The sequence below is a fragment of the Lycorma delicatula genome, chromosome 7 (assembly GCF_047948215.1).
Source record: "Lycorma delicatula isolate Av1 chromosome 7, ASM4794821v1, whole genome shotgun sequence".
NCBI classification, from domain to species: domain Eukaryota; kingdom Metazoa; phylum Arthropoda; class Insecta; order Hemiptera; family Fulgoridae; genus Lycorma; species Lycorma delicatula.
In genome coordinates this window covers 13181939-13742132 of record NC_134461.1, presented here as the reverse complement: position 1 = coordinate 13742132, position 560194 = coordinate 13181939, and the positions used below count along the sequence as shown (strand labels likewise).

Below are 560194 nucleotides of genomic sequence, written 5' to 3'. Positions count from 1 at the left end.
ACTTACCCTAACACTCGCTTTGCACACTAAACTCGTTTATTAAATATACAAATTATATACGATTTGGTATAATCTATATTAGTTTACTATCTTTCTTTTTTCCTGTTTAGCCTCCGGTAACTACCGTTTAGATAATTCTTCAGAGGATGAATGAGGATGATATATATGAGTGTAAATGAAGTGTAGTCTTGTACATTCTCAGTTCGACCGTTCCTGAGATGTGTGGTTAATTGAAACCCAACCGCCAAAGAACAACGGTATCCACGATCTAGTATTCAAATCCGTGTAAAAATAGCTTGGCTTTACTAGAACTTGAACGCTGTAACTCTCGACTTTCCAAATCAGCTGATTTGGGAAGACGCGTTAACCACTAGACCAACCCGATGGGTTTAGTTTACTATCTAAAATAAATAAAGTGCAACAATAACCAAGAAGGTGATACCGATGCTGCTTCACACCTCATGAAGACGGTAGACCGCACTCTAAAGTAGCACCAATAATTAATAACATATAATTATTAAAAGAATGAAATTAGATTTTTTTAAATTGCAATAATGTTAATTTATAAATTAGTACTTGAGTAGACTATTCTTTTTCGGAGGTTGCGGTATTGTATAATAAATTCTGGGTCGTTTGGGATTACGGTGACGGTAAAAGACTTAATTCGTATTTAGTTTTCTGGTAATTGAAAGAAGAAAAATAAAGAAAGTAGAATAAAAAAACAAAGAGGATGTCCATAAATGAAGTGAGATAAATCGCACTATTTTTTTAGTAATCGTTCAAAACCAATTCTATTTTATATTAATATCAATATCTTGGAAAAGATAAGTTTAATGTTCAACAATTTAATTCAGGGAATCTTAACTACTGTTTTTTATCGTTATTAAATAATTCCTATCTTTAACTACAGTACTATTGTTACTTTGCAAAATTATTTATCATTTCATTTAGATAAGATTTTAAACTTTAACAACCTGAGATTATTGTTATTATTATTATTATTGCTGTTGATTTTGAAGTAAAAGGGAAAAATGTGTATGAAAGAAGTTTCAGAGATCAAAAATAAAATAAATAAAGAAATAAAATATTTTTATTTTTATTTTATAACCGATAAATTTACAAAAAAATAAAAATAAATAAAATAAATTCTATAAGTAATATTATGGGTTTTTTTTAAATTGAAGTTATTGTTATTAAATTTGAAAGAATTTTGAAGTGTGAAGTTAAAGAAACAATTAGAGAACAAATTACACGGCAAACATTTAGTTGTACTTACCACAAGTATAAATGAAAATAAGATCAAATCGATCGGTAGAAATTAAATTAAAATCAAGTAGTAGATGGAGAAAATAAAAAATTAAAAGACCGGTCGCAGAAACTAGAAATAATGAAGCAGAAAATTCCGAAGAAGTAATCTTTAAAATTTCCTACGAAATAACACACGGTATTGAAGAACCTCTAAACGAAGGAATTACAGATTTAAATGAAAATTACATTAACGACACCGATAAATAAATAAGTTATTAAAACAGGATAAAAATACTGTATTCAGGCCAGGTAAAACAAATAGGCAAACACACCAACCGATTTTATTATTGCTAGCGCCTGGTCGTGAGAAACATGAAATCTTAAATAGCCAGTAATATTCAAAAATATTTCAAGTATTTTATAGAGCAGGGTAAAGGGAAGATATAAAATTAAAACGGAAAACGAATAGAATACAACGGAGAAAGTTTACAGAGTAAAATGTCCTGAAGCGTTTGATTCGAAGTGCCACGCGGTCCCCCCAACCCCTTCTCAGACACACGTGTGTCTGAAGGTTAATAATTACGTGGAGTGAATAATTACTGTTTGCTTCTTTCCACAAAATCGCCGCCCCAAAACCGCGATCGCGAATAGGTATCACCATTTGTAAGTTCCCTATTACCTTCCTTTCCTTTCAAGAAACAAGAAAGAGGGAACGAGCCCAGCAGCCATCAGCCCAGCAGTCACAAGCCCAGCAGCCACCTGCTCAGCAGCCAAGAGAGGAGAAACGTGGATGTGGAACGACTCGTCGTGCCGTCTTGGGAAACGGCCTTTCCCTCCTCTCATCCTGCCAGTCCAAAGAAAAGTAAAAATTAAAACTTTCTTTTTTTTTTTTTTCGTGTGTGTGTGTTCTGCTTCTTTTGTTGCAGATACCAACAGCCACCACCAAAACAAATGTTTCTTCACTGCGGCCACGCGGTCCCCCCAACCCCTTCTCAGACACACGTGTGTCTGAAGGTTAATAATTACGTGGAGTAAATAATTTCTATTTACTTCTTCTAAGAAAATCGCCGCCCCAAAACCGCGATCGCGAATTGATATCACCATTCTGTAAGTTCCCTATTACCTTCCTTTCCTTTCAAGAAAGAAGAAAGAGGGAACGAGCCCAGCAGCCATCAGCCCAGCTGTCACAAGCCCAGCAGCCACTGACAGCACAGAAGAACGAAGAAACCTGCACTTTCCCCCGTTCAGCCCTTCGGGGCCTCGGAAATTTCAAGGTTAATGGTATGTAACTTCGGTTACTACCAATTCTTGGAAAGTGCAGGCCAAAGAAGAACGAAGAGGTCTTCGGAAGAAGAAGAGGGAGAAGAAGAAGGAAGATCCTCTACTCGTCCCAACATCATGGACTGGAGTCCGGAACAGAGCCCAGCAGAGATGCGTCCTGAAGGGCAGCCATACCAGAAGCGGATGAAGAGCTTCTACACAACCTCTCCTTTTTAAAAAACTTACAGTAAGACAAAATAACCCGGCAATTGCGACTCCTCCGGAAAAGGGGACGCATTGCTCCCTCCTTATAGCTAGTGCCCCGTTGTGGCGTATTCCTGCTAGCCTATTAAAGAGTTAGCACCGAAAGGACTTCAGTGGACGGTCTGAAGGGGAATTACGTCGGGAGGACAGGCTTTATAAGCCTAGCCTTCCGCGGTCGGCCCATGAAATGGGTTCGATAACGCTGGTTTAACAACGGATTGGAATGCAATTAAATCCGTCTTAAATCCACTAAAATAATAATAGACAAAACTTGAAAAATTAGATCCGAGATTAAAAATAACCTTTTAAAAAACAAGCCCGATTAGAATGATCCAGCAGCAAGGGACTCTGTCCAGGTTCTGCGATAAAGTAGGGAGTAATAGACTCCTGCCAACTTTGCATTCCATTCCATGATTCGAAGTGTATCAGGAATGTCTCACACGCTCTACAAAATAATCAGATGATGTCGTTAATAACCAAATGAAGAAAAAGAAATGCTGTAGGTTGAAGAAAGGAACTTAGGGGTATTTGTTTTTACAAACAAAGAAAAGCACAGCCACTCGAGGAAAATAACCAAAAGAAAATGTACAAATTGACTAAATGAATCCATTGTTTCCGATGTTGTCAACATGATTCGGTAGGTGTTGAAATTCTGCAATACGGTGAAGAAATTTTTAATTTTTTTTTCTTTTATTAATCAAACCGAGGCGGTATTGCAATATGAAGCTGTTTCTCTACAGGAGATTTTTATTGAAACTTGTAACCGATGTTTAGATTTATTCCCGACATATTTACAGGATTATGTGATTTTTTTTTTCTCTAGCTACTAGAGAAAAATAAAATTAAAAAACGCAAACATGTTTGGCGATTTCGGTAAGCAAAAATTAATAGTATAACACACCGACTGGAAGTTTCCAATTTATAGTTATTAGTTAAAATTAATGTACACGATGTCTTTTAATAATAGACAACGTTTATTGGAAACCGGAAAAAATGGATTATTTAATAATATCAGAAGCTGAAAGAAGATATCGATGCTCTTGCTCTATCAATTGTAGGAGATTTCAATACCAGAATTTCAAAGCTTAATCAGCTAGATGATTTGTTTTTTTTAGGCTAAATTCCATCAGGATAAAACAATGCAATTAATTTAAGAGGAACAAAAAGTAACAGATTAATAGTACAGAATTAGAGAACCGAGAGATTTTCCCGTGAAGTTTACCGGTTCTCACTTCCACTGGATAAGTGTAGTACACAATCTAAACAACAGTGATGTTCACATGCAAGACACGAAAACCGACCAGAGAGCTGGAAATCTCAGGGGAGAAAATCCCTTTTGAGAAAACGGTTAAGTACCTGGGGGTGGTGTTGGACAGGCGGCTTACCTTCGGCGAACATGTAAATTATGCGACCCGGAGGGCTAAGGCCGCCAGAGCCTCACTATACCCAGTGCTGAACAGTGCCAGCCCGTACCCACTGGCAACTAAGCTTCTCATTTTTCGGCTGTACGTACTGCCGATTCTAACATATGCTTACCCGGCATGGGGGGCAGTGTTGAGCTCCTCGCTTCAAAAGAAGATCGAGGCCGTCCAAAACATCGCGTTGCGGACGATCTTTGGAGCTCCGTGGTTCGTCAGGAACGCCACTCTCCGATCTGATGCGAGATTTCAATCCGTGTCCGAAGTGGGGGTGGCGCAGGCGCGCAGACTGTTCGGGAGAGCGGCTGTGTCCGAACACAGTCATCTTCGGGACATCTGCCGAGAGGACCGAACTCCGACAGTTGTAAGGAAGCGGCCTCACGCCGTACTGGACGCACCACCGTGATGGTGCGGTGCGGTAGCCGAAAATCGACAAACCAGGCTTAGGGGCCTCCATATCGCATGAGCCATAAACGGACTAGTGCGTCAGACGCGTTTCCGGGGTCGCAAGTGATTAGTTTTCGCGAGTTATATAGTTCGAAGACGTCAAATACGGTAAGTCGCGCATAAAACAAAAACGCGGTCAAAAAATTTTTTTTTTTTTCCCGCGTGTGTTTTGTTCTGTTTCTCTTGTTTCAGAAACGGGAGAAACGTGGATGTGGAACGACTCGTCGTGCCGCCTTGGCAAACGGCCTTTCCCTCCTCTCATCCTGCCAGTCCAAAGAAAATTAAATATTAAAACTTTTTTTTTTTTTTTTTCGTGTGTGTGTGTTCTGCTTCTTTTGTTGCAGATACCAACAGCCACCACCAAAACAAATGGTTTCTTCACTGCGGCCACGCGGTCCCCCCAACCCCTTCTCAGACACACGTGTGTCTGAAGGTTAATAATTACGTGGAGTAAATAATTTCTGTTTACTTCTTCTAAGAAAATCGCCGCCCCAAAACCGCGATCGCGAATTGATATCACCATTCTGTAAGTTCCCTATTACCTTCCTTTCCTTTCAAGAAAGAAGAAAGAGGGAACGAGCCCAGCAGCCATCAGCCCAGCTGTCACTACTCGTTCCAACATCATGGACTGGAGTCCGGAACAGAGCCCAGCAGAGATGCGTCCTGAAGGGCAGCCATACCAGAAGCGGATGAAGAGCTTCTACACAACCTCTCCTTTTTAAAAAACTTACAGTAAGACAAAATAACCCAGCAATTGCGACTCCTCCGGAAAAGAGGACGCATTGCTCCCTCCTTATAGCTAGTGCCCCGTTGTGGCGTATTCCTGCTAGCCTATTAAGAGTTAGCACCGAAAGGACTTCAGTGGACGGTCTGAAGGGGAATTACGTCGGGAGGACAGGCTTTATAGGCCTAGCCTTCCGCGGTCGGCCCGTGAAATGGGTTCGATAACGCTGGTTTAACAACCGATTGGAATGCAATTAAATCCGTCTTAAATTCACTAAATTAATAATAGACAAAACTTGAAAAACTAGATCCGAGATTAAAAATAACCCTTTTAAAACCAAGCCCGATTAGACTGATCCAGCAGCAAGGGACTCTGTCCAGGTTCTGCGATAAAGTAGGGAGTAATAAACTCCTGCCAACTTTGCATTCCATTCCATCTAAACAACAGAGCCATTAGTAGAACGGGTCGTAGACGTAAAAGTGTTATCGCCGATGGAAATATCTAATCATCTTCACGCAGTTTTCATTTGTCATTACACTGTGAAGTGAACTCTTCGCAAGTATGCCTAGAAAGGAGACAGAAAAGGATTTCTTAGATCGGACAATTGAATTATGAAAGAAACATACGTACGTACCTTACTCACATAAAAAGATTAGCCGTAGATGGTTGTAATTTTTTATTCAGGATTGTTGTAACATCTAGTTATGTACGTCTCCTTTTGATTGCAATCGACTGTACCAAAAATGTGGATTTTGGACTTTTTCTTAACTGCAGAAATAAGCGTATATATATATATATATATATATATATATACGTGTGTGTGTGTGCTTTAACGATATATCATAAATGGTATTTATTTTCTTTGGTTCCAAAGTTATAGCCAAATAAAATTTTAATTAATGAAATATTTGGATCTTAAAAGGGTAAAGCATTTCGGTTCAAATCCAACAACATCTCCTTTTTTTTAATTAAAATATATTGATTTATTAATAAATTACACTGATAAACATAATTTTTGTTTCCTAACTTGCGATACATGATTTTAATCTGTTTTTCGATGCTGAAGATGAATATGGACTCAGAATCTTTAAATCACCCACCATTTTTGAAAAATTTTTTAATTGTAATTAAAGGATTTGTTTCTTTATTCAACGTATAATTAGCTTTTAAGCTCCAATATTGTATTTTGTTAGCTCATTTTTTATTGTTTCACTTTGTTAACATAATTTGTAAGCTATAAATAAACAATACTAGACAAAGAATTAAATCATATCATAGTCACATATTATGACATCATATCAAATAATGAAGAGTGAGCCTTCATGGACAAGATTAACCATGTCTGTGCAGGTGAAAACATGTAACTGAAAACACAGCTGTGTTGTCTGTATTAAGCACTGGATTTAGGAATGAATTAATTTTGTTCAGTCTTATTGCTACCTTAAGTTTGTTAACAGTGCAGTGTCATAATGCATCGAAATTGTGTAAATGATGTCTGGGTTTTTTGCATATGTCATCATTTCATTACCTCAAAAAATCTGATGTGGGTACCACATGACTTCCTTGTACACCTATTGAATTACATATTCACATTTTTTTAAATGAAAAGTACATAAAATTTTATTTCATTAATAACTTCAGATATTTTTTTTTAATATTATTGAATTATAAATTGTACATTTTGATTTACAATTGGAGGTAATTTACTTATGATATATCATTGAAAAGCTCTCAATGAGAACTTACTGCAGTTAAGAAAAAGTCCAAAATCAATATTTTTTTTAGGATTTGGGCTTTTTTCGGACACTTTTGGTTCAGTCCATTGCAGTCAAAAAGGAAGGTGCACAACTAGATGTTACAGCAGTCCTAAATCCAAAATTTCAACATCCTACAGCTAATCGTTTTTGAGTTATGCGAATACATACATATGTACGTACAATGTCACACCAAAACTAGTCAAAATGGATTCAGAGATGGTCAAAATGGATATTTCCGTTGAAATCTGAAAACCAAAATTTTTCACGATTACAATACTTCCTTTACTTTGTGCAAGGAAGTAAAAATACCATAGAAATTTCTGGAATTTGTATATATGCACATGTGTTGGTCTGCATTTTGATTAATATCTCTGAATTGGTTCAACATAAATTCTTTGAAAGTAGCTTAAAATAATTTCTCTATATGGGACATTGATGGTATAACATTTTAGACAGTTAAAAAAAAGAAAGGGATAATTTTCATAGATTTTTCCTCGTATCTCGAAAACCTGTTAACTGAAAAATTTGAAATTTGGCACAAATTTTTATATATATATATATACATACATTTAATTTTTCAAACATGGCACCATAGATATATAAAATCAGTTATAATATAAAAATAAAAATCAACCTTACCAACAATTTATATTATAATATCCCTAGAACTTTTGATAATTTGACCATCTTCAGGAGAAAAAATTTTTCTTCTGAGTTGTTTTTTCTCCAATATCTTAGTTGTTGACAGTGAACTGATGTAATTATTTTTATATAATGACAACCAGTTGTTATGCTTTTAAATATTTTACAATATCTTTAATTTTTGTTTTTAAATTACAAAAAATATTTTCTCCTGAGGATGGTCGAATGATTAAAAGTGCTAGGGATATAATAATATAAATTGTTGGTAAGATTGATTTTTATTTTTTATTAAAAACAGTGTCACATTTGAAAAATTTAATATATAAATATGGATGTATATATTATATATATATATATATATATATAAATGTATTACATATTTATATATATTTTAAACTCTATTAATATAAACCACCTTGTACAGAATACTGAGATAAGAAATATCTTACCTTAATTTTACCATGCATGTAAGTAATTTTGCAGGATTCCGCATCCTCAGTCATGATTGAAATAATTTAGTTACTGTGTAATAAAAAAAAATACTAAAATAATGAAAAATTGCATATTAATTTATTATGTAGTGCTGCTGTCTGTTACAGTTTTTATAAGACTGTCTCCCTTAAATACCTTCTGATGGTTTATTGTATTTATGGTTAAAATTTTTTTTTTGTAAATATAGTATTTTTTCTAATAGATTTAATTTTATGCCGTCTTTATTAATTTCTAATATTTCTGAATTTGTGTTAATATCAAAAATAGAATGTCTATTGTTAAAACCAGAAAGTTATGCAACCCTTTGGCAGCTTTTTTTTAAACTGGTTGACTGCTGTATACATTTATCTGTGTCTGGAGGATTTATTCATATATATATAAGGAGATAATGTTTTTGTGAGATTCATTTTCTCTTTCATCTTACTGTAAAATTAATTTATATTTTAGTTGTAATACTCAGCTTTTTTATAATTTTTATTTCATTTAAAAGTTATTTCAATATATAAACATAAAAGTTAACTATTTCTTATTTATTTATCAATCCATATTTAATTTAGTAACACTTTACTTTTTGTTTAGATTATCTTGTTTCTTTTTATGTTGACTTCAGAACTATTTGATTGTGTCATATGGTACTGATTATACAATTGTTTATAACCAATTTTTCTATTTATAAGACTTGAATTGCAGTTTGAATTGATTTTCATTATCAGTTTGAAACTCGTTTTTATGAGTTCTACATGTTGTAATGTTTTTCTTTTAATTTTTTAATGCCATGAATTGTAAAATAAAAAATGTCTAATAGAATGAGATCAGTATTCTTATTTCATCATTGTCGACCCAATAACTTGATATTAAAATAAAAGTCGACCTGTTGCTATAAAAAAAAGAAGTGAATCTTATTTTTTAATAAAATGTAAAACTTCTTGTATTTATTATAATGAAGTAATTTTGCTTTTTAATGAGCTTTTTTTTTCATTTAACTCTGAATAGATTTTATGTTTTCTGTACCCATATTACTTCATTAGGTTGTAATAAATTTTAAATTTGCATGCTGTTAAATTCAATGCTATTTAATAATCTTTGGAAACTACTTTTATCCTTAATTTTACAGATGGTTTTATTTTTAAATCACAGCTTTCAATTTAAAAAAAAAATTTTAACTTTGTTAAAAAAAGGTTTCCACACATAAGAAATTTATTAAAAATTTTATTGCGATTATTTTTATATCGATTCATTTTCTAAATTTGAAGAAAAATTTTAAACGTATATACTACTAAAAAATAAATCAGGAAATGTTTACTTTGCTGGCGAATTATGCTGATTTCACTGAAAATTTCTGAGAGATTCTAATAGATGACAAATTCTCATGGAATGATCAAAGTGAAGAGGTATGACGTCAGAAAAGCTATTTTACAGGCAGTTGAAATTTCATATTTTTATAAAAATATGCAAGTAAAATTGAGGTCCTTGTTTTGAAATGTAGAACATGGCGTGCTGCTGGAAGAAGTACTTTTGATCTCATTCATTTCTTATTGTTTATTAATGAGCGCCTCAAAATCTTGAACCGTTCATTGTTACCTTCTTTGTAAGCAACACAACTGTATCTGATCTGAAAATAACTGTTTAAAAGGACTTGAAAATTCTATATTAGCAGTTTAAAAAATTATTCCACTGAATGGATTATAATCCTCTTATCTTAAAATATGGATAAATTCTTGCGTTGTGTTTCTCAGAATTGTAATTGCTGATCAGGTGGATAAATTTCCATTAACTATAGCACTTGTACTTCTCTTATCTACAAAATACATCAAAATTTTTTGGTGTTTTATTAGGTGACAAGTTCTCTTGGAACAATCAATTGATCTTGTTTATAATAAAATAAGCCATACTGTTTAGTCTAAAGCACCTTAATAAAATACTAAACTTGTCATCATTATTAAATATTTATTATGCTTACATGTATTCCCACTTGAAATATAACTTCTGAGGCTTCCTCAAAAAAATTGGAACAAGTTTTAAAGATACAAAAATGGGCTTTCAGATTATTATTTGCCATCCATAATCATGAATCAAGTCGACTGATATTTAGAAAATTAAAAATTTTAACTTACCCTTGTACTTATATCACACAACTAAAATGTTTTCATACAACTCAACGCAATACTTTGATGAATGAGAAAAGGCCTTATTATTCTTCTGTTACCAGTTTTAATAAATTACTGAACCGTTTAAAAATTCTTCTCGCTAGTTTATTTAATATATATTTAAAATACTTATTTTTACATAAACAATGTTAATCAAATTTTTAAAAACTATTAATTTTTAAAAAAATATCCATTTGAATTGCCTCCATCATTTAATGTATAAAAACATGTGCTCAAACAGTTTTTATTAAATTATTCTGAATTGTGAATGATTTTGTAGTTATTTTTTTATATTTAGTGTACTCTACCTTAACATTATTTCTTTTTTATTATTATAATAATTAATACGGACTTGAATGCAATCAAACCTTTATTTCGTCCTTCTGAATATGGATTTGATGTCAGAAGCTGTTGAGGACATTAGTGCCATTTAATTTCGTTTAAAATCGGTTGCTGGCACGGTCACTATGGGTCCTGTATCTCAAAATTTTATTTTGAATGGAATATTTTTTTTTTACATAATTCTTTACTTGCATATTTACATACTTTAAGATTCCACTTCATTTTACTCTTAATTATATGTTGAGGGCAAAGCCAGAGTTGCATAATAATGGCTTAACGAAGAAAGTTATGCAATTCTTTACTGGTTTTTTTACTTACATTCATTTTCATGTCTGTTGTTCACAATGTACACTGTTTAGAGTGTTTATTAAATAAATCCTATTTCAAGGACCTACTGTAAAACTGTTTGTTGTTTAGAATTGTTAATAGAGGTTAACTGCCTGTTATTAGAGGTTTCAATATACAGCACAAGATTATTTTTTTATTATTGAAGGCATGTGAAATGTATTATGCTATTAATAATGACTATAATGAAAATATAATCAATGACTTCATTAAAAAAGCCGCATTTAAACATAAAAATACAATTGAAAAGATCATTAGATAAAAACAATTAAAAAATGATTCACTACGTACTTATAACTTATAATTAAACAACATAATTAAAAAATCTGATTTTTACACTACATGACTTCCTTGTACTCCTATTAAATTACATATACACAATTTTTTTAATTGAAAAGAACATAAAATTTTATTTCGTTAATAACTTCTGATATTTTTTTCATATTTTTTATTGTTATTGAATTATTATTTATTGTAAAAATTTTTTTACAATCAGAGGTTAAAAATATTGATAGAAAAAATGTTTCTCTAAGTGTGAAACCATTTCTTGAATTGCTTTATTGCGTATATTACAGATCTGTAAATACAATTTTTCTATCGACCTTAGTTTTAAATAAATTACGCTTCCAAAAAAATTAAAGGAAAATATAGTTAAAATTTCTAATTTTGCATGGCCATACCTGTGTTAGAATGATTTTGCTGATGCTTTTCTTTTATAAATAGCTTCAGGCACATCCCAAATTAATGTCCAACAGTAATCGGCTAGCATGTTAGTACTCCATTTTCCTTTATACCGGCTTTCCATCACTGAAATGTCTTGGTGGAAACATTCACCATGTTCATCACTTATGTCTCCGAGGTTGTCCGGGAAAAAATCCAGATGTGTGTGGAGGAAATGTATTTTCAAAGACGTATTACATCCCATAGCTCTGCATGAAGTAGCAAGTTGATTAACAATATCATGGTAATTTTCGGTTTTGTTTGCTGAGAAAATTTTTACAAATGTCTTTAAATGAAGCCCAGCTGCACTTTCTATATTATTTAACATTGAGTTAAATATATCATCTTTGACCAACTCTCTCTTTTGAGGACCAAAAAATATTCTTTCTTTAATTTTTCTTTCACTTACACTCAGAAATTTCTGCTTGATGTAAAAAAATTGTTCATTGCTTTTACAAAATTTTTCATTAGTAGTAGTAAATTTTTAGTAAATTAGTAAATTTTTTTTAGTATATGGAGAGGGGTAAAAATATTTTTTTGGGTTCAACTAAGGGCTCATGAATAATATTTTTCCGATTTGGAGTTAAGTTGTCTCATTCCTTCCACTTTTTAGTAACATAATTTTTATCCTTAGCTCGGCTGTCCCATTCGCAAAGAAAACATATGTACTTAGTATAGCCTAACTGCATGCCTAACAAAATAGCTATAACTTTCAAATCACCACATATGTTCCAACTATGTTTTTTATAATTTATTTTTTCAAGAACATCTTTCATCACATTATATGTCTCTTTCATATTAATACCATAAGTGATTGGTATCAAAAGATATTTATTGCTGTTGTATAGTAGAACCGCTTAATTATACTTGACGAATCTATGAAAAGGCGCCAGTCCTCAGGTTTATGAACTTGTCCAAAGTGCAATTTAAGCTCATCAATATTTGTGCAATAAACGAAATTATTTTCATCAATAAAGTACTGAGAAATCTGTTTTTGTCGCCTTCGAAAGCCCAAAATGTTTGTATTTTTTAAAGTAAATTCCAACCTCACAGTCTTGATCCCAACAGTTCAGCTTGATTTTTTGATATATTTAAATCCCTATCCAAGTAGTTTAATTCACCTTGTGATATAAGATGTCGCTTATTGAAAGATAATTCAAAATCAAAATCATTGCTGTCTTTTTCAGTACTACCTGATTCTTCATTGCTGCTTTCGAAACATACATTCACAGGTAGCTCAGGAACTGGAATAATTTCACTGTGAGCTACAGGCCTGATTGCAGATTGCAATGAAGGATATTTTACAATGTTTTGATTTTTTAGAAATTCAAGACACACTTGTTAAACAAACATAACAACAATTGGTTACATGTTCCTTTGTTTCACGCCAAACCACAGGTACACCAAAAGGCAAAGCCTTCCATGTCCCTTTCAGCCATCCTCTTAAATATACAGAACAATTAGTGCATACTATACGAGGAGCCCACATCATATCCTGATCACCAATTTTACACTGAAAGTACAAATGATATGGGGATGCTTTTTTAATTAAAGGTGTAATGTTTATTCTATTTGATTTTATGGTAAACACACCACATACATAGCAAAAGGCATCCACATCATTTATATAATTTCAAGGCATTATGACACTGCATTGTTAACAAACTTAAGGTAGCGACAAGACTGAACCAAATTAATTCATTCCTAAATCCAGTGCTTAATACACACAACACAGCTGTGTTTTCAGTTACATGATATGACCTGCACAGACATGATTAATCTTGTCCATGAAGGCTCACTCTTCAGTATTAGATATGATGTCAAAATATGTGACTATGACATGATTTAATTCTTTGTCTAGTATTATTTATTTATAGTTTACAAATTATGTTATCAAAGTTAAACAATAAAAAACGAGCTAACAAAATACAATATAGGAGCTTAAAAGCTAACTATATGTTGAATAATGAAAAAATCCTTTAATTATAATTAAAAAATTTTTTAAAAATGGTGGGCGATAGAAAGATTCTGAGTTTATATTCACCTTCAACGTCAATAATCAGATTACAATCATATACTACAAGTTAGGAAACAAAAATTACATTTATCAGTGTTATTTTCATCAACCACATTTTAAATGTTACTAATACAAAAATAAAAAATGATTTCTTTTAGCAAATTTAAAAAAAAGGTAAGAAACAAAGACGAGTTGTTAAAAATGATTAATAATTTTATTCATTAAAAAATACATTTTTCTGTAGTTTCATAAAACTTTTATCTAAATATAAATGTTTTGGACTGTTCAGAATATTTTATAAGACCATAATATTTGATGACCATCAAAAACCATTTTAAAAATGTTGCATTTATTATACAAATTAGTAAGTCAGAGACCTACTAACTTGATTGTCAGTCCTGTTCCTAGGATAGTCAAAATAACTACGTAATAATTTCAAGACTTCCTATAAATCACATTATCATTAAATATTTTATATGTTATAAAAGAGGTTCATTAATATAGTGTCCCGTGAAGAACTCGTTTTGCTACAAACTCTTGAAAATAAATAACTAACAATGAATCTAGAGAAAAATATGATTAATTATACTAAATAAAATCAATTTATTTTTTTTTTTTACTTTTTAAGTAATTCAATATTGAAATTTAAAAAAATTAACATCAATCTCAAAACATATTTCCATACACAAAATGTTCATTTTAAATGTGTCACCATTGGGATCACACAAACAAGAAAAGCTACAAAGATTTTAAAAAGAGAACTTTCCATTTTGTAACATATGAAAAATGCCATGCCTGACCAGGATTTGGATCTCCAGATGAAACACCGAGATGATACCTCTCTGCCACTGAGATTGACGGTTTTAACTGGTTTGCCTAAAATCTGTCATTTTTCCAATATTGTTTTTCCAATTACACTTTTTAAAATGGAAATCCCAAATTTTTGACATTTAAAAAAAAACAATTTTTTTTTTAATTTATTTATACCGTGCTAATATTTTTTCCGTATTGTCTAAAGTTGTAACATTTGTTTTCATAAACTGTAATGAAAAATAATTTGTAAATTTCATTAAATTAATAATTTACTTTTATTAATTGAAATAAATAACTATAATATTGTATTTTTTCTTTTAGATTAATTAACTAAAATAATTAGTGCAGAATTTGGACTGATTTAACATTTTGTATCTGTTAAAACAAAAAAAGATACTTGTAAAAGTTCAAGTATCTTTTACAAGATACTTGTAAAAGATACTTGAAATAATTAATTATTTCATTATTAATGAAATAATGTCATCCTATGAAAATACACTTCCATTGAAACAACAGAGTTAAATTACTTGTACAACACTGTGGATGCATATTATCAATACTACAACTGGTAATGGAGTATAGCTTCTTAGCAGGTGTGTTTCTGGGAAAATGTTTAAGAAATATGTGTTATATCCAAAAATTGGAGGTTTCCATTTAAAAAATGAAGTCTACCACCTTATTGGAAAAATGGCATAGATTTCAAAAATGCCATTAGATTATTTTTAATACATTAAAAATCTGATGAAAAACTCTCCCATTTAAAGTTCCTTTAAGCTTTTCTTGTTAACAAGATCCCGCTGGTAGCATACTTGAAATCAACACTCTGTATGCACATGTGATAGAAATTTAAATGTTATTTGTGTACCTTCTTTTCAAGAACAGATTACAAAAAGAAATAAATTCGGCAAAAACACTTAGCTGAAGTACTATGGTCTGACATAAAAAGAATTAAAAATTATAATAGTAAAATAATTAGATTTAAAATGTTAATGGTTAAATGCACTAGGGCTGACACTAGCTAGGATTAAAACAAGATATCACAGCACCAGTATTTGTTAAAGACTCTAATGATACTATATGAGTAATTTATTACATACATTTACAACAGAAAAGCTAACCAAAATTACAGTAACCTTTGAGTGGATTGTAATAAAAATTTTTAGTTAAGTTTAACGGTTTATTTAGATAATTGGAAATCTCAAATCGACGCCACACCTTAATCTCCATGTAATGGAGGCACATCCACACTTTACAAACTTGATTTCAGGATCATTCCTGCACCGAATTAATGTATTCAATATTTTTCAGAATTTCGTGAAAATCACTTTCAGTTGCTATAAATAATTGTATTATACATATCAATAAACATAATATTTTAAGTCGTGAAACAGAATTTTTTTAAGTTATTTAAATAAGATATAAGCTGTTTCTAACAAACAATATTTGTGTTTCACTAGGTTTATTTTATAACAGATAATAAAAAATCCTTGAATCTTTGGATGGGAATTGAATGTAGGACCAGTTGAATAAGAAATTTGTATTCTGACCATTTCATCATCACTTGGCCAATTTGTTGATAGTTGTTAATGACTAGAATAAAAATTGATCCACAACAAAATAAAAGTCAATGAATCTATTGCATAACATAAATTAAAAAAAAACAATAAAATACAATATGTAAAAATAATTTTAAAAAATTAACAGTATTACCTTTTAAAATTTGAAAACCTATGAGAATAATATCCTACACTTTGTCCAAAATGACTAGTATGTAATTTTATGTAAATTATATATTATAAGGGTTTTTACGATTACAAGGCTTTTTTAAGCTATAAAACTTGACTTTAGTAAAAAAAAATTTAACAGAATTATTTACAAATTCACCTTAATACCAATTACATAAAAAAAAAAAATTAAATGTAAAATTTCATTAAATTATGGCATATAGAAAAATAAATTTTATATCATATACTATAAACAACAAAAGTTAAATTAAAAGACTAGAAATAAATAAGGAATGTATAAATTAAAAACCGTAAATAATTGCATATAACTAAAAATCACAGACAATAATTAATGAGAAGTAGTCTCAGAGTTGCTAATTTCAGAATTATTATCAACCTCTGCTAACCTCATTTCTGTTAATATAGTCTGTATTTTAATTTGTGTATTTAAAGCACAATGTAATGACATCTTTTTTAATTGCAATGCAACACTTCGTCCAAATGCATCAAATTCATCTTCTATATGTACATTATAATTACTATTATTATTATTGTTATTTGATAACACATCATCTTCAACTGTACCATTGCAAATTCTTCTTAATTTAGGTAATTTTGGCATTTTTTCGTCATCATCTTCATCAATAGATGGTCTCCTTTCTGATCGAATATTTTCAATTTGCCAAGTCGGTTCTTCCATTCCTTGATCGCTTGTATTGACCATGGGATCAACTTCAACGATTTCATCGTGTGTCTGAACGGTTACAAACAACGGCTCAGGTAAACAAACAGTTTGTGCTTGCTGAATGTGTTGTGCTGTAGTCGTTTTTGTTGTTGTATTCATAGTCATTGTATTGTTCCATAAATGATATGTACTCATTTCATTTGCATTAACATCATCAGGCACCTGAAACACAAAAATGAAAATATTATAATAAAAAAAATAAAATAAATTTAACAGATTATTAATAAAATAAATTTCAATTAAACTTCCCTAAAAAGTAAAAGTAATACTAAAATTTAATATTAGTATTTCAAGCTTTAAATTTCAACTTTAAGTTTATGTCAAATTAAGAAAAACTATCAACTTCAGAAACACTTAATTTTGTACCAAGACTAATTGTGCAGAGGTGACTTTATGTCGCACTACTATTTTGTCACTTTCACCCTCTTGTTATCAGGAACTACAGTTTACACTAGCAAGCTAAAAAATTATTTTCACCATTATTTATTGTTATGGGTTTTGAGGGGGTGGCCATATTATAAGAATTTGTAGGAATCAGAAAATATAAAAAAAAGTGGTAATGAATCCATCAATTGTAGAATTAAAGGTTCTATAAAGAAAAATTTTTCATAAACTGCAACCCTGTCTCAAGAAATTCTTTATATTTCTTATTCAAGGGATTATCCGTAAAAGGTAAGAAATGTATAAAATCAATTTTACAAGCATTTTGAAAAACAAATCTCAAAAATATAAACATTACAAGATATTGCAACAATCATATGAATGGAAATAAGTTGCAAAAATTCAAATTATCTTATATTTCAGTATTAGTGGGATCTTAATATTAGTCAAGGACAAAGTTCCTATAAATGTAGGTAAAAAACATTTTTTTTTTAACATCCCAAGGTAACCAGTCCCTGCCATTAGGCACAACACAGTCACCTCAGGGTGTCGTAGCAGCAATCTGTGCCCTCCCTAACTTACCATTTCATGGGACTTTCCCAACGGGGTCCCTCCAGCCTCAGAGGAACACACCAGCTTCCTCTTCTGGACAGCCGACATGCCCGCTGGAGAGCTACCCTCCCCGGCCCTACTCTACAAGCTCCAGACATGTGTTGCACACGTCCTTTGCAGTCCGCAACCCTCTCACACCTCAAGAGTCCTCTATACGATCATCGGGTAGCTCCAACCCCCCCGCACCCTCTTTTGTGTAGGCGGGCCAAAATCACCGTAGACATAGAGGCTACCTCCCTGGCCCTATATGTCACTATGCTTCAACCCTAGACTTCCTGAATTTTTTTAAGTCTTCCCCATCTGTTATTTTTTTTATTATAAACAAACAAATACATTAGAACACAACAACCCCAGCACTATATAACATATAGTGCTGGCACTATATAACAGCACTATATAACATATAGTGCTGGGGTTGCTGCATATAGTAAATATATATATCACTATAGTATACAATACACAAAGCACATTACCGATACAAGGCAAAAAACCTATCTATGTTTTTCTGTCCATCATTTTGTATTTTTAAATTGGGATTTATATCTCCCAAAAATATTGAGTAATTGTAATGAAATTTTGCATATCTTTTTATATACATACTCACTAAACAATAAATAAATTTAGAAGTTTTATGTTGGTAAAGTTCAAGATGGTGGACCATCTTAATCATCTTTAAAGGGTTCAATCACCTTATAGTAAATCATTCAATTTAATATGTTAATCCAGAAATAATTACTAAAAATAATCAATATAATATCAATAAATAAATTAAAAATTATAATATAATTATGGATATATATATATATAATTTATAAATAATATAAATTAAAGATTTATGAAAAATGAGAAATAAGAAACAATGCTGAACATTTAATTACTGCATTCACACAATATTATATTGTGAATATATGTCAATAAAGAAAAAAAGTCAATCTATTTGAAGCTAAATGATAAATCAAAACTTTTTAAAATGATATCAGAACTTTTTGGTCTCTAGAATAGTGCAAGTATAATCCTATCTACAATATAAACTTTTAGTTAAATTGCAAAATAAGCAAATTATAATAAAAACAAAGTAAGGCTGGCTAGAAGATAACAGGAAATTAACCAGACTTAATTTATGTAACTTGTTATTTAAGTGCTTATTCAGAGTAAATAGGCTAATTGATTTCTATTAAAATACTACTTTCATTTAACAACTACAGTCTAACCACCCGATTACAGTTACTAATGAAAGATGATATTCCTAGCATATGAAAAATACCAAACTTGATTCATATTTGAACCCAGAACCATCCAGATGAAAAGTAGAGATGCTACCACTCTATCACAGAGGTCAGCCAGTATTATAGAGACAATGAAAGGAAAAACAATCTCATAATTTACTTAGACTTCTAGCAAACAACTAACATGCATATCATTATTTTTTTCTATTAAAGAAAATTTATGTAATTACGTAAAACTAGAATTACTTCTGCAGAACCTTCCCCAAATAATCCGCAAAAGGTTCTATCAATCAGTTCAACAAATGATTCTAATGCCATGAGTTGACAAAAAAATAAATATAGATATGTACATTGAATATTAATATTTTTTACATAAAAGGAATTTCCTAGCCGTAGGTTGTATACATATCTTGGAAATGAAATTTATTTCCACTTACTTTTTAACAAAAATTAAACTTTTGTTGCAACTGCTTACTATGGGTTTAATTCTTAAAAATCTTTTAATTAATTTTTTTTCATTGATTTTTAAACGGGGAAAATCCAAATAATGAATTATATCAAAAAAAAGAGTGGTTTAAATTTATGCGGATATAAATAATCACATAATTGCAAAAAAAAGCCACACATTTGTTAAAAAAAAAATTAAACAATCACGGTAAGTTTTCTCTTAATGCTATTCAGTACTATTCACAAAAAGGAATTTTCGCATAACTTTGGAATCAAAGCCAATTTAATCATCTGTTTGTATCCAAGGAACAAAATACAAAAATGTAAATAATATTCAAATGAAACTAAATTCTAAAGGGGCAAGCAAAATGCTATCTTCAGACAATAATATTTTTTTTTAATGCAGGAAAACATTTTTTCATTAAAAAAATAATTTAACGTAAAAGATGTTACATAACCACATCAATAAATAAAACTGAAAAGTGACTTTTGTGTAACAATACAAATACAATAAAACAGTAGTATTAACGTAATGAGACACTTCAAAAAAAAATGTTGTTTGCATCGCACAATTTACTTACTACAATAATCAGTGTTTGCAAACAAAGTTGGTTTGTTTAACCTTGGCTCACCTATTTCTTACCATTAATTTGTTTAAATTTTAACACTTATTTAAAACAATATTTTCAACTAGCTTTTTTCGGTACACTTAATATAATAAACTTTTTTAAAGAATAAAATTAACTTACAAAAAGAACCGCCCTAAAAATAAAAATATTTAACTTTTAATTTTTCTTTAAAAAAAAACAATTTTTAGATTGGTGCAAAATCAAAAACCAAGATGTAATTTGGAACCTACTTCAAAAGGTCAAAATTTAAAAAACTGAAAAAGTATTCACATTTCAGGTCACATTTTTAAGTTAATTTTATTATACTTATGTTTCTTTGTTTAAATTTTAATAAATGATTGGGCCTATGAAAAACAGCCCATATGAAAACAAGCTGCTCATAAAACTTCTAAGGAAAAATCCTTGATAAAAATAACAAATCTTCTATGTAAAAAATAAAGGTTGAATGGAGGGAGACTCTCTTCTTTTTTCAAATTTGTTAAACAGGGTGATGACTAGAATAAATGGAATTAACTGCTGTTGACCTTCAAATCAATTATAAAAACATTCATCTCATCTAAGAGTAATCATTGTTCCAAGAAACAATCGTAAATATTTAATTATGTTAAAACTTTTTTTGGATTTTTCTTCCTCTTCTTTCATAACAAATAATTATTTATTACTTTTAAAAATACATCGTCATAATAAAGAAACTAATAATTGTTGCTATACAGTGTTACAGCAAGTAGAATGTCAATAACCAAAAAATTTGTCTAAATATTTAAGTATATTTAACACTTGCTAAAGATATAATATTAAAAAAAAATTTTTTGTTAATTAAACAACTACAATAAAAAATAACAAAAAACATATATAAATGAAGGGGGCAGAACCATTTTTATTTCATAATGTAGTATAATCTTAAGTTTGAAACACAGCCAAAATCAAAATAAACATGAAAGTTTCAATAAAAGAAAAATTATACGTTGTTACGATAATGCTGTTATAAACTAATAAACATTAGAAGGAAGATTTGTTCTCTCTAGAAGGTGTATATATTTTTTGTAACTTGGCAGAATTTAGTTTGTAATTACCAACAGGGAGCCTTATTTTAAGTAAGAAAACCAATCGAAGAAAAGGAACCTGATCAAGGACACTTTACATCATGAATGGCAATTATTCATAGTTATTTGGATAAAATTAACTATTTAGAATTTTTAAATGAATAATTAAATCAATGACCGATTAAAAAAAAAGCTGGCGAGTTACACAACTCTGGGTACAGAGGGACCATACCTTTGACAGACTATAAACTTAGGAGGAAGATTGAGCGGAATATTAAAATATGTAAATATACAAGTAAAGAATTATGAAAAAATTATTTACCCTATTCTTTAGAGTAAAATTCTGAGATATGAGATAACGATGATCATACTTTCACATTTCCTTGACCAATTATAACAAAATTGCATGACAACAGTGATCGACATTTAAAAGTTAATCCAGTCTGAAGATATAAAGTAAAATTACAAAAGTGACATACTAATGTAATGGAACTACCTAATTAGTACAAAAATGTGTCCGAGTCCAGAAACTACAAAAAGAAAAAAATGTTTAATACCTACCTCCTATATGGAGTTTGAATGAGACTGAACACCATCAGAAAGTACATTAGTTCCTAAGGAATATTAAATTATGTGAAAAAGTTTACTAACCTTTTAGTAACATTTTGAGATGGGACTCAAGAGGTCGGTATCTCCCTGTTCCCTTGACCGATTGTGAGAAAAATTTCATTGACAAAATACGACAGAAATCATTGTGCCAAATTTCATCCAAACTGGTAAATCCAGTTTGGAGATACCAATTAAAAAACAGGTAAGCTAAAAAAACAGCTAAGAAAGGTAACAAATCCTAGTAAAGACAGTTACTTTTATACGGATCTGAATACTAAATTATGGATACTGGTGTTCTTTGGTGGTTGGGTTTCAATTAATCACAATTCTCAGGAATGATTGACCTGAGACTGTACAAGACTACACTTCATTTACATTCATGCATGTCATCCTCTGAAGTAATAGCTTACGATGGTTCCAGAGGCTAAACAGAAAAAGAGACATAAGGTAACAGCTAAAAATGTATTTTTTGGAGGTCACCATGAGGATGATCATGAAATATCAAGATCTTAAAAAACCCCCAGCATGTAAAATCAGCACAATTTCCCTTATATAGCCAGGAAAGTAAAAATTACGTCGCTTAATCAAAGAAACTGTACAGTTACTTTTGTTATTTTATGTCTAATTGATATTAATACTAACTTAACTGATTAAGATTCCAACATAAAGTAGTAATGTTCCAATACATAGATGAATTTTAATAGTAGTAGCAGGCCAATAGTATGTATTTTCAATTTTAAAAATAATAATTTTCAATGGGATGTTGATAAGTAAGAATTTACTAAATAGTATTATTACTGAAGTACACATCATAAGAAACAAAAAAACAGTATTAATACATAGAATACAGCCATACATTCTTTATGGAGGAACAGTTTGGCTTTAAATAGATAGACACCACAGAGGATTTAAAACCGGAAACATTTGAGATTAATAATAAGACGTTATCACTATCACTTAATCATTAAAATCAATCAATATGGAGGCAAATGTTGCAAGCTCAAACTTCTGTAATACTTAGAAAGATTTTTTTCTAAATTAAATAATAGATAATACTGGAAATGGGGAAAACTCTGATCAAAAATATGGAGAGCAGATAACTAGTGTGGTTTAGACATTGAAATGAATAATGAATAAGTTTCTATGAAAAAGCTTTGAGTGATAACCTCAACAAAAAAAAAAAATATATATATATATATATTTAGTGAGGAAGAGATTGGATCAGCTGCTGTTTTGGTTTCACTTGTAGCTTTATACTTTCAGCTCCAGCAGCAAGTAGGACAGTTGCTACTCATTAGGGCATAATAAAGTGGTGAGGTTTAATATGATACTGATCCTTTGTCCAAGTGGAACTATTTTTTTTAAATAAAAATCTAGACTTAGTTTATCATTCTATAAACATGGCTAATCATGTCGTGATAAGAATTTTGGTCCTACACTCAAATAATCTTATTCAATGAATATTACAAACTTGTTTTATTTCTTGATTCTTTTTTGGTATAGTTGCGAAAGCCTTCAAAAAAGGCTAGGCTATAAAAATATGTTTATTTAATTACTAATTGAAGGTGTTTCAATTAAAACTTTGCATGGTAGCATACCCACAGACTTTAAGGTATATGTATACTAAACTTTTATCGCCATCAATCCAATGTTTTAAATAAAGAAAATGTCATCAAAAAGTTAGAATGCACTTATAATAACATAAGAAATTTCTGCAGTATAATACTTTTGACATTAGATTTACTAATCTTAAACAAGTATAAAATGATAACGCAAAGAATTTAAAAAGACAATGCAATAAATAGATACATATTCTAGAGAAAAAAATTTAATTTATTAACCTGCATGATAAGGTTTTTTAAAAATTTTATTCTAAAAAATAAAGTTATCAATGGGTAATGCCACTAGTAACTACTTATGATAAAACACAATTTCCACTGATTTTGAAAGCATGCCATTATATTTTTAAGTAAAAAAAATTTAATCAAGTGAAAATAAAGTTTATCAAATGTTGCAATATGAGTTAAGGGATAGTTTTCATCAATTACAAAAGAGTAAAATCCAATTAAGAGAAGTACTTCAAGTAATGAAACCTATAACCTTATAATATATTATACAAATCATAGATTATTTATCTTTGTTAATAATTTTTTATGTTTAACAAAGATGATTTATTTTATGAATAAAAAACCATTGTAATTAAACTAACTTGAGATGAAATTTATAATTTATGACACTTTACAAAATAAAATTATATTTTTAGTCATGATTAGATTTATTAAATGAACACCAAAAGAAGAAAGGCTGATAAGTGTTTTATTTTTTGTTTAGTGCAATTCAACATTTCCGAAGAAACTGTAAGATCATTCAGACCACAATGATGATAGTCATCATTTTGAGTTGGATAGTCATCCATCTCATAATCAAAAAAGGTTATCTGGTCAACCATTACAGCAGTGGTAGCATTTCAGCCTTTCATCTGGCAAGTTCTGGGTATGAATTCCAGTCAAATTTAGTAATATTCCCTGCCTAAAAATATACATCTCTTATAAAACAGAAATGAAAACAGGCAGGCTTAAAATTATATTTATTGAGGTAACAAATAAATACATATATTTAAATCAACGTTTCAAAACAATATTAGTCTAAAATTTTAACTAATTTTGAAATTACTCTTTTGCTGACGACACCCAAGCAAGTAAAATATATAGAAAATTTCTTGATAATGAATCTTGTTAATTTCTTTTTAAATATTAAAAAATATTTAATGATTCAAAGTGATATTTTCACTTTCAAGTATTATAATTCTGTAATATTAAAAGTATTTAACAGATAACAGCATGAAAATTAATTTTTGTTATCAATGATGTAGCACACCCTATTCAGAATGAATTTATGTATAATTATGAGCTATCTGGAAATGATTATTTACGTGTTCGTATTAAAAGAGCCAGTACTTTTTACGGTTTTTTTAATTTCTCGATAATCAATTACGTTTTAAAGAAACATTAAATTTAGATAAAATTAAGTTATGGAAATCATACATTTTCTTAGAACTACAGTTTCAATGACACAATTATCAAAAAGATTAAATGTGTTTAATACTAAAAATACACACATTTTCGTCGTATTCGCTCTTTTGGTTAGATATATCCTACCAATCTAAAGTTAGGAATAATCACTGTTGTTTTTTCTATCAAACAACCCGAGATAAGTAGCAATCAATTGACTGTCATGACCCGAACACCGGTGGGTTATCCGTTTCACCACGTGTAACATTAAAAATATTGAATGTCAGTAAATTTACGCTATTATGTAATGAATATCAATCGACTAAACAAACAACGTAAACATATTTATTTCTGGTTAGAATAAAATCAAAAGGTAAATATGTTACAATATTATCTTACGTGACTAAAAGCGTGTAAGTTACTGGCACTGTATTTATGTAGGTTATGCTATCACGTACTTACCGAGTTACTATCTTGGTTACTTGTACGTACACCAATCAAAGGCCTTAGAAAAGAGTTGATTTCGTCAAACCACACTAGACTAGTAACATATGATCCTTTAGACTGTTCCATCTTTTTAAGTTCCTGCGTGTATGTAGATCTTAAATTTTTAATTTTATTCTTAGCTCTATGAATTGTAAATTCTGGTAACTGCATTTCATCAACTAACTCCTGATAGGCGGCATTTCTCATCTGTTGGTTTCTATATTGTGGAAAATGTACATTCCACAAACAAGGTTTTTTTCTATACTTTTTTAAAAACCTCATTGTTATTTCTTCATTCCATTTTTCAGTCATTGTCTTAAAAGCTTTTAGACAGCTATCACTAAACAACGATGCACTGTACTGGAATCGGCCACACTGGTTTCACCACAGTATTAAACGGCACTGCGCTGTATAGGGGTTGAAATGATCGGGGGTGAGAACTTGAACTGGGCTGAGACAACATTCCCAGCAAAAATTACCCTATACTCTGTAGAATATGTAGTTGTTTAAACATATCTAAACGAAAGGGCTAATCGGACTATCTGCAGTCAAAACTACATGCAAGTAAGTAAAGAACTTAGCTTTCTTTTTTGGATACATTCATCCGTGTATTTATATATTTTAATTAAAATTATTTTAAATAATCTGTTAAAATCTTTAAATTTTAACCTATATTTATATAAACTTCATTACCATTTCAGTAACAATAATCTTCTAATAGGTTGTAGGTTGTATCAACAAAAGCCCATACTTTAATTATTTTAAATATAAGTATCTTGTTAAAAAATTAAGTTTTTAATGAGCCACAACTACTAATCATATGTCCAAAAATTTGTATATTTCAAAATTTATATTTAGGCAAGTAAATATATATATCTTACAAATAGGATACTTTAATCAGCTGTTACATTCAGCCCAAGCAGCAATGGAATTGTGTTATTACTGTAACAGTTGCCTGGAACACAGCCTGCTCCTTTCCTTTAGAAGCATAAGCAACTTCACTGGATAGTAATCAATTGTACTAGTCTATCAATGATATTAACAAACTAAAATTGGCTGTTTTAAGTGAAGAGCAGAAGTAAGGTGATAGATAATGAATATCATTTTTATTATAAATTAACTTCTAAAAAAAGTTATACTTCTTGAAATTTTTTTTTTACAATATATCACTTCAGACAAAAGGTATAATAAAAAACGTTTTCTGTTATTCAAGACATATTAAAATAAAATAAACATTAACATATTTTCTTTTGTAATTCAAAATATAATTTAAATAAAATATCAATACAAACTTTGTAAAACTTAAAAAGGATTTTTACAGTGGTATTGTTGGAAAATTACTGTGAGCAACGCAATGTTACACACTATAACGTGTAAGGATCAGAATATATAGAATAAAACCAACCAAAACTAAATATATGTCTTATGTCTTTTTATAAACTGAAACAGTTGTGTAAACTAGTGATAACAATGATAAACTGGAACGTGCAGTGAAACGTAAAACTAGGCATAGTTATATGTTTTATTTCTTTTTCAGGCGTTATTACCAGTTTTGATTTTCATTACAATTAATTGTTACGTCACCAAATTCGAATGTTTAGCTCGGTAAGTTAAGTGTAATTATTTAATTGTACCACTGGTAACACTGGTAGAGGTTGCGCGAAGCTGGTGAGTTAACTGGAATCGGTATTGATCCACAATAGCGGACTCCACTATCACGACGTACGAGTACGATTGTGTGGGGAGGGAATTTTCTATAACGTGCGTGTTAAACTACACTGCTCATTCTTAATATTCCATTCTATTGTACTTACCACTAATACTTCACTAGTCATAATGTTTATTACTTACGGTTTAAACATTTTCAGTCTTAATTTCACTAATCAGTCTATTGATGCATTTTGAACAAATAACTAAATCTTATTCATTTGTGGTACAAATTCTTTTTCCCCTAATTCAGAATCTCGAGGTTACTACGATGGAGCGCAGTAGGAAGTTAGACCTTCGAATCACTCGTATACAAGATGAGGCCGATACTTTTTTTTTAAAGGGAAATACTCTTTCTGAATCTTATAACTTAGCACTCGAAAGATAATTAAACATTACACATTATCCCTTTTGAAAAAAATGCAAAGCATAACGAAATAAATAATTAAAAAACAACTTTCCGATTAAACTTGCTCTCGTTAGTAAAGAAAATAAAAACCTATTTACTGCGGAAGTAGATAGTACACACACAAAGTAATCCAGCAACTAGCGGAGCCAGTTAAATTCCCAAAAGGTAACACGTAATTTATTTGTTGGTATATTACGTTATCGATTCTACTTTAAATTTTTTCGTTAATTTCGTTGTACAGGTAGTTTATTCCTTCATTCTACGCTTTGTTAGATTTAATTAAACTTTTTTTCATTCTTTCTTGCAATAAACGATATTCGATAAAAACAATATTTTTATTCTAAATGGTAACCGTTTTCATTTAATTTCTTGAAGATCATTATTTATTTTTGGTACTTTTTATTACATTAGTAATTCTGAAAGTTTTAATAAATTGTGTACCAGCAGATCGCGTAATGTATCGATGCTTGTAGCATCTTTCATCTTGTAGCAGATGCAAAATGAAAGATAACACTGTTCTTGTTTCATTAGTATCTTCAAATTAATAGCTAATTCAGTTAATCAAATTCAATTATATTTTTATTTTTTATAGAGGGAAAATTTTTTCTAAAAAAATTATTACTATTATTACTTATTATAGTAATTAAATATTCATTATTTTTACCCCGACAAGATCAATTTTGTCGGGCATTTATTTTGTTAAAATTAATAACATATTATCTCCACAATAAAAAAAGCACGCTGCGTTGATTTAACTGTTGTATGTGCTCACATTCAGCCGATGCGTTGGTTTGTTGTATGTGCTGACATTTTTATTATGAATGAAGCGCTACCATCTAGCGGAAAAAATTGAACTAACTGTATATGAAATATTTTTAATTTATTATTACATTTAAATTAAAGATTAACAATTCTTATTAATATTTAAATTAATTATTTACATAATTATTATTCAAACTTATAGCAAAAAAAAATAAAGAATTCTTTATTTAACGAATTATTAAAAAGTAGGCTGCATTTCAATGGAATGCGGTTAAGAAAGACAGTTCACACGATACGGTTTCGGTTCGATGTTTTGCCTGATCGTTTATTTTGCCGAATCGAATGCTGTGTTCACACGATACGGTTTGGATTAGGTTTTTTGCCTGATCGTTTATCAGCCGATTGAATTCTGTGTTTTCCACACACGCGTTCTTTATCCAGTCGTGATTGTGATATTGTAGAACATGGATGTAAACAATATAAACATGTCTTTTCTTTTGTATTGCTATCGCCGCCGTCAACAAAAGTTAAGAAACCGAAATAAAAAATATTGGATGCATCCTATTATGAAAGAAAGGTGTAGTTTTGGTGCCTTCCAAACAATAATGTGTAGATTCAGAAATGATGAGTTGGAATTTTTCAAACATTTCCGAATGTCGCAGGCATAATTTGATTACCTATTAAGTAGAGTAGGGAAGGATCTAACGAGGTAGGATACGACTATGAGAAGGAGCAGAAGAAAGATTGTCGATATGTTTAAGGTTTTTTTTGTTTTTTTTTGTCTTCAGTCATTTGACTGGTTTGATGCAGCTCTCCAAGATTCCCTATCTAGTGCTAGTCGTTTCATTTCAGTATACCCTCTACATCCTACATCCCCAACAATTTGTTTTACATACTCCAAACGTGGCCTGCCTACACAATTTTTCCCTTCTACCTGTCCTTCCAATATTAAAGCGACTATTCCAGGATGCCTTAGTATGTGGCCTATAAGTCTGTCTCTTCTTTTAACTATATTTTTCCAAATGCTACTTTCTTCATCTATTTGCCGCAATACCTCTTCATTTGTCACTTTATCCACCCATCTGATTTTTAACATTCTCCTATAGCACCGCATTTCAAAAGCTTCTAATCTTTTCTTCTCAGATACTCCGATTGTCCAAGTTTCACTTCCATATAAAGCGACACTCCAAACACACACTTTCATAAATCTTTTCCTGACATTTAAATTAATTTTTGATGTAAACAAATTATATTTCTTACTGAAGGCTCGTTTAGCTTGTGCTATTCGGCATTTTATATCGCTCCTGCTTCGTCCATCTTTAGTAATTTTACTTCCCAAATAACAAAATTCTTCTACCTCCATAATCTTTCCTCCTCCTATTTTCACATTCAGCGGTCCATCTTTGTTATTTCTACTACATTTCATTACTTTTCTTTTGTTCTTGTTTATTTTCATGCGATAGTTTTTGCGCAGGACTTCATCTATGCCGTTCATTGTTTCTTCTAAATCCTTTTTACTCTCGGCTAGAATCACTATATCATCAGCAAATCGTAGCATCTTTATCTTTTCACCTTGTACTGTTACTCCGAATCTAAATTGTTCTTTAACATCATTAACTGCTAGTTCCATGTAAAGATTAAAAAGTAACGGCGATAGGGAACATCCTTGTCGGACTCCCTTTCTTATTAGGGCTTCTTTCTTATGTTCTTCAATTGTTATTGTTGCTGTTTGGTTCCTGTACATGTTAGCAATTGTTCTTCTATCTCTGTATTTGAACCCTAATTTTTTTAAAATGCTGAACATTTTATTCCAGTCTACGTTATCGAAAGCCTTTTCTAGGTCTATAAACGCCAAGTATGTTGGTTTGTTTTTCTTTAATCTTCCTTCTACTATTAATCTGAGGCCTAAAATTGCTTCCCTTGTCCCTATACTTTTCCTGAAACCAAATTGGTCTTCTCCTAACACTTCTTCCACTCTCCTCTCAATTCTTCTGTATAAAATTCTAGTTAAGATTTTTGATGCATGACTAGTTAAACTAATTGTTCTGTATTCTTCACATTTATCTGCCCCTGCTTTCTTAGGTATCATAACTATAACACTTTTTTTGAAGTCTGATGGAAATTCCCCATTTTCATAAATATTACACACCAGTTTGTATAATCTATCAATCGCTTCCTCACCTGCACTGCGCAGTAATTCTACAGGTATTCCGTCTATTCCAGGAGCCTTTCTGCCATTTAAATTTAAGGTAAGATTAAAGTTTAAGGTAACATTTTTTAATTATTCTCTTCATCAACACAAATTTTATTTCTTAAATTTCTTAAGAAAACCCCAAATTAAATTAAATAATAAAAATCAAGAAAAATATAATCGTTTACAATAATTAGTAAATAAAATAATCGGATAACTGCATGAAAAAAATTACAACGAAGATAAATCAATATCCGAATAATTAGTGTCTTGAGTCGTGCTAGACATTGGTGATGACACTAACGGCGAGTTACGACTATTACACTCACTGCAGTATTTGACTGAGGTTACACGGCTCAGTAAAATAACCTACATTTTGTCACCCGCAATAGTTCATATTTTGTTGGGCTTGTAAATAAGTTTGAAGTTGTAAAGAAGTTTGCGGTTGAGAAATATTCGATTGTGCCATTGTGCTTCTTTTGATTCTTTGTAACAAACTTATAACACCTGACTGAAATTCCAAAATCTAGTCATCAGTAAGTGACGACAAGGAAGACAAAAGGCTAGTAAAAAATGATAAATGGCGGTCACTTTGTGTATTAATTGTACCTTTAGTTGAAAGATTCATTTGATGTTCCATGAATTTTATCATTTTAGAATCCAATTCATAGTTCAGCATCGTCCTCCTTTTCTTTGTTACACCAGAGGAAACCGGTTTGGTTGTTGGTTGGTGGTCAGTTTTGCAGTTTTCTTCGTTTTCGGGATATTCGCGCACCTCATTGCTTTCTTCGTTTTTGTTGTCTGTACTTTCGTAGGTGGCTGTTGTATCCGTAATAATTTTTTTCAAAAAATTCATTTGTTCATGGTATATATAAAAACGTGATGGTTTTGAAGCAGAACCGGTAGTTATTTGTTGGTTTTGTTTTTTCATGGATTTCATCCAAGAATCTCTTGTTTGTGTCCACGTTTTGATAATTAGTTTGTCTGTAAAAAAATAGATCGACTGTAAAACAATATTACATTACTGTTTTGGGTTACTGTAATTTGGTATTAAAAGCGATTCAATTTTTTTATTTGTTGCAGATATTTGGCGTCTGGTTGTTCGTTTAAAGATCTTCATTATTACTATAGAGTCGGTGTTTCAACTATCAGCAATATTGTGAAGGAAGTAACGAAAGTAATACGGAATAATCTGCACAGCGAATTTGTGCGATTATTATTATTATTTCCATCTGACTCATGGAAGGAAATATCACACGGATTTCAGACGAAAGAAAATTTTCCACATCGCCTTGGTGCCGTTGACGGGAAACATCAGGATTAAAAAAACCTCCATTCAGTGGCTCAATGTATTTTAATTACAAGAACTATTTCTCAATTGTATTGTTAGCGGTTGTAGATTCAGATTATCGTTTTATATATACAAATGTTGGAGCGTATGGTACAGACTGCGATTCTTCCATCTTAAACTTTTTGGCAAACTGTTAACCGAAAATAATTTGCATACTCAGACACCAAGGCCTTTGAACGAACACTCAAATACCGATGTTCCGTATGTGCTAGTTGGAGATGAGGGTTTTGCATTACACAAATACTTAATGAAACCTTATGGTGGAACACATTTAGACGTGAAGAAAAGAATATTCAATTACCGCCTAACAAGAGCTAGAAGATATGTAGAATGTGCCTTTGGAATCTTAGCCAATAAACGGAGAATATTTCATAGGCCTTTAGATGTGGATGTTGAGACAGCTATTTGGATTGTTAAAGCTTGCACAGTATTACATAACTTTGTCCGTGAAAAAGATGGTTTAAATTTGAACGCCTCCTATCCAGAACAAGAGAAAAATAATCTGCGTAATTTGACAAATACAGAAATTAGACGGGGAGACAAAGATGCTGATTTAGTAAGGGCAATATTAGCTGACTATTTTGTTTCTGAATCTGGTTCACTTCCTTGGCAATATGAAGTTGTCAAGTCATAATAGTAATGATGACGTTATTATGAAATTGTCATAATAATGATAATATTCGTAGTAATCACGCTATTTTTTTGTGCAACTATGATTATTTGTCGAAAAAGTAAGTTTTTAATATTATAAAGGCTTATGTAAAATTGTTATAATTTAGTAAAAAGAATAAAAAACGTTAACTTACAATATTGTTGTCTTTGCTTTTGTTCATAGCCTGGAACCCTTCATTCAACGCCATACATATTTCCCGCCAAGCGGATTATTTAATATGTTTGTCTTTATAGGATTCTAAAAACTTATCCCGTATTGCAGGTCGTTCTCGTACCAGATCAATCAACATTTCGGTATTTATATTATTAATATCTTCCATACTATTACACAAAACTAATGAACCAGGAGTGATCAAACTGCATCAACACAATGCAAAACACCGACTGGTCTGTCCTTGCCGTACGGTTCAGAAACTGTGGTGTGAACAGCGCTACTGAGATGCAAGTGCTACTATCAAACGATTCGGTTATTTCACCGAATCGGTGAATACGGTGTCTGTTGGCAAAACCGAATGTTAATTCCACTATATACGATGATTTTACCGTATACAGTTAACAACCGAATCGTGTGAACGTGCTCATGCTTTAATGCATGCGCCACTACTATAGACCGTGAAAAAACCTATACGGGAAAACTACCGAAACCGTATCGTATGAACTAACGCTAAGAGAGCGCGAGAGACTCGGCTACGTGCAGCCGCCAGGTGCACCACGTAGTCCGTTCTGCGCTAATAAAAGCAGGGTAAGGAGCAGCAACAAACACAACTCACACGAATACACACAACATTAAACGAAGAAGACGGTGTCCCCAAGCCAACTCCCTGTTATCAATATGGCTAGCGTTAAATATTATATTATATTATTATTTAAATATTATATTATTTAGCGTTAAATTGATATTTTAAAAACTATTAGATTCTATATCTACTCACTGCTTAAGTCTTTTAAATATAAAAACACCAAAATGCTCAGAAAAACATTATATACACACTAATATTTCTTTTCTTTAATGAATATTTTTAAAATACTTAATATACTCACAAACATGAGGATACAAACGCGTCGAGGGTCCAGGAGACAAAGCTTCCTGACTAGACGATCGTGCGAACAAACCCCTGGCAGGGTAATAATTATAATAATATGTGTATGAATGATAATAAATTAAGTGTTAGGCAAATGAAAGATGAAGAAATTCAGTTTAAATTTCAAAACGTATAACGTGCCTTATTGCTTCATAGGATGAGATGAAATGGCAATTTTATAGCGTGTGAAAATGCCATGCCTGACCTGGATTCGAACCCAAGACCTCTTAGATGGAAGAGCAAAACGCACTCCAACTCTATACTCGGGAGAAAATTAAGTCAAATAAATAATTTGATTTCTGTTTTGAAAGTTCGCTTAAATCAATTTACTCCTTCATAAAAATAATAAAAAACTTTAAAAGGAAAAATTAATAAATCAGTAAAATAAATTTTTGTGATCCATACAACTATTTGTGTCTGCATCATCTATTTAAACAAATGAAGGTGATGTAAATTGCAAAATTATTTCTAAATAACTTTCTAGCTACACCAGAAAAATAAAAAACAATATTATTTTTCATATTTTTATGTTATGTTAAAAAAAATTTTTTTATAATTTTATGATACGTAGTTAAATAAACAAATAAAAATACTGATTATTTGTATACTTATGGAGATCTCAATAAAGTTGAATGGCAGGACTGTTGTTCTCTTCTTGTTCCTTTTGCTGTAATTTACCTACAGATTTTCCCATATTTGTCATTTCTTCAAAATTATTTATTTTCACTTTATCCATGAGTTACAAAACATTAACTAAAAATATTCAATTAGCAATATTCAGTTATTTCTTCATCGACTTATTAACAAAAAACAAACATGAACCGTAATAAATTTTTATGTAATTGATTTAATTTTATTTTTATTAAATATAAAATTACTTGATTGATTATATATAAATTTTTTCATTTCAATTTTAAGCCAAAAAGCTCAACAAAATAAAGTATTAACCAAAATGTTTAATATTAGTATCTTATTATTATTATCATAATTTGTACATTGCAATCGGTTCAACTAGTGTACGATAAGCAACCCCGGCCCCACCTGATGAGATGAGGATGATATGTAAATGAGATACAGACTCAGACCGACCGTTTCTAAGATGTGTGGTTAATTTAACCCCGACCACCATAGTACACCAGTATCTGTAGTCTAGTATTAAAAAATGTATAAAAGCAAATAATTTTTACTAGGATTTGAATCTTAAAATCTTCGACTTTGAAAATCCATCTTTAAACAAATTAATTTGTGACAAGTTTACCACTAGACCGGCCCGCTGGGCTGTATTAGTATATTAACATTACAATTTCAAAAAATATGTTTTCGACTTTTTGGAAATTTGGGGGCCTTTTTTAATGAATATTCACTAAAATTGATTTTAAACAAATAAGGGATTAAGTTATTTTAGTGACTTTATTGTTTAACAAGATTTGTTTTGCGTTAAAAATTTGAAATTCCAAAAATCTTTTTTTCAGTTTGGGGATTCAAATACTCGTGTGGAAGCATTCAGCTAAAATTAATTTTTAAGAAAATAATCCTTTGGTAGTCATAATTTTTAAAGACATTTTTTAAATTGTTTGAAAAATACAAGATATAACTCTAAATAAACAAGATGGTAATTTTCTAGGAAGGGGTGATAATTTTTTTCAAGAAATAATGTAAAGGCTATCAAAAAATTAAGATTTTTACATTTTAAATCCAACGGGTAACTTGTGAGATGGATTTAGATTAAAAAAACTAAGAAAAAATGTTTTTTGTTACTACAGACTATTGGAGTGGGATGGGCAAAAACATTTATAGCGGTGTAAAAGCCTATTGATCAAGAAGTTCACTCAACTTCACTTGTAAGTGTCCGCAGAAGAAGTGGGTGGTACGGCGAATTCGACAAACTATATTTACAGTTCTAAATATGACCTAACCTAAAAGTCAAATGAAAATGGGGAAAAAAATTAAAATATAAGCATGAAAGCATTATATTTTAGTTCGATTAGATTTGTAATAAAGAATACTTTCAAAAAATACCTCGAATTATGTTAGACAATGTTTTTCTCTTCCGTTTGATGAATATTTAATATTCACTTGCATTTAAGTGAATATGTCACTTTTCCTTAGAAGGTGGCTTTACAAATCGTGCTGCTAGGTAGCAGTACTTGATAGTACTACGTAGCATACAAAAAAATGTTATTCTACAATTAGAACTATCTGAATTAACTGATGGGGAAATAAAAAAAATTAATTTAATAATAATATTAAAAGTGTGGCTACGGATACGATAAAAATCTAGGGTTACACTTACAAAGAAATAAGTGCAATATTACATCACGGATCTTCGACCGGTGAAGATCATTATACAAGTTTTATTAAAAATGAAAAAAATATGGAATGAAGTGAATAATGACAATCAACAAAAAAAAAGTGGCCGAGAAATGAAAAAAAATATATATTTGTTTGTTCTAGAAAGGCAATAAATTTTAATACTAAATCCATAGGATAAAAAAAAAATTAAAAGAATAATTTAACAAAACGCAGCGATATAAAAAAAAACCTGATATCAAAAAAGGTAAGACTACACATTTTAGAAAAATACATGTTAAATATATAGAAAATAATAGAAAATATTTAAGCGTTCCATATAATAAGCAAAAAACAGAAAGGTTTGTTACAAAACTCTTAACGAGCTGATTTCATTTATTAAACAACAAATAATCATAAGAATTGTATTATTTCTGTAAATGTTTCATATTTTTTTATCATAACACATTCAGAATGTCAATGAAACTACGCTAGATTGTATTTTTATATTAAAAAAGTACAGCAATAACAAAGTAAGACTAGGTAAAAAAATAATCAATACAACTGTTGCTAAAGAAAAAGATCAGAACGTGAAAGAAAGTAATGCAAAACAAATTTGCTTGATTTATTTTTTTTATTTATATCCTTAAGTAAAAATATTGTGTTAAAACACACATTCAATGAAAAAACTGAATTCTCATCACATTGAAAAGTTAAAAACTTGAAATACTGTTGAATATTTAAAATAAAGACAATATGAGTCATACTGAAATTTAAGGTGAAAATTACTTTCAAAACAAATATGTAATTGAAGAAAAGATGCTGAATCACCAATAAGTCAACATACATTATAAAGTGCTAATATAAGATAAAATTGCAACACCAAATTTATAATTGTCAAATTTAACCAGAATTGTGTTAATGACTTTATATTAATCTACCCCTAATAATTATACGAGTTTGTTTAATAAATGAAATCAGGCTGTAAGTGTTTTGAAAAATTTTTTATATATTTTACTTATTATATGCATTGCTTAAACATTTTTTATAATCTATTATTGTATATCGACTGTTTATATATTTAAAATGTCCTTTTTTTAAACAAAATTCTAAATTAATTACAGATTTTGATAACAGAAATGTAATATCTCACTTTTTTTGATATCAGTATCATTTTGTTATCTGCGAGATTCTTACCGTACAGTGTACAATTTCATTGTAATTTTTTTGTATAGAATATATAGAAGCAAAAAACTCCCATTAACTCCTTTTCTGAAGCAAATTTGGCTAAAAAAAATAAAAATATAATACCATTATTTGGAAAGGGGTGAATAATAAATAAAAATTCTTGATAATTTGTGATCTTGATAAAAAATAACTTTTACAAGAAAACCTTTCGGCATTTTGGCAAAGTGCCCTAGCAAAGATTTGAAATTTTACTTTGGCCAAAACTCTTCCATCCCTTATTCTAGTTTTTATAAAAAATTAATACATTCTTACCCCTGAAGGTAATACCTGTCTACTAAGTGTGAAGAAAATCGGTTAACGATTCCAGAGTTATACGACCAAATACAGGCCAGTATATACGTGTACATAAGCACAAACGACCATCTCACATAAGACTTTTTTTTGGACTTTGGGAGCATCAGAATAATTTTTTTTTATTATCTAGTTTTTTATTAAATTTTTTTAACATCTCAATGCAAAAAATTAAAAAACACCATTTTTTTATTTATTTTTCTCATTAAAGCAATAGCTGCTATAGGAGCATATATTTCTATAGGTTGGAAAGATATATATAATTAGAAAATAATAACTGCTATAAAAATTTTGATTTTTTTTATATGATTAAAAATTATAATAATTCCTTTTTGAATTGAAATCTACTCATAAAAGTCTATTGCTCTCGTAATACATATCAGTAAATGTAGACATATAATAACATTCATCTACCTCATTCTAAAAAAATACCAGTACTCTAGCATTTTTCTCACAAATATAATCATCCAGCCTAACAAAGTATCTTGCTCTGTTTGTCTAACTTGGAAATTTTCTTCAACATTACAAATAATAAAATAAAAACAGATAAACAAAGAATAAATAAACTATGTTTTGGAATTGTAAATGTACACTTTTCATAAATTTTAAGTTTATTTTCTAAGATGCATTCTGTTACTATTGAATTGAATGTACAATTATCTTATGAACTATGAATTATCTAACGGCTCCAAAAACTTTTCCCTTATTTTTTTTCAGCACAATGGTATAAACTACTTATAATAATAACAAATGTTCACTTCATTGATTTTACATTTTTACAACAGGTTTTGTCATACAAAAAGTGATTTATTAACCTTTATAGCTTAACTATTTGGAGAGGTTAATAACATTAAACTATAATTTATTATTACAAGTGAATTAAAAATAATAATAATAATTAGTGCATAAATAAATCAACCAAATTTACTGTTATGTAAATTACACATTTTTCTTATAAAAAATGTACCAAATTAATACATAAAATAAGATAAAATTTTTATATAAATAAATCGGTTTGAAGAGATAGATTACTGATCTTTTTATTAATAATGTAATTTACAAATCTAGATTTATTTTTAAAATCTGTTTCCAGTAGGTATAAGAAACTGCACCAGAATCTGCTTGGATGGACAAAGGAAACACTGATAAAACCTTGATCAGAGAGCACAATCACAAAATAGATGCGATTAAAGTTCACATTAATAATAATAATTAAAAATATTATCAATATGAAATAATATTAAGATAAATTCATGACACTAAATATTAAAAAAAGTACAAACCGGTCATAATTCAAAAGGCATTAATGAAAATCATTTGAGCAAGTTAAACAGCAAAAGCACAAATACTTTACACAGAACTGAGGGAATTCAAGCATTTTTATTTTCAAATTTACTACTGTTTAAAAAAAATCACAATGAAACTAATATTGTTTCTGTAAAAGGAAATCTATTAATTGTATTTTAAATAAATTTGAGGGAAGATTTTTTAAAATGGTTTGGTAATTTATTAATGAAGTTAATGAAAGCATAAGTCCTAACCTGTAAACTGAAGTACTGTTTTGGGTTACACAAAGGCAGTTCTGTTGTCTGGTTTGATAGTAGTGGATTGTTATTTGTTTAATAAGCGACTATTCTTTTTAATGAAAATTGCAATTCATTAATGCAAGGATTTGTAAACACTTTTAATTTCCTAATTATCGATCTACCCAATTCAAATTAAATCAAGATAATTTTCAACTGCATTCTCTAAATATGTCTTATTAAAAAAACCTGTCAGTAGTAACATTAACAATATGAATGTGAAAGTAGCAGCATCATTCACTGAAAATGGCTGAAAAGACAACAAAAAAAATTCCTAAGTAAATTTTATAATAAAATCTAGTTCAGTTTATCTACATCAAAGTTTACAAGTAATATCTCTGTTAATCATGAAAAAAAAGTTTAAACTTCATTTTTGCCAGCTTGATCTATGAATTTAAGTATAATTTTCTTTTAAACTTCCACGTACACTTTATTAGCAGAAAAATTTTCAATAATCTATATTACTTGATGAGGAGTCCTTTACATGTAAGAGATTACTTGTTTGCTGCCCACAACCATTCAGACAGTGATATACCCATGATGAAAGTAACAAGGTGTAGCATTGCGCACAGGTATACGCATCGCGCCGAATACGGCGCGCATGCGTATACGCTCGTCCCAAAATCTCATTTTCTACCGGGTTATTTGGTTACAATTTGGTAACCATTTATTTGGTCATTTTATACCGGGTTATAAGTAAGGGATTTTGGGACAAAAGTTTTTAGTTGTACAAAAATTTTACAAAATTTTAAATACATGATAATGATTAAACGAGCTAACAATAGAATATTTATTAAATATAATACAAATTTTTTTTTAAAAATCCTTAATAAAAATAAATATTTTATACAAGTCTATTGATTCTTAAGAGTATTGAAATTGATTGTTAATTAAGATAAAATTCAAAATAATGAATGAAACCCTAAACAAACAAACAGAGGACACATCTTATGAAGTGCAACTTCAAAATTTTTTAACTAAAGATCTGATATTATTTATTTTGGTCAATCTTCGGAATTGATGATTTTTTAGTTTAATTAAAAATATTATCACAAAACAATTTTTGAAAGAAATTGCTTTTAATTTAGACGGGAAAATGAGATATTACTTATTTTTTTACGGATACCAAAATGAATATTACTTTATAATACTGAAATAAAAATAAAATAAAACGTTGTTGTTTAGTGAAAAATAATTTTATATTCAATAAACATATTTTTCTAACGAGTCAAATGAAATGAAAGGGATTTTGTAGGTAAACCATTTTAAACCGCGTGCAATAAAGAGAACAATTGTTCTGCGTTCAGGTTTGATATCTTAATCCGTTTTGTTTTACAACTCTGACTCGTTTTTTTACCTGGACAAAGCAGAAAAGAATTTTCTCTCTGAAGACACAATTCTGTTTTAGCTTTTACACGTATAGTGTGTCTCTGAATTTTCTCGATTTTATAACTACTCGCTTTTAAACAGTGTTTTTTTGTTTTTTTTTATACAAATTTATTCTGATACAAATGTAAATATGCCGTCGCGTTATTTCCCCAATTGTTTGAACAGAACTGATTCACCAGCGAAAAAGAACGTGAAATATTTTCCGTTCCCGGAGAATGAAGCATTACAAAGTGTGTGGCTACAAAAATGCGGAAAATCACGTGATAATATGAAAATTGAACACGGTAAGTTCAAAAGTGTGTTTTTTATCTGAATTTAAATTTTGATGAAATAAATATGATTACATTTCGAATTCAAATGCCTGTATGGGAAAAATGAAAAGAATATATTACTGGCTAATCGATCAATGGAATGAAATTTTCTCTGAACTTATTGACTGCATCTTCAATTATTATTAAACTTCTAGAAATTATTAAAGTTCTAAAATTAATTAATCTAAAAAATTATATGATTTATACAAATTAAATGTTTGCATAGATGAATTGTCCCCTCCCCCCTTGATAATTCTGCCTTTAATCACATTGATGTCTTGGTTCTGTTTGTGCGCCAACCGCATAAACGAATTTAAACATCATGGCGGGAAAAGGATTTTAGAACGACCCACTGCGCAACGCTGGGTGTGCGACACCTTGTTACTTTCATCATGGATATACCAACAGATGGGGAACAGATTAGGAATCCTTACTGTAATATTATAAATGTGAATGTGAGTTTGTTTGTTTACGCTTTCACGCAGAAACTACTCAACCGATCATCATGAAACTTCGTACACATAATTCTCAAGGGTATTGCGAAGGACATAGGACACTTTTTGGTAAAAAAAAAAAACAATATTTTTTTCAGGAGGGTAAAAAAATTTATATCGGTAGGTATGATCGTCCGACAAAAAATTTGACCAAATTCAACGCCATCTTACGTTCCAATAAGTAAATGAAATTAAGTGCCAATCCAACACTGTAATACCGACGGTCAAGTCACTATTTAATCGAGAATAGTGCTTCTGCTGTTTCGAATCCTTATATATTTATTGTGATTCTTCTGTCACTTCTAAACAATACTAAAGCTTTTCCAGTTTTTGAGGTTAGGTGCCTCTTTATTATTTTACTTCTAACGCTATTTTCAGTTTTTACTCTGTTTTTTTTTTTTCTAAAATGCCTCGGAAGCGCAAATCTAACCTGTCCAGGGATTCATCACGGGCCCGGGCGGCAAAAGTTGCTCGAACTCAAGAATCTACCGCTCAAGCAGAACTAAGACAACAACAAGCGAGGCGACAATGTGCTTTGAGGACTGGTGAAACAACTTCTCAGAGACCAGAAAGGTTAAATGAGCAAGCTGAACGCCAAGCTACCATAAAAGAAGCTGAAACGCCAATTTAAACACATTCGTTTAGAAAGACAAGCTGAACAGCAGGCAGCTATAAGAGCGAAAGAAACTCCAGAACAATCGTATGCGAGAAGAATCGCTCATGCAGAAATGCAAATCGCGCGCCGTCGAAATTTCATGCGTAATAATCGGTCTGTATTTAATAATTCTGGATTTCAATATGATCCTTCACTTGAATACCATAAGCATTCTTTAATCGGTACTGGCTCAACGAATAGAAAATGTCAGCATTGCCATGCTTTGAAATGGAAAGATGAAACTGCTGGAATGTGCTGTTCCAGCGGTAAAGTTTCGCTTCCTTTACTTGGTGAACCAGAGGAGCCTTTGAAAACTCTATATTTAAGTGTTACAGATGAGTCAAAGCAATTTTTAAGTAAAATCAGAAAGTATAACTCTTGCTTCTAAATGACATCCTTTGGAGTAGATAAAGTGATAAGAATGTCACGATTTTCACCAACTTTTACTGTACAAGAACAGATATATCATCAACTTGGATCATTTTTTCCAGCAGATAATGAACAGCATAAATTTTTGCAGGTGTATTTTATGGGTGATGAAGAAAATGAAGTAAACCGTCGTTGTCAGTATATTGAAGGAGTCGAAAGAGATACAGTACTGAAAATTCAACGAATGTTACACAGCCACAGTTTGTTGGTAAATACCTTTAAAAGTGCAATAGAAAACTGGCCTCCAGATAATTACATAGTGGTCATTCATGCTGATCGGACTCCACGTGGCGAACATGAGAGGCGTTATAATGCGCCAATGATCAATGAAGTTGCTGTTTTGGTTACTGGTGACTCATGCTCTCCACGAGACATAGTGTTACGGGCACATGATAATACGCTGAAACGCGTAGCCGATACTCATAAATTTTAGGATGCTTTGCAGTACCCGTTAATTTTCAGTAAAGGTGAGCCAGGATATCATTTCAATATTCCAGTCATTAATCCAACAACAAGACAGTCAGTTCCCGATAAAAAAGTTTCCTGCATGGATTTTTATGCGTATCACACACATGATGTTTCGACAGCACGACTTCAATCTCCTTTCGCGGTCAAGGCAACTCTTTCATCAATTCTTGGTAGATATGTATATTAAAGTAAAGAGCGAACGCCTTCGTTACATTTCTATAAACCAGACGAAATTACGAGCTGAAAATTACATTCATCTACAATATGCGATTAGCGCAGACGGTAATATTAGACCTAACGACATAGGCAAGATGGTTATTCTGCCTTCTACTTTTGTGAACAGTCCCCGTTATCTGCATGAATACACTCAAGACGCTTTCGCTTATGTACGAACTTACGGCAGGCCTGACCTCTTTGTAACTTTTACCTGTAATCCTTCGTGGCAGGATGTAACTAAAGAGCTAATGCCCGGGCAAAAAGCCACTGATCGACGACATAGTTGCTCGCGTATTTCGTTTAAAGGTTCACCGCGAGAGAAGCCGCGGGTAAAAGCTAGTTGGTAATAAGAAAAATTAAAAGCTGTCACACAGAACCTTATTTTTCTAATAGAACAATTGCATAATTAGCTCACTATATATTTCTTTACCTCTACCACATTCATAAAAACAGACAGGTGTGTAACAACAATCAAGACATTCTCTTGTCTTCATTAACATAATCTTACATAGACATATACAAAAATCGCATCTCATTTTATATCACACATGCCGTGGAACATAATCATTAATTAAAAAAAGATACTCAGCAACTATATTTTTGAAAATGCTGCAAAGTAAAATGCCAAAATGTAAAGGTTCTGTTACATTTGGTTAATTTTGAATATTCTGATTAAAAAATGAAAAAAACTATAATGGCAATGAACTGCGATTATACAACATTTTTACAACAAAATTCTTTTAAATTTGATTTTATAAAAAATTTTTTTTAGTTTATTAAAAAAAATTATAGCATGTTTTATGATGAAATGTTCTACATAATAACATTCTTTTCCCCTTTCAACATAAATAGTTTGATAATTTTGTTATATTTTCAAATGTGCAGTTTTGTTTGAAACAGAAAAAAAGGATAAGTTCATCAAACAGATACACTTAACTATTCTTTTTTATTAAGTGGCCATTTCTTAGCTTCAACATTATCGGTTACCTATACCGTATGTTCTAATCTATGAGTTTAGTATTAATCATTATACTCTCTAATTCATTAAACCTTGGATGGGTTAATATGTCCCTCCAACCTTGTCCTTTTTATAAGTTTCTACCACAAACTTCTCTTTAGCAGTTCATCTTAAAATTTTACATTTCATATTTTATTCGCACCATACAGTTCACCTAACCTTAAACATCCCCATTTCAAAAATCTTTATCTTTGATTTCCAGCTTTCCTGTTTTCCATGCTTCTCTCAAATAGCATTACTCTTCATATAGATATTCTTAAGGACTTTTTTTATATTTCCTAAACCTATGATGGCTATTCGGAACGTCACTTTCGATTTGTAATCAAAAAAACACAAATAGATAAAAAACAATTTATTATATACATCTTTTACCTACTTTTCTACAGAATTACCATCGAAATTACAGTCATCATTAACTCTGCCACCTGTGAATTAAGCCTTAGTAACACTGTTTTTCAACTTCTCATCATTTTCAAAACACTAACAATTTTTTTCATTTTCAGGAAAAGGTGATAATCACTGGGAGCCAAATCAAGGCCGTATGGAAGATGTTTAAACAACTCCCAATTGAAATTGTCAATTTGGCATCAAGTGCATACTGCAGTATGCACTCAATGCATGTAGACCAATGTTGTCATTAAGAAAAACGATGCCTGAACTCAGCATGCCACTTTGTTTGTTTTGTGTTGCCCTTCTCAGTTTCTTCAATGTCTTGTAGTAAGTTTCAATGTTAATTATCGTTTCATGAAATTAACCTCAATATAGGCGTTAACCCCAATATTAATATTGAGGTTAATTAACTTCACAAAATAGGCGTTTATGCATATGATAACCTCCTCGTCGTCCGATGAAAATTTCTTTCCTCCAAGTAAAACTTTAAGGTTGGTGTTATGTTTTTAGAGCTAGTATGGTGTATTCGGATGAAATGAACTGAAACCATATTCTTCTAGTACAGTTGAATTTAATTTTTGTCACATTAGACACATTTAAAACATTATACAACACAAGCCAAATTAGACTAATGAATAAATGACCGCACCAGACGGAATTATACACTAGAATGTTATTAATGAACAACATAAGTCCCATTAGACTGTAGAATATTAAATTGCACTAGTCACATTAGACTACGAATTGTATGACCGCTCCAGGTGGTATTCTCGACTAGAATGAATGTATGAGCTTGACTCACAGGTTAGTGCTAGTAGACACCAGAGTGCAGCATAAGTCGGCTCAACTAGGAATGGAACGGTTGGTAAACAAGAAAAAGTTACTTGGGGCCAGGCTGGTGAATGCGGTGAGTAGTCAACCAATTCAAAGTGCAATTCATGAATTTTAGCCATGGCATCTGTTAAAGCGTGAGCAAGTCAGGTGTCCTGATGGAAAAGATTACAAATTTATTAAGAATACCATATACTGTACTGTACTGTTGAGAACAGTACTGTATGTGTAGCTGGTCACATGGAATATTTTTAATTTGACTACATATTTTTATATTATGTTTACAATTTTATTTTTGAGTTTGATGTGTAATTTAAAAAAAAAATTATTAACTGATGATGAGGAAAACCCTTGAAAGAGCTATTAAATGATAAAAACAATAAGCATAAAGTAAGAGGCATTACTGAATTCTGTACTGTAGGTGGAAAACTGCATTATACTTTTGTCTTGGACATAATTAGTACAGAGATAAATATGAACAGATACAATAACAAAAAGAATTGATTTTCTTTTTAAAAAAAATCAATTCTTTTTATATATGTATTTTTTTAAAACCTAGTAACTTCTCTAGTACACATTCAATATAAAATATGATTCATAAGCTAAAAAAAAAGACAAAAGCAAACTTAAAAATTGATTACATTGAATATAAGTTTGATCTTCAGATTACATAAATAAATACTTTTTTGATTTTATATTTCATTGTTGGAAAATAATACTAGGGTTCTGAGGAAGCTGCATCAAACTGTTGTAGCATGCAAAGTAGGAATCAATGCCAATCGATAAAGCTATGTTTATGAAATTAATTTCCACTGACCAAAGTTAAATAATGCTGAGTTCTGTTTTTTTGGATATTGTTGGTATTTATAACTAGCTAATAAATACATTAATATTTCCATTTTCTATATAAGATTAAACATTTGAATCTTTCTTAAGTGCAAGCAAAACCCTTAGAATCATTTAAGTGACAGAGCTACTTGGACATAGAGCAGCAGTAAAAATTCTAGCATCACCAGTGAAAATTAAAATAAACATGCTCTTTCAGAGGGAAATATACTGGGTTATTCAAAAGGACTTTATAACTTTAAAAGCATATAAAAATCTATTGAGATAACTTACAGATTTGGTTGAGGTCACATTTCATAGAAAAACACATCAAGTTTGTCAAACAACATTCACTCTGGTTCAATGTGACTTCCATTTGTAATGGAAAATACAACCCACCTGAAGTCGATTTCATTACAGACTGTAGCCAACATGTCGAGCGTTACCTTAGCAGCTGTGGCATTAATTCAAAATCTTAGCTCAACATCAGCAGACAAAAGTGGTCATAAAACTGACCTTTAATGTAACCACACATTAAAAAAATCTGGCAGGATCAAATTTAAGAAGGGAAGTGACAATGCAATTAGACCTTCATGACCGATCCACTGACTGACCTGGAAATAAAGTATGAAGAAAATCTTGGACTTATAAGTGGCGCCCAGTCTTACTGATTATAATGGCATTTATCTTGGTCACTGTAGTCTAAATGAGGAATTACAAAATTTCAAAGCATGACCAGATAAACAATACCATTTATCATTGCCTATTGGAAGAAGAATGGGCTGTAGTCTTTGTTTGCAAAGGCACAAAAAATAATAATTACCTTAGGGTTATCACAAATGTGCTATAATTTCAAGAGGAATTTCACTACCCAATATTTGACAGTAATGGGTGTTCACCTTGCCACTGATATGAAACTTTGACTCGCTACTAAAAATTACATCTAAAAATGTATCGTCTGCACTTCCACCCATCATTTCTACATGCAGCTGAGCAACTCTGTCATCATCTGTAATTTGTTGAACCATGGTTAATTTGTATGGCTTCAAATGCAATGTTTTGCATAATACGGACCTAACAGCAGTTTGTGGAATGCCAGTCTCTTACATGATGCACATAAAGTTGATTTCTTTGGCATTACGTACAAAGCTTTTTCCGAGTTGTTCCACAGGAAGAGTAAGAGATGTGTGAACATCCTGGTGATTTTGTATGTTTAACAGAACAACCTGTCTCAATGAAGGTTTGGTGCCAAGAGTAAATTATATGGCTACTGGGAGGCTGACTACTGTACTCTGAACAAATATTATGTTGAACTGCAGTTAATCATGAAACCAAAACACACAGTGAGCACAATCCACGTCTAAATATATCCATTTTTAACAACACTGGTGGCTGAATTCAGTTCTAATGAACTACGCGAGTCAAGACTGATGTTTTGCTATCAAAAGATACCTAAACTGAATCTGTAAGTTATCTAAATAAATTTGTATATGCTTTTAAAGTTGTAAAGTCCTTTTTGAATCATCCGGTAAATTTTTTTGAACTTGGAGAGAAGAAGTAGGCATTAGTAATAAAAAAACTAGCACCATAATAAAATCTTACCCTAAATAAATAAAATTAATTTTACTTTTTCTTTCTTGGGTTATTCTAGTAGTATGATGCTGTTCTCTATTTCTTTTGTTCTCTGCTAATATTTTTTCCTGAAAATATTGGCGCATCCTCTAAACTGGCAATCAGTTTCACATATTTCAGTCGTTTTTTTCTTGTAAAATTTTACTCACAACCATTCTTTAAAACCAAATTTAAAAAAATCTGAACGTTATCTCTTACTTACTGAACGTTATTCATTTACAAATCTTTTAATTTTTAGAATTCTTTTATCATTTAAAAAAAAATTTCCTTTATTTGAACTATTTCTCATGTGTTTTCTCATAAAACATTATATTCAATCATAATAACTTTTCGGCATTTATAATTCTTGGATGTTTATTGAATACTTCTACAGCTAAGAAAGATTTCCTTATTTATACAGGTATGTTCTTGATATCAATTGTTAAAGAGATTCTATAAAACTATTCTAACAACTAGTTATTAGCATCTGCTTTGATGTCTACCTGCTCAGAAACTGCATGTATAAAAGTGAAAAATATGGGACTGAAGTTAATGTTTGCAGAAAGCCATGATTTCACTACTTTGTTATAGTGAGGAAGTGTGGGAATTCCATTCCGCTCATTGTCAATTAGTAATAAAATTTTATTTTGAATTCTTTAAAAAGTTTCATATCTGGAGAGGTATTTTAATATTCAAGCAACTATATAACCCAAAATAATATTACTAAACAAAATAATATGCAAGATAGCGTAAGGGAAAACCAAGTGAATATCCCGGAATTTATCTTTATAAGATATTAACTGTCAGATGACTAACTGAAATACTGAAAATTTAATCCTTGATGATAAATAAACCTATAAAAAAAGCCTTCTAGGCTTTGCTGTAATCAAGCATAAAAAAACAGCCACAAATTTAAAATACAAAAGAGATTAATAAAGATAAAACAAAAAATTCATATTACTAATAATAGAATTATTTTTAATTTTAATAAATCCATATATTTACATACACTATATAAGTTTTAATCATACACTGCATGTAAAGTAATTTAAATTAGATAATATTACAATCACAATATAATTAATTATTTTATCTGGCAATATATATTACTATAAAACAACTATGTGCATAACAATGACAAAAGTTTTCTTCTCTGAATATCAGTGACAGGTCAGTCAGATAATGGCCAGGTATACAATAAAAGAAATAACACGGATGAAAAAAATAAAAGTACATATATAATATATATATTTTAATGATGAGTTTATAAAATAGTAGACACGTAACAAATTAAGGTAATTGGATAGATTAATTATCTGAAGAGCCTAGAACGCCATTGCATGCTGCCCTCTTTGTCTAGGAGGCCTTGCTGAATATCATGAATAGTAGGTAACCTTTGTATCGAACCTCTTGCAGCGACAGCTGGTTGAGAACGTAACAATCTTTGTGTTATTCTTTCAATATCATTAACAGTGACATTTTCTGAAAAAAATAACAAGCTAGTTATTAAAAATATCAATTCTGTTACAGAAATTACAAATTATAACAATAAAATGTTATGCCAGGAGAGGGATGCAAAAATGTTACTTATCCCATAAGGAATAACCTCAGTACAAACCTTTAGATTATTACAAACTCATAATCTAAAAAGGATTGGAACCCAATCCTAACTTTGTTCATCTTAAAAACAATATAAAACTCCCAGTAGCAATATAAAGACCCAGAAGCAAGGGTTGGATGTCCAGGCTCAGCAACAAACAAGGAAATAAATCATTCCCTGACAACTTGTATTCCGTTCCGTTCAAACCATAAAATGTAAAAATTAATATTTTCATTTACATTAAAGAGATTGAACTAGCCAGAATGCGATATAACAACATTGACTGCTATGCTCATTATTATGTGGGGGATATGGATCCTTTCTGCTAGTAATGTTTACAACCAAGTCTCAGATATTTCTCATTCCTTCAACTATTGATATTTGTGGCATATTACAATGTTTTTTGTTTTGAGAAAGGTTCAAATTTATTTTTGTTTTTTTAAAATTATTTTATCATGAGTGACAATTTATTTTGGTTAAAATAACAGAAAAAAAGAACTCCATTATACTTTGCATTAAAAATGGAATAATGTGGTGTCAAGTGATGAAGATGAGGAGAAGGCTTTTGGTGATTTTAGTGAAGGTGTTATGTCAATACTAAGGATTTATCATTGGTACAAATGATTTCAAGAAAGAAGGTTGTGAAGACTACAAAAGGATTGGGCACTCTTAACACAACTGATGAAAAGATCGATAACATAAAGGATAACATTGTGATTAATAAACATGGGAATCTCTATTAGAGACATAATGAAGAGATAGGAATCTCTTATTGCTTGAATGAAGCAATTTTGATTGACATTTTGGGTATGAACTGAGTAGTAGAAAAATTTGTTCCAAAACTGTTGAATTTCCAACAAAAGTGATATCGCAGAACAATTGTTAGTTGATATCGCTTAAGCTTCAGATTTACTCAAATGTGTCACAACAGGTTATGAAATGTGAGTGTTTGGTTATGATACTGAACCCAATGGAAGCTTCCTGAAAAACCAAAACTGAAAAAAGCACGCTATTATCAATTAAAGCCTCCTTAATGCTTTTTTTTTTATTACAATGATGTCACCCATTATGAATCCTTACCAAAAGGTTGTATGCTCAAACAAATAGTGTTACTTAGCAGTTTCATACAGTTTATGTTAACTAAAAATGCGAGCAAACAATTTTTTAATTTTGTACCATGTTAACACTCCAGTTCACTCTTCATTATTAAATTGTGATTCTTCACACATGGCACTCTTGGTTTTTTCTTTTTCTTGCTGATTAAGAGAACATTAAAAGGATAACAATTTGTGACTAGACAAAATAAAGAAAAAATTAAATTTTAAAGGATATATTAAATAGTGGCATAAGCATGTCACATATCTGGGGAATTACTTTGAAGGCCAAATATCAATACAGAAGATTAAGTTAATTTCTTTGAAATAAAAACAAAAACAGGCATAATGTTTAGAATCAACATTTTTAACTTTTCTTCAAAATAACTTTAAAAAAAGGCAGAATGAGCCTCCACAAGATGAGCCTGGATATATCTGGAACAAATAGGAGAAATCTATCCAGTGAACTCAATCTAAACAAACGTCACAACTTTATCTACTATCAAGTCTTACCCCACTATCACCTCACTAGATCACATCAAGAGTTGTAACTCGGGGCCGAGTCCCACCACAGGTGACCCTTTGACAAGTCAGCCGTGAAAGGTCTTTTAAGGAATACTCCACCAGCTAAACCAAGCAACACTAAAGTTCAGAGAAGGCAGCACTTGGATGCGGTGGCTGCCTGTTAAAAGATAACTGGAATACCCTAACATTGCACACACAAACAATAATAATATAAAATTGAAAATCAAACCGAAACAAATCACCTTCATTTCCACACACAACGTAAATTCACTCATGCAGACTGGTAAACTAAAAATAATAACCAACCTAACGGACCAACACAAAATTCTCATCATGGGACTGCAGGAAATAAGAAACACCGACCAGATCGCCATGGAATCTCAAGGATATAGGCTCTACAAATTTACACCTGGAAAGAGAGTGATGAAAAGTGTTTCACAGTTTGGAACAGGCTTTTTGGTCAGCCTCAAAATAATAAACTCCATATAAGAATAAAGTCAAAATCCCCAAGAATCTCAACACCCACCGTAAAAGCATCTAATGAAATCTAAACCATAATAAACAACCATGCTCCTATTAATAATAAAACTATTAATAATAATCAATCTCCAAAAGTTCGTAAAGAAACAGATAAGTTCTGGGACCTACTCAACCAGACCAAAAATACATCCCCAAAAATCATGTTAAACAATTAATCGGGAGATTAATATATTAGATTGTACAAATCCCAAAAATCAGAAACATCCTTTTAAAATCTAGTAAAACAAAGAAAGAAACCTCCTGAACCCTAAAGAAAATAAAAATACTATAAACAAAACAGTATAAAACACTATAAAAAAAAAAAATCACTGAAATCAATAGAAGATTTCAACAAAACACAATCGAGAAATTACCACATAACCTTCAAAAAACAATTCCAAAAATGCAAACCCCAACCCTACTAAAGAAGGACAAAAACCATAATCTGGCCAATAACAATAAAGATAACATGAAAATCCTAACTAAATATTCCAACAAATTCCTAAATTGTGAAGAACTGACAGAACTTCTAAACTTCAACACCAGCACCCCAATAATACCACCAGAAAACCATCAACCCTCTCACAATAAAAGAACTCTACCGAGCAAAGAGTGATATGAAGAATTACAAAGCAGCAGGAGAAGATAAACCTTTGTAAAGATCTGGAAACATGCAGGAGGACCAACAGAAAATACCCTTCAACACCTTGTCAACATCTGGATCAAAGAACAACCAAAACATTAGACAGCCTTCATCCATCCGCTACACAAAAAAGCCCCTAACATTAGGGGAATCTTTCCTAAGACACAATATACAAAATTCTTTCAAGAATCGTCCTCAACAGGTTCAGTTTACAACTCAAGAAAGAACTAGGAGAAGAGGTTAAGGGAGGTTTCAGACCCTGGAGGAGCAGCCCAGACGAGATCATGAGTCTCAAACCAGTAACAGATTACAAAAGAAAAAGAAGCAGAAACATGGTGGTAAATGTTTGTAGACTTCAAGAAAGCATATGATTGCATCCATTATTGAATCCCTTTAAAAATTCTAAGACATCTTGGACTACATCCCAAATTAATAAACATGATAAAACTGACCTTCACAAGTATTAAGGCAAAAGTGAAATTCAGGAAGAAATCTTGGAACCAAATGAAATCAAAAGAGGACTGTGCTAAGGTGATGGACTCTCACCACTACTATTCAACTGCGCTCTGAAAATGGTAAAGATAAATGGCTCAAAAAATCTCACAAAAATAAAATTAAGCCAAAAAATCAAAACAACTGCCTTTGTTTTACCAACTTGGTACCGTTAGCAAAAAACATCGACAAAGCTAAAACAGATAATAGAACTTCAAAACATTGCAAATAAAATTGGTTTCAAAATATTATACAAAAATTATGCTCCAAAAACCAACGCATTAAAAGTAACAATAAATGTAGTAAGTCAAAACAGTAATCAAATTTAAATACGTTGGAGAAATAAACAAACAACCTAACTGAACAAGTGATAAAATTAACTTTTAAAAACCCATGAGGCTGTTATCTACTAAAGTGTCCCCTTGCTTATAGCCGTAAAACTAATCTAAGAACCTGCTCTGAAGTGATACTTATGTAATGCAAAAAACCGGATCAAAATTGGCCTAACCGTTTTAGAGAAATATTTACTGCAGCGCCCCCTGGTGGCCTATAACCATAAAACATGTCTAAGAACCTGCTCTTAAGTGACACCTATGTAATCCAAAAAACCGTCATCGAAACTGCTCCAGTAGTTTTTGAGGAAAATGGTAACACACATACACAACCTGTTACCCCAAATGCATATATCGTCTCTGTTCAGCACCTACTGGTGGCCTGTTACCGTATAAAACAAGTCTAATAACACTACAGACAAGATCAAATTAAATGAAAAAATCAAGGACAAAAACATTCCCCTTTACACTCCCAAGAAACTTACAACATGAACTTTTTCAACATCAGAAAGTGCATGGAGATCAGAACATATGAAAAAGTACAGGGAGGATTAGAAGGCTTATACAATCCCTTCGAAGAAGCTAGGATAGCGGACTGACTATAAAATGATCCTATGCAATCATAAAAGATGGAAAAAAAATTGTTATTTTTGTTAACACCTTTTATATATATCTATCATTCTTATTATTTATTCAGTTATTAAAGATTTACAAATCACTACGTTCAATTTAAATTGGCAAAATGACTTAACACAATAGATTCAAACATTTACAATGGCAATCAAGAGTGAACTCAAGTAATAAAAGAATCTAAAAATAGATAAACCAGAAATAAAAACACAACAAACCCCTTCCATCATCACAGAGAGGAATATTATTATCGCTAATAAAAATCTAATTAGGCAATCATGTTTCAATTGAAAACCATGCACATTATTGTTGAAACACAGTATTTAAAGACTATTTATTTATTTTTTTAATATTAATTATTAAAAATCTGGGTTTTATATAGCATCTTCATAAAAAATAATAATACTGAAAATGAATGTTTAAAAACAAAAATGATTTTGTAATACCTATAGCTTCAATGAAAATTTCTTTCTTTTTTCTGTGTCCAGTAGCCAAAACCTGTCTTGCAATATCTTCAAAAACTACTGGTCTGGCTTCCAAATTCATCAATAACATTGACTGCAATTGAGTTTTAGCTCTCTAAAAAACAAATAAATAAAATAAGTACTTTGAAAATAGAAAATATATACAATAAAACAAAACCAATCAAATTAGAAAATAGGAATTACTACCTTAAACGGGCAAATAGCCTGTGTTTAGGAAAGGATTCAAAAGAGATATATATTCAATGATGCATCTGTTATGATAACATCAGATTTAAAGAACATGAAATAGAGAAAAAAATAAAAAAATCTGCAATCAAAAGATAAACTCTACGCACAAAATAAAATTATAGTATACAAATTTCAATGCAAAACAATAAATAAATTTAAAATAATACAATTAAATCTTGAGATTAAAACAAATTATACAAAAAATGGATAGATATAATATAAATTACCTATCATATTTAATCTTATTTATAATAAAAAATTTCTTCAGGTCATACATGGGGGATATGAGATAATTATTTAAACTAGTTTTAAAAGTTCCCTAATGGATATATAAGATTGGTAATATATTAGAGTAAATTTGGAAGCTAAAAAGAAATATTGTCTCTGGCCAATAGTCTCACACTTTTTTATTCTATCACTAAATTATTGACCTGTTTTTTAGTATTTATTTTATGATTTAAATATTGTATATCATTAATTACCCTTCATAAACCGCAACACTACAGATTTTATAGATAACTGTCTGAGAGTTAAGTACTGTATATGAATTGTATAAAGTCTACTTAGACTTTATACAAAGTCTACTTTGTATGTTTTACTTCCTTTAAAACACTTGAATGTTTTACTTCCATTAAAACATTTAATGGAAGTGTTTTAAAACATTATTGTAGGCACTCCCTATGCCAAGATACAAATTGTATAAAAGCAAAATACACCTTTCTTAAAAAACAAGAAAAAACTGTTCTTAAATTTTAAAAAAATAAGTAAATAAATTTACGTAAATGAAAGATGATGTAATTTAATTGTGCATCTATTATCAGAACACTAAAAAATCTAAAATCAACTATTTAACCCCCAAATATAAACTAAAGTAAATCAAATGTAACAGACAAACATGATTAGTCAATTTTGTCAATTCTAAGAGCAAATTAATCACTTTGAAAAAGGGAACACAATTAAATATTTTAATGAACAATGGCAATTAATTTAAATATTTCAAACATAATCTTTATTTAAACAAATCTGTATGAATAACTGCTTATAAGAGGTCTGTTCAGAAAATAAACATTTTTAATTATGCACAGAGATATTTAGTGATGAGCAGTTGCGACCACTGTGTTTCACATAACCTCCTCTATAACCACCACAAGTTCTTGGATTGTTGATAATTCATTTAGTTTTGTGTTATTGTTATTTGAGTATAACGTTTTAAGTGTTAGTAGTGATTTTTGTAATGTGCGATTTTCAGGAGCAACAGATACAATGTAAAATTTTGCGTGAAATTGAGGAAAACTTTCACAGAAACATTTCAGCTTTTGAAACAAGTTTCCAGAGATAATGCTCTGGATCATACGCAGTACGCAATGTTACGAAAGGTTTTCATGATTTAAAAGTGGTCATCAGTCAATCAAAGATGATTCTCAACCATGAAGGCCTACAAATGCAATTGATGACACCCATACTCAAAAAATCAACAATCTGGAGTGTGAAAATAGCCGACTAACTGTTAGAGAACTTACAGAAGAGGTTAGCATCTTGATCAGATCATGTCTTGATACATTGACTGAAAAATCGAACGTGCATAGAGTTGCAGAAAAGTTTGTTCCTCGTTTGATGACCAAACAACAGAAAGAACATCAAGTGGATGTTTGTCGACAACTTTTTCAACAAGCTGATGACAATTAAACAGTCTTACAAAGGATCATAACTGAAGGCAAAAGCCAGGTTTACGGCTTCAACATCAGACAACAAAAGTTCAATCACCACAATAGATCGGTGGCAAAGGATCTCCACACCCCAAGAAAGCACATCAGTCTTGATCTGATGTCAAAGTGATGATCTTTGTTTTTTGATTTTAATGGAATTGTGCATTTTGAATTCATGCCTCAATGTGAAACAGTGAACTATATATACTATCAAAGCGTTTTACAATGGTTACATGAAAAAATGTGTGAAAAGAGACCAGAGTTGTGGCGAGACAACTCATGGTTCCTTCGCCACAACAATATGCCCGTACACAGACCTGACTCCTTGCGATTTTTTTCTTATTCCTGAAATTAAAATTGATGACAGGACTGTTTAAATGAATTTCATAATGTATCCACATCACTAATATACTAGTTTAACAGATTTATTTGATTTGTTTTCCACAATGTCAAAATTGATAAATGCGTAGTTTTATTGTATGAGATTTATTAAAAAATCAAAAAATAATCAAAATAAAATTAATTGTAAGCATGTTTTATTTATTGAAGAGAAGGAATTTATTTCAATGAGAAGTATTATTAAGACCCAAAATATTAATTTTCAAACTGAAAATAAAGAATTGCATGCCAATTCAACTGTATCTAGAATAAGTAAACTATATTAATTGCATTCATTTATAGGCAAAAATGGATGTCTAAGAATAGGAGAAAGATTGCAATTACCTGATTTGATTTTGACAACAAACATCCTATCTAATTTAACTAGGTTAATAATTGAAAATTAACATCTTACACTTTTGCATGCAGATTCCATTTTCAATTTCATGAGAAATATTACATAATCAATGGTAACATCATCATCAGATCAATTTTACACTAATGTCTGACATGTTTTTGATTCAAGGCAAGACAGTCACAGAAATGGATGGGACAACTGCCAAAACATTGTACTGAAACTACTTACAAGGTATTCACCAACTGCAGAATAAACTACGCAGGATCTTTATTAATACATCAAGGTGCTCAAAAATTAAGATAAAATAACATTATGCTGCATTATTTGTCTGCCTATCTACCAAAGCTGTACATTTAGAATTAGTCAGTAACTTGTCAACCGATGCATTTTTAGCTGCATTAAGAAGATTTGTCTCAAGAAGAAGTTTGTGATCTAACCTACACAGCGATAATGGCACTAATTTCATCAGAGCCAATAAATCATTTCATTCGATGTATAAATTTTTAAATAGTGAGAACATAAGAAAAAAAAATTGCAAACTTTTTGTCCAAAAAGAGGGATTCAGTGGCATTTTATCCCACCAAATTCATCACATTTTGGAGGCTTATGGGAAGCCTATATTAAAGTCAATGAAATAATCTAAGACATATGGTAGAAAATTTAAACTTGACATTTGAGATGCTTATTACTATACTAACACACAAATAGAAGCTTCCCTTAATGCTTGCCCTCTCTGTACATTATCTTCCAATTTACCTCTGACTCCAGAGTACTTCCTAATTGGTGGTCCCTCTTACTTCTTTACCTAATCCTAATGTAACAGACATACTTTTAAACAGGCTTAACAGATGGCAGTTAGTTTTGCAATGCATTAAAACCATCTGGCATCGATGATCTTCCGATTACCTATCTCAACTTCAACAACATTCCAAATGGAAAGCTGAGCATTCATCACTTCAACCTGGAATTGTAGTTTTATTAAAAGAAGGTAACATACCACCACTACAGTGGAAATTAGGCGTTATTGAAGACATACATCCTGGACCAAATAACTTCATTCAAGTGGCTAAAGTTCGAACGCAAACAGGAATTTATAAAAGATCCGTGACTAAGCTATGTCAATTACCCACCAGTGACCAATTCATTTTTTATTTTATTATTGTTTAATCTATTAATTATTATTCTTTTAATTTAATTACTATTTTTTGTATTCTTTATATTCAACTTTAGGTTTTGAACTTTAAGAAATCATATCGATTTCTGGTGGGCGGTATGTTGAGGCAGCGCTGCTGTTCTCTAGTGTGATATTAGACATTAATAGTTTTACAGTTAGAGTGCAACATGCATCCATACAATACAGCTGTGTCGCCAATCTTGTATTCAATCTTACTTTTATAGTATAATTACGTGTATTAATAAATGTTAATTCAAACCAGCCAACAATTTATTTACAGTCCACTTAATTCAATCAAAAAAACAAAAAAAGTTAACAAAATAGTTTACCAAATTGCAGTTTCTGGGTATATATTCATAAACCTCTTCATACACATATACATACTTATATATAACAAAATAAATAATTTTTATTATACCCTCAATTCAGAAGGAGTTACAGAGCTGGCCATATTGACAACTTCCTTAACTATCACCTCAACAATGTCACGCACATGTGTCGGTGGAGCACTGGCATGTATACAAAACAATCCACTATCAGCATAAGAATGATTATATGCAACAGCACTGAACATCCAATGGTATCTGGTAATGAGTAAAACAAAAATATCAATTACAATTCCGGTAAAAAAAAAGAAGGTATATATGGTCATCATGATTCTGATGACTAATTTTATCTGTTGATCCTACACTCAGCCCTATATGAAGTTTAAAAATTTTGGAGAAATATCCTTTGTCAAGAGTTTGGAATTGAAATAGTCAGTTCCTTTCTCCATCAAAAAAATACATCATAATAAGATATATATTACAAGTAAAAGTGACTGACCTTATAAAACTACAGTGCAAGAAGGCATGTGTTAAATCAATCTACATTTTAATAAAATTATAAATATATATATTTATTTATTTACAAATTTATGAATATGCAGTTCTGAATACTCATGTAAAAGTAAATGAGTATTCAGAACTACATACTGTCTACATAAAATATTTTTGTAGATAATAGTTCTGGTAACAACTGAAATTTTCTAACTGCATCAGTAATAATGAAAATACTTGTCTTTTCTTTCTTTTTTCATTTTATTTTTCACAGCATTAAGTAAAAAACCAGAGGGAACATAATTCTGTTGATCAAGACAAGAATGAAAATTAACTGTAATACAGAAATATGAAAGAAGAGTGTTGAATTTTGTCATGCATGCTAATTATTATAATTGTACTATAATGAATCTATGAAACTGCACAGAGGAAATAGAAAGTAAAACCAAATGAGTAAAAGAGCTTTAGAATAAGTGAAAGCATTGCTGAAAACAAGATAGAGACTGATTGAATTGATGAATAGGTTTGAGCAATTTTTTTTAAGTTTGCATCATACACATAAGAAGGTAGAAAAAATCTGATGTGGACACACCACATATGACTTCCTTGTATGCCTACTAAATTACATATACACATTTTTTAAAATGCATAAAATTTTATTTCACTAATAACTTTAGATTTTTTTTATATATATTTTTTTTACTGTATTATTGAAATATCATTTATTGCAAACTTTTTTTTACAATCAGAGGATAATAATAATTAATAAATCAATAAATTTAAATTAGAAAAAATGTTAAAAAATAAATAAAATGATGTCTGATTCAAACCGATGTGCCTTCCCCTTGTAACATCCAAATATTTCATTAACTGTAATTTTATTTGGCTAGAACTCTGTAGCTGATGAAAATAAGTAGCACTTTTGACATTACTTACAAGGAAGTAAAAAGTTAATATAGTTTTGGTTAGGATTGTTTTCAGAAATTATAGATAAAAAACCAAAAAGGAAAAGTGGATGGACAAACTGAGAAAGTGCCAGGAGCAGCACTTGATGAAAATTAAAAAAGCAAAACATTTTGCTTACATCATATCCTTTACAGAAGCGAAATTTCTTTTTCAGGGAAGCATCATAAAGTAAAAATGAAAAGGAGAGGAAAAGGAAGAAATATTGAAATGCTTACAGACATAAGGAAGTGAAAAAACTATAAGGAAATGAAATGAAGAAAGAAGCTCATGACAAAAAATTATTGAAGAAAAGAAGATATAAAAATTTTCACAACGAACAAACCAAATTTTCCTAAAACTGTAAATGTAATTTTTTTTTATCAAAATGTTAAACTAAAAAAGTACATTTTCATAACATATTACATATATGAAACAACTAAAAGTTTCTAAGCATCAAAAGTTAAGGTATTATTTTCAACTCTGTTAAGTAAGGATATGAAAAATCTTTGGATAAAACATCAGTGTAATAGAAAAAAAAAAGATTATTAATTTGATATAAAGCTGTCGCAAATAAAGATTTTCCATTCTGAGTTGGATTTGTGCTATCAACTAAATTCAGAATCATAATTTTTTACAAATGCTGAACCTTATTCACTTTATTTAAAATTTTATCTCTATAACAAAATACAAAGCTTTACAACAAAATATATCTTTCTATCAAAATACAAGACATGATTTTAAAGTAAGGTCTAGGTCCATTTAGAAATAAAAACAGTACTGAGAAATATGAACAAACATTATTATTTACACATAAAAACTACAATTAAAAGGATCACACAAACTTAAACGGAAATTTTGAGGAATAGTAATGAATCTGGTGGGGCGTTACAGGAAATTAGTTGGATATGCATGGAGGGGCAACCAACCAACCAAGCCCGTGTTTCCACGTCATTAGCAGAATATCTGAGCAGGAGGTACCATTGTCTGTTGAGCAACGAATTTTAATCTGATTTCTCATCAATGAAGATGTCAAATCCTCTGAAATTTTTACTAGACTCCAGGCACAGTTCGGATATGCTAACCTCACAAAAACTCAAGAGTTTGATTGAGCCAAAAAAATTTGAAGTGGCTGGCTGTGATGCAGTGGAGAACGAAAGACATTAACATTGCCCATAGACCAGCATCAATGATGACAACATTCAGTCTGTTCGTGACCTAGTGGAAGATGACTGCCAATGAAATTGCATCAGAGATGAACATAAGTGTTGGGAGTGTACATACAATGTTTGTCACACACTCTTCAATATAGCATAGTGTCAGCAAGGTGGATCCCATGTCTTCTCACTGAGGCACAGAGAAATATACGGAAAGATATCCGTCAGTAGCTTCTGAATCGCTTAGAAAAAGGAGAGACATTATTGGACAATATTGTGAGCAGCGATGAAACATGGGTCCACTCCACGAAATCCACAGAAAGCATGTCAACAAAAGAGGGATGGAAAAGTAGGGAGGGGGCACCAATCAAGGCCACAAAATATTTGTCAGTTGGAAAAGTTCTGGTAAGTTTGTTTTGGGACTCAAAAAGTGTAATGCTGATTGGTTTCCTGCATGAAAGGATGGTAAATGTGACATAGTACTGCCAGTTGTTGAAAGACATCAGGGCTGCTATTGCAACAAACAACCTGGCAACCGATTTGCAATCTCCTCCTCCACAATGCATGTCCGCATACAGCAGCTGAGACTCGTTAAAAATTCATTGGACACCAAACAGTCCAGAATTATCACTATGTGATTTCTACATATTCGGTTTGCTGAAAGAAGCTTTAGAAAAGGAGATTTAGAGACGATGCTAAATAAGGAATCCAGGTTTCATTTATGGTAACAATTGGATCAAACAATTCATCACCTTAATTTTCATAATGCTACAAAGTTGACCATTATACGTGCAATGGTTGTTGGAGCAGCCGTCTTGTTTTTCTGATGAGGGGAACAGGAAGGTATCTATCTACTTTAGAAAATATATTTCTATTGAAGGTAAATATGTAGAAAAGTAAGGTAATATATTTCTATAATTTTAATTTATTTAAATTCAATTTTTTTTGTAGTCCATATTTCCTCTATCTTAAATTCTAGATAATTACAAAATAAAAAATTATTCAGCCACTCCACAAGTACAGAAATAAAAAACACTCTTACCTTACTTTTCTCTTTACATCAGAGTGCTTTCAGGCCTAAGCCCATCTTCAGTAGTTTTTTTTAAAAATAAATAATTTATTTTTTAATTTTAAAACATTAATACTTAAAACTTCCTTAACATTTTATCTAATGTTAATATAGTACGCACTCAACATTTTAAAATTTAAAAAAAAATGTTGACAAATATTTGTTCTAAAAATTTTAACTTATCAAAAATATTTTACTGAATGTGGGCTTAGGCTCGAACGCGCTTTGATGGAAAGAGGAAAGTAAGATAAGAGTGTTCTTTATATCTCTACTTGTGGAGTGGCTGAATAAGTTTATATTTTGTAATTATCTATAATTTTATCTAATCAATAAAGCTTTTAAAGAAATTCCAGTTTATATTTGAATGACCCTTGTATTATTTACTACTCTAGATATTCTGCCTTCAACTTGAACAACATTTTTTACTGCATTTCACTAGTTTCTTCATTCCCTCTTCAAGAAATTCTGCTGTCGGTGACTCACCATTTTTCAATTCGTTATCATTTATCATTCATTGTCGAACCTTTGTGATGTAAGCCACTGTTTAAAATAAAGAAAAAGAAAATAATCGCTGGAAGCTAAAGTCAAGGCTATAAAGTAGATAACTGAAGAGTTTTCAACAAAATTTCTCTAATTGCATAATTGTCTGATCCATGTGTGAGTGGGCATTGTCATGCAAAACAAAATCTCACAGGATACCATTCATCATTATTTCATTTTTATAGCTCTTCTAAGATTTTTAATGTTTCACAATGAAAATTGGCATTTACAGTAGTTCTGCAAAAGTAAATTCAACAAGCAAGACACCCTTTCTGCCCAAAAGAAAATCAATAGCCATAAGCTTCTTCAGCAGAAGTTCTCAATTAAATTTCTTCAGTTTAGGGATAATGATGAATGCCACCATTGCATTGATTGCTGTTTAGTCTTGATGTTCAAATAAGAAACCCAGGTTTCATTTATGGTAATGATGTGATCAAACAACTGATCACATTCATTTTCATAATGCTGCAAATATTCATGCGTTGTACCAAGACAATTTTCCTTATGTATGTTTGTTATCATTTTCAGCACCCATCCAGTACAATTTATTTTAGCACAATTTTTTGGTCTAAACTTACAAATCAAGGATTGTGAAACAACAGGAAACAACAAAGACAATTGTGGTCAATTTTTTCAATCAAATCATTCATTATTACTGACAATTGAATGCTGCTTTCTTCATGATGAATGTTTGTTCGCTATTCACAGGATGAACACACCATCATCTTTAACATCATTCATGATATTCAGCCCGTAAATGTCACTTGAAATAGTATAAAGAAATACAAGGGGTACCTCTTAAAGTAATGACCGCTGGAAATTTCTCTCCTTAAGGTTGGCGAACCTGTATTGTTCATGGCCACGCTAGTAATGTACTCGTTGAATTGTTGTCTGTAAGCTGTCACACGTTGTAGTACCTTTCATTATGTGTGAGTTATTACATTATAAAATGAATATGAAAATCGATGTTGCCGCCGCCTGTGAAATACATGGAATCACAAGTTTTTTAAACCATCAAAATGTTAAGCCTGCTGAAATTCATAGGCAGTTGGTTGCTGTGTATGGTGATAAGGTAAAGAACGAAATAAATGTCTGAAAATGGTGTGAAAGGTTTAGAAATAACAGAATTAACGTGCATGATGAAAAATGTTCAGGAAGGCCCTCAATAATCACAGAGGATTTGTTGAAATGTGTCAATGATGAAATCAGAAAATATTGTCGCCCAAAAACCTGGCCCTTCTTTTTCGGATGTTTCAACTGTTATTGGTCACACTGTTCATGACCGTTTAGACTTGAGAAAGGTTTGTGCAGACTGGGTGCCGCACTTCTTAACAGAAGGTCACAAAAAAATTTGAATGGGATCTGCTTTGGAATTTTTGATGCACTACAGAGAAAAAAGTAATGAGTTCCTTAATTTAATTGTTACCAGTGATGAAACATGGATTTCATATTACACACCAGAGTGGAAACAGCAGTCAAGTGAATGGCATCATCCTCAAGCACCTAACAGACCAACAAAGGTCGATCCACAGCCATTTGGATGAAAAATAATGGCCACAGTCTTTTGGGATCGGTTTGGCATACTACTAACTCTACATAAGTTACAGTGTACCATTTAAAATTGGCGACGTGGGCAGCTGATTGATGGCGTCATCCTGCTGCACAATAATGCACGTCCACATGTTGCGTGTCAGACACATGATTTACTGAGAACATTTGGATGGGATATTTACGATCACCCGCCATATAGTCTGGACTTAGCGCCTTCTGATTATCATTTGTTTGGGAAATTTAAAGAATTTTTGAGTAGTAAGCAATTCACAGGTGACGATGGACTTAAAAATGCTGTTATCAGTGACTAAATGGACTGGTGGCAGAAGAATATGACAAGGGTATATTGAAGCTGATGTATAGCTAGAATAAATGTATTGATTCATATTGTGATTATATAGAGAAGTAGTATAAGATATGTAATTTAAGAGAAATAAAAAATATTTATTAAGTTTTCAGAATAAATTTTTTTACAATGAAACGGTCTTTACTTTTTGAGATAACCTCTTGTAGAACAAAAAAATGACTAAACTCTTGTATCTAACAGCTGACTATTGATCAAAATAACAGCTTTGGAAACACCATTCATTTACATCAAGTAAAGGTGGCAAATTCATAATAGACCTTACTTTAAAAACACACCTTGTATTTTAATTTTTTTGTTAATTTTAATTTAATATTTTTTAATTTTTAACTTGGTTTAAATAATAAGAATCTTTGAACAAAATGATAACCTTTGAACCAAAAGGTCCATTGTTGGCTGAGCCTGAGAATTAAATATATAAGAAAAGAAAATAATCAACAATTGATTGAAAAAAAAAGAAAATCTTTCTCTCTTATAAAAACAAGGTAAATAGTAGTTACTGCTCAATTCTGTATAGACTTATTTATTTTTTTCATTTATTATAATGAAACAGAACAAATAAGAGAAATGATTGACTACAGTAAAGAGTAATGTGAAAGAATCTCACAGAAATAGCTAAAACTTTGTTTACCAAACTGTAACAATGAATTATCACTAAAACTAAAATAATTCCATTATATTAAATTTTAGTTTCTATTACCTGTTTAATACATTTGTGTACAATCGAGTGTACATACCCTTGCCAGGGCCACCAGCACTAAACGAACCACCTCCACCCATCAGCATGTTTAATACACAAGTAGGTACAAAGTCCGGATCCTGATGAGAACAACTTTCAAGACCAATAACAACATGTGCCAACTCAGGTAAACCTGATGGTCCGGCGTATAATGGAATCTCACATTCCTCCTGGAAAGAAAAACAAAAGATATATATATATTTAAGCAATTAGAATATCATAACTACCAGACAGTCAGAATAAAAAGGTAACTTACTTAACTACAGGCGCTTTCAGAGTGTCACTCCATCTTCAGCAATCAAAAATATAAAGTACAGATTAATTATAATAAAGATATGTACATACTGGAGTCAATAAATTAAAAACACAAAGTTCATAACTTTGTTACAGATTTTGTAATAACTTTACAGGTTTATCCGTAACATAAAAAACGTTACACCCATTTTTATAAAATATATTAAAGATATTTATAGTATTACTGTTTTAATATTTAAAAGTAATATATTTATTGGGTAAAATAAGATTATATGTAAGATTATTGTTATTTATTACAAGTGTTTTTACATTACAACTTGTTACTGATTTTGATTACAACTTGTTATTGATTATTAAAACAATTAATCATCATTGAATTTATTGTAATAACCATTTATATTTTTGCAATATTCTTTACATATTCAATTTCTTTATTCATTTTACTATCATTATTATTTGTGTAATATATTATACATATATATATATATATATATATATATATATATATATATATATATATATATATTGCACGCATTTAATTTACCAGTGTGCTAAAATAAATGAAACTTAAACCATCAAAACACTATAAACAGATGTTAACTTACCAAATTAATGCCAAAAAATTAATTTTTGTTGGATCCCGAATCTTCAGTTGGAATTTAATTCTACTATTACATTAAAATCTTTTTTTCTTTTAAATTTAGAATATAGAAATTTCTGAAATACTGTTTTATAATCTTGAATTTTGTTATGAATGAAAACATGCAGCAAATTCAATCTACTGTCCGGTACTGGACTGATGTAATATTTAAAACACCATATTTTCCTTTGTTCATAATATCATTTTTGTCAACCGTTATACTTTATTAGTTTTTCATATTTTTGTTTATATTTATAATGTAACATTTTTCAAGTATATTTTTTTTTTATCGTTATAACTTCATTTTTGTAGTTTTACATGTGCGCGCACATGTGTGTTTGTGTGTCCTACGAGAATTCTGCTAAACTTAATAGGCATATTTCTCTTATTAAAATAATGAAAGAAAAATTCATATAAACGTGGGTTTGAAAATGTATCATTAGCATTGTTACTAGTGAAAAATTTCACCTGCTGAAATGAAGCCCTACTGAAATTCTGGGAAGATAAATTAAGTGGCAAATTTTATAGTGTAGGGTTTTTGACATGCAAAATTTAAAAAAACGGGTCCCATTTTGTTATGAAGGTTTTTAACAATAAGTGTCCTTAAGAAATAATAAATGAAACATTTTTTTTTACCTCAATAAAATAAAAGCGTCAATTTTTAAATCATTCGTTCAAAATTAACAAATGAATGATTTAAGCTTTATTTTTTTATTAACAATTATTCATTTATGAATTAGCTTTTATTTAATTATTTAATCATTAAGTTTATGTGGTAACAAACTTTTCAACATTTTACCAGCAAAGAAGTAGGTACCTAATTATTGGTTTTTCGTTTGTTTAACTGATGTTATAATGCTGTGTTTACTGGTACATTTTTTCAATGCTGGAGAAACCTAAAACACACATTTATAATAAGAATGGACGATTCAAACCTAATAATGCTTTGCGTCAGTAACCCTGTAACCCAAGATAACCTAATAAAAAAAAACACATTTTTAATCATAATATCAATACCAGTGAACCAATTTTTATTTTGTTTGTACCAAATTACGTGTCATTCAAAGAACCTTCCAATGAGGTGTCTCAAGCTACATCATCTCATTTAAAAAAAAAAAGTTTTCAACCCTTGAAAATTTAGAAAACATTTAAGGGCAAAATTTTCTGTTTGCAATTTAAAAAATAATTTTCAGTTTAATGCACAGCTTACGATTATTTCAAATGTTTTAATAAGTAGTATCACATAATTTTAGTTATTTTTGTTGGACTGAAATTTAAAAAAAGTGCTACCCCAAATGGTTTTTTGTACCTAACATGTGAAGGGGTAGGTGGATTTTGATTTTTTTTTACCAAAATTCATTATTCTTTTCACATTGTCAATGTGATTAAATATTACCATTGCCATTTTGAGTTGTGGTAAGTGTAGGGAAGAGGGTGAGTTCCACTCCTTTGAAAATAATTTCTTCCCAGAATGGTGTACATGCCTGCAAACAAAAATACGATGGGACTGATTGTTGTTTAATAATACATGTGATAACTTTTCAATTGATCACCCGGTATAAGCAATATGAGTGTATTTAATTTTATCTGACTTACGGTCAAGAATATATAGTAATATATATTATCAAGACTGTTTTTATTTTTATTATGGTCAACTTAACTTCATTCTTGTAACTTGAAATTCATGATAACCTGGCTAGCCTTTGGTCCAAAATAGGTCGAGTTTGTGGAAATCTACTGTACTCATTTCTTTCCAAATGTACCAATCTTAATTAAAGAGAGTGCATTTACTATATTCTTTATAAGCGGAAGGGTTTATTTTTAAACCGTTGTCATAGTTTGAAACTGTGCCTAATATATCATTTCATATTAAAATTTTGGACACAAATTTGATAATCCGAAAGCATAAATTATTATTTAAATCCAAGAAATATCTCTGAAAAGGTTTAGAATAGTTAAATGATAATTCTTGCCTTCTATCGTTAACACATTCATGGAAATAAATCATATTTTTGTACTATTTTTAGATAATGAATTCGATCTTAAAAGTTTTAGAAAGAAGAGTGGTGCTTTTTTTTTACTTTTTTGTATTTCATCAGCTTTTATAAATGTACTTTAATGAGAAAAATGAAATAAAATTTTAATGACAGTTGAAAAATATTTTTGTAAATAATAGTGTGTTCAAAAAATAACTAAACAAACATGATTATATTTTGAAGGACTGTATTCCATAAGCTGTGAGTAATGTTTTCTGCACAGGTTGGTAAACCTGCATTGTGTACAGTTTCCACAAGCCATTCAGATTGGTAACCTTTAGACAAGAAGGTGTATATTTATCGTCATTCATTATGAGTTCATAACCTTTGTAAGATTAAAACTGTCTTTTCATGTGCGCTCAGAATGATAACTTTAGAACAGCAAATATTTTTCACTGTAAACATCTTCCATGAGCATGATTTGTGTAGACAGACAGTGAAAGACCAGTTTTCTGTTAGAATCCAAGTACATTGGTTCCTGATTAATATAATGTAAAAGCACTAATTGAGAAATTAAGAGACAATATCGGTATAAAGGACTATGAGTGAAGCAGTAGACTATCAGTACTTTATAAAGAAAAACTTGCAAGTCATCCAGCTGCTATACAGCATAGTCCCTACAAGTCCATGTGAAAACTGGACAGAAAGAAAATCATCAGTGTTGCAACCACATACAAGCAGTACATATGAAGCTTGGTCTCATCCCATATAAGGTGAAAACAGTTCAAAAGTTATAAGCCACAGATTCTATAAAGGGTATTAAAAAAAATTTGATTTGAATTGTGAATGATTTCAACAATTTCTAGCGGATAGTTCCAATGATATTTTGGAATATGTTTTGTATACCGTTGAGGCACGATTCTACTTTTTAGGATATGTGCACGCACATACAGAATTCATGTTCACAATCTGCCAGCAACCCACACGCCTTAAATGAAACTCCTCTACAAAACTAGAAAATTGAGGAGTGGATTGGAATATCTAGGAGATGATTAGTTATTGTAAAATCATTTACCAGTTCATGGGAAAGAGCTAACCGAGGATGAAATTAATAATGCTTGGATTCAACAAGATGGTGCAACTACACAACAACCTGGCAGTTGATAAGATTAATGAAAGAGGTTTTTGGAGATTGAATTATTTCTAGGGCTTGTAGCTTCTTCATTCTTCAGATTTAAGCCTACTGATATTTAACTCTGGGATTACGCAAAAAGTAATGTGTGTATCAAAGAAACTCCACAGTCTCTAAAAAATTCCAACTGCTACTTTACCAAAAACATTTACATGAACAACTTGTGATAGTACTGAAGAATAAGAAGAAACAAGTGCCTATTTGTCTGGATGTTTGTAGGGACCTTTTCCAACAACTACTGTTTACGCCATTCTGGCATAAAGTTTTTCCGTTTTTTCTACGAATTCCCAGCTAGGGTAGGTCCCGTTGCTTTGTTACAAGGAATGTTTGAATTCCACTTGGTTTCGTATTGCTGGGTCCGTAAAGTCCACCTGTCTCTATTATTGTTCTTCTGTTCGACCCTCCCCCCGTCATCCTTAGCGACCGCGCCCATTATTCTATCGAGTCATTTCTGACTAACCTTTTCAAACACCCGTTATTTTTTCGTCCCCTTACTAATACATACACAAACACTCTCCTGTACACTACCTGGATCTGGTTACCCCCGCCTTTTTTCGCCATCTTTTCGGCAGAGTACCTCCAACATCTAACCAGTGCAGTCGCCTATGGCAATACTCTCCTGCAAAACTCTGTGTTAACATTCACGCTCAAGCAGAATTTCAAACTCATCACAACACATTTGAGATTCCACGCCTCACACTACCACTAAACCACATCACGCCGCTGTATTCCTGATTCACCGTGCGGACTACGCCCAGGACTACATAGGTATTCTTCCGTACTTGCTGTTACGAGATCATCTCTGGCAAATATTCGTGTGCTACAGGCAAGTTCAGTTTTTCTTTACTCATTACGTTAAACCTTTATGTTATCATTCAAATTTGTGGAACATTCAGTTCATCCTACCTATGCCGTTCAAGTTTCAATTTCACTTTAGTACAGTCACGACAGGTCACTTACAGAAGGCTGTCAATTCAGCTGCAACCCATTTCATGTGCTCAATTAAGTTCAGTGTGATTATATTGTAATTAATTCTTTTGTACTGTAATATTATTGTGTATTTTTCTACGTCAAACTAAAATTACATTTTTACATTATTTAACGTTAAGTTTGTGGTTCATAAATCAGGAAAGGACAATGCCAATCAAGATTTACTTTAATTTATTTTTCTAAGGTTATGACATTTGTTCATTACTAATTTTTCAGTATTACAGCATTTGTCAGTAATGCAATAGTTTTCCAGTTATATTATGTTTATTGATGTTTTGTTTTTCTAAGTATATAATTGTAAATCTCATTTTAATAATATTATTACTGATATGCTGATTTCAGTTGATATTTCTTATGTGAAATTAAGTTATGTTTAGTTCATAATTTCATTCAATTTAAGGTTATGCTTTAACATAAGTTCAGTTGTTTTACATAATTAAAGTCCAATTTCTTTTGGCAAATACTAGCTGTGTGTTTTTTTTATTTTTTAACTTTACCCAACATAGCTAGTTGTTTTTGGTCCTCCGGGTGCCGGATATCATTCCGGATTTACAGTTCATACTACATTTCTTAAAGTAAATTTTTGTCATAAAATCTCTTTCAAACATTTTTGATCTAAACTTTTTCTATTATATAAATACTTTAAATTGTTCTTTCAAATTTAGAATATCTTATATTGTATTGTTTTTAAGCATGTTACTGAAAGTAATGATGTCATGAAAGTTGTAAACAACTACTAATTACAGTAATTATATAATTAATTATTGCTTGTGATAATTTAATATAACGATTATCGTATCTATTAATTCTCTGATAAAAAATTCTTTCTGATTTTATATTATTATTGTTGTATAATTAAGTTGTTATTTTTAAGAGTGGTATTTCATATTGTATCTAATCTTACTATTTAAATATTTATTGTAAACTTAATGCACAACATGACTCGTGCTCAGGCCACCATCATTTCAGCTAACGCTGCGCTGTTAGCCAAAGCGCAGCTTCGTGTTAACAAACTCAGGAGAATCGTCAACTTTCACGGAATTTCCGTATCTAGTAAACAATTTGATGATATCAAAGCCCTCGATCAACAGTTTTATGGCATCCTCGATGAAATTCTTGTTAATAACTCAGAAATAAAAAACCAGTCAGAAATTTGTGATATAATTGTAATCAGCACCGAATGGGATTCATTATTTTGTCCCATTAAACGTGTAGAATCAGAAACTCCCGATTTAAAACAGAATATCAAACCAGTCTTTCATTCCTTGTTAGAGACTCCGAAATTCAAAATTCCCATTTTTTCTGGAAATTTCCACGACTGGATAAATTTTCACAATCTGTTCAAAGGTTCCGTCCATGAAAATTCACAGTTATCTTCTGAACAAAAACTGCAAATTCTAAGGACACATTTATCTGGTAATGCGCTCCTATTAATTGAATCTCTGCCAATTTCTGCGGAAAATTATCAAGTCGCTTATGACATTTTGATTTCTAGATATGACAACAACCACTTAATTCGCGTTGGTGGACGTCAACAGTCGTCACTGGCCTATGATTCAAAACATCAGCTGTTACTGCCCAAAACTTCCAATTTATCCAAACTTCTCATCAGAAAACATCATGTCGATGGCATGCACTGTGCTCCTCGACACACCCAAGCACTCGTCGCGCAACGTTTTTGGGTCATATCTGCACACACTGTAATTCGTCAAGCCATTAAAAACTGTTTGACTTTTCAACGCTTCAGACCCTTCTCAACCCAACCAATCATGGCTGATCTTCCTGCTGATCGTGTCATTCCTCAACGGGCCTTCTCTGCTGTAGGCACTGACTTTGCCGGACCCTTCCCTTATAAATCTTCTAATTTACGAAACGGCAAAATCCAAAAGGGATATTTGTGTATCTTTATATGTTTGTCCACCAAAGCTGTGCATTTGGAATTTGTTTCTGATCTATCCACTCAAGCCTTCCTCGCATCCTTCCAACGCTTTAGGCCGACCTCATACAGTGTACTCGGACAATGGTACAAATTTCGTCGGCGCTTCGAAGCATTTAAGGGAAGTTTCGAATCTCCTTGCCAATTCCCAAGATCAAATCTCAACCAATCTGTCGTCCCAAGGCGTCACTTGGCATTTTAATCCACCTTATGCTCCCAACTTCGGTGGTCTGTGGGAAGCCGCTGTCAAGTCAGCCAAAACGTTACTACATCGAACCTTCGGTGACGCCCCCTTCACCTTTGAAGAATTTTGCACAATTTTCGCCCGTATTGAGGCAATTATGAATAGCCGACCTCTAACTTCTCTTTCATCGGACCCTGCTGAAGAATCCTGCACGCTTTCCCCTGGACACTTCCTTATCGGATCTCCAATCCTTGGACTTCCCGAAAAACCCATTGGTGTCATCTCGGAAACATTTCCTGGTAAGGATGGTATCTTCCGTGTCATCCGTATCAAACTCTCTTCTGGTTTCATCACTCCTCCTGGAAACAAGATCCCTCCTCTGGTCTTCTCTTCATGATTCTGCTCGCTCGCCCCCCAGTATGTTTACGCCATTCTGGCATAAAGTTTTTCCGTTTTTTCTACGAATTCCCAGCTAGGGTAGGTCCCGTTGCTTTGTTACAAGGAATGTTTGAATTCCACTTGGTTTCGTATTGCTGGGTCCGTAAAGTCCACCTGTCTCTATTATTGTTCTTCTGTTCGACCCTCCCCCCGTCATCCTTAGCGACCGCGCCCATTATTCTATCGAGTCATTTCTGACTAACCTTTTCAAACACCCGTTATTTTTTCGTCCCCTTACTAATACATACACAAACACTCTCCTGTACACTACCTGGATCTGGTTACCCCTGCCTTTTTTCGCCATCTTTTCGGCAGAGTACCTCCAACATCTAACCAGTGCAGTCGCCTATGGCAATACTCTCCTGCAAAACTCTGTGTTAACATTCACGCTCAAGCAGAATTTCAAACTCATCACAACACATTTGAGATTCCACGCCTCACACTACCACTAAACCACATCACGCCGCTGTATTCCTGATTCACCGTGCGGACTACGCCCAGGACTACATAGGTATTCTTCCGTACTTGCTGTTACGAGATCATCTCTGGCAAATATTCGTGTGCTACAGGCAAGTTCAGTTTTTCTTTACTCATTACGTTAAACCTTTATGTTATCATTCAAATTTGTGGAACATTCAGTTCATCCTACCTATGCCGTTCAAGTTTCAATTTCACTTTAGTACAGTCACGACAGGTCACTTACAGAAGGCTGTCAATTCAGCTGCAACCCATTTCATGTGCTCAATTAAGTTCAGTGTGATTATATTGTAATTAATTCTTTTGTACTGTAATATTATTGTGTATTTTTCTACGTCAAACTAAAATTACATTTTTACATTATTTAACGTTAAGTTTGTGGTTCATAAATCAGGAAAGGACAATGCCAATCAAGATTTACTTTAATTTATTTTTCTAAGGTTATGACATTTGTTCATTACTAATTTTTCAGTATTACAGCATTTGTCAGTAATGCAATAGTTTTCCAGTTATATTATGTTTATTGATGTTTTGTTTTTCTAAGTATATAATTGTAAATCTCATTTTAATAATATTATTACTGATATGCTGATTTCAGTTGATATTTCTTATGTGAAATTAAGTTATGTTTAGTTCATAATTTCATTCAATTTAAGGTTATGCTTTAACATAAGTTCAGTTGTTTTACATAATTAAAGTCCAATTTCTTTTGGCAAATACTAGCTGTGTGTTTTTTTTATTTTTTAACTTTACCCAACAACTACCATAAGGTAAGTCCACGTTACATTTTGTTGTACTATTGAAGGTGTATAGTTACAGTTCAAATGCACTCTATAATAAATACATTACTATTACCTGAACAATTCCACCAGTATATTGTGCAACAGAATTATCTGCTTTTAGCTGTTGAGATGGTAATACAAGACCGCTGTCAATCTCCCAAATTGGTTTTTCTTCAACGAAATACCTATGAAAATATAATAAATAATCACTTCAAATAATAAAATCTTAATGGGAAGGAAGATCCACTTTTTTTTGCCAAATAAAAATGTAAAGCCATAAGAGTAGATAAGTTACACTAGCCATCACTACACAATCCTAAGTGCAGTAATGATCCTAATCACATCTAACTGTCAAAATTTAGACTTCCTAATCCAGGTAGGAGTGGTTTTATCATCAGTATATTTTTTGTTTATGATAAGTTAGTCAGAATTTGATTAAAAACCTTTCTACAAAAAAATAAATCTATAAGAATTTGCTCAAATATAAGTTGAAATATATATATATATATATATATATATATATGAGTGAAATTTCTGAAGTGTTCATACAATATGACAGTTTAAAGGAGAGAGGGCATCACTGCTTATTAAAGAACACACAGAAAGACACAAACAGCAAGCAATACTTAAATTAAATATTTAAATGATCAATATTAAACTAAAGAATAGAGAGACAATATCTAATAAAGAATTCTGTTTATGGACGGTTTGTGAAATATTATACAAAAAAGTATAATACACTTTGGGTACTGAAGTGTTAACTAAACAATAAATGTGTCCTTAACCTTGGAGTGAGCAGCACCTTTCATAGAGTCACATTAAGAAGGTGTGTGTGGGGCGCTGTATACCGCTCTGCAATACCATGTGATTGCAATATCACAATTGAAACATTTTTCCGAATATCAAGGAACATGAATTGTAAAGGTTATTAAAAACAATAATGAACGTATTAATCACCAAGAACTTTTAATACAGACAATTTTATCACATTATATAACAAACAAATGAACTGAAATTTATAAAAAACTAAACATAATAAAAAGTAAATCAAAATTAATTAAAATACAATATATACGTCTTTTGTTTACATATAACTACTAATCACTGTCTTCACTGATACAGTTACCATCCATATTTTCACAGCAGTTGCACGTTACTTGATGTATGCTGTAGCGTTTACAAACAAAGCAGCAGCAATTTCAACATTGTACTATTGTTTTTATGCACACCGTATCTGTGGCAAGGACCAGCTCTTCGATCTTCATCAGTATCTTTGTCTTCTGCAGGCTGGGACTTCTGGGGCTTGGAATTTCCTTCTTATTTTTTTTCATTGTACCAGTTAGGGTAATTCCATTGTCTAACAAATACATTGCTAAAGGGTAGCTCATGAAATAACTATACATTGTAAATTTTAGAATGAATAAGCCTTTTGACTATGTCAACTGTCTTATTAGATGTAAGATTCAGGCCATCCCTTTGTTTTCCACAGTATAGTTCAAAATTGTTATATGTTAAAGGTCTTGCTATCAAACAATGCACATATTTTGCGGGCTTTTTTGGCATAAACTGAAAAAATCCACATCAACTACAGAATGGGTATAACATTTCAACAATAATGACGAATTCAGAGAGGCTATAAATCTTTTTGCAATTACTTACAAAAAGGCGGCAATTTTGTCAGTCTTTTCACAAAGTTTTTTCGTTTTTTGTCATCAAATCTTAGGGAACAAAGACGATACATAAATCGTTTATAACTAAAAGTAGATTGTATTACCATTATTCTGGAACCATCTGCCTTCCAGATTTCTTTCACATTTGCTTTGCTACTTTTTTTTACGGCTAGCATGTATCCTGAATACTACCATGATTTCACCTCACATGATAAATTTACAGTCCCTCTTCTGCTGTATTGAACCCAATTTTTTTTTTCCACGTATAGATTAGTGTACCAAACTGTCATCAATTGTCTCTGGGGTTATAAAACAAAAAATATATCTAATTCTTTTTTCATTCCTCTCGTCTCTCTTGTAGGTCCAATTTTGATTTAATTTAAGAGGCAAAGCCAAGGGGTTGCTAATTCACAAAGTTTTACCATCTCTATTGATAAAAAAAATATAATCTTCATTACATAGAATAACATCATCTTCGACTTCTTCAGCATCCTCTTCGGCTGATTGTTCTGAACTGCTATTATGATTGTCTTCTTGAATGGCCTCAATTTCTTCACTATCATCAGAAAAATCTGCCATTTCTTCATCTGGTTTATTTTCCAGTTGCTGAAGAACAACATCAAACTCGTGAGGCAAAAAAATTTGCCAGACCTGCAAAAATGAAGAAAAAATTAAATAAACTAAATAAATAAATGTGAAAATATCCAAAAATAATTTAAGATATTATTAATTCCATAATAACAAATATTATGTTGATAAAATGTTACCAAATTAATTTATTATTTATGAAAATAATAAAGAAGATGGATAAGTTAAAAATATAATGAAAAATTACACTTACATTAGGAGGTGCATGTAGCATGTAGTAGGTAGTGCCGGTGACCGATGTGATAAGATGTAGACATTAGCGAGCTTCTGACCTTGAAGCGAAGTTGAAGCAGGTTGAACAACCTGCTGCTTTAATATTAAGAAAATTTCAACATTATTGTCACTGAGGCAAAACAAGCATCCATACAATATCACCAGAAAGTACATATTACCTTCTATGGTGAGACAATATCTGTCTGTTAGCAGCAAAGTGTTGAGACAAAAACAGATCTAGCATTTTTAAACTTGTTTAAACTTTGACTTCTTTTTACACCTACCTACAAAATAAGAATAGGTTATCAATAGTATGTTTTTAATTTAATACAGACTTCAAAAAATTAAACTTTAGCCTTATATCCTGACATATTTTAATTTTTTTAGCAGTTAGACAGAAATTTTTTGATACTTTTATAGCATTTCCCTTAATATTATTTCTATTTGGTATAATTGGTGTTTTTTTTTGTTTTGTTGTATAAAAAAAAAAGAATTTTATTCATCCATAATCAAACTGAAAAATTTTTGCCAGGTTTTGCTTAAATTGAACTAAATTTGAAATTATAAAAGATTCATTTTATGGTCACTTAATATTATTTTTTTAAATGTAATTAATAATATGACTATATATTTTACTGAAAAGAACAATCAATTTTTCATACATGTTAAAAATTTCAGCTCAAAATGAAAAAAAAAAAACTTTTATTGCAGACTTTGTGATCTCACACACATTTCAAATAATCATATCAAAATCTTTATTTTAATGTTTTTCTACATTGTAAGGTGAATAAAAAATAAACCATGAAATACTAAACCAAATTAAAATAAACATTAATATTAATATTAATTAACATTTACTATCATTATCATTTACTATCAATCAAGGAACTATAAAAGAGTAATACAAGGGTGTCGATTATTATCCACAATTTAGTTATATTTTTGGTTATGTTGGTAGTACTGTTGTGATGCGTAGATGACGCATGCATGGTTTAATTGTTGTTATGTCTGTGCAGGTTTCATGCTGCTGGGTTAGTTTCATTATGGCTGCCCTGCCGTTAACCATGGCTGCTCCACTTTCTGTTTGCACTAAAGAAGAGCAACGATTAGTGATCCATTTTTTGTGGTCGGAAGATGTATCAGAAGCCAAAATTCATCGAAAACTTTCGGTACAGTACAGGAACAGTATGTTGCCCCAATGGAGTGTCTACGAATGGATTGAAAAATTCAATAACAGTCGCACAAGTGTTACGCACAACGAAGGAGCCAGATGACCGTTTACCGCCACAAATGAAGATAACATTGAGCGTGCACGTGACATGGTCTTCTTAGATAGACAAGTGACTATCGATGAAGTGGCACATAGTCTGCAAATTAGTCACGGTTCTGCCCACGAAATCATCCACAACAGACTTTGGTTTCATAAAGTCTGTGGAAAATGGGTCCCAAAACAACTCACACAGTTGCATAAACAAACGCGCTTGGACATCTGCCGAAGACATTTGGATCGCTATGGTAACAAATGGGACATCTTAGACAGAATCAACACTGGTGATGAAACATGGATCCATCGTTATGAGCCGGAGAGTAAACGGCAGAGTATGGACTGGAAACATCCAAATTCGCCCTGCAAAAAAAAGTTCAAGACCCAACCGTCCGCAGGAAAACTGATGCTTACGGTTTTTTGGGACTCATAAGGCTCAGTACTGGAACATTATGAGGAAAGGGACATGACAATAAACAGTGCGTGTTACAGTGAGATGCTTACTGCCAAGCTGAAGCCTGCAATCCAAAGCAAACGCAGAGGACTGCTGTCGAAAGGTGTTGTGTTGTTGCACAACAATGCCCGTCCACATACTGCTGCCCACACTGCTCAAACCGCTGCAGAAACTCAACTTTGAAGTACTGGCTTGTCCTCCGTCTTGCCCCTTCTGACAACCACTTGTTTGGTCCACTCAAAGAGGCATTAAAAGGCCATCGATTTACCTTGGACGAAACAGTGAAAGAAGCAGTGTATTCCTGGCTCACAGTTCAACTGAAAACCTTCTTTTATGAAGGCATCAGGAAGCTTGTACAACGATGGACCAAGTGCGTTGAAATGCAAGGGGACTATGTTGAAAAATGATGTACATGTAAGTTTCCTATTTTTATTGCAATAAAATTTATAACTACATTGCGAATAATAATTGACTTACCCTCGAATTCTAAGAAAACCTCACTGTAAACAAATTACCTTATAACACCGCTACAAATACAACCAACAAAGTAAAACTACAGCTTGTATTGGTAATACATTATAATCTGTGTAAGGAAGTACATGGAACAGAATGGAGGGATAGCAGGAGAACTACTTATCTCCCTACTGATTGTAGATACTGGATTGAAGTCTTGCTGCTGTGTCTTTCTTCTACTGGGCTGGTAATTATTTATTTGGTGGTGGTTATATTTATTTGGTTTTATTTATAGATGGAATTATTTGCTGCATTCCGATCCTTTAGATCAGGAAGAATTAATTGACTGGAGCTGATCCTGGGAAACTAGCTGCGTATAACCTTCGTTCTCCCAGCGTGTTTTCCCTTCCACCCTTCTCCCCTGAAGTCCTTTCGGTGTAGAGCCTTCTGACCTAGCAGGAATACACTTTTCAAGAGCCCTAGTGTTTAGAGAATGCAATGCACTCCCCTTTCTGGAGGGAGTCTCATGTGCTGGCGGTGAGATAATTGTAAGATTTAGGGAAGGGGTAAAATACATCCCATATGATGTAAAAAAAAACTAAATCACACAATTTAAAAATTTTAATACACATTTTAAATTGCCAATATGTAAACAAAAGACTAAAAACAAATAGCCTAAAATCATGCACAGAGTTTGCCAAACACAATACAAAATCATGAAAAAATAAGCAACTCTTTTATTCTGATTAAAAGATAATACATTAAATTTGACACTCGCTCAGGAATGGTTAAATATACTAACCTATGGATTAAAAGGGAAACACTAACTAACATTTGTCAGGATGGTAAGTTAAAATTGATAAAATTGTTCTTTTTTTCTACCATTTTGATATTAAAAAGGCAAATTAATTTTAAAAAATTAACAGACTTGTGTAATTTTAAAAAATATAATAAATTGGATCATCATTCAAAGGGCAGAAAAAAATGAATCTTATAGACAGTAATAGCTTTAAAAGGGTTAATAAATTAAAAAGATATTTTTTTCATTTCTAATATTTATTAAGAAGCCCAGTTTTATTTTTTTTTAAATTTAACATTTTCTTTCAACTCCTTGTTTCTATAATGACTTGTGTAAATTGCTTCATACAAACAAAAATATTTCTAATAAAAATTAAAAGAAAAAAGAAGTGAAAAAAAAAATTTTTTAAAAACAAAATATTCAATAGAAAAAACCCAATAAATAATTTAAACTTTCTTAAAATTTTTACAATTTTGAAGTCTGCTCCAAAATATGGTTTAGCAGTATATTTTTAAGCAGCCAGATTTCTTGAAATCAGAACTAAAAAATAGTCATCCTTTTTCTTTACTATTTTTCCTTTTACCTAATGTTCCCTCTATTTCATGTACTTGCAAAGTGGTAAAAATGCACACATAAAAGCACTATAAAGATGAATATCATTATACTCAATTTTTTATAAGACTTTGAAATTAAAAATTGTATAAAAATAAAATTTATTATAGGTAGGACTATTTTATGTTACAAACCACATTACTGGATTAAAAAATAAATATAATAAATAAATAATACTTATTTTCATCGTTTGTTGACCTACTATACTTTTAGAACTATATTTTCTATTAAAATTATATAAGATATTATTCTGCGAATCAAACTAGTTAAAATTTTATACATCTTGTGGTTTCTAAAACAGTTTTAGTTTTTTTTTATAAAATAATCCAAAATCCACATATTATTGAAAAACAATATCAATTTAAATACTGTCGCACTGTACTTAAATTCACTGCATTTTGGTAAATAATAATCATTACAAAATTACTTTTTTAGAGCGATACCGCTACCACCACTACTAACCTAGCTCAATATTATCACTCTCCTGAATATAAAATAATTATCAACAATATAGTTTAGAGAAAAATTAATTTTGAACATAAACCGTAAGAAAACTTAAAAGTGGAAAAATATACTTAAGTGGGATAACACCTCCGATTGAAAAGAAGTTAGTAAAAATGCTAAAAACATGATTGTTAATTACTATTAAGTGCAAATGTAGCGGTGAAAATGTTAGAGAAGGCTTTTAGCAAGAATGTTATATCAACATCCAAGGGTTTATGAATAATAAAAACTTTGCAAGAAAGTCGTACAGACATCAACAGAGTGGGATGTACTATTGCTTCCACAATTGATGACAATATCAACAAAGTAGAGGAGATTATGATCAATATTGTTACAATCACGCCTCTTGTGAAAAAAAATGTTAACAGACATTTTGGATATGAAATAAGCAGCAACAAAATTTGTTCCAAAACTGTTCAATTTCCAACAGAAGTGACATTACGAAATTGTTAGCCGACATCGCTTATGCTTCAGAATTACTCAAATCTGTCAAAATAAGTGACAAAATATGGATGTATGATTATGATAATGAAAAGAAGGTCTAATCATCCCGATGGAAGCTTCCTGAAGAACCGAGACAGAAAAAAGTATACTCGGTTCAATCAAACGACTCAATCAGTTCAATCGATTCCCCTCACTGTTTTTTCAATTACAATGGCATAATCTATTATGAATTCTAACCACAAGGTTGTATGGTGAACAAACAGTATTACTTAGTGGTTTTATGCTGTTTAAATGATAATCTGATTATCTGTAGGTCATCACAGAAAATTACTACAAATGTAGGTAAACAGTTCTTGGATTTTGCACCATGATAAAACTCTAGCTAAAAGTAACACCATACAGACACTGCAGCCTCTGTTTTCACTAGACAGAGCACAATGCAATTTTTCTTGTTCCTACTGAATAAAATAAAACATTAAAAGAACATCAATTTGCGACGACATGAAATAAAAACAAAAATGCTAAGTGAACTTACGTCATACCAAAAACTGCTTTAAGAATTAAAAAAAATGCCGGCATAAGTGTGTTACATTGTGAGGGACTACTTTAACAGGGATATTTCCAATATAGATGAATAATTAAATTCTTTTTGATAAAAATCACATAAACACATATTTATCAAAAACGTAGTTTTCACTTTAATAATCTAACACCTAGTTAGATGTTAACATTTAGTTAAATGTTCAAGCATACATACATTACATACACACTTCTATAACAAGAAATGGTTGTATTAATAAATTTTTTACTTTACCTGTTTACAGATTCTAGTAAAACTTTATGATCAACACCGACTCCAGCAACTACCATTCTTTCAGGTGAGTGATGATGTTTTAAGTAGGTCAATAATAACATCCTATCTATTTTTGATAAACTCTGTTTAGGACAGATTTTTGGTAATCCAAGTGTATTATCCCTGTATGCTGCCTGTATTAATAGACAAAGATATGTGTACAACACAAAAAAAAGTCAAAGATAAAAAATAATTTAACTACCGTAAATTTTTAAATTGAAATATTTCAAAAATAAAAAGGTTGTAAACTCTTGATACCTTATTATTAAATCAAATAGCAAGATTTCTTTAATTCAGTTTTTATCCAACCAAACTTCTCATGAACATTTCAATACTGTCTATCTTTTTCAGTTACTACTTGTCTGACACGTCTGACGCAGTTAATAAATCCTTTCTGTTTTATGCTAATATTTTAATATCACAACTGTTTTATTTAAATAAAATGACAACTGACAGAACATGAGAGGGTACAGATACTATTTTTGGAATGTTAGTAATAGGAGAATAAAACTACAAGATGGCAGCATCTGTCGTTTTATGCAACAATTTTGTTCTCTTATTATGTTCCATGTGTATTACATTTCATCCACAACAGTAATTTAATTTTAAAATAAATGTTCTAAAAATTTTAGATGGTAATATATTCAAAATGACAATGAAACTACAATAATGCTGTTCTCTTAGGCCAAATGCATAAATGCTGAATAAGATGTGAATTTATTCCTTTGCCAGATTAGACTATAAGTTTTTTTTTAACAAAATACATACTATTAAACATAAATCATACCAGATAAGACTGATGAAAAGTTCAGTATGTTAGAGAGGAAGAACCAGCTTGGTTAGCTCCTCTGCTCTGTCCTGTGATCAGAACAGCCATGAGTGAGCAAGAGGTTCCATTGACTATTGCACAATGTATAATCATAAAGTTTTTAACTAATGAAGGCATTAAGCCCGCAGAAATTTTAGCTCGTTTAAAGGTACAGTTTGGAGAGGACTGTCCCAGAACTGAGTGTATATGTGAGCCACACAATTTAAGGGCGAGTGAAAAAGTTTAGAAAATGAAAGACATGATCAAGCCCAAGGTAAAGTCTCACAGCTGACAACATCCAGTTCGAGAATTTATCGAAGGTGATCACCAGTTCACTGTTGAAGAAATCGCATCAGACATGGATATTAGTTATGGGAATGCTCAATCAATTATCTCTGATCATCCTGGTTTTAGAAAAATTAGTGCTCAATGGGTTCAGAGGTTCTTGACCAAAAATCAAAAACAGGTCAGCTTGGAGATCTGTGGAAGACTTCTGAATCGATTTCAGCAAGACGGAGATTTTTTGGGGCAATGGGCTGCCCAGTGAAAGCCAAAACCTCTTTGTCAGCTAGAAAAGTTTTTGCAATAATGTTTTTTGACTCGCAAGGAGTTTTACTTGTTGAATTTCTCTACAATCAACAGTGAATCTGGCTAACTATTGCAGCTGCTACAATCAACAAACGGTGAATTTGGCTAACTATTGCAGCTGCTACAATCAACAAAAACTGCCTACCAAAATAAAAGATGGAGTATGCCCGTCAGAGATGTCATCTTTCTCTATGAACGCCAGGGCACACACCGCGATTTTGACAAGGGATAAACTGGAAAAAATGCACTGGGAAACCCTCGACCAACCTCCCTACAGTCCAAATTTGTCCCCCTGTGACTATTTTTGTTTGCACCCTTGAAAGAATAACGATTTCAAAACAATGATGATATCAAAGAGCATGTGCGCAATTGGTTAACGACTCGTCCTTAAACTTTTTATGAACAAGGAATATTCAATTCAAGCTTCCAAATCATTGCCAAAAGTGTGTAGATTGTACAGGAGACTACAGAGAAATGATGAAAGTATGAATTATGTATATTATTAATCAATAAATTTATTAAAAAAAAATTACTGTTTATATTTTATTTACCCTCATATTAAAAATATCCTTCTAATTCATAAATTTATATTTGATATAAGCAGAATTTTCTGTAGAGAATTCTCTTACTTGTGAAGTGCTTTTGACATATTTTTCAATCGATGAACCTTTTAATTTGAAATCTGAATACCAAAACTTCAATTACAATGCACTCCTATGAAATGAAACATTTTTCAAAATCTTGTTTTAATAGCAAATCCCCTTTTCTAACATTGCTATTCCCAGAGAAATTTCTCGATTTCAAACTACCATTCTACTACCTTATGCAATTCCCCACATCACAGATACCTAATATTTTTTCATTTGTCCCTTTTATTCATTTAAAATAATTTTGTTACAATTTTAGGCATTTTATCCCATTTTATCTTATTAAATGCGTAACATACATACTGCATGAATCATATCCATTAATATTAATTCTTGTTCTGGTCTTGTCATAAGTGATTCCAATTCAAACTGAATAGCTTGCCTAGCACCTTCCACCTGTAAAAATAACAATAAAATAAACTACCATTATTATTATTACTGTAATTATATATATAATAAAGCTTTAATAATCACAAAAGAAAAATTATGAGAAATCAAAGTTAATAACAATGCATTTTCATTGGTGCTTCTGCAGCAGGTAGATTAAAAATCGACCTCTTCATCACTTCAATCACTTTTCTTCATCTCTTCATCACTTCAATTGATTTTTTCAAAATAAACATTTTTTAATATTTAAATTACAAACTGAATAATTAAAAACTAATACAAATAATTTGTTAAAAATATAAATTACAAATTAACTAGTAATTAATAGACTGCTATAACTTTAATAACACAAATATCATAATGTTAATATATATATATATATATATATAAGATGTTAAAAGATGATATAAGGATGTTACTATTTAAAATTTAATATAAGAAACTTATAATCTGGATTCAAATATGCAAGTGAAATGAGAAATAATTTTACTTTTACATCTAAGTAAAAAAAAATCAAAACATTTCTTTTAATTGTTGAGTCTTTCTGATATTTTTAATGTTTAAAAAAAAGTAATTATTTATTGAAAACAAAAAAAAAATAATTTCTGAGAAAAAATGGGTATAAATTAATAAAGAAACAAACAGTCAAAAAAGTAAGGAAAGAATTTTGCTATAATTTCTTAACAAAAAAAAAAATGCTATGGGGCTATAGTAAATGGATTTAATCAAACTGAAATAAGTTGAAATATTAATAAAAAAAACCACCAATTGAAAAAATTGATTGAATAATTATGAGATAAAAATAGAATTTAATTTATTCTATTAAAATAGAATCTGTTTATACATCAAAACCAGGCTGACACCCAATATATATATATATATATATAAACAAATTTTTTTAAATAAATTTTTATTATGTGAAAAGTGCCATGTTTCTTAGGACTCGAACCCAGAACCTCCAGATGAAAGGCAAAAATTGTATTATTCTAGATCAGCAATTAAAAAAAAGAATAATAAGCATACATTTACAAAAATATAAAATAATGTATAAAAACTTTTTCATGAGAAAGATGTATAATTTATAAACTGATTTTAGAGATTAAAAAAAACCAATAAAAATGTTTAATTAAAAATAGATCTAAAAACACTCAATTTTCAAGTTAGAGCTATAAATTTTTTGCTTATATTTGCTCTGAAGCAAAAATCATGTTACTTTAAAGTTCATGGAGCAGAATTAATAATGATTTTATATTACAATTGACTAATCTGTTTTTCAAAAATGGACTACAGATCTTCATTTTCTGTAATTACAAAAATATGTATTTAAGACAAAATAAACACTTTTTCTGGGCGTGATGAAAATTATTAACATTGTTAAATATCCAACAAAATCTGCAGAGAAAACTGATGTAAAATAAAGCCAATTGAAAATAAGTACAAGTCTGAAAATTTTAATTTTATTTAAAACTAAATACATCTAAGGTCCAGTTCACCTATTAACGAGTCATTATAAATTAGGTGATTTCAAAGTAGAGTTCTACGGTTCAAATCTTAGTAAAAGTAGCTTTTATATGGATTTGGATACTTGATCGGAGATACCAGTGTTCTTTGGTAGTTGGGGTTCAATTAACCACACATCTCAGGAATGGTCAGCCAGAGTCTGTTCAAGACTACACATTTACTGGTACATTTACATTTAACACATCAGAGATGCCAAGGCATCTGTACATAGTCTGGACAGACTATGCCAGACTATGTGTTACTCTGTAACCTGGTATTACATAAAATAAAACAAAATAAATGATCGCCTTGGTGATTTATACTAAGCCCTATGTAATTTCCAATGCAGTAGACATGAAATTGTTATCCCTTAAGTAGTACAATTTCAAAATTACAATTAGTAGTATAATTCATAAGTTCAAGATTATGCCGCTTTTTGGTGTATTTATTAATATTTGATATGATCAAAAATAATACTTCGACAATTAAAACTAAACATGTAGAGACAAACTTTATGTTTTTATTTTTAAAAACATCTATTATTACTTTCTGTAAAGTTTCACATAAGTTTCATTACTTTCTAATTACTATCAGTGAATCACAGTACATGAAGAAAGAAAATAAGGATTCAATTCAGGATTTTTAATACGAACTAGACATACATTTTACACATTAACTAGAAAAAACCACACATTAAGAAATCAAAGTTCAGTTAATTAACAAAAAGCTAAACATGAATGTATTAATATGATAGGGAATATGTAAAACAAACAACTAGGTTTGTTACTCTGTAACCAACCTTGTAAATAAATAGGTTGAGGTAAAAAACTGAATACAGAACAGAAAAGGAATGAAGAATAGCATAAAATTATCGATGACTCAAGAAAAACAGATAAGTTACAGATTCAGAATGAAATAATTACCTGGTTTCTGTATCGGCATGAATCCTTGTTATCTAAATTTTCATTTTATCTGAATATTTCAAAAAATGTTCAGACTAACTGAAATTCTAGATTACAACAGTACTAAAACTTGATAAGTGTTCATAAAAATACCTAAAAGCTACATTCCTTTAATTCCATAAAAAATACATCTTGAAATTCATATTTTCTATTTAAAATTTGAGAATTTTTTATTTTCTTGAGAAATAATTACATGAAATATAAATAAGAAAATGCGTAAATATTACCTCCTCTAATGATATCTGAGGTCTGAATACAACTTCACCGAGTATTTTAACAACTGCATCTATACCACGACTGTCTGCTGAAGCGGCATATACCAGCGTGTCCCTGTTTAAATATATATTATTAATAGAAAGGAAAAATAAAAATAAAAATAAAAATATTCTTACCAAACTAAATTACATACATATATTAAAACATTTCAGGTACATAGTAACTACACTGATTTAAACCCTGGCCTGTTAGTTAAATATAAACTATCCTGCAAGATAGCCATTGATGTTATTTTACAAGACAGGTGTCACCAATATTTTGCAAAGGTATTAAGGCATCATTACTATTAACCTAACTTTATCAAAGGTAGTTATAATTTTAATGAAATTTCAATATATTTAAGAATAATACTTGCATACCTTATAAGGTTACATCAGAATATATGTTTTCAAACCTAAATTCAATTTTCACAAAAATACTTACGATAACTATTTTGTAAATTACTTTACAAACAAATACTTTGATAAAGTAAAAATGTAACAATTTCACTTATAAATCAGAATGTCTGTGTACATTTTGATAGAATTTAGTCTGTAAAATATGGTGTCTACTGAAATTTCCTTAACTCAAAATTACTCATCCATGACAAAAACTAATCACCGATTTCAGATTAATATAACCTGACGAATTTAAACAAAAAAAGTTTATATTTTCTTCATTATTAGTTTTTTGATTAAATATAATCAAAATATTGAATAAAAGAACAAGAGATATTAAAAGATTGATCAAAAGATTAAATAATAGTTAATGAAATAAACTCAGTAGATGAAAATATTAAATTCACTGTGACTCAAGAAATGAACAATAACATTGATTTTTTATATAATAATTAATAAAAATTTCAATAATAATAAATTGGACATAAATATACATAGGAAGCCAACCCAACATTTCGCATTACCATAATAACATAATACATTAATTTTTTTATCCATGGAATTCAATTCAATTGCCTCATTCAATTCACTAATTTACAGAGCAATTAAATATCTCAAACAAAATATAATAAAATTAAATAATAAATACATTGCCACATCAAATAGATATAATAATAATTTAATAGATAAATTGTACGTCAAATTAAAAAATAAATTATACATAATAGAAAAAATAAAACTAAAGCATAATAACTCGGGAAATGATTATGTAAAAACAGAATATAATTTAAATTATAGAAAATTTAATAAAATATATATATCATTTAATATAAATACAGCATATACAACTAATAATAGAATCATAAATTACATTAACATAAGAGATTCAACTAAAACTCAAATAAATGGGAGGAGTATACAGGAGTATGTGAAGATTGTGAATTACAATATATTGGTATGACCAACCGATTATTTTTAATTAGAAGTAAGGAACACATTAACTGTATAACAAAGAAATATAAAGACCGTTCAAATTACGCTAAACATATATTGGAAAATAAGCATAATTATGATCCAAATAAATTTATGGAATTATTGGATTATTCTAATAATTATTATAACACTTTCAATCTTGAAAAATTCCATATATACAATAATAGTAACAAATTAATAAATGAACAAGTTAAGTTCGATGATGATATTTTGTATAAGCAGATAATGTACAATAATAATTAAGTTGGCTAAACTGATTCCACAATTTACAGAGTTCATAACAATTGGGGAAACTATTACAATATGGGTGTAGTCACTTAGACTTAAACATTAACTTTTGATGAATAATAAAATGATGATCAATTGTTTTTTATACATATATAATGGTAGTTTTATAATTTTAATCATAATTATATCCTCTTGAAGATGGCAGAATAGCCAAAAGCGCTCAAGCAAATTGAACTGGAATTTGGTAAGCTATTTTTTAAAATGATATATAATAATTATTATACCAAACGGCGCCATGTTCAAAAAACTGAATTATACAAATTTAGCTAACTTGAATGATAATTTTTGAATATTTAAAGTCATTAAGACAAAAGTAGACCCTTTTGTGCTTTTCCCAGACCTTTAGTTCATCCTGGCCGATTGTGGCATTTTTAACTTTTGTATTCTGTAATAAATTCATCTTCTAAATAAATTTTTTATTTTAATTTCAAATTTTCAAGATATATTAATAGCAAAACCTTCAGACCAACAAACTTATTCTTTCTTTCAGCAGACATTATTCTTAAAAACTGCATAAAATTATACCCAAAACATTTGAAAAATTACACAATATTGCTACTGACATTTATTTTGTTCTTCTTCCAGTAAAGTAATTAGAACATGCCGATCATTAGAATCAATTGTGCTTTTGAACAATTAAAATATGTAATTACCTAAGGTTAGTTTTCTCCACCTTCTAAACCTAACGATGCACCGTGTATGGACAACAGAATCAATTATAACATAGCCAGCGCATATGATGAAAGTGTCGTTTTTTTGTATAACCAAGTAATAAGTTTTACAATCACAAGATCTGTTAGATAGAAATTCATCTAGAATATCAGATTTATTTTTCCTCCATATATCTAAAAGATCTAATATCTTATTGTCTAACAACAAGATCTAATGGAGCACTTACATGCCATTTCTTAATACAAATGTTTCTGCTGCTTTATTTCACTTTTACTGGTTCACCAAGCCAAAAAATAATCTGATATCAAATTGTGTGTAAGGTAATCTAAGATCCATAAGATCAAAGCTCACATATATTTCAAAAAACGTTTTGTACCTTTAGAGAAATTTTAGGATGACTTAGGCATAAATTTATCTAGATAGTTCCAATATTGGGTGAACAGTACAACTTAAAGAATGCATTAATTACAACATTTTGTAATAAGATTTTTTGAGTCTCTGACTAAATCTCATTCTGTAAAAGATGGTTTGTATGCTTTCTGCAGATGATATTTTGCTAACGGATTAATTTTATTTACAAAAATAAGGAAGTTCTTACAGTAGCAAAAAATTAACAAAAAGTTTATTGTACTACAATAAAAAATCAACACTTAGTAATTAAAAATATTACATTTTACTACAAGCAAATGAGCGACAATTTTTTGTAGCAGCACAATCTCTATACTTTTAGTATAAGGAGTTACAGCTGGGTATTATGTAAACTGCTAATATGCATTTTATTTTCATGTTACCTTGGCATTTTAAAAATAAAGCCGTAAAAGCTTACCACAATCACCTGCAAAACATTTGACTGAAATTTATGTTAATGTTTCTGCTACTTTATTTTACTGGTTCACCGAGCTGATAAACAGGGTGTTTGTTGACTCAAGAGAGTGTGGAGTTTGTTAGCTCAGTGGAGATGAATATTATGAATTACTATGACGCTATGAATTACGTATGAACCAGCACATTATATGATTGAAATCTTAATGTTGTCCGCTTCTCTTCATTTAAATATTCATTTGTGTGGGCTGCCTGCTCTTGAGAAAAAAATGGTGTTATACTGTTAAAATGGCTTTACTTCTCCTTGGGATTTCAAAATTAAACTTGCTTCCTTTTACTAAAGATTTTGATTAATTTACACAGTCGGAATGTATTAACAAAAAAAGATTTTGAAACAATTGAAATTAAAGTAAACAGACCAATAAACAACTTTCACATTAACTGTTCCAAATTTTAAAAAAGGGTACCTTCCTTATGCGGAGGAAGGTGATTTGAACTGTGATACCACATACCTTTTGTGTTTGGTGTTTTACCTTAATTACTGTGTTTTGTGATTTACATATGAGTAAGAATGACAGAAAAATTTCGGAGATAAACATTTAAAACAATTTTCATTCAAGATTTTTTTTTTATTAAAAAAAGAAAAGAAAAGAAAAGAAAAAAATAAATAGTTGATAAAAATAATTAATTTTATGACAATTTTCAAAAAATGACATGGAAGTATAAACCACATTTAGTAATAATAATGATCAACAAAATAAGTATTTATTTACAACTTTTTGAAATAGCTAAATTTGAAATTGAATTATGGCCTACTTACCCGTACTTAAAAAGTTTGCTCTACATGATGAGTTTCATTTATTTTTAACTACTTTTGCTTAATTACAATTTTTATTTTCACTATGCTTTTGTTTTATTATTCATTTATTTTTGTTTTATAAATATGCATTTTTAACAAGGTATTAACACTGATTTTTAAACTGAAAGATTTTTTTTAAATTTAACTTGAATTTTATGCTCTTGCTAACAATATTATTAGAAATGATGCATATGTGTACATTTACTTTTTTAATTTAATATGGATGCACAGTTACGTTTGAATGACAATTTTTAATTAAAGTTAATGATATTGAAACTGAACAAGAAAATCTTCCCAGCATATCAAATATTTTAATCTATAAATAAATACAGACAGTTTACCACATTACAATTTAATTTTATTTATAATTAAGAATCATGGCTGAAGATGATCTAAGGGCAATGCTACAACATCAAGTTTTCTTTTACTACTCTAATTGGTTGGTTTCATTCATTACTTTTGATAGTGATCATCAGTAAAATATTACAGATAATGTTTATTTATTTTTCAAATAAATTAGATGAGAAATGTGATATCCAAAAATAACATATTCAGGTCATGATTCTAGATATTTAGCTGCCTCACTAGATTAGATTTTAAAAATTTCAAAGGTGAATTTTATCAAACGGTTCATATAATTTGAATGAAATTCTAATGTGCTAAGTTTTTTTTTTTATAGATATATTCTTACAATTTTTTACATGTATTTAGCAGATAGTATTCACAAAAGAATAAAAAAAGGTTTTTTCAAATGAAAGCATCTTGCAACACAAGGGTTGCCAATTTCAATTCTGATCACAGGAACTGTGATATAGAATATATAGGAACTGATGCAGAATAACATTTTTACGGTACTTACGTATTAACACCACCCCAGCTACAGCTTTATTTAAAAACAAAGTAGTCAATCGGATTTCGGTGGAAAATGAACAGTCTCTTTATTTCGGTGGAAAATGAACAGTTTCTTTATTAATTTTAATAAATGGTTATTTATATTTATTTATTTTATAAATATAATTTAACCAAACAACCTACGCTTGCTTCGCTCGCTAACCTTGACTAATTAACACCATAATTTTTTGAGTATTTATTTAATAAATTCAGTAATTATTGCAATATTTAAATAATCAAAACACTCCTGTTAATTAATCAAGGTTAGACTGTTTTGAATCTATGTTAAACTCTATATCGGCCCATTTTCCACCGAAATCCGATTGACTACTTTGTTTTTAAATAAAGCTGTAGCTGTGGTGGCGTTTATACGTAAGTACCATTTTTACTAACAATCCGTAGAAAAAATTAATTATCAATTTTTTTAAATTTTGTTATGTATGTGGATAATTTCAATATACGTAATTGTATATAAGGGCCATCCATAAATTACCTAAAGGACAGTTCAAGCAAACTGAACATTTTATGTTAAAATAACAAATGTCTGTAGGTAGTGGTTGTGTCTAAAATTAAATAAGAAAATGTTGCTAGCCGAAAGTTAATTTTTAACAAACATCACTAATAATATTAACAATAATAATATTAACAACAATAAAAAACATTAAAAGATAAATATTACCTGGATGATTGGCAGTCACATATTCCTCCATGCTTTTCAAGAGCATGAAATATCTTATCTTTATTTGAATACTCTGTAGTAGACTGAAAAGAATGAAAAAAATGAAATATTCAACATAAAATGATATGCAAGATTGGAATAAGCCTTATTTATTAAAGTCTTACATAAAATGCAGTCATGTCATATATGACAATTTATGTCAAATAATGTGATATTATTTATGCCTAGAATTAAAAAAGAAAAACTTTGGATAGCTGGAGCCATTTAAAGACATATTGTAAACCATAACACCAACTAATGTTTTGTAATTACATTGGAGTAAATCTGAGCTAGTTTCAATAAACAGGTTTTCAATAATCCGAGCACACTTGTATTTACAATACAGATAAATCCACTTCAAAAATAAAATAAATGTATGTATTACAGGGTAATAACTAGTTGTATTTGTATATGGTAACAAAAGCGTAACATATTATTTACTCAATTTTTATAACAAAAAATATAATGTGCAATACTCTACACACAGTAAGAGGAGAATTAAGAAATGTTACTACTATATGACATAAGTGCTTGTGTCAGGATTAACAAAGCTTTGCCTACATTTGACAGGTAATTGACACAAACTCCAGCTACTTAAGCTCACCCACCAGGTTGATCTAGTGATGAAATTGATAGCGCAAATCAACTGATTTCAAAATCCAGAGTTCTAAGGTTCAAATCCTAGTAAAAGCACTTTTGACAGATTTGAATATTAAATCATGATACAGGTGTTCTTTGGTGGTCGGTTGGGTTTCAATTAACTACACATCTCAGGAAAGGTTGACCCCTTTAACTGTACAAGAGTATCCTTCATTTACATTTATACATATCATCCTTATTCATGTTCTAAAATTATATCCTACAGTGGTTCCAAAGACTATAAATGAAAAGAAAAAACTACTTAAGCTCACTGGGCTTACAGCCCTTCTAATGATTACAGAATTCTGATTTTGCTAAACTCTGATTGTGCTAAAGTAGTTCAGAGAAACAATTTATTACATTTTTCCTGAGGCTGTTTTAATTCCATTTTTGGATTTTGTATTTCATTATAGCCTTTAAATTTAACATTATATAATATTGCAAGCATATTTACCACACATAATTTAATGCAAATCTTAGTTTGATATATGTTTAAATAATAAAATTATTATACTCTTATGCCCAATTATCGTGGATTTGGAAATCAAGCATTTTTTCTCAAATTCACTATTTTTTAATACTTATTTTGAGCTGAATCTCAAAGTTATACTGAAATTTAATATGGCCTTTTAAGTGTGCAATTTTCAGATTTTTATTTGATCCCCCAACAGAAACATTGCAGCTGAAAAATTGAAAAAATTCAATTTTTAAAAGGCTGTAAGTTTTAAAGGGAAACTGTTCCTTCTTTGAGAAATTACCCTATAAAAATTGAATAACCATAACTTTAGGTTACAAAGCATACATGAACAAAATCATATTAGACAGGTAAATAAGACTTCGATTTGTAGGCCAGAATTTACTGAACACAATGCAGTTTATTTGAAAAGCCTAGGATAACCCAGTGCTGAGTAATTTAGAGAATTATAGATGCCTGCAAACGGGAAAAACAGCATGAGACTTAAAACAAAAATGACCACCAATTTTGAACCGGATACAATAAAAATGTTAAAAAATTAATTTTAAACTACAAAGACATAAGGGAATGCACCTAAAAAATATGATTTGTTTTCTGAGATGCTGTGGCAACCACTTCTGGACCACTTGCAATGGTTAGACTCATTTAAATAAACAATTAAAATTACACAAAAAAACTGGTAGAATTAATGATCGTCATAGATCATGAAATGCTATAGAAAAATAATGTTCAATAACCCCAAGAGCCTAATAATTAACTGATAGCATCATAGGAGAGTTAATATACATTCCCAACCAGGCTGCATTTGAAAGCATCAATTTCAAACATTAAAGAACGTAAACAACTCACAATCACAATTTTAGCGTTTAAGCATAACTTTAAAAATCATTTTATCTGTACTGAAATACATGAAAATGCATCAATGGTTTAGGAGCCGGTTGAAATGTTTTATTATGTTATACACTGATTTTACATTAAATGCTCTCAACAGTATTAATAAGCTACTTACTGCTACACCATCATAATGAATTATCTACAAATAAAAATGATGTTTAAATTTTAAAAAAGTAAAAGAATAAGTCAACTTACATTGAACGCAAGTTTTTCCAAAAAATGCGAAACACCACTTGGATAGGCAACTTCATATCGAGACCCTGATGAAATAGCAACTGAAACAAAAATTAAAAATAACTTAACTAATTAGATAATAATAAACATAGAATAACACAAACAAAGAATACCACTAATACTATTTCAATTTAGCAATAGTTGTAGTAAAAACAAAAATAAAATGAATACAATTTATGAGTTCTGACAGAATATTATGCATCTCAACTGTTTTTAGTGTACATCTTTTTATAATTTTGTGATGAACACGCAGCTAAATGATAACAAATTAAACTACAAACATATAAGTAAATTTTATACATTAATTTAAACACAGCAAGGCAAAATCATTGCTACTTCTGTTTAACACTGAAGGTGTTTCACATAGAAACAGGATATCGTACATGTCAATTACTAAATTTTTTTGACATTAGAATTTCATTCTAATGTCTTCAGTGGCAGAAAACTCAAATATTCTAATAGCAGGAATGTTTGAAAGCTTACTTTGAAAGATTTTTCATATTGAAGAAAAATTTAAAAAAAAAAGAAATTCTTGTAACAATCCAAAATGGTAAGGATGAAGCTAAGATCATCTGATTTTCAGAATATTCAAATTTAAATTTACGTCATAATTATAGAATAAACACAATGAATAAATTTACGTAAAAAAAAAATCATCTTTTATAAATTCATTAATTTAGAAGCGAGCAGTATGCATTAAATAATTAAAAATATCACGGCATGGTGAAAATAAACTTATGTTAATAAATAAATAGACTGATAAAAGGTCAAACTTCTCTTAGAATTTCACCAAAGATCTAAATTATAAACAGTAATTTCTAAAAATTATATAGTTTGCTTGAATTATAATATAATCCATATACTATAAACCAAAAATTAAACTACCATTCCCCGTTCAATTCTTCCTATCTTTTACTCAAAATATTACTCACAAAGTTGGTAAATTCATCCAATTCTATAAAAATGGAATCATGAATACATGCATGATTTCTAATGTCATCACGAATACATGCACATACAGAAACACATATTAACAATGCTAAACAATTCGATCATAAAAATAGAAAAAAAAAGAGTACTATGAATTAATGAAAAAAAATCATTATGATGAAATTAGAAAAGATATACTTTTCTTCTAAAAAAGAACTGCTACCTGTGGGGCAAATTTAACAATAAATAAAAAAATTTGAGATGACCATAACCTGTTTGGTTTTGTGGACTTTTTTCAAAAGCAAGTAACACTAATTTTTTTCTGCAAATGGGTTAATAATATTTGAGTTTTCTTCTTTTTTTAAATTCTAATAAAATTAATATTACCACATTGTTAAATCCAGCCTGCAATCAGTGGCTGGAAATGTATTTTCAAATACACGTGATCTCTAATATTAGTGATCCTGTTATATATTTCATAAAGAAACAAAATAAAAAGATTACGAAAACCACACATATATTAAATAAATCACAATCTATAAATTACCTCCAATAGTACAAAACTGTCCAAAACGGTTTTCAGAAGCAACCTTTAAACCATTTGATAACGTAGTCACTTTAGTTGTCTCATGTTCTTCTCTCAGAGTTGAAAATATGGGAGTTGGAAGCCCAGGAAGAGGTTGTGTTAATGAAGGTTGTGTAAATGAGCACTTTCCAACAGCTTTAGCATGAAATCCTGCTGGTGTTGATGGAGACTGGGGCTGAGATGAAAAATGTTTCCACTGTTGTTTACCACTGTTAAACAATTAAGAAATCATAAGAATAAATAAAATGCTGTTGAATATATATTCTAATTTATCACTCTTTATCACATCTTCCAAAATTTATCACCTGAAATAAGAATTTTTTTTTTTAACCATATATGTAAAGGAAACAATAGTGTAGTCTATTGCATCTGGCCTTAACTTTTGCATTTCATACTGTTCATCTCTTTTAATCTACCACTGACAACAAATAATTAAAAAGTTTATTAAGCAAGAAGTTGATAGAATAAGGATTTCTTGGCAGCTTACAATAAAAATAAAAAACTTTTATCAGAAAATAACTGAATTAAAAAAAAATTGTTAAATCTTAAAAACAGAATGAAAAGTAAAACATTACTAAATTTATGAAGAAGTTTTTTTCATTTTGTTATTGTGTTAATGTTTGTACATTCTTAATTATAAAATTTATAGGTAATTATTTAGTTGAGGTGCCTCACCCCGAAATCACAAAAAAGCATATCAAATTCATTCAAAATTAATCTTTATTCATTTAATGATGTATTTTGGGTGTCAGAAAATTAGTAAAAATTTACATAGTGATACAAATAACACATAACTCAATTAAAATTAAAAAAAATACTTATGTCATAGTGGAACATAATATTTAAATATATAAACATGAAAATAAATAATATAATCCAACCAAACTTAACCTACGCTCGCTAACCTTGACTAATCAACAGAAATGTTTTGATTATTTAAGTAATAAATAATTAATTAGGTTAGGTTCTGCTCTTGATGATTGCGGTTACATTTTTCTTGCTCTGAGTATTCATGGTAATTACTGCAGTTTTCGTTAATAGTTCTGTTACTTTTTAGTTTTTTGTTGTTTAGTAATGTTCTTTTGCATTTTTGCCGAGTTTTCGTTTTTTTTTTTGTATCGCTATGTAAATTTTTACTAATTTTCTATTTTCCGACATCCAAAATACATCATTGAATGAATAAATATTAATTTTGTATGAATTTAATGTTTTTTTGTGATTTCGGGGTGAGGCACATGAACTAAATAATTACAAATTTAAATACTGTCTATTCTTAATTTTTAATGTGTTTGCAACACATTTACATTTCTAAAAATATCTTATAGTAGACTTCTGTGTTGTTTAGTAAAAAGTATTATGTAAATTACACAATGATTACAATTATGCCTATTCTATTAATGATTGCACTTTTTTCATTAAATTTATCATTACTACAAGGAGCAGATGGAAAGTGATGTGTCCTCACCAATAACTCACAAACTGAAATAAATATTAAGAGAAACAAAAACAAAATAATAGCAGGTTATAAAATGAAATAACATCTAAGTTTCATCATTAAACACAATAAATAAATTATGGTATGAAATTCCTGTTTACTCTGTTCCTTTCATATTTCAATAATTAAACTATTTATGTTAGGCTAACCTGTCTTGTTTATACATGTGGTCGACACTCATGTTTTTCTTCTTTAACTTTTATAAACAAATGCTCCTAGATTCAAGACTGTCACTGAAACGTTTTTACTATTCATCATGGAAGTTTTAAAACTAGCAGCCTATGACCAGTTAAGCAACCAGCACTGTGATATGTAGTGTCATTGTAAACAATTGTTTGATGGAATGAAAGTTTTTTTATAACATCAGGTACTTCGATAAGAACTCTGAAAGATGTAATGGATAAATACATTCTCATGTGTTGGTTAACTGATTAACTCATATTAGTAGGTAACATGTTTGAAATTTTTAGTTCTCCAAGTCAATATTCAGTCTACTTTGCTTTTAAATGTTATTTGTGGTATAATTTTATTCAATGATGCAATATCATCAATGATTTTAGGGACTATTGGTGTATGAAGAATGAAATCTGAGGTTGCAGATAATACTACATTGAAATATGATGTATAATAATTTATTTATATCAATTGAATAGGGCTGAAACTCAACAATGTAAAAGTAGAGAGAATACTTGGTATCACATGGTGTATTCATTATTTACAGAAATAAATACATATTTATTATTGAATTATGCTTTATCTGATTCTATGTGATGAATTTCAACATTAGTTTACTTAATGAGTTAACAAAACCTAAAATTCAAGAAAATCTTAATTATTTTAGTTATGTTAATAAAGTATCACATACAGTCATAATTTGAAAATAGTATTACATGGGAATTTTACATTACAGATTTTGAAGAAGTGACAATATTGAATAACAATCACATTAAAATAAACATGTACTTACTACAAACAATAATACTCAATCCCAAATACGAGATAACAATAACAACTCCAAACAAAAAAAAACAGTCTATAAATATATATCCTTTCAAAAAGTATTACATAAACTCATTCAGCAGTTTAAAAATTATCTATACCAAATAATAGGATTCTTAAACAATAAAAGATTCTAAGTGAAAATAACGATGTCACAACATGAAACTATAAGGTATCAACTTTTTTATATAAAATAAAGAAACTTGTTAAAATTCAAACAACTATATCGTAAAATAAATCATTCGTTAAAAGAAGACCTAATAATTAGGATTACCAAATGTCTTACCAATGTCTTGTGATTGTGCTAGCAGTATTCATGGATAAACCCAGTCGCCCGACCATTATAAAGAAATGAGGATAATACGATTAAGACAGCAATATTAAAGAATTAAAATTTACCGAAATTTTATTTCACCACATTTCGCGAAGAATTATGTTATTGGTTATGTTACAAACTGAAATAAATTCAGCTGTTAATTCATGAATGCCAACTTGAAAAGCACAGACAACTATTTTTTTTTTTTCTTTTTAACGCCGAGTTGAATTTACTACCATAAAATAAATACCTATATTTTTTAGACCGTAATGATTTCAACACAGGTAAGTGGTACAGTTTCGAAGAATACCACAACGTGTAATGCTTAGATACGTTTTCAAAGATTATACTTCCTATCATTTTTCAAAACTCACTAAGAGTACTAAAAAGTTATCAAAAGTCCAGATAAAAATAGTTTATTCATACCTCAGAAAAACTTTACAACTAGGATTAACGTTTCAAACGACCATGTCAACATTATTAATATTTTACAAAATAATCTCGTTGAAATTTACTTCAAAGTTCTCTTTGTGGAACACTATACAATATAGTGAGCTCAAAACGGAATTCTTCCGTATTGTTATCAAGGTACTTAATTTTACTAAACTAAAGCTCTAAGAATACCAACTATACTAAATAAAGACTTAATAAATCTATCACCGAACAATTTTAATACATGCATCCCATCGAGAATTTTTTTAGCGTCTGTGAAGACAATCAATTTTTGTAGAAAGAACAACTTCATTCTGTATGTAGTATAAGCAAACAATATAGTTTTTTTTCTCTTTTTAATAGCTCAATAAAGCATACAGGTATAATGATCATAATTACAAATATTAGTCATGCGCATAGTCAGTATATTTTTCTATTGGCACTAAAAACTTCTTTTTTTTCTTTAATAAAGAGTGAGCATCACCAGCTATGGTCATTAGCCCGGTGGAAATTGGTAGCGTAATAAAATATGCCATGCCTGACCGGGTTTCGAACCGGGAGAAATGCCAAAATGCTGCCACACTACCTACTCAGCCACGGAGTTGGCCCTAAAATTATTGTTTCGATCTACACTGATTTTATATATCTACACATTTTTTTCATTACTAATTACGTATTGCGAAATCACATATTTTAAGTCACGGTTGTTTTTTACATACTCGTATTAATATTAGCATCTACAGTATCTTTTTTTTATTTATTTTTGTTATTTGAAGTATCCTAGATTATTCGGTTCAAGGTTTTTCCTTGTCTCTTCTCGCAGATTGCATAGCTCGGGCCCATTCCTACATACTACTTTGCAACTCTTCACTCTTTGTGCGAGTAAATTGTTGCACGATATTTGATTAAACTTTGCAAATCATTTGCTCAGCTATAATAATTTATTAGAAGTATATTATAGTTCAAAATTATAATCATTAGAAAATCTACACTTATTTTAAATTAGAAATCTTACACATTTACACTTCATATTTAAAAAGCTAACTTACATAATAATAAAATGAAATATTAGAGAGCCATATGATACTTTGCACAAGTTCATTTAATGGAGTAATTTCATTTTAATGATTATACAATATTACCAATGCAGACTTATTTTTATTCTCACATGTCTTGAATGAAACATAATTTACTTTTTCATCTACAAAATTTATTCAGTGATAGATGATTTTAAGTTAGGTCTAACTACCTACTGAATTGTAATTTTGTAATAACAATTTTTATCTACAAATTTTTATGATCGAATAATTCATAATTCATGAAAATAAAAAAATTACTATGTTTATTTGTTATTAAAACATGTACTCACATTTGTTAATAAAATATATAAATATTTTGTAGAAATTTTCTTTGTAATTTAATGGAAATTCAACCTGATAAAATTATGAAAATTGTTTTAAACTGCAACATGTTTTTGCTTATGGAACTAGTTCATTCAAAAAACTGCTAAAGCATTAGAGATGAAGATATTTATTTACTGAAGAAAATAATCCCAAATTGAAATGAAGTAGTGATTATATATATATATATATATATCACACCTTATACCTTAATTATGGCTTATGGAGGTGTGTGGTGTGTGTGTGTGTGTGTGTGTGTGTTTAGTGGCAGTAAGGTAAGTTAGTTTTTTTAATAAACCTACACCTGTTGGTCTTTGCTGTAGTTTGTTTTGATTAAAAAAAAAATGTTTGGCCTATTGAATCAGGTGTAAAGAACAAAATATTGGCTAAATAGACTGAATGATCTTAGATATTGAATCAAATTATCCTGTAGTACAAGGAATTGGAATTTCTAAGACTGGTACAATAGTCGCAAAATATTCATCATTAGAGGACAAAGTCAGTGTGATTTCAGAAGGTAGAGAAACACAGCTGCCAAACATTGACTGTTAAGTAGGGAGGTTACTGCATCTTCAGGTGAGAAAAAAGAAATCAAGACTGCTGGCTGTAAATCCAGTATGTCAAAGAAATCTAATTTGGCCATAAAATTTATGGCCTGAAATTGCAACTGGTACAATTAAAATTGCAGTTAAGTGAACTTAACGCACTAAAAAGTAATAGGAATTAAGTTTGAAATCTTCAGAGTAGACTGAAGAACTAGCAGTAAGCCATTGAACATTTTTATTACATTTTGGAAAATCCAAAATTAGTAATCAATGACAATGAATGTAACTTTAGGTGAAACTACTGTAAAGTGGTTAGATGTAATCACTGTAAAGTGGTTAGATGTAGTCAATGTAAAGTGATTACAACAGTGTAATCGTTGTAAAAAAATAAAAAATTTTACTCCATAAAAATGTATTTAAAAAAAAATATTGTATAACTAAAAAAAAAAAACAATTCTTTAACATAAATAGCTGACCACACAGCTGTAGGAATTTCCTGTACACGGCTTGTGGTTGGAGGGGAGTACTAATGATGTACTATACCCACTAGTTTATTTAGAGTATTTTTGGGGTTGCAGGTGTAATTTTACAATAATCTTCTTTTTTTTGTAAATATTATTATTTTTTAATTGTTAACAAATATGCGTAAGAAAAATAAGACCTTAATTAGGCGAAATCATGAGATACTGAGGGTGATCTTGCACTACAGCCTCACTTCCTTGATCTTCTAAGCTGAAAAATTAATGATATCAATACCCCATATGTAGATGTAATCTGACCAAGTATGGTCAAAATTGGTCAAGTAGTCTGGATGTGTTCAGTGTTTCACACTGAACACACAAAATACATGCGAACATTTCTATCTGGTCTATGTGTTTTTTGGGTTCCTTAGGGATCAAAATGTAAAGATCTGGTGAAAACCGCATATGCCCAAATTGGACCAATTACAATACTTTCCCTACTAAAGCTATAGCAGTAGGCGGGAAAGTAAAATTACAATATTAACCTAAATAAATTTCTTTTTAAATAAAATACATTTAGTTTATAAATTTTATTATGTTCATAATTTAATTTCAGTATCATAACTTGTGTCTGCTACACACATCAGTTTCAATACAAGGTATGTTACTTAAAAGAATTGTAAAATCCTCTTGAGTCTTGTTCCAACTACAGGACCAGGAACAACAGCTCCATGTGAATCAACATTCATCTTCTTCATAACTACATAGTATAATTCATCTCTACACAACAAGTTACATTGTCCACACTAAAACTATTTCACACTTATGCTTCAGTTGGAAACATAGTTGAGACAGGAAACTTCTCATTTAAAATGGTAAAAGTATTTTCAATCATTCTTTGTATTGCCTTTTGTGCATGTAATTTTTTTCTCATACTTTTAGGTTTCTATTTATAGGAACCGTAAGCCACTTCCTTAAAAGTATATGCACTGTAGCCCTAAATGAAGGCATCTGTAAAGATCTGTCTATTTACAATGCTTTACAGATAGCTGAATTGTGAAGTGCAAAATCATCATGGACAATGCCAGACCAGTTTGGATTAACAACAAAGATTTTATACTTAGAAGCACAGGTTATAATAACATTTAATGCATGACTGCCATATTTGTTTATATACTATTTCTCATAGACAGAGGAAATATCAGTGTTTCTCATAGTACTATCCACTCATATAGACAGAAGAAAAATCTCATTTCTAAAAAATTTAAATGTTACATCCTGAGTACAACATTCTGGCCAGCAAACAATAGTGTAGAACAAAATAATTTATTATAGTAAAAATCAGTTTAACTGTTTGATTTACCATGCATACAAATGATTGCATCATACTGTATTCTGAGCCAATGAAGACATATTATTAATTTTTGTTCTTCACTTAATCGCTTACTGCAATTAGTTTACTTCAATGCATCTGCAATTTTTGAAAAGCTAAATTCCACTTGGGTTCAATTTAACCTAAAAGGTTCTTGGAATTTGAAATCAGTTTTCTAGTCATCACCAGAAAATACTAGCAGTTCTTGGACAAGATTCAATGTTATTTCAGTCATCCACATATTTAAAGATTTGGTTGCGATAATTTTTTGAAGGGACTTGAGTGAACATATTTTCTACAGATTTTTGCAGACTCTTCAGTATTTAAAATTATTTATTGGTGAAATGAAATTAGCCTTTTTTATTGAAGTTTTTATAAAAGATACGCTACACTTTATTCTGCTTCTGCAAAAAATATTTTGAAAGGTAAAACAGAATTTTTTTTGAAGAGTACAGAGTGAATTTCAAGAGGTATACTATTAATTAATTTCTGTTGTAATATAAAAATTACACATAAAATTATTATTAATTTTTCAGCACTGACCCCAGAAGCTATTTTATTATAAAAATGTTGGCAGCCATTATATTAATTTTGTAAATTAGAAAAATTATAGCAGCTCATTTTTTCGGTTTTTATGAGATCAACTTGATGGTATAAGAATAAAATATTTTAACAAAAAGGAATTAAAAAACAATTTCTAAACATGCGGATTAACTGCTAGTATTTTCTGGTGATGACTAGAATACTGATTTCAAATTCCAAGAAGCTTTTATACACCCAAAAGTTATATATTAAAATTCAGTGCTGGAATTTTTGTTGTAATTGTTCAAATAAAACATAATGTAGAACATTAGCACAAAATAAGTTTTAATATAGTGTAAAACATAAATTTTTCTATCTAGTATAATTTGTAAGATAAGAATATTCTTAAGGACAAGATTTTTGTTTTATAACACATACTACTGTACTGTTAATATCTGCTAGGTCTACTTTTTATTTACATATATCTTCAAAACGTTCATATAATTTGTAATGTTTCAAATTCATTTATTTTTCATAACCTTTTTTTCACACAGAAATGGATTTTTAGTTTGTATCACATTATCATTCCCAGTATTTCTTATAGATATAATATATGAAAAATGTCTGAGACACAACAGTATTAACCAGAATTCTTTTAATAATAGCATCAGTGTTCACTGGAAGTCACTGTTGTGGAGAACAGAATGAAGGTACAAATGAAGGTATTCACTGTATTCCTGATCATACAAATAGTTTAAATAGAAATGCTATAGTGCCATATTTTTTATATGAATAGTAATTGTCAAGACAATTCAATGACAAGAAATAACAATGCTGACTGTAATAAATACATTAAATGAGCATTATACTATCAAAACTAGCAATATCCATTTTTATGGCAATTTAGATAATGGCATTTCTCCATAGTGTTGTTTCTGTTTGTTGAGATATTGGGTATCAAAAAGTGGTTTAGTCCTATTTAAAATAGCATTAAAAAGTTAATATTCTCAAAACAAATATAATATATTACTGAGAACACATTCTCAAAATGTGGGAATCACAACTTGCTATTGTCAGTCGCTCACAAAACTAGCTATGTCCATGAATTATTTGGCAAAACTACAAAATAATTTTCAGAACCAGTCACGTCTAAGATCAACTAGAAAGAAAAATTAATTTCAGTAACATAAGCTAACAATTAATTTCTTAAGTGTTGTATTAAAATACGAAGAGTATTATTTAACGTAAAGTCTGTTTGGAAATAAAAACAAAACTGAAAATTATGAACAAACTTCATTACATATGAATAAAAACTACAGTTATTTATCAGTGACCTAGATAGCTGCCTTCAACTTCAACCCATTTTTCATAACATTTCATCACTACCTTATTCATTCCCCTTCAAGAAATTTCACTGTCATGATTAAAACCACACAGTAACACCATTTTTCAATTCGTCATCATCATTAAACCTTTGTGAAGCAAGCCGCTGTGTAAGATGAAGAGAAGTAAAATATTTGGTGGGAGCTAAGTGAGGGTAACGAAAAAACAAAATCTGGGAGGACAACATCCACATTGTTTGTTTTTTATAGCTCTTCTGAGATTTTTTAACTTTTCACAATACATGTCGGCATTCACAAATGTACTGCGATCATAAAATTTGATAATTCCAGTAACCCACCAAGTGGGTTGGTCTAGTGGTGAATTCGTCATCGCAAATCACCTGATTTGCAATGACGAGTTCACCAGTTTGGAAAGTCGAGAGTTCTAAGGTTCAAATCGTAGTAAAAGTAATTACTTCTATATGGATTTGCATACTAGATCATGGATACCAAGAGTTCTAAGGTTCAAATCCTAGTAAAAGCAATTACTTTTATATGGATTTGAATATTAGATCATGGATAACAATGTTCTTTGGTGGTTGAGTTTCAATTAACCACACATTTTAGGAGTGGTTTGACCTAAGACTGTACAAGACTACATTTCATACAAATCATCCTCATTCATCTTCTGAAGTAATACCTTACAATGATTCTGGAGGTTAAACAGAAAAAGGTTTCCGGTAACGATGTGATTAAACATCACTAATTTTCAAAACGCCACAAAAATTCATGTGCTGCAGTAAAATGTTTTTCCTTATGTATATTGGTTAACATTTTTCGCAACCCATCTAGCACACAATTTTTCATAACCCAATTTTTCAGTTAAATCTTCATAAATCAATGATTGTGAAATACATACAATTGTGATACAGTGAAACACCAATTTTCTCAATTTTTTAAAAAAAAAGCAATATTAGTAGAATTTCTGTTTTAAACAAGTACATTCTTATTATTTTCCTGTAATCTTAGTAAACCCTTGCGTGTACCAAATGTATGAATTGATTCATAATAGATATAATAAAATTAACTTAACTTAATAGATATAATAAATTCATTTTTTTTATAATAAAATAAATATTAACAAAAAGTAAACTGTTTTTGTATAGAGATTCTAGTAAGATTACAGCTGAAATATCCAAATGTAGACATCAAATTAAAGTATATCAATGCAGTGAGTTGACTGTATGTTATAAATCAATTTCAAAAAACATTTTATTTCATGCCTAAACAAGACAATTTTATTTGTAAGTATAATCATGATTCTTTATCATTAAGATCTAGATCAAGAAAAGGATTTAAGAAAACACTAGATTGAAGAAACAGAAATGGCTCAGGTTTAAAATGAGGACGTAATCACTAGGAGGATAATCCAGTGCGATTTTGGTTTCCTGAGCATTCATCTTGAGTGGACATACTACTACATTTAAATTCAGCAGTCCATTTTTTTTACTGTTGAAAATGAAGGGGAAGAAAAATCCTCTAAACTGGAATCTAACATTTTTTGTATATCAGTCTGGGTTACACCTTTTAAACCAAAGTACTTTATAACAGCTCAGACTTTAATTTTATCCATTTTTTAGAAAATTACTCGCCATCTAAAGGATCACACTAGACAAATATCATAGACATTTGGTCTTTACCTGTGCCATTTCTGTGTCAGGCTGAAAACATTTGAACAGTCCTGGTATACTGCCTTAGTAAAAACATAAGCAGTAAACAAGAACTCAACAACTTACCTGCCCCTACCGTTCAAACAGAATGATACTTGCCTAACTAGCAGATTTGTATAACCTGGCATTGGCAAGAAATAAAATAAATTTGACAATAGATTACCTAGAGAATGCATAAATTTAATTCAGTAAAAGGTATTATGTAAACAAAACATAAATTTAACAAATCACAACCTTTTATTTTATAAGACATTAAGGTATTTTTATTAAAAAAATATACAAAAACTTGGCAGGCACCCATTTACATCTTACTATAAAATATAATAAAAATTTAAAACTCAAAATCTTCATTGCTAATTAAAGTGTCTTCACTAGTACTATTACTACTATTATTGACTTTGAATAAATTAAAATATTCATTATTGTTAAAATTTTTATCTGTAGTTAAACTAACAAAATTATTGGTCTCAATGTTAGTATCATTATAGTTGTTATCCTGATCAGTGTTATAATTAAAATCAAAACCATCATCTGTATCAATATCTATAACATCTGTATCAGTTGTATCATAATTATCATTGTTATTAATGTTTTTACTAATGTTAAAATAAAATTCATTCACATTTTCATCAATATCCTTTCTTCTGTTTGATACATATGTACTTGTTTGATAATTTTTATTATTTGTCAGTACACCTGAAGATTTACTGGCCTCTAAATCTTCATGTACTTCAATGTCAGGCAATGATCCTGTATCGATTCCATCCTCTATGATTTCATCATCACCTTCTTCATCAGGATTAATATTATCAGCCTAAAATTAATAAAATAAAATCATATTAATCTTTGAAATGATAAACCTTTATTACCTTAGTAAAATATTTCAATATAAATCAAAGAAAACAATAAATTTATCTAAAATACTAATAACAATATCTGATTGTAAATTTAAAATCTTTTGTCTGTATATGTGCGATATCTAACTTATTGAATTGTAAACTAACATAATAAAAATTAAAAAAAATACTGTCTAAATATCTAACACTATTTTAATTTTCTTTGAAAAAAAGAAGATACTTAATTAAACCTGTAAATTTTTTGACATATATTGAGCCCTTATTCTTTATCAAATGGACCAATTTTTACAAATGTATGTTTTTATTTTGTTGAAAAGTTTTGCTGATAGTATGTTTCTTGTAAACAAAAAAATATGTGATTTGTAGTGTTCTTTATTTTTTTGCAATTATAGCTTGAATTCTATAGGTTAATGATATGTCGATACTTACATTATTTGATATTTAAAGAACTGTTGCGTATTCATGTTGAGAGTTGATACACATAAAGATTCTTATAATTTATTACTCGTAAATAACTTCTAACACACAAAATAGATTGATTATAAACAGAAAAATAAATTCCAATTTAGTATACACCTTAGAATAGCTAATACAAATTAATACAAAATTAACAACAGATTATAACAAAACAAGATAACAATCGCAAAATCAACCATTCACTTTATACAAAAAATTATTTATATATTGAATACAATTACTTACCTTTTTTAGCTTCATCATAACTAAATCATAAATCACATCAATGTTGTGCATTTTGGATTATCCCTGTTTGCAAGGGATTAACGAACAATTTCTTGTACTTAACCACTGTCCAAAAATGGAATGCTTGTAACTCTTTGTTCATTGGTTACCACACATTCACTCTGGATGCTCAAGTGTAATGATTTCTATTTTCTGCACCTTCTATGCTTTTCTATAAATTCTTTAAAATAGATTTACAGAAAAAGAATTTAAATTCTTATTTACAATGGCAACTTTAGTAGATGCTCCATAAAAAAATGTTACTTGCTCAAGTAAAACTGTGATAAAATAATTTTTATTTATTTAAATGTTAATATTTAAAGGACAGTTATAATAGTTTTTATAAATGAAATGCCAAAATAAAATTAAGTCTTCTCTCTAATGTCATTAAAAGAAATAGTATAGCTATTGCTTAGAGAAGATGATTTAGCAGCTGCTCAGACAATTACTTATCATCATCAGTGATACTTCCTCTCACGTCTGAGTTGGAGACCAATTCATATCCAGCTGACAATTTCCTACCATAGTTCATGATCCTCTGCCATTCAAATCTCAATGTGTCTAACGTTTCTTCAGTCGCCTCTTCAATTTGGTCTAGCATCTTTTCGGCGGTCTTCCATGTGACCTGCTGCCCTCGATTTTTCCCTTTACGACTTAAAATATCACCAAGCTTCTCAAGATTTTCATTAAGCCTGCAGACTATATGGCCGAAAAATCAGAGGATGTGCTGAAGCATATTGCAGACAACTTCCTCTTTATACCAGCTCATTTATAATCAAGTTGTTTGTGCTCTTTTCCACCTATGTGATGCGGAGCATTCTTCTGTAGGTCCACATTTTAAATGCATCAATTCTCCTGTATGGTATTCCACCTTGGTGGTCCAGGTTTCAATGCAATGCATGACTACTGGGAAGGCTAGTACCTGAAGCAATCTTAAGCTTTGTATTCCTCATGATTGCCATATCCTTCCAAATAGCTGTCAACTTCGTAAGTGTTTCCTTTGCCAAAATAATTCTTCTTTTTTCAGCCAATGTGCCTCCATCTTTATCTATTACTGCAAGATAAATAACACTGGAAAAATGACACACTTTCTGTTTAAGCTTCCTTGTTTGTCCAGTATTAGAATGATCTGAATAATTCTCAAATTTCAATAAAAAAAAAAAAAAAGAAAAGAAGTAGTTAAATCATTCAGATCAGCAATGTGGTTGTTGAGTTTGAAGTGGACATCGATACAAAGATACGTGCACATGGACATTTTGATCTATGCAGATAAACAGAAATAATTTAAACAGTAACATCAGATAAAGATAGTATTGTTTAGTAATTTGAGTCTACCTAAACATAATTCAATTGTAAATGTGAATAATCTATAAAATGTTGTATTTTTAAAATAAGGTTTCCCTTTTTGAATTCTTACAGACTTCTTTCAAAATAATACTGACTGGCCAATATTCTTCTTTCCATGATGGAAAAAGATTAACCAAAGTGGGAGGTTCATAACCTCTTCTAACTGCAAACACTACTGCTTCTTCAGATCTTCCTTCTGAATATTTTTCAAGAATCTCCTGTAATAAAAAAAAAGAAAATATAAATTAATTTTTTATTATGTATGATTTATCAAATTACAACTGTAATAAAAAAAAAATTTTTTCAGAGACTTAAAACACTTTAAAATTTTTTCATTGTCTTATTGCCAATTATTAAAGTTTTTACTAGACTTTTTTTAACAAAAATTTACTCTATAATATGAAATACAAAAACAATCAAATATTGATTATGAAAAAACCCATTTCCAGGTTCTCTTAGAAAGGTATTCCAGTAATAAAAATAAAAATTTTGTGGAGAAATACATTTTTTGACCTAGATATATTTATTCTTTAAAATGTACTTTAGCCACTTTAAGGAAATGGTTAAAAATAAATTTGTGAGATTAAACTTATTTTTAAAATAAATTTGTTTTTCTAACAAAAAGTAAAAAAAAAACCCAAAATAAAATGTTTTTTAAGTTATTTTTATCACTGCAAATCTTAAATGAATTATCAGAAGTTTTTGGCAAGTACTTTGAATCATTGGAAAATTTAGATCTTTGGTTTTTACCAATTTCACATAAATGTAACAATTTGAATGTAGATCCAAATATCCTATAAGATACCTTCAAATTTCTTGTAATATACTACCCAATCACACATTTCTTTAAACTGGTTTCAAATTTATTATATAGAGGCAATTGGTTTAACATATATAATCATAGATAGAAAAGAAATTTTATTTTAAGCTAATCAACGGATTAGTTTAATGTTATTTTTCATTTCTTTATATTTTGCGGTACTCCTTTAATTTAAATATATATGCTACAACCTAGAGTCTCAATTATCTGTTTTACATGTTATAATTTATTCCTAACTCAACATATTTTCCCCCTGCACAGCCCTCTATTATCAAATTAGCTAGACATACAGCTATCTTAAGCCTAGGAGTTTTTTTATTTCTTTTAGGTATCCTTGTCACATCCAACTTTTAACATAGCAATTCAATCATTATATCTTATTTAACACAATTAATATTTCAATAATTCATAGCATTTCCTCTAATATACTTTGAATGAATCTAAATCTAATATATTTGAATTAGTTTTTTAAAAAAATACTTATTTTATCGTTAACCCACCCGGTTGGTCTAGAGGTTAAATCATCATCACAGATCAGCTGTCACAAATCTGATTTGTTTCAAATGATTTGAATCTTAGAAGTTCAAATCCTGCTAAAGGTAAGTTACTTTTTTATAGATTTGAATATTAGATAGTGAATCCTGGTGTACTTCGGTGGTAGATGTTCAACTAACACACATTTCAGGAATGGTTGTTTGTACAAGACTACCACTTTATTTACAAGTCATACATGTCATCCTCATCTCACTGGACCGTGGGATCGCTTATTGTTCACAAGTTAAACAGATTGTAATGTACCCAAAAGTAATAGAAAATAAATTTCATTGTTAATAATAAATAATGAATTTAAGATGGAAAAATATTATAAAGTTAATTTTACTTAGACAGTGGTTGAAGTAAAAATGTAGCAAATGAAATTAACAGAAAAAGGCTAGCAGTGTTAATAATAATTAAATGTTTTTAGCAATATTTCTTTACTGAATGATATTTTCAAAACATTCACTGGGATGGCTTTCAAATTCAAGTATTAAAAGTAAAAATCACAAAATATACTGTCAATTTCATCGTTATAATAACTAACCTAAAATAATACTGGAATTTACAAATCACCAATGCAATTAGAACAAACCAATTAGTTTTGTTTATAACTCATGCACATTGAAGGAACATGACCTTCATAGTTTCTGTATTTTGTTAAAGTAGTCATAGTTTCTGTATGTATGTTGTTAAATATATGTTTTAAATGAATTTAAAAGATTAGATATTTTATATCTATTTATATTCAACAAATAACCAGAAAGGTTTAATATACCATCTTCCAAACTAGTTCAACTCTTTATAAGATTCTACAAAAGCCTTTTCCTCTTCCAAATGTTCTAAGACTTCATTTTTACTTCATCAAACCTCCTAATTCTACATCATCCAGTAATATCATCTTCCTGTCTGGTTTCTACTATACGAGGTATGTTCAAAAAATAACGAGAATTTTGAAATTTTGTGGGTTGAATTAGTCCGAGTCTTGGAATTTTTTCGTTGTTGTATTGATAAACATGTCTGAAAAGTATCTGTACATTTTTAGTCATGTTGGAAGTTTAATCTGTTGTCAGCTGTCAAAAGTATAACACGTGTTTTGGAATGATCGGCGATTTTTTATTTGTATAAATAATGGATCAGAGAATTTATATTAAATTTTGCAATAAGAATAGAATAAAGTGTAGCAATGTTTTAAAAATGTTAAATGTTGCTTTTGGTGAGTCTGCTATGAGTAAATCAAGGGTTTCAAGTGATATAAGCATTTCCAAGAAGGTCGTGAAAACATTGAAGATGAGCGTCCTGGACCCCCAGCACATCAACAACCGATGAAAACAGAAAAAGTGAAAGAAATGTTTATGAATGATCACCAAATCACAATCGGAGAAGTTGCTGATGACGTTGGGATATCAACTGGCTCATGCCATGAAATTTTTTCAGATGTTTTGGGTATGAAATGTGTGACAGCAAATTTAACAGTGGCAAATGGAAGTTGCTCAGAAGTCGCTAAATGAACTCAACAACAATGCAAAACTACTCTGAAACAGTCATAACAGGTGATGAAACATGGGTTTACGGATATGATGTCGAAAGGCTAACGCTCAATCGTCCCAGTGGAGGCACTCTCAATCACCAAGACCAAAAAAAGCTCAACAAGTACAGTCAAATATGAAGGTTGTGCTCATCGTGTTCTTCGATTTCAACGACATAATGCTCAATGCTGTTTGCGTGAAGCAAACAGCGTTGAGCAGAAAAAAACACCCAGATTTATGGTGAAACAATTCATGGCTTTTGCACCACAATAATGCATCTGCTCATACTTCATTGCTTGTTCATCAATTTTTAGCAAAAAACAACACTGTAATGATACCCCAGCCGCCATATTCGCCAGACATGGCCCCATATAACTTTTTTCTATTCCTAAAAATAAAGAGAACCTTAAAGGGCCATCGTTTTACAAGCATAGATGATATTAAAAGCAAATAGCTGAAAGTGCTAAACACTATTCCAAAGATCGAGTTCCAGAAGTGTTTCCAGGACTGGAGTGTATAATAACTAATGGGGACTATTTTTAAGGGGATAACATTAATGTAGATAAATAAAATTCTTTCCAAAAAACAAAGATTCTCATTACTTTTTGAACACACCTCGTATATGTTTTCCATGTATGAAGTTCTACATTCCATACAAATATTTTCTAGTTTTTAATTCTTAGATCAATGTTTGATACTAGTAGACTTCTTGCCATTGTTTCTGTTTTTGAACTCTACCTTTTCCTTTGATCCTTTCTAATTTTACTCCCTGAGTAACAAAATCCTACAACTTCTGGTATATTATGTTCACTGATTTTATTATTTAATCAATTATCATTCTCAATTCTTTTCATCAGCAATAATTTATTCTTATCAATTCTTAACAGATATTTTTCTCGCAACAATTAATCTATCCGGGTCTATATTTTTGAAATATAAAATAACAATAACTTTTTAAAATAAAAATATTAATAAAAAAATAACAATCTAAGAATTAAAACTTAATATACATTTCTAAACATTAAAAAAAAGTTATCTTTACTTCAGCACGTTCAATTGCAAGTTCTTTTTCCTCTTCAGTAGCGTGAGATCCAACCCAGACATACACATTATCACCAGAATCTATTATGCTTACATCATCATCAAGCAATTCCTGAAAAAATTAAAATTATTTTATTTTCCGGTTTTTTCAGTCATCTGAATAAACCACTCACTTTAATTAAAAATTTTAACTTACTCTTTAGTTAAACATCCCACAGAAAATGTAACAGTAACAAACTAATTTATTTTCATACATTATCTAATACTTTTGGAAGTTCATATAAAATCTAATTGGAAAAAAAACCTTTTGGCACGCCAGAAGATGGAGGTAGAGTTCACCGATGCTAAGTAGGGGAAAAAAGATTTCCATCTTAAAGTTAAGAAAAGCTTCAAATTTACTCAATACGACAATGGTTGTGTGTGAAAAAAAGTTTCACATGTTTAGCATACAAGCCCCATCTTCTTACAATTCCAGCAACATTTTGGTCATCTCTTGGCGTAAGGGTTGGTTATGTCAAAAATTATTTCAGACAAAAGTTTTAGGTAATGTTTAGAGGACTAATGACCAATTTAAACTGATTCGATACTGTACCTATTAAAGGAGGAATGATTTATTTTTGTCTTCAAAACCCCATTTTTTCCACCCCCTGGGCCAATGGTTAATGATATCAAAAACTTTACTTACATAAGTTTTAGGTCCTTATCCAAAGAATAGTAGGAACTTTAAACGAATTCAATATTTTACTTAATAAGAAAGTTATAGTGATATGTTGTTATAGTGTAGTACGTTTCTACCCTCATGGTTCGATTTTAGCCATTAACAAACTCGATCAAGATTTTGGAACAAGTTATTTTTAAGGAACAATTTGAAAGTGATTGGTGCAAAATAAGTGTTTTTGAGCTGTTATTCAATATGTAAAGCCATTTTATTTTTGGAACTATACAATATAGAAACGTGCATCAAAGAAACAATACTACAAGAATTGTGAAACAATAAATTTTTTTATTTAATTGTTGATGTATTGAGAACAGTTTACAAAAAAAAAATGTTATTAAGTAAAATATCACAGTAAAATTCAGTCAATTTTCTCCATTTCATTCTTAGGAAACATACATGTTTCAGTATTTGATGAAGTTAATATATTTGAAGTATGATATACTCTTAATTTAAGGCTGACTGCTTAAGCAATAATGAAATTATTTGAATAAATCTACAACTAAATAATCTTCCTCAAGTTTCAATAAATATAGAGATAAAAGAAAACTTAAAATATAATTGATAAAAGGAAATAAGTACAATTTGTTACAGAGAAACAATAAAACAGGAAACCAAAGAAGGTTATAATCTGCCAGAACAATAAGCATTATATGAAGGATAATTTTAATAAAGAAAATCAAGCTAGGACTTAAGACATATTTTGGCAATTCTGACAAGCAAATTTAAAGTACTGTTAGGCAGAAAAGAAAAATACTTTGAAAGATAAAGTTCTGACTAGTTGCTTTTGATGAGTTTTAAGCAAACAAGTGGTTTTGTACAAACATACAAACCACTTATTAAATATTAAACATTCTGATTTATATAAAGCCAAAAATCCCCTAATACTTACATGTTGATCAAAGTGATTGATTTCATCTAATCTTAAACTGTTATCAACAAGAACACAATGGTAAAGTCTTAACGGAACAGTAATTCTCCTATGGTGAAGGTAGCTATGTGGATATGTCACTCTTCCACCCAGTGTAGACCAAAAATCAGGAAATTCAGAGCCTTCTTCAATAATGAAAATTTTTTTATGAGGCGACAAAATATGACACAGATTATTAGCCACTTGCCTCTCTACTACTGAACAACCCTGTAAAAAATATAATATGTAATTATTTTATACAAAAAAGCTTTTAGTTAAAGTATATAATTAAATAAAATACTCAGTACTGTTAATATTGTTCTACTACGAAATCCAAGCAGCAATGAGGAGTACTTAATTAAGAGTTGTGGGGTACTAATCGGTTCATCTTTTCTACAATAAATTTTGGTTATTTGGTCATTGTAAATTGAAGTTACACTTAATTTATTACTAGATATGAAAAAAACTACTTTTACTAACATTACTTAAAAACTACTTAATTTTTTTCTATTTCGAATAGATAAATAATAAAATTAAAGTGGAAATTTTCCCTTTATCATGCATGGGGGTGATTGTTAGTTTTCTATGATGCAATGGTCTTTGTTTCTCGGAAAGGCAATGTCTTCTTGTACTTGATCTAACCATCTGTTCTTAGGTCCCATTCTTGGTCTTTTATCTAACAGTTTTAAATGGAACACCTGTTTTATCTTTCTTTTTCTTTCCATTCTTTGTCCATACCAATGCAGACATATTCAACTACAATAGTTCACTATTCTTTCTTTTCCAAATGTTTGTTTCACAATACAGAACTTTATCTTCCAAAGTATTTGTCATTTCTGCTTGTCAATGCTTTAAATTTACATGTCAGAATTGGTAAAATATGCTTTATTAAGTCCTAGCATAGTTTTCTTTATTAAAATGATCTTCATATAATTCTCATTGTTCTGGTAGATTATAACCTGCTTTGGTTTCCTGTTTTGTTATTTCTCTCTAATAAAATAGAAAGTAGATATTTAAACTCTTAAATTTTCCAGAATCTTACTTTTTACTGGTGCTTTATATTTTATATATATATATATATATATATATATTATTTTTTTTAATTTATGTACTTATTTCCTTTTAGCAATTACATTTTAATGGAAAATTACAACTGCTGATGAAAACTGGATTTTGTAGCATGCGACAAATGTTAAGCTTGACTTGATCTGAACCCAGGATCTTCAGGATGAAAAATGGAAGTGCTACCACTCCACCTTGGTAATCAACAGGATTTTAATATTGTGACAAGGGTTGAAACTACTCTCAAATGGATCATATAATACTTCATTTAGAAAGACTAAAAAGTGTAAGGTTGAAATAATAAATAAGAAAAATCTGCACAACTCTTATTTACAAGGATGGAAAGTATAACCCTATGATGATAATAAAAAGTTATTCTCATTTAATTTTATTTAAGACTAATTATTCAAAAACTTAACAAATTTATAATGGGAAGGTTGTAAATTATTTATAATTTTTTTAATTTTTAAGGTAACTTAAAAATAATTTTAATTATATTATTTCTTGGGAATTTTCAGTGTCAATATTTTTTGATAATTTAGAAATTTTTACAAGCAAAATTCTAGTTAAATCAAACAAATTTTAAGATATAGCTTCTTCCATTTTTATACAACATTGAACTGAATCAATCTTCCAAATATACCAAGCAATAGCTTAAGATGGGCCTCATAAACATAAAGTGAAATACACACCAACAAACATCCATATACGTATAAATTTATACCCAATATTTTCATATTTTTATACTCTAGTGATTTAAAAATGTTCTGAAATATAAAAATCTAAAAAATATAGATTTTCCTTTATTTATATAAATACTATTCCTCAGTTACATGTTATAAGAGAAGATAAAGTAAAATTCTATAATATTTGAAGTAAGATAACTAGATAAACTTATAGTTCAAATATATAAAATTTATTTATACTTACATGACCATACCATAAATATGATGAAGCAGGTGTTTCTAAAATATATGCTTCTTCTGAATTTAGTGAAGATGCTAAAGCAGGAACTTCAATCGCTTGCCCATCACCAAGACAGCTACTTCTTACCTTTAAAAATACAAGTACATGTTTTTACTAGAGATGGCTGAAATGTAATGCACAGTCACTCATAACTTGTAAATGAAAAGAAATACTTAAATGAAGTGATTAAGTAATTAAGTGATTAAGATGAAGTGTTGCAAAACATTTTCTAAAATATTGTATACATTAGTCATTTTAAGAGCTACCATTGGATCTCATAAACTGAAAAACCTATGAAGAAATTTAAATGAGAAACTTTTCTTCGATTTTTGACAGCATTCATACTCTAATGGCATGTTCGATATCTTTGCTATTGTTGTGGAGTTGAGTACTCCTGCTATGTCATGCTTTATCATAATGAGAGATGGCTTCCTTTTCAACATTCTAACAGGAGAAAAAACTTGGGTGCATCATTTTGACAATAAAGAATGTCGGTGGGCTTTTCTAGTTTCACAATTTATAATTGTCAGCTCCTCATCCAAGGTGAATTAAACAGCCTTCATATGTCTCTTTAATTGTGGAAAGAAGTGAAAATTGCATGACAGCAAAATTGGTGAGTATGAAGGGTGTGAAATAGTTTAAATTCCTTGGAAGTTGCTCAAGATGTTGAGGCCAAGCATAATCGTTTTGTAGAATTATTGACTCTAAGGGTTGTCAAATACGACACACATGTCTAATAAAAGTGTTTTAACGTCTATTTGAACAGCACAGAATTTACAGTCAACCATCAAGTAGTTGGTTACATGCTTATGTTAGGAATTCCAGAATATTGTCAACAAATTTATTTTACAGTTGTGGTTTGAATTTTTTGGATTCTGGCGAGCCATAGTGCCATTGTTCCTAATAAGAGAGCTACTATTTTGCTCTCTTATTTTTCTTCCAGATTGTAATGATGCACACAAGTTTTGTCTACTGTTAGAATACTGAAAAGGAAGCCATCTCTCATTACAAGATATCAAACATACCATAAGGGTATTAATGCAGTCAAAAATCGAAGAAAAGTTCCCCATTTAAAGTTCTTAATATCTTTTTCGGTTTATAAGATCCCAGTGGTAACACTTAAAATTAACACTATAAACAATATTTTAGAAAATATTTTCCTTCACTTCATTAGTACTTTACATAAAAATTATGAAAACTGGTTATAATTAACTTTTTCTCACAGAATAATTATTTCAACTGTCATTACAAACTTGGAAGTTTAAATAAACTTTAACACAAATATAATTTATGGGTAATTTTATACATATTTACATGTTATATAAATTATTTTTTATTACTGTGTTGAATAATTTTTTTTTTAAATTAATTAAGAAGGTATCATTTTTAAACTTACTCTGAATTAGGAATGCTTATTAGATTTGTCTTTACTCTTAATATACTTCAACCCCAGTAATTAAAACTTAGTTAAATCCACAACTACAGTTTCCCTTATAAAATCACAAATTCCAAGGGCACAATACTTCTAAACATACCCATGTCCTTATGTCAAGTCACATCAACATTTAACCAAAACCCATAGAAAACTTTATGGGAAAGGGATGGAAAATAAGAAATAAGGCAATTTTCTTCTGGAGGGCAATCTGGCTCACCTAAAGAAGTATATCCATCCAGAAAGTGAACAATAAATGTCGATCTGATCATCCACAACTCCTCAGAAGCTTGTACTATTTTTAGCCAGGATGAAAAAAACACATTAATGAATATTAATTTTTTATTGATTAGCACAAATATTTGCTGAAAAAAAAATTTTTTCCTTAAATATTTTTCCTGGACTGAGAAAGAGGCTTCCTCAAGATATCCATTCTTAAAATTAGCAGCATGTGTACTGCAGCCAGTTAACTGTATAAGCCACTCACTAGATAAATAATACATCTTTTATTCTGATCAGTAGAAAATAATAGATCATGTCTGAACAGGAAGATATGCTCTTTCATGGGTAAAAAACGAACTACCTCAGCATTTGCCTGAATGGATAAGGGAAACCGTGGTAAAACCTTGATCACAGCAGCATCAAGGACTACACAATTAATTATAAAAAAAATAGGTGTGATTAAAGTCCATAAGAATTACTTAAATTACAAACAGATGAAATAATGTTAAGGTATTATGAAGAGTACATGAAGTTCAAAACTTTCTGAACTACAAAACAATTTAGAATTCAGAAGGCATTAACGAAAATTATTTGAACACATATTTATGTACATGTTAAATGGAAGGCAGAATACCCAGGGTCTTTTACAATTTTTTAATTAAAACAATATAAAAATCCATCAAAAGCAAAATCTATCAATATTGTTTCTAAAAAAGAGAATTTTTTAATTGTACTTTAATTAACTTGGTGAGAAAATAGTTTAAATGGTTTGATAATTTATTATGAAAGGCAATGGAAACAAAATAATAAGATCCTTTCTCATAAGCCATAGTATAATGTTAATATACAGAAACAATTCTGTTATCTGGTTTGATAAAGGTGGATATTATTTTATTAAGAATAAGTGACTACTTTTATTTTAATAAAGATTGCGTAAGTATAAATGTAAGAAGTTAACATTCTTAATCCCTCAATCATTGTCACCAATTAGTTACTTTGCTGTAAAAATCTTACTATGCAAGATTCTTTTTTTTATAAAAACAAAGCTTACTAATAATGGACTGGACCTACATATATTGGATTACACTTTTATACAACAGAATTGTGAACTATACCTGATTAATTGAATATCATACCTTAAACAATCTTACTCTATTATCAAATGTTTCTGGTCCTTTGAAATAGTACCCTCTGTTTCCCAAGTAAACCACCATGTTACCTATAAAAAAAAACAAAATTAATAAAATAAATTTATTCATAATTAATTTAAATTAATCTTAATAGTTTTTTTTCTTTCAATTATGTTGCCTAATATGTCAAGTCCTAATTTATTTTGGAGCAAATAAATTTTTTTTTTTAATATACTGACTTTATATGTTACTAACTGCAAATTATGCAATCTGTTACAAACTCAGATTTAAATATACTATTATTATAATAAATTAATGCAACAATCAGTAATATATTTAACTGTTATAATTAAACAAGCATTGTAGTTACATAACACATGGTAGGTTCAAAAAGTTCTCATATTGCCTTGTTTTGTTTAAAATAGCAATCATAATAAAGAAATCTTTGGTTTTTATGTTAGCAGCACTCATGATATTACTCACTATACAGCCATATCACATGCTTATCCCCAGTGGGTTCAAGGGTCCATTCAATTGAGTGGTGGGAAGAATCAAGGCCTAATAATGAGCAGAGTCAATTTCTCTTACGTCTCACCTGTATGGGTGGTATAAACATAAACGCAATATTTCACAAAACCCTAAATACCAGCCAGGGAGTAATTTTTTCCAGGACCTTCGGGAGGTGGCCATTACTGGAATAGCTGATGAATTTCATCCCCAAGCAGTTGTAGAAATGAAGCAAAAAATGAAACATCAGAGTGGAATGTAAGAACCTCTTACACCTTCCCTTATATTAACGTTCAACCTTCCCATACCCCTGGAGAAAATAAAAGTAGGTTATCTATCAGTTCAAGTACAACCTTTCATCCCTAACCCATGGCAATGTTTCTACTGTCAACAGTATGGCCACACTACAACATCTTGCTTGAAAACTGAAATATGTGCTTAATGTGCTAAAGAAATTCACACTAACACTAACACTAACTGCCAAGAAAATGAAAAATGTGTGAACGCTGTTCTCTGCACAAGTCTTCCCATCTGTCTGGTCAGAAGCCATTGTCATAACAGTATTTAAACCTAGTAAAGACAAAGCATGCCCCTCAGGCCACGACCCTATCTCCTTGACAAGCATTTTATGCAAAGTGATGGAGAGAATGGTGAACCGCATCGTACTTAGAGAAACATACCCTTTTATCTCCAGAACAGTGTGGTTTCTGACAATGATGATCTTCCATTGAGCATCTAGTGTCACTGGAAACAGCTATTCTAAATGCTTTCCTGCTCTGCAGCGCCTCATCACTATCTTCTTTGATATTGTACAACATGGCCTGGCTACATGTTATTCTGGACACCCTTAAAAAATGGGGAGTTAAGGACAATATGTTTGCCTTTATTAGGGGTTTCTTAAATGACCAAGCTTTCCATGTTCGTGTTGCGGATTCTTTGTTGGTAAGCTTTACCTTGGAGAATGGAGTGCCTCAAGGAAGTGTATTAAGTTCCATCTTGTTGGCTATAGCCATCAGCAGTATTAATAAATGTGTACAGTCACCTGTTTCATGTTCTTTATTGGTTGTAGATTTTGCTATATATATCACATCCCATTCAACAGCCACAGCTGAGAGACTACTGTAAAATACTATATCTTGCCTTGAATCTTGGTCCAATGACACCAGCTTCAACTTTTCACCTGAGAAGACAAAATGTGTAGTCTTTTCTTGCCTGTGAGATCTTTTTATTCCACAATTCTTTCGCAACAGAGTGTCAATTGCTCTCTCTGTTGACGTTAGATTTTTAGGTTTGTTTTTTAACAACTGTCTTACATGGTTCAAACAAATCAAACAATTAAAAACAAAATGTTACAACCTTCTAGAAATGCTGTGAGTTCTTAGCAATGCCAATCGGGGAGCTGTTTGATCATTTATATTGCGTTTTATTGTTCCTTAGTTCATTCTCATTTAGATTATGGTTGTCTCACCTACTCTTCAGCACATCATACCCCGTTTAAGATGCTGGATGCTGAACATCACGCTTTCCTTTGTCTTGCTGCAGGTGCCTTTAGATCAAGCCCTGTCACAAGCATACTTGTCAATTGCAATGAGCCATCACTCTGAGATAGACGAGATCAGTTTCTAGTATCTTACTCTGTCTGTCTTAAAGGACAACTGAATCACCCGGTTTTTAGTGCAATCCCTGCAAATCCTCATTTACAAAGGTATGAGGGCCACCCACATTATACTGCACCTATGGGTGTTCGTACCCAGCACTTACTGCACCTTTTAAATTTTGACACATCTTCTATCTTTCCAACTTATCCCTGTTCATATCCTCTGAGAAGAATTAACCTCATAAATTTTAATTCTGACCTTACCAAATACAATATAAAATCAACAACCCCTTTTGTTTTTTAGTAAATGTTTTACCAGTTTCTTTCCAAGACAAATCCAGACGCAATAGTATACATAGATGGATCAAAACAGAATGATACTGTTGGATATGCATTTATTGTTAATGACAGATCCTATATGTTTGGCCTACCTAGTGAAGTGTCTTCACTGCTGTTTGCAATCAATAAGGCTTTGAATATCATTAACTCAAAACACCATCATATTGTTATTTGTAGAAAATTGTGCTCGTGTAGTGCACTCCAAGCTTTAGAAGAACCATTGCAACACACAAGAGAGTTTCTGCTGGATCCTTAACTAAGTGAGAATTCTAGGTAATGAACATGCAGATTCCACTGCTAAAGATGCGTGTAGTCATCTTTAGTGAAGGAAGATGAGTGGTCATCTTCCTTCACCACTCGTGTTACTTCATGAGATTTTATTAATTGTGTAAAACACACTCTTCAAGCAAAGTGTCAAGGTAACAAGACTGCTACAGTATATAATAAACTATGACATCAGAGATACTGTGTTATCATGGAACTCTTCATGTAGAAAAATTTTGCCAAGAGGAAATGTTCCTCTGCTGATTCCGGTTAGGACATTATCAGAGATACTCACGAAACTCTTCATCTAGAAAAATTTTGCCAAGAGGAAGTGGTCCTCTGCTAAGTCCGGTTAGGACATTATCAGAGCTACTCACAGGTATCTGATGTCAACAGAAAACACACCACTGTACGTATGATGTGACGCTGCTTGACTGAGCACCATATCCTTGTGGATTGTGTATGTAATACAGCCTTACCTTGTAAATTTAAATTGCCAAGAGACATTTTCTGAATCCTGGGCAATGATAAGGAAGTCTTAGATCAGGTCTTGTTATTTCAATGATGTATTAGTATCCTTCATAGAATTTAATATTTTTTTGCCATGTAAGACCAACAATCATTTTTGATTCTATTTTTGTTTATTCACGTGTATATTTTGTTCAATTGTTGAACACTGTTTTAGTTTAGTTGTTTTCTTATAATTGTTACAATTTTTATGTTAGTTCTTTAATCTTTCTGATATCCAAGAAGAGACCCTTTACATTCCTCTTGGACTTTGTTAAATTTTATTTATGTTTGTTAAATTCATATTTTTTTATGTCTATGTTTATTTTTAAACATTAATATATTATTTTAATATATATAAATATTTAATATTTATAATAATGTTTTTAATTAATTATTTTAAATAATAATATTTAATTCATTTTTAAAGTAAATAAGATATTTTTAATTAAAGTATCTTACTTTAAGATTACAACTGTGGTATTAGTTTTAATTGATAACTTTAGCTGTGATATTAGTTGTAAGTTTTTTTTTTTTGGCAATGATAACATGAAAGTATTTTTTGCCCCCCCAAACAAAATTAAAAAATATATCACATGCTTTCTATTTTGCATACAACAAAATTAGAAATGTTTATTAAGATCTTGAATTTTGCTTAAAAAAAATCAGTTAGAAACATTAATGCTGTTTGAACAAGCATACGGAGAATCAGCAGTGAAGAATGCAGTGGTTTAGAATCGGCATAAGCATTTTAATGATGGTTGTGTTAGTGTTTAAGATGTTAAGATGACATTTGCTGTAGGTGTCTGCCTGCTTCGATAAATGAAGAAAATACTGAGTGTGTTGAAAATCTTGTTTGATGCAATAGAACGACTGTCAATAGTTGTAATATCAGTTACAAATTGCAAAAGTATTCTTCATAACGATCTGAACATGGCATTGTGTTTGTCAACAGATTATTCCAAAAATGTTTGCACATCAGAAAGAAAGTTGCATTACCTGTTAGGAAACCTCTCAGCATAACTAATCAAGATCAAAATGTTCTTCAGATAAAAGATGCAAGACATGGTATGTTCTTTAACAATCCACAGACTAAATACCAGTCATCATTATAGAAATCAACAACAGCTCTGCAGTCACAGAACTTCCTTTGGATCATAGGAAAGGAAAAGTTGTGTTGGATGATTTTTTTTTATTCACAGAGTATTCTTCCCTACAAATTCATAACTGCTAGTGTTCAAAGAAATGTTCATTAATATCCTACATCATTTATGGAATGCAGTAAGAAAAAAATGTCATGAAAAGTGGGAAGAAAAGAATTGAATTGTTTTGCATGACAATAATATTGATCCTCAGTTGCCAAAGAGTATCTGGCATGACACAATGTTAACAATATGGAACACCCACTGTATTCCAAACTTGCTAACAGCTGATCTTTATTTGACTCCTAGCTTGAAAAATGTTCTGAAAGGGAAAATATACAAGAATACTGTTGTTATGATGACCGATACAATGAGCCAAGGACATCTCAAAATCAGTTCCCAGCAACGTTTTAGATGTTGGCAAAAGTGTGTAGCTGTCAAAGTAAACTACTTTGAAGGAAATGCACTCTGAATTATTCTCATGTAAACAGTTATTTAAAATAAACTAAGTTCAGGAAACTTTTTGAAACTACTTTGTATTATTAGTGTGTTAACACTAATTAATCAATACATACCTCCTAATTTCAGAAATCCTATTTTAACACAATCACAATATATAAAATTGGAGGTTACTTATTTATGAATAAGAATCTGAACTTTGTTAAAAGAATTTTTTTTTTTTAACTTTCATATTACTTCCTCTAAAATGCTGTCTCGCAGGGTAATGCAATGTATGACTTTTCACTGTCATAGTGCTTCCGGTAATTTGTTTGTGGAATAATACAAAGTTCTGTTAGTGAAATTTGCTTAATTGTTTCTATTCTTTAAAATCAACAGGCTTTCAAGATCGTCTAGTTTTTCTGAACCAAGTTAAGAATGTTCAGAGGCTGAAAAACAGCAATTATTGAATGTTTCACTAAAAACTTATTGATGAAGAATAATATATGTAGGCATAATTATTGTACAGCATCCAGGAGGTGCTCTCCTACATTTCCTACCCTTTCTCAAACACTTTTACTGGCGAATAATATTTTTTTACTGTTAAAAGACTTCGTGAGATGAGTATCTCTCCAGCCAAAAATATGACCTTGATTTAGCAAAAAAAGATTTTCTGATAATAAAAATCACATCAGCTCTACAGTTCATCCTGTAAGTTGAATACTTTAAGTCTCAGTGAGGTTTTCCCCTATTTAGAACAAAATTTAACTCAAATACATTGTTCCATAATGTCATAATATATTCATAAAATTTAAACTAAGACAGTTAGCACCATAAACATACTGGCAGAGAATTGCTAAAGAATTCTGTTGTGCAGCAACACTAGGTGGATCACACCACACACTGCATCTGGCTTTTTTTGTTAAGCTTGGTTTTTTTATTGATAGGTCTTATATGCAGCAAAAGTTTATTTGAAAGTTGAAACGCTCATAAAAAAATATTGCCTGCAAAATTAAAATGTGAACTTCACTTAAACATTGCAGATGCAATTTTCATTACTTCAGTTTAAAAAATAAACCATATCTTATCAATGATAGTCTTATTTTATAACAGTTGTCTAACTAATTATTATATAACATTTTATTTAATATAATATAATTATAGGTAATATAATATTTATATATATATATATATATATATATAAATTATAAATATAATTAAGTCTATATTTAATATAGTTAAGTGTAATCACAACAGGAAATAAAAAATTATTGACAATAGAAGAACAATAAATTTTAGTTTAATAAAAATTTTATTTTTGTTTTGCATGCTTGATAAACTAATTCACCACATAAGCTCAAACATGGGAATGTAAAAATGGAGATTTTTATAGTATATCAAAAATGCCATACCTGACCAGGATTTGAACCCAGCACCTCCTGATGAAAAACTGAGATGCTACCACTCATCACAGAGATCAACTTTATGTTATTGTTTCAAAGACTTTATGTCTTAATTAAACATCTTTCTGTATTCATTTAAAATTTCTTCCTATTTTAAATATTGTATTCTTTACAATAGTCTCTCGGTAAAAAAATTTCACTTATCTTTCTATTTTAGATATTATTTATATATTAAATTATATTATAAATTTATAATTTGAATATTGTCATGAAAAAATTTTCTACACAAATTTTTTCTGGGAAAAAATTTAATTAATTCATACCTCTTAACAAACGACGTAAATGGGTTGGTTCATGCCCTTGTAAAACTCTAATTTGAGTTGTATAGCCATGTAATCTGTGATCTAATGTGCGAGCCAGTAATGATGCTGTCCTTCTCAATTTTAATGGACTATCTCTACCCTGTAACATATAATTTAAAATCTATTTATTCCACTACAAAATTTATATTCTATTAAAACCATTTTTATATACCTCAATGCAAATAATTATGAAAATACAGTCAAACCTCTCTAAATCAAACTTCCTTAATTCGAAAAACTCCCTAAATCAAATATCAACTTTGCCCCTTAAAGAATCCTCTTTAAATTGAATTAAATCACCTCCTTTATTCAAAAATTTTGAGGACTTTATATACATATTATTTATTTGATGAAAATGTTTTTTTAAACATTTTCAATAAAGAATTTATATATTGTGCATGATTTCCAAAGAAGCATATATAGCAGTAAATTCAGTTTAATAGTATTTAGTGGTTGTTAGTATGGACTGTGAATTTTATCCGGTACTGTATGCCTAATGTTAATCAACTTTCGACTTGTTTATTTCATTTTTTATGACAGTACGGTGCAATAGAAAAATAAGAAAAAGAAGGGAGATACGATCTAATGTACAAAGAAGCTGCAGAAATGGTAATCAGGAAATGGAAAAAGTTGTACAGTGTAAAACTTTTACTACAGTATGAGTCGAAGAACAAGGACATAGTTAATGAGAGGAATGAAATGAAAAAGATCTGGGAGGAGTACATCATGGATTTATATGCACTGAATGATAGGCCAAATGGAGTAGATCTAGGAATGAAAGAAGATAACAAAGTTAAAGAAGATAACAAGGGTTATAATATATTAAAATGTTTAGTAAGTATGGCCATGAAGGCAATGGCTAATGGGATAACTGGAGGATATGATGAATTATCGATTGAGTTGTTTAAAGCTCTTGGAGAGAATGGAGAAATTCTATTGTTGGATCTGTGCAGTAAAATATATGATGAGGGGGTAGATGGCCTAAGACTTTCTGGATACAATAATGGTGCCATCACCAAAGAAATTTAATGCTAGAAAGTGTAAACAATACCGCACTATTAGTCAAATTTTGCGTGCAGCAAAAGTCTTACTAAGAATTCTGAACAGGAGGTTGTATAATAAATTGGATGAAAATATTGCAGAAGAACAATATTGCTTTAGAAGGAGAGGTGGAACTAGGGATGCCATAGGACTGATTCGAATTATTGGTGAAAGTTATATAGAAAAGAGAAGAGTATATGTTGCATTTGTAGACCTTGAGAAAGCTTTTGATAGAGTAAGATGGGATTAATTGATGATAATTTTTGAAGAAGAAAGGAATTGACTGTAAAGATAGGAGACTTATGAAAGAATTGTATATGAACCAGAAAATAAAAGCAAGAATAGGAAGTGAGACATCATAAAAGATAGAAATAGGAAGGGGAGTGCGAGAAGGATGCTGCATATCACCTACACTATTCAATAATTATCTAGAAGAAATCATCAACACTGGTTTGAAGGGTAATAGAGAGGTGGCAGTATGTGGTAGAAGAATAAAAGACATATGACTTTCTGATGACATGGTGGTGCTGGCACAAAGTGTAATAAAGCTAAATTTCTGCTTAGTGATCTCTAAATGAGACTTGTGAAAATCTGAGGATGAAAATTAATAAAAAGAAAACAAAATGTATGGTATTAGTTGGCAAGGACTAAAATATAAATGTAAAAATTGGGACTGAGGTACTAATTTAAGTACTTGGGTAGCCCATAACTTTTTTTTTAACCTCCAGGACACCATCATTAGCTTTAGAGGATTAGATGAATGATTTGTAGCATGTGTGAAAATGCCATGCCTGACTGGGATTCAAACTAGGACCTCCGAATGAAAGGTCAAGATGATACCACTCGTACCATGGAGGTCGACTCATAACCTCATAATGGAAGATCTTCAGGAAGCAGTACCACAGAAATGAAAAGGAGAATAGCAATGGGTAAGGAAGCATTTAATAGGAAAAGGAGTTTACTATATGGGAAATTAAATTTAGATTTGAGAAAGAGATTGGCAAGATGATTTATTTTGATTGTTGTACTTTATGGTGCAGAAATGTGGACTTGAAGAAAGGAAGACAAACAACGAATTGAGGCATTTGAGATGTGGATATGGTGTAAAATAGTAAACGTCTGTTGGTAGGGTAGAGCAACAAATGAGGAGGTGTTGAGAAGAGTAGAAGAGGAGAGGAATATGTTAAATACCATTTTAGGCAGGAAAAGGAACTGGTTAGACGCTGTATGAGAAGAAAGTGGTTACTAATAGATGCAGTTAAAGGATTGGTAAATGGAAAGAGAGGAAGGGAAAGAAGAAGATTTCAGTTGGTTGATGAGGTTGTGGAAAGAGGAAAATATACAGAAACAAAAACACTTGCACAGGACAGGAACAAGTGGAGAGCAGCCACGGCAAGACCTGCCCCATTGGCAGAACACAATGAATGAATGGTCGCTGGAGTAATCGATAACAAAACTACGTGCACGATGCCACTGTATGATGAGTAATATTTAATCTTATTCCTTACAGCATAACATAGGAGTCAGATTTTAATACAGTATGCAATTTGATTTTATGTAGTTAACATTAAAATTGTCATTACTAACTGTGTTTTACAATTTACATTTACACAGTGCACTAGTTTTTCTCGCGGAATTCAAGTTATATTTCAAGTTATTTTCTTATTGCTTAATTTATTGAGTAATTTGAAAATCTGAAATTATGGTTTGTAAACTGGTGTGGGAAACTGAACAGAATGTCTTCACAAAAAATACTGGCAATTATACATCATCTGGTGTTGTGTTCTGTTCTCGTGTTGTTGTCCAGCAGTCCAAGGTTATTATTGGACTGGCCTGTAAATTTTCTTTGACAGAATGAAAGGACTCAGATAACTTAATTCAAGGTAAAATAATGGATAATTATAAATTAAATGTACGTTGTAAACAGTATACCTAATACCTTTTTATGTAATAAAAGCTTTGCATGAACATTGTATGTGTGCCAGTGCAACATCTACAAAAAATCTGATTGGTATGAAAAATGTAAATTAATTCAATTTTACCTGCCAAACATAAAGAAGATGACTTCTCCGCTTTCGATAAGGATACGAATATTTGACTACATAACAATCTCCACTGAAAAAATAAAAATTTTTATCCCTATCTAATGGATCCAATTCAGAATTTCCAACTCTGTAAACTTTAACTTGCCCTGGTTCAACATCAGTAAGACCTGACACATATTGTTCAAGGTTTCCACACTGAGATATAACTGATCGACTACTCCTTTCAGCAACTGTGGAATTATTCTCTGTAAAATTTAATGGAATAAAATAATAAGTGTTAAGAAAAATTATTTTAAAAAATCATACAGTTTAGTAATAATCAAAAGAATAAAACAGTTTACAACTGCATAAGATAATGTAAACAATATAAAAAAATCCATATTGGAACAAAACACAATTTCAACCAAAACATTAATATAATTACTTTTTTTTTAGTAATTCTGAAAACATTTCATAAAAAATATATAAACTTGTACAAATGATGTTGGAACGGTTTAAAAGCTCAAGAATACTGCAAAGATTGCTGTAAATTTTGGTTTAGCTGTCAGTAAACCCCAGAATATTCTTCATTTTAAAAGTAAATATTGCTGAACAAGTAATTTGCATTATCAGCAAGAGAAGAATAATATTTACTAAACAAGACATAATTAAATACATTTTAAATACATAACAACAATAAAGATGGCATCATTTATTTCTTTAAATTTATAATAAGATTACTTCCATAAATTATAAGTGAACTTGAATTCTTTCCAACATTTACATAATTGTGGGTAATAACAGCCAGAGGTTTTAAGAAATAGGCAAGAGAATCATCTAAGGTTTTTACATGCTGGCTTACTGGACTGACTTTTCTGCTTTCGATAAGGATATAAATATTTGACTACTAAACAATCTCCACTAAAACCAAAACCCAAATGATGCATTTTTGCATGGTTTTTTGTCACTTTGGATTTTGCCATAAACTTTCAGTTTTGTGTATGTGCATCACTCTCTGGATTTACAAATTTGTCAATAACGTTAACTTATTGGAACTAAGCTTTTTCTTAATGTGCAGTACAATACAATCACCATAAATGTAATGATAGAATCCTTAATATTGATTCTGATGGCATCCATTATTGTACTGAGGAATCTGTTGGAAAATATTTATTTGTAAGAATGACCCTTTAGTCGTAACTCTACTCAATACCTACTTTTCTGGAAGCAAATATTACAATAATGTATAGAATAACATAAAAAAACATAATTGTGTAAATTGTTAAAAATACTTGTTCTCTCAATCAATGACTGCATAATTTGTCTTAAGTACCTTTATTCAACAGGCTCGACATTTGAAGGAATAGTAAGATCCTTTGTTTAACACTTTCACTACTTGATATACATATATAATAATAGCAGTGAACTATATATACCAATATTTCCCTACAATTCTGTAGTGTATTGTAGATATTCATGGTCTCCAGAGGTTAAAAAGTCTTCAGAAGCATTTTCACTAGCAAACTGCAGCTACTGCATAATTTGGTATGTGCAATTTATTCTATTTATTTGTTTTTTATTATAGTTGGGAAACATATGTCCCACTGGTATTCTTCAGTGGGATTATTTGTCCCAGTGGTACTGAAACATAATCACTAGTACATATTGTAACATGAATTCCAAAATCTTTTCTGCAAAATGCAGTTACAATTTGCTGTACATAACATGAAATAAGCAATTCAAATCAATAATAAATATTTTTTACTAAAATTATTATTTTTTTTTTAATTTTTATAAATTCATATTTTGTTTTCAAAAGTTAAATGTATATCAACAATACAAATATACAATAATAAATGTATAAATAATAAATGTATAACATACTCATTTTACATTTATATTCTTATTTAGCATAGGTAAGTAAGCCTACTATATTACTTTTTATGAATAAATTTGTATGTTGTAAGTAAATTATGAATAGAAAGTTCATTAAAATTGAAAAAATTCATAAACAATTAGAAAATGAAGATGACTCTAATGTAGATGGATTACTATCCAAAACAGAATCAAAACAAGATAATCTTCAGTAACTGTCCTGAACCAGAAATTAGTAAAGTAAGCCAAAAACAAAAGGATGCTCAAAAAAATTAATGTTGACTGTCCAGAAGCAAGCCTTCTACAATAAAAAAAAATGGGAGGAGTAGATCTATTCAACCAAAATGTATCATTGTATGATCTCAACAGAAAGTCAAGAAAATGGTGGAAGAAAGTTTTTTACAAATTATTAATGATAAGTGTTTTGTAAATTCATGTTTCAGTTCATTATATAAAATTCAGAAAAACATACCATTATTGAAGTTTCTAGTTCCTTTAACTGAGTAACTAATGTCCATAGGAAAACAACATTCTAAAGTAACGCGTAAGCTTGAAACTGGTTGTCCCTCAAAAGTAGCTAAGTTACTGACTAATGTGGATGATCACCTACCACATTAGGGACATACAAGGCGAAGATGTGCTAGGTGCTCGATAAGAAATATTGAAGCTCACACAAAAAGTATATGTGTTACATGCCAAATTCCATTATGCAAGAATTTTTTTATACATTACTATACCTAAATTTTATTTTTATACATTCAATGTAATTATTTAGTAAATATGTAATCTGTTAGTAGTAGTACATATGATTTCATGTTAGATTAGTCCATTTGTTTATTTTATTATAACTCCTTTTTAGGAGTTACAATTTTATTATAGAGTGCTTTGAATTACTATGAATTTAATTTTCTTGTTTATTTTCTATTTTTTTTATTCTAACAATTTGTTTTTTATATTATATATTATCTGAAAAATAAAAGTTTTTCTGTTATAATAAAAAACATAGCAATAATATTATCTTGTATAAACAGTTTTTATTGTTGTAGCAGGTTAAGAGTTCTATTAGAGGTATTAGTTTAGAAATTGCTATTATGGATTAGAGTAATTTTTATACAAATGTTATTTATTTTGTACTTTTTCACTTAAGTTAGTTTTGTACAATGTGTAAGTTACATTCTGCTATAAAATAATTGTACAAAAACCATAGTGTTGCAATATTACTAAAATGTCTTCTTCCTGTTCAGTACCATTGGGGCTTATATGTACCACCCCCCCCCCTTTGGAGTGCCCCACAACCATTATCAAAAAAATTATATGACTACATCCTAATAGGAGTTGTTTACTTAATACCTACTCAAAAAATGAAATTTTAGTGAAAAAAAAAAAAGGTAGTGAAACTTACAAGGCTGAGGTAGTTATTTTTGGATGAGGTAGTCTTACGTTTATGTATTTTCAATTTTATTATAGACGCAGAAATTTTTACATTCGTGTATGTGTAAGTTCCTTTCCGCGTTTAGAGAAGTTCTTTTACAGTCTGATATATGTAAATTACAGTTAAATTTTTATTGCTCTTTTGTTTAATTAAATAAATCTTGTTTTGAAAGAGTAAAAACGTAGTAAAAAAGTTACTAATATAAAAAGGTTCACCTCCCCTTAGTGAACGTACACATTTGATACAACAGCACATTTTACTTGAAATTCTTCAGTAATTATAATTACAAACATTTTACCACAAGATTCAAAAGTCCAATGATGTCAATGAACCTGTAAACAGTAGTTATTGCAAGCTGTAAAAGAAATTCAATAATATTTTTTTTAAAAATACACAAATATTATTGATTGAAACAGACTATTAAAAAAATACTATTAAGTAAGGCTAACCTTAACATGACGGGTTAACCTTATCATGGTGGGAATACGAACATAGAGTACTATGATCAACAGGGATTCCCAAAAATATTGCACGATTGTTTCATATTTACTAAGTATATAAAGAATAAGTAAACAAAAATGTCTTTCTGTAAAAAGCGCTTGTAAAACATACAGTAAAGAAAAAATTAATAAACTAAGAGTAAAATACTAGGCGATATGAAATTCAAGTTTTAATTGTTTTGTTTCTGCAGTGAGTTGGAGACAAACTGTAGAATAGTTGTAAACTTGTGTCTGAGTACATTTTTTATATCTAATTCTTTTTTGCAAAAGAACTACACTTCCGCCTAGTGATAAGATCTCTCGAATGAAAAAGTAGTAACAATTCGACTATTAAAATATCTCTCAAGATATCTCAAATTACTAACTGCATCAATCGAATGATGTTCTCGCTTGGAACACACTGCTGATGTAGGCGAATACTACTGTTATGAATGATTAGTAAATGTTACTACTACTTTTAATTCGTCCCCCGCTCGAATTTGGAAGATAAATAGTTAGAATAGTAACTACTAATAGGATTATGAACGATGAGAGAATCTCAACTTCTACCTTTAATTTTCCCTCGAGTGAATATTTTAACACACAATTCTAATTCCAGCAATGAAATATATTTATTTTCTGACATCATTTCTCGCTACTTCGTTCACATGCTATCATCACTCCTACTATTAATTTAGAAAAAAAAAAATGTAATTCGTACTCACCGTAAAGTCTGTTATCGATTCCACATTTTAGAAATTAACACTCACCACACTATTATCATTCCACTTTCACTTTTATTAATTACACAAAAGAAAATACTTAAATAAAATTCCAGAATATGTTTTTTTAATTAAAAAGAGAAAAACTTGATGCGCCACTGCTAAATTGTTAACTACAAAAATAATTATTAATTAAGGTTCTTTCAGAAAATATGATAGTATCAAGATGATCAAATAAAATGAAATTTAAACAAAATAAATGTTCTCCATCACTTTCAAATGTCATTTATACTTTTTTTTTTTTTTTTTAAATTAGCTTACGATCTATTTCACTTTAATTAATTTTATTCACAAAAACACACTAAATTAGGCTTTTAATTTTTGTTAGTAAATTTAAAAGTTATTAAACTTAATATCATGAAAAAACAAGTTATAAAAGTTAAATCGGTTTAAAATTCCGCGTTAAAATAGCCATTTAAAAATACTATTTTGTCCATGTTTTTTCAAGATAGTCTGTTCCTACGCATCCTTTCTGAGGGAACTGATATTGCAGGTATACAGGAGTATTTTTAATTTAGGTAATGAATTTTTATGCAATTCCCAAAATTCCATAGGATTTTTCAGTTTGTTTAGATGTGCCATTTCCAAATGTAGAATTTGCAAGATTCCGGTAGTACTAGGGGTCATTGTTGTTGGCACTTTACATAATTTTTCTTCAAATAAACTCCAAAGATCATTGTTAGGATTTGTTGTATTTGAGGTTCTAAGATTTTCATTTAATGGCAAAGTATCAACGTCCATTCACCTTGAATTAATTAAATTTGTAACCTCATCAGTTATCCATTTTTGGGCATTTTTTGCATTTTCTTCTACGCCAAATGCGGTTTTTTAAATCTTGGATCAACAAAGGTAGCTTTGGCTAGTAATTTATTTCCTTCCAAATGACCAAGCCTTCTGCCAATAACTTCAAGTAAATTTTCTTTTAAATTAATTCCAACATTAGTTTTTGGAATTAAAAAATAATTATGTTACAACCCTGTTACTAAGGAAACAATTAATGCCGTTGTCGGATATTTTTCTCCTGACAACTCGACAGTCATTTCCTGAACAGGCTTTAAAACACTAATACAATCGGTGATGATTATCCATTCTAAGGCATGCAAATATTGAGGAGCATTTGTAATTTCAGATGTAGTAATGGACAATGGATGTTTTATTTTCATTAGCCTTTCCAGCATCGCTAAAACAGAATTCCACCTGGTACAGACATCCTGTTTAAATTTTAATACAGATTTTCCCATGGTCATTTATTTATCCCTTAATTTGCTAGTTGCCGTAACATGTTTAAAATGTTTCAAGATACCTGCATTTTTTCAATAGATCTGAGAACTCCTTATTCTTTTTAATAGCCTCTTGCACAAGTAAATTAAGGGTATGAGCCACACATGGATGGTAATACAAATTTAAATGTTGATTAATCGCATTTTTTATATTACATCCATTGTCTGCAACTATTGTCACTATTTTGTCGGTGGTATTCCATTTTTCGAAAAATTTTTTTTAAATAGAGCCAATTACCGTTTCCGTATGAGCAACTAATATTTCACGAGACAATTGAATGCAGTTTGTTACTATATAAAATGACTAGTCACTGTAACAAACGATTTATTGTCATCGGTCGACCAAATATCAGTAGTTACTGAAATATGTTTTATTGAATTTAATATATTTTTAAGTTTTTCCGATATTTCAGATCAAGTTTGTGGTAGCATTGTCATGATAAATGTTTCCTACTAGGTGGGGTATAATGTGATTCCAATTTCCTTGTATATTCTAAAAAACCCAGTATTTTCAACCAATGATAAAGGTTGTAAATCAATAGCTACCATTTTAATGATGCATCTATCAATCACATTTTTTCTGCTACTTCTGATAATTCTTTGTCATAACATCCAAATAAACATAGTTTTTTTTATGCGGAGCTATATTTACTTTATTAAATGAAATTTTACTACCTGGTGTTTCGGGTGATGATGTGGAAGGAACAGGATCTGCTATTACTGGTATTCTGCGTTGGTGAGGTTGATTAGTCGATGAAGTAGAAGTTTCATAAGTATTTCCTCTGTCATTAATATTACCTAATTCTTCATTTAAAAAGAATGTTTCCTTTTTAAGTGCCCTTTTAGGTTTGTAGTACTGCCGAAAAACTTTAAATGTTTTTGCAAATTTTACAAGAAACACTTTTGTCTTCATTTTTAGTAAAAAATGCCCATTTGATGATTTCCCCCTGGTTTCGTAATTCTACTCCATAAATACAACTAAATATGAAAATTTCTAAATGGCTAAATTATAAACGAAAAATAATGAAAAGCAATAAAACCAAAGTTTAACGAAATAGTCTCTAAATGAGTAAATTCTATTTATAACTCCTATAACACTAAAATAAACGAAAAATTCTGTAGACTGAATCCAAAAACTGAAGAAATAGAAAAACGCTATTATTTAACACTGACTGAAACGGTAACAAATGACACCATACGAATTAACACAAAATTTATAAACAAAAAACAACATATCAAAATATTAGCGACTGATTGAGAATGAGATAATAATTCAAATAAAACCACTGCACTTGCAGAAAATAATTTTTAGGGAGGAATTAATTGTGGCGCCAGTAACTATTAGACAATCATAACTTATGAAATGACCCATTAGTAACAGCTATTAAAGTGTAGTCAAAAAGTCAAACTAATAATATTATTCTAGTATCCACTAGGGAAAACAAAAATTCATTTCGAACGAATCATTCGATTATAAATATCATTTGATTACTATTGTCTCGATTATTAAAATCATTCGATTTTATACATCATTACTCCTAGTCTTTCCTAATCTTATCGATCAGTACGTGGTAGCTGACCACGAGCGGATCGATATTTTGTTGTTGATATTCTGTTCGTCCTGGATATTCATAATAAAGCCAGTTATTTTTACACGGATTTGAACACTAGATCATGGATACAGGTGTTCTTTGGTGGTTGGTTTTCAATTAACCACACATCTCAGGAACGGTCGAACTGAGAATGTGCAAGACTACACTCATACATATCATCCTCTGAAGTATTATCTAAACGGTAGTTTCCGGAGGCTAAACAGAAAAAAAGAGAGGATATTCATAATTTAATTTTCAAATAACAATTTTCTTTGTTATGAAAGACTATAAATTTATTTAGTTGTCCTATTTATTTTCTAAAATCTTGAATCAATTAAAAAAAAGGAAAACGTTTTTCCTGAAAATTTCTCTTTTATTTCTGAAAGTATTTAAGTCCAAAATTTGTCTTCTTTAATATTTAATTCCTTTAGATCTTCTTCTATTTATTGAAACCAGTTATTGTAAATTTTTAAATTAGAAATTAAATTAAAAATATTATTTTTTTAATCTGTTGTCCTTCATTGTTTTTAAAAACAATGAAATAAAAGGCCAATATTTTTTCTTATAATTCGTTATTTTTTCAAATTTCTGCTAAATTTCGTCATTTGATTTGAAGATATCTAGGCTATTTTTAAAGTTAGCTACTGTAATGTTTCTTAAGTTTTTCTTTAATTATTTTTTCAAAGAAAACTTGATTCTTTGACCGTCAAATTAAAATTGTTTAAAATATATAAACAATTTTAATTTTACTGTGGTTAACTTTAGTAGATTTCAGTTTATTTTTAATATTCATTATAAATTCTGTTTTTCATTGGTTAACAACTTTATATATAAAAATTTAATTTATTCTTTTTTTATTTAAGATAGAATAGTTTTCTTCCCAGATCACAATCTGTTATAATGCAATGAGTAAGCAAACAGTATCTGGTATTACACGGTTACATTATTAGTTTGCTAAGTAAATTATGGTATAAGTTGTTCTCTGGTGGTGTCAAAGGTGTATATAATTTCATTCACACGTATTCCCAAAAACATTCATTTTCACCTTACTGAATGGAAATAGCATGTAAAAATAGATTAATTTAATTATAAAAAGAAAACTAAGATAAGTAAAAGTATGGAGCAAATATTAAAAATAAGTTGAAGTTTAGAAAAATCTCCATTCAGTGGGTTTCATCCATTTTTTAAACTTATCAGAATGTTTCATAGACTGAAATCTTTTACTTTGTTTAAAGGGAATGCATTTTTAAGTGAATGTCATCTATAATGAGTTGGAGCTATACAAAATATTACACTATCAAATCAAACGGTTGAGTATTGGAATAGTGTCCACAAAATGAAACCACTCCAATAAAAGCAAAATCCAGACCAGGTAAGATTCTTGCCGATGGTTTTCTAGGATTACAGAGGAATTTTACACCTCATTTTTTTCCAAACTGTGGAACATTCTACTTACAAGGTTATTGTCATCCAGTGATAATCATTGTATGAACTACAAACGTATTAGCAACAAAACAGTTCCAAAGAATGAAGTGGAAGAATTTTTGCTACATAAGTCTTTTAATATGTCCCATATAATTTTATGAAACCGGAATAAAATGACTATTTCACTGGCAAAAGTATATAGATGTGATAGGAAACTGCAGTTAGAACAATTACTTAAATGTAATTAAAAAATAAATAATTAAGTAAATTTTGGTAAAATTTGAGTTTATATTTGACTGAAGCTAATAATTTTTTTTTTAAACTAAAGGAAAAACTCTTGTGCAAATCTGCACAAGACACACTCTTTGTTTCCGACACCCTCACGATTTTGCAGCAAAAAAAGGACTGATTTTCAGAGTACAACGCACAACATGGGTTCAATTAACAAGTAGACCTTGCACAAAAGCATCAAGTTTCAACTCATCCACCACTGTTACTCACTGCATAAGCACGTATGAAAAATATACCACTACACAGTCAACATTACTTAATGTCTGTTGTCGACCTTAAATCGAATGTAACTGAAGAAAAACTTAATCAATTTTCATCAGATCTTCATTTGCACCTCAGTTACACTACTACAACATACCTAAATTTCAATGAAATTGATTTGGTAGTTTTGGAGATTTTCAAGACAAAAATTTTACACATAGTCCTATAAATAAGTCGTATAAATAAGGAAATTACATTTCAAGTGAATCGTATTTTCATATTCCGCATAACTCAAAACGTAAAGAAAATCCAATTTCACCTCCGAATCCCACTGTGCAACTTAAAGTAATACCATACTTTTCTTTGAGAAGTTGATAAAATAAACTATATCATCTAAGGGTTGATGGGAAGTCTCTTTACACTAGTTATAAAATTATTAGGATAGGTCTAGCTTATCTTCTATGGATATAAAATATTTGTGTGGGTTCCACCATGTTCAAAGCACAGCTGTATGTACCTCCATGTCCGGTTGTCCATCTGCAACAGCATATCAGAGCTGATCATTTGAAATGCTAACCGAACAGCGTCTTGGGGCTGCTTGTTATTGAAGTATCTACGTTTTTCAGATCTCTTCTTTTACAAAACCCCACAGTGCATTGTCAGGTGAGGTGAGGTCAATGCTTCTTGCTGGCCAAGGCAATGGAGCTGGTAACTAGGCTGATGGTGCTTGATTTCCTCAAAAGGTGAGAACTGTCTTTCACCCAGAAAATCATATCAGTTACAAGAGCTTCAATGTTCTCAGACAAGTGTGCTCGTCTGAGAACATGACGTTCTTTACATCATTTGCTCTCAGAAAGCATTCAAGCAATAACTGATAAAAACAGGTCATTTTCTCTCAACTCATAAACTGTGGCTGGATGAAACATTTAACTTTCAAGTCCTTTTGCATTTGGTCTTGCATTGTCGATCTTTGAACGCCTAACTCTGCAGAACATTCGCGTGTTGATTTCGTCGGTGATCATTGAATCGATGCCTCCACAGCAGCACACATCTCAGCTTGAGTGCTCGGCTTCCCGCTTTGTGCTTCATCAAGAACCTTGTTTCAAAAGCCTTCTTCTCCCATGTCAGAAATGTTTGCCATGATGGTGACGGTTTCCAAAAACGCAGAAAGAAGTCATTAATAATGTTCTACAATGTTTTAACAGTGTGTGAATGTTTGTGGACCTACACTCAAGCTAACAAACACCCTGAAAACACAAATATGTCAACAAGGAGCAGCTCCAAGATGCTGTTTGGTCAGCATTTGAAATGATCAACCCTGATATGTTGTGGATGAACAACCATCATGGAGGTGCATACAGCTGTGTTTTGAACATGGTGGAACATACACAGATATTTTAGATCCACAGAAGGTAAGGTCCACTTATCCTAATAATCTCATAACTAGAGTAAAGGGACTTCCTGCGCACAAGGTAACAGGGATTAGATAATTAAGCTGAAAAGAATTCTACATTTTTTACAATTATAAATAATGATTTCAGTCATTCTTTCATTGTAGTTTGCTACAAAAATTATTTTTTCATTTTCTTGCATAGGAAATTATTGTTATCAATGAAATAGACATTGGGAAAGCCTTAATCCATATATTTTATCATTGGTTCACTGACTTGATTTTTTTTGTACCCTTTTTCTTTGAAATCCATTATAAAATCATCATTTTATATGCATATAAATAAATATTTACTGTCCTTTTGTTTTTTTATCTGTTTGCTCAGAATTCAAATGTTATTTCTGTTCAAAATGTATGCATTAACCAACAATGTAGTTGATACTACAGTCTACTAGGGAAAAAATAAAACAAGTACAAGGGTATGATGTAATGGTTCACAACTAACTGCCTTACTACATCAGGGACATTTTTACAGTAGTAACTTAACCAAGTACTATGAGTAGAAAAAAATTTTTGATTTTCATTATTTTTTAAAAATTTTTAGGGATTTTTTTCACTAAATATATATATTTTTTTTAGTTATATTCAATTTAATTCAGAAGAAAAATATACCATTATAAAAATATTTGCTGACTGAAATATTCTAAGTTAAAAAATATAAAAGCAAGAAACACCTGAAAAGCAGTGCAGAAAATGTATGTGTTTTCATACTTATGTAAACTATAGGAATTGTTTGAACCCAACCAAAATTTTAGCATTTATAGAGTCACCACAGGATTTCTAGAAAGCAGACAGGAATAAATTCAATGTAAATTAAAATCATCACAGGTATAAAAGCAGTTGCTCATTCTTACCCACTGTATTTACAATACAACTGCTGTTGTATTTCTCAATAGTTAAAAATATATACGCATGACCAAATTAACATTGCATCTGGACTTGATCACCACAACGCTATAATAAACACCAGTCTACAACTCAACTGGCTTACTAACTTCACATGCAGAAAAAATCTAAACTGTAGTTCGCAATTGAAGAGGATGAAGTAATCTACTTTTTTATTTTCTCGCCATCAAAGTATTTAATATTACTGCAAATAATATTTCTACCTTTCTTATGATTATACAGTTTCCTCATATTTGCAAAAAATTTTTCTCGTTCATAATCTTACCCATTGGAAAATACTTATTTATCCTCATAAATACTGAAGTAGATAATGAAACACAAAAAGATAATGAAGTATACTTCATTATCTTTATATATATAGAAATAGTTAAAATAATAAGAATTTGTTATACTTATAAGTAATAATAGAAGAAAATAGCAGCGCTTCAGATAAAATACATAAACAGCATCTGCTTGGAACCTATCTATACATTAATTCACATTTTTCCACATGCAATATTAACTTGGTCGCAATATACAGTTCCCCAAAAACAATTTTATAGCATTTCAATCCACAATCCTTAAACCCAGTAATCTACAATAAATTTATCCAGTATCATTAAAAAAAGAAGGAAATTCTTATGTTTACAAAACCATAACTCCTTTTACACACCGCAATAAAGGTAGGAAGAACAAGGAAAATTGTACAAGGAGTATAAAAATTGAGCATAATAAATTAATTAAATGCAATTTTTATTTAATAAAAATAGAAAATATAAGCTCTACAAAAATAGAAGAGAGCAGTGCTTTTTTTGTTTTATATAGTATACAATTTAAAAAATATATATTTTACACATTTTAAAATTTACAATAAATTCAAACAATTAATGTGGTAACAAAGCATTTTTAGAAAGAAATAGCACTATGCATTTATAATTATAACTGATAGAGGTAGCATTTGTGCTTTGCGTGTTACTGTGTCTGAATTATTTTTAATTTTTACCAGGGCTTTTTCTTGATGGACTTGGTGAACGTTGTTGCCATGAATTAAAATATTCCCTGAATGCAGCAGGTTCAGCACCTTCAACTACTCTGACCACCTGAAATTATTATAATAAATCAAAATAATTAATTAACCGCAATAGAAAAAATAAATTAATCATTAAGCGATTACACTGTGTATTTTTGAATAGTAATATATTATTAATAATGATGAAGAGTAAATTGATCCCTGCTAAGATAAAAACACAGGATCGATTAAATGAGTAGCAGCATGCCAATTGTTCATCCAAATGTAATCAATTAAACACTATAACAAAATTTCAATATAAACAAAAATAAGTAACAAGGTAAACAAAGAAAACCATCTTTGAAATAAGAATCCAGAATTCACTTATTCAACAGTGATCATTCTTAAACTTTTCTTCCCATTCACAGAAATACCTCGTTATTTGCAGATTACTACTTGTGGTTTTACTATTTGCACATTCATCAGCTCCTCTGTTATAATATAAAAATACAAAATATAATTTAAGTGTAGTTGTAACATAGAAATAGAAAATGTAATTGTATTTATAGCATTTCTTTATATTATGAATCATTATAATATATTAAAAAATGCTTAAAAATATTAACATGAAACACTATGACAGAATACAGGATAAAAATGAATGTTACAAAAATAAAAGTTATGAGATTAGAAGACAATTAACCGATGAATGTGCACATAAAATAAAAATGAATTGATCAACTAAAACAGTTCAGCTAGTTAGAAACCATAAGTCAGTACATATGAACAGATAAATATATAAGAATTAGTTTAAGGGCATTCATTTTTTTCTGACTGTTACACATTAATAAAAAAAAAAAAAAATTGGTATGGTTTTATCTTAAAAACAAAACACAACGAAGATTTAAGGTTTGATTATTTAAAACAGCAGTAAAAATTTTACTGAGGAAAATTACATTGTTCTAAATTAATTGATTCATTGAATTATAGTATTTGATATAAAAACATATCCTTCGAATAAAATTTTAATAAGGAATAAGTGATATTGAAACAATACAAAAATGGGCTAGCATTTTTAGAAATTTTTATGACAGGTTGGATGATTAATAAAGATAAATGTACTACAAACCTTTGTCCAAGTTGGATAATTCTTTTCAGTAAGAAACAATTGTGCTTTCTTTAAGGCTTCAACTTTTTCTTGTACAGTTCCTTTTTTACCAATCCATACATAAATTCCAGATGTAACTGTGTCCAAGATGAAACAATCCTAATAAGCAGAAATAAATGATTCATAAATCAAATACCATAAAGTAAAATACTTTCTATTACACAAAGTAATTTTTATTCAAATTGATTAGTTCTAAAAATACTTCAAGAAATGAAAACGCTTCAATATTATAAAATCTTAAATGTTTGACTTTCAAAATAATGCAAGTTTTCTTGGACAAGACTGTTCAGAATTAATTAACAGCAAGCTTCAGTGGTATTACCTTTTAGGTAAATCTATTGGGCAGGGTGCTACTAATCAGCTCAAATAAGCCCTGTGGAAGAAAAAGTTCCAATATTTTGAGAGACTTACATAAACAAGTGAATAATTTTCAGTCTGAATCTTGGTGCATTTTTTCTCAGGAACTCATTGGCTTTTTTAAATTCTTTACTTAGTTTAAATGAGAAGTAATGATTGTATTCAATCCCAACACAGTAAGAGAATTTTTATATTACACATTAGTGTTTTGAAGCGTGAAAGATATAGTTTTTTGAAAAAAAGATAAAATGTCAGTTGAATATTTGTATCATAATATAAAATAACAAAACTCATATTTCAATTAAACACTGAAGAAAATAGATTACAATCTTTTAATAAAATATAACAGCTTCTTATAATCTGTTTAAAGTAAGCCATTGACTATTGCTGTAAAAAAAAACTACTTAACAATAGTCAGTGAGTTTTCAGTGGCTAGTTCACTGGGAAAATCAATCAGAACAAAAGTACTGATATTTTGAGACAAAAGTTAAATTCAATACGCAGCATTGTAGTGTTAACAAAGTATGGCAACCCTAAAATAACTTTTCAACAGTAAAAATAAAAAAATAAAATTTACTAAATGTTATTTCCTCAAAACAATTTATTTTCAATATGAGACCACCTCCTCACCCCAGGCATCTGGTGGTGCAGAAGTGATACAAAATTTGTAAACATTATAGTTGTAAAAAACTAATTATTTTGAAAAACAAAATTTTGGTGTAAAGATGTTTGGACTATAACTATAACAAAAATGTTTAATGTTTTTTACAACTAGTTTCAAAAGCAGTTTATACTTCTTCCTAACTCATTTATCAAGAAAACAGATATCATTAACAGTAAACAGCAAAATCAGTCAATAGTTTCAGCAGCATATTTTTTTTAAGACCACTAATTTAGGTGTACAGTAGAAATAGATATAAGTCAAAATTTTTGTTTTTCAATGCTTTCTAAAATTATGTTTCATATCCCTACCTTTCCATTTAAAACTTTTGAACTGCCCCTGAGTGCTCGGTGTGTGGGAGTCGTCTACCAAAAAATAGAAAATAGGAGCATTTGTTAAATTTATTTTTTTTAAGTTTAACTGAATGTTGAAAAATTTAAGGGTAGCTGTACTTTATTAATACTATGTAAACAATTGTACATTAAATCAGGAGTTGCTTTTCATATAAGGTAATGGGAGTACCTCGGGATATGTTGGGGTAAATTAAATACATCTATTTAATTTAAACAATTTAAAATTACGCGTTTATTTAAAAATACTTATGGTTCTAAAATATAGGAAATTTTGTAAATATGGTAAAGTACAGTTTTCTGAGAGGTTAATTAAAGATAGATATAATTAATTACAATTATAACTGACATTCACAATTGCAGACATTTTCTTTACACGCCATATAAACAGCACACTAAGAAACTGAATAGATAAAAAATGTAAGACAATATTTTGATTTAATCTAAATTTAATTATAATAAATACAACTGCATTCATTTATAATCAAAATCAAATTAATACTTCATGCCATTTAATTGTATAGTTAAAGAATTGCTTCGTTCGGTCCATTAGTTTATTATATTTCATATTCAGATATAAAAACAGTGCTCTAGAGGAAGACAGCCTAGTAATTAAAGCAACAGAGCACACCCACAAGATTATCTGATAATTTAAAGACAACTAAATGGGTTCATTATAACTTAAACCTGCAGGTAGTTGTTGGTAAAAAAAATTACTCAAAAAACACACACTTACTGCAAGTGTAGAAATAATACGTACTTGAGTTTAAAGCTTTATAAAAAAATAAACTATTCACCTGATTTCAAATTTTAAATAAGTTACTTGACAAAAGATTTAATTAATGTTTAAAATTGGAGACATTTTTCTAAAGCTATTGAATAAAACAGAAAAATGTGGCAAATAGATAAAAAAAAAAGGATGAAGGCTGTAATGACAGAAAAGGAACTTAATAGAGAGAATATATTAAAAATAGATATTCTTACATCTGTAACCAACATGTTTTGACTCAAAGGCTTCTGAGATATCTTTTCTGATACAAGTTTACCACCAGCATCTGATACTTTGTATAATGTAACAGTTGCCTGAAAAGAAATGAAACAATAAAACAGATAACTATAGTAGAAAGTAAACAGTTATTATCAAATACACATATAATACTCCAACAAATTATTGCTACTTCATAAGTGATAGCTTTAAAAAGAAATAAAAAAAAAAAAAAAAAACATGAAGAAAACTCCAGATAATTTATAAAAAAAAACAGTGCTAATTTATTTACTATATTAAAGCACAAGCACACTTAAGAATTAAACTATTTCTTACTCCAAAACCTGTTTTATCGTTAAAATAAATTGTTTTTGAACTAGAAAGAAGCTTTTCAAACCAATAAATTCATTATTTACTTGATGAATAAAGTTTCATAATCTCAAAAAAATGATAAGTTCTCATTTAGTCCCGTATCTTTTTTGTAAGTACGTTTAAGCCTTACTCATTACCAAATATATTAATTTTGGCAATTTTTTTTTTATTATTTATTCTTATTTCATAAACCTACCCATATTTAAATTAAAGAAATAATAATAGTAATAATAATAATAATAATAATAATAATAATACGAATACCATTATATCTTTCTTTAAACTTTGCTGATTTTTTTAAAGTTGACAATAAAATAAACATTGGGAAATTAATAGTTTTTTTTTAATTGGCATTAACTTTACAATTTAAAGTTTTAAAAAACAAGACATTCAGCTGTTGTAGTCGTCTGCTGTGTTGTGACGTCACAGGTGAGTGGTAGAATTAAATAAATGAATAATATTTAAGGTGAAAAAAGTATTTAAAGTGGCCACACCCATGGGAATGAAATACAGTATGCACATGTACTTTAGTTATTTAATCATTGAATTAAATAAACAAAGAATATTATACTTAAATAAAATGATAAACTGAGTGTGTATGCTTGTGTAAGCCATGCACTCTTCAAGTTGATTTTATGATTGCTAAAAATAAATAAATATATATCTTAGATAATAAACGTATTACTGAATTTGATACATTAACTGAATCACTATCACTTCAATGACCACTACAGCTGAAAGGTAATATCACTGCCTTTCATCTGAAAGGAGGTACTGACTTTAGATCTGTTAATTTTTATACGTTAAAAATCTCTACACAATTTTTAATATAAAATAGTTTTTATGTTTTAATATAAAATACAGTCAGTCATATAAAAATATACTTTCAGCAAAGATACTCACATCCTGTTTTGATTCAAATTCCTGGTCATCTCCACCCTTTGTTTCATCAGGTACCTGACTTGGACTTCCTGAGCCAAGTTCGGTAAAAAATTTCTGTACTTCAGTTTCTGTGCTGGATGAATCTAATCACAAAAGAAAAACTTTTGACAAATTAAATAACAAAAAAATAGATTAATACATCAGTTAATATCTAAAACAAACACCCATAAAAATAATAAAAATGATGAAATAAGATTAAGCTAATGAAATGAACAAGATGAGATAAGGAAAACAAATAGTTTAACCAAATTAATGTAACTTCTATATAAAGAGTGAAGTTTACTGACTGTTCAATAGATTACATGACTAAAACAGCACTATTAAAGTATAATATTTACACACACGCACATGTGCGCGAATAAAAAATTCGAGAAAAAATTTCAATTCTTTCAAAACTAACAATAATGTTTAATTGATAATTAGTATGAAATTGGCTTTTTGATACAACTTTTTTGTGACTAATTTGATGGCAAATGAATTCACCAAAACTTATCAAGAAACAAAATTAAAAAAAATGAAAATTTTAAATACTTTAAATTATAAAACAGATAGATTTTTCCATCTTCAAACAGTGCTTTGATTCTTCCTTGCTGGCCAAAATTTATTTTTTAAGTAGACAGTATCTTAGCATAAATAACTTAACTCATGAGGTGAGGTATGTCATGCCACTCGAATATTTTAGCAAATGAGGAAGAATTGTGTTCCTTGCACCTGAGCTGACGCTGCCAAGTAAAACCAAGAAATTAATGAGGTAGTCCAGATCGTCCTAAACTGTCATGACCAGCGAGGCAGAACTGCCAGGTATGCCCGCTTTCTTAAATGTCTCTACTACAAGGTTTGACTTACCTCGGGCAGGCGTTCCTGTATCCGTTTTTGAAGCCTCATCCACTGATGAGATCGCAGGAATGGGCTCCAGCTTTCTCTTCCAATTGGACTTCCTAACTTCTATGAATTCTGACATGGCCGGAGATTCCCTAGCCTGTCCTGACATCAATGAGACGCTCGCTGTCTTCCTCCTACTTGATAATTTGGGCAAGCCCACTGGCATGACTACTACCCGCAGCAAACTACGGGCAGCTGGGGATCTTCTGTATTCCCCTGTCACTCTTTGTACCTCTTTGGCCGCTACTGGATCGATTCGAAAACCACAGATTACGGCCCTTGTTCTGAAAAGAAAGCAAACAGGACTAGGGAGTATTCCCTTGCTTGTTACAGGAACTTACAACCAGGAATCATTGCCACCTTTCAGCTGCGATAAGGCGGGTATGAGTCGATAAATCAGCACCTTGATACCTCCACAGAAAATGGAAATGATGAGTCTTAAAATCAGTGCTAATTGTGATAACAGCCAAGATCCAAAAAAGCCCGACACTGCTAGAGGGTACACACACAACCAGACAGCCCAAAAATAGATGAAACTAGACAACAGCTCACAGCCTCCACACTCAAGGAGACCAGAGATAAACTGCTAAAAGACAGGAAAACCTGAAATAAATACTCTCTATAATTATACAAAAGGTGGTGTAGACAATTTAGACAAAAAATGTGTCATCTACTGTTCCAGCCGAAGAACTCATGATGGCCAGTGGCTATTTTCTTCAGAATTTTAGACATCAGTGTTGTAAATACTTACATATTGTACTACAGTTATTGTGGTAACAAAAAAGAAAAGTAACAAGCTTAATTTTTTAAGAAACCTCAACCTCATGTAGAGTGAATAATTCAAGACTTTCATATCTCCTAATGAACTTCGAGCTTGGGGCAAATTTTACACGTCAAACCACCGGTAGTAACTAAATATGATGAAGGTGATAGACTCAAAAAAAAAGAAGATATGTCACTTATATGATCTGAAGAAGAAAATAAAATCATTTTATACGTGTTACGAGTGTAGAAAGCCCATATGTCTGATGTGAGCAGAAAAGGTGTTTGCCACAAGAAAAACAATAAAGGTGTTTGTACAATTTCATGGAGGTGGCAAAAAAAATTGAGATATCAGTTACAAAACTTTGGATAACAGGTTCTGCTTCAGTTTATGATGAAAAATGAATTAGAAAAAGTTCAATTTTAAAGTAGTACTACTGAATTAAATTCACAAGTAGATGGTTATATTTACTAACAAACATCTCTTAGTAGTAAAGAAGCAATAATCGGGGGATTATCAGTTAACATTTCCTCTAATTTTGACATTCAAAAAATTGAATGTAATTAAATTACATTCTGAAAAATTTAAGCAAGAAACTTGTGGTTGGATATATCGTAGATCATGTAGGTTTAAAAGTGTATTTGTTTAAACATCCTGCTATAGGTTTCATGTCAAACAAAATTATAATAAAAAAAACTTACCAACAATAGTAACATGTGCACGACCACTATGATCCTGATCTCTTATCATGTTAGCAGCAGCAGTAGCTTTAACTTTTTCTGTACCCTTTGCATTTGGACCAACATAAACATATATTTCACTTCCTGAATCCAGTATGAAACAATCTCCTTTGTTCATTGATTTAACGTTCACTTCAACCTAATAGGCCAAAAATAAAAAAAAATTCTAATGGAATAAAATATTTTACATTGGCTAAAAATTAATATTTAAAAAAAAATGTTTAAATTATGTTATCATAAAATAATAAAAAATGTTAATTATAATTATTCAGGCATAACATTTTAAATTAGTCTGCTTAACAAAAATGCTGCATATTTATTCAATTCAGTTTTTTGCAGTAACTTAAAGATTTTAATTAGTTTAAACATCAATAAAATATACTGGAAATCAATAAACAAAACAAAGTTAATAATTTTTCTGAGCAGTTTGCAAATGAAATGCTCAAAATTCAGTGAATTGACTGACACAGATAAATACTACATGGTACCAAATAAAATAAATTATATACTAATTTTATTCTATGTTATTCTATTAATTTTAAAATATTCTATAACACTGATAGACAAAAAAATTTTTTTTAATGTTTCTCTAAGCGTGATACCATTTATTGAATTGTCTTTTTGCATACATTACAGATCTGTAAATACAATTTTTCTATCACCCTTAGTTTTAAATAAATTATGCTTCAAAAAAATTAAGGGGAAATATAGTTAAAATCTGTAAAATTTATAATTTTGCACGGCTATACCTGTGCTAAAATGATTTTGCTGATGCTTTTCTTTTATAAATTTCCTCAGGCACATCCCGAATTAATGTCCAACAGTAATCGGCTAGCATGTCAGTATTCCATTTCTCTTTATAGCGGTTTTCCATCACCGAAATGTCTTGGTGAAACGTTCACCGTGTTAGTCACTTACATCTCCAAGGTTGTCCAGGAAAAAATCCAGATGTGAGTGGAGGAAATGTATTTTTAAAGACATATTACACTCCATAACAATGTATGAAGTAGGAAGTTGATTAACAATATTGTGGTAATTGTTGGATTTTTGTATGCCGAGAAAACTTTTGCAAACATCTTCAAATGAAGCCCAAGCTGCACATTCTACAGTATTTAACATTGAGTTAAATATATCATTTTTGACCAACTCTCTTATTTGAGGACAAACAAATATTCCTTTTTTAATTTTTCCTTCATTTACATTCGGAAATTTCTGCCTGATGTACAAAAATCCGGGACTATCCTTCTACATTGCTTTACAAAATTTTTCATTAGTCTTAGCTTGATATGGTGAGAGGGTAAAAATATTTTTTGGATTCAACTAAGGGTTCATGAATAATATTTCTCTCGTATGGAGTTAAGTTGTCTTGTTTCTTCCACTCTTTGGTAACATAATGTTTCTCCCTAGCTTGGCTGTCCCATTCGTACAGAAAACATGTACTTAGTATAGCCTAACTGCATGCCTAACAAAATAGCTATAATTTTCAAATCACTACATATGTTCCAGCTATGCTTTTTATAATTCATTTTTTCAAGAATGTCTTTCATCACATCGTATGTCTCTTTCAAATTAATATTGAAGGGTATTTGTTACTGTTGTGTAGTAAATCATTTCTAAACTATACTTGGATGAATCTATGAAATGGCGCCAGTCCTCAGGTTTATGAACTTGTCCTAAGTGCAACATAAGCTCATCAATATTTGTCCAATAAACCAAATTGTTTTTATCAATAAAGTACGGAGAAAGTTCTTTTTGTTAGCTTCAAAAGAAATCTTTGTATTTTTTGAAGTAAATTCCAACCTTGCAGTCTTAATCCTAACAGTTCAGCTTTTCTTTTTTTTTGATAAATTTAAATCCCTAACCAAGTCATTTAATTCACCTTGTGATATAAGATGTGGCTTATTGGAAGATAATTCAAAATCAAAATCATTGTTGTCTTCTTCAGCACTGCCTGATTCTCAATCGCTGCTTTTGAAATATACATTCACAGGTGTCTCAGGAACTGGAATAATTTCACTGTGAGGTACAGGCCTGATTGCAGATAACAATGAAGGATATTTTACAGCATATTTAGATTTTTTTAGAAATTCCAGACACACTTGTTAAACAAAAGTAACAATCAGTTACACGATCCTTTGGTTCATGCCAAACCACAGATACACCAAATGGCAAAGCCTTCCATTTACCTTTCAGCCATCCTCTTAAATACACAAAACCAATATACACCAATTTTACACTAAAAGTACAAATGATATGGGGATTCTTTTTTAATTAAAGGTGTAATGTTTTTTTCTATTTGATTTTATGGTAAACTCACCACATACATAACAAAAGGCATCCACATCATTTACACAATTTCAAGGCATTATGACACTGCACTGTTAACAAACTTAAGACAGCAATAAGACTGAGCAAAATTAATTCATTCCTAAATCCAGTGCTTAATACAAACAACACAGCTATGTTTTCAGCTGCATGTTTTGACCTACACAGACATTATTAATCTTGTCCATAAAGGCTCACTCTTCAGTATTAGATATGATGTCAAAATATATGACTATGACATGATTTAATTTTTTGTCTAGTATTGTCTATTTATAGCTTACAAATTATGTTAAAAAAAGTTAACAATAAAAAGTGAGCTAACAAAATACAATATAGGAGCTTAAAATGCTAACTATGGTTGAAAAATGAAAAATCCTTTAATTAAAATTAAAAAATTTTTCAAATACGGTGGGTGATAGAAAGTTCTGAGTTCATATTAGTTTTAAGCATCAAAAAACAGATTAAAATCATGTATCGCATATCAGGAAACAAAAATTATGTTTATCAGTGTAATTAATAAGTTTGAAGATTTATAATTTAATTACATACCTGCCTGACACGGACATTCTTCTTTCCCTTAACCTGGTACAATTTCTTCTCACCAGGATCATTAGTGTTTACATGATTGAATCCACTAGCAACACCACCAGGTAAATAACGCACACCTGTAATATTATGATTGTTCATTTAAAAAATTGTCTTCTTATAATGTTTAAAAAATTCATAATAAAAATGATTAAAAATTTTAACTTGTAAAACTTTCTTTCTTATTAAAATTTATTTATGAAAATGAACTAGTAATAGGCATGAAAAACTTTAAGGAAATAACTTAAGCCGTAAAAGCATCAAAGACCTGAGCTTTAGTAGCAGTTCCCTTTGGCGATAATCCACCACGGTGTTATTATTATTTCGTTTTCAATTTCAACAGTACTACAGCTATTCTGGCACCTCATCTTAACAGCAGATACTAAACAACTTTGAAATTTATAATACTGTTTTCTTATAACATCACACAGCTAGTTTAGTGTTTGGATTAGCACAGTTCCAAACCTAAACTGAAGAAATTCCCGCAGTTATATTTATATCAAAAGTAACTATGTATAATATTACCTTCACAGATACATATTTTAAATTTAATGACAATCTGATTTCCTAGAAAAAATGAACAAGTTTTAAAAAAAACTCATTCCACACCTTCAGAACGGTGTTGGAGGGGCACAAATATTAATAATTTTTCATCATTCTGACTCTGGAATCTGAACAGCTAGAATAATGCTGACATCAACATCCCATGTTATGTTATTATATAATGTGAGCTTAAGACTGATGTTTTATATATAAACCAAAACATATTTTTGCCTTTATTCAAATGATATCTTGATTCTATCTTTCTAAATCTTATTAAAACTAAAATCTGTCATCCCTAATTTAAACACCTGTAAAAATAGGAAAAACAATTGAATAAATAAGATATTTTTACTCTTTATTTATTTAAAATGCCCTTATCTAGATCAACCAGTTATCACATTTAATGTCTAAGTTTTTATCTCATTGTCCTTTTTACTGGATGTAGAAAAAAAATTTAAGTATAATTTACATAAATAAGATAATCAGACATAAAAAATATGATGATTTTAAGAAATTGATAAATAAAATACAAGATTAATCATTTTAGGTTAATCTAGCCCCAGTTATAACAGTTCAATACATAAGTAACTTTCAGAGAATGAATTAATAGGTTTTTAATAACGCATTACACTAAACTAAATTACTGATTTTTAGTAATTAAATTAAAAGTATATTACTGAGAGGGGAGTTATTTTTTCCTCAAAATTACTTGTAAATTTTAATATTAATGGCCTAGATATGATCTGATAGATTGAAAGTTTGTAAGGATTATTAAAGACTGGCTTAACAAAAATGGCATTACTGTTCGACAATAGCATATGATATTAACGTTTCTATTACGTAAAATAATTTTATAATAAAAATATTAAATTTTTATTGTGCAAGCTATTAAAAAAATCAGTGAAGAACATTAAAAATCAGTGGATTAATACCTTAAAGTTATAAAACAAGGCATAGAAAGTGCACACGGAAAATATTTTTTAAAAATTCAATCGCTTAATATTATATGAAATAAAAAGTGTGAATTTAAAATGAACTTATAAATTCATTCATTAATCGACGTTGTAGCGTTATTAAAATTAGAAATGTATTGACAGCTAAAATGAAACAGTAACAGTTTTGCCCCACACACGGTCTATTATTATATAATTTTAATTATAGACCAGATAAATAATTATACTAATGCAGTAATTTATTAACAGCCGTTTGTGTGATTTGATGCTGTTCTTTATTCCGCTTGTTCCGCGTGAAGCTTATCATTTAATAACAACGTAATTACTCTAGTTCAAACTTTTTTCAGTTAACTGTTTTATTAAAAAATAACAATCTCTTTATCTTCAATCTTTAAACCTCTTAAATAAACAAACCTTTTATTCTGATCGGTATGTAATAATACATTACACAGATCACGTTAAAACAGGTAGGTATACTTCTCCAAGGGTAAAAGAAAACTGAACTGCTCCCGGCATTTGCCAGGATGAATCGAGAGAAACTTAGATGTACGGTAAAGCGGTATCACAGAATACTAATTTAATAATAAGATAAAGAATAGATTCGATTGAAGTTCATATTAATTATGCAAAATTAAACGCATGAAATAATGCTGAGATACTAACGCATCAAATGCGTTATTTTTTACGTTCAGTATCGTCATGCGACGATACTAAACATAAAAAATAACTAAAATAATCATCATTTATATAATTTATTACGTTTACATAAAAATATATTCCCATATAAAGTATGTCATTTTTCGGGGCTCCTTCCAAAAGTCGGAATGAGTTTTCAACGTACAAAAACTGGATTTCACATCATTGTTGGCCACCTATGAATAAGAATACCGTAGCGATATTTTGAAAATAAAATAAGTTAATTTATCCTTGTGTTAATATTTATAAACTTTTAACCTTTTTTAAAAAGAAGAGTCGCTTACTCTTAAAAGATATCAACAACAACCTCTAACAAACACACTTCAATATTCCGCTTGAATAAATTTAATTTTTAAATAATATATATATATAATTTTATTTTATATATTACTAGCTGCAGGGCGTGCCGTAGGTACGCCTCATAAATTAAACGCAGTAAAAGGTAAAAAATAATTTTAGATCAGTATCTCGGAATGAATTTGACAAAAAGCTTCGATGGTGATACGTAAGATTATGTGAAAGTCATAGCTTCAAATTAAAAATTTGACGTTTTTGCCAATTTTTTCATATGCGTATGAAACAATTCACTTGCGTTTAACTTAAGAGTGGCGTTTTAAAAATTCTTTTTACATATTTTTTTAATTTTCTACTCTTAAGTCTTCATAAGTTTATACTTTACAGCTGCGCTAGCGCACAGGTTTGAGCGTATTTGGCGAAAGATCGGATCGGTACGTTTTACGGTGGGTGAGTGCAATCAAAACATACGGCTAAACGATTTAATTTCCGGATAACCAAGATCCGGTCTATCAAAAATGTACCCGATGCGTTTAACAGTTAGCGCTTGACCTGATGATACATACGCCGTTTGAATCGTAAAAATCGGACGGGGCTGCCGAGATATTACGGTGGCACCCCCTCCCCGGTTTCCGAACGGCGCCCCGGAAGCACTTGAAAATATTAACCAACGGGTATCACTGACAGCGACGAAGGGGATCGAAAATTTTTTTCAGAGCGCTAGAACCGATCGTTTTCGAGATATTTGCGATTTTTGTCCGTTAAAATCCGTTCGATATATATATATATATATATTGATAGATATATATAATAATATAATAAGTAAGTAATATAACCTGACCACCACGAGACGTGTGCTAACGAATCGGGATTTTCCGCTAGTGATCAGTATATTCCGGTGTTAAGCTAAGGGGGAAGCACACATTGACACACATGCAAATGCCGTTTAGTAGGATAGGATATATAATTTTTATATTTTCACGAATTAAATTTCTTATTTGTGGTCCGACGAATATCTCCTATAATTTTGTTTCATTTAATTGTGAAAAAATCTCGGCTAAATAGTTACAGCCGTCTCCATTTTTGTTTAATACTTTTACAAAATTCTTCATCAGGCTTAGTTCTATGTGTAGAGGTGGTAAAATAATACGATCTGCTTCGACAAGGGGAATAATAACAGTTCAGCTTAAAGAAAGTGTATTATTATACTTCTGTTGCCGTTTTTATAAATAAAACCGTTTGCAAAAACTACCTAGCAATTTTATTTAAAATGCATTTAAATGATTTTCATCTACATAAACAATATTTATTCTTTCAAGATCTTTAAATAATACTAATTTAAAAAATGCCTTTTTTAATTACAAATTATTTTGTAGCCCATTTTTTAAATTAAAGAATTTACTTATATTTAACTATTAATATGAACTTAAACGATATCTATTATTAAAGAAGTAAGTACATGCAGATAAAATGTATTGGATAGTGCATTAAAAAAAAACCGCGTGTAAATTTTTAATCGGTTAAGAGATATGAATGATTCTATAACATGCAAACATTAATCGATCCACCAAAAACGTTAAGTTTTTAAAATAAAAAAAATACGTAAAAAATAGTAAATTGATGAGGAAACTGAAAAAAATAAAAAATAAAAACATATAACAACAGACTAGATTTACCATTCAGTGAGTCGTACATACAAAACATACTCTCAAAAAATGATTTATATTTAAATGTCAAAAAAATATATAGAACTAAAATTTAAATTACCCTCAATGTTTTCATCTGAAGCATAATGAAAACAATAATCATTTAATTTAAATATATTATAATGAAATATAATATACTATATATAATAGATTACAATTATAAATCACAAAAACAGAGATTTTTAATTAATAACTATTTACTAGAATAGTAGAGAGTGGAAGAAGTATTAGGAGAAGACCAATTTGGTTTCAGGAAAAGTATAGGGACAAGGGAAGCAATTTTAGGCCTCAGATTAATAGTAGAAGGAAGATTAAAGAAAAACAAACCAACATACTTGGCGTTTATAGACCTAGAAAAGGCTTTTGATAACGTAGACTGGAATAAAATGTTCAGCATTTTAAAAAAATTAGGGTTCAAATACAGAGATAGAAGAACAATTGCTAACATGTACAGGAACCAAACAGCAACAATAACAATTGAAGAACATAAGAAAGAAGCCCTAATAAGAAAGGGAGTCCGACAAGGATGTTCCCTATCTCCGTTACTTTTTAATCTTTACATGGAACTAGCAGTTAATGATGTTAAAGAACAATTTAGATTCGGAGTAACAGTACAAGGTGAAAAGATAAAGATGCTACGATTTGCTGATGATATAGTAATTCTAGCCGAGAGTAAAAAGGATTTAGAAGAAACAATGAACGGCATAGATGAAGTCCTACGCAAGAACTATCGCGTGAAAATAAACAAGAACAAAACAAAAGTAATGAAATGTAGTAGAAATAACAAAGATGGACCGCTGAATGTGAAAATAGGAGGAGAAAAGATTATGGAGGTAGAAGAATTTTGTTATTTGGGAAGTAAAATTACTAAAGATGGACGAAGCAGGAGCGATATAAAATGCCGAATAGCACAAGCTAAACGAGCCTTCAGTAAGAAATATATTTTGTTTACATCAAAAATGAATTTAAATGTCAGGAAAAGATTTTTGAAAGTGTATGTTTGGAGTGTCGCTTTATATGGAAGTGAAACTTGGACGATCGGAGTATCTGAGAAGAAAAGATTAGAAGCTTTTGAAATGCGGTGCTATAGGAGAATGTTAAAAATCAGATGGGTGGATAAAGTGACAAATGAAGAGGTATTGCGGCAAATAGATGAAGAAAGAAGCGTTTGGAAAAATATAGTTAAAAGAAGAGACAGACTTATAGGCCACATACTAAGGCATCCTGGAATAGTCGCTTTAATATTGGAAGGACAGGTAGAAGGAAAAAATTGTGTAGGCAGGCCACATTTGGAGTATGTAAAACAAATTGTTGGGGATGTAGGATGTAGAGGGTATACTGAAATGAAACGACTAGCACTAGATAGGGAATCTTGGAGAGCTGCATCAAACCAGTCAAATGACTGAAGACAAAAAAAAAAAAGAATAGTAATAATAAGTAAATAATATTTTATTCGTATTTTCGTGCATATTGTATGGAGTTTTATACAGAACTAACATTTGCCTGGAAGAATCAAGAGAAACAGTAGCAAAACCTTGATGAGAGGAGCATCACATAATTAATAATATTACAAATAGTTTTCAATACTTTTTAGTCGTACTTTAATCAAATTATCATACATTGCATGAATTTAATTAGTAGATTAATTTCGATTTCAAAAGATAACATCGTATATTGAAACTACGGGTAGCCGTTTTGAAGATCTTGCAATTTTTTACACCCGCACCCTTAACTTACCCCCATACTGGGGGATGTATGCAAAAGTAATGGTTGAATATTATAATGTCACCCGACCTTAGTAACTGCGCAAAATTTCATTAATAGGCAATGTCAGGTAGTATGTTAAATTATTTATTACATCTGCACCCTTAATTTACCCCCGTATGGGGGGGGGGATGGTTGCAAAAGTAATGGTGGGATATTGTATCGTCACCCGACTTTAGTAATTGTGCAAAATTTCATCGATCGGCAAGAATTTCAAGAAGTATGTTAAATTAAGGATGTAAGATTTGAGGACAAACGTGAAAAGAAAACAACCGTGTTAAAGAAAAGCAAGTAAAAACTTTTAAGAAATTTGTAAATATAGGCTTTTTGGGGCAGGGACAAAAATGTCAAAGTTTTTGATTTTCAGCCTAAATTTAGCAGTTTCTGAAATTAAAATAGATCGTTTAATTCATACAATATTTTAATAGGAAATAGATTAACTGTTTTTAAATTTCTGTGTAAAATTTCAAACGTAAATCATTACTTTTAAATTGCTTGTTATTAATTTTCTCAGTTAACTTTTGCGCAACCAGATCTAATTAACACAATTATGAAATTTCAAGAATTAAAAGAATTTTTATTTAAATTTGATTTTACATAAAAATTTCCGATTTAATAGTCGGGTAAATTTCCTTCTTCGACTAAACACGGCCTTCACCACGAGAACAATGTTTCCAGAACGACCAAATTGGTTTCCGATATTTAAAACAATCTTCCACAAAAGTTATTTTGTAACGGTTTTCAATAAAAGTAGTTTTTGAATTTTGCCGGCCTCGGTAGCGTCTCGGTCTTCAATTCGCAGGTCTCTGGTTCGAATCCCACCTTTTTTTTTTAATTTTAATAAACTATAACTTTTTTTTAGCCTAATTGAATAACACTACACCAAATTGTATAAACTTATTGTAGTAAATAATTTCTCCATTAAATAAACTTTTAAGCCCCCCAAAAAAAGGGTATCGATGAGACCTGTACTTAAAATATCAAGTTTTTAAATTTTCAAGATTGAAAAATTTGGTATTAATGCAGATGACTCAGGTACTTTTTAAGAAAAGGGAATTCCATTGGGCCTGACTTAAGAATTGAAATTTTTTATAATTTCAGATACTTTATCATTTTTTCAAATTATAAAAAATTTGGATGATACCTGTTGAGCAAGGGAATCAAATGGAACATACATTTTTTTACTAAACATTAAATTTTTCTTTTAACAGTTATATTCCAAATACTGTACACTTTTGATGTGATGATAAAAACATCATTTGATCAAGGGAGTCAACTGGGACACAAAATCTTTTATTAAAAATTATGATTTTTCTCTCAACTATTCTTTAAATTGTGTATAATTTTTAAGATAAGAACATAGTTTGATCACTAGAGGTCAAATCAGACCCAAATATTTTTACTTAACATTTTGACCTTTTTTGTAATCGTACGAAAAATATTGGATAATTAAAACGACATTTAAAAATTTTACGATAAATTTGAAATAAAAATCTGTCACAGGCAGAGCCAGGAAAGTAATGCAACCCTTTACCACTTTTTTTTTATCTGTATTTGAGTCTTAAAATTTACTAAATGGGCTGATTTTGATGATTTTTTTTTTGTTTTGTTTATTTTGTTGAAGTTTCTTTGATGGTCTATTTTACATTTTTCTACTTAAATGGAAGATTTTTCTAATCAAAACATTATATTTTTTATTACACGATTTAAAGATATTTTTCAGATAATTGTAACTTTTTCTCGGAATAACTTTTGATTAGAATAATGATGTAAAGACTTAAGTCGTTTTGATATTCAAAGCGCTTTTTTTGTTGTGAAATTTTAGAAAGTTTGTTAGAAAACTTAGAAATAATTCATATATACGAGTACATATATACTCATATTTCTGCATTCTGTACTACGTTAGCTCAAACTTTACAGGACTCTTTATTTATGATGGTTATCTTAATTTTTATACATCTTATACATTTTATACATTTTTATACATTTTATCTTAATTTTTTTACATTCCTTTACTTATTTTATCAAGATACAAATCAGTCACATTTTTCTTTGTAGACAAGTTGTTTTCATACGGGCATTATTTCTTTTATACTTAACCATATTCATATATGCAGAGTAAACTAATATCATTTTATAAAGATGGAATGAATTAATTTTTTTGTTATTCTTATTTTAAATTTTAACTTTTTTTAACTGGCTCTAAATTAAGGATTAAAAAGTAGACGGTAAATTGTAAATATTTATTAAAAGCTTTTCTTTGTAAGTGGTTTTTAAATCATGCATCCTATTTGATATAATGAAAAAAAAAGTTTAAAGAATTTCCTTTTCCACCGACCATACGCATAAATACTCCCCTCAAAATAGGAAATATTGTGAAAATACACTTCAGTATAAATACTGAAAAATATCGATAATGTTTAACATTCAGAGTAAAAGTTATTTTTCATAAAGAACCAGAAAGTGTAATAACAACGTTTTTTTCTATAGTATTAATATTTAATTTTTTAAGAATGGATATAAATATTTTTAAGTGTTCTTATCGATTACAAGGAGGTTCTTATAAATTAAGTGTCATTAATTGATAAGAACATTATGCTGATTATACTGAATTCAATTACAAAACAGACCCATAAAAATATTTTTTTACCCGATTTAAAGTATGAAAGAAATTGCTGAGACTCGTGCCCTTCAACTTCTCTGTGTTGTACTGGTCCACCGCCAAGTCCATCATCCAATTCAACTGACAATATAGCCGCAGCACCGGATTCATCCTAATATTAAAAATAAAACAAGAAATAGAAAAACAGATTAAACTTCAGTTATTATAATTAGCCAAATATGTTAAAATGTATATGTCGATAAGTTTTATTTATTTATATTTATAACATTCACACAAAACAAATTACTGTACTAGAAACTTATACTGTTAAATAAGTTTAACATGATGAAACTATCAGCTTTTACCTTATGTGTATTTTACTAATACGTACATTTGCTCAGTAATTTAAAAATCGATTGATTGTTACACGTGTAATGCTGAATATAAATCAATAATTTCCTGTCTAAATTTAAAATTAAAAATTGAAACTTCTGTTTTTATAACATTAAGTTTGTTTACATTTTGCTCCTGAATTTTTATGTTTTTTGTGCTTAAAGAGTATTTTGAGAATGATAATTAGTATATATAGCTCATTTCAATTGGGTATTATATCATATAATTAGTTTTTATTTATTTATTTAACTTTTTATTTCTTTGTTCTGAATCTATCTTGGACTATCCTATAACTTAGAGAGGAAGTTTCTAATTGAACAGGTCACTGTCAAGGGACCAAAATCCTGCAATGGGATTCGCTACAGACGCAGTATGCCCGCTTTTACGCATCTGATGATGTACATCCCTGCAGAGTGGAAAGTTTCACAAACAGTTACGGTCCCAAAACCGGTTAAATTCCACATGATATATACTCGTATAAACCTATAAGCCAGTTGCATAGTTCATCAAAGGTGTTTGAAAGGTTATTTTTTTGGAGGATGTGGCCTACTCTAGAGCAGGGTTGTTATTCCAGATTACCAGTTCGGTTTCCGTAGTGAACACTCCATTACTGAGCCAGCGACAGGCTTGTGTGTTATCAGCAGGAGTTTAGAGAACAGATACTGTTCAACAGCCTTTTAGATGTTCAGCAGGCCTTTGAAAAGGTCTGGCTGCCTGGGCTCTATTGCAAGTCGAAAAAGGTGCTCCTCAACCTTATAACGTTGTGTTCTTCATAGCTACCTAGATGGACAGTTGTCTCAGGTAAAATATAATGAAGAATTATCTGTGTTCTTTGACACTAAGTCGGGGATTTCACAGGTCCAATATTGGGCCATGTCTTATCCTCACTGCTGAACTTCTGGCTGAAAATGGAGTCACTGTTGCTTCATTCATCGATGACAACTATTCTGTCTGTTGATGCCAACCCAACTGTGGCCTCAACTAATTTACAATCTGAATTAAATCTAATCAGCACGCGGCTGGGTACATGGAAGATAGGGGTTAATCAAGCTAAGTTGAGTCGGGTGACATTGGTAATAAGGAGAGGAGACTGCCCGCGGGTTTACCTTGATGGCATTTTAATCTCACATAATGAAATCGTAAAGTACCCGGGTCTTCACGTGGATCACTGTGGTAGGTTCACGTAAGGGACAACAGAAAGCAACATGAAGTTCACAGAAATATACTAGTTGCTGGGCAGGAGGTCTGGGCTATTTTGTCTAATAAGCTACTTTTATACTCGGCAATTTTTAAACCGATATGGACATATGGCATCCAACTACAGGGCACGGCAAACAAGACAAATGTTTGAAATTATACAGCCATTTCAGAACAAACTAGTGAGGTGTATAGCTGATGCGTTGTGGTTTGTTAAATAGTGAAATTCAGAAATATTTGAGACTGATAAGTCAAGGAAGGAATACAACATTTCAGTTTGAAATATGAACTTCAGCTAAATGACAAGTTAATTGTATTGACAAGTTATCCATCTTTTTTGGCAAGTGCTAATCCACTTCTCCCAGGCTCAATGAATGCAATGAATTTTCCTGAGGAACTGTTCTAGCTACCTCTGTTTCCATTCTGTAGATAGATTAAAATCCAAACAAGCGGTTGAAACACCTATAAGCTAAAGTTAAGCCTTCTATTCTCAAAAAAATAATCTAATAAGCTAGATGTATGGAATATTAAACTTGAATGGGATAAAGTAGGTAATAGATTAAAAGATTTATAGTGCTAATTTATTTTTCATAAAGTTAATGCGCTGCTTGTCGTTAAAACACCCCATATGTTAGATGTATATATTTTTAAGTGTCATTAAGTATAATGGTTGCAGGACAATTTGGCATGAATCAGATAGTGATCTTAAAATGACATAGCTATTCACAAAAATAAAAAGATCCGAAGCCAACCCTGCTATGGAATGTGAGGAGCGTAGTGGTTTATCATTGCTTTCTTCACAGAGGTGAATACATGGTTGGATATCAACATAACAAACCTACCATAGTACAGATAATATTTAACCATACAAGGGACATGTTCATTCTATTCAACACACTGACTACCACACCCGGCAGCAAGGCCATCCTCGCCAGCAGGAGCCCCAAATCGAATCATAAACAATACCAATATAACTGTGGCACGATAGGCTGGAACTCTAGCCACCAAGGATCCTGCCACGATCAAATACCTTGACTAAACTCCCTCTGCAGACCTACACAACCCAAGGGCGCGAAGAAAACCAGACACTATAGACCACTCTTTGCGGATCATCCGGTTAATACGGAGATCCAGAAATAAATGTATTCTCTCAAGTCCCTAACAGCTCATGAACATTCGACCTCATATCGGGGTCAGACATAGAGGATGTGGTCACTGTATCATCAGTCCCCCAACCCGGGCATCGACTCGAATCCACCAAACGAAACCTAGCCAAACTCGCCTGAAAGGCACCATGCCTGGAGAGAAACTGTGTGATAAACCGATCGGGGGAAACCCATCTAATCCGCACCTATATCAACACACTGACTATCTCCATACTGAACATCATTACTCTATGAGAAAGCAATTCAAAAGTGAAACATCTGATACGTTAGGTGTTTTATATGAACCATAGCAATAAAGATCAGAAAAGATAGTATAATGAAAAAAAAGAACTATATATGCTTCAATTCAGCAGGGGATACATAAATGTGTACGTATATCTATTATACTTATTTAATTAATACAAATAAATAAAAAACAATTTGAAGAATCATCTAATTAACAAAGGCTTGTTTTCAAAGAAATTTAAACAAATTTTTCTTGTAAGGTTTATACTACCTCACAAAAAGCTGTATATTCAGTTACAATATTAAGCAGCCGATTTTATTCAGTATAAGGTATAGACTTAAATTAGATTATGTCATTAATTGAAAGTCAAGAACATAAGTACAAAAGGATTATTGGCATTATTTCAGTACAGTTAAAGGATCCATCTTTAATTGGATTTGTAACAGAAGCCTATGCACATCCAATCAACAATGTTATCTTCATAAATAAGCAACTGTTGGTTACCACATAGCCCTTTATTCACTGTATACTTTCTATACTGTTTAAAATTAAACAGCTGATTAGCTGATATAAATATAGATTTAAAAAAAATAAAAAGCAACTTAAAATTAGGTAAGAATATTTATTTATTTATGTACTTTTACAAAAAAGTAAATAGTGGCTGTTGATGGATGACAATGAATTTTGTAGCGTATGAAAAATATGCTAACCTATGCCTGACCAGGACTTGAACCTAGAATCTCCAGATAAAAAATACATACACCACCACTCTACCACGGAGATCAACATAATTATTATGACTTTTTTTTTTATCAATATGTAAGCACTACAGTTTTCTTTTTTTAACAGTAAAGTTCAATACATTTGACCTAGTTTAGCGGTTGCCATGACATTAAAAAAAAAAACATAGTAAAGAAACATTAGTAAACTTTCCATTAATATAATGACGAATTATAAATTATATGTTTTGGAAGCGCTAATCAAATAATATGAAATTACATTTACATGTGTATACTTCCCGTATAATGAATGTCCCGATTAGCGTTAAAAATGAAATGAAATGAAAAATGGGTTCAGACGAGCATGTTAATCAATCAAAATTTACAACATTACTGGTGACGTAAAACATATTGATTTTCATCTTCTTCTATTTTTTTTGTTAATTTAAAAATTACGTGCATGTAAATGACACATTATGTAAATTAAACCGATTCATAGGTAACCATATAATAGTAACTTTAAATATTTTAATACATAATTTATCACCGCTATAATATAATCCAATATTGCAATATACTTGTAAAATTATTTTTAGTAAATAATTACCGCGGTACAAAATATTGAAAGTATAAAAATAATATTTTTTCCTCCGCTGAATTGAAATATTTTGTTACACAACAAAGAGAGATATTATTAGCTTGTTTTTTTTTTCATTTTATGTTTTCAGTCTTATGGTTGTTTTGAATGAGGTTCAAAAGGTACAAGACATACTTTTAGTAAGACCCGTTTTGACATAAAAATTGAAATAAGAGGAAACAAAAAACTTTATTATAACAAAATAGACTTACATTTATAACATATTTTTCTACATATTCGCCATTCACTGCAATACATGTAGTACAAGGAAGTATTGTAATAGCGAAAAATTTCGGTTTTCAGATTTCAACGGAAATATCCATTTTGACTAGTTTCAGTGTGACATCTGTACGTATGTATCTCGCTAACTCAAAAACGATTAGCCGTAGGATGTTGAAATTTTGGATTTAGGATTGTTGTAAAATCTAGTTCTGCACCTTCCCTTTTGAATGCAATAGACTGAACCAAACGTTTCCAAAAAGCCCGAAAACCAAAAACAATCGATTTTGGACTTTTTGTTAACTTCAGTAATAAGCCCTCATCGAGAGCTTTTCATCAATATTTCATAAGCGGTACTTATTTTCATCGGTTCTAGAGTTATAGCCAAATAGAATTTTAATTAATGAAATATTTGCATCTTGCAAGGAGAAGGCACATCGGTTCAAAACCGACTTCATCTCCTTTTTTTTAATTTAAATATATTGATTTATTAATAATTATTAACCTCCGGCACTGTGGGAACGACAGCGTTCTCTCTCCCTCGCATCCTCGCTTGCAGTTTTAATGTGCGCATGCGCACAACAGTCAAATACAACGCCGCTGGAACTGTGAAGCGCACTGTTCCATACAAACACTGTTTGTATGTTTTTCATAAAATGGGGGAATGGCTACTGACATTAAGCTTATCGTATAAGTATAAATAAAGAATTAAAGAAAAAATGATTCGTATTAAATTTTATCGATAATTTCAAGTGGAAGTAGGGGTGCTTCAGATCCACAGTTCCTATACGCGAGGCTACACACGACCGAAGACATAAAATTATAAATTTATAAACGTTTCATTAAAAGAGTTCTGTACGACTGATTAATTTATACGGCGACTAATATGAGTATTGATTATTGTGTTGTTTATAGATGCACGTGCGTTGTGAAACGGCACTGATACGGGACGTGACTCGCAGAAACAGGATGAGATCACTAACACAAACGCAAAATTTGTTTATTCTTGACTCTACAAGCTCACTGAATACAGTATGGATGGATTACCCTTATCATTTCCAGTTTAATGAATGCTTTCAATTTAGAATTAGTTTCAAGTATCACTTCCAATAAAAAAACCATCGCTTCTATTACACCGCATAAGTCAGGTTTTAACAGGTTAAAGCTAAATAAACATATCTATTTCACCGCTGAAATAAATTGAGACATACAATGTTGAATATCAACCGCATTCTGATGGGACCGACATGCAGACATGCAACCGTAAATGTGACTCGATGATGGCAAAGAAGTACAGTTTCATTCATTACTTCCTAAGTATAGTTGCCCCAACGAATCTACAAGCTTGTGACGTCACGTACTAATATCTCATTTAATTATTGTTTTCCAAAACATTATTTTGCGTGTAATTATTATTTTTGTCATTTTTCTACTTACAAACAATACGGGCGCCCAAACAATACATTTATGTTGTTGTGTGCTCAATTCTTTCCATTTGAGTTGATTACATGTATAAAAATGCTTAATGACTCAATCTTGTAAATAATTCCTTAACCGATTACTAATGCTCTGATTGGTATTATGTACAGACCTATAAAAATGTATACATACAATTAGAAATGATGTCTTTCGTCACGATTATATTTAAATCCGTCGTCATTCGTAGTACACAATGTGTGTATAAAGAAATAAACTTTAGTCCAGTTTATGTTGTGTTCAGTGAAGGTATTCGGATAGGGGTTTTGTGCGGTCATATTATTTTATAATTACTCATTGTTTTTCGCAAATTTTTTATAATACATTATTTTTTGTTTTAATTTTGTACGTGTGTTATTAGTGCGGTCTGTTATGGCAGAATTTAAATCCGTAGTTAAGAAAAAAAACTTAGGAGTCAGACACGTGAAATTATCAATAATATTTATGATTCTATGGAAAAAGAACCTTTAAAAGTAGGTAAATTAACTGATGACAAACATACAATTGGCATTCAAAAATGCGAAGAAAGAAATGCTGCTGCTTGTGGAATATCAAGAACACAAGTTCAAAAACTCAGAAGAGAAAAGAGAGACATGATTCTTCAGTCAACATCCCAGTCGTGTTATTTCGCACGCCGAAAAAGTATAAACGACGTTCGAAACCTGTCAGTGGACTGGACAGTTTTGATTTAAATGTAGTTAAAAGAACAGTTAATGAATTACATTCAAAGAAGAATGAATTTCCTCTTTTTTCAGTAATCTCATTAAAGCGATCGAATTTTAATAATTGATAAGTCCGTAAAAAATTTTATTTAACGATACATTTTAACCTTATCCTTTTTTTTAAAATAGCGATAAAGATAACAAATCTTGTCCCGTGTTTGTTAAGTTGTATAGATCAAAAGACAATATGGTTTTACAAATCGAATAACAGCTCAAAAACGGTTAAAGCTACCGACCTTTAATTCCGTAAACGATAAGATATCGGAACTGACTGGCTTTTACAAAAATTTCAATGCGATTGATCCAGCGATTTTTTTTAGTAAAAACGATCAAAGTCGAAGTACGCAACAGAAAACTCAAAAACCGGTACCGTTTATCGTCTCACTGTGATCACATATTTTTAAAAATTAGTAAAAAATAAAGTATAACTTCATCGAACGCAGCATAAGATAATCTAAAACGCATAAATCTGGGGCGGGCAACAAACTGGTACTTCGGTACCTTCAATCATGTCGGCCAACGGGACAATGGTTTTGCTCAGTACCATTGTCCCGCGCCAATACCATACTCTGTGGAGTACGGTACGGTCCCGAGCTGTCCGAGCCGTTGCGGTTGTGCTTCTCGGGTTCGCTGTTTGCAGCGGGGGCGGTAGGCACGACCGTGATCTGTTTTGCCGACGCTGGGCGGAATGCGGACAAGGAGTGCTCATCCCTCCTCTCGGTTGTGGAGCCGGGTTGAGGGCAGGCTGATGTGAGCTTAGCTCTGCCGAAGTCTTGCGCCGTTCAGTGCGAGCCAGTTACTTCGACCCTTGGCAAGGATTGTACCACGGGTAAGGATATCGGTGCCCTTACTGCTAGCGCGAACCCTGGGATATCGGCATAGCGGGTCAGGCAGTACCTGACTCCTCGGCTCGGGTTAAATTTGTGGGAAGTGACTGACTGGGGAACCCAGACAGGATCAATGATCCGGGGCACGCCCATCAATCTCTCCGCCCGCACCTTGAAACATATCGACTGATGGAAATATAGGTTATGGAAACATCAACATCCACATCTTTCGTGGCAGAGGGTCCACGTAAAAAACGCCGTTCAAGACAATCTTTGTCTTCGAATGCGAAGAGAAGGAATAGCGGCGACTTCAGTGAGCCAAACAAGAACATCCGTACTAAGTTTCGGTCGAAGTGCTTTGGGCCGATTCCAAAGTATCTGGTGATAAAGAAGAAAAAAGGGGATTTTTCAAACTTAGTCCTTTTGGGATTGCTCGTGGGATCACGAAAGCTGCAGGAGGAACTGTAAAAGAGACCAGGAAGAAAGCTATGGACTTGTTTGTGTAGATCGTCAATGACTTACAGTCATCACGGCTGCTTAAAGCTACGAAGATAGGACTCATCGACGTTGAAATTGTAGCGCACGGTACACTAAATACCTCTAAAGGGGATTTGAGTGCAGAGACCTTCTAAACTGCACAGAAGAGATCGTCAAGCAATTTCAGGGACAAATTGTTGCACGTCGACGTTTGAACATCCGACGTAATGGAGAGGTTGTATCCTCCGCGTCACATGTTTTAACACTTAAAAAACCTGTGTCCTAAGAAAATCAAGGCCGGCTTTCATAAAATAGATGTTCATCCTTTTATCCCGACTCCGTTGCAGTGTTTTGGCTGTCAGAAATTCAGACATACTACAACGAGATGCACTAAGAAACAGATCTGTCCCTGTGATTATCTATTACATCCCGACGAGATCCGCTGGTTTGTGTTAACTGCCATGGACATCAATCTGTTAGGTCGCGAAACTGTCCGATTTATTCAAAAGGTCAGCGAAGCTAGAAAAACTGTGATCAGCAGATCACCGAAGACTTCGCCCTATTCTCAGGTCGCTGCGGCTCCTGCAGCTTCTTTTAAACCAAAGGAGGTAATTTCATAAATGGCACCAGTATTGGTAAGCACGGTCGAACGTATCATCGATCGTAAATTAAAGAGTTTAAAGAAAGTAATCCGAAGCCGATGAAGAAAGAAGCGGATTTCTCTACACAAAAGATTGTTACACGACCGAGAAATGAACCTTCGACCGGTCAAAAGGCGAAGGACAAAATGAAAAATACTAAGATTAAAATACAGATCGAAAAAATCCCCACTCTGGGACTTGTGAAACCGGAATTTAAGATTTTGGAAAAGGAAAATTTTGAAAAACCAATAATGGAGCCTCCAAAAGCACAGTGGTCTTTAAACCAGAGGGCGAGCATTTCGGCCGTCCCTCATGTACTAGCGGTTAGTGCATCAAGTCTGGACTGTGATGTACTTCTGACCGCGTCATCGGAGCCGGTGTTATATGATAGGAGATCTTTTGTGATGTATTGCGGAAGATCTGAAGACTCCTCTTCGAGGCCTCAGATACCTTGGAATTCGACATAGAGACCTTAAAGAAGATGAAAAAACGGAAGAATAAAGGATATCCTAAGGTGAAAGCCTAAGCGATAGAGTTTAGAAGAGATTGTTTTTATAAAGTTTTTTGAACAATTCTAATAAAAAGTGTATCTTAATTTTTTGAAGTACGTTTGATAGTTTATTTATTTTTTTAATACCTTTTATCAAGAAGCGATTTATGTGTTATATGTGGCAAGGGTCCTTTAGGCCCTTGACATCTTTGTGTTTAAGAGTTCTTTCATTGTGGTTTTTAGTTTTTATATGTCAGTGAAGTGTTTTTTGATAGTTATGATTAAATGTCATAAGAGAATATTTTAAAATAGCATTTTGACTATGAAAAGCAAGTGTCATCGCTTTGACATGCTGACAGTCTCGCTCGGTATGCGATTAAATCCAATTAATTTTTTCTATTAATGTCATATTTTATTTGATATTAGATTACGATTGATGATTTTTTATACGACTTAACAAATAAATAATAGGCATTGAAAATTACATGAATTTTTGATTTTACCGTTAATGAAATTAATTTTGCGGTTAAACTTATCACACGGGTACAATGTATTTTAAAAAAGTATGTTTGTACGAGTAAATTTTGCGTTATGAACTTTAAATACTTCAAGTATTAAAGTTCATAGAAAGTCTCACAAAAGTTGTTACGAAGTTCAGTATCATATTTTATTATGAATTAATAAGGACCTATTCAACGTGTAAAAACTTTAATTACCTGTGATGTTTTGCTTCCGAGCCAAAAGTGAATATCCCAGTGGAAAGAATCCTTCTTTTTACCGTCGGCAACAGTCTGAAAAAAAAACAAATTAGCACATTTCTACATAATAAAAATATACATTATAATATAATAAAATATTATATTTATTTCTACGTAATAAAAATATTATATAATACTTCGCAGACCGGCACAAGTACCTTATCTAATACAGCTTTGTTAACCTAATAATTTTTGACTAACAAATGAAGTGCTTATTAATAAAATTAAACATAAAAATATTCAGACAGATCTACTGGAAATATAGTAACGTATGAAAATTTCTTATTCTGTTCGTAATTTTTCGGCCCGTAAACACAAATATTTGTATGCATATGTAATACACAGAGTAATACGGGAACCTTTATATAACTTTTCAACATTTGATCGTGTTAAAATGAGATTCAGCAAACGCTCTTACTTTTAAACGATCTATTTTTTGGTTCGAGGTTAGTACGTTCCCCAAGCCGCCGTGGGTGGCAAATGGGAATTTTTAAATGGAGAGAGTAGGGTTGTGAAATTATTAAAAAAAGGTATAAAAAAAATTCTGATATAAAAAAAATTTACGTTACAATAGTTAAACCTACGTTTAACTATCGAAAAGCGATTTAAGAGTTTCCGTATTTTATTAATATTACGGTGAAACTACATCAACTTTAATTTATACGGACCGCATCCGGTCCTATTTCAGATTAACAGGATTACACTGTACGGTGGAATAAGTTTCCTCCACCATGCGCCGATTAATTTTTATTAATCGTAACAAGCAGTTGACAGTTCATTAGTAAGCGACTGATATTGTTACTATTTCAAAAACGATTTCTATTACTTGTAAGCTAACAATGAATAAAGTGGAAAATTAAAGTTAATAAAGATAATATTAAAAAATAATAAGTAATAAAATAATAATAAAATAAAAAAAATCATACCTTTAATACGATGTACGAGTCACCGCTATAAAATTTGCCGTAATCCTTTTCCGGGTATGGAACAGGTTCAAAATTCTGAAAAAATAAAATATTAACTTAAATTTTATACAATTTAATACATTTCTTTTAAGGTAGCCTTGATGAATACTTTAGAGTAAATAATATAAAAAAGATTCCAGGCGGTTTCAAGGACTGCAGTTAAAAATAATTAATAGTATCTACGAATTTCTGTGACCTTTACCTTAACAAAAACAGTAATTTTGTGAATTAATTTTATACGATAGTCAAAAAAATATTAAACTTTTTAACGAAGGATTTTTTTTATTTTTTAGAAAAATTAAGTAGATTATATGTTTATATAGGCATACATTTTATTTATTTTTTAATTCTATCGTTCGATTTTATAGATAAATAAAACTAAATTTAAAGCTTGCAGTGCTTAGTGGGCTGACGGAACCTGTTCCAGCTGACATTCTACCACGTACGAGTACAAGGATTCGTCATTTTTAGCGCTACTGAGCGTTGTTCCACTAATTTATTCTGGAAAGGTTTGTGCAGTAATAATAAATGCATTAGTGTAATAATTTTACCAGTACAGCAGTATTAAAAATGAAATAACAAACAATGGATTCGATACTAATCGCAAATATTTATTACTTTATTTATGTAAATTATAAAATAGCTTAAAAATTATTTAATCCTGCGATAAGTTTTTCACGATTCCCGTACAGGATCTTCATACAAGAACGGAGGGATTTTGAACACGGATTAAATAAAAACTAAAATACTTAAAGTTGATATCGGGTAGTTATAGAATTTTTCATCTCAAACAGTTTTTTTACGTAACTAATAAATTTCAATGTGCGCACCATTAGTCGCTCGGCAAATCATAAAACAACGGTGGGGTTTCTGTGATTTAGATATGAATAAGAATGATTTAGATCTGTGAATATATAATTATGGTATATTAGAAAAGGCTTTCGATAACGTAGACTGGAATAAAATGTTCAGCATTTTAAAAAAATTAGGGTTCAAATACAGAGATAGAAGAACAATTGCTAACATGTACAGGAACCAAACAGCAACAGTAACAATCGAAGAACATATGAAAGAAGCCGTAATAAGAAAGGGAGTCCGACAAGGATGTTCCCTATCTCCGTTACTTTTTAATCTTTACATGGAACTAGCAGTTAATGATGTTAAAGAACAATTTAGATTCGGAGTAACAGTACAAGGTGAAAAGATAAAGATGCTACGATTTGCTGATGATATAGTAATTCTAGCCGAGAGTAAAAAGGATTTAGAAGAAACAATGAACGGCATAGATGAAGTCCTACGCAAGAACTATCGCGTGAAAATAAACAAGAACAAAACAAAAGTAATGAAATGTAGTAGAAATAACAAAGATGGACCGCTGAATGTGAAAATAGGAGGAGAAAAGATTATGGAGGTAGAAGAATTTTGTTATTTGGGAAGCAAAATTACTAAAGATGGACGAAGCAGGAGCGATATAAAATGTCGAATAGCACAAGCTAAACGAGCCTTCAGTAAGAAATATATTTTGTTTACATCAAAAATTAATTTAAATGTCAGGAAAATATTTTTGAAAGTGTATGTTTGGAGTGTCGCTTTATATGGAAGTGAAACTTGGACAATCGGAGTATCTGAGAAGAAAAGATTAGAAGCTTTTGAAATGCGGTGCTATAGGAGAATGTTAAAAATCAGACGGGTGGATAAAGTGACAAATGAAGAGGTATTGCGGCAAATAGATGAAGAAAGTAGCATTTGGAAAAATATAGTTAAAAGAAGAGACAGACTTATAGGCCACATACTAAGGCATCCTGGAATAGTCGCTTTAATATTGGAAGGACAGGTAGAAGGGAAAAATTGTGTAGGCAGGCCACGTTTGGAGTATGTAAAACAAATTGTTGGGGATGTAGGATGTAGAGGGTATACTGAAATGAAACGACTAGCACTAAATAGGGAATCTTGGAGAGCTGCATCAAACCAGTCAAATGACTGAAGACAAAAAAAAAAAAAATTATTGTAACGATAACTATTAGCGGAAATGTGTTCTACGAATAAGCAACGATGGAAATTTTAAGAAAATTAAAGTTTGGTTAAAGAATTTTTTTTTGTTTACGTTACTACCGATAACGCGTACTGTTTGACAACTTACTTAAACGGAGGGCGACTCATTTGTTATGAATAATTGCTTCAGTGATAAGAAAACGTTCTGATTATGCATAGTTATTTGTCGTTGTATCGGTTTATTATTTCTTATCGGTTTTTCTAGATTTGAGCGATTGTTATTTTTAAATACCGTGTAATATTTTAATTCAAATAATAATAATATTAGAAGTACTGCCGTTTAACATTACGCTTAGAATCTATAAACAAGGCATCAATTTCTGAGAAGGACTGTAAAAAAGCTGACGACAAAGTCGTTACACTTTCTTGATTTTTCTACGTTTAAAGGGACTAAAAAAAAAAACTAAAAATAATTCTACTGAAAAATGTACAAACGATAAAAATTTACCTAACATTTCTTTTTTGGGAATGGGAATGAATTATGATGAAATTTTATTGTATTATTATTAAAAATTTAAATAAATCGAAACAGGTTTTAAAAATCTGTTGCGGACACCACATTTGCAGACTTCCTTGTACGACTATTAAATTACATATATTTTTTATTACAATTTTGTTTAATATCTTCTTTTTTTTATTGAATTATTATTTATTGTAATTTTTTTACAATCAGAGGTTAATAATTATTAATAAATCAATAAATTTAAATTAAAAAAAAAGTTAAAGAAAGGGAGAAATGAAGTCGGATTTTAGCCGATGTGCCTTCCTCTTGTAAGATCCAAATATTTAATTTATTAAAATTTTATTTGGCTATAACTCTGGAACCGATGAAAATAAGTACCGCTTATGATATATCGTTGAAAAACTGTCAGTGACGGTTGATTTTATTGTTGTTATATATTACTGTATTAACTTTTCTTTATTTAAATGTGTTTTCTATCGATGAAAATATACGATACCTATTAAATAACGTGGCCGGTACGACAAGAGGTTTGTCGTTCTGGCCGCCACGACCGACCGAAATCTTGCGGCTAAAATTTCTATTAATTGTAATGGGAGAAGGCGCACGCCAGACAGCCACTATGCGATCAGACGGCGACCTTTCAGTTGTGCAAACGTATGCAAAATTGTATTTAATTGTAATTTAATGCGTAATTTAGCAAGAAAGTGCGAACGTATAGTTTTCAATACGTATTTTTTCCTCTTTACTCTTCTTTTTTTTTAATTGGTATAATGTCGGAAATTGATTTCGATACAAAAAAATCCATTTCTGAAGTTAAAGAAAGATAACAATCTATACGACCGGCGTATAGATATCACAAACAATTTACATTCACATTATCAGATTTTCATTTATTCGTTTTTTGTAAGTAATTCTTCTTTATTTAAAAAAACAAAAAAAAACAGAATGATAATTTATTGAACCGGTATAATATTAGATAAATCAATTTTATAATAAAATACACAAAATAATAAATAATAAAAATGTAGTTAAAAATATAATAAATGACATATTCTGAGAAAGTACAAAAAATCTTTACTCTCTACCCAAAAACAATATAAAAATTGAAAATAATTTTCTTTGTAAAAACGCCTCATTTAGGAACAACAAATGTATATCTATCTAAATAGTAAAAAGTATGAAAATTTATAAATACGGATATTTTGATTTAAATATGACCAGAGTGTTTTATTTATTTGTAACACGTTTTGGGAAAAAAATCATTAACACGCAAATGAAGATCAAAAACAGCTAATGGCCATCTTCCTAAGTAGTGGACAGCATTATTTGAGAGGCACAGCCGCCTATGTTCTCTCTTTTTAACCTTGTGCTTACCGAATTGTGCCGACTTATTCAAGAAAATAACTAGTCCAACAGAAGCATTTTTAAGGTCCGAAAAACAAGAGGCTATACGGGACCCGTACTTAATATAGCGATTTTTTAACTTTAATTTTCAAGACAGGAAATACAAACTGTATCTAGTATTAATATAAAGACGTGGAAACGTTTTAAAAAAGATGATCCCATGAGACCCGACTTACAAATTTAAAACAGTCTGAGGTGGACACCATACAACTTTCTTGTACGCCTTTTAAATTACATACACACATTTTCATAGAATCAGAGGTTAATAATTATTAATAAATGATGTCGGATTCGAACCGATGTGCCTTCCCCTTGTACGATCCAAATATTTCATTAATTAAAATATTATTTGGCTATAACTCTTCTTTTTTCTTTTTTCTGTTTAGCCTCCGGTAACTACCGTTTAGAGAATTCTTCAGAGGATGATATGTATGAGTGTAAATGAAGTGTAGTCTTGTACATTATCAGTTCGACCGTTCCTGAGATGTGTGGTTAATTGAAACCCAACCACCAAAGAACACCGGTATCCACGATCTAGTATTCAAATCCCTGTAAAAATAGCTGGCTTTACTAGGACTTGAACGCTGGAACTCTCGACTTCCAAATCAGCTGATTTGGGAAGACGCGTTAACCACTAGACCGACCCGGTGGGTTTGGCTATAACTCTGGAATCAATGAAAATTTGTACCACTTATGATATATGGTTGAAAAGATCTCAATGAGAGCTCATTACTGCAATTAACAAAAAAGTCCAAAATTCAATTTTTTGGATTTTGGGCTCTCTTGAACACTTTTGGTCCAGTAGATTGAAATCAAAAGGGGAGCACCTCCCCTTTTGTTATAGTTGTACACTACAACTAGATGTTACAACAGTCCTAAATCCAAAATTTCAACATACTACAGCTATTCGTTTTTGAGTTATGCGAAATATATAAAGTACGTATAGATGTCACGCCAAAACTAGTCAAAATGGATATTTCCGTTGAAATCTGAAAACCGAAAGTTTTCGCGATCACAATACTTCCTTTACCTCTTACAAGGAAGTAAAAAAAAATAATAATAATTTTTTTATAATTTCTAATAGTTGTATAATTTGTATTCTGTTTCTCAGGTAGTAGATATTATAAAAATTTGTCAAAAATACTGCATAAATTTTAATGTAAAATTTAATTTGATCGGGTGGATCAAATCGAACACGAACTATTTTTAATGAATATTATTGCAATCGTTCTCTAAATAAATATCGCAGTCGTTAATATTTAAAAGCTTTACGACAAGCGTGAAATAATAATATTGTCGCGGGAAAATTTGCAACTTTGTCGACTGTTTTCCATTCTGTGTCCGATAACTGACTGTAAAGCGAGTCGTTTACTGTTAAAGGCAATTAAAATCTTGATGCAAAAATACAAAAAAGAAACTGTATTACATCGACATACATTTTGTATATGGAAATCACAAAACCAAACAACATTAACGATCGTGAAATTTTACTGCACAGATGAATGGGCCGCAACTTATATACTAAAACATAAACTTATAAAATACACAAACGTAATACGACTCGCGACAATTCTACCCTACTAAACGACATATGTATGTGTGTCTGTGTACATCCCCCTTAGCTTAGCACCGGAATGTACCGATCGCTAGCGGAGATTCCCGATTCGTTAGTATCAATTTCTAGAGGTAAATTTCTAATTTAACATTCGTTATATCAATTTTCATCATTCAAAAAAAAAAACATATTTCTACACAAGAGGTAATTTTGGACACCTAATAATCTCATTCCCAGACGCCGCCCCCCAAAGCCATCCACCCAAGGGCCTAGCTGCGGAGGCGTGCCGTAGGCACGCCCTTTTTTCTTAATCGCATTCTAGATATGAGTTTTCGTAATTTTAAAATAAACAGCCTACAGGCTAACGTAAGCTAAGAGGAAGCAATATTACCAAGTACTGAAGATGGATACAAAAGCAAATAATGTAAATACATTACATTAATTTTTTAAATTTTAACATATCATGGATAAAAATTATGTAAAAACAATACTTTAAAATATTTTTTGTCATGTCTATGTTTTTTTTTTTTAATTTATTTTAAAATCATTTTTATTTTAATTCAAGTAATATGCATAGTACAATTTATACACATTTACTGTGTCATTTGAAGGATACTTTCAGAGGTGTTTTGTTATTACGATACTGATTGTCATTGACATTTATGCTTTTGCGACCTATATATACAGTGTCCATATAAAACGCAACCCATCAATCATTCATCCATGAAATTTAAAAAATCAAGCTTACTCCCCTACTCGTTACTGAAATGGACTCGTCCAACATCTGAACATCGCGGCGACGCAGTAGAACACTACCGATAGTAACAACAATGCAATCATAACGTTCAGTATATCGCTAGAGACAAGATGGTGTTTTCGCTAGATGAACGTGTTTTCATCGTTGAGTACGAAATCAGTGGTTGCAGTGCAAGATTTGTTTCGCCATAAGTACCCAGACAAACCGGCTCCAAACAAAACATCAGTATTAAGGTTAGTTGCAAAATTTAGAGAGACCGGTTCTGTTAATAACAAGGAACATAAAAGATCTGCGTCAGTGTTGAATACAGATACAGTCACTGAAATCAAAGACCGATTACTCGCCTCGCCAAATAAATCGATCAGATGTTTGTCTGCTGAAATTAATTTTTCTAAATCGACTGTTCATCTGGCAACCAAACGATTACAATTACGACCTTATCGCATTCAAACGGTTCATCAACTTCTTGAGCCCGACAAAGAAAAACGGCTACAATATTGTCACCTGTTCCGTCGATTTCTGCGTGAGGGAACTAATGTTATGGATTCGTTATTTTTCACAGATGAAGCACGGTTTCATTTGGTTGGCTACGTAAACAGCCAAAACAGTAGAATTTGGAGCGCTGAAAATCCCCACGTTTATCACTAAAAACAATTACACCCGCAGAAGTCGGGCGTGTGGTGCGCGATATCGCTGAAAAAAATAATCGGTCCTATTTTTTTCGAGTACACCATTAATGCAGAACGATATCAGGATATTTTATTTCAGTTCATCGCACTCTTGGAAGAGGAAGACGGCTACAACATGACGGTGCGACATCGCACTACGCAGGTTCGACTTCTGATTTCGTCGAGGAATTCTTTAGTAATCGTGTTATCGGTCGAGGCTTGTGGCCACCAAGATCTCCAGATTTGACTGCGGCGGATTTTTTTCTACGGGGTTACCTCAAAGAAAATGCCTACAGCAACAAACCACGAACACTGGAACGATTGAAAGTCAATATTGAACAATCTGTATTAAATATCCGGCCACAAACTTTGAAAAAAGTTGCAAGAAACGCTGTAAAAAGAATTGAAGCTTGTATTCACGAAGATGGCAGCCACTTCCAACATTTACTCTAAATGTAAGGTAATGGATGGTAATAATAAAAATTACATTTACATTTACACATGCCTTTTTATTATTTCAATACCTACCAATATAAGGTTGGGTTGCGTTTTATATGGTACACTCTGTATATATATAGTGGGTTGGGGAAAATGAATTTCTTCGTATTCTTCCGCTAGATGGCCTTAGGATAACATAACTAGTAATATTAATCAAATATAGCAACACACTTGCGTGTGCTTTTGAAAGATTATACATATATATATACATACTGAATATTATTTTTTTTACTTTACTTTGAAAGGTTATTTATGATATATTAGATTATTTATTTCTTAAAAATTTGAGAAAACAAAGAAGAGACTCGATACATTTTAAAATTTAATTACAGGAAAGGTAAATCTAATTATACAATACGACTCGGCTGCTAAACAAATTTATGGATACGATGCGGTATCAGTAGTATGTGTGACACAAAGCCGGTTCAAGCGTTTTCAACCTGGAAATTCTTAAGTCAATTATGCACCTCGTTCTGGTGGCCAATGACTGAAAAAGTCAATGAAATTACGGAAAAACTGACAACATAGTTGTTTCTGATGTACGGCTTACACAAACAACTTAATTTAAAATATTTATCGTTTTATTTAAATATAATATTTATTCGTTTATTTAATACAACGATCATAAATAAAGCGCGCGGGAATACCGTATTTAATTCGCGCGGGTGTGGCGGTACTAGCGGCGACGGTCGGCACTAACTAAATTAACGTAATATCACAACTTACATAGAATAAATTTCGCTTGTACGGTCGGCAGATTGGTGTAGCCGCGAGGCTTAACGCAACAGGTAATGAGTCGACCGGATAGAGTTATTTTTTTACGCTTTCAATATTATTAATTTATTTAATTCTACCGCTCGCCTGTAACGTCACAACATAGCAGGCGACTACAACAGAATTTTTTAGGGTTGGGGTGCGATTTTGAAAAAGGGTTTTTGCAAATATTGTTATTTTTTAATCGTTAACAAATGTGGCTAAGAAAAATATGACCTTAATTAGGCGAAATCTCGAGATACTGAAGGTGACCTTGCTCTACAGCCTCAGCTGCTTGACCTTTAAAGTTGAAAATTGAATGGCATCAGTGCCCCACATATTGAAGTAAACGCACCAAGTTTGGTCAAAATGGGTTCAGTAGTTCTGGCGATATAAGGAGTGCAAGACCGAACATACACACGTTCAAACGAACATCCTGTTTTTCGGGTTCCTTAGGTTTCACTTTAAGATCCGGTGAAAATCGCACATGCCCGAACTAAACCTTTTAGATAATTTCCCTTTTACAGCTATAGCTCTGCTATAGCGCTACCTAGAGCGAAAAGTAAAATTGTATTAGAATACATTTAATAAATAATACATATTATATTTAAATTGATTATAATAAAAACAGGCTATAAAGCCCCGTGAAAAAAATTAAAAACCAGAAAAGATTAGCTTTACTATTATATAGAAAAAAATGCATCCACCCAAGAAAAATACAACCTTGTATAACAATAAAGTTAAAAAAATACACAAACAGACATTAACAAAAAAACGTTTTAACAGGATGTTAAATAATAGGCTAGCAACAGCAGTGAGGAAATATAATGTCATTAAATTTGTATTAAGTTAGCGTGCAATGAATAACACGAAAAAGGACTATGCATTACACACATTATAATGATAAAACAACTCTCAAGTCATTAATAAAAAATACTAGCATCGTAATTGAAAAAAAAATGTAAATTTTATAATTAACAACCGTATTTATATTTCAACAATTGCTCTGTTGAGCAACCGATAAGTGTCTTGTTTGAGAAAATATACAATATTTTATGTAAATATTAAGATGTATGTATTTAATACTCGAATAAATTATATTTCTACAAAGTTTTCTACAACCTTTTCTTATTAGAAGGTTTTCGTAAAACAATGGTGGGGTTTCTGCGATTCAGATACCCACCGGGTTGGTATAGTTGTGAACAGGTCTTCCGAAATCAGTTGATTTGGAAGTCGAGAGTTCCAGCGTTCAAGTCCTAGTAAAGTCAGTTATTTTAACACGGATTTGAATACTAGATCGTGGATACCGGTGTTCTTTGGTTGTTGGGTTTCAATTAACCAAACATCTCAAGAACGGTCGACCTGAGACTGTACAAGTCTACATGAAAGCAGCGATGATGTTAAGACAGCTGTTCGTGAGTGACTTAATGGACTTGGGGGAGACTTCTTCGACGACATACAAAAACTAGTGTCACGATTTCACAAATGCTTGAACTAAGGTGATGATTACGTGGAAAAATAGCTTAAAAATGTAGATTACGGTGCGTATATTAAAGTTAAAATAAATTTGTTGTAAAACAAAAACTGTGTTTACTTTCTGGACGACCCTAATATTTTCGTATGGAATATTTATAAAAAAATATTAAACTGGTGAATTACAGGGGCAGTTAAGCTAACCGGTGTTTAAAAACCGTCTACTCAAAATTATTTCCCAAGTCGACTAACGAATTGGTTTCCTATGCGCTGTTGAAATATATTATTGATAAATAAAAATCAATAACACTTGAAAAAGAAGAAAAAAATAATATTACAAAATTTTTTTAAAATTTTCTTTATACTTTTTAGTCATGATTTAATCAAATTATTATCATACACTGCACGAGTTTAATCAGTAGGTTAATTTCGATTTCAAGAAATAATATCATATATTGAAATTTCTAATCTATATATATAAAAATGTTAAGTTCGTTTGTGTACGGCTTCAAAAACTCAAAATGTTCTGCACCGATTGAGCTCAAATTTTAGCACGATATATAACCCGCATCAAAGATTGTTTTCATCTATTTTTAATAAATCTATCTATCTAATTTAATTTGGACATTTTTAATTTGGAAATGTAAACAAACGAAAACCAATCAGATCAATCAATGCAAGACGGCCTGTCAAACACAACGACCAAATTTCTTTGAATTATATTTAACAGCTAAACCATCTATATTTTATTAAAAAAAAAAACAAAAAAAAACACCAAAACAAAAAGAAAAGCCACCAAGAAGGATAACTTACAGTAAATAAATTAAAACACCCGAGTTTCTTATAGCCCAAATAGACTTAAGACTATGCAAACAAAAAAAGTCGAAATAACCAAATACACAGAAAATAATATCCCTACATAATGACCAAAAAATCCTTTGTTAGGTTAAATATTCACTTTTGTCCTAATTTACAGAAGGCATTTACAACGAAGCATTGAAAAATATTGAAGACAAGTGCTTAGCTAATGCAAATAAAGTTCTTAGTCAATTGGGAATACCAGCACCCACCCCAGCTGCGATTGCTTCATTTGATGTGGATTTATGCCGTGAACAGAGTTACAACATTGGTGATCTTCAGTCATACGTCCGATCAAACATTCCCAAATTAACGCGTGAACAGAAAGGCATTTATGATCGCATAATGCAAATGATAAATGACGGAGTTGGGGGAAACTTCTTCTTAGATGCGCCAGGAGGAACTGGGAAAACATTCCTCATTAGATTGATTCTAGCAACGGTTCGATAAAAAAATGACATAGCCTTAGCTCTTGCTTCGTCTGGAATAGCTGCCACATTGTTACCAGGTGGAGGACTGCGCATTCAACTCTGAAGTCGCCATTAAACATGCAAATCATCGAGACTCCCACGTGCAATATTTCTAAAGCATCCTGTATGGGAAAAGTATTACAAAAATGTAAACTCATTGTTTGGGATGAATGCACGATGGCACATAAAAAATCGCTTAAAGCTCTTGATCGATCGTTACGAGATTTGCGTGGAAACGTTCAACCGTTCGGGAATGCTTTGATATTGCTCGCAGGAGATTTTAGGCAAACATTCCCTGTAATTTCTCGATCGACACCAGCAGACGAAATAAATGCTTGCCTGAAATATTCAATACTGTGGCGACACGTACGTTCATTGCAGTCGACTACGAATATGCGTGTCCAGTTGCAGAATGATCCATCAGCCGGGCATTCTCACGGCAGTTACTGGACATTGGAAACGGACAGCTGTCAGTCGATGAGACGTCTAGACGAATATCGTTTCCTGATAATTTTTGTAATTTAGTAACATCGAAAGAAGAACTGATCGAAAAAGTATTTCCTGATATGCAAATTAATCATAGAAATCACGATCGGCTCAGTGAACGAGCTATCCTTGCCGCAAAGAATAAAGATGTCTATCAACTTACTAATGTTATTCGATCCAGCATTCAAAGTGAGGAAATTACATATAAGTCTATAGACACCGTTGTGGAAGCAGATGAAGTAGTTAATTATCCGACGGAATTTTTAAACTCACATCTGCCAGGGATGCCACCACACATATTAAAATTGAAAATAAGTGTGCCAATTATCCTGTTGCGGAATATTAATCAGCCAAAACTCTGCAACGGCACGCGACTTGCAGTTAAGAAATTGACGAATAATGTAGTGGAAGCAACGATTTTAACGGGGCCTTTCAAAGGTGATGATGTCCTCATTCCTCGAATACCCGCGATCCCGAACGATACACCATTTCAATTTAAAAGATTGTAATTCCCAATTCGATCGGCATTTGCAATCATAATCGATAAAGCTCAAGGTCAATCTTTAGAATTGTGCGGTTTAGATTTAGATGCGGATTGCTTCTCACATGGACAACTGTATGTGCGTGTTCCCGAGTCGGCAAACCAGGTAGCCTTTATATCTACGCAGACAGTGGAAAAACAAAAAAAATATTGTACATCCACAATTATTGCAAAATTAAACTTCTATGAAACGTATGCTTTGTTTTGTTTCTCATTTCTCATCCATGCAACCACAATGTGCCACAGCGAAGCGTGGCGGCTAGTATATTTATAAAATATCAAACAAATTTTCAATCAAACATTTACTATACAAAGTAACGAAATAGTAAATTTTTTGCATAGTGAAGTTAACCCCGTTCGAGGGAATGTTTACAAAAGTAACGGTTGAATATTGTATCGTCACCCGACCTTAGCAGCTGTGGAAAGTTTCATCAATCGGCCATGTCAGGAAGTATGTTAAATTAAAGATGTAAGATTTGAGGACAAAATGAAAAAAAAAAAATTGTGAGAAAGAAAAGCCAGTAAAAATGGTAGTGTACAGTGAACTGCAATACTTACACTATACAAACACTTCTAATGATAAGCTGACAGTTATCTTTTTTAACGCAATTTAGTGACAAGATACATACTTAAAATATAACATATTAGAATATCATAATATTCATGTAAGTTCAACATAATACCTAAGTAATAACATAATACCTATATTTTTTTTATTCATCAACAGTAAACACGTAACAACCTACTTACTTGTTCAATAAAGATAAACTAACAGATAATTGCAAACGTAATTGTCAAGCGATTGTCAATATAACCACTTCAGACATAAATATTCGCGGTATACCTTACCTTACTAAATTTTGTTAAAACTTTAAATCGATTAACATTTATTAGCTAAACATAAAAAGAACACAAAAATTATATAATTTTTTTTTTTTTAATTAAAATTATAAAGGAATTCCGTTTTATATATTGCAACATAACTCCGTATTTTCATTTTTAAATTAATACTTTCAAAATGTTCGTATTTTTTTCAAATTTTAAAAATCTTGAAAGAATGATATTTTGATTAAATGTAAATTTTAATAATTGAAATACAGGAACGAACATAAGAAATATAAAATTTTCAAAAACCTTTCTGCATTCTAGGTCCGGGATCTATTACTTAAAAAACAAAATTGTAGACATTTCTTGATTCTTGATTGCTCTACATATAAAGTATAAACTTTCAAAATAAACTTTTAAAACATTTAAACCGAAGGGAGATAGTGCAAAAGAAGAAATTTTAAGAGCTGGAATTGATTTTTTGAATTTTTTTATTACCTATATATGCATTGTAGGTAACAAATTTGCTTTAATAAATTTTTATCTAAAATGCCTCTGAAGAAAATCGAAAACAGTTTTTTCCCGATATCCCCCTTCCCCCAAAAAAAGAATTTTGAAAAAATTATGATCAATACCCATATATAGAAATATTTGAGGTAGAACTGAAGAAAATCGTTCAGTCAATCCTGAGATACAAGGCCAAAAATAGTGCGGCACATACGTACGCGCATGCATGCATATGTTATTTTGCTTTAAATGAACTAGTCGGACCCTAGATATGTAAATAAAAACCCTAGATATGTAAAATAAATGTAGATATGTAAAAAAAACTCGATACTCCCATTTTTCGGCACGATTACCTCCCTTTTTATATAGTTATTTTCGCCAGAAAAAAAATTTTAAAACCCTTAAATTTGGTCTTAAATCGCATATATTTTCATCGAACGAACTGTTCGTTATTAAATTCAATATTTAGTATGTGTGAGAACACATTTTGTCTTCGATTTTGATTTCAGTTTCAGATTAAGCATCGATAGAGGATTACAAAAATACACGAATGGCCGCGATCGGCCCGTCCGGTTCGCTTCAAAATAGCCGCCAAAATAAAAAGTTTGTAATAATCATTACACAATAACGGTGTAAGCTATTGAGTTGGTTCAAAAGCACTGATGTAAAGATTACTAAAATGCGTAAAATGTAAAAATATCAATTTTGTAAATCAAATGTAAGATCCCATATTGGCGAATATAATAACTGGAAAGAAAATGTGTTATAAAACCGCCAAAACAAGAGATAAATAAATTATTAAACTTTTTGTATCTAGCGGAAATACAAGTTATATATAATAACTTTGTTATGAATGAATGAATTAATTATTTAGAGAACAGTACAATAATAGGACTGTTCATTCGGGAGATTTTTCATTGAATAGATTTTTCATTGATAACTGCTTTTATTTTTTATAATTAATTGTGTGTGTATTCTGAGTTAATACTGACCAAGGTTTTACCGTGATTTCCCTTGATCTATCCAGGCAAATGCTAGAACAGTTCCTTTTATTATTACACGATTGCCGAAAAAGGAATGTAACGCATTTAAGTTGTATGTATATGTCTGTTCCACCGTAAGCAGCTCAGCGGCCGAACCGATTTAGATGAATGACCCCGTCGTTAACTTACGTTACCGGGAATGTCATAGTCCGTATAAATATGTGTATATATACGAGAAGTTATCTCTAAAATAAAGATCGTTTCATTGTAAAAAAATTTATTCTGAAAACTTTACAAATATTTTTTATTTCTCTTAAACTACATACATTGTATTACTTCTCTATGCAATCGCCACATGAATTAAGACATTTATCGTAGCGATACACCGGCATCAATATACCTCATCATATTCTTCTGTCGCTAGTCCATTTAGCCACTGATTAACAGCATTTTTAAGTTCATCGTCACCCGCGAATCGCTTACTACTCAAAAATTCTTTCCACCTCCCAAACAAAAAGTAATCAGAAGGAACTAAGTCCAAACTACACGGTGGGTGATCGTAAATTTCCCATCCAAATGTTTTCTGTAAATCACGTGTCGCACCCGCAACATGTGGACGTGCGTGTATTATCGTGCAACATAACGACGATGTCGGTCAGCCGCTCACGTCGCCGATTTTGAATGGCGCGGCGTAACTTACGTAGTGTTCGGCATGTAGGCCGCAGTAGGCTTCTGCATTTATAGTCGTTCCACTTGGCATGAAATCGATCAGCAGTATGCCAAACCGATCCCTAAAGACTGTCTGCGTCGGTTTGCGTCCAAATGGCTTGACTTTTGTCGGTCTAATTGGTGATTGAGGATGACGCCACTCACTTGACTGCCGTTTTCTCTGTGGCGTGTAATACGAAATTCATGTTTAATCGTCGGTAACGATTGAATTAAGGAACTCATCACCTTTTTCTGTGTAGCGCATCAAAAAATCCAAAGCAGAAGATCCTATTCGGATTTTTTTGTGACATTCTGTTAAGACGTGCGGCCCCCGACGTGCACAAACCTTTCTGAAGCCTGAATGGTCATGAACAATGCGACCGATAACAGCTCTTGAAACATCAGGAAAAAGAAGGGCGAAGTCGGAAATTGTTTAGCGATTATCTTTTCTAATTTCATATCATCGACGCGTTTCAATAAGTCCTCGGTGATTATCGAGGGCCTTCCCAAATTTTCTTCATCGTGCACATTAATTCTGTTTTTTCTAAACCTTTCACACCAATTTCGAACGTTTCTTTCATTCATTATATTATCACCGCACACAGAAACCAACTGCCTATGAATTTCAGCCGGCTTAAAGTTTTGATAGTTTAAAAACTTATCGCACCACACATTTCACAGTCGGCGGCAACATCGATTTTCCTATTCATTTTATAACGTAATAACTCACACAACGCGACAACTTACTGACAACAATGCAGTGTGTTCATTACTAATGAGGCCATGAACAACACAGGTTCGCCAACCTTAAGGATAGAAATTTCCCAGCGATGTTTATTTTAGAGAATTCCTCTCACAGTTATCACTGTGCGAGCTGGGTTTGAACCGAACGATTCGAATCAATCGAATGAGTAATATTACAAAATTAATAGAATTAAATTTACGTTAAATAGAATAAATAAAAAAAAAATTATTTAATAATAATGGACTTCCCGTGGGGACTGCGTGTGAGGCTAGAGCGGTGAGGTAATGCGAATACCTCGTTCGAGGCTAGTAACCAGCTGATCGCCATCAATCAATAAACGCAGTGCCCCTAGGGAGTTTTTTTGGGAGGTGCAATGGGGTGCTCTTATAATTTTTCAAAAATCATCGGAGTATTTGTTAGTAGGTTGAAGGCTAATATTTGCTCGCATCAGGTATCCTCTCGATCTAACAGATCACGGTTATTCGGAAATGTTTTTATAACTTCGCAATCGATTTTTAAAATTGAAACGGGGTATTTGCTAGTGTAGTACAAAATCACGATGGAACCAACCGGATAAAAAAAGAGCAACATTTGTAACCAATGTATTTTTTTCGGCAGTCGTGTCTTTTTTTATTTTTAATATTTATTTCTTGCTTTCCGTGCGGTAGCATATTTACGCATTCCTGCCGTGATCTGTATGATGTATTATTATCTGAGATGTATAAATACCATGATGTAGTACAGGGGTACCATATAAAACGCAACCCATCAATCACTCATCCATGAAATTTCAAAAGTCAAGGTTACTCCCCTACTCGTTACTGAAATGGACTTGTCCAACATCTGAACATCGCGGCGACGCAGTAGAACACTACCGATAGTAACAACAATGCAATCATAACGTTCAGTGTATTGCTAGAGACAAGATTGTGTTTTCGCTAGATGAACGTGTTTTCATTGTCGAGTCGTACTTCAGTACGAAATCAGTGGTTGCAGTGCAAGATTTGTTTCGCCATAAGTACCCAGATAAACCGGCTCCTAAAAAAACATCAGTATTAAGGTTAGTCGCAAAATTTAGAGAGACCGGTTCTGTTAATATCAAGAAACACAAAAGATCTGCGTCAGTGTTGAATACAGATACAGTAGCTGAAATCAAAGACCGATTACTCGCCTCGCCAAATAAATCGATCAGACGTTTGTCTGCTGAAATTAATTTGTCTAAATCGACTGTTCATCGGGCGACCAAACGATTACAATTACGACCTTATCGCGTTCAAACGGTTCATCGACTTCTTGAGCCCGACAAAGAAAAACGGCTTCAATATTGTCAACGGTTCCGTCGATTTCTGCACGAGGGAACTAATGTTATGGATTCGTTATTTTTCACAGATGAAGCACGGATTCATTTGGATGGCTACGTAAATAGCCAAAACAGTAGAATTTGGGGCGCTGAAAATCCCCACGTTTATCACGAAAAACAATTACACCCGCAGAAGTCGGGCGTGTGGTGCGCGATATCGCGGAAGAAAATAATCGGTCCTATTTTTTTCGAGTACACCATTAATGCAGAACGATATCAGGATATTTTATTTCAGTTCATCGCATTCTTGGAAGAGGAAGACAGACAATGCCGACTACAGCATGACGGTGCGACATCGCACTACGCAGGTTCGACTTCTGATTTCGTCGAGGAATTCTTTGGTAATCGTGTTATCGGTCGAGGCTTGTGGCCACCAAGATCTCCAGAATTGACTGCGGCGATTTTTTTCTACGGGGTTACCTCAAAGAAAAAGCCTACAGCAACAAACCACTGGAACGATTGAAAGTCAGTATTGAACAAGCTGTATTAAATATCCGGCCACGAACTTTGAAAAACGTTGCAAGAAACATCGTAAAAAGAATTTAAGCTTGTATTCAAGAAGATGGCGGCCACTTCCAACATTTACTGTAAATGTAAGCTAATAGATGGTAATAATAAAAATTACATTTACATTTACACATGCCTTTTTATTATTTCAATACTTACTAATATAAGGTTAGGTTGCGTTTTATATGGGACACCCTTTATATATAATTATAAAAATAAATATATGTTATATATATTTATCGTCTCTTTGTTTACGCTTTTTTAAGATAGCTGTAGTCTATTTCTTATATTTGTACTAGTAGTGTGAACACAGTATTCATAATTAGGCCACTTAGGTTGAAAATTCAAATCGATTTGATAGCTTACACCGTTATCGGGTAATGATTGTTAAAAAAATAGTTTAAGAATTCGTGAATTCTTAATTCAGATTAAGAATTTGGAGTCGGGTTAGAAATCGATTACGATATGGAAAGTCGTCAAGCATCCCTGTAGAGAGTTTGTTAGTAATGTAAAATTATAGATAAAAGATTAATTTTGAATATAATCAAAAAGCGCAGAAAAAATTCTCCAATTTTAACAGAAATTTAGATTTATTACTAATATCTAAATTAAAAACGATTTCAAATAAAGTTCTGAACTGTATATTTCAAATTTATTAAGAATTCAATATGCTATACGATATTTCTGGATTAATCATACGGATCACATCCGGTACTTTTTATTCCAGATTAACAGGATTATATACTATACAGTAGAATTAATACATCCGAAGGCTTCCTTTATAATAATATTCGTAATATTAACGTCTGGTGGCATAAATCTGAACACTGTGGGTGCACCCTCCTAGTATAATAAATAGACTGAAATAGAAGTTCAGTCAACCAAACCAAGAAAGACGATAAAAATAAAATAAAAAATAAGAACATGTAGAATGGTGAAATGGTAATCTTATTTTACATCTTTTGATGTATTTTTAGGGGTAAAATATAAATGGAAAGTTAGATTTAGTTTGTTTGGATCTAACTGTTCTAGTCGTGTCGTAAATAAACTATTTTTAGTTACAAAGAAAGAAAGTGGGATATATAAAATATATTTAAATATGTACAAAAATAATTTGCCGTATGTATAGCTTTTAGCAGCTATATTTTTCGTCTTAGGTGTGTAAGAAAATAACTTTCATCCGATTTAAATTTAAAAAGGGCTTGTACAATCACGTTATATTAATCATTTTTTGTTGATTACACTTATACTATAATAAAAATAGACTGTAAAAGGGTTGATGTAAGAAAAATAATTAGAAGCGTTAACCTTTTTACTTTCAGAGCTATAAATAATGTAAATGTATAGCTGTATATCTACATCTATACTATTATATAAAGAGGAAGAGGGGGTTTTTTTTAATGCTTTTATTTACAGTCGCATCAACAATTACACTCATTAGCGACTGAAGTAACAATATTATGTAGTGTTACGTAAAACAACAAAAATAAACAGGAACAATAAAGAATAAATAAGTAACAAGTAACAACAACAAATACAAACTAAATCACATAAATCAGACAAACCACAAAATTGTACGGTTTTTGTTTGTTTAGTAAAACAAAAAAACACTCGATCAATCGCAACCAAATTTTTATCCTGTTTCTTGGCATAACTGAGAAGGTTTTTTGATATATTTCATCTTGAATATATATATATATATGTAGTAGCGGAGATTTGCCGGTTGAAGCGCAAACTTTAATGAACTGTGAACTATGAGCACTGTGTGAGGTGGGTTTGAACTGAATGATTCGAATGAATAAAATAAATAAAAAAATAATAAAATTAAATTTACGTTAAATAAAATAATATTAAATAAATTCTGTTTAACTGTAATTGGCTTCCCATGGGGTCTGCGTGTGAAGCTAGAGCGGTGAGGTATGCGAACAGTTCGTGGGAGGCTTGACAAACTGGTAACAAACGGGGTGGTCCTGGGCCGCTGTTTTGGGAGGTGCTCTTATAAGATCTCTGCAAGCAATCGTCCGATTTTCAAAATTCAAAAGGGGTATTTGTTATTAGGTTGAAGGCTAACTTTTGCACGCATCAGGTACAATCTTGATGTAACAGATAACGGTTATTCGGAATTTTATGTATATGTTCATAAAATTTGTTATCGCATTTCGCGATAACCAACCGACCGATTATTTTCAAGTTTGCAAGATATATTCAATCCCAGGGAAGGTTTTAAGCCATCCACCGAGGCCCTAGCTCCCATGAAGGTTAATATATTAAAAATATTCATTATTTCTTCGCCCCAAAAAAGGGTGAAGTTGTGAATTAATTCGATGAGAAAAAGATAGATTAATGTTTTTACTTTATTATTATATTTCTGCCACCAAGGCAAAGAAATAAGTTATGAATTTTTCTTCGTCAAAATGCGTGTATACTTTAGTTTCTAATTTAGTTTCTTTTTCAGATTTTTATAAATCCTGAGCGCTGTGTTATTTACCAGTATTATTTTCACAACCGTGAGGATAACATAAACTGCAGGGGTCCAGCGGGCGGAGCCCTGTGGTTAGATGGGAATGGCGACCGAAGCCAGCACTGCGGCCATGGGGTAGGTCCCATGGCCCCGAGAAGCCCCTGAATTGCTTCCGGGATTCACCTGAGCCCCGAGAGTTAAGGTTCTGGCTAGACGGGCCGGCTGGTAATGTATAGGTATACTGTACAATTCTTGCATTAAATTTTATTGCTCTGTTAATTTCTTGTACTGCATGCGGTGCCGGTCACTTTAAAGGAAATCAAACAAATGTTTCAAGGTCATATTATAGCTTATTTATACGATTGTTTAAAATTCTCTTTAATTTTACATAATTTAAGTTAATAGTTTAAAGTTTATTCGATTAGTATTTTATAAAATTGAGACAGAGCAATTTTCTTTTTTTGTTTGTACGAACAATTTTTCTTCCTTGTACGAAGTAAAGGAAGTATTGTGATCGAGAAAATTTTGGGTTTTCACATTTCAAGGGAAATATCCATTTTGATCATTCCTGAATCTATTTTGAATAGTTTCGGCGTGACGTCTGTACGTATGTATGTTTTATAGCGTAACTCAAAAACGATTAGCCGTAGGATATTGAACTTTTGAATTTAGGGCTGTTGTAACATCAAGTTGTGCATCTACCCTTTAGTCCAAAATCCCAAAAAATTGGATTTTGGACTTTTTCTTAACTGCAATAATAAGCCCTCATTGAGAGATTTTCAACGATATATCCATAAGCGGTACTTATTTTCATTGGTTCCATTTTTGGATTTTACAAAGGAAGGCACATCAGATTTTATCTCCCTTTTATTTAAAAATTTTTTTTTTTCATTAAATGTACTGATTTATTAATAATTATTAACCTCTGATTGTTAAAACAGTTTTACAATAAATAATAAATCAATAACAATAAAAAAATACATATGAAAAAATATCAGCAGTTATTAATGTAATAAAATGTTATGTACTTTTCATTTTAAAAAAATGTATATATGAAACTTAATAGCCGTACAAGTAAGTCATGTGGTGTTCACATCTGATTATTCGTTTTTGTTTTCATTTTATTGATGGTTATATTGTAATAATTCAAAAAAAGTATTAGATAGATATAAAACTAATATTTATTTAAAGAGTAATAAGGGGCTTTTACTGTAACCTAATATTTCAGGTAATATTGTTGAATTAATAATTGTATAGATATTTTATGTTAATAAAAATTAATATTTTAGCAACTGCGTTACTGTCCACTTTATTAAAAAGAATTTGAGGATCGTACCTCAATTTCAAATAAAATAAGTTTAAATGAAGTGCAGCAAAATATGTGTATACGTAATTTAATAGCCGTACAAGGAAGTCATGTGGTGTCCACATCAATTCTTTTCTTTTTTTTAAATTATAGACCCCTACCTAGAATGCAGAAAATTCTTTTGAAAATTTTATATTTCTTATTTTAGCCTTTATTGAGCAGGTGTTAGATTTAGAGAAAACTTTACTTAAGAAATCTTGTTATATGAATATTTTTAGAAAAGTTTTTGTTAAAATGTATTCCCTAGTCTATATATATATATATATATATATATTCTGTTTTTTTTTTTTTGTTTTTTTTTTGCTATAATTCTTTTAATTTTTATTATTAATAGCCAGAATAGTCATTAAAAGTCACTTCACAAGCTTTTTTTAATTAGTATTGTTTAAAAATTCAAAAACAAAGTAGTATTATTTCTATAGAAGAAACGTTTTTAATTATATTTTAAATAAATTTGTAGGAAGACATTTTAAAAGGTTTGGTAATTTATCAAAAATGGCAACGGAAGTATCATACGGCTCTTTCTGTAGAACTGTGTTGAGAGTTATACGAAAACAGTTTTGTTTATAAATAATATGTTTTATAGAATAAATGACTGTTTGTACATTCCTAATTATAAACACAGGATAAGTTAACATTTTTAATTTTCTAAACATCGTTTTATACGATTAATATACTTATGGGCGCCGAACGAAGTTCTGACAGGTTAAAGTAAAATAAACATTGCTGCAGTCCATAGAATTCGGTTTGTGGTCGGCAGTAGCCGCTTTTTACTTCATTTCTTTGCATCTCTTTTCTAAATTTTTACCAAAGCACAAGTTTCTCGCTTTTACGTTTTAGGGGCAGTAATTTTTGTAAACTTATCTGTACGTTTTAAAGTAGGTAGGCGGGGTTTTTTAAACGACTTAATCCCTTTTTAACAAGTTTTAAGTTAAGTTTACAGTATAAAGAAATGAAAATATAAAAAATACCGTTAATAAACTTAGGCTACCGAGGAAGAAATGAAGTAAGATTACATAATCTCATCGCAATACTAATGAGGTTATGCGGTTTCTAACGACAAGGATAATTTGTATTATTTCCTGCCAAACCAGCAGATAAAGAAAACCACTGATCTAATTTAACCTTGTATTATCTGCCGATCTCCGGCTTATAATGAATACATTATCTATTGAAATAAAAAAAAAAAATAACGTGTTAACGATTACTTACCATAACTTACGGAAGTGAAGGGACCTAGGTTTTTTTTTGATAACAGGAACATCCGAGATTATAATTAACGGATCAAAGTACGGGATTATATTTACGTAGCATAATTGCCTACGATTCTAGTCCATCGCTGAAATTAAATACATTCTTTTAATGATAAACAAAGTTTTTTAATAATACACGAGTAATTTTTTTTAAATTCACCAACTCAAAAAGTTTGTTTGCATTCCTTAAAATATTTCAATAAGAGTTCCTTTGGTCGCTCTGCAAACATCCAGCCGATAATCGACTTCTGCTCAGGTCCGATGGATCAATGCAGGTATAACCGTGGCTATAGCAGCGGTGATCCGTTATCTTAAATGTTTGCACATCCCTGATTTTTTTCACTGTGGACAATGCTTTTAACGTATCCCCATAAAAAAATCTAAGGGTGTTAAATCTGGGCTTCTTAGACGCCAACGCACAAGACCGACCCTACCGATTTAACGATTAAGGAATTTTTCATCGAGAGCGCGTCGTACGCCTAGGCTAAAGTGCGGGAGCAAACAGTCTTGTTGAAACGTTACAGCAAACGTTACTTTCTTGTTCAATTTGGTCAATTTACGAGAAAAAGTACAGTTTTAGCGTGCCTAAATAAACATTCCGTGTGATTTAGGCTGATGAAAAAAGAATGTGCCGATCACACGATCGGACATCAAACCGCACCACGCGTTTATTTTTGGGGAATCTACGATACGCTCAATAATTTCATCGGATTGCTGAGATCCCCGTATCCTACAATTATGCCTTTAAGACAACGGATCACCGCTTCTATTGCACAGTTACGCCTAAGATGATTCAATGGACCTGAGCAGAAGTCGATTATCGGCTGGATGTTTACAGAGCGACCGAAGGAGCTTAAATCCGATCATTCTAAAGGATGTAAAAAAACTTATCGAGTCGGTGAATTTAAAAAAAAAAATTCTCGTTTGAGTATCCCTAGTAGCTTCTAAAACGTTTTTTTTTTTAATTGCTGCAACCTTTTTCGATGACCTATATATTACAGAGATGTTATCTACACGTAAATAATATAGATAATTTATTATAAAGCGAAAATAACAAGAATCAAAAATTTTAAATAGAAATTTCTCTTAAACAAAAAAATTTTTTTTTTTGTCTTCAGTCATTTGACTGGTTTGATGCAGCTCTCCAAGATTCCCTATCTAGTGCTAGTCGTTTTACATATTCCAAACGTGGCCTGCCTACACAATTTTTTCCTTCTACCTATATAAACGTATAAATAAATAATCTAAAACTTCTTTATTTAATACGCCCACCGTCTAGTGGATAACTCGTCGTCGCAAATAAGTCGTTTAATACCTGATTTTCGAAGTCGAAGGTCCTGAGGTACAAATCCTAATAAAAGTTAATTGTTTTTATTTATTTTTTAAAAGGTACCGGTGTACTTTGGTGGTCGGGGTTAAATTAATCCCACCTTTCAACAACGGTCAGCCTGAGATTCAAGACTAAGCCTCATTTACATGTCATACATTTCATCCTCATCTCACTGGACCGAAGTTTGCTTATTGTTCACTAACCGAATAGTTTGTAACGTATACATATATTGTTTTTATCTGTCATTTGACTGGTTTGATGCAGCAGCTCTTCCAAGATTCCCTATCTAGTGCTAGTCGTTTCATTTCGGTATCCCGCCTACATCCTACATCCCTAACAATTTGTTTTACGTATTCCAAACGTTGTCTGCCTACACAATGTTTTCCTTTTACCTGTCCCTCCAATATTAAAGCTACTATTCCAGGTTATCTTAATATGTGGCCTATAAGTCTGTCTCTTCTTTTTTCTTTTAACTATATTTTTCCAAATGCTTCTTTCTTCATCGATTTACCGCAGCACTTCTTCATTTGTCACTTTATCCACCCGTCTGAATTTCAACATTCTTCTATAGCATCGCATTTCAAAAGCTTCTAATCTTTTCTTCTCAGATACTCCGATCGTCCAAGTTTCACTTCCATATAAAGCGACACTCCAAACATACACTTTCAAAAATCTTTTCCTGAGATTTAAATTAATTTTTGATGTAAATAACATATATTTCTTACTGAAGGCTCGTTTAGCTTGTGCTATTCGGCATTTTATATCGCTCCTGCTTCGTCCATCTTTAGTAATTCTACTTCCCAAATAACAAAATTCTTCTACCTCCATAATCTTTTCTCCTCCTATTTTCACATTCAGCGGTCCATCTTTGTTATTTCTACTACATTTCATTACTTTTGTTTTGTTCTTGTTTATTTTCACGCGATAGTTCTTGCGTAGGTATATTTAAATTAGGTAGACTATTAAAAAAGAAAAGTCATAATATTATTATGTAGTACGAAGTATAAAAAATAAAGTACGATAAAATTCGTAATTAGTTTTATTTACTGTACACGGTTTATTATTTCACAATATTATTTTATCTTATTACAGGACGCACATATTGCATGCTATAAACCGGTTTACGTGTTATCTCCAAATCAGTTCACCTTCATTCTCCACTGAAATAAGAACATTTGTAATACAACAGCGGGAAGAGAATTTTTTCTTTCTTTTTTATATAAAAATTACAATTGAATTCGATAACTCGTATTTTATCTTTATATAATCTATTATCCGACAAAAGGTATTAAAACGAGAAGAGATATATCCGTATCGTAAATTTATATACGGCAAAAAAATTAATTTATTACGATAACGTAATAAATGAGATAGTATAAACTACCTCATTCTCAGTTTATCATACGACTGTGCCTTATGTCGTCTGAGTGTACGATACGTCTACTTAAGACTTTCATTTCATTAAAATTTTCAGTACTTAACCGGTCCTCGTTACGAACAAGGTTCAAAAAGACGTACGAAAATATTATCATTTCATTAACGTCTTCTGAAAAGATTTGGGAAGGATGTATGCATCCATGTTTGCCAGATTTTTGTTTGATATCTCCAGACTGGATAGACCGATTAAAATGAAATGAAGCGCTGATGCCGTTTAATTTTAGTTACAATCGGTCAAAGACCAGCGAGATATGGACAACATGGTCCCGTGTCTCAAAGTTACAAGTAAATTTTACTTTCCCGTCTAGATAGCGCTATAGTTCTAGAAGGGAAAGTATTAAAAAATCGGTCCGATTTGGACATATGCTGCAATTTTCACCGATCTTTACGTTTTGAAACCCAAGGAACCCAAAAATCCGGGTGAAAATTTTCTGGCTACTAACGTTCGTTTGTACGTGCATGAGTGTGTGTGTTCGGTGTTGCCCTCTAAATTATCTTATATCTCCAGAACTACTGCACCGATTTCAACCAAACTTGGTCAGATTACTTCTATCTATGGGGGATTGATGCCATTAAATTTTCAACTTAAAAGGTCAAGGGTGAACCTGTAAAGCAAGACACCCTCGGTATCTCGAGATTTCGCCTACTTAACGTCATATTTTTCTTAGACACAATTGTTAACGATTAGAAAATAACAATATTTGCAAAAAAAATTCAAAATCGCACCTTTACCCTAAAAAACGCTCTAAACTACTTTTTTCCTTTCATTTAACTGACTTTACTAGGACTTGAACGCTGGAACACTCGACTTCCAAATCAGTTGATTTGGGAAGACGCGTTCACCACTAGACCAACCCGGTGGCCTGGATAAGCACTTTCATTTTCCTATTTAACCTCCGGTAACTACCGTTTAGATAATTCTTCAGAGGATGAATGAGGATGATATGTATGAGTTTAAATGAAGTGTAGTCTTGTACATTCTCAGTTCGACCGTTTCTGAGATGTGTGGTTAATCGAAACCCGACCGCCAAAGAATACCGGTATCCACGATCTAGTATTCAAATCCGTGTAAAAATAACTAACTGACTTTACTAGGACTTGAACGCTGGAACTCTCGACTTCCAAATCAGCTGATTTGCGTTCACCTCTAGACCAACCCGGTGCTCTAAACTACTGCTATGTTTTGATGTCACATGTGAGCGGTAGAATTAAATAAATGAATGATATTTAAAGTGAAAAAAATTAACTCGGTCTTGCCGGGTCTCGATAGCTCGGTCGACTCGTAAATTGGTACAAGATGCATTAAGCCTCGCAACTACACCTGTCTGCATACCATACAAGCGAAATTTGTTCTATGTAAGTAGTGAAATTACATAAGTTTATTTAGTGTCAACCGTCGCCGCTAGTGTCGCCATACCCGCGCGAAATAAATACGATATTTTACATTTTAAGTGCGACGGGTAATTTGCAAGATGGATTAAAATTAAAAATAAATTTTAAATCTGAAAAAATATTTTTTGTTACCACAGACCATTGCAGTGGGACGGGACGGACAAAATATTTTTATAGCGGTTTGATGACCTATCGACGTAAAAAAAATGCAAACAACTCCCCGTTATCTCCTTTTCTGAAACTAAATAAAAAAATTTCTAGGTGTGAATATATATTATATGAACATTTTTGCTAATTTGTGATCTCGATAAAAAAAAGCTTTAATTTTTCTAAGAAAAGTTTATTTGTTAAGTGACCCCCCCCCCTCCCGGTAAATATTTGAATTTTTACTTTGGCCGAAACTCCCCCACCCCTTTTTCCATTTTTTTCAAAAATTTAACACTATCTATGAAGTCTGACGAAAATCGGTCGACGGGGTCCAAAATTACAAGACAAAATATAGTCTTGTAGATTATAGACTTTTAGATTTTTTGGACTAGGAAGCAAAGAGATAAAAATTGTTTCGCAGATTATTTCCAGTTTAATTTTTTTTCTTCGTAAGAAAGTTTTGTTTTTAAATGTTTTCTTAGATACAAAACTTAAAAAATACAATTTTTTTTACCGATTATAAAATATACTTTCTCGCTATAACTACAGCAGCATATATCTGTATAATGCTGTAAAGTAAAAAGAAACACAAATTGTGTTTAATTAATTATAGTTAATTAATTTATAACACAAATTGGAACAGTAAGTTTTTTTTAATTTATCTTAGTATTCCAATTCTCTGCTGTTACATTTCGTGATAGATAAATAATAAACGACATTTAATGTGGTAATTTAGTATCCTTCTTCCGTTCAAGATAACGAATTGTTTGTTGCTTTGATACCAATTGAAGTACAAGAGAAACCACCTCCGTTAACCCGTACACTTGAACCTACACTTTCACAGAATTATAACCTATATAATAAACCGTAAACTTATTTTTACAGCGTTATCAGATTAACCGTATTAATCGAAACGATTTCAAATTCGTATTCATATTAATTTGGTATCTTTATCCAGGTAACTATCGCTATGTTAAGCAACTTAGCGATCGTTTTACCATTACGGGACTACCAGTAATAACTACAAAAAAAAATCAAAAATATTTTGTTAATTTTTCTTGATTTTAATCTCTACAATGCATCTTATACAGAGAAAAACATTCCGAGGAAAAAAATTTTTTTTTAATTCATAAAAACTTTAAAGGTTTACTTTTTTTGAAGTAAAAATGCCTACATTTTTCGTGATATATGCCCGGCTCTCTCTATTGAGGTTCTTCGTGATTTGACGATCCTTGTTTAATATTCATTTCTTTACTTTGTCTTTGATTTCTTATATCTAGTTTAAGGTTCGGCAAAAACAGACCGAACTTTCTTCTAGGCTCTCTACAGCCGATTTATTCTCGATGCGATCTGTCTGAAAAGAGATACCTCTGAAACTACCCAGGACCTCTACTTTTATCCCTTTGTAGCAAAATAATCCTATTAACCGATGCGTCCGCCGAGAAAAAAAAGGTTTTCCAAATTACAAAAATTGGAAACTTTAAAGGTAGACTGGCATAGGCAAAAATATTTTTTTATGCGGAGAAGACGTCTTTTAACGCTAAAATACTTCAAGGCAGCAAATCGCAAAAATTACGTTTTTTTTCAAATGTGATATTTCAAAATAAAACTGCAAACGAAATATAAATTAAAAATTTCGAAACGAAGAGTTTTTAAACCGATCGAAGAAGAGAGAATATTGCGGTAAAATTTTGTAATGAAATTAGTTTATGTAAACGAAAATGTGGTACTGTAACCGAAAGGTTCTAGATCTGATATGAGACATAAGTCGGCCCAAAAACGGTATAATTGTTCCCACGTATCAATTAAATGAGGAGTGAAGCTGTTTACTGATGCCTTCTTTGTCGATCCAAATATATTATTGGATATCGGCACGTCAAGTATGATGAAATGCTAGAATCCCACACACAAACGACATCTTCTGCCTGCGTAGACTGCAGGGACTGACTGAATAGTAAATATCGTTACTTTCAGTGAACCTAGGTTTTTTTACGATATCTAAAAGCGCAACAAATTAACTAACTTTTTATAACTTTTAATTATACATACTTCCTGGATTGGGTAGGGAAAAGAACTAGATTAGTGAGCTGAACACATTCAAACGATCAGGAATACGTAAAACAGATGAATTAATGATGCAGAAAAAAGTAAATATATTCACATCAGACTATTATTGTTAAAAAAATTGAAAACACCACTCTTAAATTAAACGCACTAAAAGGTAAACTTATGAAAACTAAAAAGTAGAAAATAGAAGATATGTAAAAAAATTGTTAAAACACCACTCTTACATTAGACGCACTAAAATGTAAAGAATAATTTTAGGACGGTATCTCAGAATGGATTTGACAACAAGCTTTGATAGTGTATGTAAGACTACGTCAAAGTCAGCTACTTTTTGTTATTCCCCCCGCAATTTTTTTAATATTTTTTATTATGAATCGTTGGGAAAATCCTTAAAACGTGATATTCACTTCATTTTGGGATGGAGAAACCATTTTTTATATTTGGAGGAATCTCAGAAAAGACCCCGGCATTGTTTAGAAAAATGGATTACTGTATAGTTACGGTTCGAAATATTACATCAATTAATTACTTCAGTGCTGTCGATTAGTCCACATCATATAGTCTCAAGTGACATTCGTTTCTCTTATTATAAACGTTGATACGAAACAAAAGGAGATCCGGTTTCTCAGATAGAGGAATCATTCAAGGAAAATTTAAGCAAAAAATGATCGTTGGGTAAGCAAAAAACGAAATGGTTATATCAGATTATCGGGTTACTTCTCCAAGTTGATTATTAACTCTTATCGGGTTATTTCTCCAACTTGATTATTACTACTATCAATAATTCCTGCTACTGTGAGTTATTTCCACGTATAAACTTGCGAACTTCTGTGAGGGAGAAACAAAAACGTTCCTGATTTTCGTATCGAAAGTTGATTTCTAAAGTTAAAAATGCGTTTCTCCACCGAAATTGACATTGATAATTAAATGTCATGCAAATATGAGTGAATTAATTTTAAAAAAGTGGGAAATCACAGAACAGACCCGAAAGTCATAGCTTCAAATTAAAAAAATTTGATGTTTTTGCCACTCTTTTCATATGCGTGATGAATAGCCTAAACAGAGAGGTACACATGTTTGCACTCCATCGAAATTTGTCTTTCGATGAAAAACGAAAAAAATGGGTTCGGGGCTGTAGATATATTTTTTAGGATATTGTTTTTTTGAGGGGGTCGGATGAGTGTCAAACCCCGCAATTTTTCGAAAAATTGGGGGGGTCGGATTTTGGGAAGGTTTGCGGTGGTGGACTGGGCTGGAAGGAGGCCCAAAACGGATACAATATCAAACAAATCCGGAATCGGTCAGACCGTTCCCGAGTCGTAGCACAAAATGTTGTATTCCTCCTTATAATATAGGGGACCAAAATTTGAAATTTGATTTTTTCCTTAGCCGTAGAAAAATACTTTCGTTCAATTTAATCAAAAACGACAATATCAAAAACATGGATAACATCGGCTGGAATTCCAGCCGATGCGACCGCGTATACATTTAACGGCGGCTACCGGAGGAATTTATGTTTGTCACGGTATTGCACCGTGCGCTATGATAAAAACGAAATTTCGAGACGGAACACTTTATGGTGAGCGATAACTAAATTGCGACGGGCGTATGGTTGCCGCTATGTGGTGCGCGAATTTAATGAAAGATCGGTTCGGTACGTTTTACGGTTGGTGACTGCAATCAAAACATAGGGCTAAGGGAATAATTTCCGGATAACCAAGTTCCGGTCGATCAAGAGTGTACCCGATGCGTTAAACAATTAGCGCTCGACCTGTTGATACATACTCCATTTGAATTGTGAAAATCGGACAAGCGGTTGCTGAGATATTACGGCGGCACCCCATCGCACCTCCTCACCAATTTCCGAACGGCGCCCCGGGGCACTTGAAAATATTATCATCCGACGGGTATCACTCGGAGCGGGTAAGTATCATTGTTCAAGGTCGAAAAATGTTTTCAGAGCGCTAGGACCCACCGTTTTCGAGGTACTTCCGATTTTCTTCCGAAAATTCGGATCCGGTCAAAAAGCACTAAATTTTCCCAAAACTTCGATCGCTACTGTACAGAATTTGTAGTAGAACTGTATACCTTAATATATATCTCGCTTGTTTATAAAACCATGTAAATGAGGTTGCTAAGTTCAAGGGGCATTTTGTTTTAGTAATTAACACGTCTTAGCGGCTTGAAAATGTTGCTAAAATGTGCTGTCATCAAGAGCAAACCAGTATGCAAAATTTCAGAGCGAATGGATAAGCGGAATTGCTGAAAAATTAGACTGAAATGTTCCGTACCATGAATCTCGCATACATAGTCCAAGTTAATATAAGAATGATAAAAGGAAAAAAGTAAAAATGACAAAACAAAATGATATGTCCAAATGAAATCGTAATGATGGGTTTGAAACCCATCATTTCAGTTAAATAAATCCATTCTAAACATTTCTAAAAATTGTTCAGGCGTTCTTGACGAAAATTAGACCTAAATCTGTTGTAATTTTTAAAATAAATCTAAAGATAACACGAAAATAAGATACACTGAATTAAATTTTAAAAAATAGATTTATTTTTACACAATATATAGAACGTTTATTCGTAATTTTTTTTTTATAGATTCAGTTTTTTAGCATTTTTAATTATCCTTAATTTTATTATTTCTGATTTCGATTTTATATGTTAAATAATGAATTTAATAATTTATGTATACATAATGAAACTCAAAAATTCTTAAATAGTACCGGCATATAAATAGAGATAAAATGTTCACGCTTTACGTTAACAAAACTTGGTTAAAATACCGTGAAAACTTTATTGATTATCTACTTTAATACGACAAAACACTGCAACTATCATTAACTCTACGCTGGATGATGATTCGTGCAATCATAACACCGTAAACAGGTAAGATAAAGTACAATTGACCTTTTATAACTAATTTTAAAACTAACTTTTTTAACTAATAAATCTCACTTGTAAAGGTGGATTAAAATAAAATATAAATGACATGATTTTATCGAGATAGAATAAGTAACAAATGAATTCATACCGTAAATAGACAAAGTATTTACTAACCTCGACTCTCCATATTTGGAGTCCTTCTTTTTTACCGGCATTTGCGAACGCTGGGTGCTGTACTGATGACATCTTGACTGCCGCACTGTTTACTGAAACCGGCGCGAGGACTGCGACTAACAACACAGTTACTGCGCAGCTGTACAAGAAGAGTCCGGCGCATTGGTGTGACGTCATCTGTACACAGTGTATTCAAAGAAAAATTATTATTTATTTTTTTACTTATTTCCGTTGAAATAGACTAATTCAAATATAATTAGTGAAACGGGAAAAATCAATTGTTATAATTTATGACTCAATTACACCTGAGAAAAACATCACTCATATTCTAAAAATTCATGGTAATTGTTACAAAACGTTTTACACAAGTAGTACATTATAATACTATATTAATGTTTAACCTACAAACAACGCTACTCTATTTTTATTCTTTATAAAATAGAATTTAATTTTTATTACCTCTGTAAAAAGGTGAACATTTTTTTTAGATATAAAAAAACACATTAAAACATCCAGATAACATTAGGATTTTTGTAAATCTTTTGCACTTTTCTGTTATACAACTCCATCGATACAAATATTCCTTCCAATTAAATGTAGATTACTAAAATACCTGAACTTGAATATTACTCAAAATTGAATTTTATTACTAAATATGCATTTTAACTGGTAAACCATTATCATTAATTACAAAGAAAATAGTAAAACAAAGAGAGAACATAACATTTTGGGTAGTCCAGATAGAGAGAGTAGAAAATTTTCTACTTGTATATTACAGATACCAGAAACCTAATTGTTGTTATAGATGATTTATTGTGAGAAACCTTTCACCCTTAAAAATGGGTCTGCCATTTTAAAAACCAACAAAATATGTACTTATTAGGGAAGTGGTTTTCTCATTCCTTCATTAAATTGAATTTTTTTTTTTTTTTTTTTTTTGTCTTCAGTCATTTGACTGGTTTGATGCAGCTCTCCAAGATTCCCTATCTAGTGCTAGTCGTTTCATTTCAGTATACCCTCTACATCCTACATCCCCAACAATTTGTTTTACATACTCCAAACGTGGCCTGCCTACACAATTTTTCCCTTCTACCTGTCCTTCCAATATTAAAGCGACTATTCCAGGATGCCTTAGTATGTGGCCTATAAGTCTGTCTCTTCTTTTAACTATATTCTTCCAAATGCTTCTTTCTTCATCTATTTGCCGCAATACCTCTTCATTTGTCACTTTATCCACCCATCTGATTTTTAACATTCTCCTATAGCACCACATTTCAAAAGCTTCTAATCTTTTCTTCTCAGATACTCCGATTGTCCAAGTTTCACTTCCATATAAAGCGACACTCCAAACATACACTTTCAAAAATCTTTTCCTGAGATTTAAATTAATTTTTGATGTAAACAAATTATATTTCTTACTGAAGGCTCGTTTAGCTTGTGCTATTCGGCATTTTATATCGCTCCTGCTTCGTCCATCTTTAGTAATTTTACTTCCCAAATAACAAAATTCTTCTACCTCCATAATCCTTTCTCCTCCTATTTTCACATTCAGTGGTCCATCTTTGTTATTTCTACTACATTTCATTACTTTTGTTTTGTTCTTGTTTATTTTCATGCGATAGTTCTTGCGTAGGACTTCATCTATGCCGTTCATTGTTTCTTCTAAATCCTTTTTACTCTCGGCTAGAATTACTATATCATCAGCAAATCGTAGCATCTTTATCTTTTCACCTTGTACTGTTACTCCGAATCTAAATTGTTCTTTAACATCATTAACTGCTAGTTCCATGTAAAGATTAAAAAGTAACGGAGATAGGGAACATCCTTGTCGGACTCCCCTTCTTATTAGGGCTTCTTTCTTATGTTCTTCAATTGTTATTGTTGCTGTTTGGTTCCTGTACATGTTAGCAATTGTTCTTCTATCTCTGTATTTGAACCCTAATTTTTTTAAAATGCTGAACATTTTATTCCAATCTACGTTATCGAAAGCCTTTTCTAGGTCTATAAACGCCAAGTATGTTGGTTTGTTTTTCTTTAATCTTCCTTCTACTATTAATCTGAGGCCTAAAATTGCTTCCCTTGTCCCTATACTTTTCCTGAAACCAAATTGGTCTTCTCCTAACACTTCTTCCACTCTCCTCTCAATTCTTCTGTATAAAATTCTAGTTAAGATTTTTGATGCATGACTAGTTAAACTAATTGTTCTGTATTCTTCACATTTATCTGCCCCTGCTTTCTTTGGTATCATAACTATAACACTTTTTTTGAAGTCTGACGGAAATTCCCCTTTTTCATAAATATTACACACCAATTTGTATAATCTATCAATCGTTTCCTCACCTGCACTGCGCAGTAATTCTACAGGTATTCCGTCTATTCCAGGAGCCTTTCTGCCATTTAAATCTTTTAATGCTCTCTTAAATTCAGATCTCAGTATTGTTTCTCCCATTTCATCCTCCTCAACTTCTTCTTCTTCCTCTATAACACCATTTTCTAATTCATTTCCTCCGTATAACTCTTCAATATATTCCACCCATCTATCGACTTTACCTTTCGTATTATATATTGGTATACCATCTTTGTTTAACACATTATTAGATTTTAATTTATGTACCCCAAAATTTTCCTTAACTTTCCTGTATGCTCCGTCAATTTTACCAATGTTCATTTCTCTTTCCACTTCTGAACACTTTTCTTTAATCCACTCTTCTTTCGCCAGTTTACATTTCCTATTTATAGCATTTCTTAATTGCCGATAGTTCTTTTTACTTTCTTCATCATTAGCATTCTTATATTTTCTACGTTCATCCATCAGCTGCAATATATCGTCTGAAACCCAAGGTTTTCTACCAGTTCTCTTTATTCCGCCTAAGTTTGCTTCTGCTGATTTAAGAATTTCCTTTTTAACATTCTCCCATTCTTCTTCTACATTTTCTACCATATCTTTTTTACTCAGACCTCTTGCGATGTCCTCCTCAAAAATCTTCTTTACCTCCTCTTCCTCAAGCTTCTCTAAATTCCACCGATTCATCTGACAACTTTTCTTCAGGTTTTTAAACCCCAATCTACATTTCATTATCACCAAATTATGGTCGCTATCAATGTCTGCTCCAGGGTAAGTTTTGCAGTCAACGAGTTGATTTCTAAATCTTTGCTTAACCATGATATAATCTATCTGATACCTTCCAGTATCGCCTGGCTTTTTCCAAGTGTATATTCTTCTATTATGATTTTTAAATTGGGTGTTGGCAATTACTAAATTATACTTCGTGCAAAACTCTATAAGTCGGTCCCCTCTTTCATTCCTTTTGCCCAGCCCGTATTCACCCACTATATTTCCTTCCTTGCCTTTTCCAATGCTTGCATTCCAATCTCCAACTATTATTAAATTTTCATCTCCTTTTACGTGTTTAATTGCTTCATCAATCTCTTCGTATACACACTCTACCTCATCATCATCATGGGCGCTTGTAGGCATATAAACGTTAACAATCGTTGTCGGTTTAGGTTTTGATTTTATCCTTATTACAATGATTCTATCGCTATGCGTTTTGAAATACTCCACTCTCCTCCCTATCTTCTTGTTCATCACGAAACCTACTCCTGCCTGCCCATTATTTGACGCTGAGTTAATTACTCTAAAATCACCTGACCAAAAGTCGCCTTCCTCTTCCCACCGAACCTCACTAATTCCTACTATATCCACATTCACCCTATCCATTTCCCTTTTTAAATTTTCTAGCCTACCAACCTTTTTTAAGCTTCTAACATTCCACGCTCCGACTCGTAGAATGTTATTTTTTAATTTTCTGGTGACCCCTTCCTTAGTAGTCCCCACCCGGAGATCCGAACGGGGGACTATTTTACCTCCGGAATATTTTACCAAGGAAGGCGCCTCCATTGTTGCTATGTGAAAATGCAGAGAGCCACATTTTCTTGGAAAAAAAGCAGCTGTAGTTTTCCATTGCTTTCAGCTGCGCAGTACTCAGAGGACTGAGTGATGTTGATACGGCCGTTTAAGTCATTGTGACTCACGCCCCTAACAACTACTGAAAGAGCTGCTGCCCTCTTTCAGGAATCATTCCTTAGTCTGGCTCTCAACAGATACCTCTCCGATATGGTTGCACCTTCGGTCCAGCTACTCTGTATCCCTGAGCACTCAAGCCCCCTCACCAACGGCAAGGTCTCATGATTCATAGAGGAGGTAAATTGAATATATTGTCTTATTAACACCACTGAAATTCAAATGATGTTCAGCCTTACAAGTGACAATTACGATAAGTAGTAGCTGTATAGTGAACATGATTACTCTGAGACAAAGTAATAATTAATTAGTATTCCTTAACCTCAAGTGCTTTATATGTATCATGGTTACAAGGAAATAAAAGGCATGAAATACAATAACCACTTCTATTCTATAAAAGTTAGTTTTCAATTATTGACTGACTTGGATACTATAATTATTGTTAGCCAACCTTTTGCTTTTCATTTAAGGTGCTCATTTTGAGGTTAAATGCATACATATGTAATATACTGTAAGCGTAATAATTGTAGGAGATCTGTCATGTATCATAAGTCGCTGCTAAGAATAAAACAGCCAATCTCAAGAGTAGTAAGTATTTCATTATCAAGCTCAAGTGAGGAATGAAATTGTTTTCCATTGCCTTCATCATTAAGCCAAATATATGGTAGCATGTCAAGCCCACTGGAATAAATTTTATTTATCATTTTGTGTTTCTACTTATCTCTTTACCTTTATTATTTCCTTGTAACTATTGACAATGAGTGTTTTATTTATTTAACAGGACAATTATTTGTAGCCTTTTATATTTGGTAAATAAATGGTCCCTATCCTGACAACTATTCAGCACAGCTCATTCTTTGTAATAATTTCCTGATTATTCCCTCTATTATTTAGTCTCCAATTTTTTTACAGCTTACACATATGCTGTAACTTATTTGAAGGGCTCAGTTTTACCCATCACACTTTATGTCTGTTTTTTAAATATTCCCTCTCGGTACGTTTTTATTAAAAAAATGTTTCATTTATTTTATCCTTAGAACTAGTATAATCTTCTTTTCCAGTTAAACAGCCCTTGGTTAGCCCTGGCATCCTTTATGTCGGCACTCCAAACTTTTAAATTCTCCAAAATCATCCAGTAATTAATTCCCATCTTCCAGATCTGCTTTTCAAGGCTGTTATGTTGGTTAACAAGTATATTTTTATAAGATAATGGTGTCAATCCTACGTGCAACCCTCTTTCTATGAGGACTAGGAACTCTTTTGTTAGGATTATCATACTTAGGCAAAAGGATCTCATTTTTATGCACCAGGTTCTCACCTTTTCATCCCATTCTATTCTGTTACATAATGACAACTCACGTACCTTGTCGTGCATTACCAAAAGATGGAGCCAAGGGCTTATGGAAATAAGATTTGCTAGCAGAACTGATCTGTGTAAGCAGAAGGCTCTGCCCTGTTTGATAGAAAACAGTATGCATTGACTAGTATTTAAAATCATTAATATTCTATTACTTTTTACGCTAAAAAATTCAGTGGCGACTCATAGCTAAAATTAGTGAGAATGCTGCTCCAGAAAATTTTTTCAGGGCCTTTTCAAGGCCAGATTAAAATTTTCTGTAAAATAAAAGAACAAAAAAAAATGAATCAAAAAGAATAGCTGGAAGCAGGACAATAATCTTTTTTTGTTTTTTGTTTGTTTAACCACTGGAACCACCATTAGATATCTTCTGAGGATGAGATGAATGATTTGTAGCGTGTGTGAAAATGCCATGCCTGACCTGGATTCAAACCCAGGACCTCTGATCAAAGGTCAAGATGCTACTACTTGCGCCACAGAGGCCGGCCAGGATAATAATCTAATTCTACAATTTATCACATTCAAACATATCGTTTTTAAGCACATTGTGCCTAAAAACCATATTCAGTTTAACCGAATAAATAATAAAATGTCAATACAGATAATATTTTCTAGTATCATTAGATAATAACTTAACAAAATGTCCGCTTTAAAACATTATAGTCCAATGGTTCTTAATTTAAAGTTCTATGTACACAGAAACAAATACATAATTAGTTTGTACTAATTACCTTCGCTTTCACCCTTCAAGATTTGTCAAAGAGCCTTTGCTTTCTGCCATCTTCTGATCACTACTGAAACAACAACTAAACTGCTTTCGTATTCCTTCCACCAACTAAACTAAAAAAGGGAACGAACAAGGAACTTTCCATACACACGCAGAGTAAAAAAAAACCACCTTCCACCAGCACTGCGAGACCGACAGTGCTCTCTCTCCCTCACAGCCTTGTGTGCAGCATCCTATTTCTGCATGCCCACAACAGCCAATCACCAACCACTGGAACTGTGAAGCACACAGATCTATACAAAGATTTTTATATCTTTTTCATATACTGGGGGGATGGCTACTGACATTAAGCTTAAGGATTATACACCGTACAAGTATAAAGAAAAAAGGACTCATTATATTAAATGTTATCGATAATATCAAGTGGAAGGAAGTAGGGGATACTACAGTTCTGCAGTGCCTATACGCGAGCCGCCACTGACCTTCAACAACAATAATAATAATAATTTATTTTTTTACAACATAGAATAATTGTAGCAAAAAAAATCACACATGTAATTCACAGTTACTTTGGCAAAATATTAGTTTAAAATGTAAAATTAAATACAGAAAATACACATTAAGCATTCTAAAAACATGAAAACTAGAGTTAAAAAAGCTACCAAAGATTTGCCTAATCAGCAAAGATTTTCCAATCTTCATGGCGGAGTGGTAGTGTCTTGGCCTTTAATCTGGAGGTCGTGGGTTCAAATCCGTCAGGTATGGCATTTTTTCATACGCTACAAAATTCCATTTCCATATCCCATGCACAAGCTGCAAGCTTATGTGGCTTATCAAGCCAAAAAAAAATTATTCTGGCTTTTGGGGCTTATTATTCTTCACTCCTGAATAAAATTACCCAAATACATAACCAAAATGAAATACTACTGTATTGGAGTTATCTAATTACTATAAAAAATGTGACTGAGCCAAGAAAGAGAAAAAGTATTTTACCCCCGCAGTTTATAGAGATTTGAATTAGATCAAATACCATCAGAAAGTACCTAAGGAACATTAGATTAAGTGGGAAAATTTACCTTTGAATAAAAGTTTGAGATATGAAACTCATGAGGTCATATACATACAAAATATGTATACAGGGTTAACAAATGTACATATCTAAGTATATACATCTTTCTAGCCTTTTCAGTGCTGAAATTGTGATTTTGATTAGAAGGGGTAAAGATCTGAAAAAATCCTGACATACAAAATTTTACCCGATTAGGATAAAATTTTTCCCATATATAGTGTATTATATAGTTGTGTAGTATAATGATACGTACCTGAGAAAGTAATATAATTTTAAAATTATCATATACAATCAAAGTTAACTTAAATTATATAGAATCTTGTTAATTAAATTTTTTTTTAAGTAGATTTTCTTGGTTCTGTTTTACGTGAAAGGGAAGTTTATTAAAAAGGAAACAGTCCTTTACATACAAAGGAGTTGGAACCAGTTTTTATTTTATTCATCTTAAGGTAGAATCTATTTTTATTTCTTGTGTTTTGATCATGAATTTCTTAAATTAGAACAAATTTATTGATGTATTTTAAAATATTACTATAATTTAATCTATTATTATTTATTTATCAACAGCAGGTTGATACCCAATAACAGTTACTGTAATTGATGATAATGAATGTTATCATCAATTAATGTGAAAAATCCCACCCCTGAATGGGCTTTAAACATGGAGTTTCCAATGAAAAGCAGAAACATTAACATTCTGCCATGAAGATTGATGGAATTTAAAAAAACATCTTAATATTAGAATGAATAAAACTTCCTAGAGATAATCATGAGTATTACGCTTTCATATAACTCAAACAGCTTTTTACTGTAATTTTAAGATCCTGTTAATATGTAAACATGCTGCAGACCTAAGATTTCACACTATATGGTTGTAAAATAGATGTAATTTGATAGTAAACTTGCAATAAATTTTGAAAAGGAAGATTTGATAAAATTTGAAGGATAAATAAGGTGGACTAAAGTTCCCCATATAGGCAATCATTGTGTCTCAGTCAGTTTAAATGTATATCTAGAATTATGTCTAAAAACGTTGACGCCTTATATATATTACAGTTATTTATTTTTATTATATAATTATTTCAATTAGAATTAATCTCTTATCTCTACAACCATTAATATAATTGAATATTAGAAAACTTATTTTATTCACATTTAAGAACATAATACCACAGAAATAACTTCAACTTTACATCTGCTCTCTTTGTTATTATATAAAAAGCATTCTTTTACTACTTGGTGTCATGTAATATAAACTTCTATTGCAGAAAGTAAGGTCAACATTTTATTTTCTACACGTGAAGGCTATGTTTATTTTAATCAAATTTAGTAACATATCTCCTGTTTATGTTTCATTTTATAAATGATACTCTTAAAACTTCAGAACAGTTATATTCCAGTTCATTACTTCTGGAATGAATTATATTCTCTATGTAAATAGAAGATTGTTTAGTTTGTATTAAAACCAAACAACGAATATTTTTTTTAGTCTCAAATGACAAATTTATTTAATTTAACATTTAACCTATCTTCTTCTTGCATGTAAATAATTTATCAACACCATCAGCAGTATTTATTCTGTAAAAGATATCATATTAAGGCCATTTAGGTTCAAAAAAAATCTTAATTTTGTGTAAAAACCATAACATAATGGCAGTTTGCTTCATATGATTCTCAAGATATCAACTTGTTTCAAATTAATTTTTACTAATTATTCACTCCATTTATAAATATTTACAACTTAAGACACCGGTTATGTCAGACATTAATGTATATAGTTCTCAAATTATTTACTTCTTTTGTTAGTTGATACTATGGCACAAGGGAGAGGAGAAGCCACCCACACATTAAATAAGTACATAATTACATATAACTAAAAAGTTTAATTTTTAGCCAGACAATAGAATTATATTCAACATAATACTTCAGCTTGGAAGAAAAAGCTCTATTATGCTTTCTTGCCATTACCCAACCATTTTAAAAAATCTTCTTATCAATTAATTTAAAATATAACTAATTAAAAGATTTTCTTTTATGGAAACAATATTATTCAAGATACACTTTTAAATAGTTCTAAATAAAAAAACTAAATTTTTTTGTTTTTCCTATCAAAACTAAAAAAATTGAATTTTTTGCATCCCATTCAACAAATACATAAATATGTGTTCATATAAATTTTATTGACATCTTCCGAATTGATTATTATTTTGTACCTATTTTTTTATATTTAGTATTTTTATATAAATTTAATTTAACATTATTTCATGTGTTTATATTTTATGTATAATTTATATATAATTTAATTATATCTTTTTTTTATTTCTATAATTAATTGTGTATTTTGTGATGGTGCACCGATCAAGGTTTTACCATAGTTTCCCTTGATCTATCCAGGAAAATCCTGTGTCGATAATTTTTTTGTAAAATTTATAATCTTACAAATGTATAAAATTTAGTTTCTATCTTCACTGTAATACTTTAAAATGAGTACAATCATTCTGCCTGGTGATAAATCAATCACCAGGCAAACCCTGCTGCTTTAACATAAAAAAAGCATTCCTGCTGTTACCAACACAGCAGGTTCTATTTGCCTCCCACGGCCTTCTTGCCACTCACATCTCATCCAATTTATGTAATGACCTCAAAATCTGCATGATTCTTAACACATCTTGCAATAAGGGACAACAATTTTATTACATTTGTCTCCAATTATGCTTCTGTTTTTTTTTGAACATGAATAATTTTATTTTCCCAGCTATAAAATGTTAAAATAAACACAGAACAAAATAAAAAAAAAAAACACTTAATCGAACCGAACTGAGGTGAAATAAAGTATTTAAGTGTCGAGCTATAGCCCTACCAATAAAATAAAACGAACAATATCGTGAAATAACAGAACAAAAACAAAACTACGGAGCGCCTACCTTGACGATAAGAGAATGTCCAAGTGATCCCTAACCATCCGGGTGACTCAAACTCCCGGTCCTATATGCCCTCCGCAAATCGGTGAAGAACAAAATATTTCATGAAATTCTCTACAACCGACCATTCAGCTCGGCTTTTCCAGTTAACATTTAAATCTAAAGTAGACTCAATATCCTCAAGCTGCCTCACTACCTCTAATCGTCTTTCATCAGACCTATGACAAACATATAAAACATGAAAGGCATAATCTTATATGCCACACCAAATCGCCCAGGCTGACTCCTCACCAGGGAAAAGACCATGCGAGTAACACCCATCTAGCTATCTCATCCCACCTATTCTGCCAAAATTGAAATCCATCATTCTCAATCTCTCTAATTCTAGCCGAAGTTAGAGACCCAATTTCTTTGATTCTCAAGCACAAGAACATCAATAGGCTTTACTCCAATAATCACCAGGGCAGCCTCTCGAGAAATTGTACGGTAACTACCTGTCTCTGTTAACAACAAAAGGCGTTGGGCCCTCAACAAAATAAAGCTGTAAGTTTTAAATTTTAGCCTATCTGCCCAAGCAGGTGCAGCATGCAACATAATTGTCTCACACACACCCTTTTAGAGGATACTCATATTCTTAAAATTCAAACCTCAATCCAGATTAGCTATAGTTTTTCATTATCTATAGTTTTGTGGGTAATTTGTTTTTATGAAATTCTAAGCAATCATTTCTAAATACAAGTCACTTCTGCCTTTTAATTTTACAATGGCCAATCGGTCAACAATATGATCGGTAAGGTGGAGTGATATGGTTACCATGGGTCTTAAAATTGTAGTCGGAGTAGAATAATTTTTTTTTTTATAATTCATACATAAAATTTTTCTTAGGAAGCTTATAAAGATTTGGTTTATATTTTATCATGCCAAACCCTAGATTAAAGAGGTGAGGGAAACTTTTTCATGTATTGTGAAAATTTCTTTATGTATTGGCTTAAATTTACCAAAAAAGCTGGGAAATATTACATAGTTAGCCCAGAATCTTTATTCAGCCTATTGGCCTATTACATACTATAACTGATGATTACAAATGATCTGCTGGAAAACAGAATTAAATTCATGAATTAAAAGAATTTACAACAATTCTCAAGAATAAGAAACATATCATATCAGGTTTATTAGAAAAGTGATTACTTAAGTAGTTTCTTGTTGTATTTTTCAATGAGCCAAATATTTTGGGGAGAATATCGAGGGATATATATGGGGGGGATCATATCAATTTCATGCAAATATCACTGATATCCAGTCCTGTAAGTTACATCTACAGTTTGTTCACATCAAGAATTGGTACTCCTATCAAACAGTAATGATCTAACAGCTCAAATCCTTTACATACATCACAGTTACCCAGTTGTTAGAAAAACTAGAACAGATAGTATAGTAAAAAGAAAATAAATACTCCTGGTCTGCTAAGAGACAATGAATTAATAACACAGCCATTACTGAATAGGGAATACACATACTGCTTTACTAGAAGTGATCTCTGATCAAAGTTAAAAAAAAAATGATTTATACTTTTTTAAATTAAATCAGTTTAGCAATTGCGTAAAAGAATTGTTATGAAAGACAAGGAAATGCAGCATCTTCTGTATAAAATTACTTTCTATATTAATATACATGTGAGATGGACTTTGTACAATAAAAAGATGTACGATAAAAAGATTTTCGTAGGAGCAGACCTAACAGGATTTATACATCCAATAGTTCTGGATGCTTTAGAATAGGACTACGGATTCTTCCCTGCCTGTTGTAGTAGGCAACTGCAAAGGAATCTCACTCCTATTATATCCTATGACTGAACATAAAGCTGCAAGGAACAGCAATGAAATTTTTAAGAACTGCAATAGGGAAAATTAGAAGTATAGAATAATGGCAATGAAGAAGCTAGAAAGAGACTTAAGTAAGTGTAGTTTGCTAAAAGGAACCCACTGGGATGGCCTAGTGGGGAATGCGTCTTCACAAATCAGCTGATTTGGAAGTCAAGAGTTCCAGCGTACAAAACGACACTTCACTTACACTCATACATATCATCCTCATTCATCCTCTGAAGTAATACCTGACAGTGATTCCTGGAGGTTAAACAGGGAAAAAAGTTTGCTGAAAGGAGCAGTTAAAATAAGATTTGATTGTAAATTTTTCTCAAAATAATCAGAAGTGAGTAGAATAATCAAAATTTTTGCTTTGAAGGCGAATAATCCAGATATGAAGCTTCTCAATGAAAGCATAAACTTTGTCATTAATAATATGTTTTTATCATGTCCTTTAAAATACACATTCATATCATTTAAATGTGAAAATACAACAGCTACGTAAGCTAACAGCAATATATATATTCATTACTCTGTAAAACCATTGACATTTGCATTTGTTTATCCCGAAAAAATATTATTAAGTCAAATTGCATTTCCAACAACCGGGTTAACACTTTCCTCCACAATATCCATCTGACTTCTATATGGAAAAGAAAAAATTTTTTTCTTTTCACCCATTTCATCACATTATTTAGCAAACAGTTGCAACTAAATAGTTTTAACTAGGTTTGATCGGGTTGGTGTTGGGGGGTTGTGAAATATTTATTATATACTTTTAGTTTTTGGGGGTCATGGAGCTAAAAAGTTTGAGAATCACTGCTTTAGAGCAATACATGGATGTACATTTTTGATAACTCAACCCAAGAAGTACTGGAGCTGGTAAATAACTAAATAAAAAATGTTATTATAACAAATCTAAATTTAAATAATTTAATTTTAATAAAACTCTCCCTGAATGAAAATAATTTTCTCAATAATTTATTAAAACAATTAAATGAAAGATGTTTAAAATTTTATACTCTTTAATTATTTGCTATTTAACAAATTTTCCTAAACTGCATTCCGTAAATTAAATTAAGAAAATTAAATGACTAAATAATTTCATTGGAATGTATAAGATTTGTCGTTCAAATTGTGAAATTGTTTTTCCAGTAATAAATTTTCTAGTACTGTAAATGTTTCTTACTGCAAATTTTTAAAAATCTTATTAATCAACGTCTCATTAATTTTTTTATGAAAAAGGAAGTAGGGTTCTCAGTTAGACTTCAGCATGTTTTTATTTAACTTCGTTTCTGTCTGTACAGATTGAATATTGTAGTCAATTTTTTCATCTACTATCCATAACCATATTGATTTGAAATTATGCACGTACAAATTCTGTGACAGAGCGGTAACGTTTCTGTCTTTCATAAGGTTCTGGGTTAAAATCCTGATCAGGCTTGGTATTTTACAACAGTAATTTTTCCTACGGTTACAAATATTATTCAGTGGAAGATTTGCAATCTCCATTCTCACCGTGAGGATATTGAAATCCTACTAAAGGAAGAGAATCCTTTAATACTGTGTCTGCAGGAGACTCACCTTCGTCCACAGGATGATGTGTCCTATTGTGGATATGTTTGCAAAAAATGTGACTATCAACCTGAGGGCAGAGTATGAAAAGGTGTGGTTGTTTTCCTAAAGGAAATAGTATTGACCACGCGGATACCACTACATACAAACATCCCTGCAGTCTCAGTGGAGATATTAGTATCATTATTAATATCTGCAACTTATATCTTCCTCCAAATTCCAGTATCAGTGAGAATATTCTGACAGACATTTTATTAGATGTTTAAACTAAAAATAAAAAAATTAAAGTAATCATTATCGCAATTCGCTATCTAACAGCTGATTTTCAAAGTCGAAGGTTCTGAAGTTCAAATCCTAGAAAAAGTTAGTTACTTTTATATGGATTTGAATACTAGGAAGTGGATGCTAGTGTACTTTGCTGTTGGGGTTCAATTAACCACTCATGTCAGAAACGGTTGGCCTCAATTAGTACAAGGCTGCCCCTTATTTAAATGTCATACACATTATTCTCATCTCATTGGACTTTGGAGGGGTGGGGGAGGTTTGGTTATTTATTGTTCACTATTTGAGTAGATTGCAATGTATACATATGAAAATAAATAAATATTTAGAAGAAAAAATGGGTACAATGTTTAAATTTCCACAGAATTATTTTACGATACTTTTTTTTTATTTTACTTCTTTTTCTTTATTATTAATTACTCTTGATCCAATATAATTTACCTTATCAGATATTGCTGACAGGATAAATTAATCAGTGCCAATTAATTAGTAAAAAATTAACCAAATAAAAAAAATGCAAAAATGTTTACAAGTTTTTTTTTTAAAAACTTTTCTCCCCCAACAATTTTTCCTAGAATGCAAATCTGAGCATGAAAATTACAAAAGTAACTTTGCTAGAATGGTGAATTCTATCAGATTGTCAAAGAATACTTCTACTGCAACAAGAGAAATGAAATACACATCCTACCCAGACATAGACGTATGTAAATTAAAATTTATTAAAATCTGTTCATATTTACTCGACTAAAGTATTACGCAAGTATTCAGATTTAAACAAATAAATTCGTATAATGCCAACTGGCACAATTAAAGTAAGTTAAATATATTATATTTAAATCTTTAAACAACGGTACTCGTATTCTTTGTTACACAAAATTACGAACTTTACCCTTGTTTACATAAATGGGAAATTTCGCACTGATTCACACCTCACTAATTTTTTTTAATTACCAAAAACCTACAAAGAAGTGAATTTTTTTTAATATCTGATGATTAATTCCCCGTAAAAGCTTAAAACTTGTGCTTCGTGAACGTGGAATGGAAGTTTGTTAGCCTATAAAAAAATACCATATCTGATCGGTAATCGAATCCGGGACTTTCTCAATAAAAGGCTTAGATTCTACAACTAGCGAGCTTACAGAATTACGACCTATACAATTAGTTGTATATATGGTAATAAATTACTGTTTTAAAGAGCAAAATAACCAGTTCTTAATTCTATGTTCTTACGGTATAAGTTTACACAAAGATCGGATTTTTTGAAATTCCGAGGTTAGAATGTTAAAATGGAGTAACAATGAAATTTTGTTTACTCTCGGTATAAAATAAAGATATCAACTTGAAATTTTGTGTTTGTAATTTTCATGTAAATATCTAAAAAAAAAAAAATTTCTAGATTTTTTAAAATTCGACCTTGAAAGGCGTGAAGAAAGGTAAAAAAAAATTTGAACAATGATTCCAAATTTTTCCAATCCCGACTACTAAATGAGATATTTACTCGATTTGGGCTTGCAAATACTCCTCAGATAAATATCTAAAAACTATTTTCCGGTTATTTTAATTCGATTTTTTAAGGGACGCGACGAGTACGGCGCGGCAGCACAAACAACCCTGCCAGTGTCACTGTTAACTGTAAATGCGACGCAACTGACTGCACCTAATTCTCTCTTTTTCCTGTTTAGCCTCCGGTAACTACCCTTTAGATAATACTTCAGAGGATGAATGAGGATGATATGTATGAGTGTAAATGAAGTGTAGTCTTGTCCATTCTCAGTTCAACCATTCCTGAGATGTGTGGTTAATTGAAATCCAACCAACAAAGAACACCGGTATCTACGATGTAGTATTCAAATTCGTGTAAAAATAACTGGCTTTACAAGGACTTGAACGCTGGAACTCTCGACTTATAAATCAGCTGATTTGGGAAGACGCGTTCATCACTAGACCAACCCGGTGGGTTTGACTGACTGCTCCTGCCTCCGGTTACTTGATAATTAATGTTACTCGACATTTTGTCACATATTAATTAATAAAAATGAGTGTAACGTGTTTATATTTTACCGATTTATTTCACACCCAAAAATCATTAATGCATTCTATATTTGGTAAGCAGTTCTCAAAATGCGGCTGCGATCTTCGGGGAGAGGGAATCTTCGATATTTACTGAGCGAAGACCCGGTAACCTTTTCGGAAGTTAAAATATTATTTTCAATTTAACTTAACCTAGTTCCAGGATTAAATTTTGATCGTAAGAGACTCAACAATTTGCAGTTAGTTCTTCGTGAACTGTTCGTCGCTAAAATAGTCAGCGGCTACATTAACGGTACTGTTATAACTCCTCTTTTATTCCTTACAAATTTTATCGTATGACAAATATTTGCTTCTTTTTAGCGTTTGTTTTTTTTCTTAATAATATTATGACGTTATAAAAAACTACAAAGCAAGCGGAGAAGACCAGCTTTTCGCAGAACTCTGGAAACACTCATCAGTTTATTCAGTCAAAACTTCCCTACATCTATGCCTCGTGAAAATATGGAACGAAGAAAAACTTCCAGAACACTGGACCACAGCCCTCATCCATCCATTACATAAAAAAGGGGATAAAACTAATCCGGAAAACTACAGAGGCATATCTCTCCTGGATTGCACATACAAAATCCTGTCGAGAATTATATACAACCGATGCAAAGACCAACTTGAACTGGAACTTGGGGAATACCAAGGGGGATTTAGGCCATGGAGAGGTTGCCCGGAACAAATAATATCCCTAAAACTTATGATGGACTTATATAAAAGACGGAAAAAACAACTAATAATCACCTTCGTCGACTTTAAAAGGGCCTATGATTGTATACACCGACCATCCATGCTGAATATTCTGAGAAACCTGGGCCTTCACCCTAAACTCGTAAACATGATAAAATTAACTTTAACCGATACCCAGTCCAGAGTGAAATTCAGAGGTGAACTCTCTCAACCCTTCTACATAAAAACTGGATTGAGGCAAGGAGACGGCCTCTCACCACTCCTTTTTAACTGCGCCCTCGAATTTGTCATGAGAAAATGGTATGAAATAAATCCCAAAAATATAAAAATGGGTACTAAGAAAAACTCCATCGCACTAAATTGCCTAGGATTTGCAGATGACCTCGCTCTTTTAGCAAATAATATTCAAGAAGCCAAAACACAAATCATGAGCCTTCAAAACCTACCACAAAAGATAGGGCTTCATATCTCTTTCGAAAAAACTGAACTAATGGCCATAGATCCTCTGGTAATAGAGCACATTACGGTAAACAATCAGAAAATTAAAATAGTAAAACAATTTAAATATCTAGGGGAAATAATAACTTATAATTTAAATGAAAAAGTGACATGGCAAAACAGGACAAATAAAATGATTAAATCCCAAAAATTAACTCGGTCAACATATAACAAAAAATGCCTTTCTGCTAAAACAAAACTTAAACATTATAAAACTGTAGTACAACCAGAAGTCACCTACGGAAGCGAGACCCTTTTCAAAATCACTCAGAAAAACCGAATTGAAAAAATTCTGAAAATAGAGAGGAGAATTGTCAGAACGTGTATCAATAAAAAACACCAAAAAGAAGGCCGATGGTGGATTGTGCCAAATGAGGTGGTGTATCGAGAAATAGAGCCTGTTACTGATACTATGCGGAAAAAAAGAATCTCTTTCTTCGGTCATCTCATAAGGACACCACAAACAAGACTGTCAAGAAATATCATTGAAAAGCTCTGGTTCCAAAAGCTAGAAGTAGGATGGATCAAAGAAATTAGAGAAGATATGAAAGAATTGGGAATTTCCCTGACTGACCTACAGAATAAAACTGGAAAAATTACAAAGCCAAAAGATAAGAGCATTAGATTTAAACAAAAGACAGACAAACTACAAAATACAACGAAGAGGGTGTTTACGGATGAAGAAAAGAAAGCAAGATCTGAACGGATGAAGAAATACTGGGCAGCTCGAAAGAGTAAAATAACACGCTTTTCTCAGAAAAGATCCAACTAAAATTGACTTAAGTGGTCCCATGTTGGCCGTAAAAGCATAATAATAATAATAATATAATTATGACGTTAATTTAAATGAACAGCAGCTGACGAAATTCACTTGCTTACGTACGCTTCTCACGTGTAGATTTTATTTCGTAATCTAGACAACAGTACCCGCCTACCGGACGCGCACCTGCACTAGTATATGTAAGAATGTTTTTTATACAAAAAGTCCTTCGATTCTGCATCTCGGATTTTCCAGAACATTCAGAAATTTTAAATAAGACATTTAATCGGGAGAATACCTTCATTTACTCGGATCGCAATATTCGATGTAGATTGTTTTTCTGCGAGTACTTTCAGCTTCCTAATTTATTTATTTTCTATACGTTTTAATTTAAAAACCAAACATATGAAAAGGTTTGTAACGCTTAAGAACGAGTCGGTTTCTTATAGGAAATGAGATAGTGTTGTTAGAAGAAGAATTAAATACTATTTTTGTTCGGTACTTGACAAACTTGGAACTGTGACAAATATCTCCGTTTCAGTACAAGGATACCGCAGCGCTTCAATAACGAGAAAGCGGAACATATTATTGACATTTCAACTGACCCATATTAAACGCTAGATTCCACTTCCAGCCTTTACTGAATTTTTGGAATGATTCTAAAAGCAATACGGTACGCCTGGACTAAGATAACATTTATTTCGGTAATTTAAATCAAATTTTAAAGTTAAACTTAATATTCATAAACAAATAGGATTTCACATTTTTAAAATTATACCTAGATATCATCAAGAAACAAAGTCATGTATCCAGTAACTTCTGATAAACAAAAAACATAAGCAAGTTTATAAAAATAAAAAATAAAAATCAATTTGATTCACTAGAACTTCTGAAATAGACTCTTTTTAAATATTTTTTTATCAGAAATTTATTATTATTTACTGTGTAGATAAAAACAAAACAAATGTGAAAAAAAAAGTAAGTTAAAAGGATGGAGAATTTGATTACATAAATATACTTGCTCTTTAGTTTGTACGAACAGATGAAGTTCGACGCTGTTTCTTAAATAATTAGGCATAAACCCACCGGGTTGGTCTAGTGGTGAACGCGTCTTCCCAAATCAGCTGATTTGGAAGTCGAGAGTTCCAGCGTTCAAATCCTAGTAAAGCCGGTTATTTTTACACGTATTTGAATACTAGATCGTGGATACCGGTGTTCTTTGGTGGTTGGGTTTCAATTAACCACACATCTCAGGAACGGTCGAACTGAGAATGTACAAGACTACACTTCATTTACACTCATACATATCATCCTCTGAAGAATTATCTAAACGGTAGTGTTACCGGAGGCTAAACAGGAAAAGGAAAGAAAATAATTAGTCATAAGTTGATGCTATTATCAATTCTATAAATTGAATGTTTCATATACTTTGAAATGTTAAATGAATTATTTATATATTATTAAATGTTTATTTTAATTGAATTATAAACTGGAACAGTTACTGATAGCGATTGCCATTTGTAGGCGACTGGCTGCAACCGGAACTGAACAAGTGTGACGACCGAAGACTGAATAATGAATGACGATGGACTTGCTTAAATAATGTCGCCGGAACCGCTGCTTCGTCAGGAGCCGACGAGTGTATCCGAAAGGAGCCATGTGAACTGTCGGGAACCGAGTGATGTCGTAATCTTAATCTAACAACTGCGTAATCTACAGTGCTCCCTTGCATTTTATGGACGGTTGATGCCCAACGGCAGCTTTCGGCGTTCAGCAGTCCGTAGCTATACAGGGCAGGACATTAAATAGCTTTTGGTTGTATTATTGGCCGTTTCTGCCGTTTCTTATTGATGGTACGTCGTTTTCGAAACCACAAAAATTCCCGTATTAAATTTTTGTAACATTTTTTTAATGTCAAACGGCTATCGGATTTGTCATCTGCGACCCCAAAAACCCCGCATAGCTGTTTTGCAATTTTTTACATCCGCACCCTTAATTTACTCCTGTACGGGGAGTTACAATCCCCCCCCCCCCCACGTGGGTGGGGCAAATTGTAACCTACTAATTAAACTCATGGAATGTATGATAATAATTTGATTAAAGTATGACTTAAAAGTATAAATCAAGTTTTTAAAAATTGTGAAAAATTTTGTAATATTATTCTTATATACAAAAAAACAGGTTGACAGAATTTTATTTCAGAGGTAAGTATCTATGTTTGGAGATAGGTTTCTTTAATTTTTAAATATTCTTCACATATTTTTATTTTGTTATTATCATTTAAATGTTGAAGCTTTAAAGTATTTAATGCGAAAGTAATTGTGGAATATTGTATTGTCACCCGACCTTAGCAACTGTGCAAAATTTCATCAATCGGCAATGTCAGGAAGTATGTTAAATTAAGGATGTAACATTTGAGGACAAACATGAAAAAAAAACTTGTGAGTTAAAGAAAAGCAAGTATTACGTTGGTTTTTATGTTATAAGAAACTTGTAATTTCTTTTTGACAATTGTGAAGTATTAAATTTTTTAACTATAATAATCTACATCCAGAAAATACACCAACCAAATAATTCTCTCTCTCTCTCTCTCTCTCTCTCTCTCTCTCTCTGTGTGTGTGTGTGTGTGTGTGTGTGTGTGTGTATATTTTTTTTTTTCTTAAGTCAATACTTATAAGACCAATATTCCTCTGTACCAATATATTGTATTTTTATAATCAAAAATTAACTTGAACAACCCAAATACAAAATTACAAAGTAAATGAAATGACACTTACTTTATTTTTTTTTATTCCAAAAGCACTTTCGCGGGATCCCATATCATCAGTTGTATATAAGATATATTTATATAAAATTACATATCAAACATAATTTTTTTTAAAATTAAAATTACAATTATATATACAAAACAATATGAAGTCAATTAAATTAAATAATTACGTGCATATAAATATGACGTCATAATTAAGAAATTTAAAATTAAATTAAAAATAAAAAAAAATAAATAGAAAATTTATACTGTGTTACTAAACACTGGCTGGCCAAGTTATGTAGTATAAATTTTCTATTTATTTTATTTAATTTTTAATTTTATTTTATATTTTTTTTCATCGTGACGTCATATTTATATGCATGAAGTTATTTTATTTAATTAACTTCATTTGTTTTTGTATATATGATTGTAATTTTAATTTTAAAATGTTTATGTTTGATATGTAATTTATATAAATATATTTTATATACAACTGATGATGCGGGATCCCGCGAAAGTGCTTATGGAATAAATAAAAAATAAAATAAGTGTCATTTCACGTGTGTGTGCGCGCGCACGCGCGCGTGTGTACGGTATAAGTAAGAGTAGAAAAAAGTAAGTGAATCATTAAAAGCGTAATACGACTTACAAAAGCAAAGAAATGAAGAGGAAGTGGTAAAATGAAATAGACGAAAGTAATCCCAGGAGTACTTGGAGATAATTAACTAGAAAAGATCTCTAGTTCTTTAATTAAGAGAATGACCCAGCAGGATATTCATTTGTTTTACCCTGATTGTTTTAACCTGATTGTAACCTACAATCTTTACAACACAAATCCTACTACAAACAATGCAAAATTGTTAATAGAATTTTTACGAAAACAAAATGAGATCTACAAAAATATAATACAACAATAAATTGCGGCATTCAAAAATATGATATACAAATACTTTATAGATGCTTAGATATGTATCTAAGCATCTAATATATGTATATTATCACCAATTACATATGCCTTACCGACTCAAGATATAATCGTGAGACAATTTTACTCGTACATGTGGAATCCCGTTTAGCCGCCTAGCGGTCGGTTGAGGTACTACTAACGTTATGTAGCTTTATGTTTAATTGTTTTAAGTACGACTGAAAAATTTTGCTTCTGACAAAAAAAGTAATTTTTAACAGTTTTCGTTTCTTCCAATAAAAACACGTAAATTAATTAAATTTTTCTTTTACCTGTACCTTTTGTATAAATTAAGGAATTTATATTTTTTAAGAAATAATTTGAAATATAGTATCTTCGTTTATAACTAGAAAAAAATAAAAAGAATTTAATATCGGCAATAAAATGTTCTCTGTTTTACGTTACAGTTTTACATGCATAACAGTTACAACTCGTAAAATGTTTCTTAGTCGTTAAATTTATTTCTGGATATTACATAATAAATAAAGATAATAAAGCTAAAAAGTTATTTATTTATTAATTTATGGTTTAATTTTTAATTTATTGTTTTTTTAAATCTTAAAGATGTTTCGTTTTTTCCACGTAATATACAGAGTGTTTCTAAAATGTTGGGCTGACTATACTTTTTCGTATTCTAGTTATAAAACTAAACAAAAAATATCCTTAGGAAAAATGGCGATTTTATATTTTGGATATAAAGATATAAAGGCTATCTGGTTTGCCGACTCGGGAACACGCAACATACAGTTGCCCATGTGAGAAGCAATTCGCATCTAAATCTAAACCACACAATTCTAAAGATTGACCTTGAGCTTTATCGATTGTGATTGCAAATGCCAATCTAATTGGGAATTGCAATCTTTTAAATTAAAATGGTGTATCGGTCGGGATCATGGGCATTCGAGGAATGAGGACATCTTCACCTTTGAAAGGCCCCGTTAAAATCGTTGCTTCCACTACGTTATTCATCAATTTCTTAACTGCAAGTCGCGTGCCGTTGCAGAGTTTTGGCCGATTAATATTCCGCAACAGGATAATTGTCATTTTTTGATCGAACCGTTGCTAGAATCAATCTAATGAGGAATGTTTTCCCAGTTCCTCCTGGCGCATCCAAGAAGAAGGTCCCCCCAACTCCGTCATTTATCATTTGCGTTATGCGATCATAAATGCCTTTCTGTTCACGCGTTAATTTGGGAATGTTTGATCGGACATATGACTGAAGATCACCGATGTTGTAACTCTGTTCATGGCGTAAATTCACATCAAATGAAGCGATCGCAGCTCGGGTGGGTGCTGGCATTCCCGATTGACTAAGAACTTTATTTGCAATAGCTAAGCACTTGTCTTCAATATTTATCGATGCTTCGTTGTAAATTCCTTCTGTAAATTCCACGGCCATGTTCGTATTTTCTAGGCGTACTCTATGCAAAATATCCTCAGCCATATGCGATCGATATCTTTCCCGTAACTCTGTGGGAGATGAAGGGAAGCAAGCGGTCAATATAATTGCGAATAATGCGCGAATTTGGTTGGATGTGCAGTGTTGTACGCGTCATTAATACATATATCCCACTGTTGATCGTTTTCTAATAAATTCAGAGCTTGGTGAAAGGCGCAGCTCAATCACGACACGATCACACAAAAGTACCTCGATTAAAGTGAATATTTAATTCAGATTGTATAATAATAATCTGAATTAGATGCAAGTGGATACGTTTATTTTTTATTTTTTAATAAACAATGTAATTGGGAACAGGTATTGTTTCACATGTGACTGCGGTTGTCGTTAGCTAGTATGGCGAGTGTTCCCCTCGCTTCCGGCAGACGGCGCGGTCACTGGTACACAGCTGACCGTTAAAAAACTGTTTTCTCGCGGTCGCGGGTATGTGACTGATGCGAAAAATAAATAAAAACAACCTTTGATGCGGGTTATATATCGTGCTAAAGTTTGAGCTCAATCGGTGCAGAACATTTTGAGTTTTTGAAGCGTTCACAAACGAACTTAACATTTTTATATATAAAGATTTGTGGGCTGCGAAAAAAGCCCTTAAGTCGTACGAAAAACTCATCATTTTAAATGCTTACAAATTACAGAATAATCAAACGGAGTTGATTTCAGATGTTAATAAACTGCTAACGTAAGTAGAAGTTGTGCTGCTTCAGTGTACAACGTGATTCTCGAGTATGAATCTACTAATGAATTACGGTCTCCAAAGAAAACAAAACCCCGCAGGTCGATTGAGAAAAAGGTGAGATTTTGATAAAAACGCGATTCGTAAAAAAATTACACGAATTTGAATTATTTAGAAATAGTTTAGCGGTGTATTGGAAGAGAATTCGGTTATTGTCTGCGACAACGCTTCTTATTATTAAACCAAAATAATTCCAACCGTGTTATAGAAAAACAATGATATCAAAATGCGGCTTAGTTCAAAAAGGAATAATTTTTGAAGAGGTTTAAGTTAATGTTCAATCATTGCAAAGGAATTCGCGTATTAAAAGTAATTATAGTCCGTATAAAATTGGTTTGACACACAACGCCATATTGGTAAGTCGTGTTTTTATTCGGCTCCTAACGAATATGTTTGCCGGCCTCCGTGGCGCGAATGGTAACGTCTCGGACTTTAATCCGGTGGTTCCGAGTTGGAATACCGGTCAGGCATGGCATTTTCATACGCTATAAATCATTAATTTTATGGTCATTATGTAGGGATACTATTTTCTGTGTATTTAGTTATTTCGCCGTTTTTTTTGTTTGCATAGTCTTAAATCTATCTCGGCTATAAGAAAGTTGAGTGTTTTAATTTATTTACTGTAAGTCATCCTTCTTGGTGGCTTTTCTTTTTGTTTTGGTGGTTTTTTTGTTTTTTTTTTTAATAAAATACAGATGTTTTAGCTGTTAAATATAATTCAAAGAAATTTGGTCGTTGTGTTTGACAGCGGTCATCTTCCATTGATCTGATTTGTTTTCCTTTGTTTACATTTCCAAATTAAAAATGTACAAATTAAAAATAGATAGATTTATTAAAAATAGATGAAAACAATCTTTGATGCGGGTTATATATCGTGCTACAATTTGAGCTCAATCGGTGCAGAACATTTTGAGTTTTTGAAGCCGTACACAAACGAACTTAACATATTTAACTTATATATATATATATATATATATATATATATATATATATATATATATATATATATATATATATATGTTGTCATCCATTTTATTAAACATTTCAGTAAAAAATAAACTTTAAAAAATCATAGAATTTTATATTTCTCTCGTTCAATTACAATCTGATTTCAGTGTATTACACAGTTGCAGATTTTTATTATTAATTTATTTACTAATTTGTCAGGACTTCATGTTATTGTACAGCTGAAACTAGCTGCTTGAATGAGAGACTGCCGCCCTACACGTGCATTAAGAGTCCGTTAGAACTTCGGTAAGAGTCCGTAGAACTGGACGGTACGGCGAAGTCAACGAACTATGTTTACAGTTCTAAACATGACCTAACCTAAAAGTGAAATGAAAACTGGGAAAAAAATTAAAAAATAAGCATGAAAACATTATATTTCAATTCAACTAGATTTGCAATAAAGAATACTTTCAAAAAATACCGCGAATTTTGTTAGACAACGTTTTTTCTTCCATTTGATGAACCGCAGGATTCGAATGTCTCCAACTTTTCCTCAAAAAGGTTGGTTTATAGATTTATGAATCGCGCCGCTAGGTAGCAGTACTTAACGGCGCCTTTGAATTTACAAATGATCTCGTATAAAAACTTGATAATGAACTTGAAATAAAATTTAAAAGAGAATATACTATAGCTTCTTTTAATAGTAAATGTTCTTATGTAAATGAAAGTACTGAAGATGAAACAATTTCTTTAATTCCCATCAATTCATTAAAAAAAATTAAAGTATTAGTTTACAAGGGATTACAGCTGCTAATAAACGCAAAGAATGAAAAGTAGAAAACTTTTGCAAATGTGGCAACAAAGATTTGAAACATAAAATAGAAATAAATTCGATCGTTAGATTTCTATTCTACAATTAGAAATATTCGAACTAAATTATGGAGAAATAAAAAAAGTTCATTTAATTATAATATAAAAAGTATGTCCATGGATACAATAAAAACCGAGGGTTACACTTATAAAGTAATAAGTGCAATATTACTTCACGGATCTACGATTCGTGAAGGTCATTGTATAAGAGAGGAAAATTAAAAAAATTCATAAAAAAAAATAAAAGAATAATCTAACAAAACACAGTTATTTTCAAAAAAATTACAATGAAATTGTAAACCGTACGGTAAGAGTCTCGTAGATATCCTTTCTTTCGCTCAAAAAAGAAAAATTTCGTAATATAAAAAAACTGTTTTTAACAAAATGATACTGGTAAAAGTATCATTTACTAAATGAGGTAAGACACTACATTTCTATTATCAAAATCTGTTATTAATTTAGAATTTTGTTTTAAAAAAGATACATGTTAAATAGATGTAATAGACAACACATACACAATAAACAATATTTAAATGTTCCATATAATAAGAAAAATATAGAAAAATTTGTTATAAAACTCTTATCGGCCCGATTTCATTTATATGTAATACAAATCACATTTACAATTCTTATGATTATTCGTTGTTTAACAAATGAAATCGGGCCGGTAAGAGTTTTGTAATAAAGTTTTCTATTTTTTGTTTAATATATGGAACGCTTAAACATTGTTTATTATCTATTAAATATATTTAACAAATTTTTTTTTAAAATAAAATTCTAAATTAATAAAAGATTTTGATAATAGGTAGTATCTTACCTTTTTTTATATCAGTATCGTTTTGTTAAAAACAGTTTTATTTATATTAGAGAAATTTTTGTTTTTTGAGCGGAAGAAAAGATATCTGCGAAACTCTTACCGTACGGTTTACAATTTCATTGTAATTTTTTAATTCATAAGATAGTTTCAAATGTACGTTCATCATGCGTTTCTATAATTTTATTTCGATTTTAATTTGTAATCGAATTCATCCCTAACTAAACGAACGATCCGCAAAATGCCCTTCAGATGCGATTCTTTTACCAAGTGACCTGCACAGGCGTTTAAAAAATTGTATTCGGCAGAGTGATATAATATATAACGGTAAAATTATTTTTTTATAACTGTCCACATATTACGTTTCTGAAAATTTTCTGAAATACCGTGTTTCTTTTCTATTTTCATGCCGATAGAAAGAAAACGGAAAATGACAAACGAGTAAGTAAATAACAAGAGAGTAGAATTTTATAATTTTTTCCCCAAAAAAAGGATTAATCTAATAGTGTTAATTATTAATTTTCAAGGTTTCTTTTTACAATACAGTTAACACGGTAAAGGTCAAGTTATACGGGGCTTAGTGTAGCATTAATTACGTAGCCATTAATGTTACATTGTTATTATATCATTATTGCGCTGTGTTGCTCAGAAGATAAGACATCGGGGACCGTATTCATCACCCGTACATCATTAATATCCAGTTCATATTGATTCGAATACGTACATTTTTATTTTTGCTGCCGTTTTTCAGAATGAGAACAGAACTTACTGCTCATTTATTATAAGACTTCATTTCCAATTTTTTTTCTTGCGAAAGAAAATTTAGTAGTAAAACGAAAACTTTATTCATATTTCTATACTAGTAAACATCATCACTCTACTTTAATATTAACAGTTTTTTAATGTAGCACTTGTAAACGAGAACCGACCTTAAACAAGAATATTATAGTTAATTTTAGAGTTTCAAGTGGCATCTCAAGAATTTTAATGAAGTTATTTACGGCAGTATATCTTGATTCGTCTACATATTGTTTAATAATTTATTTGATGATATTTGATGTGAGTTAATTTATTTGAAAACGATAGAGATTATAACGGCGTCCGTATATCAATATACAACTGCTCACCGCAGAAATAAAAATTTCATATTATTTAAGGTTTAAAAAGATTTAAAAATAATTGATTTTAAACAAAGGAAACGTTCTCAATTCGATTCTTTTTATACAGAGTGTCCCACGAAGAAACGGAGAAACTTTCAGGACATGTTCTACCGGTGAAAATAACGAAAAAAGTTCGTCTAGAAACGCTTTGTTTTCGAGTTACGGCTAGCGAAAGATTTCGCTCGGATTTCAAGTCTTCTAATAAAAAGAGTCCTACTGTATTTTTTTGAGCACAAATTAAAGAGTAGAGTGGGTGGTTTTTTATGTAATTTGAGCTGAGAAACAGGATAAAACGGGTCCCAGAACTGTAATTCCAGTAGTTTTTAAGATATGTGAAGTAAAATACGAAATTCGGTGTCGAAAAAAAAGTTTTTTTTTTGGTTTGTAATACAATAACTTTGTCAAATGACTATCCTGAAAATTTAGTAACAAAACATGTAGATAATTTAATTTTTACAAAATTAATGTAAATACAGGCAATAAAAATTAAATAAAAACTTTTTAAAATGTTTTAAAAACGCCACATTTTTCTTTAGTAAGTAGAAATCACTTGATTGCTAATTTCTTAAACTGGATTGGACGTGCTGGTGTCACTATTAGCCGCTACCATCACCTGACTTAACGCCATTAGATTACTTCATTTGGAGCCAAATGAAAACAATAGTATACCGAAAAAAAAGTTAATACAAAGAAGAATTGTTTAACTCTTTAAAATAGGAAATGCTTTTGAATTTATACGAAACGGTCCTGAGATGATACGGAAAGCCACCGGAAATATTTTATCCGTAACTGCTGTTCAGCGAGATTTCCGCCGTCAGTTTAATATCCATCGTAATGCAAGTGTCCCTTCTCGTAACACAATATCGCGACGGGTAAACAACCTTCGAACAAGCGGTTCAATATCGAAGACAAAACCACCTAGTCCCCGACGAACTGTTAGCACTCCGGAGAACATTAAGGGAATGAGTAAGGGAAGCCATTGTCAGAAGCCCACGCCGCTCTATTCAGAGGCATTCAGCAGCGCTTCAAAAGAGCACAAGTACGGTAAGACGAATTCTGCATACAGACCTGCATTTCCATCCTTACAAGATAGCCGTCGTACAGCAGTTAAACGAGCAAGATTTCACGCAGCGTTTACAATTTTGTCGACAAATGCTTACCGTTTTTGAAGAAAATGAAAATTTGTTATCGTTAATGAGTGACGAAGCCCGTTTTCATCCGAATGGCTTTGTCAACAAACAGAATTGCCGGTATCGGGCAGAAAGAAACCCACATCGGCTTCACGAGAGACCACTTCATAGCCCAAAGGTCTGATGTGCAATAGGAAAGGTCGGTGTTATTTGACCATTTTTTTTTAAGAAAATGACGCTGCCGTAACTGTAACAGCCGATCGTTACATTGCGATGTTGAATACGTTTTTCATCCCCGAGTTACGAAACCGGGGAATCGATTTTCAAAATGTGTTATTCCAGCAGGATGGAGCTACAGCGCACACAGAGAGGGCAACGATGGCTGTTCTCCGTAACTTGTTTCCGGGACGGATCGTTTCCAGATTCGGTGACATTCCTTGGCCCCCTCGGTCCCCCGACTTGAGTAGTTGTGATTTTTTTCTGCGGGGGTTTCTGAAATCGCGTGTGTACGGCAATAAACCGCGTACATTGGAGGATCTAAAGATCCCAATTCGTCATCGCGTCACCCAGATTGTTGTAGACATGCTGCAAAGAATTGAGGCCAGTGACCGTGAAAGGCTACAACAATGTATTGCCCAAAATAGACATCGCTTGCCGGACATAATTTTTCGTTCATGAGTAAGTAACAAATGCTTTGATTTAACAAGTGCTTCATTACCGATAAAACTTTTTTAAAGTAAATATTCAATTTTTTATGATTATTTTATAAAAACATCCGGTTCCCGTGAATGACCCTGTATATATATATATATATATATGAATATACACCTCTCTAGAGGACGTGTTCAATGTATTTATCAATTATATTACCGATTTTTTATGAAATTTCAACAAAAATAGTATTCTTTTTATAAATTTGTGATAACTTATATGTTCATCGTTCTAGAAATATTATGCAAAATAAATATCCAGATAAAGAAAGAATTAGGCCCTGGTTATCTTTTGTATTTCTGGGCTTAATGGACTCTGGACTTACAGAAGACACATTTCTAAATATTTATTAGATTATACCTTTATCGTACCTGCCTCCGTGGCACGATTGGTAACGTCTTAGCGTTTCTTCGGCGGTCCCTTGTTCGAGTCCCGATCAAACATGGCATTTTCACGCGCTACAAAGTTGTCATTTCATCTCAACCTCTGAAGCGATACCTAACGGTGGACCCGAGGTTAAAAAAAGAAAAACGTTCATTATAACGGTCACTATAAAGAGAGAGAGAGTTCCGGTCAGAACGAGTTTATTTTTGTGTATACAATTAGCTTTATGGCTTTCTTCTTTCTTTTCCTGTTTAGCCTCCGGTAACTACCGTTTAGTAATTCTTCAGAGGATGAATGAGGATGATGTGTATGAGTGTAAATGAAGTGTAGTCTTGTACATTCTCAGTTCGAGATGTGTGGTTAATTGAAACCCAACCACCAAAGAACACCGGTATCCACAATCTAGTATTCAAATCCGTGTAAAAATAACTGGCTTTACTAGGACTTGAACGCTGTAACTCTCGACTTCCCAAATCAGCTGATTTGGGAAGACGCGTTAACCACTAGACCAACCCGGTGGGTCAATTAGCTTTATGGCTAACTGTGAGGTGTCTTACTCCCATTTTTTCATGTAATATTTATAATAATAATTTAATTATTTAGTTTAACAGCTGATAGAAGAGAAACTAATGCGTGTAGAATGGAAAAAAGTGGCAAATATTAAACCGCTTAGGATTCGAACCTACAAACTTCGGAATGAAAAGCAAATGCGTTACTACAATGCCGGGAGTAGATCGGTTAATAATTTTTCCAAATATTAATTTTTAATTATTACTTTCTTTTTCTAGATAAATCGGTAATGCCGTTCAGGAAAATCAGCGTACTCATCGGAAAGAATAAAGTTCAAATGCACCGGTAGATGGCCCAAGAAGGATACATAAAATGATTAATACCCGATTAGAGAGTAAAATAAAATGTTGTATTTAAAAAATTTTCATAAAAATCTATTTCGATTATTATTAGAAAAGAAAAAAAATGTAATGCGGATTAAATTATGATTAGTTGATTTAAAAATGAAATAAATTCGATTTATTTATTTATTTTATAAACTAATAAATAAACAAATGTGAAATCTTTATTGAAAGGATGCCAAAAACTCTATCTTGAAAATGCACTTTTATTTTAAAATGACTACCGACATAAATTTGGCAACTGACATTTAAAAAGGAATGTAAACTGTGATCTTCTTAGATTTAATTTGAAATGATTCAGTAAATAAAAATGTTGTGTACGAAGTTCTATTATCGGTTTTATTTCACCGAACTAAATATTTTTATAAATAATAGCGTATTTATTTTGTTTTATATACTGGTACTGATGGTGAATCATATTTTCTTTTGAAAAATTCTACATTATAATATAAAGAAAGACTCAACTGAAATTCCATCAAATTATATACGAGCATATTATTCTATACTCTTGTTAAATAAGAGAAAGAAATCATAATAAGTACTACGGATAGTTTCAGGGTTTTTAAAGAATAAAATTTAACCTTCGGCCTTCTTGGTAGAGCGGTAGTCTTTCATCTTTCCATTCGAAAGTTACCGTATTCGAATACCGGTCAGACGTAGCATTTTTCATAATTAAAAAATTTCTATTCTCTATTCCCCTATATATATGTATATATTCAACTAAGTTGTCGGTTGAAAATTTTCATTTTATATCCTAACGATTTATACAATCCGTTAAAAAAAAACATATCGGTAGACCGTTGAAAAGATGAGTAATATAACAGTCCGATGTTGTCACTTTTAATGATAAGAAATATTTTAAGATAATTTTATAATTCTTGTAATTTAGGTAAGGTTTCAACCGATACTAAAAAATACTGACCTTACTTAACGTCCGATTTAAATTTAAAAAACTCACAATTCAGTCGTAGAACTTTCCCATCACGCGGTTAAGCCGTGTTCCGAGAAAGTCTTACAACTGTGGGTTATTTCTTATGCACGGCTTACACACACAACTTAATTTGAAAAATTTATCATTTTATTTAAATATAATATTTTTGTTTATTTAATTCAATGATTCTAACTAAAGCGCGCGCGCATACTGTATTTAATTCACGCGGGTTTGGTAGTACAAGCCGTGACGGTCGACACTAACTAAACTAATGTTATCTCACAACTTACATAGACCAAATACCACTTGTACGGTCGGCAGACCGGTGTGGCCGCGAGGCTTAACGCACCACGTACCGATGCGACCGGGCGATCGAGAGCCAGCCACATCGAGTTACTTTTTTAGACTTTAAATATTATTCATTTTTTTAATTCTTCTGCTCATCTGTGACGTCACAACATAACAGTAGTTTAGACCGTTTTTTGGGGTGTAGATTTTGAAAAAGTTTTTTTGCAAATATTGTTATTTTTTAATCGTTAACAAATGCGTCTAAGAAAAATATGATCTTAGTTAAACGAAATCTCAGGATACTGAGGATGACCTTGTTTTACAGCTCACTCCTTTGACCTTTTAAGTTGAAAATTTAATGGCATCAACGGTATGTAGAAGTAATCTGATGAAGTTTGGTCAAAATCGGTCCAGTAGTTCTGGAGATATAAGATGATTTAGAGGCCGACACCGAATACACAAGTACATACAAACATTAACATCCGGAAAATTTCCATCTGGTTTTTTGGATTCCTTAGGTGTCAAAACGTCAAGATGCGGTGAAAACCGCTGATGCTCATATTAGTTCGATTACAATACTTTCCCTTCTAGAACTATAGCGATATGTAAACGGAAAAGTAAAATTTATAATTTTTTTCGATATGAATAAATGCATCTAATTAAACGCCTAAAAATGTTGTATTACGGGCAACAGAAATATTGTATTGTTATCGTTAGTGAGAATTCTATCCACCCGATCAGGAGGTTAAAATCACGATGTATTTTTGATGTAGTTTAAATATTTCTCTTCATCAGATACATTCTTCTATTTTTTTTTCAGGAAATTCTTTTGGTATCCCGGTGTAAGTTTTAATATAATTAATTTTAAAAGAATTGTATCCTTTACAAAGACAATTTGAAGATAATTTTTATCGCTTTATCTACATTCCGTTCACCGTGTAAATTAATAGATGTTACAAATAATATTCGATAGCGGCTTCTGATTCGTGAATTATTTTGTAGTAATTTTTTATATTTAATCTATTTATCTTAACATCTTTTAATTCAGTGGTGCCCAACCTTTTTTGACTGACGGCACGCTTCACTGAACGCCCACAATATCGCGACACACTTTTTTGATTAATAATAATGATGATACCGGTAAGAATAATAATAATAAGTAATATCTTATTCTAAGTATCAGATATCTATTGTAGGAAGACCGATATAACGGACCTGAGTAACGGATTTCTACCAATTAAGAAGAAAGTACTAGAAAATATAATAACGGGAGGAATCCAGAAAGGGGCTAAAAGAAACCCTTTTAGTAAAGATAACGGTTCCGTTTAACAATCGTCTTTTGTAATACTGCGCACTGACACGCCTAAACAAATGTTTGTTCCTTGAGAAGGGTTACTGGATCAGGGTAGGAATATCATGGGAACGTGTGAGAACGGACGGTAATTCTCACCTTCGAGTTGGGTCCGGTCCGGCAGTTAAAGAAGATGTTTAAATATTCCGGGGAAGACCAGTTAAAAATCAGTTTCGCGAGAAGAGTCTACAAGATGAAATCTGCGACGGGCAGTACACGAAAACAAGAAACGGTTCGGTGAGTTACTGTAAGACTATAAGCGAAAGAGATAATGTACTAAATTTCATTCATAATTGTTAAGGTTGTTATATTTGTGAACAGCAAAGGTTTTATTTGCAATTAAAGAACTTTAAACTTGTCTTAATATTGTACTATTGTTGTTAATAAATGGTTAAAAGTGTGAGTAACAGGCATGCTATGACTTTTGTCAATGAGACTGAATTCTCCTTTTCATTATTTATCTACCTGTGTATAAATCCTGACGATTATTTTAAATTCTATTTTGCATACAATCACTTTTTTAATTATTATTATTATTATTATTATTGACATTTAGAATATTATTATTGTTGTTATTGCTGTGTTTGTGATTACTATGATTAATATCTGCTTATTAATATGCAGCGGTCCCGATAAACAAGATTATTGTTTCATCTGCGGGATTGTTTATTTATTATTGTCATTCTAATTATTATTTTGAGTTGTTTATTATTGTCGCTTATTATTATTATTGATTTTTCTTGTTTAACTTACGTTTTTAAACCCGATAAAAACGCAAATCATTTTCAAGATTTCAGTATATTCTTCTACTTACATTTCACTATTTTCATTGTAGAAAATGCCGATTCGCACAAGTACGACTTTGTAAACGTCAGCAAAACTTTCACGGCAATCTTTGTGACTGTAGGATACTGACATCGCGCATAAATCCAAAAGGATTGTACTGAAGTGTTCAGAAATCTTGCTTTCACGGTAGAATCGCATGACACGTTTAACGATTAATTTTTTTCATTCGGAGTTTGATTAGCGGTATTTTGTATGCTGATCTTACCGGATGTACCAAAAGGAGAAATTACCTATTTTAACTTTGAAACAAACAAGGTAGGGAAGTATTTTGTTACAAAAATTTGTAACGCATTTAAGTGTTCTTTTTTAACTTCTTCAGGCATTCTTTCTTATTTTGTGTAAGCTGATTTTCAAAATTTTCCCTCGTTCTCAAAAGATCCCTACGCTGATGGAAAAATCCCTCAACGAGGCAACAATGAACACTCGATTTATTACCGAGTGGAAACAGTAAACCGAACATTGTTGCAGGTGTTCACCGTCACTCAAAATTGTCGGCAGGAAGAAAAATTAAACTCGGCATTGTTACGTGTATTGACTGGTATAGTCTGTTTCAAAGTAAATTTTATCGTATTAAAGGTTTACGGTATGTATACATTACATTACGTAGAGACTTTCTGAACGGCGTAAAATTTATTATTAAATTCTAAAATTTCCCGACATCCCCAATGGACTGAGTGACACACCAGTATGTCGCGACACACGGGTTGGGAACAGTTGTTTTAATGCGATTGTAATTAAATAACTAATATTGACTTTGAACGCACATATTTCTTTATCTTATAATTTATTTTATATCGATGCGATCTAAATAAATTTTGTCATGTACCGAACAAAATAAAGATTTTGTAATTTATTTTATTTTTATTAAAGAATTAGCCACAACTTTTAAAAATTATTCTGACATAGTAAAACGATAACTGACAAATAAAGGTAAAAATCTAAAGCTTATCATCCCCCAAGCTTAGAATGAAATTGCCTAATTATACTTATAACCAAAGCGTTATATCCTACCCTTCCTTTTTCCTGTTTAGCCTCCGGTAACTACCGTTTAGATAATTCTTCAGAGGATGATATGTACGAGTGTAAATGAAGTGTAGTCTTGTACATTCTCAGTTCGACCGATCCTGAGATGTGTGGTTAATTGAAACCCGACCGCCAAAGAACACCGGTATCCACGATTTAGCATTCAAATCCATGTAAAAATAAGTGGCTTTACTATATCCTACCCTAATAAAGGGCATTTGTACGTGCGTCTGTCTGTGCGTGCGTCCTCCGTACTTCGAACATGCTTACATGATCGAACATATTGTCCGTCAAAAAATCATATGATTTTTTTTCTTAAATATTTATGAACAATAAATAAGAAGAAGCAACACCAACAAATAAGAGAAAAAAGAAAGAACATGTTAACATGATTGAACATACCACCCCTACCCTCCCGACCAATAAAAAAGATTTTTTTCTTAAATGCTTATAAACAATAAATAACAACGGTAATAATAATTACAAAATAAATAAATAAATTTTACTACCGTAATTCATTCAATATAGTAGCGCAGATCTTAAAACAACATTTTTGATAAAAATAAATCGAATCTGAAAATACTATCGATTATCCATTTAGAATAAAATAAATAAATATATATATATATATATATATATATATATATATATATATATGTTTATATTATCTTTTAGTTAACAATTAAACAAACATAAAGGCAAAACACGTGGGTCAAATCGAATGGTAAACAATAAAGGTCAAAATTACAAGAATCAATAACGTTCTAGAATCCTATATATCCTCCTTAGCGATCTATTGATTTTGAAGCCAACTTCTCTTTTGTTGTTGTGTCATGGAATGTTAGTTTCATATTACGATAATTTGTTTCGAAAATTGAATATAATATATAAATATTAAATTAATTTAATTTATATTTAGGCTTCCAGATCGCGTATCGAGTGAATTTTCATATGGATCTTGATGAAAATTTAGAGAGTGTACGATCTTTAAAAGCCCTAAACCGATCTAAACCATATTTAACCGGAACGATTTGCTGATTTTTTTTTCGTTGATTAATTTTAATCATTCAAAAAAAAATTTTTACACGAGAGATAATCAATTTTGGACACCTAATAATCCCATTTCGAGAGCTATCGCCAGGGCAACCCGTCCAGAGGGCCTAGCTGCGGAGGTGTGCCGTAGGCACGTCATGTAATAAAATCATTTCGTATAAGAATGTGACCGAGTCCAGAAATGAGAAAAACAAAAAAAAGATTTTCTCTGCTTTATAAGGGTTTGAAAAAGATCAAACATCATCGTAAATTATAATGACTACCTAAGGGTTATTACATTATTCACAAAATATGTACGTCGAGTAAAATTTTGAGGTACGAGAACCATAAGGACCGTATCTCACCGCTCCATTTAACCAATTATGACCAAAATTAAATTATATTAACGCTCTACATACAGAAGTCACCGTTATAAATCTCATCCGTATCGGTTCGTACAGTCTGGAGACGTGAAGCAAAAAACAGACCTTCCGGAATTTTCCAATGTTAAACTTTTTTTTTTTTTTTTGTTTGAGGTGGTCATGAAATGTCAACATCTGCAAAAACTACGACGTGCAAAATTAGATCCGATTAGCATACTTTCTGTTTTATATAGTTAATGTGTCATTATATACGTATTATAGTTGGGAAATTAAAAAAAAAATGCCGGACCTTAATATCGCTACTGTATGTATAATATTGAGTCAATGTTATATTTTATGCGGACTAACGAAATGTATTATTCTAATAAGATTCAATGGCGTCATCAGAACGCCGAGCTGTTGAATCCACATGTGACATCAATATGGTCGACCAGCATTTGAAATATATTATGCGTTACGTGTTTAACAACACCGTATACTGCTGTAGAAGTCTTCCTTCTGAAGATTTTTTGTACTTATGTATTTTTTTTTTAAAGAAAATAATTTTCTACTTTTATTAACATTTTTAAACTTTTGCATTAACAATAATTTCCTTTTAGGGAATCAGATTTTTCACTTATTTATATGAATATTAAAATAAAAGGTCCTGCAGAACAGAAATTTAAAAACGCATCTACATTACATTAGGTTTCATCAATAATATATTACACTATTATACAAACCGCAGTACCATAGCGATACGGTTCTAAGCAAAATTAATATTAGAGTAGTGCGGAGAGGGGAATAGACTGTTCCCTTGCGTTTACACGCGCACTATTACATGCACACGTATACGTTCGCTTTGCATCGTCGTCACCCTAACTACATCTCATTCTTATTTTCGGTTGAACCCCGGTCGCTATGGCAACTCTCAACCGCAGATACGACGAACGCACGCAAATACTCGGTAACATGCCCTCGTAAACTAAAGCTCCCAGGACACTATTATAGCGTGCAATATTGAACGTAGTAGTTTATACGGAATAGTTAGAATAACAGAACTGTTGTAAATCAGATTTAATGAAGAAAAAAGCAACAAGAAAAACAAAATGGAACTAAATAAATTATCGTAATAAAAATATTCCAATCGTTTACTCGGATAATAACTAATACAGTTATTTTAATAGATAATAATTAAAATACAGAAATAATTGTTACGGTTTTTAAATAAACGATATACAATAATGTAGTTGTGTTTTTTTTTTGGCATTTAATAATTAAAATAGTATAATTAAATAAAATCAAAATTTCTTTTATATTGTATTATGGCTTTATTTTATCCTTTATTTAAACTTATTATTGCCAACTCTACAAAATAAAATTTAAAAGAAAGGAAATACTTTCGCGTCCTAATCTAATAAACTTTTATATTTCAGCTTAAGTTTTTATTATACTATTACATCCGAGGAGGTGAAAATGTCAAATTATACACGAGTAGATTTTGTTTTATATGATCATAAGATTAGGTTCAACGAATAAATGTGAAATAATTGTACGACATTTTTCTAGATCAACTCCATCTTTTTACCTCTTCTTTTTTATACGTTAATATTACTCTTATTTGAGGTTTCCGTGTTAGTTATAAGAAATGTCTGTTTAAAAAAACTGGAGGTTTCCTTTTATAAGATAAACAATTTAGAAAGATATTTTATTCGGGGAGAATCTGGTAAGTGGATTTATAAGTAATGTTGTCAAAAATTTCAACGTATATTAGTAAAGGATACTTTGTTTTATATCGCCTAATTTATATTTGGACGACGATGTCATAGGAGACTGAATGAATAAAATTATTTCACTTACATTTTTAAATTATAATAATTATATTCAGATGCTTTTGTTTGTTGACGATTAAGCATTGAAAACTTGACACCAAAAAAAGTATCTACCTCACTCTCTGGAGATATTGAGCCCAAAATTTTAACGATAAATTTCCCCATATCACAAAATTTCACTATACAAAATTTAGTCAAAATCGGTTTATTTAGTCAATAGTTATTAAATTTCAAACACTCCAACACACGTACGTACGAAAATTACCTCTCCTTTATTTGCGGTCCCTGGGTCTTGAAACGTGGAGAAATGAGAAAAACCCATACCCCATTTTTTTGTCACTGTCTACCGTACTTTCCTTCTTGTATTACAGTTCTACAGCTATAATGCCAGGAAGTAAAACGGCAACGGTAGCTTTCTAGTATGCCGAAGAATTTTATCCTGTTACATGAAAGTAGTTCTATTGTCTGATTCGGTAAAGAAAGATATTGTTATTTTTTAAGAATAAATGACTATTATTTTTAATAAAGATCGTACTTCAATAAATAAAAACAAACGGATAAATTTATTTTTTTTACATTTTTTATTACACGACTGCCTTAAAAAGGTGTGTAATGTTTTTAAGGTGTATGTATGTTTGTTTGTCTCACCGCAGCAGCTCAACGATTATTTAGATGTATACCCCGGTGTTCAAATCCTTACGTTACGGAAAATGTCACTGGCTATATAAATGTATATATACGTATTAAGTGTAAATACAAGGTCAAAGAAAAATCATATATACGATTCTAAATGGATAATCGATAGTATTTTCAATTTCGATTTATTTGTATCGAAAATAGTTCTGTTTTAAGATCTGTTACGATATAGAATGAATGAATTACGGTAGTAAAATTGATTAATTTATTAATTATTATTATTATTATTACTGTTGTTTTATTGTTTATAAACATTTAAGAAAAAAACTTATGATTTTTTAACGGGCAGTATGTTCGATCATGTGAGCGTGTTCATTCTTTTACTCTTATTTGTTGGTGTTGCTTCTCTTACTTACTGTTTACAAACATTTAAGAAAAAAACAACATGACTTTTTGACGGGCAGTAATTTTTTTTTACCTCCGGGACCACCGTTAGATATAACATCAGAGGATGAGACGAATAAAAATTTTTGTAGCGTGTTAAAATGTCATGCATGACATCGTATTCGAACCCAGGACCTCCGGATGAAAGGCCGAGACGCAACCACTCGAGCCACGAGAGCCGGTTCCTTTATTTTATTTTTCATTTTTATTTTATTTAATTGTTTAACCTTCGGGTCCACCGTTACGTATTTCTTTAGAGGATGAGATGAATGATTCTTAGCGTGTGTGAAAATGCCATACCTGACCGGGATTCGAATCCGGGATCTTCGGTCGAAAGGCCGAGACGCTTTTCTTTTATCGAATAACTCGCATCTCAGGTATGAGATACGAGGTTTCCGAATCGTTCAAAATGAAGCGTTGAGATGCGAGTTATTCAAAAAAGACTCATTCATCCGATTGATTTTTCAAATCTATCGTTTGATAAATCAAACGATCGACTTAAATTTTATTCATGTTTTTATACGACTGCCCAAAAAGGCCTTATTGAGTGAAAAAGGATTTTTAACGCTTGACTTGAAGGTAAGATCGTTCTTACTTTGTATATGTGTGTATCTGGTGGTTTGTAAATTATAAATAATTAATTATAATTTAACACACAGGACAACATGTTTGAAAAATCAATATAATTATCAGTGGCGGCTCGGGTAAAGGCGCAGTGGAACTGCAGCACTTCTACTTCCACTTGATATTGTCAGTAACATTTAATATAACGAGTCCTTTTCTCTTTAATTCTTTCTTTACACTTGAACAATATATAATCCTTAACTTAATGTCAGTAGCCATCCTAACTTTATGAAAAATATACAAAAATCTTTGTATGAAACTATGCGCTTCACAGTTCCAGCGGCGTGGCGTTTGTTTGTTGTGCACGCGCGCAAATAAGAAGCTCCACGCGAGACTGCGTGGGAGATAGAGCACTGTCGCTTCCGCAGTGCCGACCCTGGCGTGCTAGTGGAAGGTAGTTTTTTTTTTACTCCGCGTGTATATGAAATTTGTTCGTTTCCTTTCTATTTTAGTCGGTGGAAGGAATATGAAAGCGGTTTAATTGTTTTTTCAGTAGAAATAAGAAGTTGGCGGAAAGCAAGGGCTCTTTGATCGCCAAATCAACACCAACAAAAACACGCTGGAAGGCCGAAAGAGAAAGTAATTAGTAAAAACTAATTATGTATTTGGTTTGTGTACATAGAAATTTAAATTAAGCATCGTTGGACTATAGTGTTTTTAAGCGGATATTTTATTAACTTATTATCTACTAATACTAAAAAATATTTTCCGTATTGACATTTTATTATTTATTCGGTTAAACGGTTATATCAAATTCTTGAATGTGATAAAAGTGTAGAATTAGATTATTATTTTGTTTCCAGCTATTCTATTTGATTCATTCTTTTAATCGGTTCTTTTATTTTACAGAAAACTTTAACCGTGGCCTTCAAAAGGCCGAGAACAAAATTTTCTGGAGCAGCACTATCATTAATTTTAGCTACGAACAGCCACTGGTAGTTATATTAAAATTATTTATTATAAAAATGCCAAAGGAAACGTAATAACACTCTTTTTTTTTAAGCCGAAATAGTCTTTTGAGTTAAAGAAAAAACAGATTCGTTCTCTGGTATGAATGATTCTAATACTGTTATTTCATTTGAAATAAATTATTTTTTTTTTTAGTATAAAAGTAACAGTTTACAAAATATCATCTAGGCGATTCATATTTACGGAGGAGAAGGTCAAAACAATGATAAGTAAAGGACGTAGTATATTCTCATTGTTTTAAAGTCTCACGACCATTATTGTCATGTTTACGTGTATATGACCTTCAAACAACATTTTATGCAGCGTGATTAATCCTGCTATATAAAATTCTATTTATTATCAAACATCATATTATCTGACTGCATTTATAACTTGAGAAAAGTTAATGATAATAATAAAGAGTTAATAAAGTTAATAATAAAGAAATAATAACTGTAAACTGAGAAAAGTTATTTGTGTACATCTATTCATACGTTTTTTTTTTAAAGGATTTGTTCATGCATATCCCTCCGTAATTTATTTCTTGCTGCAGTGTTTAATTTACAATCGGTTTCATTTTACCGGAACCATAAGTAAATTTGAATCCAAAAAAAAGGGATTTCCGGTGAAATCAGTCAAAGAACTGTATATCTATACGGAGGTCGCCTTTTAAGTTTTTACAAACGACCACTAGATGGCGCTTCTGAGATGTAACATTACTATTGTTGTAAAATTTTACTTTTTTTATTGTTAAAACAGTGGCAGCTCAGAAATCGACCGAATAGTTTGTATACACTGAGCGTTTAAAGTTTTGTGAAAAAATGAAAATTTCACGTGAAGGTTTGATGATTTTTTACGATTTTAGTAAGTCATAATTCAACAACAATGTTTCAAATCGCCCGGTATAACTTTTTGTAATAAATCATCATCAGAAAATAAATTTACAATCGGTCGAAAAGGATCGACATGCGACTTACCGTGAGATAGAGGCATCCTTACGCATATCAAAGACTACAGCATATTCATTTTGCATGAACGTTTAGCTGTGAAAAAGATTTGTTCCCGCTGGATTCCGCTTAATTTGACTAAAGCTCAAAAACAGCTCGTGTCAATCGGTATCAAAAGATTCATCCGAGAAAATGCAAAATCCGTACGCAACGTCATAACAGGAGACGAAATTTGGATATATTTGTACCAGCCGAAAACTAAGCGACAATCAACTGTCTGAGTGTTCCAAGAAGAACCGAATCCAACAAAAGCGGTTCACGAAGCAATTCCAAGAAATTTATCGCTTGTTTCTTCTGTTGGATATCTATCAAACACTGCTTAAGAAAATTAAAAAACAGTTAATTTTCAACGGTATACAACAATTTTTTTGCCAGAATTCATCAATGAAATCAGGAAAAATAACCGAAAACGTCGTATCATTCTTCATCATGACAATGCCAGCTGTCACACAGCACATCAAAAACGATTATTTGACCATTATTATTAACAATTGATTGTCTCATTGTCCGTATTCACCGGATACATCAGCTAAAGGCTTCTTTTTGTTCCCAAATTTCAAACAAAAAAACGCGTGAACAGCGATTTTCATCACCTCAAGAAGCTCCTGAATCCTTCCAAAATCATGTTTTTGAAGTACCAATATCAGAACGGAAAAAATGTTTTGGGTATTAGTTCGAATGCAGGCAAAAGCTTATAAATCCTAACGGCAAATATTTATTGTTGTTGAGCAACAATAAAACGATTTGTATCAAAAAATGTTTTTTCTTTCGCTATTTTTGTAAAAACTTAAAGGGCGGCTTTGGTACAAATGTTATACGGTATACATAAATAAATATATGTACAAAGATGAATCCAAGGAACATTGATCAAGATCAGAACATAAAGATTAAAGCGAACACAAAAAAAACAGTCTTACCAATCACACAAAGAATAAGGAAACAAAGAAACAGTGAAACAAATCAAAGAACCAACAAAAGTAAGTTTGGCGAAACGAAGTGAATAATTTTGACGATGCACAACACCCAGGGTAGCTGATTCACCTCATACCTCTGAGAACTTACAGATCTAATATATGTAGTACCTTAGGCTTTAGGCGCCTGACGTCCTAGCTGTTATCTAAGAGGTTAACCTTGAGAGGTTAATTATAACACTAATCTTTATAATTATTCTTTTCTTCTATAAATTAACATTTCAATTAAATTGTTACCGGTCATAGTTACATTCTTATCATCTTAATATTTCAATAAAAAAAAATCATTTCCCTAATTAATAAATCACTAATACAGTATTTTATTCCCAGAAAGGGTTTTAATGAAATATCAAAATGAAATTAATATTTTTTTTTAGAATTTCAAAAACCGTAATCATTAAAAACTCTGTCACTAAAACATTTTTTTTTAAAATCTGATGTTGACACCATATGACTTCCTTGTACGCTTATTAAATTACATTACAAATTTTTTGTTAATTCAAAGTACATAAATTTTATTTTATTAATAACTTGTGATATTTTTTTATATTTTTTATCGTTATTATTGAATTATTATTTATTGTAAAACTTTTTTTTAATCAGAGGTTAATAATTATTAATAAATCAATATATTTAAATTAAAAAAAAAAATTTAAAAAAAGGAGATGAAGTCTGATTTGAACCGATGTACAAAGAACCGATCTTCCCCTTGTAAGATCCAAATATTTCATAAAATTTTATTTGGCTATAACTCTGGAAAATAAGTACCACTTATGATACGAGTATATCGTTGAAAAGATCTCAATGAAGGCTCATTACGGCAGTTAAGAAAAGTTCGAAATCCAAATTTTGGAATATTGTACTTTACTGGACACTTTTGGTTCAGTTGATTGCAACCAAAAAGGGAGGTGCACAACTACAGACATGTTACAACAGTCTAAATCCAAAATTTCAATATCCTACGGCTAATCGTTTTTGAGTTATGCGAGATATACGCGTACGTACAGACGTCTCGCCGAAACTAGTCGAAATAGATTCAGGGATGGTCAAAATGGAAGTAAAAAAGTTTTTAATAAAAATTCAGCCGCAGCCAAGAAAATTAAAAAATAGAATATTATATTTTTTAGGGGTAGGAAATAAATTTTAATGATAAGTTTTTTTTTAAATATTCATATATAGCTAGGCTAAACAAATTTGATTAAGTAAAGTTTTCTCTAAATCTAATACCCCCCCCCCCCCCCCAAATAAAGGCTAAAACAAGAACGTAGAATTTTTAAAAAGCTTTTCTGTATTTAAGGTCCGGAGTTTACAATTAGGAAAATTGTAGACATTTTTTGATAGCCCTACATATGATGTATTAATACAAAAAAATATCGTTTTAATATTAAAAGTGAAGAAAGATTAAAAAAAAAATGATCGGTCTAGCTTCGCACGAGGTGCTCGCATCATCTCACCACTCTAGCCTCACACGTAATCCCCACGGGTAGCCTATTATTATTAAACAGAAATTTTTAAAATTTATTTAGTAAATATTATTTTATTTTATTTAACGTAAATTAGCTCTTAGTATTTTTGTAATATAGTTAGTTCGACTGATTTGTATCATTCAGTTCAAACCCATCATCTAATATAGTAATAGAAGTTCACATTAAGTCAATTCATTAAAGTTTGTCTTTTACCGCCAAATCTCCGCTACTGCATAAATATATTTAAATAGCCTATGACACTCCCGGTAACGTAAGGATTCCAACGCGGGGTTATACATCTAAATCGGTTCAGCATTGAGATGCTATAGTGGAATAGACATACATACATCCTAAATACATTACACTCTTTTTTGGGTTGTCGTGTAATAGAATAAGCTTACAAAACAATAAATATAAAACAAATCTAATTAAAAGGAATAACTTTAAAGTTCTTTAAATTTCGACTGTAAGTGAATTTTTTGTTTTGTTTTAAATTTATCGCCGATATCAAAGAAATTTTGGAAATCTTGAGGAAATTAAAATATGTTTTTTTTTTTTTTTAAATATCTTAATGATTTTTGGTTTTGAAAATATGACGTAGACTACCTGCCATTTTTTTTAAATAGCTTATTTCGTAGAAATCTGTTCAACTGTTATGTCTTACAAGGTTACAAGCATAAAACATATTGTAACAATGCCGGTATAGCGGACCTGAGTAACGGATTCTTACCAATTAAGAAGAAAGTAGTAGAAAATATAATAGTAGGAGGTTCCAGAAAGGAGCTAATAGAAACCCTTTTAGTAAAGGTAACAGGTCCGTTTAACAATCGTCTTTTGTAATACTGCCCAGTGACACACAATGAACAAATGTTCGTTCCGTGAGAAGAGTTACCGGACCAAGATTTGGAATGCATGGGACCGAAAGGGTTCAATCGATCGTTCTCGTGCTTCGTATCGGGTCCGGTCCGGCAGGTAAAACGGGTAGGATATAAATACTCCGGGAAATACCAGTTAAGAATGAATCTACGGAAGACGTTATGATGTCACTTCCGCTAGGAGAGTCTGCGATGTCAGTCTGCGAGATGTAAGTTCTGCGAACCAGTCTAGCAAGACATTACGATGTCAGTTCAGCGAGGAGAGTCTGCGAGACGTTAGTTAACGAGAGCGTTCTGCGAGGAGGACAGTGAAGGAGCAAATTTCCAGTGTGAATTAAGTTCGATACAACTGAGATGACGCCACGAGTAATTCCAAGTACACGAAAACAAGAAATTGTTCGGTGAGTAACTGTAAAACTATAAATGAGAGTGATAATGTACTAAATTTCATTCATAAATTTTTAGAGTAGTTTTATTTGTGGACGGCAAAAGTATTTGCAGAGAGAAAGAACTTTATACGTGCCTTATCTATTGTACTATTGTTATTAATGCAACCAAGACTAGCGGTTAAAAGTGTTAGGACTAGCGGTCGTGTAATATAATGTCTTTTGCAGCGGGACTGAATTCCGGTTAACATTATTTATTTATCTAACTGTAAATAAATCCTGAAACAAGATTCCTATCAAAACCCAAGAAAACAATAAGCCGGGTGTACTCTGAGCAAGAAAGGGCAAGAAGATCTGAAACCCTTAGAAATTACTGGCAAAAAAAGAAAAGCTGAAAAACAACAAATCAGCATGAAACGAAAGAACTTGCCAAAAAAAAAAAAAATGAACTAAGCGATCCATTATGGTCTTAAAAGTAATAAAAAAAAAATTTTTTTTAAATCCTGATGATTACTTTAAATTCTGTTTTTATGTAATCACTCTTTATTATTTATTATTATTATTGTGATTACAAAGATCAATATTTGTTTAGTTATTATGTTTATTTGGTAATAATAATATTAATAATAAGCGACAATAATAAAACAATTACTGAAAATTAGTAAAAAAAATATTTGTTTATTCACTATTTTTCATTATTTGTTTTATTATTTTTATCATTATTATTATTAATACGTCATGTTTTACTTATGTTTTTAAACCAATACACTGTGATTATATAAACATTGTAATTGTCAATCTCTCAATATCCTGATCGAGCCGCGTTTAAGCGATAATATTATTATTTCCTTACCGGCTTAGTGAAAAGAAAAATAATTGTGTTAGTTATATTCATCGACAACTGTGCTTAGTTTATATGCTATGTTTGTTATTCAAGGCATTTACTTACTGATTTGGATCGGTTAGTTTTCACTAGCAAGATAAAAAGTTACACGATTAACTAGTTATTCTCATTTCTCATCAAAATGATAAATAGATGTATTTACTTCCCGGTTATACTATAACAAATAACTTACAAAGTTTCTCCACCCCAGGCGTTAAATTATTTATAACTGACAAGAGCACTGATTGCTAATTTATACAGAATATAACAAAAAAGAGTATATCTAGCTAATTAATAAAAAAATGTTCTACGAGAAAGTGGTGATTTCAATTTTATTTTCCTTCTATTCGTCATTTTGTGTGTGTGTGTTTTTTTTTAAAGGAAAGTTTATATCTCAAGATAAGATTGAGTGATCATTAATATTAATTTCTACTACACATGGTTACACTAAGTTTCTCTAATAAATAAAAAAAACTAAGATATTAAACATGTTCAAAAATTTAAAAACGGTAGCCCCATCAGTTTTTTAATCGTTTCTAACTCGATAATAGTTTAATACATTCCCTTAGGTAAAATTCTAGGCGTTTCATTATCAGAATGAAAGCTTATTTTTGAAAATTGGTCGATAAGATATCATAATTTTCAGTCGCATTTCATTTGCGTACTATACTTTAGGTAATATTTTTATATTATCGAATTTAATATTACATTTCTAATTTCCCGGTTTTAGCGATATATGCTGCTACAGATCGGTCAAAAAAATAAATTTAAATAAATTTAAAAAAAAATGAAAAAATTTCTATTCCCTTGGTCCCAAGTTCAAAAATTTATTTTTGTCAGACAGACATTTGTGCGTCTGCACTATATGTGTTGGCCTGTATTTGATAGTATAACTCTGAACCCGGTTGACCGATTTTCTTCAAACTTAGTAGACAGATACTACCTTCAGGGGGAAAAGAGCGTATTAAATTTTTGAAAAAATTGTAAAAAAAGGGGTGCAGGTGTCCTGGCCGAAATAAAATTTCAAATCTTTACTTGGAGGGCACTACAGAAAAAACCTTTTTTTTTATAACAGTTGAAGTATTTTAACGAGATTACCAAAGATTATTATTTAATATTCACCCCGTCCCAAAAAAATTACTTCATATTTTTCTTTTCTTTTTAGTTATATCTTGCTTTAGAAAAGGAGTTAACGGGAGTTTTTTGTATTTTTATTTTTTACATCGATAATCCTTGAAACGCTATAAAATCGTTGCTATAAAATTTTCCCCATCTCACTCCGATGGTGTGTGGTAACAAAAAATATTGTTTCTAATTTTAAAAAATATGTTTTTTTAAAAATTTTAATTTTAAATCCATCTTGCAAGTTACCCGTTGCAATTAAAATGTAAAAATCTTAATTTTTTGATTGTCCTAACCTTGTAGTACTTGTAGCCAAAAATTTTCACCCCTTCTTAAAAAATTACAACTAGTAGACCCGGCAATGCTTCGCTATATCCAGAATGATTACCGCAGTTCAAACCTCATCAATCTCACTACTGTATAAACGTATAAATAAATAATCAAAAACTTCTTTTCCTAAATTTAATACGCCCACCGTCTAGTGGATAACTCGTCGTCGCAAATAAGTCGTTTAATACCTGATTTTCGAAGTCGAAGGTCCTGAGGTGCAAATCCTAATAAAAGTTAATTGTTTTTATTTATTTTTTAGAAGGTACCGATGTACTTTGGTTGTCGGGGTTAAATTAATCCCACCTTTCAAGAACGGTCAGCCTGAGATTCAAGACTAAGCCTCATTTACATGTCATACATTTCATCCTCATCTCACTGGACCGAAGTTTGCTTATTGTTCACTAGCCGAATAGTTAATAACGTATACATATATTGTTTTTATCTTGTCGTTTGACTGGTTTGATGCAGCAGCTTTTCCAAGATTCCCTATCTAGTGCTAGTCGTTTCATTTCGGTATAACCTCTACATCCTACATCCCTAACAATTTGTTTTACGTATTCCAAACGTTGCCTGCCTACACAATGTTTTCTTTCTACCTGTCCCTCCAATATTAAAGCTACTATTCCAGGATATCTTAATATGTGGCCTATAAGTCTGTCTCTTCTTTTTTCTTTTAACTATATTTTTTCCAAATGCTTCTTTCTTCATCGATTTACCGCAGCACTTCTTCATTTGTCACTTTATCCACCCGTCTGAATTTTAACATTCTTCTATAGCATCGCGTTTCAAAAGCTAATCTTTTCTTCTCAGGTACTCCGATCGTTCAAGTTTCACTTCCATATAAAGCTACGCTCCAAACATATACTTTCAAAATTCTTTTCCTCACGTTTAAATTAATTTTTGTTGTAAACGAATTATATTTCTGACTGAAGGCTCCTTTCGCCTATGCTATTCGGCATTTTATATCGCCCCTGTTTCGTCCATCTTTAGTAATTCTACTTCCCAAATAACAAAATTTTTCTACCTCCATAATCTTTTCTCTTCTTCGTCCATCTTCGTTATTTCTACTACATTTCATTACTTTGGTTTTGTTCATGTTTATTTTTATGCGGTAGTTCTTGCGTAGGACTTCATCTATGCCGTTCATTGTTTACGTATATATTAGGAAAATAAAAATAATAAAATTTAATGTCGTTGAATATATCGATTGTCATCGTCTATATCAATCGTTGTCTATGTCATATCGACTTTATTCATCGACTTAAATAAATATTATGCCGTTAAATATTATGTTATTATTAAATATTATTGAACTAATAACATATAAACATTCCCAGAACAAATAATGATAAATTGGAAATTTTCGGGGAATTTAATCAATCGATTAAGTAGCCTTTAAGTTGTTAGGGCACACACAAAACAAAGATAGTCTTTTATCTATAATTACGGTTATATATTTGTATTTTTTAAACTATTAAGTTATTTTTTTTAATTTATTACCACTACTTAGAGATTATTTTCTGTAAAAATTAATTTTACCCGAATGCTTCCGCTTCAGTATGGAAGCCCCCAAAATAAAAATAAATATATATTGCAATTCCAGATTTTAATGGTCAAAATGTATTCTGTTAAACGATAAAATCACTAAAATAATTTACCTCTCCGCTGATGGATTAACTCCCAAATTTTAAAAAACATCGAGAATTATTTTTAATTTCGATTTTAATTTACATAAAATCGATTTTAGTTAATATTTTAATCGTTAAAAAAATCTTCCTGATGCATGAGCCCCAGTTTAAAGTCGAAAACATTTTTTCGAATTTTTTTTCAAAATTTTAATTATTGTTTTATTTTGTTGAGCTTTTTGGCTTTAAAAATTAAAATTAAAAGATTTAAATATAATCGAACAAGTAATGTTATATTTAATAATATAATTATTTTTTTTAAATCGATAACATTAAGATTTATTACGATACGTGATTTGTTTTTGTTATTTGTCGATGAAGAAATAACTTGAAGATCGCTAATTGAATATTGTTGGTTAATATTTTGTAATATGTGGACCGACGAAAATAAATATTTTTCAAGAAATGACAAATCTGGGAAAATCCGTTGATGAATTACAGGAAGTGTTGATACAAATAGATGCCAAGTACAACTGATTGACATATGAACAAAAGTCATTCTGTCTTCACTTTCCGTACTTTATTTTTAGTTATTGTATATATTTAGAAACGAACAAGAACACAAAACAATACTCACCCCCGACATCCAACTTTCATTAAGTTTTCTACAATTATAGAAATAATGAGGTTTTTTCGTATATATTGACTATATGTAACATAAAATTATAAATAAATATTTTGATTTAAAATTGGGAAAACTTTTCTTTTTTTTTGTTATGAAGAGCGGGCATCAACAGCTATGATCATTAACCCGATGTACATCGGTAGCGTATGAAAAGATGTTATGGCTGACCGGGATTCGAACCCGGGACCTCCGAACGAAACGCCTAATGAGCCACAGAGATCAAAAAATCATAATTTTGTTTACTGTTTTTTTCAATAAAAAGGAATTATTTTATTACAAAGACACAAATAGAGCTTAAAATTATTGAATCGCATAACTTGACCGGCGTAGCCGAGAAGTTTTGTAATTCAGCGCCGGATTTAATGTATTTATTAAAAGAAAATTAAATCGAAATTCTATGAATATGCATATTTTAAAAATAAAAATATTTATACCGGACAAACGAATGAAGACGTCACACGTCGTAATAAATATAAACTGCGCTTAAATTGGGTTTGAAATGGTAATAAACGGAGTGGACCGTAAGTAGCAGATCACAGTTTTAATCGCCATAACTTCTAGCGGAAGTGCATTTTCTGACAGGTTTAACTGTTAACATATAGCACAGGTGACATATTGCAATGTTCCAAAAGCGTTTTATTTTACCGATCGCCGCTTGCAGTTTGCTGAAAAGTGGTTCACCAAGTCGGAAGAGCACCCACAGTTAGAACAGAGCGTGGTGTGAACTGATGAAGCCAAATTTTACCTGCCCGGTTGGTAAACAAACATAATTGTGTTTACTGGCGTACGGCGAATCCAAATGTGGTAGTCGAGTACGATGATAAAAGTTCCGGCATCACGGTCTTTCTTTTTCCTGTTTAGCCTCCGGTAACTACCGTTTTGATAATACTTCAGAGGATGAATGAGGATGATATGTATGAGTGTGAATGAAGTGTAGTCTTGTACGTTCTCAGTTCGACCGTTCCTGAGATGTGTGGTTAATTGAAACCCAACCGCCAAAGAACACCGGTATCCACGATCTAGTATTCAAGTCCGTGTGAAAATAGCTGATTTTACTAGGACTTGAACGCCGGAACTCTCGAGTTCCAAATCAGCTGATTTGGGAAGACGCGTTCACCACTAGACCAACCCGGTGGGTAATCCGGCATCACGGTCTGGGAAGGTGTTACGTACCAAGGTGACATCGGTTTTTTCTTCTTTGAAGATGGCGCCGTTTGTTCCATCACACAGAGCTCTTTGATCGGTTGTACTGGTAGCAGGATGGAGCTACCCATTATTACGCCGCAACAGTACGGAATCGGTCGAACCAGGATTTCCCTGGACATTGGATCGGATGTCGCGGGCCAATCGAACGGTCGGCTTGATCTCCTAACCTCATCCCACCAGACGTTTTCCTGCGGGGCTATTTAAAGACAAAATTTATTCCAGCAACATCAACGCCCGACAGAACCTGAAGGATGCGATGACTGAGGAATTTACTGCTGTTCCTCATAAAATGTTTCAAAATCATGTGAAAATGTGTATTTGCGATTACAGGCCTGTATTGACGCGATGGCATGCAAGCTGCATGCCATCATTTTCACCCGATCGAAAACCGATATTAAAGAGTGTTTGTGTTGCAAAATAAGCCATCTGTTTTCTTTTTATGCCTACACTGCTAGACGTTACAAAGCGGTAAAGTACGTTTTATTACTTATGGGTAATTCTGTACAATATCCTTCTTTCTTTCTTTCCAGTTTAGCCTCCGGTAACTACCGTTTAGATAATTCTTCAGAGGATGAATGAGGATGATATGTATGAGTGTAAATGAAGTGTAGTCTTGTACATTCTCAGTTCGACCATTCCTGAGATGTGTGGTTAATTGAAACCCAACCACCAAAGAACACCGGTATCCACGATCTAGTATTCAAATCCATGTAAAAATAACTGGCTTTACTAGGACTTGAACGCTGTAACTCTCGACTTCCAAATCAGCTGATTTGGGAAGACGCGTTAACCACTAGACCAACCCGGTGGGTACAATATCCTACCCTACAAAACGGCAGTGGATGTGTGTCTGTGTGTACGTCCCTTAAGCTTAGCACCGGAATGTACCAATCATTAGTAGAAAATCCCGATTCGTTAGTACATGTCTCGTGGTGGTCAGGTGTATACTCGTTATATTACATATCGGTATACCGTAAATATATCGATATATATCGAAGTTTTGTGAAAAGTTAGTACTTTTTAACCGGATCTGAATTTTCGGAGAAAAATAGTAAATATCTTGAAAACGGTCTGTCCTAGCGCTATAAAAATTGTTTTCGACACCCCACACCCGAAATAAAAATCAAGTCCGCTCCAAGTGATAACCGTCGGATGATAATATTTTCAAGCGCCTCCGGTGTGCCGTTCGGAAATTTGGGAGGGGATGAGAAGGGGTGCCACCGTAATATCTCGGCAACCGCACGTCCGATTTTCACGATTCAAATGGAGTATGTATGAGCAGGTCGAGCGTTAACTGTTTAACGCATCGGGTACACTCTTGATCGACCGGATCTTGATTATCCGGAAATTAAATCGCTTAGCTCTATCGTTTTGATTGCATCCACCCACCGTAAAACGTACCGATCCGATCTTTCGCTAAATACGCTCAAACCTGTGCGCTAGCGCAGCTGTAAAGTATAAACTTATGAAGGCTAAAAAGTAGAAAATGAAAAATATATTAAAAAAACCTTTTAAAAACAACTCTTATATTAAACGCACTAAAATGTAAAAAAAAATTTTAATTCGGTATGTAATGGATTTGACAACAAGCTTTGATGGTGATTGTAAGATTATGTAAAAGTCACTTAATGGTCTAAAGAGCGAGGTGCCGCGGCACACCATTCTTTATGTCATACAGCACGCATATGAAAAAATTAGCAAAACCGTCAAATTTAAAGCTAATTAACTTTTAATTTTAATTTAAAGCTATGACTTTCACATAATCTTACATACAACTGTCAAAGCTTGTTGTCAAATCCATTCTGAGATACCCCCTAAAATTATTTTTTACCTTTTAATGCGTTTAATTTAAGAATTGAATTTTAAAAATATATTTTATTTATTTATTTATGTAATTGTTTTTCTTCATAAAATAATGAACTATAACCAAAACATAGGCATCGGAATGTACCGATGTATCGATCACTAGCGGAAAATCCCAGTTTGTTAGTATCGATTTCTAGAGTTAAATTTCTAATTTATCTTTCGTTATCAGTTTTCATCATTCAAAAAAAAAATATTTTTATACAACAGGTAATCAATTTTGGGCACCTAATAATTTCATTCCGAGACGCCGCTCGCCAGCAGGGCCTAGCTGCGGAGGCGTGCCTTAGGCACGCCCTGCAGCTAGTAATGTACTATTTTATTTATAGAAAATAAACGATCAGAACCACTTCTTTATAATGAATGATCGAATAAAATACGTGTATAACTGGGTAATAACTATTATTTGTTTTTCTTAAAATTATAAACTATTCTGTAATTTCTCTTAAATATTTTTGTTATAATTTCTTTAAAAACGGTATTTAATGAAAATCGCGGTATTAAAAAAGCGCACTAAATAATTTTCAAGACAATTACAATAAAATCATTAATGTAGTACACAATTTAGTAAAAATGTTTTCTATCCGAGTAAATTTTTCTTGGATGTTAGTTTATATTCTACTTCAGTACAAGGATTACAGATGAACTATAATCGCTTCGGCATTGAATGGAGTCATTAATGGTTGTTAATAACCATTCAGTTATACCTTTAAAATATAATTTGTTCTGCTTCATGTAACGTCAACTCGCATCCCACTTCAATCTCTTAAAAAAATAATAATAACAGTTGTCCTTTAATTATTCTAAACGAATTAAATAGGCGTATCCTTTTTCTCCTTCAAGGTCTTTAGATTTAAAATACAAGACTATAACTGATCATGTATTTATTTAAAAGTTTGTTTTTGTTTTTTTAATTTAACTTTACAAAAAACTTTTTACGATTCTTGTTGTTAGAAGACGTAACCAAATGGTTTAATTAGTGAAGACAATATGAAAAATAAAATCATTTGTAAAAATGTTATAAAAGCGTTTCCAAAATAAGGAACATTCTATGTCAGGTATAAAATGAGGAGTAAAGTGGTATCCGATTACCTTCTTTTTTTTTTTAGTGAGTTGAATACACTCTTATATACCAGTATATCGCGCATCGGTATGTGGATGATTTTGTCCTATATTTTACTTTATTAACTATAGAAATCGGCTGTAAAATGAACATCATTGCTCAATGATAAAGTTATATTGACAAATGTCTTATATATTTTCTGTACTTTATATATGTAATCAAAAGAACCAACTGGAAAGCATAGCATTAAACAGCAAAATAAAGTATTTTTTTCTGTCAAAAAACAGTGCAGTGTACTTGATGTATTCATAATATCGTGTTTCAAATGAATATCAGGGTTTTAAAGTTATGAAACATATCTAAATTTTCAGCTTTAAACGTCGCGGAACTTACCTTTTATTCTATCTTGGCTAGTTACGCGATGACTTCAATGAAAGAGATCATCGACAAGACTGTATCATCGGCTGTATGTATCGATAGGATTCCGGCTCATAATTAAAGGCACCGGTGACCTCCTCGCTGCAGTTATTTCATCTATATTTTCCTGGAGTCTCACAAGCGGTTCTTTTTCCTCCAGCTGGAGAAAAACATTGGTCATTCCTTTCTCCAAGCCCGGATACCTTTACTGCAGAATCACCATCCTATATCAGTTCTTCCCGCTATATCTAAAGTCTTGAAGATTTTAAATATCTATTCCCAAGTCCAACACATTCTTTCGCCGGTGCAGAACGGGTTCAGAAAGGGCCGATCAACATCATTCAATCCGCCAACATTATTGAAAACAATAGGCCCTGCAGTTCAAATGTAGTATACTTTCATTTACAAAAAGTTTTTGCTAAATTGCCCCATCGCTTGCTCAAAAGTTGCACAACTTTAGATTTAATAATCAGTACATCAAGTGGATAAAGTTTATCTTCCAAGGTAGAACGTTCTCGGTGTGTTATGCCGGCAGTATTTCTCATCCTATACAAATCAATTGTAAGATCTCATCTTGAATGTAGTACAGCCATCCTGAGTAGTTACCGAGAATACACCTCTATTACGATTAAGAGTGTTCAGGAAAAGTTTCTCTCGTGAATTAAGATAAAGTTTAATTTCCCGCCATTTGCGATGAGAAAATATATCCGTCAACAATTCGACTTTCCTCTTTTTGTTAATAGAAGATGTTTACGGGATACCCTGCATTTTTATCGTCTGCTGCACGGAAAATTTGTCCAGGAATCAAATATCCAGATTCGTGTACCTTGTTCCTCATTGAGGAATCGAAGATGTTTTTGTACGATCGAAGGTCTGATCTGTTACCGAATGAGCGACGTAAAGAGGTACTCAATGCTTACAATGAGGAAATTGGCTTCTTTTAATTCAATTAAAACAAATTCAGAAGTAAAATTAAAGAGAAAATACGCCCTACTGATTGGTTGCCTGTATCGATTATGCCAGTGGTTCCCAAACTTTTCCGAGTCGCGGCGCCCTCTTTTAATTAAATTTATTCCACGGCGTCCTACCCTAAGTAAAAAGTATGACTACTCGTAAGTAAGAGATAAAAATAAACAAAAATCGGGTATCTTATTTTTTTACTTATTAACATTAAAGTAATGTATAAATGTATTGATTTAATTTATTATGAACCTTTTACAATATTTCGTGGCGCCCTTGTGAAGAGGCCGTGGCTCCCCGGGGTGCCGTGGCTCCCCGGGGTGCCGCGGCGCACAGTTTGGGAATCATTGAATTGTGCACTAGGCCAAGGCTAAAATAATTAACATAATAACAGACTTTTATTATAATAATATTGTTTGTGCTCTGCTTTTTCTGGTGGAATGTGTTTAATAATGGTTGTATTTGTTTCATTTTTTTCAAATTATAGTCATTATAATTCTGTACAGAAGTGTTTTTGTTGAATGTACAAAGGCGTAAGTAGCTGACTTTAAGTGGCTTAAGGCTTAAGTGCCTTTGTACTAAATAAATAAATTTAAAAAAGTTATTATTATTAGCAATATTCCTATTGTTGGCTTGGTATAGCGGAATTTAAATCCGTAATTAAGAATAAAAAATGTTTTAATCGAGTACGTGAAATCCTCAATAATATCTATGATTGAAGAATTTTATAAAGTAGAGATCTAAGAATTTAATTTCCAATCATCATACTTAGTCAGTGGTTGTTAACGGTAATGCTCACATCATACCTCACTAGCTGATTAAACTCCAAATCCAAACTCAAAAAAATGTTGTAAAAACGATTTGATGTCTGTTTTAAAGGTCAGCCATCCATCGCTACAAACAAACCCTTTGTATCAGCCGGTCAGCAAATTTTTCTGCCTGATTCTTCAAAATAGGTCCGTTTATGGAAACGTTTTCACCCGTCTTCGCTTTCAACCACCTATTAAGAGCTTCGTCCAAATCACTTTTTTCACATAATCTTATCTCATTTACCTGAGACTGATTTTTTTTTTCGAAAGCTACCCTCAACGTATCACGGTTCTTCTAAATCATCGAGACAGCAGAAGTAGAAAACCCGTAAGTTTTTACACACGACAGAATTAAATCGCCCGTTTTCTAATTTCTCAATAATTTTTAATTTTTCGCAAACTGAAAGGATATTTCTTTTAACGTTCGACGTTATTTCTGTGCCGTAAAAATTTATCAAAAAACACCACAACAGAAAATATACTGACTTCAGCGCGAGTTAAACACACGAATGTACTGTACAAGCAACAACAAACCCGTTTAAGAATCGACTACCTGAACATTACTCACACTTCCCGTACTTGTGTCTCGGGACAGGACGGCAATGATCCCGAAATGAGCCGATCGCTTGCTCGAGTTCGCCTCACAGTCGAGCCAGGCGCGTATTTCAAATTCAACTTCTAATTGGTCTCTAATCAAATTGAACTCTCAAAAATCATATTTAATTTTTAATTTGTAATTTGTTCTCAAAATATGTCGTCTAAGTATTCAATTGCATGATTATATACGAATTTTGTATATATTTTTTTTAATTAAATGGTTTAAATAATTATTTTTCTGACAAAAATAAATTTAAAGAATTGATAAAGCGACTGCTTTAATTTCGAAAAAAAATTTTTATTGATTAATATGTTTAAAAAAAAAGAATAATTCGTAATTCTATTAGGCTGAAAAAGTTTTCGCTGTTTTTAATTAGAATTTAATGCTGGGAAACGAGAACTTTTCAACGTCCTAATAGATTAATAATTAATTATTAATGAAATAAATTAAAGTTTTATTGATTTTGTCCGCCATTTTGAATTTTGAAAAACGAGTTTAAAATTCGTAATATACGACTTGAAAAAACCTTGTATAGCGAATTTTATAAAAAAATAATGCATTTTTTCTTTTTTTTTGCCCACCATTTTGAATTTTGAAAAACTAATTTAAAATTCGTAATAAGGGAATCAAAAAATCTACTGGTACAAATTTTCGTCGAAAATGGACTATAAGAAAAACGTATTGGGTGAAAGGGTTAATGAAATAATAAAAAAATTAAGATAAAAATAATCGAAATAATACATTTATAATTAATGAAATATTTATTTTTTATTCAAAAATAATTGTAAATATTTTTTTCATAAATAAGTATAACTAAAAATTATGAATAAAAACCGTAAATTAATTCACGTTCAAGTCGTCATTTCTTTATTAGAAGTTGAATTTGAAATACGCGCGTGGATCGACTGTCAGGAGAACTCGAGCAAGAAATCGGCTCATTTCGGGCGAGTTTGTGGCTCCTCACCGTCCTGTCTCGAGACACAAGTCACTTCCCATCGCCATGTTACTTGTATAAACTTCATAATAGTAGAGGAATGAAATTTTCCAGAATCCAGAAATAGCCAGTACAAAACTGTATATCGTTTAGTAATGTATCTGGATTGTTTGTTACTATTTACTTTCACTTATTGAAAAGAGGTCATTACCTCCCTACTCTAATTGAACAACGTCGTTAAAACATTATATATTATATAAGTGACTTTTAACATTTAATTTCTGTACCTATATTTTAAAATCATTCACGGTTTTAATTACTGGAGAAACAGATGTATTATTCAAAAGAAAATAATGTGCTCGTTATAACAGACTTCTAACTACATTATTAGCTCGTTAAAACAAATTTTAAAAATAAAAAATGTTAATAACAGGAATTATTAGCGTAATAACAACGCAAACTATTTTTTTTTTATTTTTTTTTTTTTTTTTTGCTCGACATCGTTATACGCGACTTCTACTGTAGATTATTTAAATATAAACAACAGTTTTAGGGTGCTATGCTACACATATAGACAGCCAAGATTTTGAAAGATAAATCAGAAGAAAATAGAGCAGGTTCATTTTATTGAGAATCTATTGAGATTCCCGATAGATTTTTTAGTTAATTAAATGTTGTTTTCTTTTAGTTCGGTCGCATACCTCTAAACAGCACACAATTCTTGAGATATGAAGATATTTCCTTGAAGAAGCTGAGTAATATCAGATAGCATTTCAATTTCTGAAACACTACTTGTCATAAGATATGAGTTGTTGCCCAAAATTATACATATTTTGCCTAGGAAAAATTATTCCGATTCAAAGAAATGTGGACGAGACGGATGCCCACTATCTGGAGAGGTCCTGAATACTCTTTTGGGTGAGACAGAGTCTCTTATCGTGATATATCTAAGGATGAAATTTATTTTATCACATTCCATCCTTTTACCCTAACCTTGATCCCTTGCTCGCTTGGTGTCTGGATTTTATCTAAACATCCAATGGATCCGTGACAAGTTTGTGAATACGTTTTATATCTGTGAAGACAATTACATGGTAAATCACCTTACATGATATATAGCGCTTAGTACAAACAGATACGATAATGCATTTTCGTATTCAGAAAACTCATTTTGGTTTATTTCAATCACCTTCAAAAATGTATTATTATATTTCAGACTGGAATGTCTAAACTAGCGTCTTTACATTTTACAACTTTTAGACTAGCATCTTTACTTGTGTAAGCTGGTAAACATTGTTTAGGCAGTATAATTTGATTTCAATACCAATGAAAGCAGTTTAATCACTCCACTAAGAATTATATTCTAACAAGATGTTCAAAATGTTTTCATTATAGGCAAAAAATGCCATTCTAGTGTTATTAAAAAGAATATTTCTTGTAAGTCCATATTTGATAACTTAACTTCATTCAATTTATTATTTCTTTTGTATTTTTTTATCCTGACCCGCATAGCGAAATACATCCGCCTTGTGATGATCCCGGTCACGACACCCCCCCCCCCCCCCACCCGTTCAAAGTCCCTAATGTGCTTCACCGGAGGTCGTCTTTTACGTTCTCTAAACCTGATAACACATTATAGTGATACGTTTGGCTTCTCTCAGGATGTGTTTTATCTTAATAATATAATTAATATTATATTACTTGCAATCAGTTTTAACAAAAATATTATTTTTTTTTTGTCTTCAGTAATTTGACTGGTTTTACGCAGCTTTCCCAAGATTCCCTATCTAGTCCCACTCGCTTCATTTCAGTATAACCCCTACATCCTACATCCCTAACAATTTGTTTTACGTATTCCAAACGTTGCCTGCCAGCACAAGTTTTCCCATCTATCTGTCCCTACGTATCAAAGTGACTATTCCAGGATACCTTAAGATATATCCTATAAGTCTGTCTCTTCTTTTAACTAAATTTTCCAAACGCTTCTTTCTTCATCGATTTGCCGCAACACCTCTTCATTTGTCACTTCTGATTTTTAACATTCTCCTACAGCACCGCATTTCAAAATCTTATAATCTTTTCTTTTCAGATACTCCGATCGTCTAAGTTTCACTTCCATATAAAGCAACGCTCCAAAATTATACTTTCAAAAATATTTTCCTGATGTTTATTAATTTTTGATGCAAGAAAATTATATGTCTGACTGAAAGCTTGTTACGCCTGTGCTATTCGGAATTTTAAATCGCTCCTACTTCGTCCATCTTTAGTAATTCTACTTCTCAAATAACGAAATTCTTCTACCTCCATAGTCTTTTCTCGTCCTTTTTTATATTCAGTGGTCCATCTTTGTTATTTCTACTACATTTCATTACTTTCGTTTTGTTCTTGTTTATTTTCACGTGGTAGTTCTTGCGTAGGACTTGATGCTACGCAAGATGCCATTCATTGTTTCTTCTAAATATTTTTTTACTCTCAGCTAGAATTACTATATCATCAGCAAATCGTAGCATCTTTATCTTTTCGCCTTGCACTGTTGTTCCGGATCTAAACTGTTTTTTAACTTCATTAACTGCTAGTTCTGTGTAAAAATTAAAAAGTAACCGGGATAGGGAACATCCTTGTTTGACTCCCTTTTCTTATTGCTGATTCTTTCTTATGCTTTACGATTATTACTGTTGCAATTCGGTTGCTGTAAATGTTAGCAATTGTTTTTTTATCTCTATACTTGAACCCTAACTTTTTTAAAATGCCGAGCGTTTATTCCAGTCTACGTTATCAAATGCCATGTACGTTGTTTTGTTTTTCTTTAATATTCCTTGTAATATTAATCTGAGCGCTAAAATTGCTTCCCTTGTTCCTATACTTTTCCTGAAACCAAATCGGTCTTCTCCTAACACTTCTTCCATTCTCCTCTCAATTCTTCTATACTTTTCTTTCGTACAAATATATTACACGTACAAAAAATTATATTCATAAATTATCTTGCGGCTGTTGGCTATGATTTTTATTTTTATTGGGTTTTAGCCGCTTCTTGTATAAAAGTACTTTTGCTTTCTTTATTTTTCTTTTTAGTTTATCTATCGACTTATAACAAAATATGTACGGTTAGGTAATACGAACAAGTTAAAATTTAAACTCTTTTTCAGTTTGCCGATCTCTGTGGCGGAGTGGTAGCGTCTCGGTCTTTTATCCGGAGGCCCTAGGTTCGAATACCGGTTAGGCATGGTATTTCTCGTACGCTAAAAAATTCCATTTCCATTCCCACGCACATGCTTCAAGCTTATGTGGCGATATCATGAAGCAAAAAAAAAAAATCGGTCTCGTATAATATTTTTATCAAAATGTCATGTTATTTATAAATTACACTACACGTAGAGATCCAGGGTAAAACCGGTTAAAAGATAATAAATATTTAAAATATACATTTTTTTATTTATATTGAAGTTTCATATAATGTTTTAAAAATAGTTAAAAAAACAAATGAGGTTTTATAAAAGTATAATCATATCTCATTACTTATTTATTTTTTTCTAATCAATAAATGCATTAATATATATTGTAATTTAAAACATAAATAATGCAAATTATATAAATTTTTTCTCTTCTGAATAAATGACCTATAGATTAAAAAAAATAATAAATAATAATTATAACAAAAAATTAAAATTTGCCCAACTGATATAATAAAAACAAAAAATAGTTTTATCAAAATTTTAAATAATAATAATAGTAATAATTATTATTATTGCTACTATATATACGTGTATTTATATATATATATATATATATATATATATATATATATATATATATATATATATATAAATATAACCTTTAAATGTGCAGTTGTACTTTACACTTTAGTTTTCTATATATTATCATTAAATTTTGTGATAATATAATGCTTAATAAAGAAGATATTTATAAATAAAATTAATTTATTACAAAAACAAGAAAAGATAAACAAGTTTATTAGTCCATCTTTAAATTAATATCAGAAAAACCAGTAATAAATTATCTTTAGATTGTTACAAATGACCTATTTTTTAATTTAGTATTTCAAGAATTATACCGACAAAATTCTTCGATCGATTAATTTTTTTTATGACATCGCTACATAACCTTGAGAGCTTGCCCGTGGGATATGGAAATGGAATTTTGTGGCGTATTATATGTCTGACCGGGATTCGAACTCGGGACGTCCGGATGAAAGGCTGAGACGCAACCACTTCACCACAGAGATCGGTCATTACACTTATATATAATATTGCATATTGAAATGTATACAAAATAAATTTTCTTATGCCATGTCCTATTATAGGTTCGCACCCGGAATGACATCCAGCCGTAAAAATTAAGCCAATCCTCTGCTGCCCAACTCCAGAAAAAACGGGGTTTAAAATTTATAAAAGGTCGGAAAAAATTTCATAACTTTCCTGACGTAGCAAACACATTTGTTCGATCTCGCATCACGCGAGAACCAACCGATCGATTGTAATAGTAAGTTCAAAAATATTAAACACTAAAACAACAATAACTTCAAAATTAGTTAGCAAAATGTATTCGTAATAAATTAAAAAAAATAACAAATTCGTAATTAACAAAAATAATACCTAATATAAAAAATAGTAAGTTCATAAAAATCAAAAATTAGTATGAAAGATTAAAAAATCGGGTGGGCTGTCGGGGCGGAGGGCCGTTGGTTTAACGTGAAATGTTAAGACCTTGGATGAAGTTCCTCCGAGCTTCAGACCGACCAACTTATCTGTAGATTGAAATGGGAGAGCCACCGTCGTAATTTTTTGTACAAAACTGAAAGTCACCGATGGAAAATTTAGTTTCTTCTCTACAGATAAATTGGTCGGTCTGAATGTCGGCGAGTCGCTTTTAGTGTATCGGATTGGAATAAAAACAAGACATCGACTGCGTACTAAATTTAATTTTAACATAAAACAGACGCTAAACGGTACATGATATTTATTTCGATTAATTTTCGACGATAATTTTGTTCAACGTCGGTCTGTGATACGAGAAGTAAGAGACATAAGGCATAATAAGCAGCGGTAGAGGTACTCGGGCCGTCGGCGTCGTTCACTGGAGCGCGCCGTGCCCGTTTTGCGACGCTCTCGAAACAGTCTCGCTTGCACGACACCGGACATCGGTGTACCTGTGCATGGCCCACCCCTTTCCAACGATATGAGTGATTTATATTTCCGGCTACTTTTGCGCGGGCTGAGGCAGACATACTGAATATTTATACTTTTTTACACGTTTTCTTTAATTTTTTACAGATAAATATTGTCAAAAATACACTTATTATTACTTAAATCGATCTATATCGACAAACTCTAAACACAAACACACGAATCGCCGAGCTATCACTTCTAAGTCGTGAGCTACACTGAATGGAAATGAGCGAGAGCACCAGTTTTGGCCGATCTGCGCTGTGCCCCCTCCCCGTCAAACCCTTTGCCATTGACCAAACTCAAAGTCGTATCGTCAAGCTGACCGTGTAAGTTATAAAATGACACCGCATTTACGTCTCTGAGATTAATAGTTAGGGAGTTATTAACGCAGGACGATATAGACCTTTTCGTTACGCTACAAATTTCTGTTCTGGTACCCCTATGTTTCGGTGTGATTTTAATGAAGTTTCACGTCAAAATAACAATTAGTTTGTAATTAACAATAGGAAAGACAAATTTAACAAGAAGTTCATAAAAAAAATTCTAATAAAATAAAAAAAGGTCTTCTCTAATAATCATTGTACGTTTGGATAAAAGTAAACCTGTAACGACGTGATTTCTTACAATATTTAATCAAGTGCACCCAACTGTTGTCATTTATATAGCTTTTCCATTTGTCTGTCTCTAAAGCCGCTGTTAAAATGTTATACCCTGAACTCACGCAAAACTGGACTATAAATTCCTATAAAATGTTTTACACCTTCCTCTTCCTCCTGTATTACACAAACAGAAAACTTGGAGGTACTTATTCGTGAGTATTAATTTAAGTAAAATCGCTTTGCTCTGACTTTAAAACACCACTTTATTAAATTACAATTTTCCTAGCTGTATATATCCATAATTAAATAGAGTTTCTAAAACATCTTCTATTTTAAAATCTTTCTTTTTTTCTGTTTAGCCTCCGGTAATTACCGTCCAGAGAATACTTCAGAGGATGAATGAGGATAATATGTATGAGTGTAAATGTAATGTAGTCTCAGTTCGACCATTCCCGAGATGAGATGTGTGGTTAATTGAAACCCGACCAACAAAGAACACCGGTATCCACGATCTAGTATTCAAATCCGTGTAAAAATAACAGACTTTAGTAGGACTTCGCTGGAACTCTCGACTTCCAAATCGGCTGATCTGGGAAGACGCGTTTACCACTAGATCAAACCGGTGGGTTTCTATTTTAAAATCTGGGGGTATACTTAATTGTTTGGTGTACTGTACAAAATACAAAACTGATTTTAATCTTAAGACTCTATGGACACTTTAAATGTGTTAAAACAAAATTACTTCTTTACTCCATGTTTAATCTTTCTTTTAGTGTCCCCGAAATATTCTAAACTGAAATTAAGTTTTTATAAATCTACTTGTAAATCTAACCGCTTTTTCAACGGATTTAATTTTATATTTGTTTTCCGAGAAGAGAAGTAAAATTCGTAGTCTTATCCACGGTTACAGTATCGAGTATGTAAATATAATTGGCCCAGCCAATGTACGAGCTTGTGACGTAACGAGCAAACCGTGTATTACTACTCGGCCTAAAAACATCAACTCCGCGTTTCAAATCGAAGTATTACTTATGATATTGTACGCGATAATAACTATCATATTTACACATTTTAATTATAGACAATACGAAATTAATTCTTTTATAATCTTTATTTGTACTAAATTATTAATTTTTAATAATTAACAAAAGCTTACTTGAATTTTCTTCGTGCATATGAGTCAAACTTTTAGCAAGTTCACAATCCTCGCTAAACGAATCACTATCACTGTCACTTTCACTATCACAGTCTACACGTATAATATAACGTTCTGTCATTTCATCCATCTGTGGTTCAAGTTTTTCATACTCTTTTTCAATATTTTTTTACTTTTTCACAATAGGGTTTCCAGTCATCTTCATTTGTGGAATTAATTTTCTCCGTAGTTAATTTTTAAACATTTGTGAAAGAAAATGTTGTGCTATGACGCGCCATATGTCTTTTTACGGCTGACCATACCACCTCGATCGGATTCAAATCATGATGGTACGGTGGAAGTCTAAGAACACGATGCCCATGTTTTTTTCAAAAGTTCGTCCAAGTGATATTTTTGTACTTAAGTTTTAACTATACGGAATATGGGTTTTCTCTAGCTAATCGGTCATAACTTTTCTTCTGGAGTTAGAATTTGGCGGTTTGACCTGTATTGTGATAAGGGGCGTTATCAACAGCTATTGCTAACATTGGTGAAAGATTTGGAATCAATTTTTCAGGCGCCCGTTTCACGAAATTGTTTGTATTCATGTTGTCATGGTAGTCGCCGCTTTTAGAACTGGCTTTCCAAGTTAGTAATGCGTTCGGAATGAAACCGATTTCTCCTCCAGCATGAATTACTATTAAACGGTGGACCTTTACGAATCGGCACGTGAAGTCCCTCAACAATACCATTAGACCACGACTTTGTCGAACAATGCGAACTTAAAATGTACGTTTCATCCAAAAAAACAATTGTAACATTGCTTTGTCTGTATTTAGCCGTTGCCTGCAAATATTCAATTCTCTTCCACCCGATATCGGATTTCTCAATTAAACGTTTTCTGTTATTTTCAGTTTTACGCCATTTGAAACCTAACTCTTTCAAAATAAAGCTATAGTTGATTCGCTGCCTTTAAAATCAATAAATGACTAAAATTATTGCCTTATTTTATTAAAGTAGGTAAATCATTCTTCTTTGAATGAAATTCATTAACTGTTCTTTTAACTACACCAGAATCAAAACTGTCCAGTTCACTGACAGGTTTCGAACGTCGTTTATACTTTTTCGGCGTACTGAAACAACACGATTGGGATGTTGATTGAAGAATCATGTCTTTTTTCGCCTCTAAATTTTTTAATCTGTTTTCTTGATATTCCACAAGCAGCAGCAGTTCTTTTTTCACAATTTTGAATACCAATTATATGTTTGTCGTCAGTTAATTTACCTACTTTTAAAGATTCTTTATTCATAAAATCATAAACATTATTGATAATTTCACGTGCTTAACTCCTTCTTTCTTTTTCCTGTTTAGCCTCCGGTAACTACCGTTCAGATAATACTTCAGAGGATGAATGAGGATGATATGTATGAGTGTAAATGAAGTGTAGTCTTGTACATTCTCAGTTCGACCGTTCCTGAGATGTGTGTTTAATTGAAACCCCGACCGCCAAAGAACACCGGTATCCACGATCTAGTATTCAAATCCGTCTAAAAATAGCTGGCTTTACTAGGGCTTGAACGCTGGAACTCTCGACTTCCAAATCAGCTGATTTGGGAAGACGCATTCACCACTAGACCAACCCGGTGGGTTACGTGCATTAACTCCTAAGTTTTTTTTTCTTAACTACGGATTTAAATTCTGCCATAACAAACCTCACTAATAACACACGTACAAAAATAATATATTACAAAATATTTGCGAAAAACTTTGAGTTATTATAAAATAATATAACCGCACAAAAAAGCTATCCGGGAAACCTTCACTGAACATGATATAAACTGGACTAAAGTGTATTTCTTTATACACACATTGTGTACTACGAATGACGGATCTAAATATAATCGTGACAAAAAACATCATTTCTAACTGCATGTATAAATCTTTTAAAGGCCTGTACATAATACCAATCAGTCATTGGTTAAGGAATTGTTATTGTTTACAAGATTGTGTCATTAAGCATTTTTTACATGTAATCAACTCAAGTGAAAAGAATTGAACACACAACAACATAAATATATTGTTTGGGCGCCCGTATTGTTTGTAAGTCGAAAAATGAAATGAAAATAATAATTACCCAAAACTAACGTTTTGGAAAACAATAGTATAATGAGATAGCACGTGACGTCACAAGTTCGTAGATTCGCTGGGGCAATTAGTAATAATAAATTTTTATTTCCTTAATAGATAGACCTGCTCGACCTGCTGATACATACGCCGTTTGATTCGTGAAAATCGGAGGAGCGGTTACCGAGATATTACGGTGGCATCCCATCGCACCCCTCCCCAATTTCCGAACGGCACCCCGGGGGCACTTGAAAATATTATCATCCGACGATATCAGTGGGAGGGGATTTGACTATCGGTTTGGGGATTGAAAAATTTTTTCAGAGCGCTAGGACCGACCGTTTTCGAAATATTTGCGATTTTCGTCCGAAAATTCGGATCCGGTTAAAAAGTACTCGATTTTCCCAAAACCTCGATATTTCCCATATGCATGCGGTATATCGATGTATAATTATATAACAAGTATATACCTGACCATCACGAGACATCTACTAACGAATCGGGATTGTCAGCTAGCGATCGGAACATTCCGGTGCTACGATAAAGGGAACGTACGCATAGACACACATACAAATACCGTTTAATAGAATAGGATTTAATTAAATGCAAAATAAATAAATGAAAGTTTAAACAAAATGTGTACAAAATTTGATTCTGAGTAAAACTGTATGAATAAAGCGCACAGAAACTAAATACAAACATTTAAATTTCGAAGTAATTAAAAACAAAACTGACACTTCAACAAATCAGATTTAATATAAAAATAAAAAATATAATAATAAAAAATTAATTTAATTTATAATTAATTAATATATTTAATTAATTAATTTTATATAATAATATAAAATTAATAAATTTACCCCTTAATATGGGTCCCATTAATTGCAGTCTTGCTTAATTTTACTGTAGGCGCAGAAATCAGAGAGAAATCTTTTGCCAGCCAATAATCATTAACGAAGCGTTTCTGAACCTATGTTTATTAGAAATATTTTTCTCTATTTTCATTAGTAGATCGTATCTGAAAGTTTGTTGCATTATTCATGAATCGTTCTGCATATGGAATTAGTATAAATTAAATAATTAAAACACTAATTGAAAAAAAAACAAATATAAATTATAAGAATTTCTTTAAATATTTACATTACCTTATTGTGATGTCTAATGACAACATGTACTAAGAAGTTGAACTGTAATACTGTAAAAGATAAATTTTATTTTGTACGAAAATAGATTTTCAACTAAATTACTTAAAATCCGTTTCACCGTCAATAAACTAACCGACTAACCGTACAAATGTATAAACATAAACTGAACAAAATTATTATTTACAAAATTAATAAATATGGAAAACATTTAAAGAAAACATCAGACTATGTAACCCTCAAAAAAAAGATGTCATTGAAAATCAGTCATGGAAAATACATAAAGAGGCCGTTTCTATTAACTTGTTTTCTTTTATTTTTATTTATTTATTTATTATTATTATTATTATTATTATTAAACATTAATTTAATAATAAATAATGTAATTTTCATGTCAAGGGAAGAATTGTCTCTTTTGTTATTCAAATTAAAAGTTTTCTATTATTTTTTATTTTTTTACATTTTTTTGGTCAGTGATTTCAACACGCGTTATTAACAATTATAAACGGTTTCATTTTTAATATAAATATTCTATTAACATGAGTATCAGTGATGCGAAAAAAAAATTTCGATGAAAAAAAAATATGTCATAATCTTCTATATAAATAAATATGTAAATAATCGTTTGTTCAGAATCTTAAATCTCCGAAAGTTCTTCACCGATTGCTTTGAAATTTTGATACAACGTTGCATTCGAATACGCGCGTATTTTATTTTCATAAGATCTTCCCTGTAACAGGTAAAGGGATGCTTTTTTAAAAAACAGCGCTATCTGTTGGACGTAAAAGCAACACACACTATACTAAATATTTTACGATTCCATTTCAATGTTTCCGATATGTGTGTCAGTTATAGATTAAAAAACTACTGGACCGATTTACGCGCGGGGAAAAAGGGAGAAAGGGAAAAATTAAAAAAGGAAAAAGGGAAGAAGGGGAAAATGGAAAAAATAAAAGAGGAAAACGGGGAATAGGAAATGAAAAAAGGAAAGGAAAAAGTAAAGGGGACAGGTGAAGGGGAAAAGAGGAAGGGAAAATGGAAGCAGAAAAGGGGGAAAGAAAGGTAAATGAGTCAAAAATGGGGGAAATGGAAAGGTGGTGTGGGGAAAGGGAATGTGGTAAAATGAAAATGGGGGAAAGAGTAAAAGATAAAAAGGAAAAGGTTAAATATTGTGAAGTTCCGTAATATTCATTTTGTTAATGTTTTACCAAACTTTCAATTGTTTTCATTTAATCTATATATATACGAAGTGCGACAATAAACTAATGAGACTGATATTTCTTTGCAAGATGTGGCAACCCTGCAGCTTGCGTAGGCACACCATCTTTGACCTTGGTCTATAAAGCTACTTCTAGTCCAAGCGGCACATTGATGCAATTGCTCGGTCGTGAGTTGTGCTGTAATAAGTTAACACGTGTTTGTGTCCCTCGTCACAGATTTTTGGACATCTTGTGTTGTTTGAAAATAGTGTCCCTTGACCGCCATTTTGACTCTTGGAAATAGAAAAAAGTCGCACGGAGCGATATCTGGTGAATAAGGTGGCTGTGGTAGTACTGAAATTTATTTTGAGGTTAAAAATTGCTGTACTGACAGATCAGTATGGGATGGCGCATTATCGTGATGCAGAATCCAATTATCAGCAATGTCGGCACGGACACGAAGAACTCGTTTACGAAGTCATTCTAAAATTTCTTTGTAGAAATATCGGTTAACTGTTTGTCCAGGAGGCACCCGCACTTTATGAACAATTCCCTTGGAATCGAAGAAGCACACAAGCATGCATTTCACTTTTGACTTTGACATGCGAGCTTTTTTTGGTCTGGGTGATCCCTTTGAGCACCGTTCCGAACTTTGGCGTTTTGTCTCTGGATCGTATTGAAAAAACCAACCTTCATCACCAGTGATAACACGGCTCAACAAATCCGGATTGATTTCCGTTTGCTCTAACAGATCGGCTGCCATATTTTTCCGTGTTTCTCGCTGTTGTTGTGTGAGATTTTTGGGGACCATTTTTGCACAAATCTTTCTCGTACCAAGATCTTTAGTTAATATTAGACGAACCGTTTCTCGATCGATGTTGAGTTCTTCTGCGATCATTTTCACGGATAATCTTCGATCAGATCGTACGATTTCACGCACCCTGGACAAGTTGACACCTGTCCGTGAGATTGATGGTCGTACACTGCGGTCTTCATCTTCAACATTCGTTCTGCCTTCACTAAAAATGTTATGCCACCGAAAAACTTGAGCTCTTGACATAACCTCCTCTCCAAAAGCCTTCTGAAGCTTACCGTAAGTTGTCGTCGCGTTTTCACCCGATTTAACGGAAAAAGAAATGGCATACCGTCGCGCAATATTTTGCGGTTTCATTTCTGTGACGAGAGACACAAACACGTGTTCACTTATTACAGCACAACTCACGACCGAGCAGTTGCATCAATGTGCCGCTTGGACTAGAAGTAGCTTATAGACCAAGGTCAAAGATGGTGTGCCTACGCAAGCTGCAGGGTTGCCACATCTTGCAAAGAAAAATCAGTCTCATTACTTTATTGTCGCACCTCGTACATATATACTCAAATCTAGCAATAACGAAGCATTGCCGGGTCTGCTAGTACGAATATAAAGGAGAAAATTACATTTTATGAACTTGCAGTATTATTGTTTTAATTAGTAAAAGCACAGAAAATCTTTTAGAGATGGGAATGTCCATTATCGCTACTTTAATTGAAGTCGATAAATATAGATATATATTTACTTATAACGGTAATATTAATAATAAATAGTAATACTTTTATATATATATATATATATATATATATATATATATATATATATCGTTCGAGATGTATGCTGTCTGCGTCGTCAGCACGGTATACGACACCTTTCTGTTGACCGTTTCTTTTAAATCCGTAGGTGCAATAGCGCTAATCGTGGACATGTAATTTAATAGGCGTACAAGGAAGTCATGTGGTGTCCACATCAAATTTTTTAGATTATGAAAAAATGTTTATGCCTGATCGGGATTTGAACCCGGGACCTTCGGATGAAAGACCGAGGCATTACTACTCCGGCACGGAGATTGGCAAATATTATATTATTCTTTTTAAATGTTATCCAAGTTATACAAAGTAAAATTTTGGTAATTTTTCTGATAATCACATGGTTGTTTTGTAACTTCCATGAATTATATAGATATTCATAAAGTAGGTCTTCAATTTTTGTATTTACATAATTTTTCACTTCATTTCCCTGAAATTATTTACAATATTTTTATCAGAATTCAAAAGAAATTTATATTGGTTTCTAATTTATGTACCTTTTGTAGAGAAATTATTAACATGTTTTGTTCTCTTAAATATAAATAAATACATATTCCATTTGAATTTTATAATGGATAAGTAACGTATTTTAATTTATAAACAACAGCTTTATATTTAGTCACTTTTACCGCTACCGTGATATTATAACGTTTTTAAACTTTAAACATACGTATGCTTTTCATGAATGGAATTAACAGATTTAGGTTAAACCCACAAGTTCATCACTGCTAGAAAGAGGGGAAACACGAAATGTTTTTGAAGTGGTTTTACTATTTCCATAGGGGGAGGTTATTCTGAACGAACTCTCAGACAGTGGGGTAGAAAAAAAAAAAAGGGTGCTCTATTTCCAATTAAATGGCAATCCAGTACACCCACCGGGTTGGTCTAGTGGTGAATGCGTCTTCCCAAATCATCTGATTTGGAAGTCGAGAGTTCCTGCGTTCAAGTCCTGGTAAAGTCAGTTATTTTTACACGGATTTGAATACTAGATCGTGGATACCGGTGTTCTTTGGCGGTCGGGTTTCAATTAATCACACATCTCAGTAACGGTCGTACTGAGACTGTACAAGACTACACTTCATTTACACTCATACATATATCCTCATTCATCCTCTGAAGTATTATCTGAACGGTAATTACCGGAGGCTAAACAGGAAAAAAGAAAGAATCGTCGACAGTACAGGTCTAAGTATTTCGTTCTGCCTGGCGGCAGCAGCTTCTGATGCACGATGCCCTTCCAATCCATCAAACGCACAGCATAACCTTCTTGGGCGTCAGTGCGAGCTTAACCGCAGACTTAGGGACTTCTCCTCGCTTCGACCACGATCTTTTTCGCACATCGTTGACGTAGGTTATTCACTTTTCATCACTCGTGATCAACCGCTTCAGAAACGGCTCGATTTCGTTACTTTTCAGTAGAGATTCGCAGACAGAAATTTTTCTGTGTAAGATCATGCGGCACCCAAACGTCGAGCTTCTTTTTGTATCCGGCTTTCTCAAAACGGTTTAACACGGTTTGGTGATAAATGTTTAGGTCATTGGCGATGTCATGTCTGTCTTTGTCGACTATTGTCAGAAAACGCTAACGCTACCTGGTGCGCAAAACATTCAACACATTTTAGATTAATAGAATTATAATTATAATTTATAAAATCGCTTACCAATAATTATCAGTAGTAATACACGTTCTAGCGTTTCAGAAAATTATTTTCATCTTCAGGAACGTACGGTAGTAAGTTATGAATGTAATAATATTTAATTCGCATATTAATTAAGTTATATAAATATAATAATACTTGTATAAATATAACAATCTATCGTCAAAATTATTGAAATTAAGTCATACGTAATTCGTCTTGTCATTATAGCGGTCTCAATGTGTATTGGGAGGGAATCAATTCGGCCAGGATAGGAATCAACAATTTATTATTTAAAGTTTGTTTGAATAATATCATTATCATATTTAATTTGCTCGTTTATCAGTTTTTTGTTATTTAGATATACGTGAAATTTTTCTAAAATATTAGTTAGTTATATATGCGTTATTACAATAATGAAGTATATTAATAAAATTGTCTGGGTCGTAATTACCGTTCTGATTCAGAATGTGTTAGGCAAAATTAGATTTTTCTTTGTATCCTTTGTTTATAAAATTTATTATATGTTCTTTAATCCAGATTGAAAAGGAACGATTAGTCATGCCGACGTATTGTAAATCGCAGTCAGCGCATTTTAAACTGTATACACCCTGTTTATCTAGATTAAATTTATTATTGTTTTTTATTGCTTTTTGAAGGATCTCTATTATTTAAATATGTTATTATTTTGTTGTGTTAGTCACATAAGCAGTTTTTAATCCGAATGATTTCAAATTTTTATTGAATTTTCTATCATTTATATTATATTCGATTCTAACGTATTCATTTTAGTTAGTATTATTTGTTAACGTTATTTTATCTTTTATGTATATTTTATTTTTTATTTTAGTATATAAGTTATTTATTAAATTTTCATTATATCCGTTGGCTGTAGCGATACATTTAATATTAGTTAACTCATTGTTTAAGTTTTTATAATGTATTACATGTAGCTATTTTATGATTCCAAGGATGAAACGAGTTCTGATGGATTATTTTATTTTGTTTACCGGGTTTCCTATATATATATGTCGATATCGAAATTGTTCTTATTATAATTTTTATTACTTTTTAGGTCCAAAAAATTTATTTTTATTTTTTTTTTTTTTGTCTTCAGTCATTTGACTGGTTTGATGCAGCTCTCCAAGATTCCCTATCTAGTGCTAGTCGTTTCATTTCAGTATACCCTCTACATCCTACATCCCTAACAATTTGTTTTACATATTCCAAACGTGGCCTGCCTACACAATTTTTCCCTTCTACCTGTCCTTCCAAAATTAAAGCGACTATTCCAGGATGCCTTAGTATGTGGCCTATAAGTCTGTCTCTTCTTTTAACTATATTTTTCCAAATGCTTCTTTCTTCATCTATTTGCCGCAATACCTCCTCATTTGTCACTTTATCCACCCATCTGATTTTTAACATTCTCCTATAGCACCACATTTCAAAAGCTTCTAACCTTTTCTTCTCAGGTACTCCGATCGTCCAAGTTTCACTTCCATATAAAGCGACACTCCAAACATACACTTTCAAAAATCTTTTCCTGACATTTAAATTAATTTTTGATGTAAACAACTTATATTTCTTACTGAAGGCTCGTTTAGCTTGTGCTATTCGGCATTTTATATCGCTCCTGCTTCGTCCATCTTTAGTAATTCTACTTCCCAAATAACAAAATTCTTCTACCTCCATAATCTTTTCTCCTCCTATTTTCACATTCAGCGGTCCATCTTTGTTATTTCTACTACATTTCATTACTTTTGTTTTCTTCTTGTTTATTTTCATGCGATAGTTCTTGCGTAGGACTTCATCTATGCCGTTAATTGTTTCTTCTAAATCCTTTTTATTCTCGGCTAGAATTACTATATCATCAGCAAATCGTAGCATCTTTATCTTTTCACCTTGTACTGTTATTCCGACTCTAAATTGTTCTTTAACATCATTAACTGCTAGTTCCATGTAAAGATTAAAAAGTAACGGAGATAGAGAACATCCTTGTCGGACTCCCTTTCTTATTATGGCTTCTTTCTTATGTTCTTCAATTGCTACTGTTGCTGTTTGGTTCCTGTACATGTTAGCAATTGTTCTTCTATCTCTGTATTTGAACCCTAATTTTTTTTAAATGCTGAACATTTTATTCCAGTCTACGTTATCGAATGCCTTTTCTAGGTCTATAAACGCCAAGTATGTTGGTTTGTTTTTCTTTAATCTTCCTTCTACTATTAATCTGAGGCCTAAAATTGCTTCCCTTGTCCCTATACTTTTCCTGAAACCAAATTGGTCTTCTCCTAACACTTCCTCCACTCTCCTCTCAATTCTTCTGTATAGAATTCTAGTTAAGATTTTTGATGCATGACTAGTTAAACTAATTGTTTTGTATTCTTCACATTTATCTGCCCCTGATTTCTTTGGTATCATTACTATAACACTTTTTTTGAAGTCTGACGGAAATTCCCCTTTTTCATAAATATTACACACCAGTTTGTATAATCTATCAATCGCCTCCTCCCCTGCACTGCGCAGTAATTCTACAGGTATTCCGTCTATTCCAGGAGCCTTTCTGCCATTTAAATCTTTTAATGCTCTCTTAAATTCAGATCTCAGTATTGTTTCTCCCATTTCATCCTCCTCAACTTCCTCTTCTTCCTCTATAAAACCATTTTCTAATTCATTTCCTCCGTATAACTCTTCAATATATTCCACCCATCTATCGACTTTACCTTTCGTATTATATATAGGTGTACCATCTTTGTTTAACACATTATTAGATTTTAATTTATGTACCCCAAAATTTTCCTTAACTTTCCTGTATGCTCCGTCTATTTTACCAATGTTCATTTCTCTTTCCACTTCTGAACACTTTTCATTAATCCACTCTTCTTTCGCCAGTTTGCACTTCCTGTTTATAGCATTTCTTAATTGCCGATAGTTCCTTTTACTTTCTTCATCACTAGCATTCTTATATTTTCTACGTTCATCCATCAGCTGCAATATATCTGTGAAACCCAAGGTTTTCTACCAGTTCTCTTTATTCCGCCTAAGTTTGCTTCTGCTGATTTAAGAATTTCCTTTTTAACATTCTCCCATTCTTCTTCTACATTTTCTATCTTATCCTTTTTACTCAGACCTCTTGCGATGTCCTCCTCAAAAATCTTCTTTACCTCCTCTTCCTCAAGCTTCTCTAAATTCCACCGATTCATCTGACACCTTTTCTTCAGGTTTTTAAACCCCAATCTACATTTCATTATCACCAAATTATGGTCGCTATCAATGTCTGCACCAGGGTAAGTTTTGCAGTCCACGAGTTGATTTCTAAATCTTTGCTTAACCATGATATAATCTATCTGATACCTTGCAGTATCGCCTGGCTTTTTCCAAGTGTATATTCTTCTATTATGATTTTTAAAGTGGGTGTTGGCAATTACTAAATTATACTTCGTGCAAAACTCTATAAGTCGGTCCCCTCTTTCATTCCTTTTGCCCAGCCCGTATTCACCCACTATATTTCCTTCCTTGCCTTTTCCAATGCTTGCATTCCAATCTCCAACTATTATTAAATTTTCATCTCCTTTTACGTGTTTAATTGCTTCATCAATCTCTTCGTATACACATTCTACCTCATCATCATCATGGGTGCTTGTAGGCATATAGACGTTAACAATCGTTGTCGGTTTAGGTTTTGAATTTATCCTTATTACAATGACTCTATCGCTATGCGTCTTGAAATACTCCACTCTCCTCCCTATTTTCTTGTTCATCACGAAACCTACTCCTGCCTGCCCATTATTTGACGCTGAGTTAATTACTCTAAATTCACCCGACCAAAAGTCGCCTTCCTCTTCCCACCGAACCTCACTAATTCCTACTATATCCACGTTTACCCTATCCATTTCCCTTTTTAAATTCTCTAGCCTACCAACCTTTTTTAAGCTTCTAACATTCCACGCTCCGACTCGTAGAATGTTATTTTTTAATTTTCTGGTGACCCCTTCCTTAGTAGTCCCCACCCGGAGATCCGAACGGGGGACTATTTTACCTCCGGAATATTTTACCAAGGAAGGCGCCTCCATTATTGCTTTTGAAAATGCAGAGCCACATTTTCTTGGAAAAAAAAACAGCTGTAGTTTTCCATTGCTTTCAGCTGCGCAGTACTCAGAGGACTGAGTGATGTTGATATGGCCGTTTAAGTCATTGTGACTTACGCCCCTAACAACTACTGAAAGAGCTGCTGCCCTCTTTCAGGAATCATTCCTTAGTCTGGCTCTCAACAGATACCTCTCCGATATGGTTGCACCTTCGGTCCAGCTACTCTGTATCCCTGAGCACTCAAGCCCCCTCACCAACGGCAAGGTCTCATGATTCATAGAGGAGGAAAAAAAAAATTTATACTTATGTTGTTTTCTCGAATCGAATTACCTATGACTTAATTTTAATAATTTTAACGATCAGTAGTTATATTTATACAAGTATTATTTTATTTATATAACTTAATACGTGAAGTAAATATTATTACATATATAACTAACTACCGGGCGTTCCTGAAGATGGAGAAATTTTCTGAAAGCGCTAGAACTTGTAATAATACTGATAATTGTTGGTAAACGGTTTATGAGTATAGAATTATACTCATAATTCTATATATTATACATACCGACGGGCCATGTTAAAGAAAACCTTTTAAATTACCAAATACAATGTAATATAATTTTATAATTTCTATTATTTTTTTTTTTTTTAATTTCTATTATTTTTAATTCAACAGGACAGGCACAAATGTTTTTGACAGCTTAATTTTTTCGATCCACCTTAACAAGTTCAGCCATATCTCACAGTTTTTACCAACTGATTTGCACAAATGAAGTATTAATTTCTTCAAAATAGAAGGCAAAAATATATAATTCAATAATAGTAATATTTATGAAGCTATCAATAATTAAAAAATTGAAATGGCCGCCATTTTAGAATTTCCGAAAGTAAAAATTTTCAAATTTATTTATTTTGAATATGTTGTTGTTGGGTACACGTTCAACAAATTTTATAAACAAAACGTCAATCCGTTAAAATATAAATTTTTACTAATAAAAAATACAAAAAGGTGGAAAGAGGAAAAATGAAGAGAGATAGAGGGTTTTACATTCCAAAATCTCTTACGTATAATTTTTTAATTGAAACTAACTTTATAAATATATCAGATATTAGAATAATTTTTCAAGAATAAACAATAGTATGTAATTTAAAAAGTATATATTTTTACTTCCTTGTACAAAGTAAAGGAAGTATTGTGATCGCTAAAAATTTCGGTTTTCAGATTTCAATGGAAATATCATTTTGACCACCCCTGAATAGATTTTGATTAGTTTCGGCGTGATGTCTGTACGTATCTCAAAAACGATTAACCGTAAGATGTTGAAATTTTGAATTTAGGACTGTTGTAACATCTAGTTGTGTACCTTCCCTTTTGATTGCAATCAACTTGACCAAAAATGCTCTAAAGAGACTAAAATCCGAAAAAATTTGGATTTTAGACTTTTTCTTAACTGCAACAATGAGCCCTCGATGAAAGCTTTTCAACGATATATCATAAATGGTATTTATTTTCATCTGTTCCAGAGTTATAGCTAACTAAACGTTTAATTTAATGAAATTTTTTGATCTCACAAGGAGTAGGCACATCGGTTCGAATTCGACTTCATTTCCTTTTTTTAACATTTTGTTTTTGTTTTTTTTTTTTTTAATTTAAATATATTGATTTATTAATAATTATTAACCTCTGATTGTAAAAAATTTTACGATAAATAATAATTCAATAATAACAATAAAAATAAAATATGAAAAAATATCAGAAGTTATTAATGAAATAAAATTTTATATACTTTTCATTAAATAAAAATGTCAGTCATGTAATTTAATAGGTGTACAGGAAAGTCGTGTAGAGTCCACATCAGATTTTTTAATTTTAAAAGCTTAACGTGTTGTGAATCTCTGTTTAACGAAATTTCTGTATCGAGGAGAAATATTGCGTTGAATTCATTTCAGAGAGATTAATTAGAATAAACTCGTTGTTAGAAAAAGCATTTCAGTTTAATTTATATAAGAATAATAAATAAAAAATATAAAAAACCGACCTGAAATATTTAACTGGAAGGATCAAGGAAAACCTAGATCAGAACTCTACATTAAAAATTAAAAAAAAAAAAAAAATATTATAATCTGTATTAATATATGAGTTGGGGGAAAAGTTTCTTCGTATTCTCCCGGTAGATGATTTAGGATCACAACTCTCGTAGTATTATCAAATCTATCAACACTTGTATGATTTTGAAAGGTGAAATGCCACTGAGTATTTTTTAGAGAGGTTATGATTTTAATCGTTTAAAATGCATTGCCTCTTGAAAACGAGTGAAAAATAAAAAAGAAATTCGATACGTTTTTAAATTTTATTACACAAAAAGGGAATAATGGATTCAGGGTGCTGAAAAAAATTGTGATGTTTATGGACACGTACTTAGTATTAAAACTTGCGACACTAATTTGGTTTAAGTTTTTTCCATCTGGAAATTCTGATGGCGATGATGAACCTCGTTCTGGTCGGTCGATAACTAAAAAAGTCGAAGCGATGAAAAACATTGACGAAGATCGGCATATTAGCGTTAGCGATATCATTAACGAACTAAATAAACGTCGACCGCAAAACAGGTTTTAACACGTTTGAGAAACGTTGGATATAAATAACTCGATGTTTGGATAGCGTATGATTTAACAATGAAAAATACGATAAATCGAATTTTTATCTGCGAATCGGTGCCTAAACGGAACGAAATCAAAAAATGAATCATTTAGGACAATAATGTACGGAAAATATCGTGGTTGAAGCGAGGTAAAGCTCCACAAACGGTGGAAAATCTAGGATTGACCCCGATGTATATGCGATGAGATCGAAAAGGAATTTTTCATTATGAGCTCTGCTGTCCCGTAGAACGATCGATTGTAATTTTTAATGTCAACGAAGGAAAGATCATCCCAAAGAATTATGATAAAATGACTAGAATTGATGGATAGGAAAGGTATCGTCTTCCATCACGACAAAGCCACACTCCACACATATTTGGTGACCCCTTTAAAATTGAAAGTACCTGGCCGGGAAGTTCTGATCCATCCTGGACCTTGAAACGTCAAATTAACTTTGTTTTGGTGTCTTTTAAACACCCTTAATAGTATAAAGTTCGCGTCAAAAAAGGCCTAGGAAAATCACTTATCGTAATTTTTCCTTCAGAAAATTCAAAAGTTCTACTCCAGTAACGGGATTATAAGTTTCCCTTAAAAATGACAAAATGCGATCGATCAAAACTGCACGTATTTAGTTTAATAAAGGTCATTTGAAATATAAAAAAAAAATATTTTCTTTTACTTTTGCATTAAAATAAGAAAACATTTTTTCGTCAACCTTTAAGAAATAATTATCTTGAATGAGATAAGAAACAAATATAATCGATAAAAAAATTATAAAAATTTTGGAAGACGTTAAATGAAAAATATCTAATATAATCAATTAAATATATATTAAACAACGATAGATAAAATTTAAATAGATTTGTAATTATTTTAAAACCTTTTCGATGGATTAATTTTTTTTTTTTTTGATGATTAATTCTCCATTTAAAACTTCAAAGCTTGTGCGTGGAAATACGAAATGGAAATCTGTAGCGTATGAAAAATTCCATGACTTACCTGGATTCGAACCGGGACCTCTCCACATCTCTATCGTATCGTTTAAAGTAAAATCGTTACTGAAAATATGTTACCACGTATTTAGAAAGTTAGTTATAAATAACCTATTGTTTTTTTATGGAAGAATATTATTATTTCTTTTTTTAATTTTACTTTAAATAAATTTATTAATATTATGCGGTTGGAAAATTTAAATACCCGAAAAAAATATTATAAAACAACGGGATATTGAAAAACTAAACCAAGAAAGCAAAGTAAATAAAATAAAATTGTCAAATCGGTTATCAAGAAACATTTACGATAAAAACTAATATCCTTTAACACGAGATTTAGGCATTTGGCAACAATAAAACCTGAAAGTTTATATTCAAGAGAAATAACGGGGTTCAAAAATAAATCAAAAATGGCAAAAAAACGTAAAAAGTACGAAGATATTAAAAAAAAATCTGACAACACAGTTGTTTCTGATGCACGGCTTACACACGCATACGTACACAATTTAATCTAAAATATTTATCATTTTACTTAAATATAATATTTTTTCGTTTATTTGATTCAATAATTCTAATTATATGGTATGCGCGCGCGCATACCATATTTAATTCGCGCGGGTGTGGCGGTACTTTCTTTCTTTTTCCTGTTTAGCCTCCGGTAACTACCGTTTAGATAATTCTTCAGAGGATGAATGAGGATGATATGTACGAGTGTAAATCAAGTGTAGTCTTGTACATTCTCAGTTCGACCGTTCCTGAGATGTACGGTTAATTGAAACCCAACCGCCAAAGAACACCGGTATCCACGATCTAGTATTCAAATCCGTGTAAAAATAACCGGCTTTACTAGGACTTGAACGCTGTAACTCTCGACTTCCAAATCAGCTGATTTGGGAAGGACGCGTTAACCACTAGACCAACCCGGTGGGTTAAGGGTGTGGCGGTACTAGCAGCGATGATCGCCACTAAAAAAACTAATGTATTTCGCAACTTACACAGAACAAATTTAGCCCGGCCAGCCGAGTTACATGCTTACACTTTAAGTATTATTCATTTATTTAATTCTACCGCTCACCTGTGACGTCAAAACATACCGGCCGACTACAACAGCATTTTCTTGGGGTAGGGGTGCGATTTTACAAATTTTTTTTGCAATTAATATTATTTTTTAAACGTGAAGAAATGTGCCTAAGAAAAATATAATTTAATTAGATGAAATCTCAAGATACTGAGGATGACCTTGCTCTACAGCTCACCCCCTTGACCTTTTAAGTTGAAAATTTAATAGCATCAATGCCCCATATATAGACGTAATCTGACCGAGTTTGGTAAAAATCGGTGCAGTAGTTCTGGAGTTATAAGGTGATTTAGAGGCCAACACCGAACACACACTCGCTCGCGCACACACACGCACGCACACACGTACATACGAACATTGACATTCAGAAAATTTCCATTCATCACGCATATGAAAAAATTGGCAAAAACGTCAAATTTTAAATTTGATGCTGCGACTTTCACATAATCTTACGTATCAGCATCAAACTTTGCTATCAAATCCATTCTGAGATACCGACGTAAAATTATTTTTTACCTTTTAGTGTGTTTAATTTGAGTGGTGTTTTAAATTTTTTTATTTATGCGATGGTTTTTCTTCATAAAATAATGAACTATAACCAAAACGTAGGCACCGGAATGTACCGATCACTATCGGAGAATCCCGATTCGTTAGTATCGATTTCCAGAGTTAAATTTCTAATTTAACTTTCATTATGTCAATTCTCATCGTTCAAAAAAAAAAAAAATTTTACACAAAAAATAATCAATTTTTGACACCTAATAATCCCATTGCGAGAGGCCGCTCGCTAAGGCAACCCGCCCGGAGGGCCTAGCTACCGAGGTGTGCCGTAGGCAAGCCCTGCAGCTAGGATAATATGAAAACTGGTTAAAAGAAGCTAAAAATATCTTAAAATTTAAAAATATAACACAAAAAAAATTAAAAATATAAAACACCTTTAAAATCAAAATTATGATATTACAGAATATCCAAGAACAAAAGACCTGCAAAGAAAATCTGAAAATGAAACGGTCGAAAGAGTACGCTAACAACAGCATGGGAGAGAATGAAGCTGTTTCGGGAAGAAAGAAGGAGATTGTCTAGTCTAAAGTGACCAAAATATTTTTCTTACATAGGTCATAATCGTAAATATAAAGACATAGAAATTGTAATGTTAGAATAAAAATATAAGTATCTGATATTTAGATAACACCATCGAAATTGTATTTTAGATATATTATTAATTAAAAAATCCTTTCTAGGTATCCCAAATCGATTATTCTTGAAAATTTATCGATTAGTTTCCAAGATAAAAAATATTGATGTGGAAATCACATGACTTCCTTGTACGCGTATTACATTACATAAACATTTTTTTTTTAAATGAAAAGTACAAAAAATATTACTTCATTAAAAAGTTCTGATTCTTTTTTCTTTTTTTTATTCATATTATTGATTTATTATTTTATAATAGTAAATTTATTATTTATCGTATATTTTTTTAATAATCTGATGTTAATAATTATTAATACATCAATATATTTAGATTAAAAAAAAAGGTTAAAAAAAGAAGATGAAATCCGATTTGACCGATGTGCCTTACCCTTGTAAGATCGAAATATTTCATTAGTTAAAGTTTTATTTGGCTATAACTCTGAAGCCGATGAAAATAAGTAGCGCTTATGATAAAAGCTTGAAAAGCTCTCGTGAGGGCTTTTTACAGCGGTTAACAAAAAGTCCAAAATCCGAATTGTTTTGGATTTTGGGCTTTTTTGAACACTTCTGATTCAGTCGATTGCAATCAAAAGGGGAGGTGCACAACTTTATGTTACAATAGTCTTAAATCCAAAATTTTAACATCCTACGGCTAATCGTTTTTGAGATACATACGTAGGTACAGTCGTCACGCCAAAAATATTCAAAATGGAGTCAAGGATGATCAAAATGGTTATTTCCGTTGAAATCTGAAAACCAAAATTTTTCGCGATCACAAAACTTCCTTTATTTCATACAAGGAAATAAAGGAACAGGAAAAACTTGCATTAAAATGATACTCGTGTTTGCTAGAATCTCTTTATTAAGAACTTACTTAAGATCGATTTGTTGAGATTCGTGGAAATCGATAACAGAGTACGTACTAGCAACAACACATACAAATTTGTTTATATAACGCTACGAGTATGTTATAAAAGTGGATTGCTGTACAGTTATTAAAAATAATAGGTAATTATTAATTTTTTATTAGCACCGTAATGCAATCAAATTAGTAATAACATTTTAAAATATTTGAATTATATTTAAAACGATTAAAAAAATAGTTACAAATTTAATGTATTGCTATCTTTAAAAAAAAATAATAATAATATTTTTTGAATTACCTTGAACGGTCAAATAAAAAAAAAGACTTGCGTAAATATTGTATTAAGTAGAGGCTATATCAGCTGGAACGATATAACAAAATAAAAACACACTGTTCACTGTTTGAGAAACCAGTTTACACTGAGTTGCGACTACACATTACAAGACTGACTTGTGTATTATTTGTTATATGCATGTAAAAGCTCCACTTAATAATTTAATACACGTCTCTTAACACGAACAAGATTCGCTGACGCTTTTATTTAACAACGAACGGTCTTGAACTCTGATAACCTGGATAATTTCTTTTTTTATTTTTATTTTCATTATTAGTATCTTGATACTTTCCTGTTGTTTTGAATTAATATTTAAGAAATATACCGACCGCTCTGACCTTTACATTTTTACAAATCTAAACATAGAGATTCACGGAATAACTGTTAATCGGTTTATAATAATTTCTTAGTAACCGAATTTCCATATTCTTTACAACTGCCGGGTTTTTTGTTGTTGTTTTTTTATCCATTAATCATTTGGTCGGTTAAATGTTATTTATTTCTTTTTTGTAACTAATTTAATAATTTATTCGTAATAAGCGCCACGTAAACTGGCGTAGATTGGAGCTGAATTTGCCGTGTTAAAAAATATTATATTTTGTGTCCTCAAATGGTAATTATACCGTTGGAATCAATATATTTTTTCTACGAAAAATTTATAAAACAACATCTGTGTTTCGTTTTATTTTTATTAAAGAGAAGATTGAAAAAACAAAATCTTTTTTAGATTTTCGTTAAAGTAAAATTTACTCACCTAAAAAAGAATGACAAACGGTAATAAAGATTTGGAGTTCTAATACGTCATGATTTATAACTCTGCCCGATATTGGGTAAAACGATTTTTAAAACGCTCATGTTAATTTTTTTATTTCCTCATCTAGATAAGGTTATAGCAAATCTATTTATAGCTCTAGAAGTGAAAGTATTATAATCGGTCCGATTTGGGCATATGCGGTTCTCACCGGATCTTGACATTATCACACCTAAGGAACTCAAAAAACCGGATGGAAATTTTCCAGATGTTAATGTTCGTTTGTACGTGTGTGTGTGTTCGGTGTCGGCCTCTAAATCACCTTATATCTCTAGAACTACTGGATCGAATTTTACCAAACACGGTGAGATTACTTCTATATACGGGACATTGATGCCATTAACTTTTCTACTTAAAAGGTCAACGGGGTGAAGCTGCAGGACAAAGTCACCCTCAGTACCTCGAGATCACGACTAATTAAGATCGTATTTCTCTTAGACACATTTGTTAACGATTAAAAAATAACAATATTTGGAAATAGAATTTTTGCAAAATCGCACTCCCACCCCAAAAAAAAATATTCTAAATTACTGCTATGTTGTGACGTTACAGTTGAGATTTAGAATTTAATAAATAAATAATATTTAAATTTTAAAAAAGTAACCTGATCTGGCCGGGTCTCAAACTCTATCGCTCGGTCGACTCGGTACCTGGTGTGTTAAGCCTCGCGACCAGTCTGCCGACCGTCGTCGCTAGTACCACCACACCTGTGGGAATTAAATACGGTATGCGCGCGCACTTTAGCTAGAATCATTGAATTAAATAGGCGAAAAAATGTTATATTTAAATAAAATGATAGCGAAATAGAATTATAGAAATTCATGTAAGATATTTATTTGGAACTATTTTATGAATTAAAATGCGCGCGGAACATCAATTCTCTCGTTCAAATACAGTTTCAGATGATCATATTTTGCTGCGACTAGCAATAAAAAATTTTTCTATGACTGTATAGGATTATCATATATTTAATAATCTATGAAAATACTTTTATTTCATTAGAAAAATTTTATTTTAAAAAATTAATAAATTTAGTAACGTAAATAAATGCGAATTTCTTTATTACTATTGATGAAAAACATTTACTCTAGATCAGCGGTTCTTAAATTATAGTACACGTACCGCTGGTTGTACGCAGAACGTCTTAAGCGGTACGCAGACACAACAGTACAAAAAATGTTTTATAATACAAGATTATTAGTACGACAAAATATTATTGTTATTATTATTTATTTATTATTATTAATAATACAAAGTATTTTATCATGCACTTCTTTTTCCATTAATTTGAGGAAATTATTTTTGTATAGTAACAATATCAATTATTCGGCTAGGATGAACGAACACGCAACACCGACGGCTTCTTATAAACCGCAGCAAAAATGTAGCGATTTGTGTGTCCTATGCATCCACCGCGTCGCACACGTACGAACAGATTTCCTGATACAACCGTAAAAGGATCGATGTACTTTCCTCCAGAAATTAAGCGAGCGGGTCGCGGTTATTCTACAGACAGATACAGTTGCTTTTGGTGTTTTAAGTACTCCGTGATAATCTGATTTAAAAACATAGTTATCGTGTTACTTTTTCATTTGATAAAATTGTAGTGCTAGTGTCGGCACACGTATCTCGAAAAAAACTTTTTCTTATATAAATACTTATATACGTACTTCGCTTGAATTAATTCGGTCTAGTTTACTCGACGTAAAATATAAATCAACACGGATAATTAGCTTAATAGAGCAACGAAAACTAAACCTTTGCCGGTTAAAAACCGTGTAACCCACCGGGTCGGTCTAGCGGTTAAACTCGTCGTCGCAAATCAGCTGATTTTGAAGTCGAGAGAAATAAGGTTCAAATCCTAGTAAAGGCGGTTATTTCTATACGGATTTGAATACTAGATCGTGGATACCGGTGTTCTTTGGCGGTCGGGTTTCGATCGACCACACGTCTCAGGAACGGTCGACCTGAGACTATACAAGACTACACTTCACTTACACTCATACATATCATCCTCTGAAGTAATACAAATTTAGAGGTACAGTTTACCTTCTAATGAATACAGATTTAGGATGCTCCTAACGGATACCGATTTTGAACTGCGTGATCGATTGACAGATGAGCTGTGGATTACAGTACTATCTAGCATGAAGGGGTTTCGCATCCTATGGATACGAACCCCTTTCATGCTGGATATCGTTCCTGGAACCCTAACTAACAACGAAACAGAATATTTGATCGAACTATCTTCCGATTTAGGTTTGAAAATGGAATTCACAGAGTTATATGAATTTAGGCTGAAGGTTAAAGTTGAATATCCATCGCTTTCCAGAAAAGCATTGTTATATTTTTAATTCCGGTTTCTTGCATATATCTTTGTGAAACTGGATTTTCTGCTATGGTGACAGTGAAAAATGAATTTCGTTATAAACTGAACCTCGACTCAAATTTTCGCTTAAAATTACGTTCAACTGAATCAGATATCCCTTCTGTTGTTTCAATCATCACGCACCCTCCTCTCACTGAATTTTAGTCTTCAAGAATATTGTGATCAATAATGTAAGTAAACTTACAATGTAACATTTCTTTTAAAAAATAAATAATTTTTTTTATAAGAAATTATTAATACAATTTTAATAAATAAAACAATTATATTAGATAATATTTTATTATACGAGTAAAAATGTCTGTCCGTCTGTTTTTTTTTTTCAGAATTATGCGAGAACCAACCGATCGATTGCTTTCAAATTTGCACGATACATTCGTGTCATCCCAGGGAAGGTTGAAAGCCGTAGATCGAAGTCCTAGTTCCTTCGAAGGTGAAGTTGTGTATTAAAGATATTCATTAAAGGAAAGAAAGATTAATCCATTTACTTCATTATTATACTTCTGTCACCACGGCGACTGAAACGGGTTGTGTTTTCCTCGTCGAAGGTCTGTGAACTTTAATTACCGTAGTTACTACTTCTATCTTTGCAATATAGTTTCTTTTTAAGATTTCTATACCTTTATCGTTATTTACCAGAATTAATCTCACAACCGTGAGGATAATGAAAAATGTAGGATCCAGACGAGAACGGCGAGTGAAGCCAGCTCTGCGGTATTAGGTTCGTCCCGTGATCCCTGGAGAGTCGGAACGCCTGGGTCGACCTGGGTCCAGAGATTCCAGGGAGCGGAACCAACCAAGCTAGGCGGTCGGGCGAGCGAAGCAAGCTTCGACCGGCTAAATAAATAAATACTTTAAACAAAAAAGCTGATGTGGTCATCACACGACTTCCTAATACGCCTATTAAATTACATATACATATTTTTTTTTAAATGAAAAATACATAAAATTTTATTTCACTAATAACTTCGGATTTTTTTTAATGTTTGATTGAATTATTATTTATTATAAAAGTTTGTTTAATAATTTTTAATGATTATTTAAATTTATTATTAACATTTATTAACAAATCAATATATTTAAATTAAAAAAAAAAAAAATAATAAAAAAAATAATGAGTCGAATTCGAACCGATGTATCTTCCCCTTGTAAGATCAAAATATTTCATTAATTAAAATTCTACGCGGCTATAACTCTGCAAACGATGAAAATAAGTACCACTTATGATATATCGTTGAAAAGCTCTCGATGAGGATTTATTACTGCGGTTAAGATAAAGTCCATAATCCAAATTTTTTTGATTTTGGACTTTTTTGGGGAATTCTTGGTAAAGTCAATTGCAATCAAAAGGGGAGGTGCACATCTAGGTGTTACAGCAGTCCTAAATACAAAATTTCAACATTCTACGGCTAATCGTTTTTGAGTTATGCGAAATACATTTGTACGTACGTACAAACGTCACGCCGAAACTAGTCAAAATGTATTCAGGAATGGTGAAAATGGGTATTTCCTTTGAAATCGAAAAACCGAAATTTTTTTCGATTACAATACTACCTTTTCTTCGTACGCGGAAATAAAAATTGTAATCTTTTATTGCTTTACCATTATGAGACATTATTTCATCGCTAATAAGATATTACATATTTAATAGTTAAGTGGTACGTCACTGATCCGTAATTCACATGAGTGGTAATTTTTTTAAAAAATGTTTGAGAACCGCTGATCGAAAGATAATATAACGGATAATCATCATGTCATGATATTATCATGTCGGATAATAATTAGCAGATACACATACAGGCGTGTTACATCATGAGAATTTTTGTGATTACTTCTACCGTAATCCTACCGTAAAATATCACAAGAGTGGTTGATAAAAGACATCTGATTAGCGATATGAAAAAACAATATAACAAAAAATTAAAAAATCTGACCATTCAAACGGTTTAAATTGGAATTATTTAAATGCAGAAATGTTTTCTTTAAAATAAAATACATATATAAAAAAACACATTAACGTTATCGCTTACAGATAACTTATGAAAACAATTCTTATACGTTATAGAACAATAAATATTTTCTGTTTTAAAAGATAAATTCTAGGAAAAGAAAAATATTATGAAAATAAATCGCGTAATTAAGAAACCGTATATCTCAGTTGAAATTAGAGTAAGACGTTATCAAAATTTCAAACACAAAATAATAATAATACTGTTTAAGATAAATTAATTATTTTAAAAATCGGTTAAAAAAAGAAATTAAATATATAAAAAAGATAATTTTAAAAGACTTAGGCCTCTATAAATGCTCGACTAAGAACTTTGACTTCTTCGCGCAAAAAATTAACGGTAGTCGGGAAATTCCCTTTTTGGCAACAGAAAAAAACCAAAAAGACCGAAATTTGTCTACGGGTTAATCCGACTCTGTTTCTACGCAGCCGCCTTCGGCAAAAAAACTATTTTCATAGCATTCATTAGCTTCATTCCCTCTTCAAGATACTCCGCCGCCACTGACTTAAACCGCTCAGCAACACCATTTTTTTCAATTCGTCATCATCATCATCAAACCTTTGTGAAGCAAGCCGCAGTTTAAAAAGAAAGAAAATGGAAATAATCACCTAGCCAGGGGTCGGCAACCTTTTGAGTCAGAAGAGTCAAAAATTACAATTTACAAAATTTCAAAGTTTTTAGAGCCACAAAATTTTTTCGAAAATAGGTTTATTAAATAACAATTTATAGGTACTTACGCTTATAATTATTATTTTAACTCTAATTTTTAAATAATAAAAGCTATAAAATAGATAAATAATAAAATAGGTAATTTATTAAATATATATTTTAATAAAAACACTTTCGCGGTAATATCCAACAGTAGTACTTTGTTTCTTTTTTGACAATTCTTATCGACTTCAAAAAAGTAGTTAATTAACTTATTTGGAAAAAAATATGTATTTTAAAAATATAATACTTATTATGTTACCTATCTTTACTTCGGTTTTTTTATTATTATTATATATACGTACATACATAACTTTGAGAAGATAATTCGCTTCTAACTCTTTTACTTGAAACAACAAACTATACGTCACAGCCAAAGCACCGGTGAAGACGCCAAATTGTCTTGCGTCGAGAGCGAATTAAAACCTACATAGAAAACATCCGACGACGGCGTCATTCGAGAGCTTCTGACGGACTGATGACAGTGACGACGCGCGTCACGGGGGAGGGGTGCCGTGAAAAGCGAGTACAAGTGGCAAAGAGATAGAATCGGTGCCTAATCCTCGTTAATCGATTCAGAACGATTTTTATATTTTTTTTTTTATAAAATAAATAATATTTGCGTATAGAACTAAAGAGCCGCAGCTTCACATCCAAAGAGCCGCATGTGGCTCGCGAGCCGCAGGTTGCCGACCCCTGACCTAGACTATACGGTAGGAAAATTTTCCGATCCAATCACCGTCGATTTACCGTGAGCGGCCGGGCATCGTCATGGAACAAAATCCCGCGGGATAGCATCTCATGTAGTCGGTTTTTTTACAGATCTTCTAAGATTTTTTTTAACGTTTCTAATACGTATCTGGGTTCACAGACGTTTCCCGATCACTAAATTCAACGAGCAACATAACACTGTTTTTGTCCCAAAAAATTCTCAGGTTAAATTACAGTTACTTTCTGATAGATAAATTTTGCAGCGTATGAAAATCACAAAGTCTGATCAGAATTTGAACCCAAAGTCTAAGGGAGAAAGGCAGAAATGCCACCGCAAAACTCAGTACAGTGATGAGCAGATCGATTATTTTTTTACAGAAGACCCTTTTGAAAGGAAGAATTTAGTCAGTGATATTTTAAAATATTACAGATTATACAATGAAGTGTAATCAAGCATAAATTATTAAAAAAAAAAATAATAAAGTAATAATTATAAGTATCTCGCTTTCAGATCGATTGGAATTTGTTCTTGAAAAGATCTTTTAGAACTAATTATTATCATTACTTGTTACTGCAGACTTTCCTGTAGTACTTTTGTAGGAACGCCGCTAAACAACAGCACTACTGGATTCAACTGAAGAGAATACTGATATGATTACTTCCTAAAGACTTTTTTCAAGAATTATTTCCATTAATTTCAAAAAAATTCATTTATAATTTTAAAACGTTATCGCATTTTACTACGATGTTCAACCAAACATGAATAATAAATGTAAGAAACATAACCGACAATGTTGTTTTAAGTGAATACTTTTTTAGCACAGAATAAGTACAATTAGAGAAAGCTCTCCTGTAATTGAAAGATGTAATGTACAAAGGATATTATTTTAAAGTAACCATCGCTTAGAAAAACACCAAATTAAGTTGTAAATTACTACTACTCTTTAAGAACTATCTTCAATTAGATGGCTTAATTTAGATTAAAAAAAACACATTAGAAGACAGTTAATCAACTGAAACTGTCGTGCATTCCCATCTAAATACAAAATGACGAGCTAGTGAATCATATAATAATCTGGAAATATCAAAGAGTTTTGGAGTAGATGTATGTAATTTAAACTCAAAAGGTAGTAAAACACTTTGTTTATGAAATTACAGTGCTACTCGTAAAGTTCTTCAGGCCAGAATATATGTTTAATTAGAACCTGATGATAATCGGTAACAAGGAAAAACAATTGACAACTAATAATAGAATAAGATTCAACCAGAACAGGTAGGTTTCAACCTTCTACATTATAATATCGACAATTAAATACTTGTTAAAGTAAATGAAGCGGCTTTTTACCTCCAAAATATCACTAATAATTTTATTTACTTACAAGTACAGAATAGGGGATTTCAAAGATTTAATTCCAATTAACCGTATTAGATAAATTTTTTGACTCTTTTTTTTTTTACAAAAAGGAAATCTTTTAAATTGATATTGTTAAACAAAAAAATTCCTAGGTATTACTGTAATTTGAAAAATACACATCTAATTACAGAAGTACGATATATTAATAATCAGGATCTTATGAAGAAATTTTTTTTAAATGTCCGTATAAGTTTATTTTTAGTTTGTAGGAATATTACAATAAAAGGGTACCTTTTTTTCAGTAAATAAATTTTTTATTCTAGTCGGTTGATAATGATATATTATATAGATTAAATCAGGAATGGATAGATATGCTACTCCATTGATAAAAAAAGGAACTGCTCTAGCATTTACCTGGATAGATTGTGGTAAACCCATTGCAAAACTTCAATCAGAGCGCCATTACAGAATACACAATTAATTAAAAGTTAAAAAATTGATGTGAATAAGTCCATGTTAATTATTTTAAATATAGACATATGAAATAATCTTGAGGGAAATACACGGCACTAAGTATAAAAAAATAACTATGAAATAGTTCAAAATTAAGAAGAAAATTAATGAAACTTATTTGAACCAATATTTTACGCTCTGAACAGGATAGAAATTTCACATTTCTACAATTTTTTAATTAGTTTTATTTAAAGATTTATCAACAGAGTAATACTGTTTCCATAAAAGAAAATTTAATTGTGTTTTAAATAAATTGGCGAGAAGATTTATTTATCGTTTCGGTAATTTATTAAAAATTTATCAACAGAAGCCCTTTCTTATAAACCAAAATACTGTGTTGAGTTATATGAAAGAAATTCTATTGTTTGGACGAGAATTAAGTCAGAAAAATGAAAAGCATATTACAATATTGCGCAGATCATTCTGAGAACTTTGTTGATTTACAGAAAGGTGTCCGTACATCATGGACATCCTTGAAACAGAGAAACAAATAGCAGTGCTGCCCCAGTAGGAATCTTGTCAATTATTATCTGTATGAATATTTACAGTGTCCGCAACAGTAATTTACTTGATGGTAGTCACTGTTAAGTATCACTTCACAGTTGCCACCAGCATAATTAATCACTATATACTATGTTAGGATTAGGTTGCTTAAATTCAAAATAAAAACCCACTGGGTTGGTCTAGTGGTGAAAGCATCTTCACAAATCAGTTGATTTCGAAGTCTAGAGTTCCACATTCAAATCCGAATAAAGGCAGTTTGTACACACATCTCAGAAACGGTTGGCTTGAGACTGTGCATGACTACCCTTCACTTACACTCATACATATCATGCTCATTCATCCTCTAAAGTAATACCTAACGGTGATTACTGGAGGCTAAACAGGAAGAAAAATAAAATTCAAAATAAAACATTATTTCATTTTTAGATGCTGCAAATCCAATCAACAGATGAATTTGATATTGTATTTATCATTTTTTTAGTAGAAATTTTTTTTTTAAATGTGATGATTTTCTATGAGACCTAATAATTTTTTAGCCTAATAAGAAGATAATCTCATATAAATATTAAGCGACTGAAAAGGAATATAAATATTAATATTTAAGTGTTACAAATACTTGAAAGAATGCATTCCTTTTTTACTTTTTTTGATTGTATTAATCAAATAGTTTATTTATATTAGAAAAATGATGACTTTCAATTTGTATATTTGTACTAGTGATCTCCCATAATCAAACATGCAAATAAATAAGTACTTTATTAAAATCATAATACAATTATACATTTTATTGATCACATCAGGAACGGGTAAATGAGCTAATTTACAGATAACAATAAGGAACTGCTGCAGAATTTTTCTAGAATGATCAGGGGAATCCAAGTATAATAAATATATAAAATCAGAAGAGAATAAAATAACAAATTTGAAGGCAATTAATAGATACAATTGCTACATACTTCAGAAGATTTTTAAGTACACATTAAAAAAGAATCCAGAAGATTGATTCATATAGTAGAATTTAAAAACTCATCAATATACTAACACTATTCAAATAGAAGGAAGTCTATTTATCTAATTTTAAGTAAATCAGTTATGAGACCCTTTAGACCGTCAAGGAAACAATTTATTAAGAATAGAAAAATTTGTATTTTGGTTTATATATGAAAACTTTTTTTAATAACTCTGCCTCCATGGTAGACTGGTTGCATTTCATCCAGATGATCCTGGGTTCAATTTCCAGTAAGACATGGCAATCTCCACACACTCAAAAGTCTCCAGTAAAGTGATTTTTCGAAACGATTAAGTTAAAAATTATAAAGATACATAGAAGGTATAGAGATACCTACAAAGATAAAGCTAGCTCACATATCAAGACTTATACACCTTTTAACATTAAAGAAAGAAGAGCATTAAAGAAGAACTAATCAGATAAAACTGTTCCAATACTATTCAGACAAAATTATTATATTTCCTCTGTACAAACTGATTAAAAATATTTTTAAGCTGATAGTTAAGTAAGATAATCCCAGCTACAAAAGAGAAATAGATCTTAGGCAAGATAATATGTAATCCTACTCGATGGAATAATAATTTCTGGGCAAACGTATTATTCGTTCTACTACAGGCGTTTGTAGAAAGAAATATGAAATTAGAATAACTAAATTAAGTATGATAAGCAGTTTAGAAAAATGGAACAAATTTGTTTTCGATAACAGTATTTTATATTCCAGTCATTAATCAATGACCCGACGAAAGACATGAAGTTACAACCTAAGTGCAATGCAAATTGCGCAACCCTTGTACAAACAGTTGGTTTTACTAATGCATTATTCATTAATTAATTAAAGTAAATCGCTGAAGAAGTAGAAGATTAAATGATAAATAATCTTAACTATTTTTATTATTAAGAATTACAGTTTACTTATTCCAATTAGTATCTCCTAGTTCTAATTACATAAACGCTTAACTGTGCGTTTAATCGAACTAATGACGTCATCTCCTTTGTTCCTAACCTATGGGATGATGCTTGCTTAAAATGTAATTCTTTCTTTAATAATGTTACAATTAATTATTCAAAACTGGATTTATAAACTGAAATAACTTGCAGATAAAAAATTAAAACTTTTATTCTGACGATAGAAGACGTGAATTATGACTTTTAATAAATTATCTTAATTTATTGAACTGCTTTCGCCAGTCTGATACCCAGTGAACTCATCCGACTACTATTAAAAATTTTCTGGCGAAGCAGTATGACCTGTATTTATGATAAAAATTTTGAATCTGTACTTTTAGATAACTAGTATTTCCAACAAACAAATATTAAAAAGTACCAAAATTAATATGAGAAGAGTATTGATTTGTACAGTTGGCAACCATGAACACTAGAGAAAAACTGGAGGGGCTAGCAATCAGAACAACGGGTCAATACCACGGAAGGTTGGCGCGAATTTTATATTACAACTTTTTTAATTTTTGTATTCATCTGGAGGATTATTTTATGCGCGTTTAAACATTTTGAGAAAGTTCTTAATCGAACAGCTATATCAACAAAACCAAATGCAGCAAGAAAATATGGAAACAAACAATGAAGTACAGGAAAGATCTGATGAATTTCTGGTAAGCATATTTACGACGAAATTGTTTGATACAATTGCACGTACGCATATAGATTCGACTTCATGCATGTAATTAATTACTATTAGTGAAAATTCGATTTATGTTTCAAATAAACCACATTATAATGCCAATTCATTACTTTTACACACAAATTAAAGTAATTATTTCATTTATATTCAGTAATTGTGTAAAATTACGTAAAAATTTAATAGGGTCGCTTTGAAAAAAAGTTTTTTTTATTTACAAAAATAAAAATACACAACAAAATTTGAGAAGATCATGAATAAGATTATGATTTATTAAGGCTTTTGTACTAATTTGATGCACTGCTACTGTTAATCAATATCAGTACCAAATACATTAGGCCTAATTTTCAGGGGCTGTAAAAAAAAACTACGTAAAAGTAATTGTAGGTTATAATTGAAAAATAAATTTTTATCAATGAATAATTGTGAAGTGCAGAATAATTTTAATAAGAATATAAATTTTATTTTTTTGCTTAGTTTATTTTCAATAATTTATACAATATTGTTACTTCAGACACATTCAATCTTTTCATATAATTTTTGAGGTTATGAAAGCAATAATAAGAAAAATTCTAATAATATTTTATTAATTTTATTCATTATGTAATTTATAAATTTTATTAATATTAATTTATTTACAGTTATTACTGTTTTATTACAATTTATTGCAGTTATTATTACTGCTGATTATCTAAACTAAAAATATATTTTTAAAAATGCATTTAATTAATTGAAACACAAATTTCTTATTTTTTTTTTATATCAACGTTAAGTTACAACTGATTCTGTTTTGTTTAACTTATTTCATTCATGTAAATTACTTAAGTGGGAATAACATAATATAAATTTTAATAATTTATTTTGATTTAAATATATCTGCATCTGTATGTTAATAAATTGGTCTGTAATTATTGTTAAATTGTCTTAAATGAGAAGATGTGATAAGTAGTGATATTATTCAATTTTTTTTTTTTAATTTGTAGACTCAACATTTTTCAGGTTATTATTATTACTACTTGTTCTTTTAGTAGTTCATGTTTGAAGATTCTATTTGTAATAAATTTCTGATTTAATTAGTTAGAACTGTTGAACAAAATTTCTTGCAAGAAGTTTATTATTTCAAAGTTATTCCAGATCCAAATATTAAATTATATTTATTTAAAAGAGAAATGAATTCAATTTTATTTTTTTTAATAAGGTTAAAATACAATTTTATTATAAGAAATAATTCTATTTTGTATTAAGAAAATTTTTACTTGTAATTAAAATTAACAAAAATTACTTGTATACTTTTAAAAATTGATTTTAAAAAATTCACCTTTTATTGTAATCTGTTTAACCATCAACTTAACAGGTGTGTTTTGGTTTTATATTTATTATACATACTTTATTATCTGTATCGTGTAATGACAAAACCATATGCAAGTTTTTTCAAATATTAAATTTATATCTTCACTGTACATTTTTTTTTTTTTTTTATTTAAGCACATCTGGAAGGTAATAATACAAACACGTAAATTGAAAGTACCTGGTGGTAAAATAATAATTATCTTTCATTCGATAATTTTTTTTTGGTAATTATTTTATTTATAAATCTTTTATATTGATCTGTACATAATAATACAATAAACAGATCACATCAGGAATGAACAAATATTATACTTCACAGATAAAAATAAACTGCCCCAGCATTTGCCTGTATGGCTGTGAAAAGCCATAGTATAACCTTGATCAGGGCAGCACACTACACAGTTAATTATAAAAAAAAAGAAGGTAGATATGATTGATTTAATTCCATTATTTAATGAAAATTATTTGAACTCATATTTATGTACACAACGTATTTATGAGTGGGATATATAACATAGGTTTTTTCATAAATTTCTTTAATTAGGCTTATTCAACAAAATAATATTATTTCTGTAAAAGAAAATAGTTTAATTTTATTTTAAATAAATTAATGGGAAGATTTTTAAACGGTTCAAAAATTTAATAAAAATGACAAGCATAATAAGCCCCTTTCTTGTAGACTGAAGCATTGTGTAACACGAAAACAGTTCTATAATCGGGTTTGATGGAGGTGGATAATGTTACTTAAAAAAAAAGTGACAACTAATTTTTTTTATTATTTTTTTTTAAGCATATTTTGGACATTCATAAATATAAACAGAAGGATAAATTAACATTTTTAATTTTCTAAATACAGATTTACATGATTTATACCTAAGATGAAAGGCAGATGACGATCTGACAGCCCATTTTTGAATCTTGAATACTCATTGACTTCTTGAGGGAATTCAAAGAGACATTATTATTATTATTATTATACCTAAGGTGTTAATACACAAAAGTAAATATTTAACAATAATGACAAGCTTAGCATTTTTGCTATATCTCTTCGTAGCAAAATAGGTTTGAATAAATAAAATAGGTGTTTTAGGTTTGAATATTACATATAAAATTATAATTGTTAACATTCTAAACTATATTTGAAGTATACTAAAATTATGATTATTTATGTCAGAATTTTTTTTTACAAGGCCTAGATGTGGTGATATTGCTTGAAGATACATAGCAATATAAACATTAGACAACAGTTCCGGTAGAGATTATTTGAGGTTTTTTTTTTTAAGTCTGAAAGACTTCAAAAATATGTATTTGGCATCTGATTAAAATTTATACTTTTTTAAAAGTAATAATTCTGAATAATATTTATCCATTTAATGTATTATTGTTACATGTTTATACGTTTCATAAAGATTAAGTACATTAAGAGAGTGTCCATTCTTTTTTTTTAAAGTAATAGTTCAAAAGCTAATCAGCTTTTGATCAACAGTGTACAAACAAGTATATTTCAGTCTTTTACCTAGCTAAATAATTTTTTTTTGGTAAATAGCATCTTCAAACAACTTGGACAAACCTACTAAACATACTAATAAAACGCACTTTACCACTGTAATTATTTACTACATTTCTTTCCAGTACACAGAAATTGGAATAGAGACCAATAATAGATTAAAATTATACGCGTAATTATACATTGATTATTAATATATTTTTTTCAATTGAGGAGGTCGATTATGTTATTATTGAGCACTTTTTTATGTTCACATATCTTGCTTAAAATTAAATCCTTTCACAACTAATTGAAAGTTTGATGATATCAATAATGCTTTCTTGTCTTTTTTTTTAACTATAATTAAATAATCAATTATATCAACATTGTATTAATTTATAAAAGCTAATGATTTGGTAATTCTACAGAAGCATTCTAGTTGATCTCTATTGGTCGATATTCTTCAATCATTATTTTTATCTTAAGTTCTTGATTAAATTAATTTGTAATTACAAGTATTTAAAACATTATTTAAAAAAGGTACATGAAAAGTTAGTAATGATATTAAAAATAAACAATTTTACTCTTTACCTGTTCAGTAAAGGTAGAAAATTATTTCTACACTGACAAAAGCTAATCGTAACTAAATAGTTTAAAAGTGTTAATTTTGAAAATTATAAAATACTAAAAGCCCGTAAAAGAAATCATTTTAAATTTAAGACTGGTCATTTTGATTGTTATGCAGTTCCTTATACTGATTTTTGTCAGTAAGTTACTGAAATTATTAAATAAAAGTAAGAAAAAATGTGGTAATGAATATAATAATTAACAAAAGTATTTCTATCAGTGCGAATAAATAAAATGGTTAAAATAATTGTTGACTAAAAATTATGAAGCACTGTTTTAATAAAAGCAAATAGTTGCTTAAAAGACTTAATCGGGTAAAAACACTGTTTGGTGGTTATACAGCCTAACTTAAATAAATCATGGTAATATAGCAGAGATGAAAATATTACTTGTAAGCCTGAATATTAACTACTTTTCAATAGGCATGGCTAGTGAATGCATGAGTATACTTCATTCATCCAAGAAAACACTAAACATTTTATCCCTTATTTTCCCTAGCATTTCCTTCAGAAATGCCTACATTTTTTAAAATGAGTATGTTGTTTTTAACTGTCAGGACAATTTGAATATCACTTTGTATTGCCTTTAACTATAGTCATATGACACTTAATGCATACATGTTTTTTTAACTACATTTTTCAGAATGAAGTAAATGGCACTTTGAACAACGTTGCAGAAAATTTACGCGGACTTATTTCTGATTTGAACACTCCTCCTACTGGTGTTGGTATCGCTCCAGAATTAGCTCGTCTTCAAAACGAGACACAATCTCTGAGAGATAACTTAGAATTCCTCATCGGGCCATTTTTGAATGGAGCAAGGAAAGGTAGGTGATACTGCTATAATTATTGTTATTAACAGTTTTGTTTCTTAATCGCAGAAACTTTGTGCTTTTATGGCAGTTTCTCTTATACAACGCACCTAATTAGTTTTAAAATAGATACGCAACTCAATAATTTAAACATGAATTTAATTTAGGGTGAAATATAGGTTATATTTTGGAATACATCCTCAAATAAATTGTACACACTTTTCATAATTTATTAGGCATATGGTATGAATATAAGTGCTAAAACTAGTTCTAAGTGTACCTTTTTTTGTGCAAGATAAAATTTATCAAATCATAATACCAAAACAGACCAAATAGAAATTAAAGAAAATTTTGGTTGTTTTCAGAAGAGAGAGGAGTAAAGATGTGCATATGTAAAATGATATTAATGAAATATCAGGTATAAAAATAATAATGGTAAAATTGTACAATTACTATTGCAACTAAGGAGACATGCTTGAAGATAAAAAAGTGGCAAATGGCAAACCGATTTGGCTTTTGGTATTAGGAAAGATTTTAACTGCAATCCTTACACCTCATGATTCCACAACTGTAACATCTTATTTAAAATGTTAAAAGGATATGATGTAAGGAAATGCTGAAAATCAAAGCCCCATATTTAATAAAATTTTCCTCAAAAGTTAAATAATGCTGCTATGTTCAATATCTGTTTTGATCAGGTAAACGCATACCAAAAAAAATCATCCCAAAAAAATATACTTTTTTGGGACACCAAACGTATCTCAAAAGGAAAAATATAAAAAAATATTTATGCATTTAAATAAGAAAATGATGATATATTCTGATAAATCAAATGAGAGATAATTTTTTACCAAATAAATACCCTTTATTGTTTATTCTTTTTCACTTGTAACAAATAACAGCAGGATTTATGTACTTAACATAATGATTATTTGTTGACCTAAAATAAAACTTTAAAACACCAGTTTTCAATGAATTTTTCAACTTTAAGGTTACAGAAAATTTGGAGAATCTTAAAGTAGAACTCAAAAATAAAAGATTGATGTAAAATTGCTAGTAATAAAACCATGTTTAATAAAATAGATAAATAAATGCTTTATTCAAAACAATATATATATATAAAATCACATCAGGAATGGGTAATGTGTTATTCCATAGATATAAAAGTAACTTTCCCAGCCATTGCAAAAATTGATCAAGGAGAACCATGACAAAACTTTGATCAGTGTTTAATCACAAAAAGACAATAATTACAAAAAAAACTCTGTCGCAGTAAGTGCATCAGAAGGGCAGATTTCTGGTTTTAGATAAGAAAGAAAGAATGTTGCAGTGCTGTAAATAATATTGCTTTCAGTGTATTAGCTAGCTTTTGGTGTTTTTTCTGCTATATTAGTATTATGTATTCAAAACAATTAAAACTTTATAACTGATTTTTTGAACACCAATCATTTTACTTCATATCAGATCACATTTTGGATTATTGCAAAACTAACTTTTTTTTATGAAATCACTTTTTTTAACCTACTTTTTAAAGAAAGGTACAGTATTATATTATTTTGGGTCGCATGGTAGGAAGGTAGGAATGGGATGAAAATGAATTTTCTTTATGATTTGATATATGAGAAGTACAAAAATACCATACCCTTAAATGGGGTTACCATATATATATATATATATATATATATATAGGCCTAGTATAAAAACTTTTGTGGTTCAAAAATCCCAAAAACTGCTGAATCAATTCAGTAAAGTTTAGATATGCTGTAGTCGTGTATCTGACTGAAGTTGTGCATGTGAAAATTTGATGTAATTGGTTGAATAATTAAGGTCAAAAAATGATCTTCGTTATCTGTCACCACTGAATTAAATCATGCACCTAAAATAATGCTTTCATGAAAACTAAAGCTCCATTTAAGTGTATAATCAAATATGTTAGATCACAGCACATACAATTTTATTGAAAGACATTTTACCAAAGTTTTTTTCTAAAATATTTTTCACTAGTTTTTATTTTAAAAAATAAGCTAATTATTTTGCATTTTTGTCTGTATTATTGTTATAATTTTAAAAATAATGGTTATTATACAATACATTTTAAAACAGTTAGCTTATTATTGATGTGTACTTAAATGGAGGTGCAGTTCATGAAAGTATTAGTTTAAATGCATGGTTTAATAGTGTATAAGGGAACAAAAAAAGCTGAAAATGTACCTACAAAACATTTTTTGGTTCTAACTCCGGTTCCTATAAATGGATTCCTCCAAGTTAAGATTTGCATCCGGTAGAGCAGACAAAAAAAATCTTATATGTACACACATACATACATATACATGCAGTAGCAATTTCCAGATTGTTTGTAAATCCCCTAAGAATCAATCTATTGCGCCAAAATGCTAATCTGTCGGAGAATTGAACACAGAATCATTCAAATGAAAGGTAGAGATACAAACTTCGCTCAAGATGTCGGTGGAATAATTAAGATTCTAAATTAACTGTATAAATATATTCAACAATTTATAAAAGTAGTAAATAAAGTTAACTTTAGCTAATAAGTAACAGTTAGCAGCATAACAGAGGTTATGCTGCTAACCTCTGTACAAATAAATGAATTAATAGAATAGTATGGACTGTTCCTTACACCCTGGTAGTAGTTCACCTATGAAAACTAAGTTCTATTCATTTAATAAATATTTTGTCAAAGCGACACAGAATGGTAAATGCATTTGTGTGCAGGAGGTTGACAATTCAAGGCCAACTAAACCTGTTACATTTTAACACTAATGGGTCCTCTACATTGTCCTGGATACCTTCAAATGTTAAATTCTAATTAAAACATCTTAATCAGTGATCTGCTACATACAGATAGACTTATTAAATAAAGAATGAGTGCAGCTTCATATGGGCTCTGCATTAAGAAAGCTGCTTCAGATACTTGAAAATTTTCAGAGTATCGTGTAAAAATCAAACATTTAATTAATTCATACATTGGCTTATCTTACATCTGCTTCCAGATGGACATTTCAAACATTTTCAAGAGTATTTTAGAAGTTAATTGTTTTTAAATTATTAGTATGCCATTCCATTCAAACTGTTATCCCTTCTCTATAATTTTTTATTATAACATAAATTTTAAGAAATACTGGCTATAATGAACATTATACAAAAACATCAAACAGTGTAAAAATGAATTGTCTTCAACATCATTTGACTTCAGTTAATATCATTTAGCAAGGAATTATTAAAGGTTGATAGTGATTTATATCATTAAATCACAATCTCCAGAATACTCTACAAGCTACTCAAGATGTCGCATAACCATCTGGTTGTAAGCAGAAGTAATATATTATTTATTGTCTTACCCATGAATCAACATGTTACCTAAAGCCTTTTATGGACTTGCTGCTACACAACTGACCTTACCATTTCTGGAATATACATTCCCTTAAAGTATACTACAAACCTGACAGCTTCTTTTAGCAATATTTTTTAAACAAGTTAATTAATAGATTTGTAATCTATTTATTTCATAGGATAGTGGCCATGATAATAAGTTACCGATAAAAGATTTTTATCATAAATGTTATTTGTGTTATGATGTTTAATGATTAAATTTGAGCAGGATTGCTGAATTTGAGCTGGTATGATGTAGCAATGACCGAAGGAATAACTGAGTTGGAAGCACTGAAAACTAAATATGCAAGTCTTCAACGAGAATGGGACAGTCAACAAGAACATCTCGGCAAATTGCAAGGTGAAGTTTTCAAATTGCGCAATCAACTTCAACATCAAACCTCATTCTGCGCATCACTTGGTTCCATTATGGGCAACTTAGTATGGAAGGCTTCTCGTGTCCCAAATGTTATCGATACATTGCTGGCAGGGGTAAATTATTGTATTGAATAAAAAATTAAATATTTTAGTATTTAGTTGTGTTTTTTGTAAAATGTTTTAAAAATCGATACCTTACATTTATTTGACCTCGTTACAAACAAGGAACAGAATCTATTATCATTTATAGCAATATTACTAATGCGATTAGTAATATTATATCTTCCTGATGCTCGATTAAGCATTTCAGAAGTGAGAGATGTTCTTAGATCATTTTGGTTTGAATCACCAATTTTCTTTTTACAAAAAAAAAAGTTTTCACTAAATCTAAATAATTATTCAAAATTAACAATTAGTTAATGATTTTATGTTTAATTTGAGTATTCATTGTTTGGTTCATTAATACCTGATCCCCATTTTCACTTTTTGAATTATATGTAATCGTATATAAATTTTTTATTTGTTTTGTCATTAAATCTGATTTGCACACAAACATAGAATGAGTTTTTTAATATAATTTAAATGACATTGCCTATTAAAGGTCATTAATCATTTTCAGAAAATAGACTACCACACAAAAAGTATCTACACCCATTATTACTTAAACTATGATGAGATTTCTCTATGAGAACTGGTTTAATAAGCATTCAACTACTGACATATTTTACTTCCTTAATTTTTGTTATATGATGCTATTTAATAAGGTGAAGCAAAGCAATTGTTACAAAGCAATCGAATTGCTCTTGTGAAAAGCAACATTTAATTTTTCTTAATTAAAAAAACAATAACAAGTTGTAAACAAAATACGTTTTAAATGTATTTATCTGTTTTTATTTATCAGCAATGAAAAAAATTACTTATTACCAACGATGAAACTGCCATTATGAGGTAACCTTTTTCTTTTTCCTGCACAAGGCAAACTATTAATTTCATAAAAGTGGATTGGAATGTCTCAGATTAGCATCTGGAGAAAACAAGGATTAGAAGTAAAAATGTATAGCCGATAGCAAACAGCTGAAGTCGCTTTTAATAAATCACTTCCTAACAATCACAAAGTTAAAAAACTGCTAATCACCATTAACTTTAGACATTTATACCTGCAAGCTGTTGGCATTTTATAGAAAATGATTGCAGCAGTAAGTATCTCAATATATCTATGTCTTTGTTCTAGTTACTGTCTGATTCTGGCTTCAATTTCTGGTTTCAGAACTCCCATTCTGTAAAGATAACTCCCAAATATGTAAATTCTTTCATCCTTTTGAATGTTCCTAATTTCGAAGTTAAGGTGTTCCTTACAATTTCCTTACCACTGTTCCTCGAAATTAAGATTTATTCTGTCTTTTCCTGGTCAATGTTTAGCCCAACTTTCTTTTCATTCTCTAGAAGGAAATCCACCATCTCAGTAAGCTCATCTTTGGCTTCAGTTAGTAGTGCCAGATCATTTGCATATGCCAGCATCTGGGTAACAATCAAAAACAGAAATCAAAAAACATCCATAAAAAAACTCTAAAAATTGAAAAAAAAAATTACAGTAAAATCACTGTGCCAGTCATTAAGAGAACACATCAGATAAATTCATTGTTAATACAAATTTCCAATGTGTACTAAAAAGCTGTTATTAATCAGCCAGCATCACTTCTAAATGCTTTTATGCATATAATGAGTACCTAATCCATAATAATTCTTCATCGCACAGACGGACCTAAAAGACCTTGCAAATTGTGTATTTCCCTCCAGTTTTTTCTGCCCAGGAATTTTTCTTTCCAATTTTCCACTTGCAGAATCTCTTAAGTCTGAACTAGTCTGATCCACCCATCTTGATGTTGGTCTGTCTACAGGTCATTGTCCAAATGGATTAACTGAGATTTTATTTGTCAGACTGTCATTCTCAAGTCAGTGCATACTTCCTAACTATTTTAAACACTTCTGTTTGAAACTAGTTATTTCTTCTATGCCAAGCTCTCTGTTCCTTCTTTGTTTCCATTCACCTGTTATAGCATCTTTTATTAGTCTATAAATCTTTCTCAATACTCTGTTATGGGTTGTTTTTAGTCTTTCCGCATCCTGTTTTCTGAGTGCCCACGTTTCATAGCCATAGTACAATATTGGCTGAACCAAAATATTGGTCTTGTACAACTCTGACTTAGTAATTTGCGATAAGGCTCTGCTTTTGTTCTATTTGTTATTTGCAAAACGTTTTCTGTTTGTTCACTAATTAATTTGTTTTGTATTTTAATTTCACCACTGCATTTTTTTTCAGAATTGCCTGACAACTTTCTGCAGCATCATTTGAACAGAATCGGTGAAAGTCCATCTACTGCCTAAGTTTTGCCATAATTATGAATTATTCCGTTAGTCTCCATTTACTTTAACCTTTGATTTTGTGTAGTCGGGCATTCCTTCACCAGTGACACTAAATTCCCTGCAAGAGCCCATTTCCTACATGATCTTTACCAGACTTTCACTGTGAACACTATTGTAGGCCTTCTGCAAGTCTATGAATAGAATATTTACAATTCCCAAGCTTTCTCTACAATCTTTCTCCGATTAGATACCTCATCAATAGTAGATCTGTTTGGTCTGAATAAACACTGATATTCCCTTATCTTCCTCATTCAGTTGTTCTTAAATTCTACCTAATAACCACAGTTCTTGAAAACAACACTTGTTTTACAAATGATTGTTATTAGTTATTTATTATTTACACATTTATTTGTATCTAGATAAAGAATAAATATATTTAAAAGTGTTGAATTTAATTTATACATTTTTTTATATGATTATTACAAGAATTTTTTATTTTCCAATAGGATAAATTATCTGAGTTTTGTTCCATTGTCACCGGAACTTTGGTATCATTTATGGAAACATATAATCGTGAATTTCCTGATCAAAAAACTGATGAGATGCAATTCATTTTATCACTAGCTGGAACTGTTGCAAATATCGCTGCTTCACCTGATGGTCGTCATTTTCTTGCTTCTGATCAAAATGGAAAAGAACTGCTTGATCAAATTATTAATATTTTGCCACACATCCCTCCAGTATCTGGTGATGCACTTAAAAGGTAAACATTTTTTTTTTATTAATTAATCTTTTATTTTCACAAAATACAGTTAAGTTTTATTAAATGTCATTTTTTCAATATACCAATTGTTCCACCATGAAAGAAAATATTCCTAAGGTGATTCTAGAGCTAAAAATAGGAAAAGGTTAAAATTATGAGAAAAGTCAGGTAAGACATGTAAAAATCAAAGTTTTTAGGTTTGGCAAAAATAACTTTGTTAAATGGCCAATTTACTAATTAAAAAAAATACATTGAATTTAATTCCAAGAAAAACAATGTGGATAAAAAATATATACCACTTGGAAAATTCAACTTCAATTAAAAATAAGATGTTATTTTTTCTGTTCTAAAAAATAATTATCAAACCAGAACGCAGACTTATCAACATTTAAGTGAGTAAAGATTTAATTGATATACCTTGCAGATAAATAAAAATTGAAAATAAAACAATCTAAATTTTATTGGTCTTTAATGAATAATCAAAAATTTGATCATTAAAGTTGATGCACTTCGTAACTCCAGTTTTCTCAAAGATCTTGTGCTACTCATCTCAAAACATCTTTCAATCTCTTTATGAAGGGGGAGCAGCTGTATTTAAAGATCAAACAATCAGTTCATTGCATATTAACTTTGAGATTATAAACTTCACTTTTCATCCAACGTTGTAACCAATTCTCTAATGCAGCATTTCTCAACCTGGGAATCACAAAATTAGCCTACAATTTTATACAAAAACAATAATGAAATCATTTTATATGAAAAAAATTTATTTCAAACATTTATCTTGCATTTATAAATACACACATAAAGAGAATAAATTAATGAATTGGTTGAATGCGTTTGCTTTTCATTTAAAAGTTTCTCCATCTGAGGATCTATGTTAGAAACACACAAAAGCAAATTGTTTTCAAGTAATAAAAAATGATTCCTGTACTTAGTTTTTAGTGCAACTATAGGCAAAAAAACCTTTTCACACAGGTAATATATTGCAAAAAGAATTAATATTTTCAATACTATTGTGATTAAATTTCCATATTGATTTCAACGAGCCATATTCATATTCATTTATAGTATTTCAATGAGCAAACCAAAATGAATCTAAATCTTCAGATGTGAATTGCAGTTGTAACATTTTATCAGCAGACATTTCAATGAGCCGGTCATGAATCTCAACCAGTAACTTAGCATCTGTAACATTTTCACTAAGTGGATTCCGTACCCTCTCTAACAAAAATCATTTTTATCTTCTGGGAAATATTCTGCCAACTGAATTTTTAGCTCACATATATGTATCTTTATGCTATTCAAACTGTGGTGAATAATAGTGTCTTATTTACCCACATTTTTCTCAATATAATCAGTAGTGAATGGAAACATCAAAATTTTTGCTTTGAAGGTGAATAATCCAGATAAAACAAGCTTCTTAATAAAAGTATGAACTCTGTCTTTAATAAAATGTTTTTATCACGTCTTTGTAAATTCACATTCAAGTTGTTTAAATGTGAAAAACATGAGCTAAGTAAACCAACTGCAACATATACACATTATTCTGTAAAACATAGAGAATGGCATTTGTTTATCCTGGAAAAATATTACTAATTATTAATATTAACAATTCCAATAACCGGCTTAACACTTTACCCTGTGATAACAATCTGAATTCTGTATGGAAAAGAAGAGATTTTTTCTTTTCATCCACTTCATCACATAGTTTAGCAAACTGCCAATTCTCTAACGGTTGAACTTTACAGCCTTACAATGAATTTGTTTAAGATTTTCCAGCATATTTACCAGTTACCAGTTACACTGTTTGAACACTAAAAAACTGAAACCTCAATTATTATTATGATAGATTATCTCTAAAGTTAAGACCATTTCATTGTAAAAAAATTTATTCTGAAAACTTTATAAATATTTTTTTAATTTTTTTTAAACTACATACCTTATAGTACTTCTCTATATAATCGCCACACGAATTAAGATATTTATTGTAGCGATACACGAACTTCAATATACTCTTGTCGTATTCTTCTGCTGCTACTCCATTTAGCCGCTGATTAACAGCATTTTTAAGTTTATCATCACCTGCTAATCGCTTACCACCCAAACATTCTTTCAATTTCCCAAACAAATGGTAATCAGAAGGAGGTAAGTCTGAGCTATATGGTGGGTGATTGTAAATTCTCCATCCAAATGTTCTCAGTGATTAGTTTCATGATGTTAGCATTAGAATGTTTCACTTGGTAATGTAACAGAGTGTTGCAGTCTGCCACCTACATGTAGTAGACCTGAATTATCCAGAAATGGATCAAGTGAAATAAGTTTGCTTCGTTAAGAAATAGTTTAATTGTTTTAAAGATTATTTAATTTGTCATTAAAATGCATGTGTTGTGATTGTTGAATAAAAAAGGTAAGTGTGGTTTAGTTCCTGAGAAGTCTCTGGTCATAATTCGAAGACTCATTTGTGTGTGTTACAATTCTAATATGGTTAAGTTAAATTTACACTTCATACAGTTAACATGTAAATTACACATTAAATTAAATCTGAAATATGTTAATATATAATGATCATTATAACTTAACGAAAATATACTCTTCAAAACATAACTGAAAATGTATTTTATTTACCACGAAATACAAACCAGCAAGATTAATACACAGAATAAATACACCTAACCAAGGTGTGGCACCAAGGCAGTTTTTATCTTGACATATTTTTACTGCTCCTTCGACCGTGGATTAAATCTACATTTCTGAAGAACTCGTCGTTTAATCTAACAGAACTGTGGAAACATTTACAATTTGAAGAAACATCATTCAATAATCTACTGCGCATAAAGGGACTCACAGTGTCTAAATCTACATTATTTACATAATATCTTTCTTAATTTACATTGTATTACCATTATTGTAATATCATTTAATTAATTTCACATTTAATTTACATTATTAGTAATTCACATTGTTATTACAATAACTAGGATTGATATATTTACTCACAATTATGATCCTTCGTTAGGTGATATTCAAACCTTACAAATTAAAATAAGAAATTTTATTGAATTGTGAAGCAAATGTGACACAATCAGAAATTGAATTGAAATTTATTGATGAGGTTTTAGATTCAGATCGTATATAAGTCGAAGAAGACTTGTGTATTATAAAATCTAAATTGCAACATTTAATAAATTATTATTATTATTTAATAACATTATTTTGATATATTTAAATACATCATCTACATTCTTCTTTAAAGAATGAAGCTCTAGCTATCATTAAAGATTTCCCAATAACAAATGAAAATTATCTTGTTGCTCTGGAATTATCAAAAATACGGTTTGACAATTAATATAATATAAAATTGCTTTTCACAATGCTGAACGCATTTTAAGATCAGATTCTATAAAAAGAGAATCTGTAGATACTTGGTCCAAATTTATTAATAAAATTTCCTCAAATGTGAACTCTCTTAAAGCGATGCAACTTCCTGTTAATACATATGAATTTAACCTAGTCCAATTTCTAACATCCACATTGGATTATAACACTTTAAGACTATGGGATGAGAAATTATCAAATGAAAGGTTTCCCACCTTTAAGGACTTTATAGAGTTTCCTAATTCCAGACTACAACGTTTAGAAAATATTAATTCATTAACAAACAAATTAATATAGAAAACAAAACCAAAGAACGTTATAAAAATACAACCAAATGCTTTAGTTTAAATCCTAAGAAACAATTGTTAGAAAGAAAGAAGAAGAGCATATTGTTAGTTATTAGCTAAATCTAATTTTAATCAATGTCCATTTTATAATTCAAATCGTTACTTATATCAATGTAAGGAATTTTTTAATTTGTCCATAGATAATTGTAAAACCTTTTTGGCAAGTAATAATTGTTGTTTTAATTGTTTATGTAAAGGCGATTCTATTAATTAATGTTGTTCAAAGAGCCTGTGTAAGATTTACGGTAAGAAACATAATACACTCATGCATGTGGACAAAATTAAAACATTCTAAGGTAAATCGCAATAAGCCTGAAAGTATAACCTATTGATCGTTTAAACATCAGTCAAATTAAAATATAATTCTGTCAACAGCTGATTGTAATACTACTACTGATATACAAGGTAATACGTATTCATGTAGATTACTGTTAGATTCTGGTACACAAGCAAATTTTTGTACATTTAGTTTTGCTTGAAAATTAGGTCTTAAACTTAATAAAAATAATCTACCCATCTGAGACATAAACAATTCATTATTTCAATTCAAATACAGTGTTACACTTGCATTGTATTCACGTTATAAAATCTTTCCATTCAAGGTAAAATGTGCTGTTTTACCTGATACATCTGCCTGCCTTCAACCACATTTAACACTTCTAATCTTAATCTTTCTTATAATATATTTTTTGCAGATCCAAATTCAATATAGCAAATAATACTGACTTACTAATTGGAGCTCGACTAACAAGGACAAGGACAAACTTAACAAGGACTACTCCACTTTTGTTCAAGAATATTTAGAATTAGGTCACATTTCATTACTTAATTCTGATTTGTTAATAATTAACAAATCGAATGTGTATTATTTACCTCTCCATCCAGTACTTAAACCATCAACTTTAACTACTAAAATTCAAGTTGTCTTTGATGGTTCAGCAAAAACCACTAATGGTTTATCCCTCAACGACACTCTTAGTTGGGCCTGTAGCTCAACAAGATCTAATTACCATGTTGCTTAGATTCAGAATCCACAATTACATCATTACTTCTGACATAGCTAAAATGCATCGTCAAATATTAATCAAATCTAATGATTCCAATTTACAGCATATACTTTGGCGTGATTCTCCAGATTAGGAGATAAAACACTACGCGTTACATGTGGTAACATATGGGACCGCTTGTGACACACATGGTGTTTAATTCAAATTGCAAATGAAATTGAATTTTCACATGCATGTAAGGCCAATCGAAAAAAATGTTTATGTTGATGATATCATAACGGGTTCAGAGGACTTTGAAGAAGTTACTCGGTTCAAAGTTAATTATTAAATTATTACAATATCGTTTTCCAGTAATAGCATCATTTCTACTTCTGAACACAATATTTCCATTCCTTTAAATGAAAAACAGAACTTATGTACTTAAGAAGTTTACAGAATAATTCCTCAGATAAGCTACTTTTCCAAACTACTCATGCTAATGATCCTAAAAAAACTGTGGCCATCAGTTTACGTCCAAATGGTTATATTATATATAACCATTTGCTTATATATAAGCAATTTAAGTGTTCCAAATGACTTGACCTTTGTCGGTCTGGTTGGTGATTGAGAATGACGTCATTCACTTGACTGCTGTTTTCTCTGTGGCGTGTAATACGAAATCCATGTTTCATCGTCGGTAATAATTGAATTAAGGAACTCATCACCGTTTTCTGTGTACCACATCAAAAGTTCCAAACCAGATCCCATTCAGATTTTTTGTGACATTCCGTTAAGATGTGCGGCATCCAACGTGCACAAACTTTTCTGAAGCCTAAATGGTCATGATCAATCCAATCAATAACAGTTCTTGAAACATCAGAAAAAGAAAGGCTAGGTCAGAAATTGTTGAGCTACGATCTTTTCTGCTTTCATCATTGATGTGTTTCAACAAGTCCTTGGTGATTATCAAGGGCCTCCCTGAACGTACTTCATCGTGCACATTAATTCTGTTATTTCTAATCCTTTCACACCATTTTCGGACGTTTCTTACATTCATTATATTTCTTTCATTCATTATATTATCACTATACACAGCAACCCAATTGCCTATGAATTTCAGCCGGCTTAACGTTTTGATGGTTTAAAAACCGTATGACTCCACGTATTTCACGGTCAGCGGCAATATCGATTTTCCTATTCATTTTATAACATAATAATTCACATGTAATCATAGATGCTACAACACAACAACTTAGACATTGTTGTATCGCAGACAACAATGTAGCAGTACATTACTAGCATGGTCATGAACGACACAGGTTTACCAACCTTAAGGGCAAGCGGTCTTTACTTTAGAGATATCCTTTGTATTTTCTATGAAACTATGCTTTTAGAAACTTAAAGGTACAGGTGCATGCTTTGCATTGGAAACCAAACTGACATTCTGCAATCCCTTACGCCTCTTTTATACTGCTGAGAACATGACATGTTAAAATATATCGTATGCATGTTCAAACACGACACTGTGAATATTATGCAAGCAGACCAAATTACATGCACACATCAAGCTGGAACCTGTAAATTGGTCATGTATGTATATACTTCATACGTGCATGTTCATACCCACCACTAACAACTGCAATTAAATAGTTTTAACTAGGTTTCATTGGGTTGGGGTTGGTGGATCGTGAAATATTCATTATATATTTTTTATTACTTTCTGGGGCTATTTGAGCTAAAAAGGTTAAGAATCATTACTCTAATGTTATGAGGACAGGAGGCCTTAGTGACAAAATAGCAGGTTCTCCATGAAAAATACATTTCTAACAAAAATATTCACTAAAAATTCTGTTAGATGATGCGTAGGAGCTCCATCATGTTGAAAATAGATATCTGTTCATCTTGACACTTTCTAGTAAAGAAATATTCAAGATGACAAATGAAGAGGTATTGCGACAAATAGATGAAGAAAGAAGCATTTGGAAAAATATAGTTAAAAGAAGAGACAGACTTATAGGCCACATACTAAGGCATCCTGGAATAGTCGCTTTAATATTGGAAGGAAAGGTAGAAGGAAAAAATTGTGTAGGCAGGCCACGTTTGGAATATGTAAAACAAATTGTTAGGGATGTAGGATGTAGAGGGTATACTGAAATGAAATGACTAGCACTAGATAGGGAATCTTGGAGAGCTGCATCAAACCAGTCAAATGACTGAAGACAAAAAAAAAAATAAGACAATTTCCTAATACGAAAGAACCAGTTAACTGGTTACCAAACAAACCATACCACACATTCACTGAAAATCTATATTAATATCTACAACAGCATATGTATTCACTTCTGACCACTGATGAGAATTTTGAATGATGTTGATACCACAATGGGAAAAATTAGCTTAATTTGTAAACAGTACGCTTAAAAGTTCACATTCATTTCAGTTCAGTGATACACATTAATTAAACCATTTATAAAATTGTAGTCGTATACAACATAATCTGGTTTTTATTGTGAAGTAAAAAAGGTGCTACACTTTCTGCACATGAAGTGGATGCAATCCATGAAAATGCACTGTTCATTATACACAAAATTTTGTAATATTAAGTTGCCTAGATATTATTTGCAAACTGCTGTGCAGCCACATTGAACTTCATCTTCAAATTCACACTGAGATGAGATGTAAGCACAAGGATGAGTTCTCACACAAATTGTTAAAAATTCAATTAAATACTAAAGTCAACAACATCCTATATCAATCAACAATCTACATCGTTATTCTGGAAAAGAAGTTTTAGCATTACCATTGCAAATCTGTACATGTAAAGTTTATCTGAATATTCGGAGTGAATAAATGAGACATTGTTACAACATATTTGAAACAGAATTTTAGGTTTGATGAATACAAACAAAATTAAAATGTTAAACATATATAAACAGTTCAAAATTAAATTTTTATAGTCCTATTATTAAATTCAAGTTTTAAATAAAAATAATCACAATCCAGATAGCCAAGTGAACTAGTACACAATACTGTACAAAAGGCAATAATACTCAAAATGTATATTTATTTGGTCAAGTAGTTTGTCAAAGTAATTATTATATTCACTCAAAAGAATGTATTGGTTTATATTGGACATAAGTTTATAAGGTACAATAATTTCACATACATTTCTAACATTTAGATTTCTTGATACCATGCTATTGGTATCATAATAGTTACTGAAATACAACTTTGGGGTTGATTACAGAATACTAAGAGTGAATTATAAAATAATATATCAAATAAGTTATTATTTATAACTGTAATAATAATAATAATGTTGTTTCAATTTTTTCTCTACATAGAATACTGCTGATGGCTTTGTACAATTTAAGTATAAATCAGAACGGGCTGTTGATGCTACAAGATCAACACCCACTGTTGGTTACAATTCAACGTAACATTAAAAATGACAGAACACCAGAACTGAAATTAATGTCGCTACGATTACTTCAATCCGTTACTTATGAGATAACATCTTTGAAAGTATTACAAAATATGCTTCAACAGGTATGATTTAAAATATTTTATAGTTTTATAAAACATATTGTTATAGTAAAACATCTCTTAACACTTTGAGCGCCAGGCATATATGGCAATTATAGTAGAAACAATAACTAATAAAGTAACTTCTAAAGCACTTTAGGGTAACTTATAATTTGTATTTTTCAGAGAATCAGTTGACTACCAATCATAAACAGTAAAAATAATAGTTTGAAGTAAAATACTGTATGTTACGTTTTGTTGATATGCCATGGTACATTGATAGGCCTATAATATTGCTTGTTATTTAATAATTTGTAATCCTTATAATTTGTTTTTCTTGAGAAGCAGTGCTATAAACAGTGAAAGTAATAGAATAAAAAAACTTAAAAATTTAGGATAGTTGGCCTTTGTCATTCGTTGTATCATTAATTAGTCGTATCAGTTTTTGTATTTTTACATTAGGGAAGAATATTAAACATAATTGTATTGTAGAAACCAGTGTACTTATGTTCTTAAATTTACAAGTACCCTGCTATATTTGTGGACCATTTACCAATTTTTCTCCACAGACCACATGTATATATTTTATACACGCATTAGAACTGGACTTAAATTGATTAAAATGTAATTTTAAGTGCATCAAACTACTTAACTTACATCAATATTGCTTGTTTTTGAAAAAAATTTGCTTGGGCCCAGGGTAAATTTTTTAAGATTATGAGCTAGTCTGGTGAACTGGGTCTCATTTGTATAATATATATACACATGGTCCACATAAAAGTCTTACTGTGTATAATAACTATAAACATGGCGCTGAAAGTGTTAAGCAACAAACTGATACGCATGATGAAAATTGCCATTAAAAGATGTGACTTAACAAGGTAAAAGAGTGAGCAAACATTTAATAACTTGCTCGGTCACAGGTCTAAATCTAACAGATCACAAGATAGGTTTACGATGTGCAGCGACATATTTTACATAGAATGAGCATTAAAAATAATGTATTGAGAAAAAATAAATTTATGAATGAAGGTATTATAATAATAAAATGAAAGAGATATATAATATTTGATAAAGTAGGGGCAAAGAGTGTAGACCAGGAAATGTAATAATGATAAGATTTTTTTTAACTTGTCCATCACTTTATCACAGGAAAAATAATACAGCAGTAGAAAATATATAAAAAGAATAGGTGAAGTTCCTTTATGTATGTATCCTACTGTGCATTAAATCAGCCCAAACTCAGAAGGATGAGTATAATATATGTGGTAATAAAATATAGAATGATACTACAAGATTTCTATCACCTGATCATTCATTAATCCATTTCATAAGTCCAACAGTTTGTTCTATCACAATACTGTCACACTATCCTCACCGTAAATTTGATTTCTGGTCTAACAATCCCGACTTATTAACCCAAACAAATTCCAATACACATTGACGAAAACAATTTAAATATATCCCCCTTTTTAGCACTCCTCAATGTTTCCCCAAGTAAAAAAAAAGCAAAATGTTATATAACTACCAGAAAAGTTCTAATTCATTAATTAGAAATAATGAAAATTCTTCAAGCAAGGCAATTTAAACAGCACCTACTGAAACAAAGTGGACATTTTTGGTGGTTTATTTTTGTTATGTACGATAATTTTACTTTATGATCATTTGTGAAAGTGTAGACATGAATCTGTTGAATTTTTTGTAATTTTAAAATTGTTACATATAGTCCAGTATGTTTTAATTAATGATGAATTCACATAGATAAAATAATACATAAATATTCATATTCCTAATCCTAGTGTCCCCAAATGCTAATGCAATTTCATATTTTGCATAAAAAATGAATATTGGAATATATATATATATAATATAATATAATATATATATATTATATAAAAAACATAAAAAGCTCTACTCTTTGGTTTTAAATAATAAAAATTGTTAAATTCATAAATTTTTTTAATTGAAATTGATAATTGTACATTGAACCATCCTTGAAATTAAGGAGAATGAAGTAAGGATAAAGAATTTATTCTTAATAAAAACTGAAGAGGCCATTAAATTATAGGCTTATAGATTGCTAAAATGAATAAAATTTAAAGCAGTCACTAACATAGCAGCTGAGACAATATAAAATATGTATAAATAAAAAGTTTTGCATTGTAACAATTCTAATATGTATAAAATTCGAGCATTTCTTGTTAATAACAAAACATAGATAGAATAAGTAGAGGAAATTAATATTAGTGTCAGTTGACAGTATTAAAATATTATTATTGGATTATAAACAATTAAAATATGCGACTTAATCCAATAAATACCCCAATTCCAATAACATTTTTATTCATCTACCGGATACGAATCCACAACTATAGTCACAGGCTAACCAAAACAAATATTCATTTTTTTTTAATTTGCCTTCACATAGTGTTTCTAAACATCCTTTAAGCATCAGCCCAAAAACAAATTCCATCCACACCACCTGGGAAAAAGAGATCAAAAGAAAGGGAACATGAGAAAGAAACAATGCACTGCAGAGTTACCATAAAACAAGACAAACAACCTCATCCAAAAGAGTATCTCAGGCAAAGGTCCAACAATCCATCCGAATACAGAAAACACCACAGAAAGCATCTATCCGATTCACAATCCCTAAGTAGATAGATTTACTCATATTACGAACGGGTACATTGCTGATCAATTATTTTGCACTGACGATAAAAATTCTGTAACAAATTATTTTTCCATTTCAGCAAGTAAAACAATAAAATACATAAAAAGATTAGAGAAAATATTACAAATGACAAAATTATAATTTATAGAGAAAAGTTAAATTACCATCAAGAACAGACATAAGTACTGATGTTTCAAAAAAAAAAAATTAATTTATAGTTTACTGTATAAAAATATAATTCTTAATAATAATTACATAATTATTACTTACAACATTAAATTTCTTACAGTTTAAATTTTACAATTTAAAAAGTTTTTAACTGTATTATAATTTTAATACTTTCTAACTGTGCACACCATCATCACTTATTCTATCTTCTACTGCTCTACAAAGTTCATTTATCATTTCTACATAATTTTTGTTTTGAAAATTTTCACGAAAGAAAGGAATTATCTCGTATAAAATCTTCAAAACTTTGCTGTGCTCTGTAGTTCCAATGTCTTCTTTTTCTTCTTTGATATACTTTTCTGGAGAATAACAAATTTAAATTATTCTATTGTATATTGAGATAATAATAATTAAATTTAATAATACGGAGCTCTTACCTTTAGAACCATGCACAAATTGGACATTCCTTCCTACTTAACACTTGCATTCAATTGTCCTCTTATTTCTTAAGATTATAGACTGCGGTCCTAATTATTAAAGATATTATTCCAAACTTTAGAAATATTTATTTTCTGTAAAATACAATTTTTGTATTAAATTGTTCCAATTTTACAAACAAAATAAAATGTACAATATGTAGTATTATCCTTTTGGTATACTATTAGCATATATATACTTTATTTTTCTACCAAATTTCAACAATTATAGAAAAACAGGTCAATGCTAGCAATTTGGTAGAAAATTTAACGTTTGCATTGACTGAATGTATGTTAACATTATCTGCTTTCTCATCTAGTATCACATTCATCAAACATTTCATTAATCAGCAATTCTTTTCTTCTTACTGTATATATATATATAATGGCTTAGTGTGAATATTATTTGCCTTGAACTACACAGATATGCAATACAATGCAATTACTAGAAATCGTGTTTTTCAACGTAAGGTTATGTAAGGAATCCTCTAGTGAGGCAATGAGGGATCTGACTGGACATAAACAATTTTTAGTTGTCAGATAATTCCTCATTCAGAAGGCTGGTAAACGGTTGTTTTTTAGGCAGCTATATCTTCAGATGGCATTTTAAAACCTGGAGGAAGAGCAGTTTGTTGTAATATGTACTTACACAATAAATACAGAACTACAAAAGCATGTTGCTAAATTCCTGGGTTAAGGTACACAAAATTTGCAAGGATTTACGTAGGACATATACAAACAATTCAAGACCTCTTAAAAGATTATTTTCAGTATGTCTGTCTCATTTACGGTTTCTAATTCAGTAGACCATGTTTTTCTCATTTCAACCTAATTCACTAGACCATTTTTTTCTCATTTCAACATCACTTTTCTTATTTTAGTTAGTTTCTTCCTGACCACCGCAGTGGAAGACCAACCGCCTTGTGACGATCTCAGTCACCACATCACTCCCTCCGTTCCTAGCCCTGATGGGCTTTACCAAGGTCATCTTTTATACTTTGTAAACTTGATAACACAACTTAACCATACCTTCCTGTAACACTGAAGGTTTCACATAAAAATTCTTCCTATATTTAATTTTAATTAGACTATGCAATCAGATCATTACTTGAATAAGTGTTTGAACACCAAAATTATTATTCTCATACCAACAAAACTAATGTTGATTGCAATAACAATTTTGTCCTATAATTCAATTTACTCAAAGTTCACTTGATTTACTTCAGAATTAATAAAGAGATTCTCAAATTTAATAAGCCTCTAATGAAAATATTATATATTCTGCCACTGATAGACAAGGTTATCGTGTAACAGCTAATGTCATCGTTCGTTTCTCTGAGCTAAACACTATCTGTAAACTTTACAACTGGAGTCTCTTACAAGCCTGGGCTGCCCTGAATTCTGTCTCATTCCTCAAATTTCCTTTAACTAGCCCACCATTCACATACGTGATGATGTGGCATCTAGTGGATAATGTCAACTGCATGAAAGAATTGAATTCAACAACCCAGAACAAGGGGTCTGAAAACACTATCCTGTAGACAACCTGTAGATAACATTTTTCCTACTTCTGAGATGCGTCTCAAAGAATAACTTGATTGCTGAAATAACTATACAACACATTCAGTTCACTCTGCACACAATCACGCTTCTGCAGCTGAAACAGGGCAGAGGGCTACCACAAATTTAAACCTCCTAATATGTCTAAAAAGATACCTAAGACATTCTTAGACTCGCTAGAAGAAACAATGTTCTTAACCTTAAAAATAGCATCTTCAATGCCTTGCTTGGGCAAAAATTATACAGATTATCCATCAACAACTTTCTAGAATTCAATCTATTAGTAAATAAAAAGGTACAATACTTTCTCAAAAACCTTTCCAATAACTGGCAGCAGTGTTGACCTATAAGAGAAGCACACAGCAGGATCCTTGCCACCATCTTTAAAACAATTTTAGAACACCTTTTTTCCAGTTAAAGGGAAATAGCCAGCAAAGACCATCCTATTAAAAATTCTAGTCAAAGTACAAACACAGATTCCAACAGAATGAACAAGGACTCCACTCCACCATGATTTCATCAAAACTCGGAGGTTTTTATTACCTACCTGACTTACCTCAGCTTCAGTAATTTTCGCAAAAAAAAATCAGAGCAAAAAGCAGCACATTCCTCTCAGACTTGCATATGATACAAGGTTTCATTAGTCACAACATCATCTGGCAATAAATCATTCAACAGAATATTTCAAATCTCAGCTTTATTAGAAACAACACCCTGCTGAGTCAAGACCTGACAAAAGAATATATTTCTTACACTTACGCCTGAGGGCGGAACATCCCAACAGTCCTTATTTCCTTGCTCTCTAACAAAAGAATGCCAAAATCCCTTTTTGATGCCCTGACCAAATGAAAATATTCAGACCTATGTTTTCAATAGTCATCTACCAAAACTGCTCGTTCAGGATCACTTTCCTGCTGAGCAGCTCTCCTGAGATGGTTCACAGACTTCAAAGACAACTGTCTAGTCCACCAAGGGGCAATTCTCTCTCAACTTTAACTTCAAGGGGGAATTGAATTCTCAGCGGCATTAATGAAAGGCAGAGAAAAGTTTTCTGCCAAGTCTTCAACACTAATATAATCCACACTTTCGTGTAAAACACAGAGTCTAGCAGAGAGAATATTAACAAATTTAGGCCAGTTCGCCTTCCTGTGCAGAATGCTTTGATTAACAGAGACACTGCATCCATAAGCATTTTGCAACTACCTAACCAAATCAAAGATAAATTAATCGATGATCATTAGAACAATCATCAACAAACCAAGCATCAACCCTACCAGGAATACTCCAACCGACAATAATATCAGTAATTGTTCCAGCCATCAATTTTCTTCCACCTGTCGAAAATATAAAGACCTCTAATCCATACTCACAACAAAACCTAATTCGCCACCATCATCTGTGATTCCACTATAACAAAGAAGCGACTTAGTATTTATATCAGCACCTAGCACTATAGAACAGTTATTAACAAGACCAAGAATTCTATCCCAACTTTCTAAATGTTCCTCAGTGGGATCTCTATATTGAAAATACAAATTAACAACACATAAATTAAGACCATTAGTAACAAGTTTAAAAGCGACATGATGAGCATCAGAAACTTGCCTCAAAAAAAGACATCCAATGCCCTCCAACATAGAGCTGCAGATGTACTGTTACTTCCAGTATAAAATTTTTGGCAACCAATTAAACTTGGCAGATCACCCTGTACCATATATGGTTATTACAGAAGAATTATATCAGGGACCTCCTTTTAAAAATTTTACGTAACTCAATCTGAGCAATGTAAGTACCTTGAGAATTTTCTATCCAAACTTAACCACACAATGAATTAAAATACATCTGAACAGCTTTCAAATAACACCCACAATTCTTACTGTCAACAGAATAAGTGCAATCGTTGAACCTTCTGCAACTTACACAAGTTGGAGCCTCGGACCTTTTAGGACACTCTTCATGCTTGTGACCCTCATCACCACAATGCACACAGAGTGAAGTATATTGACAGAATTTGGCCATTTTGCCCACTGACCAAATCTACAACACTTAAAACATCTCTGAACATCAATGTACTCCTCAACTCTACAAGAAGAGAAATCCACAAACAACCTACCTTCAGCAACAAACTTGTTAAACAGAGAAGGCCCAGCTTCAAAAATACCGTGATACCCTAGGGCATCATGTCTACCAATTTTGAACAAAAAACTGCACTTGGACTTGAATGTCACCTCATCCAAGTCAGTGTTTTGCTCCTGTATGAGAGGCATAATCTCCTCATCAAACACGTGACAATCTGTATCATAGACAAGACTTGAAGCCTCCTTTTACGTTTCTGATCTACCTTGACCTCCAACCTTTTGGTAATGTTGTGAAATGACTCTAGTCTCTTTGTCATCCGCTAAGACAACCAGACCTATCCTACTATCATTTATGTTTCTAATTTTCAAATTTGGCCTATTGACCTAAGGGGTAGCCTGAAAGTCTTCTCTAATTTCTCTAATTGTTTTTGTAGAGCCCTTCTTCCTGTTTAGGAAGATGACTTCTGGTTCCTCGTGAGCTAAGCTGTCCTGTAGCCCAACCTGGGTGAACCCTTGCTTGTTACAGGGTACTTATTACACCAGCAGTCATTGCCTCTTCTTCTCCATGAGCCTTGTAGAATAAAAACTCGCTTTACTCTTACTAGATGATGCTCCTCGAATTTTGGCTACGTGCTATTTTTGTAGTTTATAAATAGTTATTTGCAGTTATTTACATTCACACATATCATGCTCTGAAGTAAATACATATAAATACTCTGAAGTAATACCTTAACGGTGGTTCTGGAGGCTAGACATTTGCAAACAATGGCTCTATCGTTAAATCTTTCCAGTGGCCATTCAAAGAAAACAGCTTATGGCTGAGATGCTTAGAGAGTTAAGCTGGGAACTGCCAATATCTTATTATCCAATGTGTGTTGTTGAAAGTAATAAATATTTTTAGTGTTCCCTCCCAATTTTCAAATAATTGAAATCGACTCTTGACTTTTTTCTACCAGCTCCTTACGAAGTTTGTACATCTAAACCCAGGAATTTAGCTACATACTTCTTATCAGCGGTTCTGCATTTATTGTGTAAGTAAATACTGCAACAAACTGCTCTTCCTCCTGGTATTAAAATGCCATCTGCAGATAGGCTTGGCTACCTTCACAACCAACTTTTACCCGTCTTCTGAATGAGCATGTTAAGATATATGACAACTAAAAATTGTTCTTACTTCAGTTAATCCCTCGTTGGAACATTCCTTATAATGTAACATTTATGTTGAAAAATAAGCAACTGGAAACTATACTGTACCTAAATCAATCTAAATCAGAAATATTACCCGACATTCAAAAATTTCTTTAACCTCTTCTTCCAAAACTTTCTTTAACCTCTTCTTCCAATATAGGCTCAGTAATGGAAATTTTTCTAGAATTACAATTTCAAACCATTTACCTAATGAATTTCATTTATTTCTGTCTTGACAAGACAGCTAGATAATAAATGTGACATAGCTAGATAATAAATCTTTATAGGTTGTAGGCTGTGAAAGTTTAATTCATGTCACTCTGATAAGATCTACTGATCATTCAAAGTATGACCTCTTCAGAGGTGATGGAATTGCTGCTTAATGGTCGGATTACTTATTTGGTATTGTAGTCCTCCATGAACTTAATTTCAAGTTCTCACTATCAATCATTTAACCTTGTTTTTTATCTTTTTCTCCCATTTTGGGTTCTGTGTCTATCCAGAGCTCAGTACATGCTTTGCTAGTCCATCCCTAGTGTGAAATGGCAGAGAAGGAGACTGCCTATATGTAGGCCTCTGTTTTCTGCGCAATAGCTGCATAATATTGGGTATCAAGTCAGATCAGGTCTATTCTACTTCCTTTCCTTAAATATATTTTAGTAGCTTCACAATAATAAGTAGTTACATAAGAAGAAAAGCATCTTGTGACCATATTTCAATCTTTTAATACATTAAACGAAAGATAGCTTATAGAAAACCTAGTTCACTATGGGTTTAAATTAGTACTTTTCCCTGGTGCTTCCTTTTCAAGTTATTCATAAAAGTTTCAACGATCGGGAGAGAATTTGTCTTTGTATAATTTTTGGCAACAAATACGTTCAACACCTGTTAACTACATCATAAATAGAAATTATTATTCCAGGAGGTATAGTCTTTTCCAATGACCAATAAAACACTTATATGTAGGCAAGATCCTGTTCTTCCCACTATACCTACAGCCGTACACAGATTCATATAAAATAGACCAATAAAACTAATAATATAAACAACAACTTAAGTATTCAGAGCTAAATTTAAATTTATATGGTGAAAATTATAAATAAAAACATGTTGGAATAATATATTAAAAGTAATGGGAAATTTTTATTTCACTTCCATTCAATGTTTCACAACCCTGGTTGTTGGAAATTGCATTGGTTATTGAATTAGTGTTATTGCATCTTTAGTTTTTATAGTTGTGTTTTAAAGTCAATTTAATATAAGTGCTCCGTTGACCTACTAGACCAAGGAAGGTGAAATATTTAGAACTTGGAAATTGGAGTAGAAGCATGAATGTATTTTTTTCCTTTAAAAAGGTATATTTTTCTATCAGATGAATGGCAAAAAGGTAAATCTTCCATATCAAGAACAATGGCAATATTCAAGCGGTAAATCAAATGATTCACAATCAATGGATAGTGATATGTTGAATTTAAGGCTTGGCATTTTCAATCATCTATGATTCTTTACACTTTTGAAAACCTTTGCTTCAGAATAACCCCCCCAAAAAAAGCAATCATTTATCTTAAAGATCTACGTTTTGATCTGCTAGATCAACCACCATACAGTCCTGATTTGCATATTTTTTGCTCCAATGAAAGAAGAGCTGCAAGAGAATCATTTTGCATCTGATCATAAAAATTGGGTATGCACAAGTGAAAATTTTTTTCAGCAAGGCATTTAGAAGCATTTTAAAAGATAAACTAGATTTATAGAAGAGGGATTATGTTGAAAAATAAAGATATCTCATTTATGTAAGTGCAAATAAAATGATTTTTTGTAATTTTTTTTACTTTTCTGACGTGCTCTATTTATTTGTGTAGATTCCACTGGAAACTATAAGAGAATTCACAAATACTAATGATGCAGAAATACGTCTCGTTGCGCAAGATGTGGTTTCAAACTTGGAAAAAGCTATTACAAATTTAACTGACAAACCTCCAAATCCAGAAAAAATATCTTATGAAGATTGTTACATGGTACAGAATTACTCCCAACAACAACTAACACAACAGCAAGGACATCAGCCTTCATTACAGCAACAGCAAATGCAACAAATACAACAGGAAACTCCTAAATCTAACACAACTGCACCACAGAACGCAACTAATGTCAATGCTTATTAATTATTTTATTATTAAAATTACTGTAATATTTTATTTATACAATAATCGATGTTGTGTCGTGCATTAATTAATTTTAATTACTAATTATAACAGAAAAAGTAAATAAATATATATAAAAGTTATATATGTATCTTAATACATATACATATAAGGTATACTGTGTGTTCTATTCTAACTATTAGTAATAACACAAATATGTATATTATGCTAATAAAGTTAATTTTTAACATAACATACTGTTTTGATTTCATTTATAAAGTGCATGACCGACCGACTGTATTCCTAGAGTAGATATTGCTGGAAATCAAAAGAAAAATGTGATTACAACGGATCAAGCAGTGATCCATTGCTTAAGTATAAAATGAAACTGGAGTTAGGATATCAAATTTTTAGCTTAAAATAAAAGTGTCTTGTCTTTTTACAATAAACTGATGGATAAAGTGTATAAAAAAATGAATACAAGACAAGCATGAAATCAACCTAAAAAGCTGAATGCTAAAACAACTTTTATGTAAAGCCACAATACCACTATTTTGGAAAATTTCAAAACTGAAAAACACAAAAATTGGCTTACATTTTTTGTTACTGAAAACATTTTTGCTTATATTTTTAAAATATGAAAGCAATTTTCTTATATTGAAATTTTTTTTTTTTTAAAAGGATAAATTAAAAATTATACTTCAATAGAATAGTTGATAAAAATGTTAAAAAATATTTTTCTTTAGAATGCAAAATTTTTGCATATATTAATACCTGCAAGCACGCAATTTTTACAAAATAATTATAAATAATTTTTTTAAACACTTCAATTATAATAAAAAAAACTATTTATGCATTAAATTATCATACAGGTTGTCTGGAAAGTTTTGAGCCTCAACATGAAGATGACAGCACTCATCAACAAATGTTATGAAATGCATTTGCACATGCAGTGTTGGGAGGTACTCACTAACATTTGAGTAAGTCATTGTGAATGTTTTTGTGAAAATGGAAAAAATAGAATATCATGCCATGATTAAATACTTGCATTTGAAAGGCAATACACCTATGCAAGTTAAAACAGAGTTGACACTGTTTACAGGAACTCTGTCCTATTATTTGCCACTGTGAAAAGATGGCAGCTGAATTTAAACATGGTTAAACATGGTCGTACCAGCTTGGTTGATGAGCATTTGGGATGGCCAAAAACTGCAACCACTACTGATATCATTGGAAAAGTTCACCAAATGGTACTGGACAACCGACAAATTAAGGTTAGAGATAGCAGAGGCTATGGGCACATTGAAAGAACATGTTTGTTATATATTAAGTGAAGAATTGGATATGCGTAAGCTATCTGCGTGTTGGGTGCTGCGTTTGCTCACTTTGGACCAAAAACACATTAGAATGAACATTTCCAAGACCCTGCTGTAACAGTTTAAGCAAAACGAGTCAGATTTTTTGGATAGATTCATAACTGTAGATGAAATATGGATCCACCGCTACACTCCTGAGATGAAACAACAATCAAAACAGTGGACTGCAAAGGGTGAACCTGCTCTGAAAAAGGCAAAGATGGTTCCATCAGCCAGGAAGACGATGGTGACTATCCCAATTCGTTTATTGGGAGAGTAAGATAAAACAGTAACAGGACAGTATTATGCATCATTACTTGATAAGCTGAAGACAGAAATTGCAAAAAACACATTTGAATAAGTGCTTTTCCAACAGGACAATGCGCCTGCTCACACTTTGATTGTTGCCATGGCTAAAATTCATGAACTGCACTTTGAATTGGTTGACCAGATCTGTCCCCAAGCGACTTTTTCTTGTTTCTTAACCTTAAAGGAGGAAAGAGATTTTCATCGGACGAGCAGGTTATCGCATACTTAAACGCCTATTTTGCGGAAAAACACATCAGCTATTATTTGGAAGGGTTAAAGAGGTTAGAGCATCACTGGAAAAAGTGTATAGACTTGAAAGGAGACTTTGTTGAAAAATGAAACTATATTTCACAGAAAAAATACATCTTTCTATGTTAGGCTCAAAACTTTTCAGACAACCCTCGTAATTAAATTATGTATTAAATTATTTTTTTTTTTAAATTATACATTTAGCTGCATCAAGGAATACTCCATCAATTCTTCCATTCCATTGTAGTGTGGAAGTCTATAAGCCTTTATCTTCTCTTAATCCATATTCACAACTTTCTTAGCTTTAATTAATCCACTGTTGAAACTAATAATCTTTATACAATTATATATATATTACAAAATAATCATAAAATTAATGGAATTAAAGATTATTATTTTTACTCAGGGTATTTTGACAATCGGCAATGACGTCATTTAGTGGTTTAACAGTTATTAATTATGAAGTTACTGGGGTTCATAACATTAATTAATTTTTTACTCAATATTTGGCATTGCTTGCGATACTAATAGCTTAAAAAATCATAATCTTCAATAAAATTTCAATTTTGTGCATACATCCATCCTGTGCTTTAATATAAAGTATGAAATTGGTACTCAATTTAATCAATACTAAATCAAGATTATAAGGAATACTTTAAAGATAAAAATAAACAGAAAATTATTTTTTTTATAATTTAGTAATTATTCACATAAGATGGAAAATATAAAATATTTAATACATTTATTAAAAAGAATAAAAACTCATATAACATACTTAAACTATACACTAAAAATGATAAGATGAAGGCAGAAAGTATAAAATGCAAAAGATGATGTATACAGAAATTTATATAAGAAATTAAATTAACAAGAAGTTAGTAGCAAAGGAAGACTGGATAAAAGAGAAATTTACTGATGAGAAAATTTAACTGGAAAAGTAGGTGTAGAATATAGGAGAAAAAAAATTGAAACTAAATAAATAAGCTGTATGAGATAAATAGAACTGAATAAAGTTTACATAATTAGGTCAGTCAAATATAAACCAAACTTTTTTTTTTTTTTTATAGCATTTTAGTACAGAGTAAAAATACAAAATATATTTATTGCTTTTCTACATATTAATTTAATCATTAAAAAAAGACCTCAGATTAACAAAGGATTGAAAAAATGTTTTTATTTATGATATTCTACTCATTTTTCCAATATAGGAACAAATTTTCTAAAATAGCAAATCCCTACAATTTTGGATAGAAAATAAAATTTACAAACTTTATTCATGACTATTTTTTTCTAAACCTAACCCTTAAAGCACTAGAGATAATTTTAAAAAAAGCTGTACACCATTTTAGAAGAAAAAAAAAACTAACTTTATTTTTTACTGAATTTTTGCATAAATACATTTTTCTTTCTTATTATTTCTTTCTAGATCCAACCATAGGTTCTACCGCAGATTGGAGCTGGTGAAATTCATTACTTGTAAGACAAGAGTGAAGAATTTTTATCTTTATAATGAAAATAAAATTAATTAATTTCAAATTTTTTTAAATGTTTTTTTTTCATTTTATTTTAAACAACATACACTTCTTTGCCAATAAGGTATTTTAAATGTCTACATTTTGGACAATTGGCAGCAAGCTGTACTAAAGAGATGATATAATGTATGCATGTGTAAAAGTTGCACGATGGTGAAACACCAAGAGAAAATTTTTCTTGTGTGAACTGTGGAGTAAAACATTTTACAATACCAGGGTCTGTCCAGTTTTTGAAATAGAAATTAGTCTAAGAAACCAAAATACTGACAAAAATTCCCAGTTACAAAATTCCTGGCGCAATCAGATGCATGCAGTCATTCACTGACAATTTGGAGAAGCAGATTAACATCTGTGACTCAGTTTCTCTCACCTCAAATTCTCTCAGCATGTAAGGCTAATCAGTTCCTGCCCCAGAGACCATGAAATCAAAAGAGCAAAATCAACCAAAGTTGATCAGAAGGTTCTAATTGGGTTTTCCAGAACTAACACATTGCAGAATAACCTTATATCCCTCAAACGTAAAGTTTCAAAGCTGCACCTAGTATTAGAAGCCTACCTAGCCATGAGGTTCATCCTCCTGGCTTCTGGAGATTCTGTTGAGATCCTGGATGACAAGAGTGAAACCGGTTTACGCAGATTGCAATTGGACCCTTCCACATGTCAGAGATTCCAAAAAGAAAAGGATGGTTTTGCAGTATCAGATATAATTACTTTATTTTATGAAGATACTAGAAATTTTGAATAGGTACGTGATGGAATGTCTTAAAAGTAATTTTCTATGTATAGGGATAGCAGCCATCAGTTTCATTTTTTTTAATAACACGGCTCTAAGCATGATTAGCAATCATCAATATTTAACACAAGAAAAAAAATTCTTAAAAACCATATCCCTGTTTTAAAATATAGTCAGGACTATATTTGAATACTACAAAACACACCAATTCTTGGCCTAGTACCCCTGTTTAATTTGATTTTGTATAATATCTAGTTGTACCATACATGAAGTTAAACAAGCTTATGGCATAATGAAAATAACTGCAGAGGAAAATAAAAGTGCTATGTTGGATAATCCGATAACTAATGTTACTAAAATTTCACATTTCCTCGTGCTGCCCTTTTCAGGGCCACGGGACATTTTGAGGTTAACATTGCGTAATTCGATTACTGCCAGTTCATGGAAAGTACGGGCCAAAGAAGAAAAAAAACACAGAAGAAGAAGAAGAAAATGAAGAATGAAGAACCACAACACGTCTCACCGCCATGGACCACCATGGAGTATAAGAGCCCAGCACAAAGGACAGCCAGAAAAGAAGTTCTTTAATTCTCCTTACCAACTACCCATCTTCCTTTCCAAACTTACAATTTTACTTCAGCCAACACATGCAACTCCCACCAGAGAACGGAATACATTGCTTCCTCCAAAAACTAGGGTCCCGATAGGTGTATTCCTATTAGCCCAAAAGGTCTAGCACTGAAAGGACTTAAGCAGACGTACTGAAAGGGAATTACTTCAAGAGCATGAGGTTCATACATGCTTAGTCACTCCCAATCAGCCTGGTATATCATTTCACACTGGTCTTTAGGATCGCAACGCAAATCACCAAATCCATCCATAAAAATAACATGAATATCTATAAACGCCACTAAATAATCAATAATCCGACCGATAAAAGAAAGACACAGCAGCAAAGGACTTTGTCCAGGTTCTGCAATTAGTAGGGAAACAATCTAAACTCCTCCCACCATTGCGTTCCGTTCCGTACTGTAATTTGGTTTATGAGAGATAATAAAAAAGGAAAGTTTGCCCGTCGTAACTCATCCTTTGCATCACTGCTATGTGAACTGTAATAAAAAAAGTTTCTCTGCAAGAACATCTCTGTAATAAAAAAACAGTACACAGTACAGCATCGATTATTCAATACAATTAGGGATTCAAATACTAAGAAAATCAATTTTTCAGATATCCTTGATCTGTAACCAATAAATCTTAAGTGAAGGCATTCAGTGACTTAAAAAATATAAAAGATGTACTTACAGATAATTTAGAAGGTATAACAAGAAAACACTGAACACCATTGAAATATTACAGATTAAAAATTTATTTTCTTACAACATTACTTATATACTAGTAAAGTAACAAAAATATTTTCTTTTACTATACAAGTAATAAAACTTATCACTTTGTAAAAAAATCATGCTTTTTGTTCTTTATGCCCGCAAACCTATTTTCTTGCTGTCAAATTCTTCATGTCCAAACTGGAAACACAGCAGAAATATTTAAGATGACTGTGAAATCATATCTTTCTCATCAATTATGATCAAATAACTGATGCTCTACTGTATTTTGTTTAAATATTTATAAACAAACACGCTATTCTTTTTTTCTATTTACAGAGTCAAACCTAAGTAGAATTTTGGAGAATGCGATGTTACTACTGCAAGTACATGCAGAACAACATCATATGACTAATACTATACTGAGTGAAAATGGCTGACACAGCTAATGAAGGAATAAATATCTAATGAAAAGAGATAATAGGAAAATGATATCGCTAATAAAATTAAATACAAATAAACAACTTTTCCAGTACTTGAAGAAAAAAGTTATTTAAATGCAGTTTATTCATTTAGAAAGACACAAACCTCATTTTGTTGAAAAATTAACAATCTGGTAATAGCAGTAAACATTCCCTATTTTTAAAATAAATATATATATATATGAGAAGTTCATAACGAAGTGAACTAAGTCCATTCTTATCATTTTTGTGTTAGGTGGATTAATGTATCTAAAATTAGTACTGCCATAGCAAATAAAGTCCAAAAATTATTGTAAAATCCACCAAAGTGTGGTTTTTGTTATGCAGTGATTGGCTATAAAATTCTTCACTGTCGTACTGAACCAAGTTCACATTGAATTGTTTATGCATTTTTCCACGTTTGTTTTCCAGAAATTTAAAAAAATAATAATAGACAGTGAATGCACAGTATTGTTTCTTAACATGTTATCAGATGAAGATTATATATTCTAGATTCATAGTCTGTGTCGTATGCTGATATATTTGAAGGTATGTACAAAAACATTTGACAAATGTTTTTAAGATTTGGGGTTAACTTTACAATTGTGTAATTGCAATATAATTTCATAAATGTTTTATTGTGAATGCTAAGTTTTATTTCTATTTTTATGATTAAAATAATTGATTATAGGTGTAGTTAGAGTAATAACTTATTTGTTACAGGATTTGATACAGATAATGAACCAGTTGAGAATGATGAAACACCTGGGCAATCATCATCAAACCTAGCAAATAGTACAGAAACTGGATCAAGAGGAAGAAAATGAAAATTATATGAAAGTTCTAGGAAGAAAAAAGAGACAGTGGTGAGAGATGTGTCTGCTAAAATCTATAATTTAGATTTCAACTGAAAATGTAAAAGTTGCTCTGGAAAATTCACTGCTGATCAAAAACAGAAGATATTTCAATTCAATCATTTTGGAAATTGAGCAACTACTTGAAGCAAAACTTTTTTTTTTTTTGGCTCGGTTAAGGCCAAGAAACCAACAGGATTCTGAGTTTGTGATGAAGGTAGCAGAAGAAAAAGGAAAAGTTTGACTTATGAATACTTTACTTATGAATAAAAGTTAAATGAATATAATATTACTGTATGTCAAAACATTTTCCTAAATGCATTTCAAATAAGTTGGGGTCGCCTCTACAGATGGTTAAGAAAAGATGAGATTTCAAATGTGATTGCCTCAATAAACTTGACATCACCTATGTAGTAGCTCAATTCAAATTATTTACAAAAACAGACAATCCTGGCAGAAAGTATCTTCACGCAGGAATGAAAATACGCAAAATGTAAGTACCAATTAAAGAAAAATTTTATTACAAGGGTTATTTTTTTTTCAAGGTCCGATTGGTCGCAAAAAAAAACCCGTGCAAAGATCGGATGAACCTTTGCAAATATGTGTTGCGCAGCGTCTCTAGTACGGCCTTCAATCACACCACGTCATTTCGTTTAGTTCTGAACATGCAGCTAGCACGTAAACATGTCTACAACAATAGCATCTCCTGCCAAGTGTGAAGTGCGTGCGGTAATTCGATTTCTTCAGGCTGAGGGGTGTAATGCGGCTGAAATTCATAGACGAAAAAGTAATGTGTACAGTGAAACTTCAATGAGTGACAGCAAAGTACGACAATGGTGCAGGAACTTTAAAGCAGGACGTTCAGATGTTCATGATGCAGGCAGTCAGGGAAGGAAGCGAGTGTCAACCTATGAGTGAGTGGATGAGGCAATTCGAGAAAATCATCAGTTCACAATTTCTGTATCGAGTGATTCGTTTCCTGAAATTTCAAGGTCAGCTCTCTACATCATTGTGAGTGAGAAAGTGGAAGAAGCGCTACCACAATGAAGGAGAAGATTTTTTTGAACAAAATTGTTTCAGGGGACGAAATGCGGGTCCATTTCAAAACTGAAGAAACAAAAAAACATTCCAAACAGCGGATGCATTCTCATTCTCCCTGTAAACTAAAGAAGTTCAAGCGAACCTTCTCCATCAGAAAGCGTATGGCTACTGTGTTCTGGGACCGGAATGGAGTTCTCTTGATGGAATTCATGGAACGTGGCTCGACCATCACTGCAGCCTCATACTGCGTGACTCTTCAACGTCTACGAAGGGCAATTCAGAATAAGCGGAGAGGAATGTTGTCATCAAGCATTATCTTTCTCCATGACAATGCTTGGCCGCACACTGCAGCTGTAACAAAGAAGCTCCTGCAGCGTTTTCGTTGGGAAGTGTTTGATCACCCACCATACAGCCCAGACTTGGCTCCATCCGATTTTCACCTCTTTGCTCACATGAAACGCTGGCTAGGAGGACAACATTTTGGCACAGACATCGAGCTGCAGACCAGCATAGAAACATGGCTGAAAACACAGGCGGTTCCGTTCTATGACGATGGTATTGGAAAGTTGGTACCACGCTATGACAAATGTCTAAATTGGATTGGCAACTATGTAGAGAAGTGGAGTAACTATGTAAGTACTTGTTACAAATAAAATTTTTTTTATTTTCACTGTAGTTTTAATTTTGTGACCGATCGGACCTTGAAAAAAAATAACCCTCTTATAAAATTTTCACTACAAAATTTAATTTGCATTTCAAGCATCCTAAAACATATACTTGTTGCTTATGTGATTTCGTTTCAAAATAAATGCAGAACAAGATGCCAATATTAAAAAACAGTAACTAAATGAAAATGAGCTGCATTTACGACAAGCAGAGGCTTCTTTAACTAATGGCAAAGATAAAGAATCTGCTGACTTATACTGTACTTTTGCAAAAAGCACTCCCTTTTCCAAAGTTGTTGACATCTGTTGCATACTACAAACAAAATTTATAGGTGTATAATTTAGAAGTCCATTCCTTTAGTACAGATATGGGTCGCATGTGTGCATGGAATAAAACCCAAGGAGGTAGGAATGCTTGAGATATTTCTACTAAATTGAAAAACATTTAATTTGGCATGCTTCAATCCATATACACATAATTTTGTAATCTGATCAATCAGGTGAACAGAACTGCAGTATTACAATGGTGTTAACTCTATTGAAATTAGAAGCAGTTTCTGTCACAGCTATTTCCCAAACGATAGGGAATTTGGAATTACCGAACGAGCAAGTAAAAAAAAAAGGAATTTATTTACTCTCCTGAAGTTTAGATTCATATTACTGAATGAGCAAAGCACAAGCATCCTTCTTTCCAAGTACAATTCATTTTTATCAAAAAACCGCTTGAAGAATCAATAAATATCTGAAAGAAAGATCTTGATGGGAAAAATTTCAGTTGGTTGAAAATGCGATGGTTAAGAGTATTCAGGGGGAAAATTCTTCAAACATTAAATGAAGAAACAAAATTTTATAAAGTTAATTTATAAAAACTATCACAACATGAAAGATAAGTATTGTGTTTGGCTCATATTAATCAGCCTCAGTTGTATTGTCGTTGCTGACCTGTCAAACAAGCAAAGCAGGATACGATTGACCTTTTACACTATAAAAGATGCATCATTCTTTCTATAAGAATTTTTCTGTTGAAAATGGTACTTTATGTCAGAATGATACATATGAAACATTAATTTTACATTAATGATGAATTTGTTTACGAGTAAAACACTCAATTTTAATGACAGTTATTATATTTTATCATTATTGTTTTGATGTTGCATTTTAATAATGTAAACATTCATATTTTGATTATTAAAAATTATAATGGTAGAAGTTACATCCATTATTGTTCAGTCCTTCACTGCAAAACAAACCAAGTCCAACAACTGCATTGATTTTATATTAACAAAAACAATATGGTTTAATATTTTTACATATCTTCCTTATTTAAATCAGAGCATAAAAATTAAGTATATAAACACATTAATGAATTGATTACAATGAAAAAACTTTGCAGGCTTTTTTCACGAAATAATGTAAAATGGACTTATTTCACTTTAGTTGAATACACGCGCGCGCACGGGCACACACACACACACACACACACACACATATATATATATAATAAATGTACACTACATTATTTTTTTTTTAGATCTATCAGCAAATTATAACTTTTCATGTAACCTGAAAAAATCAAAAAATAAAAATAGTTTTTGTTAGTTATAATCATCATCATCATCATCATCAAAATCATTGTCAAAAATGTTTTCACCTTCAATTTCATCAATAATTTCTCTGGGACGTAGTAATTCATACTTAGTAGAAAGCTGATCAACATTTTTAACTAATCCATCAATTATAGTCCATATATTTATTTTTTTCGATATAACCAAATGACGATTTTCTTCATTCTTACCACCATAACTCTTAGTTTTCAGCCGTAATTTTTGTGCGTACCTAAAGAAAAAACAAGACTATAAAATAATTATCATAAGAAAATGCAGGGAAAGTCGATAGATGGGTGGAATATATTAAAGAGTTATACGGAGGAAATGAATTAGAAAATGGTGTTATAGAGGAAGTTGAGGAGGATGAAATGGGAGGAACAATACTGAGATCTGAATTTAAGAGAGCATTAAAAGATTTAAATGGCAGAAAGGCTCCTGGAATAGACGGAATACCTGTAGAATTACTGCGCAATGCAGGTGAGGAAGCGATTGATAGATTATACAAACTGGTGTATAATATTTATGAAAAAGGGGAATTTCCGTCAGACTTCAAAAAAAGTGTTATAGTTATGATACCAAAGAAAGCAGGGGCAGATAAATGTGAAGAATACAGAACGATTAGTTTAACTAGTCATGCATCAAAAATCTTAACTAGAATTCTATACAGAAGAATTGAGAGGAGAGTGGAAGAAGTGTTAGGAGAAGACCGATTTGGTTTCAGAAAAAGTATAGGGACAAGGGAAGCAATTTTAGGCCTCAGATTAATAGTAGAAGGAAGATTAAAGAAAAACAAACCGACATACTTGGCGTTTATAGACCTAGAAAAGGCATTCGATAACGTAGACTGGAATAAAATGTTCAGCATTTAAAAAAAATTAGGGTTCAAATACACAGATAGAAGAACAATTGCCAACATGTACAGGAACCAAACAGTAACAATTGAAGAACATAAGAAAGAAGCCGTAATAAGAAAGGGAGTCCGACAAGGTTGTTCCCTGTCTCCGTTACTTTTTAATCTTTACATGGAACTAGCGGTTAATGATGTTAAAGAACAATTTAGATTTGGAGTAACAGTACAAGGTGAAAAGATAAAGATGCTACGATTTGCCGATGATATCGTAATTCTAGCCGACAGTAAAAAGGATTTAGAAGAAACAATGAACGGCATAGATGAAGTCCTACGCAAGAACTATCGCATGAAAATAAACAAGAACAAAACAAAAGTAATGAAATGTAGTAGAAATAACAAAGATGGACCACTGAATGTGAAAATAGGAGGACAAAAGACTATGGAGGTAGAAGAATTTTGTTATTTGGGAAGTAGAATTACTAAAGATGGACGAAGCAGGAGCGATATAAAATGCCGAATAGCACAAGCTAAACGAGCCTTCAGTAAGAAATATAATTTGTTTACATCAAAAATTAATTTAAATGTCAGGAAAAGATTTTTGAAAGTGTATGTTTGGAGTGTCGCTTTATATGGAAGTGAAACTTGGACGATCGGAGTATCTGAGAAGAAAAGATTAGAAGCTTTTGAAATGTGGTGCTATAGGAGAATGTTAAAAATCATATGGGTGGATAAAGTGAAGAGGTATTGCGGCAAATAGATGAAGAATGAAGATTTTGGAAAAATATAGTTAAAAGAAGAGACAGACTTATAGGCCACATACTAAGGCATCCTGGAATAGTCGCTTTAATATTGGAAGGACAGGTAGAAGGGAAAAATTGTGTAGGCAGGCCACGTTTGGAATATGTAAAACAAATTGTTGGGGATGTAGGATGTAGAGGGTATACTGAAATGAAACGACTAGCACTAGATAGGGAATCTTGGAGAGCTGCATCAAACCAGTAAAATGACTGAAGACAAAAAAAAAAAGAAGAAAATGCACTCTTTTAGTGCCGACAACTGGTTATATGTACATCAAAAGTTTGAGCTTCAATATCCATGTATACAGAAATCTAACAAATAAAGAAAATAAAATAAAGTTAATAAAATGTTTTACTTGTTCTTTTATATGACAGCTATTATTGGAAACAAATGTTAAGAGTAAATTATATGGGATATAAATTATAAGGATGCAAATTATAAGGCATATAAATATAATTGTTACGTATATGTTTTTATTACATCATTATCAACAATGTGCAAAAATTGTTTCTATTTTTTATTGCATATTAACATTTATTTCCAAAGATACAAAAGGTAATTTTCAATATTTTATAAATTTTTTAAATCGATAAGTAAATAATAGAGACGGTAAAAAAAAAAGTTGCAAATTATCAAAAAGGTTGACACTATGGAAACTGCTACATGGCTAATGGCTACTTTAATATAGAATCTGGAAAAAAAAAAGGCAATCTAAGGATTAAAAATATACTATGTATTATATAAACATGAAAGTTTACGGCAGGTTCTGTCTGTCTATTTGCAACAGCATTACGCAACTGAACCTACCAACCGAATGCTTTCAAATTTTCAAGATGGTTTTGTATTATTCCAGGGGAGGTTTTAGACCATATACCAGATTATGCAGATACTTTGGCTGCTCATTCTACACATAAAAATAAAGAAAAAAGTATATATAAACATAGGTTTGGAAACGCTTCGTTTCCAAACAGCTGACAAAAAATTTCTCCCAGACTTTATCTACTCTAGTTAAATGAAGCCATATAGAGTATTGGGCTAATTTGATGGTTTCATCTGAAATTCGATCTGATAAATTGCAAAAAGATGAGTCCAAGAACTGTAACTACAGTAGATTTTTTAGAAAACTGGCGAAAAACACAAAAAACAGGAGTCGAAGAATGTACTTTTTTCATTTGGATCTTTATTAAACAGATAAAATTTTTTAATAAAACTTGCAGTATATTTAGTTCTAAACAGAATAGTGCAAATAAAGTAAACACAAAGCGAATAACAATTAAATAAAATGGACTGGAAAATAACTTTTAATGTAAAAAATTAATAAAATTTACAATAAATTTTCAAAAATGTTTCCATTTACTTCAATGCACTTTGCTGTATGTTTGTGGATCGCTCATGTTGCTCTTTTTAGTTAATCAGGGCTGTTAACAGATTACAGAACCCCAAGCAAAGGGCAGGGTCTCCTGCATGTAGGTATTATTACTGTTTATAATATGGATAACGGTTGTTACTTTTAACGGTTCTCTGTTCTTTAGTTTGTGAAACTCTCAACTGGTCAGAAAGATGTCTAATACTGACACCAGGACTACGCTAAACAGCAACAATAATGCTTTCATCGACAATAACATCATGATGGAGAGGATGGTCATAAGGGATACGATTGCTATTAAGAAGAAAACCTGTTTCCCTGTAACAAACGAAATGCTGCATTAATTGTTCTTGGATCTGGAATCCTGTGATTAGGATGATGTCGATATTTTTCAACAGGGCTGTAGCACTGCCTTCACACACACCATATAAGGATATTCTTCATTCAAAAATTGCATTATTACTTCAATAACCAACAGGATTCAAAATGGTTATGCAGTATAGCAGTCTACCCGTACTAATACAGGAAAACTGCACTAATAAATTGAAACTAATAAAAAGAATAAATAAAATAAAAATCTGGGCTATTGTAGATTAAAACATTTTTAACTGAGAGTTTAAGTCTGCAGAAGTAATCATAATTGTATTTTTAATAGATCTTATATTATTAGATCTTTAGAAGAATTATGTTTAGGAAAAGAGAAAAATTTTCAAATAATACCCTAATGAATTTCTTCATTGACAGTTCATATCAGTAGAAATGTTGACTATCTGGAAGAATAAACATAGGTTTATATATGGCAAATAAAACTTTTATATCATATTTCTTTCACTTGATTACTTCTTTTTGTTTGTGAGTTATGAGAGACTGTGCATCATCTCTCATATATAATTCCACAAGTGAAGTCCTTCCTAGAGGCCTCCACCAATCCATCTTTCCCACTATATACATGTCTCTTTACGCTAACATAATTTTGCCTCCTTAAGCCATATGTTGACTAACACTTCCTTTGTCCTCCTTTATTCAAGTTACAGTAACATTTATCAAATTTCACAAACTTCTCGACATCATAATTATACTTTTTTCCGCTTACACTCTTCTTTTTCAAGTGGTAGATTACAACATACTGCCACAGATTTATATCATCTTCACAACTAACAAAAGCACATTCCTACTTGCATACTCAAAACTGTTTAAATATTTACAACATTTATTTTACTCTTTACTGTAAATGAAAACTTAACAAATATGTAAAACTATATTCAAAATCTATTTTTAGGGATAAAGTGAACGAAATAAAACTAAATGTTTTGTATTATTTTCAGAAGTATTTTAAAAATATTTGGAATAATAAACAAAAGAAGATATGTTATTTTTCAGCTACCAAAAAATATTATTTAAATAAACAAATAGAAACAATTTCCAATTACATTTTACAATATGAAAAATTGGGAGACCTTTTTATCTAACCCCTGGATTGAAAGAATAGTCAGACAGTTCTACAGGTTGCTACCCCAGTGAACCCCAATAAAGAAGCTACTGCGCCCTGCTAACTTACAGTAACATATGATATTACAACTGGGACCTGTAGAGTGACTGATTAGGGACAGTAGGAATAAATGATTAGGAAAGGGAAGAAGAAGCATACTTGTCAGCCTACAAAGGACCTCCCTATGAATGGAAAGCTTACTATCTAGTCCCCGATCCAAGAAACTTTTTTTTTTATCTCCTGTTTCTTGTCTGTTCAAGAAACTTAACTATCTAATCTTTAACAGTGCTTTTATGATTCCAAAATTTCAAAACATAATGTATAGTTATGTTGATAACACAAGTAAAAGTTTCATTTTACCACTTTATATAACACCTTTTAATGAATTATAATGAAAAAAAAAAATCAACACATTTCTGAAACATACTACCTATAGCTGACTAAATCTATACAATGTATAAATTAATTATGTACTGATCTGAATGAATTTTTAATTATTTATGTTTCTGCACTTAGCATCTTTCTTTCTTTTTCCTGTTTAGCCTCCGGTAACTACCGTTTAGATAATTCTTCAGAGGATGAATGAGGATGATATGTATGAGTGTAAATGAAGTGTAGTCTTGTACATTCTCAGTTCGACCGTTCCTGAGATGTGTGGTTAATTGAAACCCAACCACCAAAGAACACCGGTATTCACGATCTAGTATTCAAATCCGTGTAAAAATAACTGGCTTTACTAGGACTTGAACGCTGTAACTCTCGACTTCCAAATCAACTGATTTGGGAAGACGTGTTAACCACTAGACCAACCCGGTGGGTTTGCACTTAGCATCTAGAATACAGAAATCACACTTCAAATGTTGACTACTATAATGACATCAACATGTTAACCGTGTACATCAACAATAGTTTTAGTTACTCAAATAACATTTACAAACTAAAAACAAGTTTTCATTATTACTTATTTAAAAGCTAGACAGCATAAATAACCAGTCAATTTATTTTGTGAATGCACAGATGTATGAAGTTTTGAATAAACTTTGCTCTGATAGAAACTAAGATAATAAATGAGTTAATTGGAAAAGTTTATTTTTTGGGTATAATCTAAAGACTATTTATTTTTTTATAAAATACATACCATCACGAAGAACATAACCTGTGTTGTAAGAGAGTTAATTGTAACCTGTTTACAATTAACGTTTCTTAAAAATATTATTAATAAAAACTAATGTTAACACAAAATTATTAGTGGAAAATTAAGGTACTTACTGGTGTAAAAGTTTACGTTCTTCTTTTGAAAAATCCTTAGAAAACACAAGATCGCTTAAATCATCTGAATTTTTATAATCCTGTACTATTTTTTTAATTTTATTAATATTACTGCGCGTAACATGAGTAATAGATGATCCAAAACCGGCTCTTTTGCTATGTGCATCATTTGCTTTGATAGGTTCAATGATACCTTGTCGATTTTTACCAAGACCTCCTCCACTCCAACCCATCATTTTAAGTAATTTTGTCCCAACGTTATCATCAGATAATGGCTCATATAAGTCCATTCCATTACCAGTAGTATTTTCAATGCTAGCTTCATCTGAAATTGATGATGTTGAATCGCTTTTACCAACTTTTTCTTTACTACCAGTAGTTTTAACAACTTCATCACCACAAAAGTTATATTTTATCTAAGAAAGAAACGGAAACAAATAACGGTTATGAATAAACTTAATCTATTTTGCCAATTTTTTTTCCAGGCACACAGTGAGGAGTTATCAGTGTCTGGACACAAAATTACTGTGGTAAATGATTAAAAATTAACAACTAAAAATTTACGTTAAAAATTAAAACTATGTAAAACACCTATGCGGTATGTTAAGTGCAAAATAAAACTAAAATAAAGACAATATTAAAAATCTCACATAAAACTGCTGAAAGTTAAAAAGCAAAGGCATATTACTGTTTTAATCAAATGAATCCAGATGTATAGCCCTTAAGAAATTATAAGACATTACACAACATCAATACATTGTTGTCAAAGATATTTTATATGTTAGCCCCTAGTTTATACCTCAGACACAATGCCAAATAACAAATACAGTCCACAAGTATGTGATATACAGTCAGTTGGCAGTCACAGTGAACAAAAATAGGTGCATCAGTCTGAGTTATCAGATATCCTTGAGAGGGAGCCTATTCACAAACAGCAAATTATTTCAAACACCAAGGTTATTCCTACAGGAAGAACTCTAAGGTGACCATTCATTCTGCTACTCATCACAATTTTCAGAAAACAGACAAGATCGTTTGAAACAATGAGATTCACTGAAAGGAGCTGCAAACAAATCTCTTTTGCCACAGGATCAGCACTTTCATTGCCAAAAATTCCAATATGGTTGGGGATCCAGCAGAAGCTCACACTTGTATACATCGAGTCATTTCAGAGATTACTGTATATCACACAGATAACAAAGTATCTTAGTACCTATTGCAGAGAGGGCCTGCAGCCTGCAATGCCTTCTTCGGTATTCGACGTGTGGTCAATCCTGATTGGGGTCTTAACTTTAAGACCATGAGCATCCTGTATAAAGGTGTGTGCGAGGCTATTATGCTATATGCAGCACCTGTTTGGAAGGATAGGCTAAAATATAAAAGTTATCGGGGCATATTATTAAGGGCTAAACGCCTAATATTTTTAACTGTAACTGGTGGTTACCGTACTATTTCACAGCAGGCGGTCTTGGCGATTGCAGGAATGAAACCAATAGATAGACTTGATTGCATCTGAGAAGCAACAACAGTATGCTGCTAAGAAGTCCAGTGAGTTGACTTCGGATAAAGTTCGAGAAATTGAACAACATGGCAATGCCTTGTGGCATGCCAGATGATGGGCATTATACACATGATCTCTCTCCAAATGTTGTTGGTTTGCGGGACCCTCTTGGGTACATCCTAATAAATATGTGATGCAATTTCTTTCCAGCCATGGTGCTTTAAGGACAGACTGCAGAAATTCAGCATGGTAGATTCTGGGATGTGTCCTCAGTGTGGATAATTGGACAACACCTACCATGTTCTTTATGAGTGCTCAAAGTACGAGTTAATGCATACGAAGAGCATCTGTCGGCTTGATCTTATTGGGTTAGTGTTGGATCTCCGTGTAAACTGGAGGAGCTGGACCAAATGGGCAATAGTGGAGAGTTTTATAGTGTACTTAGCAAAGGAAAGGATTGCTGAGGGGGGATCTAAAGCTGTGGTTGGATTTCTCTTTTATTCTATTTTTGTTGATGTTTTGTTTTATAGATTATGTTTTTGTTGTTGTTCTTGTCCTTTGTTTTGTTTCAATGTTATCGAGTTGTTATTGTTCCGTGTAATATTTTTATGTTTCTGTGTTGTGTGTTTAAGTCGCTTTTACTTCGTACGGGTAAGTAGTTCAATTCCTTTGTTTAGTTAGGTATTTTCAGTCTTGCTTAAGACTCTGTGAAATGTGTTTTGTTTCGAGTTCATTAAATAGTAGTACACTGATGGAAATGTCACTTGTGGCATTCGAATCTGTGGCATCCTGACCGAAGCGGACTGGAATATGTCAAAAGTCGAGGTTTCGAAGATGACTTTCGGTAAAGCCCATAAGGACTCGGAATGGAGGGGCAGTGGAGGGTGTCTTCCCCTACTGGGTCAGTACTTATCATTAATGGCTTGCAAGGCACTCATACAATCTAGGCAATTATGTGTTGGAATGTTGAGCTAAGTATATTTAAGACCTTGTTAATCACAAACAGCACAAAACACTGGCGATACTGGAAAGGCCAAACATGTATGTTCTACTGCAAACCACAAAAGCACAACCAACAGAATTATCAAGTATAGAGCCATCTGTATTTACGATACTAAAAAATGTGTTCTGTAAGATAACACATGTTTGTGTCCTTTTTTTTATAATGACCAAAACTAAAGTAATAATTTACGAGCAAAGACTGCCAAATGGGGTAATAACGTTGAGTAACAGTCAGTACTTAAGTTAATTGTATATTTAGAGGTAAATAAAAGCGATGAGCTTCGATGGCTAGCGGAGCAGTAGATCTTAGCCATTCCTCGACTAACATGCTGCTTGGAGAACACCACACCAAAGATAGGATGATTGGGTTGCACTTTAATGCGAGCTACATAGGAGCAGATCATTTGGTTTCGTCTATTCCAAAGAGATGGCTCACCTCTGTCCACTAGTAGACTTACCACAGGGCTTGAATGAAACACACCTGTAGCCAGATGAATAAATGAATAGTGCTGCATTGAACAACTTTAGAGTGGTGGCCCATGCTGACAAATATGGCCAACAGCCGTAGTCTAAGCAGGAACGGACCAGAGCTGCCAGGCTCTAGTCACAATTCATCAGGTTTTCACAAGCAGTTTGTTGTAATCAGCTACAGCAAACAAATTAACACTTAGGACACTTCCCTGTAGTATTCATTTTGTTGTGTAAAATGTTCACATACTGTTGTCCCAACTCAAACTCAAAAGGACCGACTACTGAGAAAACCTCTGATAAATTTCCTTGTATACCCCATTCATGCAGTTTATTTAGGATTCCTCTCCTCCAAGCTATCATATGCTTTCTGCATATCAAAAAATACAGCAACAAGGAGTTGGCGAAGTAGGAAGACACGTTTTGAATCACAGATTCAAGAGTAATTGCACGTTTAATAGATGACCTACCTTGGTGGAAACAGCATAGCTCTGGGGCAATTGGGGAGTTTCTCTTGAAGTACCACACCAGATGACAATTTACCATTTGTTCTATCAACTTGCACATAGGTAGCTGGTTACGGAGATAGGACGTTAACTTGAGGAGCATGATTTATCTTTACCATGTTTCAGTATGGGAATCATCAATACTAATGCTTCTGACCAAGAATCTGGAAAAATCTGGTCAGAATATATTTGATGTTGTGCATTATCAGGTGTGATAACATACTGAACCTGATATTATCATTTCCAGGGAAAGTGTCACACGAATTATTCAAGGCACACCTTCACTCATCAAAAGAAAAAAGTATGTTTAATTCATTTTGTGAGTCTCTAATCAGAATGTCCAAATGTGTTTGCCACACCAATTGATATTTGATGAGGAAGCTGTTGCTACCAGTCCAATCGGCTTCGGCATTGTCTTGATCCATACATGGCCCAAACTTTTCTCCAAACTGATGGTTATCTGAGAAATGGTATCGACAGAATTCAACTATAATTTTCATCTAGCACACTGAAACACTCGACGGCATACAGCTCTCCACATTGCAGTAGGTGCAGAGTATTTCTGTTATAGGCCTTCAATTGAATTATGTAGAACCCTACGACAATCCCTTAGTGCACTTCTGTAGTCTTCGTCCCACCAAGGAACAACAGGCCACTTTGGCCTTTCAGATATTAAAGGGATAAATTCATTTGCACTATCGAATATCAGACGGGTAAACTTGACTAGTTGATGGATCATGCTACCACTCTTGTTATATTTTTTTGCAAAATATGGATCCACTAGGTGGTGCCGGGGGTCGATATTTTGAAAAATTATATTTATGGTCAGATTTGGTTCATATTCAGAATATGTATTACTTATATGAAAAGAAATATTTCTGCAAAAAATGGATCTGCTAGATGACACTGGGGTTGAAATATTTGGAAAAATTCAATTTATAGTCTGATTTGGCTCGTATTCAGAATATATAATAGTTACAAGAAAAGAAATATTTTTGCAAAAAAATAGACCCGCTAGGTGGTACTGGTCAAGACATTTCAAAAAATTGTATCTATGGTCCAATCTGGCTCATATTCAGAATATGTATTAGTTACATAAAAAGAAATATTTTTACAAATAATGGACCCGCTAGGTGGCACTGGGATTGAGATATTTTGAAAATTTTTATTTATGGTCTGACTGGGCTCATATTCAGAATATGTGTTAGTTACATAGAAAGAAATACCTCTGCAAAAAATGGACCCACTAGATGGCGCTGGGGTTGAGATATTTGGAAAAATTGCATTTATGGTCCGATTTGGCTTATATTCAGAACATACATTAGTTACATGAAAAGTAATAGTTTTGCGAAAAATGGAAAAAGGGGAAAAGGGAGAAGAGAAGAACGAAAAAGGGAAAAACACTGGAAAGGTTCAATTTGTGAAGTTCCAAAATGTTCAGTTTTTTAATGTTTTATCAAACTTTCATTTGTGTTTATTTAATCTATATATATGTATATATATATATACTCAAATCTAGCAATGGCGAAGCATTGCTGGATCAACTAGTAATTAATAATAAAAATAATTAAAACTTTAAAAACATTAAATTTTTTTACATTTTTATTATTAAACATGTTTGAGGCCAGCCACTAAATAAATACATCAATGTAATATTTTGATAGATTAATTATTTGACAGCATATAATATGTCATGTGTAATAATATTAATGTTTAGTTTTTTATTAATGTTTTAATGTGTAATTAATTTATAATTTAAATAAATGGATGTGGAATTTCCTTGAAAGCACTTTTGATATGTAGAAAAAAGAAAATTAATAAGATAAGGTAAGAGGTCATATCGATTCTGTACTTTGGTGGATGTGCTTATGCTTTTAGAATATATAGAGATCCGTGGAAATCTCTCTGTTGGGAGATTTATCGCGATGTGTGGGAAGATGGCTTCATGATAGTTACAGGGCATTTTGGACACAATCTCCCCACTCTCACAGGTGCCTACGTCTTGGAAGTAGTTCAACATCCCGACGGCAATTGATCCCCCAGGACGGAGATAGTTGCAGGACAACCTGCCGTTGTTCAAGATACATGAGCTCTTCGCGGCTGCACAAGGTATGAAGCCTCATAAGAGTCCAGGACCAGACAGGATTCTGTCGGAGGTTGTGAAGATCATCACAGAGGTTGCTCTGATTTCTGTCTTTAATATGATGAACTATATTATCTTACAAAGATCTCTAGATTAGTATTCATCGAGAAACCTAGAGGTTCTGATGAAACCACAACTTACCGAATATTGAGCCTGACGAACAACTTTTGTAAGCTGTTCAAAAGGTTACTCTTGTGGCTAGGCTGCAGTAGGAAGTCGTGGCAAGAGGGGGTCTCAGCGACATGCAGTAAGGCTTCAGGCAAGGTCATTCTATGATGGACACTGCAAAAGACATCATGGATTTGGCAGAACAGACTGCCAATGGGACTTGGCGTTCCAGGAGTATTCTGGCTGTGATACTCCTGGACGTCCAAAATGCTTTTAATTCCATTAGTGGGGTGTCCATCTTCAGAGCCCTGGAGAAATGACGCATTTTCCCATACCTTCAGCAAATTTTACAGAGATATCTTCAGTGCAGAAAGGGGGGTGTACGAACTGGGAGACCAACATCTGTGTTTTGATGTACAGTGTAGAATTCCACAGGGCTTAGTTGTTGGGCCAGCATTGTGGAATCTCATGTATGAGGGTGTACTTGGGCTGACTTATTCTGAAGGGGTCTCAATTGTTGCATATGCTGACGATTTAGTTCTCATAGTAGTTGCCAGGAGTGAAAAAGATGTTATCTCGAAAGCATTCAATAGTCTTTGTTGCTGAGTAGTTGACTAAGCAGGGTTTGAGTTTACCTTCCCGCAAAACTAAAGTGGTAGTCTTGACTGGAAGAAGGCGGCTAGAGCCTATGTGTTTTGAGGTGAAGGGGCACTCCACAGTTCCAGACAATACTTGGGTTTCTGGATCGACCGCACTCATTTTCTGCACATGTCAGCCAGGTTGCGAAGAAGGCTGAGAAGACCATTCGGGCTCTGAGTAGGTTACTCCAAACATGGGTGGCTCTAAATCTTCCAGGCATTAAGATATATGTAGATGTAGTTAACACCCACACTTACTTTTACTTTTAACACCCACACTGTTACTTTTTCCACACAGGGATCCCATTAAGAATTATAATTCTTCAAAGAGAAATGTATACACATTGGATGGTTTACAGAAGCATATGGCCCTGAGAGTGTGCTCCGCATACAGGACGGCTGAGGCAGTCTTTGTTATAGCAGAAACGCCACCAGTCGAGTTGCTGGCTAAGATTAGATGCACAACCTATTCAGGTATGAACAAAAGTGAGGCATACAGCCTTTTGTTAGAACTATGGCAGGTCCGTTGGAGTGAAGCATACACCAGTGCGTGGACCAGATGCTTGATCAATGAGGTTAAACTGTGGGTCCTGAGGGGATTTGGTTACAAGCTCACGGGCGAGTTACAAGTTCCTGACGGGCCACAGTTGTTTCCACAAACATCTCCACAAGTTCAAGAGGAGATGATAACGCGTGTCCACATTGCGGAGACCTGGATGACGTGAAACACAACATGTTCCAACTAGAACACAACCGGGTCCTCTCATAACAGAAAATATAATACAGAAGATTCCTCATTGGAATCATGGGATTCCATCTCTTGTATGGTCACCTGTATTATTAGGAATCAGATGCAAGAACAGAATAGCCTGAGAAAGTCCTAAGTATTACAGCTGCTAGGTGAAGAATTGGACCGGAGAGTGAGGAGGACAGACAGACTCCTGTGGAGCCATAGTATGTTCACACTTACGACTGACACTTACACTCACACTGCGAATCTGACACTGCCCCATTTATGGGGCATGTCTAGATGGCATTTCTCTAACATTCATCAATAAAAAAAAAAAATAATAATAAATAAAAATGTGATCATTTGAAAAGTTTACCGCATTTGTTGTTCAACAGTTATCAGTCCCATCGTATTTCAGTTTGTAGACATGTATACCAACTTCGTGGGAAAATTAAAAAATTATTTTCAAAGGGGTGGAATCCACACTCTTCACTACACCTACCCCAACTCAAAAATGTTAAATGGTATTGGTTTATTTGTACCAAATTACTTGTCATTCAAAGGGCCTTCTAATGAGGTGACGCAAAAATAATTTTCAGTCTTAATGCACAGATTATGATTATTTAAAATGTTTTAGGAAGTTATATCACATAATTTTATAGTTATTTTTGTTGGACTGAAATTAAAAAAAGTACTATCAAAATGGTTTTTCGCACTTACCAAGCAAAGGGATTTTAATTTTCTTTTCATCAAAATTCATTATTTTTTCAGGTTATCAATTAATGTAATTAAATGTTATCATTGCCATTTAAAGATTTTTGGATTGGGATAGGTGTAGTCGAGAGGGTGGGTTCCAACCTGTTGAAAATAATTTGAAAAAAAATTTCCCAACAAGAATGGTATACGTGCCTGCAAACAAAAATACAAAAAAAAAATAATGTAACTTTTCAAATGATCACTCAGTATATATACACACACTAGCTACCGGGTAATGCTTCACTATTGCTAGATTTGAGTATATATATAGATTAAATGAGCACAAATGAAAGTTTGATAAAAAATTAGAAACTGAACATCACAAAATTTAATCTTTCCCCTTTTCCAGTCTTCACTTTTTCGCAAAAATATTTCTTTTCATGTAACTAATATATATTCTGAATATGAAGCCAAATTGTACTATATATACAATTTTTCAAAATATCTCAACTACTATATATACAATTTTTCAAAATATCTCAACCCCAGCACTACCTAGCAGGTCCAAACAAACAACCTTTGTGGGCGTGCGCACAACAACTCACCAAAGTTTCATCGCAATCTGATGGATGAATGGTATAGGAATGTAAACAAGACAATCAAACAATCACCTTTATATATATATATATATATATATATATATATATAAGATGTGTTTTAATAAAAAATTTTTTTTATTTTTAATTTTCTTCATTATACTGTAACTTAGCATCAAATTAAATAATTTAAAATGTACTTTGCAGTATTTTACATAATGAATTTGTTGCATATCTAAAGTACAAGCTAATTCATTACTTTAATCACTTATTTGTAGAATGTAATGCAAACATCAAGGTGATACATATCCAAGTGTTCTCCTCCAAGCTAGACACTTGAAATAGCGAACGTTTTATGGACCAATACTATACCATGCATAAGTTTCACTATGTATATTAGTATATACTGGGTGGGAAACTTAAAACTGAACTGCTATAAACTAAACACATTTGTAAAATCTTACAGCAAGATGTGTATTTTTTTATATATTATTGTAATAATTTACATAGATTTTTTCAGACCGCTAGAAAAGCCCTTTTTTGAACATTGACTATGGTCTCTGGATTCCTAACATATGGTCACCTATTTCATTTTGAGTTTAAAACTGACCCTGATGTGCAACATTTTTTTTAATAAAATTGTTTATGATACTCTTTGCTGTGAATCTGGCATTTAGACATTTTTCCACAGATTTTTGACAGGATCCAGAACACATATAACTTTCTACTACAACACTTTCCTCAGTCGAATATGACATTTTAAAAACACAACTACAAACAATGAAACTATGTTGCACTGAAGCGTGAATGATTTACAGACAACAGACGAGAACAGTAGCATACATAACTAATAATGACACAAGTATATATATGAAAAGGGGGTAAATAAAAATAGGAATTTTTAAATTTCCAAATATGAAAGTAAACCGCATCATTTTTGGTATGACATAAACCTGATAGTTCAACAACACCTCGAACAAATTGGAAAGTAGTATTAAAATGAAATTTAAGTGTGCGTGCAGTAATGATAAATTGACAAAAAAAAGCCACATTTATTAAACAACTTTCCAAATATATCACAGAAGATAAAGGATGTGGGATGCAGTTTCACTGCACGCTGCTGGCTTCATTTTTTTATCAGCTATGTTCAGAATAGTCAATGACAAACTACCAAAAACAGAGTAAAACAGAATGAAAAAAATAATAAAAACACAAAAAGTCATGAATAATATAAGGGAGAAAAATTTAAAAGGACAATACACAAATGAGAATAACTGCAAAATTCAACCTTTGAATACACTAATATTAATTAAAATAATAAGTTATAAACTTCAAAATACAAATCACATCTACGGGGGTATACATATAACTATAATATGAATAGTAAAAAAGTAATTATAATTTTACCTTAACAGTAAAATATGATTTCATAAATTTATTCAAAGCAGTTTGACCACATTTTTTTCTTGCCATTACTTTGTTATCAGAAGTACATCGGCCAACTTCAACATTATTATAGCTACATACTGCTGTCCTAAAAATGAAAATATTTTCAGACATACAGCTAATTTAATGAACATATAAAATTTTAAAAAATATATTTTATAAATTAAAACAAATTTCTACTTAATATCCTTATTATATATTAAAAGAAATAATTAAAATTTGGAGATTTTGTCACCTATATCAGTCAATGATTAAAATTATACAACACTACTATATAAAATCACATAAAGAAAGATTTAATTTTTTACAAGATCATATTAAGAAAACTACACTATCATAGTAGTAACAATAATTTTATATTTTTAAGAACCAAAATGGCACTAATACAGAGAAATTCCTAACAGCTGTTTAAAAAAAAAAAAGGAATAATTACTGAAAATTAATATATTTTAAAGTGGAGAAAAACCGATAACACTGATTTTTAAACTACAAAAACTATTCAAGATTTTCATCATTCACAAGAATGACAAGCTAATCACAATTGTACAGCTTAATTCTGTTATTATTAAGCGATTTAAATTCCACTTCAATAGTAATTTGTTAAATCTTCTAAACATTCAGTTTGTTCCTGAACACAAAAATTAGGTGCTACTTTAATATGCGGTCTACCATCTATGGACCCAGCTAAACAACCAGCCAATTTAATATTTAAGAATTAAGACGAGATTACCAAGTGAATGAACTTTAGATTATGTTTGGTTAGGTAGACTATATTGCAGTAAACTACATGCATACATGCACTACATGCATATATGCATGTAGTCTACTGCAATACTGTAGCGGTTTACAAGACATACAAAAATAACTCCAAAAATAATTTAATAAAAAAAGTTATTTTTCAAAGTGTCCCAAAATAAAAGATTATATGGCAAAAGATAAGATAAACTTATTTTATGGCCCTTATTTAATTTTTATTTATTAATGTTAATATTATAATTATTTTGCTCATCAAGGTTTGCAGACAATCTGCTAAAAACAATTTTGGGTTACGCGGCAATGTCAGAATTTGTCTTATGACTACAAAAATTAAAATTGCCTGAAGGGTATAATCCTGTTGCTTTCTTTCAGAGTAATAATGTTAACTGTATAACCCACTCCACTGTGTACAGAGTAAAATGCTATCAGTTACAATGCAAAAGTCAACCAAATTTCATGGGTTTAATACAATCAAGCTTCACAAAGACTTTATTTGCCACCATACATAAAAGTAAGTGATATTTCATCACTTTCTTAATAAGTCTGGCACAAGATTTTCTTCAAGATTTCTTTGCCTATCTTTTAGAAATCACTTCTTGAACCATATCACTTATAATTACTGTTATATCAGCTGACAGATAATTCAATTAACAAGAATTAATAAGGGTGATTTATTGAAAAAAAAATTACCACAGTCCATCATTCTTAGTCACTTTACATTCAAACTTATGTCCCCATTGTCTGGCAGTTCTTTGTAAAGTAACACAAGGGTGATCTCCAACTTTAAAAAATAAAACAACATTTCCAAAGGGACCAGTATTTCTTTTGATTTCATCTAAAGTGATATTTTTGCGTGCATTTTTATTATCATGAGAACTAATGCCGCTACTGGTTACAACAAATTTATTCGGTTTACTTTCTTCAGTATCGATTATATTTTCACGTTTTATACTGCAGGAAGTAATCGTTTCATAACTGTTGCCCAATGTATCTTTTGTGCAATTTAAACTTAGGCTAGACATATCAATAGGCTCAAGCTTAATAGTCTTTCTAGGGACTTCTGCATTTGTGTTTCCATCTTCTGTACGTTTTGTTCCTAGAAAATAAAAGAATCAAAATGATAAAGAAATAAAACTAACTTTAATAAAGTTTAATATACACATATTAATAAAATATTGAAATTCTTAAATAACTTTTCAGCAGTTACATGTGGAAAAATAAAATTTAGCAAATACTCCTTCCTCAAATGTTTGAGTTTCTCCTTGCATTCAATTTTAAAAAGAAATGATCGCAATGTCTTGCACACTGTTTTAAAGAGGACTGAAAAAAAAATGTTGATGTAAAACACTTCAGGCTATGACAATCCTAACTTAATGGCAGTCATTTAATGTTTATGTTGTTCCCTGTGGGGGATTGGGTTGTAATGGCCTCTATAAAAATAATATATCGTTTTGAGGTAGGAGCATCTGTTAAATATAATTTTTCTACATTTAGCTGTTGAAAGGATATTTAAGTGTTCCCGATTCTTTATTAACCTAAATTTCTAGCATATTTATTTACTGTTCATTTAAATACTCTAAGTTATATCTCTTTAAATGTTCTAAGTTATATCATAGGCTATTACTCAAATTTGGTCATACTGCTAGTAAGTTATGACTATTTTTTTCTAAAGAGTTCTTTTTTCTTGTTGAAAGATTTAATTTCAGAAGTGTGCAAAATAATTAAAACATATCATTATTATTTAAAATATTAATTGTTCAAAAAATTCTATGAAATTTTGTCAAAGAAAAAATCAAAGAATTATAAATTAGTTTGTCAAACCAATTAATGATTTAACCAATTAAAAAATGAACTTGTTGAATTTACACAAATCTGCAGCAAGAGAATATTGACAACTAACAAAAATAAATGATAGTAGTGATTCAAGAAAAAAGAATAGATGATTACATTGGCAATGATAAAAGTGAAGACAATAAAAAAGTGGTTACTTTTATTATTACTTCATCCAAAAAGCACTTAATGAAATATAACCATCGATAAAACTGTTAATTGAGTGAAATGTTTATTACATAATTTAATCAAAAATAGTGTTTTGCAAAGTAAATTAGAAATCTTTACAAATTTTTTTTCTTTAGTAACAAATTTAAAATGATTTAATTTATATTTATCTTCTTATTTGCACTAATTTCTATTGAGACCAGCCCTTCTAATTCTTTATACCATCATTTGGCACTACCAGGGTACTCATTTTAATTCAACAAATGATCAGTGCATCACTATTTTTGATTTTGGTGATAACTACCTTTGCCTTTGGTAAGGCACATGATAACTACCTACCTTACAGTGGCCAAAAAATATTTTTTCATATTTTTAAACAAATCTTTTCTTGAGCAATAGACTATTTTCTAACTCGCTAACAGGTGAAAACAGCAATTTTCATCACTTTTTCCACGAACTGTAGAATTCTTATTCTACAGCTTATCATACAGAGGTCAAAAAGATTTTTTTGTTAAGAGTAAAGATGGAACTTCATCTTACTCAAAATTCATTTTGTTAAACAACTAAATCTTGTAATGTTTACTGAAGTTATGTTTACAAATTATTTTTTCAAATTTTGGGTCCAAAATAAACTCTGAAGGGCTTAGAGTAACAGACCTGTTTTTTTACCTTTTAACTCTTAGGTACTAGTTTCTTTTTTGTCATCAGTCATTTGACTGGTTTGATGCAGCTCTCCAAGATTCCCTATCTAGTGCTAGTCATTTCATTTCAGTAAACCCTCTACATCCTACATCCCTAACAATTTGTTTTACATATTCCAAACGTGGCCTGCCTACACAATTTTTCCCTTCTATCTGTCCTTCCAATATTAAAGCGACTATTCCAGGATGCCTTAGTATGTGGCCTATAAGTCTGTCTCTTCTTTTAACTATATTTTTCCAAATGCTTCTTTCTTCATCTATTTGCCGCAATACCTCTTCATTTGTCACTTTATCCACTCATCTGATTTTTAACATTCTCCTATAGCACCACATTTCAAAAGCTTCCAATCTTTTCTTCTCAGATACTCCGATTGTCCAAGTTTCACTTCCATATAAAGCGACACTCCAAACATACACTTTCAAAAATCTTTTCCTGACATTAGTACTAGTAGTACCACAGGTACTACTAGTACTTATAAAAAAATTGGACTGTTACTGAATGTCCTTCATTAAAAAAAATGGCCACCAAATTGAACGATTTTGAAGATCTCATTTTTGGGGTCCAAAAACCACATGTGGGACAAGTGACAAAAATCAGAAATTTTTACAGTAGCAAGTACTTTTTATGTACTTTAAAACCATATAAAATTTATTTTGTTACTCAAAGGAGTTAACGAATAATGAAGCCATCAAAACCACTAAAAACACTGTTCCTTCTAACTGTGAACAATGTATTCAAAAACTTCACATCATGTATTTTTTCAGATAGTAATGTAGGTTACTATACAAAATATTTTGATATGTCTATAATGAGATATCTTATATTCCAGATAGTTTGTTACAGAAAGTATGACTCATACACAGAAACTCATGTTTAAACACATAAGTGAACAGACATGCATGAACATGAACGTTTGTGTAATCCTGAATGTAAACATTGTAGAAGGCTCAGTTACTGTTTTGATTTCAGTGTGATATGTTGTATTGTTGGTAATGTTAATACCGTGGTTAGGTAATGTACACTTGTTTATAAAGTAATTTTATTAGCAGTGAACTTCTCTTTTATGCTATATCTTTTATTTTTAATTTTATTAATTAGAGAAATTTCTATTTTAGCTGTAGAGGAACTGGGAGAAGACAAAGTAAGGTGCAATTAATAGTTTTATAATTTATACTATCTGTATTGTTATTGTAAGAACCGTTGCATTTTATAAAAACAGATTATGGAGTGTTCAATTCACATAAGCACTGAAACAGTATGTCACAAATTGACTAAGAATAGATCTTCAGTATTGCACAATATTTTACAGTTTACCGAACAGCAAATAACATTGATATCTTTAAGAAATGGATGAACTGAAACAAAAAATATTTTAACTTTTCATAAAACCGAATATTTAGATAAATATTTTCATATTAATGGGAAAAGTTCCTGTGACCCATTTAGCTGTCACACTAAATCGGTTAGGAAATCTCTTCGAGAAATATCTTTGACACTTTCAACAAGCAAACCAAAATTAAAATTATTCAAGGCAGAGCACTGTGTGCATCAATCCAGGAAGAAATTAATATTTTAAGTTTATTATCAAGCACCTGGAGCATGCTAAAATTCAAAATGAGTTTAGTATTAGTCAGAATTTAGCCTGTCAATCCCAACAATTAGTTAAAGCAAGTGGAATTTTGCCACAAATTAGTAAAAAGAAACACAGTCACATAATTGATGAAAATATTATTAAATGTGTCCAAGATTTTTACCAGAATGATGAGCGTAGCCGATGATGCCAGGCAAAAAGGATTGTGTCTGTAAGACAAGCTGATGGGAAAAAATTAATATTCAAAAAAGGCTTATCTTATGTAACTTAAAAGAATTGTACATAGCTTTCAAAGAAAAACAATTTAAAAATTGGTTTTTCAAAATTTGCTGATTTAAGAACTAAATTTTGTGTTCTGGCTGGTGGTCAGGTATATTATATTTATAAATTCAAAGATAAAAGTAAATTAATAAACCACCAAACAATATTTGAAGATGATGAAAATGATATACATATCTGTATGCTGTAAGATTAATACAGTCAATTAGAAATCATCTGGTTTTTGTGCTCTTTTTATTAAAAAAATTACAGTTTCAGCATAAAAGATGATATGTTGCTATGGCCAACCTCCATAGCAGAATTACACCATCATACCATTTAAAATATCCATCATACAAAGTTCCTCACAAATCCTGGCAGCAACAATGATATTTGTTGCACACTAAAAATTTTCATATCTCATTCAACTAAGTAAAAGGGAAGAAGAATATTTGGCTGTAAAAATCTGACCTGCTCAAATCCACAAAACATGTAAAACTTAAGTGTAAAATGACAAAATGAAATGTATGAGATGACACAATTTATAAAAGATGAACTGTAATACAAAATATTTTTTAGAATCAGGACTTTTGTTAATTTTTACCATACTAATTATAGCACAACATAAACGAAGCCATAGTAGTTAAAGCAACACAAATTACAAAATAAATAAGAATTCACTGGCCACCTCCATTGCATTACCACTATTAGTTTTATATCACACATGTACTAATGTTTATAATGAATTTCATGCATTTAGTTCAACATATTGCAAATTAAAATAATACAATCACTTTTTAAAAGAATACATAATTTCTTTAAAACTCAAAAAGTTGTGATTGCAAATCAAATGGGAAATTTTTGTAACAAGCTGAATACATCGACTGACTTCAAATATTAAACACTAAAAAAAAAACTGAGTCTCTACTTCAATAAAAGAAAATTCTCAATTCTGCATATATATTTTTTATATACAAGCATATATTAAAGAATGGAAATGGTTTCATATTTCAAAATTGAGGGATACTAGAGGCAGGAAAAAGTGCAAATCTATATAGTTACAAAATTACTACTTATGATGATTGAAATTTTTGTCCACCCACTTGGATACATTGAATCAAACCTTTCTTTTTTTTTAATAGGAAGGTAAAGATGTGATACATGATTTTAATGTAAAATTCTGTGAGAAAAACAAAGTGAAAACGGTTTCTCTATAAATGCCTTATTTTTTGAGTTTTGCATTCAAAGTTGGGAAATCACAGTATCAATAAAAGTAAAAAGTCTCCTAGTAACTTTTTTATTCAGTATTACCTTCAGAATTACAACCAATAACAAACTTTAAACAGTTAATATTGCAATTAATGGCCCAAACAGTAATAATAGCCTTCACAATAATGAATAACAGTAATAATTCATAATAAGTAATAGTTTGCAACAGTACTACAAATTAAATCACTACGTCAACTGATATGAATTACTTTAATAATCACAATATTTAATTTTAAAATTCATTAAAATGTTTTCTGTTCTAAATTACTTAAAGGCAGTAAATTTTGAAAAAACTGAACAATCTAAACAAGTTTTAAATTTAAAAAATGTATTACAAATTTTACTTTACAACACAATTTGCATTATGTTACAACAATGGAAGTTATTAACTTTTCATTATGGCTTCTTACTTCAACATACACATACAATATTTGATTTTCTCTAAATTCATTATTTACTGGAGAATTAAATTGTAGTGGTTCAAATCATTGTTCTCCACTGTAAATTCTACTATTATCTTTATTTATTCAATTGATGCATCCTATAAATAAAACCAAGAGAATAAATGTGTTGTTGTTGTTGTACAGGTGCAGTGACAGAATAATTGTGGCTTGGAGATGAGAACATGAGAGATTGAGATTTTTGTTCTCAATTCGTCAACAAAAATATTTGGGAAGTTAATTTATTGCTTCCTAACGTTTTTCTCTGTTTCTTTTGGTTAGTTTCTTAAATATTGTTTTAAATGTATTAGTTTACTTAAGTTGATTTGCAGTCTAAATTACTACTTAAATATTTACATACTTTACACATTATATAATTTATAACACACATTCTTTATACATCACACTACTTATACATAACTCTATATATTATATGATTTATATTCTTGATCTTGATTATTCATAATTTCTTAATTATATAATGATAGTTAGTATTTGATTCATGTTTGCATATATTTTAATATGTAATATGTTTTAACTATATTCACTTTTACAATTTTCTAAAATTTTTAATTAAAATAAGTTTGTTTTGTTTCTAATTTATATACAGGAAATAGCCCACACAAAAAAGTTTTCACTTTGGCGGGCATTGCAACTTTCTTGTTCTTGTTTGTATTTTATTATTAGTGTTTTACGAAAATTAATTTAATTGTACCAATATTTTGTTTTTGTAATGTTAACTTATCTCTAAGTAGGAATATTAAGAGTTGTGATTAAAATAAATTTCCAGATCATTAGGTAGGAGGTAGAGCCATAGAATTCCCTGCCAGGTCTTCTGATCTGTCTCCTCTAGATTATTATTTTTGGAGTTATGTAAAACATAATGTACACAAAACATCACCTGTAAACACTGTCGACTTAGACTTATAATTATAATTGACAAATCTGGATGTATAACACCAAACATAATACAACTAACAAAACATAATAAATGAATATTACTTAAGGTTAGTAAACTGCTAAGCTGTAGAGTGAAAGCATTTTGATATTTCTTGAAAAATTTTATTCTTTCAAAATTTATTGTATTAAGAAATTTAAAACCAAAAGCATTTTTTTTAATTTTAAAATTAAATATTGTGATAATTAAAGCAAATAATATTAGTTTATCTAGCCATTTAAATTGTAGTAGTATTGCAAATTATTAGTTACTAATGTCTCCCATTGCGGCCTCATTTGTGTTATATGCATATAGAACTTCAAAAATTGGAAACAAATTTTTACTAATTACATGTGGATTGTTGCTCTCAGATTTATCACTAATCACAACTTACTGTATAAAACAAATTTGGATGAGTATTAACTTATCCATAAAATACATTTTGTAAAACAGATTACTATAAAACTTCTGGTTAAATTCTATTTCTTGTTTGTATTATATTTCTATAAAGGATCATAAGAACGATGAATATCTTAAGTTTCAGGTAGTAAACTGATTACTCCAACCTGATGAAATTATAAACTCCAACCTGATTTTAAAAGTAGGCATCAAATTCCCTTCTCTTATCACTCTATGGTTTCTTACCGTGGCATTTCTTACAAATTACTTTTTTCCATATAAACCGTGTTTTTTATATACCTTCCAAATTTTAAATAAGCATAAAATTAAAAACTGTAAAATAAAGGAAACTAAAAAAAATATAATAATAATACCAACACTAAAAATAACTTCTAAAAATGAAATAATTTTTTTTAAATTCTACTTTAAATGTTGACCTTTTGAAGCCAGCATCAGATTAAGGATTAGACAGTAGGTAGTAGTTTATTTTTAATTAGGGACAAATTCAAAAACTAAAATTTAAACGGAACTGAAAACAACTATTTCCAAATTTTCAGTACTATTTTTTTTCAAGTCATAATATTTTATTCCCTAAAAAAAGATGAAAAGTAATGAAAATGAAAGCCAAAAAATAAGCATTAAATAAAAAAAAAACAACTTTCCCAAAAATAAATTACTCACAGTTACTACCTTTGATTTTGGAACCAGCTGCATCAGATGCACCAACAAAAGTTCTTTGTAATTTTGATTTCATTTGTTCACGGTGTTCAGCTGCCACATCCTTAGATAATTCTTCAACTAATTTCATAGTTTTCTCTGGATATCTAAATTTAATAATAAAAAAAATTGAGTAGTTTGTATTTAACTTTTGGCATACAAGTTTTGATATTATCAAGTAGTGTAATATCAATTAATTTTTTACCACATGCATAACATAATTCCCCGAATTTGTGAAATTACTTTTTCTTTTTGTACATGACTATATATAAACAGAATCACGCTGTAGGCAAGACAAAAATCAGAACACCTCAGATATGGGGAAAATTAGACAACAAATTTATAACTTATGTGGGAGATTGTATGACTACGTTTTTGATCTTTCTTATTCATTTACACATGACAGTATTTTAATTATTTTGCTGTCTTGTAAATGTTAAAAAGATTTTCTTTTGAATCCAATAAATTATGAACTCCTTACATTACAAAATTAGTTAAAACACTCAAAAAATATCCAAGAACATTCCCTTTTAATGGCAATTTTTTGTTATAATTCAAGTACAACGTTGTCTCAAAGCCAGCTTATTAAAATTTGAGCAAAAAATTTTTAATCTTCATTAAAGTGCTAATTTCCAACAAGCCCTTTATAAAACAAGCCAAAAATAGATAGATTCAGGAAAGAAGATAAATTAATTTAAATTATTCATTTACACTAATTTTAAGCCTGATAAGCTATTGATTATAAAGCAAGGTTTCATAGTCCGAATGGAAAAATAGTGTAAGTATTGTAAATATAAAATAAATGTAATGTAAAGTAATGGAAGTAGCACTAAATATTAATACACAATCCCATTTAACCCAAATAATGATGATCTTAGTACTTTCACATAAATTCTTATTTTTAGTGTTGTGTTAGCAGTTTTAAATTGTGACATAAGTCCACTTACATTATTATTTATAACATGATCGATTCAGTTAAGAGAAAAATATTTGCTTATTGAGGCAGAAGTTTTATGGGTTTTACTAAATCTAGAAGGTGAATTCTTATTAAGGTTTTCAAAATAAAATGACAAAACATTTCTAAACATTCTACATTGATAAGAAATAACGAATAGTAATGGGTGGTAATTTACAGCTGGATAAGGCTAACATAATTTGGACAAATAAAGCTTACCTGCAACCTAGAAATTCAACATTAAAAAACACCTGGGCAAGGCATATCAATCGTTCTTCTGGAAATTTGTCCTTGTGAGCCAAAATAAAGTCTCTACGTAGTTTCCAGTGTTCATCGGATTCAAATTCAGATTTATACTTATCAACATCCCAAGTAGTATCAAAACTCATTTTGTTAATAAATAGTACTCGCTGTAATCATATATTTACCAAACCAACGACACAAAATTATATTTTTTCAAAAATACCTTTTTTCGTATCTTGTTCAATAACATCCTGTTGATGGCACAAAAGTAAGGTTAGAATAAAATTATTATAAATAGGAATGAGTCACATTATAAATTTACGAAAACCCCACAGAAGTGATGAGAAGAGCGTAATTTAAATCGTAATTAAAAGTACTGCTTAAAATCTAGAATTCCAAACATAATTCATCTTCCATCATCAGCCAAAAAGTATTAACAGTTATACCATCATCACGAGCAAGATTTCTGTTTACGATTCATTTTTTAAGTAGTTATCGATGCAAGTATGAAAATTTAGAAAAAAATAGTTTTTATCAGAAAATGTACATTACTAAATTTTTCCAGTAACTAAATTCGGTGTTAATCATTACAATGTTCGGTAATACGGGTAAATTTTAAAACTAAATAAATAGTAACAACAGTGTTCAGTTTATAAAAAACAAATAAAATTAGACAAAAATAAATAAAAAGTAAAATGATTTAAGTATCTAAATTATAGACTGGCGTAACTGAAGATTATTCCTTAAGAAAAAAGTAAATAGCGTCTTTAACTTATAGGTAACGTTCCTGAACAAAGACTGAACTGATAGTTCTAAGAGTGATAGGAGTAATTTTTTGTTGCGACCTGTATTGTTGAAGATTTGGCCAGAACTTAAAGACCTATTTATTAATTCATAGTCTGCAGACAAGAAAAATTGTAACATTTTGCGTTGAAATCAGCTATAATTAGAGATATAGTCTAAAAATAGTGATAATACTGATGGCAAACAAATACGTCAGATCCACATCTGTAGAATCGGAAACAACACAAAAGATTCTATAGAATGATAATAAGTAAGACACGTTTTCCGTAGAGGATCGGTTCGTTTAATTTTTGAAGAGCGTATTTTTCTTAAATTATTATTAGACTACTGCGTTTCTTTTGTTTTAAAGTCCAATAAGAAAAATCATGCACCTTCAGCTACCACAATGTACCTCTTGCAATCATTTTACAAAAGCTGATGTAGAAAAACATGAATTATAGGTTAGTATGGTACGTTGAGATAAATCTCTTATTTTACCAGAACGAACCTGATTCAGAGAAAGAAGATTGTCCACTGACCACTTAAAGCACCTATTCTATTAGCATTACAGAATGCTTTTATTACCCTTCAATGCCTTTTTCGTTTTTATGAAAGGATACTGTATAGCTTGGCGAAGAGTTACATTGAACATAGTTAGAAGTAGGGTATAGACGTCAATACGATAAGCTTCATCGCAGAATTCCCTGTGAATTAAGGGCAACTGCAAATTAATCCTGTGAAATAAGAGAAATATTTTCCAGATCAAACACATTGGAAAATGGTATGCCATGTGGCATTATTAATGTAATCCTCTTCGCTACAGCTATAATTAACATCATAAAAAGCATTTAAACATCTAGTCATACACACTGCCATTTTGATTTATCGTTTTATGTGTCGTACTTCTAAATTCACATATAAGCAGATTGAGCAGAAAATACTGGTTTAAATCTACTGTTGATTGATTTCATGCCACGTGGAACGATTATAATTGCACAAGCCTACTGAGAAACTCTACGTCAGTTACGGAACGCCATTCAAAATCGGCAACATGAGAGGCTGACCGACGACGTCTTCCTGCTGCACAATAATGCACGTCCACATATTGCGGCTCCGATACGTGATTTACTGAGAATTTTTGGATGGGAAATTTACGATCAGCCACTATATAGTCTGGACTTAGCTCCTTCTGATTACCATTTGTTTGGGAAGTTGGAAGAATTTTTGAGTGATAAGCAATTTGCGGGTGACGATGAATTTAAAAATGCTGTTAATGAGTGGCTAAATGGACTGGTGGCAGAAGAATACGACGAGGATGTATTGAAGCTGGTGTATTGCTACGATAAATGTCTTAATTCATGTGGCAAATTTGTAGGAAAGTTGTATAAGGTGTGTAGTTCAAGAGAAATAAACAATATTTATAAAGTTTTCAGAATAAATACTTTTACAATGAAATGGTCTTTACTTTAGAGATAACCTCTCTTATAATCAACCACAAAAAATTCTGAATTCAAGTTATGGAATAGTTAGAGGTGCAATTTAGCATTTCTAACGATTGTTATATTTCCTTACGTGGGTATGTATCTAGTCAGAATGGTTCATTTACGCTGGTGGATATGGATGAGGGTTGGTTTTTCTTTTTAAATTATTCAAATTAAAACATGAATAAATAAATTTCTTATTCTGATCAGTACATAATAATACAGTATATATATCACATTATTGTAAGACTGTTTATTATTGCATCAAAAGCATATAAAAATTACTTTAAATTAAATTAAAAAATTCATTGGATGGTTTAAATCAAACAAAAGTATGATACAGATATGTACACATCACAGTTTATTTAAAAAATAGTGTGCCAAAAATTAGTGACGTCAAATATATTCTTTGCCGCCTCAAGCAGTTCCTTCTGTGTGTACTTTTCTTTCTTTTTCTGTTTAGCCTCCAGAATCACTGTAAGGTGTGACTTCAGAGGATAAATGAGGATGATATGTATGAATGTAAATGAAGTGTATGTATTCTTGTACAGTCTCAGGTTAACTGTTCCTGAGATGTGTGGTTAATGAGATATGTGTGTACTTGGCTGGGCAAAAATGACACAGATGCAAATGAGCTGAAATCCACACATTGTCACAGTCACACAAAACAGAGTCCAGATTAAAACCTTACTTCTGTAGGTGTGCCTTGCATCTTGTGACACCTAATTGTGTCTCAAACAGTCTAAGCAACCAACATCCTATTTAGCTTCTAGAGTCAACCTAATAGCCTGAACGGTATAAGCTTGATAAATACACCATTAGCTTTTGTGTCAAGCCGTTCACTTGTCATTTATTAAACTAAGTTGGGTAGGCGCACCACGTCTTTAGTACAATATATGATATCGTAAATATAAACATTAAGTTGCCACCTTAAGACTAAAGAGAGCAATTCGCTGCCACGCCTAGGTCGCTGAGTGCCAACAAGTATTTGTCCACTATTTATATCGCTTGGAGCTGTTGCCGATAGCCGACTATTCCTCGAAGATAGCCTCCTATAGCAGCTCCCTAGGAGTCTTTTCCCTTAATAAGCTACTGATGCTGGTTGAACAACACAACCGCAACAAGAAACTCCCACACGGTCCGACAATGAGACTTGCGTAATATTGACTAGTCGTTAGTGAATGGCTAATTTTCTCCTTGACTTCTAAATTTCAGAGTGGCCCGATTTATGGCCCCACTAAGAGTGGGGCAGTCGAACACCATATGTTCATTCGACTGGACCTCCCGCAGATACACAACTCATCAGCTGCCAGGCGGAACGGAAACAGATATTGGTTTAAACTAACATGGTTGGTGAGTACCCGGGTGCCCGTTGCTCTTAAAAACGAGCTCGAAGCATACCATCCCCCCAGATCCTGTATAAACTAATAAAAGGATTTTCCTTTAATCGTGTTGTACCATTCCAGCTGCCATTCTTCCATCGCTCTACAGCCTCTTCCGCAGGTGGTAGATGGGCAACTAAACGAAATTTAAATTCGGTGCATTGTGATTACCGTTCCGCTCTGGTACTGGCCCGGCTCGAAACTGTATCCCAGATATCTCGGCCTCTTCGCAATCTCCACATGACTGCCCGAACTTTCACCACTAAATCAATTAGCAGAGCCTTTCCCAATACGTGGTAATCTCATAAGAGGTTACCACTGCTGTTTTTAAAACACCAGTGCATACAATTAAGGCTGCACGCTGGGCACGCCTAAATTTTTGGAACAAGTGCTCTATTCATATCCAACCTATGCGCCCAAACGGGTGCTGCGTATGTGGTCATGCTTTTGAAGACACCTCGGCACACCATGTACATTTGTCTTAGGTTACACATTTTTAATATATTTTTTTTATCTTTATTTTATTATTATTTTTAGTATTTTATAACTCGTTACGAATCAATTGAAGGTAGCATTTAACGTTGAAAATTTTATATAACAAATACGTAAAAGGTCGGCCATTTGCCATCAATATTATGCTGCCCTTTTAGTAGTACTTTTTTTCATAACGAATAAAATCGCAGGACTTTGAACATAGCAATGATAATATCTAGATGGGGATGTATGATAGATTAAGAAGAAATTCTCTTAACGGATATAGTAAGCGCCTCGCAGATCTGGTCACCGGTTCAAAGCGGCTGTGTGAAGTTCTCTGCAGCCTGCTCACAATCTTGTTAACAGCCTTAACGTGTGTAAACTGATTACGATCCTTTTTCACAAAATCTGCTACTAACATTCTACCACCACTCGGTCTTAGTAAAATGATAGTTGTACAATTGACTACTGATTACTTCATTTATTTCTAATTTGGTCAAACAATTTTTGAAGTTATAGAATGATTCAAAAAAGACTTATTAACAAGTTATGAAATCGTCTTCGATCCGAAACCTGAATCTTTAAATTGGTGAGGTTACAATTCGTTCTTGATTGTAATTGAAAAAAGTCTTTTGTATTTTTAGAAATATATTCTGGATATAGTTTTATGCTGTTTATGTTTAATTGTATTCTGTTTAAATAATATAAACTAAAGAAAAGCTTATCAGACCGGACAACAAACTTTGTTATCAATAACTACTTATCCTGTTAGTAACAATTCTTATACTCTAATTATATTAGTTCTTTTCTTTTAAAAATGCGCAACCATAGTAGAAGGGATCAGTTTTATGTTGAGTTTTAAACTTTCTTTAGTGAAAATCTGTCTTAAATTTTTTTAACAGATATTTCTTTAGAATAGTCCTTTATAGAGGTTATGGTCCGTTGATAACATTCTTAATTTCGAGTATCACTATGATTAGTTTATATTTGATTGATGAATTAACCTATTAATTTAATAAACTATCTCAGTATGTAGCTATTTACTTATTGTTGTGACTTAGTTGTAAGAACTCTTTTTTTTTTTAATTATGTAAACAAGGATAACTCATTGGAACATTGTTAAAAGTATGCACTTAGATTTACATAGTACTTATAACTCTTCCTGGTATTCATTATTTAACTTTGTCCTGATATTTTTTTTGAAAAAAATATTTAATAGGGAACAATTTCACTTAGTATAAGATCATTATTTTTAAACAAAACTGAACAAAAGCCTAAGGTATAATGAATGTTTTTCTGCATCAAAAAGTTATCATCGATGACACTAACACTGCCTTTTTTCTTAAAGTTGTTTTTTTTTTTTTAATTATTATGTGTTTGTATTTTTATTAACATTGCTTAAGTGTGTTGAGATATGGAACTTTTCTTTTTGTATATTTAGAAATCCCAGATAGTTAATAATATTGTGTTGTGTTTTGTTATGTGTGAAGTAAAGGAATTGTATGTACCTTTGATTGGTTTATGGTGTTTTCTTTTTGTATTTTTGAAGCTACATACTGTTAAGAAACAGTGTAGAATGAAATGTAGTCTGGGAAGTTTAATTTATAAACAGTTTTTTATTTGTAGATAAATAGTTCAACTCAGAATTCATAAACAATATGAGATATGCTAAAACACATTAAAAAACTGATATATTGAAAGACATATTTCAAATCCAATTTATATTTGAACTATTTTCTGAACACATGTCTTCTAAATTTGAAAAAAAAAACCATGACAATTTCCACTAAATTCATATTACACTATCAACTACAGTTGTAATAGTTGATTAAATCTTTCCACATGTAGTTAAAAATGGCTGTTATGAATCAGAACTTATGATACATAAAAGATGATTTGATTCATCTTAACGATCTATGTAATTTTCTTTGCTGACTGACTTTGATAGCAAAATTCTTACCATTTTTCAGTTATGCTTCTCCCTTAGTTTTTTTTTCTGTGACCACCGTGTATTATTTAATATGTAAGCATGTGTTTTCTTATTTTTGTTTTTGTATTTATTTATTTTTTACACAGAAGAATAATGACATTCCCTTTTCAGTAATAAATTTAAACTTACTATTATAAAACATCCTGATTTTTTTTTTCATTTTCACCATCAAGAAATCTATGGTGAAAGTGAGAATTATGGAGTTTATAATTTTTAATTGTTGTATTAAATACAGTATTTCTTTTATCCAATTTATCTAACATTAGATAATGTAAATAAAATAACAAATAAATAAATATAAATTAAGTATTTATTTAATTTATATTTATTACATTCTTAATATTTTTTTAATTTTATTATTACTTGCAGTTTATCAAGAAATAGGACTTCTAAGAAAATTACATGAAAAAAATATAATAAATGAACATTTAAGATTTAAAAATTTATGATTGGATAAAAGAAACAGTACATTATATTGGGTTGGTAAGAATTTCAATATTATAGTCTGAAATAAAATTCAATGTTTTTTGTACAAAGAATGAACTTATTCAGTTATATATATTTCATTATGTCTGATAACCTTTTGCATTTTTGTGACAACTTGATGATTCCGTTTTCATAGATGTTATGGTCCTTATCAGTTAAAATGAACCAAGTGTGATTTCAGGTCTTTGTCATTAGTGGAAGTTTTACCAGAGTTTTGCAGATTTTGAAATAAATGATAATCTGATGGTGCAAATTCAGGGCTTTATGAGGGATGAGATATCATTTCCCACCCAAGCTGTAATAATTCCTGAGTTACCAAAGATTTGCAAGGCCTTGCATTGTCTTGGTGGAACATGATTCCTTTGCAATTTGCCTGTTCTGGCCATTTTCTTTGATTGCTTATTAATTGCTGACAATAAACATGTGATCATTTGGTTCCTTGGTATCACCTCAAAATGCATGACACATGTAATTGTACTAAATTGACAGCATGATTTTTTTTATGCAATTCAGTGTCCAATCTGGCTTGTACTGGTTCATCATGCTTGGACCATGATTTTATTCTAAATGATTCAGTTTCCATCATTAGTGATAATTGTTTCAAAAATTGGTCAACTTCATTTCATTGGAGATGCATATCACAAATATTAATTTGTGTTAAATAATCCCTTTCAGTTTACGCAGGACCCAAATGCTTCTTAACATGTCCAAGACATTTGATGTGGTTTCAGTTGTGTGTGATACATTTAACCTCTCTGCAGTCTCTCACACAGTTATATATGATGATCCAATTCATTTGTAGCTTTGATTTGATCTTCATCAACTTAAGTAGGGTGAACCAGAACGTTGGTCATCTTTGAGTGAAAAATCTCCAGAATAGATATTTTAAACCAATTTTGACATGTGCATTCTGTTAGGCTTCAACGCCATAAAATTCTTCAAACACCTCCTTGTGAGCTTCAGCTACTTTCTTGCCTTTACGGAAATAAAAAAGTAAAATATGTTGAATATGTTAGTTTTTGCACTCTATGTTGAAATTAATTATAAACAGCTGCAAACAAAATTATGCTCAGTCTGCTTCTAAAGTATGCTAAAAGTAGCAGCTAAAAAATGTAAAAGAAAAAATCATAACACTGACAAAGTCCTTCAAAACAAATATAAAGCCATCTATTTGAAAACTGAAATTACTTTCTTACAACCCCAATAATTTAGAATTAATAAATTTTAATCTGATGTTCTTCTGTATTAAAAAATACACTTTTAATTCATTAAATATTTTTTTTATTTACCTGTTAATGTAGTGTATACTGAAAAAGTGTTTGTGAAATAGAAGAAACATTTTCTATAAAAAGGAGTAAATAATATTTGATTAATAATTTATCATATTTTAATATATATCAGCTGTTTGTTTTTTTGTAAGTGCACATATTAGTATTTTTACATTGTTTTATGAATGCGATTCATCAATCGTGAAAAATCAAATGTGAAATTTGCAATCGCTTATCTGTATTATACACTTAATAAAAGTAAATTCAGAATGAGTTTTGAAGCAAGTAAGTAAAGGCAATTTAAAGATTAAATATATTTGTATAGGTATTTTTTTTTTACGATACCTGTCATGTTAATTTATATTTTTAGGATTCTTATGCCAAGTGGACGAAGAAATCTCAGCCGGTCAGGATCCGGTCGTCCTCCACAACCGCTGTTTGCATCGGTTGATGATGTTGGTAAATCCAAGTAAGAGATTCTGTTGTTACATTTGATTACTCATATAATATAATATATAATGTAATCATAATTATATATTGTAATGTAACTTATACAATAATAACTTATTAACTTATATATATATATATATATATATATATATATTTATATATAATGTAAATAAACTTGATCCACTCAATTACAAAATTAAGAAATATTTTACCTTATTTTGTTCTTTTTTACAACAGTACTTTCGCAGGATCCCACATCATCAGTTGTATGTAAAAAGACTTCTCGTATAATTACATATTAAACATAAAAAATATTAAAAGGTTAAAGATATTAAAATTGAGATTAAAAATTAAAAGATTAAAATACATACACATATGCAAGGCATATGGAGTCAATTGGGTAACATGTATGTGGCTTTAAATGTTTCTACAAAACAGAGTATTGTATTTGGCTGGCCACATGCTTATTACCCATTTGACTCCATATGACTTGCATATGTGTTTGTATTTTAATCTTTTAAATTTTTTGATTTTTAATTAAAAAATTAGTAGATCAAGTTGATTTATATATATAAATACACTCAAGGTAGGTTCAGAAAGTTCCTGGAATCAGTTTATTTTTGGTCCTTCAGACTAATTTCCTTTGTAGCTACACAATTTCACCAACTTTCTATAAAGTTGTTGAAAACATTCCTAGAATCATTTTGATATATTGTCCTCAGCTGTTTCGTAACCAGCGTTCTTGTAACCATTCCTTTCAGACAATCAAATCTTTTTGAATTAGAGCACCATTTTTCTAGCTAGAAAACAAGTAAAAATCCACTGGTGCCAAGTCAGGAGAGTATGAGGAATGCTCCTGAGTTGTTACATTGCATTCCAGGGTAACACAACAATGCACCACCACTCGGGTAGGTATATTGAAAGAGTAAGTTGGACATTATTGCACAACTGGGCTACGATAAAATGTGTTTGTGTCTGGTACCTTGTAAACAAAAAGAATGTTGTGAACAGGTTCTGGGTTTCCAAACGTCTACATGATGACTGACTTCCTGGAGGCTGGATCGACTATAAATTCTGTGCGATATATAGAAATGTTGAAACACTATTGGAGACATGTGTCTTGTGTCATGTTCAACGTGCCAATTATTCTGTCACATGACAATCTTCATCTAGACATATCACATGCAACCTCTTGACTTTGTAATGACCAGTTTACAGCATTGAGTCATGCGATCTGATCTTTCTGTCTCTGGGTATACTGGCCATCGAAGTGGCGACCAAGTTATCAGAATGTTATTGTTCATGTTTGACATCAAATAATAACTGATGGCATATAATATTTAATTATCTACACTGCATATAAATAGGGGACCCAAAGTTATACTGCATATACATCATAAGTTCAGAAAGAGACCAGTTTCTATCTTCAAAGGTACAAAATGATAACTCATGTAAACTTGAAATTTGTACCAATTCTTCACCCTCCACACTCAGCAGATTTGCCACCCTGCGATTTTCACTTCTTTCCTCAATTAAAGAGGCATAACGTATTCATTTCACCTTGGATGCTGAGGATGAGGATTCAGTGAGGTTTTGGATCCAAGAAAGATGGCCAGCACTCTTCATTGATGGAATGTAAAAACTAATTCACTCTTGAGAAATGAGTAGTGTTGTGAATGGGAATGGTGACTACATGGAAAAATAAGTTAAATTTCTGTAGCAAAAAAAATATACTTATATGATGCCATATTAGTTTCATTTAAGTATTTCTTTAAGTGTAAGTCATGAGCGGCTAGTAACTAGCCATTAGGGGTAACTATTCATTACATTTTAGCCACCCCTCATAAATATTTATATATATGTTCCTTTTATTAGAATAAAAAGGTAGATTTCAGCTATGTCCTTGTTCTTGATGATATTAATTTAATATTTAAACTTGTAATGACAAATCTAACCAAATTGTAGAATAAAATATTTTTTAAAAACTTACTTTAAACATTTTATGCCAACTTTGTTAATAATGACACCTTAGCAAATTGGTTTCAGCTGATGTTACTGCTGCTGGTTTTTTCTTTTTAATTAGGCAGAGTCAAAGAATATGTTTGAAAAGTGTGTGGTTTGAATTATATTTGTTCATTTAGTTCATCATTTGTATTTTTGTATGGTGATATATTTAACAAATTTTAAATTTTTAGGTAGATTTCATAAGAAAGCTAAATGGCTGCCATGGTAGCCATAGTATGTAATGGGTGCCATAGTCAACTTCAAAAAAATTTTGACATATCTTTGCGTGAACTTCCTCCAGACCCCAAAACCGTCATCAGTTCACAAGTTTATGTAATATATATATATATCATGTCCATCAATAACTGCCATAATTTTGGACCAATCACTTTCAAATTGATACATATAATATAACGACCCAAAATCTAGTTCGTTAATGGGGAAAATCGGATCATGGGGGTGAAAATTAGGGGCTTCTTCGGAAAAAAATATTGCTATAACTTTTTTATTAAATAAAATATTGAACTCGTTTAAAGTTCCTACTATTCTTTGGATAAGGGCCTAAAACTTATCTAAGTAAAGGTTTATGATATCACCATTGGCCCAGTGGACGGAAAAAATGGGATTTTCGAAGAAAAAAAATCATACCTCCCCCTTAATAGGCACAGGATTGAATCAGGATTCAAAGTGATCATTAGTCTTCTAAACATTACCTAAAACTTTTGTCTGAAACATTTTTTTACATGACCAACCCTTACAACAAGGAATGACCAAAATATTGGTGGAATTGTAAGAAGATGGGGCTTGTCATATGCTAAATATGTGAACATTGTTTCACATGCAACCGTTGTCATATTGAGTAAATTTAAAGTTTTTCCTAACTTTAAGGTAGAAATCTTTTTTATCCCTTACTTAGCACCAGTGAAATCTACCTTCGCCTTCCATTGTGCTGAAAGGGATTTTTTTTTTAAATATTTTTTTTTCTGTACATATAGGACATCAAAATTGTAATAATTTTTTAATTCTATTAAGAAAATATTGGTGGACAAGACAAATTAATCTTTTTGTTGGTTGATAATTAGACTACTACATTAGCTCAAAGCATGGCTGCATGGGAACATAAAATTTTGTAGTGTTGAAAAATGCCAACCCTGTCTGGGATTTGAATATGGGTCTTTTTGGATGAAAGGCTGAAATGCTGCCATTCCACTCACTGAGTGGTATTTATTTATTTGTTCTGTTAGGTTTTTATTTTTTCTTTTATAAATTGTTTATTTATTTTGGCATGAAGTTGTTTAATATGAATTTGAGTAATTCATTATTTTTTTGTATAATTTGTTTAATATTACTTGTTAACTGTAATGAAATTCAGTCATTCATGTGATTTTTCTTAAAGTGTCTGTGATCAAATTCTATATAAAACGTATTATTTCCTTTCTTTAAATAGAAGGTCAATAATATCTTTCCATTTATTTCTTGTTTGTATTGTTTAGTAGTAATCAGTAAAATTAGTCTTTATTTCCATCCTCAAATGAATGAATGGGAGTAGCCATGACTTAAAATAATGTACAGTTCCTTGCACTTTTCTTTCAGTACCTGAATGCAGTAATAACATTTTGAGACTTAAAATAATTATAATTACATTAAATTTTTTTTTAAATGCTATGAAATAAGGTTAATTATCTATCAATCATGTTTATTTGATTGGTTCATAACATGCAAATGTTACTCTTTTTTCAGTTAAAATTTTGTACACTTTATCAGAAATTGATTTCATTGATTCAGTTTGGTGTATTTTAAATAACTACTTATATTAGTTTTTATAATATTTATGCTTATTTTAATTGTTTTTTTTTTTTTTTTTTATGTTTTGAGTGCCAATCATTTTACGAATTTCCTAAGATTGCCAGTCATATACAACATGTTTCAAACACCATAATTTATGTAATTTAGTATTTAAAAAAAAAAATTAAATGTTTTACTGTTTTTATTTTTTTACTGTTTTATCATTAATTTATAGTATTTTAATAATTTTATATAAACATTTTAATTCACACTAGTTTTATAAAAAATAAAAATAGAAAATTATAAACATTTAGTTAATTATATTAATATAATTATTGTACCATTAATTATATGTTTATTATTTATAATTTCTTATTATTATTTTATTTATTATTGTTAATAATCTATTTTATTAATTAATTAATATAACTGAATAATGTAATTAAGATATTACATAAAAATTAAAAATAAAGTGTCTGTATTTTTTTTCTTTGTAAGACTGCTTTATTATTATGGAATTGTCAGTTTTTGTGAATTTTATAATTTGTATTGTGGACTGAAATTTTTTGTTTTAGTTTGGTGTTTGCTTGACATTTGAATGATTATTTTTAATAAATGATGTATATTTTACATTTTTATTACCATGTTTTTAATTTATAACATTGTTTTAGGTATAGAATCCTTAAGTTGCTTATGTTTGTATAGCAAGTTTTGTTTTAATGATTTTTTTTATAAAAATTTTCAACTGAAATAAATAAGTTTAGCCAGAAATCTATAAACTGTACATAACTTCAGTATTTATGAATTTCAGTATGTAGATACACTATTCATCATCCAGAGTGTTTTTTTGTTTGTAAGCCATTAAGAAAATTAAGTACAAATTTTAAGTGAAATCAAAAAACAAATCACTTTGCAAAACTAATCATTATATGCGCGGTTTCCAGCTGCCCAGTGGGTGGGTGTGAAACGTAAGCTTCACTGTGTCTTCTATCTTGCCACCGCTTATGTTCCAAGACCTTCCAATCTCCCTTTTTCTGTGTGTACATATTTAATGCTCCCCTAACCACTTATTCCTCAGCCTAACTGGAATACCACCTTTTGACACTTGTCAGATAACCTCCTAGTTGTCCTTTCTTCTTTCTTTACTTACCCGTATCATTTCATTCTTGAAATTTATATTTTCTCCAGTTAAGATTCCCTTTATTCTATGTGGCTGATTCTTTCATTTCCTATTGTCTGTGTAACTAATACAGAAACCTTATTTTGCAAGTCCTCATTCTGTAATCTTTATCCTTAAATCACATCTGCATGTATAAGTATTTGTGCATAAGAGTCTCTTATATCATATTCTTACTTTTCTGAGATATATCCTGGACTAGGTTCAGATTACCCACACTTTTTAAAAAACAAATACTCTGTTCAGCTATTTTTCTCTTGTTTTCACTATAATTTTTATGTTTATGTAAACCAACCTTGTTTAGCTATTCTTTACCAACCTTTGTTCTTATGGATCCATCCTTCTGGTTACGATTGCCATCTTATCTTATACTTTTTACATACTACAAATTACTTTACAGTTTTTATACAAATTCAAAAATGTCCATCAACTAATTATTCTTCATTTCTCAAAATCGTCGGTGGTATTTCATAACCAGCATTGCTTTCATCATTTCTTCTCCAGTATTTTTGTTACATTACAGCAATGAATGGCAAGGTTGACCTTGTTAGTTTGTTTTAGACATTTTTTTGTGTTCTGTTCGACCTAAACTTGTAGTTTATTTGTAACTAAACTAACATATTATTTTATTTATGTGATTTTTTTTTATAATTCACTTTATTGTTTTTTATTAGATCTGGAGGGGGTAGCAGTGACAGTGGAATGATTTCTCCGAAACACATTCCTGTGCCTACATTACCGCATGACAGTAGCATGGTGTTTGAAGTAATCATGTTTGTTTATACTGTCATGGCAACTGTTCTTCAGTTTGTACACCTTTACCGTTCTGTATGGTGGTTGTCACAGTCTTACACACGTTACACAATTGTAAATATTTATTTATTACTATTATTATTGTTATTTTTAATTACTATTTTTTAGCTATTTTCCTTTTTTTATGAATGACATATTTTTGTCGGTTTTATGAATTGTTCAAGCGGTACTGAAAGTCTAAATGCAATTTAGTAGTTGATTTTACCCGGTCTGAAACAATGCTAACAGCTGAAACTCTATGACAAAATTGGAAGTATTCTTGTACTTAGTTAATATGTTCATGTATAATTAAAAATGTCCATACCTTTTTAACTAAATTTAGTGACAACTAATGTCACATTATTGTAACATTAGCATGTGTCACAGTGTTTAAATGTCAAAATGGGTGACTGATTGGCTCATTGAGGTGATGTCTGTGGTAATTCTGTTTACTTATTATAGAGTTTATTTTTCTTGAATGTTTTATTTTACATATGCTTTTATTTGTATTTTAGATGCATTAAGTGCTTACAAATGCCAACAGCATGCGGAAAATTTCTGATTACATAGCTGCTAAGCAAAATGTTTTGAATGAACCCTCAGAAATAATTACATTTTTGACAACCACTTTTCAATTTTCTAAGGAATATTGATTTTTTTTATTATTATAGTTTATATTTTTATTTATAATTTGAAGAATCAGGCTTCATACTTCTGATAAAAAATGAGACAGAGAGATTGAGAGGGAGGGGGAGAGTGAGAGGGGAGAGCATGAGTGAGCGCACACACACACACACACACACACACATGCACAGTACAAATATTATAACAATATAAATAAGTAATATGCCATTCACAATGAAACAACTCTCATACAAATAAAATTTGGGTTAAAGCTTTTTATATAATTGGCAGAATGTAGAAGGATATTAAACAAAGAGCCTCCTGTTTGTGATTTTCAGTGCTGATTTCTAACATTTTGATAAAATAATGAAATAAAATCTGTATTATTCATGTTAAATCAAACAAAACAAGACAAGAACAGAATGTTTACATTCAGTGGATACACATAAAAATTTACCCTTAAAGAAAAAAATTATTTTAATGTTAAGTTTTTTTTTTTTTATCGTCAGACCAAGCTAGTTGTACTAAGAAATTTTACATATTTTTTAAGGAGAAACATTATCTGTACATACTTATATCACACTGGCTATTTCTGGGATTAACACATAAATTGTTTAATTTGTTAAAATTTTTATCCAACACATTGGCAATAAAATAGTTAATTCAAGGGGTAGCAAAACTAATTCAAATTAGGTTTTAAGGTAATAAAACTAATGCACATTTGCTAAGATGAGGTCTATTCAGAAAATAACTTAACATTTATAATTTCGCACCAACGGAGATATTTAATCACATGCAGTTGGCAGCACTGTGTTCCGCATAGCCTCCTCTGTAACCATATACTCTTGGATTGTTGATATCTCATTTAGTTGTTGTGTTATAGTTATTTGAGTATAATTTGTTAAAGTGTTACTAGAGATTTTCAGGAACAACGATACATTGTAAAATTTTGCAGGAAACTGGGGAAAACTTTCACAGAAACGTTTTAACTTTTGCAATAAGTTACAAAGATGATGTTCTGGGTTATACGCAATGTCATGAATGGTTTTCATAATTTATAAAAGTGGTCATCAGTCAAAAGATGACCCTTGACCAAGAAGGCCTCTGACTTCAACTGATGGCACTCGTGTTCAGAAAATCAACGATATGGTGTATGCAAATTGCTGATTGACTATCAGAGAACTTGCAGAAGAGATTAGCATCTCGATTGAATGATGTCATGACATTTTGACTGAAAAATTGAACATGCATTGAGTTGCAGCAAAATTTTAGTGACCGAACAGTGAAAGAACAAGTGAATGTTATCGGCAACTTCTTGAACAAGCCAATGACAATGAAGCATTCATGCAAAGGATCATAATAGGGGATAAAAGCTGAGTTTATGGCTATGACATTGAGACAAAAGTTCAATCATCATAATAGATCAGCAAAGAATCTCCACGCCCCAAGAAAGCACATCAGTCTCGATCCAATTTCAAAGTGATGCTCTCTGTTTTCTTCAATTTTAATGGAATGTGTATTTTGAATTCTTGCCTCGAGGTGAAACAGTGAATCGCATATACTATCAAGGCGTTTTACAACAGTTATGTGAAAAATCCGCAAAAAGAGACCGGAGTTGTGGTGAGACAACTCATGGTTTCTTCACCATGACAATGTACTCTCACACTTAGCTTTGTCAGTTCGTTAGTTTTATATCAAAAATCAGATGACTGTCCTCCCTCAACCTTCCTACTTGCCAGACCTGGCGCCTTGCAATTTTTTCTTATTTCTGAAATTAAAATTGGTGATGAAAGAGGACACTGTTTTGAGACTATTGATGATATTAAAGCATTTTCATCTAGAAACTTAAAGGGTCATTTCAAATGAAGCTATCCAGGACTGCTTCGTAAAATGAAAACTGGGAAAAGTGTGTGAATGGGGGAGGGGAGTACTTTGAAGGGGATAAGGACCAATAATCTGTAAAATTAATAATTAAGGTTAAAAAAATAAAGTTCAGTTATTTTCTCAACAGACATCATATCTAGCAAAATGAAAGATATCCAAATAGAACAAAAAAGGCATATTTTATTGACTACAAGAACTTACTTTACTTTTCAACTTAGTTAAATTTACATTTCTTCCTGTAGTAAATCAGTTTGTTCATCTTGTTAGTAAAGAATTCCAGCACCATCTCCTTGATCTACAATCTCACTGCTTTTTTTACTTGGGTGAAATGAATGTTTTTCAGGTTCCTCTTTAAATTCGAGAAGTGAAAATCCCATAATGTCGGCTAGATTTTTCATGAAGAGAATTTACATGAAGGTAATCCAGTCGGTTAATATTTTTTCCTACTCGTTCTTTTGATTTGCTTAGTTGGGTTGCAGTGTTTACATAATGTGATAGTTGCGTCGGATCGATACGTTCATTTCTGATCAGTCACAGAATCTAGATTATAACCAAGTGTTTGTTCTCAATATTTGTTTTATCTGCCAGTGCACAAAATTTATTGGCTCTATTCATTTGTTTGATTAATAGTTTCATCACTGACTTGTAAACAATGATGAATGTTGCTAGAATTCACTTTTTTGGCTGTTAAAAATTCAATCGCTAATCATTGTTTTAAATATGTTGATATAGTGACTCATTTTGCTACCCATTTATCAGTGGCTATTGGTAAAGAATTTGTAAAAAGAATTCAACAAGATTTGGTATATTTGTAAAGTTTAACTTGGAGGAGGGAGCACAGCGTGCATTGCTCTATACATTTTATTTTACTGTTACAAGCAATTATGCATTACTTATCAGCCACCCATTGAAAAATGATTAGTAAATTTTTAGCATTATATCTGTAATTTTTCCAAGCTGTCTCTCTGCATTAGAATTTCATCTACATAACACTCAACATTGGCATGATAAGGAAGAATTATATAATCTATAAACTATATAAAAAAGAGGTTCTACTATTCATTGTGGTGCTCCTCTCTTAATTGACCTAAAATGCTATCTAGGTATTAACGAATTCAGTTTTATTACTCACCTTGATGCATTACAATCTTATTTCAGACAAGATGGCATTAATGTCAAAAGTTTGTCTCTTACATCATATTCTTTCAACTTCACTAGAAGAATCTAATGATGTGGTGTTATCTCCAAAGAGTTAAATTAAAGAATATCCCACTTAGTTTATTTCCATTTTTATATGTAATTGAATTTCATTACCCCCTCCAACTTCCTTTTGAAAAGTTGTTCAAAATAATTTAAGAATCTAAAACATATTTTATATAGATAATGAAATTAAATTTTGACAGAATTATTAAAAATCAGTGTCGTTTGAAATCATATGTATGAGGAAAAACATTTGATCTATTAAAAAGGCATAATAGTTTTAATTTTTATTAAAAACAGTTGCATAAATTGCGTCTGTTTTTACTTTCCCAGATATATCTATATATAAAGAGAAAGTGTAGTAATGCAAATTTGACATATGGGTTTTTTTTATTGTAAATCTTGATGTTTCATGATCTCTTCTAACTAAGAAAATATAATTTTAATATTGAATAGTTCTGGAAGGTTGAATTTATATGTTTGTACATATACATATATCTGTTTATTTATCTATTTTTGTTTCATGACCTCCTTTAACTAAAAAAATACAATTCTAACATTGAAAAGTTCCGGAAGGTTGAATTTATATGTTTTACATGTATATTATATATATATATATATATATATATATATATAATTTTTCTGATTTTGGTTTCATGACATCCTCTGTCTTAATCACAGTTTTTACATTGAAAAATTCCAGAAGTCTGTATGCACATATATGTATTTACATGTGTATGTCATCTCTTTTTCGCTTGATATCATCAGTCTGGATGGACCAATCTGGACCAATCGAATGAAATTCGACATAGTGGTTTCTGTATATGAGTGTTGATACTATCTAATATTTGTTACAATTCTCCTAAGGGACAGGAAGATTCAGACTTCATGTGTTTCATATCTCTTGCTCCTGGTTCAGCAAATGTTATGCAGCTCTTCCTCTTAGTTGGCTTTTTGTTATGTCCATCAGTATTGTTGGACTGCTATTGAGGAAGAGGAAGTAAAGAAGATTTTTGAGGACATCGCAAGAGGTCTGAGTAAAAAAGATAAGGTAGAAAATATAGAAGAAGAATGTTAAAAAGGAAATTCTTAAAATCAGCAGAAGCGAACTTAGGTGGAACAAAGAGAACCGGCAGAAAACTTTGGATTTCAGATGATATATTGCAGCCGATGGATGAATGTAGAAAATATAAGAATGCTGGTGATGAAGAAAGGAAAAGGAACTATAGACAATTAAGAAATAATATAATCAGGAAGTGCAAACTAACAAAATAAGAGTGGATTAAAGAAAAGTGTTCAGAAGTGAAAAGAAAAATGAACATTGGTAAAATAGACGGAGCATACTGGAAAGTTAAGAAGATAAATTTTTGGGGTACATAAATTAAAATCTAATAATGTGTTAAACAAAGATGGTACACTGATTTATAATATGAAAGACAAAGTCGATAGGTGGGTGAAATATATTGAAGATTTATACAGAGGAAATGAATTAGAAAATGGTGTTATAAAGGAAGAAGAGGAAGTCGAAGAGGATGAAATGGGAGAAACAATACTGAGTTCTGAATTTAAGAGAGCATTAAAAGATTTGAATGGCAGAAAGGCTTTGACAATACTTTTTTCATCTTTACAGTTTTACACTTTAAATAGCAGCCAAAATTCTGTACTAATCCTTATTCTAGTAGTAAATTTAAAAAAAAACTATTTTTTAAATTAATAATATTGACATTTCGTTATTGCATTTAGGAGAAAATGTTCTAAGAAAATAAATAAAATAAAATAAATTTTTTATTATAATTTGTTAAAAATAATACATAATACACACCGCCTCAAGAATGGGATAGTATTTAGTTCATATATAAAAAAAAATTGCTTCCGCATTTGCCTGTAACAGATTGAGGGAAACTGCAAGAAATAGGCTAGATGATGAAAATAGATATGGTTTAGAGTCCATTTTAATTTTTAAAAACATAAACCTGTGAAGATATTAAATACAATTATTGCATTATAGATTTATTGGAGCTTATTATTATAATACATTATAAACATCAGTATACATAATTCATAAGTATGGACATCAAACAGTGATCTGACGACTCTTTTAAAAATTTTTTCTGATTTTTTCAGCGAGCTCCAGTAGATGATATTGTACTTAAGATGGGAATACGTGTAAGCATAATAAAATATTTAATAATGGTATAGAGATTAGGATTTTATTAAGTTGTTACAAAGCAAAATGATACAATTTGATTTTGTTGCAGATGAAGTCAGTTTGATTATCCTGTTAAATAAAAATGTCTTAGAATATGTATCTGTAAACATCAAAATTGAGGATTTCAATCCAAAATAAAGTTTGCCACCGTATTGAAAAAGCAGCAAAAGGTTTCATGCATACCAATAGTGTGTTCTAAATGCACTCAAAAGTTGAGGAAAAGTTTCTCAATTAAAATTCATTGCAGCATATCTGGTTTTCAAGGTATCAGTTGTGTTACACTTAAAATGAATGCCCTGTATATGAGGTGCGGTCTGAAAAGTATTCAACCTTATTTTTTATTGCTGTAACCTGTTGTAGTATGGTAGGGAGAATGTTATGGAATATGACCTTGATTTGTATTGGTTGCATACGATTTACTGTTTTGCTGTCATTATTGCTAGTTGCTACTTAGTGGCAGTCATGAAAATAAAACATGAAAGTAGTGGTTAACATATTTTTGTTGCTATTCAAACAGAAGACTGAATTGGTTGAGCAGAGAATCTGTATTAAATTTTGTCAGAAACTTGGTGACATGCAAATACAAACAATAAGAAAGAAGCTTTTGGTGAAGAGACTATGGGTGGTACACTGATTCAACAGTGGTATTGCTATTTGCATAATAGCCAAGTGTCTATTGAAAGTGACGTATGCTCTAGCAGACCTTCCACCAGCAAAAATATTGAAAAAATTCAACATGTTCGATAGATGGTGATGAATGATGATGATAATAAGAGTGCTTGAAGTTGAAGTAGGAATCTCATTTGGTTCAGTGCAAGTGATTTTAACAGAAGATCTCAGGGTTGGCGTGTAGCAGCAAAATTTGTCCCAAAACTTCCAACTAGTGAGCAAAAGGAAAACCGACTACAAGTAGCACAAGATATGCTGGAATGTGCTAATATTGATTCTGATTTTATATAAAAATTAATAACCAGAGTAAAACATGGGTCTGACTATGATCCTGACAAAAAGGCAGTCATCCTGTCTAAAAATTCAAAGACCATAGCTTTGGGAATATGGCAGTTGGAAGATTCATCACACCAGTGCTGCATCCTGTGCATCATAACTTATCCAGAGATTGTTAGCAGAACATAGTATTGAGTGACTTTAGCATGCTTTTTATTCATCTGACATGGCTTCTTGTGATTTTTGCCTTTTTTCTAAGCTTAAAGCTTCACTTAAAGAAAAGAGATATGACAACAGAGAAGAGATCAAAAGAAATGTAATAAGAGGACTTATGATATTCTCTAAAAAGCTTTGAAAAATACTTCTGATAATGGAAATGTTGCTGGATTAGTAGTTATATTAGAAAGATCCTGCTTCAAAGTAACAAGTCATTAAACTAAATAGGACAATTTTTTTTTATAAGCCAAGATCAGATACTTTCTGATCATACCTCTTCTTTAAAATAACTTGCTTACATTTACATATAATCTCTGTTGCAAATAAAATTTTCAGAAAAATTGAATTATTTTGATTATTATTTACCAGATGTGATGCATAATTTGATTTTGTATTCATATTATTGTTAAGCAGATGTTCCTTAATCTGTCTGTGCATTTTTTCCGATTTAATCAATATTGAATGTAATTTATTCATTGCGTTTAATGTTGTTATACATTTCTTAATGCTTTTCAATAGCTTTTTTGCTTTATTATTTTTTGTTGTGCACCATTTTTTTTTTTTTTTTTTGTGTAATGTGTATATTATATACATTTATTAGTGTTTTATCTTCGTGATAAAGACTTATAATGAAGATGGAAACATGTTATTAGATTAAAAGTTGCAAGGTGGATTTAAATTAAGATATTTATATTTTTTGTACATTATAATTGATTAATTAATTATTTGTAACTGTTAATTTTTCTGACGATTAAAAATGTTTGTTTTAGAACTTTTATCTCATTGATCCATACTTGGTTGGATTTATCGGTACAATATTGGCTCGACGATTTATATATAATGGTTTATGTAAAATTCTTCTCACATGGTCACCACCATCAGTATGGCCTGTTGTACAACAGCTTTTAAGGTATTTGATAACATATTATTATAATATTATTCATATTTTACCTTTTTTATTTTAATAAATTAAAATTATTAAGTTTAGAAATTTGTTTATATAAAGTTGCAGATTTTTAAATGAATCTTATAATATTTTAATATCAGAACTGTATTTATTAAGATTATGTTTAACATATTTATTTAAATCGATTACAACATATATGTATCAGCAGTTTTACCAGTGCATCCTTGATTATTTTTTTGTCTCAGTTATCATCAAGTTCCTCCAAGAATGATGTAGTCATCTTAATAATAAGCATTCCAAGCAAGCTTACTGGGAGAACTGATAAGTGAAGCAGTTGTCCCATTGCTTTCTTCACTGAATCAAATGTATTTTTGCCTGTCGTCATGCTAAGCCCACTGAAATGCAGGTGATTCAGCCCTGAAAGTAATAACTTCATTCAATAACATGTTGAGGCTCAAATATATCTTGACATTCCGGTTCGCTTTCTGCATCATCTTGTGGTTTTTGTATTTTGTTTAAGCATTTTGTGCAAAGTGCTCTGCCTGGAATTAATTTTAAATTTGGATTGATTGTTGAAAGTGTCAAAAATATTTCTCAAAGAGATTTTTTAACCGGTTTAGTGTGACAGCTAAATGGGTCAGAGCAACAACTTTTCCCATTAATATGAAAATATTTTATCTAAACTTTCGGTTTTATGAAAAGTTCAGATATTTTTTTGTTTCAGTACATTCACTTCTTAAAGATATCAATGTTATTTGCTGTTCAGTAAACTCTAAAATATCTTGCAATACTGAAGATATTGTAAGTCAATTTGTAACAAACTGTTTCAGTGAGAATGCCAATTGAACACTCCATAATCCGATTTTTTAAAATGCAAGGGTTCTTATAATAACAATACAGTTAGTATAAATGATAAAACTACCAATTGCATCTCACTTTGTCTTATCCCAGTTTCTCTACAGCTAAAATAAAAAAATTTCTAATTAATAAGATAAAAATAAAAGATATCACATAAAAGAGAAGTTCTTTGCTAATAAAATTACTTTATAAACAAGTGTACATTACCTAACCACAGTATTAACACTAGCAACAACACAACATATCACACTGAAATCAAAACAGTAACTGACCTTCTACAATGTTTATATTCAAGAGTATGCAAACATTCATGTCCATGCATTTTTATTCACTTTCATGTTTAATCATGAGTTTGTGTGTACGAGTCATACTTTAAGTAACAAACTATCTAGAATATAAGCTATCTCATTATAGACATATCAAACTATTTTGTGTAGTAGGCCTATATTATTATCTGAAAAAATACATGGTGTAAATTTTTTGAATACATTGTTCGTGGTTAGAAGGAACAGTGTTTTTAGCGGTTTTAATGGCTTGATTACTCGTCAACCCCTTTGAGTAACAAAATAAATTTTATATATGGTTTTAAAGTACATAAAGAGTACTTACTGCTGTAAACATTTCAGATTTTTGCAACCTGTCCCACATGTGGTTTTTGGGCTCCAAAAAAGAGACATTTTTAAAATCTTACGATATATGGCGGCCATTTTATTTAATGAAGGACACTCAGTAACAGTCCAATTTTTTTTTAGTACTACTGGTACCTAAGAGTTAGAAGGAAAAAACAGGCCTGTTATCTTAAGCTTTTCATTATTATTTTGGGCCCAAAATTTGAAAAAAAAACAACAATTTGGAAACGTAACTACAGTAAATATTACAAGATTTGGTTATGTAACAAAATGAATTTTGAGTACACTCTAAAATGAAGTTCCATCTTTACTCTTTCCAAAAAGCCCTTTTTCACTGTCCGTACGATGTAAAATAAGAATGCTTCAGCTCATGGAAAAGCGATGAAAATGGCTGTTTTTACCTGTTTGTGAGTTAGAAAATAGTCTGTTACTCAAGAAAAACTTTTTTTTAAATATAAAAAAATATTTTTTGGCCACTACAAGGTGGGTAGTTAGCATGTACCAAATTTCATCAGAATCAAAAATAGTGATGAAATAAAAGTTCTGAAAATTTGTTGATTTAAAATGCAATACCCCTTACCCTTTGGTCCATAGCAGAAGAGCTAAACATCGGTAAAGATGCAGTACGTACAAATCTAACTGAAAAAAATTAACCACCGAAAGTTGTGCTGTTGTTTCACACTTTTTGACCGAAAAACAAAAAGGGCCTGATTTATCATGAATTTGACCCAACTGGTCAAACTGTGAATTCTAAATTCTATTTGGAAGTAATAAAATGCCTGATGCGACGCATTCATTGAATCCGGCCCGAGTACCAGGATCTGAGTAGTTGGATTCTCTTGCATGACAATGCTCCAGCACACATTGCAACAGTTTTAACACATTATTACACCGCAAATAAAATCACCGTCTTATCCCACCTGCCCTATTTACCCGACTTGGCTCCAGCAGACTATTTTCTGTTCCCGAAACTCAAGTCGAAGATGAAAGGTCGCTTTTTCGACGACATTCTGGCCATCCAAAGGGCTTGCGCCAAGTAGTTGAAGGCAATCCACAAAGTGATTTCTTCAGAGGGTTTTTACATGTTCTAACAGTGCTGCAGCAAGTGTATAACTAGAGAAGGGTTCTGTGTACAGGGCTGATTTGAGTATTTTCATTTATCTTTAAATTAGTATTTTTATTTAATTTAGTTCAGGAACTTTTCAGACACACTTTGTATGTAGTCAAATAATTAATTAAAATAATTAAATATTTAATTTTAAAACATTAGTAAATAAACATTCTATTATTGACTTGGAAACTAATTTGGAAATAATTGGAAGTCACAAAAGAAAATGATAATAATAAAAAACTAGAAAAATATCATATATATAAATGTAGACAGAAATTCAGCTTAATCAATCTGCAGAGATAATTTGATAATGATATTCTTATCAAAGCTTCTATAGAGCAACACTTTTGTTAATATTAGGTAAAGTTTATATCATGTTAGTACAGTGCTGTATTTAGTGGCTGGCCACAAACTTGTAAAAAATTTTAATGTTTTAAAATTGAAGATTTAATTATTTTAAGTAATTTTGACTATGTCATGTATGGATAATATTTTGTTAAATATTTTATTAATGTTTTTAATATATAATCAGATTTTAATTTTAATCAGCTGATGAGGAAATTCCTCAAAAGCGCTCTTGATTTATAAAAACGATAAAGAAAAATGATTTTGTACTTTGGTGGATTGTGCTGAATTTTGTTTTTGCTTTTGGTATTAATTGGTACAGAGCAAGATATGGGTAAAAAAAGAATTTATTTAAATTATTATTATTTATATATATATACATATATATATATATATATATATATATATATATATATATATATTACAGATTAAAAGCTTGTAAGTACAAATATGTATTAACATTAACAGTAAAAAACTGAACGTAAGGTAGCTCAGATGCAGTTGACAGTTGTAAAACTCTCCCCTTTAAAAAGTGTACTGTTGTCAGTTTTTATTTTTTAATAGAGATTAATTTAGGTATGCTTAAAAGGCATTGGAAGGGATATTGAGCTTAACCTGATAGGGATTGCACTTATTACAGTTATATACTGTGCAATTTTTAGTTAGGTAGGAAGTTGAGTTGCTGAATAAGCCAATGAGGGGGGGAGGGATTTGATTGTGTTAATCCAGAAAGGATCAAGCAGTTCCTTTATTTTAAGGATACTTTGTTGTCCTTTCCTAAAAGTGTATGTAATGAAAATGGCGATTAATAAGATAGAGATCATGATGTCAAAGTTGTTGGTCAAAATTTTCTATTTTGTTGTCATCCTTCATGTTAACTCATCCCACTTGAATCCATTTCCATATAAATTTATGAAGTATTTGGAACCTAAAATACTTCTGTTTTCAAAAATGATTTCTGTATTAACCAGATAAAATTTTTCTTTTTTTCCAAAAACAAAGAGCCAAAAGGATGAGAAAATAATATGGTTGATCATTTCACAGCTAGTTTCCTAGTGAAACTTCATTAGAAGTGATATACTTTCCCAGGGAAAGTATTACATCTCCTAGTGATTAATGAAGTGATATACTTTTCTTGCAGGTATTTTATTCATTCTTCTAATTTTTTTTTTTCATTCTTTACTTAGGTTACTTCTTCTTGGTGTTGTACTGACATGTCTTGTTTGGTGTGCTTATCACATAATGCAAAATCATCCAATTGTCAACATATTTTATCTGTGTTATCCGTAAGTTATTATTAATGTTATTACTTAATGAGTTCAATTTTTGTGTTTTTAGTGTGATTATTTTGTTCAAAATGTAAGTTTTGTAAACAAACATTTACTATTATTATCCACATCTAAATTCTTCCTGTTGTCTAGGAAATCTTCTGTAATGTGTTAACTAATGTGCATTTCATAAGATTTATGATAATTTGTGATTTATAATACATTATCTTTGCAAATGTCCATAAATTTGAATTATTAATTTTACACAATTATTAAATTATTATTATTATACATGTATTAATGTGGTTCAAATATTAATGAGAATTTTTTCTTGTAAAAAAGAACTGCTCGTGTGAAGTTGTGACTGCACTGAATGAGAGAGTGGACTAGGAGACACTACCCTTTTTTTCTTTCTTTTTGTTAATGTGGTGGAGGAACCCCATTTACAGGTGCCAAGGTTCTGCAAGATGTTATTAAGTGTGTGTGTGTGTGTGTGTGTGTGTGTGTGTGTGTGTGTGTGTGTGTGTGTGTGTGTGTGTGTGTGTGTGTGTGTGTGTACCTGCGCACTACCAACTAAACTTACACCCCAGGCTAACCACTCCTCCTGGTAACTGCTAAAGCGGCATTATTTCAGGAGGGGGGTAAACGCCCATACACATAATCAGACACCACTAAAAATAAAGTAGCACCAAACACGCACACACCCAAGAACAATGCATCACAATAACACACGAGACAATCGAAGCCAAATGCGCACACCTAACCTAGTATTAGACACCACCCTAGCCTATCGCAGTTCTGTTCGCATCATCGGATTGATCAGTAGCATGATGAGCGAGCAAGAGATGCATGTGTACATTGCACAACACATTATCATTAAATTTTTAATTAAAGAAAATGTTAAACTGATGATAATGTACACCAGACTATCCGGTGGTGATGTGTTATCGAAGGCGGAAGAGTACTGATGGTTAATGCCTTTACAGAAGGAAATGGAAGGGTTGAAATTGAAGACTATGAGTGATGTCCACGCATCAGTGTTGCAACCGTGAACATTCACCATGCAACTGATTTTGGACAACAAATATATCAGTTTGCGCAAGATAGAAGGTAGAAATTAGAGTTCGCAGCATAAAAACAGTTATTCGTGACTATCTCAGATACAGTAAAATTGGCACCAGGTGGGTACCTCACCTCCTTAACTTCGAGTAGATTTTTATACGTGAAGATGTACTCATCTTTTAACACATTACAAGTAAGATGAGGAAGGTCTATTGAAGTGTACTTTCACAATGAATGAAACATGAGTCCACCAGTTTATACTTGAAAGTGCATTGATGGATTTACTAAAGAAAAATGAGGCAGGACATGTGAACCTGAAGATCATGATGTCAGCCTGTTTTGGGTCATTAGAGGAATACTGTATGTTGATTTTTTGCATCAAATGTAAGGACAGAATACCTTGAATGCCGCCTACTACAACTACATATGGCTTCTTATGGCAACATGTGAAGCCATCCTACAGATAGAAATGCCGTGATACTCCAATAAACAGCACAATCGTGCTTCAGGACAATGCGCAGCCCCACACTGCACATTTATTGTCAAAGACACTCGAATATCCAGCCTACAGTCCCCACCCTTGTCCTTGTGATTATTGTTTGTTTGGCTTGCTCAAGGACACGTTAGGTGAACATCATCTTGTGACTGATGATGAGGTAAAAAAATTTGTGCACAGCTGACTCAGCACAGCCAAAAGAATTCTGTGAACGGTTATTCAAAACTTCCAAAATGATGGTAAAAGTGTGTGGATATTCATGAAAACTATTTTGAACTATTTTGAGAAAACGTAATATTCATTTTGTCAACTTTTGTAAATAAACTATTTTTGCAGACAATTTCTCATTTAAATTTGAATCACCCTCATAATATAAATGCAATAAAATTTTTCTTATAAAGATTTGTCATATATTTTTACAAGTAAAAAATAAAAAAATAACATATTGCTAGGGATTATAAAACAAACACAAGGTCAACTCTATTCAAAATGAAGGTTAGTTATGATCAATAATTAGAATAATATGAAAATATCAATAATATCAAAATATGAACATATTGATTTTTTGAGTGATTGATTAATTAAGATAAAAGTAACAAAAAATATAAATATTGACATATCAATCTTCTTCATAACTTATAATTCTGCAAAAGAAATATACAAGTACAGAATTGTCAGCTTTTTTGTCATTAATGCTGCTTCTAGGATTAATACATGAAGTGATTTCTAGAACCGGCTATGATAATAGTTTCAATATGGTGAACAGACAAAGAGATGATAGAAAGAAAAAGCTTGATTAATTTAATTTACTTATAATTTTAATGTTTTTAATTATCATCCTTAATTTGTTTACTTTTAATCTTATTTTTTATTTCAGAATCTCAGTATATTTTATATTATTTGGCTTAACTATAAGTCCATTCTTTGATGTGATGTCTCATCCGTCATTAATAATTGAAGAAACAAAGGGTAGAATTATAAGTAAGTAGATAGTTATATTAATCAAATTATTTTTATTTAAATAAATATGTTAAAATGTATATTTATGTTTGAAAAACATGTTGTAGCAAATAGTAGCATACTGACTATACATGCACTGTAAATTCAGTAACAGCTGTAATCTGAGTTTGAACTCTAATTTAATATATAGATGCTAATGTTTATCTGTCTGTCTCTCTGTTTACAACATCATGCGAGAACTAATCATCTGATTGCTTTCAAATTTTCAGAATACATTCGTCTTATCCCAGGTAAGGTTTTAAACCATAATTCAAGGCCTCAGTCCCCTTGTGGGTGAAGTTGTGAATTAAAGGTATTCATTAAAGAAATAAAAATGAATCCTTCTACTTCATTCTATTTCTGTCACCATGGTCACAGAAATATAATGAAGTAAAATGACCAATTCTTTTTTCTTTAATGAGTATTGTAAAATATTTAATACTCTCACAACCATGAGGATAACAAATGTGTTGGGGTTCAGGGAATGGAGCTCTCTGACTAAATGTTTAGGCAAGCGTAGTGAGCCCTGACCGACTAGCAATTCTATAAAATTCTTTTAATAAAAAAAAAAGTGTATTATATACAGAATTAAATAATGTTTTGCTACATTGTTATTAAGAACTAATCTAACTGTTTTATTACCAGTGCCATGAATAGCACCCCACTGCAGCCACTTGCAAACTGGAGTGTTAAGTGTGATTCTGATATTATCATTTTGAACTCTGCACTGCTGGCAATGAACCCTTTCAGATATTAACTGACCTTTTGTTTTACAAACATTTAAGGCTTATCTAAAAGCTACTAAATTGGTTCTTGACACGATTGAAGTAATCCTTTTCTTTATTGATACCTCGATCCCAGTAGTGTTTCCGCATTAGCATCGGTTGTATTGTCTTCAGATCTATTTGCAAATTTCCTGTAATTATAATTATTTCAAATCTTTGATCTTTTATTATTAATTTAACTGTAGGAAACAAAAAAAAATGCAGGGCGAGATTAGGTGAATGTAGAGGCTATGAAAGAAATCATCCATTTCTCATACAGAATTTCTTATTAACTATCCCAACACATTACCATCATAAAGCGGCCAAGACTTCCTTCGCCACAGCTTGGACTTTTCCTCTTGCCAGCCTTTTTTTTTTTGTAGCGTTTTAAAGCTTCATGGTGATAATGTGAGTTTACAAATTATGCTTCCTACAAAAATTTCATGTGAATGGCACTTTTATTATCAAAAAACCTGCCAGCATGATCTTGACATTTAATAATTGCATTTACCTTTGTGTTGTTTGGACTTGTTGAATTTTTCCTAGCCCATCACAAAGACTGAACATTAGTTTTAATATAGAAGTAAACCTATGTTTCATTGTCTGTTATGATGCTCATGAAACAAAACAAAAAATGTTTGTCATTGAATTGTTTTAACAGTTCCTGACCGATTGCATTAATTTTTGCTCTTTCTATCTTTTGCTTCTCTTATATCAAGCAGAGCGCAAACTCTACATTACTTGATGCGTTTAAAATCTTGCGATTAAAATGTGGTTTCATGAGCCAGTTGAAATTGCTTGAAATGAATCTGGTTGGAAATCATGGCAGTTGAATTTTCTCACAATCGTTTAATAGTTGTAACTAAGTAAATGAAGCATGGATTCATTGTTATCTGCCAGAGACCAAATAGCAGTCATAGCAGTCTAAACAGTGGGTTGGAACGGGAGAAAGTGCACCAAAGGAAATGAGAATGGTTCCATCTGCAGGAAAGTCATGACTATAGTTTTTTTTTGGGGATTCTCATGTTGCATTGCTCATAGAGTACCTAGAAAAATGCAGGACCGTCACCAAAAAGTATTATGTTTCACTACTGGATGAATCTAAGGGTGCTAATTCAGGCTAAATATCCACATCTGGCTAAAGGTAAAGTGCTCTTTCACCATGATGATATGCCAGCATACAAGTTTTGGGTTGCTGCAGAACTTCATAATCTGTGCTTTAATTGCTTTCACATGTGTCATATTGGCTGGATTTGGCTCCCAGTGATTGCTTCCTTTGTCAAAGCTGAAGAAATGGTTCACTGGATGAAGATTTTCTTCAAATGATGAGGTTAAAGCTGGGACAACCACTTATTTTGCAGAGTTGGACAAATTGCATTATACTGAGAGTAGTAAAAAGTCAGAAAGTCGTTTCTCTAAATATATTAAATTGTAGTTGTATGCTTTGAAAAATAAAAAAAAATTCTGAAAAATCTTCTGTTTTCTTTGTCAGGCCGAGAACTTTTCAGACAGCTCTCATATTGTTTGATATGCTTCATTGTAAAATCTGGCAGATAAAATAAATTAAATTTACAGCAGCAGATTCCCTTCTTGTGAAAATAATTACTTTTTGGATGTATACAACTTAAATTAAGTAGTTTTATTTTAAGTATACATAATAAAGATTTATTTATTATTTTGTTTACAGACATTGTTATTTTATCTACATTTTTGTAAAAAATTGGACAGAAAAAAAATTGTATCTTCATTTTCTTTAATTAAGTTTACATATTTGTAGCATGATTATAAAATATTCATACATGAAAAAAATTGCGTAATATCATCAGATCGTTTATTTATTAATCTTGTTTTCTTTTCTTTAGGTAAACCACTTCATAGTTGTTCAACATCACCGCAGACTATAAGAGAAGAAGTTGATTTTTTAAAAACTGATTTTAATAATCGAATGAAACAGATTCTATTTAGTTCTGTACTAAATGCATACTATGCTGGATTTGTTCCATGTTGTTTTGCACAGGTATAATTTTAGAAATTCTTTTAAACTCTTTTTATTATTATTAGATTAATTTAGCTAGCCTATAATTTTGTTTCTTATGATCATTAAACATAGAAATGTAATTTCCAATTACAAGATACAAGGTGCGTTCTGAAAGTAACAAGAATTTTTGGTTTTTGGATAGAATTTTATTTATTTGTCTACATTAATGTTATCCCCTTCAAAATAGTCCTCATTAGATATTATACACTTATGTCAGCGGTTTTTCCAATCCCCAAAACACTTCTGGAACTTAATCTTTGGAATAGTGTTTAGCTCTTTCAGCTATTTGCTTTTAATTTCATCTATGCTTGTAAAATGACGGCCCTTTAAGGTTATTTTATTTTTGGGAATAGAAAGAAGTCACACGGGGCCATGTCTGGTTAATATGGCGGCTGGGGTATCATTACAGTGTTGTTTTTGGCTAAAAATTGACGAACAAGCAATGAAGTATGAGCAGGTGCATTATCGTGGTACAAAAACCATGAATTGTTTCGCCGCAAATCTGGGTATTTTTTCGGATTGCTTTATGCAGATGGCATTGAATTTGTAGGGAATACTCCTTATTGATCGTTTGACCTTGTGGCAAGAACTCATGATGTACTATACCGTTAAAATTGAAGAACACAGTGAGCATAACCGTACTTGTTGAGCTTTTTTCAGTCTTGGTGATCCAGAATGCCTCCATTGGGACGATGAGTCATAGTTTTGACATCCGTAAACCGTTTCATCACCTGTAGTGACATGTTTCAGTAGTTTTGCATCGTTGTTGACTTCATTTAATGACTTCTGAGCAACTTCCATTCGCCGCTGTTTTTGTTCAAAATTCAACAATTTTAGAACAAATTTTGCTGTCACACGTTTCATACCCGAAACATCTGAAAAAATTTCATGGCATGAACCAGTTGATATCCCAACATCATCAGCGACTTCTCTGATCATTCATAATCATTTTTTGTCTTTTTCCACATTTTCATTGGTTGTTGATGTGCTGGGGCATCTGGGGCGCTTGTCATTTTCACGACCGTCTTGGAAATGTTTATACCACTTGTAAACCCTTGCTTTACTCATACCAGACTCGCCAAAAGCAATATTTAACATTTTTTAAAACATTGCTACACTTTATTCCATTCTTATAGCAAAATTTAATACAAATTCTCTGATTCATTATTTATGCAAATAAAAAATAGCCGATCATACCAAAACACATGTTATCCTTTTGACAGCTGACGACAGACTAAACATCCAGTATAGCTAAAAATGTACAGATACTTTTTTTCAGGCATGTTTAGCAATACAACAATGAAAAAAAATCCTGAGAATTGGACTAATACAACCCGTGAAATTTCAAAATTCTCGTTACTTTTTGAACACACCTTGTATATCTTAATAGAGAAATAATTTTATAGAATCCCAGAAATTTTATTCATCTATTTTTTTTATAAAAATTTATGTTGTGCTATTACAATTTCTGTGAATTATTTAAAAGTCACTATTGATGATTCTTAGTTGTAAATTCTTTAGCAGTTATTTTAGTTGTGGTTACTGTTGTTTAAAAATTGTAATATATTATCATCTTTTGCCATTCTGCCCTCTAGTTCAATATCCTCTTTCACTTAGTTCATCTTTTTTCTAAATCTTCTGATCTTCGGCTTGTTCCATTCATTTTTTCTTTAGCCAAATCATTTCTGTTCTATGGTCTGATCACTTTACACGACTGTTCCACTTAAGTCATGACTTTTTCATTTACTGGTCCTTTTTGCTTTGTTGTTTTATCCTCTGATGCAGTCTCAAGAATTTTGTTTGTAACTTTGTTGTTCTGTTCTTTCTTATTTTTTGAGTCATTATAAATAATCTTTAAGTTTTTATCGGTTCTTTAATAAAACATTGTAAAAATAGTCCTATTTATTTAATTTTTTTACTAATTAATTTTTTCTTTTTTTTGTTGTAATTTTCAGAGTTACCTATATTATGATGTGTACTGGGCCACACAGCATTTAACATTTGTTTGGCTAGGTTGTTTTACTATGTATCTTGTACACTGCTATCCTATCAAGTGAGTATTTATAAAACTTATATTTAAATTATTTTCTGTTTTATTAACAAGGTGAGTAACTTAAAATCGAACTGCTACAATCTAAACACAGTTGTCACAGTTAACATTTTATCAGTGAAATAAAAGGACGAAAATTTACATTAAAATAGATTCTGTATTTACATTAGCAAAAATTTACATATATTCCATATTTTTACAAAAGATGTTCAAAATGAGCACCCAAAGTAATGAAACACTTTTGTGCTTGAGTGATAATATTGAGAGATACCTGATACAAAATATTGATGTAGGAGCCAATGATTTCTTTTTGAATGTTCACCTTCAGTTTGTCAGTAGTATGGGGGGGGGGGGGGGATTTGGTCCATAAACTATATTCATTAAATTGCTCCAAAGGAAATATTTGCAACTACACTGATATGGGGAATGAGCAGGCCACTGTCCTATGCTGACAGTGTGTTCTGTAAAAGCTGCATGAACAAATTAAATGCTATTGAATTATTTGTTGTGTGCACCTTGCGTCATATTTTTGGATGAAGTTGTTCTCTTTTTTCATAATCTGTTTCATAAACTGATCATAGAATTTCTTGTAATCATACTATTTACATTAAAAAAAGATTGTTGAAATATCAGATAAATTTTTATCAGTTTCAATCAGCTCATTACTTATGGACATTTTAATTTATCAATTTGTATATTTTTCAATTTTATTATGTTTTCATAATTTTTTATTTACATAATTCCATGTTTTTTTTTCTTAGTAAATTTATTTTGTTCAATTTTATTTTTTGCTTCTTTCAATAGCTTGTTCAGTAGTTAAGTATGGACTTGATACTTAGTTTTTTTTTTTTAGAGAAATATAATTTTTATGTTTTATATAATAATTCCTTTATATTAATCATATTTAATAATTATTTTATTATAACCCATGGTTTTCTAGAGTTTTAATTCTGGAATTTTTTAACTTTCCTAGTTTTAGCAATTAATTCATGTACTAATTCAATTAATAATTGCATTGCTTTCTTTTATTATCTACAAATTATACCTCTTCCCAAGCTAACGTTTCACTTAATAACAATTTTTTGAATTAATACGTGAAAACGTCATTAAAGATTCAGTTATATTTACTAACTTTGCCTTAATTTTTATTCCAATTTAGGTATTACGACACACTTCACCAAGCTGCATTACATTTAGGAAAATGGGCAAAAATTGAAGGAAGGTCTTGTCACTTGCCTTCACATCTGTAAGTAATTTATTATTATTAATTTGAATATTTTAATTTCATAAGTACGTATTTTCAGGTGTAATTGTTTTTTTTGTTACTAAGAATATTTTCTATTATTTTATAAAATTTATTACAAAAGCTACTTTTTAAGTAAGGTCCGTTTTAAATACAAACAAAATTAATAAAGATATTGTCAAAAAGTTATTTTATTTCACTCTTTACACTTTATGCTACTTTTCTTCATAGTTATCGTGTTTGTTTAAACATATATCATACCGCTTTACTAAACTGTTTATGCCCACATCGTAGAAATCAGCTATCTGTGAAGACAACCAGTCTTCAACTGTTATTCTACAGCAAGGGACTGAAAATAGAACCCTGCAAGCTTCCCCTGGTGATGGATTTTTCCACAGTTAGGTGCACATCTTTAAACAGAGCCGTACAATTAGACAAATAGTCACGTATTACGACCTGCAGGGCTACAGGAACATTGCGGCGTTCCAACTCATAGAGGGCAGAACTCCAACACAAGAAAGGAAATGCTGCCTCTATGTCTATAAAAATTGCCAAAACATATTTACAGTCGGTGTTTTCTACCTCGGCAAGAGCATTTAAGATGTAATCCTCTGTGCCACCCCTTTCGTGAAGTCATACTGGCCTCAATTTAAAAAACAGTTCATCTCATTATTTCCCAGAGCCATTCCACACCCAGCCTTTCAAGCAACATGCCAATTACTGCAAGAGGCTGATGGGTCGTTAACTGTCGACCTCACTAGGATCATTTCCTGGTTTTAAGAGCACCCTCATCAAAGCCACTTTCTAACAAGTCGGGAAGCAGCCCCAGCTAAGGCACCCCATGAACAGCTTGCCAAGTGGCTCTCATGTGACAGGCAGCAGGTGGTAGAATATATCCAGGTCAAGTTGGTTAATCCCTGTTGCCTTTTTCAGTGCCATTCGGGAAATTACTCTGTCTATATCTACAGGATCCACAGTCCATACGCCAGGGAAGGGCATAACCTTCGCCCTAACGCTCACCTCTGCTTCACCCTTCGAAGTATCTGGTAACAGAGTATCCAGGAACGCCTGGTAAGTCACCACAGATGTTGAAGTGTGGTCATGACCACCAAACTCACATTGCACACTAGACAGCACGTGCAATGGCTTTGGCCGGTAACATGATTTTGCGAGCTGCCAGGGGCTGCGCTGCAACTCGCGCATGAAGTCTTGTCATAACTTGAGTCTGGCTTCCTTGATGGCATGAACATACTCATTAGGAGCGCGCCGGTAGATCCACAGACACTCAGCGCGCATGACATCAATGATAATCCCTGTTCTCCTAGCAGATCTAACTATTGCATGCAGCACGCTAAGGTCAGAGGACCACCATTTTTTCCCGGGTTTCCACTTGTGTTTAACAGATGACTCCCTGGAAGCATTGGTCATGACGGCTGCAGGCACTCCCCGATCAGCAGACTGGCCACTACCTAAGGGTCTGTCCATTAGCCAAGGCCGCCGTAGCACCCTATCGCTGCCAGTCTTGATGGGTCAAATTGTTCAGCCATCAATTCCACCTCCTCTCTACGCTCCATGCGCCATTCCAAACCCTGCAAGGCAGCTACGCACTCGCGTTGCAGCCTGTACTGATCCAGGCGTTTTGGTTATAGCAACCTGAATCTGGAGCTCTTAGACCGCCTCCAAAAATGATCTCATAGGTTATAAGCCTATGATTGCTCATACTAGCCTCAGGCCAGACAGTCCAACTCTTGTACTTCGCAGCAAGTCACCCGTCACCAAAGTGATATCAATGTAACTTTCTCCCAGTTCGGAAGAGAAGCACTATCATAAGAAATGTTGTCAATAAAACAATTTTGAATTTAATAACAAATATTAAAAAAAAAAATCATTACCTATGGAATTTCCATTATCAGCAATTATGTCAGAAATATATTTATAATATTTTGAGAGTAAATTAGTACTTGGAATTACTCATACATGTAAAGGTTTAATATGGAAATGATTTGTTCATGATATTCTCATTAAACAGTGTTCCATGAAGAAACAAAGAAACTTTCAGTACATGTTCTACTGGTGAAAATAATGTAAAACGTTCATATAAACATACAGCATTTTTACACTATGATGTGATAATGCAGCACTTCCTTTATCTATATGATAATTTATGATGACAGGTCCAATTGAAGTATACAATTTTCATTGTTGACTGGCTGTTAATATTGCCAACCTATACAATAAAATCTTTTTATTGTAACATACATTTCAATTTAGCTTTTTATGTAACTATTTCGTTTTACTTGTGTAAATTATTGAATATACACAGTTAAAATATTGTTTAGGTAAATTTTTTTATTTCTTTTAAGTATCAATACTCTACGAGTATAAATATTAAAGAGTATAGATATTATAGAGTATAAATACTCTATGAGTATTTATACTTAATTAATTAGTATATTAATTAACTAATTATTAATTAGTATACAGTAATAATATCATTGAAAACATTACTAAAATCTACAGTAGAGAATTATTCAAACCAGCATACAAACCTAATAACCACATGATAAATATTTTTAAAAAAATCAAAATTAATAATAAAATAAACAATGTGTGTGGAATCTATAAAATTAAATGTAAAGATTTGATTTTGATACTATTTGTGTAGGAAAAAAGATCCTTTAAAACTAGATTACTTGAACTTAATAAAAATTACAAAAAATAATAAATTAGGTTTATTTAATATGGCCGACCATTTAATAAACAATAAACATTTTATTTATGATAATAACACAAATTTAGAAATATTACAAATTAATAAGATGACATAAAATTAAGTATAGTGGAAAAATATTACATTTATATACAACCAAAATTTCAATTTGATAAACCATCAGATAGTGTTTGAAAGAGATGTCTTATAAAAACTGCAACAGATAGCAGCACTTGTGTATATTAATACGCAGTTAACATTATTTAAAAATGTTTACTTTACAATAACAGAATTATTTCAATCTTGACTGAGGATGTGGCATCCCACGAATGTACTTATATGAAAAATTAAGGTTAGGATATGTCTTATCTCAATATTCTGTACTAGTTTGTTTATTTAATGGAATTTCAACATAATTTAACAGTACAAAGGAATAATATGCATCTTAAAAAGTTTAATTTCAGTAAAATAAATGTAGATTTATAATTTGAAATTTGAAAAATTTTGAGCAGCAGTCAAAAAATGACTTTCAAAAATGAATTATACTACAAAAATTGATTTCTTTAAAACAATATTATCAGCATGGTTTTATGATGCAGAATTTAAACAAAATTTTTAGTACACTTGTTGAATCGATGCCAAATGATGTACGTGAAGTGATTAAGAATAAAGGATATTTTAATTACTAGGTGTTTACAAATTGTACAGTTACGATTTTTTTTTCAAAATAAAATTACTTTTTATTAAATAACATTGTGTTTGGATTAATCTCCGTGCTACTGTATTTTACAGTTTTCTGGTTTACGTATCAAATATCGAACATTTATTTTTAGGGTACATGAATTCATGTACTTTTGCTGGGTTTAAGAAAAATCTACTCTTAAAAAGTGTAATTTTGGTCTGCTGCTTACATAGCTACTTAGCATGATTAATTTGGGGAAATAACCCTTTCTATATTGTTTCAATAGAGAAGCACAAAAAAGTTTTGTATTTATTCTCTTTAGATGTACCATAGTTGGGCAACCTTGACCGATAAGTTCAACTCATACTACATCATACTATGTATGCTTTTTGGTATTTTCAAAGATTATTTTATATTTCAGTGTGTTTGTTACCTCTGATAAAATTATATTTTGTGGAATGTAAAAAACCTTTTCTGGTATGCATTTGTAGTTTATTAATTTTCTTTCAGAATTCATTGTTGCTTATTCAAGTTATGCTCACTCATATTTCGGTTCTTTTTTTTAATGGAGTGTGAAACGGACTTGATCAGTGATACCCAAATAAATTGGGTAATGTTGCACATTCACCACACAATATAAGTAACTTTTTTTTATACAAAACGGTAGACTTTCATTTCATATAATTATTTATTTTTACTTTAATCTAAGTGAAATAAGAAATAATTTTATGTAGTCAAATCAGTGTTGGTGACTTATATGTAATTCTTTTGTTATTTGTAAACTGCATTTAAATCTGTTGTGTTTCTTGAAATTATAAAAGAAACATAAAAAAATTAATTTTATTAATAAACGTAAATTAATGTCCGATTGAAATTTAAAACTTTTTCATTACATTGAAACAAAAATTATTTAAAAAAAAAAAAGATGCTGCTTGATCCTAAAAATGCTCACACTAATTCTGAGTGATAGGATCACCATTAATATGGTTAACAAAATGTGCTTTCTTAAATATCCAGAATATAGTTAAGATTATATTAATAAATCAATCCCATTAAGCATATGTATTGTAATTTTTTTATAATTTTGTGTTTTTAGGTGGGCTGAATCAACATTATGGCATCAAGGGGCTTTAGTAAAACATTGCAAGGAGTTGTATAAAGCTGAGGGCATATCAAATGCAGCTGAGCCTGGTAATCCCACACATACAAGATTTTACGTGAGTATTATTTTTGGTCATTTAAAAATGTTTGCTGTATTCTACAATATATAATTATAATGTTTGTATTTTTCTCTTAAAATTCATATTGCAATATCTCAAACAGCAATGATAGGAAGTGGTTTTTTAATACTATAACTTTATTTATGATTCTTTTAATATATCAGAATCTCTCTTTCTCACTCTCTGTTTCTCTTATATATGTATATCACAATCCATATAGATTGGTCCAACATGTGATTTACTGAGAACATTTGAATGGGAAATTTACAATCGCCCACCATATAGTCCAGACTTAGCTCCTTCTGATTACCATTTGTTTGGGAAATTAAAAGAATTTTTGAATGGTAATAATATAATAACATTTTTAATAATATAATAGAGACAAAATTATATCTCTAAAGTAAAGACTGCTGGGAAATCCTTCTCCTTAAGGTTGGCAAACCTGTATATATATATATATATATATATAATGTGTGTTAAAATAAACAACATAACCAACAAACAGAATAACCAATAAAAAAAAAAAAACACTAATAGTAGACTTTCACAGGATCTCGGGTCTGTAAACTTAAAAACAATCACTAAAAACCACAAAATTTGTAACTCCATTGCCATTACTGGAATGATGTAAACTTAAAACATCATACATCCGTGTTCATAAACATAGTTGCCAACTGCTACAACCCACTATGTCTTTAATTAAAACATCTTCAAATACGATCTCTTGGTTCATCATTTCAAATTTTTGTTTAAATTTACAGCTATAATATGTTTCAAATTATTAATTTTTTTATTGTTATTACACATTTCCAAATTATTTTTGCAATCAAAATTATTTTATTATTTGAATTTTCAAAAATTTATATTCCACATATATATATATATATATATATATATATATATATATAAAAATATATATATATATATATATATATACATGAGGGATATCTCTAAAGTAAAGACTTCTGGGAAATTCTTCTCCTTAAGGTTGGCGAACCTGTGTCATTCATGATCATGCTATTAATCTAGATACTGCACTGTTGTCTGTAAATTGTCCCGTTGTAATATGTTTGATTATGTGTGAATTTTTATGTTATAAAATGAATAGGAAAATCGATGTTCCCGCCGACTGTGAAATACATGAGTCATACGTTTTTAAACCATCAAAACATTAAGCTGGCTGAAATTCATTGGCAGTTGGTTTCTGTGTACGGTAATAATGTAATGAATGAAAGAAACGTCCAAAAATTGTTTGAAAGGTTTAGAAATGACAGAATTAATGTGCACGATGAGAATGTTCAGGGAGGGCTTGTTAAAGTTCATCAATAATGAAATTAGAAAAGATTGTTGCTCAATGATTTCCAACCTGGCCCTTTTTTTCCTGATGTTTCAAGAGCTGTTATCAGTCGCATTGATCATGACCATTTAGGTTTCAGAAAGGTTTGTGTGCGTCGGGTGCCATACGTCTTAACGGAACATCACAAAAAAATCTGAATGGGATCAGCTTTGGAATTTTTTATGCGCTAACAGAAAAAGGTGATGAGTTCCTCAATTCAAATGTTGGGTGATATACATGGATTTCATATTACACGTCAGAGAGAAATTGGCAGTTGAAGTGAATGGCGTCATCCTCAATTGCCAACCAGACCAACAAAGGTCAAGTCACAGCCATTTGGAAGGAAACTGATGGCCACAGTCTTTTGGGATCGGTTTACCATACTGCTGATTGATTTCATGCCATGTGGAACGACTATAAATGCAGTAGCCTACTTCAAAACTATGTAAGTTGCTGTAACTTACATAGTTTTGAAGTAGGCTTCAATGGCGCGCTGTGCGCCATTCAAAACTGGTGACATCATCCTGCTGCATGAATAATGCAGATCCACATGTTGCTGATCCCGACACGCGATTTACTGAGAATTTTTGGATGGGAAATTTACGATCTACCACCGTATAGTCTGGACTTAGATCCTTCTGATTACCATTTGTTTTGGAAATTTAAAGAATTTTTGAATGGTAAGCAATTCGTAGGTGATGATGTACTTAAAATTGCTGTTAATCAGTGGCTAAATGGATTGGCGGCAGAAGAATATGAGGGTATATTGACGCTGGTGTATCGCTATGATAAATGTCTTAATTGATGTAGTGATTATACAGAGAAGTAGTACAAGGTATGCAGTTTAAGAGAAATAAAATATATTTATAAAGTTTTCAGAATAGATTTTTTTACAATGAAACGATCTTTAGTTTAGAGATAACCTGTCATATATATTAATTTTATAATGATGAGATATTTCTGCCACTGTCTGTTCAGATAATTTTTTTACCTACTGTGTTTTTTGTTTTCAAGTTATGATGAGTACTATGTATTGTTATCCCATTTCGTGATTTTTCTTTTTTTTATTTACATTAAATGCTGTAATGCATTATTTGTTGATTTTATTTATTTAATTTTATTAATTTCTTTTCTTGCATGTGTTCTTTTCAAATTAAATTTCTCCTGTAGAAATGTTTTTGAATAAAATATATAGAACGTTTCAGGAAACATCTGCCATATTTTATAGGTCCATTCCTCTCTAAAATAAAGAAAGAAGTTCATGTAAACATAGGTCTAGAAATATTCTGTTTTTTAGTTACATCTAGTAAAAGATTTAACTTTGATTTTTACTCTTAACAGTCAAATAATATTGGTTTATAAGAAAAGGTGTTATTTTCTGTTTCATGCATTTAACATGTGTCTTTGTTCCATGATTTCAAATATGCAATCCAAAATTGAACTGAGGGCATGATTTTTTAGTATATTTATAGGAAACCTCATTTTTAAAGGTATTATATGGCCTATGCTATATTATATTATCTAGTATCAGTTTTTCTTTATTCTCCTATTCAGCCTCTGAAATACCCCTATTCAGTCTCCAGCGAGCATATTCAGGCTCCATTTTTCCTGTTAACAAGTTTCCATTACTGACATTCTGCTGAAAGCTTTACCATTCTCATCACTTACATTGCCAAAGTCGGGTGGAAAATGTGAATTCAGCTTATTGTTAGAGACATTTGCATCCCAGTTTTTTCATTGTTTTTAAGAAGTCCATTTATCAATTCTATGTAGTTCTCGGCCTTCTTTTTACCCAGAAATGATACTTTGAAGTGATACCCGTGCTGCTTTCTCATACATATTCATACCCTAAGGCCTTCATTAGCTTACATATCTGTTGTCCAACAAATATTCCTTCTTTGATTTTTGCCTCGGTGATCATGTGATACTTGCTGTTATCATATAAGTAACCTTGGTCATTATGATCCATTACTTTTAAAAAAAAATTTCATCAAACAAGTTTTATGTGTAGTGGTGAAAAATACACATTCTTCAGATTCACAAGAGCTAGACAAACAATATTTTTCTGACCCAAGAGTGCTCTCTCTTCAGCCAGTCTTTTTTAATGTGTTGTTTTCTATAGTTCCACTTTAATAAAAAACATCAATGGTTAGTGTAATTGAGCTGCAATCTTAATAAAATCACCTTTAGGTCTCCTCTTACGTGTCAAGAATATTTTTCATTTATCATCATCAGAGAAAATTTCATATTCTGATAAGTCTTCTTCATTTGTGCTGCAAAAGCAAGAGAAATTGATAATGGTTTCTCTTTTCTGTTGTGAAGGAGGACAGCTTTCAAATTCATTGTAGAGGAATCTGTAAATAATTTCCATTCTTTAAGATTGTGACGGTGCCCTAGTAAACCCCATAAAGAAGTTACATCATTACAGTACACTGTATTATATTGTTATGAGAGCAGGTGCTAAAATTCTTGCTGCCTAACTTTGATCTGTAATAAATATGGTTCGTTTATAAATATCTTTGGAAATTCATATTTCATTATTAATATAAACATTTGACATAATAAATCTGTAGCAATGTTTAGTCTTAATACAGAAATTTTAACAGTTTTCTTTTTTTTTATGAGTATCAATTACATAAAAATATGCAGACGTAAGGACAAATTTTATAGTTATATTTGGGTTCTGTATCAAAATTTCATAATAATAAGCCAAAATTAAAATTATTATTGTAACAAAACTTGTAGAGCAGTGAAATATTATACCAAAACTCTATAAACACAGACTACAAAGCAAAATTAGTGGTTTTATATCGAATCTTACATGAATAGTTTAAAAAAAAGTAGATTTTAGAACTGGACTACCAATATTTTACCAGAGAATTGTTGTAAAGCCCGAAAAAAATTGTGCTGAAAATCATACTTTTTTAGGTGTAGTACAAAATTTACTTTGTTAAATTGCTAAATTGTAGTGAAAGATTTTCAGAAATTTTTTTTTATTGTTTGTTTTTCAAAATTGATTTTAAATAGGTATTATATTTGTTTTTTTTATTTACTTAATTGCATAATTTTTTCAGAATTAAATTCTGTGAAAACTTTGAGAAATTTTGTTTGGCTATTGGTTGGTAGTTTAATAAAAGAAATTTTTAATTTTTCTTTTCTTTAAAGAAAGTTTAAACAGGCTTTTATTATTGTTTCTGTATCTGTTATTGTTTTAGTGTATTTTAATGTAAATATTATTATGTACTGAAAATTTTATTTGTTAAACCAAGCATTTTTTTCTATTTCAGGCAATATTTAATAACCCTTCGGTGTTATTGTGTTCACTTGGAGGATTCCAATTATCATTGGTTATATTACAGGTTGTAATACTAGTCAGAGTCTCAGAATGGTATCAAGTGATGTCACTAACTCTTTTACTTGTTGCCAATTATTATACGTTATTTAAATTGGCTAGAGACTATCTTATATGTTTTAGGGTGTATAAAGCTGAAGAAATGTTACAAGATAAAGCTGGTGGTGGATAAATTTAAAAAAATTAAATTATCTTATTCAAATGTGAAGCTTATTTTTATATTATTTATTGCATATTTTTTTTATTTTCTATTAAAATGACCTTGAAATACTTTTTGTGTTTTTTTTATGAGACTGAATGTGAATCATTTTAAGTGATTATTTATTTGTAACTTATGACTGAGTCTCTTTGCTGATAAAAGGGAATATTCCATTTTCCCTTTTTTCCTGCTGATGAGTTTGTTTTTTTTATTATTTAAAAAATAAAGTAATATCTATCACCTAATTTCTGTTGTATTGATTTGTAAGGTTTTTCTCCTATTTTGTTTAATTTTTTGGATCATCAGTTATTCTTTGACCCTTTGTGTGTTCAATTGTAATCTTTTAACCTCAATATGTTCCAGTCTTTCTCTTTTTCAGTTTTTGTCATTTACACATTCTGTAATTATAACAGTATTATGGCCTGCTTTTACCACAAATTTTTCTTGTCTTTTGCCTTAACCCTAGAAGCAGTAGGAGTTATATGCTGGTAGACTTATTACTAAATTTTAATGGTTTTTTCTGGGATATAAGCGTATAGCATTACTTACTGTTCTAAAGAGTGATTTTTAATTAGTGTAATATTTCTATATGCTTTTTATTAGAATTATTTTTTAATAATGATTTTGTAAAGTAATATGAAACTAGGTATAATTGAGGAAAAAAATCAAGAAAATTTTCTTTTTAGAATCAGATTAAATAGTTACAAAAAGGAACTATAGCAGAAGTTCGTATACACATTGTAGAACATATCTTAGTGGTAATTTACCTTAAAACTCAGAATATTTAGAGAAAAAAGTAAATATAAATTTATTTATTTTGTAAAAAATAAATTTGAGTATATAATAAAAGAATATATAATAATAAGACCAACACGCCTTCCACTGAAATCCAAATTATTTGTAGGTTAGATTACTTTGTTACAAGTGTGTTTTTATGGCACTGATTGTAATTCACTGGAATTCATTCAGTAATAATATCAAATTCAAATCATGTTCCCTAATGTCTGGAAAATCTGAATAGTTATTATCTCTGCTAGTAAAGTCCCATAATATTAATTATTATCTTTTAAAGATTTATCACATATTTTACTGATAGATGGTTAAAATTGAATATAATACAATTAATTATGATACTAACTAAAGGGAAAAGGATGCAAGAAATAAAGGTTAGTTGTACAAAGTAAAATTTTCAGAATATTGACACACTGATAAAAACAGAGATTTATCAATATATTATGGTCAACCAAGACTAAAAATAATAAAAAGTATGCTACATCTACTGATTTTTTCTACATAAAATATATTATTAATAGAAATGTTAATTAAGGTATAATAACAAGTTGAGTTAATTTGTAAAGAATTGTATTTTGAACCGCTTCCATGGTTAGCACTCTTCATTTTGAATTTTGTTTACTCATTCTTTTATGTAATTGCATTTCAAAAGCTCTTTATACATTTTTTTAGAAAAAAACAAAAAAGAAATTAATTTTATCCATTAGATGCTTCAATCCTGAGTTGAAGTTTTTATTTTGCTACAAGTAAAGAAACAGTGTCCATGTAAAAATTCATACACAGAGATGCCTCACAGTAATTCAAAATATGAATTTTAATTTAAAAAGATAATATTAAGAATGGAATTGTTAGGAAATTCAAGAATAAATTAATTTAAAAAAATAACAAAAATAATTTTATCAAAGATAAAAATAAATGGATACTAAAAATTATATTGTTATTTATAATTGTGGTAGTATAAGAAATGCTTTTTAACCTTAATTTATTTTAAACCAAAGTAAAGCTAAGAAAATCTAAATATATGCTCAGTTATCTACCTAATGATAAATTTTTTTCATTGTCTTCACCAAATCTGAATGTTACTGGACTAACAGTTTTCATCCCACTGGGCCAGTGGGATGAAAATTTACCATCACGCAGCCAAAACGACTACCAGTGTTTTTTCCTTGGCTAGTCTAAGCCCATTGACATCTAGCCACCACTTCACCATTTGGACTGCCCTGTTTCCTATATCCATCAGCTCCGCTTCGGTGCTGGCTACCTCATTAGCGCCAAATCGTCAGCAAACGCCACAGTTGTGACACCCACAGGATAGGTCTGTCTCAGGATGCCATTAAAAGCGAAGTTCTATAGTGTTGGACTTAGGACTGAGCCCTATGGAATTCCCCTCTCTACTGGAAACTTCATCTCTCCATCCTCAGCCATTCCAATCATGTACTGTTGTTTGAGATACTCATGTAGTATCCTCCTGAGATAGTGCAGTATTTGTTGACCTGAAGCTCCCTAAATATTATTGAAGGCATTTTTAATACCCATTAACATGACTGCCTCAATCTTTCTTGTCCTCTATGTCCCCTTGGCGGCTGCATTTACTATGTGCATCATTTGCATCACGGCATCTTGTGTGGATTGCCCAGAGGTCAAGGGGAAAATTGACCACCACAAGCGGCGAGTCAATGTGGCGAGAGCCGCATTGTTGGACCGTGTGAGAGTTCCTTGATGCGGTTGCTTTGTTCAACCGACATCAGCAGTTTACCTAAGGGAAAAGACTCCTACTGCGCTGCTGTAGGAAGCTAACAGAGAGATATGTCTGGCTACCAGCCAGATTAAGGCGATTTATATTTAATTAATGCGATAAATATTCTCGTTTTGAATAATCAATTTGCATATCTTTACAACGCGTCAGGAGGTATTAAAGTAAAAAACTCTTTTCTTGATGATTGAACGTTACATAAGAGGGAAAATTTATACAAGGGTATCGAGGTAGTCCTACCTCGATACCCCGATATTTACCTTTTTTCGTGTGGGGTTTTATTAAAGATTGGCTTAATGTGTACCACCTTCGCCTGCTGATCTTGTTGAGCTATGAATTTGAATTACCGCTGCAGCAGCAAAGATAACACACTACTTATTGGCTACAGTCTGGAATGAAATCGGCTTCAGGAGAGATGTTTGTCGCATTACAAATGGAAGCCATATCGATCCAAGGTGAATGTTGGGTGACGAACTTGAAACTTGAACTTGGGTGGTTTTCTATGAAATGAGAACTCAAACGAATCTGTAAGTTATTTAAGATTATCAAAACCAACCAAAGGTGGCATTATAATACACCTAAAACAAAACCAGTAAAAATTAAGAGTTATGTGTGGATTAGGTTGAAGATTGAATAGTAGACGAATCCATATTGAGTTTATGTAGTATTTATTCATTTGTAGAATACATTTTTGATTAGATATATCTGGTAGTCTTGTTTGTTGTAGTTTGATTTCAGTTTAGTAATAACACATTGAATATTAATAATACATCTAATGTTTTGAGTATTTGAAGTATATTGAATTGAATTAACGTAAATGAATGATTGAATTGCTAAATGCATTGTATGTTACCGTCCCACTACATAACATCTTGCAACATGTGTGTCCACACGAGTAACAAAAAAGTGAACATGTCTGGTTAACCCTAGCGCCGTGAAATGTAACTACAACAACAAGCTACCATTACAATATTTTGAATAAGAAGAAAACATGATATTAAAACTTAACAAGTTCATTAACACAAAATATTAAATAATACAAGTTTATAAATTAAAACCGTTTAATTACAAAGTATAAAATAGTAAAACATAAGAAATGACTTACATGATTCAGCTTTACCACAACAGAATGTTCATTTGGAGCCTTTACCATGTAATCAAAACAGTTTTCAACAAACCTGTATCTATATAAATAAAAAAGACAATCTTTGTTTTGTGTATGCCCTAATAACTGAAAAGCTAATCATTCAATTTCACTGAAAATTTCACAATTTATAATTATTTGTCCCAGGATTTATAATTATTTGTTTTCATATTATTAGTTTACATACAGAAGACCGTTTAAAAGAGATACATTGAAAATAGTGACATTTAATCACATAAAAACTGCCTAAGGAAGTCAATATTGTCGTAAATAATATAAATATACTTTAATAAGTATAAAAGAACATGAATTAAAATAGAGTTATTTATTTATTTTTCACAAGTAACTACAGAAAAAGGACCCAGTTTTAGTTATTGATAAGGAGAGATGAATTTTTGTAACATGTGATAAAGGCCAAGCCTGACAGGAATTACCACAAAGCCATTGAGATTGATACAGTAGTAGTGTGGTAGTACAAAATTTCATTAACAGATGTACAAAAAATAAAATATTAATCTAAAATGGGTAATAACACAATCAAATGTATAGGCTGATTACAGATTTTAGAATTTCTGATAATCATGGAGCTAGTGGACTTTTTTATGACTAATTTACATCAGGTAGTTGTGGAGGGTCTTGAGCGGTGAGACCATGAGTGGTAATTTTGCATCTTTACTGACAATTGACGATCCAGCGTTCTTTACAGTTGGACAAACATCTCTCTTGAGGTTGGCGCAGCCGCAGATTGATGTAATTGTGGCGAATGTTACAAGTAAGACTGCTGACGAACACCAATCATTACCTGAAATATCACAGACATTAATTGGTAGTGAAATGTCAAAGATACCAACATGGGACGGGAATTTCAGGCAAGGTTACACGTGGTCTGATAAAACTGCCGAGCTCAGATGGGTTTTTCAGGATAGGCATATAAAACAAAGGCTACGGCCGATCGGCAGGATTGCGTACGAGGTAGCTGAACAAGCTTACCTGGCAAACAGAAGACTGTTGTATTACAAAATAAAATGTGCAAAAGGAGAAAAGTGGTGTGAGTTGTGCCAGAACTTAGACAAGAACCAACTCAGCGTGGGGGGGGGGGTGCGTATCAGATAGCCACGAGGGACTTTAGCTGTCTGCCCATCCTCACGGAGGAGCATATAACATGACAGATTGATAAATTTTTCCCTTGGCAGGAACAGGAAGTTACTGAGGTTATCGAATATGATACCAGAAGATACACTCCTCCAGAGTGTATCTTCTGGTATCTGAGAAATTTTATTCTTATTTGGCTTCAAAACTTTAATTATATTGTTAAAATTTATATTTTTTAAACAATTAGATAAATTAACAGAAAAAATATTTACAAAAAATAAGGAAGCTGAACTGTTGGGATCAAGACTGCAAGGTTGGAATTTACTTTAAAAAAATACAAAAATTTCAGGCTTCTGAAGCCGACAAAAGAGAAAACTTTCTCAGTACTTTATTGATGAAAATAATTTGGTTTATTGCACGAATATTGATGAGCTTATGTTGCACTTAGGAAGTTCATAAACCTTAGGTCTGGGTCTTTTCATAGATTCGTCCAGTATAGTTTAAAAGTGGTTCTACTACACAACGGTAACAAATTTCCTTCAAAACCAATCGCTTATAGTATTAATTTGAAAGAGACATACGATGTAATGAAACACGTTCTTGAAAAAATAAATTATAAAAAACATAGCTGGAACATTAGATGGTGATTTGGTGACCAGCTATAATGTGGCTTTAACAGCTATAACTGTGACTAGCTATAACTTTGCTACGTATCTAAAATAGGTTACTTAGTCCGAATTTTAGTCGACTCATAAAATCTAATCGATCTTCAAAGAATTACGATTATTTAATATCGACTATGAAATAATATTTATTTAGTCGCGTTCAATGGCGTACTTTGAGAACAATTTTTTTTGTTATAAAATTTGTTTAGGGACTGAAATTTTTGATAAGAATTAAGTGAAATAAGTGAAGTTAATGAATTAAGTGAAATAAAGGGACATGGTTAAGAGAGTGGGGAGAGATACAATTGAAGGTAAAGAATGGAGAAGCATGTTTAAAATAAATATTTTTATACTTTTTTTTATAAAAAAAACTCGAATTTTTATGAAGTAAACGCTATTAATGGATGATTTTTATCAAATAAGTCAGTGGATGTAAATGAATTTTTTAATCGTTATTAATGAATTTCCAGTGTGTTAATTATTTTATCTGAGTACTTTTAGGTTAGGTTATGATATGTAGGCTAGTCTGATAAATGTTTATTGCCTTTACACTTAGCTACCGTTAGTATGACTGTCAGTCCTTAAAACGTATCCTTTTCCTATATCTTTTCCATTGTGGTGATAATGACCTGGTTATTGTCTTTCCTGTTACTGATTTTCTCCAGTTACAGATCTAAATAAAGGTTTATGTTGTATTTTGACTCTTGTATTACTACGGCAAAATAAATAAAATTTATTTTATTGCTAAAGGATTCTGGCTATCAGAATATTCAAACAAAGATGTAATAAAAATGTTAGGTAAATCAGTCCATTAGTTATTGAATTTATTGGATAAAGGTAGATGAAATAAATTTTATCTCATCCTGTTTTATATTTTATGAACATCTTTAGTAATTCTACTCCCCAAATAACAAAATTCTTCTACCTCCATAATCTTTTCTCCTCCTATTTTCACATTCGGCGGTCCATCTTTGTTATTTCTACTGCATTTCATTACTTTGTTTTGTTCTTGTTTATTTTCTTGCGTAGGACTTCATCCATGCTGTTTATTGTTTCTTCTAAATCTTTTTTACTTCGGCTAGAATTACTATATCATCAGCAAATTGTAGCATCTTTATCTTTTCACGTTGTACTGTTACTCCAAATCTAAATTGTTCTTTAACATCATTAACTGCTATTTCCATGTAAAGATTAAAAAGTAACGGGGATAGGGAACATCCTTGTCAGACTCCCTTTCTTATTACGGCTTCTTTCTTATGTTCTTTGATTATTACTGTATATTTAATTATACTATTTCAGTACTACAGTATTAATTTTACCTTTTTATTACAACAAAACAGAAGAGGAATAAGAATCCTAATGAAATTAATCGGAAAGTTTTAAATTAAATCTAATCCTGAAAACCAATTACAGTAGAATCTGTTTTAATAAAAGTCGGTCAAATTTAAAACAATAAATGTACGTATATTTAAGATAAAAAATACATCGATTGAATTTTTTTTCATAAAATAAAATTTTAACATAATTCAGGATTATTACGCAAAAAGCTTTGTATTACATTTGGTTCACAATATCACAACACATGTGCTCAATGTGAGCTCCCTCTATCATGCGATACGCATTGAATCTGCAGTCCAATTCCTATAATACAGGTTGTAACATTGATCGATCCACTAATACAATGGCCTTTCTGATGCGAACTGTAAAGATCCTGGTTGGTAGCTGATACGTGTGTTGTTTGATAAAACCACAGAGAAAAATTCAGGGTGGAAAGTCTGGGGAATATGGAGGTTAATGCAAACATTCACTATTGTCATGGGCAGCATGCCCAATCTATCTCTTTGGTAGTTGCACTATTCAACAAACCTAATCCATCATTTTGGTGGTTTCCTTTAAAGTTCATAATCTTCCACAGTTGGTTAGGGGATGTCTAATCTCTGCTGGTTGTGGTGGTGATTTCTGTGGACTTCATATGAAACTCTCTCACACATTCCATATTTGCCTTGCTTATTGTTGGACAGCTGGCTGACTTTTGCTTACAGATGCATCCCCTTGTTTTAAAGTCGGAATACCACTTACTGACACCTGGGCCCATTGAGTGCTTCTTTACCAAAGTTCCTTACAAAATTACAATGCACAGTGATAAAAGACTGACAGACGTGAAAATTCAGAACATAAAAAGTCTTCCCTGGCAGCTATTTTTTCTCCCATCGCCCTAGTGACGAAATCAATAACTATATGACAGCTGCACCATCCACTGAAAACTTTTGAGTTTTCTTTCCGTTGATGCTGCTTTTATATATCTGAGTGTTATTAAATGTGAGTCAAGTTTGTAATCAGAAAGATCACCTGTATAATAAAAAATCTCATTTAATTATTATCAACATCCTGACCCCTGTAGTGGAAGTAAGCAACTGGCGAGTGTTTAGTAAGCTAAGTAAGCACCCGGTGGACCTCTAGTCACCCGGGTTGCTATTCTACCTATACATCTACAACAGCTTCAGATCCCCTCAACCATCCTCCACAGGGCTAAGATTCTAAGGAAGCCAGCAACTATGTTCCATTCCCTTTCGGTTTTCTAATTAACTTGTAGATCAAAATCAGAACTGATCCTCACAAGCTCTCTAGCTACTTTAGTACATTCAGCATCTTACCTGGCGCAGAAATATAAGACATGGCGCACATCATCAGTGGGCCTACACTCAGGAACAAGCTTGAATCAATCAAACCAAATCTGGCCAACATATCTTAAAAAGCACCATGTCCATAAAGAAACTATAATATACCAACTGGGGGAAATCCACCTACCTACTTGCTTATTTCTCACATAACGAAAAATATCATGTGTTTACAGCCATCAAATGATTAAGTCCAGCTGACCTGCCATAAATGGAAACCATGATCATCTATTTCTTTTATGTGCCCAGAAGTAAGTTGGTCTATCTTCTTGGTATAATTATGTAATTGGCACTGGGTTGCAAGAATATCAATGGACTTAATACCAGAAATAACAAGGACTGTTTCTCGAGAGACAGTCCTCTAGGCACCAATCACAGACAAAAATAGGAGATCCTGGGCTCTTAACAAACTAATAACAAGGACTGTTTCTCGAGAGACAGTCCTCTAGGCACCAATCACAGACAAAAATAGGAGATCCTGGGCTCTTAACAAACTATTCCTGTAACATGTGTAGCTCACTTGATCAGCACAGACAGGTACAGCATACAGTATTATAGCTTCGTATACACTAGCTTGTATAGAATGCTGTTTACCACAACTCAAAATACCATAGGTCTGTATTATAGTGTTTTCATCCTTCGGTACTTGTTTCCCCACAAAGTTAGAACAATCATTAGCTGGCCCTTCTTTCTCCTTCTAGCAAGAATCAAGAACCAAATTTTCTATTGTGTAATTCTTATCCACTGAAAAAGATTTTCCGTCCATTTTCTTAGGATATCATCATTTCTTACTCGATCTAAGATATTAGACAATTTCTTTGAAAACTCCTCCATAGAGCTAATTCTACTTTTAAATTATAAGGAAGACTTTGGATCCATTTGTGAAACAACTTGCGACAAAAAGTTGAAAATCCTCTTCTTTGTATTATTTGATATCCAAAAAGTTTGATATTCCATAAAATAGGATTTAAGTGCTTGGTGATCATTGTACCTTTACCAACTTTTCTAAAATAGCAGTATCTGCCTTTCCATCTGTTTGAATGTACTGAATGTTGTGACTGGTGGAAGTCCAGTCCAATTGTGAGTGGGGTATAGAATACTATCTCTACAAGAAGGTACTTTGAAGCATTCTTTTTAGTGGGTTTATTTTATCACATTTCTCCTGAGTAGATCATTACCACCTTCTATTTTTACTTAATCCCTTATTTCTTGGATTATTCTTTTGGCTAGGTGAATTTGTCAACCCATTTTATTAATTTACTGGAAAACACAGAATGAGAGAGATAATATAATTTGGTGATAATCATGATAAAAATAATTCATTTAAATTATTTCTTCCTCTTGATAAATTATTTAAAAATTATTAGTCAGATTTATCCATAGCTATTATCAGTTTCTGTCTTTCAGAAATACAAGCATTTATGTTGAAACCAAATATTCATTGCATTTAATCATAACAACCTCTTGAAATCATTAAATTTGACTAGAAATTTGTTTGTCTTAGGTTATAGTTAAATTTATGTTCTTAGATTACACTGATACCGTTTCTTAAATTGCATTTTTGCGTACATTACAAATCTGTAAATACAATTTTTCTATCACCCTTAGTTTTAAATAAATTACGGTTAAAAAAAATTAAAGGAAAATATAATTAAAATCTGTAAAATTTATAATTTTGCATGGCCATACGTGTTAGAATGATTTTGCTGATGCTTTTCTTTTTGTAAATAGCCTCAGGCACATCCCGAATTAATGTCCAACAGTAATCGGCTACCATGTTAGTATTCCATTTCCCTTTATAGCGGTTTTCCAACACTGAAATTCTTGGTAGAAACGTTCAACATGTTCATCACTTACGTCTCCAAGGGTGTCTGGGAAAAGATTCAGATGTGAGTGGAGAAAATGTATTTTCAGACATATTACATCCCATAGTTCTGTATGAAGTAAAATGCTGATTAAAATATCGTGGTAATTGTCGGATTTTTGTTTGCCGAGAAAACTTTTGCAAACGTCTTTAAATAAAGCCCAAGTTGTTCTTTCTACATATTTAATATTGAATTAAATACACCATCTTTGACCAGCTCTTTTAATTGAGGACCAATAAATATTCCATCTTTAATTTTTCCTTCACTTACATTCAGAAATTTCTGCCTGATATACAAAAATTCAGGGCTATCCTTCCTTCATTGCTTTTACAAAATTTTTCATTAGTCCTAGCTTGATATGGAGAGGGGATGAAAATATTTTTTTTGGGTTAAACTAAGGGCTCATGAATAATATTTTTCCCATTTGGATTTAAGTTGTCTCTTTTCTTCCACTCTTTGGTAGCTAATGTTTATTTCTGTCCCATTCCCAAAGAAAACACATGTACTTAGTATAGGCTAACTGCATGCTTATGAAGTTATAGCTAGTCACAGTTATAGCTGTTAAAGCCACATTATAGCTGGTCACCAAATCACCATCTAATGTTCCAGCTATGTTTTTTATAATTTATTTTTTCAAGAACGTGTTTCATTACATCGTATGTCTCTTTCAAATTAATACTATAAGCGATTGGTTTTGAAGGAAATTTGTTACCGTTGTGTAGTAGAACCACTTTTAAACTATACTGGACGAATCTATGAAAAGACCCAGACCTAAGGTTTATGAACTTCCTAAGTGCAACATAAGCTCATCAATATTCGTGCAATAAACCAAATTATTTTCATCAATAAAGTACTGAGAAAGTTTTCTCTTTTGTCGGCTTCAGAAGCCTGAAATTTTTGTATTTTTTTAAAGTAAATTCCAACCTTGCAGTCTTGATCCCAACAGTTCAGCTTCCTTATTTTTTGTAAATATTTTTTCTGTTAATTTATCTAATTGTTTAAAAAATATAAATTTTAACAATATAATTAAAGTTTTGAAGCCAAATAAGAATAAAATTTCTCAGATACCAGAAGATACACTCTGGAGGAGTGTATCTTCTGGTATCATATTCGATAACCTCAGTAACTTCCTGTTCCTGCCAAGGGAAAAATTTATCAATCTGTCATGTTATATGCTCCTCCGTGAGGATGGGCAGACAGCTAAAGTCCCTCGTGGCTATCTGATACGCACCCCCCCCCCCCACGCCGAGTTGGTTCTTGTCTAAGTTCTGGCACAACTCACACCACTTTTCTCCTTTTGCACATTTTATTTTGTAATACAACAGTCTTCTGTTTGCCAGGTAAGCTTGTTCAGCTACCTCGTACGCAATCCTGCCGATCGGCCGTAGCCTTTGTTTTATATGCCTATCCTGAAAAACCCATCTGAGCTCGGTAATCCACAAGTAATCACCCCAAGTAATGGTACTCAGGCATACCATTCCCGAGACATATGGTACAAAGCACATCAGTATGCACGGGTTTAGTTTTTAAATCCGTATAAAAGCGACTAACATTTAGTAGGTTTGAACCTGAATACCTTTGACTTCGAACATCAGCTTTAACCAACTGAATTACAAGTTAACCACTAGACCAGCCTGTAAAACTTATTTATTAAATAAGTAATACCATTTTAAATATATTACTATTGAAAATACTTTAAAAGTACAACATAATGAAATATTTACTTGAAGACTTAAACCTGATAATTCAACGTTAATATAGAACTACAAGTAAAAAAAAAAAAAAAAATTAAAATAAAATAAAATGTTTTAAAACAAAGATAGTAAAAAAGTGCGGGCTAGCTTTGTGTATTGCGATTACGGTGATGAAACCAAAAAGGAAGAGAATAACAGTCTATGTTGAGTAATTATGTTGTGATTGAGTAATGTTGTAATTGTGTTGAGTAATGTTGTGCATTATTTACCGCCTAGCTGTCGCCTATTTAAAACCGTTTCGAAGGATATCGTATTTGCTTAGGCAGTTATTTCTAGTTATAATTTATCTTTCTTCATATGAGTATTTTATATAAATAAAAAGCAATATAGAAAATGATTTTTGTACCCGACTCTGTAAGTAATATTTTGCGCTAAGAAAAATAGTACGGCGTTAAATAATATGATGGCGGAATAGAACGTTAATTTATTAACTGAATAAACGGGAATTTAAAAAATCAAATGAACTAAATATTTTTATTTTTTTACAAAATAGTAATATTATATAAATTTTACAAATTAACTGCCTCTACTAGGACTTGAACGCTGGAACTCTCGACTTCCAAATCGCTGATTCGGGAAGACGCGTTCATCACTAGACCGATCCGGTCGGTTAAGCTATCATTAACCTAACTTTTTTTTTCTTTTTTCTTCAGAGGATGAGATGAATGATTTGTAGCGTGTGTGAAAATGCCATACCTGACCGGGATTCGAACCCGGGACCGCCGGATAAAAGGCCGAGACGCTACCGCTCTCACCACGGAGGCTTTCTTTTTCCTGTTTATCCTCCGGTAATTACCGTTCAGATAATACTTCAGAGGATGTTATGTATGAGCGTAAGTGAAGTGTAGTCTTGTACGTTCTCAGTTCGACCGTTCCTGGCATATGTGGTTAATTGAAACCCGACCGCCAAAGAACACCGGTATCCACGATCTAGTACTCAAATCCGTGTAAAAATAACTGGCTTTACTAGAACGCTGTAACTCTCGACTTCCAAATCAGCTGATTTGGGAAGACACGTTCACCGCTAGACCGACCCGGTGGGTTTCACCACGCAGGCTGGCGCGAGTTTTCCTAACTTATTCTAATCCTGTACCATCTCGTAATTTTTCTTTAATGAAGATTATGAAATGGTACAAGGTACTCTTATTTTTATTTTTAACCTATTAAAACCCTATTTTTAAACATCCCTTTGTTTCGAGACCCATCCCTGTGTTTTGAGCTAGATAGGGGTTAAATTAGATAATAACTCGATCAAACTTTTTATGAGTGTTTAAGTTACTAAAGGAAAACCTGAATGGCTACCGTATTCGTGTAATTTGACGCTTTGCAAATTTAATTTTTTTTTTTTTAGACAAAATAAAACACGGTATTTTCTTTAAATACAAATGACTTGAACAATTTTAAGCTTTTAAATATTTGTCCTGATTTTATAAATCATAATGGTACTTTATTAAAAATAAAAGTTATGTACTTGATCAGATAAATGTTGTATGAACTCATAACAACAGAAGGACAACAATTTTAACACTTCTTCCGATTGAATTGGACATAATAAAACCTTTTTTAATTAACTATTTTCTAATTAGTAAATAGCGAAACAGAATTTTTCTCCACCTGGTCCAAGATACCTGCCTCAGAATCGTTTCGTACTAACAAGATGTATTATTTACAAGCTTAATAACACATTTCAGCCAGGTTTCTATGTTGCATGCATTTCCTGCCTATAATATCATATAAAAAATGTTACACTGCATCTAATATTATATTCAGCATTCCTTATGCTGAGTATATATACAAAATTTGACTAAAATTTTATCGAATGACCAAAAGCCGCATTTAAAAAAAAATCTTTAGATTTAACCGAGTGAATTTTCAAAAATGCGTTTTCAGTTTTTTCTGAAAAATTTAATGAATATTACTAATACCGATTTTAAATGCCATTTTGTTATCGTAGCGTTATTATATTTCTTTAACAGTTACATTCGTGTATTATTATATCGTGTAAAACAAATAAAATGTATTTAATATTTGGTGTAATATTGTACACAAATAAGGTTGTTAATTCGTACGTATGATGAAATCGCATAAGGGTATAAAGTTGTAGATGACCTGACACGAATCACAGTTACTTCTAAAACCGGTAGAGCCGTCCTCAAGAATAACAAGCATCCCGTGCCAGATTTAATAAGAAATGCGAAACTGAAATGTTTCCTATCTCCTTCTTTATCGAGTCAAACATATCAGCGTGCCGGTCCACAGAAAAATCAAATAATATTCAGATGACATGAACTTTTCACTACGCTCGATACACGGACCGGCTTTTAGTAAACATCACTGCTCTCCGAGAAGGCTACTGTTGCGCGTTGTTATTTTTACGTACATTACAGTCGTAAAAAGAGATCGGGACAAATAGTGCAACGCTACATGTAAATGTGTCCGTTTCTATTTTGAAACAATCGATTATATATACCGGTTTAACTCAGTAGGAAATATTTATGCGCTCATATATCGCATAATATTAGCGTTTTCACTATCACGTCTACGTAGGGCTATAGCAGAGCTGTAGCTCTACAAGGGACTATATTGTAATCGGTCCGATTCGGGCATATGTGGTTTTCACCCGATCTTCAGGTTCCGGACGTTCGTACAAACGTACGTACGTGTGTGTGTGTGTGTGTGTGTGTGTTTATTGTTGGTCTCTTAATCGCCTTATTTCTCCAGAACTATTAGACCGATTTCGACCAAACTTGGTCAGATTACTTCTAAGTACGGGATATTGATGACATTCAATCTTTAACTTAAAAAGTCAGGGAGTCGAGGTTGTAGAGTTAGGTCACCCTCAGTATAACGATTAAAAAATAACAATATTTGCAAAAAATAATTTTCTTTCAAAAACCCACGCCCACACCGAAAAATTTTGTTGTAGTGTTCTGATGTTGTGATGTCACAGATGAACGGTAGAATTAAATAAATGAATAGTACTTAAAGTGTAAATAGTACTCGTCCCGAACTCGATCGCCCGGTCGACTCGGTACCTTGTGCGTTAGGCCTCGCGGCTGCACCGGTCTGCCGACCGTACAAGCAAAATTTGTTCTATATAAGTTGTGATATTACTTTATTTTAGTTAGTGCCGACCGTCGCCGATAGTACCGACACACCCACGCGAATTAAATACGGTATGCGCGCGCGCGCAATAGTTAGAATCACTGAATTAAATAAAGGTAAAATATTGTATTTAAATAAAGCGATAAATATTTTAAACTAATTTGCGTGTAAGCCGGGCATCAGAAACAATCGCGTTAGCTTTTTTTTATTACATTAGAACTAAATAAAAAAACGAACAAAGCAATAAAATTAGAAATTTTCTTTAACGATGTTTAACGTAACGCAGTAACGTTATTATTTTTAAATTCACTTCTATTTGAATATCTGATAGGAGTATATATATCCGACTTCGCTTAAGAACTATAAACTTATACAAGTCCAGGCTAACAAAGCTATACGTTTTCAGGTTTATAAAAAGACGAAAAGTGCTTTTGCAGTTAAATAAAAAAAACAAAAGCCACATATAAGGAAAAGATCTACGTAGACGATTTAAATATCAAACTCTAGTTTACAGAAAACAAGCGACAAAACTAATCGCGAAAGGTTTAATCGATAATTAACAACATTTGAGACAAAAAAAAACATTTCTTAACCGTTTATAACAAAGTTTTAAAACTAAGGGAAACAAGAAACCGGACTTAGAAGTTTATAGAACCGAAAGAGACTTGATAAAAAAAGAGCCAAGAAACAACCTTAAAGTATCTCGTAAATAAAAGAAAGCCAGCAGTTTAAAAAATTTAAAGAAGTACAAAAAAACTTAAAACAGCTGACCCGACTATAATACAAGGAAAAGATTATTAAAAGACTAACATATTAAAAGAAAACTAAAAACAGAAATGGTAGAACCATATCGATAATGGAAGGGTGGGATTAAGTGACATGGAGTGGAGGGCCCCCGTGATAGATTCGAGATCTTAATTAAAACTGTTTTAAAGAAAATAAGTAACTAATGAAGTAGACATTTACAAGGGATTACCTCTGAAGTAACACCGTTTCGTTGTAAAAACCTTTATTCTGAAAACTTTATAAATATTTTTTATTTCTCTTAAACTACTTTTCTATGCAATCGCCACATGAAAAAAGACATTTATCGTAGGGATACACCAACTTCAATATACCCCCGGCGTATTCCAGTACCGCCAGTCCATTTAGCCACTGTTTAACAGCCATTTTTAAGTTCATCGTCACCCACGAATCGATTACCGCTTACAAATTCTTTCAATTTCCCACACAAATGATAATCAGGAGCTAACTCCGGACTATATGGTGGTGATCGTAAATTTCCCTTCCAAATGTTCTCGGTAAATCACGTGTCGGACCCGCAACATGTGGTCGTGCATTATCGTGCAACAGAGCGACCCTGTCGGCGATTTTAAGTGGGGCGCCGTTACTTACATAGAAATTCGCAATAGGCTTCGGCATTTATAGTCGTTTCAAAGATATTCAAATAGGTAACGCGATCATAAAAATTTCGAAGGAATGACATCGTTGTTGTAGATATTACTTAAAAATTACTAGGAATTAAGATAAAATTAGGATAAGCTTATTTGAACGCGACGTTTGTTTATGCGAGAAAAAATATTAATACATAGTTTTTAAAAGTATTTTCAATTAATTTAAAAGGCACCAGCACGTGGTTGTCCGTAGTTTGCAATGATTATGCGAAATTAAAAATACCGCACTGATTCTGAAACTTATTTAAAAATGAATTCCTTAATGTAATTAGGCTTTGTTATTTTTTATAACGATGTAATTTTCTTGGGATTTAATTCTATTTTCGACGTTTTACAAAAAAATGTATTTTTGGATGAAGCCGTGATTCACGGCGACATCTTTGTTTTAATTAAATTTTTGTAACGCGTCATTTAACGTATACATGCTCAATATACTAATTCATCGAGCTTATTCGACATAACTAGATATTGTATATTTTTTCTTTTATTTTTCATAAAATTTTGACGAATAACTTGTAGCTTGCATAAATTGAAGCGATTACTATGAAATTTGCGATAGACTAGTGGCACAATCTAAAATTGTAAAATAGCATAAAATTTATCGCTATTAATAACCGGTTAAATTTGACAGATAATTTGAACGTTTCATAGCTTAAAAGAAAAGCCTAGGCGGCACTGATTTGTTGTACTGGGCCATAAAACTGTTAGTTGGACTGGCTTTGCTTGGCCTAATTTTTTCTACCAAAGTGAACACTACTGGGTAATGAATAATGCACTATCCTGGGGAAAAGTGTGCAAAAAAATTGAATTGTTAAATGAGAAATTTAATCTAGCCAAATACGCTTTTATAAAGACTGGATCTCAAATGCAAAAAAAGTGTGGTTTCTGGGCATGCGGCCGGCCGTGCTTTCATTGTAACATTCCGGTTAAAAATTTTTATGCGTCGATTACATATACAAAATTACACGCTCAGAATGGATTTTAGAAAAAAATCAACAATTTGTATCGATCAAATTTCATGCCGATATCGTAGGACAGTTCTTCGGAATTTTTATTAGTTTCTTGTCTTTCTAATAACGGTATCTCAGCTCGTAAATAAATAATCACTCGAAGAAAACAGAAATAGATTACCGCTTCGTTTACCTTTTTAAGATTTTTTTTCATTCGACTGGAATCTGTATGTTCTCAACATCGAGTCGTAGTTTATAGTAATAAATCGGGATTATGATATTTTAATCGTTCATGTTATTATTATTTAGTTACTGAATAAGGGCCGTTTAATCTCAGTTTAAAGCAAATATATACATAATAAATAGAGATAATTTCGTGTAAAAGTAAGCTCAATACCGCTAATGATTATATTATTAAAATCCCAGATTAAACGTATTTTTACTCGTTATTTTTAATACTGTAAAAATAAATAAAAAGATGATCCATTTTCGCTCGATTTTTATTCAAAAATTATTTATAAAATATTTTTACACGTTTGTATTTTGTATTAGGTTCGTATACGCACTGCTTAAAAGTAATGAAATTTAGTAGTATTTAAAGTTTCAATGTTTAATCATTTTCATAAAATTTTATGTACGGGTTGCAATCGGTTCTACTGCAAGTACGAAAAATATAATCGTCTCATAGTATTCGATCCAAAATTCTACAACACACTTTCGGTTAGAATCTGACAGCTAAAACAATACAACGCTCTTGTATCGGTGACTAAAAGTAGAATCCGGCTTAAAATTACGAAAAAATAATTCGTTCGAATGTAGTCTCCGGTTATGTTGGCTTGAATTTTCCGTTGAAATTATTTTGTAAGTGCACCCCGAGCGAATAAACCTCAAAACGGTTTCGCCAATACGGGAAAGAAAGCTCGATTTGAAATTTTGACAATTTTTTTCCAGTAAAGTCGTTAAAAATCTATCTTAATTTCACCGTTAAGGATTCTTTCCCAAAAAAAGGTTTTGATGTCATATATTACACAAAACTGTCTCGAGCGATCTTTTCCAGCGGTGGAGCCCTCTTGAAAATTCTAAAATTTTTTTTACTAAAACTTAACAAATTTTACGGTATATTTATCTTTTATCCTGCTTAACCGTATCAAAAATCCCGAAAAATTGTTTATCGTGAGAGTGGGCTACATGAAAATATTGTAGCTTAAGACTTTACTATAATTTTAATCGTCGTTAAAAAAAAATATCCGGTTTAAAAAATAAAAAAAACAGTAGTATTCTGAACCGCCTAAAATTCTTTTATTTATTACTTTCAAACTTAAAATAATCTATCGTAAACCGGGCGTATAATATATTTATTATTCTATTTGTGTTGAAAGCGAACGAATCTTTTATAATAAACACAGTAACCAAAACAAAAAAATGGTATTTTCTTTTAGAAAATATTTTCACTTTTTTTAAAGTAATTTTGAGTAGTTGTGCAGCATTATTTTCCAAGACATAACAAAAATTTCTAATTAAATTTTAAAATGTAAATCACAGAAATTTGTTGACTATTTCCGTTATTATTAACGTAATATTCGTCGCTTTTAGACTTCTAATCGTAAAAGAAATAGAATCGATCGTTCTTGATCTTATTTTGAAATTCGCTAAATTATCTTTTGTATTATTACGGTTATTATTTATAATTATAAATGTTTTATATGAAATATCTTCTTCAAGTGCAATTTTAACACCTTCCAGGTTTCCTCGTACGGATGACGGTCTTAGCTGTTCTAAGTTGAATTACCTTTAAACTTTCCTTTAAATTTTCGGCATCGTATAGCTTTTTCTGTAACAAAAATAAAAAATCGCTCGTCAATTTTATTACAAGCGCACGGTGGATTTTACTAAAAGATATCTAGGATCAAAACGTACACAGAATATAATTACAGATACGGTAACGAACGGTTTACGATATTTCTGATCAACAATTTCGACATTTGACTCCATTGATTTTATTGTGACTCCAGTGATTTTATTTTACGGTTTACCTGCTCAGAATGTCGTTTAAAAACTTAAAGAAACTAGTTTCATTTTTTATTTCAAACGAGATTTCCTTCTCTCTTTAGTCGAATAAAAAAAAAGTAAATACGATATGAAAATTTGAAACGACTGATTTTTTAAATATGGATCGGAGTGGTGGTCTTTTCACACTAACGATAAGGAAAGCCGAGCGATTAAGTTAGTACAATTGTAAAGTTATAAAATATGTTTATTTTTAGCGTACAAATCAAGTAATATGTTAAATGTAAAGGCGGCTTCATCGAAAAAACTATTTAAATTTAGTTTCCCGAAAGTGTCTTTCTATCGTATCGCAGCCAAGTTTTTTTCCTAAGATCCCGAATTCCGTTAACTGAAATACGATAACCGACCAGATAAGATTTTCTATCGATGTTCGATTCTATTCGATTCTGTGTTCTTAACCGACATCCTGACGACGGTTTAAGATACGGATTCCCTCTTCCTAATCGCTCCACGTTCGTTGGCACCGGCTTTTGTCCGACCGAGATTCTCTTCGTCTCTTTTTGTTCTTCAATTCAAGATGCGGATACGTTCTGATGTTCGTCGAGGAGATGTCATTTCACCTTTCCGGTAATAGATTACCATATATATATATGCATAAATATTCATAATTTTTGTCGATAACTCTAGTCACAGCTACTCATGCGTAGAAATAATATATCGACACAAACACATATTTTAATCCGATCGAAATAAAAAGCTAAATTTAAATCGCGAGCAGAACCTTAATTTTATTAAATATTGAATCGATTTAATTATATTATTAACTAGAATGTTATGTAACAAACAATTTTTTTTAAAATTATATTTTTGGTTTTACGATAAAATATTATAACACCATTTTATTCCGATGAACGGCATCATAAAATTCTATAAAACGTAGTTTTGATAGCATCATTAATTTGGACTATTTAAACAACAAATTCATTTCTGTTCGTATAAATATTCGGTCGATAAATTAAAACTTTAGTTACAAAAATTTATCGAATTAAAATTTTTAAGGTTAGGTAAGTTAAAGAAAAATTTCTAAAAATGAATTTACATAATTATTTTTTCAGTACTTACGCTAAACAAAGAATCTCAATATAGATATACCGTACTTTTATTACTTTCCAATTTCAAGCCCGATTGTAATTTTAAAAATGTACAGATCAATGTTGAGGAGGTCCCGGGTTTGAATTCCGGTCAGGTATGGCATTTTTCATACGCTACAAATTTCGGTCGGGGCTAAATGACGATAGTAGTCGATGCCCGTAATCTAACAACAAAAAAAACCAAAGGTTAAACTATTTTGCACACACACACACACGCGCGCGCGCAGAGAGAGAGAGTGTGAGAGACACACATCATTAAATAGAAACATTAAATGAAGAAATAAGAAAATGTGTGGGAATATAATTTTTTACTTGTCAGCAAGACTTAATAATAAAAGCAAAACAAAACCGACATAAATCGATCTGTAATGTTTATAAATTACACGATATAAAAATTAATCCATACTAACCGTCTTCTTTTATTCCATAATAAATAATATTTTGACATATTAGAGGCTAACTCAAAGGTTTTCGAAGAGAAATTCTAAATAATTTACGGCCGTCTATGTAAAAGGTTCTTATTTTGCTTATATAAAAAATAAACCCGTCATTCGCTTGTTTTTATTTTCAACCGACTTCTCACGTACGTTAAATATATCTATAAATCGGTTAAACGGAAGATGTAATCGCTCGTTCGTTTCGTTTTGCGTTTGTAACCGATTCCCTTATACATTATTTTTTAACCGAACCGTGTACGCTATTCTGCCGGGATACTGGCGATCGGAAATTTTTCGCGAATATTTGACGCGTTTCTCGAAAGGATCCAGAACGCACATAAGCTTCCCCTTTAACGAGCTTTTCCTCGATCGAATAGGCATTTTAGAAAAATCCGACTGCAAGTAACGAAACTATACGGCACAAAGCACGAACGGGCCTACAACTGACAATAATAGACGAGAGTAATCTAACGTGTTACCTACTAAACGGAGAATATTAGAGGAAAATACTTCATTATATAAAAAAAATATATATACACTTACACACACACACACACACACCCGCGCGCGCACGCGCACACACACACACACGCACATACCCGCACGCACGCACACGCACACACTGCTCCATATTGTTGGTAAGTACATCATATCCCGCCAAAATTTTAATGCACATAATCAGAAAATTTTATAAAACATTACGTATCACGCTAAGATAAAAATAAGAAGTAACAAACTTAATACAAAATAATTCCAAATAGTAATTAAATAATAAACTATACGAAATACTGAGTACTTTAACCCACAGATTACTTTAAATAATCGCACGTGAATACTACTATATAAAATATATTTATAAAAATATATAAAATTTATATATTTTTAGACAGACTTATAGGCCACATACTAAGGCATCCTGGAATAGTCGCTTTAATATTGGAAGGACAGGTAGAAGGGAAAAATTGTGTAGGCAGGCCACGTTTGGAGTATGTAAAACAAATTGTTGGGGATGTAGGATGTAGAGGGTATACTGAAATGAAACGACTAGCACTAGATAGGGAATCTTGGAGAGCTGCATCAAACCAGTCAAATGACTGAAGACAAAAAAAAAAAAATAAATAAATAAAATTTATATATATATATATATATATATATATATATATATATATATAGAGAGAGAGAGAGAGAGAGAGAGAGCGAGCCTATGACAGTGGTTCCCAAAATTTTCCGAGCCGCGGTGTCCTTTATGAATTAAACGTTTTTCCACGGCGCTTTACCCTAAGTATGACTACTCGTATGTAAGAGAAAAATAAAAAAAAACTCGTGTATCTTCATTATTTAATTTTTTGTTTTTTCATTAACAATTATAAATGTCTTCGTTCAATTAATTATGAAACTTTTAAAATATTTCGCGGCGTCGCTGTGAAGAGGCCGCGGCGCACAGTATGGGAATCATTGGCCTATGACGCTCCCGGTAACGAAAGGATTCCAACGTGGAGCCGTACATCTAAATCGGTTCGGCCGTTGAGCTGCAAAGATGGAACATACATACGCACAAACATACACCCTAAATACATTACATTATGCAGTCGTGTAACAATCGAGAACGTGATAAAACTGAAATTTAAAAAGTATAGCGCGTATAATTACAGTTTGTTAAATATAAGAAAATCTTGATGCGTTTAGTTTTTGAAGGGGAAGGATAATACACCCAAAAGAAATGAGATCGGTATATTTCCAAGAATAATTTGCAATAATGTAGTTGAAGGAACGAAATCCACGAATTGTTTCCGGGATAGTAGACGTGTTACCAGAAAATGTACTTTCGCTAAACGTTATTGTAAAAGTATACAGAAGGTAAACGTTTACTTGGAAGACGAAAATTTACAAGTTTGTATTACAATACGGTGTAATATATAAGGTTTTCACTACTAGCGAAAAAACTAAAAGAAAATTAAAACCGCATCTACATCTTTTATATACAATTTTATTCAACATATTTATCTTTGACGCAGATAGCAAAAGAAACCTTGTGCGCTATCCGCGAGTTCATATTATTATAACAGGAAGATTAAAAAAGGAATTAATGAAAAATACAATAATTACCTAAATAAATATACATGATACGTAAAAATTTAAATTGAAAAATTAAGTAAAAAAAAAAATGCATAGCATCAGAATGTAAAATTATTTAAATCTACATTGAAATTGTATAAAACCAAAAATAAAAAAAACAAGATAACTATGATAACACAACAATAAATATTTAAAAGACAACGGAATACAATTATGAATTTATACTGCCTATGTGGATTTTTTAATGTTAAGTAGTATTAATTTATTTTGTCGTATGATATTCATTATAATATGTTAAATTTATTGTTATTAGTGCGGATTATTTTTCTCTTTCGATGTGGTAATTTAATATATATATTCAATTGTGCTTCACCCGTTCATCTATTTATTTTACCGGTTACTCTTTATTATTTGGACGTTAAAATGGTCGGGGCCTTCTTTAGAAAATATAATGGTGTAATACGAAAATTAATGTTTGCAAACTGTTGTTTGAAAAGAATGCGGTATAAGTATTTTTTCCTACCGAACGAGTATTGTACGGTGTATTTTTAAAATTAAATTCATTTTTATATTTGTTTACGTGTAGTATTACTTTCTTGACATATATTTATTTCTCTCAAAGTAGGTACTTTAAATTCTTCTTGAAAATATGGTCGGTGCAGCCGGTAGACGGAATTACGTCATCGGGACTGTTTTGTAAACGTGTAGATTTGTTTACGTATAATTTAAATTCATATAGTCGCATAATAGCAAGAAATTCAATTATCAAGTTATTATTATCATCGTGAATATTCAAATTCGTATTAAAAATACGTAATCATCCGTCTTTATATTTTGTAAATAAGAATCTAAGCCGATCAGGGAAAAAAATGTATGTTCTGGAAGGCGATCGATTAACGGCAATCGGTTTAAGGTTGTTCTTGTTATCGATTCTAAAATTAATATCAACTGAATTCGCACTTTGTGTAACTCTTTCATTATCTCGTGTTAATATTTTTTTATATAAATATAAAATAAAAAAATGTAATATAAATAAAATTTATAAAAATAAATTATAATATAATAATAAACATTCTTATCTACAATTATTATCACGGCACAGATGAAGTCCTACGCAAGTACTACGGCATGAAAATAAACAAAACAAAACGAAAGTAATGAAATGTAGTAGAAATAATGAAGTTAGACCTCTGAATGTGAAAATACGAAGAGAAAATATTATCGAGGTAGAAGAATTTTGTTATTTGGGAAGTAGAATTACTAAAGATGGACGAAGCAGCAGCGATATAAAATGCCGAATAGCGCAGGCGAAACGAGCTTTCAGTCAGAAATATAATTTGCTTACATCACAAAATTAATTTAAACGTCAGAAAAGATTTTTGAAAGTATACGGTTGGAGCGTAGCTTTCTATGGAAGTGAAACTTGAACGATCGCAGTACCTGAAAAGAAATGATTAGAAGCTTTTTCGAAATGCGATGCTACAGTAGAAAGTTAAAAATCAGACGGGTGGATAAAGCGATAAATGAAGAGGTGTTGCGGCAAATAGATGAAGAAAGAAACATTTGGAAAAATATAGTTAAAAGAAGAGACGGACTTCTAGGCCACATATTAAGGCATCCTGGAATAATCGCTTTAAATTTGGAGGGACAGGTAGAAGGAAAAAACTGTGCAGGCAGGCAACGTTTGGAATATATAAAACAAATTGTTAGGGATATAGGATGTAGAGGGTATACTGAAATGAAACGACTAGCACCAGATAAGGAATCTTGGAGAGCTGCATCAAACCAGTCAAACATACCGTCACTGTTGGTGAATTTATTATTCTGAATCAGTACGTTATAACCTAATCTGAAATTAAACTCGATGTCATCACCGATCCAAGTTCGGTCGATATAATAATTTGAAACTTAACGTTACTATTACTTAAGTAAAAAACAAATCCATCAAAAATTTTTCTTGTAATTTTTATGTTCATATGAATTACGTTTAGGGTTAAAATACAATCAAGGATTAAAATTTAAAAAATCATTTACTTCTATTGTATCGTAGCAGTCATTCGCTATCAAATCATCTAATTCATTATTTTAAGGCGTAATAGCATAAATAGTTAAGTTAACATCATTAACATGTCTCATGAGAAATGAAAAATAAACACAATAGCAATAATAACAACACAATTAAATAATAAATCTTAAATACCCGATTCCTGTCGGGCTAAAATTAATATCTGTTATCTGAACAATCAATTAAATACGTAAAATATTAAATTTTCTGTTACCCGTTAAAAAATTAACGCCTACACAATTATAGTGAAACATAATGAAAAAGAGTATATCAGAATCAACGTATTTTATTCATCGTTTTTTACTTCCATAGGAATTAAAACTACTCGAGAATAAAATCGATTTAAGATCCTGTACTTCACCGCGTCAGGATACACGAATGTCAAACGTGTTTCTGCCACTGTCAAACCAAGCCGCTGCTTGGTTAAAAGTGTTGGAAAAATCCGCTTATATTTTCCTTTTCCTTTTTGTTCGATATAGTGTTGAGCTCGGGTGTGTAACTTTGACTGGGCTATTAGGATTGGAGTAGGGAAAATTAGTAATCTCAGTTAATTTAAAAAATTTTTAAATACGATTTTGAGTACTAAAAATTCAAAAAATAAACGATATATGGGATGTATCTTATTTAGAAAAAGAGAGTAGAATAATCGACTGTATGAATAATATGTAACTGATATTTTATGCGACTGGAATAGTATCAACAAAAATTAGAATTAGGAAAATCGATTTTTTTTTGTCTTCAGTCATTTGACTGGTTTGATGCAGCTCTCCAAGATTCCCTATATAGTGCTAACAAAAAGTAATGGAAATATTTATGCTCATTTGAAATAATATCGATCGAGAAATAAATTGTGAAGATTTTATTATTTAATCTAGCGATACACAATAGTAAGAATAGTAAATATGTTTCTTTAGATGTTAATTAAAATTTAATTAAACGGATATAACAGAGATGCAGTATTTTTTGTCAAGTGTGCCGCAAAAGGAAAAAATAAAAATTATTAGATTTTGTGGTCAAGGACACACGTCGCCAGCAGTTTTGTCGATTTCGCAATACCGGCTAGAATTTGTCAACAAATGTGAACGTTGTAATTAACAAGCTTCGGTTGTGCAGTGTAAATCTTTTGTTATCGATAAATCATCGCGTTAAGCTCTTTACAAGATTTAAGTTATATAAATATTTTATTTAATTCTTACTTACGGTTCGCGGCTGTTTCTGGATTGCCGGAATATAATAAAAAAAAGGTAAAATTAGATTTTATTATTTTTGTATTTGCGAATGTAATGTGTATTCGATGCAGAGTATAATATTTTCTGTTTAGTCTTCTGTTCTTGTAGCGTAAATGTTATTTACCGTATTGTTTTCCTTTATTATAGTTGACGCGTAAACTCTTCTTGCGATCCTGGTATATAATTATAAATTTAACAAACTTTAAATAGCGTTTATGCGATTTATTATGTTTTTCTTTTATCTTTCGTAACCGCTACCCGATCAGACCATCAGATCCTCTCAGAACATTAGGAAACTATAACGAAAAGACTTTAAGGAATAGGAACGTATCTCATCGACCCCAATAATAGTAAAATTTTATATAGAAATAACCCACTACTTTACGCAAGAAAGAGTTGCAGGAATCCAGATTTTTAGACGTTAGCGAATTAAATTTTTATAAGGCTCGTATTTATGTATTGTATTGTAATCAGCAGCTCCCGGGTATTTTTGGGGGAAGGAGGAGTTAGTATTTAGCATATGCAAGCGTATTCCTGGAATAGTAGTAATTCTAACAGATATTACGTTAAAGTCTAGGTTTTTTATTTTTATATAATTCTTGCACTAACTACATAGCAATGACTGAGATGCGCAGAGCAGCATGGCGCATCACGTGTCCCATCTGCACCAATAGCAACAGAGTATGGAAGCGCAGCTGGCCTGGCAGCACACACCCACTCTCAACGAGAAAGATAGCGTCATCATTTAAATGGCTATTAAAAATTAATATTAAAATTAAAAACCGTAAAATTCTACAATAAATCACAGAATCCTACTAAAATTGATCAAATCACTTGAAAATGTTCACAAAAATATACTCTATGTCCTATTAGGACATAGAGTATATTCTTTCATTAATTAAAATTTTATTGGGGGCTATAACTCTGGAACCGATGAAAACAAGTACCGCTTACGATATATCGTAGAAAACCTCTCGATCAGAGCTTATTACTGCATTTAAGAAACAGTCCAAAATCCAATTTTTTTTAAATATTGGCTTTTTTTGGACGCTTTTGGTTCATCCGATTCTAATCAAAAGGGGAGGTGCACAACTAGATCCGTTACAACAGTTTTAAATCCAAAATTCCAACATTCTACGGCTAATCGTTTTTGAGCTACGCGAGGTAATTACGTACGCAGCACATCCATACGTACAGACGTCACCAGAAACAAATCAAAATGGATATTTCCGTTGAAATCTGAATACCGAAATTATTCGCGATTACAATACTTCCTTTTACGTAAAAATAAAAGTTGTAAATTATAAGTAAAAAATAACTAAAACATTTTAAGGAATATATCTTATCCATCTTAATAACGGTAAAATTATATAAACAAATAACCCACAGTATGCGATGAAAGTCGCGGGCATCCAAAACGATAATGAACTAAGTTTTGATAAGACTCGACGCACAGAATTTTATATGAATTTTAAAACATTAGATTTAGATAAAATTAATTAGTCACCTGTTAAAAAGAAAAAAAAAATATTACTAGTGAAATATCTATTAGAATTTTGTTAACGCATTTAATTTTGGTAATCGTTAATTGTGTAATGTAACGTAGAATATTAAAATAAAGATCACTCGCTACCAGAAGGACGTTTATTATTATTTAAAAAAATTTATTTTCGAACGGAAAATATTAACATACTTAAAAAGCGCGTAACATTTTTTTATAATAAATAATAGAATCCGTATTTATAATTTTTCAGATTTTTCTTTCAGCAGTAAATCTATTTGATCTCTGATGTGTGTAATTTTCACGCGAATAAATAACAACCGACTTAGATTTTTCAAAAGGGGTGAAGAAAGGTAAAAAAAAAAAAATTGCACCTGCCTCCGGTTAATTTACTAAAAAAACATAAAAAAAATAATAAATTTAACGAGATACGATGTACTGCTACCTCCAAGATTTTTACTTAACTCAACAGTGTTTCCCATCCAGCGTTCTAAAAAAAAAAAACAAAAAAAAACAGAAGGTTAGTTTTAAAAATGACATTTCAACGGATATAAAATTTATTTTATTACGCAAAAATAACAAAAAAACTTAAAATATGAATCCGATTTACCTATCTTAAAATAATAATCGCAATCTTGACGGGTAATTTACAAATAATATCTAATTCTTCATCTAAACTATTACTTACAACCAGTTCGAACAATATTTATCGTTAAAATTTACGGCTTGTAAACATTACAATTGCTTTCTATTTTAACTTTAACTTCATTGTAATTACGGCAGCTATCATATTAATTTTGTTCGTAATTCTAACCTAATTTTATTTTCCGAATTTAGAAATAATTGCAAATAAAATTACAGTTTACTCGCAGACGTTAAGAAACCGATGAAAACGTTACTAATATAACACGATGGTGGATAAATTGAGAAAATGAAGACGGAAATGATTATAATTTTATAAGGAATACGTTACCGTTCGTAATTTCAAAGAAAAATCTGTTGTTTAATTGAAATCCATCCAATGCGTTTTCGGTAAACCGACCGGGTGTTGCGTGCTGAACGGATTTTGATGTCGGTTTTGCTTGCATTGTTTTATAAAGGTGTGATATTTGTTTGATACGTTTACGACCGTTGCCTATTAGTTTTACGTACCTGTAGTTTACAGAAATAAAAACTCCATTAACTCAAAGATGGACTACTTCTTTTAATTTACGGTTATTATCAAAACGATATCCACCTTTCCTTTTCCTGATTACGATGAGTTAATCGATCTACTGATGTATTATGGATTTATTCTACTGAATGTTTTTTAAATCCCGTTAAAAACGTAATAAATCTTTTAAAATGATTAAACTTTCTACATCCGTTTATTAAATATAACGGAATAATTAACGAAACGTTAATTGTGTTTTAAGCACGATCTGAAGCAGAGTTCCAAAAATTTTGAGAAACTACGTTAACCGAATAAATTATCGTAAAATACGGTAAAAAATAAGAAATTATTTATTACTCGTATCTTAAAAGTAATTAAGCGTATAATTTCTTAAAAATGTCGTGTTGCCTTTCTAGTATTATTATGGGGATTAAAAATTCCACAGTAGAAATAAATGTACATTTTTAACGTGGATAACCTATATATATATATATGTCTGATACGACATAGTAATAGCGTATATAAGTAATTTAAGTGTTTATTGTGGCGATTTTGAAACCGGGATAAAGTTGTACGTATTCATTATGCAGCATTTGTATGCTTTTTATATTTAGAAAATGTAAAAAAAATATTTTGTTCTTGTGAAATAGTTTTCTCATTTTCGAGCTTTATTTATTAAATCGCTCGCTAATTTACGTAACTTATATTGAATTTTACTATAAGTTTCATTAATTTTTTATACTGTATTCACTTCTCTGTACAGCGTTTAAAAACAGCTGTCAAAAATGGGAAAATAGAATACGGGTAGAGTTGAAATTTAATAAAAATAAAATGTTGATAACAGTATTTTTAATAATATTCATTTTTTTCTCTTTCCGCAGGGGGAGGAAAAATCTCTGCCAGCCGCCGTCAGGCCAGCACTGACGGCAGTGCGGGGTTCTCCCCCGCTAAAAAAACCTGCCCCCCTATCCTGCAGGGCCCGGATCTAAGCCATATGATATGTACAGTCCCTGCATGATCACACAGGCACTCTACTATCCGAATCCGTATGACCGGAAGGCGTCCCCAGGGGGTGATCGAGGAGCGACGACTCCCGAAAACATCTATGTCCAGACAGGAGCCGGGTAAATTCGTAGCCTGTGTTCCCGTGCTTTCGCTCCACCCAGTTCCTGACGTCGCTTAATAATATTCTCAGTATGTACTGTTTTGATACGGCGTAAACAGTTTAACAAATATGTAACGTTAGAATTATAAGTAAATATGAAAAATTAAGTAATTTCAGCGATTAACATTTCTAGACCGATAACGGAAAAGTCTATTTCGTCGAAATATAGTTCAAATGTAATTTAGGCAGACCAACAGGTCCTTTCGCCAACCGCGCGAGAAACCGAAAAAAGGATATTTTTATTCCTTTATAGGGGATTGAATAATACCGGAAAATATGTTCGCTGGGAAACATTTCTGCCCTTTGAATAAAATTTTGAGATACAGGACCCTTAAGGTCCATATCTCCTTGCCTGCTACACCTATCGTGACAAATTAATCGCCGTCACGTACAAAAAATCATCGTGCCGATTTCATCCAAATCGGTCCATCCGATTGAGAGATACCCGGTTTCTGGAATTCTTCATCGCTGAAATCGTGTCGTCTGGTTAGAAACAGACACGAACAGTAGCGGTTCGTAGCTAAAATTAACTAGGTTGATTTTCTTAGCCTTTTCAAGGCCGCGGTTTTCTGTAAAATAAAAGAACCGAAAACAAGAATGAAGCTATAGCAGAAAGCAGGATAATAATCTAATTCTACACTTTATTACATTCAAGAATACGGCACACCGTTTCTAAGCACATTACGCTTAAAAGGCCTATTCGGTTTAATCGAATAAATAATAAAATGTCAACAGATAATATTTTTTAGTAATATTAGGCGATAAAATGTCCGCTTAAAAACACTATACTCCAACGGCGGTTAATTTCAATTTCTATGTACGCAGAAACAAATACGTTATTAGTTTTTACTAATTACCTTCTCTTTAGCCCTTCTGATTTGGCGATCAAAGAGTCCTTGCTTTCAGCAGTCTTCTGATCGCTACTGAAAAGACAAATAAACACTTTCGTATTCCTTCCGCAGATGATCGAATTAGAGAAGCGAACGAAAAAGGAAGTTTCCGTAAACACGTGGCGTAAAAAAAACTATCTTCCGCCGGCACGCCAGGGTAGGCTCTGCGGGAGCGACAGTGCTTTCTCTTCCTGGCAGTTTCCTATGTGCGCATGCGCACAACAGCTAAACACAACGCCGCTGGAACTGTGAAGCGCACAATTCCGTACAAAGATTTTCGTATCTTTTTCATAAACTGGGGGATGGCTACTGACATTAAGCTTAAGGATTAATAAAAATAACCGATTATTGGAGATTTTTCTTAAGCCAGAAATGCAACACTTGCTTATCGCATTCCAATCACACGGGTAGGCAGCTAGACGGCGTTCCAAGAATCTTCAAAAGGTTTTCAAGCTCTTTTGCCAGGGTAGTTCTAGAAAAGCGGATGAACTAAAAAGAAAAGCGCTACGTCGTTTTTAGTAATAAAAAATTACGCGTATAGAATTTTATTTCGAAAATACAAGTACATCGTTAAATTGTTAATTACATTTTTTTTTAAATTTCAGTGCTCCTTTGATCAGCCAAAGAAACATAGTTTTTTGTAATTTTTTTATTTCGCGTCGTTTATTATTGTATGTAATGAATGAAATGAAATGGTAATCGCATAAAAATACCGAACCCAAGTTCAGAATCGAACACAGGAACATCAGACGATTGTTATAGAACCCGACTACTAATGTGATTTTTTTTCTCTTAGATTCATTTAAAAAATCGTAACGAAAAATTTCAGTCTACATATTAATTGTTGGATTTACATTTAATTTACACCATTATGTAAGTTATTTGAAGACACAATTAGTTTATCCTGGATAATCTCAAGATTTTTTTTTTTAACCTCAGATTTTTATTCCTTCTTAAACACATAATTAACTAGATGAATCACGGCTGATAAGAATCGCTAAATTCGTGCCTGGAATCAAACCAGAACCTTCGACATGTTAGCAGGTTGTTTGATCCAGTCGACCTACTAAACCGATTTTTTTATGCCTTATAATACACTTTAAAAGGAAAATTCAATTAAAAGATTATCGGTAAATATTTTTTAAATGTTACGAATAGAATTTAAAATATTTTAACGCTCGTTCCGAATATTTTCAAGTAAAAATTAATCTTCGTGTAATAAACGGTAAGCTATTTAGGAGTCGATAATTTATTTTGTAAAAATAAACGAGTGTAAACTGATTTCTAACATTTTTAATCTAATAAATATTTAAAAAATGGAATATTTGAGTAGACACTAATTTAGTAATTACAATGACATGTAGTTTTTTTATCGTGTTTATGTGGGTGTAATATCGCACTTAATAAAATCTTCGGGGTCTGAAATTTTATTTAACTTAGCTGTTCATTTACAGTACGTGTCTTTTCAATAATTCTAACCTTTTTACGAAAGAATTTCTGTTAAAAAGATTGTTTAAGTTAGTCATATTTTATTTGAATAATACAAACAAAGGATACAAATTATCGTTTCAAAAATTGTAATTATATTAAAAATATAAATAAACTCACCTTAATCAGTTATAATAAATATAAAAATATGTAAATTGGATGGTTACGAATGGATTAGATTAGGAACACTTCCTTGGAAGCATTGCGTAATATACCATGACTTCCCGACAACAGTGTTGTCGGATTTCATCAATTTTTTCTCTATATTCACTTTTCTCTGCTTCATCTCAGTACGGCAACGATCTTCACCGATAATATCTTCCAACTACCCTGCTTTTAAACAAAAAAAAATATAATGAAAAATTATTCCATCTAAAATTTAGTTTACAGACCATCAATTTAGTTTCATTCACAATCAATTTTTTTTTTACCTTATACGTTGTCTAATATTAAATTATTTTTACTTATTTTAATTGTGATTGCGATACGTTTCGGTTTCCAGATTTAAATAGAAATATACATTTTGACCATCCCTGAATCCATTTTGACTAGTTTCGGCGTGATGTAAAAATATAAAATATTTTGATCTTTAAAGGGAAGACTCATCGGTTTGAATCAGACTTCATCTCCTTTTATTTTTTTTTCAACTATTTATTTTAATTTAAATATACTGATTTAATAATTATTAACCCGTGATTCTAAAAAAAAATTACGATACATAATAATTCAATGATAATAAAAAAAAAATGAAAAAATAATTAGCGAAATAAAATTTTACATACTTTTAAAAATGTGTAAATTTAATTTAATAGGTATTACATACGTGTGTATATGTAATTGATGTTCGTGAAACATCTGATTATTTAATATTAATTGAAAATTATAATTTAAAATCGTATTATGTTTCTAGTTTACTTACGTAAGAAACATCTGTAAAGAAGTTCATAATAGAAATTTTGAAAAATAACCAATTGAATACGCTGGAAGGTTCGTTTCTCAGTTTAGAGGTAATTTTACAAATCTACATGTTAACCAGCCACATATCATTGCCGGCCTCCGTGGCCACGGAGGCCGTATTTACGTATCAGACATCGTATTTAATCGCTTTAGATGGTTCTATGTTACCTAATAGTAACCCTAAAAAGTAAATAAAATTTACGCGTCATAATGTTTCAAACAAATACATAAAATTAAACGAAGTAATAATAATACTTATAATAATAATAATAATATTTTAATTATTTATATAATTTAAAAATATATATATATTTACCCGTCGATTTCCGTGGTGGAGTGGTAGCGTCTCGGTTTTTTATCCGGAGGTCCCGAGTTCGAAATCCCGTCAGGCATGGCATTTTTTATACGCTTCTAAATTCCATTTCCATATTCCCATACATAAGCTTCTCTATAAAACGTCGTAGTAAATTAATTCATGAAATAAAAAAATAAGTAATTTAAAAAAAATCAAGATAAATTTAACTTAATAGTAATAATGCATAAATTAAAAAAAAATCCGTTTTATAATATGTTACTTTATAAAAAGGTAGTCTGTAAAAATATCTCTCCGACGCAGTTTATGAATCCTGATGTAACAACAGATGTCGTATGTAGCCAGCTTCGGGCTTGAACGAATGTACGCGGAAATTAACGAACGTCAGATTGAAGAACAACCTTTCTAGACGTTTGTTGGTGCGTTAAAACATGTACATTTTTATTAAATCTTGCGTTCGTTTGAAACATCATAAATTGGTTTTATTATATTTATTATAATGTGAAATATTATTCAGGAATATGTTTAACAGTGGTATTACTATTAATTTGTAATTAAAACTAAACTTGTATGTAAGGTAAGTACAAAATTAATCGGATTTTGATAAAAGTTCAATGCAGCAAATTACCTAGTTTATATATTTGTGTGTGTGTGTGTGTGTCTGTGTGTTTTATATATAAATAACCTTTATTTATCCACATGTTGATTACAATTAGTAATACTAGATGAAATGTTTCATACAACTAAATATTAGTACATAAAATAACTTTTTCTATACTATCATCCACATTTTATCTTAGTTATATTTGTAATATTTGTAAAATATTTTAGTGTAACTGCTCATTTTAAAAAAATCTTGTACTAAGCTTTTAATATTTTCTTAACTTACACCTTAAGTATAAATATAGTCTATGTAACGTACATTTCCTATTATAATGTAATTCTTAAATATATTCTAATGTATAATTTGCTCTTTTCTCCTAAAGTGTACATTACAATATGTTCAACGAGTAAATAATAAGCAACCCTCCATGACCCAATGATATGAATGACATGTAAATGAGGTGACTTAGGTTGACAATTCCCGAGACCTGTGGTTATTGAATTTCAACCGTCAAGTATTCTGGCATTTACTGTCTAGTACTCAATTTCATATAAAAGTAGCTAACTTTTACTAGGCTTTGAATCTCATAACCTTTGACTTTGAGAATCAGCTAGTAAACAACTGATTTGTGGTGAGTTAATCAGCTCTGTGGGCTATCCAATATGAGTTTTTATACGGTAATTTAAAAAAGAAGTTTACACAAATTATATACTTGTAAGTACACAGTATTCAAAATAATTTGTTTACAAATTCTCTTAACAGATTTTTAATCACGTGTAAAATATTCCAATGTGCATATACTTTGGATCTAATTTTCTTTCATTCTACCAAATTATTTAAATGGAGAAAATTATCATATTTTTTTGGAAACTCTCCAATTAAGAGGAAATATGTGGTTTCATCACGATGGACCTCCAGCACATTTCAGTCAGTCGGTATCAGATTTCAATAATACTTGTTATATATATATATATATATATATATATATATATATATATATATATATATACACACACACATATAAAAACATGACGTAAGTCATTCATAATGAACGCCCATTAAAAACTACTGGAAGATCGTGACGGGAAACACAAGTAAACCAAACAACGCGAACGAAGATGCGATTGGAATGTTTTTTTATATATATAAATATATATATATGCGTGTGTGTGTGTTATGTTACCATTTGTTCCTGATGCGTTGATACTGTTATGTTTTATAAGTCCGATTCTTTGAGAGAATAAACACGTATAAAATTCACTGGAGCGAATATTTGTCAGATAAATGTATTTCTCTTATTTCATATATATATATATATATATATATATATATATATATATATATATATATATTAATATATAAAAATATCTATTACATACACACAAACACACACTCATACTCACAGTGCAAATAAATAATCCTTGTTCCATGAAATTAAAAGGAAATTTTAAACAATAATGCTCTTTAAACATTAAATAACCAATTTTTTTATTTGGGCTGAACATAACCACAAGATAAAATTAATCTTGTTTTAATGAATGAGTATAAAAATTGTAATAAATTTACAAATTAATACCATTAAATGATTAAAAAAAAAAAAAAATTAATTTATGATTAATGTAAAAATATTATTAATTTTTAACTACATAGAATCTGTTGTTGACAACACATGATTTTTTGTACGTCTATTAAATTACACTCACACTTTTTTTAAAAATGTAAATACGTAAAATTTTATCTCATTAATAATTGTACATATTTTTTCTTTTTTTTTTGTTTGTTATTGAATTATTATTCATCGTATTTTTTTTTATAATGAAAGGTTAATAATTATTAATAAATCAATATATTTAAATAAAAAAAAAGTTAAAAAAATGTAGATGAAAAAGGGGATTTGAACCGATGTGCTTTCCCCTTTCAAATATTTCATTAATTAAAATTTTATTTGGCTATAACTGGAACAAATGAAAATAAATACCATTTACGATATATCGTTGAAATCCTTTCAATGTGGGCTTATTACTGTAGTTAGAAACAAGATTTTGGTCTTTTTTTGGACACTTTTGGTTCGGTGGATTGCAATCAAAAGGGGAGGTGCACAACGAGATGTTATAACAGTCCTAAACACAAAATTTTAACTAATCTTTTTTGACTTATGCCAAATACTTAAGTACATACGTACGTACAGACGTCACGCCCAAAGTAGTCAAATTGGATTCAGGGATGGTCAAAATGGATATTTCAGTTGAAATCTGAATATCGAAATTTTTCGCCATCACAATACTTTCTTACTTCGTACAAGGAAGTAAAAATGAACTAAAATTAAAACGTGTATTAAGAAACTATTTTTTTATGCATTTTGAATTATTTATTTATTAACAAAATTGATCACTTTTTACGATTTTTTTTTATTTTTTAAGATAATTTCTCTCTAATGATCATCTTATAAGTTTTTTTGGAAATTTGTATTAAATGACTTTTTATTATAATTTTTTTAATGTAAAAATACACAGAATATACATATAAACCGATCGAAAATATTTTTCATTCTATTTTCCTGGCATAAATCTAAAGGTATACTGCAAGAAGGAAAAGTATGGTAATCAGTCAAAAATGGGGTATTGTTTTTTTTTTTTAATTTCTCGAAGTTTTATGTCTGAGGAATCCCAAAAAAGAAAAGATAAAGTGTTTTGATGGGGGGGGGGGGGAAGTAAATTTCGTACTTATGAACGTGTGAAAAAAATCATATTATTCCATTGTTAGTTCCTTTTCAAACAAAAAGAAAAAGAAAAACGTTTTGAATCAGCATGCCGGTTCAAAATTTGGATGATTTGTTTGCGCTTTAATATGAGGTACGTAGTAGCAGATCGTTTGGTTTCGCTATTACAAAGAGACGGTTCACTATTGTTTACTAAAAGACTTACTGAATTTGAACCGCAGTTCAGCTATGTCAAACATTAGACTATGCCAAACAATTTCCTGATAGCCGTACGTGATTACTCAATCCGCCACTGTTACCATCTATCTATACAATGTTTATAGTTCATTTATTTATTTATTTTTTTCGATCGATGAAATAATTCACCGCAAAATCTTACAAAGAAACTTCTATTGCGTGAACGTGAAAATGGAAATTTGTAGCTTATGAAAAATACCGTATCTGGCCGGGATTAGAACCCGGTACTCTGAATGAAAGGCCAAGACGGTACCGCTCAGCTACGGAAATCGAGTCATTAATTTTATTTTTCACTTTTAAGTCGGTTCAGCTATTAATTACGTTTTGATTGTTTTGTTATACGTTTACCATAACTAGGCGGGAATTCAACCCACGACTTTCAGAGTAACAGAGGAGCAGTTCTTTTCCCGTTGTTGCAATTTTCATTCGTTTTACTTATTTAATTTTAAATATTTAGTGATATGCGATATCAAATTTCTATGCGCGCGCGTGCGATTGTTTTAATGTGCACTTTTGTATTAATAAAAAGTCACCTGATTTGAGGTTTGTCCGAAATGGAACATTAAATAAACGGTAACTATCAGTTCTATTTTACTTATCGTAAATACAGGGTGATTTTGGGGGAAAGGGAAATAATTTGGGAACCGATTCTAGATCTTGAAATAAAGGAAAAAGTTCACATACAAACATATGTCCGAAAACGCTTCTTTGTAAAGTTACGGCTAGCGTAGATTTCGCTCGGATTTCAGTTCCCCTGTGAAATAAGTCATACTGAAATTTTTAAGGCGTTATATAAGGGGTAAAATTGATCGTTTCTTATGTTTTTTGACCTGAAAAATAGAATAAAAGAAAAACAGTACTATCATCCCTTATTTTCACGATATCCAGAGTAGAACAGAAAAGTTCAGTGACGAAAAACACGTTTTTTTAGGTTTGATGTAGAATAACTCTGTTAAACAAACTTGTAGAGTTTAATTCTGAGAAAATCGTTGTAATATACTGTATGGAAAACAACTTTAAGGATTAGTAAAAATAAAAACAACCGTTTTCTTTTTTTTTAGTAAAATACGTTTAACCTTTGAAAAATTAAAATAATAATTTTAATTTACTTTTTAAAAAAAATACTCGCTGTGGTTTATATTTTTTAAATTTAAAATAAATGGTGGAAAATTCCACCGTTGACATCGATGCACTTTTCAACTCGTTTCCTTGACGTTCCTTGATGAGGGCAGCAGCACTGACAATGCAAGCGATCAGTTCGTCACGTGCGTCTACGTTTTTCTCGTACACCTCTCATTTCATCCGTTCCCGTAAACAATAATCTAAGGGGTTTAAGGTTCACCGATCTAGTCGGACAATTTACCAACCCTCTACGTCCAGTCCATTTACCGGTAAATTTTTCATCTAAAAACCGTCTTACTTTATTCGGGAAACGGGTCGGTATTCCATCAAGTTGATAGTACATTTCGATTTGTTTCGCCGATGACAAATTTTCAAGCAAAAAAATAAATCGTTTAAAAATTTCAGATAATCTCTCCCTGTGACACGTTATAGTAAGAAAGGGTCTAATTTGTTGTCGATCGTGCCGTATCAAACGTTCACCGAAAATTACGGCTGGAAATTTGATCCGACTGGAGCGTGTGGTTTTCTTCACACCACCGATGTGAATTTCACGTGTTGTTTACGCCGTTAAGGATACACGTAGCTTCGTCTAAAAATAGTACGAAAGATATTTAAAAGTAATTATGTTAACCCGCTGAAAAAACTCGTCCGGCACGGTCACCAAGCTGGAGGTGTTGTATTTTCTGGACGTGACAAGGATTCAGTCTTTGAGCGTGTAATGTCCTCCGTACCGTACTTTGTAAAATGTCGAGTAGCGTAGAAATTCTTTGCGTGCTCGTTTTAGAACTAAACTGTACATTAGATTTTATTAAATAACAAATAAGCTTCATCAACCCCTTGTGTACCCGCCGCCGGTATGTTAGTTCAATTTACTTTTTGAAAGTACAGTTTTATTTACTGGAATATATAATTTGTAAAATCTATTTGTAAATAGATTTAAAAAAATTCAGATAATGAATTTTTTAAAAAAGCGAAATGTTTAATAAAAAAAAAAAATGTAATAAGTAAATTCTTTATGGTAATAAATGCTTTAATAAAAAAACAGTACTTCGATAGCCAATGATAAAATAAAACAATAATTTATAAAATACGCTGACAGACGACTTTTGCTAAGAGAAATATTAGAGGTAATTATTTTTTCGTTTATTTTTTTGGGATGACGTAAAAACATCTCTCAGTTTGACTATTGCGAGGATGGTGCGAGGGAAGGGGGTTAACAAACACAGGTGGCTTCCTTCGTTCTGATTGGCTACTGTCAGACAGCATAGATCAGGCGATGTAAACTTGCGTACATGTGTACATGTGTGCGTACGTATGTGTATTGCTGTCCAGTGACAAATTAATATCTCTATTTCTTATATAGACGTTCGATATAATTAAATTAAATCAAGATTTGTCGATTATTTTATATTTACTACATTTTATTTAAAATAATAATTAATCTCCCTTAATTTTTATAATTAAAAAAAAAAATATTACGATAAAGTTTATCCGTTTTGTAAAGTAATTTAAAAAAAAAAAATTCTAATATTACATAATAGCAGATAACATTTTTCCAGTTATATTTACAATTCGACCTCGTAATACCCTACACGTGTATTTTAACGAGCGAAGAATAGCGGTAGATGAAATTGACATATTAAAAAAAAGCAAACTTTTGCCCAGAATCAAACTGGAGACCGTGTAGATTTAGAAACCATGCTAACAACTATATCGACTGATGACCGGTTTTTTATACGATAAAATGTTATAAACTTATTTTTAAAAAGAAATAGAAGATTAAAGGGTAAAAAATGAATATGTAAAACTTGTAATTAACTCGATTATATTTAAGGTTGTAATAATAAAAGTACGAAACGTCCAGATAAATTACAACAATGTTGCGTTAGACGCTGTACACACTCTTGCTCTCTCTCATTCTCTCTGTGGGTGGGTGTGCGCGCGTAAATTTTGAGGGGTATAAAGATCATTTAATTTCTTACCGAAGATGCACTATAGTGCATAATAATTTCGTTATCGGATCTATCTTCTCAAGGGCGCTTTCAATTTCCAACCTCCAAGATATTTATGCCCAATCGTAGTTCTGTTTATAAGGAATAAATATAGCCAAATCAAATTTAATTCGAATCTCTGACATATTTTTTTATGTATGTGTATCGATTCTATGAAATTATTTCATTAGTACAGAAATTATATTTCTCACTGTGAGAGGAGAGTAAGTAATCCCGTCTAAATTTGTTAAATGTTCCAAGTTGATCGTCGCATCGAATTTGCAAACTTTATTAAGACTTTTAGTGAAGAAATTATTTTATCATAAATGATGTTTCTATAAGATAATTTTATTAAATGTAAACTATACATTTTATATTTGCGTATTTTTACTTTATTTTTAATTTGTGTAATTAAATATATATGTATACACAGACAAGATGATTTAGGAGGAAAGAGAAATAATTTGGGAACCGATTTTAGAGCTTGAAATTAAGAAGAAGGGTTCGTACAAACATACGTCCGAAAACAGTTTGTAATCGAGTTACGACTAGCAAATTCTTTAATAAGAATTAGGAAGAAACCGTTTCCCGTTAGATTCTTTACTTAGCTAACATATGTTGTCGCGTAACAAGGTACTAACCTACTGAAACGGAAATGATGTTCAGTCGTACAAATGACACCTTCACTTCTTTCACCTCAACGAAGGCTGTATATACCGAACATCATTACTATCAGAGAAAGCAATTCTTATTGGTACCTCCTATACCAGAGACGGTTTATATTTATCACAATCGCAAAAAAGAATGCGACAAACTAATGGATTCTTTCTTCAGGAAACGATGTATTATACACAGATTCCAGTCTGTGTGGAATGTATAGTAATTAAGTCTATTCACCGGTAAATTTTTCATCTAAATACCGTCTTACTTTATTCAAGAAACGGGTTGGTTGGTACTCCATCAAGTCGATAGTACATTTAGATTTGTTTCGCCGATGACAAATTTTTAAGCAAAAAAATACATCGTTTAAAAATTTCAGATAATCTCTTCCCGTGACACGTTCTAGTAAGAAAGGGCCTAATTTTTGGTCGATCGTGCCGCATCAAACGATCACCGGAAATTTGATCTGACTACAGCATGTGGGTTTCTTCACACCACCGACGTGAATTTCACGTGTTGTTTACGCCGTTACGGATACACGTATCTTCGTCCGAAAATAGTACAAACGAGATTTAAACGTAATTATGTTAACCCGCTGAAAAGACTCGTCCGGCACGGTCACCCAAGCTGGAGGTGTTGTATTTTCTGGACGTGACAAGGATTCAGTCTTGAGCGTGTAATGTCCTCCGTACTGTACTTTGTAGAATGTAGAGTGGCGTAAAAATTATTCGCGTGCTCGTTTTAGAACTAAACCGTACTACTTGAAGAATTTTTTTTTCATCAACTTGTAACGGTCCGTCAGATGAAACATGAGTGCTGCGAAGTGTACTACTCTCACGAAGATTATTAAATTCTACAAATCAATTTGATGTTTGCGGTCTAAATTTATTACACTAAAAAGTTGTTTTTAATTTTCATAAATTCATTCACTTTGTTCTGTTTTGTTTTTAATAATAAAAGTTGATATTTTTGTTTTTCATAGACTTAGTTTCATCAATTTTCTCAAAATTAAGTTCTCTACACGGTACATCAATAAAATTTACGCATTTATCAGTCATTTAACAAAGTTATTGTACTTCAAACCTAAAAAAAACGAGTTTTTTTGTCACGAAATTTTTCCGTTTTACTGTGGTTTTCATAAAACCTATGGAAGATACAAATTTGAGACGTATTTATTAGATTTTCAGGTCAAAATCATAAGAACCCATAAAGTTTACTCCTCCTATGACCCCCTAAAAATTTGAACATGACCTCATCTCACCGGGGTACTGAAATCCGAACGAAACCCACCCTAACCGTAACTCGACAAACAAGCGTTTTCGGACATATGTTGGTATACGAAGTTCTTTCTTTATTTCAAGATCTAGAATCGGTTCCCAACCCGTCTTCCATCCCCACCCCCCTTATTGAATCGCTCTCTTTGTAAATTAATGCTGTTCTAAAAAGTTTAAAAATTTAAAAAAGTGTAAAGTGATCGTTCTAAAAGAACAAAACAAAGTTAACTTAAAATCTATTATACCGTATATAAAAATGTAGTAGTTTCTGAGAATCTGTTTTTCACGCAAAAAACTTGTAAACCGACTTTTCTGAAATGTTACGTAACCTGGAAGGACCATATGATTTATGCCATCACGAATTGTTTCACCGTTTCAAAATTGGGGCGGATTAACTAACTTACGGTAACAATCGGATTAGGTCCTTTTCGTTTCTTGCCCTTCCGTCCATAAGTTTGCAAGTTTCTCGCATGGAAATATCTCAAATATTAGGAAATATTTTTTTACCCGTACGGAGGACAGGTAACCGACTATAACTAGTATTTTTAAGACGGAAACCGACTTTTTTGAAACCCGTATACTTCAAATTATTAAAAGTTTCGAATCCTGTACTGACCAAACTGTTGCTCTGCAGAGATTACAATACAGTGACGTTTTTAAAAATTGAAGATACTTTGATTGTTATTTGTCACAAGAAGGATAATGAACGCAGTAGGGCTAGACGGGAAGTATTCGGTGTAGTGACCGGTTAGTATTATAGATGAAAAAAGCCAGTAGCGTAATATTCGTTGAAATAATTACATAATGATTAAAATCTATCATATAAAAAGAAAATAGAGAAAAAAAATGTTAGAGGTAATTATTATTTATTAAAATTTTTGGTGGTAGCGTTGAGATGAATCGCTGGAAAACATTTGTCGTTGGGGATATATACTATATTTTTGTAATATATGTTTTATATTTGTAAAAATCTCTCTCTCTCTCTCTCTCTCTCTCTCTCTATATATATATATATATATATATATATATATATATATATATATATATATATATATATAGCAATAGCAAAGCATTACCAGGTCTACTGGTATTTTAATAAAAATTAAAAAGCAAAAATTGTAATTATGGAGTAACAGATTTCATTCTAGTTTTGAAGGTATTTTTATTTATTGTAATACTTCATTTGTGCTAGATTTTAAAAAAAATCAGTTGATTAAAGCGAAATGTTTCATGATAAATAAATTTAATAAAATAAATTTCTTATAGTAACAAATGCTTTAATAAAATAAATAAAAAAAAAAGAAAATAGTTCAAGAGTTAATGATAAAATAATACAGTAACATAATTTATAAAGTTGTATAGTTTATACGGTGACAGAGGACTTTAGCTAAGAGGAATTTTAGAGGTAAATCTTTTTTTATTTAATTTTTTTGGGATGAGGCATAAGTCTGTCAGTCTAACTAATGCCACGAGGGCGATGGAGGGACGGGGGTTTAATAAAAACGCAGGTGGCTGGCTTCCTTCGCTCTGATTGGCTACCGTCAGACAGTACTGAACAAGCGTTGTACAATTCAAATACAACCGTAAACATGTGTACATGTGTGTGCGCGTACGTATGTGTATTGCTGTGCGAGTAACACGTTAATATAGACGTTTTCTTATAAAGACATTTCTTATATAGACGTTCGATATAATTAAATTAAATCAAGATTTGTCGATTATTTTATATTTATTACATTTTATTTAAAATAATAATTAATCTCCCTTAATATTTATAATTTTTTTTTTTTAAATATTACGATAAAGTTTATCTGTTTTGTAAAGTAATTTTAAAAAAAAGATTCTAATATTACATAATAACAGATAAATTTTTCCAGTTTTATTTACAATTTGACCTCGTAATACCCTACACGTGTATTTTAACGAACGAAGAATATGGTCGATAAAATTAATGAGTTATTAAAAAAAAGTGAAATTTTTGCCAGGAATCAAACACGAGACCGGTAGATTTAGCAGCCAACATGCTAACAACTATATCGACTGATCGATCAATTTTTAATATGATAAAACGTTATAAACTTATTTATAAAATGAAATACAGCATTAAAGGGTAAAAAAATGAATATGTAAAACTTGTAATTAACTGGATTATATTTAAGGTTCTAATAATAAAAGTAAGAGACGTCCACATAAATACAATGTTGCGTTAGACGCTATAAGCGACCTGCTTTATGTAATCCTTTTATGTTTATAAGAACAGAAAATATAATGTTATTTAATTCTTCAACAAACATCAACTAAACCGTTTGCCGACTGATCTCCTAAATGGAATCTTCCGGAAGGTCCCAGGTTCGAACTCAGTCGCCGTTGGAATTTTTAACTTAATTTAATATAATGTACGTTATAGATTTAATTATTTATCAAAATATGAGTTATGTTGCATCATGTATTTAGTGAAGCGTTTAGTTTGTCGGAGAGGAAGGGCGGTGTTACCTCGACAGCATCACGGCTACCAACGGTTGATAATCTTTATTAATGCTATTCCTTACACATAATTAGTACCTAATACATTTTTATATTTATTTATTTGTATCGGCAATAGACCGACATCCGGTTCGTCTCTTACGTTTATTTTTAATTTTAATAAAGCGTATATAAAAACCAATTCTGACCGGAATTCGAACCCAGAACGTTCTGTCTACCAGTACTACCTACAATTCTGGTAATAATAACTAATAGACTTACTTACAGGGCTTTAATGAAACGCTCCTGTAACCAGACGGATAAATGAATGATGGACTGTATCGAGCGGTGACCCGTACGGACTAATAAGCTACGCATCTGTTGTCTACGCTGTAATATAAAAAAATGTATAAAATGTAATATAAATGTAATGTAAAAAAAATAAATACTTCATTTTATTTTGTTTGAACAAAATTTTATTCCAATAATACTAGTATAAATGATCCTTTAATTAAAATAACTAACAAAAGTAAATTTATTTGAAAATATTCAGCGATTTACAAAGTAAATGTCCATGAACTGGTAAAATGATTGTTTTCTATTTTATATTTTTATTTTTTACGCGTAAATATTGTTTAAAATACACTTATTATTACTTAAATCGATGTATCTCTACCGATTGTAAACGCAAATACACGAAACACCTCGCGATTACGTCGTAAGTCGTGACCTACACTGAATGAAAATAAGCAAAAGCGCCGGTTTTACCGGATCTGTGCTGTGCTCCCTCCCCGCCAATCCGTTAGCCAGTGATACAAACTCAAAGCTGTATCGGCGAGCTGACCGTGTAAGTTATAAAATGACACCGCTTGAGACTAATAGTTAGGGAGTTATTAAGGCAGGACGATATAGTCCTTTTCGTTACGCTACAAATTTCTGTTCTGGTACCCGTATGTTTCGGTGTGATTTTAAAGACGTTTCACGTCAAAAAGAGTTAAACAATATTTTTTCATATAGCAGAAAAATAACGGGTATCAAAAAGAAATGATCAGAAATAGAAATAAAAGAAATGAAATTAAAAGAACAAACGATAAATAAACCTGTAAATGGAGTAAATTAAATTTTATCGAGTAAGAAATTTGTCCATTTAAACAATTCTTTAGTAAGTACATACCGTATTTATTCGAGTACCCCCCGCACTTTTTTTCTTGGAATCTGAGAGAAAAAATAAGGGTGCGGGGCTTACTTGTAACATAGCCTATAGCCAGGATAATTATGTAAAGTAAACGTTTTCTTACAAGTACCTAAATTAAATCGCATAAATATTGTTACATTAGCCTTTCGTTTATCAATACCGGTTGCCGCTTATACAGAATACATCCTTAATTATTAACATCCTGTTCATATTATCGATAGGAACGAAGTTACGGTATTTTTATAAAACCGATTCATTCTGTATAGGCTGCATCCGGTTCTAATGACGCTACAGTTACGGTTAGCCATCGTCGTCTTGTCTATTCGCCATAGTCGTTGTACTGTTTGTATATGTGGTTATGTGCGTTTTATCTGTTTAGTTTATGTTGTAAAGTTTAATACGGTGATTTATTTTAATTACGGCATTTAAATGAGTACAAAAGGACAGCGTCTACCATCTTTTACGGTAAATGAAAAACTGCGCGTTATAGAAGAGGCTGAAAAAATTGGAAATCGGGCGGTAGGAAGAAAATTTGACGTAGATGAAAACTGCATTCGAGACTTGCGTACGAAGAAATGACTTCTGGTGAAAGGCGCCGGTAATAAAAGGGCTTTTCGTGGTTTAAAACCAAAATACACAGACGTAGAAAAAAATTGTAGGGCTTTATGGAAAAAAGGAAATGCGGTTATGCTGTCACGACAGAATTGTGTCGATCGTATGCTCGTGAAATCGCTAAATCGTTGAATAAAGTTGATTTTAAAGCGAGCTGTGGATGGATAACACGTTTTTTTTTTTCAAGAAATGATATGTCAATAAGACGAAAGACGACCGTTTCTCAACGATTTCCAGACGCTTATGAACAACAAATATTACGTTTTCACAAATACATGATAAATCTTAGAAAAGATTTAGCGTAAGAAAATTTCTTTCTTACGCCTACAGAAGGAATCAAAAGCCCAGATTTTAACCGGATTTGTGTTTGGATAACGTATTTCCACGGAATTAGTAAAAAATGCGGAATGTAATGAACTTGATGGTAGTAAAGACGATTTACCTTTGGCAGAGCGGCGTCGAGACTACCGGTAACTCTTCTACAACCATTGACAGTGACGGTGATTAATTAAAAATAAAACCCCATATTAAAAAGCGAATTGAATTATCTTTTTCATCGTGGTACTTTCTTTTCGTTTTACTGGCCTACTGATTCTGAACTAAACTAGTACTTACGGTAATTAATTATGAATGTAATATTAATATTGTAATTTAAATGAACGAATTAAACGCTTTACTTTCTGAATATTTTCGTATTTTTTTATCATATCTATTGCACTTTAAAATACCGGTATGTACTCGATTTTTTTTTATAGATTTTCGGTCCGGAAAATCGTGGCGCGGGGCTTATTATGTGGCGAGGGGTACTCGAATAAATACGGTATATATTCTTATATTATAATAAAATTAAAAGATAAATACTGTGAATAATAACAAATAAACAGGAAGAGGAAGGTCCGATAAGTTATGACTTCAAATAATGGGAGGGGCATTGACTTAACGTTATACAAGGAAACTGGAGAGGGGTGAGGGAAAACGGTGAAAGGAAAAAGTTGGAAAGGGAAAAGGGGAAGGAGAATAAGTGAAAGGTAAAATTTGTGAAGTTCAGTTTTTTAATTAGTTTTATCAAATTTTCAATTGCGTTCATTTAAACTCTCTCTTTATCAATCTCTCTCTCTCTCTCTCTCTCTCTCTCTCTATATATATATATATATATATATATATATATATATATATATAAAAGCATTGCCGCTTCTGCTAGTATCAAATAAGTAGGAACAGTGGTCACGTACAAGTAATTTGTTATATAGTTTTTTTATATGCTATTGACCTTGAAAACATTACATATAATAGCGTCTGTATTTTTGTTTTGACTACACTGTCAGTTTTAACTGAAATTTCTTTTTTGTTTAGCAAGCGGCAGTGTAATTATAAAGAGTTTTACTTTACAGTACGTATTATCTTATATACATAACTCTTGTACGAACAAATACAAAAAAAAATTCAATAAGAAATCCTTTTTTCAGGCTTACTAGGAATTATAGAATGAGAAATGAAATATTTTCCTGTCTTCACAAAAGACGAATATATATTTTATATATCGATATACCGATTCAAAATGTTTATTACGATCGCCAAATGGATTGCCTAATTATTAAACATCATTACACTCGTAGAAAATATTACTTTTAATAAGTAATATTAGTTATTTTGCGTACAGTAATTAGAAGAAATAGAAATGATATGTAAAACAAATTAATAAACGAGTTTTGCGCAAAATCCTTTAAATAAAAGAATCACATTAAATCACTCTACAACCCTTCAAATCGTTTATTTAGACTAAATAATTTTCCGTTCACATAAGTTATAAAAAAAACTTTTCTCAGGATTACCAGAGGAATTTCCTCTACAAAATACATGAATCTATCTATCTATCTATCTATGGATAGGAGGTAATATCTATGGACAGCAGTAGCCCCACTACTTCCTATCTTATCAAATCTATTTAGATTATAAGTAACTCAACTCGTTCGTATAAGACAGAACAGTGGAAATATTGCTGAAGTATGAGTACGATTTCCATTTGTCAACTCAAAAATATAATCAAAATAACAAATTCATTTCTTTATGATAAATTAAACTATCCTTTTTAAATGAATACGATTCATCGTAGAATTGAAGAATTCTGCGATAAAAATTAATTTCAATTTGCTCCTTCGAACGAAGGAGACACTTTCTCCTTCGTTCTCGCTCCTGTCCACTGTTTTGTTATTCTTATATCAAAAATTTATCTCAGGTTCGGATAGGTGAATCGCATTAATATTTGTTAAGCATCTTTGTAATGGAGGTTTTACAATATTTCGAAGCGCCCCTATGAAGAGGCCGCAGCATACCGTTTGGGAATCACTGGTCGATAAGGTTTCGGTTATTATCAGTAATACGAAATTGGGAAATTATCTTCGATTAGTTTTCCTTATCGAGAAACAATTATTTCCATTTAGAAAGATTTTCTAGCAGTTTTAGCATTAGTTGCCCTTACATTCGATGCGTATAAAAGAAACTTCTTCTACTAAAATAACAGTTTGTTCAAAATATTATCGTGCTTTATTTTTTCAACCGTGTTTAAATTTCCGTCTGTATTTTGTCCGAACTTGATTCAAAACAGTTCGGTCAGTTCTGTATTATTTTTAAAATAGTTTTAAAAAAAATATTTTTTAATAAATCGGACAAAAATTTCAAATCTTGGCCTCACGTAATTATTTCTATCTGTAGCGATATCATTTCTGCTTCTATTTTTATCTTATTTTTATTTAGTCTGAAACAAATAAATTAGACGATTGAATCAATTTTATTAGAATTCCTTTTTTTCATTATAAGAAGACCATATCGCTGAATCGTAAAATTAGACCGCATGATATAAGATCGGTTACAGTTTATTTTAAATTTTATAGATTAATTTAAATGTGTTAAAGTAGCTTTTTTTTGTTTTAAATGGAAGAGTAGCCTCGGATAAATTATCAGAACGTTTTACTCTTAGAAAAAAACATTAATATAGTAGCATTGAGGTATATTATTTAAACAGGAGGTATTTTCTTTACCGGTTTCCACATTGTGGAGGTAATGAAAAAATGCTTAGTTAATTTTCAAGGGCAAAAAGTATGTTATATAAGATATACGTGCAATGAACGCAGAGGAGAAAAAGGATACATCGGTTAGACATGGATGGGGAAGAGGGAAGAATTGCTGCGTGTTGAAGGTTTAACTTTTAACAGTTTTACAGTTTCAATTCTGCTACGATATAGAATAGGACTTTTTATTACTCATTTTTAAAAGTTTAACACACACACACACACTTTAAGAAAAATTAACTATAATAATTTGTATATTTTGTGAATGCATTTTTAAATATTAAGAATTCAAGATTAAGTTGTACGGAAGATAGTGATTAAATTTTTTAACCTAGAAAAACAAAACCAAGTTTGTTTTTATTAAGATTTATTGAACGGCAATTTAATGAGTGAAATTCAAAAATTTATTAAACCTCATGATTAATAAATCAAAAAATTTACAGATTCTTACTTTTACTGTGCTAGTAAATAATTGTTATAATTATGCCCAAGCTAAATTCAACGATATTTTTAATTAGCTGACAACTAATACATTATTACTTATCGATCTTGTTTTTGTTTGATATCAATAATTTTTAGCTGACTTAAAATAATCTTAATTCGAGGAATAATTTGTTGTAAACTCATCATAATTAAAAATGTATATAATTTGTTCAATCTCTTAATAAGATTTAGAAACAATTTTATTCTGTTTATTTATTAATTATCATAAATATTTTTTGAACAAACAGTGGCAAAAAGTGTGTGTTTCAAGCTACATAATTTTTTATTATTATTTAATTTCTTATATGTAAAATTATGAATAATTTCTTTTAAAGTATTTATGATGCCATCTACCGATCTCAATTTCACTTTCGTCGTTAACGTTTTGGTGTATGTACGTGGGTTTATAATGATGAACTTTTTTTATAGAATATTCTAGAAAAATAACTGTTGAACACAATTTAGGACGTTATTTAAAGTAAGTAATAACTTTATTACTCATATATATATATATATATATATATATATATGAGTAATAATATATATGAAACATAGATTTGGTAATTTTTTTTTTAAGCTAATAATACTTAATTAAAGAGGAGTTATTAAATTTTAGTTAAACGAGTTGAAAATGTAATCGGATAATTTTAGAAAGCTTATCAGGATTCTTAAACTGTTATATTTTGTAAGAGTTATTGATATGTAGGATGATATTTATATTTTATTAAGGTCTATTCTAACATTTAATTTTATTTAATAATAATTTTCAGACATACATTTTATTTAGTAAAAAATAATGCATTTTACATTAGCTTGATTAACCAATATGGCGGCGTTATTTTTATAAAATTAAATTTTATATAGGAACTGCAATGAGTTTTGAGAACTAAAAAACAAAATACTTTATTCTTTTAAATGACCCTATGAGAATTGTTTTGATTTTAAGTTTTGTAACAATACATATATAGCGGGTACTGAATAGCAAATCTGAGTTTTTGAAATTGACAAGAAAAAATTTGTCTAGGCATGTTTAGCCTACTTTTTAAAAGCTGTTCTAATGAAGCACAGAATGCAGTTGTTTGTCTCTACTATACTATTTTATAGGAACTAAAATTGAATTTTCATATGAATGTAAATGAAAATATTAATAATTATACAAAAATATTTTCTGGCACAAAAATATATTGAAAAATACTTCAATTTGATTATACTTGAAAATTACAAATACTTGAACATTTGAATCTGTTTATTTTTATGGCTGCTGAAATAAAGTATACTTTAGGAAACGATTGCATTCATAACTTTTATATGAATTTAGTTTAAAATTTACATCGCATAGTATTTTATCAGAATTATTCTGAAAATTTACAATTAATTTCATTATCGTAAGAAGAATGGTACTTAAATGAAAAAAAAAGTACTAAACCAGAGCAATAAGACCAATGGAGAGTTGCCAGGTAAAGTTGCCATAATTTCAGTTATAAATGATTTTATTACTTCATACTTTTACATACATTTTTGTCTAATCTTTGGTTTTCATTCTGTATAAATGACCATAAAACTAAAATCTTCTTTCTCAGATTAAGAACCTTAAATTTTACTGTGCATTTTTAAATTTCTATATTACTTTTCAATTTATAAATTTCATTTACATATTTTTGTCCCTGAGTTTTCTTAAGATTTTTATTTCTACTTTTGCTATTTTTTGTTCTAAAAAAAAAATGCATACATTCTGCCCCATACAGTGCTTCTGGTAGAACTGCAGTTTTTTAGTGCCTCAATTTGGAGTTATATAACAGGAAATTTTTATGATAAAAACTTTCTTTATGAGATGATAGGCAGTTTCGATTTTTTGTACTGTATTCCTCATCCCACACATTTTTCAATTATATTTGATGTTATGATTTCTCCGAAATATTTACATTTTTGTACTCTACTTACTTTGTTGATGTCAGAAATTTTAAGGAATTTAGTTCTTTTTCTTTGGAAAATTAATTATTTTTTTTTCATAAGAAATTTGAAGACCAATTTGCTTGCAAATTTTCTTAGTAATTGAATTCTGATTTTAGCTTGAGTGGTTCTGAAAGTTACTTACTTTGAGTTTGAGTTCTGTTTTCTTTGTCGTTGGTAAATCAGTTAGTTTTTCACAGTGCAGGGTTATTATGTAGGGTTTTATTAAATAAGTTAAAATTGTCTTGCGGTTAGATATCGTACAAAGTATATTACTAACATTTTTTGGTAATCGACATGTTATATTTTGACACAGTGAAAAGAAAAATTAAATAGTATTTAATTTTTCTTTTAACTTTTTTGAAGAAGTAGGAAGTACGGTATGCTCTGGCAAATTACAGGATTTATTCTTTCAAATCTTGCAGTTCAAGCAGCAAGTACATCCTATTTATTCTCTGACATATTGCAGAGTATATTATTTATATTTTTACAAAAAAAGTAAGAAATGTAATAAGCTCACTTAGGTTTAGTACAGAGTTTATTATTTATATAAATTTTATTAAGCAAGACCCGTTGGTATTAATATATAAATTATTTATATAACAGTTACCACTTACCGACAATCTTTAATAGTAATGTTCCAGCGCTTTCAGATTATTAATCTATCCTCATGAACAATGATGTGTTATGCTTTATAATTATTTACTTTACATGTCATTAATTATACTAAACTAAATTTTATAAAAATGTAATTATAACAATCGATTGTCAAAAGGTAAAATAAAGTCAACATTTTGCATCATGTCAGTATGAAGGTCTCAATTGTTATGTTTATTAGTATGAAGCAGTATTACCGACCTGAGAATTAAAATTATTGTTTAATGTATGTTTGAATAATATTAATCAAACAAATATTCAAAGTTTTATAAAATTCAGTTCAGTATAATTAATGATATGTGACGTAAATAAAAAAGTATAACACATCATTGTTCCTGAGGATGGATTAATCTGAAAGCGCTGGAACATTACTATTAAAGATTGTCGGTAAGTGGTAACTGTTATATAAATAATTTATATATTATTTATGATTTTACTGAACGAGAGAAAATGTTATATTGCTCTCACATAGTACAGGGTGTAATAACTACTTTTATTGATGAGGCAGCAAATGCGATATACTTTGACACAGTTACGGATGCATTATCAAGCTTCTTGTTGATTTAGCAGCATATCTTGTTAGCTATCGTATTGCATGCTGTATTTAATTTTTTGTCGAGCAAGTAGAATTTGGGCAAGGAATTGATTAAGTAGTAATACATTCAGGATGTATTATTTATTTTTGCTGCAAAATTAGAAAACAAAATATGCTATGACATAGTGTTAATGATGTGTTATTCAGATTTTTACTGAGCGCTTAGGGAATATGATATGCTCTGATGTAGTACAGGGTATGTTATTTGTTTGTACTGAACAAGAATTTGAGATTTTTACAGATTTGGTAGATTTTTACAAGAATTTTGTATGATTGTGGATGAATGTGTATTTGTCACCAGAGGAAGATTAAAGAATTACAAGTGAAACATAGTGAATTTAATTTTTTTTTTTTTTGTCTTCAGTCATTTGACTGGTTTGATGCAGCTCTCCAAGATTCCCTATCTAGTGCTAGTCGTTTCATTTCAGTATACCCTCTACATCCTACATCCCCTACAATTTGTTTTACATGAATTTAATTTATAGGTATGTATAGTTGATTGGTTAACCCGTGAGATTAATAAAGATAATATTATTAAGTAAAATATGTATTGATATTATATTTAATTCTACCCAATCAAGAGGCAAATAAGTTACATTTAAGTTATAAATATACATATTTATATATATATTTTTTTTTCTAGATGAAATATATATAAAAACCTCAGTTATTCCAAGAAACAGGGGTAAAAATTTGGTTGTAATTAATTTATTGATGAAGTACAAAGAATAGCTATATCCAGGTCCTTTGCAAAATTTTGCCACTTGAACTCAACAAAATATGAAAAGAATAGATAATAAGTCGGGATCTTTCCTTTTAACACAAAATTTTTAATTTTAGTAATTTAATGTTGATGCTAATATGGTTTTTATTTTAATGTAAATTACAGTCTTACATATACCTCTGCTTGCTTTGCTTGCTCCGAGTCTTATCTTTTTGTAATCTGTTTGGAAGTATAACATCGTGCCCGAATCGCTTTGTTTTCAGTCATTTGACTGGTTTGATGCAGCTCTCCAAGATTCCCTATCTAGTGCTAGTTTTTTCATTTTAGTATACCCCCTACATCTTGCATCCCTAACAATTTGTTTTACATATTCCAAACGTGGCCTGCCTACACAATTTTTTCCTTCCAATATTAAAGCGATTATTCCAGGATGCCTTAGTATGTGGCCCATAAGTCTGTCTCTTCTTTTAGCTATATTTTTCCAAATGCTTCTTTCTTCATCTATTTGCCGCAATACGTCTTCATTTGTCACTTTATCCAACCATCTGATTTTTAACATTCTCCTATAGCACCGCATTTCAAAAGCTTCTAATCTTTTCTTCTCAGATACTCCGATCGTCCAAGTTTCACTTCCATATAAAGCAACGCTCCAAAAATATACTTTCAAAAATCTTTTTCTGACCTTTAAATTAATTTTTGAAAAAAATTATATTTCTGACTGAAGGCTCGTTTCGCTTGTGCTATTCGGCATTTTATATCGCTCCTGCTTCATCCATCTTTAGTAATTCTACTTCCCAAATAACAAAATTCTTCTACCTCCATAATCCTTTCTCCTCCTATTTTCAGATTCAGCGGTCCATCTTTGTTATTTCTCCTACATTTAATTACTTTCGTTTTGTTCTTGTTTATTTTCATGTGATAGTTCTTGCGTAGGACTTATCTATGCCGTTCATTGTTTCTTCTAAATCCTTTTTACTCTCGGCTAGAATTACTATATCATCAGCAAATCGTAGCATCTTTATCTTTTCACCTTGTACTGTTACTCCAAATCTACATTGTTCTTTTACATCATTAACTGCTAGTTCCATGTAAAGATTAAAAAGTAACGGGGATTAGGAACATCCTTGTCGGACTCCCTTTCTTATTACAGCTTCTTATGTTCTTCAATTATTACTGTTGTTGTTTGGTTCCTGTAAATGTTAGGAATTGTTCTTCTATCTCTGTATTTGAACCCTAATTTTTTTAAAATGCCGAACATTTTATTCCAGTCTACGTTATCGAATGCCTTTTCTAGATCTATAAACGCCAAGTATGTCGGTTTGTTTTACTTTAATCTTCCTTCCACTATTAATCTGAGGCCTAAAATGGCTTCTCTTGTCCATATACTTTTTCTGAAACCACATTGGTCTTCTCCTAACACTTCCTCCACTCTCCTCTCAATTCTTCTGTATAGAATTCTAGTTAAGATTTTTGATGCGTGACTAGTTAAACTAATTGTTCTGTATTCTTCACATTTATCATCCTCTGCTTTCTTTGGTATCATAACTTTGATACCAAAGTCTTTTTTCTTACGGAACTTTCCTTTTTTATAAATATTACACACCAGTTTGTACAATCTATCAATCGCTTCTTCACCTGCACTGCGCAGTAATTCTACAGGTATTCCGTATCAGTAATTATCTACTTCTATCCTACATGAAGAAGCCCTAATCTAATGGATTACTAGTAAAATTGATACGCACTGTGTAGAAAAGATGTAGATACATTCTTTCGAGTGGAATCGTTTGCAGTCCTCTTTAGATCATCCTTTTCTAACTTGTACTCTTTTCCTATATTCTTCATTCTTTTCTTCCTGCTAGTGATCTCTAGGTTTTGGCTGAGTGCCTGCTAGGTCCGGCTTAAGATTATGGTAATTTTTAGAAATATTATGCCCTTGAATTTTAGTGATTTTCACCCAAGTGTCTGCATAAAAAGCTAACCTACAGCTGAAGAATGGTAATGAGTAGTATCAGACCTCGTATTTCATAATAAAAATATGAGTACAATATTTACGTTACGAATGTATTAATTGCTAGCATAACCAAAACATAGTAAGTTGAAAAAAAGATTTATTATCATCGTCACATATAGTACTGTTTTTTTCTTTTGTTGCAGGTAACACAACGTTCATTTAATTATTAAAAAAAAGAAGAACTACAATGGAAGTGTCCTTCCATATATTGTGGTAAAACCTTTATTTTTTTATTATTTTATAAAATTTTTCATCAAAGCAAGTTTTATATGTAATGGTGGAAGGTAGACATTCTTTAGATTTACAAAATTCACAAATAATATTTTTCTGCTCAGCTCTTGGGCCGGTTTTTTAGTTTTAATGTAATTGTTTTTCTGTTTCTATTGTCCTGCTTGTGTAATAAACCAAAGTACTTTGTATAACTGATAGATGCAGCCTTAAGAAAAAATTGCTATCACCCTTAGGTCTCTACATATACTCCCATGAATAACTTTCATCTGTATCAACACAAGTAAAAATTTCATACTGTCATATGTCTTCTTCATTTGTGCTAAAGAGGAAAGGAGAATTGATGTTTTCTTATTTCCAATGTGAAGGAGGATGGTTTTCAAACATTTTCAGAGGGATCTATATGCAGTCTGAATTCTGAAGGATTGTGACGCTGCTATAGTAAATCCAGTGAGGAATTTAAATCATTGGAGAACACTTTTATCGTGTAAGGAGAACAGGTGCCGAAGTTCTTGCTGCTTAGTAAAGGAAAACATATTTGAGTGCCACTGTATTAAAGGTTAAGGCTTTCTAATTTTGAAGTCAGGAACTCTGAGATTACATTTAAAACAAATTAACATGACGAAACAGATCATTAAGGTTCTGGTTCAGTAATTTGTGAGATTCAGTGCTCTCATCTTGGGAATTTGGATCCTGTTCTTTTTCGATAATTTCTAAGTCACTATGTCTTCATCACCAACATTTTCTTCTAAACTGCATGTTTCTGGTAGAATTGGAAAAGTTAACGCCTCTTCATTTGGAATAGGCTCTCATAACTGAAGGAAGAGTATAATATGAAACAGATTTCTTAAATTTACTTGTAATGCCTTTGCATTATGCAAGAGTAAACAGTGTGTGAGTGGTCCTTAACGATCTTTTCATACCCACAACAAAAGGCGTATATTGTGGCTTCCCACCTATTCAGCTATTTAGTAAAGTTACACAAAAACTATAGCAAATAAGAGGTCCGAGAAGCCCCACGCCCCACCAAAATGCGTTAATGACTCCCGGCCCCTCCAGCGGCAAAATAAATATAACCGCACTCCCGAAGGAGAGTACCGGTACGGATTTCTTGTCACAAGTGACAATTAAGGATGTCCTACTGGAAATTCTAGCAATATTCCCCGCCTGTGCCAAGCAAATTCTCTGAAGGACGTGGTATTCAGTCCATCATAGAGTGTGACATGCTATCTAGGTATGGTTAGGCAAACTCTCAGACTGCTACAGTCGAACGCCAATTCAGTAGTAGGCAAGACGGCAGAACGTTGCCGCCAGGCCGAGTGTCTACTAATAGACGTGATACTGTTGTCCGGGTCGTTACTGTACGCGAACAAACAACTGACTATTCTAAATTACTTTACGTATAGTACGGATAGGCCAGTACGACCCGGACCCTTTCACAGACAGCAGCGCATCTCCAAACAGAGCCGCACGGTTAGGATAGTTGTATCCTCTATCGGTAGGAGGACCGCAATGGTACTGTGCCCTGCAGGCCGTAGTTTGAGACTATTTGTCTAACCGTGCTGCTCTATGGAAGGTCCTCATCGGGGGAATCCTGCAGGGTTTCGTTCTCGGTTCTCTGCTCTGTAGTTTGGTATTTGACGGATTTCTTTGGCTGACATTTCCGAAAAGGTTCGCGGCTCGTGCTTTCGCCGATGACTGTCTCCTGTTGGTTCGTGGTGGTTTGCGGCCGCGGCTTGCGGAACGGGAGCGGGCTGCTTTGACGACCGGTTACGGCTGGATGGGTGTGTAGAATTTTGGGATTTCTGTGCCCAAAACGAAGTTTTTGGCACAGAAATCCCAAAATCTTGTAGACTGTGGTGAACCATCACTTCGGGATAGACGAAACCAGCTTTTATTATCTTATTTTGCTCGTCTCAAAGGACAGCCAAATCACCCGGCTTTTGACTCGTTCTTTAGAAATCCTAATTTAAGAAAGTACGAGGACCATCCACATTGTACTGCATCAGTAGGTGTTCGTACCCGACGTCTACTGCAGCATATAAATGTTGACACACCGTCATTCTTTCCAACGTATCCTTGCTCATATCCACCGCGGGGAATAAACCTTATAAATTTTACTTTTGACCTTACGACATACAATAAACAATCAACACTATTTATTGTCTTCCAGCAAATATTTCAGTGTGTTCTCTCCAAGATGAACCCAGACGCGGTGGTATACATTGATGGATGGAAACAAAACGATACAGTTGATTGTGCATTTGTTGTCAATGAAAGAACTTATATGTTGGTTCTGTGTTCTGATTTTGTTATCCGAGTAGGGAGTCTTTTACACTCCCTATCGGAATTTCTCAAATTTTATTTGTTTTTTTTTTTTTAAGTTGTAAGATTTTAGTGATATTAGTTGTAAGTAATTCTGTAAATATAATAGTTTTAAGTTTTATTTCACCGTTTTAATTTTTGCTTTTAACTCAGTTTTAATTTTTTATTATATAATTTTATATTAGTTTTAAGTTTTATTTAATTTTACTATTTTAGTTTTTAACCTAGTTCTAAGTTTTATGTTAGCGGTTTTATATTTTTTTATTTTTGTCTTTTTGTTACCCGAGAATGGGAGTTTTGCACCCATCTCGGACCTTGTTAAATTATATTTACTTTTGTGTTTACCCGTGATATTAGTTTTAAGTTTTACTACCTCCGTTAGATTAGTTTTTAATTTATTTTATTTTTTTCATAAAAAAATGATAACACATAGACGTTTTTTGCCCTCAAAAAACAAAAAAAATTAATGCCTCTTTGAGAGGACGAAACAAGTGGTAATCAGAAGGGGCAAGATCAGGACTGTACGTAGGATGAGCCGGTACTTCAAAGTTTAGTTTCTGGAGCGTTTCATCAGTGCGGGCAGCAGTATGTGGATGGGCATTGTCGTGCAACAACACAAAAACTTTCGACAGCAGTCCTCGGCGTTTGCTTCGAATCGCAGGCTTCAGCTTGACAGTAAGCATCTCACTGTAACGCGCACTGTTTATTGTCGTGCCCCTTTCCTCATAATGTTCCAGTACTGGGGTCTTGTGAGTCTCAAAAAACCGTAAGCATCAGTTTTCATCAAAATATGATGAAAAACCCGTGTCATAAATCACAGATTAGTTACATATGTTAGTATAAGTGAACGTAGATTCAGAAAACTACATTTTATAAAAATTCCCACCACTCAAAAGGCTATTCATATTGACAAAAACCCATTTTTACTGTAAACTCTTATTCATTACGAATCGTTATGTGTTACATGTTTACCGATATCATTTGTCAGAAAAGATATTTATAGACCTCAAATAAAGTGACGTATTTATTTCGTAATTTATTTTCATAAGTGCGTGCAATCCACAGCACCTATGACGCTCGGCATTTTAAAGCGAGAACTCCATTTTCTCTTGGCTTCATTTAACTCATGAGCATTCTGTGGGAAGCGAATCCACTCAGATGCCTTTTCGTTTATTTTATTCAGAACGTAATCGAAAGTTTTGCATACTGTAGAACGGTGATTAGCCCTAAGAGAATAGGTTTTTGACAGATTCTTCATGCCTATAATTAATTTTTTTTTTTTTTTCAGCTGCTTTGTGTTGGCCATTAGTTCTCTCAACTTTTAGTCATTATTCATTTCTACATTTAGCTGCAAACATGTATGTATTGCATAGTTTTTCTGAAGGTAAGATAATCAATTAAAACTTTTTCATTATTACTTTATTATCAGATTAAAATTTAAATATTGAGGTTATTTTTTTATTAGTTTATTTTTTTTTTTGTATTATATAAATTGGAAATTTAGTATTGATATGGTAATTCTAAAAAAAGACAATTCATTTTCAGTGAATCTTATTCTTTTCATAAATTTCTGTCTTAACGCTATTTTCCATATGGTTCAAGACATTATTATGTAACATATATTTCATAACAAGAAAGTACTTTTCTGTATTTTTCATTGTACAGTGGATATCATTTGCTCTCAGTCAAATGATGCAATCTTGCAAGTGCTTCGGTTTGAGTTTGTAATCCACGGTCATAAAATTTCAGAAACTACGTAACTCCACTACTATAGTTTTTTTTACAGTATCAGAGTAATGTTTATCATTATGTCTTGAAGTAAGAATTCAGTTTTCAAAGCCTCCTTGTATCTTAACAAAAATATATATAATTGAAATTATTTGCTTGAATTTAGAAGCCAAGTGATACGCTTATATCTGACCATAAAATTAAAATCTAATTTTGACATCATGAATGTTCCTCATTCTTTGCTTGTTCACATTTTTTGTTTTTGCATGTGTTCATTAGTAACAGTGTTATTATAGTGTACTGATTTATATATCTTGACTTATATAATAATGTTTTTCACACTATACCAACTTGCATATCTTTATTTATTTGTTATAGACTTACTGTAGATCAGCGAAATTACAATATGCTAAATAAACAGCTCAAGAATTCTTGAGAAATTATTTCCAAAAATTATAATTGTTTTAATTGACTGGTTTGATTCAGACAGTGTATTGGTAAAGTTTGATAAAACAAACTATTGATTTTATTTAGAAAAAAATGTTCAATGTTATGATCTGACCAGGTCTTACAGTTATTTTGTTCTATCACCAATTTTCAAGTGGTAACTGAGGTAGTCTTCTTAATTGCTTTGTGCATTTAAATTTAATTAAAAATTTAAGTACCATTTGTTTTATTTTACAAAATTTAAACCATATTTTCAATTCTGAAACAATGCTTTGCATATTGGTTTTAAAAAACCCATATCAGAATAATTTTTCCTTTTTTTTTAATTTGGAAAATTAACTACTGAACTTTTATTCTATTACCATTAGAGAATTAGCTAAAAAAAAATTAAAAATAATTTAAAGCTAGGTTAATGACTGACTGTCTTAAATACCCTATGGTAATCGTTGGAGTATCAAATATCAGAATACCTTTAAAAGAGGAAGATATTTTTGTGTATATATATTAGAATTAAAATTTATAATAGTTGATTACCAATCAGTGTGAAAAGTATTTCTGGTGCTAAGAATTCTACAGCCAAGAACAGACAATTTAAATGAATGTGTAATTAAATTTAAATTTATCTAACTTAAATATTTACACCGTTTAACTGCAAAAACTAAAGTTATGCCATTCATCTTGCATTTACTTAAAAATTATTTTAGGTTACCATAATGTAGGTAGTGACCATCGATAAGTTACACTTTCTTGAATTCATGAATGTAATTTCACTGTAATCCACAGTAACATCTTAAAGAAGGTCCATTGAAATCTTGTCAAATTCTAGCCTTCAGTTGATTAATTTTATTTTGGAGGTAATGGGAGAATGCTCAGCTCTTTAAAGATCCCCATAAAAAGAATTTTATAATAAGATGAAAAGTTTGTGATTGAATGAAGGCTAATGAAGAAGCAAGATAAAGGAGCACATACCCCAATTTTTGAAAATATTAATGTAGGGTTAGTGTTTTATGGTTGTAAATTATGGATAATAGGAAAACCAGAAAGGGAAAGTATAAATAGAGATTTTTGAAACATCATGTTACAAGAGGATGTTGAAAGTTGGTAGTTTAATAAATCGCTAAAGAAAAGATCTTAACAGAAACATGAGAGAAAAGAAAGTTTTGGCAGAATCTTAACAGTCAAAGTTGGTTGGGGGTGAATAAATTTATAGCTGATGGAGATCAATAGTTTGGTGATGGAGAGATAAGTAGTTAAGGTAAAAACTGTAGAGGAGTTGATTATAAAATGTGTGAAACGGACAATGGAGGATGAATGATGTAATAAATATGCTAATGTTGAACGATTAGGATAGAACAGAAGAAAGGATTTGTGAATAAATAGCATGAAACCAGGCAATTGACTGACTTCAAAATAAATTAAAGATCCAATAATTTCTCTGCTGCTGTTCCAGGACATGTTTGCAGCTTCTAAAAAGATCTTGTTGTGCAGTAATTGATATTCTTGGATTGTAGGTACTAAGTAGTCAGTCCTCTTCTCCTAAATCCATACATTTTAATTCATAATATAATTTTACTGTTTATAGCCAAAAGACATTTGAATCATGTCATTAATTTGTTCTGAAGTCACAATAGCCTCTCTGCCACCATAATTTTTATATTTATTTTTTAACAGCACAGCAGTCACCATTTTGTTTTTTAAATGTGTTTAATATTAATGTATTCTACACTTCTGACCAATCAATATGACATGTAACTAAATGGCAATGACTAGAAAACTAAATGGTGTCATAAACTTTGAATTCACTCTGAATAATTCAAAATTATCCATTCACACCCGCCGCTTTTTTAAAAATGAATTTACGTTATTGAATGCAGTAATTATATGATGTATGCAAATCTATATTCAATAAATAAAACTAAATATTCAATAAAACTGTAAATAAAAGATTGTATTTTTGGATTTACAAAATATTGACTTCACTGTGGGTTTTTTCAAATTTTATTTTTCTTTATACTTGGTGTTAAATAGTTTTGGAATCATTCTGCTGTGGTAATCAAATTTATGGACATAATTTGCATTATCTTTAAAAATATATTAATAAAAGAAATTATGGTATCGTTTACATTGTTTATAATGTTTTTGTTCTTTTTAGGAACTGTCGCTGCCCTGGGCAAAGAGCAATTTGTTGGATTGTACATGGCGGCTGGTTGCATATCCTCATTAACTAGTTTATTATATAAATCTGCTTTTGGAGTATCTGGGCTTTCATTGGGAGCAGTATGTTTTTTTTTTTTTTTGTTTTACTTTATATAAGTATATATAGTTTTTTTAATAATTAAAATACTTTTTTAAAATTTAATATTTTAAAAAATAACTGAAAATAATAACTGTAAAGTTGATCCAGAAAATAAAAACCATTCCATTACATTAACTCATTCTAAGCCAAATTTCATGACTATTGTGTCCTGTATGAAATACATGTAAAACACTGAATTTCTCTGAAATTTGCAATTCAAAGGATGATCCAGTTTTTTCTACTAAAAAAGCTCATCCTGTAGAAAGAAATCGATAGTCAAATTAGAAAAGTGTATATGAGGTTGTAAATTAAGTATGAGAAAATGGGAATCATATTTAATAAAAAACGATCAGCTCATCATTCATACAGTATTTTACAAGAAAAATTGTTCTGGTTATTTTTCTCTTATGACTGAAAAACTGAATCAGAAAATTGGTATTAATTGAGATTCATAAAAATCGGCAACTCATTCATTATTGACAGATTATTTATTATACACAGATTTTCAAAGTCTGTTGTAAGAAATATGTTAGTGAACCTCTAAAGTACAAAAAAAATTGTACCGATGAGTTCATTGACCTGCTGCCTGAAGAAAGCAATAAACAATGCATGGAAGCGGCTTTTGATATTTCTTCACTGGTATAAGAAATAAGTTGGGGATTTTTTAAATATTTTATTCCATACTGCCCTTATCTGGCCCCCAGTGATTTAAACAAATTTTTTCATGAAAATTTTTAAGCTGAATCATTTTATAAGTGACAAAAAATTATGCATTCTGTATTTTAACTTAACTTTTAGTTAATTTAACTCTTAATATGAGTATTCTCTATATGTATTTAATACAATGTCAATTATTATGATAAAATTGTAATGGTTTTTGTGCGCTAGTATAAGTGCTAAGTATAATATTATAATATTATCTTTAACTATAATATTATCTTTGACAATTAATTTTATTTTTATAACTGTTTAATTTAAATACAATTTTATCAAATCATTCACCTAGTCATCGATTTACTATATTAATATAGAAACTGTTAAAATAGGTTGCTATGTATTCTATTTTTACACAAATCTTTCTCTTAATAATATCTTTAGGAAGTATTCTTTAGTGTCACTGCTTTTATCTGCCTGTAGCAGTTAACAAGTTTCCTTTCTATGCGACATTATTTTTTAGAAAAGAGAGCAGTGATGAACCATAAAATGGTTTAGATTGTTTTTTTAGTTTTAATTATTTAGATTTTTAGTGAAGCATTCTTTGTGTTGTAGTTATGAGAAAAGCTCACGTAATTAGAAAAAAATTCAAATTTCAATATTATAGCGAAATTATAATTTTTCAGGAAATATGAAATCACCATAAAAAAAAAAAAACATTCCAATGTGTTATACAGAATATAAAAGTATAGCATGTAAATGATTTTGAAAATGTAAACTTGTTACAAGCACACTAAAAGAATATATAAAATTAAAATAAAAGACTAATGGAAAGAAAAAAAATTATTCCAGAATTTAATTGTTTATTTGTTCATTATTCATTCACATCAGACCAAAATTAGACTATGAAATGTCTTATTTCATTCTATTTATTTCATAATACTCTGGTAACTTCATTAATATCTTTTGGCTGTTGAACATTTCATGAAAATCTCATCTATTCCTTATTCCTTTTGTTTTCAGGTAAAATTCATCTGCTCCATAGTAAGTTTTCTTTAGCACAAGAAGCAGATTTTTCAAGCAAAATTTTGGTATCCTGTGTCAGACATGTCTTCTCTTGCTCATATTATGTAACAATTTTCTTCTAAAGTTGACCTTTCTGGTTTTGCATGTATTTCTTACCAGTATTGTTGCTTTTAATACCAGTAAGCCGTGTTAAGTGATATGTAAAAATTAAAACAGGTTGTTCTGGTAAGTGGTTGCCAAGAAAAAAATGTTTTCAAGACTGTGAGATCCAAAATAGAACAAGTGAAACACTTATAATTAATTAATTTAATTATCCAGTAACACTGAAAAACACTTTTAGCTAACATTATCGATTAGCATCTATACTTCAACTTTCTGCAGGCATGCTCCGAGCATATTCATTGACACTACACATTTCTCACTTACTAGTACATGATCCAAGTAATCAAAAGCCTTGCAGTAAAGAAAAAGGTGGGGTTCCTCTTCCCTACTTGGTTTACTAAATACTGAATAAGCACTAGCATAACAGTTGTTGACTTATCCCTATCAAAATAAATTTAAATAAGTAAGTAATAAACTCAATTAAGTTAATTTTAACTTAGTATTTAATTTATTTAGGTTATATTAGTTTTGATTAACGCTGTAATTTTGTATTTTTGGAATAAATTTTTGTGTTATAGTCTGGTGCTATAATGGCCATCATTGGTTGGTTATGTTTGTACTGCCTACCCAGATACTGACAAGTCACTAATATTTTTACCATTTGTACATTTTAAAGCTCATCATGTAAGTTTAATTACATATAATATTTTATTAATTAAAATTTATTTTAAAAATTTTATTATAGTATAATAGTGTTTTTTTCTTTTTTGAGTTTACAGGTAGGCTTTATTTCAGTGTTTATGCACTGTGCAGATGCTTTATAATTATGTGGTGCATTCCTTTCGACGTTAGGTTAGTTGCTCTGTGGACAACCATTGGGTGTAATAAACCGAGATGTCAGTTGTTGAGCTGTGATTGAACATGCTTCAATTCATGTTGTTTCATTTATCAGAGTCAATTGTTGCAAGAAATATAATGTTTCTTTCTGTTGAGGAGGGCATTTTTCTCGTTGAACACATTTTTCATGAAGGTAACAAGTATATCGATTTAATAAAGCACTAGTTTTCTGAATTGAATTGCTCAAAGTGGAAGACCACCAAAACTAAACGAACAGAAGCTGCTGGAAATTTCAGCATGAAAGCCATATCTTGGGGTTAACCAGGCCCAACTATGTCATTCCTGAGCCCCCATCCAAGGACCGTGACTCAGTCTGTACATTTTCTTGCCTGCCTATAACTACTAGGGGAGGGGTTTATACTGCCTATAATCGGGACCCAATTATGTTGGGCCCTGATTAACAAATGAACTTACATTTGTTAACCACCAGTTTCAGTCCATGTGTTTGTATCCGCTTGTCAGTTAAAGATAATGCAGAATTGCCTCTTGTCTGTATTTCCTCTTCCGTCCTTCCGCTGACAAGAACCACAAGGTCATCGGCATATGCAATGGTCTCCGTCTGTGCTGGCAGACAAAGTTTCAACACGCCGTCATAAACCACATTCCAAAGCAGGGGCCTCAGCACTGACCCCTGTGGAACACCTCCAAACAGCTGAAACCAATAACCAACCGCCTTGTTGTGTATCAGCTGTGGCCCACCTATCCTTTATATAATCTCCAACCTGCCTGCACAGTTAATTAGTAATGCCTTTCTCTCTCAGCGACACCATAATGGATCCCCACAGTATGGAGCCGAATGCATTCTTTACATCTAACAAAATCATCATCCGCATATTCCTCGTTCTCCATGTGCCCTCTCTTTCTCTCGCAGCCCAGTTTATCACTCTTGAGATCACCTGGGTAGTCTACTTTCCCTTACAGAAGCCATATTGGTTTAAGTGAATATCCATCCCAGCTTTTAGTTCATCAATTACTGCCAGCATCCTTTTCACCACTTTAGCCGTGGTATTTAACAAGCAAATAGGATGATACTCTGCTGGCCAACCAGCTGGTCCTCCCTTGGGGAGGAAGACCACCCATACCTCCTTCCAGCAAACCGGGAAGAAGCCACTCTCCAGACCCCTATTAACCATGATCTCCCAAAAGATCCATCTCACAAGGCTTTTGAGAATCAGTGCAGGAATCCCATCAGATCCAGGACTCCGTTTGTCACTCAATCTACCAATTGCCCAGGTCACCTCATCCATCGTGAATCTGCGTGCCTTAGAGTCCTGTTGTCTCTCTATGTCTTGTTCCTGACAGAACCCCAACCCCAATGAATTACACAAACAATCTTACAAAAATTGGAGTCTGGGTCAAATACGCATTGTGGGTCCAAACTTTTTTAAAAATACAGTTAATAGTGACTGTTATTGTGCTGTTTTAACAAACTTCATTAGTCAGTTAACAGAAATGGAAATTATCACGGTTTGTTCAAACAAGATTGTGCCACAGTGTACACAACTAACAGGTCAATTATGTTTTTATGAAACGCCTTCGGTGAATGAATCATTTGAAGGGGTTTGTAGCCTGCACAATCACCCGATCTGACTATCTTACTTTCTACAGCAGTGAAACAAGAAGTGTATCACAACAGATCACACACAGTTGACGAACTAAAATCCTCATTAACGACATACGTAAGAGACATTCCAGTACACCAGCTGGTTAAAGTGTTTGAAAACAAATTGAAATGTGTGCAGTTTTGTTCTGATGTTGGAGGAGGTCATTTTCAACACTTTTTATAAACTATTCTAGTAATTACAGTATCCATTTTTATAAAGTAATACTAAGAAAATTTCATTACTTTTTTTCTTGTGCACAGCAATTTTCTGAATGCACTGTAATCTAACTGCCTATGTGGTTGAAAAATACTTAGTTTATTTTTGTCTGCTCCATAGCAAGGGAAGGTTTAGTAAATCCCCGTTTCTACCATCCTAGTCAAAAAGAATAATACTTAACATCCAATTTGTTTATGAATAATTTTAATGATGAAAAGCTAAATGGTTAATTTGACTAAAACACTACTTACTTGCAAGTTCTTTTTTTTCTCTTTTTTTTTAATGATATTTAGTCTATGCTTATGTAAATTTAAATGTGTTTTACACTTTGTGATTACTGTACAGTAATACAGTAGAAACCTAGTAATCGTGACTTAAAATAGTACTTTGTCTGATCACTAAATATCTTGATTAACCAGAATTATCTTTCAGTCCATTTCTTTATTTAGTATTTTAGACAGCATGCATATTGCTATTGTGTAATGATTTATAAAATCTTAATCATCATAAAAATAGGTTTGCGGTTCTGACAATCAAAAGAATGAACATGAGAAGGTGAGATTGGAATATTATAGGCGGGTACCAGATAATTTTCTTTCCAAGTATGTCAAAAGAATGTTTATGGGAAAGAAAAGATAAATTTTTAGACAAAAACATTATCAATACCTGGTAACATATTGTGGTTACTAAACAAGTGTAAAATAGTTATTAATGAAGTGCACCAACTGTCCTTTCTTGCCCGCTTTAAAAGGAGTGGAGGAAATCTCCCAATATACCAATGCCAAAATTTCAGATAACTTAAATAGGGATTATTTAGTAAATAAATAGTTTTTGTAATTATTCTTTGAAAAATATTTATTTCTAAACCAAATTATGTAATATTTATATTCATAAGAATTAAATTATGTAATTCTTATATTACATAATTTATAATAATGTAATCAAATTAATATAATTTCTACGTAATCTAACTTACTTTTGTTTCCTTTATTAGCTAAACCTCGGTTTACATTTCTACTTTTCTCATTTTAAGTATATAAATTTGTGAAGAACATAGCTTCTAGATGTAAGACAAGTCATTCATAATTAGAAGATTAAAAATATAGGTGTAAAAAAAGATTAAGAAAGATTCCCTTGACATTCAAGTTGAATATATAGGGTAGACTTGACCATCAGTTATCTATTTTTTTTATCAGTGTCTATTTAAAATTCTAAATTTATCTTTAGATCTTACATATTCAAAATTTAGTCTTTTATGAAATAAATAAAATAATCAGTTCTACAACAATCTGTTTTTCTGTCTACAGTAACGTTGTGTACAACAATAATGTTTTAATATTAAAAAACATGATTTTTCATCATTTTAAGTTGTTAAATTTTAGAGGAATACAATGTGATAAACAAGTGATAACAATGCGATATGCTCGTATATATATAAAATACAAACATGGAAATTGTTTTTATATTTTCATTCATTATATTTGCTTCAAAATTGTTATTAGTAATAATATTTTATTTGACAGGCCTTAACTAGTCTGTATTAACAGGTATGTTTTGCATTAAGAAGTAAATTTAATAATTTTTATTTTTTTTAGGCTATAAAAGCAATAATGACATTGGATGCTGCTGGTATTTTATTTAAGTGGCAATTTTTCAATCATGCAGCACATCTTGGTGGTGGCATAGTAGGAATGTAAGATATAAATTAAAAATTTTATTCTTTTACTTTTAAGAGATTAACAGTTATAGAGATTAATAGTTAACAAATTATAAGTGCAAACTTATGTCTTAAATATAAGCTAAAAATAAACAGATCCTTGGAGATATAATCATTTTTGACAATCTTTTATATGATATTTTTCTTCATTTATACATCATCATAAAAATATAACTAATTGCTGATGAACTTTTATGAAATAAATAACATAATCAGTTCTACAACAATCTGTTTTTCTGTCTACAGTAACATTGTATACAACAATAATTTTATTTTATATTTTAAGATAACATGTGTAAAATACAATGGAATGCCGATTATCCAGACTGCCATTTACAAGGCCAAATCCAGGTAAATGGAAAATTAAAAAAGGTTCAAAATAAGTGTGGACATACCATTCCGATGTATAATGGGTATCACACTTAATAAAAATATGAAAGTATAAAAAATAATTGTATTACAGTAAAAAGATACTCAGAACATAAGTAAGTACAGTATAATAAAAAACAGATTCAATTAGACGTTACAAAAATCGAATGTGGTAGAAATTTGCTAATAAAAGAATCTGAATTTATAAAAACTATTTTAAATAAATTAAAATTTACTACTACCTTACTGTTTTATAAAAAATGTCATTTCAAAAACTTACAAAAACATATTGAAGAGAAATTGCATTTATTATAAAAATATATTATTTTAAAACTGTTAAAAAAATAGAAAAAAAATTACAGTACCTTTCATAGAATAAAACTTTAATAATACTAACGTTTAATAATATAAACATACCTTTAAAAATACTATTTCTTTTTAAAAAAATCAAGAATGTATATTTGCTTGTATGTTGATCTTCATTTAGGAGCTACAGTAGCCAACATGTAACAGTGCGCTTGGATGATCAGCCCGCACATCTGCTATACTATTGTTCTCTAAAACATTGGCACACCATGATTATTCAATTCTTAGTAGCATAAACATGATGTATGATACGTTGGGTAGTAATTGTCACCACTCCAAGCTCACCGTTATTTGGCGGCAACTGTACAAGATCACATAATCATTTTAACAAAGAATCTGTATGCTTTAACTGTTCAATAATGATGGACAAAAATTAAGTTTGTGTGAGACAGCCCTGGATGTAAGTCATTGCCTTTTTTTGAGCTGTTGGCTGATCATATATGGTATCTACAATCTCATCATTGCACAAAATTTAGTACCCTGGGTTATTGTCATCACTAATGATCCATTCATCAATATTCTCGAAATCACAGTCTGTATTGCCCGATATGAAATCTCTTGTGTAAAATTCCTTACGTTATAAAATCTTCACGATGCATTACATCAGTATTGTTGGCATTGTTTTATTTAAAATTTCATTCCACATTCTTTGCTAATATCACCCTTCTGTCAGAGTTCCATGCATAGGCCACATAAAACAGCAATCTTTTAGATTAATGTCTTTGATTATCTTAATTATGCCACGTACATCTTCATTATCAGCCAAAAGAGTTCTTTTCATGTCCTCTGAAACCAGGGTGAACCCAACTGTACATAACCCTACCTTCTCCAGTATGCGAACGCTGTGCTGGAGTCTTCTGTTGAATCGCTGGTCCTTTGGGAACAAAATTTCGGTTTTAGTTAATAATATTTCAGTACTTGTTGTTCCTCTTGAAAAAACTAACAAACTGGGAGTTTGAAAAGACTTCGACCAACCTTTTCAGCTGAAGAGGTATCGAACGATAAAGAAACAAGTAATGTAACAGAGAGTGCTAAATTATTTAATGTATGGTTTCTTTTAGTAAAGTGTAACAAGGAAGTTAAATCCTTTTCTAAGGTTTCTCTGTTTGTAATAAGTAAGTGCATAATAACAGCTCTGGCTTCGAAATTTATTAAAAAACTTAGTAATGGTGCCCAGGTAAGTAATGATAACAAGAGTCGGAAACTCCTAGCCCTTAGGTGCATGGGGAAGGACAAAGTGATAGTGGAGCCCAATAATACACTAAATTCCAGCAGGAGAGTATCTTTCTAAGAGTGATATTTTACCATGAGTTGGCTGGTATTGAATTATCTGAAATATCAGAAGATCTATCATCGCAGTCCGTCACTTCTGTGCAGAGGATTATGAATAAGTAAAATGGATGTGTCAACATTTTCACTTATCCTAACCTTTTTTACTCCAACTGTTCCTAAGCGAATAAGACTTGGCTACCTCTCTGTCTGTGTGTGACCATTCATACCAAACCCAAGATGCTGCTTACAGTATCAGGGTTTTGATCACAACAAAATTGGTTGCATGAGGGAACAGATTTGTCTGCATTGCAGCCGTACAGGACATGATGATAGTGCATGCTTTGAAGCTGAAAAATGTATTAATTGTAAAGGTTCGCATTTGGCAAAACTTCAAGATTGTTTTGAGGTTGCCCCCTTTCCAAGGAGGAACAGGCTTTATTAAAAATTTGTACCGAGCAGAAAGTGTCCTTTTGTGTAGCTTGTCAGGAATATAGAAAATCCCTCAACATGAGGAATCCTATACAACGCACTGTTAAGTTTTGTCCAGGCTCTTTCTAATAATGTGCAAAAGGAGAATGCATGTCCATCATGGAAAGAACTGACCAAATTGGTCTAGGCTTTGTCAGACCAGATAAAATTCCTTACGTCTGCTTTTTCGTCACTGAATTCTTTTTAGGCAAGAAAAAGGAGGATATTTTTGGTGGAAAGACTGATAGTGAGCAGTTTATTGAAAATCACTCAATCAGTACATCACCAAATAAAATTCCTGCTGTACCAAATATGCAGCAAACTATCAAAATTCCTATGAAGGGATGTATTAAAAAAAAAAAATTGTTGCCTGGTATGGTATCTCTGCCCTCCAAGGTTTCCAGGTCCCCACCACATCTCGAGGTCTCTTCACAGATATGGTGACAAATGAAGTGCCTGAAGAAGCAAATTACTTCCTAAAGGTTATAAACACCAAAAAGAAAAACTGGATTGTATTTGATAATCTACATGCAGGGTTTATATATTTTTTTTACTAAAGGAAGAAAATTCTGTGGTACATTGTCTGCAGGAAATTCACCTCCTTCCCCATAATGAAGTGTCTTCTCGCAGCTAGGTCTATAAGAGATGCGGCTAAGTGTAGGTAGAGGACATGAAGGTGTGGCTGTTTTCCTGAAGGAGGTTGATTAGCCGCACAGATTCCCCTGGCTATAAACATCCCTGCAGCTCAGTGAAAGTATTGGCATCATTTAAAATGAATATCTGCAACTTATACTTTTCCCCAAATTCCAGTATCAGTGAAGACGATCTTTCCAATCTGCTTTCCCAAATACCTTTGTCCTGCCTAATAATTGGTGATTTCAACACCTTTACTATTCATCATTATGTTCTTCTTTAGGTACTATAGTAGATTGAATGACACATAACTTTTATCTCTGCATATTGAACAATGGGTCATACACATTTATGTCATCTTCATCTGGTACATTTTCATTTGTTGATCTGCCTTTGTGTTCAACATCCCTACTTTCATGTCTTACCCACTACATGTCCTAAAACTTTAGAAGCAGTTATAGACCAGTTTTTACCTCAGTTGTTAATTGTGATTTGCCTCAGAGTCAGCCAAGCAGATGGATAGTTGGGAAAGATTGGATGCAAGAATTCCTTTGGGCAATACAACAGGAGTCGTATAGTGTGATCCACCAACTTGTCGCATATATGGCATTTATATTTGTATTGTCATGGCATTTATAGACATAGAAAAGTCATTTGATAATGTAGACTGGAATAAAATGTTCTGCATTTAAAAAAATTTAGTGTTGAGAGCATAAGAAAGAAACCGTAATAAAAAAGGGAGTCTGAAAAAAAGATGTTCCCTATCCCCGTTACTTTTATCTTTACATAGAACTAGCAGTTAATGATGTTAAAGAAAAAGTCTGATCCGGAGTAACAGTACAAGGTTAAATGATAAAGATACTACGATTTGCTGATGACATAGTAATTATATCTGAGAGTAAAAAAGATTTAGAAGAAGCAATGAATAGCATGGATTAAATCCTACACAAGAACTACCGCATGAAAATAAACAAGAACAAAATGAAAGTAATGAAATGTAGTAGAAATGATGTTGATGGACCACTGAATATAAAAATAGGGCAAGAAAAAGATTATTAAGATAGAAGAATTTTGTTACTTGGAAAGTAGAATTACTATAGGTGGAGCGATATAAAATGCCGAATAGCACTGGTGAAAAAAGCTTCAGTCAAAAATATAATCTGCTTACATCAAAAATTAATTTAAACGTCAGGAAAACATTTTTGAAAGTATATGTTTGGAGTGTAGCTTTATATTGAAGTGAAACTTGTACGATCAGAGTACCTGAGATGAAAAATTAGAAGATTTTGAAATGCGGTGTAATAGGAGAAATCAGATGATTGGATAAAGTGACAAATGAAGAGGTGTTGCGGCAAATTGATGAAGAAAGAATCATTTGAAAAATATAGTTAAAAGAAGAGACAGGCTTATAGGCCACATCTTAAGGCATCCTGGCATAGTTGCTTTTATATTGGAGGGACAAGTAGAAGGGAAAAAATTGTGCAGGCAGGCAATGCTTTGAATATGTAAAACAAATTGTTAGGGACATAGGATGTAGGGGATTTACCAATATTAAATGACGGGCACTAGATAGGGAATCTTGGCAAGCTGCTTCAAACCAGTCAAATGACTGAAGACAAAAAAATTTATATTTTTAATATTGTGTCATTGTGATTTTATTTCGCCTTTAACATATGACATAGGCACTTCACATTATGCTGTACTGTATAAAAAATATTTTTGTTTTGATATTGAGCATTTTAATTGCTGATTTTATTTCTTTTATAACTCTGTAATTTAATTTTTAAGTTTGGTATTTTTAACTAATTGTTCATTCTAGTAATATAGTGTCCAGGTGTTGATAAAGACATTTAGTTGTCTGTCCAGGAAAAGATTAAATAGAAATAATCATATCAATCTGAAAAAATTTGCTAGAAAAAAAAAATTTTTCTTGCGGTCATCTCTATGATCTTTTTGACTAATCCAATCAGTATAAGATTTAATCGATGATCTCAAGTTGTGTTACTACCAACCAACAGTGTCAAATATTTTGTAGCCTGGAGCTGATTCTTCTTTGCTGGGAAATAAAGTTATCTTAGGAAGAGCTTTCCATTCAAGGACATATTGTCACAATTTTCAATTAAATTCAATTTATTCAGGTACTCAAATGTAACATGATAGACCTCTATAAATAGAATGAATCAGTTCAGCTGAGAGTTACCTCCTGTGTTCAGACCTGGATATAAAAATTACAAAGATTTACTTAACATACAAGAACATAACAAAAGATATATGTACAAGAAATAAAAATCTAATTTCTAATTACAAAGTACTTTATAAGCAAAGTATTCATCATAATATTTTAAAAGAATCAGAAAATTGTTGAATAAATTCATTTGCTACTGGGATGTTTGCTGATGATTCTCCATGAATTTAAAGTTCCCAAATTCCATCATGCTGATTAAAATTTTGAAGCCACCTGTATTTGCAATAATATTTTCATTCCCATTTAGATTCTTATTAAAGTAATTGCTTTCTCTACTGGAATTGATCCACTAATTGGTTTATCAAGAGATCACTTTTGAACAAATCACCAAAAGAGCTCAATTCCCCTCATCATTTGATGCTTTCTTCATTGTCTTACTGGAAATACTTTATTCTTTTTTGAGTTGCAAAACATTAATCATAATGCTTTCTCCACTTATCTAAATATCTGAAAGAGTGGATGTTCCTGAACCATATTCATCTGATTACCATTATCCAATTTTTCTAAGATCTCTCTTTTTTCTGTAATTGATAAAACAATTGTTTTGTTGCAGACATGATATTAACAATCCCTAACAATATTGATACTTATGTTAACAGCACCAGAGTTACATTATTATAAATTGTATTTATAAGAAATTTTTACATGTACTGTCTCTCAATATCCTTAATTATCAAACCAGATTATTATATGAACTGAAAACATGCGATATATATATATATATATATATATATAAATAAAATATGTCCTTACTTACTTACTGATAATCAAAAACTACAGAAGATAAATTAATGAAAATTTGTATACACATTCTTCTTATGATGTAACTGCACATTAAGAAAGTATTTTTTTAGATTCTGAGTTTAAAGAGTTAAAATGGGGTAATATTAACTTTTTTTTTTTTTAAATTTCTTGGTAGCAAAGTATTTAAAAACCAGTTTCTAGATTTTTTTAAAATTCTATCTTGAAAGCTATGAGAGGTAAAAAAAATGTTGACAATGATTGTAAATTTTCCCCATTTCCGATTATACTAAACGAGATATTCATTCGATTTGGGCTTACAAATACTCTTCAGATAATTATCTTAAAACCATTTTTAGATTTTTTGAATTTTAACATTTTAAGGGATAACAAATAAATTATTTTTTTTTTTTTTTGCTGTTTTATGCTACAACTATTGAATCAATCTTTATGACATGTGGATGTGATTGTAATTTATGTTTTAGATTTTTTTTTAATAACGTGTTACTTTTTTAAAATTGCCTAGTGCAGATAGATGTAAGGAGTCCAGATAGCTGGACATCTGGGAAATTGGCGTTCCATTGTATATTGTGGATATTGGCAACAATACATTTAATATTTCCACTAAAGTATATATTAAACTGAAGATTTGTCCATAGTACATATTTTAGTTTTCTTTCAATCATTGCAGCTTATTATTAAAACATTACTAGAGCTATCACAGAAAACTATAATGATTAAAACTGCATCACAATTAAAATGTACTCTTCTTAGAAGATTGAAGGTAGTGTACATTAATTGGAAATAAAAATCAATGGAGTGTTTTTGAGAAAAACATCTTAATTTTTGTGTGTAGTTTATTAAATATCATATTAATATAGCTTAATTATATTAAATAAGATTTTTATCCGTAGAATATATGCTTATGCACAACTGTTGTAATATTATGTGGATTATCACATGAGTACTTTTTACCAAAATTTAAATTTATACTATAAATAGTATCACGAGTAGGATTTAAATATAGTACTTTCTCACTTTAAAATTTTTACTGAATGACCATTTAGTAATGTTACTTTCTTCTACAGTATAAGGTTGGGTTGTTTTTTCCCCAATGTTTATTTTAATTTACCATCTTGAAATGATTTTACGTGGTCATTTATATTGAATTTTAATTAAATAATCTAGTTTTAAAGTATATATGATATAATTATCATTGTCACCATGAAATAAGGACAGTGTTACATCTTTTAAGCTTTCATGTCAATATCTTGGATTTGGATTGATTTTTCCAGTTCTTTCTAGAGCAATTTTTTATAAAATCATTTATCAAGAGTTGGATGATAACAAAATTTATGTATGTTACTACTCATATTAGTTAATAAAAGACCATAAACTAGTGGCATTTTTGTCATAGTATACAGAAGAAACGATGAATTTTTCAATTTGATTGTTTACGGTAATGAAAATAAGTATTGCAAAGCACTTTAGAAATGAAATGCCAATCATTTTTGTATAGTACATCTGTTGTCACAATTGAAAGTATAAGCAGGATTTGCTTTTTAGCTATATTTATCACCATAGTTATTCGGGATCAATTCGGTACATTGTTGATCGACTTTCAAAAAGGAAGCACATAACAAATGCTGCGCTAGCCTTCTATCAAATGATATAGAAATTGCACACCAGAATATACAATCAATGACACCTAACAAAGAGCATTGTGTTATTGCATGATAACATAAGCATGTAATACTTGTGGAGCATAAGGTTTATTAAAAAATTATGATGGAAAAAGAAAACAGAAAATTCAAATCATTTATAACTGGTAAAAACAAGTAAGTTGAAGGGGTTTTTTGGTACTGATTTGGGAATGTGCTGAGTTGAAAGAAGCTGTCTGTTTTATGCGTTAACCGTACAGTTGTAACATGCTTTATATATATATATATATATATATAAGCATAAAAAGATAGTAAATCAACAAATTATGTAATATATTGTGTCATCAAATAATATAATATACAGGCTGGTTTGATTATTAGAGTAATTAACATAATACAATTTTTTCCTAGCAGACTTATTGCAGAGGATTTGATAACAGTAACTATTGTAATCATAAGTAATTTTTAGTATAAATTTGTTATTATGTATATTGTGTTGAATGCATATAATCTTCTTTTTCAGAGGATGGTATTATTATGGAAATTATTACATTTGGCAGAACCGTAAATATGTTGTTCTAGCATGGCATGATTTTAGGTCATCTTTTGACTGATAAAAACAATGTTAATAATCAAATATTTTAAAGGTAAATATATTTCCTATGCAAGTAATTTGATTTAATTTTTTTTTTTTTTACCTTTCAATATATAACAAAATAAATTATGTTCACATAACCAAATGAATGAAAATGCAAACAAATGTTAGTGAGAGTACTGTTCCAGTATGTCATGAAAAGTACTGTTCCATGTGTTACAGGGAGATTGTACTGCTAATCGGATTGAAGGTTCTGAAAATCATATGTACTATAAAAGATGATGTTCATATAAACATTGTATTCCTTTAAATCATTTTTGCTAACTTTTAATAGCTACAAAGCAATAAGATTACAATAAAAACTGATTATTGTGTTTACTTCTTTATCAATGTATCCTTCGTTTAGAATGAATGATTTTTAATTCGACCGGTGTATCCGTGCATGTTTGGTTTTTTTTTTGCAACATATATGCATTTTGTGTTCTAATGATTATTTCACACAAAGAGCAGCATCCTTAAAAGGACGTTTAAAAAAGATAATGAAATCCTTAAAATATATGTATTACTTTTCTTTGTTACAGATTTTCAAATGTTACACTGCAGGGATAAGTAATTTTTTTATAAATAATAATGAATGCATTTATTACAAAAAAATGTGACGAAAAAATATTTAATTCTGGATAGTATTTATTAAAACGTGCACATATTTTAATACACATTGTTGTGTATGCATTTATTTATGTATGAAGTCATTTAAATTAAATTCGAATGGTATTTTAATATTAAAAAATAAAAAATGTTTTATTATTTTGTAAACAAAAATTTAATGTTTTATTTCCTATTTTGTTATCGATATATATTAATTTGTTTTTTTATCTTACTTCTGACTAATAAAAAAAAAAACAGTTTATTTTTAAAGAAATGCTTCTTTTAAATAAGTTTGATGAAATGTTACAAAAAAGTAAATTTTTCTTTAATAAATTAGATACCTTTTACCACCTTTCTTTTTATATTTAAGGGAATAATTTATTTATGCTTTTAATTACAGGCTGATGCCAAATTTAATTGCTATACTTTTTTATGGATGAAAGATGAATTTTGTTGTGTATGAAAAAAGTCAACCCTGACTTGGATTAAAAACAAGAACCTTCCAGAAGAAAGACTTTTTCATGCTCCCATAAAGATCAGCATGATAAAGATCTCATTATTATCAAAATTATCTTCTATAAAGTGAAAAGTTAGGTTTTCAGGTTAATCATATTTAAAATTTGTGACAAAACTTTTTAAAGAGATTGATGAGCTGTGTATTAAGATATCCACGTTCAATTAATTTAGTAACAGAAAGATGTGTGGAACATAAAAAGCTGTGAAAAATATATATTTGAATATAAAACAGCGATTAAGGATGTATAAATACGTCAAAGTTAAAAGATTTGCACAGTACAGAAACCCTTACCTAAAACTTCAGATTATTTTCAATGTAAAAATAAATTATGGTAGCATATTAGTTGAAACAATAACTTCTGCGAAATAAAATCTAAGTTCATTACTTTCTGGTGGGTTGTTACTTTAATCAAAGTCTAAATTCTTACAGTACCTTTACTATATTGTTATCAATGTAAAAGTTCATACTGCCATCCTGAAATTACTTCAGCAACAGAAATGCATTCTGAAGTAATAATTCAGACCATCATCTTTGCTAACATACAAAAGCCAAATTATTACTTTTGTTATAATTAAGTTTATATAATATATATGCGATGTTATTTTCTTTTAAAAAATTCTTCATACATTTTTAAGAGAGAAAAAATTCAATTTAATAGAACAAACACCTAAAGACAAATTACACAGAAAGTGGTTTAATTTTACAGTAACAGTAATTACTCAAAATACAGACACAATAACAAATGATGTGTTCAACCAAGAAAAAAAATTAAAAAAATTAAGAAGTGCGATTAAGTTAAAGATAGAATTCTACATTTTAATAGTAATCCTTGAATTTTTTTACTAGCAGTAGTTCAGTATTTTATCATAACAGAAATATCTGATGTTGACAACACATGACTTCCTTGTACACAGATTAAATTAAATTACATTTACACATTTTTTTTTTAAATGAAAAGTACATAAAATTTTATTTCATAAAAAACTTCTAATATTTTATCTTTTTTTTGTTATTGAATTATTATTCATCATAAAAATAATTTTACAGTGAGAGGTTAACATAATTATTAATAAATCAATGTGTTTAAATTTTTAAAAAAAGTTAAAGAAAAAGGAGATGAAGTCTGTTTTGAACCGATGTGAACCTAAGATCCAAATATTTCATTAATAAAAATTTTATTTGGTTATAACTCTGAAACCAATGAAAATAAGTACCACTTTTGATATATCGTTAAAAAGCTATCAATGAGGGCTTATTACTGCAGTTAAGAAAAAGTCCAAACACCAATTTTATTTTTATTTTGGGCTTTTTTTGACACTTTTGGTTCAGGCAATCAAAAGGAGAGGTGCACAGTTAGATGTTACAACAGTCCTAAATCCAAAATTTCAACATCATACGGCTAATCATTTTTTAATTATATGAGATACATAATACATATGTGCATACAGATGTCATGCCGCAACTAGTCAAAATGGATTCAGGGATGGTCAAATTGATATTTCTGTTGAAATATGAAAACCAAAATGTTTCATGATCACAATACTTTCTTTACTTCGTACAAGGAAGTAAAACTAATTTAATTTTATTTAAATTACTTCTATTTTATTTATTAATAAAGTCTGTAATTTTCCATCAGCCAAACCTTTCTGGATGTCCTTGATATAGTCATTTTCATACAAATTATGCTGCGCTTCATTAAAAATATTAATTATATTCAAAACTATAACCTAAGCAAGCTAAAATTAACTGTAAAAAAGTGATTGAACAACAAAGGTGGACTAAGGAGGATAAAAATAACTTCCAAAGACCATGTTATTAGTAATTTTAGACTTGTGAAAGGAATGTGTTTTGAAAATAATTTTTTTAATGACAAGCGTAATTTATTAATATTTAAAACTAAGCATAGTATAATTTTAGTATTTTTCCTTTTACATGTCATAAAAATGATCAAAATATCCATCTTGAGCACTGATGGAGAAATCAACTTGTTTTTATGTCCAGTTCAATTTTTCTTAGTTACCGCAGCACTGACTTCAGCTAGCAGAAATGCTATCTTTTGATATTTTCTTTAAATTCACCAAAGTGTGTATGTTGTTCTTGTTATAGTAACTTTCAAATGAACCAAAAATAGAAATTTGGTGGTGAGAAAAATTTTGAGACCACAGATACCGTATTCCACAAGAAATTACAGTTATAAAAAAATTCATGCAACTCCATAGCCAAATTGGAAGTGTGACACAGAGCATCCATCTTGCTGTAACCAATATTTTTGCTCTTTATTTCAAGCTAAGCTATAAGATTTGTAATTTATGAATAATTTTCTGCATCCCAATCCCATTGGGGAAGACACACCCACTTTGTGGCAATTCCAGTCGCCACACCACTCTCTCCATTTTGAGCCCTGAGGGGCTTTACCGGAGGTCATCTTTAGACCCTCTTACATCTCACAGTCATCAGTCGGGATGCCACCGATGCAAATTGCTCGGCAGACATTTACAACAGTAAAAATTATATCAGCCAACACCTTCGCTTTAGGCTTCTTTCGGACAGCTTCACTCTTTTTCCTACAATATCACCCTCTGAATTGCTAAGTGAGTCCGTGGAAGCGCGAACTCTGTATCTAGTTCCAATTTTAATACCAATGCTTGTGACTAAATGCCTCAACCATCAACTAAGTAATGAGTCATTACAACGCTAAACTCATACCATTCAAAATGTGTTACATGTAATAACAAAATTCAGATTACATCCCATCGCCCATTATAAACATCATACCTGAAGACCGCCCCTTGGCAACACAGTGCCACACCTCATGGCTGCATGGACTACCATGCCCTCAGTAGCACAGTCAAGCCCCGCCAACAGTGGCTCCACCACCCAACTTTAACAACTATTGCTCTAAATTAACCGCATGACATTTACTTCATCACATTCATTCACTCTCGGCAAGACAATACATATGTACCTTTATGTGTTTATTTAGACAAAAGTACAAACATCTTGGACCTACAGTCAAAAAACATGAATGCAAACGTACATTTAAAATGTATGGAAAACTTACTATAACTGAAAAAATTTGTCATACATAACATTTAGTCATCTCAATATCATAAACTTCTAACTTTCAGACTAATACACTTCATTCCACTTAACAGAGATAAATTACATGAATAAAATTTTTAATTAAAGCAAATGACCATTACAGTACACTATTAGACAAACTCCTACACAAATTTTATTATTAAAAACAAAATAAATTACAAAAAAGATAAACTCATTAAAATAATTTATGTTAACATCGCATTCAGAACTATAAAACAATATACAAATTATCAAACAATTTTGTTCTCCTGTGGTGTACAAATTTTGACTGCTGAGACTGAAATAAGTTTTACATTTGACAAAACAGATGGAGTATTTCATAATAAGAGCTCATTAAAACATTTCACTCCACCATTGAGTATACTTTCACAAACTGGCTTGTTGAAACAAATCTAAAATGCACAGGAATTCATAATTAAAAAGATCTTAAATAAACAATAAAGGACACAAATTAAATACACTTGTGAATAATCCAAAATATATATAATAATAAAAGAGGTTTTACAAAAACACAACTTAATATCTTACATAATTTTTGAGCATATAATTAATAAATAAAATGTTACAAAATTAAGTTCAAACATCATTATTACTACAGCAATCAGCATCGACAGAGGCAGACTCTGTAGAAGCTTTTATCACCAGGAAAATACAACGACTCGGATAAAATTTTTATAATTTTATCCTTAAATAAAGTACACTGAAATTGATTTGAAACATTTTTTAACATTTATGTTGTAAATTTTTCCATCTTGATATTCCATTCTCAAGCACTTATTTCTTTTTGAATAGTATCCCAATATTAAAAACTTGGTAATATTGGAGGGCAAGTGCATACAAGGTGTTTATCTCCATATATATCATCAATACGTCCAACTGTTGGCCAGATTTTATTATCGGGTCGAACAAATTCCTGTACAGAATTTAAAATGAAATATGAATATACAAAATATACAAAGTTATAATCTCTTAACTTTTAATTTTGCCACAACATACTTGCTAATAAGTTAATGTAATTTATTTATCTCTTGCTTTGGAGGTTTTATGGCATACCTTTTTTTTCAATTATTAAAAAGTTAGTTTTTCCACCATTTTGGGGGTGGAACAAAACACTTGATCTACAAAATTGATATTTTTATATTTTATACATTTTAGTAAACCTTACATTACCATGTTTGAACCAACTTGATAGCTTACCCCGTTATTGTGTAATGATTATTATAAAATTTATATTTTGGCGACCATGTTGAGGTAAACCCAATGCCTAATTCATGTAACGAATGGCTGCATTTGTGTAATTTAGTAATCTAAAATCAAAATCCAAGAGAAATGTGTCCACACACATACATACATAATTGAATCTAATAACATACTGTACATTCATTGAAAATTACATCTCTAAATGGCCGGCCTCGGCCTCCATGGTGTGAGTGGTAGCATCTCAGCCTTTCATACAGAGGTCCTGGGTTCGAATCCCAGTCAGGCATGGCATTTATCATTTATCAGGGAATTTATCATTTCGTAACTCTTTGATAAGGTAAGAGAATTGTTCCCCCTCTGTTAATGTCTAATGCAGAGAAAACTAATAAATATTCAAGGAGACAGGTTGAAACAGTGAAAAATTAAATAAAAAATCATTATTGCAACTCCTTAAAGAATGACTTAGGTTTTGTACCAAATTAAGAATAATTTAATAACGACTTCAAAAACTGAAATTTGAACAAGTCAAAAAGTCATTTTGGTTTATAGTATGATTTTTAAAGTTAGCTTTACTTTTTTTTTAAATTAAACCTGTAAACAATGTAGCTATATGAAAAAATAAACGATTTGCAAGAAATACAAAAGTAAGAAACTTCATCTCGATAAAAAAAAAAAAAATCTGAAGTGAACACTACATGACTTCCTTGTAAGCCTATTAAATTATATCTACACATTTTTTGCTGCATTTCATTTAAACTTATTTCATTTGAATGTAGATACAATCCTCCAATACTTTATATAAAGTGGACAGTTACAGAATTGCATTGTGGTGGACACCACACTGATCACATTTTTTTGTGATGTACATATCAGCATTTTATTTCAGTTTATATATTAATTTTGTTACACGCCACTCAAGTAGTTGTGTAGTGTAAGTGAGAACGTGTCAGATCTGTAACCATGGACACATCGGTTGGAATCTTGACTTCATTTACATTTTTTTTTTTTATTTAATTACATTGATTTGCTAATAATAATTATTAGCCTGTGTAAAAATTTTTGAATTAAAATGAAAAGAATGTAAAGTTTTATTTCACTAATAACTTCCAATTTATTTTTAATTTTTTTTTTGTTATTGAATTTTTATTGCAATTTGTTTTTACAGTCAGAGGTTAACAATTATTAATAAATCAATATATTTAAATTAAAAAAAAAAAGTTAAAAAAGAATAAATGTATATGAATTCAGATTTGAACCGATGTGCCTTCCCCTTGTAAGATCCAAATATTTCATTAATTAAATTTTATTTGGCTATAACTGTGGAACCAATAAAATTAAGTACTACTTACAATATATCGTTGAAAAATTCTGAGGGCTTATAATACTGCAGTTAAGAAAGAGTCCAAAATACAAAACATTTGAATTTTTGGCTTTTTTTTTACACTTTTGGTTAAGTTGATTGCAATCAAAAGGCCAATTATTTTTGAGTTATCAAGATACATTCATGCTTTTTTACATACAGACGTCTCGCCAAAACTAGTTAAAATGGATTTAGGAATGATCAAAATGGATAATTCCGTTGAAATCTAAAAACCAAAATTTTTTGCGATCACAGTACTTTTCTTACTTCGTCCAAGGAAGTAAAAAGAGGAATGATAATGTAAGTAGACTGCTACCAACAATGAACAGGCATATCTGTTTGTGTTTGTCCATTAGAATTTGTAAAATGCAATGTGCCTATTTTCTGATAATCGAGTTGATTTTTAATAGAGCTATCCAGACTGACAATACTGATATCAAATGTAGAAGCAATATTCACTGTAATTCGACAGTCATTTTGAATAATTGTGTTAACCGTGTCAGTCATTTCCTGTGTTGCCGATGTTTTCAAACAACAAGAGTGAGGTTTATTCTCTATATGTTTCGACAGTCTTAAAAGATTTACTCCATTTATAAATGCTTACATTTGTCAACATTTCCTTCACTATAATATCTTTTAAGTCTTATGTAAATTTCTGACAGCTTCATATTTTCTTTTGTAAGAAATTTTGTAATAATAAACTTTTCCACTTATAACGAAATAACATATAACAGCTAAGTGCTGAACTGTTGGAATAGGTTAATGCTAGTTTCCAGCCATCAGATGTGCTACTACTTCAGCTTTTATTTCTTATATTTCGCACCAGATTCAATTTATAATTTAAATTTTAACACTCCTCATAATTAAATTTGAAATTACTTTGTATTATTGAAAGACATTACAAAAAGAAATTTACGATGCTCTATTTTCTATGAGAAAGTTGTGTATTTTCCATGAGAAGTTTGATTATATATTTGAAGAATTTTAGTTCATCAAACGGCAGCCAGTTTGTCTGTTGGCTTTGTCATCTAGCGATATTTTCAAACATAAATGTTATTTATTTTCAGTAACTATATAAAAAGCTAGTTATATTTAAAATTAAATTTTTATTACACCCACATGCATATATATATAACACAGCTAGCTAAAATATTAATAAGAATTTCGTTATCTAATCGTACAGTAAGTGTTGTGAATGTTTAATTACAGTAATTTTTAAATTAAAATATTTTTTTTTCCTATGAGTAAGTAAAAATATACCATTGGAAATGCTGCTTGTATCCTGCTATAAGGTCGATTCCATTCATCAGCCATAACTTGTTCTTGTGTGTGCGGTGATAGTTTTAAAAGATTTAGATTTATATCCATTTGTTTATTTTCTATTGCAGCAATTTCTTCTCTGATACCTATTAAAACAAACATCTTATTTAAACAACTTAGAAAATCCATTAGTGTAAATTGCAAAGTATTACTGTGCTACTACTTTGAACAACTACATTCTCTAGTATTTAATCTGGTACAACTTTACTTAAAAATTTGTGGGAATATATAATATTAGAAAAAAACCACAAAATTATAAATGATAATTGAAATCAACTCCCATGACATGTTTGCTAATAAATGTGAACTGAGGAATGCATACCAATAATGTCAACTTGTTATTATTGCAGTTTAAATCAATGTAAGATTAAATTTATTTTTTATAAATTAATGTTAACATTAAATATGATGTGTGTGCAAACGTGTATATATAATTAGATCACAATGCAGGGCAAAAAAAGAATGTAAATTTCTACTCATTCATTTAAAAAAAAAAAAAAATTATTTGATTATAGTTGCATGATAGCTTTAATAATAGTAAAAGACAAAATAATAAATATATTTTATTTTTTAAATTATCCACTCAGTTAAGAAACACTTCTGATATATTGAGAAACTGTAAAAGATGAGTTTTTTACTTTTGATAAGCAACAAAATGGTTGCTTAGATGGATGGTTGGATAACCATTTTTATCCTATTAAAAATTTACAGGCTATATTCTGTCGCCAAATGGCTTCAACAATGCATGGTACCTTAAAATCTTGTGGTAGTCCTGAAAAGTGCCATTTGAGGTTTTTGGAATGATGGCCTTGATAGGGGTCTTTTGTGAGATAGCCTGAGAAAAAGCTGGTCTCCAGCAATTTCGGCTCAAATGTAGTCGGAGAATTGCAGCTTGCCCGAGCTCTTCCCTCAGAGGCAGTGGTGGCCCCCCGGCCCCCCACAGCCTCAAAGTGTCGGTCATCTTGCACTGAGGCGGTTCTCCCAGAGCAATCCCATGCTGGGCCCGACAGCCAGCAAACTTCTTTCTTCTTCTTCTCCAGGCGGTGGTTGATGATGAATTGAAAATTCGCTCTTTTATAGGTGCCTGCGAGTGATGGGACTGCTGTGGTGGGAGAGTTGCACAGTCGGCTACTTGGTGAAGAATGAGTGGCACTTGTGCAGGCACGTAGGTATACTGTACTCCCACTGATATCTGAATGCCTAGCATTGCAGTCACTGTTTTGAAGTTTGGCAACAGTACATTAACAACAGATTGAACAGCTTGTAATTTGTAAGCTAGAGTTTGAATGATTATTATATTATGAATGAAAGACAGCTTCAGATCAATAAATGGCCCTCATTTTCACAAATAAAGGGTCTGATTAAGTAGTATCCCATCAAAAAATATGTAATTTTTGTTTATTTTTAAATTAGAAACAATTAATACATAAAAATATTAAGTGTATATGAGATAATAATAAAGTAAAAAAATCAATGGAAATTAAAATAAAATTTAGAAGGCATCAATTGAATTTAAAAAAAATAAATAATGAGTTATTAATGAAAGCATATTTTGATTTCTGTTTCTTGAAGTACTGTGCTGCATAGAGGAAAATGTTTGGTTTGGTTGATATGGATATTGTTATTTTTGTTAGAAATAATAAGACTTCTTTATTTAGCAAAGATAGTATTAACATAAATATATCAAAATTAATATTTTTATTTATTAATTATCGGTCCTTATGTTTATATACATATGGGTACCAGCAAGCAATCTGATAGTCATGTATTTTCTGTAATTTTGTTCTTACACTAGAAGCCCAAGATAATCATTATGGTTTCAATTTGTTGGGCTGAAAATCAATTTCATTATTTTATGAGATATAATTTTCAACAAAACACATAAAAATTTTATTCATCAGGCAACAGTAATTCAACTATTACCAAGTGATCAGATAGATTTTATGAGAAATAGAAGACTGGGCAAATTGAACTGAAGGGTATTTTAGGTCTAATTAATTTGGCTTTTCATGTAACTTCAACATAAACACAATCCACAGGCGCAAAAGCTTTGCTACTCTACTGAGCCCAAGTAGAGAAATAGCTGGCCTCCAGGCTACTAGAAGGCACCACAAGAAACTTGAAACAGAAACAGCTACTAGAAGGAACCAACATAGTGACCAGTGTTTAACATTCATCCAAGGAAGAAGAGAAGGAATAAAGAACAATTGAAAAAGAAAGATAGAGAGGCTTTCTTAAATTAGGGGTATTAAACCAAAATATCATAAAGTGAAACGGATTCTTATAATACAAGGGACAATCAGAAAGTAAGTTACAACCCCCTCTATGAAACAAATACATATTTATAAAACTTTTCTTTTTTTTTTGAACAAAAAACTACATATTTTTATCTATTTTTTGGCATAATCACCAAAACCACACTTCTCATTTGAATTTTTGCAGTAACTCTACGTTACATAAGCTGAATGAGAAGTAATATTGTCATGAAGAAAACCTACCCCATCGCTCAATCTTTCCGGTCTTTGATCTTTAATGGCTTTACACAATTTTTTTAGTCTCATAGTAAGATCAGCATTCATTGTTCCTCGAGACATAAATTTACTGTAAACAACTCCCTCAGAATCGAATGTTGATGTTTGTGGTTGTCGGTCTAACAGATGTGGCACCCATCATGCACACATCTTATGGTAACCAAGCTAAATAATTGCAAACACAGGACCGTAACTGATGTTAAGTGCACTTATAATCTCTCTAATTTTAATGCACCGGTTACTCAAAATCATTGCATTCACATGTTACCCATCGTGCTTACAGTTGAAGGACGCCCAGCACACAGTTCGTCACTCACATTTATTCTTACATTTCTGAACATTTGGCACCATTTTGTGATCATGGGGTGTGACAGTGCATTCTCTTCGTATACCTCAACAATTTGGCAATGAATTTCACAACTGTAATTTTTTGCCCACAAAAATCATACTACTGGACGAAACCTCTAGAGGACACGCCATATTGACAATGATACTACACACATACCGAATGTCATACAGAATTGCTGCTAGGGGAGTGTAAAGACAACAACATAGCCAGTGCTGCCACCGTAAGACATTAATATACCCCTTTAATTCAACAGCAAGGGTGTAACTTATTTTTTGATCCACTTCTCTTATACCATACTTAAGTAATATAATTACTATCCAGGTTTCACGCTTAAAACTTGTACTATTAAGGAAGGTTTAATTTTGTAAATCAAATCTTATATCAGATATTCAAATATTTCTTATATGAAAAAAAATTATTTATCAGAAATGCTGTATTTACCGATGAGTGCGCAACAGAATCTGTCCAATTCTTCTTTGTCTTCAGATTCAGTCGGTTCAATCATAAGAGTACCAGGAACTGGCCATGACATAGTCGGTGCATGAAATCCTAAAAATAAAAAACATTAAATGTTAATTTTAATAATTATTTAAGATGTTTAAGAATGTAAACCTACAATAATTTATATAATCTATTAAACATGGCCTGTTGGTATGATTATACAATAATAATAATAATTTATAAAAACCTCTTACCTACAACTTTCCTTTAAAAGTTGTTGATAAGTGGTTTTTATAAATTATTATTATTTAATAGTTTATATCAAGAAAAATGCAGAAACAACACAGGAACAATGGAAAAAGCTTATAAAATAGTGTGTAAGGTTTGGACAATAGATGTTTTGAAGCCATTACCCTTGAATGAACAAGGGATACGATTCAGCTGCAGTTACATCATAATAAGCCCTAGGCCTGACATTATAGATACTACTGAAGGCCAGCTACAGAAAGTGTGCAATAACATTCAATGAATATGTGTGGTAACATTTGAGCATATGAGCGAAATTGTAACAGTAATCTGTTTTGCAATCGATTACAAGAAGCTGTTCACCAAGTACAGAAGACATTATTTGTTTATAAAAATAAGTCACTTTCTTATGTAAATAGTAAAAGTAAAATATCTTTGTATAAAGTTTATTGGAGTCTGTAACTGTAATCTCGCTGCAACCTCACTTTTTAGTTTTGTATGCATTTTTATTAATTATTGTAAATTTCATAGATAATCAGAATTATTGTTTGTGATATATAATTTATCTATTTTGTAAGTAGTAAGATACTTAAGAGTAAATAAATTGCATTTGTAAGAATTTTAATATGTGTAATCCTCTAATATCTTTATCAAACTGGTAGCATGCAACAGCATGATATATATTTTTTTCATTTGTAAATAGCTTACAACTCATAAATTTCATTAACAGAATATGTTCTTTTGAAAAAAATATTTAAAAATTATTTTCATATAAAGCAAATTATTCCCATACTGTAATAAAAAATAATGGAACTGTTGAAATCAAACATAAATCAGTATTGTTGCTTCAAATGAATATTTTCAATTCATTAAATATAACAATAATTTTCACTAAATCATTAGTTCTTCAGAATTTTTATTCCTGCCTTTTTAAATATTTGCAAACAAAAACTATATTACACGATTTGTATTTCCTAAACTTATAATACAATTTAAGCCAGATCGATCGTAGCGGATGATAGAAAAGCCTTACACCAACACAGCCTGTCCTTAAAAATGTAGGTAAAAATTTTTTGATCATTGTGATTAAGAGAATATGCAATAGCCCTATTATAATAATAAAATATAAAAACAGTACTTTCTAGACATAGAAATACAAAAAGATTAGCAATCATTATAAAATAAGAAGATAAAAATGAAAAAAAGTGACTGGCTTTTCAAAATAAAAAGCAAACTTCCTTGATTCACTCATACCAGATTTAAATCTAAAAGCCTGTATAGTTTCAGTTGTACTAATACTTATTTCATTATTATTGAATTTTGACAATACAAAAGAAAATTATAAAAATATGTTTTCTTCAGTAGCTCTCTATGTCATGAAGAGCATATTCTTGTATCATCATTTTTTTGTTTCACCTAACAGTTAAGTGCTATAATGTAATATGTTTTATTTTATGCTATTTTAAATGTTCTAAAAAGTGTTCGATACAAATGAGTTGTAATGCTGCAGACCATTTATAATACAGAAAAAAAAAAAATTTCATTCATGCCTTACCATAATCCATAAGTCGTTTAGCAATATCCACAGCCTCAATGTTGGCAGTTTTTTTGAATTCTCTAACATCAATAATGAATTCATGTGCTACTAAACCACTTTTAGGACTGCGATAAACAGTTTTGTAATATTCTTTTAACTGATTACTCATATAATTTGCATTTAAAATTGCAACTTGTGTTGCTTTACGAAGACCTTTTGCACCCATCATCTGAAAAAAGTAGTGAAAAATAATATAAAAGTATAAATCAATATAAATTAATGAAAAAATAATACAATAACATAAGAGAACTCATGAAATGAAGGTATTATTTCAATAATTACAGCATCTTCAGTCTTGATTTAAATAATTATCATCATCATTATTATTACCACTATGCTGATCTCCATGAAAGTCCTGCATTCATCACCATAGAGGCCCTGCATTCTAATCCTAGTCAGGCCTGACATTTTTCATATGCTACAAAATTCATCTTTCATTAGTATTGTAACTGTAATTATAATTAGGCTGTTTGCTAAAATAAATAAATTTTAGGTGTCATAAATGAAATGGGTACAGGCAAAACTTGACATGAGTTTCAAGTTTCTCCCAAAAATGTCACTCTCAAAAAAAAAATACCATACATAGCTTACTACTAAGGAAAGTGAGGAATGAAGTGATTTTCCACTGCCTTCTCTTCAAGCCAAATAAATAAGGCATATCGATACACTAAGCCCATCAAACTGCTACCGATATTCAACCCTACAAATGACTCCTTCACTCTGTTTACCACATGAACTTGGTGTACAGTTATCATTATTTTCAGAGAAAACAACTCTTATGGGTGCCTTTATACCTCTAGTGCTTTACATATGTCTCCACCATAAAAAAGACAGGAATTGTTACTGTCTCTCTTTCAACTCTGAACAGGGAATTATTATTATTACTATGAATGAAGTAAAAACAAAAAAGACATGTTTTTTTTTTAATTTAAAAATTTGTCTGATTTTTTCCATTTAATAATTAATATATTACAATCAGGTACAAAGAGCTTCAAGTTTATTATTTTCTTTGAATTGGAAAATATAATTAACAAAAGGAATATTCCATTTGAAAACGTCTTTAAATTCGTAAATGAAACTTCAAAGAAATTACATATTGTATTTTTCAAATACTTATATTGAAAAGATACATTCATACACAGCCGTAATAGCAAAATAGTTCAAAGTAAAAATATGAATAGAGATTAAAGCGCATAAGGTAAATTATGTATGTAGGTAGATAGATATAAAGCATCTTGAGTAAGATACAAATTGCCTCTGTCTGAACTGAAGAAAATTATCTGCTTATTTTAAATGTGGTTAGCTGTTTTTTTCTTTTTAATATATAGATCATATATAAATGATGAGGTTTCATACTCCTGACAACAATTATAATTTTGTGATGTACATTTTTTGGAGAGTAACAGATTTAGATTTTGTTATCAATGTTTGCATGTTTTCTATGTTTGAAAATTTGTCTATTTTCCCTAATGTGATCAGCATAATTAGATTTTTTTAATTATATTATTTATAAAATTTTAATTGTTTTTGAAAATATTGGGCTTTTTTAATTCCCATTTCTCATTTCTGTATAGAATTTTTTTCTTTCCACATTGTACTATAAAGCAGGTGTTTACCTATATAAGTATTAAAATTAGATTTATTATTAATTATTTTACTTTTTTAATGTTTTGTTTTAAAGCAATCATATATAATTAGTTAATCTTTTTGAAAAATTTATGTTGTGTTGGTTTTAATTTAAATGAATATAAAAGTAATATTTTTATATTACTTTAAAGTTAATTTATTTATTTTATTAAATTCTTTATATATATATATATATTTAACAGTATGAATAATTGATTACCTTAATGTAAGCCCATGATATTGGTAAAATTGCAGATGAGCCGAAAGGTGCAGCACTTACTGCACCAAAACTTTGTGATTTCTCTTCCCCAGTTAAATCAATAACAGGATGATTGGGTAGAAATGGGGCTAAATGAGCTTTACTAAAAAAAAAAAAAAAATTGCATAAAATTATTTAATAAATCTGTGTAATGCATGGACTATTACTGCACTACATGCATTGGTATGAGTATGTATTCTACAGTGAATTAAATTTTAGTTACTAACCCACTATTACAATCATATTTGTTAGTAAATTACAATTTCAATCACTTACACTGCAATAGGTCCCATACCAGGACCTCCTCCACCATGAGGTATACAAAATGTTTTATGCAAATTAAGATGAGATACATCCGATCCATAATCGCCTGGTCTACAAAGACCTACCTGTGCATTCATATTAGCTCCATCTAGATATACCTATAAAACAGATCAGTAAATATTTAATTAGACAAATTATTCAATAAAATAGAATCAGGAAGTGGCTAATATCATAATATCTTATAATAAAACCTGCATTTAACAGCATGTGAAAATACTTTCCTAATATATTACTGCAAAAGAAAAAGGTTGTTTATAAAGAAATATATCTTAAAAACCACTCAGTGGAATAAATTAAGTTTTATATTATATTAAACCTTGTTCTTTTTTGTATTATTATTGAGAGTTTCAATTATTTGAATAAAACTTGTACAAATTAAACATAAAATGTACCAATTTTTTGGCTATTTTTCCAGGTAAAGTGATTTCAAATTTCATTAAGAGGTTATGCAACAAATTATTGTTTAAGCATATTTAAGAACAAAGTTTTTATTTATCTACTGTTTAAGTGTTAACATTTTTTTCTGGTAAACAATTTCAATGTGCCATTACAAAAACTACTATTTTAGTACTTCTTAATAAATTTACTTTGTAAAATGTTTAGATTAATTTTTAAACTGAATTATCTATTTTAACATGACTCTGTATATAACTACTTTCATAATTTCAGTTAACAATGGGGTGAATAAAAGGTGTGAAAGAAAGAAAAATTAAAATAAAACTGCTGATAATCTTGGCCATCTGGCAGAGAATAACAAACATTATTGTTTCATAGTACTGCTCAGCAAAACAACTGTACCGTTAAATATAAGGTCTACACCTAGAATATGACTGTACTATAAACAGAATTATTTATGGTAAACTGAACTACCAGTATATTTGCAAATTATTATTTTATTATATGTAAGTGGGTTTCCTTAAACCATCCTTTTCCTTATCCTTTTCATTAATGGTCCATTAGGTGAAGGTCTGAGCTCCTAGTTAAGATGCTATAACCTTTGGACCAACTATGTAGATGTACTGGAACTATGACTCTGTTTCCTATCTGATAGCCAAAATTTAGCCCAATGGTTATAGTATTATTGAGTAAAGCTCAGCCTTCTAAGAATTGTGTCCTAACCGCTTCAATATGGATTTGTTAATTGTAGTACCATCTGCAGCATTAAATGGCAATAAGTTTCACATAATAGCCCTAAAAAAAAAAATCATTTGGAGAAAAATCAATATATTTTTTTAAAAATAAGCATTTCTAATCTGTTTAAAACACATAAAAACAAAAATATTGTTTCTTCATGCTGACCGACAAAAACCAGTTATCCATTTAATAAAAACTTTATTACTATGCATAAATAGATTTATTTGTTTTATGTGTTCACAATTAATGTCCTTTATACATATCTTTAATTTTCTATACATCTAATTCTCAACTCGATAAAGTTTGTAAACGGTAAGTCTTTTAATTAAATGATATATATAAAACCTAACCTGTCCTCCGAAATTATGAACCATTTCACAAATTTCAGCTACATTATCTTCAAACACACCAAATGTAGATGGATATGTGATCATAATACAGGAAACTCGTTTGTTAAATTTTTCCAGCTGTAAATGAAAAGAAAAATTGTAAAATAATTAGATTATTCAAAATTAAAAAAATATTATTGTTAATAAAGTTCTAGAAAATCAATTAGTTTTATCAAAAAATGTTGTTTAGGAAATATATTTACACATTCATATTTGTGTATACATACAATACTCATATTAATCTTTGCATAACTGTAACAAATAAATATTTAAAATACCTTCCATTTAAATTATATAAATACTACGTTAGATTATATTGTTTGTCATCACCTAGACAAAATATTGAAGTAGAATAAAAAAAAAAAATCAAGTATTTTCTTTAATATAAAGAATTATTCTTTTATATATAAAGGCTGTCAAGAAAGTTTACTGTAATGATGTGGAATTTTTACTTGAAGCTTTTGAACATATGCGCCATTCTGATCAATGACGTCTTTTTACAGACTCCTCAAAGCCTAGTTTTAAAACAGTCCTTCTTCATGTTCGAAATAATATTCTCTCAATTTCTTTAGCTCATATGAAGAAGTCATAAGAAAATATGAAACTTGTGTCGGTAATGATTCGGTATTAGAAACATTTGTGGAGACCTGAAAGTGATAGCGGTGTTCCTTGGGCATCCTAAATTCTGCTGCTTCTAGATTTTATAAACAGATGAAAAGAAATTGATTCCTTAAATTCATTACCTTAGTTCTGAATTTCATGAAATAGGTGTTTCTGTTGCAAGAAAATATCCATTCTTAAATTAGCTGAGATTTTTTAAAAAGAAAAGAGTTATGAAATACATCATTTCATCATCCAAATCACCCAGTGATGTTATTTTAAAAATGTTATCTCCACATTTATAAATTGCATTAAAAGAGAAGCAATCCAAAAATGTGATAATATTCATCAAACTGTGATGAGTGAATCAAACGTAATTCAAAAAAGAGTGCTTTCTTTAAGATTTTTTGAGTACAGTGAAATCTCCAAAGAGATTACATTGCTAGAAAATATGTCTTGTGTTTGGACACATTCACAGTTCGGCGGGCTTGTAAAAAACCATTTTATTAGTGTACTAATTAATGATGAAACTAATGAACTCATTTACGACACATTTATCATCATTACACTACATTCTAAAAAGAAATTATATGACAAATTAGCTTACAAATGAGACAATATATCTACAATTTATGCATAATATGAAACAGTACAGCAGACCAAAGCAGCAAACAACAGTAAGTGTTAAATTTTTTTTATATGATGTTTGCTTAAAATTCAAGAAACAATGGGCCAAGCTAAATGATCCTTTTATCAATGGTATTATTGATTTAAGGATCATTCTAAGCATAAATTTATCCAGGTAACTCTAGAACTGGGGAATGAGCAAATCATAAATAGTGAGCATGTCATTTTAATGACACTTTCATATAGTAGAATTTTGAGAAGCTGACTAAATCGCATTATGTAACAACATAGCCATAATTAGCAAGTAAAATCTTCAAAAAAGAGACTAAATTTTATTTCGGTATCTCGTTTATTCAAATCAAGTAACCTTTTCTCAAGATATCAGCAACATAATAAAAAATGATATTGTACCACAATTTTCATAGGTAGGTGAATGAATAATTCATTGAAGTGAGTGCTATCTACATACTGTAAGTATAATTAAAGTTATGTCTACTAATAATTTTTCTAAGGTGTATTTTATTCGATATTATCTTTACATTCCACATAAAACTAAAAGAAATAAGGCTTTTGCTGTAATGGCTTAATTTATTTTGATTTATGCCCATTACTTCAATTTTTGTCAGTTATATTATTTATACAAGTGCCACATGAATGGCATTACTTGTATTAACAAATTCAATAATATTCATTATTTGACATATAAGCTAATGAATATTGAAGGCTTCGTTAATGTATTTGCATTCTTAACAATGTACATGGTTGAAATCCTCTGTTTCACAATATCTTCTATTTCTTCATTTAAAATATTTACAAACACAGGCTATTCATCTCAACAAAAAAAATAGAATTTCTACCATTTACTCACTCAAGATGTACTGTTCTAAATAGGATAAAAAGTAAACCTGTACTCTTTTAAATTTTAAATGAGGATTTCTTCCCTATGTTGCAGGAGGTATTTTTGTTATTTACATGCTGTGTATATGTTTAAGTAACCATTTTTTGGGGACAAGGAATTAAAAGATTAAAAATTGAAACAATTTCCACACAAATATTTTTTTTTAGAATTTTAGCTGCAGGTTTTTTCTACTTAATAAATCTGTTATCCAGAGGGAAACCAGAAAGTCTCATTTTGTAATAGAAGTACCACAGACAAAAAACAGTTTCTCAAAAGAACAGACAAAAGGAGAGAAGATTTCAGGAATAACATAGAAGGGGATGAGTATTCTTCTCTCCTAGCCAACACACACACACACACAAGAACTGTTTTTATGTTCATAGGGGGCTAAAGTTTATAAAATAAATTTAAAATTATTTCAGTTATGAAATTGATCACCATTAAAAATTAATCTTCTGAAAATAATAGATTAGGAATGAGGGACCTGGCAATGATTTAAAGTAACAATGATATAACATAAATAAAAATATAACCTTTTCTTTTAATTGTTCTATTTCAATACTGCCATCTTTGGAAACAGATATGGGTTCAACAGTCATGCCAGCCATTTGTGCAGACGCAGGATTTGTACCGTGAGCTGAAACTGGTATTAAACAGACATCACGCTGAGTTTCACCAAGTGATGCATGATATGTCTGAATAGCTCTAAGACCAGCATATTCACCCTGGGCACCACTGTAAACAAAAATTATAAAACAAAATATATCTAAATATACTTTGAAAACTAAAATAATTCATTTGACCTTTAAAATTAAAAACAACATCATAGGTGTGGTAAAAATTAAATAAGGCTTTCTTTCTCTGTTTGTGACACAAGGGAAATTTTAAACATTGCCTAATTCATTATAGTACATTAAAAATAGACCAAAAAGAGATTGTACGGAAATAATGACATAATAATAATAATAATGACATAATAATTGTACGGAAAGAAATTGACTTTTCTCTTTTAAAAGTATAGTTTTAATATTTATTAAGAATTTAGAGGTTATTAAGATTCTCTGCAGACTCCTAATCAATATGTAGTTCAAAGAAGTTGAAAGAGTGAGCAGTAAACGGAGGTAAAATGAGATCTTTTTGCAAATATTTCAAAGATTATTGATTTTACAAACAACAAAAAATGTTAATAAAACTTTTCTTCAAAATTAAAAAATTGTTTTCTGCTCTTTCATCCAAAATTTTACCTGAACCTACTATTAGAATAGAATTATTCAGATTATTTCAAAAACTTTAATTAAAAATACAGTTTGTGTATTGTCAATGACGATACAAGATATTTGACAAAGGAAAGTAATAAGAGATATATGTCAAGTCTCATTTGTCAAAGACAATATCATGTTGTAAAGTGCAGGATTGTAATGAAGTTCTCATCTACCATATGAGTACAATATTTAATTTGAAAAGGAAATAAATTAATTTTGATGAAAAATATTCAAAGGTAATTGGAGACCAATAGAATTAAAAGTAATACTTTGAAAAAAAAAGAGTTACACAAATACTGAAGCATTCGATTCACAAAGTTGTCAAATTTTATAAAACTAATAAAATAACAGTTAAAATTATTTCTTAATATTCCTTTTTTCCAATAAACTGTAACACATTTATCCTACAAGTAATACTAAAAAGAATTTGAGATTTGACAACTCAAATATAACACTACAACATAAAACTTCTACATTACAGCACTGTCCTAAGCACTGAACACTACATCCAACAGAAAAGCATATTGTATGCTTCTAAAACTCTCAAAACATCTTTGAACATTGGAATCCTTGCTTAAAAATGTTATTTCTGAATATTTTATCCTAATATCAAAAGAGCAATACTGCTCCTTTTATTCAGAGTATTTCTTCATTGCATCTGGTTTAATTTGCAAGGAAATAATCAGATTCAACCCTGAATATGGTTTAGTGTTTGTTTTCTTAAATAAAAATGAACAACACATACATAATAATATTCAATTATTATAAATAATAGTCAATTATTTTTTAGATAAAAATAACTGCTAAATATTCCAAAATTATATTAAAATAAATTAGGATTAAAAAATTTCCCTAAAAAACATTTAGTCCTTTATCTTTTACTTTCCTGTCTAGAAAGTGCTATAGCAGAGCTGTAGTTCTAGAAAGTAAAGTACTGTAATCAGTCCAATTTGGGCATATGCAGTTTTCACTGGATCTTAACATTTTGATACCTAAGGAACCTAAAAACCAGATAGAAATTTTTCAGACGTTAATTTTTGTGTGTTTGGTGTTGGCCTCTAAATCACCAAATCACCATTATATCTCCAGTACTACTGGACCGATTTTGACCAAAACTTGGTCAAAATTTCAACTTAAACGGTCAAGAGGTGATGCTGCAGAACAAGATCATCCTCAGTACATCGAGACTTCACCTAATTAAGGTCATATTTTTCTAACACATTTGTTAACAATTAAAAATAATATTTGAAAAAAAAAAATTTTTGCAGCATCACTATTGTAGTCGTCTGCAATGTTGTGATGTCACAGGTGAGTGGTAGAATTAAATAAATGAATAATATTTAAGTGTAAAAAAGTAACTTCATCTGGTCGGGTCTCGGAACTTGATCGCCCGGTTGACTCGGTACCTTGTATTCAGACTTAGGTTACTTTAATTTTTAAATATTCTTTACAAATTCATATTTTGTTATTATCGTTTAAATGTTGGAGCTTTAATGTATTTAATAGGATTTTTAAATTTAAATATCTTCGGCTTCGGTCAGATTCATTCGAATATTTACAGAGCACTCGGCTTCTTTCATACGCACTTGGCTGCTGACAATTCAGTAGTTCCTTATACATCACTCGGCTCCTTTCGAATGCACTCGACTCCTGACAAAGCAGCGGATCCAGCAACATTATTTAAGCAAGTCCATCGTCATTCTTGTGGTCATTATTAATTCTTCAGTCATCACTCTTGTTCAGTTCCAGGTGCCTACAACTGGCAATCGCATTATTCTTGTATAATTGCATTAAATAGCAGTTCCAGTTCATAATTCAATTACAATAAACATTTAATAATATTAAATAATTCATTTAATATTTCAAGTATATTAAACATTTAATTTATTCATACATAAGTATTTTCAAATATAATATGGAATTTGACAATAACATCAACTTATGACTTTAATTATTTAAAATCAGCACCGAACTTCATCTGTTCGTACAACCGGTGTGTTAAGCCTTTTGGCTACACCAGTCTGCCGACAGTACAAGCAAAATTTGCTCTATGTAAGTTGTGAAATAACATTAGTTTAGTTAGTGTCGACCGTCGCCGCTAGTATCGCCACACCCGCGCAAATTAAATACGTTTTGCGTGCGCACTTTAGTTAGAATCATTGAATTAAATAAATGAAAAAAATATTATATTTAAATAAAATAATAAATATTTTAAATTTTACTGTAAGTGTAAGTCGTGTATCAGAAACCTGTGTTGTCAGATTTTTTTTAGTTTTAAACACTTCAGTAATTATGTTTTTAGATTTGCTTTATTTTAGTAAAATAGATTTTATTTATTAGGTCTATTAGATTAAATTATTAAATTTATTAATTTTTTAATGTAATAATCTATATGAATACATAAGAGTAAGTATAGAGGAAAAATACATATGAATTAATTAACAAATTAATTAATTTGAAATTAAAATAAAAGACTAAAAACAATGATTTGCATATTGAACATTCAAGGCATTCTAATCTGAGAAAACTGGTCTTAATCTTAATTTATACACAGAAATTTTACCTGTTAGGTTGAAAGGATATTTTATCATAGCCAGTTATTTCACAAAGATCCTTTTCTAATTCAGTAAACATAAGCTGATAACCTTGAGCTTGTTCTTTTGGTACAAATGGATGTAAATCAGTAAATTCCTTAAAACTGCAAGGCATCATTTCAGTAGTACTATTCAGTTTCATTGTGCATGAACCCTGTATAAAAGATTAAAAAATGCTTTTATTAACATAAATCATGCATTTAAAACACAAGTCGACATCTTTGTTAAATCCATGAATCACATGAAGGGGTAATTTTAGAACTGTACCTTTTTTATATTAGACTTAAGTGGACCTGTTCTAAACTCACAGAACATGGAAAGATCAATGATAAAAAGGAGTGATAATAAATAGGAATTTACCCAGGAAGAGATAAAAAGAAAATAAAACACTAAAAAATTGGTACCCACAAGCTTAGGAAAGTACAACAGATGCCCATTCCACCCATAATCCCTCTGGAGATCAAAGACTTTTCCTAGGAGGAGAGTAGCATATTACTACTATTTAACAATTTTATTAAATCAAGTTCAAATATACACTCAACAAAATTACTTTTCCATCCCATCCATACTGAAAACCATTTCTTATCTCTGAATAATGTGACATGGAACTATTCAAGCAGAGCATATGTAAACTGAGAGCATGGAAAATTGCTGTCAGGATTTGAAATTATTCTATCAGACCTATGCTTCAGTCAAAGAAGTCTTTCATTTGTTCATTCAGGTAGTACAGTAATCTTCTTCAGCATCCTTTTAAGATTTAATCACACTCTACCATATTGTTTCTGCATTCAGAATTGTCTGCTCTTAGTTAATTAATGCTGTCCAGACATTGTTTATGGTATAGGATAAGTTGACAAAAAAGATAGCTGGACATCAATATCTAACGACAGTCCTGGAAGCAAATAAAAAAGAAAAAAAGATAGACATAGAGACTAATACTGGATCTACGGAGATGGCTGGACCACAAAGCATGGAAAACTGGGGGTACTATTTAACTCAGTTCCTGATCGGTCAGTTACTATAAAGCATACTTGTTTACACAAGCATTGAATCCCTCAGCCAAGTGTAATTATTGCAGAAGAGAGGATATCGCAGAACACATGGTTTTCAAGTGTCCAGTTCTTGCAGCACAGTAAAGCATGCCCGAGAGAACTTGGCATCATGATAACTATGCTACAGACCAACAGCTTTGATGTCAAAGATGTCGGTCAGAATTATCCACACAAAGATGGCAGAAGAAATACAGGGAGGAATTCACTCTGATTTTCTCTTGGAGCCCACTACTGCCCAAGGAATAGTAATAGGTAAAAAAGAAGAGTTTTATAAAAGGTACCATTATCCATTCATAACCCTACAACCATCAGTTCAAACCCTACAGAACAGTTTCTCCATATAACAACATGAGAGCCTCAATACGATAAGCCTTTCAGAACCATGAGCCTCATTGATCCGATGAATGATATTCATTCAAAGAAAAAAATCACTCTTAGGCCAACAAGGAAAGGTAGAAATGAAATGATTGTAGAATGCAAGTCTTAAATCTCTCATCTTATTCTTTGCTAGTAATTCTGTAACTGGTAATTGAAGTATAGAAGTGCTACCCTGACCAAAAAATAATTTTTTCTGAATTTGTATCAATCTCAAGCACCTACTAACTATTCAAATGTATTTATTCAGTACCAAACAAATGCATGATATATGCAGAGACACTTGCTGTTTGGATGTTGGATAACCACCTGCTGCAAAACAAAGCACTAAGGTCATCAAGCAAAGGACTTCTGATTATACTTCCCCTCTGTTAATTTAACAAATAATTCAATTTTTTCCACTAATTTACCTTGAACTTAGACAATGATGCATAACAAATAGGGTCAAGTCCATCATAACACCCGTATACTTTGGTGTTTGAATGTCATTTATCTACTTATATTAAGACGTGTTCTCTGTTACAAAAATGTAGGTCAAAATGAGGTGTTCCCAGGATTTGAATCTAAGTGATTTGTTTTTCATAATATACTGTTAATCTTCCTAGTATTTTTTAGACTGGATATCTCATTTTTGCACCTTGCCACTAAGATTATGTCACGTATATACATACAGTTATTTGTATAAGATTACATCTATTAGAGGAATTGTCTAAAATTTCTCACTTGATGGTCTCCAACAACTTTGTATAGTAAATAAGAGTATGGAATTGGAGGCTAACCTTAAACCAAAATTCCTTACTACATGTTTTTAATCATACATCAAAATTATTTAGTTCATTGTAAGCTGTAACATTTATCAAATTCCCTAATATATTTGTTTAAAAATTGCCAGGAAGTGTCAAATTGCCAAGATGTTTAAATAGTTTATTTATAGGTAAAATAGTCTTTGTTTCATCTGCTATTACTGTAAAGTTTAGAAAGCTTTCTTTGTTTTCCGTAGCAAAAAAAAAACAAAAACAAAAAACTTGTAGATAAATGTCAGCAAAATTTTTGGGTACACTCTACATAATATTTCTAATAGCCTACAATTTTAGTCGAGATCTAATAAAGAACAGTTCTTAATTCTACCAAGCCCTGCTCAAGAAGTATACCGATTAATTACTGAATGTCTATCACTGAAATTGTCTTTATTAGCTCATCAGTGAATTTTGTTCATCATTAACATCCATTGTTCTTTCTTTAAATGAACTGATCTTCCATGCTTTGTCTACTCGTAATATCTTTACCGTACTGTAATCACTAATTTATTGGTGACAAATCTCAGCTAGAATTAGTCCTTTTATGCGGAGCAAATACAAGGTAAAATGAACCTGACAGGTCAATTTGAATATTGTTTTTTGCCCTTTCTAGCACTATCACTCTAACATTTGTAGTCGATGCGTTATGGAGTACCTCCATTCTAAAAACTACTTTTGACATTAAGTGATTGCTAAAAGTAGTTTTGAGAATGGCGATACTTTGATATTTGCCAAATACGAACGGGTAGAATAACAATGCTAGGAAAAGCAGAAAATAACAGCCAAATCAATTATGATAATCTAGAGGAAATACAAAATATTGTGAAAACCTAACAGGTTCATTTAGCAGGGCTAGAATGAAATATAATAAAAGTAATTGATATTGAATAATGAAAAGAAAAGTAATGCAGAGGTTGCCAAATCAGTTTAAGAGAAGTATAGTAGAGAAGAGAAAAAGGATGGAGTAAAAATGAGACTGTAAGCAATGAGAAGTACAGTTAGAGCAATAAGATGGTTTATGATAGCAGTGGAAGATGTAAGAACTTGCAAAAAAGAACACTGCAAATGTGCAGCAGCAGGTGAAAGATAGTGCAGGACAAAAATTAGAAGTATTTCAGATGACCCAACATAGATAAAATCTTGAACAGAGGATAAAAATAATGTTAGAGACAGCACTAAACTTTATTTTAATTCTGTTCACTTTTTTTAAATTTTTATTCCTTTCTTTTCCTGTTTAGCTTCCAGATAATACTTCAGAGGATGAATGAGGATGATATGTATGAGGGTAAATGAAGTGTAGTCTTGTACAATCTCAGTTCAACTATTCCTGAGATGAGTGGTTAATTGAAACCAACCACCAAAGAACACTGGTATCCACAATCTATTATTCAAATCCGTGTAAAAATAACTGACATTACTAGGACTCTAGACTTTACTAGGGCTCTCGAGTTTGCTCGAACTCTCGACTTACAAATCAGCCGATTTGGGAATACGCGTTCACCACTAGACCAAGCTGGTGGGTTAATATTTTTATTCCTGGAAAAAATGAAAAAAACACTTCCTAGAGCCTAACTGCATAGAACAATTTTTTAACTATTCTAAGTTTATTTAAACAAATCAGAAAATACAAACCAGTGGAATCATAGAATGAACTAAAGAAATATCTTTGTTTTCTAGTGACTTCATATATCTTACAATTCTTGTTTCAGAATGATAAGTGTTAAAAATAGGATGAGTCATAAACTGTGACATTCTTTTGAATTCTGTCTTCAAAATACTGTTGCTTAATATATCACTGTTTTCAGCAATCTAAAAACAGAAAATTAATAATTATTACTAAACTTTATAAAATAAAACATAAATACAAGGTTTGTTCAAAATCTGTCTGACCATTGACCAAGTGGCTATAAATCTTTGTTTCCTACAAAATAGCCTCTTATCATAATACTGAAAATATTTTTTGTACATCTCTTTTGATATTTCTACAAGTTGTGCTATCACATTCATCATTATATCTCCCAGCTGTGACAACACTTTCAGAAGCATTTGAAGTTACCAGAAATTACAAGGAGCCATATCTGGTGAGTAGTGATTTCAAAAAACTGTCTTAGGTTCTAGTGAACTGAGGATTTCTGTATTTGACTATACAGAATAAATACTTTCTGTATTTGAAGTTCTGGATTACATGTGACAAATAGGCGTGTGTGTTATGATGCAACTGACATTTATGTAATTTCCATAGATCCAATCTCTTGCACCAAACTGCATGACAAAGGTAATGGAGATCCTTTAGAGAGTTCTGTTTCTTGATAGTTTAGAATTCTGGGGCATACTTGGGTTGCACAGCTCTGAGGAAATTAAAAAAAAAAAACAGTCAGCTTCATTTTCACTTGTCTTGCTTTCTTTGGCCTTGGAAATGATGGTGATTTATTTAGGCATTAAAAAGATCAGTAACAGCTAAAAAATTACACTCAAAATCCTACACAACATCTGTTAAGCATAAAAAAAGCATCAATGATATTGATCATCAATTTTTTTCTACAACTTCAATTTAGTAGAGTCAGTGAAACTTAAATTTAATAAAGTCAGTGAAACACATTTAGTGAATGTGGAAAAATTGTTTGTTGTATGTGGAGACATAGATAAAAATTTCAAGGTATTTTATGAAACTCATACTTTTTTTATTTGTCATAATTTTTTTTTTTTGATTGACAAAGATAATAAAACTAATGATAGAAATAATAAAATTAGATATCTTTCAACCTCCCTTATTTTCAGAATATATTCTATTAAAAAATGAACGTGGTTAAAATAATAGTATGGAAAAATAAGTAAAATTTTGCAAAATTTCTACATCAGTAATAAATATTTTATGACAAATAAGCTCAAATTCCAAGAAATTTCCAGAACTTAAAGATTTTTCAAATTCCAGGTTTTCCAGTGTGCATGGAAATCCTGATAACTGTCAACTGAGCTTTCGTTTCTGGGTTATATCCATATACCCAAGATTCATCGACAACATGGTCTTAAGAGATTTAGGATCACATTGGTATACTACTATGCAACATCAAAACAAATCTTTTTCTGCTCAAGTAAAGCAACTTTGGCACAAATTTTATGGTCTGTGTCTACAAGCTCAATTCATCCTTTAAAATCAGGTGAACTCATCACTAATCCCAATGTCCTTTGTAATTTATTAGTCAGCAGATGATTTTCCATGTCAAATTGCATATATTGTTAATGATATTTGGAGTTCGGCTTGTTAATATCCTATTGGTGTGTTGTTCACTCTCAACTGAAGTGTCACTATTTTGAAAATTATTATTCCATTCTGTAATATTTATTACCCCTCTGTAGCTTCACTCCCAAAAGTCTGCTTAATCTTCTTAATCGTTTTTCTTTGTGTTTCACTAAGCTTTTGGCAGAACTTGATATAATAATGTTTAGAGTATATCATCATTATGCACAAAATAAAATTGCAACAAGCCCTGCAAAATTCATGCATGCAATAGCTGCTGAATAACAAATGACATCCTCTATGCAATTACAAAAAATACACGTGGAACATAGTTCTGCACTTTTACCAAACTTTACTGATCACATTCAAGTAATTTTCAAGAAAAAGATAGGTATGATACTTTTTGAACAGATTTCACCAAAACACACACACACACATCATATACAAAGAGTTTGGTTTCAAATTGAAACTGTTTATTGTATTTAGCATGTATCTAATCTTTGATCTGACTTGTCTTAAAGAACGAGGCATTTTACCAAAATGATCTGATATTCAGAAAAAAGACTTTTAACTTTTAAAAAAGACTTTTTTAAGATCTTTGTAAAAAAAAAAACAAATGGAAATTAGAAAAATGTTGTTTAATATGAATGATTGGTGTAATTCCAGGGCAGCTCTACTCAGTTACAGATGTGTTTCTTTAATTACACTGAACCTTTATAGAAAGAAATCTTTAGTTTTTCTTATAGCCTATATTGTTGGTAAATATGTTCCTTTATATACCTGATTTTCTAGGCAGTACACTATACTATTCAAATCATTCATAACATTATGTAATATTTACGAGATGAATTTTAAAATAGTTTATTTAACTGCAATTAAATTTTTTTTTTATTAATTTCACCTAGTTTATAATTTTATTTGATAATTAGAAATGAAACTGTTTATCTTACTTCTTGTTTATGGTTATATGTTTAATATAACCAGACTTTGTGTTTTAAAGATTCTTCTCTGTTACACCTAATAAATTATTTTCAAAGATATTTTTAACTTTTTAGAATACTTTGTATAGTTTTATTTACACGCTATTTAATATAAACAATTCCTACAATTAAATAAAAAATATGTTACAAAAGGATTTTGATGTTTACTTAATAGCACATATTTGTCAGATCATGTGGCTCCACAAAATAGGAGTGTATCACATTTGGTTAAAGACAGGGATCAGTAAGTTCTTGTTTATTATATGTTCTTATTATATAATGTTTAAAATTACAACAATCAGTTTTTACTTTTTTGTAACCAATTTCTTCTATGGATTTCACTACATTTTTAAGAAACCTAATTAAAGTAATTTGCATATTTTATTAATTTTGAATATTTCAACCTTTATGTTAAAAAATCAAGTTTTTTTAAAATTTCCTATTCTAATTTCTTTAGAGCATATTAAAATTTTAAAAATGTACTTTCATAATGAATGTCCCCTTATTTCTTTAAAATAACACTAATGAATAATAAAAGAAATTTTCTAAAAAAAGGTTTTCTTAAAAATTATAAGATTCTAATCCCTACAAGAATTAGGTTAATTGTATATAATTTTCCTGGTGATTTGAAAAAATTTCAGACATAAGTTATATCAATAATCAGTTTATTTTCCTGTTAACAAATAAAAATAAATAAAATCTTACATTTTTTTGTGGTCCAGGCATGAAGAGGAAATAGTGCTTTTGTGAGGAATGGATTCTTTTTAGAAGGTTCCAAATACTGAAAAATTTTTAAATATTTATTACAATTCCTAGTGTTCAGTAATGAAAAAAATTATTTAGATAGGTGTTAAATAACTAAATTTTGGGTTAGGTAACAATCTACAAATCTTACAATCTCTCTTTCTATATAAAAGAAACAAAAAATTGGAACACCTATTTAAAAATACAACCCTACAAAGATTTAACAAGTAAAACATAACATTATCTATACAATGTCTGAACATTATTTATGTTTCATAAAACACGATTTTGAATAGATTATTATTTAATGGGTAGAGTACGGAATAGAGAGGATGATCAGAGTATACCAGAAGGAAAAAGCATTAATTGAAGGTAGAGCAAGGAAACAAAGAGGTAAATTGCTTGGCATTTCTTGTAACAATATTTATTTATATCTTAAACAGTACTAACGTATGCACACACATCGTACACAAAATGACAATCGTATTTGCTATCTGATTTTGTGTAAATCCCCTTCACTTAAAATTCTCAACATATGCAGCCCCCTACTGCAAGATTTTTATCATAATAGTAAAAAAAGAAACTATCATTCCTGAGAAGACAGTAAACTAACCAAATCAGGACCAATCGGTTGATTGTTCCTTGCCTGTTCCCTACCCTTTTGTTATCCTTATCCTTCTTACTTAGGAACTTAGGTAAGTATTACGGTCAGCTGCCCTGGTTCCATCTATGTACTATGCTACCACCTACAGATTGGTATCAGTAAGACCTTGCCTGAAGAATTAGTCAAGGACTCTTGTTTCCTATGAAGGGATTGCACAACAAGCCAAACTAATGGTAAAGCCAGCCCTCCTGGCTGGAAAGAAAGAAATATGGTCACTGACACAGTTTTAGAACTAAATTTGTCATTCACATTTACTTTAACATATTACTAGAGCAAGATGTACGGCTGAAAGTGTTAACTCATTAACAATTTCAGTGTGAACATAAGAATTATAGATTAATGCATTAAAAAATATTCATAAAATGTACTAAAATGTTTATGAAATTACATTAAAATTTACACTTTTTCAAAATAATAGTAAATGAATTCAAATATTGTTTATGTAGTTTAAAAATATATACTATACCTCTTCTAACGATGTTTCACATCCAAAGATCCAAAGCAAATCGCTTACATCATCATGCGATACAGTTTCATCAAGTGAAATACCAACCTAAAAAACACAGATAAAAAGTCATTTTAAGGAATATTAACTCAAAATAAAACAAAACTTTTATAGGATAAACTTTTTATTTAAAAAGTTATATAAACAATATATCAAAAAATATATTTTAAGATGATCAATATTATGGCAAAATTGATATAAAATTTGATTATTATTATTAATATTATGAACTGCTATGGTAGGAGACAAACACATTTAACCATTTATAATGTAAATACTCTTGGCGGTTCAAACCAGTTCATGATATGTCATTCATCAACTTCTTCATTAACTCATTATTAACTTATTCCCACCATCTGCATTTAGCCATTAACCATCTGTATTTATAAACCTTACTGAAAACCACCAACACTATTTGAAAGGTATATTTTTACAGCTTTTACATCTTAATTACATAATGAGAAAACTGGTCTTCTGAGCAGATTAAACATATTGCTACAAGGCTTGTAGCAATGCGATTAGATCACTTTTAAATAAAAACTAATTTTTTTCTGTATTCTGTCAAATTTATATCGATAGGAAAAAATAAATAAGTTATACGTACTTCATAACTATTAACAACTGAAATAAACATATCAAAAATCTCTCAAGATTACGCTGAGTCGGTTATAAAAAATTCCTTTCGACATGCTGAAAGGCGGAGGTATATTTCACCGGTGCTAAGTAAGAGATAAAAACAATTTCCACCTTAAAGTTAAGAAAAACTACAAATTTACTCAATATGACAATGGTTGCATGTGAAAAAGGTTTCACATGTTTAGCATATGACAAGCCCCCCTCGTCATCTTACAATTCCAGCAAAATTTTGGTCATCCCTTGTCATAAGGGTTGGTCATTGTTTCAGACAAATATTTTAAGTAATGTTTAGAGGACTGAAGACTACTTTCAACCGATTTGATACTGAATCTACTAAGGGAGGTATGATTTTTTTTTGTCTTCGAAACTCCATTCTTCCCACCCCCTGGGCCAATGGTTGGTAATATCAAAAAACTTTACTTAGATAAGGTTTAGGCCCTTATCCAAAGAATAGTAGGAACTTTAAATTAATTTGATATTTTACTTAATAAGAAAGTTACAGAGATATTTTGTTTTTTTGAAAAAGCTTCCCCCCATGGTTTGATTTTACCCATTTAGGAACTCGACCAAAATTTTGGGTCATTATACTTTGTGTCAATTTGAAAGTGACTGGCACAAGATAATGGCAGTTATCGTGTCCACAAGAAAGTGAAATATATATATATATATATACAAATAATGACATTTTCTGGAAATTGAATCATGGTATTCGTTACAACAAGTAGATTTCTAAGAAATCTACCTAAAATGGATTGGTTTTGCATCTTAGAACTGCATTATTCTACAATAATTTGTAAGTATTATTTTTTTGTAAACATTTACAAACATGTAGATGTGTAGTAGTAAGAAGTGCACATGCTCAGACTAGCTCTCTTAATAATTCAGCCTACAAGTAATATTGTTTACAAATTGTTTTCTTGGGTGGTACCTTAAACTCATAGAACTTTTCTTAGAATGTCAAATATATTGTACATCAATAATTTTCAAACAATTTAAATTAAACAAATTATAAAAATCATTATTTGGATGTTTTATTTCATTACTCGTAGTTTTAAAATTTGTAATAGTTTTTTTCCAAATTTTTACTAATTGCTGATTGTTTTTAGTAAAATTCAGTATTATATTTGAGCTGGTATATAAAAAAAACTTATTGTAGAATATAATGGAAATGGTAATAAAGTCAAAATAAAAAATAAATAAATAAAACAACAGCATAATCCAACAACATAAATATGTTGTACATATAAAGTTATAAAATATTATATTTGGAAATTATTAAATTATTAGTTATTCCTTTAAGCAAAGTGAATTACTTTTACTAAAAAAAATGACTTACTATTATTAATGACAATGACAAATTAGTCACAAAATTTTTGTGAGTAAACAATGAAGTTTGTTTCAAACTTGCAGGTGTAATATTAATCGTTTGGTAATTTCATGAAAAATTAAAAATCAAACAAAATTGCATAGTACAAATATCTTATCAAATTATCCAATCCAACATAATTTAGTCAAACCAATGAATTTTAACCGCTTTACAAAATGCTGGAATTATTAAAAGCTTTTTTCTTTTAGATCCACACATATAGTTTTTAGATTGTAAAACTTACATTATTAACAATTGTCAACAGAAACTTAAAAAAAGAGATGAAAGAGAAATCGGTTGATATTTGTATTGAATGCAGGGGATGCAATTTATGCTTCATCAACCCAATTGAGTTCTTAGTTTATTTCTACATCTCTACATATCTGAAAAGCTTGTGTATTCAGAGTTGACATGTTTTATCTGAAATATTAAGACCAAAAGCAAAAAGAATTAGGTAGGATAAGTACATAAAACTACATCGACCCGTGTGTTATAAACTATGAAAAACAATTAGAGTTACAGTTTACTTACAGAACCGTCATTGAAATATCGAAGATTAATTTTTTTTGATGAAGCTCTTTCAAGAATATCATTCAGATCCATTAATGGTTTAACATGCAGTGTATCAAAGAAATGTTTATGACAGATAATATTCCCTGAATCTTTTAAACCTGAAAAAACAGTGCAAATAAAAATCAATAGGTCAATAATACCTAAAGGATTCTTACTAATATTTTTCTACGGAAAACAAAAATTTTATGAGATGTCCAAAATCAGGCATACAGTATCATTTCTAACATACTTAATTAAATTATTATTTTAAAATGTATTTATTCTACAGGTATCCCATCTATTCGAGGAACCTTTCTGCCAATCAAATCCTTTAATGCTCTATTAAATTCAGATCTTAGTACTGTATCTCCCTTTTAATCCTCTTCAACTTCTTCTTCTTCCTCTATAACACCAGTTAAATTTGCTCCGTATAACTCTTCAATATATTCCACCCACTCATCAGCCTTTTCTTTCATATTATAAATCTGTTTACCATCTTTATTTAACACACTGTTAGATTTTAACTTATGTATCACAAAATTCTCCTTAACTTTCCTGTATGCCCCCACCTATTTTACCAATGATCATTTGTCTTTCCACTTCTGAACACTTTTCTTTAATCCACTTTTCATTCACTAATTTGCACTTCCTGTTTATAGTATTTCTTAATTGTCGATAGTTCCTTTTACCATCTTCATCACTAGCATTCTTATACATTTTACATTCATTCATCAGGTGTTATATATGCTCTGTATCCAAGTTTTTCTATCCAAGTTGTTCCGCCTAAGTTCGCTTCATAAACTTTAACTGTGCTTTATTCAACAACAAAATATGACAATACTAAAATCAGAAATGCAAAGAATAGTTGTATTTAAAATGTAAACCTGAAGAGTAGTAAAAGTTTAGAAGGCTTTTTAAAATTTGACAAAAAAAGAAACCTAACTTGTAATAAAATCTTATAAAAAACATATACCTTAATTAATAATTAACATATACCTTGTGAAAGTAATAATGCAAAATTATGAACTTTTGTGGCAATATCTTTTAATCCTTTAGGTCCATGATAAACAGCAAACATAGCAGACATATTTGCAAGTAATGCTTGTGCTGTACAAATGTTACTTGTTGCTTTATCTCTTCTGATATGTTGTTCACGAGTCTGGAGGGCTAAACGATAAGCATCATGTCCATTAGCATCACTATAAAATGATATCCATAAAAATATAATTAAAATAAAAATTAATATATTTGAAAATATTTTCCTAACGTATAACTTAATTAGTGTTCTACTATTTTTATAAAAATGAGATTTTTTTAAAATATAGATAATATTTTTCAAATGCAACATAAACAAATTATGTTTTTAATCTTAACGAGAAAATTTTTTACTCATTTGTCATGTAAATATATATATATATATATATATATATATATATCTACTAGACGGCCTGTCTATCCAGAACCTACTCAGCACTCAGATCAGCTCAGGCAAATCCCGGGACCAACTCAGAGGCTCCTCGAGGCCTCCTGGGGCCTACCCCATGGCTGCAGAGCTCACTTTACTCATCATTCCCAATTTTCCAGGGGGACCAGTAGTGGTTGCTTCACCTCCAGAACTTGCTTTGGTCGCCATTCCCATCTACCAGGGGGCTCCAATCTCTGGACTCTCATGCTGTACGTTAGCCTCATGGTTGTGAGAATAATATTGATAAATTATAACTATAGTATTAAGGTTTTACACAAACCTAAAAAAGAAACTAAATTACAAAAGATAGAATAATAGTAGCTTTTCTTTCTTTTTTTCCTGTTTAGCCAGGACTTATTCAGGTATTATTACTTCAGAGGATGAATGAGGATGGTATGTATGAGTATAAATGAAGTGTAGTCTTGTACAGTCTCAGATCGACCATTCCAAAGATGTGTGATTAATTGAAACCCAACTACCAAAGAACACCGGTATCTACAATCTAGTATTCAATCCATATAAAAGTAACTGCCTTTACTAGGACTTGAATCCTTAAACTCTCGACTTCCAAATCAGCTGATTTGGGAAGACGCCTTCACCACTAGACCAACCCGGTGGGTTAGAATAATAGTAACTAAGGTAACTAAAGTGCACACACCTTTGACACAAAAAATCCATAACTTATTTCTTTGCTATGCTGGCAGAAATATAATAATGAAGTAAAAGGATTAATCTATCTTTTCCTTAATGAATATTTTTAATTCACAACTTCATCCTCCTTGGGGCGAAGAAATAATGAATATTTTTACTAGCTTAACCTTCAAGGGAGCAAGGTCCCTGTCGATGGCTTAATAGCTTTCCTGGGATAACACGAATGTATTCTGCAAATTTGAAAGTAATCGGTCGATTGGTTCTTGCGTGATGCGATAATAAACAAACAGATAAATATTTCCAAATAAGCATCTGTTATATCTAGAGTAGTGTACCTGATGTATGAAGACGTTGGCCTTTATCCTACTAACAAACACCTAATTTGAATTTTGAAAATTGGATAATTGTTTGTAGAGATATTATATTAAGAACACCCCAGTGCCCCAGGGGCAACGTGTTTGTTACCAGTTGATGGTGATGATTGTTATAGCTTCCCATGAAGTGCTTGTGTACCTCACCACTCTAGCTTCAAACGCAGGCCCCATGGGAAGCACATTATTGTTAAACAGAATTTTTTTAATTTTTTTTACCATAAATTTAATTCTATTATTTTTATAATATACATTTGATTGAGTCAGATCATTCAGTTCAAACCTAGCTCACACAGTGATACAGACTCACAGTTCACAGTTCATTAAGTTTTGTGCTTCAACTGGCAAATTTCCACTACTACAAAACCTTCTCAATTATGCCAAGAAACGTAGGTAAAAATTTGATTGCAATTGATCGAGTAGTTTTTTTGTTTATCATGAACAAGCAAAAACACTCTTCCTCTTTATATGGTAGTATAGATTAGGAGTCCTAAAACAATATTCAATTTTACTGATGATTATTTTTACTGATGATTATTTTTACTAAACGTCACCGAAGCAATGTACATAACAAAAGTTAATTGCCATCATGTCATACATTCTGAACATACACTCTAAAACTTTTTCTAAAAGATCTTATTTTCAAAACCATAAACCCCTGGGCAAATGTTTACCCTACAGACTACCTCCATATCTTCCTTCTTCATTACATCACAACCCACATATGTGAAGAAAACTTGCAGGTTTTGAAGCAGGAAGATAACAGCCCTACGATCGACTTATTCTATGCAATAGTCAGTGATACCAGGAGCTAGAAAGATTTTTTTAACAAGCAAGCTTCAAAAAGCATTGGATGAGACAGATTTTTTGGATGATCAATTAATTCTTCAAATCTTATTCCAAAAGCTGTTTATATGATAATTGCATTAATCGTTTATATGTTATGTATAATTATTATATGTTAAAGCATTAATCAGTCTAGTCCAGCCATAGTAGTATTTATGTCTTTCATTTGAATGTTCATGGATCAGATGTTACAAAAAGTAATTTCTTTCTGTAATCGCAAAAACAATGAGTAGTTGTAATTGGTATTACTCTATAGTTACTGAATAAATAGCACATAACAAATTTTATAATTAATTTTTATCTCAATCGAATTCATTTTTTATAAAAGGAATAACAAACTATATTACCGTGTAATACCAATCATTCTTCCAGGCATAAGACGTACTAATGATTGACGAGAAGCAAAAAAACCAGCATGTGGACCACCATACCCTAATGGTACCCCAAATCTTTGTGAACTTCCGACAACGATGTCAAATTCCAATTCACTTGGTGGACGAATGAGACATAGTGCAAGAAGATCAGTTGCACAAACCATTAGTGTCTATAAAATAATAATAATAATATGTAAATAATTTCATTTACAATTAAAAAAATTAAGTATACATTGCAGTTCATAAAAATTAAGAATGGGAATTTTACTAAATTAAAGTTTTTGGAGTTATTATAATAGGTGACAAATAGTATAACAGAGCACCATTTTCAAAAAAAATTTGTGAATTCTCTTGCAGGAGTGTAAATGCAGTTTTTTAAAATTTCTAATAACGATTGTTTTTACAGAAAAACATATAAGCAGAAATTCAGATTTCATCAAGTTTCCATTAACTTGATAATTCTAAAAAAAATGAAGGAAAAACAGTATAAATGTACTTTTAATCAAAATATTTCATCATTATAACTAATTTGGTTGGAGCTGACATGGAACAGCTGTAAATAACAATGTTGCTGTAATTAGGTTTACCATACGTCCAGGACAGTCCTGGTTTTTTAGTGCTGTCAGGGGTAATGTCTGGGGTTTGAGAATTATATGATTGGCGAGGGTTTTTTAATTTTACACCTATATGTTTGACATCAAGTTTTTAAACAGTTTCTTACGACCACCGTGCATCTCTCAGCCGACCTTGGAGCAAGTGCTGACATCGATTTTGACAGAGGCGTGGCTACCGATCTTGCCACAACTTTTTACTTAATTATTTGACAACACAACAGGGGCAATGTGTTTATGTTGATTTCATGTGTGAAGTAACTTTTCTAAACATTTTTGATCATTAATTTTCAAAAAAAGTCCTGGGTTGGACCCAAAAAAATATAGTAAGCCTAGCTGTAATGTACTTTATGTTATAATTGAGTTATAGATGTATGTCTTACATGATACTGGATCTACCCAAAGCCTAGTCCTACATTTGAGACTGAAATTGAGTATACTACTCAGCTTTTAACCTGTGTATAAAAACTGATAAATTTCTGGTACCAGGTGGTTGCTAGCCCCCAGTGATTGGTGTTGTTAAAACATTCATTGTGTTAACCAACAGGAGTTAAACTTATGGAGGCAATGGTGGCCACTAGAGCTTAGGACATGGAGGAAGATTGCATCCCTGGGTCATGTTTCAACCCGACTACATGGATGATAGCATCTGTTTTACTTCTTCCTTGACCAGAACCGGGTACTAATCTGTGTAGCTAGTGGTCCAAGGCTAAGGGTCAGGTCTTCATCATTAGTCACTCACTAGCAAACTAATGATTCATTGTCTGCTATGTACGGTGATTGCAGCAGGGTAAGGTTACATACCTCCTGCATGAAGTATTTCAAATCTATTTTTTTTAATAAAGAAATTTAATTTCTTCCAAACTGCTTACTTTATACGATCAACTTATACTGAGTATGGCGGCTGTGAATACAAGTTTTGTTAGTGTAGATAAGTGGACAACTTTCTTCCCTAAATTTCTGAATCTGTAAAAGAAGTAGAATGTTTTTTACTGTACGTCAGAGGTCGGCAACCTTTTTGTCAATAAGGGCACAAAATAAATTCAAAAGTTATTGGGGGGGAACATGACAAGTTATCAGGGGTGCCACACTATTATTACACAATAAGAGATACATTTGCCTTTAAAGTCAATAAAACAAAATTGTTCTTCCCAGTCAATATTAAGAGAATAAATTCTTTTTCTTTTACAATTACTCATGATGGGTTATTTATAAAATTTGTTTAACCAGTATGATACGTATTTGATAGTGAAAAGCGTTTCTATCTTGCGTGATATGGTTACTAATAAAGCGTAAATAATAAAATATAATCAATAACACTTAAAATACATAGTATCAGAATACGGTAACGGTAATATACTACCAAATTTATCAGAAGCGAGAATATTCCTACGTGCTAAGTAGCAAGTATGTCAGTGTATGACCTTAATTGCTATTTTCTGACACTGAGCTTGTGCAATATATTGTCTTACATACACATGACACCGATACAGTTACTGGGCTTAGTAGGTGTGTAATATAGTGAGGGTATATAAAAATCCCATTGAGAGCGCCATGGCACCTGCAGGCGCCATGTTGCAGACACCTGCTGTATGTGATACTCTTCTACAAGAACCAACCTGTTTACATTTTTGCCACTTAAATCCTTCAAATCTTAAAATTTTGATTAAGTTGTCTTTTCTAATTGAAAGTAATTTTTTCTTCTTAAGTTTCAAAAACACTACCAAAGTATAGGAATTCATCCTTCAGTTATGTAAAACCTGAGAACCATCTGTCTAATAGCTCCTTTTAAAAATAATCTACAAAAATTCCTTTTTTTGATAAGTTAAGTTTTAACTAAATTAAGATGAGTTGCCTTGTTTTTTTCACATCGCTATTCTTTTCTAACACTTTTGTGACTTTTGAAACAAATTCTACGACTTTTTTGTATTTATCAGACATATCCCATTCCTTGCTTCCTCGGTCATAACCGATCACATTTTTCATCAATTCCTTAGACTGCCTGCTCAGTGATACTCTTCCCTAGTTAGACATTTTTTTTCAGAATACTACGAGAGAAAGTTTTATTTGCACAATAACTGTTCAGTAAAAAGTATGATAAAGCATTTGTAAATTATGTACTACGCATATCCCTCCCTAAAATCGATCTATACAAATAACTAATAAAATAATTTTAAGCATCGACTTATGAGGTCCACTAACAAATAATAAAAATTATTATATTTAAAAATGCTACATTTAAGAAATATTTTCAATAATTTAGATACATAATTTCATAAAACTTAATAAAACAACAAACAAAAGATTGATTTGCTCTTGTAATTTTACAAAAATAACCATGGCTTCACCAATGAAACAAATGAAGTAAGCAGTCAGGCCATAAATATTATATAGGTGTGGTGATAAAAAATATAAAATTAGTAAAACAACAAATAAATCAATAATTAATGAATGTATAAAGGTAATGTGAGTTTACTATATTCTGTCAGTATAAATGAGTTAGTAGTGCAATTAGTAGAGTTGGGCAAACAGGTTGCACTGAACCAGTGAGAGGTGAAGAGCAGGGTTCCTTCAACACTAACCAACAGAACTTCCAAGCAGATAGACAACCTATAATAATGACAAAATGATCTGATTCTGCCGTTAACTCCACTGACAATGGAGCTAAAAGGTTAGCTCCAAAAAAGATCTTCTGGAGAATAATTTTCATGTAATTTGAGAGAAGCTGTCATTAATTTTTTATATTAAATTGTTTAAAAAATAACTTAAATTCTAGAAATAAGAATGTAAATACTTACACCATGAGAATGAGCGTGTTCTATAACTTTTGTTATATCTTCAATATTTCCTTCAGTATCAGGATATTGAAATAATGCTCCAGCAATATCACGATTTGAAAAATCAACTTCATGTATATTTCCGGCCTCAACAGTTAAACCTAATGAATCAGCTCTTGTTTTTACTACACTTATTGTTTGGGGATGTAATGTTTTTGACAAAACTAGTTTACGTCGTTTATTGTGTCTGAAAATAAAATTAAACAAGTTTAACATAATATTCATATTATCCTAGTAATAGTCATAACTTCCTACTTTACTACAGAAGCCTCCCATTAATCAACTTCTGTAAATGACCCACCGATTTAACTGACCCTCCATAACTAATGATGTGAGATAAAAAAATATTTCATATACATCTCTGCTTACTTCATAAAAAGCAATTTCATTTTAAGAATACCCTCCTTGATTCCTTGGGATATATACTGGACAAATGGGATGTGTATCACATGTGCCAATGACATCGCTTTTTATTTTTTGCATTTGCATTTTGTTAAAGTTATCACAGTTATTTTAATACTGCATACTTCAACTAAAATGTTCATTCTTGACTACAGTTCATATAGAAACTAAATAAAAACAATAAACTAAACTTCCTTTGATAAACAACCACAAAAATAGAACACAAATTTTAAAAATATATCAGACGTATACTACAAAATATGTTGTAATGCATCAAATCATCTTACATCATACAAAATTATCACTTTTCATTTATTTTCTACATTGTTTAATTACCATTCTGTGACCAAGAATTACTTCAGAAGTGAGTTTAACACATTAAATTACATTACACATTGAAATTACCATAATTTTATACTCAAATAATTCAAACATAAGAAAAAACAAAAACTGCAATGAGAACAGTAACCAAAACTGTTACATCAGGAAAAATGTATACATTTGTATTTAAAATCCACAATTAAAAAATCTGTTAACGCACAAAAATATTTAAACAAACACGACCTCACTGGACTTTAATATTTAATAATTTAAAACTTAAGAATGATTTGAAATACACAAATATATCTGTCCGGAGCCAAGTGATATTTTTAGTGACCACATTCTTCAAATCTCAAATTCTCATTGGCTATTATTGAATCAAAAAATTTGAACGTTTTTTTCACTAATTACAATATTCTATTTTCATCTAGAGTACTCCCATCTGACTGCAGCCATTTTAAAACTAAGTTTACAATTAGTAGAACAATGAAAAAGCTCAATATGTGAGCAAAACATCTCTGTTAATCCAAAACAAAAAAAATTTATTAATTTATATTTTTAATATCTATAATTACACTCATGCAAATTAATTAAAACAAAATTAATTTTGTAATATAATGACTTTATTTATTTTTAGTGACAAAGCAAATAAAATAACTTGTATTAAAGTTATTTTTATAGTTAGTACAATCTCCTTTAGGTTTAATTAACATTTTAATCCTATTAAACATTGATTTAACCAAAAATTTACACTTTTGGTTACAAATCTTTTGGTTTATGAAACTATAAGTAATAAAATCATATGCTCTTTTATTGTGCAGCCCATTTTCCTGAGTTTAATTTTACAAATGGACCGCAGGTTTTCAATCAAGTCATATCTGGTGAATTCCTAGGCTAACAAGTACTTTATCTCTTTGTCCTGAAAAAATTTGATCTTTCCAAAACATGACAGAATCACTGAGAAATATACTTTGACTCCAGCTTCTACAAGATCTTTTTAAAGGTCAATTTTTTTTTTTTTTTTTTTAATCAAAAAAGCAGTATCTCATGAAGGGATACTGTTGGGAAACTGGATAGACCAGTTTAATTATTCATTTCAATTATTTTTTCAACTATATTTAAACTCAACTTACATCTGGCAGATATATCTCATTGAGTAAAGGAAGTGTGTTTCACCTGTGTACTCAATGGCGGCCTCGGGTAAGTAGTGTGTATGATTTGTGTGCATGAAGTGTCTGATGTGTGTGTGTGAGAAATGATTGATCGGATGTGATGTTGTGCGGTGTATGTGGTGAGATTTGTATGATCTACTGTGTTCCTGTTCTCTGTGCATAACTGGTGTATGACTGTCTGTGAGGGCGTATTACTTCCCTCCTGATGAAATGCTTCATTAGCAATACCAGGAGGTGGGTAGCCAGGAGTGGAGGTTTAATGGTAGTGTGCAAGTATACATATACACCTAATAACACCTTGCAGAACCTGTTAGCGAGCCCGACACTGCCTAGGCACCTGCAAATGGGGTTCCTCCACCTCTTAAAAAAAAAGGAAGAGCATGTTTATACAAAATAATTATAGCATCCCTTTTTATAAATATTACATCCAATATTATAAATCTTCTACTCGCATAATAAATATTAAAAAATATAGAAAAAACTAACAATATGATAAAGAAACAAGAAAGAAAGAACTGAGTATTTACTGAACAAAGTTTTGAGACTCATAACTTTATAAATATTACTCAGCTAATATTTGGTGGAAAACCATTGAAAACAGGTTGACTAACTGTGAAATATAAAAATGTTGTACTTCTTTCAATTGATTTGCACAAAGGTATATTAAATTATTGCTTACATTATGGGTATATTGTTTTACTTCTTAAAATTTATGTTTAATAAAATTATTACCTATGAGATAATCCCATAGCTTCTGCAGCAGCTGTACTTTCATCTAACAAAGAAGCATTAGCTACTTCCATACCAGTTAACTCACAAACCATTGTTTGATAATTCAAAAGACCTTCTAATCTTCCTTGTGCAACTTCTGGTTGATATGGTGTATACTGTGTTGTCCTAAAAAAAAAAACTATTAAACACCTTACAGATATTTCAAATAAAATATTACACATATTACAGATAGTTCAAATAAAATAACAAAGAATTTCATTTTGGCTCAACAGCAACCTGCAGTAACTCTTCAATTATCTGAAATTCTCTAAAGTAACTTTCACTTTCAGTGAACTTGAAAATATCATAATATTAATAACTATCGTGAAATAAAAGACATAAGAATAAAGGATCAAAAAGTAGGTTTGTTTCTGCATTCAGAAAAACATTTTTCATTCTATTTTCTTAAAGTTTTTTTAAATTCATGATTTTCTTTTTTAATGATAAAATGAACAAAATTTTCAAGCTCTAATGTAGGTTTTTTTTGAGATGACTGACATCAAGTGGCATAATGTGATGTAGTCCCAATAATTTTTTAAATATTTAATCAGTCATTACTAACACGCAGTTAATGTGGTTATTGTGGTTAATGTGTTAATGGTTATTGCATGTGTGGTTAATTTGTTACTGAACTACACAATGCAATTCCTATTTCATAATTGTTGATTCAACTGAAAACTGGTTTTGTGAGAAGTTTGATCAATCTAGGTTTTTTAAATTTACCACACATCTCAGGAATGGTCGAACTGAGAATGTACAAGACTACACTTCATTTACACTCATACATATCATCCTCATTCATCCTCTGAAGAATTATCTAAACGGTAGTTACCGGAGGCTAAACAGGAAAAAAAGGATTACTAAGGTTTTTTAAATTTAGCTAATAAACATAATATCTTTATTTTTTACCTGTTTTAAGAGGCAGCAAGTCTTAAATTTTTAAATAAAGTGTACTACATTGTTTTTTGAAATAATTCTATTATAAAACTGACAGGATTTAAGTCAGTCAAATTTAAAACTCTTATCAGAGTAAATAATAAGACTTGAATAAATTAGTCACGGGGATAAATAAAAAGATTTTCATATAATAATTTAATTTCATACATTTCAAAAACATACAGAATTCGCGTACATTTTTTTCTTCTTTATCTTTACAAAAAAAAAAAAATGAATACAATGTAGGAATATTGATTAGTAACATCTATATCAAAAAATTTATGCTGAAAATAGCATTTTTCCAGTCAAGGGTGAAGATGTTGGAGAAACCTCTTCCTAGATCTATCTAGTAAAATATATTTGGTTAAACTACTTCAGATCATGAATTTCAAAACTCTCTACTCTTACTTCTCCTACAACTATCCTGTTCAACAATAATCATGTCTTTTAACTTTTTCATAGTTAAAAGAAACCACTACAGTAAAAGCAACTACATCTGAATCACTAATATAACAGCAATACTAACCCCTTGGTTTTCTGTTTTTGTAAGGTAATATGGAATGGAGCACAAGTATGTCGGAAGATGTTTTACCCTCATATTTGTTGCAGGCCCTGGACTTCTATCCCTTGCTGCTGTTTCTTTCTAATTAGTTGGCATGTAGTTAATTTTAATAACAGGTATTAAAATTATTACAGGTATAAAATTATTTGTTTTTAAACTGGATGGAATTTTGTATTGCGTTCTGATCTTATTAGATTATGTAAGTTTGAAAATTTTTACTACGGTTATCCTTGGGAGAATTGCTAAATTTTTGCATCCTTTCTTCCTCTGTTCTCTGAAGGCCTTGGCAGTATCTTTTGGTCTAGCAGGGATGCACCTGACGGGGGTCTTAGTTTATGAAGGGGATAACACACTCTCTTTAAGTGAGTTGCAAAGAAATGCTGAGGCAGTCACCTTTCTTGTATACAGACTGAGATGAAGAAGAGAAACTGGATTTTATCAATGTTTCTTCTTCATCTTTTTCCATTAACTCTGGTTTCAGGAGATGAATTTCTTGCTTCTTAAGTCTCTTCTTTTTTTGTTTACCTGACTTACTGAGTTCAATGGTTGTAATTATTTACAACTGGTAACATTATAACCGCTTCCTCATCTGATCATTATTGCCCGCCCTTATCCCTTTTTTCTTTTCTGTTTAGTCTCCGGAATCACCACAAGGTATTACTTCAGAAGATGAATGAGGATGATATGCATGAATGTAAATGAAATGTAGTCTTGTACAATCTCAGATCACCATTTCTGAGATGAAACCTAACTCCCAAAGAGTACCGATATCCAAAATCTAGTATTCAAAATCTCGGTATAAAAGTAATTACCCCTATCCCTGACCTTTGTTTATTTCACTTCTTAAAATTATTACATTTTTATATGTGATATGGTTGATGATAGCAACACCTCTCAGTCTTAAAACATTTGTTTGTCTTTTTCATTATTTAAAATAAAACATTTTAATCTTCAAGTCCCAGCAATGCAGTTATGAATGCAATTTTCTTCTATTTCATAACGTTTGAGTATGTTAATAAGCAATTCTTTTCTGAAAATTAAGAATATCAAGTTTATTATTAATGTCGGTCGACATGCTTATTGTGTCGACAAGATTACTGGCAAATATTGGTTCTACGTTGATGTGGAAAGCTTTTATAATATTCATTATATCTTAGAATGAAATTGTACCCTGTTTGACTGATGTAGAAAATTGTGTGGTTTGAACAATTCAGTTTACATACTACAGAATAGTGAAATATTCCAGGTTGTTTCTTTTCTGTATAAAATTGTTTATTTTGTCTGATCAATGTTTGAAAAGCCACACTGCATCCAGATTTTTTTAATTTATAAGCTATTTTCTCCGATTCTTTATGTTTTATATATATTAATATGATGTATTTTTTGTTTCACTTACCTTTTTTAGTATTTTTATTAATTTTGTATAAGACTATCGATGAGTGTGCTGTTACACAGAATGAGAATCTGGGTGTTAGACATTCTGTAGTGAAGAGTCCTTATGTGCTCTTTAGCGGACATGAGTAGATTATACTTAAGCAGATAGTTTATGAGGCTGATTACTTAAGATGTTGTGGATGAGCATGTTAATTATCTATTGTTCTTGGTGTATTCTGAAAGTATGTTTTTGTTTATTCTTTTGTTAGGTAAGGTCAAAATTATTTTTTATTATCTTTAAAGTTTAATTTGTGGCATTTTCTTAAAGTATTTTAATAGTAATTCACAATGCTTCGTGTTATCTTAGGGATCATTGACTTATATGTTTCAGGAAATTATTTTACGGCCATATTTGTTGTAAGAAATTATTTTTGTTCTATACTTTGAAAAAAAATTTCTACTATAATGCTGCATTATATAGGTTTGTAATAAAAGAAAAATAACAAGTACTGATTAAAAAAATAAGAAAACCATGAACATTTAATACAGAGATAAATTGACTTACCAGCCTGGATTTTCAAAAATATTTCTCATTATAGTATGCGGGACGCAACAATTATGGTATCCCATACCAATATATGACCGCCATACTTGGTTAAGTTCTGCAATTTTTCTAATTTTTTTTATAAGTTCATATTCACCTGTAAATTTAAATATGAATAATAATTTTTAAATTAATCCCATAAAGTTAAGTACAAAGCACTTTATATCCATCCCCAATAAATGTTCTTTGTGCACCTCCCTAAATCGAATTAATCTGCAAATGAATTAATTCATTTGCAGATTAAATATAATTAATTTTTAAGATATAAACCACCTATATGCATCCAATCCATCTCTGCTGATTGGTCAGAACCATTTCAAGGTCAGTTGTTTTCTAACAAGTATTTTATATATTTGAAAGTTGCACTTTATTAATTATTCTTTTACAATACTTTATAAACAATTATTTCAATTCATCGCGTAATATATATTTCACATTGCAAATGCCACAATACATAAGATATACAAATAGATAAAATAAATCACACATTTAAAACAAGAATTAGTTCATCAGTACTAAGTGTCAATCAAGAAGTAATCTACAAAACTTTCCAATATCCTGATACTGCAATCAGGGTATTGCAGGAATTGCCCCTCTCTACAAAGAAAAGAATTAAACTAACTGTTTAAGCATTATGAACTTTTATTTGGGAGTTATTCAAGTATTACAAAGAGTCCTTAACTATAAGAAAAGACCAACAAACTGTTTTCAATTTGGATTAGGAATTTTCGATTTAATGTGCTGGGCAGAAAATAGTAATGGTCACCTCAAATTTACACGATCAAGGGTAAAATTTATGTTATTCTGTTTGTTAGATGACAACATATTCAAGGTTAGTCGCATATAACAATATAATAACATTGATAGCCCGTTAACCAGTTCTGTTCCCTATAATTAAATTATGCTACATAAATTCTGTGAGAATGGGAGTTCAAAGAATCAAAGGGATTCTGTAAACTTAAATTTAATAATATTCATTTTATTATTGATAAATTAAAAAGATAAATTTAAAAATTTTCAGGGATTTTCTATATTTACTTGAATTTTAAGACATTCTCAGGATACCCTACTTATCCTGGGAGGATGTAGGATTTTAGTGAGGCATTTCATTTATGTCACAAAATTTAAGACATTATTCAGATATGAACTGCAACCTGCTATATCTCAAGATATCCCCTCAACATTCTGTATATCTCAATTCACACATTGCACTTGTGGAACAAGTTTTGAGTTCCAGGGACATTATGTGTTGCATCAACAGAAGTATAAAAAATATTTGATTCATCAAAAAACAAATAAAAATATGATGGGATAAAATTCAAATAAACTGCAAGATTTTCACAATTTTATAACTTTAAAATATTTTAATAATATCTATAGTAGTAGCAAGATCACAAAGCAAAGTAATAGCAGTAACTGATGGCTTGAAATCTTTTACACTAAATCAGCTCTGCACATTTATATTAAAAGTCCTGATCGGTGTTGGTGAAATTTTTATTTGGTTTTGTTTGTTTGTGCTTTTATATTTTGTTTTACAATTCTTTTTAATTGAAAGTACGGTTACAAAACTTTCTTAGCTGTAATTAATTCCACCACCTTGTTCAATTTTCATTAAAATTTAACATCATCGATATTACGTATATGCAGGTTATCATATGAAATTTCATGAATGTATGTTAGACACATTATGGTAGATAAATGCCAACACCCAAACAAATACACACCTATAGAATTTTACCCTTTTTTTTTTTTAACTCAAAACAATCAGAAATTAAAGAAGTTAGATCCCCAAAATTTTGACTAATTGCAATACTAATGCTTATTATATTTTGTTAGGTCTCTAAAACATAAAGCCCAATAAAGAATTTTCATATCATTTTATGATTAACTAAAAATGAAACAGATACATTTTACAATAAAATGTTAATTGGAATATCTCTTTTATATATATATATATATATATATATATATATATATATATGACATGAAAATAAGTTGTCATCCAAATTATCTTTGAACCAGATCTGTTTGTCAACTAAATTAATGTTATTTGTTTAAAAATAACATTATTATATATATATGTATGATTGAATGTATGCATGTATGTGTATGTGTGTGTATGTGTGTGTGTGTGTGTGTGTGTGTGTGATGACATCTTATTTACGTGGTTTTAAAAAAAAAATTACCACTAATAATTTTAATTGAAATCATAGTGCAACAATGACAGCAGCACTTTTGCTGAAAACATTTGTGTTGTCAAAAGGATTTAAATAAAATTCTTAAAAAATACATAAAGCCATTAAAAATGTATTACCTAAAGGCTCATCCAAATGTAATGGTCTTCTCAGATTTATATTATCAGGAACCGCCTTACTGCTTAATTCATCCAATGACTAAAAAATAATAAACCACAAATCAATATATTCTATTTCATAGTGCAATTTATTCATAAAGTTTAAATTACAAACTAAATTAATTCAGACTGATATAGACTCAATATCTGTCATAAAAATTTAGTACACACAAAGGAAATAGAAAATAATTTTGCATATGAACATCAAAAAAAAATTGAAAAGAAACTTCAGTTAGGAATTTACAGAAAACCACCAGGAGAATGCAACAACATGATCAAGAAAACATCATTAGCAAAGTAATGAACACCATTATATTAGTATGCTATTGAAAAGTAGTACATACAATAAAAGCCCTAACATAAATAAAAAGATAAAAGAAATGACCAAATATGTGATTTTAAGTTAATTTAATTCAACTTTTTGCAAGGATGAATTTGGATAAAATGTTTATCAGTTAATGAAACAGTCATATTTTATCCATATATTACTATACAGACAAAATAGACAGACATTAAGAATATGACTTTAATACTGAGAAACTCTATTTGCAGTCATTACCTAATAATTTTTGTTAATCTATTTTTTTTTAATATTTTACCGTTATTTTTAATATATACGAGTATGTATACAGAGTGGTGCACGAAATTATCTAACATTTGGTTTTGTTAAAAAATATTTATTTGAATCGCGATACAGAAAAGTAAAATACAATGTGTTTAGTATATACCTGGAGATTATGTTCTGCTTATCATATGTTCAATATGACCACCATCACATCTAGCAAATCCATCAACATGAACTCCTACATTGTTAGTAACTCGACGACAAATATCCTCAGTTATCTCATTGCACGCCTCGATGATCGGGACCCACAGTTCCATCACTGTACAAGGATGTTTAGGAAAATTTTTTTCCTTCTTTAATCCCCAAAGAAAATAATCACACGGATTCAAATCAGGACTGTTTGGGGGCAGTGCTATTCGCACACAAAACGATTATGAAATCGGTTTGAAATGACATTTGCGTTAAAAGTTTCATGCAAAAAGTCTAAACCAACATTAGCTGTGAGTGGTCTGGCTCCATCCTGCATGAATAGAGTTGCTGTACGTCCTGATTTTTTGAGACTGTCACTTGTTTTATCCTCAACGTCCTGGTGTCCCGAGAAGGATTTTCAGGATATTAAATTATCCCGGTTTGGTAAATAATGTAAACATTATTTTTCGGAAGACAAATTTCACTCTAATTTAGGGAAATTTTATGCGTTGAGGGTTGACAACTTCTGACCTGCGCGCCTGCCTGCAGACAGCAGATGTCAAACCAAAACAAAAGCCAAATCAAGGTTAGTCACTTCACTGCTCACAGACAGTCTGTGTCATTACTGTTATTTTGGAGTTTAGGCTATTTCATTGTGCACATATTTAAGTTGCTGCATGTTAGTGTAGCGTTTGCATGTACAATGCCAAAATGAAAATGTCATTTCAGAGAACAATATTCTAAGGTGAACTTTTATTAAAAAGGAGAAGAATGAAGAAGAAGCATATTGTTCTTTCTGCAACAAGTTCATCTCAGTAAGTCACGGCATTAGAGCTGATCTGTTAAACCATTTAAAAACAAACATAAAAATAGCATGTACGGTGTGAATTCTTCTAAGATGATTGGCGAATTTTTTTGTGAAAAAGGATTCGAAAGAAGAAATAATCATAGCTACTGCTGATCTTACAGCAGGTACCATGTTGTAAAATAGCATCGCTCTTTTAAATCAGTTGATTATTCAAATAAGTTAAATCCGAACATTTATCCCGACTCTAAGGTTGCAGTAAAACAATAAACAGCACGCACTAAAGCTACTCATTTATCAGTTACATGCTTTCTTCACATTCAGTTAGTACTTGGGTTTCAGAATTAGAAGAAATTCCATATTATGAAGTTTCAACTGATGCTAGTGACCATAAAGCAGAAAAATATTTCCTGTTGTTATTCAATATTTTAAAGAAGATGATTATATTACCAGTAAAATAATAAAGGTTTCATCACTGAAAGATAACAGTTCAGATACCATAACCATCTACTGCTTAACAAGCAAGCCTAGCTGAAGTAAACCTCCCTTTAGATAAATATTCGTCATTTTGTGGTGATAACACAAAGGCTAATTTTGGAGGTGCGAACCACAAAGGAGTAAACAACATTTTCCACAAACTGCAAGGTAATTTGCGGAAAGACATAGAGGGGATTGGGTGCCCTGCACACACATTGCACAATACAGTTTCTTGTGCAGCTGATGTCCTTGCAATGGATTTTGACACAGTAGCTGTCAAACTGTTCAACTACTTCTCTACACAAGCAGAACTGAAGTTTCTGTGAGTTTGTTGATATAACTTACAAACAGTTGCTTTACCACTCAAGAACAAGATGGGTATCTCTTACGCCTGCAGTTGAATGAATTTTAAGTTTACAGGAAGCTTTGAAGGTGTAGTTCCTCAATCAGGAAAAATCCCCTAAAATACGCATGGACTTTTTCTCAACCACACTAAGTGAGGCTTATATGTGATTTCTCTACAAGCAGCTGTCTTTATTTCATAAAAAAAATAAAAACAATTGAATCTTCAAATATTCAATTATTGAGGTTAAATCAATTCTCGACAAAACTTTGAAGGCTCTTAAAGAACAAAAAGAATCTCTCTTTATTGCGTTTAAAATTAAGCAAATAATTGTTAAAGAGAAAGAAAGTGATAAGATGTTTAATGGGGAATGTAAGGAATTTTTCCAGACAGCTTATGGTTAATTGGATAAGTGGAGTGAGTCCCTTCAGCACTTATTCACCTTTAACTGGATAATGCTAAAGCCAATCCCTAATTGGGATCAAATAGAAAAAAATCAGACATATTTTACCTCAAAAACATTTCTTTCCCAAAAAGTGAGGTTTATGATCAGTTTCTTTGCCTAAAGAGCACGGTTACAGTTTTAATGGACAAACAGCACGACGAAGGAGAGCCTAAATGGGAGAATTTAAACTCAAGTGAAAAGTAGATTAGGTGCTTTGAGAGTATGGATAAGCATCAGTATTCTCACTTGTTGAAAATGTTCCAATACTTATTTTTAATACCAGCTCACATGCAAACGTGGAGAGAATTTTTTCAGTGATGTCATCTCAGTGGACTAATGAGCCAACGGCCTTTCAGTGAAACAGTTTAAAACTTACTAATTTGTCTGTATTACTTCAACAAAACCTGTGTTGAATGTTATAATTATGGGAAAAATCAACCAGATCTTATAAAAGCTGCGAAGTCATCTGATAAATATGAATGTGCACTGGTACTCATACTTCTTTAGACTTAACTATGAACTTAAGAAGTATCCTGAGTTTTTAAATGAGCAACATTATAAACATCAGCAGTATCTCCAGTGAAGATGATGCTACTATTTTGCTCTGAAAGGACCTTTGGAAGAAATATTTTCAGTATTTTAAAAATAACTTTTATTAATTTCTAACAAAATATTAATCTTTCCAACAAACCAAACAAATTGTTTTTATACGTAATAAGTGTGTAAGCAAAAAGTATAAAAAGTGCAATTTATTAGATTTGAAAAGTTCTCTCAGATTTTAACAAATGATCTATTTTTTAAGATACCAAAGTAAGCAGAAACAGGTAAACAATCTGAATGTAAGTATAATATCTCTGCAGTAAACTTTTTAATTTATAGAAGATTAGAACAAAAGAAAGATGAACCCGAATTGGTTTCTGGAAAAGCACTGGAACAAAATACAAATTTAGTCTATCGATTAATTTTAGAAGGTTAGCTTGTATAAATCTGAATGTGACATTTATAATCTTAAAAAAAATTATTTAAAATGAAATAAAATGTTCAAGAATGATGGGATTAAAATATGAAATATAAACAGTTATATAAGTTGTATAAGAATCCAATAATTATAATAAAAGTAGAAAAGGTAAAGTAAGGAATGAGTCATAAATGAACCCTATTTTATTTACTTTTTAATTTTTATATGGAAGAACCATTAAAAGAATTTTTCTTGGAGACAGACCCTTAACTCTTATCAATAGACAGAGACTAAAAATTCACTGTACTAAGTCACTTTATCTGAAGTTTAGAATGAGTTAAAAGAAATGAATGACTCGAAATCATTAGAGAAAGTCAAATGAAAAATAAGTTTTATTAAACTATCATTAAAAGTAACTAAAACAATGAGAAATCAAATATTAAGATAGGGGAACACAATATTTTTTTCAGATGTAAGGTTGGATAACAAATAAAATATCAAAAGCAGCCTGGAATATATTAGGAGAGCTTAAACACAAAAGAAGAAATTTTCCAGCATCAAAATACAAATACTGTTATTAGAAAGAAATTCTTAAATATATTTATTGTATACTATATTATGACATTAATACTAACAATAGAGAAATTATAAAAAGAAAAATTAGAAACTACAGTGAATGTTACGTATGAGGAGAAATTTGAAAACTGTTTTCTTCTGTTAGATAAAATAAGATTTAAATTATGAGTTGCATATAAGAAAATTTAAATTATGAGTTACATATAAGAAGATTAAATTTTTATGTAATATACAATATAACAATATATACAATACAATACAATATATACAATATAACAATACAAGAAAATAATCAACTTACTCTAAAACCTAATGAATCAAGCATAGAAGTCTGATCTTGTTCTCTTGGTCCAATATGTCTAGATGGAAATCCTTCAGATTTTGGTATCAATTCATCAAGTTTCGATCTACTATAAAATTTCATACAATTAGAAAATGTTCTATTAATGCCAAGACTTTTAAATAATACACTCCTATTAATTACATTTTTATTATATAAAACAGAATGTAATCGTAATTGTTTAAAATTTATTTTATTTGTCATATTGTTTAGCATTTTTTTAAATAAAAATCACCCACTTTATTAAATTAGATAATATTTAATTCAGAAAATTAAAACGAATATTAAGTAAAATATAATCAAATAATAACTAGTAATAAAGCAAACCTGAATTACAATAATTAAATTAGAACTAGTACTCAAATATTTGTAACATAACTACTGTTATTTTATACATTTATAATTATATATTATTATCATACTGATAGTTCAAAAGGTTAATATTAAAAAAAAAAACTACTGATATTAGTCAATTTAAAATACTATAACTGCTGTTTAATCTTTTTTTCATCTAATTTACGTGGTTAAAAATATTGTAAAAAAAAATAATTCACCACTAAACCTCAAACTTTGTACGTGAGAGTATGGAATAGACATTTTTTAGTGTATGAAAAATACCACGCCTGACCAGGGGATTCAAACCTAGGACCTTCTGAATGAAAGACTGAGATGCTACAACTTCTCCATGGAGATCAGTGAACCAATATTTTAATTCACATATATGTAAATAATGCATCATTTTATACAAAAAGAAAAAATATATATATATTTTTTTTTGTACTGGATTTTTAGCAGTTTACAACCATTATATGTTTATGTTCAAAAGTATAATAATATATTACATATTCAAAAAGGAAAGCTTTAAAAAAAACTGGCTCAGTTGTGGTGAGATTACTAAAAGGTAAAATAGCAATAAAAAATAAGGGCTATAATTCGAAATAAATGATAAAATAAAACTTTTATGCAGAAGTTGTACTGTGCACAAAAACAATAAAACTATTCCTATTTCAATTTTTTTTTTTATTTCTTCTTTTGATAAGCTCACACTAAATTAAAAATAAATAATCATAAAAACTTACTACTAACTCCTTGTTTAAAGCTGACTTGCAAAATTTTAAATTTAATGAAAAATTTAACAGATATATATATTTAGTGCATTTTTTATGATGATGTTTTTTTATGTTTATCAGATTTGACATTTTTAGTTATTTTATTTTAATTAAATAAGCCTATAAATGTTCCCTGTGTGAAAACAACACTTCTAAAAGAAAGTAATCTGGATCTTTGATAAAAAGAAATGCGAATAAATGTAGAAAAACAATTTAGAGTGAGCTAAAGACACCTTGGAATAAGCAGGTATGCATTATTTTTATACTGAAATTTACTAATTAGTTTCCTAAATTTCTGTTTGAAAATATTTGATATCTGAATGCTCCTCATTAATCTCTAATAATCTAATTTTACGCAATGAAGATGATGAAAAAATGGAAAATATCTTCAAATAATCTATGTAGACAATGTAATTTTTCATTTAAAAATCCTACACTTAATCTGGAAAAAATTACAAAGGACACAGAGTTCCTCTCATACATTGCAGAGGCCTCTACTCATAAAAAGTAATTATCAAAACCAGTCCATTTAAAAGAGATTAAGTTTACATCAGCACCACAATGTTGTAATATCACATTCTTAAGCAAAACTCATACAATTCAACTAATGAATTCCCCAAGTTCATAGTAATCTCCGAAGTTCAAATATATCCAAAGTAATATAGATCTTAATATATCCAAAGTAATCCATAAATACACTTTAAAATCAGAAAATCCACTGTTATTGATACACTTACAGCATATCAAACTTAATTTCTTAGTATGTAAGAGAATTTTGTATGAATATGTATTGTCACCTGAGGAAACTTAGAGAATTCTAAGTGAATCGTTGTGTATTTTATAGGTTTGTATAATTGATTGGTTAACCCAATAAATAAATTTATTAATTAATTTCTTACCCAAGATAATTAAGAGTTTAATCGTACAAACACGGTTAGGAGTTTTTAACAGCATGGTGTGTTTGCGTGATTATTTCAGTTAGACATAAAAAACTATTTAGTGTAAAAAAATTTATTTACTCTCATTTCGTGTATTATTTATTTTTTTTTATTTACACAGAAATTTTTATAATCGATACCTGAATAAACAAATATATAAAATTCTAATGTCAACATTCCATCGATTTTATTATAAACTTTTTTTAATGAAAAATAAAGAAAAGTAATCTTGCCTAAGAATTATTGGAATTAGTTTTATTTTTAATATTTTTACATAGAACTAATCATTCAGATTACTGAAGAAATTAAATTTAATAAAGAAACATATACAAAAACAAACAAAAAATTTTAAGTATTACATTTAAAGAATATACAAATGTTAACCATAAAATCAGTAAATACACCTTTAATTATTGGCAATAAGAAGCATTAACCGTTTTAGTAAAACAATGAAGTTATAAGTTGAGTTTTCAGATAACTTTAATAAAAAAAAATGTCCGTTTTAATACAATAGTGTAAGAAGACCGGTATAACGGATCTGAGTAACGGAATCCTGCCAATTAAGAAAAAATAGTAGAAAATATAATAATAGGAGGAATCCAGAAAGGGAACTGAAAGAAATCCTTTTAGTAAATGTAGCAGATCCGTTTAATTTGTAATACTACTCGCTGGTACACCTAAACAGATGTTCCGTGAGAAGAGTTACCGGACCAGGGAAGGAATTTCATGACAATATCTGAGGGCGGACGATCGTTCTCACGCTCAACTGGGGTCTGGTCCTGCAGGTAAACAGAGAGGTGAATACTTGGGGGAAGATCAGTTGACGGTCACATCTCTTGTGAAGTTAATATTTGAACTTATTACACATGTTCCATACTCACCAGATTTGATGCCATAGGATTTTCACTTCTTTCTGCAATTAAAGAACGATATTAAGGGTACTTATTCACCCTATATGATGATCTTAAGGATACAATGAGTCGTGGATCAAGGAAAGACCCCCAGCATTTCTCAGTAACAAAATGAGAAAACTGGTTCACCATCAACATAAAAGTGTAGTAATAAATAAAATGTAATTTTTTGCCATATTTGTTTTATTTGACTATTATTTTCATTTGTGAGTTATGAGCAACTGTAATTATATTTCACACCCATCGTACATAATTTAAAGTTAGGTCGGTAAAGTGTTAAAAATATCAAAAACTGAGGTAACAATAAAATTCTAAAACAATCCAATCAAATAATTTAATAAATCTTGAACTTTAGCAGGATTCCCATTGAATTTAAAGATTCATTTATACTGATTTTTCCTGACTAATTTAATAAAATTTTCCTGACTCTCATAATGGTATGTATTGCCATTTATTCCGCAAAATATAGATTTCTATTTTTTTGCAACCTCCACCATCATCCCCATAACTGTCCAACTCACGCCTTTTTTATTCATTTATTATTACACTCATCTTTTAATGATTTTTTACAATAGACATTTAAAAACAATTGGCTTGGATCTAAGACTGCTAAAAACTTTTCACAAAAAAAAGCTCACATTATTTTGCAAAATAAACAAAAAACAATATTAAATAACTTGATTTACATAAAATTTTTAACAAAACAGAGATTTTCATTTAACAAAAATTGAATATTATGTATGATCACAACTCGAAGAAAAACTAAAATTACTGTGACTGAAAGTAATACAGATAAAAAAACTAGATCAGAACACCTTATTTTATTCAGAAAACAAACATTATTAACATTTACTTGAAAAATATTTTGTCATTATTATTCTAGCATATTTCCAGAATGCCTTCAAAATATGGTACAAGGCGATAAGAGCATTTAGTAGCTCTAAGCTGGAATTTTGATTCTATACAATTATCAGGAAACACAATTTAAAAAATTGAACCAACATCTTCACATGAACTTAAGGATAACTTATTTTGTACAACATTGAGAACCCACATAATCTCTGCCTTAGAAACATTGTCTTTAAAATTAAAATAAATAATTGTGTTGCCATTTTGTATATATGAAATTGAGGATTCAAATATATCATTTGCTGCTGAAATGCTGTTATTCTGATCAGAAGATCCGCAAAGAACATACAGATGCATCACAACCACTATTCTCATAACTGTTGATCAAAGTTTTAGTCTGCCAAGTTGAACCGCCACTGGTAAATGAAAAAAAATTTCAGTGAAGGCTGAGAATTCCGTATCTTGTTTCATTAGAAACTTTAAATTTTTCAACGATAACCTTTTTGTTAAAATTTCACCAGTGAAAAAATGAACTACAATTTGGAATATTCCTCCTTTAATATAATAGAATAATTACAGAATGTACATAAGAAAAGGACATGTTAATGGCCGCTTGATGGATGTAGTTGCAATATGCTGGACAGGGTTGTCACTTCCTGATGCCAGGAAAGTATATACATTTTGCCATTACTTAAAAAATATTTTATTAATAACATTAATTTTAATTCTGTAACAAAAATGCAATTCTCTAAAATTTTTTGCAATTTCACTTTCCTAAGTTTATATTTCCTGACTTTTCCTGCTTGTGGGATTCATGTCTAGTAATCCTTCCAAATATATATTCATTCCCACATAATGATTATAACTGCCAAACTAGTATTTCTCAATAAAGAAATGTTCATTTCAAACGATTAAAAAACTAACAGAACAGATGAGAAGTAATGAAATTTGATAAATGGCACACAATATAATACACAAACAAGCTGAATTTTATTTTATTAAAGAAGATACATGTACTCTGGTGGATTATTCCTGTATTCCATGTTCTCTACATCAGTATTCCTTCGCTATACTGGTAAGACCATACAGTCATTACTTTTACATGTGAGCTTTTAAATTTTTAATTTTAATTAAATAATTTTATCTCCCTCCTCTATGAATCATGAGACCTTGCCGTTGGTGAGGGGGCTTGAGTGCTCAGGGATACAGAGTAGCTGGACCGAAGGTGCAACCATATCGGAGAGGTATCTGTTGAGAGCCAGACTAAGGAATGATTCCTGAAAGAGGGCAGCAGCTCTTTCAGTAGTTGTTAGGGGCGTGAGTCAGGACGACTTAAACGGCCGTATCAACATCACTCAGTCCTCTGAGTACTGCGCAGCTGAAAGCAATGGAAAACTACAGCTGCTTTTTTTCCAAGAAAATGTGGCTCTCTGCATTTTCACATAGCAATAATGGTAAAATATTCCGGAGGTAAAATAGTCCCCCGTTCGGATCTCCGGGTGGGGACTACTAAGGAAGGGGTCACCAGAAAATTAAAAAATAACATTCTACGAGTCGGAGCGTGGAATGTTAGAAGCTTGAAAAAGGTTGGTAGGCTAGAAAATTTAAAAAGGGAAATGGGTAGGACAAATGTGGATATAGTAGGAATTAGTGAGGTTCAGTGGGAAGAGGAAGGCGACTTTTGGTCAGGTGATTTTAGAGTAATTAACTCAGCGTCAAATAATGGGCAGGCAGGAGTAGGTTTCGTGATGAACAAGAAGATAGGGAGGAGAGTGGAGTATTTCAAAACGCATAGCGATAGAATCATTGTAATAAGGATAAAATCAAAACCTAAACCGACAACGATTGTTAACGTCTATATGCCTACAAGCGCCCATGATGATGATGAGGTAGAGTGTGTATACGAAGAGATTGATGAAGCAATTAAACACGTAAAAGGAGATGAAAATTTAATAATAGTTGGAGATTGGAATGCAAGCATTGGAAAAGGCAAGGAAGGAAATATAGTGGGTGAATACGGGCTGGGCAAAAGGAATGAAAGAGGGGACCGACTTATAGAATTTTGCACAAAGTATAATTTAGTAATTGCCAACACCCAATTTAAAAATCATAATAGAAGAATATACACTTGGAAAAAGCCAGGCGATACTGGAAGGTATCAGATAGATTATATCATGGTTAAGCAAAGATTTAGAAATCAACTCGTTGACTGCAAAACTTACCCTGGAGCAGACATTGATAGCGATCATAATTTGGTGATAATGAAATGTAGATTGGGGTTTAAAAACCTGAAGAAAAGGTGTCAGATGAATCGGTGGAATTTAGAGAAGCTTGAGGAAGAGGAGGTAAAGAAGATTTTTGAGGAGGACATCGCAAGAGGTCTGAGTAAAAAAGATAAGGTAGAAAATGTAGAAGAAGAATGGGAGAATGTTAAAAAGGAAATTCTTAAATCAGCAGAAGCAAACTTAGGCGGAATAAAGAGAACCGGTAGAAAACCTTGGGTTTCAGACGATATATTGCAGCTGATGGATGAACGTAGAAAATATAAGAATGCTAGTGATGAAGAAAGTAAAAGGAACTATCGGAAATTAAGAAATGCTATAAACAGGAAGTGCAAACTGGTGAAAGAAGAGTGGATTAAAGAAAAGTGTTCAGAAGTGGAAAGAGAAATGAACATTGGTAAAATAGACGGAGCATACAGGAAAGTTAAGGAAAATTTTGGGGTACATAAATTAAAATCTAATAATGTGTTAAACAAAGATGGTACACCAATATATAATACGAAAGGTAAAGTCGATAGATGGGTGGAATATATTGAAGAGTTATACGGAGGAAATGAATTAGAAAATGGTGTTATAGAGGAAGAAGAGGAAGTTGAGGAGGATGAAATGGGAGAAACAATACTGAGATCTGAATTTAAGAGAGCATTAAAAGATTTAAATGGCAGAAAGGCTCCTAGAATAGACGGAATACCTGTAGAATTACTGCGCAGTGCAGGTGAGGAAGCGATTGATAGATTATACAAACTGGTGTGTAATATTTATGAAAATGGGGAATTTCCATCAGACTTCAAAAAAAGTGTTATAGTTATGATACCAAAGAAAGCAGGGGCAGATAAATGTGAAGAATACAGAACAATTAGTTTAACTAGTCATGCATAAAAAATCTTAACTAGAATTTTATACAGAAGAATTGAGAGGAGAGTGGAAGAAGTGTTAGGAGAAGACCAATTTGGTTTCAGGAAAAGTATAGGGACAAGGGAAGCAATTTTAGGCCTCAGATTAATAGTAGAAGGAAGATTAAAGAAAAACAAACCAACATACTTGGCGTTTATAGACCTAGAAAAGGCTTTCGATAACGTAGACTGGAATAAAATGTTCAGCATTTTAAAAAAATTAGGGTTCAAATACAGAGATAGAAGAACAATTGCTAACATGTACAGGAACCAAACAGCAACAATAACAATTGAAGAACATAAGAAAGAAGCCCTAATAAGAAAGGGAGTCCAACAAGGATGTTCCCTATCTCCGTTACTTTTTAATCTTTACATGGAACTAGCAGTTAATATGTTAAAGAACAATTTAGATTCGGAGTAACAGTACAAGGTGAAAAGATAAAGATGCTACGATTTGCTGATGATATAGTAATTCTAGCCGAGAGTAAAAAGGATTTAGAAGAAACAATGAACGGCATAGATGAAGTCCTACGCAAGAACTATCTCATGAAAATAAACAAGAAGAAAACAAAAGTAATGAAATGTAGTAGAAATAACAAAGATGGACCGCTGAATGTGAAAATAGGAGGAGAAAAGATTATGGAGGTAGAAGAATTTTGTTATTTGGGAAGTAAAATTACTAAAGATGGACGAAGCAGGAGCGATATAAAATGCCGAATAGCACAAGCTAAACTAGCCTTCAGTAAGAAATATAATTTGTTTACATCAAAAATTAATTTAAATGTCAGGAAAAGATTTTTGAAAGTGTATGTTTGGAGTGTCGCTTTATATGGAAGTGAAACTTGGACAATCGGAGTATCTGAGAAGAAAAGATTAGAAGCTTTTGAAATGTGGTGCTATAGGAGAATGTTAAAAATCAGATGGGTGGATAAAGTGACAAATGAAGAGGTATTGCGGCAAATAGATGAAGAAAGAAGCATTTGGAAAAATATAGTTAAAAGAAGAGACAGACTTATAGGCCACATACTAAGGCATCCTGGAATAGTCGCTTTAATATTAGAAGGACAGGTAGAAGGAAAAAATTGTGTAGGCAGGCCACGTTTGGAGCATGTAAAACAAATTGTTGGGGATGTAGGATGTAGAGGGTATACTGAAATGAAACGACTAGCACTAGATAGGGAATCTTGGAGAGCTGCATCAAACCAGTCAAATGACTGAAGACAAAAAAAAAAAAAAAATTTTATCTCCTGATGATGGCTTTCAAGTAAGCCGAAAGATCATGCATTGATTTCAACGTGCTGGTAAGATGGGTTTCATTAATTGTTTATTTATTTAGAATATCTGTAGTACCATATTTGAGAAATTTCTTGGCCAACTTTTTTTGTTGAATCATATCATTCACAATATATATATTTTCCTCTTTTAATAAAACTAGTATAATGACCTTCACAAATCGATATACATTCATATAAATCTTCACAAATCATGATGTAGTATTACATTGATTTTTATAAGTATTAATGTTGTGTATATTTTAAAACGTAATTTATACAGAATGCTTTTGGTGACATAAACATGTACATTATAAATTCACTTGCATTAAATTGATCTTTGTAAATATTTTCATTTTAATTAAAATAGCTTACAAAATGCAGATATTTCTGTCTTTTGGATTTGGTTTAAATACATTTATTATCCCCAATCAATTTTGTTTAATATTACAGAATAAAACAAATTAGGGCCTGTAAAGGTTGAACTACAGGTATAATCTATATGAACCTGGTTTACTCATTATATTTGTTAGAGTAATTATTGATAAAGGATTAGAAAATTGGTAATTATCAGTAACAATTTTAGTAAAAGTTATTTTAACTTATATTCCTCTACAAATCACGAGACCTTGCCGGTGGTGAGGGGGCTTGAGTGCTCAGCGATACAGAATAGCTGGACCAAAGGTGCAACCATATCGTAGAGGCATCTGTTGAGAACCAGACTAAGGAATGATTCCTGAAAGAGGGCAGCAGCTCTTTCAGTAGTTGTTAAGGGCGTAGGTAAAGAGGACATAAACGGCCATATTGTCATCACTCAATCTTCAGAGTACTCCGCAGTTGAAAGCAATAGAAAACTACAGCTGCTTTTCCAAAAAAATGTAAGTCTGCATTTTCATAACAAAGATGAAAGTGCCTTGCTTGGTAAAATATTCCAGAGATAAACTAGTCCCCCGTTCATATCTCTGGTTGGGGACTACTAAGGAAGGGGTCACCAGAAAATTAAAAAATAACATTCTACGAGTCAGAGCATGGAATGTTAGAAATCTAAAAAAAGGGTAGGTAGATCAGGAAATTTACAGAGGGAAACGGATAGATTAAATGTAGATGTAGTAGGAATTAGTGAGGTTCGTTGGGAAGAGGAAAACTGCTTTTGGGCAGATGATTTTAGAATAATTAACTCAGCTTCAAATAAAGGGCAGGCAGCAGTAGGTTTCATAATGAAGAATAAGATAGGAACAGAGTAGAGTACTTCAAAATGCATAGTGACAGAATCATTGTAATAAGGATAAAATAAAAAACCTAGGCTGACAACGATTGTTAACATCTATATGCCTACAAGTGCTCATCATGATGATGATGATGTAGAGAGTTTATACAAAGAAATTGATGAAGCAATTAAGCACATAAAAGGGGATGAAAATTTAATAATACTTGGAGACTGGAATGCAACCACTGGAAAAAGCAAGGAAGGATATTATGGGTGAATATGGGCTGGGCAAAAGGAATGAAAGAGGGGACAAAGTTTTGCATGAAGTATAATTTAGTAATTGCACACAGTTTAAAAATCAAAATAAAAGAATATATACATGGAAAAAACCAGGTGATACTGCAAGGTATCAGAAAGATTATACATGGTTAAGCAATGTTTTAGAAATCATTTCGTCAACTGGAAAACTTACCCTGGACCAGACATTGATAGGGACCATAATTTAGTGATAAATAAATATAGATTGGGATATAAAAACCTGAAGAAAAGGTGTCAGATGAATCTGTGGAATTTAGAGAAGTTTGAGGAAGAAAAGGTAAACAACATATTTGAGGAGGACGTCGCAAGACGTCCTCCTATTTAACAATAACCTCCTAATTAAACAAATATTGTTTGATATTCTGATTAAATTATAATATGAACACAAAAAAATTTAAGCATAAACCATAGAAGCAAAATGAACTGTTCTGGCATTTGCCTTACAACCAAGGGAAACCATGGTAAAACCTTGGTCAGAACATCAAAAATATTTTAAAACATTCACCTTTACAAAAAAATAAACGTTACAATCAGAAATAATTATAAGTTCTTCCAATTATATTGCATTCTGAAATGACATCAGTTAAAGAAAACTGTCTTTTTTTTAACATATTCTTGTCAAGAAGGAGTTTACACATTCATGATGATAAATATAAATAAGAACAAACCCTTGTTTTGTTATATAAGAAATTAAGTTTCATTACCTTAACATATTATTTGTTGGGCAACATGAAAGTTTTTCTTCATAATATTTGTAATTAACACTTTAAATATTTTTAGTTTCTTTTGTAAAAGAAATAACAATTAATGTAATTACATAAATAAATAGTATAAAAATTAATAAAAATAAATAAGTTAATAATAGTTTTTCAGTAATAAAGTATTTCTTAATATAAATTTAACACACAACAAAATCAGAAAGAAATTAACCAAATAAATATAAAAAAGTATTGTTCCTGCAATAATAATTAACAATTTTACTTTCAATGGAGAAAGAAAGATTAATTTTATATAATATAAAACTAAGTATTATAATCTTAATGAAAGATTTCTCCACAATATTTCCAAATAAGGATTTATAACATTATAATACATTTAATAATGAAACAAAATATAAATTAAGATATTTTTTCTTTTTACTAGAAACACTGACTTTCTGTATTAATTTTAATAATTATTTACCAATAATTTTATGTTTAAATAATTTCCTAATGTTGTTGTATACAATTATGTTAGGTCAAGTAATTTTCAATATATCAAAAACAGTATTCGAAAGAATCAATATTTTCAAATATTAATAATATTACTGTATTATGACTCACTCGAATTTACACAGTATTCTTAAATTAATGCATCTTCTTAAGTTAGTTATTTTGTAAATGGTTTTTATATTGTAAACGCTTGTAAACAGCATTTTAGTTAATCATTAAGATCTTTGATATTTACAGACTGATGAAGGTAACAAAAATAATCATAATTTGATGAAGTTTACAACTGTGATAGGGAACAACTTAACAGATAAATCATGATGATCCCACATCTGATGAAATCTGCAAAAATATATAAATAGGCATTTAAATACCTGCGTTACAAAAATAAATAAACCTAATGCATAATGTATCCATCATTTCCCTAAGAAATGGAGCGGTCATGGAGGTTCATATTCCTGGCCACCAAGATCACCTGATCTAAAACCTTTTAGATCTTTTTGCGTCTGGGGATGGGTGAAAAATATTGTACAAAAAACAAAAATACATTCTCGTGAGGAATTAATTGTTCGCATTATGGATGCTGCTGACATACTTAAGGATAGCCCTGAAGAACTATAAAGAGCTACAAGAACAGTACAGAAGTAAGCCAAGAAATGTTTTGAAGCTGCTGGGTTTTATTTAATATTTTAATAAACTGGTAGGTAAAATCTACTGTACTGTTTAAATTTTAAAAAAATTAAAATAAAATTTTAATTTTTCTAAACTTTTTTTGTTTTGTTCGATTTATCTTGCACAATTTTGTTCAGAATTAAATTCTCTACAAGTTTTATTTAAAGGTTTTAGGTGTTTATTACCCATTTAACAAAGTTATTGTACATCAAACATAAAAACGGGGTTTTTACTGTAATTCATTGATTTTCATCACAGATTACTTAAAAACTACTGTAGATACAGTTTCGGTAGGTATTGTATTGTGTAATTTTTAAGGTAAAAATCCATAGCAATCACTAATTCTGCCCCCTAATTAATGCCGAAAAAATGTCAGAATGACCTCTTTCACCGAGGTTGCTGAAATCTTGAGTGAAATCTGTCATTAGCCGTTACTCACAAACGAAGCATTTAAGGGTGTATGTTTATTTGAACTTTTTCCATTAATTTCACATGTGGAATATGTTACAAAAATCCTGGTTGAACTTTGTTATACACTCTGTATATAACTTGATTTCAATTTCTTTTTATACAGTTTTGCTAACAGGAATCACAGTCAGGGATTACTTCAGAGGATGATACGTATGAGTGTAAATGAAGTGTAGTCTAGTACAGTTTTAGGTCGACCATTTCTGAGATGTGTGGGTAATTGAAACCCAACCACCAAAGAACATCGTTATCCACGGTACCGATACCGGTACAGACACCGATTCAGATACCGGTATCGTTACCGATAACAGTATCGATAAGGGTACCGTTAACCAGATAACGGTACCGTTATCTGGTTAGCGTTGATAACGGTATCCAGATAACAGTAAATCTGGATACCGTATCAACGGTATTTTTTATACCGTTTTTCTAATATTCAAATCTGTGTTAAAGTAACTGCCTTTACTAGGATTTGAATGTTGGAAAACTCGCGGCTTCGAAATCAGCTGATTTGTGAAGACGCGCGTTCGCCGCTAGACTAACCCAGGGGTATAATATCAATTTCAAAAAAAATAAAAATGATGTATTTAAAGTTCTATTACTTTTTAAGTTAAATATTTCAAAAAAATTAAATTTTATAAACAACAGCGATTCTACTAAAATAATAAACCCCAAATAAATAAATATCTTAGACAAGTTGGCTATAGTTTAAAACGTGAAAACTGCCGGCCAGAATATATGTGTAGGAGCAACCGTTCTTTTTCTTTTAGAGCTAAAGAACAATAATAGTATAAAGAAAAATTGTTTCGATAAATCCAATCATGCTAATCACATTTTATAGAATGAACATAATTACAGATAATTATTATAAAAATAATTACAAATAATTTTATTAAAATATTAGATTTTTCCACAGATTATTATAAAACAAGCAATATCCAAAAATTTTATACATATTGTAATAATAATAAATTAATAAAGCAGCATATCAGATTTGAAGATGATTTTCTATTTAAATTAATAATTATCACGATGGCTAACTTATTTCCCTCCAACAAGGAAGACTGTTGTTAGGTTATTAATAGTTAATAAATTTTATTTATGTTTTTAATTTTTTAAAAGTACAAAAAAATTACTCTTGAGGATTGTCAAATGGCCTAAAGCCCTAGGGATAAAATATAAATTGTTGGTAAGGTTGATTTTTTTTTAATATTATAACGAATTATTTAACCTAACTTGCGACTTTATTCTGATCGGAACAAATTACAAAATTTGAAAAAAATTATAATATTTTCAGAGACATGAAATGATATTAATGTAAATACATTAATAATAAAATATTAGTATAAAATAATTAACAGTTAAGAAATCGTTCCTGAAAATCATTTCGAACATATACACTTATATCTGTACATGTTGAAGTGCTTGCAGGTAAATCATATGTTAGTCTTTTTTTTTAATTCATCAACAGAACAATATATTATCTTTAAAACTAAATCTTTTAATTGTAAAATAAGCCAATGGTTAACTGATTATACAGTGTCCCTTTTCATAAAGTATGCCTCTGTATTGATCTGAAAGCACTTCTTTTGTCCTAAAAGATTATGTTTTTAAAAAGCCCACAAATTGGAGTTTACACATTATATGAGAAAATATTTAGGCATGAAAGTAATCGATAATGATTACTAGCTTAGTGTTTTTATAAAGATGCTTCAGAGTAAAACTACTCCATTTTGGTAAACAAAATATCAGTTTTATCATCCCACAAGAATTTATTAAACAAAAAACCCAGAGGTTATCTTTTGTGGACAACAAAGATACTATCAATATCATTAATGGGATTTTTGGTCACACAATCTGCAATATTATGTCTACCCGAGAAGCACAATGTTTTATCCATATAATACAGTACTTACTTTTTATTCAATCCAGATTTGAAACTACGGTTGATAGTCACTTTAACTAAAATTTTCTTTTATCTTCCATAACCATTTTCCGCTTTCAATATTATATTTGAGAATCAGTAACCATTTTTTTTTGTCACAGCTTCCATGAATTTAAAAGTACTCCCAGTACAGCACCTACAACTCAAAATCACTTGGCAAAAAGATTAGTAATGCACTTAATATGAACTGTTAATTTTTTTTTTTTTTTTTTTGTTTTGCGTAGGAGGAGGAAAAGCTCTACCAGCCACCGTCTGCGCCCGCAACAGACGGTAGTGTCGGGCTCTCACCGACTAAAAACCTCCCCCTTAGGGAGGAGGACCCTATTAGGGATTGGGATCGTGGATGCGACTTAACTAACTAATAATAAGATAATATCTACATTGTACCTGAAAAAAAAAATACACAGCATATACAAAATTTAAATCTATTTTCATAAAACTTAATTTACACTGCTTATCTAAGTAATTTTAATGTAAAATTTACGTTGAACCTGAAACAGAAACATTCACAAAAATAGACATAAAAATTTCCTACAGGAAAGTTCCTATCAGGGGACCCTACTGGGACTAGGCATTGGGATCGCGGACGCGACTTAACTAATAATAAAATAATATCTACATTGTACCTGAAAAAACATACACAGCATATACAAAATTTATATCTATTTTCATAAAACTTAATTTACACTGCTTATCTAAGTAATTTTAATGTAAAATTTATGTTGAACCTGAAATAGAAACATGCACAAAAATAGACATAAAAAATTCCCTAAAGGAAAGTTCCTATCAGGGGACCCTACTGGGACTAGGCACCTACCGCGATTTTATAAGAATATTATACTATCAACTTAAAAACTACACAACTTATTTTTAACATGAAAATTTATAATATTAAACAATAATAACAAAAGTAAGTACCTTTAGTAGAAAATTATCCTACAATAAAAGGGAGTACCACAATGTAAGGAGGGCCACTTACATGGCAGCTCTCCCTTAGAATATTAAATGAACCGTTGAGTTACCTGAAACAAAAGAAAATAAGACAAATTCAATTAGCGGTTGTGAAATTAAATAGTTTTGTTTTAGTTATTTAATTCATTTCATGTATGATAGCACTTAACTTTTTCTAACAAAAATATTTATTAGGAATGATTAGGTGGTCCATTTTTACTTCTTAAATATTTAACCTGAGGTACAACTATTTATATAGACATTTTTTACAGAAATAGACTCACTAGCTAGGTAGGTACACAAGAAAAGTGTACCTACCATCTTCCACACTAGATAGATACAAAGAACACTGAATTTTTTACGGACCCCGCATCGGGTAGATATCCATTGAGAAATCATTGAAAACCACCCTTTTAATAGATCAAGGTAGAAGAAAATAAAGGAAAAAAGTTGAAGTTAGAAGGTGAGAAGGGAAGATTGCTAAACAAGACAACTCGCTCAAAAAAACTCTAAGCCCCTTTTAAGGCAGCAAGGATTCCTCTCGTACAAGATCAGAGCGCTTTACCAAGAATAAATGCAAAAACATTATTCTGAATTAAGGTTCACTGATGTAGATGGTAACAAATCTATATCGCATCCAGGAATGTGTGTTATATGAACCTACTTGGCCGAGCTAAAATTTTCAGCTAAGAATAATGTTGAATGGTAACAAAAATCGATACAGGATATCGGTATACCACCTGATCCTTTTACTAATTTTTATATTATTTTTTTAAAATCATATTTAATATTTTTATAGAATGAAATGCATCATTTATTTTCTTATTATTTTTTACAATTTTATATAGGTTTCCACTTGCTTTGATTGCTCTGGTATTTAAAATTCATGAAATATTTATGTGCCATCTACTTTATAAGTATATTCAACAAATTTTGACATTTTTATTATAATTAAGGAGGTATCTAAGTGAAAAGATGACTGTCGTCACGACAATAATTTGATTCTCATTTCATTTATTTTACACATGAAATCAAACAAAATCAGTTGCTTTTCATGGCTATTCTTTACATTATAAAAGAATAATTGTCTTCTACAAAAAGAATAATTGAGTTAAATTATAAGTACATGTTGCATTTCAATTTTATTAACAATGATGAAAAAAAATCAAATGATGTACAGTTGTTAACTGATAAATATTCAAAATATTCTTGAAATATTGTAAGCCAAGAAATGTACATAATAAGTTATTAAGTTTCATTGCTGTAACAAAATTCATAAAAATTTGTATATATATATATATATATATATATATATATATATATATATATATAAAATTTAACATTATATGAAATTTAAATCACCTAAACACAGTAATTAGATTATTTATACTTATGTTCCAATAACCGGTTTGTGCAGTATCTTACACCTTCACTTGCTATTATATTCTATCTTATTCTTTTTAATTTATTTGTATTATTTTTGTGTAAATTATAAATATTTTATTTAATTAAATAATTATAAATTATAAATTTTCACAAGTATATTTATGTTCATTTTTTTATCTTAGGTCATTTGACTGGTTTTTGATGCAGTTCTTTAAGATTCCCTATTTAGTGCTAGTCGTTTCATTTTGGTATACGTTGTACCTGTACAATAGGGTATGTTGTATACCCTAATTATGTTTGTAATATCATTTAAAATTTCACAAAAGATAACATAATTTATCATAAAAAATAGATATCATTAAAATAAATAAGTTTTAATGTAATAAAAATAGAATTTAATACATACTGGAGATGCAGGGTACTGCAAAAAAACAGTCTGTGGAAATTAATATGGCAAGTGTAACTTATCTAATTACTGTGTTTTGGTGGTTTATATTTCAAATAAAATATTTATCAGAGACAAATTAGGCATTGACCAGATACTGGCATTTCTTGATATGTAACACTATTAAGTTTCTTTTCTTTATTATACTGTTTTTTCCTTTATTGCATTATGTTGTAATTTGCCACACAAAATTTCTGTGTTTCGCATGACATTTAATGACCGATCTACCTAAAATTTTTTAAAAATTTAGAAATAAAAGTACCTGCAGTATCAAAAGAGAAAGTTACCTATCAGTGATATAAACTGGAGTCTAAACTAATGGCCTGACCCGCTCTTTTTCTGTTTAGCCTCGGGAACCACCATAAGGTATTACTTAAGAAGATGATATGTATGAATGCAAATTAAGTGTAGTTTTGTTCAGTCTCACATCGACTATTCCTGAAATGTGTGGTTAATTGAAACCCTACCGTGAAAGAACACTAATATCCACACTCTAATATTCAAATCCATTTAAAAGTCTTTACTAGGATTTGAACCTTAGAACTCTCGACTTTGAAATCATTTGACTTGCAATGATGAGTTACCACTAGACTAGCCACAGTGGGCTAATGCCCTGACCTTGGCCCCTGGTACAAGGCAAGTGATAATGGCCGGTTGAATTCACAGAGTGAGTATCTCCAATACTTGGTTGCTCTAACTGAAGCTAAACATTACATAAACGGATGGAGTCTTAATAAATACTAGTATTATCATGGAATTATATGGTGTAGTAAAGAATTAGTAGTACCTTAATATTTTACCATTTGGCAACACAGCTATACATTTATCGCCAAGGCTAATCCAAAGATCAAATCCATCGAGCAGCTGAAAGAATCGGTCGATCTGGTAGTCTGAAGAAATAGCATGCAGCATGAAGTGAAGAGTTGATGAGATGTGGAATGTAATCTGGTAATCTGTATTATTTCTAGTCTCATTTTTATTTATAGTTTGTAAATTTTTGTAGTGAGGAAGATAACGTTAATTTCTCACTTTGATATTGATCGCACTTTAATTTCACACTTTATTTTCACCAATCACTTTATTTACCCCACAATTTCAAAATATGTGAAAATAAAATAATTACACACTAAAAACCAGAATCAGTACACGCCTTTTTAATATGCAAGGCAAATATATTACATAAAAAAATTATTAAATTTTGAAGTAATTTGGATTACTGTTATGATAGATGGATT

At 31.0% G+C, this 560194-nt stretch overlaps 8 protein-coding genes and 1 pseudogene across 25 annotated transcripts; 3 read left to right on the top strand and 6 right to left on the bottom strand.

Annotated features, from left to right (window-relative positions):
- Positions 1-16623: 16623 nt before the first annotated feature.
- Positions 16624-25929, bottom strand: LOC142327710 (uncharacterized). The gene is made up of 2 exons (XM_075370989.1): positions 25526-25929; positions 16624-17267 (listed from the first exon to the last, which is right to left on the bottom strand). The coding sequence occupies exons 1-2, from the start codon at positions 25859-25861 to the stop codon at positions 16710-16712; spliced, it is 894 nt and encodes a 297-aa protein (XP_075227104.1). The 5' UTR covers positions 25862-25929; the 3' UTR covers positions 16624-16709.
- Positions 25930-49008: 23079 nt separating this feature from the next.
- LOC142328241 (mitochondrial-processing peptidase subunit alpha) lies at positions 49009-99415 on the bottom strand. Its single transcript, XM_075371873.1, has 12 exons — positions 99226-99415; positions 96407-96654; positions 94891-94970; positions 92649-92731; positions 87019-87121; positions 84246-84338; positions 81861-82033; positions 74059-74170; positions 65077-65285; positions 58354-58519; positions 54053-54185; positions 49009-49253 (listed from the first exon to the last, which is right to left on the bottom strand). The coding sequence occupies exons 1-12, from the start codon at positions 99279-99281 to the stop codon at positions 49084-49086; spliced, it is 1626 nt and encodes a 541-aa protein (XP_075227988.1). The 5' UTR covers positions 99282-99415; the 3' UTR covers positions 49009-49083.
- A 7848-nt stretch (positions 99416-107263) lies between these two features.
- Positions 107264-139849, bottom strand: LOC142327900 (gelsolin-like). The gene is made up of 10 exons (XM_075371255.1): positions 139844-139849; positions 136493-136673; positions 129988-130235; positions 126866-127004; positions 120352-120434; positions 117526-117648; positions 115516-115761; positions 113910-114020; positions 110080-110202; positions 107264-107853 (listed from the first exon to the last, which is right to left on the bottom strand). Exons 1-10 carry the CDS (start codon positions 139847-139849, stop codon positions 107371-107373), a joined length of 1743 nt encoding a protein of 580 aa, XP_075227370.1. The 3' UTR covers positions 107264-107370.
- Positions 139850-142397: 2548 nt separating this feature from the next.
- Positions 142398-288608, bottom strand: LOC142328240 (actin depolymerizing venom protein gelsolin 1-like). Its single transcript, XM_075371872.1, has 11 exons — positions 288399-288608; positions 204406-204582; positions 172233-172307; positions 171265-171339; positions 161407-161530; positions 152765-152880; positions 149852-150029; positions 147467-147588; positions 146191-146289; positions 143800-143937; positions 142398-142761 (listed from the first exon to the last, which is right to left on the bottom strand). The coding sequence occupies exons 2-11, from the start codon at positions 204580-204582 to the stop codon at positions 142654-142656; spliced, it is 1212 nt and encodes a 403-aa protein (XP_075227987.1). The 5' UTR covers positions 288399-288608; the 3' UTR covers positions 142398-142653.
- Positions 288609-299834: 11226 nt separating this feature from the next.
- LOC142328239 (heat shock factor 2-binding protein-like) lies at positions 299835-329975 on the top strand. Its single transcript, XM_075371871.1, has 6 exons — positions 299835-300049; positions 304181-304364; positions 307969-308231; positions 310988-311244; positions 319300-319504; positions 329487-329975. The coding sequence occupies exons 1-6, from the start codon at positions 299990-299992 to the stop codon at positions 329787-329789; spliced, it is 1272 nt and encodes a 423-aa protein (XP_075227986.1). The 5' UTR covers positions 299835-299989; the 3' UTR covers positions 329790-329975.
- Positions 309257-366243, bottom strand: LOC142328238 (uncharacterized). Of its 10 annotated transcripts, none has more exons than XR_012757238.1 (8): positions 365744-366242; positions 364543-364676; positions 356949-357354; positions 355464-355590; positions 345669-346084; positions 339941-340125; positions 311662-311940; positions 309257-309635 (listed from the first exon to the last, which is right to left on the bottom strand). XR_012757238.1 is itself a non-coding variant. In XM_075371867.1 (7 exons), the coding sequence occupies exons 1-7, from the start codon at positions 365911-365913 to the stop codon at positions 309616-309618; spliced, it is 1458 nt and encodes a 485-aa protein (XP_075227982.1). In that variant the 5' UTR covers positions 365914-366243; the 3' UTR covers positions 309261-309615. The 10 variants fall into 10 exon arrangements, 6 of the variants coding, with proteins under 6 accessions (XP_075227982.1, XP_075227981.1, XP_075227979.1 ...); XR_012757235.1 differs by lacking the exons at positions 309257-309635; positions 311662-311940 and adding exons at positions 322192-322206; positions 322760-322894; XR_012757236.1 differs by lacking the exons at positions 309257-309635; positions 311662-311940 and adding exons at positions 322544-322681; positions 322760-322894.
- Positions 366244-370372: 4129 nt separating this feature from the next.
- Positions 370373-410257, top strand: LOC142327785 (transmembrane protein 39A). Of its 5 annotated transcripts, none has more exons than XM_075371117.1 (13): positions 370483-370654; positions 372247-372356; positions 374002-374100; positions 379722-379914; positions 385672-385713; positions 387688-387827; positions 391955-392053; positions 394471-394574; positions 397219-397373; positions 399350-399447; positions 400604-400690; positions 405176-405296; positions 409923-410257. In XM_075371117.1, exons 3-13 carry the CDS (start codon positions 374009-374011, stop codon positions 410157-410159), a joined length of 1368 nt encoding a protein of 455 aa, XP_075227232.1. In that variant the 5' UTR covers positions 370483-370654; positions 372247-372356; positions 374002-374008; the 3' UTR covers positions 410160-410257. The 5 variants fall into 5 exon arrangements, with proteins under 5 accessions (XP_075227229.1, XP_075227233.1, XP_075227232.1 ...); XM_075371116.1 differs by having other exon boundaries at positions 372247-372360; XM_075371114.1 differs by lacking the exons at positions 370483-370654; positions 372247-372356 and adding an exon at positions 370373-370476.
- Positions 410258-415767: 5510 nt separating this feature from the next.
- LOC142328438 (presenilins-associated rhomboid-like protein, mitochondrial) lies at positions 415768-488191 on the top strand (annotated as a pseudogene).
- Positions 488192-492200: 4009 nt separating this feature from the next.
- Positions 492201-542432, bottom strand: LOC142328437 (glycine dehydrogenase (decarboxylating), mitochondrial-like). Of its 5 annotated transcripts, none has more exons than XM_075372193.1 (19): positions 542068-542432; positions 537370-537448; positions 535017-535152; positions 531541-531705; positions 528875-529100; positions 525439-525635; positions 522755-522957; positions 521738-521877; positions 519166-519252; positions 514706-514882; positions 510819-511003; positions 507527-507728; positions 504830-504946; positions 503298-503443; positions 502983-503124; positions 501095-501305; positions 499294-499401; positions 495913-496058; positions 492201-493005 (listed from the first exon to the last, which is right to left on the bottom strand). In XM_075372193.1, exons 1-19 carry the CDS (start codon positions 542320-542322, stop codon positions 492895-492897), a joined length of 3033 nt encoding a protein of 1010 aa, XP_075228308.1. In that variant the 5' UTR covers positions 542323-542432; the 3' UTR covers positions 492201-492894. The 5 variants fall into 5 exon arrangements, with proteins under 5 accessions (XP_075228308.1, XP_075228311.1, XP_075228312.1 ...); XM_075372196.1 differs by having other exon boundaries at positions 537370-537428; positions 542068-542145; XM_075372197.1 differs by lacking the exon at positions 537370-537448 and having other exon boundaries at positions 542068-542176.
- Positions 542433-560194: the final 17762 nt, after the last annotated feature.

Coding starts and splice junctions, on each gene's coding strand:
- LOC142328240 (XM_075371872.1), bottom strand. CDS start 204,582: ATGACGTCACACCAATGCGCCGGACTCTTCTTGTACAGCTGCGCAGTA. Junction 147,589..149,851: donor TGCACATGTTACTATTGTTG/GTAAGTTTTTTT, acceptor TTTTGTGATTAG/ATTCATCCAGCACAGAAACT. Junction 146,290..147,466: donor AATTTGAATCAAAACAGGAT/GTGAGTATCTTT, acceptor ATTTCTTTTCAG/GCAACTGTTACATTATACAA.
- LOC142328238 (XM_075371864.1), bottom strand. CDS start 365,913: ATGAGTTTTGATACTACTTGGGATGTTGATAAGTATAAATCTGAATTT. Junction 364,677..365,743: donor GTTGAATTTCTAGGTTGCAG/GTAAGCTTTATT, acceptor TATTAAATTTAG/ATATCCAGAGAAAACTATGA. Junction 346,085..355,463: donor AATCATATTTTACTGTTAAG/GTAAAATTATAA, acceptor TTTCTTTCTTAG/ATAAAATATAACTTTTGTGG.
- LOC142327785 (XM_075371114.1), top strand. CDS start 374,009: ATGCCAAGTGGACGAAGAAATCTCAGCCGGTCAGGATCCGGTCGTCCT. Junction 387,828..391,954: donor GTTGTACAACAGCTTTTAAG/GTATTTGATAAC, acceptor TTCTTTACTTAG/GTTACTTCTTCTTGGTGTTG. Junction 399,448..400,603: donor GTACACTGCTATCCTATCAA/GTGAGTATTTAT, acceptor ATTCCAATTTAG/GTATTACGACACACTTCACC.
- LOC142328239 (XM_075371871.1), top strand. CDS start 299,990: ATGCAGCAAGAAAATATGGAAACAAACAATGAAGTACAGGAAAGATCT. Junction 304,365..307,968: donor TTTGAATGGAGCAAGGAAAG/GTAGGTGATACT, acceptor AAATTTGAGCAG/GATTGCTGAATTTGAGCTGG. Junction 311,245..319,299: donor TCTGGTGATGCACTTAAAAG/GTAAACATTTTT, acceptor TTCTCTACATAG/AATACTGCTGATGGCTTTGT.
- LOC142327900 (XM_075371255.1), bottom strand. Junction 130,236..136,492: donor ATCATCACCCGAAACACCAG/GTAGTAAAATTT, acceptor TAAATTTTACAG/AGAATAATTCCACAGTTGCT. Junction 120,435..126,865: donor TTTACGTCGTTTGTTAAGAG/GTATGAATTAAT, acceptor TTTTTTTTATAG/GTAACATGGTGGTTTACTTG.
- LOC142328437 (XM_075372193.1), bottom strand. CDS start 542,322: ATGCTAAACAATATGACAAATAAAATAAATTTTAAACAATTACGATTA. Junction 529,101..531,540: donor GCTATGGGATTATCTCATAG/GTAATAATTTTA, acceptor TTTTATTTTCAG/ACACAATAAACGACGTAAAC. Junction 525,636..528,874: donor AACACGCTCATTCTCATGGT/GTAAGTATTTAC, acceptor ATTATTTTATAG/ACACTAATGGTTTGTGCAAC.
- LOC142327710 (XM_075370989.1), bottom strand. CDS start 25,861: ATGACTGAAAAATGGAATGAAGAAATAACAATGAGGTTTTTAAAAAAG. Junction 17,268..25,525: donor GTAACCAAGATAGTAACTCG/GTAAGTACGTGA, acceptor TTTGTGTTTCAG/GTGCCTGATGATGTTAATGC.
- LOC142328241 (XM_075371873.1), bottom strand. CDS start 99,281: ATGGTCGGGCGACTGGGTTTATCCATGAATACTGCTAGCACAATCACA. Junction 82,034..84,245: donor TAATGGATATGATTCATGCA/GTATGTATGTTA, acceptor CTATTAATACAG/GCAGCATACAGGGATAATAC. Junction 58,520..65,076: donor TACACAAATGTATTAAACAG/GTAATAGAAACT, acceptor ACTCATTACCAG/ATACCATTGGATGTTCAGTG.